Source organism: Emys orbicularis, chromosome 5 (genome assembly GCF_028017835.1).
Source record: "Emys orbicularis isolate rEmyOrb1 chromosome 5, rEmyOrb1.hap1, whole genome shotgun sequence".
In the NCBI taxonomy this organism is placed as follows: domain Eukaryota; kingdom Metazoa; phylum Chordata; order Testudines; family Emydidae; genus Emys; species Emys orbicularis.
The window spans coordinates 42900036-43476751 of NC_088687.1; the positions used below are offsets into that span (position 1 = coordinate 42900036).

The 576716-nt window shown below is 41.5% G+C and overlaps 5 protein-coding genes across 7 annotated transcripts; 2 read left to right on the plus strand and 3 right to left on the minus strand.

Moving 5' to 3' along the window:
* Window positions 1-1620: 1620 nt before the first annotated feature.
* On the minus strand, window positions 1621-11298 carry CCNA2 (cyclin A2). Its single transcript, XM_065405330.1, has 8 exons — window positions 11152-11298; window positions 10232-10484; window positions 7668-7780; window positions 6565-6788; window positions 5667-5871; window positions 4159-4272; window positions 2195-2328; window positions 1621-1672 (listed from the first exon to the last, which is right to left on the minus strand). The coding sequence occupies exons 1-8, from the start codon at window positions 11296-11298 to the stop codon at window positions 1621-1623; spliced, it is 1242 nt and encodes a 413-aa protein (XP_065261402.1).
* A 9498-nt stretch (window positions 11299-20796) lies between these two features.
* On the minus strand, window positions 20797-66947 carry BBS7 (Bardet-Biedl syndrome 7). Its single transcript, XM_065404632.1, has 19 exons — window positions 66880-66947; window positions 65493-65558; window positions 64682-64744; window positions 63552-63727; window positions 56553-56739; window positions 55151-55223; window positions 52938-53054; window positions 51632-51762; window positions 49996-50080; window positions 47596-47698; window positions 44813-45005; window positions 41683-41757; window positions 38042-38107; window positions 32697-32836; window positions 31609-31773; window positions 29070-29179; window positions 28867-28970; window positions 23877-24000; window positions 20797-20933 (listed from the first exon to the last, which is right to left on the minus strand). Exons 1-19 carry the CDS (start codon window positions 66913-66915, stop codon window positions 20797-20799), a joined length of 2151 nt encoding a protein of 716 aa, XP_065260704.1. The 5' UTR covers window positions 66916-66947.
* A 2678-nt stretch (window positions 66948-69625) lies between these two features.
* Window positions 69626-126563, minus strand: TRPC3 (transient receptor potential cation channel subfamily C member 3). Of its 3 annotated transcripts, XM_065404845.1 has the most exons (13): window positions 126348-126563; window positions 126034-126059; window positions 117353-118124; window positions 104570-104755; window positions 93951-94115; window positions 89554-89770; window positions 87917-88150; window positions 84590-84854; window positions 83794-83989; window positions 80478-80687; window positions 78449-78532; window positions 74340-74415; window positions 69626-69973 (listed from the first exon to the last, which is right to left on the minus strand). In XM_065404845.1, exons 1-13 carry the CDS (start codon window positions 126561-126563, stop codon window positions 69831-69833), a joined length of 2790 nt encoding a protein of 929 aa, XP_065260917.1. In that variant the 3' UTR covers window positions 69626-69830. The 3 variants fall into 3 exon arrangements, with proteins under 3 accessions (XP_065260917.1, XP_065260918.1, XP_065260916.1); XM_065404846.1 differs by lacking the exon at window positions 78449-78532; XM_065404844.1 differs by lacking the exon at window positions 126034-126059 and having other exon boundaries at window positions 126337-126563.
* Window positions 126564-194325: 67762 nt separating this feature from the next.
* Window positions 194326-436459, plus strand: BLTP1 (bridge-like lipid transfer protein family member 1). Its single transcript, XM_065404647.1, has 89 exons — window positions 194326-194398; window positions 196486-196557; window positions 227120-227249; window positions 232143-232259; window positions 234212-234290; window positions 235019-235083; window positions 243505-243691; window positions 245644-245725; window positions 247000-247193; window positions 258850-258929; window positions 264487-264637; window positions 271204-271360; window positions 272297-272375; window positions 273458-273549; window positions 275750-275867; window positions 276993-277148; window positions 287272-287369; window positions 291109-291287; window positions 291433-291539; window positions 296214-296422; window positions 302500-302727; window positions 303415-303552; window positions 304340-304342; window positions 308246-308422; window positions 309601-309729; window positions 314203-314322; window positions 316214-316494; window positions 319195-319445; window positions 319948-320206; window positions 320685-321528; window positions 324014-324084; window positions 325290-325463; window positions 325774-325894; window positions 328035-328181; window positions 328595-328722; window positions 329147-329349; window positions 330605-330802; window positions 331602-331810; window positions 332177-332328; window positions 333638-333788; window positions 336875-337027; window positions 337523-337763; window positions 339632-339780; window positions 342405-342624; window positions 344833-344991; window positions 355540-355715; window positions 356363-356538; window positions 357225-357931; window positions 360266-360511; window positions 360865-360958; window positions 362730-362780; window positions 366827-367033; window positions 367189-367427; window positions 373441-373685; window positions 374705-374810; window positions 378868-378965; window positions 379294-379479; window positions 380970-381138; window positions 381712-381923; window positions 383596-383794; window positions 384505-384564; window positions 388141-388367; window positions 388824-389021; window positions 389223-389353; window positions 391732-391855; window positions 393123-393232; window positions 395395-395485; window positions 396089-396151; window positions 397839-398083; window positions 399134-399349; window positions 401051-401231; window positions 402793-402982; window positions 405219-405380; window positions 405489-405628; window positions 406708-406909; window positions 408182-408382; window positions 410029-410208; window positions 412944-413081; window positions 414852-415109; window positions 422527-422677; window positions 424055-424212; window positions 424838-425030; window positions 425263-425477; window positions 427572-427823; window positions 428291-428494; window positions 430291-430485; window positions 431538-431672; window positions 434140-434305; window positions 435795-436459. The coding sequence occupies exons 3-89, from the start codon at window positions 227153-227155 to the stop codon at window positions 436009-436011; spliced, it is 15267 nt and encodes a 5088-aa protein (XP_065260719.1). The 5' UTR covers window positions 194326-194398; window positions 196486-196557; window positions 227120-227152; the 3' UTR covers window positions 436012-436459.
* Window positions 436460-439467: 3008 nt separating this feature from the next.
* On the plus strand, window positions 439468-465130 carry ADAD1 (adenosine deaminase domain containing 1). Its single transcript, XM_065405448.1, has 11 exons — window positions 439468-439666; window positions 441270-441458; window positions 443022-443189; window positions 443945-444013; window positions 444589-444714; window positions 448216-448339; window positions 449393-449563; window positions 452027-452256; window positions 454185-454422; window positions 462575-462707; window positions 465017-465130. Exons 1-11 carry the CDS (start codon window positions 439468-439470, stop codon window positions 465128-465130), a joined length of 1761 nt encoding a protein of 586 aa, XP_065261520.1.
* Window positions 465131-576716: the final 111586 nt, after the last annotated feature.

Consider the following 576716-nt stretch of genomic DNA (forward strand, 5'->3'; position numbering starts at 1 on the left):
CAGAAAAGAATGGTTTTGCTTGATATAGGAAGCTGGCTGTTCCATATTAAAAAAAAATGGAAATGCCAGTGAACATAATTGGTGTCAAGCTGACCCATGGGGCAGTTATCAGGTTTGGATTAGATACCAGAGTTAAACTATAGCTTAACAAGGTAAGATGCCATGTTAGATTAAAAAAGGAATTTGCTTTCACTCCTATTAGTTAGCTTGACTAGGAAGATGCATTTATTTCTTGGTGTCTTAGGCTAAGTTTAGAAACAGTCAAGTCCTGCTTTATGGAAAAAGCAGTCTCACGTTTGAATTAGAATCATTGATATCACATTGGTTAAAAGTCACCTACAGTGATCAATGCAGGTCAAGATAAGCAAGACCACTGGCATCAGCTTCAGTACAGGAGGTTTATTTGACAAACTTGCAGATGATTTCCTTTTAAACCCTGTTCCTGCTTTACAGTTTAAGCACAGTAAATCTTGAGCAGTGGTAATACAAGTTTACAGGAGGAGAAAGGTCAGTTTGATTTAACAGTAAAAAGTTTTCAACTACCACATTAGCAGAGTGCTACAACTTAAGCAGAAGACCAGTTAAAACCTGACACTGACATAAGATTTCCACTACATGCTGCATAAAAGCCTGCCCAAATGGGCTGTTCTGAATTCAATCTCACTCTAGCTCTAACCCATCCATGGCATGCCTTCAGGCTGTGGTGGTCAGCTTTATTATTCTCTCCCGCAGTGGAGGGTGTAGTACCAGTGGCCACTTTCCCTGCTGTAGTTTGCTTTCGTAGCAGGGTGGTGGCAGTGGGGAGGTAGAGCTGCAGTAAGAGGTTTAACTACAAGGAAGCTTTTAGAGAAACCAAAGTTTTAGTAAAAATGCTGCATGAACTTACTAGTATCAGTTGTACACTTAGACTAGAAAATAGCTATAAGAGGCCATTTCTGTTCACATAAGGACACTTCAGCAGTTGTAGTTCTAGCTATCAGATGGCTGCTTTAGAGACTACTACTTAATGATAGTTTGAGCACTAAATTGGAAAGCCTGCTTTTGAAGCAAGTCCGAATTTAATTCCTGCAAGCTACTAAAGTCAGTTCAATTTCTTCCAAGTGGTTAATTTTTTATATTAGAGTTAGATCAAATCAGTTCTAGCGGCATAACAGTTAAAGCCAAAGGTTTGATCTAAACTCAAGTGAAACTAAACCTTAGTAGCATCTTATATTGCCACATAGTTGTCAAGTTTGTAATTTGTTCAGCATAACTGGATTTACCACTTTGCCTTTCAGTCACTCCAAAAGTTAAAAAAAAAATCCCCATTTTAATGTACTGCTCCTTAATTGGACATTCTAGTAGTTTTGGAACAAACATTAACAGTTCACCTTCATGGTTAATTCAATATTTGAACAGAACAGCTTTATAAAAGAGCTCAGCTAAATATTTAGAACAAGATTGCATGTACAAAAAGATTTACATTAAAACCATATAAAAACTAACAAACTTCATAATTTCAAGTTACACCACATGTGGTATTATTCTGAAATGATTGTAAGACATCTAAAATATTGACCAGAGTTAAAACTGTACATCATTTGCTTGCAAGTATAATACACATTGAGAGTCTCTTGATTGTTATGATAAATTTAGTGTCTCTGGTGGATCAATGAGTGATACTCCATGGTACCTGAAGGAGAAAAGGGTGTCAGATGTAGTCATGTTAGAACAATCTCTGCTAAAGGGATTATATTATATTAAAGACAATATAGCATTAACAGTTTGTAAACTAGCATCTGTCTGCCATGGGTCAGAACATGTTAAATCAAACACTTAATAGGTTTAAAACTCCTTATTTTGTAATTAGATTTTTAGGGCTAGAAGGGACATAATGGTCACCTCTTTAACAGGTGATTGAACTTCACCAAGCAATTCCTGCAATCAGTCTCCATTTCTGGACTGAGACTACATTTTGAGTTGCAAGTCAAGACACCACATCTGTTGTGGTTACTAGCTCATATATTATGAGCAGACAGTGGCCAAATCAGTGACAGGAGTCATGCCGGGATCAAAAAAGCAAGGAAGAGGAGATTTCCAATATTGAGTGTGCTGACAACCTTCAGTGGTCTACTCTAACAGAATAGGCTAGCTAGCCTGCTTAGCTTAAATTAGAGGTATGTATTGGAGTTTACCCACAGAAGTGGGTACTTACTTTGTACTCTTGTATTTCTCTCTTATAGACTGTTGTGTGTGTTGTGCTGCTCTGAGGTAGGTCTTATGGAGGTCCATGAGACAAGGCTTAAGGCTTTCAAGGGTATATCCTGTCATTTTGGACAGAGATTCAGGCTGAGGAAAGGGAAAATAAATTGGTCAGATTAATATGCCGTATTTTCCATCAGTTACTTTGCAGCAGTTTTCCCATACAGTAACTCCTCACTTAAAGTCGTCCCGGTTAACGTTGTTACATTGCTGATCAATTAGGGAACATGCTCGTTTACAGTTGTGCAATGCTCCCTTTTAAGTTGTTTGGTAGCCGCCTGCTTTGTCCACTGCTTGCAGGAAGAGCAGCCTGTAGCAGCTAGCTGGTGGGGGCTTGTAACCAGGGTGGACCACCAGCCCCCCTAAGTTCCCTGTGCTGCAGCCACCCAGCGAGCTATCAAGGCAGTTCAGCTGTCCCTCCCCCCCCCCCCCACCATGTGCTGCTCCTGCCCTCTGCCTTGGAGCTGCTCCCAGAGACTCCTGCTTGCTGTGCAGGAGGGGCTAATGTCAGGGTGTCCCCCTCCCCCCTGCAGCCCGCTTACCCCTTCTCCATATAGAAGAGGGAAGGGACACAGACAAATAGAGAGCTTGGGGCAGCAGCTGCTGCCCCAAGTTCCTGATAGACTTAAAAAGACAACACCCTTAAGAGTGGGTCAGCTTACTTAAAGGGGAAGTGTGCATCTCTCTCTTCCCTTCCACCCACCCCCCACCCACACCCACCCCCACCCCCCACACAAGGTGGGGGTGTCTGCTATGCTGTCTCCCCTCCCTTGTGTTCGTGCTGCCTTGCAGGAGAGGCTACATTAATATTTTAACCCTTGAGGGCTCAGCCGAGTGCTAGTTCATCATTTAGCAGCAAGATATTCCCTGGGAAATATCCCTCCCTCTTCCACCCTCTAACTTCACTACCTCAACCAAGCTTCACAATCATAGCTGTGAACAGTATTAAAATTGTTTAACACATATACTGTGTGCGCGCACACACACACACACACACACACTATATAGTTTGTCTGGTGAAAAAAGTTTCCCTGGAACCTACTCCCCGCCCCCTTTACATTAATTCTTATGGGGAAATTGGATTTGCTTAGCATCGTTTTGCTTAAAGTCACATTTTTCAGGAACATAACATTAGGAGTTACTGTACTTGGAATACAAGACAAAGCTATACTTAATACTATTCTAGACAGTGGGTATTAGACGTCTCCACCTGCAGGTAGAAAGGGTACTAGCAGAATGCATGATTCCTCGGCAAAGTAGCTATTAGTGTTATGCCAATGCACTTTACAAAAGTGAAAATATCAAGCTGGAACTGCTAAAGAAGCTTTAGCTGCATGTAATCTTCCACTGTATACCCATACCTGTGGATCTATAACTACTTATCAGACAAAAACATCCTATTCATCATCTCAACTGTGCTAGGCTCTAAGAGTAAGACATAGCCGTTTGTTCTTCCAGTAGTGGTCCTTTCCTCTGTGTTTCCAAGTAGTTAAGGCAAAAGAACTAAAATACTGTTTCAGTAAAGAAAGTGTCCCTGCAAGAGACAGTCTTTAGGAGGAGAGTACTGGAGATCGCACTAAGATGTGTGTTTTTTTGGGGGGGGGGAGGGGGGAAGATACGACACCCCCCCCCATATTCTGTAAAGTACTCCTCTAGGGGTCACCCACTGTTAGAAGCTTGCTGATTTTGGAATCTAGCCAAAGGGCTAGTGTAGAAACCATTACTGAGTTCTGACTAAGGACAATTAAAATTAGACTAAGCACACCCTCAACCCCATATAAGATCAAAACCTATTCTTGGCTGGCAATGCATAATTTCTATTAAGAACAGCTCATACAGAATGTTGCAATTTGCTGTATTTAAGGCTATTTAATTATAATTAAGTGAGACTTCTCTAAAGCTACTTGTTCTACATACCAAGGTTTGTCCAGTGATTGTATAGCTTGCTAGATGAAATGCAGCAGCAGCAATAAGTGATGGCAAGTATTTCAAGTATGGGTCAGCATCAATTAAACTCAGCTCCCCCAGATACTGTAAAGAAAGTCATTGCCAAACGATTAGAAGCTATCACCAGTACAAGATGGTTACAGTCTTATCATATTCCTTGTTAAAGTGTACACCAACACTTATTTGTTAACTAGCCTTCAATACAGTGTTTAAGAATTTAGAGCTCTCCAGACACAAAGACAAGCATCCAATTTTTGCAGCAATATAAATATAGCTCTTAATATTCAAAGGAAAGTCTCAGATCCAAAAAAAGTATTTGGTTCTATACTCTGGTGCCTATGTTATTCCACTTCATATATTTCAAAATATTTTGACTATTTCTATAGTTGCTGCCTGTGTCCCAAGGGAGAGTTTAGTTTTACATCAGAACAGTGTCCTTTTCATCTCAGCTAGGATTTAGTCAAATATTGGTGAAGACCAGGGGTGGTCAAACTACAGCACAGGGGCTGGATCCAACCCATCAGGGCTTTGGATCCAGCCCACGGGACTGCCACGTCCAGGGCACTGCAGGCCCCGTGCTGCTCGCGGAAGTGGCCAGCACCACATCCTGATGAGGGATTGGGGGGGAGGGGGAAGGAGGAGAAGATGAGGGGGCAGCAGAGGGCTCCATGCACTGCCCTTGCCCACAGGCACCACCCCCTGCAACTCCCATTGGCTGGGAACAGGGAACCGTGGCCAATGGGGGCTGCGGGGGCAGTGCCTGCAGTGCACTGAGCCCCTCCCCCCTCCAGGGGCCATGGTGCCAGATGCTTCCGGAGCAGCGTGATGCAGGGCCAGGGCAGGTGGGGAGCCCACCATAGCCCTACTACAGCTGCTCCAGGTAACCAGTGCCAGGCTGGAACCTGCACCCTGAACCCCTTCCTGCACCCCACCCCACACCCAGCCCTACATTCATGGCTCTGCATGAAATTTCCCCACCCAGATGTGGCCCTTGGGCCAAAAAGTTTGCCCACCCCTGGTCTACAATGAGCCTGAAGGAGCCAGTGCTGTAGAGACCACCACATGTTTACAAAGTAGACTATAGTAAGTCTTCCTGAGATCACGTAATAAGCTTTACATTTTAGTTTACTGTAGTTCATCCATTGAATTTGTCTTACCCTCAGCCAAGGCTGAACCAGTATTTGAATTCTCATTGTGACAGGCATGAAAGGCCATCTTTTATGGTCAGTTCTCACTATAATGAGCACTAGAGTACTGCAGGCTCACCACTAGAATAGAGTGCCAGCTGCAACCTCTAGAAACCAGACAGGGAAGCAAAGCTGCTGTTCTCAGCCTGCCAGTTCTAAAATTTCAGTTCTTCCAAAAAAAATTGGCACATCCCCTCTTCTCCAGTGGGGAATGACAGCAAGCCTGCAAGCTCCACAAGTACTAAGCCTAATGCATCCAGAAAGGACTGTTAACTCCAAATCCATACTTACCATTGATAAATGTTCCACTTTAACATTAGTCTGCTGGTGTAGGAAGTACTGAGTGAGGAACTGGTTTATTGTTGGAGCTGCCAAGTCAAATGACAAGACTTTCAACACTAAGTGCTCCATCCTTAGGACTTGTTTCTTGGTGTAGGTATCATCTGTGATGTAAACAAACTCTGCTACTTCAGGAGGGTAGATTTCTTCAAACTTCCTGCAGTTTGAAAGAAACAGTAAGCTGGCAGCTACAGGTAAAGAGCATGTCCATCAGTCTCAGTGTTTAGTAGAATCATCATGTTTGCCAAATCTGACTGCAGTTGGAGAGATGGCAGAGAACTGTACATCCCTAGAAACTCTGCTGGTTGCTACATTGTCACTTTGTATGGCTTTAGAGATCTAGATGTTATACTGAAAGCTTTAAGCAATTCTTCCCAGTACACTATTGATAGTAATGTGATTTTTTTAGTACCAAAACTAGTACTGCTAGTTACTGTAGTTCCAGGAATCTCAAATTGAGTTGTGTTCAAATTTGAATACAGTTGTCTTTCCATGTTCTCATTGGCCATATGTACCCTGAGACAAAGGCTTGTAAAAAGCCTTTGAGTATTGATTTTAGAGTGCTAGTTACATGAGCTCAGATAAAGACAGAAGCCACATTCCATGGCTTGCAAATGTCAGGGTTTTTTTTGTTTGTTTTAAAGCACATATGAGGATGCCAGATGTGAATCTAGGCCTCTTGAGTCTTCTTGGGAAAAGAAGGATTCACTAAGTTGTGCCACCATCCCCAGTTCTTTTCTACAGACGAGGAAAAAGAAAATACAGCCCCCAAATTTTCCCTCTGGACACCTACAGGAAAGGTTATCAAGTTCTAGAAGTTGAAAAGCAATGGATGCTAGTTTAAACTTACGATGCTAGCAACATAGCTGCAGTCCCCACAAGCTGAAGCTTCCCTCTCAGCACAGACATTGAGGAAAGAAATCTATCAATGTAGTTTACAGCTAAGTGCAGAGTTTCATTCTGTAATTTATATTCTTCTCCAACTTCCACCAGCCAGTCCACAAGAATAGCTCGCATATTGTTTGTTATATCAGGCTGCTTCTTCATGTAACCCACTTTAGGCTTGCATTTCACCTGTTAAGACAGTTGTGATTTATGTACATAAGAGATTTAATTAGTATTTGAATCTTGCAGAGAAAAGGCTGTTCCCTAGCCTCTATTTGCCAGAAGCTGGGAATGGATCACTTGATGATTACCTGTTCTGTTCATTCCCTCTGAAGCACCTGGTATTGGCCACTGTCAGATACTGGGCCATTGGTGTGACCCAGAATGACCATTCTTATGTTCTTATTCTTACGGACCAAAAATCCACCACAGATAAGAATCCAGGAGTTGGTTAAACACATATACTACGTCTAAAGTAGAATCTAGTTTAGATATCAAAGGTCTTAGGTCACCAAGTCCATTGTCCAGCCAGTATGGGCTTGTTCTCTATTTTGTGTTCAGTGGATTATCTAGCCAGTTTTAGTACAATTTGAGAAGGGTTCAGCAGTTTCATCAGGAAATGATTCCACGGTCTAGTGCAGGGGTAGGCAGCCTATGGCACACATGCCAAAGGCGGCACGCAAGCTGATTTTCAGTGGCACTTGCAGTGCCCGGGTCGTGGCCACCGGTCTGGGGGGCTCTGCATTTTAATTGAGTTTTAAATAAAAATTCTTAAACATTTTGAAAACTTTGTTTACTTTATACAACTAAACTATTGTTGTATATATTATAGACTTATAGAAAGACCTTCTAAAAACGTTAAAATGTATTACTGGCACACGAAACCTTAAATTAGAGTGAATAAATAAAGGCTTGGCACACCACTTCTGAAAGGTTGCCGACCCCTGGTCTAGTGTCCTCTCTCAACCTATAAATTGCTAATTGTCACCCTGCATAAGAATTATTACATTCTGTCCAGAAATTAGACCAAACACTTCTAGTTCTAAGGGCATATTTATGGCCTCTTACCTCCATTTCCCTAAGGTATGTATAGATGTCTTCAATGTAGTCTGGCACCTGGTTAACATTTACTTTTTCTTCCACTTCTTGAGTTACTGATATATCCATAATACTTGGAGAATCTAAAAAAAAAATAATTCAAGATAGTAGCCACATTAATTTAAGTTTGTAGAGTTGTCAGCCCACACATTTACAAGAGAGTCTAATGATTGACACCCAGTGTTAGTTTAGTTTCTTATGCATTTGAGCCACCAAGGCTGCAGCAGTCCAGGGAGACCAGAAAGTTATCAGTTTGCAGTTTTATACTTCATTGTAGTCACTGGGAACTAGACACATTTGTTCTTCAGGAATCCCTTATCAACTGTTCCAAGGGAAATGGAGCTCAATGGCAAACATGAAGTGCAAAGGGTAACTCTAGCCTGACAATCAGGAGAAGTCACCTTGTGTTACCATGTTAAAATAAAAATTCAAGTTCTGTGCTGATTTAGAGTAAGCTGAAGCCTTTGATTAGTGAGTTTAGAGGTTGGTCTAAAATGGAGGTAGATTTTCACAATGGGGATTAAGTAGTTGCCAGAGCTACAGAACTAGGCTACTGATATGGTCCTTCCACAGACGTATTTACATGTAGAGAATAACTACAATGTCCCATTGTCATTATTTTAGGAATCCACAAACCAGCAGGCTACCATATAAATTATGTTAATTGACCCAATCTAGACCCATTTAATACTTGGACAGAGGGGATTAAGGAATTACATTGTGGATTCTAGTTCTGGAAATTGGATTAGACGTTTTAGACAGCAATGTAAAAAGGGAACCATAGAATTAAGTATTAGTCTTGTTAGATTCAGTCAGTCAGTGTCAGTTATGTTTTTAATACATGGCATGTTGTGATGTACCTGTGCATACACATCAAGGAGTCAATATAGAATGTAGCAAGACCAACATAGCAGCAGTATTTGTGTTGCCCCACACTTTCCTTCGCAGTAACCCCTGACCTCCACATCCCTCTGTAGTAGAGGCCACACTCACCTCCCTCTCCCCCCCCCCCCCCCAAATGAATTCAAGCATTTTGAAGCACTTATTTTCAGATTGAGTTTGGAGCTCCGGTATTCACACCTGGAGTCAGCAGGAGCTAGAGGTATCACCCTATCAGTACCCTCTGAGCTAAGAGCATTCCAGTCTCTGCAGAGACCCTGCCTGGAGTTAAATACTCTGCTCCTTTTCCCTTTAGCCTCCAAGACTGTAGCCAGGAGCAAAGCTCTAGAGTGGTTTGTGTTTTCCTGCAACCCATAACCCCCTCCAATAAGTTACAAGGTGGCAGGGCTCAAACAGATCAGTCACTCATGAGCCACAGTGGGACTAAGAAAGGTAAGGACACACACAAATACAGCAGTTAGTGGGCAAAGCAGAGTGGTTGACTGAAAATAGCTTTGGTAATGCACAGGGAGGAAGTATCAGGAAGAAATAGAGCAGCTTCAGGGATTAGCCACCTACCAACTCAAATCTATGTCCTCTCCAATAGCCTCTAGATTTGGGAGGTCTTCTAAGCAACCCTAAATCACTCAAACTGGACCTTTATAGGAAGATGAGATTGTTCCATTACTTATGGAAAGATCACAGCAAAGACTGACACTTCCCTGTGGGTACTGCTCTGATCTAAGATCTAGAATGGTCTGGTCTTCCCACAATCAAATTGAGAATTCTTGTTTGTGATAAATTACTTTTGATAATCCAATTGAGGTTGAGATTGGAAGTGTGATTTAAAGATACTTGCATCCAGTTTCTGCTAGGATTTTGCAAGTTTAGTTTCACTGACCTGGTACTACGGGCAGTGATTCACTACAGGAGCATAGTGGGAAAAGTGTTCACTTCAGAAAAACCAAGTGAATACATTCTGGCTCAACTACAGACAAATGCATATAAGGTGCAGTGGGTAGTGTCTGAGGTTCTCTGGTCAGTGTCTCCCTCTGGATCCCTGCTTTTGAACCTGTAATCCTCATTCCTGGTCCCTGTTTTTTCATTTGTTGTCCCTGTAATCTTTTGACACCTGGGTCTAGTGGAGCCTCCCCTTGGGGGGTGGGGGGGGGCAGAAGAAGAGGAGGAGGCTTTAGGTGAGGGTGGGTTAGTGCCCTCCCACCCCCAGAGCCTCAACACTGGTAGTGGTTCTCAACCCCCAACCCAATCAGGACAGAGCTGCAGCCCATGTGACATCATTGGGGTCATACAGGTAGTATATATAGTGTGGATAGATGTGGCCCACATTTCACATAGAGAGCTGCATATGCAGCCCAGGATAGTAAATAGGTTGAGAATCACTGCTGTTTAGAACTGACAAATGCATTAGGAATTATCAAGAGATGCAAGTCTAGTATTCTTGCTACAATACTGCATGTTTGAACAGACTACAGATTTGTAACTTTCAACTGCAATTAAATTTATGTAGTACCTAGTTAAACTGATGTATTGTATAAAGTAGCCTATGAGAGCCCAGTACTGAATTGGGCATGTCAATTTCAAAGACAAAATCTATGCTTTATACACCATTTTCTGTTAGTAACTAACATACTTACCAAAACTAAGATCCATTGGATTGTCTAGGGGTGCTAAGGGTTTTCTGTCTCCTAATGACGTTACAGCAGTATTTAAGCCTAGAACCTCTTCATGGGACACAGCCTTTTTAGGAACCACTTGTCTCTTTCGTCTCTCCCCATCAGGCTCATCCATATGGATGGCAAAAGCAGGCTGTTTGTTACCCGCTTTCCCAGCTGGAACTTTGCCATAGTTTTCATCATTAATACTCCAGGGTGCGTGAGCAAGAGCAGCCTAAAATAAGAGTTTGCCATTAGTGTTTCCATGGAGCCCTCCCCTCCTTCCATCCAACAGGGCTCCGGAGCCCAAGGCAGCACACACGCGCCACATTTCCATTGCAGCCTAACGCCCGGTGGTTTACATCTCGATTTAGGGCTGTCCATGGAGGCCCCGGCACTATTCCGAGCTAGTCACGTCGTGCCTGAGCAGTCCGCCCTCTCTCTTCTGCCAGAGGAGAGCCACCGCCATGTGCCCGGCCCGCGCTCCCAGGTGGTCAGCTTAGGCAGGAGCCACAGAGGCTGCCCGTCTCTCGGCAATGCTGGCGCGTTGCTGTCTAGGCTCCTCGCCCACCCCAGCCGAGCCCCGCATCCCCAGCCCAGCAGGAGCCAGCTCCCCCGGCCGGCTGCTGACAGCTCGCTGCCCCCGGCCCGCTCATTGCTCCGCGGGGCGCAGCAGAGAGAAGCGCGACCCTAAGATGGCGGATGCCGGGTGGCTGTTCACACTGCGGGGTGCGAGAGTCGGGGTCCAAGCACAGGCGCCGGTCCCGGTCGCTGCAGCGCCCCGGTGCAGACGCGCCCGCCCGTCACTAGACGCGGTAGGGACGACGCGAGTACAGCCACCACCAGAGCCCCGGCCCGTAGCGCCCCCGCCCGGCAGCCCCACCGTGCAGCGCCCGCCTTGCCTGCTGCTGGGTCGGGCGGCGCTGGTTGCCCCGCAGCAGCGCCAGCACCGGGCGGGCCCCGGAGGCGGCGGCGGGCGGCCGCGCTTTGCCGCCGGGGGGCACATTCTCCTGGTTCTCCTGCTCCAGGTCAGCGGCGCCCGTCAGCATCGTCCCAGCGCCGGGGGGCTCCTGCGCGGCTCGGCAGCCGCGTGTACCGGGGGGTCGGAGCTCGGCGGGCACCCGGCTCCGCGGCCGCTCCCTGGGGATAGAGGCGCCGCGCCGCTGGGGTGCCCGGGAGAAAGGGGACTCGCGCTGCGGGCAACTCCTCCAGCCCGCTCCGCTCCCACCGTTCAAGTAGCCCGCGACTATTGAATCCGCCAATGGGGAACCCAGGGCCACACGTCACACCGCCTACGGCACCCCGCGGGGGCCAAACGCGCTGCGCGAACAGTCGGCATGGGCGGGGCGGGGCGGGGCGGGGCGGGAGGGAACGGCGCGAGGGGCAGCCACAGCCACGGGGCGGGGGCAGGGTGGGAGATCGCTGCCTCGTGCGGCGCTGCGCAGCCAGGCTGACGGCACAGCGGTAGGAGCGCGAGGCCCCGATCCCGCAAACCCTCGGGCACGTGGTGGTTGGATAAAAAAGGCGTTGGCGGTTCGGGGCTGCTCCGCGCCTAGAATGTCAGGCCGGGCGGGGTTGTACCGGGGCGCGCGCCTCTTCTGTAAAGCAACTCCGTGCCCAGCAAACCCGTGACAAAGATCCCCGACAAATGAGACAGTCCTCGGTGCGGAGGCTCACGGCACGGGCCTAGTGTCCTCAACCACAAGTACTCCTCGTTCTTTCAACCTCCTAGTTTTCTATGGCCTCAGTCTTGTAATTCCGCATTTGTGAGCCAGGCAGTTGACACTAACGGAGAATTAACACACTCTTGGCGAAGGAGCGAGGTGAATTTGAGCCTGGAGGCTACATCACTATAATCTTTTTCTTTTTTCACTTTCTTAAGTAAAACTAGATTTAATTAGGGCTTATCTACAGGGACACCTATTCCTGATTAACTGCTTGTGTGGATGCTCTTACACCAGAAGAGTAAGAGTTCTTTGCTACTGTTTAGTTTAACCTACTCTGGAAGTGGATTAAATTTATTTGGAATTTTGAAAAACCTTATTCCAGAATAAGAGCTCCCCACAGTCAGTTAGCAATAGCAATTATGCTCTATATTCACACCCTGCCTTGATCCAAATTAACTTCTTCGTGTAGACAAGCCCTTACCTTGTATATTTGTGCAGTGGAGAAGGCAGTGATCATTGTTGAATAAAATCTCTCTTTTTAGATAAGAATCTATTTTTTATGAAAACTTAGAAACCCAACTCAGGGTATCTTGTATCATGGAGTATATATATTTCCAAAACAGTCCGAATTGGAAAACAATTTTATTTCATGTAGATAGTTTTAACTCAGTATGTCATATGTATTAATTAAATCCTATTATACTAGGGATCAGCAGCAGTGCAGAATATAAGAGCTATGTGTGCTTGGATTTTAACACCAAACCATAAAGCAGAAATTTTACAGCAAAAAGTATGGGATAACAGCTCAACTCTTGCCACACTCCTCCAATGGAGCCAAACACAGAAAAGGCAGATTCATCCCCAGTTTTGGTCAGATTACCCTTTTAACTCTGCTGCCTAGGATTGGGCATGATCCAAGGCCCATTGAAGTCAATGAAAAGACTCTCACTTTACTTCAATGGGCTTTGGGTCATCTAAACTCCCAGACCCAGGGGATAGTTTTAAATATAAAAATCATGCTAGCTAGACTCTGCCCCACAGTGTGAACCAGCTACCCATTGCTTGTTTGTTTTTTATGTCTGTAAGTGGGAATTGTTTATCTCCTTTTCTTTTTCTACCAAGGATTCAGGGGTGCTGGAATAATTTTTATAGTGAGGGTGCTGAGAGCCATTGTACCAACCTGTAAATCCTGTATATAATAGAAACCACTTCAAGTTGGGGGTGTGGCAGCATCTCCCATACTCCTAGTTCCAGCCCCTGTGTAAGGACCCAATAGCTTGTTTTCCTGACTTGGAGTTGGCACTTTTGTGTGTATATGCCCCTCTATGGGTAGTGATTTTTTAATTTCAAATTACTGATTCATTTTAAAATTATTAATCACATTTTTATCATCTGTATATAGGGTTCCCCCATGCTATTAAGTGGCACAAAATCTTGTAGATAAGTGATGCTGTATGTGACATCTTTCTCATTATAAGGGCAGTTTATAGTGCTTATTTCACAGTAAACATTTACTTTGAGTGTTATAACAACATACAGTAAATTAATAATAATCCTTGTAAAAGTTCACAGTATTACAAAACTATCTACATATACAGGCCTTTACTTACAGAGTGAATTTTGAAACATGGTAAATGTTATTAATGAGATTTGTAGTGGTATTTAAAACCACTGATTTTGTTTTTTTTAAGGTTTGAAACTTTTCTGGGATGTTATATTTTGAAATTCATATGATGTAAATAAAAATTAATATTAAAAAGATTGGTATATTACTACAGTTAATGTAGTGCTTGTGTTAAAGGTGTACACTGATGTACATAAGACTGAAGTTCTGTTTTTCTTCAAAACTAGCATAGCAATGACACTGGCAGTATAAGTTATCACATTAATGTTTCCACCCATTTCTGGAGGGACCACCTTTGAGAGTCAGAAAATAATTCAGTCTTCATGAATGTTCAATCCTTCTGCTGACACTGACAAAGGCACCAATTGTGATAATGTTCTTTGAGAAAAGCTATCCACTAAAAATTGAACTCAGACCATTACAACTCATTTCACCAACCTAAAGACTGCAGGATCACACCTTTATAGGCGACATGGAACCACTGATCCCATCACCACCAGTCCCTCCTACTGGTTTGCTTTGGTATTTTGAGGCCGGAGAGTGGGCATGGGAGGGAAGCAGGAAATAGTTCTAGTTAGCACATTAATTTATTTTACATAATATATTTAATGAAAAAAGTTTTTCTAGTGCCTGGTAGATCAAAAGCCAGCTGGTCTAGACAGACAAAATTACTGTTGATATGATCTAAATTAATTGCTCTTGGTTTCTTTTTTGAGCTAAATATAGTTTATGTAAAGTTCATATGGAATGGGGATTTTCTATTATTAAGATGGTGAAAAAAAATCCTAGCTATGGAAGTATAAAAATAAGGCTATTAAGGATTATCTATTTTACCTAATTATTAATGAAATGTGTCCACAACTTTGAATATTTAACCATGATCCCCTATAGTATTTAAAGCAACATTTATTAATTTATTAGATGTTCAGGATATACATACACATATTTTTGCTTTCTCTTCTCCCCTCCAAGAAGTTTTTGGCTGATTTTACACTGATTTTTTTTCCTGGATGATACATTTTACGTGAATATTGTATCTTCATTATAATTTTGATTCTGAAACAATAAAAATGTTCATAAATGACATTTTACCGTTCTTTCAGTAAACAATAGAAGAAAACACTTGTAGAAAGATGAATAAAAGGCATGGAATAAAAAATATGCTCTTTTCACATTGGGAACAGACTTTAGTTACTTGAAGATGATAAATGAATACAAACTTTGATTTAATATGGTAAAACTATAAATATATTTATTGCTAAATTCATTGTTCTAAGGGCCATTTGATTTATAGAATGTAGTACATTTTCTTTATATTACTACTCTGTGAAGAGATACACAAGAAACAAAAGTATTCCAGCACCAGAAATGCTGAAAATAATTTAAAATTCATTTTATTTTGTGCTGTTTTATTTGCATTTGTAAATCACATAAATATGGAGAGGCAGCATTGTCCAGTGGATAGGGAACTGGCCAGGGACTCAGGAAACCTAGATTCTGTTCCCAGCTCTGCTAGTGACCAGATTTGTGATCTTGGGTAAGTCACGTCTCCTATCTGTGCCTCTATTTCCCATCCTAATGTACACTGTAAGCTCTTTGGACTGTCTCTCAGGTGTTTGGGCCCCAGTTGTGCTAGGTACTGTACAATCTCAGATGAGACCTCTAACCACTATTGTAATACAAATAAATAATTTTAACACCACATGCAATTAATCTTTAAATAAACTGGAAGCCAGTGTGAGAATAGAGCCAGATTGAACTGAGTAGACCCATGTACACAGTGCATGCTACTTTTGACACAAGGGGGTTAACAATAATGCCTCTGTGGCACTACCTGCATCTACCTGCACCAGTGGATCCGCAGAGGAGATTACAAGCATGAAGAAGCTGAGTAAAGGCACAGTGTGGACCAATGTTTAGATTGTTCCCTTTGGCAGCAGCACTTCAAGGAAAGCAAGCACTTTCCAAGCTTCTATTGCAGCTGCACTGCCAGGGAGCTAGCAAAAGCAACAGAGGGTCACTCTGAATTGGTGCAAGCCCTTGTCTTGGAAAGCCAACCCTGAAGAGAACACCTTGTACCCCCAGTGGATGTTGGAAAATGTACGTTTTTGTACACTGGACTCCCCGCTTCTTCCACAGGGGAGGTGGGAACGAAGCGGGGGGGGAGGGGGAGGAGGAATGCTGCCCACTCTCGAAGATGCACAAATTTGGGGTAAATGCAATAACTATTCACGGGAAGAGGATGTTTGGACTGGATCAAAGACCTCAGCAGCTGGGCCACTGTTTACAAATTGGGAGACAACATTTCACAAGGGTATAACACTTGGCCTTCTGAATTTTGGTCATTGGTCTAATAAGAATAGGTAATAAAAAATAATTCAGTACTTTAGTATATACTATCCAGATCAAACAGCCATCAAATATTAGATTTACTTGTGAATTCTAAGCTGACTGTTGTCTGGTAACCAACTAGAACATAAGAATGGCCATACTGGGTGAGACCAAAGGTCCATCTAGCCCAGTATCCTGTCTTCTGACAGTGGCCAATCCTAGGTGCCCCAGAGGGAATGAACAGAACAGGTAATCATCAAGTGATCCATCCCCTGTCACCCATTCCCAGCTTCTGGCAAACAGACGCTAGGAACACCATCCCTGCCAGTAGCCATTGATGGACCTATCCTCCATGAATTTATCTAGTTCTCTTTTGAACCCTGTTATAGTCTTGGCCTTCACAACATCCTTTGGTAAGGAGTTCCACAGGTTAACTATGCATTGTGTAAAAAAATACTTCGTTTGTTTTAAACCTGCTGCCTATTAATTTCATTTGGTGGCCCCTAGTGCTTGTGTTATGAGGAGTAAATAACACTTCCTTATTTTCTTTCTCCATACCAGTCATGGTTTTAGAGACCTCGATCATATCCCCCCTTAGTTGTCTCTTTTCCAAGCTGAAAAGTCCCAGTCTTATTAATCTCTCCTCATATGGCAGCTGTTCCATAAGCCTAATCATTTTTGTTTCCCCTTTTCTGAACCTTTTCCAAGTCCAATATATCTTTTTTGAGATGGGGTGACCCATATCTGCATGCAGTATTCAAGATGTGGGCGTACCATGGATTTATATAGAGGTAATATGATATTTTCTGTCTTATCTATCCCTTTCTTAATGATCCCCAACATTCTGTTCGCTTTTTTGACTGCCGCTGCACATTGAGTGGATGTTTTCCGAGAACCATCCACAGACTCCAAGATCTCTTTCTTGAGTGGTAATTTGACCCCATCATTTTATATGTATAGTTGGGATTATGTTTTCCAATGTGCATTACTTTGCATTTATCAACATTGAATTTCATCTGCCATTTTGTTGCCCAATGACTCAGTTTTGAGAGATCCTTTTGTAGCTCTTTGCAGTATGCCTGGGTCTTAACTATCTTGAGTAGTTTTGTATCATCTGCAAATTATGTCACCTTACTGTTTACCCCTTTTCCCAGATCATTTATGAATATGTTGAATAGGACTGGTCCCAGTGCAGACCCCTGGGAGACACTTCTATTTACCTCTCTCCATTCTGAAAACTGACCATTTATTCCTACCCTTTGTTTCCTATCTTTTAATCAGTTATCAATCCATGAAAGAACCTTCCCTCGTATCCCATGACTGCTTACTTTGCTTAAGAGCCTTTGGTGAGGGACCTTGTCAAAGGCTTTCTGAAAATCTAAGTACACTATATCCACTGGATCCCCTTGTCCATATGCTTGTTGACCCCCTCAAAGAATTCTAGTAGATTGGGGAGGCATGATCTCCCTTTATAAAAACCATGTTGATTATTCCCCAACAAATTATATTCATCTATGTATCTGACAATTTTGTTCTTTATAGTTTCAACCAGTTTGCCCGGTACCAAAGTTAGGCTTACTGGCCTGTAACTGCCGGGGTCACCTCTGAAGCCCTTTTTAAAAATTGGCAGCACATTAGCTATCCTCCAGTCATTCGGTACAGAAGCTGATTAAATGATAGGTTACAGACTACAGTTAGTAGGCCTGCAATTTCACATTTGAGTTCCTTCAGAACTCTTGGGTGAATACCATCTGGTCCTGGTGACTTATTACTGTTTAGTTTATCAATTTGTTCCAAAACCACCTCAATCTGGGACAATTCCTCAGATTTGTCACCTAAACAGAATGGCTCAGGTTTGGGAATCTCCCTCACATCCTCAATCGTGAAGACCAATGCAAAGAATTCATTTAGTTTCTCCACAATGGCCTTATCCTTGAGTGCTCCTTTAGCATCTCAATCATCCAGTGGCCTCACTGGTTGGTTAGCAGGCTTCCTGCTTCTGATGTACTTAAAAAATTTTTTGCTATTACTTTTTGAGTCTTTGGCTAGCTGTTCTTCAAATTCTCTTTTGGCCTTCCTAGTTACATTTTTACACTTCATTTAACAGAATTTATGCTCCTTTCTATTTTCCTCATTAGGATTTAACTTCCACTTTTTAAAGGATGCCTTTTTGCCTTTCACTGCTTCTTTTACGTTGTTGTTTAGCCACGGTGGCTCTTTTTTGGTTCTCTTACTAGGTTTTTTAATTTGGGGTATACATTTAAGTTGAGCCTCTATTTTGGCTCTATCCCATGCAGCTTGCAGGGATTTTACTTTTGGTGCTGTACCTTTTAGTTTCTGTTTAACTAACCTCCACATTTTTGTGTAGTTCCTCTTTCTGAATTAAATGCTACAGTGTTGGGCCACTGTGGTGTTTTTCCCGCCACAGGGATGTTAAATTTAATTATATTATGGTCACTATTACCAAGCGCTCCAGCTATATGCACCTCTTGGACCTGATCCTGTGCTCCACTTAGGAATAAATCAAGAACTGCCTCTCCTCTTGTTGGTTCCAGGACTAGCTGCTCCAAGAAGCAGTCATTTAAGGTGTAAATAACTACACCCATCAGGCACATTCTTTGTCAGCTTGGATGGATTCCTTCTGAACAAAAGCATATGTCAGCAAAATATGTATACCTTAGTCTCTTTGCATCTTGATCGTGTTGAATGAGACCCAAAATAGGTTCTTGATTTCCCTTTTAACTGTCATTTTAACACCAATAACTAGAAAAGAATCATTATTTTAAAATACCATCTGATCTAGTTTTCAGGATGGTCTTTCGATTTAATTTTATAGCAGGCAATTCTTCATCCATACTTCTAATGTTCTGGAATAATTGTAATTGCTCAGTTTGTTTGATTTTTTAACTTCTGGATCTCTACAGCAAAGGAAACAGTAGGTTCAAAACCAACGCACAATTGCTTTTGGAATGGGTCAGCTTATCTCCTACATAGTGGTGGGGTTAATGGGAATATGAGGAAGAAAAGGAAGCCAGATCCAAGAGGCTTGATAGTAGCCTCCACACTTACAGAGTTGTTTTCAACTTCCAAAAACCACACTGCTATCTGAAAATTGTTAACCTACTGTTGTTTAAAAACATCCTAAACATTAACAAGAAATTAAAGAGAAAAACCATTTTCTCTTCTCTCATTACTTTGTGTAATTGACAGCACTTTATGTGATCATTTTCACGACTATGCTGGTATAGTCAGTCAATTTTGATTTGCTCCTGCAGACCTCTACGTTAGTACAATGGGATTCTGAACACATGCAGGGGACAGTATTGTCAGATCCTGATGCAGGATCAAGGCCTGCCTTCTGTTTGAGTGGGTCTTTCACACAATAGCAAGGAGCAGGAAAAAAATGTAAAAAGAAATGATTATAAAAGTGAAAAAAATAGCAAGGAGACTCAGGCACAATTTTGGTGCCCTAAGTGGATAGCACGAGAAACTACCAGAACTTAATTCATGCTCTTCACTTGGCCCATAACAGCAATAGGTCAGAGCAAAGAAGTGGAGCCATGAGGGGTGTAATTCCAACCACAGGGAAAGCCAATCTAGCAGAGCATCCTGACTTTTTGGGTAGTGGGGGTGAAGGAAGGCAGCTTCCTCTGTGGCTCTAATGGCTGATGTAGGTTGTTGGCAAACATCACCGCATGAGTTACACTTGAGTCACATTTTCAAATTTTTCTTGGCAAACATGAGGGATAGAAACACAATTGTTTGCTAAATGAAAATTTAGATTTTGACATGTTATGAGGAAGGCTCCTAGGCATCACCCCATGATGCTATAAGGCTCAGTTCACCATCACTGCCTCTGGATCATCTGGTATGCTACATAACTGCATTGGCTATTAAGCAAGTGTAAATAATTAAATCCAACATCACTCGTTGAAAATAGATTTATTTTTTGTTAGGCATAGACAGCATGATGATAGTTAGTCTTCCTGCCCTAATATGCTTACCATCTAAATCCATAGGACAGAAAAGTGTTCTCTCAAAAATGCTTTGAGAGAGATAGGAGATGCCATTGTTACTAAAAGATGTTAGAGACTGTGGACTTTGTAATAGAAATTTTTCGGGAGGGTTTGGAAGGGGGAAAAAAACCACAAAGAGGGTAAGCGCCTGATAGATTGTGACAGTGAGCATTTCAGGCATAGGAGCAGTATGGAGGCAATCTAACTCAATCCCTTCTAAGGGGACTATATACAATAATTTATACGCGTTCTTAAGAATTTTATACTTACTAGATGGCTTATGCAACATAACGCAATTATACACCTAATTACCCTTTAAAGCAACTAAGTACCTCTTTCCCTTCCTACATACAAAATTGTCTTCAATATCTATAATATATACAACATACAGGTAATTTACAGTATTGTACCATTTTCTGTATACAGTGAGTATTTTAAACAGTTTGATATAGCTATACATTTCCAATTGTTACTTTCTTAATTTCCCCCAATATATTTAATATTAGACAGATGCCAACTCCACAAAGACTTGTTTCTCTAGAACTCTTACAACTGTGGAATCTTCTCCCATGTCCTGTTTAACTAGAGTAATAAAAGTTAGTATTTTCAAAAATATTTAAGTCTTTGCACCTGATCCTATCACAATTTTCTTCAGCTATTATGATCGGTATTCAAGTAAACATACTTTATATGCAATAGGCTTTACAGTTATTTTCAGCTCAAATTCTGAACATACTGTAATAAATACAAGTACAGGACCACATTATAGAACTGTCAACACAGCAAAATGTTAGATACATAAAAGCAAATCAAGATATACTAAAAGCACTTAAATTAAAAATATTCAATATCTGATTGCCCTGATTCACATCAATAAGAAAACTGTCCCAGTATATCATTTCTTCTAGTTTAGGCAGCAGCATCAAAGAATGCAATCAGTGCATTTTGGTCATAACTGTCCAAAATTTCCAGAAGAAGAGGAACTTTGGTTTTCACATTTGTGCCTTTAAATTTAAATTTATCAATGAAGAGATCTGTAATCATGCCTGCAAAAATAATGTTGATTGACAAGGTTTAGTCTTTGCTTTATTTTTATTAAAAGAAAACTACTGTTAATGTAATTTGAGTTAAATTATGGTTGACTTTCTTTTAGATTATAGAACTAAAATTATTTAGTTTAATGCAATATGTTTCAAAATTCATTTACAGTTGAAGTACCAGAGGCCCTGGGATCCTACAATACTTTATGTTTCAGCTACATTCCAAATAACAGCATTTCTGCCTTTGAATTACCTGCATCTCAAGTGGAAGGTGCTCTTAGGACAGAAAGAAAATTGCTTAAAAAAAAAAAAAGTTTTAAAATGTGTTATTCAACTAACAGCGTGTGTATGTAGGCTTACTGAAGCCTATTCACTGTCACACCTGCAGATTGTATGTGCTGTGAGCAGCTTCCGTGGTTACTTTACAGATTTCAAGATCCAGATATGCAAAGATTCCATTCAACACTGGATAATTTTAAGATCTATAGGGTCTCAAGGCTTCTGGTGCATTGTGAATTGGTCAGTTCTTGAATTTTTCTACCGGTATTACTAAGAAGTTCTGATCCAGCAAGTTCAGTACTTTAGTAGAAAAATCAGATTTCAATTTTATATATCTACGATTTGTATTTATATTTCCCACTATGTCTTTCACTTTTGACTTTCAATGTAAATACAATGACTTAGAGCCTGATTCAGGAGAGAACTTAAGGACATGCTTAAATCCATCTTTGGTCAAGATAACACTTGCCATATTACATCAACAGGCCATAAACACATATCCAAAGTTAAGCACATGTTGAAGAGCTGTCCTGAATAAGGATGCATTCCTGAATTGGGGTTATAACACAGTCATCCCTCTGTTTTAGCATTCCACTAAATAAAGTGCATGAATCTCATTAGAATAATCCAACTCCTGAATTTTCAGCACTGCCTTAGATCTCATTGATTCATTTTCTAAGGTTCTCTTCTGAATCGTTCTTGAGTTTCTGAAGAGTTTCATATAGAATCATAGGACTGGAAGGGACAATGAGAGGTCTTCTAGTCCAGTCCCCTGCACTCAAGGCAGGACTATGTATTATCTAGACCAGGGGTTCTCAACCTTTTTCTTTCTGGGTTAGAGCCCCCTGAACATGCTATAAAAACTCCACGGCCTACCTGTGCCTAGGGTGACCAGATGAGAGACGTGAAATATCGGAGGGGGGGAGGGTGTGCCGGCAGAGCAAAAAACAAAAAAACCAAGAGCCAGCAGTGGAGGAAAGAACAAAAACAAAAGCAAAAAAACCCCACAACAACCCAAGAGCCGCCGGAGCATAGGAAAAATTGGTGGGGGCTGAGCACCCATCGGCAGCTCCACGCCCCGCCCCCCTGCACCAGCTCGCCTCCACCTCCCCTGAGTGGGCTGCCGCATCCTGCTTCTCCCCCCTCCCTCCAGCACTTGCGCCGCCATACAGCTGATTAGCGCAAGCCTGGGAGGGAGGGGGGAGGAGGAGGAATGCGGCGTGCTTGGGGAAGAGGCGGGAATTTGGGGAGGGATCCAATGGGGGAGGGAAGGGGCGCGAGCCTCCTCCGCCTGTGCACCGGAGGGCAAAATATTAGGACAATTCGCGTCCCGACCGAACATCGGTCGGGACGCGGGACAAACAAATAAATATCGGGACAGTCCCAATAAAATCGGGATGTCTGGTCACCCTACCTGTGCCACAACTGTTTTTCTGCATATAAAAGCTCGGGCTGGTGTTAGGGGGTAGCAAACAAGGCAATTACCCGGTGGCCCAGGCCACAGGGGGCCCCGCAAAGCTTAGTTGTTCAGGCTTTGGCGTCAGCCCCAGGTGGCAGGGCTCGGGGCCCCGAGCTTCAGCCACACAAGGTGGGGCTTCCTCTTTCTGCCCTGGGCCCCAGCAACTCTAATGCCGGCCCTGCTTGGCAGATCCCCTGAAACCAGTTCACGGCCCCCCAGTGGGTCCCCTCCCCCGGGTTGAGAACCACTAATCCAGACCATCCCTGACAGGTGTCTGTCTAGCCTGCTCTTAAAAATTTCCAATGATGAAGATTCCACAACCTCCCTGGGCAATTTATTCTAGTACTTAACCACCCTGACAGTTAGGAATTGTTACCTAAACCGCCCTTGCTGCAATTTAAACCCATTGCTTGTTATCCTATCCTCAGAGGTTAAGGAGAACAATTTTTCTCCCTCCTCCTTTTAACTACCTTTTATGTACTTGAAAACTTATGTCCCCCTCAATATTCCCTCATAGATCATGTTTTCTAGACCTTTAATCATTTTTGTTGCTCTTCTCTGGACTCTCTCCAATTTGTCCACATCTTTCCTGAAATGTGGCGCCCCAAACTGGACACAATACTCCAGTTGAGGCCTCATCAGTGCGGAGTAGAACGGAAGAATTACTTCTCATGTCTTGCTTACAATACTCCTCTTAGTTAACATCCCAGAATAATGTTTGCTTTTTTTGCAACAGCGTTACACTGTTCACTCATATTTAGCCTGTGATGCACTATGACCCCCAGATCCCTTTCCACTGTACTCTGTCCTAGGCAGTCATTTCCTATTTTGTATATATGCAAATGATTGTTCCTTCCTAAGTGGCGTACTTTGCATTTGTTCTTATATGTATGTCAATAATACTAAGTGCATAATTTGACTTTTACCTTTATTTTTCAGTTTTATTTCATAATATCAAAATCTGCAGTAATACCCAGACTCTTAAGTTTACCCAGAAGAGTTTTACATGCATATTCACTGTGATCCACTGGTCCTCCTGCTGCTACTAGATTGTACCTACCTGCCAATTTAGTCTAGTGCTATTACTAGAAAACTTAGAACTATATTTTTATCCTGTCTATTGCTCTCTCTCTTTCTCTCTCTGGCTGTTAATATTTTTAGTGTAAAGAAAAAGAAGCTAAAAAAGAGAAAAGCTCTATTAATGAACGAACCATAAAGTCTCTCAAGATGTGCAGGTTGTTTCTTGTACTCTTCAAGAAGGTAGTCTGCTTCCTCTAAAATGCAGCGGTACTCTGGTATCAGGAAGTCCATATTTCCCTCATGAATCTGCAACTCCTTAAAATAGATTTTAAAATGTTATAAAAGAATTAAAAGGCTGTCAACTCTAAAAACCTAAGAGAAATGAAAATGGAGTTTAGATCTGACAGGAGGCAGTGCATAGACAGGTGAAACAGTCCTTCAAAACTGCTCTTACTATTTTGGAAATGTAATTTTTCTCCCTCTCCTCACTAAGTTCCAAACAGTACTGCCCACTTTTAACGCTGGATTCTCAAACCCCTGTGTTACAGCTTCCATTTCTGAACACCAGCAGAATATGACTCCCCTTCACAGTTCATCAATACTGTTTCTTCACTGGCTGGTGGTTTGGAACGGAACAGTGATCTTATACTGGAGTTTTTCCAATCTGATTTTGGTGTCTTTCTGGGAACTCAGAATAAGAAACGGTATCATCAGATGAAAATGGATCCTACTCAGAATTTGCTACCACATTAGACGGTGTTACTTTTAAATACTAGTTTGCTCACCTTTTTTAGAAATAGTCTATGGACTGATGAAGGAATCGTCAAGTGAACAAGCATTTGGAGTTACTTCAACAGGCCATTTCTATGCTACAAAATCAGTCTGGGTTTTGGAGCTTTCTGAGGTGAGTAAAAGTACAAACCGCAATATCCCAATGTAGAGAATATTACAGTAACACAGGAACTGATACTGAAAAATTCAACAGAGAAACTACTGGCTGTCAAAAATAGGAGTGATAGTTCAACCTGTCCTGGCCAATTCAAAGAATGAATTGGGGCACCTGAAATCTTAGAATTTTCATTATCTTCTGGCTCTGGAAATGACTTCATAAGAAGTTGGTCCTGTAACTTTTTTTTTTTTTTTTTAAACTAAACATATAATTTTAACAACATGTATTATAGTTATCTTACAATGTTGTTCTACTGCGGAAATAGACCACTAAAAGTGGCATTGTGGAGTTGTGTTTTTTTTCCCCATTAATTTTTGTATCTAACAGGCATAGCTTACAACTAAAAAGATGTTCTCTCTAGCTGACAGCCCCAGAAACTCTGCAATCTGAGAATCAAGATGGGTTGTTGTTGGTTTTTCCCCTTGATCACCACTTGTAAGCAAGGTTCTCCAGGACAAGCCCAGGTTATATAGGTGTTCAGAAGTGCCAATAATTACATAAACAATTCTGTTATTTCACAAGAAGGAACAAAAAACTGCTCAGTTTCCTTCAACTATGCTGATTCTTCAAGACTGCAAAGGGTAAAAAGCAATAAAACTCCCAAAACATATTTTGGTTACCAACATCAGAAAATAGGATACCCAGAGATCAGATCTGCTGAGTAAGAAAGTGTCATTTTTACATAGTCACTTTTTAAAGTCAGTAAGTCCACAGAAAGAACAGAAATATATTTTCAAGTAGTTAGGAGAAAGAACTCCATCAAAGACTACATAATCTTGCTTTACACTGACAATTCATTGGGATTTATGAGAACAAAATATTTAAAAAGACCTCAGCTCAAATTATCCTTTGTTCTTTCAGACTAAGTTAAGATTATGAGCAATACTCCCCCATCCCTCCTTATATTTAACCATTTCTAGACTAAAGGCAGACATTATTCTTTTGTGGCTGCAGGAATGGGACTCTCCCTCTGGATACAAACTGAGTACTGGGGGATGGAAAGATTATTTCAAAGGGTTTTTTTTTTGACTGCCACATATATTAAAATAAAATATCAAAATTTAAACAATCCAGTAGCCAAGAAATATAATCACCACCCTAAAAAGTTAAAGGACGCTCCAATTAACAAAACAAAACAAAAACAAAAACAAAACAAAAAAAACCTAAACAAAAAACCCCCCTCACTTTATCTAAAAATCTGAGCTACTATTGTTACAAATTAAGAGAACAAATTCTCTATGTTTTCAGTTTGTTTACACAGTGCAGCAGTGACAGCACTTTAGGTCTCATCCCATTCCCCTTAAAATCAATTGAGGTCTTTCCATTGACTACAATAGGATTAGAATTGGGCACATAGCATATAGTCAGTGCCACTTTTCCAATTTAGTAGTCACTTTCCCATTGCTGTTTGGTTGTTCACACAGAAACAGGGACAAACATTTAAAAGAAGAAAAGGTAGGAAAGTTCGATTGCAGAAGTCACAAAAAGTTGCCAGTGGGTCTTCTAGGAATCTAGGGCAAGTATAGTACCTGAAACTATTTATAATTAATGTTTAAAAACAAACAGACTTCATTTCAAGTTATGGTGTTCTTTTTTTAAAAAACCAACATGATACCATGAAATAAGGAAAGAACAGTTGCTTAAACTCTTCTTGACACTTTAAGAGGACAGACTAAACTATTACTCACTAGCATTTTATACCACCACTTCTCTGGTGGTTTCATCTATTTCTTCTAAACCTAAACTTTCATTAACAAAAAAAAAAAAAATCTGTTTTATGGTTGAAGAGACAACCTCCTCAACATGACCTGATGCTATGCTGCCTGAATCTCCAAACAGACAGAAACAATAGTGCTGTGAGATGTGAACTTTCTCCATGTATTTAACTGGGATGTTCAAGGGAGACTGTCCTCAGAAAAATGTCTATGTAAAGTGGCACTTAATAGAGCAGTTCCCTGTATATTATTCCAAGTCATGCCTGCTAACTAGCAACAAACCTTTATTATATTTTACTCCTGTTAGTGCTACAGAACCAAACACAGAAATGAAAAAGGGAGCCAGGTTCCTTTCTGGCTCATATATCAATAGAACTGTTAATAAAATTCTAGTCAAAAAACCTTTATTGTAGGGCAGTGGCTCTCAAGCTTTCCAGACTACTGTACCCCTTTCAGGAGTCTGATTTGTCTTGCATACCCCAAGTTTCACCTCACTTAAAAACTACTTGCTTACAAAATCTCATTTTTACCATATAAATTATAAAATAAATCAATTGGAACATAAATATCATACTTATACCTCAGTGTATAGTATGTAGAGTAGTAAAAACAAGTCACTGTCTGTATGAAATTTTAGTTTGTACTAACTTAGCTAGTGCTTTTTATGTAGCCTGTTGTAAAACTAGGCAAATATCTAGGTGAGTTGATGCACCCCCTGGAGGGCTTCTGCTTACCCCAGGGGTACACACACTCCTGGTTGAGAGAACCACAGTTGTAGGACATTAAATAGCCAGAGAACTCAGATTCAGATTCCAGGCTGAGTTGTGGCATTTGACAGTTAAGAAAGAGGTTAAAACAATCCATTTGCCAACTAGCACATTGGGGGGGGGGGGTAATTCTACAGAATTTAAAGCTTTCCATTAAAAAAAAAAGTTTCTAGTGAGTATGATTGTAAAGAAAATATTTGAAATATGAATCAATGCAGTGCTGTCTTCCTTAGTGTACAGAAACAGAGCTCCAGTAGGGCAGCTGCTTTTAGTCTTAAAAAGCAGCAGCACAAATGAAATTAACTAGACTAGCAGCCATGAAACTGATCAACACACAGTCCTCTGCACAGCAATTAAATAAACAAGAATCATGTCAACTGTACTCTGTTGCTGCTTGAGAAATTTATGAACAGTAACACAGGAAGGCAGTGGAGATTTTATTGCCAGGGTGAAAAGAGTCTTGAGAAGGAATAGGTAGCAGAGACTTCCCCAGCATAGCAGCCAAAACTGAAGGAGAGGCAAATCAACATCTTAACTATTAATTATGGATTATTTCAGCAGAAGCAGCCAGCTGCTGTGGTATTGTGGACAGCAGTTAAATACCACAACCACTCTCCCGCATCTAACCACTGTTTTTCCTCGCTGTCCTAGGGCTTCAGTGGAGAAACTGACTTAGGCACATTTAGAACCGATGCTATTGCTGCCCTTTATTTGGCTATTTACAGGTGCAATTCCCTGATCTGCACACACACAACTGTAGTAACTGTGTAGCCACACACAAACACCGACATTTTTTGAAAATCCGTCTCTTAAAAGGTCATCTTTGGATTTCAGAATTAACACTTGACTGAGACAACTGGGATGGTTTACACCTCTTAGAGACATTTAAAGCTGTCTATGCTTGATTCACAATTAGAAACTTAAATTTTTGTAACCATATGGGTTAGAAATTTATTTAAGGCTTACATTTTGCAGAATCTGCATTTGTCATGGAGACCAGATAAATATATCAGGCGTGACAGATGTCTGACACAATTGTACTGGAGAATAAACCACCATTTCTTATAGATCTGCATCTTTAGAAGGATGCCTATTCAGTTTAACACTCTGAACAGACTAGATTTCTGTGTAGCCACAGAAAAGGTACAGTCCTCCCTTCAAGACTATCCTTAAGGGGAGTTTTTAAAAATGTGTATTAGGAGTAGTAAATGCAGGACATCAATCGATTCTCCAATTTAGACTACTTCCACCTTCAAATGATTACTGACGTGGTTCCAGGGTCAAAGATTAATAACTTCTGAATAATCGCCACATACTTCCTGCTGATAGCTGGGGCAGAACCCCAAGAGTCTTAGTTTATCTTTTGCTGCAGGTGATTATCTTCTGGTTTAAAGACCAGTTCTATTTTAGTTTATCTGGAGCCAAGGAAGAGAAGGAGGGAGCTGGAGAACCAGTGTTAGACAGGGTAGCAAGAGGTAGCTATATTTAAAAAGCTGGTCACAAATAACTGATCAATCATTAAAACAGATTACTCACTAGTCAAGCTCGAATACAAGTGGTGTATGGAGTTCTTTTTAACAAAATCTCTTTGATAACCAACATACATGAACAGCAGTCCTGGCAACAGAAATACTGCAAACACAGTGACGGCATGCATCTGACAAGTCACGTATAACTTGGTCGCTGCCACCCTAAAACCAAACAACTCCCCCTCCCCTCTCCACAGTAGAAGTTATGATCAGATACCTACTTTTAAAGCATCTATTAACTGAACTTTCTTGGCCAACAGCAGCTGATATTCTAGTTTCGGGTGGATTAGTTTTAATGTGTGGTTCACAGATACTTCATTTATATCTAGTAGGAACAAAAAAAATTAGCAATCAGATCAATACTTTTAATGCATTTCATGCATAAGATGATAAAATGAAGTAGAGGAGAAAAAAAAAATCTTACCATATGATATATTGAGATTAATTTTCCTTTTGGTGGCTTCTTTAGAGAGCACATCTTTTAGAATGGATATGGTAGAAATGTTGTCAGATTTGAAAAATCCCTCCCCTTTTCTGCCAAAACAAAAAAAGATTTAAGAAGTAGAGTTAGGGCAGGCCAGTGAACTTGGTTTCCATTTTAAAATGATAAATAGGGCTACCCCACTCTCTAGTCAGGGGATGAAGCACAACCTCCTTAGAGGCCATCGCTAAAGCTATTCCACAGATTAGTTATCAGAATATTTCCATACACTGATTTCATCACACTCGCTATCCAGAGCTCAATCTTGCTACACCACAGAACACCATTCTCTCACAGTCAGAAAGCATAGGCTGTTCTTATAGATTTCCTATGCCACAGAGGAAGCAGGGTTTGTCTGTATGCACGTGCGTGTGTGCATGTAAAAAATTTGGAACACCGTGTAGTATCTAGGATTCCTGACATCTATGTAGCTACCTAAGTTACAGTGTGCCTGTCACCATAATATGAGTGCCTAACACACCCCAATATCAGTCTCACTTTACATGAAAAAGAGTAGAAAGCGTTTTGACTTTCTCACATCAATTTATAAGCATTTCTTATTGTAATCCAAGATCAAATTGGAATCTATATAATTAGAGTAATAGTAGTTAATGTTTCCAGCTTCTACAACTCGATTATAAAGCAAAACGATATCTGCTAGCTGAAGCAGCACACTGATTCATTTAAAGAGAACAGAGAATATTATTCCTAACACTGAAAATAAACATTTCTCTAATGACAGGTTTCAGAGTAGCAGCCGTGTTAGTCTGTATCCGCAAAAAGAACAGGAGTACTTGTGGCACCTTAGAGACTAACAAATTTATTTGAGCATAAGCTTTCGTGGGCTACAGCCCACTTCTTCCGATGCATAGAATGGAACATATTATAATATGAATTGATATGCAAACTAGATACAATCAACTTAGGCTTGAATAGAGACTGGGAATGGCTGAGCCATTACAAACATTGAATCTATCTCCCCATGTAAGTATTCTCACACTTATCAAACTGTCTGTACTGGGCTATCTTGATTATCACTTCAAAAGTTTTTTTCTCTTCCTTAATTGGCCACTCAGAGTTGGTAAGACAACTCCCACCTTTTCATGCTCTCTGTATGTGTATATATATCTCCTCAATACATGTTCCATTCTGTGCATCCAAAAAAGTGGGCTGTAGCCCACGAAAGCTTATGCTCAAATAAATTTGTTAGTCTCTAAGGTGCCACAAGTACTCCATTTCTCTAATGGAAGCTGCAGAAAGGGGAGGATTTTTTTCAGCTCGAGGCTTTATCACATGCTTTTTTCTTAGGAAGATTAAACACCCATTAAAACTCTAATGATTAGAGCATATTTTACTTGTAACAGAGAGGGAGAGAGGAACTCACTAGTGATTTAGCTTCCTTTACTGAAAAAGGAAAAAAATAAAGTTACAAACCAGCATGTGCTCTAAGATAGTTTTGCTATACTTGTTAGGCAGGCACTTATATTTGCAAAAAAGGAACACTGAATTTGTCTCTCTCACAGCAAACGGTATGCTAAAGACACAAATTACAAAGCCAAATACATTAAGGCTTCCCAGTTTAGCAATGCTCAATTATTTTCAAAAGCAACAAAGAGTCCTGTGGCACCTTATAGACTAACAGATGTATTGGAGCATAAACTTTCGCGGGTGAATACCCACTTCGTCAGACGCATGTAATTCACCCACGAAAGCTTATGCTCCAATACATCTGTTAGTCTATAAGGTGCCACAGGACTCTTTGTTGCTTTTTACAGGTCCAGACTAACACGGCTACCCCTCTGATACTTGACAATTATTTTCAATGATCTCACCCTTAAAAAATACTACATTTTGAAGGATCATCTAATTACTGCATAATACGTACTAAGGATCAAATCTGACAGCCCTTGTGTAAGTAAAGTTCTCATTGACTTGAAAGGGAGTTTGCCTAAATAAGCACTGTAGGATTTGATTGAGGCTGGTATTCAGAATGGACACATTTAAGGTGAAGACATGGAAAAGAGAAGGCTCTGCTCCATAGCAGGATATTTTATAATCCTGGACATATGGAATTATTCACCCTGTCCTCTCCATGGGGGCCTCACAAGAACTGGGTGACCCACAAGGATTGGGTGACAGACAGGGCAAAACTTATTGTCTGCTATAATACATCTTAACAGGAAACCAGCTATGTCTTCAAGGAAGCATTGCCAAGGTATATTGCCTCTACACAGATTGCTCTGGCTTCTGGCAACTCTCTCAAGATCCTCAGATTTCAGGGGCTGAACTCTTTTCTTGTTTCACAGGGTGGAGGAATGTGAACTGTTTCCCCCCCCCCCGCCCAGCCCTAAAATAAAACAACCAGATGAAAATTCTGATTGCAGTCCCCCTCCATAAAAAAGTTTATTTAGGAGACAATTTAGCTCTATTTATATATTTGTTTTTAACCAAAACATGCTTCAGCAATCGTACTTGATTTTACCTGTAAGTACTTTCAAGCTGTGTATCCAGGAAGGTGTTCTGAAAGTAGAAAGTCACACTATCGCCTATTGGAGTTTTTTCAGGAACTTCAGGCAAGCAAAACACAACCCAGGAGTGAATTTCAGCAAAACTGAAGTGGCCTTTGAGCATCAGTGTGTTCATGGGTCTATAGTATTTTGAATACAGAAAGAAGATGGGAATTAGTTACTGATGAGCAGTACAGATGCTGCGGTAGCTATGCAATTGCAGACAAAAGTTTATTTTTCATATGGTATGTCTTCCGCCCTTTCAGCCTCAAACATGCGTTTTCACTGACTTCTAGCAAAGTCCCAACTAATTCAGACTTCCTGCACACTGATATATATTCTAAAAATTGCAATCAGCATTCAATAGTATTCTCTGATAAATTCAACACAAAATCCTGTGTGTGTGAGAGAGACACTTCTTATTTGAATATTCTCAATCCAGATGAGTCACAACTGGGCAAGAACACCATACATTGGCAAACTGTTTTTCCAGGTTACTTGTTTTGCATTTTAAAAACCAAAGCAGGCTGTGGGTGGAGTGATCAACTGACAGTGCAGAAAATCAGAGTATTCGAAACACTCTCATGAGTCTCCTGTTCTCTAAACCAGAGATATGCAAGTACTTTGCAGAGGTAATACATGTGAAATAGGCATAATGGAACGAATAGGAAACCTTTCCCATTAGCATCTCAAGCAAGTGAATCAAGGAGGTGTAAACGCATTTGGTCTAGTTCACTGGGATTCTATTTTCCTACAGTCCTTTTTAAAAGTATGCAATAGCCGTGATGTAAGAAACAGGAAGATTAAGTATAATTGGATAAAATGGCAGCCTCACAACAGAGGAATAAAAGGCAAACAAGAAACCCAGACCAGTTTTTGGACTCAGCTAGATATGGGAGGGCACTATTTGTTTTTAAAAAATAAATAAACACCCTAGAAGAGACTTGCGATGTTGAGTATTACAATCAGTTGCTAAAATGATTACTGCAGGTTACGCAGTCAACTAAGTTTCAATTGGATTGAACCAATTTTTGAAGAAGTATTGCTCTCTCTTTGTAAATACCTGTCATGATCAATAAAGTGAGTTCTTTGATGAAGTGAAAGTGGTTTAATCTGATATTGACAAAGTTGGCAGGTTTTTGGTTGAATTCTTGGTGTTACATATGCTTGCAGTGTCCCATACTGGCCTTCAATTGATCGAATCTACATCAATAAACATAACAAAGAGGAGAGGGGAAAAAAATAATGAATTTACCAGAATTAAAAAAATATATATATATTTTTTTTTACAAACTACAGTACTAAGTGATCCAATTAACAGTACTCCTATAAAAGGGGAAAATCTAACTTTTTGAAACTAGATGGAATAGCATTCAACAAGAAACTGCCAGAATTGGCACAGATTTATTACAGAGGAAAAGAAAATCTATTTGCTTTGATTCTGACTGCCCAAAGAACAAAGACTTTGTCCAGCCACTCCTAATCCTTTGGTGTTACTGTACAAGTTTTTACAGAATTTATGCTATGTAAGATAATGACATAAGACATGTCATTCTACACTTAAAACTATTCCAAACCAACCACCTCAACAGCCCACCCACCCACTTCACAACAAGCAAAATCCTTCAGCCCCCCCCAAGAAGATTTTTTTAAAAAGAAATGGGTCTATATCCTCAGCTGCAGTTAGGGAACACTAAGAAAAGTGGAGTGTGCAAAAGAGGCTTTGAGCCAGTTTTGCACTCATCCCCATCCCGAACCTCACTCTACATCAACCCAGTCCTGTATACTTTCATTTTCTGTCTAGATTGCTCTAACGTGTACCAGCTGTCAAGAGCTCCAATGGACTTGTCAAGGCACAGGGATATCCTATCCACTGCCCCTTCACAGGCCACAAGGGTGGAGCAAAGCATAAAGGTGCTACTAAGATGGCTTTATACCATCTGAATGAAGGATGGCATAGTGGCTGGAACATTAAACTGGCATTCAGGAAACCCTGGTTTAACTCCAAGCTCAGGTACATGCTTAAATGACTTGTACAAAGTTACAAGGAATTTACCCTGTTACAGGGGGAGTACTGAGGTACATGGATGTTGTGAGGATAAAGGAGCCAATCCAAAATCCACTGAAGTCAATAAATAGACTCCCATTGACTTCAATGGGCTTTGACTCAAGTGCCAAAATCCGTGACTGAGTGCCTCACAAGCAGTCAGATACTGTGACAAAAGCCATAGAAGTACTTGAATACAAAGATTCCCTCCACGCAGGGGAGGTCCTCTTGTGGCCACTTTTAGGGCAGCCTTGCACCAATGGAGTGGCAGAAAGCTTCCTTAGAAGGAGAGAATCCAGCCCATGATGTTTATTAGAAGAAAACAAAACAACAAATATCTCCAGAAGGACAGAGGAAAGGACTGCCAAGTAATTAGATTAGAATATGTGGCAAAAGAAAAGATAATTTAAGAATGGCAATTCAGAAACTCTGCTCCTCAGGTACAACTGATGTTTCTGTTGCAAGAGTAAAGCTCATCTGTGCAGGAGACAGAGCTCTCTTGGGGGCCAGTTCAAGACTGTGGAATGAACTCACACAAGAACCAAGCACCAACACAATCCTCACCATCTTCCACTCCAAGTGCAAGATGCACTTCTTAGAATGTGCCTTTCTTACAAACACATAGCAGTGTGTACATTTAAACAAACAAACAAAAACACTATACTTCACATACAATTCTTTCCCCATCCCCCACGTGTGAATGTAAAAGAGAACAAATTACACGTGACATTCATGTCACTTAATGCACTCTTGGAAGATGCTTATATATTACAATAATGAGGGTAGTAAAAGAATTCATATAAAACAGAATAGATACATCACATCAGAATCTAAGAGTGCTAGAAATGATAATTAAAATATATTGATGACATCTAGCTAACAGGTTACAATCCACATTTGATATAAATGTGTCCTGGAACATTAGTAAGGAGGTAGCAAATATATAAATCCTTTAATTGTGGTGTAGAAATCACAATTCTTAATTTGTAAATACATTTAGTCAATATATTTTGTTTTATAATATAACACCCAGCTCTTTGTATAGTCCTTTTCATCAGATAGCAAGGCACTTTACAAAGGTGAGCCATAACATTATCTCCATTTTACTGACGGGGAAACTGAGGCACAGAGGAAGTGACTTGTCCAAGATCACCCAGCAGGCCTATAGTAGAGCTGAGAATAGAAGCCAGGTCTTCTGAATCCCAGACTAGTTTATCATCAGCTAGGTCAGTGTTGTCTCCTCATTAAAATATTAAACTGTTGTACACTTAAAAATAACTAAAGATAAATACTTTTGCTGAGAATCTCAAACAGAAAAATTGTACATAAATATTAAACTTACAAGGGCTGCAATGGTGAGTGATTCTGTCAAGAAAAAGACTAGAGAATAAGTGAGTGCCTTATAGATCATCTCTTCTCCTTAACATGATCCTATTTGTGAGCTCTCATCTTTCCTGTGGCAACTATAGAACTTTGTGAATTTCCCAGATCACTGAGCACATAAGCAGCAGGTCAACAGTCCCACTGAGGAGGCTATTCACCTTCAGGTTAAGCATATGATCTTTTTCTTGCTTTTAGGTGACGCTTTTGACACTGTTCCACATGACATTCTCTTAAGCAAACTAGGGAAATGTGGTCTAGATGAAACTACTATAAAGTGGGTGCACAACTGGTTGAAAAAACATACCCAGAGTAGTTATCTGTGGTTCATGATCAAACTGGTAGATGTATCTAGTGGGGTCGCAGGGGGCTGGGTGCTGTCACTATTCAATCTTTTCATTAATGGCTTGGATAATGGAGTGGAAAGTATGCTTATAAAAAACTGCACATGACACCAAGCTGGGAGGGGTTGCAAACACTCTGGAGGACAGGATTAGAATTCAAAATGACTTTGACAAATTGGAGAATTGGTCTGAATTCAACAAGATGAAATTTAATAAAGCTGAGTGCAAGGTACTACACTTAGGAAAGAAAAATCAAATGCAGAAATACAAAATGGAGAATAATTATCCAGGTGGTGGTATTGCTAAAAAGAAGCTAGGGGTTATAGTTAGAGCCCTGTGCGGATTCAAAATTTGTATCTGCATCAAATCTGTTATCCGCAAACACGGTCTGTGGATATTCACAGATATGAAGTGGATATCCGTAGAGTTGCAGGGCTCTAGTTATAGTGGATTACAAATTGAATACGAGTCAACAATGTGATGCACTTCTAAAAAAGGCTAGTGTCATTCTGGGGTGTATTAACAGGAGTGCCATATGCCAGACACAGGAGGTAATTGTCCCACTTTACTTGGCACTGGTGAGGCCGCAGCTGGAGTAGTGTGTCGAATTCTGAACACCACACTTGAGAAAAGATATGGACAAACTAGAGTGTGTCCAGAGGAAAGCAACAACAAAAAAGATGAAAGAAAACCTCACCTATGAGGATAGGTTGAAAAAACTGGGCATGTTTAGTCTTGAGACAAGAAGACTAAATGGTCACCCGATAAAAAAGTCTTTATAACAACTTTAACGTACTTCAAGAGGACAATGATCAACTGTTCTCCATATAGAGCACGAAGTAATTGGCTTAATCTGCAGCAAGAGATATTTCAGTCAGATATTAGGAAAAGGGTAGCTAAGCTCTGGAATACTGAAGGAGTTTGTGGAAACCCCATCATGGAGATTTCTGAAGAACAGATTAGACAAACACCACTCAGGGATGATCTATGTTTCCTTGGTCCTGCCTCAATGCAGAGGGCTGGACTAGGTTACTCCTCGACATTCCTTCTAGTCTTACATTTCTATAGTTCTATGAATGGTTTAAGATTAAAAAAAAAAAAATCAAACTATGCATTTGATTTTATAAGTATGTAAATATATAGTCAAGCTTTAAAACTGAATTAATTTCCATTCCAAAATCTGAAACATTCTCCCCTTCTTGTTTCTAACTTCTGTTTCCTGGCACTTCTCTCCCTGCTTCATCCTTTTTGAAGGTACTCGGAGAAAGTCTCTGTTTCTAGACTCATTGGTGATTTCTTGGCTCCGCCTCTCTTTTTTCAAAATCAGAAGTCCATAAGTAAGGATGCTAGGCTTTCTCTCCCACACCACCCCACTTCTCTTCAGTGGCTTCCAGAGGCATCCAAGGTGAATATTTGTACAAGCAGCTATAAAGCAGGAGTTCTCATCAGCATCATGCAAGTGACCAAAAATTTCTCAGTGAACAACCAGTGGTCTGAAGACTACCATAAGTGGAGTGCCCCAAGGGTTGGTCCTGGGGCCGGTTTTGTTTAATATCTTTAGGATGGTGTGGACTGCACTCTCAGCAAGTTTGCAGATGACACTAAACTGGGAGGCGTGGTAGATACACTGGAGGGTAGGGATCGGATACAGAGGGACCTAGACAAATTAGAGTATTGGGCCAAGAAAAACCCGATGAGGTTCAACAAGGACAAGTGCAGAGTCCTGCACTTAGGACGGAAGAATCCTATGCACTGCTACAGACTAGGGACCGAATGGCTAGGTAGCAGTTCTGCAGAAAAGGACCTAGGGGTCACGGTGGACGAGAAGCTGGATATGAGTCAACAGTGTGCTCTTGTTGCCAAGAAGGCTAACGGCATTTTGGGCTGTATAAGTAGGGGCATTGCCAGCAGATCGAGGAACGTGATCATTCCCATTTATTCGACATTGGTGAGGCCTCATCTGGAATACTGTGTCCAGTTTTGGGCCCCACACTACAAGAAGGATGTAGAAAAATTGGAAAGCGTCCAGCGGAGGGCAACAAAAATGATTAGGGGTCTGGAGCGCATGACTTATGAGGAGAGGCTGAGGGAACTGGGATTGTTTAGTCTGCAGAAGAGAAGAATGAGGGGGGATTTGATAGCTGCTTTCAACTACCTGAAGGGAGGTTCCAAAGAGGATGGAGCTCGGCTGTTTTCAGTGGTGGCAGATGACAGAACAAGGAGCAATGGTCTCAAGTTGCAGTGGGGGAGGTCTAGGTTGGATATTAGGAAACACTATTTCACTAGGAGGGTGGTGAAGCACTGGAATGCGTTACCTAGGGAGGTGGTGGAATCTCCTTCCTTGAAGGTTTTTAAGGCCCGGCTTGACAAAGCCCTGGCTGGGATGATTTAGTTGGGAATTGGTCCTGCTTTGAGCAGGGGGTTGGACTAGATGACCTCCTGAGGTCCCTTCCAACCCTGATATTCTATGATTCTATGATATAAGAATCACTGGACTAGTCATTTTGCTCAAGTTAACACATTCAACCCACTCATTCAACCTGTGTGCACGAAAGCATAGCACAAGATACATATTTACATTTCCTAGATAAAACATGTTTTTGAAAAGTACAAGAAAATATTTTGTAGCATCTTTACCTTAAGCTCCAGTCTAGTAGTATTTGCTTGACATCGGTAAGTGGCAAGGAGAAAGTTGCTGTTTGGCTGTGAACAATTCAAAATGAAAAACATAAATAAATAAAAATATTTCTGAATTCATAAAAGTTTTGCATCAAAACTTTAGCAGCATAGTGACAGTTTTTGCTATCTATGAAAAACTGTTACATGAAAAGTAAACAAGTGAAATCCTGGTTCCACTGAAGTCAATAGCAAAACTGCCATTGACTTCAGTAGGGCCAGAATTTCACTCCATATTGTATTAGTAAATACCAGCTCTCTCTATAAAGATAAAAAATAGGAAATCTATTGAACGCTTTGGTAAAACTGAAAAGAAAATATATCTGAAAACTCCATTCTGCAAAATTAAAAGATACAATTATCTACCAGTTTCCCTGATATTGACTCGGCCCAGGATCTGACAAGCTAAATTATCCTAATTATGCAAAGAAAAATTAGTCAGAAAACACACTGTAGGCTAAACCAACATAAGCCAAAGTAATGATCACCCAGAATGATTAAGAAATTCAAAGCAAGCAGTTAATTTCAGTAATCTTAAGGATAAACCTTTGGACGTGCCAAATTAGTCACTAACAAACCAAAAATATTTAGAAGACAATTGTGGGGGGGAAAAAAAAAAAAAAAAGACTTCAAAAGATCTTCATAATGCTAATTTCATTTCTGAAATTATTTTTTAAGAAAACAGTATCTATAAAAATAATGTATTTAGTCAAACATGAGAATATCTGGAATACAGCGTTCTCATGATGCCAATTTTACATTTTAAAGATATACAGTAAGTACAGGTGAGTCGCATCATACACGCATTTAACTTACGTGAATTCAACTATACACGCTCGGCAAAAAAAAGAAAAACAACAAGACACCTGTAAATAGTGCAGGCGATTCCACCCAATGAGCGTATGCCCCAGAGTGAGCGTGAGATGGGAGACGTGAATCTGCTGTTCCCTCAGTCGGTCTCAGTTCCCGCGTGCCTCTCATAGTGTGAGCATCTCGCCGCGCTGAGTGTGAGTCTAGTGTTTAAAGATACGTATTTTTTGTACAACATGGCCCCTAAACGCAAGCCAACTACTTCATCTGGTGCTCAACCGAATAAACAGCGATCTGTTCCAACGCTAGAGGAAAAACTGGCTGTGTTGGACTTATTGAGAGACAGTATGTCGGTCTCCAACGTGGCGCGTAAATATGGCCGCAACGAATCTAGCATCCGTGCCATCAAGATTCAAGAGAGAGAAATTCGTCAAGCCGTAGCATCAAGTGCTCCAATAATTGCTAAGGTGACGAGCCAGGTGCGTGATAAGACTTTAGTGAAGACTGAAAAGGCATTAAACTTATGGCTGGAAGACATGAACCGTAAATGTTTGCCTATCGATGGCAATACGTTGCGAGAAAAGGCTCTTAGCCTCTACGTGCTGTTCAAACCTCCTGCCGAAGAGGGACAGCCTTCTGATGAGAAGGAATTCAAAGCCAGCCAAGGTTGGCTTAACAATTTTAGGAACCGCTTCAACCTCAAAAACGTGCAGACTACTGGTGAAGCTGCATCTGCCAATGAAGAGGCAGCAAAAGCCTACCCCGAACAATTAAAAAAAATCATAGAAGAAAAGGGCTATCTTCTGGAACAAGTTTTTAATGCTAACGAGACTGGGCTCTTCTGGGAAAAAATGCCCAACCGCACTTATATTTCGAAATCAGAAAGTCTTCAAAGACTAGCTTCAAAGCAGCTAAAGACCGTGTGACTGTGTTGTTCTGTGGCAATGCAGCTGGGCATTTAATAAAGCCGGGCTTGCTCTACAGGGCTGCAAATCCCTGTGCCCTAAAAGGCAAGAACAAAAAATCTCCTGCCTGTGTTCTGGCAATCAAATAAAAAAGGCTTGGGTGACGGCAGCATTATTTCTGGATTGGTTCCACAAGTGTTTCATTCCGGAGGTCAAGCGGTACCTCGAAGAGAAAGGACTTGACTTTAAAGTGTTGCTGATCGTAGACAATGCTCCTGGCCACCCTGCGGCACTCTGGTTTGCACATAACGACCTTGAAGTCATCTTTCTCCCCCCGCCCCTCCCCCAATACTACCTCCATCCTCCAACCTCTCGACCAAGGCGTGATTAGCTGTTTCAAGGCCACGTACACGAAGCTTACGTTCTCACGGATACGTAGCGCTACGGATGCTGATCCCAATCTTAATGTGATGGAGTGTTGGAAGTCCTTCAACATTGCCGATTGCATCACTTATATTAAACAGGCAATGGATGCAATCAAGCCTGAAACAGTCAATGCATGTTGGCGAAACCTATGGAAAGAATGTGTGAATGATTTTAAGGGTTTCCCGACCATTGACAAAGAAGTGAAATGCATCGTTCAGGTGACCACGCAAGTGGGTGGTGATGGCTTCGTCGACATCCTTGAGGAAGAAATTGAAGAATTAATTGAGAGCCACAGAGAAACATTGACTAACGAAGAGTTAGAGGAACTGCTAAAATCGTCTACAGAAGACGAAGATGATGATGACGAACAGGAAGAGCCAGCAAGTTGGAATCTTCATAAATTTGCTGAAGTGTTCCAAGCAGCGAAACACTTGAATGATTTAATTTCTGAATACGATCCCTCTATGGAACGAAGCCTCAAAATCACATGTAGTATTATGGACTATTTGAGACCGTATCAAGAAATGTCTCTTGAGCTGCTCAAGAGACAACAGCAACAGTTGCTGATCACCATGTTTTTCAAGGAAAAACAATCAGCAGCAGATGAGCCTACGCAATCAACTTCTCGAGCTGAACCAGAGCCAACCACTTCATCTACGACTCGCTCTCCGTCACCCAAGCTCTCCGACACCTCTGTGTCCTGGATCGACATCAAGCCCTGACGACCCCCTGTAATTCCCCCTGTAATTAAAAATACAGTACTGTAAAATTATATTTTGCATATGTACTCTATTATATACTGTACATTACTGTACACATTTATACATATTACTGTACAGGGTTGTATACACAAAACCATGTACAGTATACAGTACTGTACTTTATGGGCGATTTAAGGGATTTTCAAGGGTAATTTTGACTATACGGTATTTTCCCCATACGCGCTGACTTTAGAACCAAACCCCCGCGTAAGATGCGACTCGCCTGTATAAATATATAGTGCTCTTTGCCTAATAACTTTCAGTAAAGAAATATACTGGACCGAAAGTTGACGTCTATTATACACCTCTACCCCAATATAACGCGACCCAATGTAACACGAATTCTGATATAATGTGGTAAAGCAGTGCTCCAGGGGGCGGGGCTGCGCACTCTGGCGAATCAAAGTAAGTTCGATATAACGCCGTTTCAGCTATAATGCGGTAAGATTTTTTGGCTCCCGAGGACAGCATTATATCGAGGTAGAGGTGTACTACCAGCAAAACTGGATTTTCCAAAACTTCCTACCTCCCAACATTTTATTTAATTTCAGCCATTAAATAAATTATTGTAACTCCTAGGACTTTAAAGTATGAATCTGTAAATCCAAATTCTAATACATAGCAGTTAACAGCTTTCATCCAGTAGTCTCTATACAAGTATGATGATTAACTAATATCTTTACCTTTTTGTGTTACTTACTTCAGAATCACAGCCACTAAAACTAACAACAGCAGAATTTTTATCCACATCCAGTAGGTCTATTGGAACATCACTCTGTGCAGAACATTTAAGGGAAGAAGTGGGGGGAAAAAAGCATAAACTTCTGAATAGTTTCTAGTGTATATATCCTCTAATTATAATCAATTATATTAGTGAGGAAGATGCAATATAATTGTTTGATAATCTTAATTTGAGAAGGGTAAAAGATTAAATAGATGTTTAGCATATTTGTTAAATTTAAATCCCAGGACAATTTGGAGATCTTTATCTTCCAAGTCTATCTTATTTGTGATGTTTTAAACTTCATCTTGTAACTGGAGATTTGTTCTAATATTAGCTAATATAAGATGTATACCTTTGAAAAGATAAATAAAATAGCAAATGCATTAATTTCATGACTGGGATGCCTCTCTCTAATACACAGACTATTAAAGCTCATTCGGAAACAAAGTATCAAAATAGATCTGCATAAACTGCCTTTTTACTTTTTAAAATACTTTTTAAAAGTTGGACACAATTAACTTTTTTTGCTCTAGATTTGTTTCACCTGCTTTGAAGTGAGAACAGCCAGTATTTTGATATGGGAATGAAAAGGCTTTACAGTATTATGGTTTCTTTAAATTACTCTGGCTGAAATGCTATTTTTGTAGCTTCATATACAATTCTGTGAGCCACAATATCCCAGTGCTTCCAATGGAATAACAGCATTGTTGCATTGTCCAGTGTATACTGCTACTTTAGAACTCTAAAGCTGGTTTACACTTAAAACTTAGGTCAACATAGCTACGTCAGTCAGGGCTGTGAAAGATCCATACCCCAACTGACATAGCTAGGCCTACGTAACCCCCAGTATAAGAGGAAGCTAGGTTGATAGAAAACTGCTTCAGGACTGGTCTACACTGAAAACTTACATAAGCATAGCTATGTTTCTCAGGGGTGTAAAAAGTCGACACCCAGAGATATGTAGCTATGCCAACCTAACCCTGGTATAGACAGTACTAGGTTGACAGAAGAATTCTTCTGTCAACCTAGCTACCACCTCTTGGGGAGGTGGAATAACTACGGTGACGGGAGAATTCCTCCAACTGTAGTGAGTGTCTATGCTGAAGTAATACAGGGACACTGCTGCTCCGCAGCAGCTATGCCACTGTAGCATTTTAAGCGTAGATGTAGCCTTTCAGTGTAGGCCGCATCTACACTGTGGGGTTATGCCAACATAGCTATGCTAGTGTAGTCCCCATAATGTAGACAAACGCTAACCTCCGCATTAAATTCAAGCCTAAATCAATTAAGTTTAGCATTTAGTCATGATGTAACTGAGGCTATCTCTACACTAAAAACACTATAGCAGCACAGCTGCAGCTGTGCCAGTGTAGTGATTCAGTGTAGACACTACCTAAGCCAATGGGAGAACCCTCCCACTGGTGTAGGTAATCCACCTCCCTGAAAGGCGGTAGCTAGGTTGATGGAAGAATTCTTCTGCTGACCTAGTGCTGTCTATACTGGGGGTTAGGGTGGCATAGCTATGTCTTTCAGTGGTGTGGATTTTCTACAGTGCTGAGAGACATAGCTATGCCAGTGTAAGTGTATAGTGTAGACCAGCCCTGATTCAAAGGTGCCATTCAAGTGCAGACAACATTCAGCAAATTAGGCTCCATTTGATGAGTCAACCTACCATCAAAGAAGATGTTTCCACCAGACACCAATGAAAAAATGTCATGTCATTGTGTGTGTGTTTTTTTTAAAAAACCTGGCCAGCTTACCTATATTCAACTTCCCCTTAGCAAACACTTTATACAATTTTTCTCCCTGTATATGCCTCAAAGCTAGTTATCTTGGTACCTACTCCTTTGACTGTTAAAGATAACATTCACTCCAACTGACATGATAGAAGGAATAACTAATTTAAGATGGTTGTAGATGGGAAAAATATTTAGAAACAGCTATGTACAAATCAGATTTTCTTCTACATAATTACATCCTACCATCCTCCCCACCTGCAGGAACAGTAAATATTACAAGGGAACCTCACCTCAAGTATTGATTTTTTTTAAAAAGGAAAGGTGTATTTTGATAAGAATGTTCTAAAACAAATTACATTTTTAAATTTAGAGGAATCATTTCCACTGAAGACTCAGCAAAAGCAGAACCAGTTATAAGGTGAAATCCCAGTCCTACTGACATTAATAGGAGTTTTGCTACTGACTTCAATAAGGCCAGCATTTCACCCATAGAGTATTCCAAGAGCAACAGAAGATTCTGCTTTTGCCAAGTGCCTGAGAAAAAGAGAGAGGACCAGAAAACAAACAAACCTTGTTTTTGTTTTCCTTCTACAAACTGGGCCTCCTTTTGGAAGGGAGTCCAGCCTTACCACAGTCATACTTCAAATTCATGCTTTTACAAACTAGGATTGCATCCTGTGATCTAATCCAGGTTGATGGACCGTTACAACCCTGCCAAATCCCAGGCAGATGCCAACCCAGGCAGATCATATGGTAGGATTGTGACCTATAATGTTCTAATGCAACTTGGTCAGTACCGAGGACACCAAAGTGACCTACAGAACACCAACGTATCACAATTCATTACGAACACCACATTCAAGATTCTGAACTATATTTTTTATTATATTTGCTACACTTATTAAAAAAAGTGAAGCCCAAGAATAAACCCAGAAGTTCCACATCAGCCTGCTGATAATTGTATGCCATATGTCTGGTTTTTATTTTAGTATAAAATTATAATCTTCCACTACATTAAAAGTGTTTAAATTCTAGCTGTTCTTTAAGAGCACATGAAAAGTTTACAAACAATATTTTTTTCCAATAAGATATAAACTGCAGTTTTGTCTTATAACAATCTAGATATTTATAAAACCTGTATTTCAATACTGTTCTGAACCAGTATTAAAACAAACTGAAAGAGGCTTTTAGCATTAAAGAAGTCCTTTAAAACTGAACTTGTCAAATTAAAAAAAATATATTAATTCAGTAAGCAACAACCAGCTAACAGTGTTCTGGATCAAAAAATAAATGTTACAATTTTCTTCATTGTTTAGTTTTAAAGTCATACATTTTTGTTTGATTCCAGGTCTTAAAACATCACTCACCTGTACCAAAACATTATCTATTGCTGTCTGCACCTCTAAGATAAGACTGTAGCTGGCATCATCCTTATTTAATGTAAACTTGTCATTCACACTAAATGCAGGTACTGCTGAAAGAGCAGTACTGGACCGAGAAGACTGCTGGTATTTTTCACGTTCTTGCAAGACCTTTATCTGTAAATGTTCCAACTCATTCCTAAGAAAGAAAAACTGTCAGATGTAAAAATAAAATCCTGAAGGTAACTTTTTCACAGAGATGCCCTAGAAACTCAATCTACTGTTTCTGCAAAGTGACTCTCTTCCTCATTTTTTCCCCAGTTAGGACAAAGAGGAATAAAATCACAAACCACCCTTCCACAGATATCATATAGCAAAGCATTTTTTTCCAAACATCATCTAAATTACAAAATAAGGAAATGTACATGTTACAACAATATATTTTTCTTTTTAAGAGTAGAGAGATTTCAAGAGGATATAGGAAGGAGAACAAAATTTCCTCCAACGATAAATTCCTGATGTGAAATCTCAATGACCACTACATATTAATATTCAGTATCCTCCTTTGATAACATGTGAAATATTGTTACTGCTTTTGGATCTACACAGCTACTCAAAGTTTGGGGCCTTAGGGATGTCCCACTTGGGAGCAGAACTTGACAGTGGAGTCTGGTGATTTCTTGTTTATTCACAAGGAATGTACAAAATCCTGCTTCTCTGAATGCAGGAGGGACCAAAATCAAAAGAAGCCGTTTTGTAGCTTACAGGCTCAAGCTTTGTTCAGCCAGCATCCTTGACCCAAACCTCTCTCTAGGTTTCTTCAGGGTTGCACTGTGTTTACAGGCTACTGTTCAGCTTTCTTACTCTTACCTTCTTACACACATGCACGCACACACGCACACCCCTTATCCAAGTAAGGGCTCAGCAAAGCCTCTCTGCCCAGTCAGTCCAAAACTTCTGGGTAGTTTCATACCCCCTTTTTTTTAGGTGGGTGGCTGTGATTAACTTACCCTGATAGTTAAGTTAATTGAAGGACATGTTGTGACAGACAATATCCCTATGTTCTTCCTTTTTACAAAACTATGATAAATTTTGTACAAAGTATGCCTTGTGAGCTATCATTTGAGAACTCATAATCTGCTGAACATTACTGTCCTGGTAAAATATGTATGGCAACATTGTAAGTAAAGTTACAAGATTCTACTGTATAACATTGCTGTGACATGTTCCAAAGTTAGATAAACAGGCCCAAACCATTTCTTCAGAATATGCAAAAAAGACACACTGATGCCGCAGCCAGGTAGTGTAGTAGGGCAATGTGAAAGCAAATCAAAGAAGAGTGAAACTGACTATACAATCAGGGCCGGCTCCAGGGTTTTTGCCGCCCCAAGCGGCGCAAAAAAAAAAAAAAAAAAAGCCGCGATCGCGATCTGCGGCGGCAACTAGGCGGGAGGTCTTTCGCTCCGATCGGGAGTGAGGGACCGTCCGCCGAATTGCCGCCGAATAGCTGGACGTGCCGCCCCTCTCCGGAGTGGCCGCCCCAAGCACCTGCTTGGCAAGCTGGTGCCTGGAGCCGGCCCTGTATACAATGTGCTATGCAGTGTTGTTGTGGAGAGAACTCCCTCTTCTGGCCTTCAAACAACCCCCCAACCTCATCAGATGCAAGCTCCCCACAGACCAGAACACACCAACTCAAAGTGCACCAGACCCTGCCAGAAAAACAGATGCAAAACCTGCAGCCATATCTCCACTGCTAAAATGATCAACACCCTCCCCCCAACACACCTTTCAAGATCCCTGGGTCCTACACATGCATATAACAACATGTGGTGTACCTCAGCCAGTGCACTAAATGCCCCGCAACAAATATGTGGATGAAACCAGACAATCGCTATTCTTTTGAATGAGCTCACACACAAGAAAACAATAAAAGACAAAACACAAGGCAATCACTCGTATCTGACTTCATCCTCAAAGGAAACTTGCACAACACTTTCAAAAGATGAGCCTGGGTACTTAAATTCATAACTTTGCTAAACACTAAGAATCATGGCTTTAAGAAAGACACTGGATTTATGGTTTATTACAACAATCTGCAACCCACTAACCCTCCTTTTTGTCCTATAACTACAGAGCTGTTAACAGGCCACTTCACCTTGAATGGTCCCTTAGAATATGTGCTAAACTATCTATTCCATCTTGTATTTAGCTGTGACACTTTCAGTACCTTTTCCAGACCTGAAGAAGAACTCTCTGTAGCTCTAAAGCAGTGGTTCTCAAACTTTTGTACTGGTGACCCCTTTCACATAGCAAGCCTCTGAGTGCGACCCCCCTAATAAATTAAAAATACTTTAAAATATATTTAACACCATTATAAATGTTGGAGGCAAAGCACGGTTTGGGGTAGAAGCCGGCAGCTCGCAACCCCCCCATGTAATAACCTCACGATCCCCTGAGGTGTCCCGACCCCCAGCTTGAGAATCCCTGCTCTAAAGCTTGTATCTCTCAGCAACAGAAGTCAGTCCAATAAAAGATATTACCTCACCCACTGTCTCTCTCTCTATGTTATGCCAGATGCAAAAAATAAACACACTAAATACCATACATATTTTCCCCTTTACAAATTTCTAGCCGTTTTGGTAGTTCCAGGGATAACACAAAAGTACGCATCACAAGCTGATAGCATTACTTTCATTTCCAGGGGATTACTCCCCCAGATCACCACAGTTTTAAACATAGGTCACATTTTATACTTAGCCTTCTTTACAATTTTCCTTTATTTAAGCTACCTTAAGGATGAAATCTTGTTCTGCATCTCTTGGCTTATCTTTAGTTCTCCACCAGATCCGCCTTCTCTATGGACAGGCTCTGTAGTCAGTCCTGTCACCCATCCTGAAAGAAACATACAAAGAACTATGAAATATTCCTTATAAACTACAAACAAGAAAGCATTTGAAAAGTCCTAACTGAGCCACACTGCCTTAACACTGTAGAACATAAGAGGCAGAATTGTCGAGAAGACAGGCAGTCAAGGTGTGGGCTCTATTCCCAGTTTTGATACTGATTCAGAACAATGGGGTTGGGCATGGATTTTCAGAGTTGAGCAATTTTGAGATCTGATGAAAAGTGCTAATAATGTGCTAATTAACTGTTGTACTACTTAATGTTGATCCTCTAACGGAGGTTCCAATGACACCATGGATAGTTCGTTTTTAAGGATAAAAATGCAGTAAAATGTTGTATAATGGACCAAGTATGCGGCTCAGCATAGGTACATGTACTTCTGTTTCTATATCTCTTTTAAATCAGTAGTGTTTTGCTTCATTTCACCATTTCACTATGGCATCCAGATTGGAACAAAGAGCACTTGATTTGGCTTTGTCTTGACACCCCAACTATGTTTATGTGGATTTGAATGGTTTCTAGATATTTTCAATGATTTCAGCCCCTTTAAAGGGGGAATAGTGACACAGTATTGTTACAAAATGTACCATGAAAACTAATGTACACGTCCAGTACAGTAGACGCTTGTTTGCAGCAACACCTTGTAAGTGCAAATGCTGCTTATGAGCAAAATTTCCCCTGGGAACACTTTCCCTACTGTGAATTGTCGATACTCCCCATAGCAGCAACAGCCACTTAGGGCTTGTCTACACTTACCGGAGGATCGACGCTGCGGCGATCGATGCACCGGCAATCGATTTAGTGGGTCTAGTGAAGACCCTCTAAATTGACTGCCGATCACTCTCCCGTTGACTCCTGTACTCCACCTGATCGAGAAGAGTAAGGGGAGTCGACGGGAGAGCATCTCCAGTCGACATCGCGTAGTGCGGACCCCGCGGTAAGTAGATCTAAGCTACGTCGATTTGAGTTACGCTATTCATGTAACTCAAATTGTGTAGCTTAGATCAACTTTTCTCTTTAGTGTAGACAAGGCCTTAGGAGCAACATAGCAAAAAGTTGTTACTAATGAGCGTCTCAAACCTCTCAGCCATTTTTCAAACAATAAAAAGCCTCAATCAAGGACTATGCATAAAAAAGCAGAAAATACATAAAATAAAAAAATGCTACAGTGCCAAATTCAAATCTATCATTTGCTGCTCTAAACATTATTTTTATGATCCACCAAACCTAATGTACTTTGCACTCCTACTGCAGTTTACCTTAGGAAGCCCACAGCTAGATATTTTCCTTCCTCCACCTCTTTCAGAGCTTGTCCAGAAAATCTTCTTATAGCTTCTGTGATCTTTACAGTAACATTATCACAGACAGTGAGGAACCGCGGGGAGACTTTAGAGCAGATCCTCAACTGGTATAAATTGTAATAGCTCATACTACTAAGGCAATGGAGCTAACAATTTACACCAGATGAAGATCTGCCCCACAGCCTGTTAGCCTTCTGCGGACTGCACTGTACACACAAAGTAAACATTTGCCATTGACTCAGTCTAAAACCTACTATAAAGGTTAACACAATTAAAACTTGGATTTCAGCAAATCAGATTTGAAATCCAACAATAATTTTTAAAAAGTGAGCTTTTACTGTTTTAAACTATCGAGCAAAACATATACAACACTTTTCTTACTAGATGTCCCTCACGGACAGACCAGTGCTACTGAAGACTTCAAGTCTACATAAGCCTCCTTACGAAAGGTAATCTTGTTTTCTAATTTCTCAAAAGTGGCTGCTTTGACAGCTCCAAAAGTTCAGCACTACTGAAAAGGCAAAAGAAGCAAAACAACGCTGTTAAGACACCTAGCAAGATGCATATTCATGACTAAGAGGAACATAGAAAAGACAATGAACCAAAAAAAGGTAATATTCACAACTACAAAATTATGAAACTAAACAATTCCATCATGTATAAAATCTAAACATTTCTAATGTACTCATCACTGTTATACAGCTGCCTATACCTGACAATAACTAACTGCTGTAGTATACTACAGTGAGATATAAAGTGAAAAATCACAGGGTTTTAATGCAATTTAAAATATATACAATAAAATGTTTCCCACACTCAGAAGTATTTTAAAAGCAGAGAATTTTGTGCCAGAATACTATTCTTTTGTAACCAGAACAAATTACACTGTATTAATACAATTCCAGCTCCATTAACAGCACAGTTTGCTTAACCATTATAATACCAATAGCCAAAATTCTTTTAAGTATTCAATAGACAACTTACCTGAATATGTGGATGCTAAGATTTCATCATACCCATCCTTTCCTACACAGCCACCCTGGATAGATGTGATGCTCTCTGACAAGGCCTACAAAATATAAAAACAGACGAGCACTCAGGAGATGCATTACTTTATTCATTTTATATGAGCGCTGTTTAAAGAAAAGAAAAAACACACTTCCCCTTCTGTAATTGTAGTGCAGAAAATCTATTCAGATGCACAACAGCTCAAAAGTATAAGAAATACTTAATTACCTGTTGTTGTGTTTCAGCACATATATTTTTGGTTCTACTGTATATGTACCTTGAAAGACATATTAGGAACTGGTTTATAAAGTAAAACCTTGATGCACAGTCTAATTTTCAAACAGTAATTACCAGAATGTGCTGGAAGGAAAGAAGAGTGACTATGAATTAAATCCACTATTTTAAACAATTAGTAATAAATACAGCCATACCAGAAAGTATAAGCTTTAAAGAGTCACTTGTTTATTTAAGAGGGGGAAAAATCAATATATTTTAAAGTTTTGGGGGTGGTTTGTGTTTGGTTGGCTGTTGTTTTGTTTAAATTGTTTTACTAACCTGAGTTAGTAACACCATCTTAAGTTATAAAAAAAGAGAGAGAACTTTCAAAATGTATTTTTACCATTTGTGCTGTTTAATTTTAGCATTTCATTCAAATTGACTGGCCTGTTTCACTTTCTGGTTCTCACATATTAACATATTCCTTTTGTGTTGGGGTTTCTACCATTACATGGAAGCATAAAATTTTAAAATACAAACAACATTTTTGAATTCATAACAGTTTTGGTAAGCCCTTGGCCATTTTTGTAATTGCTATTATACAGTGTGCCTAAAAGTAAAATGAAGTACAGCACTGAACAAACCACCTTTTAAACTCTCTTTGACACCACATAAGAATATAGCTATACCGTGCAGACAGAATGGCTGCAGACCGTTTAAATAAATAAATTTATATAAAATGTTTAATAATGACTGAAGGGCAAGGAAGACAGTGCAAATACATATCTATGGCATACCATTGGTTTAGCTGTGTAACAATATAGTTAGAGCCCTACCAAATTCACAGTCCATTTTGGTCAATTTCACGGCCACAGGGTTTTAAAATTAGTCAATGGCACGTTTTCAGATGTTTACATCTGAAATTTCAGGGTGGTGTAACCGTTGGGGGCCTGACCCAAAAGACGGTCAGGGTGGGAAAAGTCACAAGGCTATCATAGGGGGGGCCATGGGAGTGCTACCCTCAGCAGTCTCTCACCCAAGTGGAGCTGCGGAGCTTCCTTCAGCTGGGGCAGATCCCGGAGGTATGTCTAACCCACCCTAGGAGGGACCCCTTCAGTGGAAGAGGAAATCTCATCCCTCCCCATCCCTGGTTGGGACTAGCAACTGGAAGCCTGCGGAAGGTAGGAGCCCTGGGCTGGGTGCCAGATTTCACAGGGAGATCAGATTTCACAGTCTGTGATGTGTTTTTGGTAGGCTGTGAATTTGGCAGGACCCTAAATATAGTTACAAATAAAAATTAAGAAATTAAACAATTATAATTCATTTCTTTTCTAATTTAAAGCAAATAAGTTTAAAATATGCCCTGTGAAGAGGGCATTTCTTGTGATGAGCTTACGTGATCATATCGAAGGACAGGCTCATTTGTGCTGTCGAAGTTATAGATTTCTAACATACCATCATCTCGGCCAACAAGTAATTCTTTAACTCCATCACCCAGAATGTCAAAGTTATCAATACATAAGATACCTATAAATAAATTAAAAAAAAAAAAGTCTTATGAATAACAAACTGACTGCTCATTTCATCTTTTGTCTCTCAATGAACTATTTGCAAAGTAGCCCATGAAAAAGGTATTACAGTGCATTAGTAGTCTTAAAAAAACAAATTGACAGAGCATTCTTGCTAAGTTTGTAAGGTTTTATTAATGCCATTTTTGGCTTCTGAGTAAAATGAGTGACTTCATCACTTTGTTATGAGAAACAATGTACTGGACTAAGTAGGTAAAAAACAGAACTATATTCCAATGCAAAGCACAGAAATAAAGAGACTTAATAGAAATCAACTGTAAAGAACCCAAAACCAAATCTAAGATTCAGGCCCCTTTAAAGCATCTCTCAGTCACGCAAAATCAAAATCACTACTCATATTTGAAAAATGACGTAATACTAAGAAGTTTACTAAAAATATTTTTGAGTGACAAAAGAATGAACATAGCAGCATGCTCTACAAGCACATGAGATAACTGGGTTCTATTCATGGTCCTTCCCTTTTCAGAGGAACACCACCTGAGATTGCTGCAGAGGCAGCATAAACATAAAAGGGAATCAATGTCCTGGAAATCAAAGCAATAATTTTTGGCCATTTAAAGAACAGTGGAGCGTCAAAAAGAGCCTTGGCCAATCCTCAGACTGAAAGCAGGTACAAAGTGACAAAAAACAATATTACACAGGGACAGTGATAACCTGTGCTGGGGGAAGAATTCAAAATGCCACAGGTTTGGAAAAATATGATTTTCATGTTTGGATTTATAAGTACAACCACCACTACAGCAGACAGTCAAATTACATATATAAAATAATTTAAAGGAGTTTATTTTTTAAAAGGTCACCTTAAAATAGTAAACAAAAGCATACTAAATAAGAACTGGAAATAACCTGCATGAAGAATAAGAAAAAAAAAACCAAGACAAAAACTTCTTGTTAGTTCAAAACATTACACTTCTTCAGCAAGAGGTCAGGAGCAAGGAAACGGAGTACTCAAGTTACTGTAATGTACAGGCAAAACTGTGATGTATCTTCAAAATATTTACCACAACACAAAAAATACCCATAAGTATAATGAAATTTACTAGTAACTTTATTTCATACGGCCTGGTGTATAATGGAATGCCAGTGATCTGGAAAGATTACCAAGATACATACCTCCTCTCTTCTTCTCATTTCTGACTTCCCACTTATGTATCGGAGATGCACTTGAAACCTGAATGAGACCAACTTTCCCATCAGATGTTCCAAACAGAAGTTCTTCTCCAGAATCACCTAAGCATATAGGTACTATATTGGTTCTATTTTTTAGATCTATTTATTATGTTTTAAACTATTCAAATATTTTAAGGACTTAAGTCTTTTCTTTAATATTTTCCTTCAGAATGTAATGTATGAATCACAAAATATTCAAATTCATGTTCTGCAACAGAGTTACCAGACTTTTTCAAAACACAGTGGAAGAAACAAGGCTAGAACTTCAGAAGATGGACACTCAAACATCTTGAAAACTATGGGTATTTTAATAATTTGTTCATTCCTGTTCTTCTTACATGTGTGCATCTCTCACTCAATAGCTGTTAATGTAAAAGGAGCAGGACATCAATTATATAAATACTGAATACATTAAAGTAAGGATATTTTCCCCAGCTTCTGAAAAGACTAGCAAGAGAAGTACTTCCCTCCCATTCCTCTTCCCCCACCCCCATTAGATGGTTTGTGGAGAGGTCTTCAAAAAGACAAAACTACCTCACTCATTCACCTCCCTGGATAAGGGCTACAGAATCCAGCTTCTGCTAAGTGGGATTTAAAAGGGAAATTTATTCTCCCTCCCAAACCAGCTGCTGCCATCACAGTGCTACTTTCAAATGGCCTGACTGAAAGAAAATGGATTAGGAGCCGGATTAGAGCCATTCATTAAGTTTTTTGACCTATGGTGCTAAATTCAGGTGACAGAAGATAGCAAAAGGGCTGGCTAAACAATTTTAAACTTTAAGGTTGTGTCTACCCTACAGAGACTATGTCAGCATAGGTATGCTGGCATAACCCCATAGTGTAGACGCAGCCTACACCGCCAAAAGGGGTTTTTCACTAGTGTAGAACACCACCTCCCTGAACAACGTTAGCTCTATTGACATAAGCACTCTTCTGTTGACATAGCTGCATCTACCCTTGGGGTTAGCCTGGCATAACTATGTTGGTCAGGGGTGTGATTTTTAAGTTTAGGCCAAACCTAAATTAGATCTCTCCTCCATACGCTCAGATCATGACAGCTCTGCTCAACCTTCTCATTCACTAAATCACAGCTACTGAAGATAAGTGTAAAGAAATCCACGGCACAGTGAAAGATCAATGTCCATGAAAAGAATTCCCACATCACGCAAAAAATAAAGGCAAAGGCCCTGTTTTTCATTTACAGTAATGTTACTTTTCGTATCAGTGGTAGTTTAAAAGGACCTTAAAGGGAATGTAAATGCAATTTGCACTCCCTTTGTGGCCCCTTTACACTGCCAAAGTGGTGTAAAGAGTCTTAGAATAAAAGAGGATCAGGGCCGGAGACAGAAAAAGGTATGTGGGAGAAACTATCAAGTCCTTCCCCTCCTGAACAACCCCCATGCCCAAATCGCTGCAGGCCTCTCTCGCCATGTCTGGATAGGAGGCTATGATATTCCCCGAAGTTCCACTTCGTGCCTCTTAGTGCTTGTGTATGCTTAAATCACTGCAGCGGCACAGCTGCACCACCATAGACTTCAATGTAGACACTACCTATGCTGACAGAGGGCTTCTCCCATGAGGAGATGAATTCCCTATGCCTACGTGATGGTAGCTAGGTTGACAGAATAATTCTTCTATCAACCTAGTGCTATTTTACACCAGGGGTTAGGTCAGTATATCCGTCTCTCATACCTGCGAAAGATGTAGCTAAACTGAAGTAAATTACTGGTGTAGGCCGGGCCTTAGCCTCTTACTCCTGCCTGAAGTGGACAAAGGCTGCATTTAATAACACAGGTGCTAGTTATGTTTCTGTATGAAAAATGGAGCTTTGGACATATGCAACTTTGAACAAAAGACTAACAGGAATCTTGCTTTGTCTCTTAACCAGAGCAATTCTGTTATTGGCAATGAGCTAATTAGAAATGTTCTGACATAAAAGTTTATCAGTCACAATTCTATCAAAGCGACCAAATGTTATATGTAAACTATTATAAGAAAAAACTGCATGGTCAGAGCTGTGACCCTTTCTGCATTTTTCAGCTTCTAGACAATGTTAACCAAGGTTCTACAATATTTGTAAATAAGACATCCAGATTTTGATACTTTTATTTAAAATACATTTCAGTGAAATACTGATGTATTTAAGATCTAGTTACCACCATTTCCATTGTTTAAAGCAAGAACAGTAGGCGGTCCAGAAACTTCCACTTCATATAGCAAATCAGACCCCTACAGATGAAGAAGAAAGAAAAGAGTTTTTAAAATGATCCATTTAAAAAAAAAAAATCACTTAAAATTGCATAAGTATGTGTATTCTGTGTTACGCATATGGATAAACTTGCTATGTTTGTGTTGGTAATCTTTCAAAACTACAGAACAGTGAAGTGTATAAATGGAGTACAAGACTGGTTTTTTATTAAAAGATGTTAAATAAGATGTTTAAAATGTATTTCTAGTGTTTTTAAACTCAGTTTTTGTGGCAATATAACCTGAAAATGCATGTACCAATACAGTTACCAACTTTTACGTGGTAAATAAGCACCCCGACTTTCACAATAAGCCAAAAATCAAGCTAATCCCATTTCAAAACAAGGCCAAAACAAGCCAATCCCTAAGAATCCCAACATTCTATGTGACTAGATTCCCCCGGCGTGCAGTCTAGGACTCTGGTGGGCCCACTGTGCACCCCTGACTCTCTCCCCCCGCCCTTCCCCCTGCTTGCCGGGAGCCAATCAAAAAAAAAGAAGCAACAAGCTACAAGCCAAAAGCTAGCCAACAAGCAACTCGCAAGCCAATTAAGCCAAAAACAAGCCCAATTTCTGCATTTTTTTGCCCGGGGTTGGCATGTCTGGTATACATGTAATGATCTTTCACAGAATTATTTTTATGATTTATAGAGTTAATAAAACTTGATCTGATTAAGTGATTTATTCAAATTGAAAATGTATATATATGAGAGACAGATTTAAGCTCCCATCCTACAAACACGTGTTTAAATTTTACTCATATGAGTAGTGCCATTGAAATCAATGGGATTACTCACTTAAATTATAAGGAACTATAGCTTAAGTTAACGATACATGTGAGTAAAATGCAGGATCAAGGTCTAAGCAAGTGCACACCCACACACACCTTTAAGCAGAATTTCACTAATCCTTACCTCACTAGCCTACAAATGTTAATTCTTATAAAAATAGCACTCATCTCACTTTGCAGCAGATTTAAGAGTAGTAGACGACGACAACTACTACTACATTATAAAATATGCTATAGAATATTTATAGCCAATATACAAAGCATACTTCATGATGTGTTAGATTTGATATTTTAAAATTGTGTTTGTTTGCTTACTTAACATTTCACAAAATTCAATAATTCACAGTAACAACAAGGAGTCTGGTGGCACCTTAAAGACTAACATTTATTTGAGCATAAGCTTTCGTGGGTAAAAAACCCACTTCTTCAGATGCATGGAGTGGATCTTATAGTCAGTAGTGTGAATTAGTGAGGTTCTATGGTACCAGTAAAGGAAGTGACAAAAAAGCAAAGATTTTTAACCTGTAAAACTCTAAGGACTCTATCCTGGCATGCCAATATTGGTCTAATGCAAGACAGTTTCTCTACTGGAAGACAGAGGACATCATTGATTTTATCTCCTGACAGGTAGTAGTGCTGGTCCTTGCAGTCACAGTAATGGTTATAGATATAGCTTGCACAAAGAAAGAGATCTGCTCCCGATATATGCCTGAGAAAAAGAAAAGTATTTAATTTTGTCAGCATTTAAAGTTATAGTGATATTCTCTTAGGCCCCAATATACATGTGGATCAAGTTACGCACATGTATAACTGTTTGTACATTCAGGGCCTTACTGAGCAAAATAAGCAATTAATCTGTTTAAATAGATTAAACCTGTTATTTTCTAAAAAATATAAAATCATATACTTTACATTCCTTTATTTTTTTCCCCTATAGTTTATTTTCATCTCTGCATAAGGGTCTGCAGACAACAAATGCTAAAGAGACCTTACAAATACTCTTCATAATATAAATTTAAAGAGAAACAAAATTATTGAAAAGAAAAGAAATGCCCTCTTGATTAAAGCATGTTCAGGCAGAGTTCCCCCTGAGCCTTTTAGAATAGGATGAGAGAACATAAAAAATGATCTCCATGTGGGTCTCAAGAGAAGTAGTTAAGGCATTTTTAAAATACATTTTTAGAAGCACAATATAAGCAGGGTGAGTGGGGGCATTGTTTTGATTTAGGTTTTTTTGGTAAATACATTAGATTAAATTTTGGTGAAAGGTGAGCAAGAGAAAGGGCTCAGTAAAAAAAAAAAAAAAAATAAAGAATGAATGGGAGTAGAAAATTTAAACATGATGGAGCAGGAACCCTTTTGGACTTTGGAGGAACACTCCAAAAAACTAAACAAACGTTGAAGATTAACTGTAAAGCAAAAACAATTGAGTGAACACAGATTCTGAGTTAAAATGACTCGCCATAACTAGAATGGTGAAATAGAAGGGTGACATTCTGCACACAAGTAAGTTTTCACTACGGCCTTGGGTAAATTTTCTAATGTGCCCAAGTTACTCTAGGAGCCTAAATTCTATATTTAAGAGTGACTGAGTCATTAATCCCTTGTCTATAGAGGTTTTAGGCACCAGTGAAGCCATACTGACATAGTTATAATAGTGCAAACTTCTAGCGTGGACAGTTTACAACCATGTATTGTGTGTACATTGGGGTTTGTACCATTATAACTACATCGATCAAAAAGCTAAAATCCAGAGTGTAAACAAGTCCTATGTAAAGTTACACTCCTCCCCCCTCAATATCTGTTAATTTACTGGTTCACCAAAAGCATTCCACAATGCAGCATTCTGTGACACCCTAAGTATCAGGAGTCTCATCACAGATGATGGATTGCAATGTTACATTCTGGATATCTTCAGTCAACACAGAAAATTAACGTTTTTGGTCAACCAATTAGGTCACTTTTGGAATGATGTTTTGCCTCACCTACCACGTAAGTAGCAATGAAATGATTAAATTAGTTCAATGTTTTCTCCTAAACTGAGTCACAAAGTTGAAAATATTTTGTACTGAATGAAGCTTTGAGAATAAAGATATGTACATTTTAGTATTTATGTTCCTAGTTTACTTATAAGAGCTATTTAAAAAGTTATAGTTAATATTAATTCAGACCCAAATACAAAAAAGAAAAGCATACAGATCTGTTTTTTGGGGGCCCGTTTCAAAAATTATGTCTACATTAATAAATGTGGCAATTCAATGGTGCGCTCCATTTAGGGTGATCAGATGTCCCGATTTTATAGGGACAGTCCTGATTTTTGGGTCTTTTTCTTCTATAGGCTCCTACTACCCCCCACCCCCTGTCCCGATTTTTTACACTTGCTGTCTGGTCACCCTGCTCCATTTGTTTCACTGCATAACAGGACTGTCTATCATACCAGTAATAAAGTTACTCGTTTCCTCACTTACTGCCACCTTGTGGCTCTCAGAAGGGGCTCAATGAAACTCTCACACATCAGCAGAAAGACTTCCTCTGATTTAACGGGAGTTGAAGCAGAGCCCAACTTCCCAACCTACTCACTCCTTCTGCTGCCACCTCCCTCTTGACAAGAAGTTTATGAAGTTGGCCCCCTTTTGATCTTATGGCTAAATTACATTTCAAAACTTTTTGGAGAGAGGGAGAAAGAAGATTTACAGTGAAGGAGGTGGCCAAATTATTAATCTAAACTAGGTTCTAGTTAATTTTATAGGATTCTGACAGTGTAATATTTTTCTTTACTTTATACCTTTTAAAAAGCCCTACCTATATGTATGACAACAGACAGACAGACAAAGAGGTTTAATTATTATTCAAGTGTGTATAGATATACACACACACACTCGAATGAATATTTTAAGAGTGTTTTTGACTGCTCTAAGTCCTGTTTCATCTCCCTAACAGGCCACTCCATGTTAAAGTATGGAGAAAATATTTTTAAAACATGGTTTTTAAATTTGTATTGACATACTGTCCCTGCAAGTGTTTTTTGTGCATATCCTGCTGAACTAGTCACTCTGCCATTTGCTACGTGTAGTAGTCAAGTCAGCCTAGCACCCCAAGTGGAGTGTTCGATTAACATAAAAAAAAAAAAAATCAGCAGTAAGACTGTAAAGAGAATGTTTATTACAGCAACAAAAATTGTATTCCATTCCACAGGCCATGCCAATGGAAGTGTAGTGAGATTGATCAAGATCCTGGAGGGAGCCATAATGGGTATAGGATGGGTTAGGGAGAGTGAGTAGTAAAGAAAGCTGAGTCAGAGAATCAATTCATATCTCCCAGCAGAGCACCTTCAGCCGCTACTGTGGAACTCTGCATTCATGCTGGTGTAAGATTCAAACACGGCAGTTAAGTTAATATTTACATGAACATGGAATGGAGCGCTAGTTTTGACACATGATTGGATAGAAGACTGAACTTCTTGATATTATTTCAGTTTAGCCTTCAGCTAGAAAAAGCATGTTGTACATTGGTTTATAATGTCAAGGCTATCTCCTCAACCTGAACAGTTAAAAGCTTTTGGTTAGTTGGATACAGTTTATAGAAATGGAACTAACTTGCAAATGATGAACATCCACCCTCTGAAGACATGTCTATAAGGTGCAGCAACACAAACTACAGGGGTGTGATTTCTGGAGCTCACTGACTGGTCTGTGCGGACATTGCTGGTGCATGCTATAAGTTCTCCAGTGCACTTGAACACAATGCTGAATGTTTGAACAGCACTATGTTCAAGTGCACTAAGGAACATTTAATGCACACCAGCATGGTCTACGTCGACCAGTCCAGGGGTGGCCAACCTCTTGCTCTGGAGCCACATGCGGCTCTTCAGAAGTTAGTATGCGGCTCCTTGTATAGGCACCGACTCCGGTGCTGGAGCTTCACAGGCCAACTTTCCAATGTGCCAGGGGGTGCTCACTGCTCAACCCCTGGCTCTGCCACAGACCCTGCCCCCGCTCAACCCCTTCCCGCCCCCTCCCCTGAGCCTGCCATGTCCTCACTCCGTCTCCTCCCCCACACCACAAAACAGCTGATCAGGAGGTGCGGGAAGAGAGGGGAAGGCGCTGATCAGCAGGGTTGTTGGTGGGCGGGAGATGCTGGGAGTGGTGCAGGGGAGCGGATGGGGGCTGCTGACGTATAACTGTGGCTCTTTGGTAAATTCTGGCTCATTCTCAGGCTGGCCACCCCTGGACCAGTTAATGTGCAACATGTTAATGATATTTAGAAATCACATCCCCTTAGTGTGCACTACACCAGTGGTTCTCCCTGTGGGGCCGCGAGCAGATTTCAGGGGGTCCGCCAAGCATGGCTGGTATTAGACTCATTAGGGCCCAAGGCAAAAAGTCCTGCCACGTGGGACTGCAGCCCAGGGCCGAGCCCCACCACCCGGGGCTAAAGCCAAAGCCTGAGCAACTTAGTTTCATGATGCCCCCTATGGTGTGGGTTGCTGGACAATTGCCCTCCATGCTACCCCCAAATATTGGCCCTGGCTCTTATATGCAGTAAAACAGTTGTTGTGGCACAGCTGGGCCATGGCGTTTCTAATAGTATGTTGGGGGGAGGGAGGGAGTGCTCAAAGAAAGAGGTTGAGAACCCCTGCACTACCCCACTGTGTGGACAAGCCCTGAGCTTTTAATCCAAAATATGCAATTCACATTATACTAACATTATTCACTGTAAAAATCTAAATATTTTACATACACGCAGTGATCAAATAATCACATTTTGGTGCAAAATAAACCTAGCAGGCCTTCAAGCACATTAGAATATTTTAATCAATGGTCCACAATTTCTAAACTAGTGTGCTTCCTTTGAAATGTGCCATGTACACATACAACCAAATGCAAAACTTAACTGCAAATATTTATGAGTTAACTCACAGTCTACTATGAAAACACAGTAATGGGCCAGTGCCTTAATCTATGCGGATACCTGTACTCTGAAGTATTTTTAACCCTGATACTGCACTACCAACATGGGACATCAAATACTTAAGGCCCATACAAATAAAAATTAAGTTTTGTCTTGTGCACCACAAAAGAGGGATGTATTTCCTCCCATCTCCTCGCTGTATTAAACAGGCCCCATAGTTGTTCATTTCCAAGATAAGGTATATTCGAACTGGTATTGTGTGGGAATTGTCCTTCTAGCCCCAAATATGCCCCTTAACAAGGAATTTGGGGTCACTCTGGAGTTCAAATGTTTTACTTACAGGATTCTCACTCCTGGGTCTCAGCACCCAAGCATGGATCAGGCACAACTCCCAAGTTTTTTTCTCTAAGGGCAGCAGTAGCAGGTAAGAATGCACACCACACATCCACTGGCAATCACATACCAACTCTGAACTTAACCACTATTCTCAGAATCTTCTATTCAGTTCCTGATTTTAGCAGGAAGTAAGATCTCCCCAGAGAAGAGTTAGCTAATCACAAAACTCGCCCTTCGATATCTCCTGCATCAAAGACCACAAGCCTCTGATGCCAGGTCCTTGCACCTTGCATTAGCTTTTTATTATCCTAGTATTTGTCCTGAGGAAGAATCTTAACAAGAGCACAGGCTTTTTCCAAAATTTAATGTGCCCTATTGCCACAAAGACCTATTAGTTCACATCACTAAGTATCCAAATTAGATCTTGTACCAAAGCTCAGGGTTCTGGAGTGCAATGCCATGTTTAGCCAGTCTTCCTCTAGCTATGAGCACCAAGCTCTCGGGTGGGGAGGGATACAGTCAGCAGTATACATACTTATTCTCAGCAGTCTTTAAGTGAGGAGTTATGGTGCAAAGCGTTGCCACACCTTCTTCAGCAGTTGTTCCAAACCTGTTTGCAAGGGCACAGGCCCTTCCAGGCAGCAGTAGCAGATCATCCCCATCCCTTCAATGCAGTGATGCCTAGAACCTTTGGCAGTTATGTGTCAGGAAGACAGCTGGCTCTCTGGATGTTTCTTGGTGATGATGCTTACGTGGAGGTGATGCTTCGTCAAATGAGCCAGAACACGATACCACCATCTCAAGAACCAGGACCTGAAAGGCCTTGGGGACTCAGAGATTAAGGGTGCTCCCAGAATCCAAGGCCTCTTGCGTGGTGAAACTATTCTGCTGAGCCAAGAGAGAACCTGGGTGTGTGCTGACACAGTGCTCCACAGCTAAGCCCAGGCACACTTTTCAAAGATTTTACTTTCTAAGCACTCTGGTTCAGAATGATGAAAATGTATATGGGGTGCCTTGAAGAAGACTTTGAGGCATTGCTCAAGGCACTGAGTACCTGGAGTTACATCTTCAAACAAACCTGACATCCCAGCACAGCAGACCTGAGTCCTAGGACAGAGGATGCAGCAAATGTGACAATTTTCTGCCAGATGGACACCACTTATATAATACTACTACCTGTGTAGTTCAAAGTACTTTTCAAAAGGAAGGTAAGTATAATACCCATTTTACAGATAAGGAAACCAAGGCACAGAAAGGTAAAATGACTCATCCAAAGTACTCAAGTCATATAGTAAATCAAAAGCAAGGCTTAGAACAGAACACAGGTCTCCAACTGTCATTCCAGTGCCCTATCAGCTAGGGCACACGGTTTCCTTACCAAATGTTTTTTCTTCCTCCCAAGGGGTTGAGAAAATTCATTACATTCCCTTCTCTCCCCTTCCTCCCCACCCCCAAACTATTCCCACAGAAACCACACAAAACAAGAAGCCTCACAGCCCAGGCCTCAACATAATTATTGAAACACCAAAACAAAGGGACCCAGAGATAAGCAAAAAAAGTAACGAAAGAACTAAGCCCAACATTTCTGCAGTGCAGTCATTAAGTTCCTCTGAGCTGTCCAGAGCCAAGTGTCCTGCCAATACTCCTGGGCCAGTAGCAGTGACGAATGCAAGGGGGGCGGGTGGGGAGAGAATCAGAAAAGTAGATTACAAAAAACCTCACTACAAGCCTGACTGGAAGTCAAGGAAGGACAAAAAGAAAAGATACTGGATGTCATCAAGGCTGATTGGGATGAAGAGGAGCTGACTAGAAGCTTTCAATTGCAGCAGTTAAGTTAATGAATGACAAGCAGTTGTAATGGGGCTCACTCCCCCACTTGCTACTGATACCTTTACAGGAGTTCTACCTATCTCAGGATAGAGAGAAGAGACTTAAGAGTGAAAATCCTGCACAGATACTGTCTTTAGAGAAAAACTTAATACAACTACTTGGTTGTACAGAAAAATAAACCCTCAAATTTCATTTTGAGAGGAAAAAAACGAGTGCTAGGAGTACATGAAAACTAAAAAAAAGTGATACAAAAATAAGTATTAGAACACAATAGTATACTGCACTTAGTTGGGATGTGCTTAATCTGGATGGCCAGTTTCCTGAGCTACCTGCCAGAAAACCAATTTAGACTAATGTGATAGAAAATTCTTTCACAGAACCAAAAACTAACAAACTAGTTTTACTAACATGAAATAATATTGAAAAACAAAGTACTGCACATACATAGCTTTGATGTTTTCAGTGAGGTTAGTTTCAAATGAAAGGAACTGCTTCCCTCTCTTTGTGAAACCTCTAACCTCTGATCCTGTAGCCACAAAAATTTTCTCCTGTGGTGTATTAAGAGCTCCTCCCAGCTCCAGCCTTGTGATCCTTTGCCCTGGCAGTGTCTTGAACACTGGCTGTGGAAGTCAAAAAGGAAAGTGATACTTAATTATTTCAATACTGTATTTGCATTTTTTTAAATACAAAAGATGCCAAATTTGCATTGGGACTTTTGACATAATTGCAGTGATTTTACAGAACATGTATACCTGATGAGGTTTTATTATACGTTAAACAACAAGGAGTCCCGTGGCACCTTAAAGACTAAAATTTATTTGGGCATAAGCTTTCGTGGGTAAAAAAATCTGACTTCTTCAGATGCATGGAATGAAAGTTACAGATGCAGGCAAGCAGAAGCCTTTATGAAAGCTTATGCCCAAATAAATCTGTTAGTCTTTAAGGTTCCACCGGACTCCTTGTTGTTTTTGTGGATACAGACTAACACGGCTACCCCCTGATACCTATTATACGTTGTTCCTCAGTATCAGTGAAGAAATCAGGCATTTTATAAATCAACTCAGTGCTCTAAAAGCTAATAGATAAAAACTTAAGATTCCAATGCTGTTTATTGAAGCACAGCACAGAGAGCTGTAGTGCAAGCTTCTGCACAGTGCCCCACATACATGCTGCATTCTGTTTCCAGAGAAATCATCTCTAGTAATGAAAAAATGATTTTATGGACATGTAAAATTAACTTATCAGACACACTACCAAGATACAAGCTGTGAAAGTTGTTTTTGTAAGTTGTCCTGCTATCCACAACTTTAGCTTCTACAGAGCAATTAGTTCACAGTCACTTAAATAGATGTTAGATGTTAACTATTTAAAAAAAGTCATTACTGACATAGTTTGGAAGCCAACCACTGATCTAGAATCATGGGGCTTAGTAACCTTTTGCCAATGTCCGGAGCCATCTTGTTCCTTTCATTAACACAAACAGCTTTTTAATACTCATTATGTACAATATTGGGGACAGATGAAAAACTGCATACCAAGAACTTTAAAACAATTACATAAATAGCTGACCTTACCATAGCTTCCCCTTTTTTTATGCCAAAACATGTAACAACACCATCATGATCTCCAATGACAACCTGCAAAAATGTAATGCATAATTATATCAGCATTATTCCTATAAAGATCATTAGCTTCCATCTTAAAAAGGAAGAACTTTCCTTATATTAGTCATGTGCATCTGCAGTATGGAAAGTAAGCATTACCAACTACTGCATATTTAATGATCATACTATATCATACAAGCACACAACACTTTATAGATATAAAGACAGAAAGTCCTTTAGTCATAGAGCTTAAATCTAAATTATTTCTCTGAAATTATTTAACTGTAAACCCTTTTCGTATTTGTTGTTTTAAAGAACAACTGTCACATAATGGAATCTTTGAAAAAATAGTATTATTTTGATAAAACTGTTTTTCTATATTTTATATTGCTCACCCTTTACTTATTACCAGAAATGAAAAGCATATAATTGTTTTCTTAAGAGTTCATCTATTCTGATACTTTCTTCCCACACAGAAATCATAACCATGAATTCACCAGAAAAGATCTGTTTAAAAAGAAAAACAAACAAACAAAAAACTCCTGTCTTCAACAAGTGTTCTTAGCAAAAAAGAACAAGGGTGGAGAAATATACAACTAATACTAAAGCCTAAGAATGTCCATGCATTGTCAGCAGGTCTTGAAACAGAATTAGTTGGGAAGCTTTGCCTATACTGTCCCAGATAGAAAGAATCAAAAGATTATTTGCACCACTATTGTTCCAAGGGAATAATAATATCAATTTTTAACAGAACAAGTATCTCATTGTCAACAAAAGCTACCTTCTGTGTTGCCCTACGTCTTGATGCAGGAAGAAGCTTCATGGTCTTCTGAGATGTCACTCCCACCTATTTGAAAACATCAACTCGTTACTGAACATCTCAACTCTTATATTTCAAAAAATTTAAGTCCCACTCCTCTATTTTAAGTTTCATGCATTAGTGTTCATGCTATTTAACGCCTCTATCCACAAAGCAAGAAGAACAGTAATTCAACATTGCTTGGATAGCCAAAATAATATGCCACAACTCTCATATAAAAGGATGAATTGTAAAGACTGTCCATTTGAGACTTGTACTGCTTTGTACTTGCTGACAAGTCTGCTAATTCCTCTGGTTGGGGTACTAGTTTCAGAGATGTGAACACCACCTGTTTCCTGGATAGTTACTTGAGGCAGACAGCCAAAATAAAGCAACATGCATAACAGGTGTAATATTTAAAAGACTGCAATATTTAATAATAGATCCAATTATTAATATTGATTATTTCTGATGCTTATTTCTGTTATCCCAGACATTACTGACTCCCACACTGCAGAGTCCCCACAGCTATACAGATAAATGTGTAGAAACACTATTTAATTTAGGATTATAGTATTAGGCCCTGACACTGCACAGATTTAAGCAGATGCTTAGAATTACAAAGGTATGTTGTCCCACTGACTCAGTAGGACTATTCATGTCCATAAAGTGAAACACTCTGCAGGATTTGGGCCTTTATATCCAGCAGTTTTAAGGTATACTTGATTTTTTTTAAAGGTGTATTATTAACTTGTTTTAGGCCCCACATTTAGGGGTTATTTTTGGAGGGGGTGGAATGAAAGTTTCATAAAACTTAACACTAATATATTTTGCTTTTAATTATAATGCTAATAGTTTTCTGTTATAAAATAAACATATCCCAACATGCAATCCAGTAGACTAGCCTACCAGATGCTCAGGCAGGAAGAAGAAGAGAGAGAGAAAGGAAGAAAGGATGGTCCAGCGCTCAGGGCACTAGCCTAAGATTTAGGAGAGCGGGACTCACTTCACTGCTGTGCCACAGACTTCTTGGGTGACCCTGGGCAAGTCATAAAGCCACTTTGTGCCCCAGTTTCCCCATGTGTAAAGTGGGGCAATCCCTGCCTGGCACAGGTGTTGCGAGGCTGGATCTATTAAAGCCTGTGAGGTCTCGGGTAGCGTTTGTCCCGGCTCAGCGAAATACAGCAAAGAAACGTGCGGAAACTCCCCCGCAGATGTTAAATAGTGTGATAACCAGGCAGGGCTCCTGGGAGCGCAGGGCAGGAGCGGGGCTTGGCGGCACAGGAGCTTTTCCCAGACGGCCTCTGTTTATAGACCCGCCGCCAGCCCTGTCCCATCACTGGGGAGCCCGGCGCGGCCGCGGCATTACCTGCAAATAATCCACGCGGGCCAGTTGCAGCTCCATGGCCTCAGGCTCGCGACTCCGCCCGCACGGTCCAGGGACTGACCCCAACGGCCGGAGGAGCCACGGTCCCAACCTCTCTAACCCCACCCGGCGGCCCAGCTCCCGCACAGCCTTCTCCCAGACACAGCTAATTACCCGCTACCATGGCGACGACGAAAAGACACCTCCCCCACAAGTCGGCCTGCTATTGGATACGCTGGACGGCGAAGGGGCGGGGCCAGGATTGAACACGCGCAGTGATTGGGCAAAGCGTCGCCGCCTCTCTGCGCGGGCGGCATGGCTAGGGGCCGCTGCAGGGGGAGCCCTGCGCCTGGCCTGCTGGGAGATGGCGGCGAGGCTGGTGCAGAGCTGGAGAGCGGTGGGGGGTTGCGCACCCCCGGTTCTCACCGGCGACGGATGGTGATAGCGGGGCGGGCAGGGCTGCGGGTGGTTGGAGGCAGCGGGCCACCCGGTCTTATCGTGGGCAGGACGGAGATACCGCTGGGGCGACAGAGCCGCAGCTGCTTCTACAGAGAAGGCTGGGGCCGAGGGTCTCCCAGCACAGTGGCCATCGTGGGGCTGCCCAGGTCGGCGCTGCTCCCGGGGGCCGAGCTCTCAGCCCCGGTGACATCGCTGCTAGCGTTGGTACTGGAAGATATTACCTCGCTCTCCTTGTCTAACATCTAACTCCAACTGTCAGCGGAGACTGGGCGGGGCAATTGCTACCCAGTTTTCTAAAAGTCCCTGCCCCGTGGCAAGGGGGTTCACGCACCTGGGAGCATCATGCGCTCCTACGAAGGCTCCCCAGGAGTTTAATTTCTACTAGGAAGTACCATGGCAGTGAGAGTCATTGAAGGCGCTTTGCAGGCATGGTGTGCCCCGTTGACTAACTGCCATTGCCAATGGCCATCATGTCTGTAAATCAGGCCCTGGATTTCTGTGATTAGTCGGCAGGAAATGAGCTGGACACACAATGAGTGACTTGCTCAGCATCAAGAAGAAATATATGGGAGAGGCAAAATGCCTCTAGGTTGGCACTGCACTGCTTTACAAAACTCCTGTGCTGTGATGCCTACAACTAAACTGGACAAGTAGGGCTAAGCTACTGGAGTGTTGAAACCACTGGTTACTATGCTGACCAGTATTGTTTCCATTAACTCCCCTGTTGATCCATCTTGTCTTATACAGTACTTAGATTGCCCTTTGGGGGCAGGGATCATCCTTTTGTTTTGTGTTTATACAGCATCTGTCACACTGAGGTTATGCTCCCTGGTGGGGGCTCACAGGCACTACAGTAATACAAATACCAATTTACATTCTGGCTCCTGGCCCAGTCTTCTCCCTCCCACATTCCTCTGTCTTCCAGCTACTCCCTTTTCTTCCATGCTGTCAGTGAGGGCTATGAGAGCAGAAGGAGAGACAGTCTCTTCACTCTTGTCTCTGTTGCCTAGCGCCACCGTGGCCTCTGCAGCCTAGAAGGGCAATTTTTGGGAAATTCTGCTCAGCCCTAGAGTAGATTATGCTCAGTCACTCTGTGGGAATGGCACTTATCTAGTTGGTGTGCTTCAGCTTTGTGGGGATAGAACACTTGCAGTGCTGACAAAATCTTTGGAGAATTTCAGTGCCAGACTGTACCAAACATGCACAAACTATAATTTTCAGAGGCACGTAGCTGGGGCACATTTGGACAGATTTTCATGGAAAAGCACAAGGCCCATCCTTGACAGATAGACTTGAAATTTTTGGCAAGGGAATTACCTTTCTCCAAAGCAAGGAGGTGCTAGGACTTCTCAGTGAAACAGAATTTTTTGAGATAAGCAAAACATATTTTCCCATAAGTTCGTCTCAGAAATGGCTTCGTTTTTGCTGAAGTTTCCCCAAAAAATTCAATCGAAGGTGCACACACATCTGGAATGGAAAATTCCAGCTTGAACATTATAGGTTTGCCAAAGCTTTAAGCAACTGAAAGGTCTTATAATGGAAAATGTTAGCTGTAGGTGTTGCTACCAATACTGCCTAAAAAAGCCTTTTACTACCTTTGATTGATTGTTGTAAAAAGTCTCTGTGTATACCACTGTACACATCAAAATCAGGTGCTGAGTAACTGGGGCAAGTTAAAGAGTCTGTAAAGTATGAATATTTTATTTAACAAGTAAGCATCAGAGGCATCATTTAGAATAGTGTAACAAAATACCAGCCCTGCATAGAATCTGAATTTTAAAAAAATCATCTCTACCACAAGAAAGAATAACTTTTGACTGAGTTCACTTTACCGTCAAAAGTTTTTTTAAAAAGAGTTTCTAGTCCCTACTGTTGAAAGCAAACATTATGCTGCATTAAGAAACAAACTGTAGTATATGTATGTTAAACAGTGCTCCTAAAGTTATATTCACGCTTTGATATTCGTTGTTAAACCTTAAAGTACCCATTCTGTGAGTTCTTCGGTCGTATCTGTTATTAGAATAATTGAAAAAACATAAATATTTCAAATAATACTTAACTGAGACTCAGCTGACTACTCCTTTTTTATTACATTCTACAGAATCCTATTCACACCAGTTGCTGCAGGGAACAGGGTCCTTTGCAGTGCCTTTTGTGTGTGTGTGTGTGCAAATTGTTTAGTGCAAAGTTTTTGAAGTTTGTTCATAAAACAGTCAAAATATCAGCAATGCAAGATTTTTTCACTTTCAATTGTACTTTCTTATTAAATGCAAAAACTGGTATGAGAGTTCTTACTTTTCAATACACTTAAATGAACAGAGCATTTTTTGCGTGATGAGTTAATAAAATTTCCTGACTAAATTTAAAGAAAGCTGTACATAAAGTTATTTAGTGCTAAAAATCTACAATATATTTTTCAAGTATAAGATACTCCAAAATATTATTGCCAATATTTGTGCTGAAGAAAATGCCAGGAATCCCGATAATTCATTGAATCATTCACATCTTGACATATTGGGGTTGAGTTTCTCACTGAGTTTATGTATTAGAATTGCTAAATCTTCTGTTGCTTGGGATTTATCTTCCAAAAGTTCATAGCGAAGACTGGAGATGTCTTGTTTGATTTCCTTTAATTCACCTGTATTAATTGTTGAAAGAAATACTTTAGTATTGTTTGTTAAATATTAAATAAAGTTTTAAGTCACAACAATGCACATTTTAGAATTATCTCCTACCCAACCAAAACATTCATCAGAATACCATATGTCTTTCCTTGACCCAATAAACTAACACTGTATTTCACCTGTATATAGTACATCTAAGGCTCTCAAAACACTTTACAAATGTTAATAAATTAATCATAACATCATTGTGAGACTGGTAAATATCTCTATTTTATAGAGAAGAAGCATGGATATTTTTTAATGAGTTGCTTAGGTCACACAGGAAGAGTGGCAAAGCTGGTAATAAAAACACATCATCTGAGTCTCTGTCTTCTTCCTTAACATCTTTAGAAAGCAGGGGGGAAAATCAACCTATTTTAAGGGATGTCAGACTTTGACAAGTATAAAAATGGTACTTAAATTAAAATCTTCCTGGTCAAAACACAAATATCAAGGCCAGGTTGGTGACAAGCAACAGTGGTCTTTATTTCAGGACTTCAAGGGTAGAACCTTTCTTGAATATTCAAAGTATCATTCTTCCCACAAACTATGAGAGCTGTCAATTTTTATCCAGTACCCTGGGCAGAAAATTGCTTGCCATGTGTGAAGTACAGAGTACAAAGTAAGACCTTTACTGTTCTCTTAAAGTGAAATCCTTAGGCTCATATATTTGAAATAATAATATTTAGCAATCGTAAAGGATTTTCCACAATGTATATAGCACCTTACATCCAATATGCTTTGAAAACCATAATTAATCCTCACAATACCACTGTGAGATAAGTATGATGCAGGGTGCATATGATCTCTTTTACTGCTGAGAAATCTGAGGTTCAGAGAGGTCAGCTGACTTGCTCAAGGTCACAAAGGAGAAGCAGTGAAAGATCAGAATTTAGGTCTCCTGACTCTGTGTTGTGCTCTCACTGCTTGACCGTACTGCTAACCTGAAATCCAAGTGCAAATACAAGAAGTGACAAAACCCTTCAAAAGACTTGTGCTTTGTCAAGCATTTTGGTGACAGAACAGTTGATACCATCATCTCTATCCTGCTTTGCAAAAGATGTATGTGTAAGTTAAAAATACCAAAACCAGAATATAAATTTTAAAGTTTTTCTGGTACAGTTACATACTTCTGGGCTTCTGGCCAAAAATGCCAAATTGAACTGTATGCTGTACTCTTCTTTTTTGTACAACTCTTGGCATCATCTAGAAACTCAGCACCCCTGGGATTTGTGTGTCGTGCACTTTCCTTTTTCTATTCTATTCTATTCTTAGTCAGAAATGAGTTCAGTACTAATAACAGATTTCAGAGTGGACTGTTCAGTTACTACAGCTATTCTCTTGATTTTGTTTTCTTTTTATTCATATTTTATTGGTTTTCAAATGTACAGAAATTTCTAGTTTACAGTGTATAAAATAAGATTAAGGTATACATTATAGTTTAATTTCTTTTCAAGCCTAGATTCAGGTTTCAATCAGCTTGACGGTTTTTTTGCGGCTGTCACTATTTTGCCAATGCCATAGCACTCAGGAAATGATTCACAGGTTATGGGAGTGAAAAATAAGTTTAGTTAACTTCAGATAGTTTAGAATATGTTTTTATTTACAGTAACTCCTCACTTAAAGTTGTTTCGTTGTTACATTGCTGATCAATTAGGGAGCATACTCATTTAAAGTTGCGCAATGCTCCACTCCTACGTTGTTTGGCTGCCTGCTTTCTCCACAGCTGGCAGCCTCCCTACGGCCTCCTCCCCCCCAGCACCTCCCGCCCGCCGGCAGACTCTGCGGATCAGCGACTTCCCCCTCTTCCCCCCGCCTCCTGCCGGCGGCAATCAGCTGGCTTGCTGTGTTTTGGAGGGAGGGGGGAGGAGCGAGGACTCGACGTGCAGGCTCCCCCTCCCTCCCAAACGTGGCAAGCCAGCTGATTGCCCCAGGCAGGAGGGAGGAGCGAGGACTTGGCGCGCAGGCTCCCCCGCCCTCCTGCCGGCAGCAATCAGCTGGCTTGCAGCGTTCGGGAGGGAGGGGGGAGGCACGCCAAGTCCTCGCTCTTCCCCCCTCCCTCCTGCCCGAGACAATCAGCTGGCTTGCTGCTTTCGGGAGGGAGGGGGAGCCTGCACGCCAAGTCCTCGCTCCTTCCCCCTCCCTCCTGCTTCCAAAACACCGCAAGCCAGCTGATTGCCGCCGGCAGGAGGGAGGCGGGAGGAACGAGGACTCGGCGCACCTCCACTCCCTCCCCTGCCTCCTGCTGGCGGCAATCAGCTGGCTTGTGGTGTTTTGGAGGGAGGGGGGAGGAGCGAGGACTCGGTGCACAGGCTCCCTCTCCCTCCCCTGCCTCCCGAACACAGCAAGCCAGCTGATTGCCCCAGGCAGAAGGGAGGAGGGAGTAGCAAGGAGTTGGCGTGCCTCCCCCCTCCCTCCCCTACTCAGCAATCAGCTGGTTTGTGGCGTTTAGAAGGGAGGGGAGGGGGGAAGGAGGAGCCAGCACGCAGCGAGTGAAGTAAAGGGGGAGGAGCTTGGGGGGGAGAAGAGGCGGGTCAAGGGTGAGAGCTTGGGGGAAGGAGTGGAGTGGGTGGGCTGAAGGTTGAAGCCCCCGCCTCTGGTGCTTGCAGAGTAGGGGAAGCTGCCCTGAAACCTAACCACCCCTATTTACATTAATTCTTATGGGGAAACTGGATTTGCTTAACATCATTTCACTTAAAGTTGCATTTTTCAGGAACATAACTACAATGTTAAGTGAGGAGTTACTGTACATTTAAGCATATTTAGTATGGTAGCAAGGCTTTCGGTGTATAAAGCATCAATTTTTTTCAGAAAGCTATTGCTTAACATTAAAAATACAGTGCTAAACTGCTCTGAAAGAAGGGCCCATTCCTATCATGCATGGATAGTCCAAATGATTTCACTAGAATAAATCAAGACACTAAACCTTATACCCGGCAGAGTTTGCATGAATTAGCCCTAACTGTAGAGATGGGATTGGTAGTGACAGTAATTAAATAAGATCCAGTTTAAATCTAGATGTCAGACCATGAGCACTAACATCAACCAGGGCTAACTAACAAATTTAGCATGCAGGATGTTTGTTTTCAAGGATATTTTTCAATATCTTTCTTAAAAGATTTTAATTATTACAGTTTGGCAGTAAAAAAGAACTGCCTTTTTCTTCACACCAATGTTTAGGCAATATTCTGAGTGATATTTTTGTCACACGAATGGTTTTGATAGCCCTATGTTTGAAGAAGTATTGCTGAGCAGTGCAATGCATGTGTGATTTAATATAGACCTATATGATTCCCCTCACTGTGTAGTGTGAATGAGTGCAAAACCATGGAAATCCTGCAGAAACTGGGGTGAGAGGGCCATACAGAGGGAAGAAAGCTATGCAGGGCATCCTTCCCCATCATACAAACTGCCTGCAGCCTCTGCTTCTACAGTGCACAAGCTCAGCTCTGCAAGGGCCATCTGGTGAGGGGAGGAGTCAGGGTAACAGCTGCTGTGCAGCATGTTTGCCTCTCAAGCAGAGTAACCAATGATGCATTTTGCATCATAAATTATTTTTTCTCTGAGCATAACTAACTTCCTGCTTCCATGTCTGCTTCTCCTTGCAGAGAGTTATGGGTATGTGGTGACCAATTGACAGGCCAACGTCACTACTGCAAGTTAGAGAGCCATGTTGCCTTGGCTGAAATAGAACTAGGGTCAGAAAAGCTTTCTGAGGCCGACTAAGATTCGTTAAGGGCTGTCCTACCATTTCTCATAGGACTCTGGCCCCCACCAGGAACTGTGGCCATTGCCCCTTTCTTTTCTCACCATACAGCTACCACATAGCCATTTTCAGTGTAGATTGGTGGTTCTCCCAGGGCCATGGAATTTTCCAGGTGAATGTTCCCCCTTCCATTTCCCTCTTCTAGTTTTATGGTTCACAATGTAATACAATACATTGCGTGTTCAGTTGAAATGAAATGAAGAGGAAGGATTTTCAAGGTGCTTAAGGTACCAGACTGAGGCATAGGATATCTGAGTTCATTTCCAGGCTCCACCACCGATTTCCTGTGAGATTTTGGGCAAGTTACTTAATCTCTCTGTCCTTCAGTTCCCCAGTCTAGAAAATAGGAATAATACATCTTTTCTCCCACCATTTGTCTGTCTTGCCTATTACATTGCAAGTTCTTTGTGGCAAAGACTGTCTCTTGCTATGTATTTGTGCTAAGTTCATCTAGTAGAACGAGGCCCTGATCTCAGCTGGTGTTTCTAGGTGTAACTGTAGAACAAATAAATAATAATAATATAGTCCTGCAGAAAAACAATATCTGTGAATGCTGTGTTTACAGTGGCTCTCACCTTCATTCACTTCATCGTTTTCTTTGTCCACTTGTGCTTTCAGAACATAACGTTTTATAAGCCTTTTCATGATTTGCTGTTGGACAAAAAATACATAGTTAAGCAGTTAGACAGCCTGTGTTCTATTCACTTAAATGTCTCATATGCCTGTAAGTGAAACGTCCCACAGCCAAGAAGTCAGCACTTTCTTCATCTTTGCTTTTATTGGTGGGTTAAGTAGACCCAGATATTAAATTATGATCCCTTCCTTGTCTACATTCCTCTTATATGCAGCCCAGGCCAGCAGGAGGTCTTAACTGGAGTGGTGCAAAAGTGCTAACAATATTTTCATGACATTGTCCCTTCATTCCAAGCAATTTCACACCCCTGAAATTTTGCTTCTCCACAAAATTCTACAAAATGCCTATTTTTTATATCTAAAACATGTACCAATCCTCACATGATTTTGCAACAAAGCCACATTCACTTGAAAATGGGTGTTTTTACTGGAAAAAATTAGCAAAATTTGGCAATGTTTTTGAGAAAATATGACTACTCTTCGCACTTGTAACAAAATATCCAAATCTTCAAATTTAAAATTCTTTCCATTACATTATAAATATTGTGCAGACTTCTAGTTCTAACTTCCCTATGTCAGGGACTCAGTATGTTAGGTTAACTGTAGGATTTTCACTCACCCCGTCCGAGTTGATTTTCCCCCATCCCTTACTTTCTAAGGTCCCATTCTACTTCCTTGTGCTTTGGCAGCAGCTGTGTCACTGCATACATGCTATGATTTAGAGGACTTGCTACCTTCCCTGAGGCTATAATAAAGCAGCTCTTTACTGACCAGAATGCACCATACAGTATAAGATTGAATGGAGTGCTGAGAGATGATTTATAAAATCAAACTGGCTATTGTACAAGGCATTAATGCTATAGAAATTTCCTGTAAATACCATCTGAAAATACAATGCCCAAACCACACATTCATCTGGTTATTTCATTTTCACCTTATGGTTCAATCAGTGTCCCTTACTCAGGCTTAAGAGCCAATGAGAGAGTTGCCTGAAAAGAACTGCAGGACTTAGCAATAATGACCTCAGCATAGAACATTTCCTGGGGATTAATGACCAGCTGGCATTTGTATTTATTTGAACTTCAGGCCATCAACTCCTTCCAGCCAGTCATTAATACCCAGGAAATGCCAAGTTACCTCCATTGTTATTGCTTAAGATTTAAAATTATGGACCCCCATGCAAAGCCTAAGTAATAGGCCTTATACAAGAGACATCTACACAGTCATCAGGGATGGAATCCTGCGGGCCCCGCATACCAGCACAGCTCCTCTACAGCCCTTTCCCCATGCCGTGATTTTGACTGGAAACAACCCCAAATGGACTCAATTGCGACCCCTCCCACCTTGTTCCAACTCCCTTGATATAGCTGTGGAGAACTGTTCTGTTTTTCACTGTACAAAATGTATGGAATTATCCTGTGCATGCGAGTCACAATTTAACAGGAAGATTGTCTTGGGGTCACCCTCCTGCCCATTCAGATCAAGTGGACTACCACTCCTCACATGCACATGACATTAGCCATCTCCTCTCCCCTTCATAGTTGCATAATATGCCTGTGACAACTACAGCAATTGCTTACAGGGTTAAGTAATATTACAGAAGGTATTTAATGAATTTTTAGCTGCTTTTATTTCAGTTTGGCAGCTGGAAACAAGAAAAAAAAAGTCAGCACAATGTGACTAGCTAGCAAATGCTTCCACAAACCACCAGGGATTTATGGACCACAGTGTGGGAACTAAAGCTGGCTGGAAACTGGAATTCCAAATCGGTGATAAATTCTGAAATTTAAAGCAAGTTTTTGTTCTAAAACAGAACAAAAGACAAAGTTCCAAAATTTCCTGCAGAACAGGAAATCCCAAATTTCATTTAGAAAGTCAAAATGACATTTTGGTTAGACATTTTTTAAATGTTTCCACGGCTCCTTGAGCACCTCACAATCCTGCCAGCCCACCAAATAATAAATAACTTTTAAAAAGCAACAGAGGGTCCTGTGGCACCTTTGAGACTAACAGAAGTATTGGGAGCATAAGCTTTTGTGGGTAAGAACCTCACTTCTTCAGATGCAAGACTAACACGGCTACCCCTCTGATACTTAAATAACTTTTAGTTATTATTTATTTTTTCAGCACCTTGCTGTCTGTCAGTATCACTCAGTGAGGAAATATGCTCCACTCTACTGTTCTACCCTTTGTTTCTCTTCCTTTCTTATTCTCTGTTCTCATTTTCTCTCCCTCTCTGTCTTTGTGAGTCTCCTGTCCTCCATGCATTTCCTTCCCTGAAGAAAAACTCATTTCCTGCTTTCCTGTGGGATTCACTGCCACTCCCTTCTCCATTCTATAAACCAAAATGATCAGCAATGAAATCGTTAATGTTAACATTGACATATCATCATTGGGCTTCAGAGCTGACACTGAGACAAGGGAGTTTACACCTCTACATTATTATGTAAAGCTGTTGGCAGCCTCAGGAAGACAGCACTGTCTCAGTTATACTTGATTCACATTTGAAAGGTCATCTTTGCAACCATGAGGGCTAGAAACTCACCTTTTTTCACAATAAACTCTGCACAGTCTAAGTATGTCCTTTGGCATAAATGTTTTAAGCAGGCAGGATCTGGCCGTTGGGCCATATTTTGGACACCCCTACTGCAAGGGCTCCTTTTGTGCACTCCTGTTGTTGCCCTGCTCATATCTGTGGCTATGCAAGTTTATTTACTGATATATAGCCTAACCTAACCCCTACAGATTCCTAAAGCCCCTTTCACAGGATCCAGGGTCGGCTCTAGGCACCAGCGTTCCAATCATGTGCTTGGGGCGACACTTTTCAAGGGGTGGCACTCGGGTTTTTTTTTTTTTTTTTTTTTTTGCTTCGGCGGCGACACTCCGGCTTTTTATTTTTCTTTTGCTTGGGGCGGCAAAAAACCTGGAGCCGGCCCTCACAGGATCTGCTTAGTGTGCAAAAGATTCACCAGTAGGGGCCAGAGCAAATATTCTTCCCTTTCTGAGCTGTATGAAATGGTCTTTGACAGGTTCCGCATCCTAGCAGAAGAAGCCACCCTGTCCCCCCACTTCTCTCATAGAATCATAGAATCATAGACTTTAAGGTCAGAAGGGACCATTATGATCATCTAGTCTGACCTCCTGCACAATGCAGGCCACAGAATCTCACCTACCTACTCCTGTATCAAACCTGTGCCTGAGCCATTGAAGTCCTCAAATCATGGTTTAAAGACTTCAAGGTGCAGAGAATCTTCCAGCAAGTGACCCATGCCCCAAACTGCAGAGGAAGGTGAAAACCCCCCAGATCAGATCAAGTGGACTACCTGCCAATCTGCCCTGGAGGAAAATTCCTTCCCGGTCCCAATATAGCGATCAGCTAAACCCTTAGCATGTGGGCAAGACTCACCAGACAGACACCCAGGAAAGAATTCTCTGTAGTAACTCAGATCCCACCCCATCTAACATCCCATCACAAGCCATTGGGCAAAGACGAATTAATTGCCAAAATTAGGCTATCCCATTATACCATCCCCTCCATAAACTTATCAAGTTTAGTCTTGAAGCCAGATATGTCTTTTGCCCCCACTACTCCTCTGGGAAGGCTGTTCCAGAACTTCACTCCTCTGATGGTTAGAAACCTTCGTCTAATTTCAAGTCTAAACTTCCCCTCCATCTCCAGGACATTCAAGCATCACAGAGCACATGTAATCAGAAAGAACCTCTAAAGAAAGGAAGAGAAGATAATATCAACCCAGTGCTCTCTGGATCTTTCACCAGAAATTTGCTTCTGTCACTTGCTGCACAGGCTGCCAAAATGGTCAGATCAAGGAAAGGCCTATTGGAGAACTAGTTTTAAATGTTTCAAATGATGGGGCTTGAAAAACAAGCTACAAGTACTGTGCGCACACAGCAGCAGCAACAATATGCTTCTCTGATTGCCGAGATAATTCTTTTTCGTCTTGGGAAGACTCAGTGTATTTGAAGCACAGAATTCTGTTAGTATCCTCACATTATCACAGTGCTCTAAACTAGAGCCCACTGAATTCCTTACCTGATAGCGTGTTGGCTGATTGAGAATGCTATTAAAACTGTGCGATTCGAAAACCCTTGAGTTAGATTGAGTGACGAGGTTTAACTAGGAAACAATAAAGCTAAATTAGAACATATTCTATGGAATTCACAGCTACTATAATCCAGCTTCATCTTTTTTCCATATGACATAACAGAATAATATGGCAATAGCGCATCATTTCAGAATATTGTTTTCAGAAAACATTGAAAATAATTTGGGCCCAAACTCAGCAAAGCACCTAAGCATGAGTTTAATTTCAAGTATCTGCTTAAGGCCATCCCTATTCAGCAAATCACTTAAGCATATACTTCAAGAATGTGCCCAAGTCTCATTAAAGTCAAAGCATGGGCTTATGTGTTTTGCTGAACCATGGCCTTGAGGAATAATAATAATATATTTGGAAAACAGTTCACCATCAAGTTATTAGTGCAGCAATAAACTCTTGTAATAGCTATCAGAGTCCAAATACTTAGAGTTTTATAGCTCTGGAGTAGAAACAGAAGGGAAAAAGGGTTGTGGAAAGATGGTCTTGTGGCTAAACCATAAGGTTGGGGATTAGAAGATCTGAGGCCTCATTTATAGCAGTGGTTATTAGGAGTTACAGCAGTGAAAAACTTGTGGAGATGAGAGGAGAATCAGACTCTTGGGATCTATTACTGGCTCTGCCATGAACTTCCTGTGTGACCATTTAAAGTCATTTAAAAGTGACCATTAAAAATATAGATACAGATAGATACACACACACACACACACACACACTCTCTATTTTGTTTCTTTGTGATGTATAAAGAAAGCCTGAGTGTTTTTATCATAACAGAAACAATTCTGCTTAATTTTTTTTTTTTTTTTACATTATAAGTTCAGGTTTTACCTATCTTGAAAGACTTTCTGGAGACTGGAGTACTAGTGAAATGAGGACATTACAAGAGACCACAGAGTGACAACCCAGTAATTAGGAGGGGAAAGGTTTTTTTAGCTAAACTGTTTCAAACTACTTTTGGGGATACGTGTGGGGTTCTATTTATTTATTTATTTACACACATATTTAACTCCAGTGCCCAAATAATATGAAGGTAGAGAGATATCTTTGTTAAAGATTCAACACTCCTGACAGGTCACAACAAACAGAAGTTTTAGGAAGCCCTTCATCAAAACCTGCAAAGACAAGACTTGACATTTCCCATATTTTATAAAGTAAAAAGCAACCAAAATATATGACTTTAAAAAATATTCTTTCAATCCTTCTGTATATCTGGTAAACCATCAAAAAAGGCTATGATCCTAATTTATAAAAAAATCCTTTGAAGGTCACTTTTAACCTCTCTGTGCCCCTTGTACCCATCTGCAAAATGGGAACAATAGTTATCTACCTCACAGGAGTGTTGCAAGACTGAATTTATTGCTATTTGTGAAGAACATTTCAGATGCTATGAGTGAAGATGTTAGGGAAGCGCTAGATATTATTATACCACAAAGGCACAATTATCCCTCATCCCTGTCAGGAACATAGCTTTTGGCAGTGAAGAAGCTTGGGAAATGGTATACTATATAGCTGGCTAAACTTGCCCCTTCACCTATTCTGGTGATGAAAGGAAAAGTTAGCTTTCCAGATCTTCCAGTCTTTTACCCTTAAAATACATGAAAGTCCACCAGTGGCATCTTTCTGGATAAGGCTGAAGACTTCTTTGTTTACTATTTAGGGCATTTCTTGTGGGATTTTATTTTTGTTGTTTGGTAGTTGGCTAGGAATGATGTTTTTGTTGGGTTATTTATGCTTTCAGTTATATTTGGTAAAGGGACCTTGCTGCCTTGCAAAAGTGTATCATTTTACTTTGCTTCTGTGCTGTGCTTAAAAGGCATCTGGTTACAGCACTTTAAAAATAAAATGCTTGATTAATTATGGTACTATCCTTCACAAGTACAAACTATCCCCTAAGATTTAAAGGAAAGAAAAGAGCTAGGAGGCAAACACATTTATCCAGTGCAATGAAAACATTTTAAGACCTACCCTAGATTTGGAGTTACTCATCCCTATTTCAGTATCTTTCTGCAGCCTTCTCCTCCTGCACTTAGAAAAGCTGACGATCCTCATGATGAAATAGAAAAAAGACTTGGGGCTTGGTACAAGACTGAACGGTGGAGGTAATGTTTTTCCATCATCAAAGTAAGATAACCAGAGCTTAGAGCGAGCAAACTTCCACTCCACATCACTGTCATCCTGCGTTGGAAACAAAAAGATGTCTACTTTGTTTTACTTAACTTTAGGTTTCATACAATTCAAGACTCTTTCAAAAGGAGTTTACCTTAAATAGCTTCTCTTTTTGTTTTATACAGAAATGTGATGAACTTGTTAGTGTGAATGATTCCCAGTAGTTCAACTGAAATGCAGCTGCGTTATCAAGTCTATTTTAACGTGGGCTTTTTATGGTCATATTTAGTTGAAGCATGCAAATAGTTTTAAAAAGTATTATCTGCAATGAGTGAAAACTGAAATATTAAGAGAAAGTTATTTAATAAAAGCAAGTATTTTCTTTCTTAAATTTAATGCTGAAATGTGGTGCCATGTAAGTGAGGAAATAATAGTGTTGCCTTTTGGGTAGGCATAGTGTGAGCAGTTAACATGCAAGCCTTTCCACACAGCTCTGCCTATGAACATTAATTTTGATCTTCTTTTGATGGTTAACCCAGTATCATTTTTTTTAATTGGCACCCATTGGAAGGAATAAGCAAACAGATTTTGTGCCCAGACTGGTAAAATCTCATGGCAGTTTTGCAAGCCTCAACTAACTGAAATTTGAACACATTCTCCAAAGATGAAAAGTTAGTTTATTTGTTTCCAGATTAAATTTAATCCTAAGGAATATAAAGTATCAGAAATGCATGTGCAAAACATGTTTTGATTTTTCTCCTTTTATTTTAAATTTTTAAGTCAATTTGTTACTCATCAAAAAATGCCAAAATTACAGCCCTGGATACTGCAGCCCTGCATTTACCCACAGAATAGGTAAAGTTTTCCCATTATATCCTGCCAAGGTGAACTGCAGGGACCTCTAAACTAGGTGTGATGGCATAGTTCAGTCCCCATGGCAATACATTTGGGCCTGTCTGCTGAGATTGCCAGCCAGAGTGTCATTGCCAGTCATGATAGTGGTTTGCATAATTTGGGCTCTTGTCTAGAAAGGGTTGACTGAGATCATCAATTCCATTTAATATAGGTCACTCAAGAGCCAGCAGATACTAAAACCTCTCATGATCTGGACCATAAATATGTGAGTAGGGAGCAGAGAATAGACCCTAAAGTTTGTGATGTTTCCATCATATTTTGTACAGAGTAAAGCATCTTAGAATTTCCCAAGAAAACTATTTGCACGTAATTTTTACGTACTTTCTGATATCACAAAAGCAAGCTGAAATTTTGCTAAAACTGTTTTTGTAAGGCCACAGATTGATTGGCATCTTAAATATATTTTTGTCTTTGTAAGCTATCTGGTTTTGACTTTTAAAACCAGTAATCTTCACCAGTTTGGGTGTGTCTTTCTTTCTTTCCTTCCTTTTATTGCACAGTATTTGAATGGTAAGCACCTAAATTGAATTAATTAAATTCTGAAATGAAGTTACACCTCTACCCCGATATAACGCGACCTGATATAACACGAATTCAGATATAACGCGGTAAAGCAGCACTCCGGTGGATCAAAGCAAGTTCGATATAACGCGGTTTCACCTATAACGCGGTAAGATTTTTTGGCTCCCAAGGACAGCGTATATCGGGGTAGAGGTGTATTTGCAGTCCCAATGAACCACAAATAAAGCACCTGTCTGATAGATGAAATAGCTATTCATAATTTTGAGAACTCATTCTAATTTAAGATAAACTGCAGGCATTAAAAATCTGCCACTCTGCAGGTGTGTGTGAGTGCAGCCACTAAGTTTTCAGGGCACATGGCAATGTGTAGCTAAGATTAGAATCAAGTTTTAAATATTGTACTGAAAGCAGAAAAAGGATGCTTACACTTCAGACTGAATAATTAAGCTTGAAACAGCTGTTAAATGTGATTTAGTCATCAGAACACTCTCACACGAAAATCTTTGCTTATGTCATGCACTGGCACAGTGCGTAAACCTAAGAAAGTGTATGTATTAATGAAGCTGAAGTATCTAACACATCTATGTTTAGTTAAAAGGTTTGGGGAAAATGGACTAGCGAGCCAATTATCTTTATGGAATACAGTAAAATCCATCTACCCAGCACCGAAGGCCTGTCCACCCAGTCAAATATACTGTGTTCAGGAAAAGGTGTTATGAAATGTTTAAAAAGTAAGAATTAGGGAATCAACTAGCCATGTGCTAAAATTGTCTGCTCAATAGCTTTGCTGTCTATTGTATCCCATCCTTCATTTGAAAGTTTGTTTAAGTTGTAGTTTTTTGGGACAGACCTTTACTGTTTGTACAGTGCTTACCATACTCTCATGTCTGTATAAAGGTAATGAACTATACTATCTGTCCAGATCCTGGGAGGTCCCAAACAGCTTGGCTTGTTTGCCAGGTAGAGCCAAATCCTCAACCCAGTTTTTCTGCCATGTCTGCAGGGCAGAGAACTAGATTGGCAGGTATTAAATGGCTGTAGAACAAATGAAGTAGGGGATCATTAAGCTATAGGACTCAGCTGCCAACCATAGAAAGAAGGAAGAGGGGGATTCTGATTGGAATTGCATTCACACTTGCATTTTCACTGATACTGCTTCCATCCAGAAAAGAGTTGAAATTTGATTTTGTTTGAATTCTTGTTTGGACTCTGGGTTTTTACTGGGCTATATCATTGTGTAGAAATATGTTTATAACACAATTTGATACTATTTACAGATTAAAACTACATGGTGACATGGTAAAGCATAACTTTACTGTCTAGACAGGCCCTTAAACATGGTTCTGGCTACCAAATTCCTGTCTGTGTGGACCAGACCAAACTGTTTTGGAAAAAAAGGTTTTGGCCTTTCAATGCTAGTAACCAAACCCAGATTGGGGCGGAAAAAAGATTAAACCATGTTTTTCACAGATGGTTCAAAGTACTGTTTAAATAAGGTGTAAATGAGTTGTTCTCACTGTAACTTCTACTTTGTAATATTTTGTAGCTTTTTTCTCTCTAAAGTTGTTATGAAATAAGCCATTATCTCCTAGCACAGTGTTTTCTTGTGAGCTTCTTTAACTGGGGTAGTCCCTTTACTGATACTTATTTCCATCAGAATGTGTCCATTAAGAGGATTCTAGTGTCCTTTTAGAACATAACAAAAGGGAGAGATACCTTAGAGAGAGAGAGACCTTACCTCAATTTCTTGGTACGAGCTGTTGATCATAGCAATCAGCATGTTGAGCAGAACTACAACCATTGTTACATTGTATATGCCATACAAAACATAGCCAATATTCTCTATGAATTTATGATCATATTTGAGGACAACTGAAGTCACTTCAGATAAACCAAATATTGACCAAAACAAGGTCTTGAAACTTTCTTCAACTCTGTATGAAAGAATCGAGAGGAATGTTACTAATTATATAATAAATACACAGTTCTTATGACAAATTTAGTAAATAACCTCAAATTTCTGTCTGTGATTTAGATTTTAAAGTTTTGTAAGGGATTTTAGTGTAGATGTTTAATCAAAACAACAAATACAAAAAATATTTTTTCACCGAACGTTTGATTTCTTCCCATCTTGATTTGACTATACTGGGAGCAGAGGGTGCTCAACATCTCACAAACTCAGGCTATGTCTACACAACAGAGATGATATCAGCACAGCTATGCCAGCATAGCTCTGCCAGCCCAGTCCCACCAGCATAGTCCTTAGAGCAGACACAGCCTACACCAACAGAATGAGTTTCTCTGTCAATGTAAAAATGCCACCTCCCCAAATGACATTAGCTACATCGATGAAAGCACTCTTCGGTCAACATAGCTGCATCTACACCAGGGATTTCGTTGCCATAACTGTGTTGGTCAAGGGTGTTTTTTTTCACATATAGCTATGCTGATATAACATTTCAAGCCTCAGGCCTCTAGCGGGTAATGACTAAAATTTTGTATTTCCTTTTGCTTAAGCACAACTTCATACTTACGTTGTAAAAGCAGAGTTTACTTTAGCTCCAAGGTAGTAGGAGTAGAGTATGAACATCCCAATCATAAATGCAAAAAATACCATAATAAAAAGGACCATAAACTTAAAAATGTCCTTTACAGTCCTTCCAAGGGAAATCTGCAAGGGCCCAAAGCTCTCATTTGCAGGCAGGATATATGCAATCCGAGAGAAGCTAAGCACAACAGCTATTGCATAGAGACCTTCAGATATTATCTGTGGATCAGATGGGAGCCATTTGTCTCTGGCTGGAACACATGAAATAAAAGGGTAAATAATTGAGTTTCTTACTTATCACCATATTTAGAAAAATATAGCTATAGATTGGGAATTGTCATGCACATATCTGTATCTAGTAAGGACAAACATTTGTGGAGTCTAATAGCTGATGTTGTATTACAATTAGTTTTTAAGTTATAAATGAAGAATTTGAAATGTATACTTTTTCAGTGGAAGTTATAATGTAAAGAGACATGAGGATCTCTTCTAATAGTGTGTGTATTTACCTCTCTATTGGTAGTTAAGCATGAAAATTAATATGAGGATATACCCCACCATAGTATGCATTTTTTATATTATTACATATAACAGTTATAGATTCTATAATAATTAAAATCACTACTAATATTTGCATGTTTCTGTACATGATAAAATTTTCCAAAACAAAATTAAAACATAGTAGTATTCTTATATGTACCTAATCTTTATTTCTCTTTATTTAATTTGTTTAGGTATCTATAACAGCTATATAGGACCACTAATCATTATTCAGTCTTTCCTGAGTCTGGACGCTATGTCCCAGTCCATTTTTGTTTAACAACAATAATTATTTTGTATTTATATTGTATCAATGACTAAAGACTGCTGCTTTAATAAGATATAACCACAGATATGTTCTGTAAAAAAGTTATTTTGTAGGTTAAAATCATATAAAATATCCATAAAAGAGTAATAATGACATCATAAATAAGGACAGTAAAATAAATATTTAATACAAAAACTTTTTAGAGAAAAATTAACAGTGAATTTTGTGGAAATAAATACAATATTCGCTTTTTTTTCAGTAACATATGTTAATATCATGTCAATATCACCAAAGGTTGTGGGGTGTTTTTTGATTGTTTTGTTTTTTAATTAAAGCAATGGAAAGGCTAATAATTTATTAGGAGTTATCATATGCAGGATTGAATCAGCAGCAGTGTATGAAAGCGGCAGGGGGGTGGTTTAGTTTTTTTATGGAGAGCCAGCAGTGTTGGCTGAGGAACAAATGTAGTTTATTGAGTGCAACAGGCTATTTAGGTTTTTGTTACAATTTTCTCACCAAAAAAACAAGAGAGAGGAGTCTCCCCCTTATACCCATCAGCCCAGTTCAAATCTCCACTGTTCCTGATTCAGAGCAAGGACTTAAACCCAAGTCTCCCAGGTGAGGGCCCTAGCTACTGGGCTAAGGTAGCCTTGGAAGGATTAGACAGGACTGTCCCTAGGGAGCGTGCAGGGCCTGGGACAAATTAGCCACCGCTGGCTTGGGGGCCCCGCTCTGCATTGGCGGCTGGGCTGGATCCAGCCTGGTGCTGGGCAGCCTGCTGCTGCTGGCAGTTGTTGGCACCAACTGCGGGACTATTGTTGGCCATAGTGCCATGGTAGCTCAGGGCTCCGGCCGGGGTGGGGACTCGCTACAGCGAAACATGGGCAGCCGAGCCGGGCGCTGTCTCCGTTAAGACCGTGGGCGTGGGGCAGCAGCCAGGACCCCGGGCATGTGGGGTGGCAGCCAGGAGCCCAAGGGTGCTGCAGTACCCTCTGCAACCCTAGTTCCCACGCCGATGTCTTCCGGGACTGACCACGCTGGCCAATCACACCGGCCCGTGGGGCCTCCCCAAAGGGCAGGGCCCAGAGCGGTCACCTCAATTAGCCCTACCTAAGGGATGGCTCTGGGATTAGATTGTTATTGGTAAACACTGATGTCACCATACACATGCAAACGGACAAAAAATATTTCCATCGATAATAATCAAAATGAACAAATAGGCAAGTAAGAAAAATGCTGCTTGAGAACTTAGAGTCAAAATCCAATAATTTAGACTTGTGAATTAGGTTTGTTACAAATGGACAAGTGAATGAGCAGTAAAAACAGATCTGATATGTTGATTTAAAGATATTTATGTTGTATATTTTGACATCCGATGCTGACAATTTGTGTTTTAATGCTTTATAAAGCTTTAACTCTTTGAATTGCAACATCTACTGTCATTAAACATTTGTCTGATCCCCTCATAATTTCATGCAGCTGTGAAAATTTTAATAGATCAAAGTCTAAAAAAATTCTTAAAAATAAACAGCAATATTATCCGTCAAAATTATAAAACATAAAAATCAAATTTTGCCAAGCCTAGATATAGGATATTTTGGGGTGGGTTTCTCAATCTCACCTGTTGAAGCTGTTCCTCCCTTATAAAATGCTTAAGCATTCATTGGACCAGAAAGAGGATGAGAATGACTCTCTAGCCCAGTGGTTAACGCACTCACCTAGAAGACCCAGATTCTAGTCCCTGCTCCAATGAATATTTAAGTATTTTATAGAAAGTGGAACAGCTTTGACAGGAGAGACTGAGAGAAACCCACTCTAAAAAATACCCTATGCCCCAACACTCAGCTGGGAGACCTGGGTTCAAATCCCTGCTCTGTATCAGGCAGACTGGGGGTTTTAACTTGTGCGTGACATCCCACGTGAGTGCTCCAACGACTGGCTATAAGGAGGGTGGCATTATATCCTCAGCTGTGTTTGGTGTGGGGCCCAATCCAGAAGGCAGCCTCTAAGCATGCCTACCAGATCAGGCTCCACAGAAGAGATAGGAGAGGGAGTTTTTTGCATGTCCACCAGCAGAAATATAGGCACCTACAGGGTTAGGTGACGGCTGAGCAGAGGGTTTTGAGGATCTAAATTTTGGACTTAGGCACCTAAAGTGGCCGTAAGGCACCTAAATCCCTTGTTGAATCTAGCCCTAGGGGTCAAATTTAGTTCTGGCATAAGCAACTGCATGGACTTCGTGGTTATGCCCAGTTAAACCTGAGCTGAATTTGGCCCTATTTTGTTTAGTATTAGTATGTCAATACGTTATTTGTTAAACTGATGGTCACAACAAATACTTTTTAAAAAGCATAAAAAATAAAAACAAATGGGCAGAAACCTTAAGATAAATATTATGAAATCAAATAGTTGTAAAGGGTTTCTATTTATGCCTAACAATCCTAACACTGTCCCTTTATATGAGTGTCCACTAGTTTACTACTTGAAAGTAACATTCAAACTCACCATAAGTAAAATACTCTATTTCGGGTGGAAGTGTGACTACGGAGAGGTCATTCTCCTCAATGTAGTTGTCCACATATTGCTGTGCTTTGGTGGCCTGCAGAAATGCTAGGAGCCTGGCTGTGAAAGCAGCTATGAAAATGGACAACATCCCAAAATCCAGAACATTCCACAGCTGCAAAATATATTCCCTGGGTCCTTCTAGCCAGAGCTCTTTGCATTCTGACCACATCATACCTGCAACAAGAAAGGAATAGAGCCAGTTTGGTCACAACTGAGAATCATTTAACTTTCCCTCCCATAAAATCAGGATTCACCAGGAAGGCACTGAAGTACACATTTTTAGTATTACAGGGTTGCTACCTGTATCAACTTTCCTGGGGCTGTCTTTAGGGCCAAAGCTCAGTCATCATACATTGGGGCTGCTACATTGTAATATAATGACTTCACAGTGCAAACATCATGACCTCTCAATATGATGTTTTTGTTGCAGAAGGATATCTTTTAAAAGTGGAAGGATAACCCTACCAGCGCTCCTCTCCCATTTCACTTAATAACATACATAAAATCTCAAACAGGCTGGCAGATGATCAGGCAACGAAAAAAAAGTCTAGTAACAAAAACTGACTCATTAGCCCTTTGACACTGAAAGAAGCTGTGATTTCCTCCAGTGCTAAGTAAGCACTAATTAGCTAATGCATTAACATCAAGCCACGGAAACACCTGACCTTCTGGCATATACAACGGCATAGGCTTTGTGATCTTGTTTAAAATAACCAGTTTATGTTGTCAAGTATCAGAGGGGTAGCCATGTTAATCTGGATCTGTAAAAAGCAACAGAGAGTCCTGTGGCACCTTTAAGACTAACAGATGTATTGGAGCATAAGCTTTCGTGGGTGAATACTCACTTCGTCAGACGCATGCATCTGCATTCGTCATGCATCTGACGAAGTGGGTATTCATGAAAGCTTATGCTCCAATACATCTGTTAGTCTTAAAGGTGCCACAGGACTCTCTGTTGCAGTTTATGTTATTACACTATTGTATCAGTGATATTACACCAATCCTATTACATTCTGAAAGCTATGATATTATTGATATGATATCTATGATATTACACCAAACCTGGGTTTCTGCCACAAATGCCAGGATTTCTGAACATTGTAGTAGTATCATTGTGAGTCATTGAGTTTTCCATTTATTACACAGTGGTACAATCTTCCTCCTCTGAAGAACACAGCTGGCCATTTTACTTTTGCAAATATGTGGAAAATTACTCATTTTACAATGTTAAATAAAATTGTTCATTACACTGAACATAAGAAGACATGTTGGTGATGTTTACTTAACTGAGACAGCTCTTACTGAAAGCAGAAGAAACTAGAAACATGCCTTTCCTACCCATGGCACCTTTGTACACCAGGGGCTGCATGAGGGGCAGTGTGGATCTGCTTATGCCAATTGTTGGCTGCTGGAAGTTTTCCTCTGGGAGCCACTGTAGCCCCTGAATACCACTGGAGCCATATACACGGCTGCAGTGGGGGGTCAGCATTTGGGCCTCACGTTTTTCTTTTAGAATGTCTATCTACACAATACAGCTGTCGTGGAATTGGAGTGAAGCAGTAATATTCTATACTTACCAAGCACCCACACCATGATCAGCATCTCTGTCCAAGTGAACTGGGTAGTTTTCACCCTAAAGATCTGTTTAGGGTAATCAGTAACAGTGACATTTGGGAGGGTTGTGATGCCTTCAAATCTGTCTGAGGCATTGAACACCAGTAGGCCCAAGAAAATAATGAAGGATGCTGCATGTGCCACAAATTTCATAAATGGGCTGCGGAGAATTTTTCCAAGCTGTGAAGACAAAACAAAACCAGTCCCTCATTTTTTAAAAAGATACAGCATTTCCCTTGCATCACACAGCTCAGAAGCATAAAGAGGCACTTACAGATAATGGTGGACTAGAATTAAAGTACCCACTAATGCTTAGGGATACCCTTTAAGTGCACTGAACAGTCATGCAATGGTATCATTCCTGACAGTAGTCTCAAGAAGGCAACCCATACAGGATGATGTCCTGTCAGTCAGCATTTTTGATGCTCCATAATCATATAGAAGACAATGTTTGCAGAGTATCCTCTCGGGAATTACATCCACACCATATCAGCATTCACTACTGTTCAGAGAGGACCTGATCTAATGCCCATGGAAGTCAATGGAGAGGTGGATCAGGCCCAGGGAGAAGTGGATAACAAAATATCTTCTCTACCAACAGGGAAGATATCCAAAGTTTTCAGGGCATTATTAGTTTACCTATGATAATTAGCTGTATCGAGTTCAGCAAATCAGAACATCAAAGCACTATTTATATCATGCCTGAGGAAAAGCAGACTCTTCTCTGGATGATGTATTCATAGCATAAAATATCCCCCAGATCAAGACTTTGTAAATGCTTTTTAAAAAAATAATTGGAAAAATTTACACAGCAACAAAGTAAGTAAAACGAGTTCAGAAATATTAACATGTTTAAATGAATTCATCTGGATTAAAAGAGCACTCTGTGGGCTAGAGAGTGGCTCTATTAATGTTGCTGCATTTGGGGTGGGTGGAGGTGCATTACAACAGTGGCAGTGGCCAGCAGCAGTCTTCTTGCAGAAGACAGAGGAAGCAGCACACTTCAGGGAAGCTGAAGGGAAAGCACTCTGGAGCTGCATTTGCTACCTCCTGTACAAAGAGGGCGCATGTGATCCCATTTGCAGTAGCCCGGTGCCACAAGCCAGTGTGGTAAGGGGCAGGGCCATAGCTCACCTTTTCTGGAGGGATTCTACTGCCAACCTCTTGCGGGGGGGAGGGGGGGGTCTTGTACCTCTGTTGGTGCTGTGACTCCCCAGTTTATGCACTCAATGAGTGACAGTGAAAGGGCTCTTGGGGGATGGGCATTCTTTCCCCCAACCTCCTGTAATGCACCCACAAAAGAGCAATCAAATTCTGGCCCAAAGACTTCGGGTAACTATGGACCAGTGTGTCATTTAGATGTTGGCCTAAAGTGGAGACTGTGCAGAGATGCAACCATCCCACACCATTGGGAAATCCAGGAGGGACTGCATCTTAGGAAATACAGTTTCTACCAGTTTTCTCTCCCAGCTTCCTTCCAACCCCTTTTGGAGTGAATAGCACCCTTGGGGATATATGCACAGAGCAGTCTCTGAAGACCCCTGCGCGTAAGGACTACTGTTACCCCTGTCCTTTCATGAGATATTGCAAGGTTAGTGGTGGTCAGAACTTCTTGCCTCAACCCCTGCACAGTCTCTCAAAGATGCAGGAATTATCTGGCTCCCCAAATATAGCAAGGGAATAATACTAAGTTAGTGCAAACATATCAGTTGTATTCATAGATTCCAAGGCCAGAAGGGACCATTGTGATCATTTGCTCTAACCCCTTGTATAACACAGGCCACAAAACTCCCCAAAATAATTCCTAGAGCATAGCTTTTAGAAAAAACATCCAATCTTAATTTAAAAATTGCAGTGTTAGAGAATCTACCATGACCCTTGGTAAATTGTTCCAATGGTTAATTACCCTCACTGTTAAAAATTTACACCTTATTTCCAGCCTGAATTTGTCTTCAACTTCCAGCCATTGGATTGTGTTATACCTTCCTCTAATAGATTAAAGAATCCATTATCAAATATTTGTTCCTCATATAGGTACATATAGACTGTAATCAAGTCCCCACTCAACCTTCTTTTTCTTAAGATAAATAGATTCATAGATTCTTAGGCCAGAAGGGACCAATACGATCATCTAGCCTGACCTCCTGTACAGCACAGGTCTTAGATAGATTGAGCTCCTTGAGTCTGCCACTGTAAGGCATATTTTCTAATCCTTTAATGATTCTCTTGTGGCTCTTCTCTGAACCCTCTCCAATTTATCAATAACATTCCAGAACTGTGTGCACCAGAACTGGACACAGTATTACAGCAGCAATCGCACCAGTGCCAAATACAGAGGAAAAATAACCTCTCTACTCCTACTTGAGATTCCCGTTTATGCATCCAAGGATCACATTAACTTTTTTGGCCACACCGTTGTACTGGGAGCTCACGTTCAGCTGAGTATCCACCATGACCCTCAAATCCTTTTCAGAGTCATTGCTTCCTAGAATAGAGTTCCCCATCCTGTAAGTATGGCCTACAGTCTTTGTTCCCAAATGTATATATTTTCATTTAACCCCATTAAAATGCATGTGTCCTTACACCTAGCTTACCAAGTGATACAAATTGCTCTATATCAGTGACCTATCTTCATTATTTACCGCTCCAATTTTTGTGTCATCTGCAAACTTGATCAGTGATTATTTTCTGTTTTCTTTTGGGTCATTGATAAAAATGTTGAATAGCATAGGGCCAAGAACGGTATTAATTATGACATAAGACAAAATATTATGTGAGATTTTAAAACCTCATCTGAAGTTCTGCACTAACAGCAATATCCTTTCACAAGAAAGCCAGTGAATTTAGTGAGTGAGGAGTCTAAAGTAGTTTCCCTATCTCAAGGTTTCCCTGGACCTGAAGTCAGGGGTCAGATTCAGTGAGCTGAGCAGTAAAGTATGCACTAATTTGACATTCACTAGTTATACAAAAGGACTTTAATAGCCCCTGTTTGTACCTGACCTTTATAAAGCATTTTTAAATTACAGTATTAAGCAGTTGATCTGTACGTCCAATACTTTGATTTCACATGAGCATTCAAAAACGGCCAAGTGTTTCTGGCAGTGGGAATTAAAGCTCCTGGAGAAATGTCATTTTTTCCATATCAGACATTAAAAAAAACCTGATCATGAGTTTACATGACATCAGTCTACCATGCAGCTATAAGGGTTACCTTTACAACAGCTCATCAAGGGAAGTGACATTTCAGAAGATAATCTGAGTAACAATTATGCTATTTCATAAAGATTAAACTTTCAAATAAACAAATAAACAAATGACCAGGGAAAGAAAACATCAGTTTCCTTTTAAAAATGTATGGTGTGTGCAGAATCTTATCACCTCTTAAAGGTGAACTGCAAAGCAAAATATAAACTCAAATGGAACACAGAGTTCTGTGCTGGATACCCCCTCTGAACGAGCTTGTGGGGAAGGGCCAGGAAGACATTCCGCAAAGAAGTAAGTTCTAAGTAAACTTTAAAAAAACCTTCTCTCTGTGAAATCCTCTTTTGTTCTTCCTGGTTTACTGAAGATATATCAGAATACATCATTTGATTGACATCACACATATCATGGAATGAATGGATTTCAGTGAGACTGCTGGTATTTGTGTTATGACATCATCTGTAAACCTAGAAACACCAGGATGATTTCACCAAGGGAAAATATAAATGTGAAATGATTTGTTTAAAATGTTGTTCTCTTCTGAATGCCCCCACAGTGTGGTTAGAAAACTGTGCTTCATTTAAATTTTGCTTTGCAATTCACCTTTATAAGCAATCTGACCTAACAGTTTAGCAACAACAAGTATTTCATTTAGGGCTCAATCCTGTACCATTGAAGTCAATGGTAGTTTTCCTATAGAATTATCTGAGAGCAGAATCAGATCCCTGAGATGCCAGCTGAGAGGAACTGATATAGAGCTTTTTGGGCCACTGTAGGAAGTGGTCATTAGCAAAAAGTACATAGTACTTGTACAAGTTCAAGTGAATAGCTGGTATCATGGAGAGAATCTAACCCAAAATATTAAAACAAACATAAATATCATGGAGTCTGAGAGAGCTTATTACATATCTTAGTTCTCAAACACAATTTACTTGCACATAGAATAACATTTCCTCCTCATACTTGAACAATCTTATCCCCTCTTTAAAATAAAAGAATTTGGTTCAAGGCTGCGATTTCTAAAAAATCTGAATAATCAGTTAAAATTCAGGTGATACAAAACTAGGAGTGCAAGATTACGTTGCAGATGACAGTAACTGAAAAGGAACATCTGGACCAGTACATGGTGTTTAATATGTAATTTATAAAAAATCTGTACCCTGCTACATGGTGCAATCCAGTAACCAATGGCAAGAAGTGGAAGGCCCAATGCAACAACCAGCACAACGAGACACTTGATAGCTATGGTCTGTTCCCGTAATCCTGACAGATTTTCATACCAGATAGTCAACAGCTGTTGCTGACAGTTTGGATGGGCCACAAACTGTAGATAAAAAGAAAGAAAATCAAGGTTCAATACAATTTATAATAAGAATTATATAAACATTACATGCAGGATCAGCAAATAAATAAATAACAAGTATTAATTTAGATCTTTAAAAGCATGTTCTTTTTGTCCTTTCCTAACATTTTGGTTAATTTATAAATAAACAAAAAAGAGAAGGAATAGAAACTGAAGTGATGATCTGAATTAATGAGCCAAATTCTGCATTTGGATGCACATGTGGGCAGCGCTCATTAACTTTAACAAAAGCCTCACATCTGAGACCAAGTTTGGCTCTACAGATTATGGGCTAGCTCCTTCGGAGCTGAGTGCTCTCATGCGTTTTCACAAATTGCTCAGCCCCAGCAGACCAAAATTGTTCCAATCTATATGAAGTGTTTCTATGGATCCCAGAACTTTCAGATCTGAAACTAACTCACCTGTAACCCTGCCCCCTGCCACTCCCACACACAAAGAATCTAATTTCTTTTTGAAAACCGAATTACTTTTTGAAAGCATTAAGCACCTCTTTCACTAAATATCCCATTTTAAGTTTAAAATGGACTAAAACAAGAAATATAAATCAGCAAGATTATAATATAAGGTTTGGAACACTCTTACTGAGCAGCAGAAGCTATATTGTAATGTGTATTGTAGTGGCACTGTGTAGTTATATTAGTCTCAACAAGGCATGATACCACTACTCATCTGACTTCTTAACAATATGGAAAGCAATCACAGGACATTTCTAACAATCCCAATGGAATGGAATTCTGTGGAAAACAAACAAAAATTGCCACGATGTAATACAAGGAAATTCCATTTTGGGAATCTAGTGAAAAGCCACTCTCGTGGTCCATAATGCTACCAGAACTCTCCGTTTACTGTGTTACATGCTTTGTTATAAATTATTCTAAACATTTAAAATAGATATCACAATCTATTATCATGTTTCCTCTGTTCTTCTAGAAATTCATGACCTCAACAATATCTTAGCTGAAAGATACTATTAAATGGCGTAGTTCGATGGTCTTCCAAAAATGATTCTTTCTCTTGTATTATTTTAAAAATCAAAAGGTTCTTGAACATAGAGATTGTTACCACTATGCAGTTTTATGCTATAATTACATTTATTTATTAATTTACTAGTTTTACTGAGCTGTTAACATCATAACAACACCTTACCGAGGCTCAAATGAGATCTGAGAGGTGTATGTTTTAACTAAAAATACTAAAATCTGTTCTTTTTAGTTACAGTAGATCATTTGATTTTGAACAAATCTCTCATATGGGAGGTTTATTTTATTTTTGTCCAGTGCACATTATTTTTATTTGTTCATTTAGATTGCAGTAGCGCTCAAAAACCCCAATCAGAATTGGGACACCATAGTGTTACATGTTGGACAAACACATAAGGAGACATGGTCCCTGCCATAAAAGATCTCAGGTCAACATTTTAAAACTTGAGTGCTTAAAGTTATGCACCTAAATCCATATTTAAGCATTTAAATAAGAGTGTCCTGATTTTCAGAGGTGCTGAGTATACACTGCTCTCATTAACTCTAAATCTTTAAAATCAGGCCACTTATTTAGGTGCCTGAATAATGAATTTACATGCCTAACTTCCAGAGACTCAAATGTGTTCATTTGGGATGGGATTTGCAAATCTTTCTGTGCTGGCCTAACTCCGATTGAGGTGAATAGTAAAACTCCCACGCCATTTCTAAGTGCTTTTGAAAATTCCACGCTTACGCTTTAGAATCTAAAAAGGCAAAAACTAGACAAAAGGTGAGGCAAAGATGTATAGCATACAAGTGAAGCGATCAGTGTCCTAACAACAGACAGAAACAGACAGACAGAGAAATGCTATCAAGTTGAGTGTAGGAACTTGCTTCTCCCAGTTAGCTATTAATTATCACTGTTATTAATAAATACAACATTAGCACTGGGTTGCTTGTCAGATGCTATCATTCATGCGAGGTTTACTGTCTTGTAGTTTCCACAGCCTTTTTTTCCGGCTGTCAGAAAGTTTAATGGAAATAATACATGAAAGCTTTAGATCCAAAAATGATACATCCTATGGGATCTATTTCCTGTTAATGTACAGGGATCTTTCTTCTTTCAGGTACATTATATTTATCTGCAACAAGTAGATGCATGCACACATTACTTTCATTAGCATCAGTAAGAGATTCACATATACATAGAGAAGGGTATATTCACCAAAACGTAATTCTATATTGACAAGCTGTGACTAACTCTGCGTGGAGTACTGTACTTAATTCCATTTTAATATTTATTACAAATAAACACTGATATAAGAAATAGAAAATGTAGCGTAAAAGAAATACACTTGCATTTGTTTTGATAACTTTTAAGCTTTAGTCTATTAAAATCAGTTTTGTTTTGATTTTGTTTAAAAGTGAGTTTGTTTAGCACTGTTTTTTAAACCTTGACTTTGCATTTCTATATTATTGTGAAGATGTACAGTAAGACCGCCATGTAGTGAGAGAGTGGTGTGAAGTTGTGCACAAGACTAAGCAGGGTGAGCACAAAAGTAATAGCATCCTCATTGCTCTAAAACTGATTCCTTTTCTAGTTCTGGGCAAGTCTGACTTTTAACCTCAGTTTCTCCATTTGTAAAATGAAGATAATAAATAGCATTTATCTGAGACAGACTGTCTCACATGGTGTTGTGAAGATTCAATTAATGTTTGCCATGCACTTTAAAGATGAGAAGTACTATTCAAGAGCAAAGTATGCTTACTTTGTAATATTTATAAAGTAGTTAAATTGGCCAATACTTGTGTAACAAAGTGAGAATATTTTTAAATATTTTTATGAATCCTCTGTTTGCCTCAATTTCTCCCATACTTTACATTGCTACCCAGTTGGGAGAAAAGGATTAAGTTTGATCTCAGGGCGGACTAAGAGACATAGGTGTGTTACCTCCCTGTCTGGGTGCAATGAATAGAGTCATTAAGAAACTGGCCAAAACCATCCCAGCTCAATAAGGGGTCTAAAGAGACAATGCAAGCTCCAATGACTCCTGGATTGACACTCTCAAGAGGGAAGCTGAGCAGAGACCCCCAACTTGAAAACAAAGGACTGGGATGTGTGAGATAGGAGAGCATAAGTGTGGGCACTGGAAGAAACTTGAGCTCTCTCGCACATGGGGACTGATTAAAGAGGAAGTCAGAGAGACAGAGCCTGAAAATGGAGTTCACTACAGATTGGCTGGTGAATTATGGCTTGACCAGAATGGACTATGCTTTAACCTTCATTTCTCTATGCTAACCTAAGGACTTCCTATGCTGTGTTCCACCTCATTAATAAATCCTACTCTGTTTTGAAAATGCTGTTTGGATGTCATTACAATACTGGCTGGGGTGCACTAGTCCCTGAAGAGTGTACAAGTCTCTATCAGGAGTCTCTCTCAGTTGGACTCACTGGGTAGAGCTCAGCGTGTGAAGCAGGGGTGCTGGAGCCCAGTAGCTCTCCCTAGGAAGTGGTGAGGCTGTATGGCCTACCCTGAAAGAAGAGTAAGACCCCTGGGGAGTCAGGCACACTAAAGGGGTTCCTCCAAAAGACTGTGCAAAAGCTGGGGCATAGCACAGATCCTGCCGATCTGTGATAACTTGCCACTAAATTAGAAAATTATAGGAGTCTTCACAATTTTTTTAAATTGTTCTGATAACACCATACAGTACTCCTGTACGAACGCTAGCTAATTCTCTATGTAGCTCAGACAGATTGTTTCAGACTGCATTTTGCGGTTTGAACTGAGTTCCTCAAACTAAATCAATATAATGTAAGCATTGTACATCTACTTTACTATTCTTCATTCTCTGTTGAGATCATAAGGTACCATTCATTGTTGCTTGCCAACTCTCTTGCAAGCTAACTTCCACTTAATGTCAAATATCATTTTAAAATGCTTATAGTAAAATAGGGCAGGCTTCTTAACAAAAATTAAATCAAGAGGCAGGTAATGAAGACAAGGAAATCTCTCATCTCTTAGGGAGAAAAATGTTAATTTGATGCAGTGGCTTTAAACAGGGAAGTGATCTTCACCTTTTAATCCACTTTGCTAGAAAGAAAATTCTCTAAATACGCTGGTGTGTGACTCATGTGCCAACTAAATCACATAGTAAAGCATTTTCTGCTTACAATGGAATGGCAGATCAAGAGCTAAAAGTCATTAAGAGCTTAATGTACATCTGGTCTCTTAACTAACTGTCACCACTTAGAAAAGTGAGGGTCATCCTGAGTTAATTAGCAACCTGGCCCATTTTGAAAAAATACACACAAATATTATTTTATTTGGAATTTGGCTTGTTTTGAGTTCTAGTTTTCTTGTGCTCTTTCCTTTTGCAAGAATAAGCCCCACCCTTTGCACAGATAGATCCACTGTTCACCAGCAGGGGCACCCAGCAGGAAGCAGCAGGTTCACCTTGAGCAGCAGAGAAAGACTGAAGTCAACAGGTTACTTCTAGTTCAGGAAACTGTATTTAAGCCAGCCCTAAAAAATCTTGGGGAAAGGGGAAGTAATACCTGCCTCACCCCAAATATCTGGGGGACTGGGAAGAAACAGCCCCTCTACTCCAATAGTTATTACTCTAGGGAGGTACAGGCGTCCTGGTCCTGGAGAGTGAAGTCCCCCAGTGCAAGCACATTTCTAATACGCATCCACAGACAAGTCTAGCCAACCAGTAGGCTTGTTGCTAATGGTCTAGTAGCATTTTGATTTAACATTAAGAGGAAAACTGCCCATGTTAGCTATTTCTTCACTGACACGAGAGAGGACCAAGTGGGGAAGAGAGTATTGTCAACAGTTATGCAAGTTCCCTTCAGGAAACAGATCAAAGAGCCGCCAAGAGGAGATTAGAGGTGAATTTAACCATTGACAACTGCATTATCTCCCCTTTATTCTATTTTATGTAGGTTTTTAAACCATGTTCATCACCATAGTATCTGACCACTTTCCAGTAGTGCATTAAGCAACATGAGTATCTGTCATTTGTTGTTTGTTTTCTCATCCTCTCCCGGGGGAAGCGTGTACAGTGGAATGTCTTGTTCATGTAGGATTTTAGAGAATTTTGGTTTTGTTATAAATATACACGTTGCTACATATTTATGTCAAAGAAGGCAAGGTCAAAAAAATGTGCCTTGAACTTGAAGTGGAAGGTGGTAAGGTTTGTGATGGTCCTTAGATCTTGGGGGAGTTCACTCCACATCTCAGGGGGGCCTCTAAATAAAGCTCTGGCTCCCACACAGACAACTCTTACTGGAGAAGGCTTCGTTGTGCTAGCGGAGCGTTGTTGTTGACCACAGTCTTCATCCTGGCGCTTTAGGTGGTCTTTTAAACATCCTGGGCCCAGATCATAGAGCACCTTGAAGATAAGGATCCCTCACCAAATCTTGTCACTTCTCCTATAACGGCTCTGAAACCCACTGGATCCACTACCAAAATTTTAATTCATGCTTTGGTCATTTCTAACCTCACCACTGCAATCTCTTCTTTGGCTTCCATCTTCTCAGCTTTCCCCCTACAATCTCTTCAGGATGCTACAGCTCAAACTCTCTTCCAACCACATCACCCCTTCCACTGGTGACTTCTGCATTTCTGCTATCTCACATTCTCACACCCGCATCCACCTCATCTTTCATTACATTTATCTATTTTAGGGCCCAATCCCACTCCCATTAGGGTGACCAGACGTCCCGATAAAATCGGGACTGTCCCGATTTTGAGCTGTTTGTCCCGCGTCCCGACCGATCTCTGGTCGGGACGCAATTTTTGTCCCAATATTTTGTGCCGCCGGGATCACTCGGCTTTTTTTTTTTTTTTTTTTGCCCCCCTCGGTGTCCTGATATTTTCTTCATCTCATCTGGTCACCCTAACTCCCATTGAACTCTTAATAGGCACAGAGGCCAGATCTGATAAGCCAATTTTATATAGCTGTTTTTGACTTTAACATCTTGTAGATAGTTAACAGAGAACCACATTTCACTATTCAGTTTTCATTTAGTTTACTGACTATGAAAATTCAGGTAACAATGCAAGTTGTAATACATATCTATTTTTCTGTATGAGTAGATGTAATTATAGAATTACATCATTCATTTTTAACATTCTCATGAATTGTGTTAAGTCCCTGTGATGATGCATCTGCCCCACACTGGCAGAAAAGAGGTTAAAAGCTACCCTAGGGAGGCTGTGTAGGAGACAGCCAATCACAGAAGGGCTTATAGGAGCAGCCAATCAGGGTCAGGCTGGCCCATATAAGAAGAGCTGCAGAACAGAGGAGGGGCAGTCACTCCCTGGAGCTTGAGAAGGGAGGAAGACTGGCTGCTTTGTAGGTGGAGGGCAGCAAGCACCCTGGACAGAGCAGTACTGCAGCCAGAGACCCAGGGAGCTAAAGGCAGCACCTGGCAGGCTGCAGAGATCTGCAGACTTGAGGCCCCGATGCAAGGTGCTGGAGCCACTGAAGGAAGTGGCTAGACCATGGACTGCAGTTTGCCACTGAGGGGAGTGGCTGGACAGTACTCTGGCCAAACTCCCATTGATTTCAGTTGAACATTCCTGTAGTGGGTTTTGCCTAAATAAGAACTGCAGGATTTGGCCCACTGAGAGCAACTTCTGTGAGATTGTTTGCAGTTTAAATACAGAGATAGCTAGCACACAATAAGGAAGGACAAGCAGCATTGCAGCAACTCCTTAGCCTGGTGAGCCAATCTAGTTGTACTAAAGAGTTTCTCCTGGCTTTTACTTCCTTTGGACATATGCTGTTTGAGAGGCTGCAAAATCATACCCTGTTTCTGGAGCAGGGCTACGTTTTTTTTATGCAGGGCATAGGATAGTAAGTGTAGGCGCTCTGTTGGATAGTCAGAGTTATGAGCTGCATTTCCCACACAATGCACTTCTGAGGACATTAGCTTTTAACTCTTTTTTTTAAAAAAGAGGCTTTTTTTCTCATTAATTATCACATGGCGCTGCAATCCTAGCAATGCTTGGCTGTACTTTTGTCTTGCAGAAGTTCACTTATCTTTTGTAGATGAACTCAGAAGTCCAGACAGAAATATGGGAGGCTAAGGACTATGGGTGAAATTTTCAGGCGTGCCTCACTTACGCATTTTTCAAAATGTTACCCCACTTCCTTGTGTGAAGCCAAGGAGTGTTTAACACAAAGTTGAGGGTATGAGGGCAAACGTACCCTTTGTAACCCCCCAAACCCAAATCTGCTCTGCAATTTGACGGCTGTTACAACTTGCACCAGCTGCCAATGGCCCCAACAGGCTATTACAGCACCAAGGGGCCCTCCCAGGGTGGAGATTCCCTGGCCATGCCCCCTTTCTCCTTATCATGCTCTCTGTCCTGGCCATCTGTTGGGAGTGGCATAGGCATAACTACGGTGACTTTACCCCATCTGAGGATCTCCATAACCAGCACAGATTCTCTGGGGTCACCATGGTCACCAATTCACTGGGTTTAGGTCCTGTTGTGCCAATGGAATGGCCCAAGATTAGGACCTAAAACCTTTAATTTATCTACAGAACAGGTACAGTGTGTGCACCAGAAACACGCACTCCATGCCACCGTCTTAATGTGCTCCTCAACTCGATTTGAGGAGACTGAATGGACATTGAGACTGAGCAATCTTCTTTCTCTCTCTCTCTCTGCTGAGAATGCAAAGAAAAAAAATACCATAGTGATGGTGATTTTTTGCAGTGAAGATGCTTGTCTACAGGGACTTGATTACAAAGACAGCTCATTTAACAAAGCATTGAAAAGACAGCAGATGGTAAAGAACTTTCAGGGTATGTCCTCACTACCGGCCGGATCGGTGGGCAGCGATCGATCCCCAAGCGCTCTCCCATCGACTCCTGCACTCCAGCTTGGCGAGAGGCGCAGGCAGAGTTGACGGGGGAGTGGCAGCAGTCGACTCACCATAGTGAAGTAAGTAGATCTAAGTAAGTCAACTTCAGCTACGTTATTCATGTAGCTGAAGTTGCGTAACTTAGATCAATCCCACCCACCCCCAGTGTAGACCAGGGCTCAGTCTCTACCAATCCCTTCTAGGCTTTTAGACCATGTTCATATTGGCTAGCTTTGAACCACTGATCTAGAGAGAGGTTCCTGTTCCCATCATTAAACATGTGTTAAGAATTGTGAAGTTTGCCAAGAATTGTATTGGTTTTCCCCAATTTTGAAGTATGACAGGTTGTGCAAACACCAGCCTGGAAAGAAAGGGATTAAGCAGCTGCTCTGGCCCCAGGTGCCCACCCCACCCTATCTGCAAAGCACACACAGCTTGGAGGAGGAGATCAAAAGGGGAACAGGCCAGCTTAGTAGAGGAGCAGACAGTGAAGGGAACTGACCTACACTTTGAGCTCTTGGGAAGGAGCAGTGGGAGAGGTCCTGTTGCCCGAGGCTCTGGTTGCAGAGACAATACCAGAGCCATAAGGGAGAGACTTGCAACACTCAGAAGATCTGAGACTTTACCTTTGATGTCAGTTATTTACTGTTTATTACTTTACCTGTTGGGAAAGAGGGGACTGGTAAGAAAGTGATCCAGGGCGGCAGCAGTATAGCTCTTTTGGGCACAGGTCTTAGAAAGGGCAGGCCCTGGTTCCCCTACCACCAGGAGGGCAGAAGGCATAAACCCTACCCCTAACAGGGAGAACCTGGGTAAGGGAAGATCCTAAAGGCCTATCACCTAACCAACAGGGCTACCCCATTAGGGCTCTTTATATAACTGCAAAAGGGGTGGACAGAGAGGTGTGACCTAGGCAGAGGGTTGGAGTACAAGAAGAGCAGACCACCACAGGGCTGGAGTGGCTGACATCAGGGGCGGTGCCAGAGAAGAAGTAGCCTTGCTACACCTGTGCCCAACCAGAAGAGGACACCTGTGGTGAGCAGCTTCCTTCACTTGAAGATTTTACACTTTTACAAAACTGTATGATGGTTACTCATGTATTTCACCCTGTTGGAAAAGCATATAACCATAGCTAGTGGAAAAGTGGGTAAATAAAGTGGAAAATGGGAATTTTGAAAAGTTGGGAATTCCCATATTTTTGTGGGGATTTAAAAAAAATTAAATGGGAAACCATAACATTGTGAAAATAGCAGTATTTTTGTTATGGTAATTTTATCCTGACTCTGCACACAACCATCAGCATAAGTCATCCAATAAATAAAATATAGCTGTCACTATATTTCTTCTGTATGTGCTGCTAAAATTTCTTTACATGATAATGAATTGATAAAACCAGGTGGGTGAGGTAATCTCTTATGGGACCAACTTCTATTGATGAGAGAGACAAGCTTTCAAGCCACACAGAGCTCTTGTAAGAGCTCAAAAGCGTCTCTCTCACCAGCAGAAGTTGGTCGAATAAGAGATTATCTCACCCACCTTGTCTCTCTAATATCCTGGGACTGACACAGCTACAACTACACTGCATACAATGAACATTTAACTAATCGGTTGCATTCTACAGAGTTGTATTTCTGGCTGTAAAGAATATTCATTTCACAGAATAAAGTATTTTTATGGCAAAAAAAATCTTTGCCATTGGTATCCACTGCAGATATACTGTGATTTGAGTATTTACAAAAACATATGAATAAACTAATTGATTAACTGACAATAAAACTGAAGTGCATATTTCCACAATTGAACGCACTCTGATTTATTTAAACAGAAGACACTATAAGTCAGACAGAATTTTTTTCTATAAGGCTGCTTGATTAACAGTATCACATTTGCAGATGAGCTGTTTGGTGCTAATATGATGCTTTCAAAAATATGATAAAGAAACAGAGTAACAATTGAAATGTGTTCTCTTTCAGAGCAGTGAAATGAAGGCTCTCCTTAAAAAGAAAAATATGTGTAGATAGCTATACTAGTGGATAGATGCAAGACTTTCCAAGCAGGTTATGATATAATTTATTTGATCAATTCCAATACTGCAAGTAGCAAGTAAATATAACATTTAAAAAAACCCACTAACAAAATAGCCCTTTTATGATAACATGAAAGAAATCCTGTTGTGGCTACAGCCTTCACTTTTGATTAAAATGCTATCACAGGGATTGGCAAGAAGACTCATGCACATAGCTACATTAACGGAGTGAAATGCTGGCCCCATTGAAATCTTCACTGCCATTGACTTGGATGAGACCAGGATTTCACCCACTGTAATTTGTGTAAATATATCATCTTTCTGGCACATGCTATTTCTGTCATTAAAAATGCAGGGCCAAATTCTTAGCTGATATACACTGACATAGTTCCATTAGAGGGTTTTTGTGTGTGTTAGTTTATACCTGCTGCGAATCTGGCCCACATATTTGTCTTAAGACAATTTACTGTCAGTCCATTAATACATGCAGAATAGGATACAATGCATTCACCTACAACATTGTCTAAAAGTGCTGGTTACACGGTTACCTTTTTTACTTCATACTTAATGGCTAGTTTGACACGACTCAGTGAAGCTCTGTGCCTCTGTGTTTCAACTGGCTCAGCATCCAAATCCCCGTTTAGAATGGCTTCTACCTCTTCAGAGTCTCGGCAGAGATCAAGGACACCAACCACGAAGTCCTTGCATTGCATAGACAGCTTGCGATAGTCATTCTGAAAAGGAAGTTAAAAAATAATAGCCCTTGACTCACAAGATGGGTTTGCTTAGCAGTTGACAATAAGGAAATATGGACAAATTAATGAAAGCTTAATAGTGTCATATTTATATTGTACTTTACATCCTGTGAATCTCTAAGTACTTTACAAATTTATATTGTACTATATTATATATTACAATCACTTCACTCTCTACTAAAAGGCAACAGACCACCTCTGAGGTGGCAACCGTTTAACAGTGCACTACAATACTACACAAAGAGCTAAGGAAATTTCAGTGGTAAAATGGAATTTCCCAAATTGGAGACCAGAACCCTGGACTTATTAACCTTAACCTTACTGCTGCAAAAAATGCCAATGTATTTTTATGTGCCAGATACATTCTACAGAGATCGCCATTTGAGCTACAAAATCTAATTTCTGTTCCTCCATCATTGCTAAAGGTGCTGATAATCCTTGTTCTTACTTTTAATTTTTTTCTCTATTCCTCTCTCCCACTCATCATTTCCCCAGCATTTCTGAGAAATTCCAAATTGCCATAATTTGTGTCTTCTCCAGCACTCCCTAGATACCTTTCCCTTCCTTTCCTCTCCCCTCTCTCCTATGTACCTCTTGCATATGTCTGATACGAACCAGTCCCTTCACAAAACTGTCTACCTTCTTAATCCCTTGCCCTTTCCTCTCATTTGTTCATTTTCCACCACTGTTTCTCCCTCCACTACCATTACTGTCAATAATTGCTGTCTTTATTACCTTCCCCAAGTCTCTAAAATGTCTCACTATCTGCCCCCCTTCTTAAAAAAACCTTCCTTTGCTTCAGAGATTCTTTTTAAAGTCCCCTGTACTGGGAATTAACACTGTGTTATCTGAACTAGTTTTAAATGTAGTTTAACACAATTTAAACATGTTTTGCCTGGACAGTGTTGTTTAGAACAGTGCTCTAACCTGTTTACCTCAGCTGCCCATTGCCTCCCTCCTCGCAGCATAGATGGGACCCCGTAGTGTCCTAACTTCTCTTTTTCTAAAAAGCACTTGAAAAAGTAGCATTTTCTCATCTCTCCAGTTTTGCACTACAATATCCTTGCCCATTTTCAGTCTGGGTTCAGTGCTGGTGATAGCATGGGAATCTCTCAATTGTATATAGTTAAATACTTCTCTCTTTCTGCTGTCTCTGGGACTCTCTTCGTTCTCTGTGACCTCACTGCTTCCTTAGACACTGTGGGCTACTCTATTCTCCTGGACTACACCCATTGTTATGCAGGTGTGTCGAGATCCCACCTTTATACCTGTCAAACTATTATTTCTAGAGTGCTGCAGTGACAGCTTTTCTGTGCGTAAGCCCCTGTTCTATGCAGTGCATAGCACATTGCTGACTCTTCTACCCTTTTCAATTTACCTCCTCCCACTGAGTCATCTTATTTCTACCGTTAACTGTAGCTGCTACTTTCACACTGGTAACACTCAGTTGTTCATATCTGTCAAAGCCTTTAACAATTTCCATCTGTCCACCCTCTTTGCTTATCTTCACAGGAAATTTGTGGCTGCATCTCAATATTGTTGATCCAACCTCTGTACATAATTTTAGTGTAATGCCTAACCTTGAACCTTCTTTCTGCAAACTTTTATGTCTGCATATCTGCCTATTATCACCTCTGTGATATTAGCCATGTATGCCTATATCTCAGTTCCACTTCTGTTGAAATCTTCATTCATGCTTTCATGTCCTCACCTTGATTTCTCTAACACCTTCCTCAGTGGCCTCGCCAAGACCCAGCACTTGATTCCCTCATATACAGGTGCAGTTGGCCTTCTTCCCACATGTACAAAGAAATATGATCCCATCAGTTGCATAAACAGTCCTACTAGTCATCATTCATTTCAGGACCCAATTCAAGATTGTACTCCCTTTTCTTTTAAAATCCCGCAATCATTTGCTCCAGCTAGTTTTTCCTATAGGCTATAAAAGGACCAATGTGAATCCTTTGTCTCTTCATACTGACTATTCTCTATTCTCTATGCATCTAGCACTGGCATTCTCTCTTTCTTTTCACACACTCCATCTTCTGAACACTCTTCATGTGAGACCTTTCCTCTCTGCAACTCCTGTCAGCTGGAAAATCCTTCCTATATATCTCAGCTTTACTGTCTGCCCATCTGCAAACATATCTTTTCCCTAGTTTAAGCGCCTCAATTTCTTTCCCCTTCTGCTATTAGTTTTGTTAATTTTTTAACTGAATTAGCTTTTTGTAGTATGTTTTGGAAAGTTGCTCTACACAGCAGTGTTATACAGTATTTATTTGTACTATTTTCTAATTTCCAAAAACAAAAGCATTGCATATCAGTAATTAAGAAATTGAAAGGTTTCCCTTAAATAATTAATTTGCTACTTAAAGACAGTTGCTACCATTTTCACTACAACTAAATAGGCATTTATATAAATGGTGGAAAGGAAAGCACATTAATCACCATGTACAGAATCATTTGGAGTTAAAACAACAGGCATAAGAAAGGAAATGAAAACTTAACATTTTGTTAATAATATAAGGAGTAGCAACCTGCATGGAATTTGGAGGGAGGAGCACAGGTTGCAAGAGAGAAGAGTTTGGAGGAGGCACCAAGAAGCCAGTCACTGTGCATATAGCTTCAATTAGGATTGCCAGGTGTCCGGTTTTCGACCGGAATGCCTGGTCGAAAAGGGACACTCGTGGCTCCGGTCAGCACCACTGACTGGGCTGTTAAAAGTCTGGTCGGCGGGGCTAAGGCAGGCTCCCGGCGGTTCCTGGAAGCAGCAGCATGTCCCCCCTCTGGCTCCTAGCCATGGGGCAGCCAGGGGGCTCCGCGCGCAGCCCCCACCCCAAGCGCCAGCTCTGCAGCTCCCATTGGCCGGGAACCACAGCCAATGGGAGCTGCAGGGGAGGCGCCTGTGGAAGGGGCAGCGTGCCGAGCCGCCTGGCCACGCCTCCGCATAGAAGCTGGAGTGGGGACATGCCGCTGCTTCTGGGAGCCACCTGAGGTAATCACTGCCTGGAGCCTGCACCCCTGACCCCCTCCCGTGCCCCAACCCCCTGTCCCAACGATGATCCCATGCCCGCCCTCTGAACCCCTCAGTCCCAGCCCAGAGCACCCTCCTACACCCCAAACCCCTCATATCCAGCCCCACCCCAGAGCTTGTACCCCCATCTGGAGCCCTCATACCCCAGCACCTGAACCCCCTGCCCCAGCCTTGATCCCCTTCCCACCCTCCAAACCCTTCGGTCCCAGCCCAGAGCACCCTCCATCACCCCAAACCTTTCATCCCCATCCCCAGCCCCACCTCGGAGCCTGCACCCCCAGCCAGAGCACTCACACCCCACCTGCACCCAACCCCTCTGCCCCAGTCCGGAGCACCCTCCTGCACCACAAACCCCTCATCCCCAGCCCCACCCCAGAGCCTGCACCCTCAGCCGGAGCCCACACCCTCAGCCGAGCCCTCCCACCCCTCTCAACCAGCATGGAGTCCCCTCCCGCACCCTGAACCCCTCATTTCTGGCCCCACCCTGGAACCCACACCCCCAGCCCAGAGCCTGTACCCTCTCCCACACCCTAATCCCCTGCCTCAGCCCGGAGCCCCTTCCCATATCCAAATCCCTCAGCTCCATCCCCCATCCCAGAGCCCCTTCCTGCACCCCAAACCCCTCATCCCTGGTGCCACCCCAGAGCCCTCAGCCCCAGCTGGAGCCCTCACCCCCTCCTGCATCCCAACCCACTGCCTCAGCCTAGAGCCCCCTCCCGCACCTTGAATTCCTCATTTCTGGCCGCACCCCGGAGTCTGCACCCCCAGCCGGAGCCCTCACCCACTCCCTCACACAAACCCCGAGCCAGCCTGGTAAAAATGAGCAAGTGAGTGAGGGTGGGGAGAGCGAGTGACAGAGGGAGGGATGGAGTGAGCAGGGGTGGGGCCTAAGAGAAGGGACGGGGCTTCGGAAGAGGGGCGGGGCAAGGGTGTCAGTTTTGTGCAAGTAGAAAGTTGGCAACCCTAGCTTCAAAGCTAGCGTCAGTTGCAGCATCTCTGTACATAGCTCTCTTAATAAACTGGCATTTTAGTTTTAGAAACATGGGGTCCTCTCATGTTATCATCCAGCACGCCATACAGGAAACATAAGGCCACAAATTATGGCTCAGATCCTGCAACTGATAGTGTGTGGGAGGATGCACCTACGTAAAACCTCATTGCCAGCAGTAATAGCATTATATTGATGGGAGAGGAATCACAGCCATCCTAAATTCTGTTTTCCGGCACTTAAAATTTTTTAGAAAAATCAATCTTTGCTCTGACATAATTAGACCTATTCTCTGTTCAATGCTGATTTTTTTAAAGTTTAGTAAAATGTAGTTTGGCTTTTTTTGAGTTATCCAAATGACATTTTTTATGCAGCAAGATCCAAATGTTGTCCTTGCATGAATACAATTTAATTTAGTTCTGAGAAAACTGACCAGGCTTTTTCCTGCCTTTTTCCTTTTTCAAATGCCTTTATTGATATGTACATAGATCTGAGTGATGAATGTGGGATTTACTAAATGAAGAAACTGGCTGAGAAGTAAAGGAGTTCTAATCTGAAAATAATAATAGTGTTTCATGCAAGCAGCTCACACAACTTCCTTTACCATCTAAGCATTCATTTGCTTTTCTTTTTTCTTAAAAGAACATGGACATTTAATGGAAAAAGCTGCTAGTGAAAAGCTATTTTTGAAAAATAAAAGAAAAAAGCTAGGAAATTAAAATTTAGTTTCACTCCACTGAAACCATCACTTAGCCACATTATACATATACATATTTAGGCATCAATTTAACAATTTATGCAGTAATACAAAATACTGTGGGCCTGATCTTCATTTAAACTAAGGCTATATCGCAGTGGTTATAAATTACATTTATATTCACTCTGAGGTCCCTTTACATTGCCAGAGTGGCGCAAAGTGGCCTTAATGTAAGTGAGAATTAGGCCCTACCTATACAAAAGAGGGATGGGGTGTTTTTGCTGCGAGAGCTAAGGTTTCCCGACTTTTGCACATTTAGTTTTTCAACCATTACATTGATTACTGCTGGCTCTGATCCAGTATTTGCATACCCAAAACTCCTACAGAAATGTGCACAGGGAATGAAGAATTGGGACCAAAATCTAATGTGGATTTCCTCCACTAAACATTTTAAGAATTTGTAACAAGTTCTTAAATAACAAAAGTATTTATTCAAATAAAAATGTATATATATACTGCATATTATATATGTTATGATCCATATTTTCAAAATGGCCAGAGCACAGGGGCACATAGAATTGCATAACTAATTCACTCACACAACTGGTGCAAGTGAACATGCAAACTTGGAAAGTATAAAAATGGCTATTTAGACCATGTGCATAAATACCCAATTTGTGTGAGTTATAAGAACTTCATGCACAAATCAAACACAAATTTGTATACATTAATGCATATTGATTCGAGCTCTTAAAATCTGGTCCTAAATGTAGAAGTTTGAATGCTCTTTATTAGTTCACCTAAGGAAGACTACGTAAATTGACTTGGAAAAGGGATAATATCAGCCCTTAAATGCATATCCATATCTGCCATCAGTTCCAATGGGAGCTTCAAGCACAACCAAGTGTAGGAATTTGTCCTGTATAAAGTGGGACTAGAGAGCTCTTTGATCCTTGACCTGAAGGACCAAATTCAGCCCTGGGGAAAGCAAGTGCAATTCTTGCTAAAGTTTATATGAGGGCATTTAGCCCAATGCCATTATATGTAAACCAAATTATAGCATTGCCATTTTTAGCAACCTCATCCCTTTGTAGGTTCATATTTAACTTTTATCACTCATTATACCAAAGGGCTGTCAGCTGATCTGACTGCTAGAAAGCCTTCCATTGTCCCATGATAAAAACTTAAAAATGTAAAACAACCAATTATAATCTATTTTATCTGAGAAATATAAAACGTCTACAAATAAGTCTCAGCCAATCAGTTATCAATAAGATGATGCAAACAGATGGACTTAGAAGCTCTTTGGGACTATGAATGTAATGTTTTGCAAAGTGCTCAGATACTTTAAGAACTATACAAGTAAGGAACCATTAGCTGCAGTGTCCTAAGGGTCTGCTGAAACTAGAAGAGCTGGGATCTACAATGGTTGGGGGTATTTGTATTCTAACAAGTTTGTTGCAAATGTGGATGGGAAAACCATGATTCTATAACCATGGTTATGAACAATGTGGCACCATAGGTCAAGCCACAGTTACAGAACTGTGTTTTCCTATAAAGTCTAGCAATGAAAAAGTGGTAGTACACAGTGCCCCATCCTCTGCATAAAAAACATGTGCTAGCCTGGTTCTTCTTGTAGTATAGCATACTCTAACTCTTCATAGTTGATCTTTTCCATAAAAAAAAAAGAAAGAAAGAAAGAAAGAAATCTAACCACCACATTTATGTGCCTCAAAAGTGTCATTGTACTTCTAAACATTCTTTTTGAGCAGATACATTGGTCAGAAAAGCTTTTTAAATATCAAATTTGGTGCAAATCCACTACTGGAGCAAAATTCATATTCTATGACTATCATGACTTAGTCACAGCAAGGTCTTTCTCAGCATCACTATTTTCCTTCTAATCCCCTCTAAAGCTTCTAAAATGCTATTGAAGACCTAATCATGGCTGCTGTATCTCCCTGACAGGAGAGAATCTAATCAGTTGTTTTAAAAGATTAAAATTTGGTATGATAGCAATAACTTTAATGGAATGAATGTTTTTCCATGCTTGCCAACAGTCCTGATTTATCTGGGACAATCTGGAATTTCTGACTTCTATCCTGAACCTTGTTGCCTAACCCTACTAGTGAGAACTTGGAGTAGGGGAGGGGAGGAATTGCTGCAGTTCTTGTTCTGGCCTCTAGGAGTTCATGCTGCTGCTGGGGCTACAAGATGCTCATGCTATTGCTTTGTTTATCCCTCAGCTGGCTTCCAGAGATAGCCATCTGCAGTTTCATCTGAGACCAACCTCGCTTCACCAGATTAGGGAGAGAGAAAGAACTACATAGAGGTAGAAGACAAGAGAACCCCACAGAAGAAAAGAAAAAGGGGGAACCGCAGGGAGTGGGCAGAGAGGGAAAGGACAAGGGAAGGGGAAATCCCAAATAGGGGAACTTGAAAAGGAAGAAAGAAGAAGGGAGGGAGAGAGAAGATAGAACCACACACAGGTGCTGAGACAAGAAAGGCAAAATCCTACCACAGGGGCAAGAAGTGGAAACCCACACTGGCAGCGATAAAGAAGACACACCAAAGGCAGCAGAGGAAGAGTGGAAAGGGAAACACTAGAAGGAGGAGTTGGAAGTAGGGAAAAGATAAAGAAGTCAAATATACCTAGGAGCCTTCAGTTTTCCTTTCTATTTTCAGTATTTATATTTGGCCACCTTAGTGTCTTGTAACTTCAAAAAAAATCAGGTTTCATTGGTTCCTTTGAATTCTTATTCCATAAATTTGAGAAGAAATCAGTTTCATTAGCAGTGAAATAAACACTAACTTTTATCCCCCATTAAAAATCTAATTTTCAAGACTGAGTGCACTAAACTGCATGCAAACAAACTCCACTGTGTTTGTGCAAACCTTGATTTGCATGTGTACGTCAGTATTTTCTTATGCAAATAAGCAGTTATGCAGCTACGTTGGGCTTTTCACATACCCAACTGTGCACATTCAATTAAGCATGTTTTGGAAATTTAGCCCCAAAACATTTTTAAACCACCCCTCATTAAATGTGTATCCAACAATCCCACTCTGTAGGGAACCACACCCAAAGCTGCTTACTGAGCTGCTGCTGCTGCTACATGTAACCAGAAAGTGAAATGCAGAGAGTGCAAACAGGAAATGAGACAAGCTGCAATTTACCATAGGCTTTGAGAACAGTTCATGAATTTCTGTTGAAATGAATCTTGCTGTTGTCTAGGTATGAGAGGGGGTTGTGTCTATATTTTAAAAACAAATCTTGGAAGAATTATGTTCAGTGCTGTGTTATCAGTTGCTTTTGACTGAAGCTGAAAACTGAAATCCCTCAATATCCCCCATGATGATCCCAGAGGAGCAGGGCTGGCTCTAGGCACTAGCATATGCTTGGGGCGGCCCTTTTCAAGGGGCGGCATTCCGGCCCTTTGCGGGCAGCACTTTTCAAGGGGCTTTATTTTATTTTTATTTTTTTGCTTTAGTGGCGGCACTCTGGCTTTTTTTTTTTTTTTTGCTTCCGCAGCGGCACTCCGTCCCCCCCCCCCCTTTTTTTTTTTTTGCTTGGGGCGGCAAAAAACCTGGAGCCAGCCCTGCAGAGGAGGGAGCACGAGAGGACTACAGGCCACACTCAATCATAGTGGATGGGAGTGCCAGCTTCCCCTCAGGGCGATGGCAGTACATAGCAAGGAGTCAATACGCCATTCACCTTTAACCTCAGCTTCATGCCAGAAGAGGCTGAAGAGACACTTATAGAAAAGGCAGCTCTATTGAACAGTGTCACAACTTGGGCTTGCACCAAACAAACATGGGTAAACAACCCAGAATGGATTCATGTGAGGTACAGAAAAGATCTGCTAACAGGCTGCTCTCTCAGTCCCAGCTCTAGCGCCAAGGCTGCCAGTGTGGCATGTTGTGTCACCCTCAGGCTTTTGGCAGCCCTGCCTGCAGCCCTGATGGAATTTATTGCAACCCTCTCATGACTTTATTGCAAGCAATGTGATTTGGGCTGCTAATGGAGCCAGTCGGGCGATGGTGTTAAAAACTCCAGCCTTCATGCCTTCCCCACGTCCTCACCTCCTGGGGAAAAGCTGCTGCAGGAAGCAGGCAGATCTCCACCTTCCCCTCTGGAGCCGAGAGGAGGTGTGTTTTTTGGGGGGCGGGGAGAGGGGAGATGGAGCAGCCAACACCAATCTTGCAGGAAGGGATGAGGAAGGAGAAAGCAGAAAGAGCCCAGCAACTCAGGGTGGCTCTGCTCCCTCCTCCCCACTTCCATCCTGTGAAAAAAGGGTCAGTCTTCTCTCTGCTCCTCCCTGCTCCCATTTCTATCACATTCCCTGTAACTCCAGGCCTTGGAAGGAGAAGAGGGGAGCAAAGAATCCTAGGAGCTGCCCTTCCCCACAGGCTTGGGAACCAATAGAAGGGGGCCCTGTCCCTCCAAGGCCTGGAGGTGGTGAGGAACTCCTAGAGCTACAAGATGAGCAGACATACCCGGAGGGGCAAAGGGCAGATGTGGGACTGGAGTGGGGCAGAATTGATTTGAGGGCTGGGAGTTTCACAATTAATTGGTGGCTGGGAATGGGCAGATGTGGGGCTGGGTGGATGAAGAACAGAATTAATTAATTACTTTTGGTTAGGAGAGAATCTTGAAGTTCTGCACCAGCTCAGTCCACCAGTCTTGCAGCAGGGTCAGTGTCACCTCACTATAAATCTGGGAGAGCTGGCAACACTATAACTGCCACACACGCTGGGCTGGTATGAGATGGGCATGTGGGGGACTGTGGTGGGGTACGGGCTGGGGGTTTGGAGTAGGGGCAGGATTACCACCTGTCCGGGTTTTACCCAAACAGTCCGGGTTTTGGCTTCTGTATCCAGGTGCCATTTATGGTTGCCAGGTGCCCGGTTTTCAACCGGAAAGTCTGGTCGAAAAGGGAGCTTGGCAACCCTAAATGGCACCTGAACCAAAAGTCCGGTTAGAGTGGGATGGAGGGAGGCGCCGGGTCATTAATCCGTGCCAGCCTCTCCTCAGCCGGGGCCACCTCCTACCTGCAGGCAGGCTCCTTGAGATGATCCAGTGAGTGATGGAGGTGGGACCTTAGGGGGAAGAGGTGGAGCAGGGGCTGGGCCTTAGGGAGAAGACACAGAGAAGGGGGCAGGGCCTTGGGGAAGAGGCAGAGAAGGGGCGGGGCCTTGAGGGAAGAGGCAGAGAAGGGGCTGGGCCTGTGGGGAAGAGGTGGTGCAGGGGCAGGGCCCCAGGGGTCTGGTTACCAGCAATTAGAAAGGTGGCAACCCTAAGTGGGGGAGGCTGGGCAGGAGGTGCCCAGGTCCCATTGTGATTGAGCTTAGCAGTTCCAGAAGAGGGGTTATGGTCTCTGGCCCCAGTGGGGGTGGAGGAAGCTGGGGGAGGGTTGCAGGGGGGGTGGATGGGGAATGGGTTCTTGCTGCAAATTTCTAAGGGAGTAGGAAAGGGGCAACACTCTGAAGTTTTGCCTGGGGCAGCAGACTGGCTTGAGTGGCCTTTGACCAGAGGCATAAGCTCTCCAGTACTCCTCATGGGGTCATTTGAACCCATATCATCCACTTCACGCAGCAGTGGTATAATTGCCACCATCTGGCCTTTCAGATGCATCCAAACTCTGAACCTTTGGGGTTTCCCTGTCACTGGGTTTATATTGTATAGAATTCTGCTCTACTGATGTTGGGGTTTGCTTCGGCATGTTTTTGCATGACTGCATCTTCATGACAGTGTTTGTTGGTTACACACACCTATGTCTTATCTTAATTTAGTTCTTTGTGGCAGGGACTGTATGTATTTGTATAGCACCTAGCACAAGGGAACCTGGGTCTAACAGGGTCTGAGCATTAGTGTCATAATAATTAATGTGACACACAGTAAAACACTTGCATGTAGGATTTAGTGCTGTGTCGGTCCAGTAGAAGAGTGATTTTTAAGAAGAGACTGAAAAAGGCATTAACTTTATGGTTCTGATAATTGAAATATTATTTAAAAAAACATGAGTCATCAGCATGTACACACATTACTCTGGAAGACAGGATCCTGGCTTATTTGGAAAATAGTCCATGGTAAAAAAACATACTAAATTGGTGTCAACTATGGTTTTTCTGTCAATAATGATTTGCGTGTGAAGCAGGTAACTACAGTTCTTAGTGTGGGGCATATATGCCAACAGCCTCTGTTTTGGAGGAATAGTCCCTATTTGGCAAAAAAATCTCTCTCATTTTTCAGTTCTATCTCTGCAAAATCTTTCCCCATACAAATATATTTCAGTGGAAATAAAGACATTGTTTGATCTACCTCAATATAATTTGGACAGGTGGTGTGGGGAATTTAGAATAGACCGTATGTTATTTCTGTAATGGCAGCTTCTTTCTCCATGTGAGGAAGATGAGAATTTCAGGATGATGGAGAAAGACTAAAAGAGGCTCTAGGATGTGTAGGCTATAAGGAACCTTACAGAACCCAGAGGTCTTGCAGCCCTTACTGTAGCGTTTTACCTGAGTAAGTGCCACAGTGGTTGGAGTAAGGGCTGCAGAGCCCATGTGAATTTTGTGCAGAATCAAGCCCCTAATCATAAAATATTTGCTTTGGCATTATACTCTGTCAGCGGTGCAGGCCATTCCTGGAGCACAAACTCATGTTCTGTTAAAGTTATCTCATAACCACCCATAGGTTTTTCTCAGCATTAAAGCTTTCCTTCTTACTAGTTCTGCCTCGCTTCTGTTATCTAACAATATTTGGGATTACTCCTGTCCAGAAGGATACATTCGTTCTTTGTTCAAATGAAACTTCATTCTATTCATTCCTACCCATTTTTCCCCACCCACTCTAGATCCACTTGTATTTCTTCTCAGTCCTCCATTGTGATTGTAATAAATTACAGCTGGCTGTGATCTGCAAAGATTAATGAGTCTTTTTCCCTCCTTCACATCATGTATGAAGATGTTAATTAAATAAAGTGGTACTCAACATTGACCCTGCAGGACCCCATTAAAATTTTTGCTGCAACTAGATACATCATTTATATAACCACTCTCTGTTTACAATCTGTCATTCCCTGATCCAGGCTTTTTTTAGTGCAGTGTAGTCTCAACCATACAGCTGGTTTTTGTGAGTGTACCTTCTGAGGTATTACAGGGAACTGCATATCATGAAGAGGCAGCACTGGGTAATATTTATCATTGTCTAATCATGAATTACCTAATGGAGATGCTGAGATATACAAAATAATTAGTGTACAGTGAATCTAAAAAATACAAGTCAAAAAGAGAATAAAAGGGACTGCATATGTAAACAGACAAATACATTTCTGGGCAGACAAATACACTCCTGAAAAATGAATGAAAAAATTGACTGTCCAGTGGTAAAACAACAATCACACGTCATCTTAATAATTTGCAGAAAACAGCATTCAAAATGTGTGTGAATAAAAAATGGAAACAAAGTCATTGTGTAAATGAAAAGTGTAATTTTGCTGCTTGATGCTCAGATTATATTACCCCTATAGAGTGCACGTGAGCAAAAACAACTATTATCTGTTACAGTGAATAAAATTGTTTCCCATCGATTGTAGGGTTAGTAATGCTCACACTGGCACTTTTTCTGTATCTCTTGATGCATATTAAGTGTAAAAGCAATTTTGTTTCAAGCAAAATTGCTTTTTAATGGTTTACTCAATGAGCATTCAAAATAGCAAGAACCGAAAGGAACAATATAAATCAAACAACTTTAACTCAAAAGGTAAAATACAGGAAATAATGTCAAGCATCTGATGACATTACAAGTAAAGTCAACATTAAAAAAAAAAGAGGCAAACAAAAAAGATCTCATACCTTGAATTCTTTTTCAATGTTGGCCAACTTGGCAAGCTCATTACTGAGTTCTAGAGCTGTGAGAACTGGGTCTTCGCTGGAAAGAGACAGGTAAGCAGGACTAGCCAGGCCTTTGTAGGCATTTATCCTCGACCTGGAGTGACTAAAAGAATCATGCTTTTGCTTTTCAGTGCAGTCATTGCATTTGCAGAAATAGTCATGAGGTCTTTCTATCCTCGCTCCTTTCAATAACAACATGTGCACAACCTCGTATTTTTGGCAGTGGGCAGCTAAAATGATGGGGGTGATATCTGGTGAAAAGCGGGTGCCGTCTTCATCATAGGAATAAAAATCATCATCCTGGAGCTCCTGCTCGCAGGGGCTCAGAGTCAGTCGCTTATTTGCTGCAAAACCGGGATGATTCAAAATTGCTTCCACTATCCGGATGTACCCCTTGCTAATAGCGAGCAGCAGTGCATCTCCGATTCGTGCCAAGTTCTCCTTCTTCAACAGAAGTTCTGTCACTTCCAAATGCTCATTCCCTACAGCCAGCTGCAAGGCGTTTTGGCCCATATAATCAACACAGTTGACATTTAGTGTTTTTGACTCCTCCAGCATTTTGCGCACCACAGGAATGTTCCCATACTCTGCTGCATCCAGAAAACGCTCTTCTTCAGCAGTGAGGCTTGTGCCCCTGTTGTTGAACATGAACGCTGGGCCTCTAACAGCTTGCCGTCTTCCCTTTTCCCTCATCATAGTCATACGTCTCAGAGACGGGCTTCCTTCAATGGACCTAATAAGCAGAAAAGATAAAATAATTGTAGACTATTATAGCAGTCATTTCCTTGGCAGATTCTTCCCCAGCGGCTATAGACACTGATGACTTTCTCCTTTGTCTTGTGTCATTTGCCCAGCTGTCTGCCTGTATCTCCCTCTGTCCTGGCCCTTCACTCTTTACCCTTGCACAGAAAAGGCTTCTTGGTAGAGGAGGGGTCACAGACCCTTATATTGTCTTTTGCTCACAACTGAAAGGTGTTCACAGACTCATTTCCTGTAGGCCCATTTCTCCTCAAGGACCATGGTAAACTATTTTTATGTGCAACATCATTTCCTTTCAAAAATATCTTCTAAGCACATTCAATAGGTACACATAGGAAACATCAAGTCCTGTATCCGCCCCACAATAGTGGCACAGACCTGATGGTTTAGAGGAAGGCAAAATGCAAACAAAACATATGGTACCTTGCACCACATGCAATGCTGTAAGTGGGGAAAACTTTACTTTCTGACCCTGGCTGGTGATCTCTGCACATAGACTGTACAAGACCAATTACATATTTTTTAGCATGCACCACTACCAGTGTTTGGCCAACTTCTAAAAACTGTACTCAGCCCTTACTAACTTCAATCTGAGTTTTGCCTGAGGAAAGACTAAGTAAAAAGAGAGTGAGGACTTTATTATTTGGCCCATTGTTGCTGGTCACAAAGTTATCTCCAATGATGCCATTTTACTGTATGACAGGTATTAATGAAGTTGATATCTATTAACAGAAAATAGCTTCCCCCTCTGTAAGCCATGTTTTTATTATAGGTGTGGCTGGCAGCACCATCTGCTATTAAGTATTAACGCCTCCAATTATAAGATCTTGTTTTCAGTTGCTTATAATTCTGCCAAACTTTAACCATTTGGGCTTAAATTTTCCATGCTGGGTGTCTGCCTCAAGCTGAATTATTTTGGAAAGTTTAAGCAAAATGGTTCAGCTATTTCTGGACATAAGATTAGGGGAAAATGCATTGTTTTGTCCATGTTAATGAATTGGTTGTAAGAATTATTTTTAGAAGTTGCTGTAGGAGTCTCCATGCCTTGGAGCAGGGACTTGAAATTTGTCAAGGGGTGGCCTTAGTGTAAGGGATATGCCTTTTGCTTTTCCTGTGAAAAGTCACCCACATTTAGCTAAGTTATGACTAGGCTTGGCAGAATTCAGTTTTTATTTTATAATTTCAACAGATCATATCAATGTTTATTTGAAGCATTTTTTATTTTTATCAATTTAAATTTTCACAGTCCTGGGAAATTATTTGTATGTGGGGGTCAGAGCAGAATAGTGTACAGTAAATAAGGCCTTGGGCCATACATTGAACAACAAATAGTAAATAAAATATTAATTAGCTGTTTATTAAGTACAGTCCATTTTATGCACTGAATGAGTCAGGAGTCCTGTGGAAAAAAATAGTATGTGATGATGTAATTAAAGACTGCATCACCATGCACATGGGGCTGAATTAAGGTTAAACAGACAACCTTAATTTGGGCATTTTCTAACATCTGAGTGCTTGACAATGCAACCTTCTTTATAGTGTTCTCTGTACCATGGCAGTACAATCCAGTCAGCAAAGAACTCGCATTGACTTCAGTGGGAATTCAATACAAGGTGCAGTCATTTTGGACCCAAAGATTTTTATTTTGCATAAAAAATTCCATTCATGATGTAGGAGGGATGCTGCTGTTGAAGCTGTCTGCATCAGCCCATAATATATTGAGCAAAACAAACTCTTTATAACTTTATGAAAGCTACAAGCATCCTGAAAGCACACTGGTCCAGCCCTTGGATATTTTAGCTAACACAAATGTGCTGTTTCATTGTAATCTGGATGGTGATATTACAATATTAATTACCAATGGCAGGCCTCTCCCATGATAAAATATTTTATCTTATTTAAATGTTCAAGCATGATTAGTGTTTTTGTATAGCAGCAGTGACTTGTGTGGCACTACCGTGTAGTCTATGCAAAAAGAAATATCTGTTTTTGAAACATGTCAAACAGCTATGCCAAAGAAGACACATCCATTATTCTTTGCTCCTGAACCTCTTTACTTATGTCTACAAAAAGGAAAAGCTGTGTTACAAAGAGGATTTGTGACTTTGTGCTAAGCTCAGAATTGATTTAGGCATATTTTACATGTGAAAGCTCCAATCATGCCTCCAACTGCAGTTTAGACAAACCCTCGGTGTACAGCTTTTTGTTTCAAGGAACTTAAAAGCTTCACTAGCAAACAGGATGAACAAGTGTAACCTAGGGCAGAATTTGACTCAGAGCATCCCTAATCCTGAACTAATGGGCTAACAGGGTACAATATCTGCTTATGGCATGGATAAAGCAAGCATGTTCCTGGTGTCCTAAATTACAAATTGTAGCTTCTTAACTACGTTACCATTAGTAGTCATTTGCTAGCATGGATCCAGTCCTGAACTTTAGTTAGGCAAAACTTTGAATGACTTTAACAACAGTTTAAATGTGTAAGGACTACAGAATCAGACCCTAAATTATTAACAGTTAGCCTAACCATGACTATTATTACTCATGCAAGCTCCTGTTTTACAACACACATCTCACTAACATATTCTTAGCTTCTCAGAGCCAGGCTATGGTCCTAACAATATTTGCAGAGGGGAGAGTACATCTCCAGTTTCATAGTATAATCCATGGTTATGTTTTTCTAGGATAACATGAAATAGGGACAGTACATCTCCTTCTTCCCTTTTGTGCCACCCACTCCCTCCGTAATATGGGCATGCTTTAGAGTGACCGAGAAAACACTCTGTGAAGTCACTTAATCCTAATGAGATACAGCAGGAACTTTCAGAAGCAATAATAATATGTTCCTGGTAAGTCTGTGATTAATTTACACACAAGGAAGTTTCAGAAAATAAACAAATAAAAACTATCCTACTTCATAACCATATTTTTGTCCACAAAATTCATCATCTTTGATACAGGTAATAAATAAAAAAGAGACATTAAAGCCCTATTTTCTCCAGAAAAAGATGCTTAAGAAGTCTCTTCATCTCATGATTTGCATGCATAACACTATCACATTAGCGTGCACTGCTTTGTTGCCTGAACACTCAAGTCTGCTCCTGAAGCTAAATTTCCCCTCTAGATGGACATATTGTTAGTGCTATGCACTAAGCTAGAAACATCATACTTAGCAGTGACAAGCTGGGCATTCGGCTGTTGGTTCCTCTACTTTTCAAATGTAATGTGATGAGCTGCTGCCCTCCGCCACACCAACCATACCTTTTAACCTTCAAACCTGCCCGAGTGTGACCGACAATTGAAATGTGTGACAAATGACTGAAACGTGGGACACCTGTGCTTTATTGCTCATTGTGTCATCACTGACAGATAATGTTTAACTATAAAACTTGTTCCTGAGTTAGTTTACACAGTGAAAACACAAAATTAACCAATTATAAAAAAGAAAACTAGAGAAACAGAAATTGCATTATTTGCAGCCATAAGGATCCCTCACATAGGTTGAGAGCAGGGACTTTAGATCCCCAGTAACGACTTCTGTAATTTGAGATTAAAAAACCAACTGCCGTCTTCTTTGGACCAGCTAGTAAGGGGAGAAGTGACAAGTGTATGCAGTAGAACCTCAGAGTTATGAACACCAGAGTCATGAACACCAGAGTTATGAACTGACCAGTCAACCAGATGCCTCATTTGGAACCAGAAGTATGCAATCAGGCAGCAGTAGAGGCAAAAAAATAAAAAAAAGGCCAAATACAGTACAATATTGTGTAAAATGTAAACTAGTAAAAAATAAAGGGAAAGCAGCATCTTTCTTCTGCATAGTAAAGTTTCAAAGATGTATTAAGTCAATGTTTGGGTGTACATTTTTGAAAGAACAACCATAACGTTTTGTTCAGAGTTATGAACATTCAGAGTTACGAACAATCTCCATTCCTGAGGTTGTATATGTGTGCCTGAGAAGGGACTGTGGTCTACCAGTTACAGTCAGAATAGCTAAGTACATCAGTAAATCAATCTAAAAGCAGCATAGATGAGGCTTGAATCTGCTGTATAAAAGACCTAGTTTCTATTCCCAGTTCTGTCAAAAGTAACCTTCTGCAATCTCTCAGTTAACATTTTTTTAGTGGAGGGAATGATACTAGCTTTGCTCGTAGGACAGCAGTGCTGAGGCCTTGCCCAACAGTAAATGTTTTGAAGTGCTCAGAAATATAAATACCTGTCAGTAGAAGAGATGAACTTAAACTCACGGCCTCTTGGCTCAGTGCACATTCCCCTAAATCCAAATGTATAACATGAGGATTTCTCTCTCTCTCATCTGTAAAATATCACCTGTCTTGCTGGAACAGAGAGGCTCACTCACTTGAAATGCACTCACATAACCTAGGACAGCTGAGCAGTCTGATCCCAACCCACAGTATAACACTGGTCCATTCTGAAGTAATCTCATCCAAAGTGGATATAATGAATCATTGTTAGTGGAAGTGCTGGTTCATGGCTGTGAAGACAACAGTCAGACCATATCAGCAGAGGTAAGATACAGTAAGATATTCAGAGGAAGACATCACTCAATTTCAGTCCCCTCCTCACAAATCTTTAAGTCATTTTTTTACCATCCCTGTTTGCTTAGGTACAAATAAGCTCAGTGGAAAGAACAAGTAATATGCTTGATAGGAAAAATAAGTTTACAGCTAGACAGATTCTGATCTCAGGGCTAGATCTGTGCAGACACAACACAAGGGAAACAGCCTATACAGAGAAGCAACATGGTAAGGGGTGGGCAGAGGAGAACATTAAACTCCCTTGCACTCCTCCCCCTGATCTGAGCTGTGATTGTCAAAGGAGTCTCAGGGAATTAGGTGCACAACTACCATTGCATTTCAGTGGGAGATAGGTGCCTAACTCCCTTAAGGTTTCTCTGAAAATGGAAGCCACAACTCATAGTATTTTTGCCTGTGTGTTCCTTGACAAGACCATTAGTACCTTGTGAAATCAAGATCATAATCCAAATGTTACTCTAGTGCAAATTTGGGGGAAAATACCTTTCCAATGACACATGGCACAGCCTTAGTCTAGAAAGGGTGTGTGCCTAAACATTCAGAATGCCCAAGTGATATATGCAATAGAATAAGTGTCTGACCAGTAGCTAACCAGTTTGTCACCATTAAATTACTTAATGATCAAGGATCACACTACCAATATAATCCCTTCCTTCTTTTACAATGTTTTATCAATACTTGTCTCCATCATTTTGTCTTGTTTACAAAACTATGATGAATAGAACCAGAACCCTGGATATATGAATGTATAGTATACATCATGTAGCAGCCCAGCACTTGTCAGTACATAACTTGGATAGATAACTGGACTGGGAATCAAGAAACCTGGGTTTTATTCCCGGTGCAGCCACTCACTTGCTGTATAACCTTGGGCAAGTCACTTTAGTCCTCTTTGCCTGTTTCACCTTCCATCCTTTATCTGTCATGTTGACTTAGATGGTAAACTCTGCAAGGAAGGGACTGTCTCTTATTCTATGTTTGTACAGCTACAGCGCATACCAGGACACCTTATCTCAGTTAATCAGTATACTTATTCACATTGATTTCATTAATATGTGCTACATTTTTTTAGCATTTAAAATCCTACTTAAAACAGCATCCTAGAGGAAACGACCTATCTAGCAGAAACCCTCTCTAACATGCTATATTAGTTTGGAATCAGACTGCAGAGTTGGGCATTCAGTAGAGATAACAGAAGTTACATATCCTTTCCCCTCTATACCCTGTTGCTTCAGCATGTCCTATTACGTTGATTGGGGAGTACTAGTATCAGCCCAGTGGACAGTCACTTCTAGGATAGGAATGCAAGAGCTGTATTCTGATAAGTAATTCCAACAGGTGGAGCTCATCCCAGATACAAAAGCCTTGAGCTGAGTAAACTGGACTCAGGTATTAGTCCATGTTGGTGTAATATTCATTTCTTAAGGAAGGGAGTACGTCAGTGGCTCTGTGACACCATTTATATTATCAGTAAAGAGATCTAGAAATTTAAGTCTCTTGATGTCTGGGCCACTGGATACAAAGCATAATACAGTATAAAACTCCTACCCAGGGATGGTAGAATGTACATATATTTGTGATTATCACATTCTAAGTGTTACTCTAATTGTTGTATTTTAAAGTCTTCCCCAGTGTGATTTTAATTAAGCACGTTTACAAACACAGAACACATTCTGTAATAATATATAACTCAAAAAGTGTTCATTTGCTTAGTAATGAAAACATTTAATTAAGAATTAATTTGACCTGAAATTGTAAGATATTCAGGTAATCCTTGGAGACCAAAATTTTGAAGTGTCAACCAAAACTATAACATATTAAAGGACTGAACAATTCCTAGGCACCACACATAAAAACTGGGCAAGCCAGTCCCTTCCTAGTCCTCTTTCTCTAGCTAGCCATTGTACTGATTTTGTAAAACAGACAAAAAATTTAACATCTTTACAAAAGTAAATGTATTTCTGTTGCAGGTAAGTCCTCCTAACTATTAACCATCATGATGTTTTCAGAAGGTGTCAAAACTTGAAATAAACTTACAAGATGCAGTTCAAAAGTTTGTCCCTCTGCACAGTTCTTTCGGTTTTCTATTTTTGGGGTGTGATTCTATTAGTGTAGATTTTGAACATATTTTTCACCATATGAAAATGTAAAAATACTTTTGTACCTGTGTGGAAGTAATAGTTTTTTTGCCACTGGGACAAGAGAACTTCATTAACTCCCAAAACTTTGACTAAGCCAGCAATTGGATTTTCTCAGAAAACTATTTTACTAGACACAGAACATCATGTAGCTGTATGTTATATAATTGCTGTCAATGTAAATTAAGTTTAGCCAGTAGGATATTAAAACATCCTCTCTTAGGAAATGTCTTGGATTTTGAGTAACCTTACTAATAAGTTTGGTAAAATATTTCCATCCTGGCTTTTGCAGAAGGAATCTGCGCTGTGTCACATCTAACATCAATTTAATTTTAAAAGTTTTGTGTGAATAACAGTCGATTTGATAGAATAAAGATTGCCCGAGAAAACCTGCTCTTGGTAGGATATATAAACAAACTGATAAACCATCGCATTTCTCTCCTGTTTGCACCCAACAAAATCCTTTGCAATATTTCATCTGCATCTGCTAGGTCTAGCTCTAGGTAAACGCTAGTAAGGGATAGGCAGGGTAGGAGCTCAAATACTGTCTGTCCGGGGCAGTTTGGTGGAGTGCGCAGGAGAGACACTAGGGGGCACTGCTGACCCTCGGTCTCTGAGCTCCATCCTTGGGCCTCTTGCCTACCATGAGAATCTTCGGGGATATGGGGAGGGTCTTCTTCCTTCTGCATGAGAAACAAACTGAAAGGTTGTGTTACAAATCCAGGCCACCCCACCCAGCCTAAAGAAAGGAGAAAGCATCTATCTACTGTATCTAGATCCAGGCTGTCCCCTTTCCTCTGGGTTCCCCCCCCCCCCCTGTCTTGCTTCAAATCCAGATGTAACTCCGGAAATGAATGGAAGTCTATTTTTCCTCCAACTCAAAGAGACACATTCTAGCATTACATTTAATTTCCCAGGAACAGCAAATCTCACGGACCCCTCTGCAAGTGGTCCAGGCACCTGCTCTGCCTGTGTAAATTTACTGACGCAGCATCCTTCACTTTCCCAGTCCCTTGCCCAGAATAATAAAGCAAACTCGGGGCGGGGGATTTGTAACCCCATCATCACGGCTTTATTGAAAGCATCCACCCCAAGGCTAGGTACCTGTACCTCCTCCCCCATCCGCTCTGCATTACTCAGCCCCAGCACTGACCCGCTTGTATTTCTAAACGGAGATCATCGCCCCAGCATCTCCTCGGAGTGGCTCCAAGGGAACTGGCCCGCGCCGTCCCCCTGATGTCACTGGAGAGACACAGTCAGGCGGGTGCCTGAGCGGGATAGGAGAGCGGGGGGGTGCCCGGTTTGGCGGGGCTGCCCGAGCCCCAAGCGGCTTGTTCACCTGCCTCGCAGCCGGGGCGAGCTGGCGTGACAAGCGCTAACTTTGTGGCTGTACAATCGGAGCCTTTCCCCGACACCCCGCACATCTCCTCGCCAGGCGCCGCCAGGGCACCAGCAGGAAGGGGGCCACCCCCCAGCCAGCGCCGGTACTTACATGCTGCTGACCAGTGGAAGGGGCGGGTAGTAGCCGTAGGGGTCCCGCTGGGTTTTCACTGCTCTCTGCTGCTGCTGCTGAGAGGGCTCCAGCCCCCCATTAACGCCTCTCCAGCCCCGCCGCCGGCGCTGCTGCTCCTCTTCCTCTCCCCCGTCCTCCTCCTCCTGCTGCTGCTGGGGGAAGGTCACTCTCCCCTGCTCCTTACATCGCCTGCCCTTGCTGGACATGCTCATGTTCTTCTCAGGATGATGCTGCCGGCCAGCCTCGGCTAGCAGCCTGTGCTGGGGAAGCGAGGAGGAGGAGGAGGAAAGCCCTGCCCAGCAAGGGACAGAGCAGCTGGAAGGGACAAAACCCTCACCATAAAAGAATATCCCTTCCCCTCCCTTCTCCTTCCAGGCTGCTGCTGCTTGTCAGGAAGGAAAGACAATGTGCAGCCTGATAGGCAGAGCTGGGGAGTAGGTCTGAGTGAGGAGCTGATGAGGAGAAAGCACTCCAGGTCTGCCCCTCTCCTCTGCCTTTTCATCATCACTTTGCTAGGACAGACAGCATCATCACTCCGAGAGAGAATCGAGCATCGACCAAAGCAGGCAATGAGGAGAGGAGGGGACTCCACTCCAACCTGCACATGAGCAGGGGAAATAACAGCTTCCCTCTCCCGCCCCAAATCAGTGCATGTCTCAAACAAAGCTGGGGCATTTAAGAACAGTTCCTATTGAAGAAAGGACAGACAAGGCAACTTTGCTAAGGGGCAGTTATAAGGATCCCCAGACACAAATGAAGCCCACACTAAGCAGCCTTTATGTGCATTTTATCGATGTAAATAGTTTTTCTCCCAGGCATAACTTCTAAGTAGGGTTATATGTACAGTAATATTAACATGGACATGGTGCTTTCAAGAATATGCAAAAAACCACAAATTGTATATTTTATATGCATAGCAGCATGAAGCAGTGCATGGCCCCAAACAGTGTGATTTCCACAAAAACGTCCAAGAAACAAATTAAAAAGCAATCAATTGCCTGATACAATCATATAAGTCTCATAACGAATTACATTTCTGAGCAGTCTCTCTCTCTCTCTCTCTCTCTCCCCTGCCCAGCCCAGGAAAATGGTTTAAATAAGGTTCCCTACACGTGAAAATAAGAAGAGTTCAACATTTTCATTGGCTTGCCTATGACAAAAATGCAATGACAATCTAGATTTCCAAATTATTTTTAAGTGACAAGTATAAAGCAAAAAAAAAAATGTGAGCATTAAGACACTTATTATGCCTCTTACTGGTAACTGAAGCTAATTATACCATTTGTATAGAGCTCAATCACAAAGATTCTTGTTGTAAAAAGGAGAATACAAAGTTACTTCTTCTTTTGTTCCTATGAGAGTTTCAGGTAATTATATTACGAGGCAAACTATGCCCTCATAACTGTGCAACCCCATTAGAGTCAGTAGGGTTGCACTGAGGGAGAATTTAACTTCATCTGTTTTCATAAGGAGTCTGTACAGCAATCAATGTGTTAGTTTATTCATTACAGTATAGCTATTCTCTCTCTATCTCCACATTGCAGACTGCAACCAGGTTTTTTTCTTGCTTTGAACTTAAAGGCTTAATGTAGCAGCCACTACGCAGTGGAGCAAGAAAGACTGAAGTCCAGATCCTACTGCCACTGAAGCTAATGGGAGTTTCACTATCTATTTCAATGGGAGAAGAATCCATCCCGAAATACTACTCCCTCCTTAGAGAGAGATATAACTATTGAGCAACACAAGACACTCACCTCTGCTAGGGCTGAGTGTACAAGTCACCTCAGTACGCCTAGAGAACAGGTTTGCAATACCCTACTTCTTTCTTTTCTGATGCACAACTAGTTTTCAATATGAGCTGAGATTTTGCATTGTGTATTTTCACCACACATAACTTTGTATTGTTGCATGTGTAGGAAGAATCTTGAAGAGATGCATAACCTCATTCCAGTTCTGCTAACATTTTGGCATTTGGAAAATGAATCAGTTTGTCTTTGTCAGTTTAGTCCATTAAAAAAAAATATCAGTGGGCCATTTTCTGTCCATTTACACCATGTCTAACCCGCTTTGTCTTCAATAGGATTATATAGGTTGTAGGGCAGAATGGGCCCAGTTTTAGATATTTATAAGCACTCATCATCATACTAAGTGCTAACCACAGCAATTTCGAATCACATAGGATTATCCATACAAGACAGACATCAAGATGTTAAACCTAATTCTTCTACACTGTATTAGAGCCCAGTCAGCTGATGCATTCTGCTAGCACTGACTCCTGCAGAGTCTCATTGACCTAAAACGATAATACTCATTTTGCACTCCTTACTCAGGAAAGGATATATGGGATGACCTGGGTAATTATAGTCCTGTCAGCCTGACATTGATCCTGGACAAGATAATGAGTGGCTCATATGGGACTTGATTAATAAAGAATGAAATGAGGGTAACGTAATTAATGGACAGTACTGGGTTTACAATGGCACCAATGGTGCCAGGCCCACACTTGGAAGGGGCCCTTTATGGTTGCCAGGCAGGAGCGCTGGAATCTCCCTAGAAGTGGGGGAGCCACTGGCGCAGACTGTGGCCCTGCCCTTTGCTCTGCCCATGCTCCACCCTGTGGCCCCACCCCACCCTATGGCCCTGCCTCTTCACCCATGGCTCTGCTCCTGCTTGGCTTCTCCCCACCCCTCTCAACTTTTCTCCCCAAAGACCATGCCCACCATTCGCTCCTACAGCCCCTCCCCGTCGCTCGCCTTTGGCATCTTGTGCTTTATCTGTTAGGACATTGATCCATAAGCATTCAAGATCATTTTCTTCACAGTTAGTGTCTTGGAAACAGGTAATGCCATTTTTGACAGAATGCTACTGCCACGCCCCCTCCCCTTTTGCTAATTCAGTCCTTCCTAAATAGGTTATAAGCATTGATTTTAACATTCCAATTATGTGAATCATCCCACCAGGTTTCAATAATACCAACTAGATTGAATTTTTGCTCATAAGCGAGCAATTTCAATTCCTCTTATTTGTTTCCCAGGCTCCTAGCATTGGTGTATAGGCAATTCAAGAATTTCTTCTCTTCATGTCCATTGGTTCCTTGATTAATGTTGTTCTCAACATCTCTATTTTCTCATGAGCGCTCATAGCTTCCCTCTTTTTACCCTCCCCCTTTTGATATTAGTTTAACCCCCTTCTGACTTATGTAGCCAGCCTCTCCCCAAGGAGAGTGGTCTCTCTTCTACTGAGGTGAAGGCCATCCAAACTATACACCTCCCTCTCCCCATGGAAGGTGAGCTAATGTTCCACAAAATCAAAACCCTCCACCCTGCATCTAGCCAGCACTTCATTTTCAGTCACTTATCTAGCCAGCAGTTCAACATTGCCTAATATAAAATATAGAAGGCTCTACTATTTCCAAGAGAAATGAATATTTTTTGTATGTAGCAGAACAAAAATGACAGTTGAAAGTGTGGAGCACAGATATTTAATTTATACATCTATTCCGGGATACTTGGAAGCTTATTAACATTTGAATGGATACAATTTCTAATACACCTCTACCCCGATATAATGCGACCCAATATAACACGAATTCGGATATAACGAGGTAAAACAGTGCTCTGGGGGGGCGGGGCTGCACACTCCGGCGGATCAAAGCAAGTTCAATATAACGTGGTTTCACCTATAACGCGGTAAGATTTTTTGGCTCCCGAGGACAGCGTTATATCGGGGTAGAGGTGTATGTATTATTGAAAGACTGTTTACTGGCTACATTGAATTTTACTTATGTATCCTGAGAAAACTGGTTATAACCATATGAAATCAGGTCCCCTAAGTAATTAATACCATAACCTTATCTTGGGAGACAAGCCATATGAAAAGTGTCTTGTCAATCTTTAAGCATGGATTATATCATAAAGAAACTACTGATAAAGTGCTTTGAGAATGAAGTAAACACATCTATAGATAACAGGAAGCTTCTATAGCGACAAGAATATTAGGATGAAAATTCAAGTTTGTGGGGAGATATATTGTTATTAAAAGACCTAAAGAATGAGCGGTGATTTGATTTTTAAAAAAAATCAGTACCACCATTTCCCCCACTCCCATCGCCCTATTAGAGCATTATTTCTTTCATAAGGAGTGGCATATGCTATCTTTTGATAATGAGAATCCTAACTCTAACCCTATCCTTGAGAATCAATATTTAACTCATATACACTTGTTTTCACATACAAAACTTCACAGGAGAGACAGTGCCCAATAGCAATGCCCTTAGCCATTAAAAACTTCCAGGAGTGAAGAATGAGGGTCCATAGTGTTTTTAAATAAAAGTGAGGTGAAAACTGAAGCAATAGCACTTAATGTGGACTCCTGCCAAAATGCACCTATCTCCAAGTCCTACCCCCAGTGCACAACTTCAACAGCCAGGCTATATGTTGATCTCCTCAGCCATAGGCTAGGTTTCCTCCTCCCATACTGCAATGTGGCAAAAGAGCCACTCAGCTGCCATTACTGCAGCTTCAGGGCTGGGAGAATGGCCACATAGCAGTGGATCCATTTCCCCTGCTCCTCCAGCAAACTTTCCACTGTACAGTAGTGTACTAGGAGCCTCTGGAGAACTTGGCTCAATAGCACACACGGGAGGCACATCTTCTTTGTGGGCTCCTCACATTTTCCTACTCTGGTGCAGCAGAACCACCCCTTGTGGCAAGTGAGTCTCAGTGGGTTATCCAATATGAATTCTTGCTGGTCAGGCTGATGGGCCCACAACCTTAGCTGTTTTTCAGCTATGTAACAATGAAATTTTATGTAACTAAACATGACACACTAGGTTACATTTAATCACATGGAGCAGCAATAAAAATTCTCTTAGAAACATCCTAAGGAAATTAGCAATTAAATTACTAACAATACTAATTTTATTTCGATTTTGTTTGTATGCAATTTCTTGCACCTTGAGAGCCTTTGTTAGTAATGCTTGTGATAGTCTTATTTTTAAACTTTTTTTAAAAATTGTAAATCCTCAGTTTCCCTCACAATTTGTGGAGTTCTACTAAATCAGATTATTGATTTCACAAATTAGGGGGGGGGAACAATTGGAGGGGACAAGTTACCCAGACAAACCCCAGGCTTTCAAGTCAGATTTCATGAGGCATCATGGTATAAAGTAGAGGAAATTGTTCGTCAAAGGAGGGGGAGGGGCATGGCTTTCCAGTCCCACAGATCTGCAAATAAGTACCGCAGAGCCAGCTGTACAAAGGGCCAGAACATCTGTAACGGGGAGATGCCCTTGTATACTGCATTCTTTCCTGGCAACATGACCCCTTTAGGAACCTTGCTTCCACTAGCTGCCTTCTCTGTACCTTCACCCATACCTCTCTGCGTGATGGAGGAGAAAAATGCAGAGAGGGTTTTCATATAAGTTTCTGGGTCAGGCTGTCATGATTGCACTCATTCCAGATGTTTAGGAAGAAGATAATGTCACATAAATCAGCTATATCCCTTTATCTGCCTCGTCTTACTACCCCAATCCACAAAGCCCAAATAAATACTGTTAATGTTGAGGGGTCTCTACAGATTTGGACTAGGTGCTGCTGATTATGCTCTTCTTCATCCTGCCCTCCCTATTTTACTTGTTAACTAGCCAATTGAGGCTTGCATTTCAACTCTCCTCTCCAAAGAGAGGAGAAAATCCTTTTTGAGAAGTAGCTGAGATGTCAATTAAAAATTCCATTGTGTAGCTCAAAATCCTTGTATTGTTTTAGTTTCAGAAATATTTTGCACTTCTAACCAATATTTTAGAAGCAATATATAGGATCTATGTAGAGATGTACTTCTAATCTGCACGAGTAATATATATAGATAATCTACAGTAATCTGAAGGAACAGAAAGAACAGGAAGATTAGAGCTAGGCTATGAGCTCATCTGTCTTCTTGTATCTCAGCCGCCACCATGGTATGTGAATAGTCATCAGTTCAAATGCAGCCCAAGGGTAAAGTTTTCAAAACTACTTAAGTGTCTTACATTAACAAAAGTGACTCAGGCTCCAAAGGGCCAGATTTGCAAAGATACTTAGATGTCTAAAGAGACAGTTACATGCTTTTGAGAATTCCAGTGGGTGCCAAACTCTCACTGAAATCAAACCTTTGAAAATCTGGCCCTAAATATCACTTTTGAAAATGTGCTCCAAAGTCACTTATGAAGTTTAACCCCAAGTCAATAATATTCCAGAGGCATTACTCCTCTTATTTAGTGACATCATTGCAGTTCTTAGTGAACAGATGTCCACATGAAAGCTACAGCAAAGAGACCAAAGAATGAAGAGCAGGTCCCTCCAGAAATGGTTTGAGATATATTGGTAGAAGAGCATGGAGAAGCTTGTGCTGCTACTGTCTTGGCTCAGGGAGGACCTATGTCTCCAGGGCTGTCAGTTTGGCACTTTTTCCATGAGCACTAAACAAATAGACTGTATAGTATTTTGAAATGACACGATTTTAGTTTAGAAACCCCCTACTTGGTAATCATTTAGATAGGAGTAAAAGAAAGATGTTACTACAGGGACACTCTGAATAGTAAAAGAGTAAGATATTTAAAATAAATAATGGAGCATGGCAGAGGCAATAGTCTTTATTACTTAGAGTGCTGTTTGTTGAATTAATTTTCACATTAATGTTTGTGGTGTAGCTTTAGTTCCATAAGTATTATAGATCTCCGCTGGAACAGCAGAATTAAGGCAATCTCTCACTCTTATCAAGAGAATGAGTTTATCAAGCTAGGGATATTTTGGTAAAATTGTATTGGACAAGGGGATTGTTTATATAAACCAACTGTTCTGATGGAATATTGTTATCCTTCTCAAAATTAAGAGAGGGGCACAATTTAGATAACACCCACTGACAGTATCTCTAGCTGAGGTGACTGATCAGCCAAAGGGCAGGTCTAAAATGGAATAAAATGCTTCAAGAAACTGCAGTCATAACTTTCCTTTGAGTGTGATAAAAAAACAAGAATCCCAGTCTTATCTATTTTCTGGTTTCTATCTCTGTAAGATAAATTAATGGAGCAAAGACCTGAATTATAAAACAAATAGCCTGACACCAGTGTTTAAAAATAACAACTTTACCTTAAACTGAAGCTATTTCAACCAAAATCAAAATTGTTCAGAACTTATTGGGCTTCAGCATGCGTAATGAGAGTGGCAATGAAAGTCAGTAAGAGATGATGGTGAATAGAAGGGGTGTTTTATTCGTAAGATATGGGATTTTCCATTAACAGAATTTGGGGGGGAGGCATGTTTAAGAATTAATTTGATAATGGACTTAATCTGCCTGTTGAAGCTAGGCATTATTTCCCAGGAGATATAAATTTAGTATTACGCATCAGCAAGGTTCAAGAAAAAAAAATGTACCCTGCAATATTACCTTAAATTGTATATGATGATGCCAAAGTTCTTTGCAAACATTATGTCTCATAACATTTCTGTCAGGTAGGTAAGCAATATTTCCCCCCATTTAAAGATAGATAAAGAAAGACACAAAGCAGTAAAGTGTCTTGACCAACAAATCAGCAGCAATGCCAGGAATAGAATCTAGATTTTATGCTCTGCTGAATCCTGCTCTCATTTACATACATGCAACTTTCATGGGAATCAGGAAGTCAGTGGGAATTCCAACAGTGTAAATTAAAAGAGTTGGCCTTCTGTTTCCTACATGGAATTTACCAAGAGTCCAATATTTTAAATGGTATTTAGCTGCAGAATTAAGTACTTCCATGTAATCCTGAATGTCTCACCTAGCATGAAGAAAAATAAGGGGCCACATCAAGTCATTTATTTTTAAGCAGAACTCTGGACTAAGCTAATGTTACGGTTTAAACTAAATGAAAGGATACACAAAATTTGACCTGAACCTGTGATTCTATGCACCTCGTGTAGTCATTAAGCTCTATGCAAAGTGAGTAGGTGTAAAATATTACCAAATCACTAGAGGAAAATCAGTCTCTCAGAGTTGTGTTTTGAAGTTGTATTATATGATCTCAGTGGCTACTGTAGCATCATGCTGATGAAGATACTAGCCATATTTTGAAAGGTCTACATAATGGTTGATCAAGGCAAAAATGGATCAACACCCTTTTCACCTGTGAAACTCTGCAAATGTATGTAGGTCTAAACATTTGCACATGCCTAGCTAGGTACATCCGCATACAAATCCAATGTCCTCATCCTCCACACATTAAGCCTTCTTTTTCTCCTCTTACTGAAATCAGGAGTCAGTAGAAAGATTACTAGAATAAGGGCTGCAGGATCATTTTACTTCTTTATACATTGCTGTGCTGACTGCATATATTTTAAAAATAAAATATTAATTAAGCATAGTGTATATTAATTAAGTATAATCAATTTTGCTTTTCTATCATCTATATTTCACTCAAAATACAAGGTTTTTCAAGCCAGGACTTCCTTCACTAAAATCATATCTAATGCCCTTTTCTCAGTCAATACTCCCTACAGATGCAAACATTGAGCCCATCCCGTTGCTGTATAGAAGTGGGCAACTGCCTGGTGAACAAGTTTACTGTCAAAAAGACAAAATTCCTAAACAATTCAATGTTTTTCTTTTGCTGAGAGTGCTGCAAATAAGAATGGATAAATGGAGCGTATCTGTGCCAATTGGTACAAGAGTTACTGTATGGCGATATTCAGCAATTTGTTATATTTTGAACTTTTTATTGAGTTTAGTGAAAGAGTGTAAGGATGATAATATATACCGTCTATGAAGAGCCAGCATTATATAACATTGTGGGCAGTGATGCTTCAAGAGATTCATCCAAGCTATCACAACCTAAAAGTTGCAAACAGTCTGGAGAGTTCTGCAAGTTACATGGAGTATAATTTTGAATCACAACCATCATACCCTCCCCAATTTGGATTAACAGAATATAAATTTGGTATGCTTTGGTCATACCTACTATTCAGAAAAGGAAGAAAAAATGTTCTGATCATTGGTCTAAGACTAATGCTTAGAACAGTTTACTGGTTCTGTAGATTTTGTACTCATCTACCAACTTTTTCCTAGACCTTGAAAGTTGTTAAGTAGTCTATCTTAAAATGTATGAATTGTAGTTGTAGCTGTATCAGTCCCAGGATATTAGCGAGACAGATAGGTGAGGGAATATCTTTTATTGGACCAGCTTGTGTTGGTGAGAGATAACAAGCTTTCAAGCCACACAGAAGATGGTCCCATAAAAGATATTGTCACCCACTTTGTCTATCTTAAAGTGTGTCATTTAATTTAAAATATTTTCCAATACTTTTGCTGTGTTAAGTATCAGCTATATTCAATTTTAGCCATTTCACAATATATTAAACTAAGTTCATAACTATACATTTGCTGTGGTTCTGTCTTCAGCCTAGAAGGCTATTGGAGTTCCATGCTGTCATTGCTAACCTCATAGATTATCCCTATTCTGTGTTCAAGAGGACCTAAAACCACTCAATTAGGATAAGTGGAGGAAAAATATTGGAATTTATCTTATTTTCCCCCTAAATCCAATATTTTCTCTTCTTAATCCAATTAGATTGCTGTAGCTGCATTTCTCCCTTCTTTGTATCTTATTTCACTTCAGAAGAGATGCAATTTGTTGATACATTAAGTGGGCAGATATTTTGTTTTATCTGACTCTTGTACATAATTAAGATTCAGGACCCTACGAGAGTCCTAGTGCTTTTATCACATAATGTGACCCAGACCTAAATCCGGGTCTCTGGTGCAAGTTTAAGGTGGGCAGAGGCCAAGATGACTGACCTCCATTTCCAGAAGATCCCCTCCAATTGCAGAGTTCAAGAGAATAATTGGCCCTCTGGTTGTTAAACTTTTCTAGAATTGGGATGATGTGTTATTATTAGAGCTAGGCAAAATGTTCACAACCCCCCCCTAGCCCAACAAAGCTCATTTGGCTTCTGGTTTTGTTATCAACTCAAATCTGAGCCTAGATTTACCAGTTGACTAAGTGAACCTGAATCAATATGTTTTTTTCCCTCAACACTAGGTGACACATGGCTGCTTTTATTGAGCATCTCTTTGAATTTTGGGATTAGGTAGAACTTGGAACTCAAGGAATATGAATCTATGTGACTGCAAATCATAAGAACATGAATCAAAACTGCTGAGTTTAACCCAGTTTGTGTACCCAGTCCTGACTTCACTGGGACACTTTGCATGAGCAAGGGTTGCAAGATCAGGTCCCTTTTTTTTTTTTAATAAAGTCCTTACAACCAAATTGTTAGCCTTTCTGAGAGCAGGCGGAAAGAATGATGTTTTGAAATTAGGCATATTGGAATCCAGTGTCTCTCTTCTGTTTTGTATATCTGACACATTGTCTAGAGACCTACCAAGTCTAGTCATGGTAGAGTGGCCTCCTTCATGCCCCCATAGCCTTTTAAAAATATATATATATATATAATCTGTTAACACTGGCATAGAATAAAGTATCAATGGAGCCTTTAACAAGAAGGTAAAATGTTACAATGCATAACATCAAGATTTCCCTTTTGAATTGAAACATCCTCTAAGACATTGCTTCTGAGGTATCCAAGAACTCTAACCATTTCCCTAAGAGATTTTTGCTTCTGAGTACCCTTCATTTGTAGAATGTGCAGGAAGAGGTGCGCCATTTAAGAAATTATGCCTCTTATAAAACTAAAGCTTTGTCCGCTCACAATCTTAGTGTAGAACAGGAGGCAAACAATACCTTAGGCTAGTTCCAGAGACAGTCAATAGGGGCTAAATCCTGCAAGGAACTACTAAACTTAGCTTTAAGCATATTAATAGTTCCATTGACTTCAATGAGGCTACTTCCATGCTTAAAGTTAAGCACCTGCTTAAGGGCTTTCCTGTATCTAGGTTGGAGTGTTCAGCACCTTGCAGAACTGAGCCCTAGAAGAATAAAAAGGCCACAAAGGCATGTACACACGCTGGCGGTTCTGTCACATTAGTTTTTGTTGTTGATCATTATCCCAATTCTTGTATAAAACTCAGAGGTATAACAGGAAAAAAATCTTGCTCTGGGAAAACTACAATTGTATTTCTAGTTTTAGCAGATCTGTTGCTGATGAAAGGTGCTAGATTGACAGCACAAATACTGAAGATCAACGCACCACATGAAGATGCAGTAGAAGCAACCTCCCCATTCTGTCCTGCCAATATGTTTTTGCCTTGACCTACAGCAACTGCATCTAGTTATGTTTGATGGATCTGCTAAACGAGGATTATAACTCCCATGAACCCCCTCTTCACAGGACTTCCCTTTCTCTTTCCCTGGCCAGAGGAAAGTGTCTTGAAGCAGAAAGTGGCCAGGCTGGCTCTGTGACGTAGAGGCTGCATGTTAGGCAAGGAGCTGCAGAGAAGCTGGATGCAGAAAGAATTCCACAGGAACTGTACACAGAGCAGTGTTTGGAACAGGCTGTAAGGGCTGGACATTACAGCTGTGTATAAGTCTATACAGGACTTATTGGGAAGCAACATCAGCTGGGCAGGGAACCAGTGCAAAGGGACCCTGATGAGACACACTGACTGAACCTGGCTTAGAAACCTACAAGCTTCTATTTGCTTGAATAGAGATTGGACTGAAGAGGACACCCCCCAGCTCTAGCCTGAAGAGCCCTAACTCACACCTGGACTGCTCCAGGAACCCAAACATTCATGGCTATTGCTTACTTTGAACTGTAACTGTTAAATCTCTACACGTAGGGTATCTGCAACCTTTCCCTTTTGTGCCAGCCCTAGTAAAATACCCTTTCATTTAACCATTCAGACATGTGGCTATTGGACTTAGGGCTTGTCTCCAAGTCATGGTACACTACTGGCACTTTAAGTGTTTTGTGTACTCCATGACTGAGTAGCCTCAATATTTACATATGAGTAGGTAGTTTTATTTCATGTCCATACTGGGGAGATTTTCCAAAGGCACAAAGAGCAGATAGGTTCCCAACTCCCTTTGTAAGTCAAGGAGAGTTGGATACCCAATTCCCATTTACACCTTGAAAATCATTCCCTTATGTCTTTGTCCTAGACTAACCTGTAGGAACTGGACTGAAACAAAATCAGCTCATTTCATAGTGGCCACAAAACAACTGACAGATAGCAACAACTTTTGGTCTGCTGACCTGAGCCATATTTAAACCAGCAACCTCCAGCTGAAAGGCCGCATAATCTGTTCCTAACCCCTTGAACCACCCAGTCTGTTCCACAGTCATATACCTCAGGAAGCAGCACACTGAATTACAAATGGGATTCAGGATCACGATGGATGAATAGAGTGCAGAACACATAAGATTTTAGCAAATTAGCAATGATTTTTGTCCAGTGCAAATTATTAAGTATGAATAAATTTGTAGATAGTTCAATCACTCTGTAACTGGGTCAGGACATGATAGAAAGTACATAATAAATACAGAAACTGGTTACATAACTATATAAGCCAATCCACCATGATTATTTCCAGACAACTATTTTTCCTGTCTTTTTACAAACTGTAATCATAATCTATTTTAATTTATGGATACATTCCCAAAAAGCACTCTGGGCACCTTAAGAGAATTAAATTAAAAACACAGCTAAACAATACAAGGAAATATGGCCAAACAAACATATCCCAGAGAGGGGGGGGGGAAAGCCATTAACTTGACCCTCAGCATACAAAGTTGCCCTTGGGTACAGTTGGTGATTTTAATAGATTACATATTTGCGTTAGTAATGCAGCACTTCATTGTTAAATTCCTTCAGAACTCATGGACAGATACCATCCGGTCTTTGTTACAATTCAAAGTATCGTATGTTCTTTTGGTGGAAGAGTGAGACCAAAAGTGCATATAATCTATTTTTTATAAATAATATCTTTTGCTGCCTGGACTGGTAGGACTCAGGTGATGGACTGTTTGTTGAATGACTTTGACCTAGTGGCTAATTTGTTGCCACATGCTTGCTTCCTTGAGTGGATGTGGAAGGCTGAAAGGGGTGGGGACCTTGGAAGCCATGTTCCCTTATAGTGAAATACTAAGGGAACAGAACCCATAGAAATTAGTTATATTTAAATGAACTGTAAGAAAACACTATTAATGAGCAAGTCTTTTACCTGTAAAAAAATCAACGTACACAAATTGTCGTAAGTTATCTGACCATTTCCCCAGGAAAATTGTACTTTGGATCTGTTCTTCTGGTTTGTAAACAACCCGTTTTATATAAATATTTCTAATAAAAATCTGGGAACATTAAATACCAAAGGAGAATTCATTTCTACAAAGGCTCTTTTCTTCCCCTGTAAAGTCAAAACACTAAGGGTGCAGTTTGCAGACCCTTAGGTTTTTTTAAGCCTCATTTTAAGGAGGATTCATACAACCATGAACATTTTCCATAGTTTGGTCTCTACTATATTGTTCAATGGTTTTGGTTCAGCTGCTGGAGAACTCTGCAGTTTTGGTAGGAACTAAATATCTTGGTCTTAAGACACTGGATTTATGGCTTATTACAACAATCTAACCCACTAACTCCCCTTTTTTGTCCTATGACCAGAGGTGTTAGTGGGCCACTTTATCTTGAATGGTTCCTTAGAATGTGTTAGCTATTTATGCTAAATAATCTGCTCCACCTTGTATTTGGCTCTCACATGGAGTACCTTTCCCAAACCTGAAGCACTCTGTGTAGCTCAGGGGTTCTCAAACTGAGGGTCGGGACCCCTCAGGGGGTTGCGAGGTTATTACATGGGGGGTCGCGACCTGTCAACCTCCACCCCAAACCCCGCTTTGCCGCCAACATTTATAATGGTGTTAAATATATAAACAAGTGTTTTTAATTTATAAGAGAGGTTGAACTGAGAGGTTTGCTATGTGAAAGGGGTCACCAGTAAAAAAGTTTGAGAGCCATTGGTGTAGCTCAAAAGCTTGTCTTCTTTTACCAACAGAAGTTGGTCCAATAAAACATATTAGTTCACTCACGTGGTCTCTCTAAACTTACTGTATGGAATTTGACTATATATCAGAATCTCACTTCACTTTATCACCTGTTCATCTCATCTTGATTCAGTCTTTCCATCAACACAAGTTCATTCAAGCATGAAGGAGAATGTCTTCAGCTTCAGATAGCATTGAGCTTGCCCTCATAGTATGTTACCTGGCATTGTTCTCTTGGGGGTGGGAGATGGGAAGAAATTAATGGTATACCAAAACAAAGAACAAAAAGTAATGATATACTTCTCCTCTCACCTGCTATTTTTTCCAGCTAGCCTGCATGTGAATATAACAAGCCCACAGCCTCCAGTTCAAGCATGGCTAACAGGGTCTTATTGCATTGGCTGACACATATATTCTCTACCCACTCAGCAGGGAGCAGAGGAGTCTGACTACCTGCTCCTAAAAAACCTCAGGAAATTCTTTGACTTCAATGGTCTGGAAGTTTTGCCATAGACTTCAGTGGGGCTAGGATTTCACCGACTGCCATTAATGGAAGCACAAAAACAACCTATCCTCCTGGGGAGGTAGAATAAACATTTCCCCTGGCTTCTGTCAAACCAAGCCAGACATGCAGCTGAGACAAGTTAAGAAGAAAGAAAGAAAATCTCAAGTTTCCTTCATTACAGGTGATGAGCATGCACAGCTCCCACTGAAACACTGAAAATAAGGCCATGTATGTCTACTCAACACAAATCTGGCAGGACAGAAGACATTCTCCAGTGAGTTGCGAACCAAATGTAAGGAGATGGCTGTTTATGTACCTAGAAATACACCTCTACCTCGATATAATGCTGTCCTTGGGAGCCAAAAAATCTTACCGCGTTATAGGTGAAACTGTGTTATATCGAACTTGCTTTGATCCGCCGGAGTGTGCCGCCCCGCCCCCCCGGAGCGCTGCTTTACCGTGTTATATCCGAATTCGTGTTATATCATGTTATATCGGGGTAGAGGTGTATAGACATATCTTAGCCAATCTAAAGCCCCTAAACCCATATAGTTCTCCATGCAGGATCATACCCTCTTTGTGGTATACTGCATACAAACACAGAGAGTTTTATTTTGGGGATACTGCTGTGGTGGAGAAACTTCTAGACATACTTATAGGAGATTTGCTGGTGATAGTGAGCTCAAATGAAGATTTTTTACATTTTATTGATTTATTTTAGCAAGGGGTATATTTTAACGAGACATATAGTTAACTTTGAAAAGTTGTAATATCAGGCGTGATGATTAGTCTTCCATTCCTACTCCCCCCAGATGGTGAACTTTATACAGTTGATCTTTAATTTTTTTGTATAGCAGATATGAATCATCTTTGAATCCGAGTTGAACGCTCCATTTTTTGCATATTCTAAGAATCATTATTTGAATATTTACATAGAAGAGAAATGGTGTTTTGTTTATTCTTAAGTTCTTCTAAAGCTACAGCTTTATATTTTTTTCCTATAAGTTTTAATGTTAGTGTCCAATTAATTACAAATACACTTTCATAATTAAAAAAAATCATGATATCTGTGTTTTGGACTGATCCATTAAATGAATGGTAATCTTTTTTCGAGACTTACAGGAAATGTAGGTGAATATTCAGTAGCTCCTAGCCCCAATAGTTAGGTCTCTTGCAATGGTCTACCTAAGATTTCTAAAATGAAATGTGATCCAAAGCAGGTTGCTTGTCAGATGGACAGAGACGCTATTAATAGATGAGGAGAGACAGACATATTCATATCAAACTTTAATGCTAAGATTCTTGATTTTTTTTTAAAAAAGCCTCTTGCTTATCAATCAAGCTCAACTTGACAAATGATCCAGAAAACTGCCAAAAAATGAATCTGTATAAAAAAACCGCAAATGAAAGTTTTCACGAGCATGCTATAAAAAAAAAATTGCATGAACAAAATCTGGCCAGTTACTGAGTTTTCAAGAATAATCACAGCTTATTCCATTTTTGTGGCAATAACAGAGCTGAATTATTAAATAAATAAGATTACTTTTAGAGAACTCTGAATGAGTTGTTCATAACTAAACCCCAATACCAGATACAATATTTTAATGAGGCTTTCCAAATTCAAGCTTATTTTTAAATTGTAAACCATTATCCAGTTGAAACCTTCCATTTCTTATCAGTCCAGGCATTTGCCCTTCAATACAACCTTTAGCTTGGTGTTTAGGCAGTCCATTTTCAGATTCCCATAGTGCTTAATATAATTTCTGTATATCAAACCTTTTAGAGAGAAAAGGCACTGTATTATCCATTCTGTTTAACATTCAAATTAAAAGGATTAATTGCAAATGAATATAGCTATGGGTGTCTCTTATCTGATAGGAGTGTTATCTCAGTCATAATTTTAGTGACAGAAATGCTCTTGTTGGCTTCCCTATTCTCTTCTACACAACTTGTAATAAAGATACTTGTATCAGATAAAACGCATAAAGAATGGTACACATTTGCATTATAAAAAGGGGAGGGTGAAAATGATATACTGATAGCCAAATTGGCTGGAAACAAAATGAAAGCTTGAGAAGCCAAACAACGATAAAATCAGACCTGCCAGAAACACTGATGCACACAATCAGAAATGATGTTTTGAGGCAGCCATACAGAAAGACAGCCTCACATTAGCTCTTGTCATTTACATTGCCTTCCCAACAGAGGGGAGTCAGATCAAGTCCTTCTGGGGTGGGGTCAGGTAGTGACATGGAAGGAAGCACCAGTTCTGTGACTGTCATGGCCAGTCAGGCCTGGCCCTCCGGAACCAGGACTCAGACCAAGAAGGGCTCAGAACAAGGCAGGCACAGGACCAATCACAGCCACTGCCCAAGATCGACTGCTGGACTTAGGAGCATTCCTGGCAATGCAACTCAGCTGATCTGGCCAATTGGGGGTTTCAGCTGCAGTTAACTAGCTGTTCCCAGATCATCTGCAGGCCCTCATTCTGAGTATGACATTCTCTTCTCTTCCTCTCCTCTGTGTGGAATCCCTCCCAGTTGATACACTATGGAGTTCAGCCTAGAGCTGGAGGGAAGATCACTGTACACAACATTGTCTCTTACTTGGGAGTTTGGCATTTGCTTCCTTCCTGATCAGATATACACACAATGGATCCCAGCGGCAAAGCCCTGGCAGGGAGCACCCATCATTGCCCTGAATTCGGACTGGAATGGAAAGAAGAGATGTCAAGGGAATAATTGCTTTAGCATTTTAAATCAATTCCTTGCTTTACTTTGCAACCCTAACATTCTTTTCGTATAGTTTAAGAGAAATTTGTTCTAAGTTGAGACTGTTTTCTATCCAACCTCTCCGCAGCAGGTCTCTTCCTCTTCTTCCTTGTTCTCAATTTGTTATGATATCTGTACATTTGCAGCTCTTGCCTACATCTCTGATGCACTCTCACACAATGCTGTAATGGCTGAGCTGTATCCAACATCACCTACAAGGGAAAAAGAAGTTCTGTATTTTGTTGTATCCACTTCTTGTTTCCATCACATATTTATAATGCAAGCTGTTCGGGGCACGGTGCATCTTTTCATTGTGTGTGCAGTGCATGCAAATAGGAACCCCATTCCAGAATAAGTCCTTTAGGCATTATAACAATGCAAACAATTATGAATAATCAACAGGAGCGCCGCCAGCTTTTCTGCCACCCTAGGCGACAGAAGGTCCCGCCCCGAAATACCGCCCCCCACAGAGGCGGCGGAAGGTCCCGCCGCCGAAATACCGCCGCGGTCACCGCCCCCCAAATTGTAGTGCCCCAGGCGACCGCTTAGGTCGCCTAACGGGTTGCGCCGGCCCTGATAATCAAGATAAACAGCAACAAATTCAGTCCAGCACTTCTTCATCCAAAGCAGATACCAATGTTTACAGCCTCCCTTTCTGTGTCTCCCTTGTTGCTTTGCCTTTGTTTTCAGTGTTCTGCACTTTTAAATCTCAAGTACAGGACACTCTTGAGACAGGACACTGGATCTGATGGACACGGGATCTGATGGTCCAATAGTCTGATGCAGGTTGGCACTCCCTGCTTACTTAAACTTAAAATATAAAATGGCACAGAAAAAGAGAACACACTGCAAAATAAACCTGATTTAAGGAAGGAGAAAGCAGATGAAAAGTCTAGGCTATAAAAATAGAAAAAACCAGGCCCTGATGAAAATCCTAAAGAGAACAAGGAAGTAAAATATTTATATCCAGCAAAATATAAGTAAATAAGCAATACAATAATAAAATACATTAGTATGCCTTATGCGTTTTAGCTCTACTACATATACCACTAGCCAATATTCATTGGTATCTATTTGGAAGTGAATCAAAATCACAAAGTATTCTGATATGGATTCAAACTTTGCCTCCTTCAGAAATTCTGGACATAAAACAATGGTATATAATTTAAACATAGGAACTTTGGTGAATAGAAGTGTAATTCTATGAATGCTCTATTTTTTTTATAATACCCGATGACTGGCTGATGGACACAGCCCCTGATATTTGTTTAGAAGTCAGGGATGCTATGTGAATACTGATGACTTGCTTGCCCCTGAATTGAAATATACTGTAGATTGGAGGAGTAATGAAAGTTAAAGCAAATAAAATTGTCTCACCCACAATGACAGATCAAAAGGAACAGAGCAGGGTTTGTCTATGGAACTGCCCACTAGTGAGCATAAATAACTGTAAATATTAAAGTGTATTAAGTCATTCATATCACTGGATTGGTTGAAAATTTGTAACCACTTGGGGCAAGGGGTGAGAAGAATGCGGCATTTTTTGTAGAATTCAAATAGCAAAATTAGCCTGGTGCATCATGGCTCTTTGCTTTCCTCTGAAGTATCTTGCAGTGGACAGTACAGAAGGGAGAATACTGGACTTGATGGATCACTGGTTTGATACACCATGGCAGATCCTATGTTCCTATTAAAACTGCCTGAAGGAGGTTCCCCTCCACCCTCAACACCATATTGAAATTTAAAAGTCAATGTATATGTCCCTCAGAGCTTCACTCTGTTTAAATTAGTTTCCCTTAGTATCAGTTTAGTATGCTAATTGTATGGTCCTTTAGTCTGATGTCTTCATGACAGACCCAACATTTTGGGGAAACCTAGAGTAACACTAATTTATGAATGATACCGAGTAGTAAGAAACATTGCTAAAAGGGAAAGGCGATGTTTATGAATTATTTTATCTGTCAGGATTCTACCCTGCTTTTGCTGAAGGCTATGATCATGTGAAGCAGAGACTATTTTTCTAAACTGTCATATAAACAGCAAGTTTGGTGCAGTGATGTATGTGGCTGACAAGTGTTGGGTCTGCATCTGACATCAGAAATACTTGTAGGTAAAAGGAAGGGAATAGCCAAGGGAAATCTAAAAGATATACGTTTCAGCCATCACCTCTTATTATCATTCAGCAACTATAATATTACACAGTCACAATACCCATTCACACAATTACATCTAAGATGAAGATGAGTAAAGCTCTTTAACCCCATTTACAACAGGGCTAGATTAATGCATACTTCAGATCACAGCTGGAAAGGCCAAATTATATATTATGGGGGCTCAACACATTTCCCTTTGGTTATGAGCACCATCTTCAGGTCAGCAGTCCTGAAGAGATAGGGATCTACTGGAACCTTCTAGGGGCTCTAATAGCAGATTTTACAGAAGGTGATGCCTCCACCTGGGATGACAGTCTTCACATCCTGAGTATAGGCTTTAGTCATCTCAAGAACTTTCCAGGGAAGGCCCACTTATCCTGCTTACACTAATGCAGTGTTTCCAAAAGTACAAGGCACAATTCCTGGGGGACACAAACAACTATCCGGGTATAGACAGAACTCAGTTGTTCTCCAGAGTCTCAGCTTTCTTTCTTTCTTTCTTTCTTTCTTACATGAAAGTGAGGCTGCAGTTCTTTGGCAGCTAAGAAAACCTTAAAGCTTAAAGCAAGTGTAACCAATGCAAATGTCTCCCAGAGTTTGCAGAGAGCCTGCAACAGTAGCTCTGAGAAGTGTGAACTGTCCCATTCATTTCCCCTGTGTAGGGTGGTGATTTGGCTTCATTTTCCAGAAAGTGAGGACTTATATAAGACATGGCACTAATGGGAACAATACTTTCTGTCTGAGCAGTCAGTAAGACATACACAAATGGACAGTAAAAAAAGTCATAAGAAGTGGGCAAATCTGTCTGGAGTGGCTTCATTTAAACTAATTAGGGGTAAGAAACAAAAGAAAAACTGTTTACAATAACAGCACTTAATCAATACATGGGAAAGTGAGCTAATATCACAAGTGGATAATTTTGTTATGAATTTCAGTAATAAAAGACATCTTGCAAGATATACAAATGGCTAATTGTCTCATACCCACGGACATTAGATATAAAAGTAGAGTAGGAATTTGAGTTGTCCGAGTATTTGGAAAAAACATGGTAGAACATGAGAAACAAACCCAATTCATTATCACTATGATTTTTCCTTAACCAAAAAAATAAATAAATAAATCTTAGATTTTAGTGCACACAAGACCACAACATAAAACAGATAAATAACAATTATACAGAGCACTTATTTAGATCTTTTTCATCCAGAAATCTGAAAGTGCTTTAGAAAGGAGGCCAGTATAATTTTACATGTGGGGAAACTGAGGCACAGAGAAAGGAAAGTGACTTGCCTGTGGTCACCAGCAGAGCCAGGAATAGAACACAAACTCCTGAGTCCCTGTCCAATGTTTTAGGCACCACTGCTTCCCTATAGTACAACTATGCTAGAGATGCCACCAACCATCAGCTAACCTGCCTCACATAATTGTTTTCTTGCCACAAATTACTAAACCACTAGAGTAATATATGTAAAGTTCTTTCTGACAATAAAAATCTGCCCCTCCCGAAATCTGTACCTTGAAATTACTAGATGAATTCAGTCTGCCACTGAACACCATTAAATAGTTAGTGACATATCTAATAGTAGCAAAATGTTCAATACTTAGAAAGTTAGACACTTCCAGCTTATTTAAAGAAACGTCAAACATAGCAGAGGAAATAACTTTATATCAGCAACAGAATGGGTGGAGGGATATGCTAAAGTTTGGTGTCACATGAATGCACTAATGTAGTTGTGGTTTAACATGGCTCTTAGATAATGTCAGAACTAAAATAACATTTTAGACTGCATTTGTAACTAGGATACACTGATCCTATGATCATGCACTGGCCCAAAATAAAAAAAATAGAAGAATGAAATAGAATGAAGACAGAAGTTGAAAAGCATAAAGCAATCATTTGTCGTTCAGAGTGTGGTTTCCAGAGGCCCAGTGGTCAGAGCAAGCATCAGTGCTGGGGACTGGAACCAAACTCAGAGTCTAAATGCCAGAGCCATTGGTCAAGATAGAGTCAGAGTCTGGAATGAGAGCCAAAGGTCAAAGGTCAAAGGTCCCTGGAGTCAGGGAAGGCAGGAGCAGGGCTGGTTCCAAGACAGAAGCAAGGCGAGACAGGACTGGAACAAGACTTGGTGCAGGGCAGGCTCCAGGTTGAGTGCAAGCAAGGTCTAGACTGAAGCAGTGCAGGAGCAAAGCAGGAACCTAGCTGGAGTAAAGTAAACACAGAGAACCAGAAAATTATGACTGGGGAAATAATAATATAGTTCCTATTTTTATGAAAGGGGGAAAAAGTGATCCGGGAAACTACAGGCTTGTTAGTTTGACCTCAATTGTATGCAAGGTCTTGGAACAAATTTTAAATGAGAAAGTAGAGGTTAACGGTAATTGGGATAAAATACAACATGGTTTTATAAAAATTAGATCATGCCAGATAACCTGATCTCCTTCTTTGAGAAGAAAAATAATTTTTTAGGCAATAGATCTAATCTACCTGGATTTCAGGAAGGTATATTTAGTTCCATATGGGAAATTATTAGTTAAATTGGAGAAGATGGGGATTAATATGAGAACTGAAAGGTGAATAAGGAACTGGTTAAAGGGGAGACTACAATGGTGAACTGAAAGGTGAACTGTCAGGCTGGAGGGAGTTTACTAGCGGAGTTTCTCAAGGATTGATCTTGGGACCAATCTTATTCAACATTTTTATTAATGACCTTGGAACAAAAAGCGTGCTAATAAAATTTGTGGATGACACAAAGCTGGGAGGTATTGCCAATATGGAGAAGGACCAGAATATCATACCAGAAGCTATTGATGACATTGAAAACTGGAGTAATAGAAATGGGATGAAATTTAATAGTGCAAAGTGCAAGATCATGCACTTAGGGACTAACAATAAGAATTGTTGCTATAAGCTGGGAACTTACCAGCTGGAACTGACAGAGGAGGAGAAAGACTTGGGAGTATAGGTTGATCACAGGATGACTATGAGCTGCACATGTGATGCGGCCATGAAAAAGGCCAATGCAGTCCTAGGATGTATCAGGCGAGGTATTTACAGTAGCAACAGGGAAGTGTTAGTACCATTATACAAGGCACTGGTGAGACCTCCTCTGGAATACTGTGTGCAATTCTGGTTTCCCATGTTTAAGAATAATGAATTCAAACAGGAACTGGTGCAGAGAAGGGCTACTAGGATGATCCGAGGAATGGAAAACCTACTTTATGAGAGGAGACTCAAAGAGCTTGGCTTGTTTAGCCTAACCAAAAGAAGGCTCATGGGAGATATGATTGTTCTCTATAAATGCATCAAAGGGATAAATACCAGGGAGGGATAGGAGTTATTTAAGTTAAGTGCCAATGTGGGCACAAGAATAAATGGATGTAAACTGGCCATCAACAAGTTTAGGCTTGAAATTAGATGGTTTCTAACCATCAGAGGAGTAAAGTTCTGGAGCAGCCTTCCAATGGGAGCAGTGGGAGCAAAAGCCTAACTGGCTTCAAGATTGAGCTTGATAAATTTATGGAGAGGATAGTATGATAAGACTGCCTACCATGGCAAGTAGCCAAACTGCGACTGCTAGCAGCAAATATCCCCAACGGCCCATGATGGGATACTAGATGCGGAGGGCTCTGAGTTACTACAAAGAATTATTTCACAAGTGTCTGACTGGTGGGTCTTGCCCACATGCTCAGGGTCTAATTGATCACCATATCTGGGGTCAGAAAATAATTTTCTCCTGGTCAAAGTGGCAGAGACCCAGGGGTTTTTTCCGCCTTCCTCTGCAGCATGGGGTATAGGTCATTTGCAGGTTTAAATCAATGTAAATGATGGATTCTCTGTAATTTCCAGTCTTTAAAGCATGATTTGAGAACTTCAGTAACTCAGCCAGAGGTTAGGGGTCTATTACATGAGTGGTTTGGCGAGATTCTGTGGCCTGCAATGTGCAGGAGGTCAAACTAGATCATCATGATGATCCCTTCTGGCCTTAAAGTCTATGAGTCTATTTGCATTGAGCAACTATTGATCCTTTGCTGTTGGGATTAAGACTAAGCCACATGACTGCCTTAGCCAATCAGGTGGTTCTGCTGTAACCCAGCTGTGCTCATTGGCTGACGACTAAGCAGATGCAGATGCAGATGCAGATGCAGGCCCCCATTCCTGACACTTGGTTTCATTTGTTGTACATTGCCAACAAAATTTTGTTTTAACATTTATTAAAGATAAAAGAGAAAAAAGAAAAACATTTTAAACTCAAATTCAAATAAATCTTGATTTTATCAGTTTCCTTTACCTCCTCCCATCCCCGCAGCCTCTCTTTATATAGATATATAGAGTTTTTTAAAAGGAAAAACCCTTGCTTGACAGTCAGATAGTATCAAATGTCCTCGCTGGGGAAAAGAGAGATTCAATTTTAGGTTGTAGCTCTGGGGTTTTGTTGTTAAAGTCAGCTCCTGTTTTTTCTTAAGACAGGATGAATGTACACACAGCGAGAAGACAGCAGAAAATAATAGAAGATAAGAAAATACAGCTTCTGTCTCTTATGCTTGTAGTTCAGTTTCTTTCAAGTCATAGGCACAGCATAAAGGACCACAGCTTCACTTTCCTATTGTTGAAAAATGTCTGGCTAAGTTGCACTGTTTTATCCCTTTCCGGGATGCACAGCCATATTAATCACTTTGAGACACTATCTTTATTCTTCTGGAATTGACTGCTTGGGACATGCTACTAGGTGCCAAACTGATCAGAGGAAAGGCTTCAAGATAAGGTTTAAGGTTTGTCCTAACTCTTATCAGACTAAGAGAATCAAACTCTTTTTAGCCAGCAGGCAAAAAGCAAAAGATAATTAAAAGATCCGAGGAATAAGGTGAGGAGGAACTGACACACTTGAGATAGAATAAAAGATTCACATCTCATGGGTTGTGAAGGATATAGCTTTGGTAATGATGATCTGATCTGGTCCACACTTCTCATCTGGTCAGGACATCTTTCTGAGCCAGGAAAAAGAAGGCCCAACAATGTGATGGTAAAAGCCTGGGAGATGGGTCCCAGGGTGTGGTGCTATTGGTAGTGAGTAAGTTGCCGACTGCTCCCCAGAAAAGAAAGATCCAAAAATATGGCAAATTATTGATGTTCCTTCTGCAGAACATATGAAAGTTCTGGTCTGTTGCTAAGGTAATTTTGTAGCTTCTCTAGACGTGTTGATACCCGTAATCAACAGTTCTTTCAGTTCAGACAAACTCAGATTATATCCTTCCTTTGGTTCCAGTCTGTGGTAACTTTCAGCAACAATTTTATACAATACCTTTATAAGTTAAAATGATCATCCCTACACATTTCATCTTTTTTGGACACTTAAAACTTCAGTCCAGATTGTTGTCGTTGTCGTCCTTTGTGACCGAAGATGACGCTGACAAGTTTTACGTCTTGTGAGGATGGTTGTGCTTAAAAAGACCAATGCAAGAGTGGCAGTCCTTTCTGCATGATGAGCACAGGTAGCTCAGTGCCAAGGAAGAGATTACAGTCTGTGCCTGCTGAGTCTGACACTGTTTACGACTCAGTTTCTGTACCTCAAAATTCATACGGCTGTTAATCTTGAACTGGGTAATCCCATTGTTGGCTACTGCTCGCCAGCATGATCTATCTGTTGCTGGTGACTTCCAGCTGTCAACGTCACTGTAGCATTGTTTCAAATTAGCTTCTGTATGTCCTTGAAGTGTTTTTTATGGCCACCTCATAAGCAGTTGCCCACTTTCAGTTCGCTAAACAGCAACTGCTCTGGCATTCTGGTGTCGTCCATTCTCCACACATGATCAGCCCAATGTAACTGTGATGCTATAAGCACGGCTTCAGTCCCTGTGCAGTGACTACATTCCAGAACCTCATTATTGGAAACCTTATCCTGCCATTTGATGCAGACTATGGCACGTAGATGTCGTAAATGGAACGAATCTACAATGTGATGCCTGTAGCAGGTCCAAGTCTCACACCCATACAACAAGTTGGACAGCACAGCCACTTTATAGACTTTTAACTTGGTTTGAATCTTAATACCATTTTGCTGCCAGACTCTGCCTGATAGTCTGCCAAATGATGAACTGACTTTGTTGATACAAGTTGTCAGGTCCTTGTCTATAGTAACATCATTCAACAATATACTACCAGAATAGCAGACATTTGTAACAGCATTCAGTTGTGTGTTGCTGATGGTCACTTTTGGTTTTGTGTAGGTTTTCCCTGGTGCAGGTTGCTACATGACTTCTGTCTTTTTCAAATTGATTGTCAGCCTGTACCTTTCTGCAGACTCTGTGGATTTGTCCATAATCAACTGTGTATCTTCTGAGTATGTGCCTCAAGAGCACAGCCATCAGCATATAGCAGCTCATTAACAATTACCTCAAAGACTTTTGTGGAAGATCACAGCCTGTTCCGATTGAATAATTTTCTAGAGGATTGGAAACGTAACGTGATGCCGCCATTCAGGTCTCTTGTAGCATCATTGACCATTGCTGCATAGAAGAGATTAAACAAGAGTGGACCGATCACACAGCCTTGCTTAATACCATTAGTAACAGGAAATGGGTCAGACAGAACACCAGCTACAGAACACCTTTGCAGATGCTTGTCAGACTTAGTGAGAACCAATTCCAGATTGTTGGTGGTGTTCACAAAGCAGCTCTAAATGGTGGAGCGCCGCCCAAGAAATGAGCACTGACTGGTGAGATCACATCATAAAGCAGGTTTGAGATAACGAGCAGTGGCTGCAGAACTTTTTGATGTGCAAGGCAACATTCCTGGATCTGTGTGCCAAGCTCACCTTAGCCCTCCAGCACAGGGAAATCAGAGGGAGAGCTGTATTGACAGTGGAGAAGCATGTGGCAATGGCACAGTGGAAATCTGCAATGCGGGATTGCTACTAGCCAGTGGGAATCATTTTGGAGTTGGAAAATGCACTGGGGTTGGGGGCTGTTGTTGTGCAGGGCCATTAATCACCTCCTGCCATGCAGGGGTGTTGTAAGAACATGCAGGACTGGAACCTGAGGGTTCTGAGTTGCTGACTTCTCCGCATCACCACTGGAGGCTTAGGCTGTGCTTCTACGGGAGGACTCTGTGAGGCTGGGCTCAGCAGGAAGTACCTCCCAGCATGACCTGAGTGGTGGCCCCTTGCAGCCCATTGATTGGCTATACCAGTACTTAAACCAGGAAGCCATGCAGGAGAGCTATCTGAGCAAAAACACAGACTGCCTGCCTATCTCTGCTCCAGACCCTGCTCGCGATAGACTGTAGACTCCAGCTTCTGACCCTGGTTTGCCCTAGACTTTGCTCTTTGATTGCTGGCATCTGACCCTGATCTCCCGATAACCTGATCCTGCCTGTCTCCTGATGCCTGAACCTTGGTTTGCCCTCTGGCCTGTCTTGGACTCTGACCTCCCTGTACTTGGCTCAGCCTGACTCCTCCTCCAACTATTAGGTCTGACCTCCCTTGTCCCGTTCATGACAACAGTGACTCTCGGCAAAGTGTAGGACATAATGGATGGATTTGCAGCAACAGGGTTCCCAAACTGCGGTGGAGAGATAGACAGCACACATATCTCTATTTTGGCACCTGACCACTTTGCCACAGAGTACGTTAATAGAAAGGGCTATTTTTCTATGGTTATGCAAGCACTGGTGGATCACCGGGATCACTTCACCAACATCAGTGTTGGCTGGTCAGGGATGATGTAAGATACTTGCATCTTTAATAACACAGGACTGTTCAGAAAGTTACCAGCAGGGACTTTTTTTCATGACCAGGGGATTACCATTGGTGATGTTGAAATGTCAGTAGTGATTCTGGGGGACCCAGCCTATTCTTTAGTCCCCTGGCTCATGAAGCCATACACCGAACGCATCGACAGCACCAAGGAAAGATTCAACTACCAGCTCAGCATGTGCTGAATGACAGGTGAATGTGCTTTTGGTAGACTGAAGGGACTCTGGCATTGTTTACTCATAATATTGGATCTCAGCATAAAAAAACAGCCCAGTGGTTATAACTGCTGCTGTATCCTGCATAATATCTGTGAAGCAAAGGGGGAAAAGTTGTTGCCGGGGTGCAAAGGGAGGGGCTGTCTGCTGAGTTTGAACAGTTAGACACAAGGGCTATCAGAGGAGCTCAGTGCAGAGCTGTATGGCTCAGGGAGGCTTTGAAGCACGTTAATGAGTTGTGGTGTACTGTGCTCTACTAGGCCCTGCAGTTTGGGTGCCTGCGAGGAATTATGTAATGCTTGGTGTACATTTATGAATATAATACTGACAATCTATCTATTAATTCTGTGGTGCTTGCTGTACATTTATGATTATTACACTGTTTGTCACTGATTCTGAGTTGTGTCATAGTGTACAGTAACAACTGGTGGGTGCTTTCACTACCACCAGGCATTGTCCAGCATAAGTTGGGAACTAATAAAGATGAATTATTTTCCAAATAATAGTTTTATTGAGTAAGGAAAACACACATAAAAATTCTGTGCAAGTTAAAAGCAAATACATGAAAACCTTGATAAATGTATGGAAATAAGCTTAAAGAAGGGAAAGGAACATTCATGTCCATTTTAGCTGCACATACATCAACTGTGGCTCTCACAGGTATGTGAAGCTGTGGTTTTCCTTAATGTCCCCAGTGTGGAGTGGTAGGGTAGGGATGTGGCCCCTGATGCCACCTGGAATGTTGGCGGGTAGGGGGTACGGAAGTGTTATACTGGAGTTCTCCATGGATTGCAAAGGGTGATCCTGGGATTATTGAACCTGTAGATCCACAAGAGTCTGCAGCATTTGTGTTTGCTGCCAGAGAAGCCCCATTATGTCCTGGTGCCTCTCCCTCTCCTCTTCCTGCTGGGACTCCTGGGCCTTTCTCCTGTCCGCTCTTTCCTCTCTATACAGTCTGCAATATTCACCCTCCAGGCCTTCTGTTCAAGGTCTGATGCAGATTTGGCTTGCAGGATGTAGCTGAACATGTCATCTCGAGTCCTATTGTTTGTCCTACTTATCTGGCTCAAGCATTCCATGGGTATGGAAGAGGAACCCCTCAAGGCCACAATGGCATCAGCTGCAGATAAAACACATAGAGGTGCCATTGTCAGTATAGTCACAAAAGAAAGTGAAAGCTGAGATTTAGAACTCCCTTTCCTTGCTCTCTAACAGTTATAAACAAGACATGCTAATTGACATGTCTGCTTCGGAGTGATTGTGCTCGGTACCACTCACAGCACCAGCCACATTGAGTATGGCCCTGTACAGGTGAGGGAAATGAGGAGGGAATTGTTCAGTTGCATAAAACTATGAGTACAGGGCAATGGCACTGAATACTGGTGCCATTTTCCACAGGCAGTGGTGATTTTAGCTGATATCTCACTCCTGAGGGTAACAAAGGCAGAGAAAGCACAGCTGCTGCTGGCATCCCAGGCCTGTATGCTGCTAGCCTGTTTACTGCAAGGGTGACTGCCGAAGTTCTCACCAACAGTGTCCTACTACAGAGGAAGAAATAAGGCTGCCATCCCTAGAAACCTTCGGGAGAAGATTGCAGACTACCTCCATGAAAGTTTCACCAAAATGTGTGAGGAGGATTCAAGGGACATCCCTGTGTATATAAACAAACTGCTCCACATGAAGAATTCTTCCGTCGACCTAGCTACAGCCTCTCGGGGAGGTGAATTACCTACGCCAACAGGAGAACCCCTCCTTTTGGCATAGGTAGTGTCTACGCTGAAGTGCTGTAGCAGTGCAGCTGTAGCATTTCGAGTGTAGGCAACCCTCATGGGTTATTTTGAACTATTGGGTGGGAGGCTGAACTAGTGCTGGGGCCTGGAGGGCCAGTGTATACCTAGGGGACTAAATAAATTGGATCCCTGCTGGGGATTTTTGAACTGGCTGAGTTCTTAGAGGGCAAAACGGGCAGGGCACTGCAGAGGCACTATGAAGGGATGCTTGGGAGGCACTGTGCTACAACACCGCTTTCTTTACAAAAAATACCTTCTTCGTTCACTGACCTATTAACCTGAGAGGCAGGAGAGCATTAGGGTTTTTGTGATTTTTTTATTTTTATTTTACTGCATTTTTTTCAAATTATACATTCATTCATGATGGCAAGGACAAAATGCACCCGACACCTTCCTCCCATATAGAACCTCTTCTGCTACAACTGGAAGTCAAACCGTGCATAATAAAGCTTCTATAACTCCTTCCATCCAAGGATCTGAAAGTGCAGAGCCATTTATACACTTTTCATCTCAAACAGCCCTGTGCATTAAGGAAGGGCTCGTCTCCCCATTTTATAGATAAGAAAATGGAAGCAGAAAGAGGAGACTTGCTGAAGATGACATAGGAAATCTATGGCAGTACTGAGAATAGATCCCAGGTTTCCTGCTTCTTAAGCTTGTGCCTTACCATGGGATCATTGTGTACTATAAGAGCAAAGTCAGACTTGATTTCATTTTAGGGGCCCACTTGCAATGTTCTTAGCTTTGCCTTCTTAGGGAAAGTATGGAAATACCCTTTAAAAACCTATCAAAATCTGTTTTTATGCAAAGTTGATTTCCATGAAATAAACTGCTGTTGAGAAGGTTTATACTGAACATGTCCAACTATGTTCTGATTTCAAAGCAGAATGTTCCTCTGAACTTGGAATTACAGAAACAAATCCTGACCTTTTATCCTACTTGCACTTCAAGGGCACCAATGAAATTGAACTCCTTGCATTTCCTGTCTCCCTTTCTGCTTTTGTTTACTTTTGTCTTTTTCAGCCAGAGATCATCTCGAATCCAAAATGTCCCCCTTTTACTTCCTTACACCAAGGACGCCTGTCAAAGTGGGCAGGATGTGGCTTCTTTCATCCTGTCAATGCCACACCAAGTGTCAGGCAGAGGGGTTCATTTGAGAGGCATAACTACAACAGGCTGAGAGCACTTGCCATCACAACTAGCAATGCCAGTATTTGCTGGCCTGGGAGTAAGGCACAAACTTGAGTCCCAAGGGTTTCTGGGTTTTGGGTTGCATTGCAGCTAGTCCTTCTTAAAAGCCTCTTTTTTAGACCTTGTACAAGTATTCTCTTGGATACTTTTAAGTCAGAAGTTTAACATCTAAGTTAAACATAAAAATGTTTAACACTTACAGTATTTTACACAGTGCTTTACTTTGTCTAAGTGCTTTAAAAGATAAGTAATTAATATAGTCCGTGTAATGCTGAGACTGTGAAGAGAAAACAAAGTCCACAATGGATTTAGGGCCAAATAATTTGCTCCACTGAAAGCATGTGGGGGCACTTGAAACAGGCTCAAATAGCAGCTATTCATAGGTGCTGGAAGTAGGGGTGCCAGGGGGCTGCTGCTGCATCCTCTGGCTTGAATTGGTTACCATCATATACAGGGTTTACAGTTTGGTTCAATGGCTCTTAGCATCCCCATTTTACAGCACCCCTGCAGCTATATCTGGCTGGTGAAAAAGGAAGAGGAAATAGCCACTAAAGAAGCATCATCCCCTGCTTCTCCTGGGATGTCTGAGGACTCTCACTGCATAAAGGTGAGACTGCAGGTTTTGAGAGGACAGGCCAACTGAAGGGGTGGAACAGATGGTAGCTCTTTAAAGTGGCATCAGCCCAGGGCAAACTTGCAGAATTAATAGACGTGAATAGGTTGAAGGAGTTGGTGGGTAATGAGACACAAAGCAAGTCTAAAGAGATTGGCCCACAAACTAAATAATCCAATGTCTGCTGATTTCTGCAGATATCATTCTTGGAGCCTGTACATGAATAGAAGACTATGTCCTTTGACACAGCACAAGCCTGCAAAATCCTCTTGCACACCTCCAAAAGGATTTTTACCTGGGTTTTCTTCGTAACTTTTATGCTGTGGCAATTTGTGACAAGTTTTTCCTCTTCTGTGTAATTTTGTTTGGAAAGGGAACCTGGGGTCCTGGGAATTTTGTGTTCAGGATCTTTCCTCTTTTTAAAACAAAAATACTAATTCCCAGTGGACAAGTATCCATATTATAAAAGTAATAATCACACATTAATCAGCACCCCTGTTAGCAATTTTTTTCTAAGCTATACATTGTTAAAGAGAGCACAGTGTGATATATGATACATATCTATATTATAATGCGTGTATGCAAAAAAGCGAATTTCTTCTAATACCAATAGTGCTTTCATTCTCAAAGTTAAAAATAACTGTGACATACATTTAAACCCAGTGTTTGCTGGGGATAAGGCAAGAGAGGCATTTTTTGTTACAGCGGATATAGAACAACCGCATCATCCATTTCCCATGTTCTATCTCACAGCTCAGGAAGAATACTCTTGGGTCATTGCCCAACTCCTTTTGCCCTGAATTTGGATCAGTCACCTGACTGCTGTATTCACAGCCACTGCTCTATTCCTGGGAACACCACTGGGAATACTTGTTGTTGTGATGGCAATAACATTAACTACAACCGGTGATTCATACCGTGAATGAGTGAACATATACAGTTCACTGCACTTAGTGCCTGTTGTCTCTGTATTCGTTTTCTTTCTTGACTGGTGATGTAAATAGTTTGTCTGAGATGAATGTGGTTGTCTCAGTAATATTGTGTGTGCTGCAGACTAATGAACATACAGTACTTGTGTGCAAGAGAACATACATATTATGTATTAAAGATTTCTCATACTGCTAACGATGCAAAGACAGACTAAAGGTAATAGTGTTCTGTTAATTGGGTAGGTAGTGTCTATGGGTTCTTTAACTGCTAGAAGATGAAATACAAGATACTGCATTTACTATTGAGATCTAGCACACTCTTATAAAGATCTGACTTTATCTAACTCTTGATGAAGACCCCAAAGGACAGCAGGATGCCCTGTCATTTTTTTTATGGTTTACCAGACAAAAAATGCCAGAATATAAATTCCAAAGGCTGAGGTACCTTTTCAAAGTACGGGAATATGAGAATCTTGAAACAATAAATTGAGGCAGCAGGCAGTTTATATTAATCAAACTCTACCACATGGCTTTACAGGTTCCACCCCCGCCCCTTAGTTTACTGATTTCACTATACAATGTGCAGTTTGTAAATAGAGTTTATCACTCTGACCAGTATGCCATTATGGGTATGTCTACACTGCAGCTAGGAGCATGCCTCCTAGCCCAGGTAGATAGACTCATGCTAGCTCAAGCATGCTAAAAATAGCAGCATGGACATTGTGGCTCCAGTGGAGACACGGGCTAGCCACCTGAGCTCAGACCTAAGAAATGAATAGGCTTGAAAGCCCAAGCTGCCGCCCGAGCCACAACATCCACACTGCTATTTTTAGCACTCTAGCTTGAGCCAAGCTAGTTTGAGTCTGTCTACCTGGACTGGGAGGCTCGCCCCCAGCTGTAGTGTAGACATACCTTACGTGAGCAACAATATAACTTATCTAGCCACAATATTATAACAAAAGGGTATTTGAAGGAATGAGGTTAGATCAGTATGATGGGCTGGATTAGGCCTAAAGGCTCCCTCCTGGAGGCCTCAGGGTTCTGCCACACCCATCCCAGGAAAGGAGCAGTGGAGAGGTCCTCCAAGTGGCTTAGAGTGGTTGCAAGGAGGCAAGCAATCAGAGGGGCTGCTGGAATGTCCAATCAGTGGCCAGGAGGGCCATATAAAAGGAGCTGCAGAATAGAGCAGCAGTTAGTTGCTGCTTGGAGCTGGAGAAGACAGGGCTGGCTCTAGGTTTTTTGCCACCCCAAGCAAAACAAAAACCAAAACCTCTGAGAGCACAAATGCCGAAGCAAAAAAAAACAAACCAAAAACAAAACACTTCCTGGAATGCCGTCCCTGCAATTGTGCCACCCCAAGCACATGCTTGGTTTGCTGGTGCCTAGAGCTGGTCCTGGGAGAAGAAAGGACTGCATGCCTAGCTGGAAGACCAACAGGACCAAAGACAGTGTGCTAGCAGGGACCGGGCAACACTGAGAGAGCTCCTGGCTGGCTGTGGGGACTGAGGAAAGACTGAGCCCAGGGAGGACCCCAGGAAGATAGGGTCTCCAGGGAGGAAGCCCTGGAGATATGGCCCCATATCAGGGCCGGGACTACTTACTGAAAGAACACAAACACACCCAAGCAGAATGGGCGCACATGAGAGGTGGGTGCCGACCTTGTTACAATCACATTGTCTAAAAACCCCAACAAACTTTAATTCAGCCAGAAACTGAATGCAGCAGCAGGGTGTTACACATGCAGAACTTCTATATTAGTCAAAATATTTTTTCTTTGAAATAACAATAGGCCCTCTTCAAACAGCCCTAGTCATTAGTGGGCAAAGTCATTGTCACCTGGTGGTGGTTGTTCAGTGGCTGATGTGAAATGAGCCGGTCATCTGGAGGTTCAGTCTAGTTCCCAGTGGACAAGAATCCATATTATAAAAGTCATAATCACACATTAATCAGCACTCCTGTTGGCAATTTCAATAGAGAGATTGAATGGAGCGAAGTATAAGTTGCTCGCTCAGTACTAGCTCCACATCAGGCAGAGGCACATTGGCAGGGCACAGAGCATGAAGAAGCTTACATTGCCATTGCTTGTATTACACCTGTGTTATGGATAAGTAGATGGCTTCAGTTTCCAGTCCCATCAGTCTGGCTTTTCAAGAGTAATAAATTCATCACCTCACATTTATGGGAGAAAGTGCTAGCTGGGGAACTGTGACTTTTCCTCATTCTTTCTTCATTCTGTCATCAGCCATTAAGGATGCTCTGAAATAATGTCAGTCCTCCTGCTATCTAATACTTGATTGCTAATGCAAATTAAAACAATAAGATGATTTAATATTTGTAGCTAAACGCACTTACAGAACATACCATAATATTTCAGCTGGAAGGCTAAAGTAATGCTTTTACTTCAGCAGACTGAGATTAGGGTGTTATTTATAGAGTCTCCGCTGGACTGCGTTAGAGTTGCTCCTTTGCCTTCTTTAAGTTTCAGGCAGAATAATTCCCCGAGTTCTAGTCCTTTTTTAATCATGTGTATAGTTTTTTATAGGAACACAGATATATCCTGCCTGCATGCGTTTAATGCTATTAGCAAAAATGCTTTCAACAGAATGTATTTTCCTAAGACATTTTAGCATCAGAAATTACAGACCTGGTGAGACAACACTTTGGCCCAGTGACCTTCATGAAGGTAATATCAAGCTATTATAAGGAATTACAGAAGCAACATGTTCTACCCTAAAAATCTGCTTGAGATCTTGATCCCACATATCACTATTGATCTCCAGGTACCCTTGTCACAGATCCACAGGATTGGTGCTATGGCCCCAGATTTGGAACAGTCTCTAGGAGGAACTCCTTCAGTGTGCCAGACCCCTTCGGGGTCTCAGTCTTCCTCCAGGGTAAGCCACATGGCTTCATTGCCTGCTTAGACTGGACCTCTGGGCCTGCAGCACTCTTGCTTCACATTGTAAGCTCTGTTCAGCAAGTCCAAAAGGACACTTGTACATTTTTGGGGGATTAATGCGCCTTGCCGAGCATTTGCAGTGACTCTTACACAATGTTGTCAAAACAGTCAGGTTTATTTATTAACTGGAACATCGCATAGGAAGTCTTTGAGGTAATCTAGAGAAATGAAGGTTAAAGCATAGTTCATTCTGGTTAGCCCAGAGCCCAGCCAAGCTATAGTGAACCCCTTGGTTCAAGCTCTGTCTGTCTGCCTCCATCTGACCTCCTTTGTCAGACTCCAGGTGAGAGCCACGACTTAACCAATTCTTATTCCCCACCTCATACCCATCCAGTCCTTTGATCTCGAGCTGGGGAATTGTTCAGCTTACCTAAGGTGAGGTGGGGAAGTCCATATCCCTCTGGGTTGTTGGTTACAAGATGTCAATGTCCTTGCAATTGGATTTGCCATTGTCTTCTCAGATGCTCCACTGATATGGGGAGTAAGGCGCTCTCCCATTGACTTAGAGTGGCTACAATAGAGAGTTTACAGGGGGTGCAGCTGCACCGCTTTAAGATCTCTAGTGTAGCCAGAGCATAAGGGTGAAATCCTGGCTCCAATTAAAGCCAGTGGCAAGTCTCATTATCTGCAGTGGTGCCAAGATTTCACATGAAGCATCAATTTATTTCAATGTGTGGTCTCTAAATATTTATTACAGCTGTGCAGTAGCCAGGTTCTATCGTGGCTGATGAAGCACGTTCACAGTGTTCTTTTCTGTTTTCAGGCACTTATAACTTTCTGAAAAAAATCATCTTTGGACTGAAATTTCTTATGCTTGTGCTTAACCAGACGACACATTCATTTTTTTTTTATTTTATAAAATTCTGTTTAATCATTTTTCAGACTGTTGGAAAATAGATATTTTTCATGTCTTTTAAAATTGTTCTGATGTTTTATTTGCATTTAAATAACTTTAAATATAGTTGCGTTTTGTCAAATTTACCACAATCTTCATATAAGAGTCTGGGAAACTGAACCATGCCTTGAAAAATAGAGGGAGATGGAAAGCATTTGTTAAATTGTGGGTGAAACTTCGCAGAATCCCTGTCTGATTAAACTGATTAAATTGTACAAAGATAACTGTGATTCTTCATGTATGTCTGTGAGGCTGTTTCAACTCCTGAGCAGGATTTCAGAGAGGGACACTGGCAGACTACCCCTTGCTTCATGCTGCCAACTCCTACTGAGAAATACAAGCAAGAAGCAGGCCCAGAATAAGACTGAGAGCTTGTCACAGGTCAAGGGGCAGAATGACAAGAGTCAAAAATTCCCCAGAGACTCAGGCTTGAATATACAAGTCACTCTCTTGAGAGAGGGTTTTATTGCAAGGGTCTGAGTTTATTTGAATTGGCACCAATTTTGCAAAAATCTCTAATTGCATTGTGTCCATGCAGCTTTATAGACAAAGAACTTTTAAAAAATACAGTTCAAGTTTCCTTGTTTCTCCAGTGCTCCTCTGGTCTAGTTTCCAATCAGCCCAGCACGCTGTCACCTCTTCCCTCTGAAAGCAGTGGACTTACTGAAGCGACATACCTTGGCTTACCTGCACTTAATTAGTTTCTAGCTAGTAGTGGCTCCCCGAGCTATTTCTGAATTTTGGCTGGGGATTAACCCCAAAATGGAGATTATAGGCCTTCTCCTAGGGACAGCACTGCGGCGGGGAATGGCAGGGCTTTAGGAATCCTCTCCAGAGAATGCCAAAAGACCTAATTCCACCATGACAGAGGCAACCAGGTGCTACTGGAAGAGTATGAGAACTTGAGGACCGAATGTTCCTGTGACATGCTCAGACATCACAGTCAGGTATAGAAGCCTAGATAGAATGGCCCTGATGCCTCATTAATAACATATGTTTTTACACATTAATGGTCCTGTGATGTGCTCAGACATCACAGTGAGGTATAGAAGTCTAGATAGATACATTCTCAGACACTATTGCAAGGTATTAACACAATAAGAACAAAGAGTACATTTGGAAGTACAGGTAAGGATCACAAAGTCCTCACATCAGACACTTAATCTGTCTTGCGTATGACCAATTATCACGTAGGGAAAAATAATCCTGTTAGTACAGAGAGAACTTGGTCAAATGTTCTGAACTTCTAATTACTAATCCTTTTTCAGTGTAATTGATAAAGGGCAGTCAGGTGTTCAGATAATTGTTATAAGAGTGCCTTCTAGAGTTATAGATATTTTTCCATTGCAAGTGCTTCCCAAATTCCTAAAAGTTATAATCTATTGACATTGTGATGCACTTGTGCCACTTTGGCACAATAGTAACTCTAGCAGCTTAAGCAAATCATCATTTCAGTTCAGAGGAAAGAAAGAATGAGTATTTTGAAAACTAACTGCTAACAACCCATGCTTGCTCAGAGAGGAATAGAAAAAGAATTTTTATATGATCTCTCTCCCCCTCACCTACCGTTAGAGAAATTTATTAAAGATTTGAGGGGAAATCTCTGTGGGACAACTTTTAAAAAAAATTACATTTTAGAATTGAATTTGCACAATTGGGAAAAAAAAGGAGACCAACACCATCTGTCAAATTTGCTGATATTAAGTGCACCTGCTGGAGTCCCTTATCCCTTTTCAGAAACGGAAAAAGGTATACTAAATACATTGGTAGAAAGCCTGCTTATTACATGTGCTTGATTGAGCACCCAATCACTTCTTATAAGGCGTCTGAGATCCACAGCACAAAGCCAGACAGCAGGAACATCAAAATTGATCTTCCCTGGTTTTGCTGGAATAATTCTTAGGGGTCTCAAATGTGTATTATGAGCTTTTTCACATCTTACTTGAAGGAATGGGGGAGTTGAATGTTCAGCAAAGAAATCCTTTCTCCCAAGAGTTTATTAGGTATTTTGGTCTAATGGGTGTTAACAAAAAGCAAAGAGCAAGAGCCTCACATCATGTAAATTGGTGTGTGTATATATATATATATATATATATATATATACACACACTGACATCAGTGCAGGTACATTTAATGCAGTAATTTAAACCTGCTGAAGACCTAGCCTGAACAACTTTAAGCAGTCCGACTAAAAATATTTTTCTCTCTCTGTTACTCAACTTCAGCTTCTTGTTTCTTGTGATGTCTTAATCCCATTCGTTTTTCAGTTGTCCTTAGATTTCTTGGGTATACAAAACTTGCATTTACAATGTAAAAAGTAATCAGAAAGTTAAAAGAAAAAACAAAAAGCTTTTCAGTCCTTTTTTATTAAATCACAAGGAAGCAAAAACCAGAATAATTTCAATTTTTTATCCTTGCAAGTCACCTCTAAGGAAACATTTTTATGTTCTCCCACTTTTCTGTTTCCAGTAATGAGATTCCAAAAACAAAAAGCATCACACACACACACGTGTGTGTGGGTGAGAAGCAGAAAAACATTTATCATTTTATATAAAATGCATACTTTTTTCTTTTTACATTTCTTTTATTGGAAATGCAGCGTACAAGGGAACACAAGACAGAAATAACATCCAAGAACACACAGCATAGGAAAAGTATCTGGAAAAACTAGATAACAGATGCAAGTTGTGTTTGAGTGTGTGATCAATTATAGGACTGCTGTGTAGACTTACACTATAGTGATGTATTGACATTCTTATCAATAGGTCAAAACAGTCATGTTTCATAGATGAATACTACAAGTAAAAACATATTTTCATGCTAATATTGCTAATAAATATGATTGAAACTTTTGGCTTGTCTAGCAATATAATACAATCTCAAAGGATTTAGCTGACAATACACTAAAAGTGAAATATCATTTAACCACAGTTTTCTGATGTATTTTGTAAGAAAAAAGAAAGAGAAGAATCCCTTCAACTCCACCAAAAGGATGAGTTCAACAAAAAAGACAGTCTCACTTTTCGTAAAAATAAAAATATTTTTTTTTCAAATGATCTCATAAAACAATGCTTAGCCCAAAGCTTTAATAAAGAAAATAAATGACATAATCCCTCTATGACTACTGCTGCTCCTCTGAACAATTACCCCAGGCAGGAAATCTTTAGATAAAAACCTCTAATGATGCTAGTCTCCTATCTAATCTCCTTCCCAAAAACATTATAGTTAATGATTACAAATTCTTTCCTTTTGTATCATAATCAAATTCACTTACTTACATGGAGTGCAATAAGAATAATGGAATATTTTGCTTCATTATCTCTAATGTTATATTAAAACTGATTGACTGAAAGTATTTACAAAGGTGAAAAAAATAGCAGGGCTTTGAATTTTTTTTTTTTAATTCAACATGTCATAACCTAGGGATAGATTTTTTAAAAATGTGTTAAGGCAGGAGTCAACCCTCCAGATCACATAGAACATGTGTCCTTCTCTATAACTTGTCACTGCATGAAGGAACCTGTTAATGAACTCACAAGAGGCAGCCAGAAAATATAGGTAAACTGGATATATAGCAAAAAAGTAATACAACAGGCCAGTGTAGCTATGGACATCTAGGTGAATGAAATAGTAATGCAAGGATTCATATCAGATACAACACACTAACAACTCAGATATATGATTCATAAAATGCTAATAATCCGCCTTGCTAGATTTATCCATGACCACCCAGGAATCATGTTTTATTAGACAAACAAAAAAAGACTGACTAAAGAATGTACTTTTTGATATGCAATGTTATCTAGTGTAGCCAGTTAGTTGTGTTACATAGTTATGCAGTCAGGGCAGTTAAACATCTAGATACCAGTAGCTAAAAGCAATGTCTTGCTTGGCAGCACTAATGTATGTTCTGGTTTACCTACTGGTACTGTTAAATATAGTATAAATTGTCATCAACAGCCAGTTACTGTGTCATAAAATAAGTTGTTAGTGATAAAAATGTATAATTGCATGCCAGCACCATTTAAACCTAACCAGGAAAGAGTCACGGGATAAATATGTAAGTAGGAGATTTACATTAATAAATCATGAGATAGACAAGTAGGTGATGTAATATCTTTTATTGGACCGACTTCTGTTGGTGAGAGGTACAAGCTTTCGAGCTACACACACTCTTCTTCAGGTCTGGGAGAGGAAATCAGTGTCTGAGCTAAATACAAGTTGGGACAGATTATTAAGCATAAGAGGTAATGCATGGTGTAGGAGGCCACTTAAAATGGTGTAGGCAATAAGGGTTAAATTGTTATGCAAAAGGAATTTGAAGTGGGCAGTTAAGGGTTAGCAGGCAAATTGTTGTAATGGGGCATAAAATCAGTGTACCTGTTGAGTCCATGGCTTTTAGTATCTAGCAGCATTATGAATTTAAGTTCCCAGGCCCGTCTTTTGATGCTGTTGTTGAGGTTTCCTTTGGGGATGAGTATTGAAAGGTCAGATATGGAATGATGGCTTTGTGAAAAGTGAACATATTATTTTGAGCATAAGCCTACAAATACTTGTTACCAGAAATAGTGTTTATTAACATGAGTAATGTCCGCAAGATTGTGCCCTCTGCTGTTAGGCAATGTCTGCACTGGGCTTCTTTGCCAACATTTTGCTACCATTACAACAGCTGATTGGCCAGCATTTCCCAGCTCCCAGAATGTAATGTGAAATGGGACCAGGTGGAGCCTCTTTCGGCTCTGTTCCAGTAGCCTTACCTTATCCACCCCAAATTAGGATGGGAACCCAGCCTGACAGATGCTGTGGGTCTAGCCAATAGCCCTTTTGGGGGTCAGGCAGGAATTTCTTCTCCCACAGGCTAATTGGCAGAGAATCAAGGAGTTTTTCACCTTCGTTGCAGCACCTGCAAGCCAATGTGGGTTAAGTAGGAATGTGCTCAGTACCTAACTGAGGTACTTGGGTTGAATTGTTAATTTGTGGCAACTTGTGGCTGGTTTCCAGTGAGGTTAAAAGGATGAAATGAACTGTTCCCAGAAGTAAAATACCTGGGTTTTGGTGATGGGCCTTGGGCTCATGGGATAGGGTGAGACCTTGTGGCTTTCACGAGCTGATGTCAGACCTTGTGGCCCTTGCAGGCCAAGATCCCTATCCCCCATTTGCACACTGACCCCTTTATGTGGGGGAGGGAGCTAGGACTCAAAGAGAGCTGTGTCCTGGGCGTAGGCTGCAGAGAGTCACCCGCATTATGGGTTATATGATAAGTAGCCATGTAACCCCCACACTAGAACCAATTAAATGCCTGGTAAAGGAGATTATGGGTGATCGGTGGGTAGTGCCCCTCCCTTGTGCTACAGTTTAATAAAAGTTGCAGCTTTTCACATAATTCCATGCATGTGTCTGTCCTCATTTCACTGCTGTGTCTACATCAAGGTGCCCCTTTTTTGCCAATATTTTGATACCATTATGTCAGCAAAGGAGCTACTGTTGAGTGTTCCACACCACTGCTGACAGTTTTACCATCAAGTTATCTGACCCTAGCTTGTTCACATAGTGATTAAAACACTGGTGGCTGCCTGTACCTTGCCTACACTAATGGTCCTGCTGTTGCTACCCTTGAAGGAGTTGAACCAGTGGCAGCAACTGCGGGAGAGTTTTGGCAAAACAATTCTACTATAGACAAAACCTGAGCTGTCACGGGTACATTACAGAAGTCCTTACTCATACCATCCATTAAACTCAATGACATATTTTGCCCGAGTAAGGACTATTAGTATTCCTTGAAATTGATGCCCTTTGTCATTTCTATATGCAGGCAAAAAAGGCAAGTGCTTTTAATTCAGTAGATGTAGTGCATATTTATTGCTCTTTTACAAGAATTGGACAACTGCAAGGAATTATTTAAAGTTATTATGGGATCAGCTCAGGGCTTAAAAGACATGTTTTTGCACATGGACATGCAATATCTTTTAAATGTGCCAGAGACTTCCGCCTGCTGAGCTTAAGATACAAGTGCTGTAATTAAAGTGATAAATAAATAACTGCTTGATTTTTCACTTGCACATTGTATTGCACCACTTTTTAAAATAAAAAAGCACCACAAATTTTACAGTAATTTTGTAGAGAGCTGCTGTTAATCCCTCCCCACACAACAGTAAAAATTGTGGTGCTTTTACTTTAACTTTAAAATAACTGGCTCTTCTTCCCCACTCAGGAAGCACTACTTCTTGTGCTGAAAAGAAAGTACTTGTTAATTAAGGTCCTTTTTTTCCCTATGTGGTTTTCCTCTGTGACTGAAAGTTTTGGTGACCTCTACCCTTAGTATGTTTCAATGACCGGGCTAGTGCTGGGGTGGGAAGTAGGCTGGTAGACTGCCAGGACAGCTGTCCTGGGCTCATGCTTGGTGGGAGGGCCTGGTGATGTCCCTTCACTGGATCTGTGCAATAGTATGATCAGCCTCAGTGAACTCAGTACTACATCTTCCAGTGCCTGCTGCAAAGGGGAGCCAGCAGTGGGGGTACTGTGGGGAAAGATCAAGGAGACGGGATAGAATCTCTGTGCAAGTCTGGCCATTGTATGATCTTGGATTTGGTATGAAGGTGGGGAGGGGCGGCAAAGGAGCAGCTGAGAGAAAAACAGAATGGAGAAAAAAGGTAATTGAAAGAAAAACCCAGGAGAAGGGCAGAGGCAGGAAGGTGGTGAAGGAAAACAGGAGGTGGGGATCAAAGCACCTTTTCTTGAAGAAAAAGATTGGTTGGTGGGACCAGATGCCAGCTGGCTTCTGTGTCTTGTCCCATGAACTGTGAATCAGGTTGTTGTATAGTTTATATCCCACTCCCACTGTGTGTGGTCTCAGTTTATCATGGAGAGGTTCCTTCTGTGAAGCCCCCTTATTTTGTTCTGTTCCTAGAACTACTGGAGTTCTAGCACCTGGTGGAAAAGCTTTACCAAAGAGGAAGGTTTTATAGCATGCTCGAAGGATGGAGTTAGATAATAATAGTGCCTTGCTTTTCTATAGCACTTTTCATCAGCAGATCTCAAAGTGCTTCACAAAGCAGATAATTATAATTATCCTCATTTTACAGATGGGGACACTGAGGCACAGCTCCCTGATTCTCTAGTCACATCTGCAATGGTCCAGCCTTGTTGTAAGCTGCTCTAATATATGTCAGGCTTCCCTTCTACCCCTCACATCCTTGCAACAATTAGAGGTGCTTGAATAGGCGGTGGCTACATCAACTTTACAAACATTGGGAAATACAGGAATTTTCTGCTCCCTTTGCACCATAGCAAACACGGAGTGGAGGGCAAACAGGGCAAAGGGATTGGAGTCAGGCCACAGAATCTGGCCTCCAATCTTTAATATAGCTGGACCTCATCTGCTAACAACTTTCAAGGGCTTGAATTGGTGGTAGGAACAAACTGGGAGCCAATGGAAGGACCGGAGCACAAGCTTGGTGTGATATTGTGGTCTAAACAGAGGCCAACTTCATTTTGCATCAATTGAGGCCTTTGCACTGTTTTCACATAATACAAGCAAGAGGAAGAAATCCCTTGAAAATATCAGAACCGCGTGGCACAAATCACCTGATATGCAGCTTGTTTGAGATTGTACTCAGAGTACAGATCTAAAAAGGAATGAAATAACATACCCAAGAATTCCCTCTCTGCTGAGAATCATGTTGGCTGATTTATGCCACGCTGTTTTTCTCATTTGGAATAGCTATTCCAGTTCCATCATCAACAGATAGGTCCTGATCCAAACCCCACTGAAGTCAATGGAAAGAAATCCATTGATTTCAGTGAGCTTTGGCGCAGGCCCCTAATCAATAATTCATACTGAATGTATCCACTGGAATACAGATTTTAGGATTAGCCCAGTTGAAAGCAGCTCTAGTACCTGAATAATGTGCTCTTCTTAGCTGTTGGTTGCAGCTGTGTCAAGCTCTCTGCTTGCAGGGAGTGTTTCTGTGGGCAGCAGTGACAAGGACAAATAGGATCAGTTGACAGAATTAGATACAGAACCTTTCCGACAGGAAAGCATTACATGGAATTGAAGCATATGTTAACTTTTTTAATTGGCATTTAAAATACAACAGAAAAGATTTTTTTTGCTTAGCAAAAGTGCTAGTGTTAGTGTATGCAGTCTCACTCCTTTTTGCAAATACTTTTAACAGAAGAGGTTAACGGTCTAAAAGTGAAACATGTTTCTACTTAAAGGGATACTCTCCTTGTAACTTCTTCCAAAGAAACCAATATTCCTGCAATTTTGCATGCCACATCTTATCCCATAGTAGAGTCTTTCTGGAAAACTTGCTAAAAATCAGACAAAGACTGTTACATTTAGGTATTTCAAAAAATTAGCTTTAGATCCCTTGACCATTTTCTAACACTTCTTTGACTCATGTCACGATAGCTCTAAACTGGAGTTCAGTTGACTGAAAACTCCAGATACGTTTTGGTGGCCTTGTAGAGGTGAATGCGGGTGGCTGCACTTCCTTATCTATCTATGGGGATGTTATGCTTAGTTTGTTGACAAAGTCAAATTTGTTGGATTAAAGATGCCTATTGAAATGCAAGGTATTGTTACTAATACACATAGGTGAGTGAAAATGTTTTGTGCATGTATATTATTATGATTTACAAATCCAAATATAGGATTTCTCAGTTCTTCCATAAGGGCCTTATCCAAGTCCTTTGAAGTCAAATGGAGTCTTTCCAGCGATTCCATGGGCTTTGGATCAAGCCCATAGTTAATAACAGCCAAATCAGGCTGTTAAACATTGTTTAAAGTTCAAGGGAATTTTGTGTAGAGAAGTTGGTGAGGCATTTCAGTGGGATCTAACAAAGTTAGGGGGATGGGTAACTTGATAGCAAATAAAATTCACTGTTGACAAAGGCACATTGGAAAGAATAATCTGTGTCACTTATACACTTTATTCTTATATATACACATATATTGTTGTTATTATTAGTAACAGTAGTATTGTTTACAAAGAAAGAAAGTAGGTGGGTGCGCATTCAATTCTATCAAGGATGTCCACCACGAAAAATCAACAAGGCAACACGCGCCAGCCTCTTCAACTCAACAGTACTGCCAGCAATGTTGTACAGCAGCGAAACATGGGCGCTGATGAAGACAGAGGAGCAGCAACTGTCTGTCATGGAGAGGGCGATGGAAAAAAGAATTCTGGGAATTTCAATCCGCGACTGAGTCCCCAGTGAAGTGATCAGACAGAAGAGTGGAGTGCAGCATGTTGTTGTTGAGAGCAGGCATAGTAAAATGCGATGGGCCGGGCATATAGCGAGGCTCACTGACAATCGATGGACTACAGCTGTCGCCAAGTGGTACCCATGGGAACTGAAATGACCACTCAGCCGACCTCCAAAGAGATGGGAAGATTTTATCGTGAAAAGACATGGCCGCACATGGAGAAGGAAGGCCAGGATACGAGAAGAATTGGAGGCGTGTTGTGATCGGCTCAATCTATACGAGGGCTGAAGGACCAATCGATCAAGGTGATGAAGTAGTATTTGTATTATCATAGTGCATAGAGCCCCAGTCACAGACAAGGACACTGTTGTGGTAGGTGTTGTACGAGCATAGAACAAAAAGATGGTCCCTGTCTCAGAGAGCCTCCAATCTAACTATGAGACAAGAGACAACAGATGGATACAGACAGACGGGGGAGTACAAGGAAACAATGAGACATTATTGTTCAGCATGATAGGGAGTGGTCTCAGTATGTCGAGGATTATATATATTGCTAGGTTGACTTATTCTTGGAGGTCAAAAATGCTGCTGAAGGGCAAGATTTTTGCTATTTGAGATAGAACAGATGACACCAAAAACATATGGTGGAAGGTGCCCCTCTGATCAATCCACATGGTCTCACCACTTCATTTATCCAATTTGAACACTGCTGTTCTTTCAAAACACTACTTGTATTTTTCAGAAACAGAGATAAACATTTCCTGGAAATACTCTTAGTGTGAGTTAATTTGCCAAGTGTCTCTGCTTTCTTCCTTAGTTATGGTTCTATGGAAGCTTTTTAGTAGGGCTGTCAAGCGATTAAAAAAATTAATCGCAATTAAAAAAATTAATTGCGATTAATCATGTGATTTTAAAAATTCATTGTGATTAATTGCGCGATTAATCGCACTGTTAAAGAATAACAGAATGCAATTAATTTTAATATTTGTGGATGTTTTCTACATTTTCAAATATATTGATTTCAATTACCACACAGAATACAAAGTGTACAGTGCTCACTTTATATTATTATTTTTATTACAAATGTTTGCACAGTAGAAACAAAAGAAATAGTATTTTTCAATTCATCTAATACAAATAATGTTGTGCAATCTCTTTATCATGAAGGTGAACTTACAAATGTAGAATTATGTAAAAAAAACCTGCACTCAAAAATAAAACTATGTAAAACTTTAGAGCCTATATGTCCACTCAGTCCTACTTCTTGTTCAGCCAATCGCTCAGACAAATTAGTTTGTTTACATTTGCAGGAGATAATGCTGCCTGCTTCTTGTTTACAATGTCACCTGAAAATGACAACAAGTGTTTGCATGGCACTGTTGTAGCCGGCGTCGCAAGATATTTACATACGAGATGCGCTAAAGATTCATATGTCACTTCATGCTTCAACCACCATTCCAGAGGATATGTGTCCATGCCAATGATGGGTTCTGCTTGATAACGATCCAAAACAGTGTGGACCAACGCAAATTCATTTTCATCATCTGAGTCAGATGCCACCAGCAGAAGGTTGATTTTCTATTTTGGTGGTTCAGTTCTGTAGTTTCCGCATCAAAGTGTTGCTCTTTTCAGGCTTCTGAAAGCAAGCTCCACACCTTGTCCCTCTCAGATTTTGGAAGTCACTTCAGATTTTTAAACCTTGCATCGAGTGCTGTAGCTATCTGTAGAAATCTCACATTGGTACCTTCTTTGCGTTTTGTCAAATCTTCAGTGAAAGTGTTCTCAAAACGAACAACATGTGCTGAGTCATCATCTGAGACTGCTATAACATGAAATATATGGCAGAATGCAGGTAAAACAGAGCAGGAGACATATAATTCTCCCCCAAGGAGTTCAGTCACAAATTTAATTAATGTATTTTTTTTAACGAGCATCATCAGCTTGGAAGCATGTCCCCTGGAATGGTGGCCGAAGCAGGAAGCAGCATACGAATGTTTAACATATCTGGCATGTAAATACCTTGCAATGCGGGCTACAAAAGTGCCATGCAAACACCTGTTCTCACTTACAGGTGACATTGTAAATAAGAAGTGGGCAGCATTATGTCCCATAAATGTAAACAAACTTGCAATTGGCTGAACAAGAAGTAGGACTGAGTGGACTTGTAGGCTCTAAAGTTTTATATTGTTTTGTTTTTTTGAGTGCAGTTATGTAACAAAAAAAATCTGCATTTGTAAGTTGCACTTTCACAATAAAGAGATTGCACTACAGTATTTGTATGAAGTGAATTGAAAAATACTCTTCCTTTTGTTTATCATTTCTCAGTGATGGTTTGGTACTATAATGTATAATGTAAACAGGGCTTCCGTATTTGAACTAAGAAGCCAAGAATGAGAGAGAAAACTGAAGCAAACTGAAATAAAAAGAGACCAACAATGGTCCGGTCCCTTAAGTGTACACCAGCAATCGGCACAATAGGATGTTAGGAGTCATTAAAAAAGGGATAGAGAATAAGACAGAGAATATCTTATTGCCCTTATATAAATCCATGGTACGCCCACATCTTGAATACTGCTACAGATGTGGTCTCCTTATCTCAATAAAGATATACTGGCATTAGAAAAGGTTCAGAGAAGGGCAACTAAAATGATTAAAATGACTTGCATCTGAAGAAGTGAGGTTCTTACCCACGAAAGCTTATGCTCCCAATACTTCTGTTAGTCTTAAAGGTGCCACAGGACCCTCTGTTGCTTTTTAAAATGATTAGGGGTTTAGAATGGGTCCCATATGAGGAGAGATTAAAGAGGCTAGGACTTTTCAGCTTGGAAAAGAGGAGACTAAGGGAGGATATGATAAAGGTATATAAACTCATGAGTGGTGTGGAGAAAGTGAATATGGAAAAGTTATTTACTTGTTCCCATAATATAAGAACTAGGGGTCACCAAATGAAATTAATGGGCAACAGGTTTAAAACAAATAAAAGGAAGTTCTTCTTCACACCGCGCACAGTCAACCTGTGGAACTCCTTGCCTGAGGAGGTTGTGAAGGCTAGGACTATAACCGGGTTTAAAAGAGAACTAGATAAATTCATGGAGGTTAAGTCCATTAATGGCTATTAGCCAGGAGGGATAAGGAATGGTGTCCCTAGCCTCTCTTTGTCAGAGGGTGGAGATGGATGGCAGGAGAGAGATCACTTGATCATTACCTATTAGGTTCACTCCCACTGGGGCACCTGGCATTGGCCACTGTCGGTAGACAGGATACTGGGCTGGATGGACCTTTGGTCTGATCCAGTATGGCCATTCTTATATTCTTATGTTCTTATGTACTAAAAACAGCCACTACTGTAGCTGAATGTGGTAGCAATTGTGCCCTAACAATATTACACACATAGCTACCCAAATGAGATTAAAAACTGATGATGTTACAGATGAATGTCAGTGTCTAGATCTTCTGTAATTTCCCCATTGCCATTATATGCACACACCATTTCTTTCTTCCTAATTTATTTTGTTTCCTCTCTATCCTTTCTCTGTTTCTCCTGGATAATTTCTCCCTAAAGTTGCTAGGCAATACTTGAGTCTGATTATTCCATCAGTTGAACACACATATCTCACATTAAAGTCAACAAGAGATTTGTGCCCTGGCAATTCACTGATGGAGCCCCTTGTATTTAAACAAACAATTAAAGAAAACACCCACTCAGCCCCACTACTTTCCATTACACAAACAATTGGTAAGCGAGCAAGTGAAGATTAACTTTTCCAACAGACACCTCATGGGGAGTTATGAAGAACGTAAGTACCTAAATCAGAATTTGGGCAGCTGTTATGTACATTAAGTGTATTTCCATTTTTTAAAAAAGGCTGTTGTATACAGAGCAGGTAATGGACAATGTTTGGTCATATTTTACATAGGATCACAACTTGAGTTTCTTGCACATCCAAAACTCATGTCTATGGGAATTCCCAGTGTGCAAGGAATGCAGACCCAAGGCCAGAATTATTTGTAAACACAGAATAGATGAGATTCACATGACAAGCCATGGCAGATTTAGGAATCTAGAAATGGAAATAATTACAAGGGAAATGAAAGTTAAAAATAATCATGGTCTACTACAAAAATTGTAATCCAATATCCTTGTTTGGAAGTGGTGTTACATTACTTACTACACATCTGTCCAACATCCTAGGAACTTAGCAAGGGGCAAGTGGTCTAAAAAGGAACTTTATTCTGTAAACACTGTATATAATATATTCAAATAAATGTTCAGATCGCTTCAAAATAAAGCATGTAAAATTTGCTACCACTTCTAATACAATGATTCCCTACTGGTATGTTTCAGTACAAACCACTTTGTGAGAGCTGAAGTGGCTAAAATAGAAATAAAAAAAACAGCGTGGGGTACTACATTACTAGCAGAAGTATTTAAACAGGTAAAATAGACATATATGCTTACCTAGAATGAGAGACAAGATGGGTGAGGTAAAAACTTTTTTTGCACTAACTTCTGTTGGTGAGACAGACCCAGTAAGAGCAGGCAGCATTATACAATTTAAAGGCACTACATACCATTTCTTTTGTATGGAATAATGGGGATTTCAAACTCCTCAGATTGATGAAGATAGGTGAAATACTGTTATTCATTTTCCCTTGTTGGAAATCCTAGGGCCAAACACTCAAATCCTTACTCTGGCTTTATTCAGGCAAAACTCTCATGGACTTCATCAGCAAGAACTGAGCAGGGACTTCAGGATTTAGTTATCTCCTAAGTGAAAGATTTTCTGAATTGTGTTTTGTTTTATCCTGAAATGGCCCTGGATTTGGAATGCTTTCATGGCTTGGAAGTGGTTCTGATCAGTACCATTTCCTTTAGAACACTTGTTTTAAGTACAGTTGAAATCTGATCATGGAAGGACTTTTAGTTTGTGCACTCATTGAGACCTCGTCGCTTTTTATATAAAATAAGAAGTTATGAATAATCAAAATTACATTGCAGTGGTAAAAATGTAATAGTGAACATTCTGAAACAGAGCACAAAATGGCTCAGAGGAAGTGTGACACCAAATAAAAAAAACCCCTACATACTACTAATAAAACCAGACAGAAATAAAAATGAGAAAACTGACTTAGAATGTTTCTCTACAAAGCAGGCTATTAATGATGTCTCCTTTATACAGGCTGACACTGACAACAGTGTCACAAATCAAAGAGCCTGTGTAAGACCTTTAGGGGATTCCAAACATATACCCAGAGGCAGAAACTATTTTTTAATGGTTTCAGAGAACAGTCCAGGCAAAGATACAGTAAGCAAGAGGAAGTCTCTGGTATCATAATAACAGTCCCTGTAGAGTGTTAGGCCAATGTAACTACTGAAGCACTCTGTGTCGGGATTTGGAAGAATTCTAACAGTCTCTCAGGAGTGTTGATGTCTAACTCAGTGTCAGATCTTGGAATTTACAAGACAAGTGCAATCTTGGAATTTATAAGATACTCAGTCTCAGGGACTAAGTGCAGTGATGGTGTTAGGCCCCTGCAATCCATTCAATCACAGGTGGCCCCAAGACAATGATGGGCCCCCTGAAAGCCAGATCTGGCCCACAGGCTGTCAGTTGCTCCGTCCTGCTCAGTTCCACCCAGGGCTCAAATGGAGTCCTCCAAACAGTGTGATCTCGCACACACTGTTCATGCGAGGTCACTGGCGGGGCCCCCCACAAGACAACTACCTATGTGTAGAATTAAGTACCACTAAAATGAATCTTATATAAACAAAGTTGTAATCCTCTTCACTTTCACATGTACGTGTAATGAGGTCATCAGGTTTGGGGGAGAGGGGCAAAAATGGGCTTAAAAAGAGTCAAAGGACGGTAGAAGGAAAAGGTGTAAAAGAATATATCATTTAGTGCCAAAATTAGAGATATTCAAGTGTGTTTGAACAATCAGATAAATCTCTTAGTCAAGCGGGGAAAAGTTTTAAAACACAACTTGCGTTCTGTGAAGGCATTTTTAATGCAATTGTCTTTCAGCTTTCAATGAGCGTCAGAGTTAGATGAATTTTGATTGTGGGTTTTTCTTGTATGAACCAGTGAATAAGGGAAAGGTAGGTCTGTAGGAAAATGTTTTGTTTTTTCCATGAGCAATTTTGACTCTTCCCCAAAACAAAAAATAAACCTGAACAATTTGTCTGCAGCTATAGGGCTGAAATCTGAAAATTTTGGTTTGGAAATGCCCCCATGGTTCCTCATGACCCCATTTTCCTCTGTGGGCTGAGATCCTTGACCATGCTATGTAGCCCATGAAGCACCATGACCTCCCCTCTTGCTGAGCCCTGTTTTAGTTTTCTAGCATTTGGGTTTTTAATGAAAAGTCAATGTTTTTTCACAGGTGCTTTAAAAATAATTATATTTTATTGAAAAACCTATTTTTTAAAAATCCCCAGCTTTGATGGAAAAATGTTGACCAACTTTAGGTTTTAGTTTCTGTAGGTGAAATTGTGGACCTATTGAAATCAATGCAAAACTCGCCATTGATGTCAGTGGGACCAGAATTTTACCTGACATTATTATTATTATTTTATTATTTGTATTACTGTCGTGCCTAGGAGCCATAGCCAGGAACTGGAACCCATCATGTTAAGTGCTGCGTTTCTGAGGCCTGTCCTGTGAGGGGTGCATGAGGAAAAGGTGGGTATGAAGTTCATGGGATTTTTGTCCTTGCATTTTGCTAAGTGGCACTCATTGTCTAATGTAGATTACTACCATTTTGGAAGATGTTACATGGTTTACACATCTTCCACTGCTGTGAACTGGGCCAATAATGTAGCTAACAGGTCCTTTGCATACGTAACTCCAAATAACACATTTTTAAAAATATTTTTAATAGTTAAATAGTTAAGCAGCTACAATGTTGTTTCTTTTTGTAGTGCAAATGGGATTTATATTGTGTTCTCAAACTGTTGTAAGGTCTTGGACTTATGCTAGGATACAGATCCTCTTTGTTTCTCTTTCTTCTGGGTGACTGAAGGAGGGTGGAGGGAATAGGTGTAGAGTGTAGAACTATGTTACTAACCCTCAGATACTCTGATGATTACTGGACTATAATACAAATTGCTTTACTTTAATTAATTTAAGGAATATGGAAGCAATGTGTATATCAAATGACATGCTAATGAGCATTTTGTCCTACAAATGATATTCAGGGAAGTCATGAAGAACAACCTAATCCATGCATATCTGTGTTGATATAAGATCTGTGTGGGTTTGTCCTTTTACTCTAATAGATTACTCACCAAAATTCAACTGGCTGAGAAAGAGCATTAGGATTTCTTATTTCCAGGAATTTGACATACGTATACAATCAGTTGTAGGGTGCTACATGAGGCTAACAATTTCCATTGAAATATATTTTGAAGTCGACACATCAGCATGCAGGTTCAGTATAATCACACATCCTGGATTTTCCTTAGCATAACAGTTCAACTGCCGGTTGCTCCTCTACCAGCAGAGTTACTATTGTTATTTAGATCAGCCTATCAATCTATAATATGAGTGGCTTTTTCTCTTTGATCATGTTGACTCACCCAGGAGGTCAAACACAATTACTTGGAAGGGTCCTTCTGGCAGAAGAAACCACAGCAAGTTCTGTAAGGTCAAGTATGTAATGAATTCTGTAATTAGCAACAAGTGACTTTCAGAACCGGCAAATTGTGTGCTTAATACGAATTATTATTGTTTGTTTGTTTTTCTTAAATGAGTGTCTGTGATTTAGTCTTTAGATAAAAAGGGTCCAGGATTTAGAAAATTTACCATTACACTAAAAAGCCAGGTTTTTTAAACCCAGCCTTTGCGATAATAAGTTTTCAGTATGTAAATCAAGCAGGATTAGAAATGTCTGAAGTATATATTTATTTACGTTTATCTATTATATTTATTTATATCTGAGCTCAGAATTTGTTTATGAATGTAAACTAGAATGAACTCTGTGTGTGTAAACACAGCTTCTCTACATGATACCAATCAGCTAAATTCTGCTCTCAGTTACATAAACTGTAGATTAAAACCCAAACACTTATGTTTCATTGATTTGTTCTAGCTCCCTCAAAGCCCCAGAAGAAACTTATTCTGTTTTTCAGTCCTGAGTTGCCCTACCCACACCACTCCTGGTTCAAGTTGATCTCCGGACACAGGGAAAATTAGAGTTTCTTGTGATCTAGAATTTAAAGTCAGGGAAACTTTTCCAAGATAGATAAGAGAATTCTGTGCAAGAGGATTGTCTTATCCTTTTAATTCTGGGCATGGGATAAAGGCTACGTAGCTTTCAGTCAATATTCTAGTATTTTCCTGATTATCTAAGTAAATCATGTCATCAATGCAAAATCCTTGAATGTAAACCTATGGTCCGATCAGACAGGCTATAAATTGGACATCAGAGAACATTAGGAAGATTGTTGGAATTTGTCTGCTTTTCTGAATGCAGAGTGAGCATTGTGATTGTAGGTTTCTTTAAGAGAGGGGACAAGAGAATGGTGAGATGACACAGAATAAAGCAATGGGTGAAGGCTTGAGGATCCTATCTTGAACGAGCTAACTCTGTGCTCTAGTCACTACCTTGGAGAGAAGAGGACCTCTCATAGATGCCACTGCCAACATTAATGGGATGATGAGGAGAGAGAAAAAGGATAGATGCTATTTAAAGTACCAGATATGGCAGTTTTGTAAAATTGTACTTGTCTTGTGTCAGAGAACAAGTAATTTTTGGTGACAAGTGAGTACACTGTAATTAGTGTCATCATTATCATCATCACTATTATGGCAATAGTGCACAAGCAGATTTTTTGCTTAGACTGGTTTTCAGGACACTTTTGGAAGGCTGAGTGAAGAGGGGAGCACCAAAATCAGATCCTGATTTTTAGATATGGTGTTGAGCAAATGTATACTTGAATGTATCATGTATCCTTGAATTTCAATTCGACTAGTGGCGCTAAGCCCCTTTAAAAATCAAGATCTCATGTCCTTGTATAACTCTAAAGAATAATAATGTGAGAAACACAAGAAACAAATATAGATGATTTCTGTCTTTATAAAATAGTCAGAGCCCTTACGTGTTGGTTTAAATAAATACTAGCCATTCAAAATCAGCTTGAGTTAGACACTATGGAACACGAGTGCAGTATCAGTCACAGATAAAGTGCTGGATAAATTGATTTTGGAGTTTTTAAAGTAATGCTTAGGGAATAGACTTCTGTCACAAAACTGAAATTTAAATAATTTCAGGACTATGTTTAGAGCTTTTCCCCTATCACCTGAGTGGCCTCTGTTTATGTTAGTAGTTTTCACACCTTGAATATTTGTTTGTTTAGCCATATTTAAAGGTCATTTTTGTAAATAAATTGTAGAAACCTAAAAGTCCTCTTTTGTGTGTGGCTCATGCAAATAATGTTCTTTTTTTACAAACTGTGCCTTGTTACAGTGAACATAAAAACAACTATTCTGAGGCTAATGGAAATGTCACCTGACCCCAAAAATAATTTACAATAATTTATAGTGTGGAAGACAAACTTGAAAGTTATGGTCAAATTGTGAGACAGGATCTATAAAATGTATTTTTCAGTTCCCATGTTAATAAGCAAACACACGTCATAGACTGCAAGGAATTAAACATGAATGATTCTCTGTTTCCTATAACCATGAGAAAAATCTGGGCAAGCTTGAAAAGTTATACCCCAGGGACAACACTAGAACTGGGGCCCTTCATGCTGTGTCTCTGTACACAATGCCCTCTGAAGCTTGCTGCTTCTCAGAGCAGAGTGAATGAGCTTGCAGTAATACTAGAGAGGAGAGGCTTGAATGAACATGCTGGAACTTGGAGGGAATTTAAAGTTAGATCTGAAGTTAATTACTTGGGTTCACCTCAAATTCAAACTGATGTTTGGCCTGACACTGGCAGCGGGGGTTGGGCCTGCACTCACTGGCAGGAAGCGCGTGTTGTATTTCTTTTTCTTGCTTGGCATCACGGGGCTTGGGCTCAGTCTCCAGCAGCAGCAGCAGCGACCCCAGCCTGCCCTGCTCCACTGGCTCCGGCGTCACCTGCCGCCGCACCAGCCACCAGTGTCCTAGCACCGCTGGGACACACCAGTGCCAGGCTGACCCATCCATTGCCCTTCCACCCCAGACCACTCCCTTTTCCCGGACCCCCCAGCACAGAGAGCCCCCTCGCCCCTAGCACAGGTGCCACCCTGTGACTCTCCATCATCATTCAACCTCCAGCACTGGTGTAACCTCCCCACACCAGATTTCACCTGTGTGAAAAATGTTAAAGGGGGCCCATACAGGCTGATTTGTCCTGGGCCCCCCACCCTGCTAGGGACGGCCCTGGCTCTTTCACAAGGAGATACTTCAGATCTGAGTCACTGCATGGATTTCAAAAAGCAATAGCAAATGTTTAGAGCTTTTCCCCTATCACCTGAGTGGCCTCTGTTTATGTTAGTAGTTTTCACACCTTGAATATTTGTTTGTTTAGCCATATTTAAAGGTCATTTTTGTAAATAAATTGTAGAAACCTAAAAGTCCTCTTTTGTGTGTGGCCAGTATCCATATGCAAAAGGAAGAGTTGAAAAAGAGAATCCAGTAGCTTTATCTATGGGGAACAAATAAATTGGAAGGAAAATCCCTTATTGGAGAGGAAGAAGGAAAAGAAAGCTGGAGAGAAGTTCTAAGGAGCTAAAATATAGACACTCCCTCAATCAAGGGGTCCCACAATCAAGGGGTCATGAGAGATAATGAAAAGAATGGAACTAGCGATGGAAATCAGCAGCAAAGACAAACATCCACAAAATAGAATCTTCAAAAAGCAGCAGGCAAACAGGCAGGAGTCCTGTGAGAATTCACAAAGCTAACCCTGTGTACAGCCTTATTCATGTATTTATGTTTTCATATGCTTGCTCTGATTTATGTTTATGCGGTATCTTGTTTTATTTACCTGGGAAATGGTAATGTCAAAAATTTGTTTAAATTGCCATCTTGAATGGTATCTAGTAGTTTGGCAGCAATGTTAGCTACCCTTCTCTTGGGAACTTTGGCACCCTTTTGTTTGAGTTTGGCGCTCTTTTGTGGAAAGGCTCTAGGGTGCTGTCCTCCCTAGCGGCAGCCCGCACTCGTATCGTCGGATCAAGAACCACCGGAAGATCTCTGAGAGAAACCACCACAGCTACTTACCTGAGAAGTAATCCTGATTCTGATCCTAATCCTGGTTCAGCAGTCATCAAAGGTCCGAGACCCTCCTGCGCCACCTGTCATCCCCAAGCGCAGTGGTAGGTCCTACTCCAACATCTCGAGGGTGAGGCAGATGATCAGACGAACTTTGATTTGTAAAGTATAAATACCTTTGTCTGTCATCTGTAGAGGGAGAGGGTTCTGGACTTCATGCCCATGCAAGCCACTGAGATATTTTGTCCATATACTTACCTTATGTTAAATAAAGCACCTTTTTAGTTTACCTTTTCTTATCCCTTATCTTTATTTGCACTGAGATCAATTAGGTGATAGATCATAATTTAGGGACAATCATACCAGTGACTTCTTAGCAGGGGTCTATAACATCCTGAATTTCTTCCCCCACATTGATACATTGTAACACCTGCTGCTAAAATACAGGGGCCAGATTTGCCTCAGTCACACCCATGCAACTCCATTTTCCTTAATGGAGTTGATCTCACACACAACAGATCTAACGCTGGCACCAAGTGTCTACCTAAGAAAGGAAAAACTAACTTACTATATACATGACTTTAGACTCTTATGCCATGGATCATGTGGTATAGGTGACAAATCTGAGGAACTGTCCCAGATTGAGGTGTCATTAGAGGAGGTTTTGGAACAAATTGAAAAACTAAACAGTAGTAAGTCACCAGGACCAGATGGTATTCACCCAAGAGTTTAAATAATTTAAATCAGCTTCTGTACCAAATGACTGGAGGATAGCTAATGTGACGCTGATGCCAATTTTTAAAAAGGGCTCCAGAGGTGATCCCGGCAATTACAGCCGGTAAGCCTCACTTCAGTACCAGGTAAAGTGGTTGAAACTATAGTAAAGAACAAAATCGTCAGACACTTAGATGAACATAATTTATTGGGGAAGAGTCAACATGGTTTTTATAAAGGGAAATCATGCCTCACCAGTCTACTACAATTCTCTGAGGAGGTCAACAAGCATGAGGACAAGGGGGATCCAGTAGATAGAGTATATTTAGATTTTCAGAAAGGCTTTGACAAGGTCCCTCACCAAAGGCTCTTAAGCAAAGTAAGCTGTCATGGGATAAGAGGGAAGGTCCTCTCATGGATTGGTAACTGATTAAAAGATAGGAAACAAAGGGTAGGATTAAATAGTTTTCAGAATGGAGAGAGGTAAATAGTGGTGTCCCCAGGGGTCTGTTCTGGGACCAGTCCTATTCAACATATTCATAAATGATCAGGGTAAACAGTGAGGTGGCAAAATTTGTAGATGATACAAAATTACTCAAGATAGTTAAGGCCCAGGCAGACTGTGAAGAGCTACAAAAAGATCTCTCAAAACTTGGTGACTGGGCAACAAAATAGCAGATGAAATTCAATGTTGATAAATGCAAAGTAATTCACATTGGAAAACATAATCCCAACTATACATATAAAATGATGGGTCTAAATTAGCTGTTACCACTCAAGAAAGAGATCTTGGAGTCATTGTGGATAGTTCTCTGAAAACATCCACTCAATGTGCAGCGGCAATCAAAAAAGCAAACAGAATGTTGGGAGAAAGGGATGGATAATAAGACAGAAAATATCATATTGCCTCTCTATAAATCCATGGTATGCCCACATCTTGAATACTGCATGCAGATGTGGTCGCCCCATCTCAAAAAAGATATATTGGAATTGGAAAAGGTTCAGAAAAGGGCAACAAAAATGATTAGGGGTATGGAATGGCTGCCATATAAGGTGAGATTAATAAGACTGGGACTTTTCAGCTTGGAAAAGAGTTGACTAAGGGGGAGATATGATAGAGGTCTATAAAATCATTACTGGTATGGAGAAAGTAAATAAGGAAGTGTTATTTATTCCTCCTCATAACAAAAACTAGGGGTCACCAAATGAAATTAATAGGCAGCAGGTTTAAAACAAACAAAAGGAAGTATTTTTGCACACAACGCACAGTCAACCTGTGGAACTCCCTGCCAGAGGACGTTGTGAAGGCCAAGACTATAAAAGAGTTTAAAAAAAAAAGAGCTAGATAAGTTCATGGAGGATAGGTCAGTCAATGGTTATTAGCCAGGATGGACAGGGATGGTGTCCCTAGCCTCTGTTTGCCAGAAGCTGGGAATGGGCAACAGGGAATGGATCACTTGATGATGACCTGTCCTGTTCATTCCCTCTGGGGCACCTGGCATTGGCCACTGTAGGAAGACAGGATACTGGGCTAGATGGACCTTTGATCTGATCCAGTATGGCCATTCTTATGCTAGTCCTTATCTATGTGAGGTTTTATGCTAGTCCTTATCTATGTGAGGTTTTATGTGAGGTTTTATGCTAGTCCTTATCTATGTGAGGTTCTAATATACTATGGTGATGGGGGGCATATAAATAGAGAGTCTAAGGGCAGACTTTGACTGTTCTGAAAGGGCTTTGTTGAAACAAAAAATGAACTCCAAGATGTAATCTCTTTGAATTGAGTTTACTAAATGTAAGGTTAGACTATTCCTAAATAAATATATGGAGATATACCTATCTCATAGAACTGGAAGGGACCCTGAAAGATCATTGAGTTCAGCCCCCTGCCTTCACTAGCAGGATCAAGTACTGATTTTGCCCCAGATCCCTAAGTGGCCCCCTCAAGGATTGAACTCACAACCCTGGGTTTAGCAGGCTAATGCTCAAACCAGTGAGCTATCCCTCCCGTTTGCAAAGATTACTCATTACTATCAACTTTGGAAATATTATTTACTGGTGAAATGCTGGCAAAAAGAACCGACACAGGGGCATCCTAAACATATGCACACTTTTACAATGGGGATTAGTTTAAGTTTTAAACAAGTCTGCATCTACCTATCTGATTTAAATAATACACAATGCTTTCTGGAGCTCCTACAACAGTGGTACAACTCTGCACTACCATAAGCACAGGCTAATGCTTTAAAAGAGCCCTAAGCGACTTGCCAAAGGTCACAAACTGAGTCAATGTCACAAGTCTCAGGTCTCAAGAGTCCCAGTCCTTCACTCTAACTAGTTTTTAGTATGATTTCTGTCACATGCAGAGATGTAGGTGGTGCAAGAGCAAAATCAGAGGGCAGAACTAGAGGCATAGCCATGAGGCAAGCCAATGGTCAAAACCAGGAGTCAGAACAGAACCAAAGGGCAGAGCCAGAGTCATGGTCAGGAGATAAGCCAGTGGTCAGGGCCAGGAGTTAGGTATCAGGAATTCAGAGGCACTGGGGCTAGAGTGAAGCAGGCAAGGGACAGAGAATGAAAATCAATCTAGCTTCACTAGGAGCAGGGAAGATATTGAGTACCCACTAACTATCCTGCTATTGCTACAGGGCTTAAATAGTGACCTAGTTGGCTCTTCTAACCAATCATGGTGCACAGTCATTTAGTGAGGGTTTATTGGGCCCAGCTGAGCTTATTGGGTTGCTAGGTGAGTATATCCCATCAGCTTTCCCTGTGCAGGCTCTGTCTGGCAGGGCAAGTGGACGGGACTGTGTGGCCTGGAGCTGTTCTGAAGGGCCAGGTGTCTCTTCTCCAGCTCTGCAACGGCCTCTACCTCCGGTGCTCGCCCCCAGCAGCCCTCAGGGACTCCAGGCAGGCGGTGGGGAGCAGTGCCCAAGTCCCAGTCACTTTGAAGCACCCAGGAGGCTCTGCACACACCAGGGCAGTCATGGGAGGAGGCCCTGGGGCAGCAGGCAGCTCTGGATTGATCGAGAGAGCATGGTGTCCTGGCGGAGGAGGTTGCAGGGGCCCAGCTCTGGGGCTTCTGCTGCCTGGTACTGGGTTTCTGGAGGGCTTTGCTTGCCTGCCCCATGCCCTGCACATGCAACGTTGCACAGATCTAGAGTAGTGAACCTGCGCTGGGCATTGTGTCCTTCCCCATCCAGAAGAGGAGCGTTGAGTGTGTGCAGAGAGCCTGGAGCTAGCGGGAAGGGAACATCTGAGGTCTGTCCTGTATTTTTTAAATACAGTGTTGGCAATCTGAGATATATTGTAATAAAAAAGCTTATATAGAATGGTATAGATTCACAAAACTGTTACTTCAAGGAATACAGATAAATAGACACGCCTTGAATAGCAAATTAATGTTTACCTGCATATAGAAACTGAAACAGAGATACGGTTGGTTGGAAGATTGGCTGTTCTAAATATATATGTGCTTGATCAGTTCTGGTATGAACCACTGAAGCAGCACGTTGTGCTAAATTGACCTTGGAACATAAATATTATTAGGGCCCTCATTTCTATCTACTCATAATATAAAAATATTAGCTGTAGGCACTTAGGCTACAATCCTGCAGGTTAGTCTGTGCAGGTGGGCCCTTATACCCACTCAGAGCTCCATTAAAGTCAATGGAGAGCAGCATAGCTGGAGGGCTCTGCCCATAAGGATAAACTTGCAGGACCAGGGTATTTATTCTGAATCAACATTTTCTTGTTATTGGAATTATCACTTTTAGAAATTAAGCCACAACTTTTATGTTTGAACCCTGATAAAGGTTATATTGTTACAGGTTACAAAGGACATAAACACAAACAGAACCCCGACCAGGGGTATTCTATCTGCTACCCAACATCCATAAACCTGGAAATCCTGGACGCCCCATCATCTCAGGCACTGGCACCCTGACAGCAGGATTGCCTGGCTATGTAGACTCTCTCCTCAGGCCCTATGCTACCAGCACTCCCAGCTATCTTCAAGACACCACTGACTTCCTGAGGAAACTACAATCCTCTGGTGATCTTCCAGAAAACACCATCCTGGCCACCATGGATGTAGAAGCTCTCTACACGAACATTCCACACAAAGATGGACTACAAGCCATCAGGAATAGCATCCCCGATACCATCACGGCAAACCTAGTGGCCAAACTTTGTGACTTTGTCCTCACCCACAACTATTTCAGATTTGGGGACAATTTATACCTTCAAGTCAGTGGGACTGCTATGGGTACCCGCATGGCCCCTCAGTATGCCAATATTTTTATGGCTGACTTAGAACAACACTTCCTCAGCTCTCATCCTCTTACACCCCTAGTCTACTTGCGCAACATTGATGACATCTTAATCATCTGGACCCATGGGAAGGAGGCCTTTGGGGAATTCCACCAAGATTTCAACAATTTCCACTCCACCATCAACCTCAGCCTGGACCAGTCCACACAAGAGATCCACTTCCTAGACACTACAGTGCTAATAAGTGATGGTCACATAAACACCACCCTATACAGGAAACCTACTGACTGCTATACTTACCTACATGCCTCCAGCTTTCATCCAGACCACATCACACAATCCATTGTCTACAGCCAAGCTCTAAGATACAACTGCATTTGCTCCGATCCGTCAGACAGAGACAAACACCTACAGGATCTCTATCAAGCATTCTTAAAACTACAATACCCACCCTGGTGAAGTGAAGAAACAGATTGACAAAGCCAGAAGGGTACCCAGAAGTCACCTACTACAAGACAGGCCCAACAAAGAAAGTAACAGAACGCCACTAGCCGTCACCTACAGCCCCCAACTAAAACCTCTCCAGCGCATCATCAAGGATCTACAACCTATCCTGAAGGATGATCCCTCACTCTCACAGACCTTGGGAGACAGGCCAGTCCTTACAGACAGCCCCTCAACCTGAAGAAAATACTCACCAGCAACTACACACCATACAACAAAAACACCAACCCAGGAACCAAACCCTGCAACAAACCCCAGTGCCAACTCTGTCCACATATCTATTCAAGGAACACCATCATAGGACCTAACTACATCAGCCACACCATCAAGGGCTCATTCACCTGCACATCTACCAATGTGATATATGCCATCATGTGCCAGCAATGCCCCTCTGCCATGTACATTGGCCAAACCGGACAGTCTCTACGCAAAAGAATAAATGGACACAAATCTGACATCAGGAATCATAACATTCAAAAACCAGTAGGAGAACACTTCAATCTCTCTGGTCACTCAATAATAGACCTAAAAGTGGCAATTCTTCAACAACAAAACTTAAAAAACAGACTCCAACATGAAGCTGCAGAACTGGAATTAATTTGCAAACTGGATACCATCAGATTAGGCCTGAATAAAGACTGGGAGTGGTTGGGTCATTACAAAACCTAAACCTAATTTCCCCAATACTAATTTCTCCCTACTGTTACTCACACCTTCTTGTCAACTGTCTGTAATGGGCCACTCTCATTACCACTTCAAAAGTTATTTTTCCTCCCTTGGTACCCTGCTGTTAATTGACTTATCTCATTAGACTGACCTCACACTTGGTAAGGCAACCCGCATCCTTTCATGTATTTATACCTGCTCCTATATTTTCCACTCCATGCATCTGATGAAGTGGGTTCTAGCCCATGAAAGCTTATGCCCAAATAAATTTGTTAGTCTCTAAGGTGCTACAAGTACTCCTCGTTCTTTTTACAAACAAATGTTTCTATTAGAAAATGGATCTTTCTTTTTCTCCCGCTTTCATATTTAACATGCTTTACAAAATTTTGTCTTCTAGTTTTTCAGTTTGTTTTTCATATTCAACATTTTAAGGGCATTTTCCTGAGCACAGGCAGAAACATTACTTTTTCAGAGAGGTCAGTACAGTGCTTTCTGTGAAACAAGTGGGTTGAGGGTAGCAGAGGGTGAACATTTTCCCTACAGGCTTTCTTCAACAGAATGGCCACCATGTATACATTTCACAGGTGGGAGTATATCAAAATGAAAGCTTTATTCTATACTTGTTGGTCTCTTATTCACCAAGCACTATTCCATGTCAGTGTCCACCTTCCTGCATGCTTCCAGCAAGAGATATGGTAAAAAGTCTCCATGGAGTTTCAGTCACATCATCATTGCCATGGCAAATCCAAAAAGGATATAGCTTCTTTGCAAATTGAGCACCATGATCGCCAGCCATGTAGCAGCATTCCTTGGTAAACATGCTCCGTAATTCATTGGTCTTCCATCCTAATGTTGTCTGTACCAAAAGCCAAAACCAAACCATTACTGATGGTGGTGGTTTCTGGGTTCAGCTCTGAATATCCTCATTGCTGATCTTATCCTGCTACTTAATATGGAACAGTTGCTGAAGACAGAGAATCAAAAATGTCAATCCAAATCTTTTCAGCCTTCCTCAATGCCCACATTTCACTGCTGTACAAGAGTTGGTATAACTGCAGTTCTATAGATCCACAGCTTCATAGCAAACTTGATCATGATGTCCTCACAGAGGCTGATGAAGGACCCAAAATGTGGCAGCAGCTGCTGCTATACAAATGTCTACATCTTTTGAGCATCTTCTAGCACTGTCTATGACACTTCCCAAGTATTTGACACAAATATTTTAGCCACATGGCTCCCATGACACTTGTAGCTAAGAGCTGGCCCATCCTTTTGAAATGTAAGAGTGTTTTCCATACCATATTTAGTAATGGTGCAGGCACACTAATAATAATAATAATACATGAAGGATATAACTCTATATTACAAAGTAGCTCATTTGCTCCATTAAGCCAGGGCTGTCTCTTATTATTCTTATAACAATGTGGCCCTGATACTAATTATGGCATCTGGGCATACAAGAATGTAAATGTTATGTAATTGTAGTAATATTTAGTATTTCACTACAATGAAAAGGACTTCCAGAGATAGGGTAAAAAAGATGGGAGAGGCAGATCTGACAAAGATATTTCACAGGGCTCCTGGCCAGTGTTGGATAAAGCCTAAATGAAGGCTGAGTCTACCAGAATTTCCGAGCACACTTAAGAAATTCTCACTATCAGTCCAACTTCATCATAAGGGACCCATTGTGTGTCTGAGTGAGATCTTCTTGCAGACACATATAGCATCAGAAGAGATCCTGGTGGCTCCAAAATGCCACTGAGTCTTTGTTCTGAACTGGCTGGGTGGCATTCCTCCCCTGTACCTGCTTGCAGGCAGAAGGATCTGCACATCAGCCAGTTAGTAAGACATTCAGACAGGCAGACCAAAGTGAACTGCTACTCCCACACTGTGAGTGTCAGATCCCTGAAGAACAGAATTCTGTGTTCACAAATTCAGATAACCTCTTTAAACTAGGGGCTAAGATCCTGGGCTGTGAGGGATTCTGCTTTAATGCACTGCTGCTAGCAGCAGGGCCTAAAATGAAAGAGAGAATTATAACTGCAAAAGGAAACGTACACATGTTGAATTATCTATAGCAGTGCTATATTTTTAGTAGTATTTAAGCATACATGCATTAAAACAAACAAGCAACCTAAAACAAAGCTTCTTAGTTTCAATGTAATTGAAAAGGTTTGTTTGCCAAAACTTAAATAATTTTGGTATCTAGTTTGATAAAATTTTTATGTTTAGGCTATTTTTAATATAAACAATTTCATGAACATTTAAAAAAAATGAAAAATGGTTCTCTTTAGAACATTTAAAAAAAAGTTGCAATTTGTTACAAAAATAGCTTTTAATTTTCCAGCTAGCTCATATTTACCCAATAGTATGCACTGTTTAGTATTACATGATTGTTGAATGAAAGACAATATCAGGCAGATCCTCAGCTGGTATAAATTGTAATTGAAGTCAGTGAAGTTATGACAATTTATACCAGGTGTGGATTTATCCCTATATCCTGTTAGGGGTTCAGTTCTGTAAGATACTGAACCCCCTACATGTCTAATGACTTCCATGGGACTCAAGGAATGTCAGCACCATACAGGTATGCTTAGTACCTTACAAAACTGAGCCCATAATGCACACATACAATGACAGTTCGGGATGTTGTTTAAGCCTTAACTCTGATTTTCCAACTTTTGTGGTTTAAATTAGAAACTTAACATTCCAGTAACAGTTTTGGTTAATAAATAGTCAGTGCCCCTTCCCCGATACATTATATATGATAATTTGTATCTATTTTGCTTTACAAGTGTATTTTAGATACTTTCAGTTTCATGTGATACGTTAGTTTGCAGAATTCTACACTGTGCAATTGTAAATAACTCTATAAGCTCATTATATCATGTTTTATAATGCTGAATGCCCAGTCATGACCAAACAAACATTGGAAAATTTGTTTCAAATTTTATTTTCCCTTTGCTGAATTCCATGCCAAAAGTATTGTACACTGGCTTTGCATGGAACAAACAGAAGACAAAATATGAACAAGCAGAATACAGTTATCTGAGAACTGAAAATACAATACTTCAGCGTGTATAAAATAAAAAATCATGAAACTGTGAGCAAATGAGGCAACAGTGTTTGTTGTGGGATCACACATAATTAAGCCAGAATGTATTGTTTGTGCTTGATTACAATAAAGAAGAATGTGCATGTCAGGATCAACTGCTTCTCTAACTATATGATGCCTCACAGAAGATCATGATAATGTTGTATTAGATCCAACAACTGCATTTATAATTTATCATGTTCCAGCTTCAGTGAACCTATCTGGGTCTCACCACTAAAGCCCAAAACAACTCTGACTGAACTTCATCATTGTTATGGGGCTCTAGAGAAGATATCCAAATTACAGATACCTAAATTTCCCTTAAAAAAACAAACAAAAAAAACAAATACAACCCTCGCTGCCCAATGCAGCATGATACCTATGGAACTGTAATTTCAACTTCTTTTTCTTTATTCCCTTCTTTTGTGACCTCGCCTCTGTCTCTCTCTAACTTCTTCCTGCAACTGCTATTCTAATTTATGCTTTCTTTTTTCCCTGCTTCAGGAACTCTTTCTGTTCCTCTCTCCAAAAGTTAGTTTCCTTCAGCAGTCTTCTCTTGTTTTCATCCTCTTCAACTTCTTTAAACAGACTCTGATTCCTTCCCATGCTTCTCAAACTGCCTCTGATTCCTTCTCATTTCTTAATTAGCCTCTGGTTCTGTCTCACTGTTCTATCTCCCCAGCTGATGTACTCTTTCAGAACCTTCTCCCTAGGACATTCTAATATTTTGTCTCTTGGTTAGGGACATTTGAAGGAAAGATTTACTTTGGGTCCAGTCCTTCAAATTCTGGCTCAGATGAGTAATGTAAACAGAAACATTTTAAAAATTTATATAATCAATGTCAGTAAGGACTCAGAAAAATCCTATTCCGCAAATAAATACTGTACACAATAGATATTTCAGTGGATGTTGATAGTTCTCCACAAGGCCGGCTCTAGGCACCAGCTTAGCAAGCAGGTGCTTGGGGCGGCCACTCCGGAGGGGGGCGGCATGTCCAGCTATTCGGCGGCAATTCGGCGGAGGGTCCCTCACTCCCGCTCGGAGTGAAGGACCTGCCGCCAAAGTGCCGCAGATTGCGATCACGGCTTTTTTGTTTGTTTGTTTTTTTGGGGCTGTTTGGGGCGGCAAAAACCCTGGAGCCAGCCCTGGTTCTCCAAGGTGGAGATGATTAGGCCATGTCTACAGAGCTTACAGAGGCACAGCTGTACCGCTGCAGTTGCGCCGCTGTAAGATCTCCCATGTAGCCGCTTTATGCCCACAGGAGAGAGCTCTCCTGTTGACATAAGTAAACCACCCCCAACAAGGGGTGGTAGCTATGTCGGCTCCTGCCGCCTGCACTGTCCACACCTGCACTTCTGTTGGTCTAACGTATGTCACCCAGGGGTGTGTTTTTCCATGCTCTTGAGCAACATGTTATACCAACAAAAGTGCTAGTGTAGATATAGCCTTAGCAAAAAACCAAAGTAACCACACAAACCCACACAAAAGTTGCCCTAGTTGCCATTTTGAGTTTATATGACCAGAATGTAGCATTTTTCAAAAGGACTGCAGAGGACAGCTTTCCATATTTCTTTTTTCAATCATTTGTTGAGGGAAGGCCTCTTGCATTGTAAGCCCTTGGTTACTTTGCATGGGCAGTAATGATCCTATGGCACCTCTTACAGAATTAAGAGCTGGTCCTGGGGCCTATTCCAAATTTCCCTTCTCTCCATTGCTGTGCAGTGTTCTGCACTGGTATGTTGCTGTCTCCATGTTAAAGGTAGCGCCCTTTCATTGTTGCTTTATGTATATTTTGCCTGCAGTGTTTTACCTCTGGAATTCAGTAATATTTCAAGCCTTACATTTTTTTGTGTGGGTTTTGATTGAAAACACTGAACAAGTTGGGAGATGTTTAAACCTGGGCTTTTGTTTCAGGCTGCCCTCTGCGAAATCTGGATCATGGCCCAGATCTGGATTCTTTCAACCATGAGCATAATTTAGGTGTGTCCCGGACTGGGGGTTTGGTGCAGGCCCCTCTCTGGTCACAGGGACTGGAATGAGAAGCTTTGAGTAGAGGCCGGTAAATATGGACCGCAGAGAAATACTAACAAACATTGCGTGGCATCTGTGCAACCCGGGAGCCCCTGAGCTATTCATTGACTATCTTGTGCTGCACGCTGAAGGCCACGGCTACCGCACCTCAAGAGCCCCCGCGCCCGCCCAGGGCAATGAATGAACAATCTCCTGCACTCCCCGCAGGCCGGGGCGGGGCGCCGAGGAGGGGACAGGAAGAGGGCGGGACCGTCTCGGCGGGAATATTGATTATTCATGAGGTAATGTTAATTATTCATGAGATAAACCCTTTGAACTGTGAAGGCGTCCGCGCGCGCGCGCACGAGCCCCTACCAACCCACTCCCTCCTGACTTCAACCTGTGTAGGAGGATCCCCTGCAGGGCCTCGTTTTGCCATTGGCTACGGAGGGATCCTTCCACCCGCCTCCTGTCGGATGCAGTGCGTGGTCATTGGCCAACCGGCCCGGTTGTGCCCGGCGATTGGTGGGCGGCGCAGAGGGAGGGCTGGCCGGTGCGTGCGGACAGAGCCATCCGGTGTGTGCGGCTGCTGCCGGGGCTGTAGTAAGAAGCGGGGAGGGGTGCGGATGTAAACACCGGACAATGGCGTAAGCGATGGGGCGCTGGGCCGGGCTGGGGGCGCCGGGTGGGGTGGGGCACTCTATCCCGCCCCTGTGTGCGCGGGGCGGCTGGCGCTGGGGGCCCTGTAGGGTGACCAGATGTCCCGATATTTGGGGCTTTTTCTTATATAGGCTCCTATTACCCCCCCCCCCCCCCACCTCCTGTCCCAGTTTTTCACACTTGCTATCTGGTCACCCTACGTGTGAGGGGCGGGCTGTGGGCCCCTGGGGGAGTGCTGGGGGGGGGTGGTCTGCGGGGGGCGGGCTGACAGCTGAGTGGGGGGCGGGTGGGGCCGTTGGGTGGCATGGCATGGGTGGGGATCTGGTGCTGCCCTGCCTTGCACCGGCTGTACAATGGGCAGAGCGAGACTTGCCTCAGGAGATGCCTTGTCTGGTGTCCAAGCAGCCCTGTGAAAGCGGCTGGACAGCTATGGGAAGGGTTTTTTAATTTTATTTCTAAGTTTCTTAGTTATCTGGTCATTCTTGTTGCTCCCATTGGCTCTCCTGAAAATTGGGAATGTCCTCTCACCTCCTCCCTCAGGTGTCCTCTGTGTTGCTCCTTCACTGACGTGAAACTAACATTAGCCTGGTCACTTTCACTCAGCATGCACAGGCTGCCCCACACCTGGCCTGTGCTGAGCAGAAAATGAAACTGACCGGCTTTACAACAGGGTTAGTCCTGTGCTGTTGCTCTCCCACTTGGATCCCAGGTATACGGTGCACACAGAGACACTCCCTTTACAAGAAGTTTTAAAGAAGGTGGTATAAATTTGTGTACCATAAAAGTTGGCTGTAATCTGAGCTTCATGAGTCAACACTTCTGATGTCAATAATTCATGGTAACAAAAACAAGATGCCATAAAACTGGATTGGAACAAAAGTGTGGAGCTAATGAGATGTGTTCTTGTTGGTATAGCTGGTGAAGCGGTGGGTGTAGGAACAGAACAACAGCACCAATAAGATCCTTCCTTACAAGATTGTCAAAATGCATGGCTATGTGGGAATCCCATGCTGAATCTGTGCTAGCTGTAACATCACATTTTATTGCACTTGTCAGCTAGCTGTGCTATCAAACCTATACAACGAAGCCATAGTAAAAACAAAGGTCCATTAGTTGTAAATTTAAATAGATGTAACCTCCCAATATATATATATAACACAACCACCCACCCGCCACAAAACACTTCCTAATGCTAATTACGATGACATACAGACTGACTCCTAAAAGAACATCTGTACTATCTGAAATTAGTAAGAACATTGCCTTCTTTTTGGGAGATAAAAGGTGAAAAGACAAAAAATCCAAAATGTGGAATGGAGAGCTCTGGCTCTGTGACATACCTCACTGTGTGAGTACAGTATAGTATCAGGGTTTCATGAATATTTGGGGATAGAGGTGGGAGTGGCCATTTTCAGTGGCATATTCCTCTTCATATTCTTCAGTAGTTCAAGTAGAACAAAGTTTCCTCTGTAGAGCTTCTTGCATAACAACGGAAGGAGGTTCAGCACAGCTCCTGTAGGATCACTGTGTTCTGGGGTGTTTGTAGGCCAACATCCCCTGCTTCTTCTTCAGCCCTCAGTAACCTTCTGCTGTGGGACATACTAATTGGAAATTCTGTGACAGGAAGCTTGTGGAGTTTCTTGGGAGCTCTGTCCCACACCTGTGTATGTCTCCAGAGAAGAAAAAAATCAGTGATATGCTTGAAAAAAATTGTTTCAAGTGAGAGTATGAATTACATGAAATCATAAAAGTTTAAGGACCTCCAATTCGTTTGGTCGGTACAGAAAGATTCACTTTTGGGGATGATCTTTGTCAACTATAACTATCAGTATCTCTGATCCTTCGCTTAATGATTGACATATTCTAGTTGCTTAAAAAACCCCAAACCCCATAATTTTTTAATTTGTCTAAGATCATATTGAAATAATACTAAATACTAAAAAATGTTTTTAATAGTGTTACGAATGTAAGTTTACACTGTACTGGAAACATAGCTTGAAAGACTAATTATTCAATATCTTAACATTGAAAGACTAATCATAGTCCATATCTGAATTTTTGTTTCCCATTTTAGTAATGCCTCAGTTGTTAAAAGAAGTAGGCCCAGGATTCCAATCATAAAACTATGTTTGGACTGAATAGAACAGTGAGTAATCACTTATGGCCCATAATCATCATCATTATAGATATAAAGGTTCGTTGTTGTATGTGTGCTCCTTGGCAAGCTCGACCTAAGGTTTGTGGCATGACCTTTGTGTTCTACAGCACTCAAATATAGCAGATTAGAGAGAAATTAAAAAACCGAAGTTTTTAATGGAGTATGAAAATCAGGAAAACAGTCATGATAGATCCCCTCTGATATTTAATTTGATATTAAATTAAAATTTTACTTTGTCCATTAATTTTTAATTTTCATTGTGCTTCACAGTTTTGTGTTTAAAATGTTTAACTGTATTACAGAAGTTGTCAGGATGGAAGTTGATGGTTTGGACAGCTGAGCAGGGGAGAATTAGAGCTCTTGGCACCTGGTAATAATGTGGAGAGGCAGTACTGGTAGTGCTAAGCATGTTAACAAGATGTTCAAATTATCATTGGTAAAATACTTAAATTTTAAGGAAGCAATCCTGCACTCAGCTCCATGTGAACATGAAGGATCAGGGCTTAAATTTGCATAATTAGGCCTTGATGCTGCAAATACTAATACACGTGCTTAATTTTACCCCCAGGCAGTGGTCTTATTGAAGTTAATAGAAGTGTGTGAAGTTAGGTATGGACATAAGTCTTTGCAGGATCAGGGCCTAAGATTTCTAAATTGTTCATTTATGTGGGGCGTTGAAGCATTTCACCTGTCTTGGGTATATTTAGGATGACTGCAGACTTCAGTCGACATTTTATATGTCTACATTTCATTCACTTGTGGAAGGTGCCCTTTGCAGCCTTAAGGGCTAGATACTTAACAGCTTTCTTTTTAAGAGCTTGGCTTTTGTGCCATTATTCTGTAGCAGATTCCACAGAAGCATGGAGTATGCAGAGCCCTGGTTATGAATAGTGGCTGCATTCTTTTTGCATGGGGTTTGGGTAGAAGTTTTAGAACTTTGAAATGTTTTCCTCTAAGGTAAAGAACAGTATTGCTAAACCAGCCATTCATAAAATCATGAGAGAGACAACAAAGAATCATGAGTTGTTTTTTTTAAAGGGGCAGTGTCTTTTTATTTGCCTTTTTGTTTTAAGCCTTTAAGCTTTGTTTTGTTTTTAGCTCTTTGCTGAAATCCCAAGAGTTGGAAACTTAAACCTTTTTCTTTTTTAAATGAAAGCTAAGACTTTCTGGTAATCATAATTAAGGCTGCGTGTCTGTCACGGAAGTCACAGATTCCGTGACTTTCTGTGACTTCTGCGGTGGCCAGTGCGGCTGGTTCTGGGGCTGCCCTTGGGCCAGCCACATTGGCGACTTCTGGGGCAGTCTTGGGCCACCACTTACCTCCCCAGCAGCAGCAGTAGTTTGGGTGCGGGAAGGGGGCTCAGGGCTGGGGTAGGGGGTTGGGATATGGCGCGGTGCTTACCTCGAGGGAGGGGAGGGGCTCTCCAGAAGTGGCCAGCATGTCCCTGCAGCTCCTAGATGGAGAGACCAGGGGGCTCTGCACGCTGACCCTGCCTGCAGGCCCGGTCCCTGCAGCTCCCATTGGCTGCGGTTCCCGGCCAATGGGCACTGCGGAGCCGGCGCTTGTGGTGGGAGCCGGCGCTCATGGCGGGGGCAGTGCACGGAGCCCCCCTGGCCTTCCCTCCCCCTAGCAGCTGCAGGGACATGCCAGCCACTTCTGGGGAGCCGTGCTGAGCCGGTTGGGGAGCCTGCCAACCCTTCCTCTCCTCCCCCCAGCACTAGCAGGGGTCCCGGGCTGCACGCTGTTGCATGCCTGTCCCCCCCAGCACCAGCGGGGTCCTGGGCCCCCCGCCTCCCCTCCCACACCCGTGTTCCCCTGGCCCACTCCCCTAGCATCCGCGGCCTCTCAGCCCAAATTTTAGTTGGGGGTATATAGTACAAGTCATGGACAGGTCACAGCCTGTGAATTTTTGTTTACTGTCCGTGACCTGTCCATGACTTTTACTAAAAGTACCCATGATTAAAATGTAGCCTTAATCATAATTCCTGGAGCCGAGGCTTTAAGAAAAACAACAGATATTGTGAGACTCGTGATAGAATTATGAGAATTAGTAACATTGCATCCTTTCTAGTGACAAGAGAGGTTTGTGTTAGATTGGATTAAAACTAATACCTGATTGAGAACGCTAAGGAATAAGAGTTCTTTAAAAGAGAGTTTGTTTGCTACGGGATCTGGTTTTAGAGAATCTTTCAAGTACCTGAAAACAACAATATAGATTATTTTTAGAGGACTTTCTAAAAATCTGTTCTAAATAGATGTTTTTATTTAATTTTTTTAAAATATAACATTTTTGGCATGTTGGCCAAGCAGCATTGTGCTAGTTCATGAGAACCTGACAGTGAAACTGACTAGTTTAGTTTCATTGTCCAAACTGAGTGAAATGCAGAAAGTAAGCAATTTAAACAGCTAAAAGTAAGCTAGATTTTTTTTTTAAATAATTTGTTCTTTATGTATGAAGTTGGTTCTAGTAACACTGGTAAAGAAATTCCGAATATATATAGTTTTCTAAGTTGATGGATTCCATTTTTCAACAGTGAAAATAGTTTAGCCTTTTCCCTAAAAGAGAAATTTGAGACATTGCCAAAACAATGTATTGTTTCCTCTTCTGTCTCTGCGACAGCTCAACAAACACATCCTTTTCCCAGTTCAGAGCTGTGTTGATACTGTAAATGATGCAAAAAGAAAGTAAACAAATATGTAAAATGTCAAGTACTGTTAAGAAACTTGGAAAGTAATTGGTAAACTTCCCTCACAAGGTAGTTTTCTGTGAAGGAAGAACTTACTGGAAAAATATTTGCCATATAGTGTTGTTGGTAGGTTTTACACAGGGAACTTGAATCCTGCTTTTTAAAGCTGTGCGTTTGTGCTATGTAAATAGAACTCTAAATGAGCTAGAGGTTCGGATCTAAAAGGATTAATACACATTAACCAATGTGTAATTTACTGCCTTTCTGCAGCTACAGACATGATTATCAATTATTAATTCATGATGTTACAGTGTTTTATATATGTTGCAGGACAGATTGCAGTGAAATTTTTCTTCCTTATTCCTTATTCTGTTTTATCTTTAAGTGTAGCCTTAATAAGAAATAAGAAAAATCATGTTTAAGAGTCACAATTAATGAACAATGTGTTTTATATTCTGTTTGACATATTGTTTGCTCTTGTGTGTCTGTGTTACACGCGTCTTTCACCAATGTGTAGTGTACATACCCATGTAGCCCCCTTGGCACTGGTATAAATAGCAGTGTATATGGTGAGGCATAATTTAGGAGAGTAAAGACGTTTCTGAAGGGTGCAGGCAGGTATGCACGCAAGTACATCCCTATGTGGCTCTCTACTCACCCAGGCTGTGCCTCCCTGGCTGTGCTGCCATTTTTAGCAATGTACTGTGCTACTGCTGGAGCCTTTCCTGCTGCAGGAAAAACTCTGGCCACGGGGAAAGGCTGTGGCAGGGGAGATGGCGGGGAAAGGCTGTGCCAACTTCCTGCTGCTGCAGCCGTTACCCCACCATAGGGAAAGAGTCCGGCAGCAGAGAAAGGCTCAGGTTGAGCCTTTCCCCGCTGCATCCCCTCTACGAAAGCCTTTCACGGGCATGTGTATCTACATACCACAGTGTAGATGCAGTATGCTTTTCACTGCCGTTTGTACCTACACGTAGACTGCACACTGCCATCAGTGGTATATAGTGTAGAAGTAGCCTCAGATGGTAGAACCTGACAAGCAGTGCCTGCTGGAGTGCTCTTGCATACTCCCTTTGCCCCTCCCCTCATCGTTCCCTGAATATTCTAAGGCAAGGCTATAAAAGGGGGTGCGGCACTTTGGCTGCCTCAGTTCCATCCCACTGGCACCTCAGTCATGGGTTATAATTGGGGGGAGGGATAGCTCAGTGGTTTGAGCATTGGCCTGCTAAACCCAGGGTTGTGAGTTCAATCCTTGAGGGGGCCACTTAGGGATCTGGGGCAAATCAGTACTTGGTCCTGCTAGTGAAGGCAGGGGGCTGGACTCGATGACCTTTCAAGGTCCCTTCCAGTTCTAGGAGATAGGATATCTCCATTATATTAATTTTTTTTTTAAGGTTGTGAGGAAGAGGGGAAGGGGAGTGGGAATATGCAGAGGCCACTTGAAGGAGAAACAGAGGTTACTTGTCAACAAAGTTCTTTATGACAGACTCTGTACATTTCCACTACATGCCCACCTTCCCCTCTTCCTAGGCGCCTTAATTATAGCTCATAGCTGAGGAGGTGGTGGGAAGGAACTGAGGTGGTCAGAGCACTTTGCCCTAGAACACTCAGGAACAGAGAGGGGAGAGGTAAAAGGGGGTACGAGCAGGGGCGGCTCTAGCTTTTTTGCCACCCCAAGCACGGCAGGCAGGCCGCCTTTGGTGGCTTGCCTGCGGGAGGTCCCCGGTCCCACAGATTTGGCAGCATGCCTGCGGGAGATCCGCCAGTCCCGTGGTTTCGGCATACCGCCGCAGAATTGCCGCCGAATCCGCGGGACCGGCGGACCTCCCGCAGGCATGCCGCCCCTGCAGGGACCGGCAGGGTGCCCCCCGTGGCTTGCCGCCCCAGGCATGCGCTTGGAGCTCTGGTGCCTGGAGTGCCGCTGGGTACGAGGGTGCTCCAATGGGCACTGATTGTCACGTTTCACCATTTGAGCTGCACATATCTGGTGCATCCTAGGAGTATAAATATGCAGAGTCCATCTCTAAGAACTCCAGTAACCTCCATTTACCCTTATCACAGTGCAACCTGGGCAGCTCACAGTTTACGTGTCTAGATGGAGCTCATTGGGGGCAGAGGCCAAATCTTTCCTTTTTTCAGTAATGTGTCTATGCTAGATACATTTTAGAGGCTGATAAATAATTTGTGACCACAGGAGGCTTCTGATACCTCAATTGCACCTTTCACTGGAGATGTAGTGGCATTATGGATCATTTGTCTTTTTCACTCTCCCACCTGAATCATTTGTGTCATCAGCTGGATCTTGTAGTAGAAATATTGGAGACTTTAGGTGAAAGGAAGAGGTAGAATGGATAGAAAACTAAAACTGCCGCCTCGTTTTTTTCTTTCTGTTTTCCTTAAGAAGCTTACAATGGTTTTGACACCCTATGGTAAAGGGAGCCATATCCTGAAATACTCATGTAAAGCATCCTTGCAGCTTATGTAAATTAATAGACATTACTAGATAAATCTCCCTAAATATAATCGGGTATGTTGAGTGCTGCAAAAGTACAGATTGCTATGTGCATTTTAAATTTTTCATAATTGCTGTAGGAATTGGGAGTTTGAATGATTTGTCAGTGCAAAGTATTTAGTCAAAGGGAGGAGAGGTAACCTTGTAAGTTACTTAAAAAACACATACTACAGTAACAGAAGAGGTTTTTCCGTCGCCATATTAAATCCACCCCTTCAAGAGACAGAAGTAGGTTGAGGGACATATTCTTCAGTCAACCTAGCTGCATCTAGGCCTGGTTTCAACCTAAAACTTAGGTCAACCTAACTATTTTGCACAAGTGTGAGATTGTTTTCACAGACTTGAGTGATATAGATAGGCCAACCTAAGTTTTAGGTGCAGATCAGGCCTAGAACACTGAATATGGGATGGAGAGGAGATGACTAAGGTGTTCTCTATTTCCTTCAGGGCCGCCCAGAGAATTCAGGGGGCCTGGGGGTCTTCGGCGGCAGGGGGCCTCCGCTTCCGAATTGCTGCCGAAGACCCGGCACCTCGGTGGCGGGTCCTGGGGCGGAAGGATCCCCCGTCGCGGGTCTTCAGGGCACTTCGGCGGCGAGTCCCGGAGTGGAAGGACCCCCTGCCGCCGAAGACCCAGAGTGGAAGAAGCTCCAGGGGTCTGGGCCCCGCGAGAGTTTTCCGGGGCCCCCGGAGCGAGTGAAGGACCCCACTCCAGGGGCCCCGAAAAACTCTCGTGGGGGCCCCTGTGGGGCCCGGGGCCTGGGGCAAATTACCCCACTTGCCCCCCCTCCTGGGCGGCCCTGATTTCCTTCACCCCCAAATTAAAAATGCTCTCCATTAGAATTAGAAGAGTTGATCTGCGCTCAAACAGTCAGATTATAATCCTGTTTATTCCTACAAGGTGATGTTAGGAAGGGGAAGGTGTTATAAAGAGGAAAAGGTAACCAAAATTAGAAGGATGGGTGAACCTTACATTTTTCCTTCTGCTGTCCTTCCACACAAGCCACATCTTGATTCTGTAGCTGAGAATATTAAGCAGTCATCTGTATTTTCACCTTCAGTTCTAGGTCTTTATGGTAGTCTTACAATTCAGTTGTTTCTTGCTTTGCTTCAACTGTCTGTTGCTACACTAAGCAACACTATTCCAATGACCAAGAATGCTGGAAAGCGTCATCTGTGATCATAATGCCAATATATGTGCAGATGCTACAAAGCGTTCTGCAGTCTGCTCTCTTCTTCCTTTCTTCTTTCTTGAGTGAGCATTACTGCTGTGGCACTCTGAGCTACCAGTAATGTGATACTGAATCTGGGTCTTCAAAGGTAGCTTTTTGTGTTTGTGTGCTGACAGGCAAGCTATTTGGTGGGTTTCTATTCTTTTTATCATATTGGTGTAGATACAAATGCTCGCTAAATGTCATGTGGACATGTATTCATTTAGACAGAGCTGTCACTTTTGTTGTTAACAATGTTAACACCTCACATCAGTCAGGTTAAAACGAGGTTTGCTTTTTATAGTGACTAATAGATCTTTTTCACAAAAGCAGCTAATTTTAGGTAATTTAAGACAAATTTTTATCCATAAATTGCCAGTTAATAGTTCAAATTTGGAAACTGGATGAGGATGAAGTACATCTCACCAAGATTGAGTTCCACTAGTGCTAGAAAGTGGAAAAGGCGAGCACCTGATTAATACCAACATACTTTAGCCAATTAAACACATTTTTAACCAAAATAGCAAGTGTAGTATTTCTAATTGGTACCCAGCATCGTCCTCTATTCTTTCTGTTTCTAGTAGAGCTGTATCTTAATTTGGCCATCAGCAATAATAGGGAAATCCAGAAAAGTGACATAACTATAGAGACTCCATTTAATAAAACAACAACAACAAAACTCAATACATTAAGCATTAAAGGCTGGTATTGTGTTGTACAGCACCATGCAGACAAGCTTCCAGTTCAGTTCAGTAGGACATGTTGCACTCTAATTTCAAGTTTATAACCTGGAGAAGCAGTTTTAACCTTTCAAATCCATCAGTTGGTGATGGACTTAGCATGCCTAATAGACCATGTGGATTTCCTACAGCGAAAACAGTCATGCTTTGTGGAAGATGCCTGAGTGCAAATTTCATCAGCAAAACCATAAGTGGCCTGAAAGTGCAGCAAAGAGTTTTCTTCTGATCCCTGCTCCCCCATATGTATACCATGTTTTGTTACTCTTTTGGCAGAGAAAAATGTAATTGCCAGAAATTCAAATTCTTATGAACTGAACAAGGAAATATTACATCTGCAGAGTTGATACACTCTGTATCAGTTTTGGCACTGAAATGTAGAAATACAATTTGATGTCCAGAATAACCACACTGGAATCTTCTTTTGTTAAGCTTCAGCTAAATTGGTTCAGCAGTTTCCAAGAACAATATTAGAGAAAAATGCTTCCCTCCCACCTTTTTTTAATAGTTTTCTTGAGAAGCTTTTGTACCTCCAGATTTTGGAACAGGGGCTTGAGATGGGGGTGAGGATGAGGTTGGAGAGGCCACCCCAACATCAGGAATATGCCTCTTGCAATTCCTGTGAAAATCCAGCCAAATTTGGCCAGATTACAAGCCTCTGAATGTAGCAGTTTGCACATCCTCAGTACAGGTTGTTAGAAGCTGGCAGTTAAATTCTCTGAAGATTCGATCTGTATGGAGTATGCTCCATAGCCACACAGTTCCTTCCTATGTGCTGACCAGACTGTGCATGTACCACCGAGAGACAGAGTATGTCCTGTCTCAGGGCTGAGCAGAACTTCTCCTGCTGTTGTCCTTCCTGATAGCTGGGGCTCCTGTGGTGTCAGGGATCAGAACTGAGAGCAATGAGATTCTCTTGTGCTCTTGATGCTCTGCCTGCTGGACTGCAAGCAGCATGGAGGAGAATTAGGAAGCAGCTTGACTCAAATGTGGATGGGTGAGGAACAGAGGGAGGCAGGGAAAGGAGCTGGGGATGGGGGTGGATAGGTGTAGAGGGGAATAGAAACAAGGGTAGACAGGTCTACAACCACTAAATCACACTCTCTTCCAGAACCTCAGATTGAGCCTAGGATTCCAGTGTGTCAACATTCCTCTACTTCAGCAAATTTCCCATGGGTTTCACAGCTAAATGTGTGTCATCACCCTGTAGTGGCTGGTCCATAAAGAAAATAAAAGCCTGATATTGCTACAAGTTAACTTTAGTTAGCTCCAGTGTTAGAGACTTATGTTGTGATCTAAAGATTTTAACCCTGCTGATGACTCATGTGGCTGTCAATATTGGTTGCACATCATGGAAATTCTGTTTTACTTTTTAAAAATGTAGGAAATGATATACAATGTTACAGCTGCAGAGTCAGGAAATGCCAGAATTAAGGTTGCTTGTGTAATTTTAATTCAGCCTCTTGTGCATATGCATTATGATACAGCCTGTAGTTACATGATCAGATACTTTTGTTTTCTAAGGAACCCCTGCCTTATTCAGTGTAGGTAGTGGACCTGCTGTGTGAATGAATTTGGGGTTGGTTCTGTTGGATCTCTGCCTTTTATGTTGGAGATGTTGCAATGTGTGTAGTGAATGATGCAGGGAACAATAGGAAGAGAATGAACGGGCTCATGACTGAGGTAGATGAATGCTGTCATGGAGAACTGAATTCTATTCCTGCCTCTGCACAGAGTGGTACTGAGCAAGTCATATAAACCAGTGTTTCCCAAACTTGGGATGCCGCTTGTGTAGGGAAAGCCCCTGGCGGGCCGGGCCGGTTTGTTTACCTGCCGCGTCCGCAAGTCCGGCCGATCGCGGCTCCCACTGGCCACGGTTTGCTGCTCCAGGCCAATGGGAGCTGCAGGAAGCGGCAGCCAGTACGTCCCTCAGCCCACGCCGCTTCCCGCAGCTCCCATTGGCCTGGAGCAGCAAACTGCGGCCAGTGGGAGCCGCGATCGGCCGGACTTGCGGACGCGGCAGGTAAACAAACCGGCCCGGCCCGCCAGGGGCTTTCCCTACACAAGCGGCATCCCAAGTTTGGGAAACACTGATATAAACCATACATTTTCACAGGTGGACACTAACTGTGTATTCCTCATTTTCTGTATGCCCAATGTGAGACGCCTGGAGCAAACTGAGAGGTGTTGTATGTTCCCAGTTGCAACTGAAATCAATTTGGGCTGTGCTCTGAACATATGAAGTGTTATAAAATGGTCAGAACTTTGAAAAATCAGGCCCTAGATTTCTCAGCTTGGACATCCAAAATTCAGGGCAATTTTGGCCTTAATTTCACTGTGCCTCAGTTCCCCCATTTGCTAAATGGGGATAATACCACTTCACAGGTGTGTAGTGAAAACAAATTAATTAATGTTTGTGAGACACCCTGATGGTATGGCTAATGTGCCATAGAAACACAGAGAAGGAAATTAATTCTGTATTCAATGTAGGCTTTGTATGGTATGAGAGCTAAGGATTACACACACTGATCGTCAGAGCCTGGGGCGCATGGGACTTCAGTAATGAGCAAGTGCTGAGAGAATGTGGAATCGGTCAATGCTACGCTCGGCTGATGCGGCAGCTCATGGTGTCGGATGCCATCAGGTAGTCGAGGGACATCTACATAGAACACATCACTGGACATCGGCAATACCAGGAGGGATGAGCTGGAGTGCCGATGAGAAGTGCAGTCAGGAAAGTAACAAATACTTTCCTCGTGGATTGTATTTTCTAAATGGACAATCAATCTAATTCTCAATTACTGAGGCACAATCTCCACTCATTGATATATTTTACTTTCCACAACCAAATCTCTGTACAACTTTTCATGAGTGATGTACCCGAGTATTCGGATTCTAATATCTAAACTGTATTGTTAAATTTATTCACTTAAATTTGGGTTATTGCTGATTATGCACTCTATGTATTTTATGACTTTTAAAAACTAACTTTATATTTGTGGATAATCTATGCACTATACCTAGATGTACAGACACTCTTTCCCAACTTATGTATTATATAATTTTTTTAACATTAGCTTTAATAAAATAAGGGTGGGGGCCATGTACTGATTTAGGATTTTAAAGAAAGTAACTGCCCATTCAAGAAGCATCATTAATGTTGTGCATTGAATGAAAAAATAGTATGAAATCAGTAATTAAAGGCCATATCTCAATGCATACACACAAGGGGGCCGAATTAAGGTTGCCTAGGCAATCTTACTGCTGGAATTTCCTAACATTTGACTTAGAAGAATGCAAAGGTTACAAACTTAGGGGTGAAGGTTATAATGTAATATATATGTTTGAAGTGTACCACATACTCATGTACCCTCCACCCCCAGAATCTAAGCAGGAAATAATGAGTTTTGAAACTAAGTTGCCATGAGAGACCACACTGCTCCCTGAGGATTGCTTCTGCTGAAATGTTGATGTCATGGGGAAACTTGCATTAGTTTTAAACCTTTAGTTTTTTTTTTTTTTTTAGAAAAAAATACTGCAAAGTACATATATGTAAGAGACTACTTTGTACATTGCAACTGACCTATAGTTTTCTGCAGATGGCTGGCAAATAAAGCCAGTTGCTGTATTAAAGTGTAGCTGAAGAATAAGATCTTCTTTCTGCTTCATTGATGGTCTCTGGGTTGAGCTCTATATGCATTTTGTTGATAAGTGATCTTTGTGCCCCTTTATTGCATGAGCATGAAATATTGTTTGTAAGATACTGTACTTAATCTTTTACAACAGGTTTCCCTTATGTAAAATAGACAATATACCTTTTCTTTCAGAGGTGTTGCGAGAGTAGGTAAATTAAAACTGTAGAGCTCTTTGAGATCCTTGGATGATGAGTGCTGTAAGTGCAAAGTACTATTCTAGTACAAATCCTGCTCAGTTTATTCATGCCACTAATCCCATTGACTTTAATGGGACTAATCATTTGAGTGAGATGAGCAGCATTTGGGCTATGTTTAGGCTTCTGTGCTGCACTTATCATGGTAGTAGTTGACAGCCTAAGAAAATACTATTTATTTCTTTGCATTCATTTATATAAACCCCAGACCTCCTTACTTCATCACATTCCTCCTTTGCATGTGTTAGAGTAGTGAGCAAGGATGTGCTCCTTATCTCAAAAGCAGGCCTGTATTAGTAACTTTGGCTAGCCATTCTATCATCTAAAAATAAAAATCCATCCTTAAGAAGCAGAAGTTTAAACATTATTTTCATATAATTTATTCATATGAAAATGTATTAAGCATACTCCAGAAAATTCTGTTTTGAATATCCAATTTATAGTTATTATGTGTCATTGGGACAGTTTAATTTGGGAGGCTAATAAGCTAACATCTTCCGCCTAAGTCTCTAATGTTTGTTATATTAAAATTATTTCCGTTTGATTAAACTGGGAGTGCCCTAACAATTAATCGAAAATAACATTCCATACAAAAAATAGCCACCTCACAGCATAGCAAGTGAAATAAGTGTTTCATCTAGTAACTTAAAATAGCCATCAAACAGATCACTCAATCCCTCCGCTATCCCCAGAAAACATAGCATATGGTGCTCCTAATGGTCATTCTGGCCTATTTCATTCACAGAGGAAATAATATCTCACACAGAAAGAGGTGGTCTCTTGGGTAGGTATGTCTCAAGCCAGTTAATGTTTTGTAAATCATACCCAACTTCTTAAATGTCACCAGGATGCCAGTATACAGCCAGTGCACTAAGAGAACTTCTAAACACTCCTCAGTGAACAACTGGCTATATGCATACCTGGAAATGACAGCACAAGTGTCAAAGAAGACCGGGAAGCTCTAAAACAGACCATCCATGAGATTTGCGAGGACTCCATTGGCCTTGATACCCGCCGCCATCAGGACTGGTTTAACAAAACAAAATTGAGATTACAGCCCTTTTGGACCAGAAGAGAAAAGTTTTCTGCAACTGGCAAAACCAACCACTATCCAATCAGAAGCAGAGCTCTTTCCATCAGCTCAAAACTGAAGTTAAAAGGAGGGTCCGAGAAATCAAACACAAATGGTGGGAGGACAAAGCAAAAGAAATCCAAACATTTGCTGACAGACATGATATGCGGAGCTTTTTTTGTGAGACAAAGACCCTGTATGGACCAATCTCATGTGGACTCTCACCTCTGAGATCCGAAGATGGTAGTATCCTTCTTAACGATAATGAACCCATCAAAGAGTGCTGGAAGGAACACAACTAAAAGCTTCTAAATCAGTGGTCCCCAATGTGGTGCCCGCGGGCGCCATGGCGCCTGCCGGGGCATCTATGTGCACCCGCGTACTGGCCGGCGGACGAGCATCCGCTGAAATGCCGCCGACGAGCAGCGTCATCCGGAGGCGTCGCTGCCGAAATGCCGCGGATTTTCGGCGGCAACGCCTCTGGATGACGCTGCTTGCCAGCAGCATTTTGGCGGCAACGCCTATTGACTTTGCCACTTCTCAGTGGCATTTCGGTGAGTGCTCATCTGCCAGCCACAGTCCGCGGTGGCTAGACGAAAAAGGTTGGGGACCACTGTTCTAAATCGAGAATCGACTGTTACTGACGACACCATCAACTCCATCCCTCAGCACCCAATCTGGGAAACTCTTGCCAACCCACCAACACCTGAGCAAAGCAATTAACAATCTGCAAAGCAATTAAACAAATGAAGAACAATAAAGTTCCAGGTCCTGATGGCATACCAGCTGAAGTACTGAAAGTGGGGGGAGAACTACTGACTAACAAGCTTCACCTGCTGCTCTTCAAAATCTGGCGCACTGAAGAAATCCCTGCCAACTTACGTAATGCTAACATCATCATCATTTTCAAAAAGGGAGACCAGGCCGACTGTGGCAACTATCGAGGCATTGCCCTCCTCTCCATCTCTGGGAAGATTCTTGCTAGAATCTTACTGAATTGCCTGCTCCCTCTTGCCAAGGAAGTACTTCTAGTCCCAGTGCAGCTTCAGACCATCACGAGGCACCACTGACATGATTTTTGCAGCCAGGCAGATCCAGGAAAAATGTCAAGAACAACACCAGGAGCTGTATATGGCTTTTATCGAGTTGACCAAAGTCTACTCTGTCAACGGTAAGGCTCTGTGAAAAATCGTGTCAAAGTTTGGCTGCCCAAGCAAATTTATCACCATTGTAGGACTCTTCCATGAGCAGATGACTGCCTCCATCCTATGCAGTGGCTCAACCTCCTTTGTCATCTGAATTGGCGTAAAACAAGGTTGTGTACTGGCACTCACCCTTTTCTCCATTTTCTTAGCAGCTATGAAAACACTAACCCAAGACTGTCTAACACAGGGCATTGGCTTCCAATATCAGATTGACAGCAACCTTTTCAACCGCTCTCGTCTCGGTGCCAGAACTAAAGTAATATCAGCAACAATAACTGAACTCCAGTACGCAGATGATTGTGCTGTAGTTGCACATTCAAAGGAGGATCTTCAGACAGCCCTTAATTGCTTCTCTGAAACTTACAAAAGCCTAGGGCTAACTGAACATTGGCAAAATAAAAGTTCTCCACCAGCCAGTCCCCGGTCAATCATCAGATCCAGCAAGGAAGATCTATATTGACAAAGAAGATCTGGAAAATGTAGAATACTTTGCCTATCTTGGCAGCCATCTCTCACAGAGGGCAGACATAGATGTCGAGATTCAGCACAGAATTCACTGTGCCAGCCTTGCCTTTGGCAGACTGTCTCGCCGGGTGTTCAACAATCAGAACACATAGTAAACTGTTAGTTTACAGAGTGGTGGTAATCCCAACTCTCCTCTATGGCTGTGAGACTTGGGTGACCTACAGAAAATATCTGAAAAACCTGGAACGCCAGCACTTTCTTCAGAAGATCCTCAACATAAAGTGGGAGGATCATCGCACTAATGTCAGTGTCCTCACAGAAGCCAACATCTTCAGTGTTGAGGCCCTGATTATCCAGCACCAGCTGAGGTGGAGCAGGCACTGTGTGTGCATGCCTGATGTATGCTTACCAAAACAACTGCTGTATGCCCAACTCACCAAAGGAGAAAGGAAACAAGGAGGCCAAAAGAAACGCTTTAAAGACACCCTCAAGATAAACATCGAGATGTAGCATCGACACCGCATATCGGGAGACAGCAGCGAAGGATAGGGATAACTGGCAAAGACTTGTCAGAGAGGGAACGTCCACTTTTGAGGAAAATTGCCTTGCCCTGGGTGCAGAAAAACGCCAGAAAAGAAAGGAAAGACAACTGTCACGCAGCAATCGTGGCCCGACCCTGTCTTCCAACACCATCTGCAATGTCGGCCAACGAGCCTGTGGCTCAAGAATCTGACTCTTCAGTCACCAAAGGACCCATGAAAAACAAAACCTGTGAAAGAGATCATCCTTGGCCTCGAGGGATCGCCAACGATTCACAGAGGAAACAATATCACACACAGAGAGGTGGTCTCTTGGGTAAGTATGTCTCAAGCCAGTTAATGTTTTATAAATCATACTCAGCAACTTAAATGTCACCAGGGTGCCAGTGTAAATCATGGAACAGTGCTGTTCTGCTCCCAGTGATACACATTGCTTAAGTGGGCAGCTGTATTTAACGTGTTTCAGTTTCCAATGAATTTAAGGTGTAGCCCCATATAGTACATATTGCAGTAGTTTAATGTTGAGGAGTCAAAGATGTGGATAATGGTAGCCATGTCTGCATCAGATGGAAAACATCACTACCTTTTTGGCCAAGCACATATCAAACAAATTGTCTTGGTCACTACTGTAATATGCTGGCCCAGAAGCTGCTTGAGAGCTAGCATCATCCCTATGTTGTGAACTCAGGAAACTAATAGAGAACAAACACCCTCAATCAGAGGAGTGATGCTATCTGTGCCATCTACTTCAGATGCTTTTGCAGCCAACCATTGTCACTTCAGTCTTATTTAGATTGAGCTTTGGTCGGTTTGCTCCTATCCGTGCCCCATTATTAGTTGACATGCTTGACCATAGCACATGAGTCAAGAAGAAAGACATCTAGAAAAGAAAGCTAAGGATTATCTACATATTGAAAACACCTCATCCTGTGCTTTCTCACTAACCCTTCTAATAGTTACATATACACATTAAATAAGGGGGGGAGGGTGTGATAAAATGGAACCCTGTAACATTCTACAGTTGGGAGCCCTGGGGAAGTAGACCAGCTGCCCACAGCTACCCTTTGTATTCTCTCTTGAAGAGAAGACTGAAGTCACACACAAGTAGAAGTTGAGTCACCACCTCGTTATTAACATAGAAGGCACATGACAATTCTAATACCTTTGTCCATTGTCAGATCATTGACTAGCACAACCAGTTCAGTCTCCATGCCAAACCCAGGTTTATGTACACATGGACAAGCAACAAGGAGATCTGAGTCATCTATGTACTGAGAGTTGTCACCGTAATCTTATTCGCAATTTAAAAATGGAATATTAGATCTGACAGAAGTTGTCCATGTAAACATCAATTCATGGTTTCTTAAAAGGCCACACCATTGCTTTCTTCTGTAGTCATTCTGCACTCCTTAAAAATGTTAATCTCAGACAACAGTGGAGCCAGCACTTTCCAAGTGGCCTACACCATCTAAAAATATTCTTTTGCCTTTCACATGCCACAAAATTTTACTTAAAAAAAATCTTTATGCTGCAACCAATTGGCTTCTGCACCAGGTTTCCACCACCAGCACATTAGTAGTTGTCTCCACTTGTTGCATGTCATACTTAAGTCAGGTGACCTTGTAGGATGTCTACAGGTCTTCCATAATTTCATCCTACAGCTTTATCCTATGGGGGGGAGTCAGGAGAGGGAGATTGTATGTGTGGGAATTATTATAAATTATTTGTGTAACAGTTCTCTTCTTAAATTTTAAAATATTTGTAATGCACTGTAGAATATTTCTCTTACCATTCTGAAAGGTTTGTAGCACAGTGCAATACCATTAAGTAGTTGGGTTTGCCATTGTGACACTATTTGTTACTGTAATGCAACAGAGATAAAACCAGGGATTTTTTTTTTTTTTTTTTGCTTTGTTATACAGTCCATGACTTTCCATTTCATTGTTTGCTGATCTTTTCTCCCCTCCTGTCTGGGAAGATAATGTAGTGTCTTCTTTCAGTCAGTACTGAAAATAGATTTTATTTTCTTATTCTCCATCAGAAGAGATTGTAAAGAAACTGCTAGCTGTTTCTCTTTGTGAGACTGAGCCCATGTTTTTTTTAAATTTCCAGCGGAGGCTCTTGATTGGATAGTTAATTGATAGTATGGATAATGTAGGTGGGGGAAAAAAAACCCTGGGTAAATCAAGTGTTGATTCCCAAGTTAGGATATTTAAAATACTGACTATTGCAATGACTTTATTAAATATTATCTTAACAACAGTATTAGGTTTCAGATTCATTAATTTTTGTTGGAGAGTGTCAAAAATCTCATAAAGAAGGGAAAGTAAGACTGCTTGTTAGCAGTTGTCCCTTAAGAAATAAAGTTGTATGACATGTTGGCAGGAGCTAAAAGAGAGAACATTATCTGTGCCTCTTTAATTGTTGGCAGGAGCTAAAAGAGAAAACATTATCTGTGCCTCTTTAATATTTCTTTTCCAGTAAAGAAAAGCAAGCTTATGACAGATAACATGTGAGAGGAAGGTGGGAAGGCAGCTGAAATTACAGTTCAAGAGAAATATTGCTACATAGCTACAAATATTGAGTAGTACTCCTCCTCCCTGTTAATGAGATCTAATTAATATAACCCAGGTTAGAGGTGATTTATATGTAAAAGGCTTTTGAACACGTGCATAGTGCAGAATGCACATAAAGGTTTTGTCTTTGGGAGAAAGACTTTTGGAAAGAAAGACTTGGGTGAGATTAATTTAATTGCTGTTTAAGAATGTGTTTTACACAGAAATATTTGGCCAATCACTGATTTGTTTATTAAACTAATTTCTTTGAGTTTTTGAAGTATAAAACACTAGACATAAATAATGTAGATCAGTTTTTTACAGGACTGCATGTGGTGGAATGATTACAGCACTAGGAAGTGGAATTCATAGATTCTATTCCCAGCTCTGTCAACTTTCTCTGTCACTTGAGGCAGGTCAGTTCTTTCCCCCTTTGTCTCAGATGCTGTACGGCTAAGTTTAATGTCTGTAATGTATTTTGAGATCTTCTGATGAAAGGCATGATATAATTGCAAAATATTATTGCTACTTGCTAAAGAAAATATCAGACATATGTTACAGCACTTTACACTTTCCTTTCAAAGTGCTCGATGACCATTAACTAACGGGCAATATAAAATAGAATTCTCACATATACTTGTAAGGATGGTAGGCAAATTATTTCCATTTATAGCTAGGGAAAACTAAAACACAAGCATATTCCCCAAGACTGGAATCCTGGTCTGTACTAGATACGGGGACATAGTGTAACCCACACACCTCCTGGGTGTGGTGTTCTGTCCCATCTAGTGGCACTGAGACCACTTAGAGAGAGAGACAAAATGAGTCTGCTCTACAGCCATAGCTAACAGCCATTTTGGCTTTTAGCTCATACGGTAGAGGCTCATGCACTAAGCTCCAGAGATCCTCGGTTCAATCCTGCCCACTATTGTTCATGGGCAGTAAATTCCTTGAGTCCATTTTCTTAATATACACTGTGCTTTCTGAATTAACAGACACAGTTACCATTTTTTTAACGTTCATACCCTGCAGTTCCCTTTGGATTGTGCACTGCGCTGGGATTCCTAGGTAGCAAAAGTAGTCAAGATTATCTCATTCTTACCTTTTTCTCTTGGATGCAGGCCTTGCCACAGTTACATATGCCTTTGTCATCTCCAGGTTGGATTATAGCAAAGTGCTTTATGTGGGGCTACCCTTGAAGATTACTCCAAAGCTTAAGCTAACTCTTAGCTGGTAGTGCTTTTTGTGAAGAGCACATTACATCTGTGCTCTATGGACTTAGCTGGCTACCAGTAGTTCTGAGTGCCTTTATAGGCTGTCAGAGGTGGTTTTCTATAACCTTACTGAAATCAATCTTTGTGTTTCACCCTGACAGTTAGAATCAGGTGGGATGGGTTATGGTGGAAGATCCATCCTATTAGATGAGTCGGAACCTGTACTTTGCTCCATCAGTCTGAAAAGTCAGTTTGAACATCAGGGTACATTGCAAGACCTATCTTCTTACTGAAACTTTATTTGAAGATGATGGTTTAAATGGTTTTGAGCTGGTGAAGTTTATTTTAGAATTGAGCTTTAGTGAATGAATTATGGTAGGCGCATATGTAATTAATCAAAAATTAAATACTGATTTTGTGGAGATAGTTGTACCAGTGCAGTCAAAATGTTGTATAGGGCTCGCCTGTCAAAATAACCATGGGAGAGAGCAGAGGAAAGCAGAGGGTTCACCTTTTTGGGAGTCCTTCATCGTAATGAGCAGAGGGGTTTAGTCTCCACTTCCTTACTGTACCATTGTGCATGTCTTGAAACTTGAATCATTGACTAAATGACACTCAGTTTAATGAATGCCTTGTAAATATTTAAATATTCAATTTGAGAAAATATTGAAATAAAAAATAAGTTCTAGCCCCTCTTGATACAGGGACTGTGATGGGGTGTGTAAAGCCCATACTACATCTGAAGGGGTTAAAGAGCAACTCTGGGCCCAGATGACCTTGGCCAGTCACACCTGCAGAGCATGCTCCAGCTGGAGGTGAGCTTAAGAGGGAGATGGATAGCTCAGAACGGGGCTGACAAGGCAGGGAGAAGGACCTGCCCGGAGAGCTCCTGAGGAAGTGCGCTGCTCGAACCTTCTCCTGGAGGAGAGGAGTCTACATGCTGAACCTGAAATAAACTGAAATTCAATCAGTATTTTATTCTGTTACTATTTTGGGACAGACTGAAGTCTTGGACAACAGAGTGGTTGGTAGGAAGTGGTCCCTGGGTGGAGAGGGGAAGCCGTAAGAGGCTCCTGGGTGTTGGACATTTAGTACCTCTGCTGGGGCCCAGGGTCCACTACCAAACCCTCCTCCCCATTAAGCAGGGCATGAAACCCCTTACATTCTAGACTGTCCCCTGGTGGGAAGGAGGGGAAGGATAAATACCTTTCAAAACCAGTGCCTGGGATCGGATGCTCATGGGGGTCAATAACCGAGCCCCTATCTTTCCAAACTCCCCACAATACTGGTGAGACATGACTGAGTGGATAACCTAACTGGAGGGTCGAATCCACCCTCCAAAAAAAAGACACAGACACCAGATGTGCAGGTGGTCTGGGGTGGGGGGTGAAGAGTAGAGACTTGGCAACTAAAGGCCTGGCCCCCTAGCCACTAGGCAATGCTTCCAGTGAGCATTGGCCATTATAAATGCACAGTGTAAAAACATGCAAGAAGGCTGTTTTTGTGGGAAGTGAAAATATAGGGGAGTGTGGCTTTTGTTTTGCATGCACTTTCTTCTTGGCTGTGTAAATTTGACATCTGGTAGTTCTTTAATTTTTTCAATATAAAGGGATTTAGTAAAATCATAGTTAACCTAAATTATTAAGAATTTTTTTGTAATCGAATTCTTTATTATCATACTTTTTCACTAATTATGCATTCTTTACTCAGCTTAGTCCCTTTTCATTTTCTAATTCTTGTGTACGTAGCACACTGCTGCAATATATGGGGTTGCAAGGGCTGACGGGTGTTTAAACTTGAACAGCTTTTATTAATTTGAATAAAAAAGCTAAACTTTCCTACATCATTGCATTACTGCAAGGAGCTTCCCTTCAAATCATATTTACATAAAATAAGTATAACTGACCAAACATACCCTTCATTTTTAAATAAAACTGAAAAGTGTGAGTCATTGTAAAATCAACTTCTCTAAAGGAGTGCCCAACTATATTTCTCTTTGTTTCATACAGTTTAGGTTTTAGAAAGTAATGCCAGAAAACTAGAAAATTTAAGTAAATTAAAAAGTATTGCAACTAGTTGTTCTTAAATCTAGATAGCAATGAAATAACTTTACAGGAATTGGGCTGACTTTTCCCTTGATGGATGATTCTTAATAAACAATTGAAATGTGTTAAGATACGTCTATACTTGCCTCCGGGTTCGGCAGTAAGCAATCGATCTTCTGGGATCGATCCCGGAAGTGCTCGCCGTCAACGCCGGTACTACTTCTCTGCGAGAGGAGTAGGCGGAGTCGACGGGGGAGCCTGCCTGCCGCGTGTGGACCTTTGGTAAGTACTTTTAAGTTCGAACTAAGGTACTTCGACGCTGAAGTTGCATATCTCAGTTCGAACTGGGGGGTTAGTGTGGACTAGCCCTTAGAGGTTGAACTTGCTTCCATTGACTTCAGTAGAAACAGGAAAACGCCTTGCACTTGTGTTTTCTGAACTGTGTTAGCTTAACTAAAACATGGTTCTAGTAGATGAAATGAAAACACAGTAAATGTTGTATAAGGCACTCATGTCACATTATCTGATATTTAGTGTTTTGACTGTTGCCTCAGGCTGTATTGTGAAGGGCAGTAATGATGCTACTTCTGAAGAGTTTTAGGCTACTAAACCGTTGGTCTGCGTAATATTTAAGGCTAATGAGTGGAGGAGAGGGTTGGCTGAACATATGGAGGAGATCCTGTTGAATCTCAAAATGTTGTTTAGCTCTATTAATCACTAAATAGCCTTCCCTCTCAGAATTTTGCTCCTACCTCATGCATCCCCAATACCTTCTTCTTTGGAGTTCTGCTAAAATGTAGATATATTCGTTTCTAGGTAGATTGCCTTATAATAATAAAACTTCAGCATAATATATTTTTATATTGCCTTCCAACTGAGAATCTCAATCTGCTGAATAAGAGTTAATTAAGACTCAGCATATACCTCTGAGGTATGGTATGGGTATATGCTTATTCTCATTGGACAGATGGAGAATTTGAGATACAGAGAGGTAAAGTGAATAGCCTAAGATCTAACATGTCAGTGACAAAGGGTATGTCTACACTACAGGATTAATCCGAATTTATATAATTCGAATTTAGGAAACCGATTTTATAAATTCGAATGTATTCGGCCACACTATGCACCATTAATTCGGTGGTGTGCGTCCAAGCTACCATAGTAGCATCGATTTCCAGAGCGTTGCATTGTGGGTAGCTTTTACATAGCTATCCCATAGTTCCCGCAGTCTCCACCCCCCTTGGAATTCTGGGTTGAGACCCCAGTGCATGATGGGGCAAAAAACATTGTCGCAGGTAGTTCTGGGTACAGCCTCCCCCTCCCTCCCTGAAAGCAACGGCAGACAACCATTTCGCGCCTTTTTTCCTGAGTGAACTCTGCAGACTCCATTCTGCATCAAGCATGGATCCCGTTGTGCTCCAGAACGCAGTCTTGAACATTATAAACACCTCACGCTTTCTCGTGGAGTTTATGCTTACACAGGACCAGAAAAAAGAGGCGAGGAGGAGGAGGCGGCGATTGCAGCGCAGCGACCAGCGTGATGAGGACATGGACACGGACACAGAATTCTCTGAGACCGCGGGCCCCGGTGCTTTGGAGATTATGATGTTAATGGGCCAGGTTATAGGCTTGGAACGCCGATTCTGGGCCCGGGAAACAAGCACAGACTGGTGGGACCGCATAGTGTTGCAGGTGTGGGACGATTCCCAGTGGCTGAGAAACTTTCGCATGCGTAAGGGCACTTTCATGGAACTTTGTGACTTGCTTTCCCCTGCCCTGAAGCGCCAGAATACCAAGATGAGAGCAGCCCTCACAGTTGAGAAGCGAGTGGCGATAGCCCTGTGGAAGCTTGCAACGCCAGACAGCTACCGGTCAGTCGGGAATCAATTTGGAGTGGGCAAATCTACTGTGGGGGCTGCTGTGATGCAAGTAGCCAAAGCAATCACGGAGGTGCTGCTACGAAAGGTAGTGACTCTGGGAAATGTGCAGGTCATAGTGGATGGCTTTGCTGCAATGGGATTCCCTAACTGTGGTGGGGCAATAGATGGAACCCATATTCCTATCTTGGCACCGGAGCACCAGGGTACCCAGTACATAAACCGCAAGGGGTACTTCTCAATGGTGCTGCAAGCACTTGTGGATCACAAGGGACGTTTCACCAACATCCATGTGGGCTGGCCGGGAAGGGTTCATGACGCTCGCGTCTTCAGGAACACCAATCTGTTTAAACGGCTGCAGCAAGGGACTTACTTTCCGGACCAGAAAATAACCGTGGGGGATGTTGAAATGCCAATTGTTATTCTTGGGGACCCAGCCTACCCCTTAATGCCATGGCTCATGAAGCCATACACAGGCAGCCTGGACAGGAGTCAGGAGTTGTTCAACTACAGGCTGAGCAAGTGCAGAATGGTGGTAGAATGTGCATTTGGCCGTTTAAAAGGTCGCTGGCGATCCTTATTGACTCGCTCAGACCTCAGCCAAACCAATAACCCCAATGTTATTACTGCTTGCTGTGTGCTTCACAATCTCTGTGAGAGCAAGGGGGAGACCTTTATGGCAGGGTGGGAGGCTGAGGCAAATCGCCTGGCTGCTGATTACTCGCAGCCAGACACCAGGGCGATTAGAAGAGCACACGATGAAGCGCTGCAAAAATTTGCTCTTTCCTGAAAACCCGCCCCCTTTATTGACTCATTCTCTGTAAGGAACCCACCCTCCCCCTTCCCCCAGCTTGCTTTCAAAGGAAATAAAGTCACCATTGTTTAAAAATCATTTATTCTTTATGAATTGATTATAAAAAGAGGGAGAGAACCTGAGTGGGGTTTGGGAGGAGGATCAGCGGGAAGGAAAAGCCCAGTAAAAAAAGGTTAAGAAAATGGCAGCCTTTTGCTTGGGCTGTCCACTGGGGTGGAATGGGAGGGTGTACGGAGCCTCCCCCCCCCCCCCCGTGTTCTTAAACGTCTGGGTGAGGAGGCTATGGAACATGGTGAGGAGGTAGGGGGGTTATACAGGGGCTGTAGCGGCACAGAACCTGAGTGGGGTTTGGGAGGAGGATCTGCGGGAAGGAAAAGCCCAGTAAAAAAAGGTTAAAAAAATGGCAGCCTTTTGCTTGGGCTGTCCACTGGGGTGGAATGGGAGGGTGTACGGAGCCTCCCCCCCCGTGTTCTTACACGTCTGGGTGTGGAGGCTATGGAACATGGTGAGGAGGTAGGGGGGTTATACAGGGGCTGTAGCGGCACTCTGTTCTCCAGCAGCCGTTCCTGAAGCTCCACCAGACGCCGGAGCATGTCTGTTTGCTCACGCAGCAGCCCCAGCGTTGCTTCCCGACTCCTCTGATCTTCCTGCCGCCACCTCTCATCTCGAGCGTCTCTCCTCTCCTCACGTTGGTCCCTCATGTCCTCACGTTGGTCCCTCATGTCCTCACGTTGGTCCCTCCTGTCCTCACGGTCACTGGCTTCTTTCCTATACTTGCAAACCGTCTCCTTCCACTCATTCAGATGAGCTCTTTCATTCCTGGTGGATTGCATGATTTCGGAAAACATCTCTTCTCTCGTCTTTTTTTTACGACGCCTTATCTGGGATAGCCTTCGGGAAGGAGGAGGGAGGCTTGAAACATTTGCACCTGCTGGAGGGAGTGAAAAAAGGAGAGAATTTTTTTAAAAGATACATTTTTCAGAACAATGCTTATACTCTTTCACGGTGTATACTATTCACATTACATAGCACATGTGATTTCTGTGCAAGGTCGCATTTTGCCTCTTAATATTGAGTGCCTGTGGCTTTGCTGCTAGAGATCACAGACGCAGGTCCGGGCAACAGAATTCACCTTGCATGCTGCCATGGTAAGCCACTGTCTTTAGGCTTCTGCGCCCTGCTTTCCCACATACCAAGCAAAGCCCGTTGTGCTGCAGTTTTCCTGTTAGCTTGTTTTCTGCTGCTGAAGGTTAACACCCCCCCCCCATCCAATTCTCTGGGATGAGTGCTTTCTCCCTCCCCCCACCGCGTGGCTGGTATCAGGGAAGATCCCTGCAGGAACCAAACTAACAACACCCCCCCCCCACCCGCCATGAATTCTCTGGGATGAGTGCTTTCTCCCTCCCCCCACCGCGTGGCTGGTATCAGGGAAGATCCCTGCAGGAACCAAACTAACACCCCCCCCCACCCGCCATGAATTCTCTGGGATGAGTGCTTTCTCCCTCCCCCCACCGCGTGGCTGGTATCAGGGAAGATCCCTGCTAGCAAAACGCGAAAAGCTCTGGGCCAATCCTCCCCCCCCCCTTTGCACTTGGCTAAATGCAGGGAAGGATTTCTTTTCAGCCACAGGCAAACAGCCCAGTAGGAACGGCCACCTCTGTCCCCTTAATTAAATTCCCTTATTTCAACCAGGTTACCCTAAGCGATATCACTCTCCTGAGGATTACACAGCAAGATAAAGAACGGATGTTGCTTGAATGCCAGCAAACACCGGGACCATACGCTGCCAGGCTCTGTCAGGCAATGATACCAGATTACTTGCTACTAGCATGGCGTGGTCAAGTGTCCTACCATGGAGGACGGAATAAGGCTGCACTGCCCAGAAACCTTGTGGCAAGGCTTTTGGAGTACCTCCAGGAGAGCTTCATGGAGATGTCCCTGGAGGATTTCCGCTCCATCCCCAGACATGTTAACAGACTTTTCCAGTAGCTGTACTGGCTGCGAATGCATCCCAAGTGCTCAGGGCAAATTAATCATTAAAAATGCTTGCTTTTAAACCATGTTTTATATTTTAAAAGGTAAACTCACCTGAGGTCCCTTCCATGGGGTCATGGTCTTGGGTGCTGGCTTGGGAGGCTTGGGAGGGTACTTCAGTCAGGGTGAGAAACAGATCCTGGCTGTTGGGGAGAACGGAGAGCTGGGTGCTCTCTGCCAGCTCGTCCTCCTCCTCCTCCTCTTCCCCTTCCACGGAATCATCAGGTGTACCTGATGAGATTATCCCCAGCTCGGAATCCACAGTCAGAGGTGGGGTAGTGGTGGCGGCCCCCCCTAGAAATGCATTTAGCTCAGCGTAGAAGCGGCATGTCCGCGGCTCTGACCCGGAGCGACCGTTTGCCTCCTTTGCTTTTTGATAGGCTTGTCTGAGCTCCTTGACTTTCACGCGGCACTGATCTGTGTCCCTACTGTGGCCTCTCTCCATCATGCCCTTGGAAATTTTTTCATAAGTTTTGGCATTTCGTCTTTTCGAACGCAGTTCTGCTAGCACTGAATCCTCTCCCCATATAGAGATCAAATCCAGTACCTCCTGTACGGTCCATGCTGGTGCTCTTTTTCGATTATCAGCCTGCATGGTTACCTGTGCTGATGAGCTCTCTGTGGTCACCTGTGCTCTCCACGCTGTGCAAACAGGAAATGAAATTCAAATGTTCCCGGGGCTTTTCCTGTCCACCTGGCCAGTGCATGCGAGTTCAGATTGCTGGCCAGAGCGGTCACAATGGTGCACTGTGGGATAGCTCCTGGAGGCCAATAACATCGAATTGCGGCCACACTAACCTTAATTCGGATTAACAATACCGATTTTGACGCTACTCCTCTCGTCGAGGAGGAGTACAGAAATCGAATTAAAGGGCCCTTTAATTCGAATTAACTGGCTTCGTTGTGTGGACGGGTCAAGCGTTAATTCGAATTAAGGCAGCTAAATCCGAATTAAAGTCGTAGTGTAGACCAGGCCAAACCTATGAACAGAACATAGATTTCCTGACTTTCAGTCCTCTGAATGAGTCAGTAGACTACTGCTCCTGGATTAGCAATGTTCCAATGTTGGTAATACTGTTTTAAAGGACCATAGATTCACTCAATCCTGACAGATTGTATTTTATTTTTGGTTTGTATTCATCTTTTCTTGCGGATGATTGTTGAGCCATGTACTCTAGTAACACTGAATATTGCCACTGCTTGAGTAGTTTGCTCTGGTGAGTGATTTTTCTTCTTCCTCTAGATTAATTCTTTCTCGTCCTTTCTGTCAGTCAACACATCTTTTCATACTAGTGAAACTGAAAATAAAATGAATGACTAATATTCCGCTTGGTTCTTATAGACATTGAGTGTGTACATTACCTAGGAAGAAGATTGATTGAGAGGTAATGGTCTAGGTTTTGTGATAGACTTTGATGTCTCTGTCAAAGATGAAAGATCTCATTTCAACACTGATTTTTTGAAACATCACCTAATTACACGGTCACATTGCACTGTATAGCTATAAAACTAATTTGAAACTCTGAAATATTGATTCTGACTTTGAGATGTAATTCAAGCTCTCTCAACTTCGAGTTCTTATTTCAAAAATTGGAATCTGCTGCGTAATGTCCAGAAGTGGTAGGCTTTTATTTGAGTCAGTTATCTCACATTTATATAAACTGTTTTCCTAATTGCAAATTACTTCTCCAGATACGCTAGTTGTAATGGGTCCATGCTTCCAGCATGCAACTGGTGGGAACTCTAATAGCTTTGTAGTTTTTGGACAGGTGCATTCCATTTTACTGGAATGCCATCAGTTTGCATTGGTCTCTGTAGGGAGAAAGGGAAAAGACAGTGTGGCAGATGTGAAACATGGAATATTCAAAGATTATTGTGTCAGCTTTATAAGTGTTATATGTATCTTTATGGCTTGCTAGTGATCATATTTCTGTCTCAGTGGTGAGTAAAAGGGATGTTGTTCAGGAAATAAAATCAATGATGTGTAATTAATGCAAATACCTAATGCTGAAACAATGTAGATATCAAGTCTTTTTTTAGGTTATACCTTCAAGGGAAATAGTATATACTGGTCTGACCTGGTTCAAGAAGCCTAAGAATACAAAATACTTGAAACTGCATAAAGTGACCGACCTGATCTGAGGAAGAGGGTCACTTGCACTTGATCCAAGAACTGACTGAGTCTGTGCCCAGAGACAGACTCTGTGGGAAGGCCTGAAGTATTTTAGTCCTGTCAGGGTTTTCTTCATGTGGAGGTTGGGTGACTAGAAAGCTAGACATGCATATAAGCTGTTTGTTTGTATATGTTTTTTCTGTAATGCTTTTGTTCTGAATAAATAGTACTTTGCTTCATAAAATCAGACTTCATGAGCTAATCACAGTAAATTGCAGGAGCCTGCAACCTAAGACCCAGGTCTAGCTCCCTGAGAAATGTGACTGCTAGAGGCTTGAGACCTAAGAGGGGGTGACCCTTGAGGAGACCTAAGAGGGGGTGACCCTTGAGGATGCCACAGAGGGGATAAAGGTGCTACTAACTCAGGAACTGTGACACACAGTCCCTGTCCCCTGGAGTTTATGGTGTATGCTCGATAGAAAGCTGAGGCAATATTATAGATGATAATTACTGGTGGAGACGGTGCAGCTCAGTACTGTCCTGATGGGGTGTAGCATTATTTCTATAGTTCAGTGGGTTTTTTGAGGCAGTGAACACCATAATGCCTTACATTTTGGCTTTTTTGTTTTTGATTTTTTTTTATCCTTTTCAGTTTGGGAAATGTTTCTTTCAAGTATTGATGGTGGTGATTCCAATCTTAATTGCCAACAGACAAAGCTCAGGGAGAAGTCATTGCTTTTTACCCATTAATGGAGCTCTTTGTGATGTTTTCTAGTCTGCCTATTCAGGAGCTTTCCATGGCAGGATGCTGTGAAGATTGTCCTACCTCTCAGGGCAGCAGGAATTTCAGTACTGAAGACATTAAGTTGTCCTAAAGAAGAAATGCTCATGCCAGGCAGCACTGAAAGACACTACTCAGGGAAAATGAAGCATGAGTAGATACTAAGGACCCAACACATAAAGCAATCTCCCATTGGGATGTCTTTCCTCCCTTCTCCCCCCAATTTACCTCTCTATGCACAGATGTAGTTAGCCTGAGGGACTGGCACAGATGATCTAAGTATTAGACCATGTTGCCATGGCATCTCCTCTCAGCACCCATCCATGCTCCCATGTGCATCCATTCATCTAAGAGACTAGCACTTTTGTCCATCCACTAGCAATCTTTGCCTTATTCCTTTTCACCTTTCATGAGAAAGGGGTCAAGACAAAGGATTTCTCTCCCCCAGCACATGGAATGTGAGGCAGCCTCTGTGGCAACCATCCAACCAACTTCCTAGATGAGAAGCTTGCTGGGAGCACAAATTTCAGATAATGTTATCTTTTTCCTCTCTGCACCTGTGCATTAAGGGTGCAGCCATGATCAGGCCTCTGTGTAGTGAGAGGTCTAGTTTTGGAAGAGTTGTAAACTTCCTGTCACATTAGTGCTTGGTGGTAACTCTTGATGCACACAAAGCTTGATGGCTATGAAGAGCTGGTGCCTCTCAATGGATGCTTTCTAGGCCAGCTTTCCAGGCTGTTTTGTGCATGTTTGGGTTGATGAGACTTGAAGGGAAAAATCTCTGGAAAAGATCTTTCAGCCCTCAGGTAGCTGAGCATATCTGCTTGTGTGCATACAGATCCTGATTGCAGGTGCCTGAATCTTCACATGCTTGCTCATTTGGAGCTTGATGTAAACTAGCAAAGTTGGGCAATTGTGCATACATGTAACTGTGCACTCACCTGGCGACTGAAAACCATGCTGGGTTCTTCAGACAGGGTCCCAGTCTAGGACTCTAATTTCTGGGCTGGCATGAGGGACTGAGAAATAAAATAAAATAAATAAATAAATGGAGATATCCTATCTCCTAGAACTGGAAGGGACCTTGAAAGGTCATCAAGTCCAGCCCCCTGCCTTCACTAGCAGGACCAAGTACTGATTTTTCCCCAGATCCCTAAGTGGCCCCCTCAAGGATTGAACTCACAACCCTGGGTTTAGCAGGCCAGTGCTCAAACCACTGAGCTATCCCTCCCCCCAAGGAGAAGGGAAAGGCATGAAGCCATCTTCTATCGTATTACCTTTTAGAAAGGAAGGAAAAAAAGAGAAGGAAGAACTAGTCTTCTTTTAATGGCTGCCAGGCATAACTTCCCTGGAAAAAAATATGAATTACAGGCTTGAATTTTTTTTAAAAACACTCGGTGTTCAGTTGTACACCTAATATGGAAAAGTAATCACTGAATGGGTGTGCAAATGGTCAGATATGCACTTAATTGGTGCACATACACTTTGATGCACCTGCCTTTTTGGAAGTCGAACTCTCCATTTCTGTTTGGCATTATGAACTTAAGAAATTTAAAGAAAAGTCATGCAATATGTTTCTGAGCTATTATATGCCTTAGTTGGTGCCTTGAGGCACAGTTCTGAAAACTGATCGATCTTTTTAATTCTCCTGGAGAGTACAGTAATCCCTGTGAAACATACTGTCTGTGACTTAAATCTGCTCTGAAAGCAACACTTTGCAGAAGTGAATTTCCTGTGTGTTAATGTGAAAGGTACACTCTCTTTTATCCACATTTGCTTGTAATGCTTTCCTTGTTGTGGGTTAACTAATTTAGTATATATTAGTTGCCTTTACATTGTGGAAGGATAACATGTTTTTTGGTGTGACTTGTGCTGTTATAAGCTTGTTAGTTACTAGATGGGTCCTCAGTCTTGCTACCCTGTGGGGGAGAACACAATTCATGACTTGGTTCATTTCCATTTTGGCAGAGGTGGAGTGTGCTGAGGAAGTATACTCATTGTAGCAGGAAGAAGCACTTTGTATTACTCAGTAGTGGCTTCTCAGCAGGCACCGGAGTGGCTGAAAGGATAGCTAGGAATCATGATGAAGTTAAAGGGAAAATATTTTGGTGCTCTGATGCTAAAGTTTTTGAAATAATCTTGGGCAGTTATCCTCCCAATCCTCAGAAAGTAGGTATATGGGGAACTCTAATATTAGAGTCAACTTTACAAATCTTGTACGAGGTTGGCCTGCCTTGTATGGGGTAGAGCAGTGGTTCTCAAACTGTGGGTTGGGACCCCAAAGTCGGCCGTGACCCCATTTTAATGGGGTTGCCAGGGCTGGCGTTAGACTTGCTGGGGCCAGGGGCCAAAGCCCAAGACCAAGTCCCACCGTTCGGGGCCGAAGCCTGAGACCCATTGCCTGGGGCCAAAGCTTAAGCCTGAGTCCCGAGGACTTCATCCCTTAGTGGCGGGGCTCAGGTCACAGGCCCCCTCATTTGGGGTTGAAGCTTTGGCTTTGCCCCCCTCCCCCGCCCCCGGAACAGTGGCGCTTGTGCTTTGGCCCCTCCACCCGGGGCAGCTGGGCTCAGGTGGGCTCAGGCTTCCGTCCCCCCTCCTGGGGTCGTGTAGTAACTTTTGTTGTCAGAAGGGGGTCAGGGTGCAATGAAGTTTGAGAACCCCTGGGATAGGGTATGAATGTGAACTCTTATCTTCTGCCTTATGTGAGAGCTAAACCATTATGAGTTCTTTAACATAGTTTTGTGTGGGAACTTTTTGATAGTTTTGCTGTGCTATATTATTCAGTTTGGAATCTTTCTCTTTCAGCCCTTTAGACACTGATACAACAGCAATCTAGCAATGGAACAAAGAAAAAATGACAGTTTTGTCCCAAGTATCACACAGTTGGAACACTTTTTGACAGAACACGACTCCAATGTTGTTTGGCTATTAGTTGGTAAGTTGAATATATTCTGGTTTTGTTAAACGTTTTTGTGAATCCATTAAACATACTTTTCTAGATAATTGGATGCTTATATAGCATCTGTTACCCAGAAAGATCCCAAAATATTTGCAGATAGAAGCCCCTTCATTCACCATGCAGCTGTTTAATAGCACCCAGCAACACTACTACACAATTTAAGAAGGAAACAAATAATTGCTTTCAATTTAAAACCTCAGGGAATTGGGCCTGATCACTAAGGTTAACTCTACTCCTGTTTTCCCCCCTCCCACCAAAAAAAAGCCTCTGTGGGAACTTCACTGACAACAAGAAGTTGGGGGTACAATTTTATATCTTCTATCTGGAAGAAGGTCTCTCCAGTAGCAAAGCACCTTCTACTACCAGAGAGTTTAAAACAGCTATTTGATTTATGTTTTATATATATATCCACACACACAAGAATGCAGTACCATAACAATATATTTCATTTTTTCCTGTTACGTGGAGGAATGACTAAGTTTTCTAAAAGATTTGAAAGTAGTAGTGGTCTGTGTTGCAATAAGTGTATAGTGCAGGATGCACTTATGTGTCTGTCACATGAGATAGCGCACATATACTAGGTATGTGGCACAAGTGTAGGGCAGTCACATTGTTCTGGAATGGGGAAGCCATAGTTGTGTAATGCAGGTTACTCAAGTGAGTGACAGTAAAGCCTCTACATCACACCAAACCATAATAGGAGCATTACAGCGTGTTACACAGTATAAGGGTGATGCAAGAGCATGAGAACCAACCTCAGGACAGACTATTAAAAACCAAGGCACAAACCCCTAACTGGTTGTGCGTTCTAAACTTAGATTTCACCAACCAAGTGCAAACTCTGTAGGCACTTGAACAGCTTTAACACAGAGTCACAGATCCCCTTGGATACTCCAGTCTGTCTTGCCATCCAGGTGAGCATATCTCTATGGTAGATGGCCAATTGCACCAAGAATCACAGCAAAATATTCAGGTTACTTCTGATCCCGAAGGACCAGTCCCTGACCCCAGGTCACTTGTGCTTTAGGTCTCACACCAACGACAAGGCCAATCCCATAATAAACTATATGAAGATTTATTAAATTGGAAAAGGAAATTAGAGAGTTATTCACATGGGTTTGGTGTGTTGGAAGTAAATCCTAGTGGAGATGTTTGAGTGATTCTGTGTATTTTAACTCTTATCTGGTAACAAATAAACTGGTCTCTGAGAAAATAACAGGAGTACTTGTGGCACCTTAGAGACTAACAAATTTATTAGAGCATAAGCTTTCGTGGGCTACAACCCATGCATCCGAAGAAGTGGGTTGTAGCCCACGAAAGCTTATGCTCTAATAAATTTGTTAGTCTCTAAGGTGCCACAAGTACTCCTGTTATTTTTGCGGATACAGACTAACACGGCTGCTACTCTGAAACTGGTCTCTGAGAGACTATCTCCAGGTGTTGTGAGGTGAAATGTACAAATATTAATGACACTCTTGTGGGAATAAATATATTACAGCTGGTACGTGGGTATGTTTTTCAATTTTTTTGTTGGAACTTTATTTCACTAAATTTTCTGAGGAAATTATTACTAGTGTTGGAAGGTAAATACAAAGCAAGCAGTTCTTTGCAATAACTCTAAACAAAAAGTTTGCTTTTTTGTTTACTTTTGTATTTAATTTTAAAATGTATTTTTTGCCCATTATTGTGAGATCTGGGTACATAAAATAAAACATAAAAGTATTGCATGCAATTGACACAGCTCAAACCCACTCATGCCCCTAACAGTCTTGGTCAGTGGATGAAGATAAAAATTCATACTAAGGAAGAGCTGCAGTGTTTTTTTTTTTGTTTTTTTTTTTTAAAGTGTCCTCAACCAAATACTAAAATTGCCAAATGTTGGTTCTGGTGGATTGTAATAAAGAATGAATTATAGAGCTGAATACTTTCTGCTAAATTTTCCTCCCCATTTCCAGAAGGCCCCTTGGGACAGACAGTAAAACTTTCCTGTTGATTGCAACTAATAAGGTAGAAATTGCAAAGCTGCATAGTCACTAATGTACTACAAAACTTGCACTACATATTAATATTTTACACTTTAAGTGAAAGATTTAAGGCCTCAAACTGGTTTACAACCAGTATTTGTTTTGTAGTATGCAATTTTTAAAGTTCTTAACATAGCAGGTTGCTTGGAACTACATTTTAATAGTTTCAGCATTTGAGGACAGTTGCAATTGGCAGTTCACTGGTTATGTGTCTCGTTTATGTAAATTAGCAATTAATCCCCATTATAAAGGATTTTTATGCAAATTGCAATTGACTCCCATTTATTCATGAACCGTGGAATTCAACTTTATAATGTTTCTGTGAACTTGGTATAGGTACTGGAAGTAGGGGTGCTGGGGGTGCTACTGCACCCCCTGTCTTGAAATGGTTTCCATTATATACAGGGTTTACAGTTTGGTTCAATGGCTCTCAGTACCCCCACTATAAAAATTGTTCTAACACCCCTGGAACTTGGTACAAATGATTCTTAGGTTATCTTCAGTGTTTTTTCATTTTTATATTCCTTAATGTTGGGGGGGTGGGTCTATCTTTTTGATGGTAAGAACTGAACTTGGCGGGTAAAGGGGAAAACACTTACAGATTAAAGTAATTTCAACAAAGGATTTAAAAAAGCTTCCCAAATTTGCCTATTTAAAACACTGACTAGATGCAGAAAGCCCAAAATTCACATCCTCAAACCCCTGTTCAGCTACTGCCTAACCCTGTAGGTGCCTAAAATCCGATGGTGCCTACATCTCCACCTAAAAATCTGCCAATGAGTGTGTGCACAGCCACCTCAGTCCTGATACTCGGTGCCTATTTCATGCTTCCCCTTCCTTCCCCCTGCACTTCCAGTTGGATCATCAGACTAGGCATTACCCCACCCATCTCATCTGCAGAACCCAGCCTGATAGGTGACCTCTGAGAATGCCTACCTGATTGGAGGAGAGGGGTGTGGCCTAATCCTAAGGGAAATAGGTGCCAAGTCTCTCTTGCAGAGGTTTAAGTATGTATTTATGCACTGTGAGTACTCCTATTGATTTGCATAAATCTTTGCAAGGTTCTGGACCATTGTTCGTAAACCTAAAATTTCACAACAACTGAATCAGAAAAGGAGTCATAGCCAATATAAATGCAATTAGTATTTATAAACAAATGTATCTAAAGATATATTCCATCTAAAGATTTATTCCACCTAAAGAGTTGTCAGTAATTTTCAAAGATGTCTGTTAAGCACTGCTTTTTAAATAACTTGTTAACTTTAAGTGCCCAGATCTTGTGTTTTGTGTGTGTGTGTGTGTGTGCGCGCGCGCGTGTGTGGTGGGAGTGAATGAAACTTGAAATATTCTTTTGAAGTCAGACAACAATTATTTAAAACTATAAAATAAATCAATTAGAGATGAGTACAATGCCAGTTAAAACTAGTCCATCCCATGCCAGCCTGGGATTGTTCCCTTCAGATAGACCTTTCTGGAAACTTTGTGAACCATTTTGGTTAGAAATAGGTTACTTGATTTTAATCAACTAATGTAAAAACTACTTTTGGGACTAGAAGACCTAAATTTATTTTGATTGGCATATTTCTAATTGGATTGAAATTCCCATGATTTTTTCCATCAAATTCCAATTTCACACTGCTGATAAAAATGAGAGGTATTGTATTAGCATGAAGTACTGCTATGTGACAAATTGCTGGGCTAAGATGTAAAGGCTGGAAATCATCGAGATGATGTGCTGAATCAGGGGCGATTATAGCTTGGCTAGGATTTGTTTTCTCATTTTAGTTCCCATTTAGTTGTGGATATGGCTGCACATAGTCAGAGGACCATCAAATCTATAATGTTTTGTTTGGGTTGTGGGAAATACTTTTTGTGTGATAGTGGGAGTGAAGAGAGAAGGTCAATGGAGAACCTATACCTTCCCTCCCCCAGTGTTAAAAGCCCATGTTAATTACAAACATTAGGGTTACCATACGTCCGGTTTTTCCCGGACATGTCCGGCTTTTTGGTAATCAAACCCCCGTCCGGGGGGAATTGCCAAAAAGCCGAACATGTCCGGGAAAAATACTGCCGGCCGGGCACTTCCCCTCCCGCGGCTGCTGTGCTCCTCCCCTGACTCTTCGGCTCTGTTTAAGAGCCGAGCTGCCCGAGCGCTACCGGCTTCGGGCAGCCCCCATGCCTCCGGACCCTGAGCTGCCGGCCGGGCACTTCCCCTCCCAGGCTCCGGGGGCGCAGGGTCCAGAAGTATGGGGGCTGCCCGAAGCCGGTAGCGCTCGGGCAGCTCGGCTCTTAAACAGAGCCGAAGAGTCAGGGGAGGAGCACAGCAGCTGGAGCCCGGGAGGGGAAGTGCCCGGCCGGGGGTGCAGGGTCCGGAGGCATGGGGACTGCCCGAAGCCCGAGCGCTACCGGCTTCACGGTTTGCCGGGCAGCCTCCAGACCCTGCCCCCCTTGGCTGAGCGCTTCCCCTCCCGGGCTCCAGCTGCGCTGGGGAAGTGCCGGCCGGGGGCGCAAGGTCTGGAGGCTGCCCGGCAAACCGTGAAGCCGGTAGCGCTCAGGCAGCCCTTTTCGCATGGCTAGGAGGGAGGAAGGGGAGTTAGGGCGGGGACTTTGGGGAAGGGGCGGGGCCGGGAGTGGGGAAAGGGGCGGGGCCAGGGCCCGTGGAGTGTCCTCTTTTTTTATTTTTTAAATATGGTAACCCTAACAAACATGTTTTTGCATGGGTTTTTTTTAATTGGGAGGGGAAAATAGAGAAGAGGGGGCATTGTTACTGGGCTTTGTATTTTGGTATACAATGCTTTTATCGGGTCACACAAGTGTAACTTTAATATGTTAATGTTTTCAACAGCTACAATCTTGTCTTGTGGATGGATTATCTATCTAACTTATTATAATTCCCGAAATGTTGGACTTATTTTAACATTGGTTCTGAACAGATTATATAAACATGGCTACATCCATATTGGTAAGTTGTTGTTACTGTAATATGGCTACATGTGAATCTAATAATTATCTTTGATAATATTTTGTCGTTTATCCTAACGTAACTTATTAAAAACTACAGGGTACATCTTAAGAGTTTCTGTTTACTAAAGTAATTTTCAAAATAACCAGAATAGTTGATTTCAACAAACAAAGTATTTTTTCAACAAAAAAGTATTTGACATATAACTCCAGGATGATTCTTAATGTGGATTAAAAATCCCAGTAAATTCCTGTTTTGAAATTCCTTATGGTTTTATGGTCAATTCAGGTTGATTACAAAAATTATAAAACCCAAAGGTACCATACTTTCATTTGTTAAAGAAATCACATGTTAACTTTCACTGTTATCTTTCCCCTCTCTTTCAAAAGCCATACATCATAATACCCATTTTTCCAACTGAAGAAAACTGGCTTGGGCTCACTCTGGAGCCCATCAGTGCTCCTTGTGAATCAATCAGATAAATTGTTGCTGACTGACATGAGGATTTTTTTTTTTTTCCTTCTCCCACCCTTTGGGCTGAGTGCACTGTCTCTGCAGTGCAGCTAGCTACTGCAAATCCAGAGCAAAGGAGTGGACTGGAATCTCAAACTCTTACTTTGTGTATGGTGGTGTATTGTATTACTAATAAACTGGCGGACTAGCTCATCCAATTAATTCTTATTGGGACAGTAATATTTAGAATTCATACTGGTAAGGAGCTTTGTCAAAACCCATTAACTCTCCTTTATTTTTTAAATTTAAAAACATTTTTATGGAATAAACCAGGTCAGTACAAATCACTTGGGTGCTCGCCCACATTACAAAAATATATATGATGCTGAATCATGAAAAGTTGTATCCCACAACCTGACTCTGATTGTCCTTTTAATTTTCTCTCTCCTCTCCAATCTCCCAGGCCTCCCTCTCTGTGCTACTCAGAATAAATTGTCTTTTTAATCTTGGACTTGTTCTACAGCTACTGATCATGTATACAATGAAAATAGAAGATAGAAAAATTGTATTAATCTACTGATCCTTTACGGAATCTGAGATCCAAAAATTCCAAACCATGTTCAAATCCAACACTTATTATGAACTGTAATGACTTCAACACTTGTTGGATGAAGTATTTGATATATATGCTGTATTTAAAAAAAAAAAAACTATATGCAGTGAAATTTGTATTAAGGAAAAGCAACTGGAGATAGCTACCCAAAATACATGGTGTTCTTTATTAACTTTCGCAATCAATAACATCATGGATATTGGATCCCACTAGTCCCATTTCTGGACTAGCGCTGATTGGTTTGTTGATGTCATTTTAAAACAAGTATGGTTTTTTTATGTCTACTTTGCATAACTTCTTGTTTCTAAGTAAGGTTAAAAAGGATTGGGGAGAATATATGGCCCATCACCACCCTGCCTTGTTGCAAAGGAAATTGAGCCATGCTGATGTGTCTACTTGTTAACTCCTCTGTCCCCAAATGTTCAAAGCTCCAGATGAGATTGCTAGATTTGAAGGCCTAGGCCTGAAGGCTGTTAGGTTTACTACCACCAGAAAATTGTGTGTATTTTATGGTGAATCTTAAATAATTGGAAGATGAGACAAAGTTAACTGAACTATATACAATCTGTAGTAACCAGTGATATTGATACATATCTTACATGTTCAGAATAGTCATCCCATCACTTTTCTCAAACTTAGTTATATAGGCCTACATTTTTAAAAGTAACTAGTGATTTTTAGTTGCCCAGCTTGAGACACCCTAAAGATGCTTGATATTTCAGGAAGTTCTGAGTCCTCTACTCTCTCTGAAAGTTGTCTATAAGGGCAAAAACCCAGGCACCCAGAATCGCAAGTAAAACTGTTTCAAGAATCAGTTGTTCCCATTCAGAAAAAGAAATTAAACCCACAGACAAAAGCCTTACATGAAATCTTTCTTTTAAAATAGGTTCCTTTTCATTCTCTGTCCTGTCCGGAAAAGTCATGGTTCGTGAAATCTATTACATTACAGAAGACATGTCAATCAGGTACTTGTTTGTCAATTTACTCTTATGGTTCCCACTAGTTCATATATTTTTCTTCCCTGTTGGTAAGACTACATTAAGAAATAGCACATCTTTAACATGAAACTGATTCTTGTTAGTAGATATGGGGCCAAATTGGTTCCCTCTTACAATTGTATAACCCCATTGACCCTTTCTCAGCTGTTGTTGCTGTAAATTGAAAAGTTCCAGTATCAGATATAAATCTAGTAAAAATTATTGACTGTATTAAGAGAATGCTTTTCAGAATATAAGGGAAAATTCTATTCCCTAATGTCTTTCACTTCATTGCCCTCTTATTTAAGTTTTTTATAAAACTGTAAAAAGTAAAACTCTTAAAATCCAAGTTCTATTAAAATATTTGAAAGATCTATTTTAGCCAAGCAGCTTACACTTCATTTTTTTCATAAATTTTAATAATTACATGAAATGTAGAGCAGACGTTGTTTGGTGATTCTTTCAGCCAGAGGTCCAAAGCATTAAGAGGGAAACAAATGAGGGATTCTGAAAGTGAGGCTTTTTTTTGTTACACTAGTGCATCTGCATAACATAAAGATTGGGCGTTAGTTATTTGGATCTATTATTGTAATGCTGTTCATACAGATTTAAGAAGGGAATCTTTCTACAATGTTTAAGGCAGTTTTTCAAGCTGCTGTACATAAAAGATCTATCCGTGTTCTTAAATTCCTATTTATGTAATTTATCCAATTTAGAATCCAAGATGGATTTATTATATTTCGCTGGTGGAAAATGTACAATCCAAAGCAGAAACAACATGGTAAGTTGATTCATAATGTTTCAAAGTTTGAATTGAGTTTTAGAAATATGATCTCTTGGCATTTTGTTTGTTTGTCACTGGGTTTCTTTTGAAAGTATTTAAATTTACCATAGAGAGGTGGTGTCTTTAGGTCAAGGTGAGACAAATAGGTGGTGATGAGGAAGCTTACACTGCTGTTGCCTTTGTAGTACCAGTTCTGTGTATAAACAGGGAACTTCTACTGTAGAGGTGTTCATCTGGCTCTTCCAAATACTAAACTGACTGTAAAAAAATAGAGGGGAGAAAAAGTTGTTGAACTTTTTTTTTGGAGATGTTAGCAAGTCTTGTAAGTTTATAATTAATAGTATTAAAATCAAGTTCTCCTTACTCTAAAGGTGGATGACTTCTCACAATTATTCAATTAAGTGGAAACAATAGTAAATAATTTTAAAAGGCGAAATACTTGTAACCCATTCAGTTTACAAATTTACTTCTCATTGGCTGCAGGGTTTCCACATGGGAGTTCAGATTTCCCTGCTTTTGATATTCCCATAGCTAGTATTTTAATCATGTTTCCTCACTGGCTCAGGTCATGTTCAACAAATGCATCTGGAAAGTACTACAAGACTTAGAATGTTTCTATTGGAACTTAAAACAGCATAAATTGGCTGAAGTGTGCACCACTGTTTTTGAACACTTGTACAGAAAATAGCAAATGTTACGAACAATGGTTATTTTTCTGGCATTTTTGAAAGAAGATTGTCGATGTAATATCAAAATAACCTTAAGGAAATAGTATCAGAGGGGTAGCCGTGTTAGTCTGAATCTGTAAAAAGCAACAGAGGGTCCTGTGGCACCTTTAAGACTAACAGAAGTATTGGGAGCATAAGCTTTCGTGGGTAAGAACCTCACTTCTTCAGATGCAAGACTTGCATCTGAAGAAGTGAGGTTCTTACCCACGAAAGCTTATGCTCCCAATACTTCTGTTAGTCTTAAAGGTGCCACAGGACCCTCTGTTGCTTCTTAAGGAAATAGTATTCATTAAGTAATTTGATTTGCTCTTTAGAAAGAAAACTACCCTGCTGCCTTTATTCACGATTGCTTTAGCAGAGCTGCTCTTTTTTTTTTTTTCTTTTCCTTCTTAAAAAACAAACTCCTTCACCAATTTGGCATATTCCACCTTTAGCACATGCTGACTACCTGACTAAATTGCAGAAGGCCAATAGCGCATTGCGTTTAAAAATCTTTTTGTTTTTGTTCTTGTGTAATTTGTTCTGGTGGCAGCCTGTCACCCAGAGCGGTGTAGAGATCTGATGGAGCCAGGCATTATTGCTGCATAAATTTGTTCAAATCTGCAATAAAGTAAAAAAGAAATAGAGCTTAAATGTTCCTGAAGGAAAATGTCTATGTACTATAATGCTTCTAAAAATGAAAAGTGAACTACCACGAGCTTATATTTCTTTAGTAAAAAAAGAACAGAAATTCCAAATCTCTTTGTGTTCCTTCTGGAAAAAAATTCCCTGCATTTGTAAGGATTTAAATGTAATCAGGGAAGGCCAATCTCTTAATGGAGCTCCATTGGAGCGCTTAAGTTCCCTGGGGTTTTCCTTCCATCATAATGTAGATATCTGCGAAGCTCAGAAGCTCCTCAGGCTTCCCATTAGGTTGAGGGGATATTATGGCCCTTCTGCCTCCTCAGTAAACTTCAAGTCATCAGTCTTCTATTCCCCTGTGATCCCAGGTTTCATACATTCATTCCTGCTCCCAGATCCACATTAGCCTCCTTGCTGACTCCTAAAATAAATAGAGACTGCTATATGCCTTTCATAGAGCTTGAGGTTGGAAGGGACCATCTAGTCCAACCTGTATATCATGGGCCATTACATTTCATCCTGATCTCTACGTTGAGCCCAATGACTTTAATTAGACTAAAGCATTTCAGGCCTTGGGATACTAAACTGTTGTGCACTATGAGTGGAGAAAGGGGAGACTAAGCTACCATTAATACCCAAGGCCCCTGTTATGGCAGGGTGTCGATTAAGTTTATCTGGGTATATCTCACCTATCTCCCTCCCCTCAATGCTGTGGAAGGAGAGCAAACCTCCTGCTTTCCCAAGTCTCTGCCAATCTGACCTGGGAGAAAATTTCTTTTCAACCCCAAATCTGGTGATTAAGTATGTAAGCAAGTACGCCAGCCAGGCATTTAAGAAAGAGGATTCTTTGTACCTATTTAAAGGTACCTACTGGTCCATTCCATCTGGTATCCCATCTTCGGCTGCAGACAATTTCTGATGCTTCAGAGGAAGATGAAACATCCCCCCCACTCCCGCCCCATGAATATGTTGTGCCAATTGGGCACTGGGCGGAAAAAAATCCTTCCTGACTTCTGCAGGCAACTGGCTGAAGCTCTGAAGCATGAGATTTGATTATAGTCATTGTCTTAATACAGAGCTGCAAGTATTATGAGCATATTGCGGGTAGAACAGGCAATCCTGTTCTCCCCATGACCCGCAAAGGAAGGGGATGAGCAAGAGGATTCACAGATTTCAAGGCCAGAAAGGACCACCATGACCATCCAGCCTGACCCCCGTCCCCATACATACAGGCTATAGAATTTCTCTTAGAAGCTAGATTAAAGTGTATCTTTTAGAAAGATATCTAATCAAATCTTAAAGATTCCAAGTGTTGGTGAGTCCAGCACCATCCGTGTTAAACTGTTCCAATGTTTAATTACCCTCTCTGGTTGGAAATTGCATCTTATTTCAAGGTTGAATTTGTCTAACTTCAACTTCCAGCCATTGGATCTTGTTATGCCTTTTTTCAGCAAGACTGAAAAGCCCCCCGTCTCTCCCCAGTTAGATAGCTTTTCCATGTCTAAGTACCTAGACAGGGGGCATGGATCAGTGTTCACGTCACAGTCCCCATCAGTACCCGGCCCGAGCCAGAGAAGCTACTGATCCAACCAGCAGACCAAATTTGGAGATGAATTCTGGTCATGTGCCACCTGAGGCACATTGTGCATAGGTTAAGAAGAAGTACCTAGACCAGTGGTGGGCAAACTTTTTGGCCTGAGGGCCACATCTGAGTATAAAAATTGTATGGCGGCCCATGAATGCTTGTGAAATTGGGGGTTGGGGTACGGGAGGGGGGTACAGGCTCCCGCTGGGGGTGCAGGCTCTAGGGTGGGGCCAGAAATGAGGAGTTCAGGGTGTGCGAGGGGTCTCCGGGCTGGGGTGTGGGGTATGTGTGGGAGAGCTCTGGCTTGGGGTGTGGGCTCTGGGGTGGGGCTGAGGATGAGGGGTTTGGGGTGCAGGAGGGTGCTCCAGGCTGGGACTGAGGGGTTCAGAGGGCAGGAGGGGGCTCTGAGCTGAGGTAGGGAGTTGAGGTGCAGGGGGGTGTGGGGCTCTGGCTGGGGGTGCAGGCTCTGGGCTGGGGCTGGGGATGAGGGGTTTGGAGTGCATGAGGGTGCTCCGGGCTGGGACCAAGGGGTTCGGAGGGCGGGAGGGGGATCAGGGCTGGGGCAGGGGATTGGGGTACTGGGAGGGTGTCTCAGGATTGCAGGTTATCTCTTAACATAATTACCATCTTTCTGATTAAGAAACAATCTTAGACCATGGTGAGAAGAGACACCTCTTTTTTTTGGGGGGGGGGGGGAATAGGGATCACCTATCCCTACCTCCTGAATATAGTCAAGAGTTACAAATGTTTCGTAATCCTAACTGCTCTCTGTTACCAGAAACAGATACAATTCCCACTCATATTGGAGGTAGTAGTAAAGTGAGTCTGCCACTCTGAAGAAGGTCTAGTTGCATCTGATCCCAGAAAACTAAAGCAGTCCTTTGAGTTCTAGGATCTCTTAAACACACCCTCTCTTCCCCTCCACCCCCCTTCAGTTAGGTCACTTGCTGACTTTCTCAATTACAGAAAAGATAGTGGTAGTTGGGAATAGATTTTAAACAATTATTAATGATCATTCTTCATTTTAAACATGATGAGGAATATCTCTCCTGTAACTGACTATTGATGAATTGCTAAACTTTGAGGGGCTGTTAATATTGTATCACCTGAATAAGTGTGGTGATATGACTGTTAATACTAATAATCAGTTATATAAAGAAATCATTTGTTTTGATTAAGCCCTGAGGAAGCCAGAACCTTTTTTATTCATCTTACTTTCAATTAAAATTGATAACATTACTTAAGAGTGTGGTGTAGTGTTTATTCCTCTTTAAGAATATGATGATGATGATCAGAATGTTTCATATTTCTTAGTTACTTGCTTGTTTTCTCTAAAAAAATATTTTGGAGCAGAGTACTGATGTGTGGAAAAGAGGACAAAACTTCCTCCACACTTGAAAAAAACAAAACAAAAAACAAAAGCCTTTCAAAATAGTTACCTATTTTAAGCCCCACTCTTTTTTAATAAAGGAATTATAATTCAACTCATTCAATTAATGAAGTCTAATGGCTGCCTCAAGGAATGCATTAGCTATAAAATTAACTTTTGTATATTCTTAATAATGTAAAGGTTATCTGAAGATCTCCCAGGCGAGCTATTGTCTACTCCAATTTTTTGTGCATAATTCATCTGAACTTCTGTGATTTGCTGTTGCTAATTAATTAACTTCCTATGAAGCACACTTCATTTCCTTACTTATTTGTGTAAAACCAAGTCAGTACAATAACTCTGTACTTCTTAAAATAACGTGACATACATCGAAAAAGCCTGGGAAATTAACTCAAGTTATGGAGGGGTGGGAGAAAACTCAACAGGAGGGATAAAGGATGGAATGTTGGCTTTTATTTGTAGGTAAATACATAACTCTTGTGGATGGAAGTAATGGTTAGGGAACAAAAGCTATTTAACACAGTGATTTGAATTGCATCCGTTTCCCTCAGTCCATAATTTAGACAAATAGAACAAGTGGTATTTCAGAGCAGCTCAAGTCTCTTGAGTAAATATGTAATGGGGACACCTTTTTGTTTGTTTGTTTGTTTGTTGCAACTAGATAATTATTGGGAAATTGTGTGGGGGGTTTTATGTAATTAGATCATGCTGTTACATAATTAGGTCAAGCTATCTGTAGCAGAAGTAAGTCAAGGCATGCCACTCAAATGTTCTATATGGAATCATATAATTAAATATTCCTGTTGTTTTTAACTGTCACAGAGTCAATTCCATATTACAGACTAAGATTCTACAGTTTTTAAGTGTGCCCAAATGTCCAGATATTTATGTGAGTTTGATCATTTACAATTTAGTACGTGAATTTAGTGCTTAACAATTTTGGATATTAAATTAAATTAATTAGGTGTTTTACAGAAGATTAGAAAGTTAAGACTCCTGTCACAAGACACTTACAATCCACAGTTTAGACTTGAATGAGGGTGACAAGGAAGGCGGGGATGGATGAAGACAGTAAGTTACAGCAAATGATAATAAGGTTTAGGCATGTGCATACTTAATGGTTCAGTATGTTTTTATTATATAAAGATGGAGAAATTGAGTAGTGTGCACTATAGAACTGTACTTCATAAAGTGTGACTGTTAGCCAGTTCTAGAGGTTGAAGTTTATCTAGAGGTGTGTTTATCAACAGAAGAGGTGCAAAAAGGTAGTGACACTGCTAGTTTTCTCGCACTTTGTGTCCACTGTATGTGAAGGCCTACCTGGAAGGGCCACTTTCAGACGGCAGAACACAAGTCCAGTCTTTATGGCTGATGCAGTCCTTGCAGCGTTGCCATTTAAGCTCTTTTGTGGTGGTGTGTGCAATGGGAGCTATCCTGACACCATGACATTTTCTTACTTTTGCACCTGAGAAGCCATGAGATTAGTAATCACTTTTGGTTATTCTTGCCTGATTCACCCTTGGATTGTAACCTAGCAGTGAAATGCTCTCTGAAAGTTTTGTATAGAGATCTTGCCTATCATATGTCAAATTTGTGTTATTTTTGTATGGTAAAGTTATGAATCCTTAAACAAAACAAAAACAAAAAACCCTCAAAACCCCCCAACACCCAACCTGGTTGGTTAGAGTACAAGTTAGCAGCTTTAGTGGCACGAGTTATAATTAAGAGAATCTCAGTAATTCTTATTAAACTTGTTTACAAAAATGGCTACTTTGACTAACATGTGCCAGTGCTTAGGCATATCAAGTAATTGCTTAAAGTAAACCTGTTTTCCGTAATCAAGAACTAATCCTGTGTGTAATTGGATAAAATTCTAACATCATCTCTGTTTTTAAAAAAAAGGTTTTATACCAGTTGCATTTCACATGTTAACAGATCATTGTGGTGTTCTAACAACTGGATAATGGCCTGGAGGTCAGGTTTTGTTCCTGGGTCTGCCACTGACTTGCTGTGTGACTTTGGGCAAGTCACATACTCTGTGTGCTTTTCATACAGTCTGATGTACTTCCCTTTCTCATAGTGGTGGTATGTTCAGTTAGTGTTTGTAAAATGCTTTGAGTTCTTTGGGTGAAAGAGTATACAGGTATAAAGCAGTACCTGGAAAGGATTTAAAATCTGTACATTTCCAACATTTCAGGGTCTTCAGCTAAACTTAAATTTAAGTATTATCTTTCTGCTCATCCATTAGAATGTTTTTTCCCTATAATTTAAGATGCATTCCAAAACTGGGTTCAAATGTTGTCTTTTCTTATCTATTACTCTTGCTTCCAGCTTCATTGTTTCCCTTGATCATTTGCCTTTGTTCTGTTTGTTAGAAATTAGAGTTCTAAAGAGTTATACCTTTTTATTAAATGGAGAAGTTCCAGGCCTTTGGACAGTTGTTTCTTGGCTAAGTCACTTGATTTATAAAAAGTTCTCTTTGGTGATTTCTCTCAATTTAATAATCACTACAAATGACATGTCACAGGTAGTGTAAAGATGCTCATTCTGTGACAGGTTAACAGCCTGTTAAAAATCAGATCTCTGTTTTATATTGCTCTATGATGTTTCTCAAAACCAAAGCTCACCGTTGAAATTATTATTGTGTAGTCTCTGATATTTACATGCAAGGATTTGTAAACCTGTTAAAATGTCATAAATAAATACATAGTTAAAAAAATTCTCTTTGGTAAGTTTGGGCTTGCCCTTTCTAAGGCCTTATCTGAACTAAACTTGTTTTCCTAAAATTTCTCTTTGCTGCTGTCATGACTTAGCTCCACCAATAGTACCAACAGTCAGAGTTCTTATGCAGATAATATATAGTCACCTACTGCCATTTTAACCAACATGTTGCCTGAAGCTACTGTCAGCAGATTGGCGTACAGTGGTTAAAACACCAGTGGCTTCTATGCTAACATATCCTATGGGATGGCCGGGGTGGGAAACTTTAAGGGAGGAAAAAGCTAGCGTATTACCCCCAACATGCTCGGGGAGGGGGCAAGGGGGCCAGATAACACACATTAACAGCACAAGTTTACAAAAAAAACCCCCAAACTTTCTGCATTACTTTAAGTAGCATATAATCTGCAAATCACTATACATCCTGCTTTTTTATGTGCACATTTATTCCCCTATCAATTTGCTATCTCTTCAACTTAACACTTTTTATGAGTTAGATCCCATGAAAATAAATTGGTTTAAAATTTTTATATTGAAAGCATGTGATAAGAGCATGATTGTCTGAAAGCCTTTGAGGCTGAAGCGATCTATTTCACCAGAGTGCCAGATCACAACCTTCAGTAATATACATGAAAATGTGTAGTGAGAAGATAGTTTTCTCTGTATGCCCATTCAGTTCTTGTCATCTGCTGAAGCAGCCAATGTGGTACCATTTTGGTGTTGACTTTTTTCATATAGGAACTGGAGTGAGACGATAAATTTATTTTCTGTAAGCCAATGAATATGGTATAAACTTTGGATCGTTGCTGTCCGACATATGAGTCAAAAAGTTGAGTAAAGAAATAAAGCTCTGAAGTATGCTTGTATTGAAGAAATCACTCGTAATGGCAATATTGTACTATTTAATTTGCTTATTGCATATTGTAGACTTGACTCTGTAATTTGGGGAAGCATCACCATTGAAATTGTAATATACTGAATTAATATTAAAATGTGCATGTTTAATACTGGAAATTGGCATATTATGTCTTCTACTTCGTAATGACTAATTTAGTAACCTACATAAACAACTTTGTGTAATGTAAATTCTGTATTTTTTTCCTATAATAGCTTGGCAAATGTCAAAATACTGTCACTGTTAGAAACTAAATCAAGGTCCTTTTTGCATATTCAACAATTTTGTGAAGAAATTTTTGTTGTGCATTGTCTGGATTTATTTTTTACATCTGTTTAATATGTACTTCAATATTTGTTCTCTGCAATGTACAGTTCATTTTCCAAACTATGTATGCACATTTGAAGAATTTGCTTGAATTATGGAAAAGAACTGCTGAATAGAATCAGAAGTATTGTCCTTTTCCTCTTTTACTTTATAGATCCAAAAGCAGAAACTAGACTGTATATCATGGTAAATGACTTTGAATTTCATGTCTACAACCGCTCTGCCCTTTATGGACAACTTCAGGAATTATTTGGTCTGGATCCAACAATAATTCCGCCAAGGAAGGAGGATGAAAAAGCACAAGAAAATGGAAGAGACACAACGCACTCCAATCTTGAAAGGTAAAATATTACATCCGCACTTCAGTAGTTAGTGAATGTTTGGCAGAATTTTGATATAGACATACCTTTTGAGTTCCAATTCAGCACTGTTTGCTTGGAAGAGGCCAACAAAGGAAATGCAAGCAGGGCTGGCTCCAGGCACCAGCTTACCAAGCAGGTGCTTGGAGCAGCCACTTCGGAGAGGGGCGGCACGTCCAGCTGTTCGGTGGCAATTCGGCGGACGGTCCCTCACTCCTGCTCGGAGCGAAGGACCTCCCGCCGAATTGCCGCTGCAGATCGCAATTGCAATCGCGGCTTTTGTTTTTGTTTTTGTTTGGCTGCTTGAGGCAGCCAAAACCCTGGAGCCGGCCCTGAATGCAAGGCAGTGTTGGGCAAGAAAAAAATGGCCTTGATGTATGTTTGGGAATGTGCACAGCACTGGCCCTCATCTGCATAAAAGGGTTTTATTCTTGATGCTGACAATTCCAGTGTTTCAATGGAACATACTTATGGGAGATCAAGATTGTACAGGATTAGATGGTACCTCAGGTAAACTGCGCCAATTTCATGTTGGGTACTGAAGAGAACCTAAACCTTGAATTTGACTTGGTATTCCATAGGGTGCTAGTGAAGAGAACAGAGCACTGGGGTGATGTACTCTCACCAGCCTGTGTTACTAAACAAATGGGCTATTCTATTCTGAACCAACTATCTCTCTTTTAAAGCTGATATTTTTGTCTGGTTTCATACAGATACAAGAAATTACAGTATTTAAGCCTGAAGGTTACACATGAATTGATCAGTGATTAAGTCCAATCCAGTAGGAAGAGGCACAGTCTTCTTGCTAGTCATAGATGGAAAAGTGCTCCCTCCTCCCTCCAATTGTGAGACACGAGGGAGGCTGTATTTGCTCCCTACCTCTTAGAATAGGCCAGCAGGACAGACCACAAATCTTGTTGATCTCCAGGAATAAGACCATGTAATTGGAGGCAGTTGAGCCCCATTTCTGCATGGGAGGGAGAGGGTAGAATATATAGAAGATCGTCTCCAGGCCTGGACCCTGGTAGCACAATCAAGCCCTATGTTAAGTATAAGACAATTTGCATATAAGAGGTCTTAATTGCCTGAATATTTTCTGTTCAACACTCATGTTCTTAAGTTTTGTTTTAGCAAGCTAATAGACAGGAGTGTTTTTGATAACTAATAATTTAAATATGTCTTTTAAAATGAGAACTTCCTTTTTCATGTATATTACAGCTCTCATTACATACTTTTAAATGATAAAATTCTCCCATTTAAGATTTGCATAATTAAAGGTAGAGGGGGAAATGAAAATTATAAGATAAATGGAATGCTGAGATGTCCTAATGTATCGGACACTAATTCTCTAGAAAAGGCCATGTACAAAATCAGTTGAAACTTCAACAGCCTTTAAGACAAAAACAAAAGATTATCCACATCTGTTGGCTTTTTCTTTCAGTTTAGAATAGCTGGAACTACTGCAGTACAAGACATTTCCAGGGGATTAATGGCATGAGACTCTGAAGAAGGCCATTAACTCTTCCTAGTCAGTCACTTTTCTTCAGGCAGTGCTGTACTGAAGTCATTATGCCTTAAGTGAAAAATCTGACAGACAATACATCACAATATCTAGCACAATGTGTACAGTGCTGGAAGTAATGAGTAACATCTGTTCCTTGCTGCTTAAGTTTGACTGTCCTCATGATTATCTGTAATATTTAAAAACAGGGTTTGATCTTCCTTTTAGATATATGGGTGGTTATTGTTGCATGTCTTATAAAATTGACTACTGCACATATTTGTTAAACCATAGCATCTTTTAATGAGAGATCTGGTGATGACCACCTGTGTAGCAAAACAAAGACTGAGTCATGAAAGCTTTTAGTTCTGATTGTTCTTGTTTATGTTCATTACATATATTTGAATATAGATTTGATTTTTTTTTCTTTTAGTGTTAAAGTAAAAACAGAATCTCAAGACCCTTCCTCTTCATGGAGATCTCTTATTCCTGTAATCAAAGTCAATGTTAGCACGGTAAGTGACATGTTCCCCATTTGGTCTGTAAATAAATAAATGCCTTTAAGTTATGGAAACTTTAAAATTCACTCTTACAGTTGTGACTTCATTATTACCATAATTTAATTCTTTATTTCTGACATGCTTTTATTTGAATAAGGAAGGTAGTTTCAAATGGTTTTGTTTATTTTTTTTTTTCAGCACAAATTCTGCTACCCTTCTAAAAGCCCATTTACTCTGGATTTTCAACCACAGTAACCTAGATTTTTGTGTGATTATTTTTTTTAAGTATGAGACTAACAAATTAACTAGTAACAGGAGTACTTGTGGCACCTTAGAGACTAACAAATTTATTAGAGCATAAGCTTTCGTGGGCTACAACCCACTTCGCCCACGAAAGCTTATGCTCTAATAAATTTGTTAGTCTCTAAGGTGCCACAAGTACTCCTGTTATTTTTGAGGATACAGACTAACACGGCTGCTACTCTGAAACCTAAAATTAACTAGGTGGCTCATTTACTGAAATTCTTTATTTCCATGTCACTTTCAATATAGGTATTAGGATCTTTTTGATTGTTTTTTTTTTTTTTTTTAAATCAGTGGATTTTTCTGGTGCCAGGTGAATTCAGAATAGTGCTCAACAGCTTCTATGCTATGTCCAGAGTATATTATAAGTTATCACAGAATCTGAAATTCTCGACTACCTATTGTTATACAATGATGGTCACAATTTTTTGTAGTGCTGCTGTTTGAATGAAATTCAGCATTAATGATGTAGTATGTTCATACTCCTTCAAGGAGTCACATGAGTCAGGGCTGCAGGTTTGGACACATGGGGTAAAGTCCTGGCCCCATTGTGTATATCTACACTGGAATAAAAAACCCGTGGCACAGAGTCTCAGAGCCTGGGTCAATTGACTATGGCTTGTGGGGCTCAGGCTCACAGGGATAAAAATTGCAGTGTAGATGTTGAGGTTGGGCTGCAGCCTGGGTTCCAAAACCCCACAAGGGTGAGGATCCCAGAGCCTGGGATCCAGCCCAAGCCTGAATGTCTACACTGCCATTTTCAGCTCCACGTGCCCAAGTCAGCTGACCTGGGCCAGCCGCAGCCATGCCACGAGTCTTTTATTGCAGATGTACCCACCGAAGTAAGTGGAAGTTTTGCCACTGCCTCATTGTGGCTAAGATTTCACTCATAGTCTTTACTGGCATGGTAGACTGGTTAGTTAACTGTGTAAGTAGTGTAAAGAAAACCATGCAAAATAAAGTAATTGATCTTTCTTTTAACTTAGGGTCGCTTGGCATTTGGGAATCATTATCAGCCACAAACACTCTGCATTAACTTTGATGATGCTTTCTTAACATATACCACGAAACCACCTTCAAGTCACCTTGACCATTTTATGCACATTTTGAAGGGAAAACTGGAAAATGTCAGAGTCATGTTAGTTCCCAGTCCAAGATACGTTGGTCTTCAAACTGACGAGTAAGAGATTTTATTTTTAAGAATCCAGATGTAATCTGACATTTTAGCCTGTTCTTTTGTTGTTGTTGTTGTTGTAGGTTGTCTTTACAAAAACGCACAAAAAACCAAGACTGCCTTTTGTTTCTGTTAGTATGGTCTCATTTTCTTCGTGCCATTGGGTCTAATTAGTTAACACCTTTGCCTCTAGAGAGCCTTTGGACATTTGACCTTTAACAGAGTAATATTTATAGAGAGACGTGCAAGAGTTACTGCTGTTTTGCTATGACCTTAGAACTCTTCTGTGCACTTTTTGCTGTGATTGATTAGTATCTCACATTAATTAAATAAACCCATGTTATTTCAATTAAGTTCTGCTACAAGCTGCTTGCTGCTAAAGCCTATGTCTGCAGCTGTAAGTTTTAGGACAAATACAGGCTGAGATGTTGACTTGCATATAGTCACTTTATATACAGTTATAGCTAATGAAAATAGTGAAAAATGTGAAATTATATGAAAAGCTGCACCGTGTTAGTTATAGTAGAAAGTCAAAAAGTTTTGAGGAACATGATCTTAAGGAATCCTCAAGATTGTCAAACACCAAACTAACCTACCTTTTAAATTTTTATTGCAATTCTATTTATTATCAGGGGCTATTACTGAACTTCCTTAAATTTAAAACGAGGGTTATCATCTGACTGATTTAAGATGAGAAAAATGGTTACCTGATTTATGATGCAATGGTAAATCCAAGTAAAATGTGGATCATATATGTAATGCAAGTTGTTCATTCTTACACTTCTGCATGTCCTGCTCCTTGACTAGAACACAGTTCTGAAAAAATTCTGAGCAGAGATGACAGGCGAAGGAAGGAAATTGCAAGCTGTGTATGGTGGCTGGATACCATAGCAACACGCATAGTATGTGTGCCTAGATGGATACAGTGTAATGTGCGTACATTTTCGCAGTGAAACAGTATGAACATGTAGACAGGCACAAAATTCTGTCTACCGTGACAAGGGTCCTTAAGTAGATTTTCTCCAGCAATATTTTATGAGCAAACAGACCCTTTAGGGCAAAGCTGTTTCATTTTCAGGTCTTAAAAATGTTGTTTGCTCAACAGAAGGTAAATTCCGTGTAATATCTCTGGAAAAGAGTGTGTGTTTGTCTGGTCTTATTCTATATATGATTAGTCATACATATATACACCAACCAGCATTTTCTGGAGGATGCCTCATTGAATTGAGGAGTAAATTTTGAACTTCAACAGACGGTTCTTAGTTGAGATAAGGGTTAAGTTAAGAGTTTACTATCATACATAAGTCAGGAATAAATTTGTCTTTTTAACTTTTGAAGATGCAATATAAAATATCCTTTTAATTTAAAAAAAAGTGGCAGTTTTAGCCTTTTCCCCTACTCTGGAACTAGAACTACCAACAGTCCAGATTAAGGTGATTAGGTTTTTTTTGTTGAGCCATCAAAAGCTAGAGAGAGTTGGCAGGAACTCCTTCCTGAGTTTTGCACTGCTTAGCTTCACACCGTCACTTACAACATTGCCATTCTGTTTTCTTTTTATTGTTTTCTTTTTGTGTCTCATGTTTGATTCCTGAAAAGAAAAATGGCCAGACGGGGACTCTCATTGTGGAGAGAGATGGAAATATGCCTTTTTGTATAGCTAACTGTATCCTAAATGTTCAGTTAATCCAATCCTAATTCTTGTCATGGGAACATTGTTTGAAAGCAATGTTTTTCTTTAAAAACCTTTAAAAGGATGGAGTCCTTTAGACATTCCTTTAGTATTCTTGTAGATCACTACTGCAGCCTATGTAACTAGGGATCGATACTCTGATCTGGTTAGGTACTCTCACTGAAGATGAAAGCCTAATAGTTAAGTTTAAGAGTATTAAAAATCCTTACACTAGTGCCTGATAGCCTCATCTCTTATTGGACTGATGCTCAACTAGTGATTCTTTTAGTGACTGCTCATTGCAACACTGTGAATATAATTATCAGGAAAGAATTATATCTCAGTTTATGGCTTGTTCTTTGTAGATCCCAGCGTGATTGGAGAGGGTTTTATTTATTTTTTAAAACTGAAAATTTTCTACTTCATTTTAGCCTGGACTCATGGAAAAAAATGTCACAACCTACAGAGGTTCTGACTTACTTAAGAGTTTCTTGAAATACTAATTGTATGAAAGATGTTTTGTTTTGAGGATGGTTTATGTTGTGGTGGGACACTGGGGTAGAGTTAAGATAACTGTAATTCAGCATTTCTGTACTTTCAAATGTTCAGGAGTTTAAGTGTAGCTTTAACTTTGAAATATTTGGCTTTCTGTCCTTGTATGTATTTACAACCCTGACTCCAAGAATGAATTATCTGTCTGCATTATGCGTGTATAATATATCTTTTGGTTTATAAAGTATTCCCGAGTGTCTGTGTGTATGAAACACACACGTTCAGCCTTGCTGTTTCTAAAGATAGGAGAAGGCTGAGAAATTTCTCTGTGAGGGAGAATAAATAGAGAGTAGCTAACTTCAAATTCTCTGGGAAAATAACAAAGGAATTTTCTTCAGCTGGTACTGAAAATAAACTAACAAGATTAATGCAAAATAGGATTAACATATTCAAGTTATTAGTTTGTTCCCCTGCCTCCACTAAGGATCTTCCTTTGTTCCCTTAGATACATGTGTGTACTAGTATGTGTTAGGGTTGTCAACTTTCTAATTGCACAAAACCGAATGCCCTTGCCTTGTTTTCTTTCCCACCCCTTCCTGAGGTCCTACCCCTTCTCTGAGGCTCCACCTCCCGCTCACTCCATCCCTCCTCCCTGTGTTGCTCGCTTTCCCTCACCCTCCCTCACTTGCTCATTTCCACCAGGCTGGGGCAGGGGATTGGGGTATGGGAGGGGGTGAGGGCATCGGCTGGGGGTTCGGGCTCTGGGGTGGGGCCAGGGATGAGGGCTTCGGAGTGTGGGAGGGGGCTCCGGGCTGGGGTTGGGATGTGGCAGGGGGTGTGAGCTCTGGGGTGGGGCTGGAGATGAGGGGTTTGGGATGCATGAGGGGGATCCAGGCTGGGGCTGAGGGGTTTGGAGTGCGGGAGGGGTTCCAAGCTGGGTCAGGGGGTTGGGGTGCAGGAGGGGGTTTGGGGTGTGGGCTCTGGGAGGGAATTTAGGTGCGGGAGGGGGCTCAGGGCTGGGGTGGTTAACTCGGGTGGTTTCTGTTTATGATGATGTAATATTGTTATACTATAAGTAAAACTATTCATATTTCCTCCTGTTGGGTGTAAATGGCCAGGGTACCCTGCATCTGAAATGGCTTGTGCTAAATAGAGCTATATATTCCTAACAAAAGAAACATAGTATAAGGTTGTAATTAACCATAGGAATTCTAATGTTCTAAAGATGCATGGGATTAAGAAAACTAGGAATATATTTATTCTTGTCACAATTTTTTTAATGAAAGTATTAATTTTCCTATGTTTCATTTATGTCCTTTTAGAAGGGTATATAGTATAGTACAGCCGTGTCAAGGTAACATTGTTTTATCAGATAATCTTACTTCATGACTCCTCCTATACAGTTACAGGAAGAATACCAGATTTGGACATACAGTATTATACTAATGGTCTAATTACTGAAGATGATCTGTCCCTGTGGCCCTGAATGCTATTTTTGTAGGAAAACAGTTAGCAAATAAAAGAATTGAATGTAGGACAAGGAGAAAGCAACTCTTTAACAAAGTAAATGAAAATTAAAAGTAGGGCTTCAGTAGTTGATTATGGAATAAGGTAACATACAAGTCTCTCTTTGTGTGAGAATAAGTATCTCAAACTGAACCTGATATTTCAATATGTTGAGTTAAATCCTCCTTCAGGTTGTTTTAATTTAAAATATTTTAACTGACCTACTGCGTTTTGAAAACCAATTTAAAAGACAGTGAAAAAAAGAATATAGATGGTTTCTTATTAACGTTTTAACTTTTAAAATGGTGTAGGTTATTTAAACAGTTACATTCTTCTTCGAGTGCTTGCTCATATCGATTCCAATTAGGTGCGTGCGCGCCGTGTGCACGATCGTCGGAAGATTTTTACCCTAGCAACACTCGGTGGGTCGGCTGAAGCGCCCCCTAGAGTGGCGCCCTTACGACGCCGGATATATGCCCTTGCCGACCCAGCGCCCCCTCAGTTCCTTCTTACCGCTCGTGACGGTCGTTGGAACTGTGGAGCGCGGCATAGCTGATCTCCACTTCCCTAGCTCTTTACTCGTCTTTTTGTTCTCTAGTTAGTTGTATTATAGTTCTTAGTAGTTTCTAGTTGCAGTTAAAAGTTTATAGTTAGTATATATAGTAGTATAGTGTATATAGTAGTTTGAGGAAAGGGGGGTTTCTCCCCTCCCTCCTTCCCGGTACCCGGGCTCATGCCTAGGTCTCCGGGTTTCAAGGCCTGCTCGGCCTGCCTTAAGCCGATGCCTACGGGAGACCCCCACGACTCCTGTCTGAAGTGCATTGGGGAATCCCATCAACCAGATAAGTGCCGCATCTGTAAGGCATTCAAGCTGCGGACAAAAAAGGAGCGGGACTTTCGTTTAAAACAGCTCCTAATGGAAGCGGCACTTAGCCTGGTGCCCTCGGCACTGCGCGCAGACCAGGCGCCGTCGGTCCAAAGCGCGCCTCCGGTACCGGAACAACCTGGCACCAGCAAAGACTCTCGGCACCGGACGTCTCCGGCACTGGTACAGACGTGACACCGCTCACTGTCTCCGGGGCCCAAGAAGCAGCACAAACCACCTGCTGCTCCTGCACAGTTGCAGGCACCGCCTGTGCCCCCATTGGAGTAACGCCCCGTGCCGGACCGCCCCGCGAAGGCTCCAACTCCGGCACCGTCGATTCCGGCGCCGCAAGCGCCATTGAGTCCAGTGCACACAAGCTCCCCGGTGCACACAGTGGTCAAGCTCGGTCTGCCGTCCACTCCAGAGACCTTCTCTACTGCTCGCAACCTGATTGCGCTGACTGAGCCGGGATCGTCTCACCCTCCGGCACCGCCGGTGCGGACTGTCCCATCGATAGGGGAAGCCCGCCTTCATGCGCCCTCCATCGCAGAGCGAGATAGGTCAGCACCGATCTCAGTCCCACTCCAGGTCGCGGTCCCGATCTCGTCGATGGTCTCGGACTCGGCACCGCTCGCAGTCCCGGCACCGATACCCATCTCGGCGCCGGTCGTACTTGCAGCACCGCTGCGCCTCACGAAGGTCTCCCTCATGGTATGATCGATACCGGTCCAGCTCCCAGCACCGATCCTGGCACCGATCGTCTCGCAGCTGATCCCGGCACCGCCCGGCCCCATGATCTTCGTCGAGATCTAGATCGGCCTTCCGGCACCGATATGACCGTCGGTCCCGATCCCGATGGCGGTACCACTCGAGACCTTGGCACCAGTCTCCATCTCCCAGGGATGGAGCGACAGCGCGGGACGGTGCGACACTGCATGTGCGTTCGGCCCCGCCTTGGCCTTCACGACCAAATTCGACGACGTCCCAAGCGGGGAGCAGCTACCACGTCCAGGGCCAAGACGTGGACGGTGCTAGCCAGGGGCAAGACGAAGGACAGGATCCTGACCATGGACCCCTGCAATGGTCCTTTTGGACCCCTTGGGCATACCACCAGGCCCAAGGTGTCCCCTCAGGAGCTTCTCGCTCTGCCCATTCGGAGCCCCGGGTGCCGGAGGCCACTGTGAGCCACTCTCCTCCGGTGGCCTCGGAGGCGACAGCCCCGCCCTCAGATCAGGCCCATGCCGCTCGTGTGGTGGACCTAGGGCAACCGGACCCTCCCCAAATAGACCTTCCCCAGGATCCATTAGTCCCGGGGGTGTCCTCCTCATCCTCGCCTGACGAGGCGGTGGCAGGCACATCCTCCTCTGGACCACCACCTATAGATCTTTGTGCACACCAAGAATTGCTACGTAGGGTGGCACAGAACATGAACCTCCAGGTGGATGAGGTGGTGGAAGTCGCGGATCCGGTGGTGGACATTTTATCGGCTAATGCCCCCACACGTGTAGCCTTGCCGTTTATTCGGACCATCCAGGCTAATGCCAATACGATCTGGCAGTCCCCAGCGTCTATTCCTCCCACTGCCAGAGGGGTGGAGAGGAAGTACTTGGTTCCCTCCAAGGACTATGAATACTTGTATATTCACCCCCAACCTTGCTCCCTCGTTGTACAGTCTGAATGAGAGGGAGAGACACGGCCAGCAAGCGCCCGCCCCTAAGTCTAAGGACGCGAGATGCCTGGATTTATTCGGGCGCAAGATATATTCAACTGGTGGCCTACAGCTCAGGGTAGCTAACCAGCAGGCCCTCTTGACCTGTTATAATTATAACACCTGGAACTCGATGGGGAAGTTCAAGGAGTTGGTTCCTCAGGAGTCCAGGGAGGAGTTTGGGGCCTTGCTAGAGGAGGGCAAGACAGTAGCGAGGACATCCCTGCAGGCATCGATAGATGCAGCGGACTCGGTGGCTAGGACCCTAGCTTTGGGCGTGGTTATGTGCCACATCTCATGGCTGCAGGTGTCCGGTCTTCCACCGGAGCTGCAGCAGACAATTCAAGACCTGCCTTTTGACGGCCAGGGGTTATTCTCAGACAAAACTGACCCTAGACTTCAGAGTCTGAAGGATAACCGGGCCATCATGCGCTCATTGGGCATGCATACCCCGGTGACGCAACGCAGACCCTTCCGGCCCCAACCACAGCGCACCTACCCTAACCCTCGACCGCGACAGGACTTCGCCAGGAGGCGTGGCCACGGTGGTAGGAGGAGACAATCTGGTCCTCAATCAGGCCAGAATCAGGGCCCCCCAAAACCATCGGCGGGCCCCAAGCAAAACTTTTGAAGGTGCGCCCGAGGGTGGAGCACCAGTCTCCTTGCAGGATCCTTTCCCGCCTTTCTTCAGCCGCCTCTCCTATTTCCTCCCTGCGTGGTCCCGCATAACATCAGACTGCTGGGTCCTACGCACGGTGGAAACTGGATACCATCTTCAGTTTGTTTCGCCCCCCTCCCTCCCTGTCCCTCTTCAGGAACCCCTCTCACGAGCAACTCCTCTTACAGGAGGTACAGGCGCTCCTGTCTATTGGAGCGGTGGAAGAGGTCCCAAGGGATTTGAGGGGCAGGGGATTTTACTCCCGTTACTTCCTAATCCCCAAGGCAAAGGGGGGACTACGACCCATCCTGGACCTGCGCGAACTCAACAAATTCATGGTAAAGTTGAAGTTCCACATGGTTTCCCTGGGGACCATTATCCCTTCCCTGGATCCTGGAGACTGGTACGCCGCCCTCGACATGAAGGACGCGTACTTCCACATAGCGATTTACCCGCCGCACAGGCGCTTCCTCCGCTTTGTGGTCAACCAACAGTATTTCCAATTTACCGTCCACCCCTTCAGCCTGTCCACAGCGCCAAGGGTCTTTACAAAGTTCATGGCCGTCGTAGCAGCCTCGCTCCGTCGGCATCGGATCCAAGTGTTTCCGTACCTCGACGACTGGCTCATTTGGGGTCGTTCCGAGCTCCAGGTGCGGTCTCATGTTCGGTTCGTCATGAGCTTGTTCAGACAGCTGGGCCTATTGCTCAACGCCGAAAAGTCCACTTTGCAGCCAACCCAAAGAATAGACTTCATTGAAGCAATCCTGGACTCGAATCTCGCCAGGGCGTGCCTACTGCAGGCCCGCTTCCAGTCCATGGCGACTATTATTCATGGCCTCCAAAGCTTCCCGATCTCGACAGCACGCACGTGACTCTGTCTACTGGGCCACATGGCGTTGTGCACCTTCGTGACTAGACATGCCAGACTACGCCTCCGTCCGCTTCAGGCCTGGCTCTCGTCAGTGTACCGTCCAGGCCGAGACAAGCTGGACACAGTACTCACAGTGCCGACGGAAGTCTTATCCTCTCTGGGTTGGTGGCTAAACCCCAGCTTTGTGTGGGGGGGGGATGCCATTCCATGCCCCCCAGCCCTCTCTAGTCCTGACCACGGACACATCATCTCTGGGCTGGGGCGCTCACCTCACGGACCTTCGCACGCAGGGCATTTGGTCCGCACAGGAGATAACCCTGCATATCAACGTACGGGAACTGAGAGCGGTACGCCTGGCGTGTCGGGTATTCCGGAAACACCTTCAGGGCCGTTGTGTCACAATTTTCACAGACAATGTTTTACATCAACAAGCAAGCGAGAGCACCGTCTTCCCCCCCCCCCCCCGTCAGGAAGCCATTCACCTGTGGGAATTCTGCATAGCCCACTCGATCGACCTGGTGGCGTCGTTTCTCCCAGGAGCCCAGAACATCTTGGCAGATCGCCTCAGCAGGTCCTTCCTGGCTCACGAGTGGTTGATTCGTCCGGACGTGATCGATTCTCTTTTCCGGAAGTGGGGGTTTCCCCATGTAGATCTTTTCGTCTCTCGCGAGAACCGGAAGTGCCAGGTGTTCTGTTCTCTCCAGGGACGCTCCCTGGGTTCCCTATTGGACGCCTTCCTGATGCAGTGGAAAGACCATCTGTTCTACGCCTTTCCTCTGTTCCCATTAGTTCACAAGGTCCTTCTCAAATTGCGTCGAGACAAGGCCCGCTTAATCTTGATTGCCCCGGCGTGGCCCAGGCAACATTGGTACACCACACTCCTCGATCTGTCGGTGACCAAACCAATTCCTCTACTGTTGTGGCCAGACCTGATCACTCAGGAGCACGGCAGACTATGTCATCCGGACCTGCAGTGCCTCCATCTCACAGCATGGATGCTGCATGGTTAAATCAATGTGAGCTGCGTTGCTCCCGTTCAGTGCAGCAAGTATTCTTGGGTAGCAGAAAGCCCTCTACTAGGTCCACATACCTGGCCAAATGGAAGCGCTTCTCCTGCTGGTGTGCCCTGAGCAATACTGTCCCTCTGGAGGCGCCAGTACCTACCATCCTAGATTATCTCTGGTCCCTGAAACAGCAAGGCCTGGCTGTCTCATCCATCAGAGTACACCTAGCAGCGATTTCAGCCTTCCCCCCGGGCGAAAACGGGCACTCGGTTTTCTCCAATCCCATGGTCAGCAGGTTCCTCAAGGGTCTGGAACGTCTGTACCCGCAAATTCGACATCCAGCCCCTACGTGGGACCTCAGTCTGGTCCTATCTAGACTCCCTTCGAGCTGATGGCCACCTGCTCACTTCTGTACCTTTCCTGGAAGACAGCCTTCCTTGTCGCTATCACCTCGGCGAGACGTGTGTCGGAGCTTCGAGCCCTCACTTCAGACCCACCGTATACGGTGTTCCATAAGGACAAGGTACAGCTGCGACCACACCCCGCCTTCCTCCCTAAGGTGGTGTCTGCCTTCCATGTCAGCCAAGACATCTTACTTCCGGTCTTCTTTCCGAAGCCACACTCTTCGCGACGAGAGCAACAGCTGCATTCCCTAGATGTTCGTAGGGCTCTCGCCTTTTACATCCAATGAACAAAACCTTTTAGGAGGACGTCCCAGCTGTTCGTAGCGGTGGCAGACCGGATGAAGGGCCTCCTGGTCTCCACACAGCGAATCTCGTCTTGGATTACATCATGCATCCGTGCATGCTATGACTTGGCTGGTGTCCCAACTACGCGACTCACTGCCCACTCTACTCGGGCTCAAGCTTCGTCGTCCGCCTTTCTGGCTCATGTACCCATGCAGGAGATATGTAGGGCAGCAACTTGGTCATCGGTGCATACCTTCGCTTCCCACTATGCGATAGTGCAGCAGTCCGGGGTGATGCTGCATTCGGTTCAGTGGTCCTCCATTCCGCGACTTCTAACTCCAACCCCACCGCCTAGGTAAGGCTTGGGAGTCACCTAATTGGAATCGATATGAGCAAGCACTCGAAGAAGAAAAGATGGTTACTCACCTTTGTAACTGTTGTTCTTCTAGATGTGTTGCTCATATCCATTCCAAACCCGCCCTCCTTCCCCTCTGACGGAGTAGCTGGCAAGAAGGAACTGAGGGGGCGCTGGGTCGGCAGGGGCATATATCCGGTGCCGTAAGGGCGCCACTCCAGGGGGCGCCTCAGCCGACCCACCGAGTGTTGCTAGGGTAAAAATCTTCTGACGATCGTGCACGCGGCGCGCGCACACTTAATTGGAATGGATATGAGCAACACATCTCGAAGAACAACAGTTACAAAAGTGAGTAACCGTCTTTTTTGTATTTAACAAAGCACATAACTATTTTTCTGTTAACGTTTTATTACTGTGCTAGTTTACAATCAGATATTATGTTGCCATACTACTAGTGACACCAATGATGTCCTTATTCAGAAAAAACAGTAATGACCAATGAAAAGAGACTTAAATACCAAAAAATAGGTTTATTTTCAGAAATCGCTTATGCTTTGCGTGGTATGTGAACTTTCTGAATACTGCAGTAAGTGTGAGATCTCACTGCACTACTCACTGCACTGGTGTGTTAACTATTTCCCTTCTCCTAAGGTCTCTGTTGTCCCTCATTCTGAAACTTTAAATAATTAAAAAAGCTATATACTATATTTTCTTCTTTTCTCCTCCCCTACTCCCCAAATACATCTGTTGTGGTGATCTCATGGTTAAAACCCTAGACTGGAAATCAAAGTCTAGGGTGAAATCCTTTGTCCTGGGCCAGCCCCTTGAGGCTGGGTAAAAAGGGCCAGAGCAACATAAAGGGGGTCCTAAAAGACCCATATTCAGTCAGGGAAGGGATTTCCTTGGGGCGGATGCTGCAGAAGACAGTCATGAGTCTGCTTCCTGATGACCTCCTTGCAAGACCTGGTGAAGAGGGGGTGGTGAGTAGGAGGAGGCTATGTTGGGGGTGCACATGCAGTGATTCCAGGCAATACTGCAGCCCATAGGGCTGCATAGGGAGACTTCTGTCATTTAGACAGTCCTGAGGGCCAGGCTAAGTTACAGTAGGGGCCTATGCAGCCTATGGAGCAGCCCAGAATTGGGAGATTGCATAGATAACTTAAAACTACCATAGCCCTCACTTGTTAGGGATTGAGAGTTCTGTGCTGCGTCTCTTAGAGGCACAGCACAGCACAGAATCTGACCCCTACGCTTTTTGTTTCTGCTATAGACTATGACTTTGAACAACTTCTCTGTTTTCTGAGTTTCCCCACCTATATAACGGGATAGTTACCTGCTTTATAGAAAGTTTTTGAGGTTTAAGTCATTAATGTCTGTAAAACGCTTTGAGATCATGAGATGGAAGTTACTATGGAACCACAAAATACTTACTAGAATTACTCTGCACTAGCAGGAAGGTCAGCCACTGAACCTGCAGCACCATTCTTACAATATTGGAGACTCTGAGAGGAACTGATTAGTAAGAGACCTGAGACTTTCCTCAGATCTGGGTAACCTGGAGGATATTTTATAGTACTATCATTAGGACACTGACAGCCTAAAAAATCTTTTCTGTACAAATGCCTTTCTAAAAGTGGATTAGTTACTACTTATGGCAAGTTTATCAATTGATTCTAAGATTGTCTATGTACTTACATTACTTCTCAGCTTACAGCTGAGCATGACCTGCACTCTCTTTTTCAGGATACCCAAAAATTCAAATTTAGCATTATTTAAATTCATAATAGTTAATTTCTTCTAGGATACATTTCATTATTGACCTAACGCTTTTTTCCCTCACAACAGGCCACCAAGGTTAATGGGAGAAGGCTTTGTTGTAATGCAGTCTAATGATGTTGACATCTACTATTACATGGATGAACCAGGTAGCTTCTGTTAAATAATAGTGTTATTTACATAATTTGTGCACTGTTTATTTATCAGGACTTCCTATACCATTAGTTTTAATGTCTTACTATTGTCTTTCTGGAATGCTGAAAGAATTTTTTTGATCTCCAGCTTAGATGAGTCAGCACAAGATGTGAGACGATAAGAATGTTGCAAGAAAGTATATGGACTGTCCCTGCCCCTCTTTAGTATTATCTACTAAATTTTCACATTGTTGTCATTGACATGAACAGGTGGGCAGGTTCCACTGACATAAATGGAAAAGAGTACTAATTTATATTTTGAGTCAAAACACTGTTTTTAACAGTATATTTTAGCTGTCGTGCTTCATAATGAATATTGTCAACATTTAGATAAACCCAACATCCAGGCTTCTCTCTGCAGGTCTGGAAAAGGTCAGACCTGGAGGTGGGATTTTCAGAATGGTATCAATGGGAGTTTGGTGCCTAATTCTCCTCAGACACTTCTGAAAATGTCAAGTTTTCAGTGCCTAATATTAAACTTCTTAAAACTATATTTAAGCATCCACATAGAAATCACCTGATTTGTAAAACCATGCTAAGCAAACCTAACTCCAGGTGAAATCAGTGGGAACTGCAGATGTTTTTGAAAATCAGTCCACTCCTACGTTGGTGTATAAGGTCTTGTGTACACAGGGAAGTTTTCTCAGTATAACCTAAGGTGTGAATTTAATCTAGTATAGTACCACTATAGCCTCCTGTGTAGATGCTCTTATTCTGGGATAGTGGGTCATTTTTGGCATAGCGTTTGTCACTTCGGAAGGGGTTTATAACTAGACCGGTATAACTGATAATTTTTTCCCCATGTAGACAAGTCTTTAATATACCTTTATGAGCTTAACTTTAGGCACGCAGGTTAGAGAACTTTGGCCTAAGTTGTTGAACACATGGGGTAGGATTTTCAGAATTGCTCATTGTTGGCCTATCTCTCTACCCACATTGAAGTAAATGGCAAAAATTCAACCATATTTACATTAGAAGGTTTTACCAGTAAAATTTCTACCAGTATACAGCTGCTGACATTGCTATCACTAGTTTGTATTCACATTAGACTGTCTTTGCTGGCGCAGCATGCCCTCACACTGACAGGTTGTATTGGCAAAAGAAGGACAGCATGGTGATTACACATCCCAGTGTCACCAGGGCCATTGTTCAATGCATTTCCTTCTAAGAAATCTTTTGGCAGTGCATTGTGGGCTGCCAGTGCTCTTGTCAGGCAATTGTGGGAGTTGGGGGATCAAATTCCCACAGTTTCCTCTGTTCCATCCCATAATCTTCTCTTCCTCATGCTGGTTTTCCATCTTGTTGTCAGAATCATGGATGTGGAACAGATCAGTAGATCTGGCTTGTCTGTTTTAGAGACAGAGCAGCTGATTGTTCTGTACCTATGGCGCTACAAGTACCATCACAGCTGGGTCTGCAGTAGAGAAAACTGAAGAGGTGTGGATAATGTGGAAAGTGAATGAAAGTCACCAGGTGCTGCAGGCACTCACTGAGCAGCTGCACACTATGGAGCAGCAGTTTCTGAGCCTGTGAAATGAGCACCGAATGGTGGGATTGGCTCATGATGCAAATCTAGTGGCTGTAGAATTTTCATATGTGGAAGGCCACATTCCTGGAGTTGTGTGCCAGGCTCCCTTCAGCACAGAGACCCCAAAATGAGGGCTGCTTTGACAGTAGAGAAATGGGTGGTGATCGCTGCTCCGAAAGGTTTACTCTTGAGGGAATTTTGTACCAAAAAGTTACAAATTCTGCATGCAATGTTTTAAAATACTGCATATTTTATTTGTCAAAATAACACAATATAATTGCACCATTTTCAATTATTTTGGTAATTTAGTTCAAAATACCTGTCAGCAAGTACAGACAACAAAGATGATTCAGGAAATGTTTTTTGACAAATAGATTTCTTACTCCACAGAGCCAATGGAAATACTAATATTTCCATGTATGCTAAGCACAGAAGACTTTAAGGGTATGTCTACACAGCAAAGAAAAACCCACGGCTAGCCCGTGCCAGCCAACTCAGGCTTACAGGGCTCAGCCTGTGGGGCTGTCAGTTTCATTGCTGTTCAGACTTCCGGGCTTGGAGCTCAAGGCCCCCGCCCCCCCCCCCCCCCCCCCCCCCACGCGCAGAGTCCTAGAGCAGATGTGGGCAAACTGCGGCCCGCGGAACCGTCCTGCCTGGCCCCTGAGCTCCCGGCTGGGGAGCCTAGTCCCCGGCCCCTCCCCCGCTGTCCCCCTTCCCCCGCATCCACGCTGCCGCGCGGGCCGCACTCTGTCCCGCCGCTCTCGCTGGGCAGCGTGGGGAGCGCAGCTGGCTCTGGCTGGGTATCGCAGCTGCGAGCTCCTGCTGCTGGTAAGGGGGTGGGAAGCGGAGAGTCCTGGGGGGGCAGTCAGGGAGGAGGGGCAGTTGGATGGGGTGGAGGTTCTAGCGGGGTGGTCGGGATGGGGAACGGGGGGGTTGGATAAGGGGGTGGGATCTCGGGGGGCAATTAGGGACGGGGTGTCCCGGGAGGGGGTGCTCAGGGGACGAGGAGCAGAGGGCAGTTGGATGGGGGTGGGAGTCCCCGGGAGCTGTCAGGGGACAGGGAGCAGGGAGGCTGGATAGGGGGTGGGGGTCCTGGGAGGGAGTGGTCAGGGGACAAGGAGCAGGGGGGGTTGGATGGGTTGGGAGTTCTGAGGGGGGCAGTCAGGGGGCAGGAAGTGGGAGGGGTCGGATAGGGAGCGGGGGCCAGGCTGTTTGGGGAGGCACAGCCTTCCCTACCTGGCCCTCCATACAGTTGCGCAACCCTGATGTGGCCCTTGGGCCAAAAAGTTTGCCCACCCCTGTCCTAGAGCCTGGGCTCCAGCCCCCGTTCAGAAGTCTATACAGCAATGAAACAGCCTCGTAGCCCAATCCCCACGAGCCTGAGTTGGCTGGCATAGGCCAGCTGCGGGTTTTTCTTTGCTGTGTAGACATACCCTAAAGAGCAGAACATCTTTAGGAGTGAAGTTAGGGCATGACCTGGTACAGCACTTAAATATGTGCATAAAGTACAGCACCTGAGTATCCCCATTGAAACTAATGCTTTGCCAGCTTGCATCCTTAGTGAATGGCATGGTTAAGTAGTTCTCAGCATGTCACTGTAAAGTCACTGGAGTAGAATTGAAATTGTTCTAGACAATAGATTAGAAAGGAAATGGGAGTGGAGTCTCCAGCGTGGCAGTGGGAAGCGCAGGCCACTACTGCACAGAGGTAGGGGATCACCCTGCAGACCCTCCATCTTCCTCTGGGACACAGACTTGGTGGTGAGGCTGCACCTCACCCTGACACAGTGCCAGGCCTGAGCTTGCCTCAGAAACACATCTGGGCCCTGCCCCTCCATGTTAGCTTGGCAGGATCCAAGTGTGGAGGGGCTTAGTGTGGGTGATCCATGTATGGGATAAGAGGGTTCTGTGTGGGACAATCTAGGTGTGGGTTGCTCAGTGGGGGGTCCAGGTGCAGGGAAATGGGACTCTGTGGGGGGAAGGGTCCAGATCAGGGGTCTCAAAGTCCCAGCCCGCAGGCCATCTGCCGCCCGAGAACCTCCCCAGTGTGGCCTGCAGGGCTCTAGCAATTTTGGGGCTGGGTCTCTCCCTTGGCCCTGCTTGCCACCCCCGGGTACTCCCCCCCTGCGTGTCCCCTGGACAATTTAAAATGGCTCGGGGCCCCGCCCACCACCGGCAGCGCAGCTGAGCTGAGTGGCTTCCTGCGCGCTTGCTCCACGTGGCTGCCGGCCCCTCCCTGTAGACCCGGGGGGTAGTCTTGCATGCACGCCCATTTCTGACCCCCCCGAGGCGGTGATTTATGTCTCCCCTGGCTGCTCCTGATGCCAAACCAGATGCACCTGCTTGGGACCTCTGCCTGGGAGGGGCACATGAATAAATTATTTTGTGGGGAAAGAGTAAAATCTTGCACAATAGCGTGGAATTCATGTAGTCTCAGTGATCAGTTACTGGATTGTTTGCAAGCATTCTTCTGTATTTTTGATGTATTTAATTTGAATGCATTTTGTTTTTGAATGGATCGAATTATATTTGCGTTACTGTATTTTTATTTTACTGGACATTTTTTTTCTTCCTGCAAAAGTTTTTCTTTTGAATGCATCAACGTCCTGCTAAATTATCTATTTGGGAATGCTTTTTGGTTGCCTAAAGTATTCTTTGTTGTTTTTGGCCTGTTCATGCTACTGTGTGCTCTTAAAACAAATTGGCTACTTTAAAATCGAATTCCCTTTTCCCCTGCCCACTTGCAGTTGTCTGCCATTTTGAGGGTGTGTGAGAAGGACAGATAGGAGATAGTGAAGCATCGGGGGCTGTGAAGAAAGTTTGTTTTAAAAACCATGTGCAGTATGGGGGGGGTAGTGAATTACACCTTTTTCAGGGGGCTCTCTCTGAGTTTGGCTGGGTCTCAGAGCTTCTTGGGTATATGTGGGCTCATGTCTCACTCCTTAGTGAGCTCTTCATCACTGTGCAGTTCTGGTGTGCTCTCCTCAGGACATTACGGAGCATCCACTGTTAGTCACTAGTTGCTGGGGTCCCCACTCGTTATGGCATCTAGCTCCACATAGAGTGGCAGCTCTGAAGGGCAGCACCAAATTTTTTTGTTTTCCTCCATTGCCTTTTGGTAGGACTGCTGCAGTTCCTTCTCCATTGCCTGGCATTGGAACTCATCCCTGTCATATTTCAGTTTCTGCATCTCCTTTGCAATGTCCAAATAAACATCTTTGTTCCTGTGTGAATTCTGTAGTTACGGTTCCATTGCTCCTCTCCTCACTGGCTGAGGACATCCAAGACTACTTTCCTGTAGTAGGCAGTAGCACTAGGGTTCACTGGCATTTTAGCTGTAGCTTTACATGGAGCCATACCTGTGTGTTTGCAAAAGTGAGCTAGCAAGAACAGAGGCATTTCCAAAAACTCTGGACATTTTAAAGGGGGTCACTGTGACCATTAAGCAGAAGAATTCAAAAATTTGAGCAGAGAGCAGTCACCACGACTGTGTCATTGTGGCAATATTGCTGGAGGGCTGTTTGTACTGGTGCAGGTAATAGTGTCCACACAGGCATTGAACCAGTGTAAGTGTGTCAGTAGAGGATTTATGCTGCTCAGGAAGATGATTTAACTTGACCCGCAGTAGTTGAGGGTTTTGTCAGCAGGACTGAAAAGGCAGTGCCACGTGCGAAGCTGTGCTGACAGAAGGCAGGTTTTACCGCTAAAATTATGTAGTGTAGGTTCAATGGATTTTACTGACTTCAGTGGAGCAAAGTTAGCTGTCATTGAGTGCCTTGGAAAAATTCCTTGGCTGCTTGCTTTCAGTCATATCCTTCTCTTCCTTTCTCTTTAGTCTACATGAAGGATGGGTTGACTCTTATATCCTGCAGTGATCTTGAATGAAACTGACAGCTGCATACTTTAATTGTGTAGCAGTCTGCAAAAATTTGTCATAATTGGAAACAGTTTCCTGAAGTAATATTTGCTGTATTACACGCTACAGGTCTTGTACCAGAGGAGACAGAGGAAAATAATGATGGAGAAACAAGCGATGAAGACAGTAAACTGCAAGACCTGCCTCCATGTTGGGGATTAGACATTGTATGTGGGAAAGGAACAGATTTCAACTATGGACCGTGGGCTGACAGGCAAAGGTATTAAACTGAATTGCATTTTAAATATTAATCTTGAATATCATTTCCTGTTTGGAAATTGTTATGACGTCTCCATTGATATTGCTGCTCAGGCTGTTAATTGTACATGGTAGACTACTAAGTATAAACAGTCAAAATATGAAATTAAAGGACCTCTGTCCAGTAGTTTAGGCCTAATAGTAGGCTCAGCGTTCGCTGTTATGCATGTCCTCCAGAATTTAAGGACAATTCTTCACAAAGATAATAAGCAACCAATAAATTGTATTCCTATTTAATGAATGTAGTAGCTCTGATGCTGTCAAATTTCTGTATCTGTAGCAAATTTACACTTAAGTCATTTGAAAAAAAAAAACAAAAACCTCCACAGTTCTGCCACTTTCTGTATGCAATAAAACTGTAATGATTTTTTTGTGGAGAATTGGAGCAAAGGGATATTGTAAACTGTAACTCTTCATGAATTTTTCCCTTTAGATTAGGGTAGGGAATTAATAAGGAGGAAAAGATTGTTCTGTAAATTGGAATTATTGGTGGGAACAGGCAGATGCTTGATGGAATCCCAATGAATACTTGCAGGTTTGGCCTTTTGCCTTAAATTACAAGCCTAGATTCTACCACCATTTCTTACCTTGGATAGCACTTTACTCTGAGAGTAATTCCACTGAAGTCAGTGGGACTGTTTACAGGTACAGGTAAGGTACAAGTTGCATAAAGGTGACAATCTGCCCATTTAAGAAAAAAAATATTGAGAAGAATCACATACTTGTTATCCCTCTTGGATGTATGCCATTTACCCATCTGTGAAATTGTTGTGATTGACTACCTTATAGGAGTGTGAGAATGTGCAGATCATAAGGACTATAGATAGTAAACAATATCTTGAAGTACCTAAAGGAAAGAACTTCTGTGGACAGCATAGTGCATTCCTGGGAACATAAAACCTCTGATTTTTAGTATCACCAAGAAAATTTGCTCTCCTTTAGAACACTTCATATTTTAACCTGCTCAGTGATGGTGGCATTGTTATTGATCAGGTAAAGGATCCAAAGAGGTGGGTCTTTTCAAAGGAAAGGATGGAAGATGATAAAATACAGGTAGGATCTGATGAAAAAAAGTCTCATTCAATTACATCATGTAATGGGAGACAGCTAAAAAGTGACAAGTTTTTAAACTGCTTATATACCGGGGTCGGCAACCTATGGCACGCGTGCCAAAGACGGCATGCAAGCCGATTTTTAATGGCACGCTGCGGCAGCCGCTGGCCCCGCTCAGCCTGCTGCCGAACCCCGGCAGCGGGCTGAGCGGGGCCGACGGCTGGGACCCCGGCAGGCAGCAGCATGCCATTAAAAATCCTGCCCGGCCCAGCCCGCTCTTCTCTGCCCCCCGCCTACCACTCTCTCTGGCGGGGGCAGAAGCAAGCTTGGTCCTGCCGGCTGCTGTTGTAGGGCAGGCTCCGCCGGCAGCCAAGCTTCCCCCTCCCCCACCTCTTCCGCCAGCGTGCTGTGTCGTGCTCCGCCTCCTCTCCCTCCCTGCCTCCGATGGCCCTTGTGAGGGCGGGGAGAAGAGGAGCCCCAGCGCCCTCGCTGCTCAGACCGGGAAGGAGGCAGAGAAGAGGCAGGAGCGGGACCTTGGGGAATGGGGGGTGGAATCAGGGCGTATCCCTCCAGCCCCCTGCCGTGAGCCGCTCAGGGCAGGGGGCTGGGAGCACCCCCCAATCCCAGCCCACCCCCCCCAGCCGTCTGCCCTGACCCCTGCACTCCCCTCACACCCCAGCCCCCTGCACCCCCCATGACCCCAGCCCTGACTCTGGCACCCCCACACATACCCAGCCCCCCCACACCCCATGCCTTGACTCCTGCACCCCCTTATGTGCCCCCAGCCCTCTGCCCTGACTCCTACACCCTCCACACATACACCCGGCCCTGACTCCTGCACCCTCCACACATACCCAGCCCCCCACGCCCCATGCCCTGACTCCTGCACCCCCTCACACGCCCCCAGCCGTCTGCCCTGACTCCTGCACCCTCCACACACACACCCTGCCCTGACTCCTGCACTCCCCACACATACCCAGCCCGCCCACCCTGAGCACCAAATGGGAGCTCCTTCACCCCCCCCACATTCCTACCTGCACCCCTCGCACCAAATGGGAGCTGCCCAGGTAAGCGCTCCACACCCAAACCTCCTGCCACAACCCTAAGCCCCCTCCCTCATTCTAGCTCCTGGCCAGACCCTGCACCCCAACCCCCAGCCTGCTCCTTCACCCCCAGCCCTGTGCTCAGTGCACCCCCACCCTCAGCTCAGTGCAGAGAGAGAGGAAGAGAATGGGCCAGAACCAGGGAGAAGGTAGGTACCCACTCTATGTGGGCAGGGCCAGGACCCCAGACAGGCAGTGGGCTGAGCGGGGCCGGCAGCTGGGACCCTGGCTGGCAGGAGCCAGCGGACGGAACCCCAGACCGGTCCTGGCCGCCGGTCCCGCTCAGCCCGCTGCCAGCCTGGGGTTCTGGCTGCCGGCCCCTTGCCAGCTGGGGTCCCGGCCGCAGGCCCCGCTCAGCCCGCTGCCGGCCTAGGTGAACGGAACCCCAGGCCGGCAGCGGGCTGAGCAGGCCGGCGGTGTAAGATCAGCATTTTAATTTAATTTTAAATGAAGCTTCTTAAACATTTTGAAAACCTTGTTTACTTTACATACAACAGTAGTTTAGTTATGTAATATATAGACTTACAGAGAGAAACCTTCTAAAAAACGTTAAAATGTATTACTGGCACGCAAAACCTTAAATTAAAGTGAATAAATGAAGACTCGGCACACCACTTCTGAAAGGTTGCCGACCCCTGTTATATACCAATGCTAGAAATCTAAATAATAATACAAGGCACTCTAGAAGTGAACTAGAGTGCCTTGTATTAAATGAGGATATTGATATAATAGGCATTACAGAAACTTCGTGGAATGAGGATAATCAATGGGACACAGTAATACCAGGGTACAAAATATATCAGAAGGATAGAACAGGTCACGCTGGTGGGGGAGTGGAACTGTATGTGAAAGAAAATGTAGAATCAAATGAAGTAAAAATTGTCAATGAACCAAACTGTGCCATAAAATCTCTATGGATAGTAATTCCATGCTCAAATAATAATATAGCAGTAGGGATGTATTACTGACCACCTGATCAGGATGGTGATAGTGATTGTGAAATGCTCAGGGAATTAGAGAGGCTATTAAAATAAAACACTCAATAATAATGGGGGATTTCCACTATCCCCATATTGACTGGGTACATGTCACCTCAGAACAGGATACAGAGAGAAAGTTTCTTGACACCTTAAATGACTGCTTCTTGAAGCAGCTAGTTCTTGAACCCACAAGAGGAGAGACAATTCTTGATTTAGTCCTAAGTGGAACACAGGATCAGGTCCAAGAGGTGAATATAGCTGGAGCGCTTGGTAATAGTGACCATAATATAATTAAATTTAAACATCCCTGTGGCGGGGAAAACACCACAGCGGCCCAACACTGTAGCGTTTAATTTCAGAAAGGGGAACTACACAAAAATGAGGAGGTTAGTTAAACAGAAAATAAAAGGTACAGCACCAAAAGTAAAATCCCCAAATTAAAATACAGTAAGAGAACCAAAAAAGAGCCACTGTGGCTAAACAACAAAGTAAAAGAAGCCGTGAGAGGCAAAAAGGCATCCTTTAAAATGTGGAAGTTAAATCCTAGTGAGGAAAATAGAAAGGAGCATAAACTCTGCCAAATGAAGTGTAAAAATATAATTAAGAAGGCCAAAAAAGAATTTGAAGAACAGCTAGCTAAAGACTCAAAAAGTAATAGCAAAATATTTTTAAAGTACATCAGAAGCAGGAAGCCTGCTAAACAACCAATGGAGCCACTGGACAATCGAGATGCTAAAGGAGCACTCAAGGATGATAAGGCCATTGCGGAGAAACTAAATGAATTATTTGCATCGGTCTTCATGGCTGAGGATGTGAGGGAGATTCCCAAACCTGAGCCATTATTTTTAGGTGACAAATCTGAGGAACTGTCCCAGGTGTCATTAGAGGAGGTTTTGGAATAAACTGATAAACTAAACAGTAATAAATCACCAGGACCAGATGGTATTCACCCAAGAGTTCTGAAGGAACTCAAATGTGAAATTGCAGGACTACTAACTATAGTCTGTAACCTATCATTTAAATCAACTTCTTTACCAAATGACTGGAGGATAGCTAATGTGACACCAATTTTTAAAAAGGGCTCCAGAGGTGACCCCAGAAATTACAGGCCGGTATGCCTGACTTCAATACCGTGCGAACTGGTTGAAACTATAGTAAAGAACAAAATTGTCAGATACAGAGGTGAACATAATTTGTTGGGGAATAGTCAACATGGTTTTTGTAAAGGGAAATCATGTCTCACCAATCTACTAGAATTCTTTGAGGGGGTCAACAAGCATGTGGACACAGGGGATCCATTGGATATAGTGTATTTAGATTTTCAGAAAGCCTTCAACAAGGTCCCTCACCAAAGGCTCTTAAGCAAAGTAAGCAGTCATGGGATAAGAGGGAAGGTCCTCTCATGGATTGGTAACTGGTTAAAAGATAGGAAACAAAGGGTAGGAATAAATGGTCAGTTTTCAGAATGAAGAGAAGTAAATAATGGTGTCCCTCAGGGGTCTGTACTGGGACCCGTCCTATTCAACATATTCATAAATAATCTAGAAAAAGGGGTAAACGGTGAGGTGGCAAAATTTGCAGATGATACAGAATTATTCAAGATCCCAGGCAGACTGCGAAGAGCTACAAAAAGGATCTCTCAAACCTCGGTGACTGGGCAACAAATCGCAGGTGAAATTCAATATTGATAAATCCAAAGTAATGCACATTGGAAAACATAATCCCAACTGTACGTATAAAATGATAGGGTCTAAATTAGCTGTTGCCATTCAAAAAAGAGATCTTGGAGTCATTGTGGATAGTTCTCTGAAAACATCCATTCAATGTGCAGCGGCAGTCAAAAAAAATGAACAGAATGTTGGGAATCCTTAAGAAAGGGATAGATAATAAGAGAGAAAATGTCATATTGCCTCTATATAAATCCATGGTACACCGACATCTTGAATACTGTGTGCAGATGTGGTCGCCCCATCTCAAAAAAGATATATTGGAATTGAAAAAGGTTCAGAAAAAGGCAACAAAAATGATTAGGGGTATGGAGCATCTGCCATATGAGGAGAGATTAATAAGACTGGGACTTTTCATCTTGGGGAAAAAAGACGACTAACGGGGGATATGATACAGGTCTATAAAATCATTACTGGTATGGAGAAAGTAAATAAGGAAGTGTTATTTATTCCTCCTCATAACAAAAACTAGGGGTCACCAAATGAAATTAATAGGCAGCAGATTTAAAACAAACAAAACAAATTATTTTTTCACACAATGCACAGTCAACCTCTGGAACTCCCTGCCAGCGGATGTTGTGAGGGCCAAGACCATAACAGGGTTCAAAAGAGAACTAGATAAGTTCATGGAGGATAGGTCCATCAATGACTGTTAGCCAGGACGGGTGGGGATGATGTCCCTAGCCTCTGTTTGCCAAAAGCTGGGATTGGGCGACAGGGGATGGTTCACTTGATGATTACCTGTTCTGTTCATTCCCTTCGGGAATTTGCTGCCCTAATTCACCTAAGTGCTTTTAACATCTGAAGTCCATTTCAAGAACCCTTCACTTTCTTCAGGCAGGCATTAATGAATCTGCATAGGGTAATTCTGAAAAAATAATCATTTCTCAGCTACTGCAGCAGTCCGGTCTTGAGTGCACTGAAAAAAAGACCATTCTCATTCAAGTACTTTTATTTTTTCCAAGAAAGTATTTCATACATGGCTACAGTTTTAAAACCGTTCTGTGGAATTTGACCTTAGTTCACTGATGGACTCCTTATTTGAACCACATATATCAGGCTCGCCATGCTTTTATCATCCTCTCAGTTTCCTTTCTTATGGCTATATATTTGGTTCAAATTGCAGAAATTCAGACTACGTTCCGATCCACACATTCTAATTTCAAAGACAATTTGTTATTTTTATAGTTTCTGTGCTTCTGCCAATTATACACAATCAAAAAGTGACCTTGTCATCTCTCTTATCCTAATCTCCAAAACAAGGTAATTACAGTATATTGTGGTGGGAAGATGAAATGAAAGAAAAAATGTAACTGCTTGTATTTACTTTCTGGGATTGTTATACGTTATTCCTTCCTGTCATCCCCTCATAACATGCCTCTCCACCACAACCATCCCTGCATATATTTATTTCCTAGCAGTTTGAATATCTAGTTTATTTTGAGTTTGATTTCACTAACTAGGCAGATGTCTTTCCATTGATTAGGTTTGAAGATTTCAGTGTCTTGCAGCTTTATGCAAATGTTATTTCTTCCTTCACTTTCCTTACCTGTTGGCTGTCCAAGGACCTAATTCATTTACACAGACTGGTGGCAAAGAAATTTGTAGATGAGTCAAATTGTTTCTTTCCCTAAGAGTAACTATATTTCTCTTCTTGTTTTCTAGGGACTGTTTGTGGAAATTTTTTTTCCCACCAGATTACCAGGTTATGAAAGTCTCAGAAATTGCACAACCTGGCAAGCCAAGACAGATCCTTGCTTTTGAGTTGCGGATGAATATCATTGCAGATGCCACTATTGACTTGCTCTTTACCAAAAACAGGGTAAATAATGGCCAGGTGGTTAGAAAGACATTTTTAAGATAACTCTGAATCTTACAAGCTCTTGTGATTAGGTTGTCTGGCTTTTTGTTCGTGCATATTTTTATTTGTCAGGTGGTATCTAGAGATATTTAAATATGATATTTGGCGGGGGGGGGGATTTTTTTTTTTTTTTTTGCTTGGATCTTCCTGAATTCTGTGTAGAATCATGCGAGCTAGAAGAGAAAGGGAAATATAATCTTCTTTCATCCACACCAGTTCCTCTTTCAGCCAAGGATCTTCTGGTTGTTAATGTTAACTTATTCTCAGTATCATGATTTCTCATATTTTTTTAAACATTAAGGCCATGTCATCATCTACAAAGGATGTTCCCAACTAGGTGATAAGTAACTCCATGAAATTTCCCTCATGGAGTTTCCTACATAGTTTGCCATTATAATGAGGTTTCCCATGAAGGAGAGCTGGTTTCTAAAGCATTGAGGGGAAAGATGGGTAACTTAATGCTAATTGCTGGGTCTAGTGAGTGGCCGTGTTGCCTCTATGGGCATCACTCGCCCACTCTCTTCCATATGCATATCCTGAACCCTGCACAGGGGCTTTCAGAACTGAGAAGGTGCAATAATTCCAGGGACACAGCCCACTTTTCTGTCCCATTACTCATCAGGTCAGGTTATCCGATGCCATATTCTCATGGCCCTAAATCAGTACTTGTTATACCTCAGAAATTGTAAATATTTTCCTTTAAAATCATTGCTTGTAGATCCCTTGTTAATATTTAGCATGTTTAGTCCAAGGAAGACTACAGTCAACTAGATCCTTCTTTTTTAATTCTGACAATGTAACCATGAATAATGATGGCCAGAGGCATGACATACACTGGCTGAAGATAGGAGGAGAAATAATGTTTAAACTTTTTTCCCCCTCCTTTGGCTGGTGTAGGAAACCAATGCTGTACATGTAAACGTTGGAGCAGGCTCGTATTTGGAAATAAATATTCCCATGACAGTCAGTGAAAATGGTAAGTTGATGAGGCGGTTTATTTTACATTCTTAAGATTCTGCATCGGAGAAAACATTTATTAATTCATAGGATTGGGATATCCTAAGCTGTTCTCCCCTTATGGCTACAAAGGACCTATATTTCTATGTAAAGGAGCAATAATAACTTATACTTTCATAGTGCCTTTCATTACAGGATCTCAAAGCACTTTAAAAATACAAGTTTAACTCTTGTGAAGCTCTAATTGATATCAATAAGACATTGCCGTAACTTCTCCCTAGTTACTGAAAACAAGGCTCTTATTTTATTCATATTTTAGCATATTACATAAATTGTATCCGTACAAAGGCAAGTCCCATTTTTCAATGTGATTACCATAACAAGTCTTCAGAAACATCTTGGGTAATACATTGATGAAATATTAACTTAGTCATAGAAATACCGTGTAAAGTCAAGATAAAGATAAAGCTTGGGGTGGAGGGCTCTTCTGTTGCCCTCCCCTGTCGGTAAGTGTTGAAGTCCTATGTTATATATGCTGAAGTTCTCCTTACTTGCTTGTGCTTGTGTGTCTTATCTTTACCCTGCATATAAGGAGTAGAAGATGCAGCTTCCTTTTGAAGTCCATCATTGCCTTTCCTATCGCTCTCTGTCTCTTTTGGCTATTGTACATATATATTATCCCTATTGCCATAGTATCTGAGCACCTTACAATCTTTAATGTATGTATCCTCACAAACACCCCTTTGAGGGAGGGGAAGTACTGCTATCCCCATTTTACAGATGGATGACTGAGACAGAGACGCTAAGTGACTTGCCCAAGGTTTCACACAAAGGCTGTGACAAAGTTGCAAATTGAAACCTGGTCTCAAGAGCCCCAGAGTAGCCTTTTCTGGACCAGCAAGATTCCACAACTGCATTATCTTAAGCCTTTGTCATCCAACTAATATAGTGATTCTCTTCATGATGTGTTTTGCACCTCATGGTGTTTGTTTATAAAGTATTTGAATTTCTGTTTAACTCTTGCTTCTTTACTGTAACTCAGAAATAATCTTGTCACACAAGAGAAGCCACGATGTAAACATTATTTGTTCTGTCTGCTAGGCTACTCCCCTGCAATTAAAGGACAGCTTTTACACGTTGATGCCACCAGCAGTATGCAGTACCGAACTCTTCTAGAAGCAGAAATGTTAGCTGTAAGTCTACAGTAACAAAGCATCGTTAAGCACAGAGGTGCAGGTGTCTCTGATGGACATTTGGTTTAATATAAACATTTTTATATGGCTGGTATAAATGTTGTGCAAGTATAGAAAACAGTGCAATGATTGGGGGCATTTGTATATACTTTACAAGATCTCAGTCCTCCAAAGAATTATGCACAAATAATTTTATGCATGTTGAGTAATCCCAATGAAGTCTGAAGAACTACTTATGTGTGTAAAGTTAAACATTAATTTAGGCCCCTATCTGTGAAGACTTGAGTTTGCTAATCTCACTTAGTTTATAGGCATAACGTAATTTATAAACAGTCTCTTCTGGGAGCAGAACAAAGATTTAATAGTAGAGTGTTGCTCAGACTTGCATTGCTAAGACATCATTTCTCCTGCAAAATATACAATTGTATGTTAGCTAGTACACCTCCACCCCGATATAACTCAGTCCTCGGGAGACAAAAAATCTCACTGTATTATAGGTGAGACCGCGTTATATTGAACTTGCTTTGGCCCTCCCTGTCTCTTGTTCCCTGACCACCCCCTCCAGAGACCCCCGTCCCTAATCACCCCCAGGACCCCACCCCCTACCCAACCCCCCTGCTCCCTGTCCCCTGAGTGCTCCAACCCCTATCCACCCCCCCCACCCCCGACAGGCACTCAGTGGCAGTGGCGGGAAGCGGAGCAGCCCGGCTCCAGCCTGCTCCACTCTGCCACCTCCCCGCTGCGGCGCTCCGCTTCCCGCCGTCGGTGAGTGCGGGGAGGTTGGGGAAAGGACGCCCCCCCCCGCACTCACCTGCAGCGGGAAGCGGAGCGACACATCCCCAGCCTGCTCCACTTTCCTTGCCCCGGCCCCAGCCGTGTCGCTGTGGGGGGTGGCTGGGGAAAGGTCCTGCACTCACCTGCGGCAGGAAGCGGAGCGCTGCGGCTGGGAGCTGGCAGAGGGGAGCAGACTGGGGCTGGGCTGCTCCGCTTCCTGCCACCGGTGAGTGTGGGGAGGTTGGGGAAAGGACGCCCCTCGTACTCACCTGCGGTGGGAAGTGGAGTGATACGGCCCCAGCCCGCTCCAATCTGCCACCTCCCAGCCACGGCACTCCGCTTCCCGCCACAGGTGAGTGTGGGGAGGTTGGGAAAAGGACACCCCCCGTACTCACCTGCAGCGGGAAGCAGAGCGCTGTGGCTGGGAGGTGGCAGAGTGGAGTGGGCTGGGGCCGGGCTGCTCCGCTTCCGCTGCTGCCGGTGAGTGTGGGGGGGGAATCCCTTCCCCCAAGCTCCCTCCCCCGAGTGACACGGCTGGGGCTGGGGCGAGGGAAGAAAAGCGGGCTGCTCCCGGCCCCCCACTAATCCCCAGGGCCACTCTGGGACTGCGGGGCCCCCAAAAGTGCCCCCCCCACAGCTCCTGCCTCCCAGACCTTGGCAGGGGGAGCCCCTGACCGCCCCCGAGACCCTCTGCCCCTTAGCCAACCCCTCGGCCCCGGCCTGGTCCGGCACCCTTAACACGCTGCTCAGAGCAGCGTGTCAGAGCTTTACCGCCTTGTATGCGAACCCGCGTTATATCGGGTCGCCTTATATCTGGGTAGAGGTGTATACTGTGAAGTATTTTAAATACTTAGAACTAAATTACTTGTTAAGTATGACAAATATATTTTATGATGGATTAGCTTTTTTATTTGTGCATTTAGTACTTCATGAAATTCAGCAATTGTATTCCAGTTAAATTCTACTGAAATGCATATGCACTAGTTTTGAAAATGCTACCTTTCCCTGAATGACAAGTAAAAGTAGGCACTTAGTAGCCACAGTACATAGATGATTTGGTTTAAAAAATTGTTTATTTAGATGATATTTTGTAGTAGGCTGAGGAAGGTGGGGCCTTGATATGAAAGGTTAAATTAGATTATAAAGCGCTCAGTGTAACTGCTGCAACAGCAGATGGCAAATCTGTGGTATAATATGAGAAATTCATAGTAGAAGTTTTCAAACAAATGAATAAAGTGACAATTGACCTTCAGGCACAGAGAAAGATATTAAATTATTAAGAAACTGGAGAGGCCTTCTGTTCATCCCAGCAGGAAAATGGTTTTAATTATTCACCAAAGTGTACATGATTGACCCTTCATCTCAGCATTGTTCACACATTGTCATGTTTGAAGCTCATACTGATGCTTTAGTGTTTTGTTCACAGTTTCATATTAATGCCAACTATCCCCGGATATGGAACATGCCACAGACATGGCAGTGTGAAGTTGAGGTTTATAAAGCAACCTATCACTTTATCTTTGCTCAAAAAAACTTCTTTGCAGGTAACTTCCTTATTTCATTAGTATCTAAATATTTAATTTATGGAACATAAGTATGTCTGGCACAGTGTTTTTTCTTTGTCTTGTTGTTTTCCAAACCATTTTAGAGGAGCTGATAATGTTGTTTTAATGCAAGAGCAGATGGCCTTATGGTCCATGTGGTTACGTTTGTCTAAAATGGTGAATAATCTTGAGGTGCTAAAAATCCAAATTTTTTATTTCCTTTAATCAGGTGTTAATTTATGTTGTTTTTGTATGGTTGACTACCACAGTGAAGAATAACTTTTTTTTTTTTTTTTTTTTTTTACAAACAACAACAAAATGTATTGATTTGTGTTGATCATAACTTTTGAGATATTTCTTAGTTTAATATTGCTGATCTAAGAGACAAGTTGACCTGCATTTCTGGTTGACTGTAAACTCCGAGGGGTTGGGGTCCTGATGTAATTCTTTCATAGTTAAAACAGAATTGGTACTGATAAAATCATGACAACTCCTTAAAACATTTTTCTTCTAGTAAATTAAAGAAGAAATTTAAAACACTGAATAATCAGAAACTAAATTAACTTTGACAATTTTTAATGATGTCCTTTACATTCCTGTTTTTCTTTGTCTGTTTCTGTTGATTTTTTTTAAACTTGCAAACTTATGTACTTGCTGTTCTGTCATGTAATAGGTACACTTACTTTATCTGAAGCTTTGAGCTTAATGCTCAGTAAGTCAGACTTCAAAATCATACTTCTTGTCTTATCCTATACCGTTATTGCAGTTAATTATTAAATTGCATTTATATTTATGCATGAATATGATTTTAGTGTTTGCATATCTGTAAACAATTAGATTTCATTTTAATTTTTATTTTACACAAATAAAACTTGTACATCATTGATTCATCATTTTAATAGACTGAGGTAACTCTCTTTTGACTAGAAAGGTAAAGGATTGCTGAACTTTAGTAGTTCAATTCTTAGCTGGTGTAAATTGGCATAGTTCCCTGAAGCCAGTAGAGCTACAACGATCTACAGTCAAAGATCTGGCCCAACTACTTTTTAAAAGACTTCTCCAGAGTATTTAGTTTCACCTGATAAATTGCTAATAATTTGTCCTTTTTATTTTATATAATTTTAGATTTGATTCAAGACTGGTCCAGTGATAGTGCTCCTGATATTTTCTCATTTGTTCCCTATATATGGAATTTTAAAGTAATGTTTCATCAATTTGAAATGATTTGGGCAGCAAATCAACACAACTGGATTGACTGTTCCACCAAACAGCAGGAAAACGGTAAGAATGATTCTTCTGAAATTTTTTTTTATAATATTTAAAAAAAATCCCTATACCTGTTTTGTGTGATGTGTAGGCGATCTGTTGGGAGGTAATAAAAACTCATCACTAGGTACATTGTTTGTCAAGAGATATAAGGTTTTTCACATGCTCGCTACTGAAAACCTCTCACGCTCAAATAGAGCAATTCTTCTTTGGGTGATTGCACATGTCCATTCAATTGTAGGGTGTCTGTGTGTGCGATTGCACAGTTGTCAGAATTTTCCCCCTCAGCGCTACCTGCTGGGGCAGCACAAGTGCCCTCTGCTGCCTAGAGTACCATGTGCAGGCATAAAGATCTGAGCTGCCCCCAAGTCCCCTCAGTTCCCTCCTACCGCTCGTGACAGTTGTTATAGCTCTCTGTCCTTACTTCTGCAAATCTTCATTCAAACCTGTAAATAGTACCCATTGTATAGTTAGTGTAGTTTAGTGGTTGGTAGGCTTAATTTAAAAAAAAAAGTGTCTCTGACACCCAGCCTGGATACTGGCCCTAGTATCTGAGGTATGCCTCACTCTCTGGGTTTCAAGCACTGCCACTCTTGTGGTAAAGCAATACCTATTAATGACCCTCACCCCAGCTGCAAATGTGGCATTTGTAAAGGCTTCAAGCCACACTATTAAAAAAAAGACAGGGCAGCTAGGTTGAAATATCTGTTGCTGGAATCGGTGCTACATTTTCCATCAGAGCTGACTACCTTGGTCCAAGTATTGAGCACCTTTGGTGCTACTGGTGCTGAAAGGCAGATTGGCATTGCCAGTACCGAAGAAGAGGCATCAGAAATAGGAGTTGGTATTAGGATTGTTGAAAGAGACAAAGAGATCGAGCTCTTCTAAAGACTCAGGAGGTTGGTCAAAGAGGAGGCACTCTCCAGAGCACACCTGTAAACAGGGGAGTTTGTTGTCTCCAAATCCTAGTACAGGCGTGTCAAGATCAGCTCCAGAAGTTCCTTCATTGGCATCGCTTCGCACCCCAGTACTGCAGAGTTTCTTCCCAGTGCCATCTATTCCTGAAGCATTAGAGGCTGCAAGAGAGTTATTAAACCTCTCAGTGCTGCCATCACTGGCAGTTCAAGAGGCGTCCCTGGCACTCGCGCCCAAGGTCCCAGTGTCAGCACCTTCACCTCTGCACAGGGTAATTCAGTCTGATTTGACCATAAGGGTACGAATTAAGGTGGTGCCATTTAGGGGAAAGACACAGATGATCTCCCCGGGTCCTCTTCATCAGAGTCTGATCATTTTCACTGGTACTGACAGGTATGGCCCCCGCCATGATCACAAGAAGAGGTTTCTTCTTCAACGGACTCTGAAGTGGGATTCCTGTGTGTCCCACCCTAGCTGGTCCCATCATCAGGAGTATGTCATCTGCTCGCCCTGATTTCAGCCTCAGCACCAGCAAGGGGCTTATAGAAGGAACTCTTGGGTTACACACAATTGGGGACTGGGGCTGTACCAGTGGCCCGTTAGGAACCCGTGGGGATTTCCCCCTCAATAGAGAGCATCCCTGCTCAGCTAGCTCCATCTACTGGTTGTCAGGATCATCAGCACTGCAAACGCTCTAGCATCTGTCCTGAGCTTGGCACAGAAAATATTCAGAATCCCTGTCACAAGCAGCCACAAGAGAATCAGCATCTGGACCAGCCTTTGTTACCATTGACATCCTCTTTCTCAATTCCTGATGAGACCATTGTGGCAGAGCCAATTTCTCCATTTTGTGATGATTTTAAGACTCTTCAGGAGTTGTTGGGGAGGATGGCTATGACCCTGGACGTTCACCCAGAAGAAGTCCAGGAAAAATCCCACAAGCTGATGGACATGTTGACAGCTGCAGCTCCAGCTAGAATAGCTCTCCCTATTTATGATGCTGTCTTAGAACCTTCCAGGTCCTCTGACAGGCACCAGTTTCCCTGCCTCCAACTTAGAAATGGTGGAGAAGAGGTTCTGTATCCCCTCTGAGGTTCGAGAACCTATATAATCATCCCTCTTGGGCTCCCTTTGAAGTGGCGGTGGCCAATGAGAAAGGTAGACAGGGCACTGGCATCAACCTCAAAAAATAGAGGACAAGAAGCTGGATTTATTTGGGAAGAAGCTTTATTCCACAGATGGATTCAGCTGTGTATTGCAAACCAGCAAGCATTGCTGTGGTGCTACAATTTCATCGTGTGGGATACAGTTTTAGAGTTCAAAGACAAGCTCCCAGATAAGGTGAAAAAAGAGTTCCAGGCTTTAATAAAAGAGGGCAAGTTGGTCGTTAGAATGGCCCTGCAGGTGGGTCGGCATGTGGCAGATTGTGCCGTTTGCAGCACTTCTGCTATCATGATGAAGCATTTGTTCTGGTTACACTCTTCTGGCCTGCCTCCAGAGGCGCAATAGACAGTCCAGAACCTACCTTTTGATGGGCCATCGCTCTTCTCAGAAAAGGTGGATGACTCTGCATAGTTTCAAATATTCTAGTCCAACCCTGAAATCCCTGGACAGTGAAGTGGAAGGTGTTCCGATCTCAGTCCCAGTGTTTTCAGGAGTTTATCCCTCGAGCCCAATGCCAGCCAAGGAAAAGGAACAGATGTTACAAAAAACAGCAATCACCACTCTGTGCTTTTGTATCCGCCGGTTCATCAAGGTGGGCAGCATCTGCCAAGAGCTCATTTTGACGGGCACGTCGAGAACAGAATACTAGTTCTGAAAGTGCCATCTTTTTCTTTTCCCATTTTTGGAAACTGCCTGTCCCAAATCCATTGTGCTTGGGCCCACATCACAACAGATCTATGGGTTCTTCACATGGTGGAAGTGTGATATGTGCTCCAATTTATTTTGACCCCCTCCCACCCCATCACTCTTCACGCCTTTCTCACAAGGCAGTGTTACTGCAAGCGATACAATTGCTCCTCCTTATAGGAGGTGCAGGAGAGATCTCTCCTTTGTTCAGGGAAAAGGGATTTTACTCCCGATACTTCCTTATCCCAAAGGCAAAAGGGGGTCTCAGGTCTATTTTAGATCTAAGGCAGTTAAACAAGTTCCTGAAAAAATTGACATTCCAGCTGGTCATTCTAGCTTCCATTATTCCTTCCCTGGAGCTGGGGACTAGTATGTTGCTGTTGACTTAGACGCCTACTTTCACATGATGATTCATCAGAGTCCCAGAAAATTTCTGAGAATCACCGTCAGTGGTTGCTATTATCAGTTCACAGTGTTTCCCTTTGGTCGCTTGTCTGCCCTGTGTATTTTTTTTTTTTTTTACAAAGTGTATGGCAGTGGTAGCAGCATCCCACTGGAGGTCAGGGGTTGATGTTTTCTCTTACCGGTACGACTAGCTGATAAGAGCTTGATCCAGATCATAGGTGGTGTCCACCATAAGCATCCACCTCAATGTGTTCATCCTACTGATCAGCACAGACCTATTAGTCCTGTTAAACAGAACATATTGGAGCGGTTCTGGACTCAACAATGGCTAAGGCCTTACTACCACAGGCAAGGTTTCATGCAATGCAAAGCCTCATTCTGGACTGAAAGGTTTATACTCTCACCATGATGAGAAACTGTTTAAGGCTGCTGAGGCACATGGCAGCATGCAATTAAGTGTTCCAGTAAGCCAGACTGCATTTCAGACTCCTTCAGGAATGGTTGGCAGAAGTGTATTCTCCAAGAAGACACCATACAGAGATGTTAGTGCACTTACCACATCAGATTTTATCCTCCCTAGTTTGGTGGATAGCTCCGTCCAGTGTCTGCAAGGGAGTTCCTTTTGCCTTACTTCAGCAATCTCTTACCTTAATCATGGATGCCTCGGACCTGTGTTGGGGGGGCTCACCTGGGACCCCTGTAGACACAAGATGTCTTATGTCCCCAAGATCTCAGTCTACATATAGCTTGCAACTCCCTGATGTTTATCCAATTGGCTTGCATGGTGTTCCTTCCGTTCATCAGGGGAAGGGGCATATTGGTGTTGACCAACAATATGACCACCATGCTTTATGTAAACAAATGAGGGGAACCTGGTTCTCACTACTCTTTCAGGGAGCAGTACTATTCTGGGACTTCTGCATCGACATCTCCATATTTCTGAAAGCAGCCTACTTTGTGGGGCTCAGAATATGCTGCCAGATCTCCTGAGGAGGTTGTTTATCAATCACTACAAGTGGTCCTTTCACCCAGACATAGCATATCCACTTTCCAGCTCTGGGGAACTTCCCAAGTGGATCTTTTTGCAATAAAAGACAACACAAAACACCATTAGTTCTGCTCCAGAGCAGGGCTCAGCCTGGGTTCATCAACTGATGCTTTTCTACTGCTGATCTGGTGTTTTTTCCCCTCCGTCTGTCTTCTCCTCAGAGTTTTGTGCAAGGTCAAGCAGGACAAGTCCTAACTTAGATTGGTTCCCCTGGCATGGCCCCATCAGCACTGGTTTTCACAGCTCTTGGACCCCCTCAGTCAGTCCCCTATTGTCGCTCCTGCTTTACACAGACATAATTTCAGAGAATCATGTCCGTCTTCTCCACCCCACGTCTCCAGGCCCTTCTCCTGATGGCCTGGAGGTTTTATGGTTAACATCAGTGGAGGTACCATCTCTAGAGAGGTACAGGAGGTACTACTGAATAGTAGAAAACTATTAACCAGGACAACTCACCTTGCTAAATGGAAGAGATTTTTCGTCTGGTCAAGGCTGAATGGGGTCTCCTCTATTCTTGATTCTATTCAGCATGTGCTGGACTACCTTCTGTATCGGAAACATGAAGTATTGGTGAGTAGCTCGATCAGGGTACATCTACTGGCTATATTGGCTTTTTTGCCCTCCTGTGGGAAACCACTCCCTTTTTTCCAACCTGATGGCCTTGAGATTTGTGAAGTGTTTCAACAGACTGTTTCTGCACGTAAAGAACCCTATTCCGCCATGCAGCCTGAATCTAGTCTTAAGGCTAAGGTTCCCCCATTTGAGCCTTTAGCGACCTGCTCTTTTTTCATGTTTCAAGAAAGGTGGCGTTTTTAGTAGCCATTACATTGGCCAGGAGAGTGGGGGAGGTGAAGGCGCTAGTATCAGATCCTCCTGTGTGTGTGTGTGTGTGTGTGTGTGTGTGTGTGTGTGTGTGTGTGTTTGTTTTTGTTTTTACACAGATAATCTACCTTCGTCCCCTTCCAAGTTTTCGTATTAACCAAGTAATTTTCTTACTAACCTTCTTTCCAAAGCATCATGGTAATACGGGGGAGGAGAGCCTGCACACTAGATATTAGGAGAGCTTTAGCATTATATATAGAATGGACTAAACCTTTCAAGTCTTTGTCTCAATTTTTCATTGCATTTGCCAGCAGAATGAAGGGCAGTCCTGTTTCCACGCAAAAGATTTTTTTCATTTTTTAACAGTTGGCCAACGTGAAGTTGCCAGATAGTCATTCAAATAGATCCAAAGTGACCTCTGCAGCATTTCTGGCTAATGTGCCCATATTAGACATTTGCAAAATGGCAACTTTTGCACACTTTTGCCTCTCACTATGCTATCACTCAACAATCTAGAGATGCTAAATTTGGATGAGTGATCCTCCAGTCCCTGTTCAAATAGACTCCAGTTTGGACTGCTTGTGAGTTACCTACAGTGGAGTGGACATGTGCAATCACTGGAAGAAAAAACTATCACTAACCTTTTAGTAACTACAAAAACACCAAGGAGTCCGGTGGCACCTTAAAGTCCAACAGATTTATTTGGGCATAAGCTTTCATGGGTAAAAAAACCTCATTTCTTCAGATGCTGAAGAAGTGAGGTTTTTTACCCACAAAAGCTTATGCCCAAATAAATCCGTTAGTCTTTAAGGTGCCACCGGACTCCTTGTTGTTTTTGTGGATACAGACTAACACGGCTACCCCCTGATACTTTCTGTAACTGTAGTTCTTCAAGATGTGTTGTACATATCCATTCCACAACCCTCTCTCCTTTCCCTCTGAGTCTTTCCAGTAGGAAGGAACTGAGGGGGGTTGAGTCAGTTTGGCTCTTTATACCTGCCCGTGATGTGTGAGGCAGCTGAGGACACTTGTGCTGCCCTGACAGGTAAGGTAAAAAATTCTCTGCCAACTATTGCATTGGAGTGCACAGGCACCTACAGTGGAATGGACTTGTGAAACACATCTCGAAAAATAACAGTTATAGAAAGGTTATACAAACTTGTGAGGAACCTCTTTAGTTCATACTTTATTTTTATTTTTGAAGGCCCTTCAATGTCTGACAAGGTAATAGAGGACTTTAATAACATCACAGTTTGCTGTATTACTACTCGCTGCAGCTATCAAGTTTTTATTGATTTTCAATTAACTTACTTTAAATGTACACTCATACATAGACTTCCAGAGATTTTTTTGAACCTCATGCATTAGAAATTTCTACCTCCTACTCTAATCAAAATTAGCGAGACCACAGTTCTACTATTAAAACAACCATAAAAAGTGCATTTTAGAACACCAAAGCTTTTTAGCACAAAGCTCTTGGCTCCTAGATACTACACTAATGAGCACTTTACTAATGTTGCATGGTTTCAGTGTGAAAAGGGAATTGCTGGTGAAAGGACAGAAGGTAATTGCAGAGAACATAAGTACATAAGAATGGCCATAGTGGGTCAGACCTATGGTCAGTCTAGCTCAATAGCCTCTCTTCTGACAGTGGCCAATATCAGGAGGAATAAACAGAACAGGCCATCATTGAGTGATCCATCCCTGGTTGTCCACTCGCAGCTTCTGGCATTCAGAGGCTAGGGACACCCAGAGCATGGGATTGCATCCCTGACCATCTTGCCTAATAGCCATTGTTGGACCTCTCCCCCATGAACTTATCTAATTCTTTTTTGAACCCTCCTATAGTTTTGGTCTTCACAACATCCCCTGGCAATGGGTCCACAGATTGACTGTGTTGTGTGAAGAAGTACTTCTTCCTTTTGTTTGTTTTAAACCTGCTGCCTATTAATTTCATAGGGTGACCCCTAGTTCTTGTGTTTTATGTAGGAGTAAATAACAATAGTTCTCTATTTTATTTTCTCCATACCATTCGTGATTTCACAGACCTCTATCATACCCCCTTGAAGTCATCTCTTTTCCAAGCTGAAAAATACCAGTCTTTTAAATCTCTTCTCATACAGAAGCAGTTCCATACTCTTAATCAGTTTTGTTGCCCTTCTCTGTTCCTTTTCCAATTCTAATGTATCTTTTTTTGAGATGGGGTGACCAGAACAGTACACAGTACTCAAGGTGTACCATGGATTTATATAGTGGCATTATGATATTTTCTACTTTATTAGCTATCCCTTTCCTAATGGTTCCTAAACTTCTGTTAGCTTTTTTGACTGCCGCTGCACGTTGTGGACGTTTTCAGAGAACTAAACACAATGACTCCAAGATCTCTTTCTTGAGTGTTAGCTAATTTAGACCCAGTCATTTTGTATGTATAGTTGGGATTCTGTTTTCCAGTGCGCATTACTTTGCATTTATCAATATTGAATTTCATCTGCCGTTTTTTTGCCCTGTCACCCAGTTTTGTGAGATCCCTTTGTAACTCCTCACAGTCTACTTTGGATTTAACTATCTTGAGTAATTTTGTATCGTCTACAAATTTTGCCACCTCACTGTTTATCCCTTTTTCCAGATCATTTATGAATATGTTGAACCGCACTGGTCCTAGTACAGATTCCTGGGGGATGCCACTATTTACGTCTCTCCATTCTGAAAACTGACCATTTATTCCTACCCTTTTTTTCCTGTCTTTTAACTGGTTACTGATCCATGTGAGTGTGACGGGTTGGATCACAGAAACCCCCTTGGGAGCTGCCACCTAATGTGCAAAGACTACCCCTGCTCCTGTTTTCCCTGCCAGCTCTGGACTCCAGCACCCTGTCTTGCTGAGCCAGACACTCCAGTCTGCTCTAACAAAGACTCAGGGTCTGAATCACTTGTCCTAAAGCTGCACGTTTACCCAAAAACAGCTCACAGGAGTGTGCTTGTCTTTAGCACTCAGATGCCCAACTCCCAATGGGGTCTAAGCCCAGATAAATCCGTTTTACCCTGCATAAAGCTTATGCAGGGCAAACTCATAAATTGTTCGCCCTCTATAACACTGATAGAGAGATATGCACAGTTGTTTGCTCCCCCAGGTATTAATACATACTCTGAGTAAATTACTAAATAAAAAGTGATTTTATTAAATACAGACAGTAGGATTTAAGTGGTTCAAAGTAGTAACAGACAGAACAAAGTAAGTCACAAGCAAAATAAAATAAAATGCGCAAATCTATGCCTAATCAAACTAAATACAGATAAGTTCCTCACCAGTTCCAGAATGCTCCCTTTTACAGGCTAATCTCCCTTTAGCCTGGGTCCAGCAATCTCTCACAACCCCTGTAGTCTCTGTCTTTTGTTTCAGTTTCTTTCAAGTATCCTGGGGGGGTGGAGAGGCTCCTTCTTTAGCCAGCTGAAGACCAAATGGAGGGGTCTCCCCCAGGTTTAAATAGGCTCTCTCTTGTGGGAGGAGACCCCCCTCCTCCCTCCTATGCAAAGTCCAGCTCCAAGATGGAGTTTTGGAGACACCTGGGCAAGTCACATGCCCCTGCATGACTCAGTCTTTACAGGCCGACGCCATTGTCCACATGGTATCTTGCATGTCTCCAGGAAGACTTCTTATGTGGATTGGAGCATTCCAAGATGCATTGTTCCCCAAGTGTTTCCCGATCAGGTACTTAACCTGGCAAATTCCTTCCTAAAGAAGCTGACCAAATGCCTCACCAAGCTTACTTAGAAATCAAGCAAGCATACAGCCCATATTCTTAACCTCAAGTAGAAAATGGTATATAAGTACAAAGGATGAATAGATATAGTAGACCATAACCTTTACGGAGATATGTTACATGGCACAGGCAGCACAAAACATATTTCAGTTATATCATACATACATTTATAAACACCCCCCCCATAAAGCCTTATGGGGTATGCTGTCACAGTGAGAACCTTCTCTCTTATCCCATGACTGCTTAGTTTGTATAAGAGCCTTTGGTGAGGGACCTTGTCAGAGGCTTAAGACACCATACACTGTATCGACTGGCTCACCCTTGTCCACGTGTTTTTTTGACCCCCTCAAAGAATTCTAGTAGTTTGGTGAGGCATGGATTCCCTTTATAAAAGCTGTTGATTCTTCCCCAACAAATCATGTTAGTCTATGTGTCTGATAATTCTGTTGTTTACTATAGTTTCACCAATCTGCCTGGTACTAAAGTTAGGCTTTCTGGCTTGTAATTGCCAGGATTGCCTCTGACCCTTTTTTAAAAATTGGTGTCACATTAGCTATCCTCCAGTCACCTGGTACAGAAGCATGGGATTGCATCCCTGGTTTAAATGATAGGTTATATACCACTGTTAGTAGTTCAGCAATTTCATATTTGAGTTCCTTCAGAACTCTTGCGTGAATATCATCTGGTCCTGGTGACTTATTGTTTAACTTATACATTTTGTTTTAAAACCTCCTCTATTGACACCTCAATCTGGGACAATTCTTCAGATTTGTCACTTAAAAAGAATGGCTTAGGTGTGGGAATTTCCTTCACATCCTCTGGAGTGAAGACTGAATGCAAAAAGTCAAGAACTCGATGAATGGATTGATTACAAGGAAATTCAGTACTTATCTGAAGGACCTGGCATGTTTTCAAGCATTAGCAGAAAGAATTTGATGGTGTATTAAACCATAAAGCCACAAGGCATTAGGTGTGACATTTTGGATCTTTCTGATGGTGATTTCATTCTTGATGGATAATTTTGCTTCAGTAACTGGAATGGTCTTCTTTAGATACAATAATGCAGAGTACAAGCTTCCAAAAAAGAGAGGGTTCACAGTTTATTCCACATGTGTGATAGTTTAAACTTGCCATTTCCTTTGTAGTATGGATTCTGTAGCAGCTGTTTCTTAATTCTCACCCATACATTTGCAAGAAAACTTGTCTAATTGGGGAGATACTCCCATGAAGAAGAACTAACTTAAAATAGATAGGACTTGTTAGTATTGCTTATAATAGAAAAGCATTCAATTTAAAAATGATTTTTATTTGAATTTATTTTTCTCTTCTCTTGTAGTTTATCTGGCAGCCTGTGGGGAAACTTTAAACATTATTTTCTCTCTGCCTTTCACTGACTTCGTTCCAACCACATGCAATACTAGGTTCTCTTTAAGGGTAAGTAAAATGTTATGTGCATGAATTACTACTGTAAACAGCATAGTATTTCTTCATGTGTAAGACAGTCAGTTGCCCAGTAACTTCTTGCTTCCTTGTCTAGGCCTTGTCCCAGGCTTGGGCAAGGAGTTTTCAGAACCCTGTTTCCTCTTTGTCTGAGAGGAAAGGGGAAGAAAATATGTTCTCTTCTGCTGCTTATTCTTATAACTTTGTTCTGATGAGTCCACAGTTAACTCCTTCCTTGCCTATGTTAGTACATTCCATCACAAGCACTTTCTATTTAATAAATTTTAATCCTTTGTTAATTTTTCTTCTTCCACTCTCCAACACCACCACCCTGCCCCCTTAAAAAAAGCACATGCACTCTCAAAGGAACCACTCTTCAGCAAGGCCAACAAAACAAAATGTGTAGACCAAGCCACTTTGGAGATGGGAGCCCAAAACATTAAGAACTTCTTGAAAAGTCAAGAACAGATATTTTTAACAAACATAACTTTAAAACATATATTCTGATGCCTTCACACTTTCCCCTCCAAACTTCCTAGAAAATTTTATTCTCGGATGACAGTTGTCATTGAAAAATTCAGCGTGATTGCTTTCTTTTTGGGGAAATTGGAGCTAGGATTTGAAAATGAGGTTTATAATGCGTGACTGGCTTCAACCTTACCTATGGATTGGCCATTGCTAATTCAGCTTTGTTCTAATAGGTAGGGCGGATAGTGCTGTGTATAATGAGAAGTGTTAGGTAACCTTACCTATAAGACCTGATTCACAGTTGCTTATCACTTTGTCAAACTTTAATCGTTTGGGCTGAAATTTTCTATGCCTATTGTCTGCCTCAGGCTGAATGTTTTGGAAAGTTTCAGCCAAAATGCTTCAGCCATTTCTGAAAAAGGGAACATAGTAAAAGATGCATTGTTTTGCCCTTGTTAAAAATTTCCTTAATAGTTTTGCTGAGAAGCTGTAGCACCTCCATTCTTTGGAGCATGAACTTAAAATTTAGCTGGGAGGTTGTACTTGGGCCAGAGATGTGCCTTTTGCCTTCCCTATGAAAATATGTCCAAATTTGGCACAGTCTATGAAAACTTATTTTGCTTCCTTCTTGTGTGTGTACATTATACCACCTTATTTAATTACATGATCGCTTATTTTTTTCAGCAAGATCCCTGCCTCATTCAGCTTACAGGATGGATGGTGCTATGGCAGTGAATCAGGGCAGTGTAGTGAATGTAGCTGTTGTCTGTACGACCTTTTGATTTATTTGTTACAGAAGCCACAAAGTATGTGGTAAATGAGCCTAGGGACTGTAGGACAAGGGATGGCCTTATGATTAAGACAGTTGAATATACTGGAATTTGAATGTTGAAATTGGAGACCAGAGCTGATTTTGTGCAACTTTTTTGGTTTCTGTGGGGTTCAAATAGTATTTTTCTACTTTCTTAGAAATCTCTTACCTAAGAGTTATATGAGGTAATTGTTAATCATTTTATTTTTAATTCCCGCCACAAAGCAGTTCTAAGAAAGTAATGCTTTTCCCCCAGCTAACCTAATTAAAATGTGAAGCTCTTTAATCTAAGCTGGCTGAGTTAGGGGAAAAAACTGATCAACAGTTTACTGCATAAAATCTGTACCTTGTTGATTTGTCTTATTTCTCATCTTTCTTAAATGCTGCTATAGCTTTCTTGTGAAGTTCTGTATTAAATCTGATTTTGAGATAGTGTTATCTCATATTTTTCTCTTAAACATTTACAAGGTCTATCAAGAAGCTTGCTTCTAACTGGAGACACAATAGTTGGGGTTGCAGATAGCAATTTCCCCCATCCTCTTCAGATTGACTATATTTTCAAAATGGAAAATCGGGGTTGGGGGGGGGTGGGGATAAAGAGAATCTGGTGGGGAAGTGAGAAGAAAAAGGGATACCTCTTTCCCTTTGGAATGAAAAGCTCTGATACTTGATAGGAGCGGGTGGGAAAACAGTGTTTATACAACTGTCACCCTTTTATTGTTTTTTTTCTAGTTGCTTCTGCCTCTGCCCACACCACTTCATCCACTAATGCGTGTGCTCCCCCGCTGCTTAATTCTGCTCAATCCACCTGACTCAAAACCTCATCTTCCTTCAACTTAAACCCCATTTGCTCAGAAATATGCCACACCAGTCTGAGAAACTCCCCTCTTCCCTCCTACCTAACCTCTTCACAGCTCAGAAACCTTCCCTCTCCTACTTCACATCCCACCATCAGGAATGTCCTCGCCTATTTCAGAAACCTTCCAACTTGTTGCTGGGTCTGGAAGAGCATGGAGCATCTGCAGTTGATCTGAAGCAGCCCTGCAGAAGTCCCTGTTCCATGCTGCCTCTTTATTGCTGTTGGCATGTGCTGCAGGACCTGATGTCCCCTGTGGATTTCAGGTGTACCACAGACTCCAAGGTCTGGAATATTCCCAATGGCTGCCACTGATTTTACCCTTTGTAGTAAATTGGCCACAGTACTCAATTGTGGCGTTACTAATAGAGCTTAGCGTCTTTAGCCCCAATGACCAGCTACTTCCATCTAAGACTAACATATATCTTAGGACACTGACTGCAAGTTTATTTTATATATTGGTGATCAGAAGACACGTAGTGGGCTGTAACTCCCTCCTCCCTGGAAACTAAATGTAGTATTTTAGTGACACAACTTTTATGTGCTTTCAGTCCCCAGGAAGAGTGCTCTTCTCCATGGCAAACCACACTGCTTTAGTCAGCTCAAAATAATCTTGCTGTCCTATTCCCTCGATTTCAGATATTGTGTTTTGTATTTATGGCTGTATTGTTTGAAAACTTGTTTTGTATGAAAGCTTATTTTCCTGATACGAAAATTTTTGAATACCAAAAATCCAAGTATGTAAATGAAGATGAATCTTAACAAATATTTTCCACTGATAATGGTTTTTTATTTGGGAAGAACTACACACATGGATATACTGTTTGCAAGATTAGGCCTTATGCCCATATCCTGCAAAGACTTATGAGCGTGCTTAGTTTTAAGCATTTGAGTAGTCTCATTATGTCCAGAAGTTAAGCATCTAGTTAAAATATCTTTGGGAAGCACATAGTCTAATAGAGAACTGTATTTAAAATTCATGGATTCTTTCTTTGACTCAGCCAGTAATTTTCTGAGTGACCCTGATCAAATTTCTTAAATGTCTCTGAATGTTAGTTTGCATATGTAGAACAGAAATAATACTTAACCATCTCACATGAATGTTATGAAGTTTGATTAATGTTTAAAAGTACTTGGAAACTTTTTATGAGCAGTGATGTAAGTGTGAATTATTATTATTATTATTTTATTAGTAATTAGAATTTGAAACCTTCAGATTCTAGGGTTTTGGGGACTTAAATTAAATATTACATTTTTGAGGTTTTATGATGAAAAGGACATTAATGTGTCAGTGTGCTCTAGAGGTCAGATCAGAACATGTGACTAGAAATCATGACTCCTGTGTTCTATTCCTGGATGTGCTATATGGCCATGAGCAAGTCACTTGGAGCATGATTTTTTTCAGAAGTTCTGAGCACCTCTGATTCCAGTTGAAATCAGTGGGAGCTGTGAGTGTTCAGCACTTCTGAAAATCAGGACCTTACATCTCCTTGCTGCATGCAGTTCATCTGTCTATAAAGTGGGTATACTGATGCATAGAACAGTACAAATAGTACTTGGAGTTCAAGTTATGCATATTGTTAATATTTCATTTTTAGGGAGAAGATGTCGATCTTCATTTATTTCTACCAGATTGCCATCCTAGTAAATATTCTCTCTTTATGTTGGTGAAAGATTGTCATCCTAATAAAATAAGTCCTGAATCCTGTATTTCGGCTGAATGTCAAAGTGGTCAAAAAACAGGCAAGCCCAAGTGGAGGAATATTACTCAAGAAGAGTGAGTTCTGTTATCTCATGGAATATATATTAGCTCCTTGTATATTTGTGTTTGGGGTAGAATATTATTAGTTCTGTTGTCTTTCTGTATGCAATAGGAAAAAATGAAACAATGGGTACTTTAAAAATATATTTCTTTCGGATAGGGCTGGATGGGTTGAATGCTGGACTCTACCAAGTGTTACATTCACAATTGACTACACTTGGCATCCAATTTATCCACAGAAGGCAGATGAACAGTTGAAGCAATCATGTAAGTGTCACTTCATTTCTGTTGTATTTTAAGAGTGATTGCAAAAAACCCCATGACTTAGTATGATCATTTTGATTTAAAATTGTAGTTTGCACAAAAGAAATTGAAAGCATGCAGATGTAATGCGCAGGCAATATTCTGAATAAGTTTACATTCCCCTTCTTCCTGGACCTCAGCTTAACTCTTTGTTAAGCACAGGGTAGAGTTCCATCTTTTCAGGACTTGTCAAAAAGCATTACACAGAGTTAGGCTATTGTGTGTAAAACAATGGTAAATGGATGCTAATAATTCCCAGTTAATTTTCAAAGAGAAAGTAAACAAAATTTAATGCACAAAAACCCCATTGTAAATAGTGTTTGCAATACTATGAATAATTTTTAAACAAAAGCTATTGGAGAGTAAATCTACTGGTGTTCCATATACAAACTTCCCCCTTTTGCTTCTCTTACAAACATTAAAATATAATGTTTTAACATAAAAATTTTCTATACTTTAATGCACACATCAAAACACATTCCCCCCTGATCTTCTCTGAGATGATTTCTTATTCTTAATAGTGTGGCCCTAGTGTGCAGTGTGTCACCTGGACTCTTCAGAGTTTGAGACATTTCAGAACCCCATCAGCAAAACAAACAGTCTGGGGATCTCCACAGCTAACAGTATTCCAGCTCTTGGCTCAATAGCTGAGAGATCCTCTCAGTTGGTGGAGAAACAGAACCTATATCCAAAGTGGTACAGGGATTGGGATCAGCATATAAAATATCGATTCCCTGAATCTCTATAAGGCTCTCTTTCTATAGGATACCATCTTCTCCCCATAAGGCAGGGGCTGGCAAACTTTTTGGCCTGAGGGCCGTATTGGGTTTCCAAAATTGTATGGAGGGCTGGTTAGCGGAGGCTGTGCCTCCCCAAACAGCCAGGCGTGGCCCGGCCCCAGCCCCTATCCAACCCCTCCTGCTTCTCGCCTCCTGACGGGCCCCCCCAGGACTCCTGCCCCATCCAACCTCCCCTGTTCCCTGTCCGCTGACAGCCCCCGGAACCCCTGCCCCTGACTGCCCCCCGCCACCCCATCCAACCCCTCCTCTCATTCCTGACTGCCCCCCGCCGGGACCCCTGCCCCCATTCAACCCCCCGTTCCCCGCCCTCTGACCGCCCTGATCCCTATCCACAGCCCCGCCCCCTGACAACCACCACCCCGAACTCCCCTGTCCTCTATCCAACCCCTCCTGCTCCCTGCCCCCTTACCACGCTGCCTGGAGCACCGGTTGCTGGCGGCACTACAGCCGCGCTGCCTGGAGCATCGGTGGCTGGCGGCACTACAGCCGTGCCACCCACAGCACCAGGACAGGCAGCCGCGCCACCCGGCTGGAGCCAGCCATGCCACCATGCAGCACAGAGCACCGGGTCAGGCCCGGGCTCTGCAGCTGCGCTGCCCGGCAAGAGCTCGCAGCCCCCCCGCCCAGAGCATTGTGCTGGCGGTGCAGTGAGCTGAGGCTGCGGGGGAGGGGGAACAGCAGGGGAGGGGCCAGGGGCTAGCCTCCTGGGGCAGGAGCTCAGGGGCCAGGCAGGAGGGTCCCGCGGGCCGTAGTTTGCCCACCTCTGCCATAAGGCCTGCCAAGACTTATAAGTCAGGCAAGAATGCACAAACCCTCATTTCACTTAAGTGCTGTCCCATTTTTTTCTTCTCTCTGACAGAATCCCAGTTTAGAGCGGTTAGCTGATAGCCAAATGTAAGGCTCTATTGGTGACAGATGCTCTCTTCTCCCCCCACCCCCAAGTCCTTCCTCTAGGTCCATAAAACACACTGCAGTGGACCAAACATTATCCTACTGGAGAGCTGCCATAGTAAATCTAGAATAGTGCTGACCTGTATCCAAAGTGGTACAGGGATTGGGACACACCCATCATAGTAGACAACTCTTGCTCCTGTATCAATCAGTGCTGTGTCCACTGTACCATCTGTAACTCCTATGTTTATAACCTCTCCCCCCCCCCTGCACTATAGCTAAACTCTCAAGGGTACCTAGAGTATGACCTGCCAGGTGGCTTGCCCACAATGAAAATTTCATATGCTCTGCACGTCCTGAAGCTGTATGTCGGGTAACTCCCACACATAGTCTGAAAGTTTCTGGGTCCTTCTAACTGAATTGCCCTACTCTGCATGTATGCACCGACAGAGTATCTATTTAATATCCACGTCTCCTCCCTATTGATCCTTTCCCCCTGCCCTGGAAAAACACAATCCAATGCTACAGTATTAAGCTTGTGGGCAGGAGCAGCGCCAGGATTTTTGCCGCCCCAGGCGGCAGTGCTCCTCCTCTGAGCATTCGGCGGCGGGGGTCCTTCCGCTCCAGGTCTTTGGGGCACTTCGGTGGCGGGTCCCGGAGCGAGTGAAGGACCCGCCGCCGAATTTCAGCCGAAGACACGGAGCGGAAGGACCCCCCCCGCCGCCGAATTTCCACCGAGGGCGGCAAAATGCCGCCCCCCAAATCCTGCCGCCCTAGGCGACCGCCTAGGGTCGCCTAGTGGAAGCACCGGCCCTGCTTGTGGGTTACACAGACTATCAATTCTTGTCAAGTGGGATAACGTGAATCTTTGAGTTGAACCAGTTTCATCAAAAGCATGGTTTTCAATTTCAAATTTTAAGAAGATGCATCATTTCTCTAAGTGAAAAGCAGGTAACAATGCATTAGACTTGTCCAAACTTGTTAATCTAACCTTGCCCTTTACCTAAGAAATAGAGCACTTCTGCTAAATGAATCATTTCACAAATCCAAAAATTTCTTGTTGTTTGGAAGACAGTATTATGGGGCACGTTAATTTTGCCCGGTAGTTGGTTTTCCAAGCGGTCTTTCTATTCTTTAGATAATTTTGTAATATTATTCAGCTCTTACAGTATTGTACCTTCATAGACAGAGATGGAAGTAGGTTTAAAAACAGGAATGTGCTGGCTACCGACGTTGCCATTTTCAGCTGGCAATTTACTAGATATTGCAGTAGAAGTGAGCCAAGAGGATGGGTTAGGAGTGCTACAGATTGATTAACGGAAGGTATTTCATGCATAAGTGTTGACAAGGATGAAACTGTGAAGGTGCTTGTGGGAGAACGGGAGGTAAATGGACAGGGGAAGTTGGAATTATTGGTTTGAGGGGGGCATACAATAAGCTCCAAGAGAAAATGATAATCTGAAGGGGCAAGTTGTAAAATGATCTTAAAAGTAAGGCTAAGAAGTTTGTCATTGATGTGGTGGTAAAGTGAGAGCCAATGAAATGTCTCTGAGTGTGGAATGGTATCATAATGACAAGCCAGAAAGGTGATTTTAGCAGTAATTTGAATCGATGTGATTGGGCCAAGGTAGGTTTTAAAAAGGACTACAGGAGGTTTAAGTAGTGCAAGATTGGAGATAAGTCCCTCCATGTGAGTTTTAGAAGCACGGATGTAAAATTAAAGACCAGATCTGAAAGAGATTTCTCTGGAAGTAACGGCAGGATGAAGATTCAGCTTGGAGCTCTGGGTTCCAAGTTTATCAGTGACTTGTATACCAAATTTGCTCCATTTACAAGTCAGTGTTTTCTAACTCCCAGCCCTGCAATTAAATCTGGGTCTGCAAGCTTTCACATCAGATATAGCAGCTGAAACTTGGTTAACAATTGCACTGATGATGCATAAATGAGAAGAGAATCCAGGTCACTTGTCTAGAGCTATACTAGGTCTATAGTGCTAATGGGAGTAAAAAATAGTAAATTTTTTTTTCTGACAAATCAGTTAAAATTCTGAATGGACACAGGGAACAAATCTGAGTAAGAAAGAGATACATATAATCTGCTTTCTCATCATGACATGTAACCAAATAATGGCCATTTTAAAATTAGGTACTGAGTATTCACAGTAGAAAATCAAGTTGAGTTTAAGGTGTGTCCTTAAAAGATGCACTGGATACATGTGCATAGTTAAAATAGTTCAGTGAACACTGAGTCTTACAAACTACACTGGGAGAGCTGCAAGCTTATTTCTTTTGGAGCAAGGAATTTACAGGCCTTCCCAGCAGAAACTTGTAGCTCCAGAGCAAAGCCTTAAAAGCCCAAAAGTTAATGACTTTTCTTTTTTCTTTGTCTGTTTAACCCCAATTCCCAAACCATAAGTCAACCCCAGCCACACCATGCTCTGAATTAAAAAGAAGGAATGGGAAATAAACTATACATTTCCCATCTTTGTTATTGCAATATTTCAGTTGTTCCATGGGAGCAAATTTAGGCCCACAATGTCCTCAATATAGATATTTATTTGTAATATGTTCTTTTATTCCCCGTTCTTCTGCAATAGCTGCATGGTTGTGGGAAGCCTAATACCCATACAACTGAAAGTCGCACCAATTTTACTTTAAAAGTGAGAGAAAAGAATAATAAAAAATAGTTTTTTCCATAATTTAAATTAAAGATATTGGCTCTTTTGTGCACGGTAGCTGTTGAATAAAACATTTCATACTCTTTGTTAAAATTACTTGATTTTTCATTGTTTGCTTGGATAAATGTATTTATTCTACATTATAGATATATCAGTTGTCTGATAGCCAACCACACTAGAAAACTACAAATCTGTTCTAACTTAATGAATGTTCATTTGCAGAAATTCACAAGTAAATTCAAAAGATTTACTTTTTTGTTTATTCCTAAGTGTCAGAAATGGAAGAAACTATGTTATCTGTACTAAGGCCATCACAGAAGACAGCCAATAGAATCATTTCCTCTCCCACAGACTCAACTCGCCTTCCTATTGATCCCTCAGAACTTCCACCTGATAAGCTACATGTGGAACTAGAAGTCTCTCCGGATTCTCAGATAACCCTGTATGGACCTCTACTAAATGCCTTTCTGTTTATAAAGGTATGAATAAAAGTAGCACATACCATTCTTACAAGTAGGGAAGAAATATTTAACATGATTAGAAGTTCAAATCACTCCGATTTTATAAAGTAGCAAATACCCTATAAGAGAACAAGCTTAATTTTTTTGGCATTGTGGCACCTGCTTGTAACAAGGTCTTCTCATGAGTTGCTAAGAACCTTGTTTTTCTAAAACAGAAACAAACCTTTTTTGCATTTAATTGAAGTTAACCATACTCAAGCATGGTCAAGTTTAATCAGATAAAATGCAGCTTACTTACAATAAGAGCAGTCCCATGCAGAATCTCTTTAGTGTTGTTAAACAAATAAAAACCATGGAGTCCTCTGTCTCAAATAAAAACTGGTAACTTAGTGGTGATTTTTCTAATGGGTGTGCAGTGTAATATTGGCGGCGACAGCCATGTGATAGAGAATATATATATTTTTAAACACTAGAAAATGCCTGAAATAGCTTTTCTGTAACAATGTGTGTTATGTGCAAGATAAATGATGATATGGAATAAAGGTTTGTATCAGCACTTGTTTCAGTGTACATAACTCACTTGTGACTTTGTTACTTAGGAGTATTGCACTCATCGCAAACTCACAGGGTGAAAATTTATATTGCACTATCGTGCTCGTGTGTGTGTGTGTGTGAGAGAGAGAGAGAGATTTTTTTTTTTTTTTTTGGCCCTAGTAGATTTTTTGGATTCCTTTTTACCTTGACAAAATCCAGGAAATTCAAAGTTAAGGCTGATAATGCATCATTAACTACACCTCTACCCCGATATAACGTGACCCGATATAACACGAATTTGGATATAATGCGCTAAAGCAGTGCTCTGGGGGGGCAGGGCTGTGCACTCTGGCGGATCAAAGGAAGTTCAATATAACGCGGTAAGATTTTTTGGCTCCCGAGGACAGTGTTATATCGGGGTAGAGGTGTAGTCCCCATTGTGCATATATAACCCACACACCTTCTGGGTGTGGTGTTCTGTCCCATCTAATAATAGGATATCTCCATATATTATTATTATTATCTCCTAGAACTGGAGGGGGACTCTGAAAGGTCATCAAGTCTAGCCCCCTGCCTTCGCTAACAGGACCAAGTACTGATTTTGCCCCAGATCCCTAGGTGGCCCCCTCAAGGATTGAACTCACAACCTTGAGTTTAGGAGGCCAATGCTCAAACCACTGAGCTATCCCTCCCCCCTATGGGACTGAGACCACTTAGAGAGAGTTAAATGAGTCTGCTCTACAGCCTTAGCTAACAGCCAGTTGGCTTTTAGCTCATGTGGCAGAGGCTCATGCACTAAGCTCCAGAGGCCCCAAATTCAATCCCGTCTGACGATGACCGGGGTCTGTCAGTGTTACACATAGGTCTGACTCTTTGAACAGGGAGTGATTAGTATCTTACTGGATGCTGCTATATATGGGCACAACAGGGAGCATGAAAGGATCATTTCAGCCTTAACTGTTAATTTAATGAGATCTTTGATGTTGGTTTTTGGTAGTAAAAATTCAAATTGACCTACCAAATTACACTAAACAGATGTCTAATTAGCATCCTTAATTTTTTTTAGGTATCTTTGCAGAACTTGGACCCAGCATGCACAGGGTTCTGCTTAGGGACAGCATTTCTTTAGAGACTCCTGATTTCTGCTGTATATTGAATTCTTTGAAATGTCTATAGTGATGCACAGTAGGTGGGAAAATATTAGAGTAAATTAAAATGTTAAAGACCTACCCTCCAAGGACATATAAAATAGAATATTTTTCATTTATTTTCTTGGATATTAACTTTTGCATTTTAAAATGCTTCCATTTCCTCCCCTCTTCTTTGTGGCTGTGCCTTCTTCTAGGGCAGTGGCTCTCAATCAGAGGTACACATACCCCTGGGGGTATGCAGAGGTCTTCCGGGGGTATGTCAACTCGCCTAGGTAGTTGTCTAGTTTTACAGCAGACTACATGAAAAGCACTAGCGAAGTCAGTACAAACTAAAATGTCATACAGACAATAACTTGTTTATACTGCTCTATATTATTACTAATCAGTGTTTCTCAATCTGAGGGGCACAATTTATTTTATAATTGTATGGTAAAAATGAGAAAGTGAGCAATTTTTCAGTAATAGTGTGCTTTGAACTTTTCTATTTTTTTTGTCTGATTTTGTAAGCAAACACTTTTTAAGTGAGGTGAAACTTGGGGTATGTAAGGCAAATCAGCCTCCTGAAAGGGGTACAGTAATTTGGAAAGGTTGAGAACAACTGTTCTAGGGGAAATGGGGGTAGAGCGGGAATTGTTGTTGTCTTTCTGGTGTAAAAGGGAAGGAAGTGAACATGTGAATCTCACTTGATTGATTAGGAAATGTTCATGTGCTCAGAAATCTGCTTGGAGTAAAGCAGGTTGGCTCTATGATCAGTTCTTTTAGGAGTCTTTCATTGCAGGGCAGAGCAGGGTGAGTTTTCTGAGACTGGTAAATTGCAAGGCCTTTTAAGTAATCAACTTTCTTGGCTGTTCTGAGACACTTACATAGACTGAAAGAGAATTTTGGATGTTTGTGTAAATTATGAATTTTAAGTGGGACTTTCAAAAGTGCTCACCAGTGGCTTAGCTGTGCTCTCATTTAAGTCAGTGGGAGTTTAACCATTGAATGTGGTGGGAGTAGAATTAGACTAATATGAAGTGCTTTTGAAAAACCTTCCCCATCTCATGATATATTTATACTGTAGCATCTACATAAGGGGTGGCATGATAGGAAGTTTTCGTTCTGGCCCCTGTTACTGTAAAACTCCGGAGATTCACATGATAGTTTCCCCTTTCTCAGAACTCTTGTTCTCTGGAGGAAGCTTCCTCCTCTGATGAGGCTGAACTCCTATGGTATTTATAAGCAATATTATGTCATAAAACAGGGAATGCAAGTGCTTGGGTCCTCTAAAACTGTCTTCTAAAACTACTGAAATGCTGTTTGAAAATTAAATGAATGACAGTCTTTCCAAGTGTTCCCATTTGTTATACTTTCTAGTATTTTTGTCAGTTGTGCTTAGATTCTTTTAGTCCAACTTTGCTGGCAATGTACCTTCCTCTTTTTTGTTTGTACTTGCTTCTTAATGACTATTGTGTGATATGGTTGGGTTTTTTTTTTTTTTTTTAATTTTCAGTTTGTGTTCACGGATTCTGTGTGTGGGAGGTTTCAGTTGCATATATATTTTTCAAAGTTTAATATGACTTTCAGTTCTAGCTGTGAAGCCCTTTAATGTGGAACATTCTGTTTCTTCAATTCACTAATTTCTAATGGGTGCTTGTAGTGCTTTGTATCCTCTCTGAGAGACTCTAGCAGCAAGTTATCATAGTTTTGATACCCTCTACCCGTCCTTCCTTAACATACTTCTGCCAGTTCTGTCTCTGCCACAACATTCAGCTCCTGCAGAGAAATATCCTCTGAAATTAGGAAAACATTTAAGTGACTGTTCAAAAAATAAATAAATAAAAGAGGGGGTGGGAGAGACTGTACTGTGGAGCTTCTAGGATGACCAGACAGCAAGTATGAAAAATCAGGACAGGGGGTGGGGGATAATAGGAGCCTATATAAGAAAAAGACCCCAAAATCGGGACTGTCCCTATAAAATCAGGACATCTGGTCACCCTAGGAGTTTCTGAGGTGAAAGCTTCTTATTTTGAGTGCATTGTATAGCATTTTAATGCATAAACCACTTTAGAAAGAACTAGTATAATTTAATTATATTGCATGTCCCAGGTCATATAATTAATAATTAAAGGCTTTGGAATATGCCTTTTATGCAGGTCTTTTCCCAAGGTTTGGAGGATATGAGTCTATTTTCCTTCTTTATATTAGATAGTGCCTCTTTATGATTTACTTGACATTGTCTCACATGCTTAAACATACATGGGATTGAGGTCTTAGAAGGCAAGTGATGTGAAGGGTGAGGACAGAGGGATACAACTAAATATATAAAATTTTAGTGTACACATTTGTTTTAAAAAATTATCCTCATTTGCCCCTCAACCTGGTCATTAATTGTCTTACTTCTTATAGGATGAAGGTAAATGGCTTTTTTCCCCTTGCAATATTTATTTAAATGCGGGGAGGGGAGGAATTAATTCCTCCATTTAAAAAAAATTCTGACTATCTTTTTCTAAAAATTAAAGTGTATATTTTGTGACTCAAGGGAATAGTAATTGGATATAGATCTCTTGATCTCATCGTCATTAATTCAAATTTAGCCCAGATTAGTAATGACAAAAATATCCTTGCGAAGCTGAAGACTGGTGGTCTGTGTGAAATAAGTTTGGACTCAGTCTGGTTCCCAATTGACGAGTGTGTACAGCTCAAAAACCACCACCACCATTGACATTAATTGGCTATACATGGAGATTGAATTATCTTATCCCTAGAGTGGCCTCTTCCAGAGTGCGTGAGGTAGCAGTACTTAGGCATGTGCCATGACCATTCTGTGGCTAAAGAGAGGACTTCACTCCTCAGGGTGCTCAGTCCAGCACCTCTTCCCAAAGTACTTAATTAACATGAAAATGTCATTTAGCAACCTTTTGTTGTCCAAAACCCCTCCTTGAAATATCTAACTTGTTAACTTACTTTACTTTTCTACAGCATTTCTTAACTTTTTCTAAAAAAACCCAACACAACAAAAAAACCCACACATAACTTTTAAAAATCTGGTTCTGACACACTTTATAAATAAAATGTAGGAAATCTCTCATTATGATGGGGTTCGAGCTTCCCAAAAGAATTTGACAGTAGTTATTTCTGTCTGAGTTAATTGAGTGGGGATTAGCTTAGAAGCAAAGTGAATGTTTGGCCCAAGAGGATGAATTTGTGAACTTCTGATATGCTGCAGGCATGTAAAACTTGCAACAATAGATGGGTTTGTGAAGAGGTATTGGATGACTGTTGCTCATGTCTGACCACTGTAGGCTGTGTTTCATAAAATAAATTAAAAAATAAACATTTATCTAGCAGTACCTCCAGCTATAGCCCAGCTCCATAATAGTTTTTAAAATCCTGCTCCTGTCCCACTTCACAATTTTCACTCCCACTCCCACCGGCTCCCGCTTTGTTCCTTGACCTTTTATTCTGCTCCCGCTATTATGGCAGCGGGATTTGTGGGATACCAGTCCTGTTGCAGAGCTCTAAAATGGTCCCAGGAATAGCTGGAGTTGCTACTCTCAGCAGATGTCTCCCCACCAGCACCCACTCCATGCACCCCTGTGTAATGGGATCGGAACCCCCCACCTTCCCAACTCACCCATGAAGAGGGATCAGAGTCCTCATGCACCCCTACAAGGGGATGTGCAGCCCCTGTATCTCCTAATCTCTTTGTGTGGGGAAGGGAAACCTCTAACCCTCCATGCAAATGGCTGGAGAGTCCTTGCATCATCATGCAAAGGGGATGGGTTCCCATGTGTCACCATCCCCCAAAACAGGCAAGGAGATCCCATGATAGCTCCCTTACTTCTGTGCTGCTGCTGGTGGCGGCGCTGTCATCAGAGCTGGGCAGCTGGAGAGCAGCGGCTGCTCTCCAGAGCGTTCGTGTTGTTTGCTGCACGGGAAAACTATTGTCATTCCTCTGTCATCCTGCCCCACAATAGCCACTCCGACCCGCATTGTTTCTTGAATTTTTATCCTGCTCCCACTATTATGACAGTGGGTCCTGCAGAACCTGTGGGATCCCAGTCGCGATGCAGGGCTCTACTTCCAACCAGGTATTTGTGTCACAGTACTGAAAGTAAAATTTAGTATAGCTAGATTGAGGTTGCTTTCGAAGACAATGCTGTAAGACCCTGCTCCTGCAAAGCACATAGCCAAGTGCTTAACTTTGCTCACTGGAGTGATCCTACTGAAATTAGTGGGGCTGCTGTTATGAGCAAAGTTACACCTGGGCTTCAGTGTTTTGTAGAATTAAAGCCTTAGTGCTTATAAGGGGGGGTGGGGGAGAGGGGTAGGACTAGGATATAGGATAAGCACTGATTTGTGTTACATGATACTGCTAATGAGACAGTTCACCTTCTTTAATGATGACGGCAATAATTCACTTCCCAGGAAAATTACTTTGGAGAAGATGACATGTACACAGATTTTGAAGAAGTCATTTCAAGCCCTGTCCTATCAATGTCAACATCTTCAAGCTCTGGGTGGACAGCAGTTGGATTGGAGAATGACAAAAAGGGAACTGAGAGTTCAGCCAAACCAGTTCATCCCCTAACCTTGCGCCCTTGGGACATTACTGTACTCGTTAATGTGTACAAAGTGCATGGACGGCTACCAGTGGTAAGCTCTTGGGAACCTTGGTCATCATGTGAAACCAAGTACTTATTAATTCCTTTAAAATATTTTATGAAGTATAGTAAAAGTGATATGCATTTAAAAATTATAGGCTATACTGCAGTATGTGTGAATCCAAGTGCTTTATGAAACTCTTAAGTTCTATCCTATCTTTGGTGGGTTTTGGGTCAAATTACGCATATTTTTTCCATAATATAATATGTAAATGAATGCAGAAATTTGATACTTGATGGATTTCGCTGATTGAGTCAGAATTAGATAATTCTTGTGTGTAAATCCATTTTGTATTTAATGAAGAGTAACTATTGTTCCATCTAGTTGATAGTCATTATTTTTCATCAGCCATAATGATTACTCTCTAAATCAACAGGGCATCTCACTAATCCTGCAATCTGATCTGTGCAGGCAGACCTTTATGGAGCCCTGTTAATTTTAATGGGACCCTGGGAGTGTGTGTGTGTGTGTGTGTGTGTGTGTGTGTGTAAGGGTTCACCTGCACAAAGTAGAGAAGCCTATGTAAATTAATATTAAATGGAGTTTAAAGTAGTAGACTTTTTCATCAAGCACTGTAGGAAAACTGTCACATTCTGCAGAGGTTTTTCATAATCTGACAATCTCAGTGGTTTTGTGTATCCGCAATGTCTCACAACAGGATATGTTGATTAATTTTAGCACGGCAGCACGGATGGTCCTGAATGCCCTACTGCTTTCTTGGAAAGATTGTGTTTTGAGATGAAAAAAGGATTTAGGGAGACCATGCTTCAACTTGTACTATCCCCACTGAATTTATTCTTGAATGACAGCTATCAGGTAATATGAGTATTCTTTTGTGTTGGAGGAATGCTGATTTTTACCGTGAAACTAAAACTGAATCATGTTTTGATTGAATCCTCTCTAACACACACAGATGTTTCAAGGCATTTAAGAAAACTATATAGTAGTAATTCTGCTTGTTTTGCATTCTGTATTTATCACTGTTCAGCCTTCATTTTTAGTTCATGCACAAGAGAAAAGGATCTTTGTCCTGTTAACGTTGCCTTAAAATTGTGTAGAAGGGATGCTGTAGGTATCTGGAATTTGGGCTTGCATCTGAGCCTGGGATCAGCTAGTTCCACCTCCCTCGTGAGCAATGGAGGACTCGCAACTGAATCATTTGATTGGCCAGCTTGACCGATTGGCTGGAGGAACATGCTCCAGACATGCCCTTAAGCCCAGCAGCAGCATTTGGCCGACAGTTGGCCAATGCTTATGCTTGCAATTGTGATTGTTTCTGTACCTGCCTTGCTTCCTTGCTCAGTTCCTGGTTTCTAACTCTGACTTTGACCATTGGCTCTGACTCATGAGTCCTGACTCCAGCTCTGACCACTAGGCATGACTACCCATGCCCCAGTCTGTGACAGTTTGAGCAGCTTAAAATAAAAAGGGGTAGCTTCCTTTTCTATGATGGATCCTACAAAAGCTAACATCCCCTTGTTGGGCTTGGTAAATGCCCTGCAGAATTGCCAAAGCTAGATTAGGGCCCTGCAAGTGCAAAACACTGCTTTTCAGAGTCAAGCCCTGCCTCAGGTCCATGGAAACTGAAGGTTTGTTTACTAAGCAAGTTCAATCAGGGCTATGGAAAGTTCCCTGGCTTTCTGAACCAATGTTGGCTCCTGTTCCTATATGCCTCCAAATTTACCCCTTGGACTGGTCCAGGTTGGGGCTCATCATTAGTTGCTGACCAGTAGGTGCTGGCCTGAGCCTTTCCATTGCTGGAGAAATCTAGCCCCCCGCTGCACCAACTTGAGAATTTTGTGTGAGCCCTTGCAGCTTGGACATAGCCCAACCCCATCTCTCTGATTCAGAGAAAGATCAACACCAGTCATTGGGTCTATTCCTCTACTGTGGAGGTCCAGAATACTTTGCCTTGAATTGTCCAGCGTAAGGTTGATCTGCTTGTTGGTCAAGAAAACGCCAGGTTCCAGCCCGATATAGGGGTCTGGGCAGGGCTTGAAATTCACCCCTCGCTTCTGTCCATGGCACCTATTTGTCCTCGGGTAGCTTGATGGCATCTAATCACCACCCAACACACCTTAGGCTCCTGTTCTGTCTACAACATCCCCTGATGATAGAGGTCAGTTGGGAAGCACTGGTGGACTCTGGTACCTCCAGTAATTTTATGGCCATAGAATTTTCCCTAAAACATAAGATCCTGACACAACGTAAGGTGATCCCTGATATAATAGAAGCCATCGGTGGTTCTCTCCTATCCTCAGGCCCAGTCTCACAAGAAACCTCACCTTGGAGGTCACTGCCCTTCAGCGTCATTATGAGTCCCTCTCAGTTTGGTTTGGTCCAGTCCATTCCCCACACTTGCTGTTCATCCTCTGCATCATGTGGCTTGTTATTCATGATCCCCACATCCTTTCGGGTTCAAGCAAAGTCAATTTTAATTTCTTGTGCTGCCAGCAATCCTGCTTTCCTGCTGGCAGCCAAGTTTGAGGTTAGAGCTTCTCCCTAGTGCAACTCCAAGCAAGTCCACTCCCCTCCTTCCCGAAGAATTTGGAACAGGGGCACTCAGCTTTCCCTACTGGCCCCAACAGCCTCCCTGGCAGCCTTGGCGATACCAGCCAAATACCAGGACTTCAGACATTTTTGAAAAGAAGAAAGCTGATATCCTGCTCCTGCATTGGCAGCATGATTGTCCTATAGACCTCCAGCCCAGAGATGAGGTGCTCTGAAACTATTTCCAAGAGAACCATAAGTGGCATAAAACAGGCTCTGCTGGATGATGGCTTGTGTGAAATTATTATAAGTGAACTCTGAGTATGATAATAAGGGAACCCAATCATCCTGATGATAATTTAAAAAGCAATGGAGATATTGCTCCAAGATCTGGGTAACCCATTCCATCTGCCCATTGGTCAGAGGGTGATAAGCCAATGAGATAAGGGATTCCATGCCAAGGAGCTTGAAGAATGGACACCAAAAATGGGAAATAAATTGTGGACTTGGATCTGATATATCAATAGGCAAACCCATGATATCTGACAACATTTTCCAAGAAGAGACTAGCTGTTTCTTGGGCAGTTGGGTGGCATAGGAAGGAATGAAAAGCACTATCTTGGTTAGAAGATCAACCACAACCAATGTCATTATGCAGCCATGACAGTGGGCTATGAAGTCCAGTAACACATTAGACCAGGGTTTTGGCAGAATGGGTGAGGACTGGAAGACATTGAGTGGATTGGAGAGTGCAATCTTGGTCCAGGAGTGCTCAAGTCCTACAATGGCAGGAAAAGGATTAAGTAAGATATACCCAGATACTCCTAGTTTGTCTGAGAAGGTCATGCGAGACAGTATCAAAAGCCTTACTATACACATCTTCTGCTTCCCTCCTATCCACAAGGCTTGTTATGTGAAAGAAAACTATTAGGTTGGTTTGACGTGATTTATTCTTGACAAAGCCATGCTGACTATTACTTATCTTATTATCTTCTAGGTGTTCACAAATTGATTGCTTAATTATTTGCTCCATTATCTTTCTGGGTACTGAAGTTAAGCTGACTCATCTGTAATTCCTTGGGTTGTCTTTATTTCCCTTTTTATAGATTGGCACTCTATTTACCATTTCTGGTCCTCTGGAATCTCTCCAGTCTTCCATGACTTTTTGAAGATAATCACTAATGGCTCAGATATCTCCTCAGACAGCTCCTTGAGTATTCTAGGATGTATTTCCTTAGGCCCTGGTGACTTGAAGACATCTAATTTGTCTAAGTGATTTTTAACTTGTTCTTTCCCTATTTTAGCCTCTGATCCTACCTCATTTTCACTGGCATTCACTATGATAGATGTCCAGTTGGTACTAGCTTTTTTGGTGAAAACTGAAACAAAAAAGACATTTAGCACTTCTGCCACTCCACATTTTCTATTATTGTTTTCTCCCCCCAATGAGTAATGGGCCTACTTTGTCCTTGGGGTCTTCCTCTTGCTTCTAATGTATTTGTAGAATGTTTTTTTGTTACCCTTTGTCTCTAGCTAGTTTAATCACGTTTTGTGCCTTGGCCTTTCTAATTTCGTTCCTATATGCTTGTGTTATTTGTTTCACACAGTAATAACAATAATGATGCTTTAAGGTAAAACTTATAACTGGGGTGCACTGCATCTTTGGGGGAAGAGGATCTGGAATTTCTGTGGATAACCAGAATCAGGGGCTGGAAATCACAGGGGAACACTTCAAAGGAACTCAGAGACTGAGATGCATCTATTTCAGTGGTTCTTAACCAATTTACCGTTGTAGGCCGCGTCCAATATTACCTGTATAGCCCTGAGGCTGTCACATGGGCCGCATCTCTGTCTTGATTGGCTGCAGGTTGAGAACCACTGATCTATTGTTAACCTGCAAGGCAAAGACAGGGCTGGCATAGCTCAGAGGAGAGTGCTTGAGTGGCTGTAAGGCTGGCGGTGTCAGGGATCTGACACCCAGCTAGGCATAGGGAAGACTCCCTCACTCTGGAGGTGGAGTAACAGAGTGACTAACAGTCCTGGGTGTCCCAAAAGCCGTTAGGCCGAACTAGCTGAAAATTGAACCGAGTGCCTTAATTGGCATCAGAGCGTAGTGTCAACATCAGCTTCAACTTGGGAGTGTTCTGACTTTCCCTGTGTCAGCTATTTGGCTGGAACATAAATATATCCATTGGCACTGAGATTGATAATGCCCTGTTATTTGGGGGGCTGATACTTAAACAAGACCATTGCTTTCCCAAAATATTATATAAAGCCTATAAGGAATTGTTGGTTTCAAGTGGTTTAATCAACATGTTGATTATATCAATTTTATTTTATTTTCACCCACTTTATTCTAATTTGGTTTGTTTATATGTATTTTAAGGTTTTGCTTAGTTATTTAATTCAGTAATTAAATAGTAGTCAAGTAAGTAAAATATATAATATTGGAAACCGGTGTGGCTTCGAGGTTTTTTTCCTGGTGCAGAACCTGAGAAGTCCCCAGTGTAAATAAAGATGGCAACTGGCCCACCTAGCATTGCTGTATAGTCCTCTTGTATCTGGTGCCCAAACAGGAACCACTGCTGCTTTTTGAGGAAAAGTCAACTTATGTATTATCCATTAACCATTTATGTATTAACCCACCATAAGCAACGTGGGTTCTAAAACTTTGGATGGTCTGAGGTGGAGAATGTGAGCCATTTAACATAAAGGATAACCGGTTTCCCAAAACGAATCTACACTCACACTTGTTTTGTCTTTTATTTATCTGTTTAAGATTTGCAAATTATTGTATGGCCCATTGCACATGACATGATATAAACTCTTACTTATTTTACTTCCACATGTTAGATGAAGTTCTATTTTATTATTTTTTGTTTTTCATTGTATAGACAACAGTGGGATTTTATAGGTCAGGATTAATGTCAAAAAAGTATCTTTCGATAATTAAAAAATACAAAGCCCTGTGTAGTCATTCTTTGAGAATAGTAGTCTTTAATTTACTTCTCCTCAACAGCGACCCTCTGTGGATGAACTACTTAGAGAGGGCCATATCAGCCTGTCAGGTCTGCAGCTACGAGCTCATGCTATGTTTTCAGCAGAAGGTCTGCCTGTGGGAAGTGATACTTTAGAATATGCATGGCTGATCGATGTGCAGGCTGGCTGCCTTACAGCTAAGGTTACAGCACCACAGGTATGTTCTAGAAATGCTAGGTAACATATTTAGTACAAGGCTTTATCTATGTATACACATTCCTTTGTTGCAAAGCTAATATAATGTGGTCTTTTTTTGAAGGGGACAAGTGTACATAGGCTCAGTCCAGCTGAGATTCATTTGTGGCTAAAGTAACTTGAAATTAAAGACTTTGAAAATTCAGTTTGAAACACCAAACTAGAGAGGGAGAATCTCCATGTAAAATCTAGGATTGAAGTATGGTATGTGCGAAGGTAGAAAGACAACTGAGCATACAGACTAACCCTGCTTGAAATTTCAAGTGTAGGAGCCATCTGTCTTAATGTCCTGAAATTGTCCTGATTTGTACCTAATATTCTTGCAAGTAAATACTGTTATTTATATTAAAAGGATATCCATAACCATAATATTTAAATGCACTTTAGATGGCATGCAACATTTCCTGCAAATAGGAGCATGTATATTGTTACTTTGTGTAGCACTGAACAAGCATTAATGACAGGAGACAGGAAAAGGTAGGAAGTAGACTAAATGCCAGGGAATTGCAGTTAATTAAAATCTTATTTAAAAAAGGGTGCATTTTACATCATGCTGTGAAAGAGGCCAGGTTCACACTACATCTCATGATAATACATTTCAGAGATGTGGGTCCTCTGCCTACTTCCAAACTCTCTGGGATAGACAGCTAAAGTGTCCCATTTTGATGAGTTGTTGTATGAGAGGCAGTTTGATATCACTGGAACCTAGGGTATTTGGAGTAGTATGCTAAAGTACATTAGGAACCCTTATTGTACCACCAGCAGCACCTATATGGATTAATGCATAACATATTAGTAAACTTTAAAAATCACATCTCTGCTGAGTGCATTACCCCACCATGTAGACAAGACGCAGGATGAACTATAAGTTTTGAAAAATGAGCATTCAATTACATAAAAACAAAGATGTTTCCCTAAAGGGGGTTCATTGCTTTAGAAGTGGCTAAAATAGATTAGTTTCAAATAGAGATGAGTTTTGATTTTTGACAGTACACTTTGCCATTCATGAAAGAAAAACTGCAGAAATAAAGCTCCTGATGATTTTTTCTTGCTCAAGCTTTGCTAATGTTCTTTCTCTGAATTCTGATAGTTTATTTTGAATACTTACTGTATTGTGATCCTGTTGCTGTTTGCTTACAGCTTGCATGTCTGCTGGAATGGGGACAGATGTTTGTGTTTCATGTAATGTGTCGAGAGTTTGAACTGGAAAGGCCAAAATCTGTAATAATGTGTCAGCATGGAATTGATCGTCGGTTTTGTGAATCTAAGGTAAAACTTCATCAATTTCGAGCCTGCAAGTTGGTATATTTACAGTAGTATATTGCAATAGTATTTGAATATAACTTTAAAGTATCCGAAAGTAGAACAAAGCTATAAATGTGGTTTGGAGCATGTAGATATTTTAGTTAAAGAAGCATAATTATTTCCTTTAGCAAATTATGGCTAAGTGACGATCCACATGGAATCCCTTCTAGGTGCATACGCACCCCAGGTGCATAAGATCAGATTCTTTTGGCAGCAGTATCTGTTGTGGCCATTTCTGCACCCTAGATGTCCTCATTCATCTCCACCCCAGGGCTTAAAGGGAGGGGCGGGCTCAACCATCTCTCAATTCCTTCTTACCGCCCATGACAGCAAGATGGAACACCTTTAGCATCCCCCTAATTTGCTGTGCACTGTGTAGTGATTAGTTAGTTTTATTGTCGTCTGTTGGCAACACACACAAACATATAAATTCCTTATTTTACTCAGGTTCTCATTTTCAGGCTATTACACCCCAATCTCTGCCCCCCTTGTAGAGGGACTCCAGCAAAATGGCAGAAGCAAAATCTCTTGGGTTTAAATCTTGCCCTAGTGTGAAGCTTCAGGGACACCTGATGAGCACTCTAGGTAGCTGTTTTTTCTAGGAGAGTGTATTAGTACCATATGTCACTCCTACTCTAAGTGGACTCAAAAATTAGAAAAGCCCATCTAAAATTGTTCCTCCTGGAGTACTCCTGTGCATGTCTCCTTGGACTCCAAAAAGAAGACTGCATTTAGACTTCAGTCTTCTAGTCTGTTGTTCTCTTCATGAGTGCTTCGGTGAGTAGAGATTTTACCTTGAGATTTCTGGTTATATTGACCAAGAGGCCTCAGTCATTTGTCCCTATTCTGGCTTTGAACTCTCATAGGGTAGGAAGGAGCACCTATCCAGAGTACAGCCAAGACATAGGTCATCCTCTTTCATGCCTACTGATTCAGGGCACAAGTCTCCTAAATCTGAGTCATCTTGCATTCAACAAAGACAGACAGTGGCCTAAGAAGGGCCCCTCTGGTACCTTGGTACTAATTAAAAGAATGCTGATGGTACCCACTAAATGTGTGGACGGCAATCTTTCAGTACTGAACTTTCAGCACTCAGTGCCTTGGTACCTGGCACTTCTGTACAGGGAACCGTGAAATCATGTTCCTTGGTGCCCAATGCATCAGTACGTAGTGTGGTGGTAATGAGGGCATGTATGGTACTTGAGTGATTTATCTCTGGGCCCCATTTTGGAATCTCCTTTCCTTGAGAGCTTCAGTATGGTGATAACTAGGCCACCAGGTACTGAGCTGTCGGTAGAGTGGTAGAGGCACCTCTGTTACCAATTTCACCCTCTGCCCAGTTAGGGAGGACACAACAGATCCAGAGCATTCCTCACAGAATGGCCACTCCTTTTCTTAACTCCATCAGGGCATAGTAGTTACTCCTCTTGTACACATTCTCCTTGGGTAGTGCAGTGGGCATCAGGAAAAGACTCGGCAGAGGAATGTGTAAAGGACAACAGGAAATTTCCTAGGTCACATAGGAAACATCCTTCCTAGTACTCTCCTGATTTATCCCTCCCCCACCCCATATCCTTATCAGCCCTGGCTCTACTGGGAGGTGCAGCTGTGTTCACGTAAGCCTGCATCTTTGTCTCCTTCTAATTTTACATCCACCCTCCCCCCCAAGAGGCCATATAAACCAGCATAGCGAGGTCAGTTAGTGCAGCATCGGATCCTAGAAAGCAGGATAACGAAAGTAATGTGAAAGAACAACTTATCTTGGCTGTAATCTCCTCTTCTCTCAATGAGTAGGAGTGTTAGATTCCAGGTCAATGAGAGATTATCTTTCATGAGAAATATTCCAAACAATAGTGGACTTCATCAACTAACAAAAAAAAAACCCCATCAAACTCACCCCAAAACATCCCTAAGGGCATGCCTCAGACTTCTGGGGCGTATGGCTTCATACACCTGTCTGATGGAGTTTGCCAGTCTTTGTCTACACTTCCTGCAAGGGTGGTTGAGATTCATGTATCCACTCAGCAGACACCCGGTGGACATGTTGGTTCTGATCCCATATGAAGTCCTCTCCTCATTAAGCTGGTGGAAAGACCCCAGTTCAAGTGTTCAAGGGAGTAGTTTTTTCTGCACCTTTGCCAAGACAGTGGTGATGAATCCCTCTACCCAGGGAAGAGGGGCTGACCTAAATCAACTTTAAACTCAGGGCATATGGGCCCCTCAGGAAGCTCATCCTGAAACTCGGAGCCATCCACCTGGCATGCAATGCATTCCTACCACGACTCCAGATATCCAGTATCCAAGTGCTGACAGACCACACCACAGTTATGCCTTATGTCAACAGACAAAGGGGAGTAAGATAATCTCTGGTCAGGAGGACGTGGTACTCTGGACTTGGTGTATTCTGAATCAAATCACACTAATGGCACTGCACCTTCTCAGCCTACAGAACACCTTGGCAGATCAACTCAGTAGGCGGCTCTCAGACAACTGTGAGTGGTCTGGTTTGTCAAAGACTCAGTCCTGCAGAACATCTTTTGCAAGCTGGGATTCCTTGAAATAGGCCTGATTGCCACAGACCTCAACAAGAAGTCTCTGAAGTCTTGCCCCAGAGGGAGTTGGAGTCTAGGCTCGCTAACAGATGCTTTTTTCATTCCTTGGTCATTGGGACTTATCTGCCATTGTGCTGATCCCCAGGATATATTAGGGGTTCTGAGGAAACTGAGGCAAACATAGGACTGATGATTGAACAGGCAGTTCTGGTATTCAGATCTGATGATCCTCTCATCACCGTATCAGCCTGGACCAACATATTCTCCCATGGGTCAGATCCTACACCTGAATGGAGCTTTGGTACATCTGACTGCCCGGATGCTGGCTGACTGACGTCCACCGAAAGAAGCTGTGCAGCTGAGATTCACGTGATACTGCAAAGCAGGAAAGCCTGACTTAAAAAGCTAAATGGAAGAGATTTTCAATTTGGGCATCTCAGCACTAGCGGTCTCCCTTGACATCGCCCATTTTAGCAGTATTGGACTATTTGCTAGCTCTGAAACAGCTCCATAGGGGTCTGTCTAGCAGCAGTATCTGTACATCACCTCCAGTCCAGAGCCACACAGTATTTTCCCACCCTTTAAATTCCTTAAAGGCCTTATTCATATTTTACCCCCATTTCAGAAACCCCCCCTCCCTTTTGAGACCTCAACATAGTAATAAGCAGCGTGGATGGGTCCCTCTTTTAACCCCTTTGTAACTTGTCTCCTTTACCACTTACCTATGAATACTGCTTTATTTTAGTGGACATTATGTCAGCTCAAAGGGTAGAGGAGATGCAGGCCCGCATGGTGAGTCCCCCTTATAGAATGTTTTGTAAGGACAGGATAGCTCTCCGGCCTCATCCCAAGTTCCTTCCCGAAAGTGTTTCATAATTCTATTTGAACCAATTTTTTCAGGTCCCAGTTTCTTGCCTAAGCCTCATTCAAACCCAGGGGAAGCTGAATACACTTGATGTATTAAGGCATTGACATATAACTTAACAAGACGAAAACATTGAGGAACACACCTAGACTGTTTGTAGCCTTTGCTGATAGGCTTAAGGGTCAGGAAATATCCTCTCAGCGATTATCTAAGAGGGTCTTTGAAAATATAAGGACATGTTATAAATTAGCCAGATTATATCCACCTAATCATATTAGAACTGATTCTGTTTCAAAAATGTCCCTATTTCTGAAACTTGTAGGGCACCTGTGTGGAGCTCTGTTCACACCTTTACAAGACACTACTCTTTGGTATAAGCTTCCACGTCCTACGCACGGTTTGATAGGGCTGTCCTGCAGTCATTCTTTAATTAGGACAACTCCTGCCTACTTCCAAGCAACCCAACAATTGGTTGTTACTCACCAAGAGAGGAATCCATGTGGACTATCAGTTGAAAGAATGGTTACTTACCCCACAGTAAGGGCAGGAGGTCAGACTTAGATGATCATGATGGTCCCTTCTGGCTTTAAAGTCTATGACTCTAACTTGGAGATATGTTGTCCACATAGATTCCATGGTCTGTCCTCCTCCCCTGTCATTAAAAAGTCTTACATTAGAATTCTGCATTGGTGAAGGAACTGAGGGATGGATGGTCCTGCTCCACCCTTTATTCTCTCAGGTGAAGGGGGTACAAGGACATCTAAGGTGCAGGCAGGGCCCCACGGGCACTGCTAGTCCAAAGAATCCAATTTCATGTGCACGGGGTGCATTCGCACCAAGAGTGGAATCCCATGTGGACAACACATCTCAAAGAATCCGTTACCGTAGGGCAAGTAATCATTCTTTTTTGCCTAATTTGTCCTCTGTTAAGTAGAAAATTGAAGTATGATAAGGAAAAACTGTTAATATGAAATTAAAACTCTAACAAAATTGAGTGCTTTGTTTAAATATCTCCTCTAGATGAACTGTGTTCCTGGGCCATGTCCAACATCTGATGATTTAAAGTACACTATGACACGCCTTGCAGTAGACGGAGCAGATCTGTATATTGTAGAGCATGGCTGTGCCACCAATATAAAGGTAACAATATTTTCTCCCTCCTTTCTGTGATAATTGCGATATTATTTTTCTTTTTCTCTCTGCCAAATGAGGAAGCACTTTCTATATTTCTAAATAACTGAATTTATTGTCTGGAATGTTTGTTCTGCAGTAGTGCTTATTCTGAAAATTAGATGATTAAAATATATTTTAAAATTTGGTATTTCATAAAAAAATAGTCGTTGGAGGCTTGAAACTTTTAACCTGCCTAAGTCCCAGTTTCAAAGGTGACTTTTTCGGCTCCGAAGTCACTTAGGCAATTTTGAAAGTTTTACCATAAGTCCATTTCCAGTGTCCCATAAGAAGTTTGTGCCAGAGCTGGCAACATAACGCAGACTTCTAATGTAATAGACCATGGGTCAAATTTTCAAAAGTATTTTAGTCCTATTTTCAATCTTTTTTCCAATTTCCCACTAAATCTTCCCTCTCCCCCAAAATATGTGAAGAATAAAATATTCCCCTCTTAAAAATTGAAAAGTGTGATTTTTGAAAGTTGGTATCAGATTTTTGGAGTAGCCATATTCTGGAGGAAATTTATTTTTATTTTCTCCGTTTGAGAGTTTGAAAATTGGGGTTTGAACGTGTACAGTAAGTGTTGTAACTAATGTTGTTAACCTGAGCATCTAAAGAAAGATTGGCGAGCATCTGCAGCCAAATTCGCTTTGCACTGGCCTGGGTCTGATGCAGGAGTTAGGTGCTTATAGGATACAAAGCAAAGGCTTCAGCATTTCTGTGCATTTCTGCAGAACTGCTAGACTTATGCCTAGTCAAAGAAATAGTGTAAGATTATGTAAAGACTGTATTGTAATACATAGATTCAAGGTGGCAGAGTTGAGGTTCTGCATTTGAGCACTCAGCGTGACAGTTCTTGAGGTACCCGGCCTCCAGTGAGAGAGAGACTTGCGTGTGCTTAACAGAGTGTCAGCTCCATGATGCCTTCAGTCTGTTAACCCAAAGGAGATTGTTTGGGTGGCTATGTCAGCCCTTATTTGGCTTTGCAAGTTAAAAATAGGTGTACCTGAGTCCATTGAAACATTCCCCAGTCCAGCCCCTTCTACGCACGCTGAACACTCTCAGAAATACCAGGTCTGCTGCCCGCAAGGAGACAGTGTACGCATCAGCTTACTTGATTCAACTCAGGATCAACACTTAAAACACACGAGATATATATTTATAGTGAAAACAATAATAAGTTTATCATCAAAGATGGAGATTTAAGAGATGGTGAGTAAGGATAATAGGAACAGGTTACATGTCAGCATTTCTCCAACTGGGGATACTAATCCAAAGAGGGGTTGCAAGCCTCTTGTAGGAGGGATCACTGTATTGCCATCCTTACTTCTGCACAGCCTTCAGTACTGGGTGGTCGGAAAGCGGCAGCTGCTGGCTGGGAGCCCAGCTCTGAAGACAGCGCCGCCGCCAGCAGCAGCGCAGAAGTAAGGGTGGCATGGTATGGGAGGGGTCATCACTTTTTTTTGGGGGGGTCATCACAGCCTGATATATTTCCAAAGATGTCCCAGCAAAAAAAGTTTGAGAACTGCTGTTTTAGGTTATACTTAGGAAATTCATAACACTTCTAACCTTCGGACATGACTCATAACATTCATTAGAAGGGTACATTTTATCATCCTTTTACAAATGGAGAACCTGAGGTAGAGAGTTTTAGTGATCCGTCCAAGGCCACAAAGAATATTTATTTCACGTGTGTGGCTAAATGTAGTTCCTGACCAGTAGGCCAGCCTTGTGTCTTTCTTTAAATATACAGAGTTGTATCTTTCTGGGACTGCATTACGGGGTCCTGCAATTAGTTTAAATGACTCCTTTGTGGTTGAATCTTTAACTATTCAGATATTCTTTTTTAATTTATTTTCAGATGGGTGCTGTACGTATTGCAAACTGTAACCTCCACAACCAGTTTGTTGGAGAGGGTATAAGTGCTGCTATCCAAGACTTTCAGCTGAGACAGTATGTTGAGCAGGTGAATAACTGCAGAGTTGGTCTTCAACCTGCAATACTGCGGAGGGCGTACTGGCTGGAAGCTGGGTCTGTCAATTTGGGACTCATCACTGCTGATATTGCTTTAGCTGGGGATCATCATTCTAAACATGAAGTGCAGAGACATTTCTTAGAAACACATGATAACAGAATTAAGAGGTAAGTGAAATTATTGGAGGAGGTGAGGTCACCATATTTCATGTCTTTTTAGTTGATACATTTATTTGTTCATGAGGGTGTATTTTTAAGTGCTGACTCTTATACATTTGCTTAAAAATTAGATTGTACTCACTTTATAAGTAGGTAGATTGCTGAGAACCACCTATGTATGTAAGGTGCTCAGAGGAGATTAAGGATTTGGTTGCCAACTTCTTGGATAACAGAGACCTGAATGATTTTTGTATTTTTGGCAATATGTAGAGCAGTGATGTCAAAATAAAGAGATGCAAATCAGTTTTTAATTGTTGGCCTAAGCTACAAAGCTAGGATCATATACTGCCTTCAGTCCACACTGGATCTCCCACTGATAACAGCATAGATTTATACAAAAATTAATGTAAAATATGGCCTGAGGAAATAACTAAACTTTCTTTTAGTAATCTGCCATACAGCATCAATGAGTGAGAGAGGAAAAATTATGCAAGTCACTTTTATGACCACTCCTATTTTTGCCCTTTGTTTAGCCAGTTTTGTTTTCAGTTATTAGATGTTTGTGTGCAGTCACAGACCTACTTTATACATAGTTACTTTTAAAAAATCTGTTTCTCGAAGTGTCACAACTAAGCTTTCGAGTTAACATTTTATTTGGATGAATGAGGGCAGCTGACAAATCCTGTGAACTTGTTTCACATTATCAAAGACCATGCTACATTAGGCCGTATTTTTGAACTTTTTCATAACACTAAGGGCTACAAATTATTATTTTTTAAATGAAAGCATAGATTGTGGAGAATCTGAACCAGTCATGAAGGCTAGCTAGATACAACCAGCAACCCAAGTATTTAACATCACTAATTCAGAGAATTGGAGTAGAAAGCATTCTGAAACTAGAAAAGTGGCAAAATCGGCTGAATTCAGTAATAATAAAATTAATTAAAAACCAAACTGTTACGTGTTTGTTAAAACAAATGAGGATAACTCATTAGGAGGTGATAAAAAAAGAAATTTGTGGTGATCATGGTGTATAAATGGAAAAAGAATCAACAGTGCAATGAGGTTGCTGAAGAGGCTGGGGCAGATCTTCAGCTGATGTAAATTATCATAGCTCCATTAACTTCAGTAGAGTTATGACATTTTACATCAGATGAGGCTCTGCCCTGCCACTGCCATATTTGACTAAAGGTGTAAACGTAAATACAAAGGTAATTACTTTTCTCTTGTCTGAACTGGTTACGCCTTAACTAGGCTGCATTGTTCAGTGTTGGGTACCCACATTTCAGAGAAGACATACAAATTAGAGTTCAATGACAAGTGATAGATAAACTTCGAATAATAAAATCTGTTATTTGAGGAAAGGTTTGGAACTGAGTGTATTTAGTCTGAAGAAAAGTCCTTGAGGAGAGCCAGAACTTTATACTGTATAAAGAGTATATATTATCTCCTTAGGCATATAGGACTGAGCAAGAAATTATGGAAATATACTGCAGTAGGGAAAATTTAGGATAACATTAAGGAAAAGCTGAAACTGGGGGGGAAGATGGATTGCTGGAATTGCCACCAGTTAAGATGTTGAAATCTAGAATATCTAGAAATTAATTTTAGGAATTGTCAAGGTTCCTTCCCCACTCTGAACTCTAGGGTACAGATGTGGGGACCTGCGTGAGAACCTCTAAGCTTAACTACCAACTTAGATCTGGTTTTGCTGCCACCACCCAAATTATTTATGAGTTATTTGGGAAACTCTGTCTACCTCCCTCCCCCCCCCCCCCCCCGAATATCTCCCTCCCAAGTACTATAACCCTTCCCTGGGTAGCCTTGAGAGACTTCTCCACCAATTTCCTGGTGAACACCGATCCAAACCCTTGGATCTTAAAACAAGGAAAAATCAATCAGGTTCTTAAAAAGAAGGCTTTTAATTAAAGAAAGAAAGGTAAAAATCATCTCTGTAAAATCAGGATGGAAAATAACTTTACAGGGTAATCAGATTCAAAGAGCCCAGAGGAACCCCCTCTAGCCTTAAGTTCAAAGTTACAGCAAAAAGAGGTAAACCCTCTAGCAAAAGGAACATTTACAAGTTGAGAAAACAAAGATAAACCTAACATGCCTTGTCTAGCTGTTACTTACAAGTTTGAAATATGAGAGACTTGTTCAGAAAGATTTGGAGAGCATGGATTGATGTCTGGTCCCTCTTAGTTCCAAGAGCAAACAACCCCCAAAACAAAGAGCACAAACTCCCTTATTGGTCCTTTGGGTCAGGTGTCAGCCAGGTTACCTGAGCTTCTTAACCCTTTACAGGTAAAAGGATTTTGGAGTCTCTGGCCAGGAGGGATTTTATAGTATTGTACACAGGAGGGCTGTTGCCCTTCCCTTTATAGTTATGACAGGAATCAATCCTGCAGTGAAGTGACTGGGACTAGTTAAACATACCCTTATGACATTTTCATGATCAGATCACGTGGTTACTATCTACAAGTAATATAAAAATACAGCTTCCAAAATGGCCCCAGGAGTCCAAATTGACACAGAATGGCATCAAAACTCACCTTCCTTAATTGTATAAATAAATCCATAAAATGGGAGTTGGTATGTAAAAAAGAGAGAGACATTTTGAATCTTGGTTTCACAATGTGGGTTTAAATGTACCTAAATCTCAGTGCACTATTGCTTCTTGTTTTTGCTTTTTGTTTTCCTTTTGCATAGGTTGTGGTTTTTGTGGCCAGATGATAATGTGAAGAACAAGAGAAGCAAGAACAAGTGTGGCTGTCTTGGTGGCTGCCGATTCTTTGGTGGCACAGTAACAGGACTAGACTTCTTCAAGCTTGAAGAGATGACGCCTTCAAGCAGCTCTGCCTTTTCAAGTACAAGTGCAGAATCTGATATGTTTTATGGACAGTCTTTATTGCAGCCAGGAGAATGGATTATTACCAAGGAGATTCCCAAAATTATAGATAGTAAGAATAAAATGTGTACTACTTAGTATGCAGTTTTGTCCCACTTTCTGAGAAGTGTAGATTCTTAACTGTACAACGTACTTTCTAAAATCTTAATTGATTCTGGTAAATGAACAGTAAGTTATTACTAAATACTGTGTACGTAATTCTACTACAGGTCATACAATAGAATGTGGTCTGATAAACCTGTGAAAGTGGAGAGTATGTACTAAAACACAATGGGTGCTAATCTACCCAATCTGTTGGGGGGGGGGAGGGTCGACAGTTGCTTTCTTGGTAATATGCAGTTTGAGGACTTTATAGCCACTAATTATCTAAATTGGGCATCAGTCAATGGGGGAGTCTAGTGTTTTGCCTTTTAACACTTCTAACACTTTGCCTTTTAACACTTTGAATGTTACTTTTTTAAGGGTGGGGGGGAGAAGAAACCATTGTAATTCTTAATTCTTGGTGCCACAAAATGTTCACATTTTTAATTGATTTTTATCTCTTTTGTACTTAGGTAAGACAAATGGTGTAAAAAGAAAAGATTGGGATTGCAGATCTGTGGGTATAGAAATAGAGAGAAAGGCCCAGCACCTGAGTCTGCAAGTACCATTGCGATCCCATAGCTCCTCATCATCTTCAGAGGAAAATAGCAGTTCCAGTGCTGCACTTCCCTTGCTTGCAGGTGAGAAGGAAAGCCCTTCTTCTACTACTGAAGATCACATGGGACAAAAGGAGTTCGTGTCTGGTGCAAAAAGAGAGGATGGTCATGGAAGGTTAGTACTCTGTCCAAGGTAAAAATTTATTTGTACTCTTAAGGATTAATAATGCTGAGTAAACCAATGCAAAATTCAAACACAACTGATGATTTCTAACAGTATTCCTGAAATTAATTTGCTACTTTGAATACAAAAGTTGACTCATTAATATTGGATTTTCTGATCTTGATAGAAAATCTTACATGATGACAATAGCATTTGCCTAGACGTGCCTCATTTGTGCTTTGATCGGTTTGAAGATGGCCTCAGTTTCTACAAGACCTTGATATGGCTTAGTATGCATGCTCTGTATTGTGAAAATAATTTCTTATATGAATAGATATTTTCTTTGACAATTATAATTTCCTCCTTTGTGTTGATGAAAAGTGCATAGAACTGTTTCTTTAAATGTGCATTAATAATTGTTAAGATTGTGCAATGTAAGATTTGCACCATACTAAACCGAATAAACAATCGTTCTTTTTTCTATTTCTAGTACTCCAGCAGAAGTTTCAGGAAGCAGTCCTGTGTCTCCTAACAACCAGGAAAGGTCTGTAGGACAGTCTCCCCTCAGGTCTCCTTTGAAACGGCAAGCATCTGTGTGTTCTACCCGACTTGGGAGCACCAAGAGTCTTACTGCAGCATTCTATGGTGACAAGCAGCCTGTTCCAGTTGGTGTTCAGTTCAGTAGTGATGTCTCTCGCAGTGATGAGAATGTCTTGGACTCTCCAAAGCAGAGGAGAAGCTTTGGTTCTTTTCCATACACGCCATCTGCAGATTCAAATTCATTTCACCAGTATCGCTCAATGGACTCTAGCATGTCGATGGCTGATAGTGAAGCCTATTTTTCAGCAGCTGAAGAGTTTGAGCCAATAAGCAGTGATGAAGGTCCAGGAACCTATCCAGGGAGGAAAAAGAGAAAAAAGCAAGCCCAGCAAATTGAGTATAGTAGAGGGTCAATCTATCACAGTGTAGAAGGACCTCTAACTAGTACAGTCCATGGAGAAGCCAGTCAAGATCCAAAGACTTTGCCAATCAAGACTCATGCTTCACAGGCTTCATTTGTTTCAGCAGTGGGAGGAGAAGATGAGCTTGTTGAGCACATGTATATCATGGAAGCTGAGAAGGCTGTAGAAAGTGATCAAATAACTTCCCAACAACCTATAATGACCTGCTACCAAAGTTACCTTACCCAGTTTCAGGTGGTCAACTGGTCAGTAAAGCATCCAACAAACAAAAGAACCTCAAAATCTTCCTTACATCGGCCTTTAGACCTTGATACCCCAACTAGTGAGGAAAGCTCCTCGTCTTTTGAGCATTTTTCTGTTCCAACTTTTAAGGTATGGAAAAAAAAGTGAAGAAGGAAACAAAGTGGTCTAGAAAGGCTAGAATGTGCTGTGTTAAAGAATTCCTATTAACTAGGTCAAAGGAAATTTAAAACTGTTCACTGTTGGTTACTAAGAGTTGTGATCTCTGATATTAAATCTTTAGGATTTAAGAACAGGAAGGGTTTGTGAGGTAGAGAAGAATAAGTTAGTGTTTTGTGAATGAAAAGTGTGTTTGAATTATTGAGAGCTTTGTAAACTCTCATTACTGTACTCAGAAATGCTTTTGAATAACATCCAGCAGGATGTGATTTGTAGTGCATTTTCTTACAAAATGTGCTTACAGTATACTTGATTAACTCCTCCACAAAAGCTTAACACTTCAGTTAGTTGTGGTTAACCATACTGTGTCATATAGGCTGTGAACAGCTCTACATCAAAGTAAAGTTGGGAATCAGCAGATTTAGACAACAAGGTGCTGAGATTTGGCTTTATTTCCTATTTAAGTTACTCCTGGGGGAATTCTGCACCAAAAAATTAAAAATTCTGCACAAAATAACACTAGTTTCAATTGTTTTGGTAATTTGTTTCAAAATACCTATCAGTAAGTATTTCTGTAACAATACAGACCAAAAAAAAAAAAGATTCAGGAAATGTTTTTTGACAAATAGATTCTTTACTAGGCATATTAATATAGAACTTTGAATAATTCATTTAAACTACAATACAGAAACATATTTCACCCACCCCTCAGAAGCAGTGCAAAAGCTTGGGGGAGGCAGGGGCAAAGGAGGAGCTGTGGGAGAGGAAAGGAGCCTGGGGGAGAACCTGGAGGGGTGTTGGGTGTGGGTGGGAGAAGTAAGGAACAGTTTCTTTTGGGCGGGGAAGGGAAGGGATTGTTATGGTGTTGGGGAGTTTCCCCCATGCAGACCTTGGCTGACCCCGAGCCTCTCCCATTCAGTCATGCACATCTGCCCTTGTCCCCGTGTGTCCCTGAACCCGCTGTCCCCATGTAGCCCTGGAGCCCCCCTCCCATTCAGCCCCTGGCTCAATGCTGTCATCCCATTTGCTCCTGAGCCTGCGCCCTAGTCTGTCCCTCCCCCAACCCTTCTGAACCCCAGTCTGTGACCCCCGCAGCAGCCCCATGTGTCCCACTCTCCCTCCTACCCTGGCTCCATGGGCAGGTTGCTGTAATTAATGCAGTTGGCTGCTAGCTGACATTGCCAGTCAGATGGCTGTTCTGGTGCCACAGCAGCATCTGGTGGGTGAAAGGCCAAACTGTAGCATTCTTGGGCAGAATCTATTTTCTGGGGGGAAAAGAATTCTGCACCAGACATGAATTGTGGGTGTGTGCAGTGGTGCAGAATTCCCTCAGGAGTCTTAAGTATTCTGTGTGACGGTATATGTTCGAAGGAGCTACTAAAATCTAAATAAGACTTTTGAATGGTACGTTAATATATGAAAACTTAGGATCCATGAGGCCAAAATGTTTGTGTTGGGGGCAGAGAATTGATTAAAAGAAAATTAAAAAAAAATATATATACACCAGGGGTTCTCAAACTGGGGGTTGGGACCCCTGAGGGGGTCGCGAGCTGTCAGCCTCCACCCCAAACCCTGCTTTGCTTCCAACGTTTATTATTATGTTAAATATATAAAGAAGTGTTTTTAATTTATAAAGGCAGTCGCACTTAGTGGCTTGCTAGGTGAAAGGGGTCACCAGTACAAAAGTTTAAGAACCATTGGACTATAGACTAGTACAGTTTAGTGAAGACTCAGAAAAGTATCTCCCAGTGCTCTGAATTAGTTTAGTAGGCTTGTTTGCATATTAGGATTCAACACAGGAAAGCAAATATCTCCCTTACAACAAAATGTTTCTGGTTTGTTTTCTTTGTGCAGCAATATTATTGGGTGCAAGTTTTCCATTGCTTTCTGATTTCAGGATAACCTAGCCTCCTTCCCCTCTTTTCAAGTAGATGCCAGTATGAAACTGAATATCAGCAACTGTACAAATGTGAAATCATGGCTCCATTGGGTTAACCCCTTTGTTTACTGAACACTATACTGTATTAAATTTGCAATTTTCATATCATATGAAAAATAATTAAAATTATTTTGTAGAAATGTAAGATGTGTAATGAACACAATGAAAGCTAATTTTAGATGTGCTTTTAGAGTCAAAGAAACACTGACTATTGTTAATCTTTCATAATTACTTTTCCTAAATAGTTGTGTAAAATTTTTCAAATAATATTTATTCATTGTATTAATTTTCATGTGAGAATTTCAGGATATTATCTTTAAATGGTTATAAAAATGCAGCTTAGTGATGGAATTCATGTACAATATGTTAAAAAAACCTAGATATATAGTTGGAGTGCCACTCTTGGGGGGGGGGGAGCAGAAAACACAATAATGGGAATCTTCTCTTGAAGTTATAGTATTCAAGGAGTATATTAGTCATTTATAAACTCAAAGAAGTAATTGTTTCGTACTGTTTTAGATTGTTAAACAGGGTCTCACAGCTAATGCTTTGCTGGACAGAGGCATGCAGCTTACAGGATCAACATCCAAGTGAGTAAAAGATTGCATTATAGCAGAGATCCCCAAACTGTGGGGTGCGCTCCCCCAGGGGGGTGAAGAGGAAAATTTGGGGGGGTGCTGCTGGGGCCTGGGCCAGCCCCTCGGGGGTGGGGAGGGAGGGAGCACCATCCAGCTCCACCCTTGCTGCTGGCCCCTGGGGCCATGGCTGCCAGCCCTGCACCTGGGTCCGTGGCTGCTGGCCCCAGCCGAGACTCTGCTCCCAGCCTTGGCCCCCTTAACCCATCCACATCCCTCCCCTCCTGGAGCCGCAGCCCCACTCCTGGCCCCAGCTTGGGGGAAACGGGGGGCATGGACAGGAGTAAGGGGGAGGGCAAGGTAAAAAGTTTGGGGACCACTACATTATAGTGTTGGTATGGCTTTAAATGAGAGGTGACTGAGTTTGTGTAATACTTCAACTGTTGCAGCTCTTGCTAGCCTTATTAAAATCAGGCTGGTATCAGCAGCATTTTTGTTATATATCTATTTTAGAATGACATATCATGTCTTATTTAAAGTCTTTTCTGTGTTGCTCGTCACCAAAATAGATGAGCACCTCACAAACATTAAAGGATTGCCCTTGTGTAGGGAAATAATATTCCCATTTTACATATTGTGAACTACGACTTGCCAAGGTACCACAGGAAGCCTGTGGCAGAACCAAAAGTAGAATTTGGCTATTGTGACTAAAACATTAGACTGGGACTCTCAAGACCATCCTTTCTGCAACATGTTATAAAAATTCCATTAATGTTGAGAATTGCCATGACAAATATTGTTTTAACACTGACTTAACCAATGTTAACGTCAGTAATACCGGGGAAGAAGAATTTCAGCGAACTGAGAGACCTGTTTTGCAATCTTTGAATTGGGGAATGCTTACTTGCATGCATAGTTCTAGCATACGTACATAGGTACTTTTCACATTTGAGGTTCTTATACATAGCCTATTAAATATGTAGTCTGTTGTGCTTACTTTGAAAAGTATCTGTGTCTTGAAGACACTCCTCATCCCCAGAGAATCTTCTGTTTAAATAAATAGAAGATTTGTTTAGTGTTGAATCTCCAACCCAAGGCTCTGATTCTTTTGGAGTAGCTGTCATACCAAACTATAGGATTAGAAAATATAATGTTAACTATAAATTTTATAATGCCTATTTTGAAAATCTAAATAATGAGTTTCTGTTTGACTTGTTTAGTACACCCTATACTCCTTTGGAAAAGAAAACAATGGATAATACAGATGATGAAACAATCACAGAGGAATGGACCCTGGATCATCCGGTCTCCCAGACTAGAACAACAGCAATAGTGGAAGTAAAAGGAACTGTAGATGTTGTTCTTACTCCTCTGGTAGCAGAAGCTTTAGACAGGTATTTTATTTTCATTTACTTTAAGATAGATGTTTAAAATTGCTAGATACTAGAAGATCAATTGCTAAAATAAAAACTTTTTGGATAGACTAGTTGTATATAGGCTTTGGGGAAAGAGCTGATTTTATATAATGCATAGAATAGCAGCTGATGTCCTGCTCTTATTCCCCCCCCGCCACCAATTTATGTAATTTCATGTCTAACAGGAGAGCTAGAAAAAATGTTATATTGTAGTGACTTGTGACCTGCTCTGACCCCTTGTTGGGAATTAATTTTTCTTTTGTGAACTGATTTTTTTTTTCTCCTATAGGTATATAGAAGCAATGGTACATTGTGCTAGCACTCAACACCCAGCAGCAATTGTGGATGATCTACATTATAAGGTCCTCAGAGAAGCTGTACAGAACAGCAAAACAACCTTTTCAGAGAATGTAAGGGTACTACAAAACTGCAGGATGTTTTGGGGGAGCAGAAGCATGTATATTTTTATTAGATTGGGTGGGATGATACACAACAAATAACATTATAAATGTCTTTATTTCAGATTAAATTTTTATCTTATCCTATAGTTAAGGATGCATGCACATTTGTTATAACCAAATGTTCTCCTTCAAGTGATTGAGTACATACATATTCCACTCCAGGTGTCTGCATGCCCAGTGCACTTGAGTCAAAGATTTTTAGCTAGCACTGTCCATTGTGGAGGTGCATGTACCCTGCATGTGCTTGTGCTGTCATTAATGGCATAAAGGATGGAGTCACCCGACTCCTCCCTTACTTCCTCCTTAGCACCTTTGGCTATGAGTTGGAACTCCGGTGTTACCTGGAGCTCTCATGGTCTTTTATTTGTTTAATATGTAGATAGTTCATAGTGTGTGTTTGCTGTTGTGTAAATAGATAGTAAGATTTTAGTGTTTACTTTTCTTGTTTCTTGAGCAGGGAATTTCTGTTGTTTTCTGGAGGTGAACTAGAGTGCCACTTTAAAATGTAAAAAATGCCCTTCCTGTTGTTGTGACCCTTAGTGATGGTCATACACGTTGCCTAATATGTTAAGGCAAAGGGCACCTAATGGACAGATGGTCATCTGCAGGTCTTTCTGGGATGCAGAAATCTCATGAGATACTTCTGAGTAGGGTGACCAGATGTCCCAATATTAGGAGCTTTGTCTTATATAGGCAATCTATTACACCCTTCCCCCATCTTAATTTTTCATGCTTGCTATCTGGTCACCCTACTCCTGAGGGAGTACCTCATGGAAAAATCCATGCATCTAATCTGGAGCTGAATGGACAAAGAACTCATCATCCCCCAGTGCTCTGGCTGGTCCTCTGGCTATCTCCTGTCCATCAAGAGACAAAAACTTGTGAAGGCACACAGGGAGCAAAGGCATCACTTTTCTTACCTGGGGCCATCTTCCAGCTCTCGGGAGGAGGAGACTGAGTCAAGACCCAAAAAGGGCTCCTCGGGCTCTCACAAGAACTCGAATCATAGGATTTTGGCTGATAAGGACTCTCCTAAGTTCTCTGGTACTGAGGTTAAAAGACCTCAAGAGTGCCACTCCCCACTAATGTCAAGTCTGGTGCCAACGTCATCAGTGCTGTAGAGATTGTACGCTCCATTGCAACTCCAGTGCTGATGGCACCAGAGCCAATGATATTGATGTCAATGCCCTAGACATCGGCATGGGTAGTACCCGTGACAGACATCTCAGCTGTGAGTACCAGCGAGCCTGCTGGATGCTGCTGTTCAGAAGAATCCAATCTTGAGCACGAGGCACATGTGCATCTACAGTGGGATCCATGGTGACAACATCTCAAGGATCCACAGTTACAGAACAGTTATTTACTCAATAGCATAGCAGAAAAATCTATATGACTGTACTATATTTGAGAAAGTGTGACTATAATTTAGTACAATACATATAAGGCTGGATCTTTGGCTGCTGTAAATTTGACATAGCTCTGCTGGTGATGGGTCAATATTCTTCCAACAGATTTTTTTAGTGGAATGTATACTGGCAATACATAATTTATCACAGTTAATGTTTTAGAATACTTCCAGAAAGTTGTGCTTTGTGATTGTGGGGTAGGGTTCTGCTGAAATGAAGCCATAAAAGCACATCTATCTTTTTATGAGAGGGGAATGGCAGAAAGGCAGGCCATCTGATACCTTACAAAATTGTCCCTACCTTCCTATCAGTCTTTTGAAACTAATTGTACAATTCTCCTCCTCCACAACTAGGAATTCTTTCTATCCTTGCTGATGATTCCTTATATTTTTAATTTACCTTGTGACCTCTCCTAAGGGTCCCCTATCAAAACAACTAATCTTTTAGATCAAAGGAACTCTTTGGAGTTCATTTTGGATCTTTAATCAGTTGAAATTTATGTGCTGAGCGGCACAACCCTTTGTAGCACACTCAGACTCGGATGATCCAGAAATCATAACACCATAGGTTGGAATCAAACCTGAGTCTATTGCACTGTAATGCCTCTGAGCCAATATTTAAAAAATATTTGGATAGGTTTCAATTAGTGTAAATTACTAACTGGTACCACATTTTTTTTTAAGTTATCTTCCAAACAGGATGTTAGAGGAACAAAAACAGAGAACCCTGCTACAGGAACAACAAACCAAGGCCAGGCACAGACTAATCTTTCACTTAAGCAAGATAATGTGAAAATTAAAGGTCTTCAGGCCAATGTTACCATACCCAAGGTAATAATTTTCTGTGCATATGTGTAGTCTCACATGACAGGAGTTCACAAGCTAGCCTTAGTATGTATTCTTTTGACCTTTTGAAAAGCTTACCTCTAGCTGTGATAAATGACTGTCATATTTTGTTGAGGATTATAAATTTTTGTCAGCCTGCTCAATCAAAGTAAAATAGTTATGCAAATTAAGTATAAAATTAAAGTTTTTAACCAGTGCAGTGCTATCTGACTGAACTTGTGTTCAAACTCTGTAAAAGGTTTAGATATGATTAGATTATTTCACCCTCTTGGATTTCATTTTTACTAGAAATGGTATAGATTATATCAGATGAGAAACCTTTGATATATATTTCTTTTTTTTAAAGGGGCATTTTTAAAAAAAACTGTCTTTATTCTTTGTGGGAATTTTGTGTTTAGGTAAACTTGTGTTTATTGCAAGCATCGGTTGAAGAAACCTCAGGCATTGCTTCTGGCAAAACTGTGACTCATGTTTCCTTAGTAGCTTTGTGTTTTGATAGAATTGCTACACAAGTTCGTATGAACAGGTAAGAACAAAACATTTAATAATGCATAACTCTTAATATCTTGCAGATCAGGAGAATCTGAAAAAATTGCTCTGGCTGAGCCTTTTCTTGTCACTGGATTTCTAAATATAAATTAGTTTTTAAATGAGGTGGGGAAGAGCAAAGATTCCAAAATCTTTAAAGATTTTGGAATCTTTAAAGCCTTAATCCTTCAATTACACAGGTTTAACTCTTAGTGATGTCCGGAGGGAATTGTACTTATGTCATTGAGGGGAGAATTAAATCTTTGTTAGTTTTCCTAATCAACTTTTATTAGTTTTTGTGAACAAAGAATTCTTAGTTCTGATGTGCCTACTTTATTTTAAATTGACGTAAAACTAAAAGAAACCCGGTAAATAATTGTCTTTGAGATTTTTATATTTATTTTTCCCTTTTCACTTAAAAGGGGTGTGATTGAAGAGACTTCAAACAATGCAGATACTGGGAGGAATTCAGTAACATTTGATCGGTACATCCATGCCAGTAAAATGCAGCCTCAGTCTTCTGGCTCACTGAGATCAAATGCTGGAGCAGAAAAAGGAAAAGAAATTGCTGCCAAACTGAACATTCATCGTGTTCATGGACAGCTTAGAGGCCTTGATGCAACAGGTTGGCTTATTCATAAGTGTGGAAACAATTTTTTTTTTATTTTTTTTGGAGGCATCAACTGTGATTGTCTATTTAAGGTTGAGTCAGATTTCAGTTTTTCTACTCCTAGCTTTTGACTGAAATTACCAATTTGAGCTGCTTTCCAAATAATGGCAGCTGGTCCTATCTTTTGTTTAAAATGCAATACCCATTAGTGAGTATATTTTTTCCATTGTCATTTTCAATGGAGAGGGGAGGCAAAGTTTCACAAATGCCTCTCTTACTGTTATTTGATTAACTTCAAGCGTCCCTTTGGTGACAGAGTTTTGCCAGCATACATCAGTTCTGTCACATGATGCTTAGGATAACTTCTCTAATTATTTTTTTTTGTACAAGTCGCGGGGTCTGACTCAGACTTCAAAGAAAGTAATATAACAAATTTAAAATAGTCTGTGTTGGGTTTGTTTTCTTAGCGATCAATGGAACTGATTATACGCATTACACACTTACAACATGGGCGGAGGCATACGTTCTAGCCACTGAATAAACCTTGAATTTGTACTGAAGATATATTTTGAAAATACCCTCAAAATATAGTGGACTCAAGCAAGTGCCTTTAAAAAAACAAAACACTTTTTTTATATGCCATAAAGTTTCCCTTTTATCTAAGAGAACCACATCAATATCACTGTATTTCATTTATCATTTGATATCATGAAGGTATTCATTTGGAATGTGCTGTAACAAGATTTTTCCTTAGGGCTAAAGTATCTCAGAGGCTGTAACCAGTCACAGGTCAATTTTTGAAAAGCAGCCACAAACTTTTCTTTATATAGCATCGTATTTTTGCTAACAGTACCTTAACATCATTAAGATTGGAAATATATTTGGGCTTAAATTTAATTTTGCGATCCTTGTTGCGTTGCTTTCTTCTCCAGGCTCTTTCAGATTGTATGTAGGTGATGGAAGATGTGGTGAAAGAGAAACACTATTTTAAAATGTTATGAGCAATGCTTAATGAGTAGTTTTTTTTTTTTTTTTTTTTTTTTTTTTTTGCAGCAGTTCCAAATGTTAAGATCACTTCTTTCAATCTTTCCTTTTTGTGCATAGTCATTTTTAAAAAATGATTGATTTGTACCACCCCCGCCCCCCCCCCCATCCAAACAAACCCTCTTTAATTTAGGAAAAATGCGCTGTCGCTATAAAAATGCGCTATATCCATATAAATTCTTTGTCATCATCTGTATAAAAAGAAGTAAATTACTTGTTTTTACAGACATTGGGACTTGTGCAATAACAGCGATTCCTTTTGAGAAGTCAAAAGTTCTTTTTACTTTGGAAGAGTTGGATGAGTTTACTTTTGTAGATGAAACTGATCAGCAAGCTGTTCCAGATGTAACTCGAATAGGTCCCAGCCAAGAGAGGTGGGGCTGGATAATGTTTGAATGTGGAATTGAAAATTTAACAATAAAAGGTACAGCTACAGTATTGCAATACTACATGATCAATATTATTTACTATTATTGTAATTAATTAATGAAATGCTCTGTTAGGTGTTCCAAGTTTCTAATCTTCATTTTTAATTTAATTTAAAAAGTTACTGAATGTAGGTGGTATTAAATAGTTTATATTTTATGTGAATATACATACTTTACACAATGGATTCTCTAATAGGTAAGCTTGTATAGTTACCTATATAATTAGCTCAGAATGACATGTACTAGTGCAGAGTAACTTTTTAAAGGTTAAAATGTTAGCTTTATTTCAGCCTTAATGATATTTAGGGAGTTTTGTCTATAACATTGAGTTTGTAAAGATAGAAATTGGTAATATAAGTAGTCCTTTGGGCCATGATCCTACAATCAGACCCACAGTAGGGGTCTGCTTGCAGGATTGGAGCCTTGTTTTCCAGAGGGAAGCTCACTCTTATAAAAGAAATAGTCTAAATGTGTTCTGCATCTGAATTGTTCTCTTCAGTAGATTGTGTGTTTAATGTTTCAGTTAGATAGAGGGCATACAAAATTGCTTTGAGGAGATAAAAACTTTTCCAAAAACAGGTATTAAATTTACTTGTATCTAAATATATGTACACAAGGATTAACCAAAGTATGCAGCAAAGTATTTGTGAAAGTAAGAGGAGTTACAAATGTTTTGCGTGGGACTTGGGAGTGGAAAATTGACAAAATTCACTATTTTTAAAAGTTTGTGAAAATAGAATAAATGGAACAAACCAAGAGTTTTGTAAACAAATTACTCTAATTTTGTATTTAAAGGTGGAAGACAATCTGGAGCTGTTTTATATAGTACTTTTGGAGTCATGGGTAAATCTAATGCCACGGAGAGGGGTGGATTGCTTGCATCCAACAATTCTTCAGATTCTCCAACTGGTAGTGGTTATAATACTGATGTGTCTGATGATAATCTTCCTTGTGATAGAAGTCCCTCTTCGGACATAAATGGAAATTCAGTTTCCGATGAACAGGTGGGTGCATGCCCTTTTAAATTATTCAGATTGGTACTTGTCTCAGAGTTGACTTCTTTTTTAGCAATTGCTAATGATAGTGCAGAATTATTTTTAGTAGCAGTTTAACAACTTCTGTACTTACTTTGAATTCAAAGTATCTGCTTACATAGCTTACATAGTTAAAATTGCAGTTTTCTGAAGGATGCATCAAAATATGATCTTGGGAGATAGTGTGAGGCATGTGTGTTTTTTATTCCTTTTCTCTAGTTAAATGTCATATGCAATTTTATTTTTTGACAGACAGTACATAATATGCTTTTCTGTTGAGCACTTGTTGCCCTCTGAAAACAATTTACCTCTTATCCTTTACCTCTTTTTGTGTAGGATGAAGGAGTTGAATCTGATGATCTGAAAAAAGATCTTCCTCTAATGCCTCCCCCACCTGACTCCTGCAGCATGAAGCTGACAATCAAAGAAATTTGGTTTAGTTTTGCAGCTCCCACTAATGTGCGCTCTCCTGCCCATAAATTTTCAAGGTATACTTCCTTAGACTTAAAAGAAATAAAAGGAGCGGCTCTGTATATTATTAAATCTGGTATATTCTGTGTGCAGCCTCCTTAGTAATTGCTGCTGCTTCTATTATTGGATAATGACAAAACTTTGGGATGTAGATAGATCAGACCAAATCAGTGTCACTGTACTATGCAACTGCCTGTATAACTGTCATCATTATATAGAGATATATCTAGTTATCTTTTTTAAAAGGGATTAAAAATGACTAAATAGTGAACATGACATAGGAAAAGTGTAGGAAAGAGTAATATTTTCAGAAGTGCTTAAAATTCCATTTTCTAAAGGGATTTAGGCAATTAAGAGCCTAAGGCTTGACTACTTGAGGAAGCTAGTGTGGGATAAGCAAGGGTGTGAAGTTAAAGCACATGAACTGCTCTGCATTAACACCGCCATGAGTTACATTAGTACATTAGTACACACTAAGAGTGTCTTTATGCACTGTAGCTTAATATACTTCCAAAGTGTATTACGTTAAAGCAAACGAAGACACACTTAAATGTGTAATAAGTGTGTCCACGAGGGGAGCTAGTGTGTGGAGTGGATGGCGTGCACTAGCTACTGTGAGCTTTTTGCCTTTGTAGAGACCAGCCTTTGGTGTCATTGAAAGTGGGACTTGAGTTCCTAAGTCACTTTTGAAAATATTCAGGAAAATATTATATTTGCACTGGTAATCACTGAAAAAGCTGGAAATACCAAAGTTGAAGTTGCACATTGTCTCGGGTATAAAATGGTTTTTGACCAGTATAAGGGTAAATACTAATTTTATCCCATCTTGACCTTTTATTGTAATGTGTACTTTTTTATTTATTTATTCTGAGGCAGTGAAATTGTTTGAGGGAAGTGATGGTATTGTTTGAGAGAGAGGAGGGAGTTGTTACATTTTCTTTCCCCTTTCCATCTGTCAAAACTACTTGTACACCCTTGCATGACTCCCATTCCTGTGACCTGTTTTTCACTTTGAAAACCCAGTTACCCTATGCCAGGAAGGAGGGAGAAGAGTAAGAGAGCCTGTAGCAGGAGTGAGAGAAGGGTATTAGTGAGTGTGTTTCTGGCATTTAGAGCCACATATTTAAGTTTGCACCAGTTTTAAATATGAATAATATTGTTCTGTATAGCTTAACATTTTCAAGCCTATAAAGATATAGTTATAAAATGAAACAAAACAATCTAGTTATGTAATATCCAACTCAAACTAATGCATATGGAAACATTACTGATAATTATTGCTGAACTTGAATTCTGTCTTTTAATATTTAATTTTTCTTCAAATAGGCAACTGAACCTACTGAGCACTGCAACTCCTGCTGTTGGTGCATGGCTTGTTCCCATTGATCAACTGAAGTCTTCATTAAACAGATTAGAAACTGAAGGAACTCTAAGGATTTGTGCTGTCATGGGCTGCATAATGACAGAGGCATTAGAGGTTGGTGACTCACTGAAAAATAAGGTCAACAGACTTAAAATAAGCACAAGCAACACACCTTCCTTTGGTGTCTGTCTTCTTTAGTGATTTACTTGTAACTGAAATCCAGTGCTTGTTGAACTGGCCACAGATTTCACCCCTTGTGATTTGGATGCAGAACCTAAACTTCCATGGGAAAAGTTTCTAGCTGTTATGTCTGAGAAGAAAACCTTGGTGACTGTGAACAAAATGGGCCTGATTCTCCTCTCACATTGGTGTTAATAAATAGTGTCTCCAGTTGAAGTCAGTGGAGTTACACCATTGTAAAGTAATGGGAAATGAGGAGAATTAGGCCCCATACTAATTGATTTGGTGTCTGCAACAGTGCCTTTGGGAATGTGTGAACTATCCAGTGAATCTTCGTGGGCTACAAACTGAAACCTAATGAAAACAATGAATTCTTGCACATGATTTATGTTGTGTCCAGGCAGTGTATTGATCTGTATTTGTTGAATATAGCCAAAGATTTTTTGGATTGGGGGTGTGGGATGGAGAGGAGTGAACTACTTGCTGGAGCACGGAACTAAACATTTAAAATTGCTCTCACTGCCTTTTCCTTGCTCCCTCCTACCCATCACCCTCCATATTTTTAAAAAAAGTATTTTCTTGGGTGCCAAAAGCCCCATATGACCTTACCCAGCTGTCAAAATCTTCATTTTTTTACTGGACAACTTCTGTAAAGTTGAATTATTAGCATACAGAATTCTATGGCAAAGTAAATATTGAAAATATTGGCTTATACAGCTGAAAAACATTCAAAATTTGAGATTTGACTTGAGTTCAACACCCAAATGAACATCATAAGACATACTGTACCAACGGTATTAATTTAATATTTAATTCAGTAAAAATTATTTTCAATTTACTTGATTATGCAGAAATGTCATTTTCCTGACAAATTCAGCATAATTTAGCTGCAGAAATTGGGGGACTTGATGCAGAATTTAGGTTAACTGTGTTGTAGAGTACACATGACCCTGATTTTATGCCATAAACTTTCTTTTCTTCTGTTTCACTAAATCAGTCTCATTGGTGGGAAGGTTTTTCAGGGCTTCCTTGTCTGCTATTGCAAGACCTGGCAGGTTAATGCTTGTTACAGTTGCCTATCCCTTTACCTTAAGTGTCATCACATCCTTAAAACTTGAATAAAAAAATCTTATACTGCAGGAAACAATGTATAGTATTAGGGTGACTTCTTCTAGAATTAAACGGTTAGAAAATAATTAATTTGTTCAGTTCTTAGGAGGAATTATTAATTTCTGTAATCCATATCAGAAGTTCTAAAATGCAATGTGGTCTCTTATTGTATTTTTTTTCACAGTATAGTATAGCAGATAGCCTGCTCTGTCAATGGAGATGGACATAGAAATATTTCTAGGTAGATTTTCTTTAAATCTTCTGCAACAGTGTGGTATCATTAGAGTTTGACATCACACTGTAAAACAGACTGTAAAAGCCTGTAGCTCATGGTGTCACATTCTGGGATGCAATCCAGACCAATAAGGTTGTATCACTGCCTGCCTGTAATCCTGAGTGCCTTAAATGCTCTGCTGCTGTGGCCAACAGCCTGGACACTGACAGTCCACAGACAAGCGTGCACTGAATGTCTGTGTGCTAAGCAGCTCTGACTAAGCAACTGTTTCCAGCAGCGTGCTTGTTACACCCCAGCCACACTCTGATATACACCAGCTTTGAGTACACGTGGCAAGATGACCCCAACACCCCCTGACCCAAATTTTCCCCAAACTGTGTGCTCTGCAAGGTTCACCCCTTAACCATTCAGAGGAATAATACAATTTGTTTGCTCCTCTAAAGAGACAAAATGCTCATCTTATCACTTTAACTGGAGTTAGCAATTTCTTTGATTCAAATACTGCACTGGGTTGGTTTAGACTGAAAATAACACAAGTTTATTAACAAAAGGAGATAGGATTTTAAGTGAATTCAAGTATAAATGATAGTGTTTAGAAATAAAAGGGAAAGACGCTTTCTAATGGCTAAAACTTAACACAACAAGCTACAGCCTTTGTTCCAGGTAGTTTCCTTACCAGTCTACCTTCCAGCAAGATGGCTGACCACCCTTCTGGTCAGGATTTCCCACAAAGTCCAAAGTGCTCAGTTTCTTAATCATCTTAGGTGAATGGTAACTTAGGGTTCTTTGCCCCTCTCTTTTGTAATCCAGTGAACCTTTGAAATGGATTATTCTGAAGATTACCTCTCAAAGTAAAGTTGATTCAAGCTGTGAGGAAGGATTCATGGAGTCTTCTGGTGGAAATTCCATGTTGGTTTCTTCACCATCTGGTGTTTGCTAAGATGCAAATGAATGGATCTGTTCCTCAATTCTCCTCCCCATACTGTATTCCTGAGTGGTTATCTCCTCCCCTTGTTAGCTTGATGGTTTTTAAGTAAATACATTCTCATTATCTCTTAATGTATCTTGGAGGAACCATCAAAGTGGCAGAACCACATACCTTCGTCTGAAGTTATCCCAACCTAGCCCTGCCTAGCAGACACACTTTAAGAACGTAATTTCCAATTGGTTTGTAATTTTGAATTTGTTCTCCGTACATATACCAGACAATAATATTAGTGATTGATATTTTATATGACACTTTTAAAATACAGGTTTTGGCATTAGTGTGTTGCAGTACACTCAACTGGTCAGACCAGCTGAAATTCACTACCAGATACCAGAGAATCAAGATGGGTGAGATAATGTCTTTTATTGGACCAACTTTTGTTGGTGAAAGAGACAAGCTTTCAAGCTACACAGAGCTTTAACAGGTCTTTGTAGCTAGAAAGCTTGTCTTTTTCACCAACAAAAGTTGGTCCAATAAAAGATATTACCTCATCCATCTTATGTTTCTAATATTCCTGAGACCAATATGGCTACAACAACATTGCAAACAACAGTACCAGATACAAGTGAGCTCCTTGCTCTCTTACATTAGGATGCTGTTAGCTCACACAGAGGTTTATAATATGCATGCATTTTTATATGTATTTACTATAGGGAAAATATATACATGTATAAATATTTATTTCAGAATAAAAGTATGCACTTCCCTTTGAGAAGCAAATACAACAGACTGACTAAAGTGGCTCGTTTCCTACAAGAAAATCCTTCCTGTTTGCTGTGTAATATACTGCATCACTACCTTCATCAGGCAAATTATTCCATCATTGAGGATGCTACCATGGTGAGTTATCCTTTAAAGAAGTAAATAATAGTGTGTACATAATAGTTTTACAATATTGAGGTTATTACAGTTTAGCATGTAAACCTAGTACAGACTGCAGGTGTCTTAATGTAGATAACTGTATAAAAACATTAAAGTGCTTATTAGTTACTATTATATAGGGCTTGAATTTTTTTAGACCACCATTTCTACATTATAGATTAATTGTTTATAGTCTGTTATTTAGCTATTTTATTTATAAATTTTGGGAGACACCATAAATTTAAGATGTGGATTTAACCTCCCTCCCCCCAATAATTTATTGGCCTTTCTATGTCATGTTTCAGTTTCCTTTAAACATTTCCATTTTCCATTTTTGGACATGGAAGCTGCAGAAATATAAACTCTTGAGAAGCTTTTATTCAAGGTCATGTTCTGCATGATCAGAAAATGCTTTGTAACACTGATCTTTTTCAATTTATGTTAAGATGCTATTGTGTGTGTCTGTATTTTTAGAGTGATGGTCTTCCTGCATTAGTGACTTTAAAGAAAGGTCTAGTTGCACTTGCTAGGCAGTGGATGAAATTCATTGTTGTGACACCAGCTTTCAAAGGAGTTAGCTTACACAGACCAGCTCAACCGTTGAAACCACAGACAACTGCACACCATGAGCATGAGGATGGAGTTGGATTAGACAATGGCGGTGGCCTTCAGAGTGACACAAGTGCTGATGGAGCAGAGTTTGAGTTTGATGCAGGTATATTTGTGTTGCAGTTATGCTCTATACAAATGATGTGGGAACAAATAATACTTTTTTAGACAACTTTTGTGGTAAAATAGCATAATAACTATGTTTATCTTTTAAGGCTATGTCTGCACTACCTAACAGTGGCACAGCTGTACCGCTGCAGTTGCACTGCAGTAAGGTCTCCCATGTAGCCACTCTAAGCCGGCGGGAGAGAGTTCTCCTACCAGCATAATTAAACCACTCCCAACAAGCAGCAGTAGCTATGTCAGCGGGAGAGCGTCTCCTGCCGACGTAGCGCTGTCCACACCAGCACTTTTTTTGGTGAAACTTATGTTGGTCAGGGATGTGTTTTTTCACACCCCTGACTGACAAAAGTTTTACACAAAAGTGCTAGTGCAGATAAAGCCTAATGCTATGGCATCTGATGCTAAAACTCTCTAAATCTGTGGTACTAGCTCAGTCCTCACTTCACCTCAGTGAACTTTGTTTAAACTAGAACTGGGGTTGACACCTCTCTTGAAAAATTGACATCTGATTTTCTTCCTTGCTCACCCTTATTTGATAACATAAAATACTTCAGCTTAATTAGTTGCCTTGTGTGCATTTAACTTATATTATGTGCTGTCTCTGACATTGTAGACTTATGTCATGCATTTGAATGGTTGTATCTGTATGTCTGTCTTTAATAGGTATTTTCCGTCTGTAACGGTTGTGGGTCTCACCCCTGCGCGCCTCCTGCTGGTTTCCTCAGGGAATTAGCTCTTTCCAGCACAGAGCACCCTCTGCAGGCTGGTGTCCTGCTGCCGCTGGCTCCTGTGTCCCTCCCGGACTCCGGTGCCCTTTGTCTTTGGGGTGCTGCCCCCTGGCAATACCCCCACAGTCTCAGGGTCTCCCCACCCAGGGGAATCCCCAACTCCCTATCCCCACCTTGCCTCAGCCTATGGGCTACTGCCAGTCACCATCTAGCCCCCTTTCACTGGGGCCGACTGCAGTCTGTATAAGCCAGTCATCATAGGCAAGGGAGGTTTTGACCTACTGCCTTTCTCTGCAACCCAGTACCTCCAGGGGCCTTGTACAAGGGCCTGCTGCCTGAGGAGTTGCCGGCCCGGAGCTCCCCAGCTCCTCTGGCCTTTCCCCAGCCCTGCTTCGCTCCAGTACCCTTTAGCACTCAGACAGCTAGGTCCATCTCCCTCCTCAGCTAGTGGCAGGGCCGGCTCCAGGGTTTGGCCGCCCCAAGCAGCCAAACAAAAAAACAAAACAAAACAAAAAAGCCGTGATCGCGATCTGCGGCGGCAATTCGGCGGGAGGTCCTTCGCTCCGAGCAGGAGTGAGGGACCGTCCGCCGAATTGCCGCGGAACAGCTGGACTTGCCGCGGTAAGCGGGTGCCTGGAGCCGGCCCTGGCTAGAGGGAGACTGCTTGCTCCTGGCCCACTGCCCTCTTATAAGGGCCAGCTGGGCCCTTATTAAGCCAGCTACATCTGTGGCTGCTTTCCCAATCAGCCCAGCTTTCAGAGCTGCAGCCCTGTCCAGGGCTGCCTTTACCACTGCAGCCCTCCCCAGGGCTGCTTGTACCCTTCCAGGGCCGGAGCGGGGTGACCACCCCGCTACATCGTGACATAACATTTTAAAAGCTGTCTTAGTGTAGTTTCAAAACATGCTTGACAACTGCATTATACTCTTGTATAAATGCCAGCTGGCACATGCTTGGGGTTTTGTTTTTTGTTAGATTTTGCTTAGATCAATCTCTGCCGTCTGTGTGCCAAAATGCAAAAGCATGGATGTGTACACGATGGTTTGGGAATAAGCGTACATAATAATAGATACTCTTGGACTTGTTTAACATGTAGTTAATTTGTACAATTGTTACATGGTTCAGCTACAGTCAGTGAACACACAATGCTCCTAGAAGGAACAGCTAATCGTCCTCCACCTGCTGGAGTTTCTTCTGGGCCTGTAACTGGGGCTGAGATCATGAGGAAATTATCCAAGACCCATACTCATAGTGATTCTGCTCTGAAAATAAAGGTAAGTTTATACTGTAACTTGGAAGATATGGGGGGAGAGAAGTGTTTTGTTTGCAATCTATTTTAAGTTTGATTTTGTGTCCCCAAAATAATTTTCACCTGGATTAAACACTAACCAATATCATGCATACCATGCAATTGAGCCATGTTCATTATACTGTAGAAAAGAGTTACATTATTTAATCACTGTAGTTTTCTTCTCTCCTCCCCTCCTCTCCCCCCTCCCCCAGCAGTTAACTCTAGGTCCCCACTTTCAAAAACAGACCATTAAATTGTGGATTCCAAAATGTATGGGTGCACATGAGTAATATTTAGGATAAAATATGTGGTTGTGTGCACAAATTGGAAATTTTTGGCTAAAACGTGCAATTTAGGAATATGATATATAAAGTCTGCTGTCACTGATGGTATTATACTGCAGAACCCTATCACATTTTCTGCAAATAAATAATCTGGATATTCTTAGAAAGAGTTCCTCCTTGATTTTGGTTCCAGTGCTGGTATTAGCTAAAAGCGACTCTTGTTCTGAGGATAATAGTAAAAAGTTTGTTCTCATGGTACTCTGATTGTAGCCTCAGTACTAGTATTGTCTTCTAACTTTAACAGTAGTAAGAGTTCTCCACATGATTATTGCGACAAATCACCCTTAAACTAATGGGATATAGTTTTGTAGATGGACTCTGATTGTGGATATCCCTTTTCCGTAAATGATTTCACCTTACCTCCCACAAACTGATGGTTTTTATATATATATAATATATATATATAAACAAACAAACAAAATTAAGTTTTAAAGAACGTGGAGAATTCAAACTCCCCACCCACAAATGTTCTAATTTAACCCCCATTGTCACAGAAGCTCTGGCAGTGAAGAAGGAGAGCTCTGTGTTACTACTGTGAACAGGTTAAGCCATATGCACAGTGGCATAGTAATGGTAGCATAGAGAGTGTTCTTCATGGTGGTTCTTTGAGTAGTGTCTCTAAGGGTGTTCCACCTCAGGTGCACATGAACCTTCAATTGGAGATTTTTGGAAACAGTGCTCCCTGGTGCTGGAGTTCACTCCCTCCCCTTCTTGTCTTTCAGTCAGCCAGCATTGCAATCACCAGTTCTCTCCTCCTCCCCGCCCCCCAGTCTTTTTTTTGTTTGTTTTTTTTGTTTTGAGGACCCCATAAGCGTTGCGCTGGGAGGAAGGGCTCATTCTCTCATTGTCCACCAGCTAAACCTAGTTTCTGACACACGGCTTTTGGTTCACAGTCCTTGAATTATATCAGCAGGCCTTTTTGTTTGCACTAGTTTAGTCTTTCTCGTTTTTGCACCTTTTCTTGTCAGCATTTGTTATAAGTTATTGTGACATTTTTATGAATTTTCACTTAGTTTTTACAGTTGAGCTCACAATTAGGGTAAATTTGTAGGCCCCATTATTACAACACCGCTATTTGTCCTCCTTCCTTTCTGCTTCGGAGTTTCATCTTACGGAACTTAGGAGTAAAGAAGGAACTGAGGGAGGTTCATCTGCGCAGCTCTATATCTCCTTGGTAAGGAGTACGAGGATATCTGGAGCATATACATGGACTGAATCGGCACAGCTATTGAAAATCTCTGATCACAGATGCATGGGGCACATACACACCTGAAATGGAGCACTCATAGTGAAACACATCTCGAATAACTCTAGTATTGCACAAGCTGACTAACATCTCCTGCTGTGATTTGAGTTACTTTGAACATAGCATTGATATGGAACTTTTTATCTTAAAAGTAATGTACAAACCTGAATTAAAAGTTACCTTTCTGATGTATGGTAAAGCTATGATATGTTATATAATTAACTTTCTGGTCTCAACTGATACAAGATCTCATGCATTAGGTCCAGTTATGGACAAGAGGAATGTGATTTTAGGCATCGTTACCTAATGATTCCATGTTTGATAAAGTGTCATTCAGTAATAGTAAAGCGTGCCTGCTTTGGGAAACTATTCTACAAATGGTTTTTAGAAAAGTAATTCTAAGGGGGAAAGTCTTAATTTTACTTTTACTGTTTGGGTAAAGTTCTGGAGATTCTTTAAACCTCCTGTTTGTGCTTCAGCACCTTAGACAGCATGAAGCTTTTTTTAATGATGCTTTTGCAACAAAAATGATGCTTCTAGGCCTGCATTTTTCCAGATTGACTATTAGAAACAAATATAATTGCAGTTTAGATGGGTATTCAGCAGTTTTTGCTGTGCCTTCCACAAACTTCCTTTAGTTAAATTCAACACTGGTTACCTACCCATGATTCCAGGTGCTAAAAGTTTACATACTTTGCTTTTTAATTAAGGTGTCTTACACACAAAATCATAGCACTTTTTTCATCTTTGGAGTGCAGTATAACTAATAATTCTACACAACACGCTTGTGAGGTGGGGCAAGTGCAAATTGTGGAAAGAGGGAAAGAGGATGTAACTTGTCTAAGACTGCCAAAAGAGTTAGTATCAGAGCCAGATTATGATCCTTGAGTTTCTGGATGCTGGTCTTGTGTTCAGGCTTAATAAAGTGTTCATAGCACTTAATAATTACTTATTTTGATTTTGTTATATGTATATAGATTACTTAGCATTTAGTGTTTTGTGTTTTGTGTGTGAAAGGGTATACATCCTTACCAATCCTTGAGCTATACTAGTGGGGACACAGCCACGGATTCACCAGTGCATGTTGGCCGTTCTGGAATGCCAGTCAAGGAAAGTCCGAGAAAGGAGAGCCTACTCAGCTACCTTACTGGAAGTTTTCCTAGTTTGCATAATCTTCTTGAAGGGACTCCTCAAAGAAGTACTACAGCAGTTAAAAGTAGTTCTTTAACAAGAACAGGTACTGTACATGCTATGTCTTTGGATTTTTTCAGCTTAATTTATGAATCATCAAAAAAGAAGCAATGCTTTCCCAAAGGTGTTAGGATATTTTTCCTTCTGACTTTCTAAAAAAGCAGTAAGGTTATTAAAGCAGTGCCTAGTGGTGACTGCTATATTTTAGCTCCCCCCCATATCTTTACATTCTTATAACGTTATGAAAAAATAGAATTTTGAACTGAAATTTTTCATGTCTGGTCTCTTTCCAAGAATGGTATTTTCTCTCTCTCTCTCTCTCTCTCTCTCTCTCTCTCTCTCTCTCTCTCTCTCTCTCTCTGTGTCTGTGTGTGTCTGTGTGTACATACAATCATTCAAACAACAGAACTGAGAAACTTTGTATATGACTCCTCTTGAGAAGTGTGTCCAATATGAAGGTCCCTAATCAGGGACTAGATTAATAGATTATAAAGACAGAAGGGACCACTGTGATCATCAAGTCTGACCTCTTGCATAACATGGACCATAGGCCTTCCCTGATATGCCTCAATTCAAACAGGTGGTAAATCTTTTAGGAAAAAAATTTAATCTTAATTTAAAAATTGCTTGTGATAGAGAATCCACCACAACCCTTGGTAAATTGTTCCAATGGTTAATTATCTTCACTGTTAAAATTTGTGCTTTATTTCCTGTCTGAATTTGTCTAGCTTCAACTTCCATCCATTGTATCTTGGACTAGCACTAGGGCTGCTGCTCACCTTCTTGCCTTCTGTTCCTCCCCGTCAGTCAGCTGCTCTGTTTCTTTTTTGCTCACTTGGGTCTTGTCTACGCTACCACTTAAGCAACATAACTTATATTGACTTAAGGGTGTGAAAAAGTCACCCCCTGAGCGACGTAAATTACATGGACTTAAAGTGGTGTCTGCACCATGCTATGTCAGTGGGAGAGCCTCTCATTTGATGTGGAGTAATGATGCTGATGGGTTCTCCCATCGGCATAGTGCATCTTCACCAGACACGCTACAGCGGGCTCAGCTGCATTGATGCAGCTGTGCTGATGGACTTCGGTAGTGTAGACTAGCCCTTGTTCTCTCCTCCTTTGTCTCTGCTGCCTCTACATAGTGTCTCTGTCACCAGGAATGGCTGATCTGAAGGGGAGCTGAACACATATGTTGTTTAGCAACTCAGTGATTTTGAAGAAATCCGCCTACATGAGCACCTCACAAAATGAAGATCTCAGTTTTAAATGCTAACACTTTCCTTTAGCTCTGCTTTAAAAAAAAATGCCCAAAGCCAAAAAGCAAAATAAATACGTAAAAATGCATCATTAAAGTTGTTAATTTTAAAGTAAGAGTCTGGAAGTACATAACATTAATTCTCACTGCACATCCTGTCATTTGAAAATTAGTATCAAAACGTATACTATAAATCTGTGGTTTCAGTGGAAAAGCAGAAATAAAACAATTAAAACAATACCATACTGAGCAGGGCTTTGGAGCAGAGCCCGGAGCTGGAGCGCGGAGCAGCTCTAGAGCAGTGCAGCTGCAGGTTTTTGCCTGGAACTGGAGCGGAGCCGGAGCACAGCTCCAAAGCCCTGGTACTGAGAAGGTTAACTTTGTATTTCCTGACTCTCTGCTTGTTACCATTCCTGTTGTTTTTATGGTAGCAGTTGGAGGCTCTGAACAGGACTGAGGCCTTCGTGTACTAGGTGCTTTACAGTAGTAAGATCTTGTAAGGTCTTCATGTTGCTTGTCTTTGATCACCCCTACTCTGAAGTATGGAAGGTTGGGGGAGAAGATGACAACCAAATAATTACAATTTTTTAAAAAAAGCTTTCATTTTATATATTCTTACTACTGTGTGTGTGTACACAGCATTTTGGAATGAGCCTTCAAGCCCATTTTGACATATTGGGGTTAGTGGGGCTTGTGCTAGTGCTCTAAAAATAGCTGTATGGAAAGCACTTTGAAGTTGCAGTTCAGGCTGGAGCTCAGGCTCTGAAGCCTAGGGTTGGGGTGGACTTCCCCAGCACCAGTAGTTTGCAAGAGTGCTGTCTGACTATTTTTTTTATACCTTTCTGAAATATCCCTTGAGGAATTCCTATATATCGGAATAAGCTAACAGTAAAGGTACCTCACCTGTTTTCCATTATCAAGATACCTATGTTGTGTACCAATTTTACACAGTAATTTTGGTGTCGTGGTCTTTAAAACTTTGCTGATTTATTAATACAGGAAATGCTGTGGCCACCGACATGTTATCTGAACATCCTTTGTTGTCTGAACCATCATCTGTGAGTTTCTATAACTGGATGTCAAATGCTGTTGGCAACAGAGGAGGTGTAGTGCAAGAGTCTCCCAACACCAAATCTGGACACAATAGCCTTCCAACAGGTATTGTTAACTATGATTGGACTTCAAAGATATTGCATAGTTATCAGTTTTCCCTGAGTTATGCAATTCCTTGCATTCTGGTGCTGGGTATTTTATTTGCATGATCAGTCTATTTCCTATCTTTCCTTACCATATGCTAATTTTTATTGTTCCTCCTCTATAAAATGGGGTTAATAATACTTCTTTATATCAAAGAAGTGGTGGTAGCATAAATGCATTAGTGTATTTGTAGCACTTAAATATTACAGTTATGGATGTCATAAAACAGCCTTTACATAATATGCAAATCTCTGTATTCTGGCTTCTGTCCAGACTGGCACTTTATTCACCATTTTCAAGCTGCATGTCATCCAAACATGGTTCCCTCAAAGTCTCACTTCTGAAAAACTCCCTCAGAGTCTCAAACTCTGAAAAAAATATGCATGAAAGAAAACAAGATAACTCCTAAAGGAAAGAAGGCAGAGTTGTCGAGCTGCTGAAAGATAGCTTTTTAAAAAAAAAAAAAAAAGCCTGAAAACCCTTGATTTCCTTTCTTCAGGCTCAGTTCTGCTCCCAAGGAATTAATGGGAAACTTTCAAATATCATTGTGTTGCAGACCTTTCTTTTCATACTTTCCTCTTTTGTCAGCAAGGGTCTTGTCTGCACAATAAAGTTCTTATTTTTGTGTATATGTTAGTTTACACAGGAAAAACAGATCCTCTTTCTCCCTGTTCAGTTTTGAGGCTAAATATAACCAAACATATTTCTTCTGTTTTGAGAAAGATGAGCTTTAACCTGAAGGGAAGGTAGTGAGAGGACATGAGAGGGAATGAAGGCGGGAAAAAGAAAGGAGAGATGGGATTGAAGGATTAAAAAATGTGCTAAAACACATTAAACAAGATAATTTACAGCAGTTTACTGGTCTTTCCATAGTCCTTTTGTAATCCTTCCCTTGTTCATAATCTTCAAATGTGAATATTTTAATTTTCAGTTTTTCTATTAATAATTTGAAGGTTCCTCCTTTTTTAATTTATTAACTGTCCTTTAGCCTCTCTTTGTTAATCTCAGAATATAATTATTACCTTGTAATTATGTTATGGTTGAACAAATACGTGGCCCAATCCTGCAAACACATTGTGAGTGCTTAACTTTACATGTGCGTGAAGGTGTTCACCCACTGTGACTCTGATTCTGTAACCTGTTAAATCTGTAACCTGCTATTCTGTGAAAAGAACCACAAAGTAGGAATGTTGTGAACTTGATTTTAAATGATCTTTGTTAAACAGTTGCATTAGTTGTATAGTATTTAATGGCATGAGTTTTAGAATCATAGAATATCAGGGTTGGAAGGGACCTCAGGAGGTCATCTAGTCCAACCCCCTGCTCAAAGCAGGACCAATCCCCAACTAAATCATCCCAGCCAGGGCTTTGTCAAGTCTGACCTTAAAAACCTCTAAGGAAGTAGATTCCACCACCTCCCTAGCTAACCCATTCCAGTGCTTCACCACCCTCCTAGTGAAAAAGTTTTTCCTAATATCCAACCTAAACCTCCCCCACTGCAACTTGAGACCATTACTCCTTGTTCTGTCATCTGGTACCACTGAGAACAGTCTAGATCCATCCTCTTTGGAATCCTCTTTCAAGTAATTGAAAGCAGCTATCAAATCCCCCCTCATTCTTCTCTTCTGCAGACTAAACAATCCCAGTTCCCTCAGCCTCTCCTCATAAGTCATGTGCTCCAGCCCCCTAATCATTTTTGTTGCCCTCCTCTGGACTCTTTCCAATTTTTCCACATCCTTCTTGTAGTGTGGGGCCCAAAACTGGACACAGTACTCCAGATGAGGCCTCACCAATGTTGAATAGAGGGGAATGATCACATCCCTCGATCTGCTGGCAATGCCCCTACTTATACAGCCCAAAATGCTGTTAGCCTTCTTGGCCACAAGGTCACACTGTTGACTCATATCCTGCTTCTCGTCCACTGTAACCCCTAGGTCCTTTTCTGCAGAACTTCTGCCCAGCCATTCGGTCCCTAGTCTGTAGCAGTGCATGGGATTCTTCCGTCCTAAGTGCTGGACTCTGCACTTGTCCTTGTTGAACCTCATCAGATTTCTTTTGGCCCAATCCTCTAATTTGTCTAGGTCCCTCTGTATCCTACCCTCCAGCATATCTACCGCTCCTCCCAGTTTAGTGTCATCTGCAAACTTGCTGAGGGTGCAGTCCACACCATCCTCCAGATCATTAATGAAGATATTGAACAAAACCGGCTCCAGGACCGACCCTTGGGGCACTCCGCTTGATACCGGCTGCCAACTAGACATGGAGCCATTGATCACTACCCTTTGAGCCCGACGATCTAGCCAGCTTTCTATCCACCTTATAGTCCATTCATCCAGCCCATACTACTTTAACTTGCTGGCAAGAATATTGTGGGAGACCATATCAAAAGCTTTGCTAAAGTCAAGGAATAACACGTCCACTGTTTTCCCCTCATTTAGTTAATTAAACCACAATAATTTGGTCACAAATTCAGGTTCCTGAAATTGCTGTAGGTATAATTCTATGGCCCAGAGACATGGCTCTATCAATTATCAAAATTTTCCTCTGTAAAAGGTGTGTGGTGATATCTACAATTATACCATTACATGCAGCATATATGGATAGAGAAGAGTAATCTAGTTAGTGAATCTTGCTTAAATAAAATGCATGTTATTGGGGATAATAATGAGCAGTGGTGTAAGTTTTGAATTCAAAACTAAAAGCATGCATGTGTGGCAATGCTAAGGATCATTATCCTGCTGTGGAATGTGTGGCTAAATATTTTTTGACTGTTTAAAACTAGCACATATTAATGCAGTTTACAATAATGCCATATTTTAAAAAATACAAATATTATTGTGGGCTTTTAATAGGAGTTAGACTGTTGAAATTCAAATTAGTCAGTTTTTCTTTGTTTGTCCACATGTATTCTAGTCTTGGTGTACATGCGCCCCCATGTGCATGAGAGCAGTTTCATTTGGCCAGCAGTGTTCTGGTGCCGAAGATGTCCTTTCTCCTTCATGGGCATCAGACTGGGAGTCAGGTAGAGACTTTGAGCAGGAGAAGGGATGGTTCTCACAATAAACAGGCTCCCTGGTATTCTGCCCTGTGACAGGGTTGGGACTCACCACCACAGCGTCTCCTACTGGTCGCCGCGAGGAATCGGTCCGATCCAGTAGAGCGCCTCCTTCTGGTGATGTCCCGTCTGTCATCCTGCCAGGGGTTGGCGTGTGGACCCGCTGTGCTCCCGATGCACAGGGTCCTCTTTCTGGAACACTGCCCTCCGACAGTGTCCTTCTGTCTATTCGCACCCCCTTCCGGGGGAGGGGGTGATCAACAGCCCCACACTTTTAAGTCCGATCCCTACAGTCGAGGATCTGGCGTGGTTCCGGCCGGCCGCTCCCTGCGGCCTATGGCTGGGTGTATGGCCGAATATAACAATAAGGGGGGAAGGAGGAGGGACTCAGGCCCGCCCACTACTCTGAGTCCCGGTCCAGAGGCCCTCTGGCGACAGCCTTGCTGTCCTCCTTCTCCTTCCTCCTCTGACTACTCCTCTGGACCGCTTCCCCAACGGCCCTTCTCTGCGCTAGGCCTTCTCCTCCCAGACCTGCCGCCTGGCAGGCTACGGAGTAGGGCCTTCTCCCACTCTCTAAAGCTGGCCTGCACTGCGCTGTCCGTGGTGCTGGCCTCCCAGCTCTGGAGACAGACCTTCCCCTCTGAAGGCCTGGGACAGACTGACTGCCCTCGCTCTGAGCAGCCTTTTATATGGCTGAGCTGGGCCCTGATTGGCTGGCCCCAATCTGTCCTCTGATTGGCTCCCAGTAAGCCCTTCTCTGATCGGCTGCGCGTCTACGCAGGCGCCCAGGCCTGCCGCAGCCCACCCTCTCCGGGCGTGGGGCAGCCGCCCCACCACATGCCCCCTTCCATGCTTGGTAGATTCACCATTGTCTATTAAGGGAGGGATTGTTAAAGCCTGTAAAAGACTTGTGGCACACTCTAGCATCAATACCTGCCATTTCCTAGAGGGTGAATAGACAGTACCAAGTTCTTCCCAAGGGCTTTGTGTACTTTTATTCACATCCACTTGTCATAGTGGCTATTCAGGGAAGACCCAAGCAACCAGGGCCGCCTCATACAACACCAAGGGAAGAGGTCTGTTAAAAGACTGGATCTCTTTGGCAGAAAAGTCTACTCCTCTGCTGGTGTCCAGATGGACATTACCAAATAATTATATTTTGCGAGAACACCTAGTATCTACCTTAGGACAAATGGTCTGTTAATAAGGACTTCCACAAGAATACAGGGAAGAATTACAATCTGTCATGCTTGCTGATATCTTGACCTTCACTGAATACTGTTTTGGATGTATCCACATACACCATTGCAACATATGTGGTGATAAAGAGATCCTCCTAGCTCCAATAATCAAACATCTAGGCACGTCCAAACCAAAACAGAGGATCTTCCATTCAAGGGCTGTGAACTCTTCAACTCATAGACCAACAAGGCCCTCCACTCATTAAGGACTCTAGAGCCACTTTGTATTCTCTTGTATATGTCAGCCCTAAAGAGAAAACCAGCTAGACCTCAAATTTTCAGACTGTATCCCTGTAGTGCACACTGTAATAACCCACAGAAGGCACTGGATCCACCAACAGAGAAGAACAGGTTCAAACACAGATGACCTCTTCAGCTGCGGTGTACTCGACTTCTTCCTCTCAACATCAGGTTTTGCACCAGTCTAGAGGTTGGTGAAACTGTGGGAAACGCTTTTTCCCCCCCCCTTCTTCTTCTTCTTGGTGGAATCTCCTTCCTTAGAGGTTTTTAACGTCAGGCTTGACAAAGCCCTGGCTGGGATGATTTAGTTGGGGATTGGTCCTGCTTTGAGCAGGGGGTTGGACTAGATGACCTCCTGAGGTCCCTTCCAACCCTGATATTCTATGATTCTTCCAGGAAGCCTAGACTGGGTTCACTATGGATAAGTGGATCTGACATTATCAGAAATGGGTATTGCATACAATTCCAGTCCTTTCCTACCCCCCTACCATCTTCCTAATTCTTATTCAGGGACTCTTCTCATGAAATACTATTGAAGCAATGGTGGACTCTCTCCTGTATCTTGGAGTAGTGGAAGGGATGCCCTAGGAGTTCAGAGGCAGGGGTTTTTATTTCTATTATATTCTCATCCCAAGGAAGGAAGGGAATTAGTGTTCCCATTCTGGACTTTTGAGTCTCAAAAGCATACTTCAGAGTCACAGGACATACCTCAGATTTCTGGTAGGAACATCTCTCACTACCAGTACAGGATTCTGCCCTTTCGTCTTTCCACTCCACAATGTGTTCACTACATACTTGGTAGTCATACAGTTCACTTAAGGGAAAATGGTGTTCAGTTCTATCTATATCCTGCAGACAGGTTGATCTGGGGTCTACCGGTAGGTAAACTACTCAGTTCAAGTAAACTTAGCTCTTTGCCACACTGGGCCTCAAAGTCAACAGAAAGAATCTACACTTACTCTGACTAAAAAGACAGAGTTTATAGGAGCTGTGTTAGATTCCAGGTCAGTGAAACCTTATCTTCAAGATTTCAAGGTTTCAAGAAAGATTCTAAACCATAGGGAACCTGATGAACCATCTTCTAACTCACAGAAGAACATCAGTAAGAGAATGCTGCATGCTTCTGGGACGTATGGCGTCACCTACGTTATGTAGTTTGCCAGTCTTGACCTGTGCTCCATGCAAGTGTGGTTGAAATCAGTGTAACTACCCACCACATGGGCCTATTGATTGTGGTCCTGCAACAAGCACTGTACTCATCAAACTAGTGCATGAGTCATTAGTGCAAGGGAGTACTTGTCTCTGCACTTCTACCTACCAAGACTAGTGATCAGTGCCTTTGCGCTGAGGTGGGATCTAAATCACATTCAAACACAGGGCCTGTATTACCCTCCAGAAACTGGTCTATATGTTTCCTGTAACTCAGAGCTATCCACCTGCATGCAAAACATTCCTGTTTCTGCTCTAGATCTTCACAATCTGAGTATTAACGAATAATACTACAGATCTGCATCATGTCAACAAACATGTAATTTCTGCTGTAGCAGAAGGCCATTCAACTCTGGAATTGGTGTATTCTTCGCTGTCCATGTATTTTCCAGGACCCACATTCAGCTGACCGTTCTCAGACAACCTTGAGTGATCAGTCAAGGATCCAGTATCACAGAACGTTTTCTGCAAGTGAGGAGACCCATCAATAAACTTATTTGCCATAGTCCAGAACAAGAAATGCCAAGTGTTCTGCTCCACAGAGTGCTGCAGTCCAGGCTGCCTGTCAGATGCCTTTCTCATCTCTTGGATGCTGGGACCTGGACACAGCTTTGTTACCTCACAGCCTTTGTATTGGCCGGCTGATGTTCACCAAAGAAGCAGTTCAGAAAATACTGCTCCTAAGAAAGAAAGAGCCTCAATCAGACTGACTTATAAACCTAATAGGAAGAAATTTTCTGTTTGGGCATCTCAGAAGCAGCTGCTTTTTTGACAACACCCATTTCAGTAGTATTGACTAGCTGTGAAACAATCTGGACTTTCTATTAGTTTCATAAGGGTACACCTGACAGCAATATCTGCACATCATCCTTCTATACAGGGCCACAGTATGTGTTCTTAACCTACAGTGGCTGGAATCCTTAAGGGCTTTCCTTCAGTTCAGAAGTCCCGTTCCCTTTTGAGACCTTTATATACTATTAATAGAGTTGATGGGATGCCCTCCTTTGTTTCCTTACCAGCCTGTACCACCTTATTAGTGAAGACTGCCTTTTCAGTAGTTGTTCCATCCCCTGGTAACATAGGGGAGATTCAGGCCCTCATGGTGAGTCGGTCCCCATCAGGCAGTGTTTCATAAAGACTGGGTCTGGTCCCACCCACAGTCCTGAAATGGCATTCCTAAGTGCTCTGGGGAGATACGCAGGGCTGTCAATTAGCCCCTCTTCCTTCCAGCTTGAGTCAGGAAAATCTGCCAATGAGTCCCCATCCTGTGACCTGCAGGAGTGGGAACCTAAAGGGAAGGATTCTGAGAGAGGAATTTGTAGAGGGCTCAAGGCCCTTCGCAAGGCTAGCCACAAAAGACCCCACCTAGGGCATACCCAGATGGCCACTCCTGCAAAAAAAAAACCACACACACACACACACACACACACACACACACACACACACACACACACACACACACACACACACACACACACTGCCTTTCTCCCCTCCCCCCAAAAAAGGTAAGAAAACCTAAAGGATGGTTGCCTCTGACTCAGACACTTCCTCCTTTTACTGAGGAAGGAATGATATCAGCCTCTGATTCTCAGCAGGACACGAACAAAATGCCAGAAAGGTTTTGTCCCTCCTTGAAAAGTTTGAAAAGTGTGCAAAAAAGTTGGTAGTATCTAGGATCCAGTTCAGACGTGAGCAGGCCCTCAAGGACAAGCTTCAGAGCAAATATTTCCCTTCTAAACCTTCTCCCGTGGCAGCAGTTCCCCTGTACCTATCATGCAAGGAAGTAATCAGGGATGAGTGCCAATCCCTTGAAAAAGTTAAACACGTTAACAGGCATGTTCTCAGATTCTACAAACTGCCAGAGTCAAAGAATGCTCTCAGAGATGTGTTTAAGGTCGATGTTGATGTAGCATCTGTAGCAAAGGATATGGTTATTCCATTCAAAAGGACTTCTTTCTCCAAGTATCTAACTGATAGGAAAGTGGAAGCCTCCCATGAAAGGGGAACTGAAACAAAAGGCAAACTAGCTCAGGCATTGCAATGTCAGCAACTGGGAATTGTGCCTTATCTGAAAGTCTTCAACCCAATTGCACATGCGCTGGTCAATCTGTTTGCCAATCGGAAGAAATGATTCACCAGGGAAGCAGACCCCAAGTCTGTGGGGACAGATGTTTTGTCACATAAATGGCCTCAAGTTCCTGCTCTTTCCTCTCAGAGGGATAAGGGATTTCAGCCACGCACCTTATCATGCCATGTGTCGACCCTCAGTAGTGCACTGCTTTCAGGATCTTTGGTCTCCCTGGCTGAGAACCCTCATGTATCTTATGTTCTTCAGAGCAGTTAGACTGGCCAGACCAGTGGTCAGATGGATCTTCCCTAAGTAAGACCTACTACTGATGTTGAAAGCCCCAACAACCCATGCTTCCAAACATCACTTGGTTGATGGGTTGGAGTGTGAAGATGTTCTTCCCCTTCTTGGTTAGATAGACCCCCTTCTCTTCCCAGCAGTCCTCCTTCCTAGAACAGCCAGGACAAAGAAGCCAAAGCCCTCCTATCAACGCCATCTACACAGCCATGTATTCATCTCCAGGATGTGCATGTCCCTGCCTGGAACCTTACCCTCAACTGGGCGGTTAGGCAAGAACACCACTTGCATCCTCTACACCTTCAGTCTCACTCCCAGAGTCTTGTAGTCACAGCTGATCTGTTTAGGGTCGTGGCTAAGCAGCATGGGGTAGTGATGAGAGGGACGGATTAACCTTGGCAACCTTTAATATCTCTTATGCAGGGTCCAGGCAGGTAGCTCACCTCCCAGGACATTGTGTCACATTGGTAAATGTATGCCTCCATCTCCCTCAGAAGGGACTTTCCTACAACCACCACTTTATGTCCCCTTCTTGGGCACCAGTGGCCATGAGACACACAGCTTTGGGGGCAGGTGTCTTCTCCTCCTCAGCCATTGGCAGGGTCTTCTCCTTTCCTCCTGTAGCCAGTACAGCATACTGATTCTTGACCTCGAATTGACAGAGGATCTGGTTCTGGGGTGGGGGTTGGGGGGTGCACTATCTAATGCCCAGGGTAGCCAACAGCCTTTTCCTGCCTTTAAAGCAGGTGGTTCTTTTTTTTCCTCTGGTGATGCTGAAGTCATTTGTAATCAGCTATCATCCTCCATCCCAGATGTTTCCAAGTGTGTTCTGTCGATGAAGTCCTAGTGCTCCCGGGTACTATGCAAATGAGTCACCCCCTCCTGTAGCTCTCTTGTTTCTTGAGGGACCCCAACAACAGATACTTCTCTTACTGAATGGTTCCCCGTGCCTGGCTTTCTTCAGAAGGAACATGCAGTCTGCATTCCCAGCAAGTCAAGACCAGGACCTGGGTAGAAGCCATCAGGGCCCTTACAGGTGCAGGCAGAAGAAGAGCTAGCAGTGCTGCTGGCGAGGTGCAGTTTTCCTTCCATTGAGGATTCTTCCTTGTAGAGTTGGTTTCAAGTCAAGGGAAAATATCCTACCTTCCTGCCTTTCTTTGCTGGGAAACTCAGCTGGCTGACTCCCTTAGTCTCCCACCTGCTTTTGGCTCAGCAGCCACATGTCTAAGTAGGCCCAGCCATTGTTTCAGTTGGATTGCTACTATCTATTTCCAAGCAAACAGACAAAAACTTGTTAGTTATCAAGAATAGAATCCAAGTGGGCAAACATTTGAATAATAAACATTGGTTACTTACCATAGAGTAAGTATGATTCTTCAAGATGTGTTGCCTACATGGATTGTACAACCTGCCTCCTTACCTGCCACTATGGAGTTCTCCTCCTCTGGGATTCTGTGCTGGCAAAAGAACTGAGGGATGTTTGGCCCTTTCCACCGTTTATGCTGTCTAGTGAAGGGGGGACATAAGGACAGCTTCAGCATATGTGTGGCCGCAATGGGCACTGCTGCCTAAAAAGAATCCGATTATGTGTACATGCAGTGTGTGCACGCAACGAATAGAACCCATGTGGACAATATATCTCAAAAACCAATAGTTATATCAAGGTAAGCAACCATTCTTTTTGTTGAGTTTTCTGTAATAATAAATTGTGTTGTAATAGGATCATTTTCCAAACATGTCCCTCAGGCTCACTAATTCATGGAAGCTTTACATTTTAGGCCAGCAAATCCTATATTTTGATCTGGGTGGGATTTATTTTTATTTTTGCACAAATTTACCAAACTAACTTTCAGTATTTTGATATTTAATAAGAGTATGGTACATTATTTCCCACAAATACTCTGAGGATCAGCTTGTTGACGTTAGCTGTAGATACTTAAATACACTAAATGTCATGGTAACTCAAAGCACTCTTTGAAGAGCTCTTTTCTAATGTTAGCAGCCTAGTAAAAACCTTGACTTGTAATGAGAGAAAGTGGATGAAGTAATATCTTTTTATTGGACTAACTTCTGAAGGTGAGAGAGAGAGAAGCTTTCGAGCCCCACAAAGCTCTTCTGAGGTCAGTAGAAGAAGGACTGAAAAGCTTTAGGTGGCTCAAAAGCTTCTCTCTCTCACCAACAGAAGTTGGTCCAATAAAAGATATTACCTCACCCACCTTGTTTCTCTTAAGATCCTGGGATCAACAAGGCTACAACTTGACTTCTGAGTATTCCACTTGTTTCTACATAACTATCCTTTTTATTATGAGTTTTATTCTTTGTCTAGACAATGTAGACTCACTTAGTGTTATGACTTGCTGTGGTGTTATGGAGTGTTCATACAGGGATTTATTTTGTAGGTGTTGCACCCAATCTTCCTACAATACCCTCTGCTTCCGACTTCAATACAGTTCTGTCTAGTGACCAGAACACTTTGGATGGGACACATTCTCAGCATAGCACCAGTCAGGATGACATTGCAGGTGTAGAAGAGGGTAACCAGGGATTTCCTGCTGTTCAACTTGCAGATGCGCAGGTGGGTATTTAATGAGTTTTGGAGTTTGTTGGGAGGAAAAAAATGTTTGATAAAACGAAGTAAAACGTCAGGCAGTTATATTGTTCTACCTTGCATTGTATCCAACAGTATAACCTTGTGGGGACAGAAGTCCCAAGCAAGGTTTGTGAGAGTCTCCTAATGTTTTCATGAGTGAGCACTAAGAGGGCATTTTCCTTTAAATCTGAAGAGCTAGGGGATTTTTAATAAACTGAATCTGGGTCCTTTGTGTGGAGGGTCTTCCTCTGCAGACTTATTTCCTTGTCCAGTCAGAAAGGGGGCTGCAATTGGATGGAACCCCCTCATCCAGCTTTAAATTTAAAGCAACCAGTAGCTGAGGTAAACATGCTGCATAGGAGTTTTACTGGGCTTTTTGGAATAAATAGGTTCACTACATTTCTTCTCTGTCTAAATCTTGGATTTGTACTTTTTAACAGCAATACAAATTGAATTAAGTTTAAAAGGGAAATCTTTTTTATTTTACAATGTATATAGTGGGCCTATCACAACTATCCTAGATTTATGATAAATAATAATAACAAATTAAAACTCATTTCTGAAGCAAGGAAACAGAAGTATAAGAAATCTCTAGGCAACAGAGCTAATTCAGAGATCTTATATTTTTATAGGTTGTTTTCAAACCTCTTCTGAGCCATACAGGAATTCAGTCTCAAGATGCAGTGCCACTATGCTATAGAATGTATTTCGGAGAGTATCTTTCATTCTCAGGGACTTTGGACTGTCTCAGGGCAGACATTGTTGATTCAGATACAACAAAAGAGAGAAAAAGCAAGAGAGCACGAAGGTATATTATCAAATATTTATTTTTAAATTATATATATGTGTAAGAGTACAGTAATTGCTTTTTTCACCGTTTCAAGTTCGGTTTGACTTTCTGAAACACATCCTCACAGAATGGGAAAACAGTCTTTCATTAAGTTTTAATTTACTTTCACTTGGAAAAGCTACATCCAAAGCATTTTGATATCTTCATATTTCACTTTTAGAAATATAGGTGCAACCTCAGAGATCCAGCTGCTTATGCAGGTTTGAGGTCTACAACAGGAAAGGTTGGAGAGAGGAGCTGGGGCTAAGGGGATGGGAGGTAGAGATGTTAACAGGGTTTAGGATGTTCCAACCCTGTAATGTAATCGTCATTTACTGAATAAAACTATATTACTTCTTGTATGCAAAACTTCTTAGACAAAACTGGATGGTAAAATTGACAAATTACATATCAAACTACACATTTCATAGAATAAAATATTGAACCAAAATGACTCTCGCTTCTATTGTTTCTACTGTAGCCAGTATATTGTATAATATTGGTAAATTGTATAGTAAAAATTAATAAACGATAGCGCAGAGGTGATCTCCTGAAGGAACTGAATGTTGTTTTATTACTAATTTATTGAACTTTTTATATAAAAGCTATTTAATGCTGGCCTTCTCTTTTTAAAAAATCCTTAACTTTTATCTTTTTTCTGTTAGGCAAGGAGCCGTCAATCTTCCCCCACTTGAATTCAAACCGGCATTGATGTTGGAAACTTTTAGCATTAGTGCTGTTGTAATGGAGAAGTCAATGTGTACACCCCAAAACTCCACCAATGCCCTTTCTTTTCATGACCTGAACAAGCGTTACTATAATACTTTTCACTGTAATTTTACAATTTCCTGCCAGTCCATAAGCCAGCACGTAGATATGGCACTGGTTCGGCTTATTCATCAATTCAGTACAATGATAGACGATATTAAAGCCACACAGACGGACATCAAACTTAGCAGATACACTGCTGGGTCAGCCTCTCCAACACCTACCTTTAAAACCCGTAAACATAGAGACTTTCGCTCTTCTGACTTTAGCCGCAGCTCCCGAGGAAGCATCAATGGAGGCAGCAGAGTAAACAATGCAAAGAACAAAAGAACCAATAATGAGAACAATAAAAAAGAATCTCGAAACAAGAATTCTCTGGGGAGATCAGAAAGAAGAACTTCTAAAGTATCCAGGAAGGGTTCAAAGGATGTAGTTGATCACATGACCATCCATATGGATGATTCAGATTCCATTACAGTGTCAGAACAGAGTGAGCCATCTGCAGAGTGCTGGCAAAATATGTATAAACTGCTGAATTTTTATTCACTTATCTCTGATCCAACAGGGATTTTAGAAAAATCGTCTGAAACTTTTGGGCCAACAGGTGAGATGTTTTAGGGTTGAAAATAATTTAATTTACACTGTTTTTTGTAGTACTGGATTCTGATAGAGCAGGGGTGGCCAATCTGTGGCTCCGGAGCTACGTGCGGCTCTTCAGAAGTTAGTATGCGTCTCCTTGTATAGGCACCGACTCCATGGCTGAAGCTACAAGCGCCAACTTTCCAATGTGCTGAGGGGTGCTCACTGCTGTGGGCCCTGCCCCCACTCCACCTCTTCCCACCCTCTCCCCTGAGCCTCCTGTGCCCTCACTCCTCCCCCTCCGCCCCCCCCTTCTCCGAGCCTTCTACACTCCACAAAACAGCTGATCAGGAGTTGTGGGGAGCGAGGGGGAGGCACTAATCAGCGGGGCTGCCGGTGGGCAGGAGGCGCTGGGAGCGGGGTAGGGGGGGAACTGATAGGGGGGCTGCTGACGTATTACTGTGGCTCTCTGGCGATGTACATTGGTAAATTCTGGCTCCTCCTCAGGCTCAGGTTGGCCACCCCTGTGATAGATTTTACAAATGGGAAGATTCTTTCCTAAATGATTTACTAAAAGTTGTCAGTATTTGTGTAGTTCTGCTCAGAAAAATGACTGTAAAATGGAATTATTGAGTTCAGGTTGGCATCTTATTGACTTCCAAACAAAATGTTTCCTGTTTGCAAGTAAACTTCTGATTTGCCAACTCTGCAAACTCCATGTGATATTAGAAAGTCAAGCTAGTTTCATTCTGTTCCAAATTTGATACCAAATTCTGTCATTAGGTACCTGTTCAGCTCAATTGTTTTCAAATTTTGCTCTCTGGTATGCTTGTGCAGCCTTGTTGTCTTCGTTTGGGTTGCACTGTGCAACTGAGGGCAGAATTTGTCTCTATAGTTAAAACTTAGTTAACAATTCTGTTGATCAGGTGAGAACAGGGTAGACTCCAGCTTGCTTTCCCATAGATGTTTTAGCTTTGCAAGGCTGATGCAAGTGCTTCTTTTTTACTAAAGTGAGTAGGTATAACGCTCTTAATACAAAGAAGGAACAGAAGTTGAGTAAGGAGGTCATTTTTACTCCGGGCTTGGGGTGAAGTCCCATTTCAGATAGTCTCATGTTACACACATACTGTGTGAAAAAGGATTAGGTTAATGCACTACAGAACTTTTAGTGTACAGGATCCACACAGGCCAGTTAGTGTGCGACACATTGGTGCAAACTAGAATTTACACCCCATTGGTGCGTACTGACACCCTGTATAGATGAGCCCTCAGTCACTTCAGAGAGAAAAACTTCAGAACCTTTGTAAAAGTCTAAATTTAAGAAAAGATGGTGAAATACTTGCTCCATTGATATCAAACTATTATTGACTTAATTGGGGACAGCATTTCTCCCAGTGCTTTTGAAGTTGGGTGATCTTCCCATGTATACTGCAGTATATTTGAACACTGAGCACAACAAAGTGAATTAAGAATTGAGTATTGGCCTTATGTCTAAATTACTTTTTGTTGATGAACATTTATTATTGAATTATATAGCATCAGAAATGTGTTTGGCACTTCAAGTTATAGGTCATAAACTTTTATATTGCATTTTGTAAAAAAAAAAAATATTTAAAATATAAAACCTAAAAGCAGGAGAAAGTGTTATATTGATGTCAGTGCTTCCACTAGATATGGAGGAAGTGAGGGAAATCCATTTAATTGACAAATGATAATATCCATAATTCTCTACATGTAAATTCCATTATTACATTTCTTTTACTGTTATGTTTAAAGTGTTTAAAAGGAAACTTTTCCTCCAAAACTAAATTATTAGAACTTTCTGGCCATTAAACTAACCAGAAATATTAAGGAAATCTAATTAAAGATGAAATATTCCAAGGGGGCAAATTTCTCCTGTTTTTTGTTGTTTTTTGGGGGGGGTGGGGGGAAGAGGGTTACCTGTCTAAAATCACTCACACCACTTTGTAAGTGGAGGGAGCTATGCCTAATAACTAGTCACAATGGCTGCTAGTCATTATGAAAGCTGTTATGTGGCCAAATAGTCATGCCAGTGTATTAAATCCTCATTCTAGGCTGTAACGTTCAGCAAATATTTTTAGTTCAAAGGGATCAGCAATTGTTAGCAGTACAATATGAAATCATCTGTAGTTATATTTATTATTTTATCATTAGTGTCTTGGTTTTTGCTCAGTTGTGACAATGTTACTGGACTGATGTGAGTGACATACCAATGGTTAGCCAGAACATTGCCTTCTTATACAGCAAAGATTCCTAGTTTCAAATACAAATTTAAATAGATTTCACAATAGATAATTTACTCAAGTTCTCACTGAATAATTGGTATATATTTGTGCAGGTGTTCGGAGTCCTACTGAACCTGCATGTAGAGTTGTGTTTGAGAATGAACAGGACAATAGCAGCTTGAGCAAGACACAGAGGAAACGCAGTCTGGTTACTTCCGAACCTCAGCACGTGACTCTAATAGTCTTTGGGATAGGCATGGTGAATCGCACACACCTTGAAGCAGATATTGGTGGACTAACAATGGAATCGGAGCTGAAGAGGATTCATGGAAGTTTCACACTAAAAGAAAAAATGAAAGGTGGTGTAGTAACTTTTTGCTTTTCTTTCACTTAGTAAACATCTTCCAGCAAGGCAATAGCAGATGTGTGTAAAAATCCCTAAATGTTACATAAGCAATATTTTATGTAAACTTATTTAAAACTTCAATAAACTGAAATATAATGAAAATACTTTTAGAAAATGAAAGTGTAGCTTACATTTTTGCAACTTTTCTTCACCAGATAGTGTTTAAATGTGAGACTATTTAATACAATTATCAAACATTGTGACATTTACATTAGCTTGTACTGTATTTTGGCAAGTAATTGACATATATGGAAGTATTTTACTGTATTACAGTATTTCTAAAGTATTTTCTCTTTCCTCTTAAAGATGTTCTGCACCAAAAGATGACTGAGACTTGTGCCACTGCTCATATAGGTGGTGTTAACATTGTTCTGCTGGAGGGAATTACACCAAATATCCAGTGAGTGTGAAGCCAAAAACAATTTAAAAATAACAAAAACACATTTGTATAGAAATGGAGTGTCAGCTGTATGTACAGAGAAATATATGGGACTTACTGTGGAGGCCGGGGCCCTGATCTTATAATGAGGTCTGAATCCTTGCACAGTCCCTTTTAAGTCAGTAGAGCTCTATGGGCAGCCATGTAGAGCTCATTGTTGGAATGGGCCTCAAGTGTGGCCCCTAAAACTAATTTTCTCACACACACACACACACACACACACACACACACACACACACACACACACACACACGAGAGACAGAGAAGGTTTTTTTAACTAAAGCATACTTTTTTTCTTTCTTTCATGACAGCATTTATAGTGAGAGCCATTTTTCTTGCCCAGACAATATACAGTGCAAACATTTGTATTTGGAGTAAATCCTGCTTGCATTACATAAATAATTCCATAAAAGTTAATGAGACTACTCATGTGAGTACAATGAGCAGTATTTGGGCTATGGTGAACGTACAGTCATCTATAACTATGGCCCCAATCAGTTAAACACTTAGGCATGTACTTAACTATACAGATATGAATACTCCTGTGGACTTCAGTAGGTCTACGCCCATTAGCAAAGGGTATGTGCAGAAGAGTTTGCAGGATCAGTGCCTAAGTAAATGAATGGTTGGATTGTGAAAAATGCTAGGAAATAGATCCATTGAATACAAATATTTTTTTCACAAAATCATAGCTTTCTTGAGCAATTTTCTCCTGCTTTGTGTACACACAGTGACTCAATGACATTACGTGTATCTGTAGTTATTTCTATAATGTTTATAATAATTACTTTTTAAAAGTTTAGAGATTTCCCTGAATGATACATAGAGGTTCTTAAATCAGAGTATTTAATCTTTTAATGCTGATTCTTCCCATATGAGATCTTCTTGCTTCATAAAGGATGAATTTTTTGACCTCTCATGTTGCATGGTCTTTTAAATTACTTTACTTCTATAAGGTCTGTTCTTTACCCCATACAACTGACAAATTTTTAAAATATCACCTTTTAAGAATGAACATCTAGAATGACTTGCTCAATATCCATGTAATTTGCTCTTCTGCTATGTTCACAAACTCAGGTTAGAAGTGCATGCTTATTTTTCTTACTTCCTTTCCATTTGGATCTCTTTATTTTTGAGTTGCAGAGCACTACAAATAAAATTAAAATTCTTCATAATGTAAATCACTTTCATGCTGTTTCTCAATGTTAGTTGGGTAACCCTCAGTATGCTACTTTGGCCTTTAAAATGTGCATAATGATGAGATGGCTAAGGAGGCTGTCTCATGTGAAAAGTCACTCATGTCTCCGTTTTAAAAATAATTCTTGTCCAGTTCTCTATAAATTCTAACTAAATATTGTAATATTGTTTTCTGTACTAAAACCCCCTACTATTGATATTGTCCATAGCCAAATTGCTAAATGTACATACATATTTAACAAGTGTAGATAAAAGCTCTAAACTGTAAGCCATGTAATACTTTAGAAGGTGGCTGAAATTCATGTTTCTGTTCAATGCAGTGTCTCTGATCTTGCACACAGAAAAATAGGGATGCAACAAAATGGGAAAAATTACTAAAGTTTCTAAAAATCATAGTGTCAACTTGTTAAATTTTAATATATTTTTAGATAATTTGTCATATTCTGGGTTACGAGTATTTAACTAATTTTGCATGAATGTTTATTCTTTATTTGCTTTTTGTTTTTCTTGCTTTCTCTTCAATCTTCATCTGTAGACTGGAGGATTTTCCTACATCTCCAACAAGCACAGCCAAACAAGAGTTTCTGTATGTCATATTATTATGTTTAATGGACTTGCAATTAACATTGTGCCGTGTAGTTAAAGGCTGCATTATTACTGTGTTTGAGTGTAGCCAGTTGTTGCTTCAGAACATTCTAGCTTACCAAACAATAGACTCTGAATTAGTTAGTATGGTCCACTAATTATATATTAAGAAAATTTATGGGCGTTCATTGAACAGTCTACCCTTTTGCCCAATTGTGTGCACGGTGCTATAGTTGCTGAAGAACTAGACTGGTTTTAATAACTATTAAAGCCTAATTCTTTGGCTGTTCTTTACGCTGCTATTATATGTTTTAATGATATGAAATGGTGCTGATCCAGGTAAAGAGAACAGGTTAATTAGACCATTCTTAGCCCACTGTGGGCCTGCTCTTATTGACTGCAGTCACATAACTCTTTTTAACTTCACTATGGGCTCTTTGTCTTTACTTACTTTATTCTTGCATATAATAATTAAATAATATTTGAAACTATAAGTACACACATTAGTTATCGTTAAAAGATACTGTTCTATTTAAAACTTACAGCACTTCCAAATCCACTCCCTAACTTCCACATGTACAGGGGACCCTGTGCCCGTGGGTCTCCCCCTCCCATATAGAAATGGACTATGTTGTCTTCATGTTCACTTCCTCGCTTTCCCCTGTCCTCAGACCCAAAGAAGGTCTTCCACAACTCTGGGACTTCACACCAAGAAAAAAGGTTGGGGGTGGGAAGTAGGATAGTGGTCAAACCTGTAAGTTTCTGTCCCTCATTGACTCTGCAGACATCAGGGCAAAAATGTAAATATGGGCAGAAACTATGCCCCCTACTTGGTGGGGAGTCCCTTCTTACCACTGATCAACCCCACATACCTTTGCGGGGATTCTGGGGCAACTCCATATGCAGAAGTCTGGGGATGTGAGGGGTGGGGATAATGCTGTGGAATACAGATATGGCATGGAGCCTCCATGTAGATAACAGCTGGCCTGCTGCTGAATTCTCCTTTCTAATTTCCCCCAAGTTCTGTGGGGTTTGGGGGCTGGCACTGTAGCCTGTTTGATGGTAGGGAAACCCTTCCAATCTTTTCCCTCTTCCTCCTTCTCCCATCTAGTTCTTCCTCAGCCCAGTGTAACTGGTTCAGGAAGTACTGCGGAATGGAACCTTGCAGCAATTTTCTCCCCTTCAGCCTACTTCCACAGGTTTTCCCATAGAGCTATGAGTTCCTGTTTGCCAAATCACTTTCCAGCTGTTCCCTTTTAGAATGACAATCTATAGATCTGATCCAATACCACAAAAACTACTACTTGAATGAATTCTTTGGTGAATAGCTTCAGTGTTTGTTTAGTAACATTTGAATAATATTGAGCTAGCTCTAGTGCTATATACATTTTTTTGTTAGATGTATAATGCATGTTAAGTATGAATAGAATGGTGTTTTAAGTGTTCTGAACACCTGCTTTCCATGTTGGCAGCATCTTAGAGCAGACACTTATAGTAAGATACTTTAATTAAATGAAAAATTAAGTACTTGCCCAGGAAGCACGGTTAACCTAGTTGTTAGATATAAAGGAAGTCTAGATTTGTGAGTTTTGAGCTTCAAGTCTGGAACCAATGAAATGTGGGTTTCTATCATTTAATTTAATTACATTGGATCTGTATTTGTTTTTGTGCTTCTTCCCTCCCCCCCCCCTGCCCTTCTGGTACATTAGCTTAATGCTTTTCTTTAAATTGTATTAGAAATACTGCTCATGTTTCAGCACCAAGACAGGGTGTGCATTCAGATGTTTCAGCACCAAGACAGGGTGTGCATTCAGATGTTGTTTTTAAACTGGGAATTTTTTTATCATAGAATCGAACAGTGAATATTTTAATGCTGACTATGACACTTACTTTTTCAGCAAATTGTGTAGTGGATGATTGTGTTGGTGTCTTGGCATAGATTGGGGAAACTGTTTCATTGTTCCTTCATGCTGAAAGTTATACTGATGATGATTGAACAGCTAGTTGAATCAATTTTTTGAAACATTGATGTAAGGAATGTATTATGGGCTGACTCACAGCTAGTTGCCTTATGGTGCTGGAGGTTGAGTGGTTGAGGGAAAGACATAGGTATGGAACGTAATTCTGCCCCCCTGTTAATTTCTGCTTGGAATGAGATGTATGGGAACGCTAACATAAACAGAGTGGTATTATTTTGTATTGGCCCATATGTGTGTTATATTTTTTTAATTTTTTAAAAGCTAGAACAAAACACACATACCCACTTTTGAAGGAAGCATATTTGCCTAATACTGTTCTGAAAACATTAATGAACAAATTGGGACTTTTCCTCCTTGGAAATGTGTCTTCCACATTTCTGTGAGAGCACTTTATAATAAAATTAAACAACCCTCTCTACCCCTGAATTTTAATCAATGACGATCTGGTTCCCTTAAAGCTGCTGCCTTCCTTCTAGCCATGGGATCCTGAACAAGAACTTCTTTCAACTCCCAGCAATATCTATTCTTAATCTGTTAAGCTAGTGTTAGAACAGATGTTTGGAAGGCCTGTGATTGAATTAGTGTGACACAGTTCTCTCCTGCTATGAGCAGAAAAAACACTGCCTTTGTTGTACTCCCACCTCTTGGGTTCTTTGAGCTAGCTAGGCCTTGGGCATAGTGTTGGAGAATAACACTTGAAATAACTTTTAATTACTTTAACATTAACCCTGTGAAGATAATTACATAAATACTGTGAGATCAGGTTGCCCAAAAATTAAATTCCATTTTTCCTCTTAACTTTATCATTATAATGTTAATACTGTGAAGAATATTAGTTATACCCCTGAGAGGAAATTGCTGCTCAAATCATCTGAGCTGAAAGTTGAAAATTTAATTCTATACTAATTGGCAAACTATGTTGCTAATATATTGCCTCTTCTAAATTATATTCCTATCATATGTATTAAACCATAATAGTGTAAGCCAGGGGTAGGCAACCTATGGCACGCGTGCCAAAGGCGGCATGCGAGCTGATTTTCAGTGGCACTCACACTGACCAGGTCCTGGCCACTGGTCTGGGGGGCTCTGCATTTTAATTTAATTTTAAATGAAGCTTCTTAAACATTTTAAAAACCTTACTTGCTTTACATACAATAGTTTAGTTATATATTATAGACTTATAGAAAGAGACCTTCTAAAAACGTTAAAATGTATTACTGGCACGCAAAACCTTAAATTAGAGTGAATAAATGAAGACTTGGCACACCACTTCTGAAAGGTTGCTGACCCCTGGTGTAAGCCATAGTACTTGAAATCTTGTCTGAGTAAAATTCCAATAACTGACCACAAAGATGAGAAATACTCATGGATTTGTTATTCTTTATAGCATGGTTGTTGAAGATGAAAAACACTGTTAGAATTACAAACACATAGTGCAATTGTGTTTCTTTCACAGCTGTATTATATGATGACACCTTTGAAATTAGTGTAGTTTGAAGTTTACATTTGTGAAGTTAGGGCCATTTAAACTTGAATATTCCTACACCAAAAAAGCAAATAGTTTGCTACATATTAACTACAAATTGAGACAGAATCTTGTCCAGTAGTCTAGTAGTTGTTAAAATAAAGTCTCTCTGAGGAGCTGTCACTATAGAAGATTGTTTAAAATTCTTGAGAAAAAATGAGGATGAAATAGGTGATACAGAATCACAATTGTGTTCAGTGTGTGTATAGTGTGTGTATGCAGTCTATTGTGTGTAATCGCAAATTATCTTATATTTCATTTTTATAATAGTTGAATGGACATTTTGCTATGCATGCCTTATAATTTTGTTAAATATAATAAACTGCATAAATTGGATAGTTGATACAGCATGTACTGCATCTGCGTGTGCATAAATAGAAACTAAGTAGGCATGTATATAGTTTCTAAATTGCTAATACAAGTGTGTTCATCTTAATACTTGATAATTCAGCTAATTTGTTGTTGAAAAGCTATATGAATGTATATATTTTTAAAAAATATTTTGGAAAAAGGATGCAAATAACATATTTTGTTGTTTGTTAGAACTGTAGTCAAATGCAGTATTGCCAAATCACAGGCTCTTTATAGTGCCCAAAGAGGATTGAAAACAAATAATGCTGCAGTGTTGAAAGTGGGAGCTATCAGCATCAACATTCCTCAACACCCTGCCACTCTACACAGCATGATGGTGCGCAGTTCTCACCAGCTTTCCAAACAGATTTCAGACCTCATCAGACAACCATCAACAGCGTAAGTTTTGCTTTATTTGCCATCCTGTATGGACCTGTCTTATTTTCTATCCTCTTACGGGCTAATGCTGCTCTGTGGGAGAATCAGGCCAATACTGTATAATGAATACGTTAGGATATCTAATAGTTGTTTCTGGTATCTCTTCTTCTAAATAGACCACAGCCTGCAAAAGAAGATGTTGCAACTCCATTGCCCTCTGAAAAGACACCAACAAGTGTTAATCAGACTCCAGTTGAAACCAATGAATTTCCACAACTGCCAGAAGGCTTAGAGAAGAAGCCCATAGTTCTTAAGTTCAGTGCCATGATAGATGGTATAGCTATTGGAGCAGCACTCTTGCCATCTCTAAAAGCAGAATATAAGATGGGAAGAATGAGAAGTCATGGAATGACAGGTAACCATAGGCGCTAACTCCGTGGGTTCTCCAGGGCTGGAGCACTCACGGAAAAATATTAGCGGGTACTTAGCACCCACCGGTAGCCAAGTCCCCTCCCCCCCACTCCCACCTGCCGGTGGCTCTGCCAATCAGTTCCTCCACCTCCCGTCTGCAGCGGATCAACTGTTGCACAGCGTGCAGGAGGCAGTGGGAGGGAGAGGGAGGAGCGGGATGGGGTGCGCTCGGGGGAGGGGGCGGAACGAGGCGGAGTAGGGGCAGGAAGAGGCAGGGCAGAGTGGGGATTTGGGGGAAGGGGTGGAGTAGGGACGAGACCTGGGACTGAGTCGGGGTTGAGCACACACAGGGACAGTTGGAAGCCAGGGCTTGTGCAGGTAACAGTACTCCATGAAACTTTGAAAAGATCACGGTCACTTTTTAACATTAATTTCACTAGAAAAGATCAAATGTGGCATTATGGATTCCTATTCAGTTATGGTAATAATACTTTTTTAATCCTTTGTTCGTCCTTGGGGCTATGAATTTTCATGAACAGATTAGTATGAGAGAATTTATATTAATAAGGAACCAGAATACAGTAAAAATCAATCCTGCAGATATGACTATTTAGTGTATTAAAATAAAATAGGAGGCTAATTCTAGCAGATTTTGTTATAATGAATAATTTGCACAAGGCAGAGGCCAATGAGGACAGATACAAAGATCTGGAATTTTTGACCAAGTGGCTGCAACTTCATTAATTCCATAACAGGATAATTTCTCGGGCAACCTGTCCTAGCAGCAGTGAAACCAGGAAGAACATCAATTCACCTGCCTTCTCCCTGTAGGTTGAGCATATCCTGAGCATCACTGTCCCAGGTCTTAACTCCCTATCATAGTTTGTTTTACCCCAAGGTCTATCATTGGTTGCAACCTAGAACAGCCTACTGCCTAGGAACCCCCGGTCTCATAGTGATGGCTCAGGTTTGCCCACAAATCCAACCTCTTTTCCTGAGGAAAATTGTGTTGATGTCTAATTCTTAAAGGAAGAGTGGAGGCGTCCCAAACCCACCCAGGCTCTGATTTTGGGAGAACCAATCACAACCAGTATCTGCCTTGGTGAGGTTTGAAACCCCTGCTGCCAGGACCTACTAGCCAAAGCTGTGATTCTGTGAAATAAAAAGCATATTAATAAACCAAACAGAATTCATGCTGATTTATCAAAAAACACTGCTGTGTACACTAACTGCAAACTGACCACATAAGTCATTGGAGCACCCATGCCAACAAACTGCAAAAATCTTTAGTGGTGTTATTCAGGGTTTTCAGAACCCAAAGCAGCGGTAACTTAACTGTTTCTCTCCAGGCAGTGTCAGGAATAAATCAATGCGGACACAACTCCTCTGTCTGATAAATGATTGATTGATAACCAGAGTGCTTTTACCTAAAACTACTCTTTTATTAGGTCTCAAGCACACACAACCATATATGCTATAGCTATAGGTTCAGAGCATCCCAAACGTTATAGTTACCCAAAGTCTGAGATGGTTTTGAGTAATCAACAGCCAGGCTTTTAGGGGTTAGCTCCTAGCCCAAAGAAAAGCTTCCTCTGACTGCTCCAAGATGTATTGTTTTGCTTAATCTTTTATAGCTAACTTAAACAAAGTACATAACTCGTAGTGACTTCTAGTAGGTCACCATAGTAACCCTTAGGGGACCACCAGTTCTCCTATCATCTCTTATCAAAACATTTCTAGTCATAATAACAATAAAACTTATATGCAAGATCACTTTACACCAAGGCCAGCTGTCCAAACATTCCTTCCATTCTTATGGTACATTACATCAGGGGTTCTCAAACTGGGGGTTGGGACCCCTCAGGGGGTCACAAGGTTATTACATGGGGGGTCACAAGCTGTCAGCCTCCACCCCAAACGCTTTGCATCCAGCATTTATTATAATGTTAAATATATAAAAAAGTGTTTTTAATTTATAATGGGGGGGTTGCACTCAGAGGCTTGCTATTTGAAAGGGGTCACTAATACAAAAGTTTGAGAACCACTGCATTACATGATACATCTCTAACCCATCCTCCAATTCATATTAGCAAAACTGCAAACATGCAGCTATTTGGACATGCCTCTCAAAGTCCTAAAAATTATTCCTAGCAATGTGGTATTTGGTTTTCAGCTAGCAATGGCTGGACTGCAGTAATTTCAAGTTCTGGGGTAACGGTGCCAACATAAAGTGACTGCAAAGACATCCATGAAATTCCCCATGATTCTCCATGTTGTCAGTGATGGATGCTGTCAGTACCTGGACACACATCCACACGATTGCTGCAGTCCATAATCTGCAAACCAAAACAAACCGCAGATGTACTCATACCTTCCACTAATAACCACAAAGCAGGAGAGGGAGGATATGATTTGTGGTGCAGGAAGTTGCCCTCTTCTGCCTTCCATCTTAATACCAACTGCCCTGTACCCCAGCCAGCCTGCCCAAAAGCCTGTTGAAGGCACCAGGACTATCCAATGAGAGCTCACTGTGGACATCTAAAGTTTGGAAAAGACATTTTTACTGGTGACCATTTTACAGATGAAGATTGATAATCCTTCTCTGAATCAGGCAGAGAGAATATTTGAATCCACATCTCCTACTGCCCAGGGTATTGTGTTGACTCACCACCGCAGCACCTCCTGCTGGCCGTCCTGGGAATTACGTCGGAGTTGCCAGTGTGCCCTCCTCAGGTGGTGTCTTGACCATCGTCACTCCTGTCTCATATCCAGGACCCGTGTCGCTCCCCAGACCACGTCATCCTTCTGGACACAGCCTTCTGTGCCCCACTCAGTTCTTTCCCCCCTTCCGGGGGACCGACAGTCCTCAGTCCAACCACTTGCCTCAGTGGCAATCTGCAGTCCAGGTTCTAGCCACTCATCTCAGTGACAGACTGCAGTCCATACACTGGCCACTCCCCTCCTCCAACTCTGCCGTCTCCTTCCCTGGGCCACTTCCCCACCGCCCCAGCACCTCCTCTGCCCATGTATCAGGGCCTCAGTTTGGCAGCCGTCAGCCTGGAGCTTTCTCATACTCTGCTGACCCTGCCCAGCACTACTCTGTCCATGGGGCTACAGCCCTCTAAGCAGCCAGTCCTCCTCCCTCAAACTTCAGGGAGTGACTGCCTCTGCTCTGCTCAGCAACTCCTTCTTATATGGGCCAGTGTGGCCCTGATTGGCTCCTCCAATAAACCTTCCCCTAATTGGCTGGCACTCCAAGCCTTTTCCTTATTTGCTGCCTCCTGCGCAATCTCCCCAGGGTTGTGCCTATTGCTACCCCTCATGATGGATTCTAAGCAGTCGGATTTGAAACCCTGCCCATCCTGTGACTGCCTCATCCCCCTCATAAATGGACAGAGTTGATGATTTTTCTGCTTGGGACAGAGCCACATCCTGGACAGGTGTTGTGTGTGCCAGTTGTCTCCTTGAAGATTCTCAAGCCCAGGTACACTTGGCTCAAATTACAGTTGTTAGAGAAGTCCATGCTTTTGACCTTGAGGAGATGCTAACAGTTACACTGGAGTCAAATCATTTTTGGTCAACACTTCCACCAAAATCTGAGGCCAGAGAGAGAAAGGAACTGAAGAATGGCACCAGCAGCCTCAACACTGACTATCTCGGAATTGCCAACTTCAGCACCAACAGGTCTGGCACCTAGTCCCCTGACACCGAAGAGTAACTACAAGAGGCGAGGCAGAATGGAGTACAAACATAGTTCCAAGCATTATGTGGACTCCACATGCCATCTCCAAAGACAAAGCCTCCAAACTCTGTATGATTTCCAAATTGGAGGAGGCCAGTCCTGGTCAGTCAGTGTGGCACATGGGGATGAAGGCCCAGTGCTGACCTTGGTACTGGGCACGGCAACTGGCACCCGTAGCTGAACCTGTCAAGGCTTAGAGTTACACCTCCATGGAAGACACACATTCCACACCAAAGCAGTGGCTGGCACTGAGGCCTACATCACTCTTTGGCCTTCCGTTTGAGGAAGCATAACTCTCATCATCTTCTTTGACCTACTCATTCTCACTGTCTCAGGTAGAGATCACTCTCACCTACCATCAGAGAGTGACCCTAGGCAGGGTTCAGGAGGCTATCCATTTTGAGCCCCACCACTGGGGAGATGTGAATGGCACTGGATCAGACAACATCAACCCAGTCAGTACCTCTGTAGCATACTGCTCTATCCATATTGGCCATACTAGGAACCACTGTTGCATATGTCCCAGAGCAGATCCACCTCCCACACATAAAAGAGGAAATCCTACTCCCCAGCAGCATCAATAGCTGGCCACCCAGAGACTGACATCAGCATTCAGGAGTAGGCAATAATGGAGGGAGAGTAACAACATCAATCCCTATATAAGGAATCATCATCATTGCCAGATGAAGCGGTGGCAATTGTCCCAGTGCCTATGGTTGATGACTTTATGGCTTTCCAGGACCTCCTGTCCTAAATCGCAGAGACCCTGGATGTTGAAAACAGAAATCCAGGAGAGGTCTCTTAAGCTCTTTGATATACTGAGGTCAACAAACCCTGGTCATGTTTGTCTTCATGATCAACAAAGACATATTTACGCTAGTAAAGGGTCTGTGGTAGACCTCTGCCATTCTGCCCCCCACAGCTAAGTGAGTGGAAGAGAGGTACCAGGTGCTTCCAAAGCACTTTGAACACTTGTGCACACACCCAAATGCTGGGTCTCTGATCATGTTGGCAGTCCAAGAAAAGTCTGGGGCACAAAAGAACCCCGAAAAAAGCTCAACTTCTTCAGGATATATTCCTCCACCTCATTGCAACTCTGCATTACAGATTACCTGGCCATGTTCGCATCCATGTCCGCTTGTAGAGCTGTTCTGGCCACCATTTAGCCTTCTTATGCTCTCTGTCAGTTTCTTCCTGTTTTTCTGTAGGATTTTGAACAAGAAGGGGGAGGCTTTCCCAGACGAGTAAATTACATACAAAGGAGGACATCCTTCTACTCCCAGAGCAGACAGCCTGAATGTCCTCCAAGGAGAAAACCATGATGCTCCAGGAGATAGCCATCATTGTTCTTTGTTCACCATGCACCGTCACTGTCAGCAGGTGTGATGGGAGTATTTGGCTCTAACGTGGCTCCCATCAAAAGCCTACCAGCACTTTAAGGAACTGTCTTGCCCCTCTCCAACACTCTTGGTCTACTGTCACAACAGACAAGTGGGTATTGGACATTTTGCCCATGGCAACCCTATTAATTTCCACACTTTACCCTATATGTACCCCCCCATCCAGTTGCTCTTCAGACACCTTTCTCACAAGAGCCTGTTGCAAAACACAGTGGCCTTAGAGGGAATATCTCAGGAGTAAAGAGAAGAAGACCCTTCTGCTCATAATATTTCCTTATCTCAAAGAAAACAGGGGCCTTTGTCATTTCCTAGACCTGAGGAGACTGAATAAATACATACACCACCTCAGATTCAAGATGGTAACACTTACCTCAATCATTCCAGCCAAGCTGCGCACTTCCACATAGCCATCCACTTGGCCCATAGGAAGTACTTGAGATTCACAATGGAGCCAAATCACTACCAGTACAAGGTATTGCCATTTGGACTTTCCACAGCACCAAGAGTTTTTAAAAAATACCTAGGGAGTGGTAGTATATAGAGTTTTGTGGTCCCTGATGAGTTGAAACTGTTCTGAATGGATGAGGTTGTTTTAAGTTTATTTTCACAGGTTATCAGTACAGCTACAGAGTTGGATTGTTTGACTACCTTAACTATGCATTTACATAATTACAAACATTTGGGTTTTTTTTAATTTAATTAGGTTAAAAACCCAAGAAATTGAGAATTAATTGTTGATAGCCCTTACACTACTGTGCTCTCAATCTTAACTCCAGTTTGAGCTTTCATTTGGTTCCACTAATTTTCTTAACTTTTTCAAGTTTGAAATATTCTTTCTTAGACAACATTATACCCACATTTCTCTTTCTTTACAGGTGCTCAAACAAGGTTTACATTTGAACTTCCAAATCACAGATTGCGGTTTACATCAAAAGTTTCTGCCACTGATATGTCTACCATTCCTCCTTCAGCAAGTCTTAATCTTCCTCCTGTCACTATGTCAGGCAAATATGTCATGGAGGAACATGACACCTACTCAGATCAAATATGGAGTATAGATGAGCTACCAACTAAACAGGGCTATTATGTACAAGGGAACTATTTACGTTGCGTGGCTGAGGTAGGCATTGAAGACTGCCAATTTCTTTAAGTTACTTCAATTAAGTTTCATACAGTATTTTTATATATGCATGTTTGGCATGCTCCCTAAAACTCCTTGGTTGATATTTGCCCTCATATTTGAGACTTCTGATGATCTGTATGCTTCTCAGAGAACTCCAACATGCTGCTGTCTTTTTGTACTTCCCAATCTAACCTTTGCTTCTTTCTGCTTCAAGACAGACCTTACTAGTGCAGAGATTGAGCCTTGGTTTGAATTTACTCTAAATGTGTAAAAGAGGTTCTGATTAGTAACAGAATTGTGTTTCTATTTGCCATTTAAAATTTGACTAAATTTACTTCCTAATATTCAAGTTTTTTACCAAACTTGTTTTTAATAAAGTTTAAAGAATACAAAGCATGATAACAGTTCTTAGAAAATGTAGAAATAATATTTCTTAAAGCATATAATCAGAGTTCAGAGTTAATAACTAGGTTTATCAGGTATTGCACATATCAGCAGTGGTTTTCTTCTATAGCATTTAGAGTAAAGGACCTTGGGAGTCAGGACACGTGGCTTCTGTTCCCAGTTCTATTAACGATTTACTATATGACACTAAACAATTCATTTAACTTGCTTGTGCCTTAGTTAAACCTTCTGTAAAGCTGGTAAAATTATACCTACCATTTTACCGTTACAAAAAAGCTGAATGAGCTTTGCGATTCTCTGTTTTTGATAATTCAATACTGGTATTCTGCCTATGCTCCCATTATAGTAGTCGACATAATGCACTTTCCCCCTTATTTATTGTCATTTGCTTATAATCAAAAAATATACTAGAGAAAACTGTTCCACATACAGTGGCCACAATTAAAAAATCATTGTTTACTAACAATAATTACATCAATGAATCTGAGAGGATGTGCCATTGTTATGCTGTATTCTGATGCAGTCAGTACTTAAAACATTATTGCATTGACCACAGCTATCACACCTATATTTTAAAATTTTACAAAAATAATCTTCATATTTTCTGGCAGGTTGGTTCCTTTGAACATAATCTCACAACTGACCTTCTAAATCATTTAGTGTTTGTACAAAAAGTGTTCATGAAGGAAGTCAACGAAGTCATACAGAAGGTGTCAGGTAAGATGAACTCCCTGAGGATTTCACTAAAATTTTAGCTTTAAGACTTTTGGTGCTGCCTAACATATCTGCAATATCTATCTGTCCCTGTATCAGGTTCTTATGTCACCAAGAACTCCACCATTTTCTGGTTCCACTGTAGCACAGAAATTGTTTCAGAGGCCAGCAACACATGGAAAAGAAGTTTGGTTAGGTAGAATTTGGCTTTGGAGAACATTGTAGGTGACATTGTTAATCTCTTTCTTGAGTCACTGGAGCTTCTGTGTCACATATGAGAACTCTGTGCAAGGGTGCTGTCTATTAATTGCAAAAGTAATTCTACCAAACAATCCACAGAATGTGAGCATCTGTCAGTAATATTGCTTTCTGTCCAGTCAGATCAGCTTGCAGCTTTGTGAAAGTTTGCAAAAGAAAAATAGCATTCACTACAAAAAGGTAGTGGAGGATTTTTGCAAAGCTATATGGACGGACATTTGGTCAGGGTAGAATGGTAAAATTTGTTGTTTGTGGTAGAGTGGATAGAAAAATTAGTTTCAGCACCACATTTGTTCTTATTACATAAAATACTGTTTTTAGTAAATTATGCTTATTGGGTAACAAAAGTGTACTAAAACAGATCCTTAGTTGGCATAGCTCCATTGATTTTCTTGGGCTATATCAATTTACCAGCTGAGGATCCTACCGCATGATTGAAGATGAAAAGCAAATGTGAATGTAACCATATAGTGACAGTTTATCAGAGAAGTGTTTAAATTTAGTGAAGGAAAGCTTATTTTTTCCAAAGGCTGAAAGAAATAACATGAATTGATCTGACATGAACCATCAATGAGGAAACCTGAGAGCAAGTCATTATATATGAATCGGATTAATATTTCTTGTAGAGAAAAGTTATGGGAAAATACATCCTATTAGAACATTACATATTTCTGTAAGACACTTGCTTAAATTGGAGATATTAACTACAGTAATAAATGGGAAATGGGTAGAGAAGTGATCTGAATAAAAACAAGTCCAAAAGCCTAATACACAAGTATAAATTAAAGTGGCACAGAAGATTTTTTTTAAAATGTGACTAAATTAAGAATTGATGAAAAAACAAATTCAAGAACTGCATGAGAAAAAAGAAAAGGAAAGAGAATTACATAAATAAAATCTAAGCTGTCTGTTGAAGAATCTAGAGGCCAGGTAAAAAGCCAAAATAAAACCATCAGGCGAATAAAAGGAATAGAAGGTCCATAAACAGCAGTGTAGAGGGCTTGTATGTCTGTGGAAAATAATCTTACAAAGAATAGGTAAATGAAGAGTCCAAAAGAGCTAAAATTTACAAATAGCTGTTTTTAATGTACTTTTTTAGTTTAGTTTTGTTGGGTCTTTTTTTTTTAGAAAGCTTTAAGGAAAATATAGAGGCTATTATGAAGCAAGCAGACATGTTATCAGAAAAAATAGTTGCAAAGACCCAGAACAAAAGGTAACAAGCAAAATAATGACTGAGTGTCTGACAGCTGAATATATATAAATCTATAGGTCCAGATGAGATTACCTCAAGAGAGTTTAAAGATCTAGTGGAGAAATCTCAGAACCTCTGAAAAGAAATAAATCATGCAAGTCAGGAGCGGTATCAGAGGACAGGGGAAAAAAATGTGGTACATATCTTTAAGAAGGGTGGGAAGGAAGAACCAGAAAAATCATCAGCCTGATGTTTATTCCAGGCAAAATATCTTGGCATATAATAATCAGTGTGAGAACATCTGGAAGAAAAAGCTTTAATAATGATCATTATTCCATTAAAATAGCTTCACAGAGAAACTTAGAATATTAAAATGAGAAGGCTTTATTAGGTGCCATTGTATCACTTCTCTGTTTTCACTGATGTTCAGTATCCTCCCAGTTTACTGTCATCTGTGAATTTCATTAACATGCTGTTTGTTGAGTCTTGTAGATTGTAAGTGAAGCTGTTCCAAACCAATCAAAAGTCTCTTAAAAACATTATTATTACTATAATAGTTTTTCGTATTGCTGTAAATTGCAAGGCCCTAATCAGGGCTAGGCAAACATAACAAAAAGATGGTCCTCGCCATTAAAGACCTTGCAGTCAGAATAACTTAAGTAAATTACTTGAATGTTACAGTAAATGTAATAAGTGAATGCAGTGGCTGTGGTTTCTCCATAGTATTTTAAGGCATTCATTTTCGTGGCACATTATAAACTTTAAAATAATTAGAGGAATACCAATTAGATAAAATTAAAATACCATGGAGAAGAAGCTGGTTGATGAGCAGAGAATACAGAGCAGTCATATCTCCAAGTTGAGAGCAGCATTGGGTTGAGCACCGCAAGTGTCAATTTTGGCTCCTTTATTCTTTAAGATTTTCATTGATTCTCTAGAGGAAAGTATAAATTCAAGCATGATCAAGTTAGCCAATGACACCAAAATTAGAAGGGTAAAAAATATACTGGAGGATGGAGGAAAAAGTGAAGTGCCTTCATTTGACAGGATGTGATTCACAGCTAACAAATGTAAAGCCCTACATCTCAGGGAGGGAATAGAGCTCAGCTTAGAATGGGGGGAGGAGGGGGCGGGTGCTGCGGGGGAATCTACTTGCAATCAGTGACTATTGAAGAAAAAAAAAAGTACCGGGATGCCACAATAAAAACTACTTCACTGAAATCCATTGCAAAAATAGCCTGAGCTAAGTGTACTTATTGAAATAGCGTAGAAAACTAGGGAGTTATTCTTGCCACTCTTCAGAACCCCAGTGTAACCACATCTGGAACACTACACGCAGTTATAGTCATTAGAGCTGGGTGATATTTTTAAACTGAAACATTTTTGGCAAAAAAAATGCAGTTTCAGCAGCACCAAAACATTTAACAACTTTGTGTTGATTTTGCCAAGTTGTTTCAACCAAAAAACAAAAACTGAAAAATCTAAATGTCTTTTTGATGTCTTCAAAATGAAAGGGTTCCATTTTTTTATTTGATTTTTTTGTTTTGTTTTGACCTTTCCCTTTTATTTTTTAAATTAACATTAAAATGCTCAGTATTGCAATAAATCGTTTTGTTCATCCCAAAACTACTATTTTTTTTTTCAATTTTTCAGATTTGCCAGTGATCCAAAAAATTCATTTAGCCCAGTTCTATTAGTCACCAAAGTTTAGAAAGGATATTGAAAAGCTAGAGAAAAGCAAATAAGGGCATCAAAACTAATTGGAGGATGAGCATGTATACCAAGTCACTTAAAAATGTAAAAAATTACCACACTTCTGCATAATTATTTTAAATTTGAGTGATAACTGAGGTTAGAAAAATTTGGAGTTGCAGGGGAGATGGAATTCTTTGTGCTACTCCAATAGTAACCCCTTTTTGTCAGCTGTGGTGGAATATTGATAGACCCTACAGAAGATACCATTGTGTCCTCATCCAAAAGGATTGTTTCTTTCATTTATAGCCAGAAGTATACGTGAGGTGGGGAGGAGGAAGGCCAAAGTAAAGTTTTAAAAAAATGTTCCCAAGGACACAGAAAGATTTTGCAGAGGACTCCTTCACATTCACTCTAAAGTAACCTTTTTTTTTTAATCCACCTTTTTGCATACCTCTTAATAAATTTGGTCAAGTGACTGGTTCTTGTTGTTAGCACCTGATGTGGACTGAATTTAGCTGCAGGTAAAGAGCAATTATTTGTGAACCAAATGATACCCTTTCTCTGCAGGTGCTAGTTGTTCTGTGGGTGTTATTTGGAGAGTGGGAGTAGTCTCTGTCCATCTTAGACACCTTCACCCCCCTTGACTTGATAGGAATAGGCAAAAAATGTGTTAATCTGTAGTAGTGGGCCATTAGCAGTGCTACTCCCATGATCTGAGAATACACCCCAAGTAGCTCTTACTCTCCCGAATCTTCCATATTTATGCTTATTATAGTTCTTTACTGCAGAACTGGCTGTACTCTACTCTGGTTGATTACATTCAGTGAGTCACATTTAAAGATAAATTTTATTTCTATACTGTATGAAAAATGCTCTTTGTTAAAACACTGAAAATACAGTTTTTAACATGTGCAGGAGGGGAGCAGCCAATTCCTCTTTGGAATGAACATGATGGCACAACAGATGGAGAGAAGCCTAAAATTCTCCTGTACTCTTTGAGCCTACAATTTAAGGTAACTTTATGACCAACAAATTTCTCAAGCTGTTGCCAGTAGTTGAATATGTTGAAACCAAACAAATCAAGAATTTTCCTGAGATGGTCACAAATGAAATGTTAGATAACAATCAGCCCAGTGTTAGACAAGGATGCTAATTCTTAATTAACTAGCAAAAAGCAAGAAAGAAGCCTCCCTTTGATTTTTATGATCTTTTGAAATGCCCTAAATGCAAAGTGTTATGGAAAAATCCTTACTCCCTTTCCTGTTTCATGTCTAAGAATTTTTTTCATCAATGATACCTTTGAAGCAGATCCTAAATAACTTTTCTTTCATTGTTTGCTAGGGAATTCAAGTGACAGCCACAACTCCATCAATGAGGGCCGTGAGATTTGAAACTGGATTGATAGAACTTGAGCTCTCAAACCGAATACAAACCAAAGCAATGCCTGGAAGTACCAGCTACCTTAAACTGTTTGGTAAATGCCAAGTGGATCTGAATCTGGCATTGGGACAAATTGTTAAACATCAGGTTAGTTGACAGCAACTCTGTGTATGTTAGGAAAGCCTGGTAATGATACTTTTCCATTCTTACGAAGACAAGTATCTTCTGCTTTGAAAAGAACGTAACAAATCTCTCTAATCTTACTCTGCTAGGATATGACTAGCTTGATTTTTTTTAGACCTCTAGTTGGAAAATATTTAAAACAATTGCTTTAGAATGCATCCGCAGTTCAGAATCAATAAAGATTACCGCCTAAATATATTCTGCATGTACTGTTGTGTAACAGTTGAAATTCATTGTCTGGCGTTAGACTTGAATTTCAATGTCCTCATTAAAGATGGCTTTAAGAAAAAAGGGCTAAACGTTCACTGTGAACAGTAATTCATGATAAATCAGAGGGAGTATCAAATGCATTTTATTATAATAATGCATTTAGCACTTCTGTAACTAGGGACTAGAGCTGGGCAAATAACTGCTTTTTTTGTTTGGTGACAGTTGTGAAATATTGCGGGGAAAAATGGTTCAGGTTGAACCAGAACTGAAAAGTCCATTTTAGGACAAACCAAACATGTGGTTCAATCTAAAATGTTTTGTTTCTGGGCATTTTAAAGAGCTAGATTCATAAAAATTGGGGGGTAGTAGAGAAGGAGCCCCCTTTATAACTTTTTTTTAGTCCAGTGGTTAGGGCACAAACCTGGGTGGAGAACTGTATTACATCCCTGCTCCAGAGCAGATTCAAACCAGGGTTTCTTACATCTGGGGTGAGTGCACTGATCCGCTGGGCTAGAAGTTATAACATGGGCTCCCGAACTCTCCCACATTGTGTGAATCGAGCTAGAAAAAAAAATTCTTGATGAAACTATTCAGCTTATTTGTGTCAAATTTATGAATAGTCTCCAGTGAGCAGGAACTGCATTTTCCAACAAATAGTTTATTCATCCAAAAAATTTGCCCCACTGTATTGCGGACACTAATGGCCTAATGCTTTAGTTGATCCAAATTCAAAATTTCCATTGATTTCAATGCTATTTCTAGTATACATACGTGGAATGAAAAGATTAGATCACAAATTGTGAAACCTAAATCTTGATCCATTTCATTTGTCTTAAATTGGTAATTGCATCTCCTGGATTCTTAAATTCACTACTGTCTCCTGAAATCACTTAATTTTATGGGAAGTACAGTATTTAGGATTCTCTGGAAAGTCAGAAAGAGAACATAAATTTAACAAACTTGTATTCAGATGGTTGTTTTCCTCAGAGAGGATTCTGCTGCATCAAGTGAATGTAGAGAGATCTGTTGGCTTATGTTATTTAAGAAACACAGGAAAACAAACAATATTTGCCAACTTAGGTCAAAATGTAGTAGAGAAGAAAACAGTTTTCTATCTTCTTAAGAGCGTATTGCAAAAAGGGGCATGCTTGATTTTCTTGTGTTATGCCAAAGTGTTAAATTTATTTGTCTGTTAAAGTCGTAATTTAATGTGTGATTTTATTGTATTTTTCAAATGTTTTAAGGTATATGAAGAAGCAGGTTCTGACTTCCATCAAGTTGCTTATTTTAAGACAAGAATTGGATTAAGAAATGCTCTCCGAGAAGAAATCAGTGGTTCATCAGATAGAGAGGCTGTGCTTATTACTTTGAACAGGCCAATTGTCTTTGCTCAGCCTGTGGCGTTTGACAGAGGTACTGTTTCTATTTCTCTTCTGCTAGAAAGTAGAGAATCATTACAAATTTGTTTTCAAATTGAACAAGTTCTGTACATTTCTTTTAAAAAAGAAATGCTTGATATTTATAAATCTGAATTTATCTGTAACCTAAAATAGACTAGAACTGTAAGTATAGTTCTCAAAGTTTGGTTAGGAAGTTTGTTGTGTACTAATGTTAATTAAGGGCAAAAAATTGAATTGATGGGAGGACGGCTTTTCAGTTAGTATAGACAAAATGGTTTATGTAAATGTATACCAACATCAGCAGCATTGAGTGTATCAGCATTTTGGGTTCTGTTAACTTGGCCTCTGCCCCTTAGTATTTATAATTTATGTATTATTTTATTTTGCTCTTGACAACAAAAGCACATTGCTCCTGGGAAATAAGTGTGTGTGTCTGTGTGTGTGTATACAAATATATATCCATTGTATTTTAATATATGCGGACAAGACAAAAACAGAAAAACTCAAACCTTAGTCTTGTTACAATGAACACTACTTTTGTGCCATTTTATTTTAATTTTGTTGGAAACTTTTTTTCTTCATAAAGCTGTGCTGTTTTGGCTGAATTACAAGGCTGCTTATGACAACTGGAATGAACAGAGACTGGCTTTACATAAGGATATTCACATGGCTACAAAAGAAGTGGTAGACATGTTACCTGGAATCCAGCAAACATCTGCCCAGGCTTTTGGGACACTTTTTCTTCAGCTAACTGTTAATGATTTGGGAATTTGTCTACCCATCACAAATGCACCCCAGGTATCTGAAAAATATCAAGAGTGTGGAGAAGTGCAGATTTTTGTTGAAGTAGCAATTTTTATATATTTTATGCTTTTAACATAAACTGTTTTTCTATCATTGCACCAATTTAGAATTTATTAAATGTTAATGTTTCCCTAGCACCATATTATAGTTATGATGTGGATAGTAGCCTTAATTTTCAAAAACGACTACTGATTGTGAGTAGTTCACTTTCCATGTGCCCAGCTTGAGGCAACTTAATGGGCCCTGAGTTTGAGAATCTTTTGAGGTGTGTGAAGTTGGGCGTGCTTTTTGAACATTTATGCCAGCAATTCCAGTTTAAGACCTCTGTTTTCAAACACTTATAACTGAAGACAAACAAAAAGACCCTACAAAGTTTCTTTTTTAAAAATGTGATTAAATGTTCTGACTGATGTTTGGATTATTCAAACAAGTGATGAGCGTTATTTAGTATTTTTAATGTATTTTTCACTTGAGTAACGGTTTTGGTTGTGTTTAGACCCCGAGTTGTTCATAAACCTTGTCCAGAAAAGGATTTAAATTGTGATGTAAGCACTTATTAGCTAACACATGCTAACTGACATTTTAAGTCTAGTTTAGACAAGGCAGTGCTTGCTTTGACGTGTGCTAAGAGTTCAATCCTTGAGGGGGCCATTTAGGGAACTGGGGTAAAAATCTGTCTGAGGATTGGTCCTGCTTTGAGCAGGGGGTTGGACTAGATGACCTCCTGAGGTCCCTTCCAAACCTAATATTCTATGATTCTATGAGTCAGGAGGGAGACAAGGCTTCAATATGACAAGTTTAGCACATTATAACAGAATGCGCACGACCTGTGTTCAATAAACTTTCACAAAACACATCTGCACGTTAGCTAATATGCTGACATCATCCATTAAATTCTAGTTTAGACAATGCCATAGATTTACGTCTTCATGGGGAACTAGTCTTGCATATGTCTGAAGACATTTGGTTTACCAATAATGTATCCACTGTCGCATATTAATCTCATTGGACTTTGAGCTTTGAAGCCCAGTGACAACTTTTCAGTATCCGTGTTAACTACTCCATTGCCGGTCATTTTATTAGATGGAATAAGAAAGAGGGTATGAGAGAAGCTCTCAAGGGGTGAGAGTTGCAGCGTGGAAAGAAAAATGCAGAGGGAAGGACAGAGAGTGACAAGCAAAGACAGAGAAGAGAGAAATAGAAATAGTGAAAGGTGGATAGGAAGGAAGAGAAACAAAAGGCAGAAATAGTGGTGGCCTAAAAGGGAGCAGTTTTTCTCCCTGAGTGATGTTGCTTGTGACTATAAGATAATCAAAGTTTCAAATAATCAGTTTTGCTGCAAAGGCAGTGGGGAGATCTGATATGAGTTAAGGGAAGTATGAAGTCCTGAATTTATATTCCAGTCCACAGACCATAATTAAGCATGGAATCTGGCCCTCTCCTCCAAAAGAATTTAACACGCCTGCCATAGGATATGCTGTAACTACTGAGAAGTAAGGATACATGACATTGTGAATGTGTAGACTTGCTGCTTTGGAGAGGGTTTCTATAGAGCTGGCAAAGTATAGAAGGAGGGTATGAGGAAGATATGAACTGCAAAAAAAAAAAAAGTTTGTGATTACCAATAAATTGCCTTTTCTGTACAAGTCTCTTCTTCCTTTTACAGTCTAACCACACAGCAGATCTTGACACTGGCTCTGCTTTAGTCCTGACCATTGAAAGCACATTAATCACTGCCTGCTCTTCAGAGTCTCTGGTTAGCAAAGGACATTTTAAAAATTTCTGTATCCGTTTTGCTGATGGTTTTGAGACGAGTTGGGATGACTGGAAACCAGAAATACGAGGGGATCTAGTCATGAATGCCTGTAAGTGTTTCTAATCTTGTCTTGGTGGCCCTGGAACTCAGAGTCCCCTATTGCCCTTTCTCATGTTTTTTCACAACTTTGACGGTTCAGAAGGAGACTAAGGAAGAGATGAAGATTTGCTTTCCAAACCCAAATAAAGTTCTATTGCATGTTGGACCCTACATGTGAACCCCAGTCACCCTTTAGTATTCTTATTTTTTTTTTAAACAATAGATGTCCTTTTTTCAAGAATTGTAATATACTGCAACATAATATTTGCCTTGCAGTACCATCTGCCTTAACCAGGTTGGAAAAGTTTTCTACTTTATTGCTTTAAATATATTCATTTAATTGAATTTTATTACATTTTTATTAAATATTATAATAACACAATGCATAAAATGCGTAAAACCTATTTGTTCAAAAATGTGTAAAAAATTGCTTTTTCAGAACACTTCCCTTCTTATCTTCCGTATTCAGCAGCTAAATATGGATTCTTTTAATTTCCCACTGCATACAGAAATGTCTGAAACAGGCTTGCAAAATTGCTAAGAAAACTTGCCAGCCAAAGTGAAATTATAATCACTCACATGTTGTTAATGATTGATGATTTAAAAAAAAAGTGACATTTGACTTAGCTAGGGCAAGTGTACAAAAAGAATTTTGTAAGGAAGATCTAAAACGTGTTTAATTACATCTGTCTTACAAGCATGTGCTTATTTCATGTTTAGGTGTAGTACCAGATGGCACCTATGAAGTCTGTTCAAGGACAGCAGGACAGGCTGCTGCAGGTAATGTTTATATTCAATTTTTATATTCTTAAAACATTTATAAAAGTGTAGGATATTCTAGTGCAGGTGTGAGCTCTTGATAGCTTTGTTTTAATTGTGATTGTGTATTTCAAGGTTGTGCTTTGTTTTGATTCCCCCTTTTCATGGTAGCGGCTCCACATTTCCCAATCTATTTTTGGCCATGAGTGCTTTCAACAATCCCTTGTAGCCTTACAAACTCTTGGACTTTAGCTACAAGAAATTAGTAAAAGGCAGGACCGGCTCTAGGCACCAGCAAAGCAAGCACGTGCTTGGGGCGGCACAATTCCAGGGGCGGCATTCCGGGTCATTCTTTCTTTCTTTTTTTTTGCTTGGGCAGTTGTGCTCTCGGGGCAGCAAATCTTTTGCTTGGGGCAGCAAAAAAACTAGAGCCAGCCCTGGTAAAAGGTAGTAGCAAGCCATGATAGACTTTAATTCCTGCTGGATCAAATGTGTAAAAAATTGGACACATACAAAATAAAAATAATCCTTTTAGTATAATAATTGGAGCTGGTTGAAAATTTTCCAAAGAAAACAGTTCTCTGCTGAAAAATGTTGATTCAACAGAACTGAAGTAATCTGCAGAAATATTTCAATTTAATCAAAAGTTTTGATGTGAGCCTGCCTACCTCCCTGCTTTCCTCTCAGTCAACCAGGCAGGCAGGCTCACCAGCAGCCGACCTGTGGGGTTGCCAGGTCCTTAATTAACTGGCTCCCCAAGAACTCCAGTAGCCTGCCTAGTGAGTTCCCAGGCTGTGCCTGGCTTCCTAGACAGCCAATTCCTTGGCCTAGCCTGTTTTCACAGATAGCCAGCTCCCCAGGCTTCCCAAACAGCTGGCTCCCTGGGTCCCACAGCTGTCTGACTTATTGTTCTGTCCAGCTGCCCTTCCGTGGGAAGCTAGGGAGCCAGGCAGCCAACAAGTGGAAAAATTCCATTTTGGTTCTTCCAAAACTGGATTTTTCTTCCTACACAAAAAAAATTGAATTTTTGTCTTTTCATTCAGAAAAGTTTCAAAAACTTTATCACTCAAAGGATAATCCATTTTCCAGCCAGCTCTGTTGATATACATTGAGTCTGGGCAGAAAGGGAATTTCTGGAAAGGGAATGAATGCAGGTGGAAGAAAATGAAAATTATGGTGGATCAGCCTCCCTCTAGCACTTTGAGCAAACCGTGGATTTCAAAAATATAATGGGGTGCTTTGCTTAAGTTACCTATTACGTTTTCTTTAGTCCAAGTGTGTTTGGCATTTAATCAGCCCTGAAGGGGGAGGATAAAACAGCCATGGCTGCAGAGGTATTTCGATGCTCTGGTGATGTCCACCATTCCTCCCTAGGGCTGATATGACTCATTTGTGCTCTTTGGTTTGCATTTTACATTATATTTTAACAATTAAAAATTGAGCTACTGGGCATGCCAATCAGGCCACAGAGCAAACACTGGGATAGGAGAGGAACCAACAGTCTTAGCAGGCTTCAAGGAAGTGGGGAGGGTAACTGAGGAAGGAGCCAGAATTGCAAAGCAGATAAAGGTCAAATTACAGAAAAAAACAAAAGGTGGAAGAAGATGGGGAAATACATAGAATTGGACAAGAGGATTATGCAGACTAGGAAGAAGACTAGAACGTGGACAAGAAGGGGTATGTTTGTGGGGAGCAAGAGAAATTAGGGAACAGAAAAACCTAAAATTGAATATACTTTGATGTATACAAATAAAATTTTATTTGTTTAAAAATCATGGTGTATTTTAGAGTATAAGAATATATTATGAAAATAATTTTAAATATAGAAATGTCTTTTATAATCTCAATTTTATATTGCAAACAATGTCGCTTTTATATTTAATGCCCACTGTAATCTACCTAGGGTATGCATTAATTAGCATATCTGCAAACTGTTTTAGATTTTATAATTGTATGGTTATAGATCAAAACAACACAACTGCTCTTCTTCCCACATAGTTAGATTCTCCATTCTGGCAGTGGGTTTTCCCTCTGCTTCTATGGTTTAATGGGCCAACACAGGGCTCTGCCCACTTGTGAAAAGTTCCCTGTTCATTTTGCTCTGAGGGAGCTGTGTCAGCAGTCCGCAGACTCTCTCTGCCTTTTCAAGTTACATAGCATATGAAAAACCTTCCAAATAGGAATTTCTGAACTAGTCTTTTAAAATTCACTTGCTTGCTTTGGCGGCCCATTTCAGGGATTTTTTTTGTGGCTCAATGGAGCTTCTAGGGGCTCTGTGCTCTAACTTAATCTTGCCTCAGAGCCATAATGCTGGAGAATGCCAAAGAAAGAGGTGTTCACGCTGTTCTGCAGCATGTCTGAAAGGTAGCCTGTGTGGGCAGCTTTGATCTCAGTCAGATGGAAACTGTGAGCAAAGACTACCCCAGAAAATTCAGCAAAATTCCTTGTACGAAACTTTTTCTTCCTTTCTATTCTCAAACCCAAGGAAGCAAACTCAGACCATAAAAACCTTTTCACATCTTTTAGCTATTGGGACAATAGCTGAAGGGGAAGCAAAGCTTGGGAGCATATTCAGTCCTGATCATTCCCAAAATATCCAGTGGAAATGGGACCATTTGAATCGGAAAGATTTAAATTGGTAAACACGACATGTAAAAAGGAGACTTTGGAATCCATGCTCGTTGTGAACACTATGAAAATTTATCTCAGGATATCGCCAGTACATGTCCCTTTCTTCTTTTTGTCCAAATTCAGCACTTTCTAATGAGAAGGTCTGGCACCTGCTTCATGTCCACAAAGCAGTCAAGATGTAACTGTTCAGCTTTCTAAAAAGTTTTTGTCATTAACAGCCATATTCATCCTCTACCATTCATCAATTAAAAGGCAAAAAATAGCCAAACTCAGATAACCAGATGACTAAGAATACTGTATAAAAAAGCTTACAAAGTCCATTAAGACATATCTGTTTTTTGGCGCTCTATGGTGGAACTTGGTTGGAAACTTCTATTCCCTCTTAAGATGAAATATGTAAAACTCCAACATGGTAACCATTCAGTAGGCACTAGAAATTATATGTTCAAGACTCAGAGGATGCAGGTGCAGGCTTTAATGCACCGTTGAAATCTTTGTGATTTGAGTAATTCCAAGAGTCTGATTTGTGAACAGTTAAAAATTATTTTCTCACATGCCCATCCTTTGGGTTTCACTGCTGTTGGAATCCCTGTGTTGGAAATGGTAAACCTACCTCAGAGAGAGAGATTGAAATTCATATTTCATGTTTGTCTTCTAGTGGCTAACTGTGCCTTTCACACCCTGGAGAATTTACTTTCCATGTGGCCTATCAGATTTTCCTTATATTCAATAGAGAAATCTTAATACAAACTTAATAGATATATCTGTTAACTGTTTTCAAAGTGTATTTCAGTTCTGGAAAGGTCTCACTGGGGGCTTTTTACAAGTGGGCAGAGCCAAGGCAGTGCCCCATGATGGATAAGTCTGGTTCTATCTGCTAAGCTGTAGAAGCAGACATGACATCCAATGACAAACCTGGTTACAAGGAAGAGAAAAATCATCAGGCAAATTTTCTCTTTTAAACAGAAAGCAATAGTGCTGGAACCTGGACTCTCAATGTGTTATGGAAGATGTGCGGTATTGATGTCCACATGGATCCTAACATTGGGAAAAGATTAAATGCTTTGGGCAATACCCTCACAACACTGACAGGAGAAGAAGATGTTGATGACATTGCTGACCTCAATTCTGTAAACATAGCTGACCTATCGGATGAGGACGAAGTTGATACCATGTCTCCCACTATACATGCAGTAAGAGAATCAACCAAAATAGTGTCTAAATTTATTTTGTTAAATTATTTAGGCATAACAGTAAGCTTCAGAACATTTCTATTAGTGTGTGTGTGTGTGTGTATGGGGTGGGGAAATTTTAGCTCAATCAGCTGTGAGATTTTTGCAGACCATTTCTATTAGATGCCGTAGTAGGCATTCAGGTGTCTAACTTTAAGCACCCGCTTTGAAAGACTTTGGCTACAGTTACTCTGATTATCCTAGCAAGCAATGGAAGATACTAACATTACAAACTAGCTAGAAGAACTACATTTTCAGTAGCAAAAACCAATACTGTGTGTCAACTTGTGTTTTGGTTTCCTATTAAGTAGTTTTTTTAACAATTATTTCTTTAAACAATTGCAGTTTTGCAAGAATCTTGTACTGGCTCTGGGGAAAAACTGCCCTAAAACACTAACATTCCTGTTTATTATTTAGAAATCAGATGGAGTTTCATTATGTGGAGATGCACACAAGTTAACATTTGGGCAGCGGATTGTAAATCACCTGTTGGGTTTGAGCCCCCAAAACCATCGATATTCCGTTCCTGTAGAGTATCTGTCGGGGTCAGCGATGTGTGACTCTACTCATTCTAGTTCACATTTGAAAGCGGGCAGGTCTTGCTCATGGGGACATGTATGTAGCAGCTAATGTTTGTCTTTAAGCAAATGATGGGACTTGAATCATTGGAAAATTTCAAATCAGCTGCCTTTTGACTTTTAAAAATAATGTTTGCATGCGGTGTTTTGATTTAGGGTGTACAATTCATTGTACCTGTGACTTAAAATTGGTTCTGTATGTTTAACAAGGAATTTAATGAAATATTATTTTCAATAGGAAACTGTTGATTATCGGCGACAGGGAGCATCTGGTAGCCAAGTTGGAGAGCAGAGAGGAAGAAAATTTGTGAAACGTTTAGTAGATATTAGGGAACTGAATGAACAAGCCAAAGTAATTGATGACCTCAAGTAAGTTGGCTTTTCTTGTGTTTTAAAATAAAACAAAAAAACCCTCCCCCAATAGTTAAGAACATAAGAAAGGCTATACTAGATCAGACCAATGGTCCATCTATCCCAGTATCCTGTCTTCTGACAATGGCCAATGTCAGGTGTTTCAGAGGGAATGAACAGAAGAGGTAATCATCAAGTCATCCATCCCCTGTCATCCATTCCCAGCTTCTGGCAAACGGAGGCTAGGGACACTTCAGACCACGGTTTTGCATCCCTGCCCATCCTGGCTAATAGCCATTGAAGGTCCTATCTTCCGTGAACTTATCTAGTTCTTTTTTTAACCCTGTTATAGTCTTGGCCTTCACAACATCTATGGCAAAGAGTTCCACAGATTGACTGTACATTGTGTGAAGAAGTACTTTCTCATGTTTGTTTTAAACCGGCTGCCTATTAATTGCATTGGGTGACTCCTGGTTCTTGTTTTATGTTAAGGGATAAATAACACTTCCTTATTTACTTTCTCCACACCGGTCATGATTTTATAGATCTCTATCATCTTCCCCTCCCTCCCCATTAGTCATCTCTCCAAGCTGAAAAGTCCCAGTCTTATTAATCTCCCCTCATAGTTTGGGAAAAACAAATTGAAACTGGGCTTTCCCTTTTCTTACCTCTACTGCTTCAGCATTGGTGGAACTATACAATCTGCAAGAGGAAATGTTTTTTTAATCGTTGATCATTCTGGTTCTACTAGAGAAAATCAGGTGCACAAGTGGCCATTAAAATCCCCAGGAAGCTCTCCTGAGTGTCAAGTCATCTTTCATTTCTGGTTTTGCCTCACATTGATGGCAATGTGTCAGCAGTTCCAATATCATGGCAAACCATATTTCCATCATGATTTGTAGCACTTCTGTTACCAGCTATATGATTGTGACTTGCTGGAGTGACAGTGCTTTGAAGTTGGAATGAGATCACATTCACTGCAGGAAGAAGAAACCTCTCTAAATAAACTATTTTATGGATTTTATATGATATATTTTTATTATATAAATAATTCAGACACTCCATAAAACACACACAAAGGGAAAATTAAAAATGTCACCTGAAAGTGCTCATGGCAAGAGTCAGCTATGAGTTTTGTATGAAAACATTTTATTTGCATTTTTGGCATTTGGAAGGCAAGGTCAATCATAGTAAAAAGTGGGATCACCTGTGATAAAGAATGCCTGTTGCTGATTGATTGCTAAATTATAATGAAGAATGGACATACTTTATTATTTCAGCTTTAGGCAAGATTGCCAGCAGCAGTCAATCAAAGGCTAGTTATAACCAAACTCTTTGATATACAAACATTCATAGTTAATATGTGGTAAGAAATGCTTGTAGCCATGTGACTGTGATGACCAAAATTAATGTTTGCACCTTTCTGTCCTCAACGTATTGTAGCATCAACAAACCCTGTTCTCTTTAAAATAACCTTAGTGAGTTTCCTTTCTAAACTTGTTTAAGTTCAAGTTTGTCATTCCTACAGGAGATTTTCTTCTTCTGCCTTCCATATTCAGGGGATATGATCAGTCTGGTCTGCCATTGTGGGAAGCTCTTTCCTCCTGGAAATTTCCCCAGTTCAGCCTGCCTGCTGGCATCTCTAGCAAGTGGTTTCCACTCCCCACCTGCTTTTCTTGAACTAAGGAACATAGAAAACACTTAAAAATTCTAATTTTCATCCAGATTTGTTCCAGCTGGGAATCTTTGCTCTCTTTAGGAGCCTTTCTTTTCAAAGGGAGCTGCTCTCTAGCAACTATCCCTCTTCCACCTCTGTTGGCATCACAATATAATGTTTGACATCTTGTATATTTTGCTACACACCCCTTTTTCTGTTTCCTGAATGTGTGACTGGGAGGTAAAAACCTTGAAATCATGGGTACTTGCAAAGAAGTTACAGTATGGACAAAAGTTGTATAGTGAAATAATGGTGGACCCTCAACAGCCATATATGGAAAAGATGGCGTTGGTGATTGATAACTCCTGAAAAACAAGAAGCTGATTGGGTAATGGTTTGAAAAGCTTTAAGATTGTCACAGGAACACAGTATAGAGCCGTGATTCTCAAACTTTTGTACTGGTGACCCCTTTCACATAGCAAGCCTCTGAGTGCGACCCCCCCTTCTAAATTAAAAAACTCTTTTTAATATACTTAACACCATTATAAATGTTGGAGGCAAAGCTGGATTTGGGGTGGAGGCTGACAGCTCGTGACCCCCCATGTAATAACCTCACGACCCCCTGTTTGAGAACCCCTGGTATAGAGATTTTGTTGATAAAGGAAAGGGTGAAAGTAGTGTTTAACTTCACTAGTTAGTCATTCCATCTGGAAAACTCACTATCCTGACTTGTTCCCAGAAAACTAGGTGCAAGTGAAGGAACCATAAACCAAGAAATTCAGCGCTATCAACAATTAGAGTCAGTAGCTGTGAATGACATTCGCCGAGACGTCCGTAAAAAACTACGTAGGTCCAGCATGAGGGTGAGCAATTTTCTAAATCTGTTTGGCAAGTTCTTAAGATTTTCGCTTACAAGTTTCTCTTCCACATATTAAAAATAAATAAAAGAAAGACACTGAAAAAGAAAGGTAAAAGGACTGTTAAATATATAAAACACATGGTTTAACTTTCTGGGAAAACAGATTATTCTATCCTACTGGAGATAGAAAACCAGAATTTTAATGGTACTGTACATTAGGTGGATTTTTGTTTGTTTGTTTTCCTATGACAAATCTTTAGGAAAAAACTATTTTAATATCTCTATTTTAACTTTTTAAAATAGATGTTTTTAATATTTTTAAATATATCTATGTTCAGCAAATGTACACAAGAATTGGCTTCCAGAGGTTTGGAAGCAATAATATGCAATGCTGGAGCATTTACTAGCCAAGACTCAAACTCAGGCTTTCAGAGGTGGTGGCAATCTTAAAACATTGCCTTACTGTGCCAGTAGAATCCAGATATGATAAGCATGCTTGAGTATCTGAGCAAAAGCTCTGTTATATTCCATTTGGCTGATTTATTTTATTAGGTTTATAATGTGTGCTAAAAGAAATTGCTTATTCCCAAATTGAGATGCCTTTTTATTAATCAAAAATACACTATAATTAAAGATAAAAACAGCAAGCAGGAGAAAATACCCAAACAGAAATAAAGCTCCAACGCAAACAGTGTCCTCACTCGCCCACAAATGCCTGCTCTTATCATGCCACCCCCGCCATAAAGCATGGAAAAGGGTATTTGCAGCAGACCCTGAAGATCAGTACATTTGAGCTATTCTGGACCAAGAAATGAGTCCATCCCAAAGCAAGGGACCGCTCTCAGAGCGTATTCTGTTGGCAGCTTCTTCTTAAATGAGGAGGCTCTAGCTCATGTTCCTCTGCTGACTGCAGTTGCAGCAATATCACATGAAGAGAGGACTTTTATTCAAGTAGGCAGATCCCAAACTACTGGGTGCAGAGGGGTCACCCTGTTCTTCTGACAGCAAGCAAGTACCGATGTCAGCTAGTATGAAAGGTGAGTGAATTGTCCAGAGACCAGTCAAAATGAAGATTTGGGCAAAGGCCTGCAGAGGGGTGCTTTGAGCACATGCTACAAAATAAAATTATTTTGTAAACGTTTTTTCATAACTGTTGGCATGGCTGTAAAATAAAATGTTTTAAGTAGTGGAATTTTTCCACATTGCCATGTTTATGTATAATTTTCATTATTTTTTCCTCAACATCTTAGATATATTTTTCTTTTGTTTAGGCTGCTTCTCTGAAGGACAAATGGGGCCTAGGTTACAAACCCAGCTATAACCGATCTAAAACAATTTCAGCATCTGGAAGACCACCTCTAAAAAGAATGGACAGGGCAAGGTAGAGTGTTTTTGGCAAATGACTATGCATGTGGGAGGATGAGATCTGTAATGAAGTTAGAATAGACGGCAACAGGGAGAATGTCTAATTGTGGAGCTTCATGATGTCTTTTGACATAGGTGATGGGTATATTTTTTTTTAGGGTGGATTTGAGAAAATGTTTTCGAGAGATGGGAGGTTTGACAAATGAAGTTTCCTACTTTTTGTGAAGCATCTGTTTTTGGCATACCATGTCTCTAAAGCAGCTTGACTTAGAAATTCCAAATTTGTTTTGTCTGTCTTCTGAGAACTAATGTCTGTACATTTCTCAGGAGGTTTGATGATTACAGATATTCACTGTGGACATTCATAGTGCTCAAATCTTACAGAATTAATAAGGTCTGTGGTCTTCTACACTTCATAGTCAGTATGCACAGCTGAACTATCAAATTTAAGTGCATCCATAAATCTATAAAGGGAAAGCTTTACCAGAAGTTATTGGAAGCTAAAGAGTGGGGGGTTTGAATTGCTGTCTTGGAAACTGAACCTGGATTCTGAAAATTAAATTGAGATCTTTCTGGCTCACACATCAGCCTCCAAGATTCTACAATTTAAATTTGGCTAACTATTTTGAGATGATTCACAAACAGAATAAACTCCATCTCCTTCTTCCAGAGCTGTATTTGCTCTGCAGGACTGAGTTAAGAAGTAGTAAACCTTAAGGTAGTAAAATCATCAGATATTACTCTGAATGCATTCAGGGAGCCAATCAGTTGAGGAGAAAGGTGTCACTTTTTTATGTAGTCATTTTGCAGGACTTTTAAGAACTATATTTGAAGGTTCTACTCAGCAGGCACTTCAGGGGACGCTAATAAGTAAAGAGGACACAATTTATCCCTTTAATTTTTACACTCCATTGTCAACCTCATATTAGAAAAAGGATTAAACTACTAGTGGAGGGAAGGCAACTTTTTCTTTCAGCAAATGATTTCCTTTTCTCCTTCTTCCAAGTATTCTGAAGCTCACAGCAGCAGCAGCAAGTTGCAGTTCTCATAGCAGAATATTGTGCATCAACTTTGCTTGGTGTCACTGCTGCTTTGTGAATAAACATGTTGTTGTACAACCAGCAGAGGGAAAACGCACACGTTGGAGGATTTGGATTTTAAAAAATTAGTGGCTACATTTTAATCAGCAATAAAGTACAGTACTAGATTTTAAAAAAAAGAAAACAGGAGAGGGAACTTGGCTATTAGAATTATAGGCATCTTCTCCATCAATTATAGACATTTTTAAGTTAAGACAAATTGGTTGAAAATTTTGAGCATTAGTTTTAAAGGTAGATTGAAGCTTTAAAAAATACTAATAGAGATCCCAAAATATCAGAGAACAGCTCTTCCAAATTACAAATGGCTTTAAACAAAATGGATCAAAGTGAATTCCTCTTTTACTTGCCTTGTAAGATTATAGGATTTACAGGTTAATGTTTCTTCTGAACTGGTTAGCATTACTGATACCTTACACAGTAGAAGGAGTGCAAGTGTGAAGCCTCTTAACTCAAATCCTGGCAGGTAAAAAGCATTTCACTTCACCTTTTAACAAAATCATCTTCAGAGAATTAGGAATTCTGTTGGGAAGATTAATAAAATGTTGTGTTATGTAGTTTATTCAGCTGGCTAGCCTATCAAGGAATGCTTAAGATTTTCTCAAAAGCTAGTGAGTTGTTAATTGTGAATGAGAAGTTGTAAATTTGCACTGTAAATATGTCATAATGATTTCATTTGTTTTGAAAAATTGTCTGTATTTTGTGAATATGCATAATCTGCCAGTTGTACTTCATTCCATGTGACAAGTCACACACATTTTATGTTTTTAACTGTCTTTCTGCTTCTTGGCCTGTGCTTGAAAAGAGTAAAAAACAAAAACAAAAAAAAGCCCCGCAAAATTAAGTGAACTGCTGGCCAAAGTCATTTGAAACTTCATCTTTTTCCTTTTTATGTGCCATAAATGCTTGAATACTGATTTAATACCATTTCATTTCTATAAAATGTTAAGCGTTGACTGATGCTTTATATTTTTAGTGCAACAGTTTTTGTGTAGTTATTGAACTTTTACGTGGCAAGTACATCCTGCATTACATTCAAAACTGTAATAGTTTATTTATTCCTGTTATATTTTGCTTGTAGCTCTCGACTAGGAGACAGTGAAGAGCTCCCAGAAATCCGTGTAGATGCAGCATCTCCTGGACCCAGAGTAACCTTCAACATACAGGACCCTGTAAGGCATACCCTACATATCAATTTAATTAGCATACCATGCTATAGTAGATTAAATACCATGTTGACTGGTAGCACCTTGGAAGTACCTGAGTTAAATATACTTACGAAGATTTGAATTGCCAACCCCTCTTGATAATTATTAAGTCTGGTGGTGTCCATTTTAACAAAGAAATTATTAATAGAAATATCAAACTAAAGAATTTTCACTTACTTCTTTAAATAGATTAGTTTATATTTTTAACAAGTTCACTTCCAGGTATCCTCAGACCAAGAGCTATCCTGTGCAAAAATAATACACATGGTTAACATGTTATTGCTATTTTTAACAGATATGCCCAATAGCCATATGCTAATTTGTATGTTCAGCCTTGTTTAGCATTTTGGAAATGGTTATTAATGAAATAAACATTTTCTGAGTTTGCTATAGTCTGATACACACGTCCATCTGTATGTTTAAAATGTATTATTCAAATATCAGGTTTTTTGTTGCAATATCCCCTCGTCCCCATCCTTCCTAAATGTGTCATTGCTGTTGGTTTTGAATGAGTCATGCTATGGTAACTGTTTTAATTTTATTTTTTCTTTTTCATTTTTAATTAAGTTGAATAAAACAGTTTTGGGGATTACACAACAATCCAGCTGTCCAGGGGAAGGGTATTTTCAGGTACTTGTAAAAAGAAAAAATACATACTTTGCCATAGCACTAATTCACCTCACTGGCAGCTGCTCTTCAGTTATTCATCTCTCTTTCAAACTCCACTAGGCAGAATGTATATCAGTTTTTAAAAAAAGTTTTTAAGTAAGTTTAAACATGTGAAAAGTTGTAGGTGGACATGATAAACTGAGTTCTCAAGGATGCTTACATTCCCATATGTAGCTTAAATTTTGCAGTTTTTTGTAAAACTAGTAATGACATATTTTGTTTGCATATTTAAAAAGGCCCTGATGAAGGCTGATCTAAATTATAGAGACTACAATAAGGCAAGCCATGATCTATTCTTATATGCAGAGCGTACTGTAGAGAAGGACTCAGTGCTCACACAATTATCTTAATCTTTTTCAAGTGTGTCCCAAGAGTGCAGGCATCAACACTGATGGAATATAATTCCAAGGTGGGAGGCCATCAAGCATCATAATTTGATATTAAAATTCCTATATCTAGTACAGTTGTGTAAGATACCTTATTTAAAGGGAGCAGGATAACAGTTTGTCAAAATTAGTGCCCAGACAACTCACCTACGTAAAAAAAAACCTTTTAATTTTAAAAAGATACTTTAGACATATTGAATGGAAGAAACTAAGTACACCTTTTAGAAGACAATCATCTAACTTTTTCCCTTCCACCTTTCCTCTATTTTTCTTTTATAAGTTTCTGAGTTAGAATGCTTTTTCAGATCACCTTAGAGTGTTGATGTCTAAACAGCTCATTTCTGAGAACAAAAGGAAAGGCAGAATTGTGCTTTGCAGAGTTCTTATATACATTTAACACAGAACGTATCAAAAGGTTCCATTCATTTGTAATATCCATTTCTATCAATTTTCCACAGCTTAGAAAAGACTGTCAAATATTAAGTAGTGTTAAGTCAGATGTTAGATGTGTTAATGGCCATAATGAAAGCATGGAGCAAATTATCAAAGGATCTTCCACTCAACACCCATTTGAATGGCCCATGTGTTAGAGTCTAACATCTCCATGTACAGTTGTTTAGACTCTATCCCTGCATATACAGGTGTTAGTGCTTGAAAACTCTTTGTGTGGGGGTATTTGCTGATGCAAAGTGCACCAAAACAGTTGGAACCACTTTTTGGAAATGTAACCCTAAAGTTTCTTCCCATCAAGTCACTTTTATCCAACTTTCTAAAAAGAAGAGCATAATGTATAAGAGAATACTGTACATTCTGTACTAGTACTTTGCATGCCCTTTCATTCACTAACAGATTCCTGTGCATTTCTCTAATTTACAGGTGGCCAGGATAATTCTTTCTGTTCTATGTTCTTTACTTTTAAAATCTGTTTTCAGTTAAATGTTCATTCTTCTAGTGATGGCCTGTCATAATGTATGTTTTGATCAGAGCTTGTTTAATTATCTAGCTAACAAATTCAACTCAATCACTAAGTCAATGGTAAATGTATGGTACTGTTTTTCCTCCAAACCTATACATTTATTTATTGTGTTACATGATTCATTTCATACATTCCTAAATCTGACACTTCTGTCTGTTCAAAATGAGGAACCTGAGCTTTAAGAGTTTTTAAAAGCACTCCTGCGTTTTCCCCAAGATATCTTAATTTTTGCATAGTAAAGACAGTAACTGTGAACTTTAATATCTTTTTGTCTTTTCACAATCAGTTTCCAGAGGAGACAGAACTGGACCTTTTGTCAGTAACTATTGATGGTCCATCCCATTACTCATCCACTAGTGAAGGATCATGCTCAGTATTCAGTTCACCCAAAACTCCAGTAGTCTTCTCACCAAGCATTCCCTTCCAGCCCGAAGAGGGACGGCGGGATGACAGTTTATCTTCAACCAGTGAAGACTCTGAGAAGGAAGAAGACCATGACAGAGAGAAGGCTTATTTTTACAGAAAACCACAGTAAGCAATTTCTTTAAAAATATTTTCATTAGGGCCATGAGAAAATGGTCTTTAAAGTTCATGTCTTAGGTCTAGAATAGCTTTTGCTGACCCAGGATTGAATGTTGCCTGTCCTTGGCATCAGCAGGTGTAATTCCAGGGTAGGGAGGAGGGAATGTCTGATGAGTTGACTTTTTTTTTTTTTTTTTTTTTTTTTAACGGCAGCTCTTGGAAGCCTCTCAGATTTTGGAATGTTGGAATAAATCTCAGTTATTGGGCAGAGGGTAGGTGAGGAGGGTCAAAGGTACACTGTACCTTATTTAACATATAGTTCTGCAATTTACCTCATGGCTAAGCATGTGTATAGGGGCTAAACGTGCATTATAAACAGCATTATAAACAACGTTGAGAGGTGATATATATTAAAATATAATATACATAACAAAATGTGTTATATTTAATTGTCTCCCTCTTCCATATCCTTCGTTTGTTGCTTGTTGTCTTAGTCCTGCCTCAGACAGCTATTGTCTGTGTCTACAGGGCCCAGTCCAGATCAACCATGAAGTAAATATTTAATATCAGAGGGGTAGCCGTGTTAGTCTGGATCTGTAAAAAGCAACAGAGAGTCCTGTAGCACCTTTAAGACTAACAGATGAAGGAAGATGATATCTGTCTGTACTTGTGCAAGTTTCTTCATGAGGTTCATAGATTTCCATTCCATACGGCTAAATGCAGTGCCTTGCATGGTGTCAAGTATCAGAGGGGTAGCCGTGTTAGTCTGGATCTGTAAAAAGCAACAGAGAGTCCTGTGGCACCTTTAAGACTAACAGATAGTCTTAAAGGTGCCACAGGACTCTCTGTTGCTAAATATTTAATAATACCTTAGTGGAACATGGACCAAGATAGCAGTGTGCACCTATGAAAATTTACCATATGGTGCTTCTTACAGAAAACTTCTTAAAATGTTATATATAGTGGGTAACTGACTTGTCAGCAAATACATTAGTAGATAACCTTGGAAGGAATCTTGTCACAGTGCTAATATCTAACAAGTAATTGTTCTTTCTGCAGGAATACCACTCGCAAGAAAGCAACAGGCTTTGCTGCAGTTCACCAACTGTTTACTGACCGCTGGCCAACAACTCCTGGCAACAGAAATGTGACTGGCACAACCACAGAGAGAAATATTGACTTTGAACTTGATATCAGAGTTGAAATTGATTGTGGAAAATGTGTGCTGCATCCAACAACGCTTCAGCAAGAGCATGATGAAATCAGCTTAAGAAGGTAAAAAACCTATTGAAAGACAGTAATATTACTAAATCATATTAGAAAAGAGTATATTACTGTATTGTGCCAGTCTTTCTGTATTTTACATTTATTTAGTCATATATAAGACAACTTACTGATTTACATCAGTTGGGATCCTGCCAGTACATCACACAATACTCAATGGTAACCGGACATTGACTCATTTGAAAAGCATAGAAACTATAATAATTCCTACCATTTTTAGCCAGTTAGTGGTCAGTAATTTGTATCATCACCACATGTTGCCATAGCATGCAATAAATTTAATTATGATTGAATTATAGTCTTTGTTCTGGGAAAGCATGAAAGTCTGCTTCCACAAAGGCTTGAGTCTAATTAGCCTGACACCAAGAAATGAGTGTACACCTGTTTCCTTCTTACCCATCCTTTTTATAATTGGAGATTTTAAGCTTTTAAAGCACCTGGATTCCTTTTTTACTCTCCAAATAAATGCCTGAATGCACTGTCTCAAAAATTTTGAAATACACTGCTGAGTTGATCCATACTGGGCTAATGCTGTGTTCTCTTGATATTCAGTTCCAACATTTTTTCATTTTACTCACTATCCTTGAGATAATGTTCACTGTACAAATAAATGTATTTGTACAACTTGAAGTGAAATCCTGACTCCACTGAAAACAGTTGGAGCTTTGCCATTGACTTCAGTGGGACACGATTTCCCCTGGTTTTTTAAACCCTTCTCTCCATTCTGCAGATATGCTTTGACAGCGAGTGGCCTCTGTTTTTGTTATTCATTCTTAACCAAATACACCTTTACTTTTAATTTGTTCTTTGAACTTTAACACAGTGTTAATGATAACCTAGCTTTTAGCAAAACTGAAATCTTAGGATTTGTAATGTCATTCTTACCTTTCCCATATTTTAAATCATGCAAGGATTTGTATGTAGTAACAGATCTTTTTTTTCCCCTTTCCTCCTATAATCTCTAAAGGGAGGAACCTGCAGCTGAATATCAGGCTGTGGCTGTCACACTTTAGGCAATCCCGTGACACTTTAATGTAGTGATATCACATATTTGAGTAACCTCCCAACATACAGCAGTGGGGGCATTTCTGAAGAAGGGTATATAAGGAAATATGATTATACTGTTGAATTTCTGAATGACTTTAAAATGGACATGGGACAGAGTAGAAATATTTTTTTCTTTAATGAGAGCTATATTTTGTTTTGGTTTTCATATTGCTTTATTATTATTTTGCTGTGTCACTTGTGTAAATGGAATTTGGTATGCAGGGGGAGGAAATCATAAGGGGAGAGCAGAAACAGTGAAAAATCCACAAATGTTACCTGCACTCTGAATTCATCATCTGCGATAGATAAACTTGAGAATGAAGGCAAGGGACACTTTACTACTTTTTGTCATTTTTTTTAAAAAGTTGGTTTTAACTTTAAAATCTGCAAATAACACTAATAATATATTTTGGCAAAAGCAGAGGGGGATGGGAAAAGGCCAAAGGGGAATAAAAGGCCAGGGGAATAGAGGTCTGATGGGCAAAGAACAACTAAAAGGGGTGGAAATGCTTCTACTATTCATCGTGAAATTACAATGTAATTTTTAAAAAGAAAATCCCTTAAATTTTAAATATTGAAAAACATATTTGTTTTGGAGTATTAGGTCTGTACTAAGACAGGTTGTATATTGTTATTTATCTGTAGGAGTTATGATCGGAGTTCCAGAAGTTTAGATCAAGAGTCTCCTTCAAAAAAGAAGAAATTTCAAACTAACTATGCATCTACTACTCACTTACTTGCTGGCAAGAAAGTGCCGTCATCTCTACAGACAAAGCCTAGTGACCTGGAAACTACAGTATTTTACATTCCTGGTGTAGATGTAAAGGTAAAAATTATGGGACTAGGAAACATTTTTCCTCTCCAATTAGAATTGACTAGAAACAAATACATGGCTTCCTTTAGATCATCTTTTATCATTATGGCATGCAGTTTATATAGTGCAGATATCAAGTGTGATACCTGCTGTTTCTTACATGGGAAATATATGTTGTACTTACTGCACGCTACTTCTGGTACATGTTAGCAACATTTTGGAGTTGTGTATGGTACATGTGTATGGCTGATATATTCTATATTCTTAATAGAGCATAATAAGTATTATAATGAGAAGTGTTATCTAGGCACAAGACTAGGAGCCATGAATTCGAGAGTTCCAATAGCACTTCTGGCATCGCTACGTGTCCATAACAAAACTTGACCTTCTGACTCAGTTTTGCCACAAATAATAATTTCTCTAATCTGATGTTTTGGAAGGAGATTCAAATCCATAGGATATCAACTACATTTCCCTCCTCCCACTTTAAAAAAAAAAAAAAAAAAAAAGAGAGAGAGAGAGAGATTTTAGTTGTAACATAGGAAAAATGTTTAGCTTTGTTCCAGTGTGTGATCCTGTATATCAAATAGTATATGTGGTATTACGTAGACTTTAAAAAGCCAATTAGTCCCATTTAAAAGAAAAGGTTGCTTAAGTTAAAGCCAGACATTTGGCTTGTTTGCTTCTGCTTTCTGATAGGTGGTATGGATTGCATGTATTGAGAAGTCTTCTCTGTGCCTTTAGTGCATGTGAAAATGCAATAGTCAGTGAATGCAGGGTGGGGCATAGGTGGAGGATGTGGTCTTCCTTTTCTGCAAGTGATCATCTTTCATAAAGGTAATTATTTATGACGACGTCATCTGCCTTAGATCTTTAAGAAGTGGGGAGCTACTCACGGTGATTGGACTTCCCCTTCCAGAACCACAAGAAATCTTCAGGGATAGCAGACATGGCCCAGTTCCCTACTGTAGCTTTTAGGTGGCTTTAGGGATACTCAAGCATCATTTGCAGTTTCTGCTCTGGCTCCTAGTGCCATCTACTGAATAAGACTAGATTTTGCTTACCCACATCTATAGGATATTTGTGTTTAGAACATGAAACCTTTGAATTACTTTAAGAAGAGAGAGGTAAGTTATCTGGGCAAGATGATATGTAGTAGTGTGGATAGTCTGTACAAAAAAACCAAAAACCCACAACTGTACGAGGGAATAAAGTAGTCATTGGCAAGGGAATGTGTATGTATCAAGAGGAGAGCAGCAGCTCTTGGTGAGAGAGTCTGTCACAACTATTAGAGATTTGTGTCCTATATGCTAAAAAATATTGCCTGTTGCTCAGTATGTTTATGATTTAATTTTGTTTTGTGGGTGAGGTTTCTTAATTTATTTTGCTTACAAAAAATTATGACTCTTTGTAGATAAAGATTATTGATTCCAATGTTTTAAATATAATATGTTTGTTTTAAGATCATGCAATTTAAAAAAATGCAAAGAACATTTGGAGAAAACTGAACTGTGCAGAGATTCAGTGAGAATGCCTCTTCTGTGAAGTAAATGGATTATTTTTTTCATTTCAGTTACACTACAACTCTAAGACTTTGAAGACTGAATCGCCAAATGCCTCCCGGGGATCCTCTTTGCCAAGAACCCTTTCCAAAGAGTCCAAGTTGTATGGTATGAAAGATACTGCCACATCTCCTTTATCTAATACTACCCACAGCAAGACTAATACCTTACTTCTGCCCCAACCCCCACCCATCCCATCAGGTACTTGTAGAATATCCTTTTAAACTATAACTTTGATATCTTTTTCCCTCCACATCATATGATCTACTAGCTCTAGATCTGTGCATTAGCTGAACCTCAAAATGGTCATAAATGTCTAAATATTTGCTGCAAAGAAACCTGACTACAGAAGCACATGTGCAATTCATGAATTCTAACTGCTCTTAAAGCTGCCTTCTCAGAGATTTCCTGTTAAATGGTTCTCAACATATATCTCACAGAGCACAGTAATGGCCTAATACCACCTACTCCTCCTCTTCCTTGAACAGATAACATACAATGCTGTAAAGAAGCTTAGTTGTTTTTAAAAATTAATAATTATGTTACTAGTACAACTAGCTATAGTTATACTCTGCAGTATTCAAAATTCAATAGAAAATTTTATACTACTCAATTTACTCACCAGTTCATCCATGTTACATCCTTCCAAGAATACTCTTCATTACTGTGCAGCTTGCCTTGAAAGTAATACTTTGAAGTGTGATAATTTCTGTAATTAATTTATTCGTCATGATCCCAAGCAGCTGTTTACAATCGTTGGATTAGTCAAAATACCAGACATTACTGTGCTCCACTACTGCAGTCCACCGAAAACTACTGTGGCGTGGAATTACCTGAATTCCAGTTTTTAGTGTCTTCAACTTTGATTTAAAATTTCAAGAGTAACAAGTTGAATTATCCCAGTTTTCAGTCAGAGGTCTATGACTATCTCTGTCAGATCTAGAGGTACGTAGATTTCTCTCCCACCTTCCAGAAGATTGTTATCTCACTTCTCTCTTCCTCAGAGTTTAGATATTAAAAAAAAAAAAAAACCATCAAAACAAAATGAGCTGGAAACAGTGAAAAAAGATTCTATTAATAGGCTCAAAGTCTGAGAGAGAGCAGTGAATTTGAGCATTTGCCTCATTATCCCTGGCTTTTAACCACTGTTACTGTGTTTCCTCCCAACATCCACCTTCTTTGTGGATCTCTGAGTTCATGATATTTAATTTTATTGCTTGCTTCAGTTTCTGTCTTATGTTGTATCTTTCCTTGTAAGCTTGCTCATAACTTCTTTCCATTCTTTACTTTTTAATTCTTGCCTAAATCTCCCCCAGAGCTTTTTTATCTTTTCTCCACATAGATTTCTCCCAAAACTCTCCTCTACTTATTCTCTTATTATAAGGTAAGAGAGAGGCCAGTCCAGATGGTCAGCAGCATCAGTCAGAGTAGCATGGCATTAAAATTCATTGCCAAGTGGCTTAGGAACTGACAGAAAGATAAAGTATGAGAGTAAGGTTCTATTTTAGTCCTTCAGTTAGTCAGTATTTGTATCTTGCGTGGAGAAATCATATACAGCCATAATACTATATTTTACTTGTATTCAAATGATCCATTTTTGTATATGATGATGAATTCCAATTCAATTACATTGCTCTTTCTTCATTCCTAGTTCTAATTATCTATACTTCACACTGAAAATAACTGAGCTGGTACTAATAGCTTTTTAGAAATAAGATCTTGCTTGAAATTTACTGAGCTCTGATAATTTTCTCATTTTAGGGTGCACAGATTTATATGTGCAGGTCTCTTCCATGAATTGAGAAGAGAATTCTCTTACCTGGAATATAGCTTAATATAAAATTATCTCCAAGCTTGGAATTTAGGTGTTCGAAATCAGTTGTTAATATGATTTCCTGTTTAGAATTCTCATTTTATTATTTTTGTAATATTGTAGGACTTACCATTTGCTCTTAGGGGGTTTGACATTTTTCTCAGTTGAAATCAATATATTTTTCCAAACTGCTGCAAAATTAAGTCAGATGAGCAATTTTGGCTTCACCCTTTCCAATGTAAATGCCAATTGTCTTCCAGTAAGTTATGGCTGCTGTGTCTTGTCTTCTGGAGAAGTTTTGTTTGGCTGATTTTAGTGACTGTTTTGAAAAAGCATAGATGTGGAAATGAAGTAAGGACTTGAACTAGAGCAAGTGCATTAGGATAGTACTACTAACTGAACTGAGTTCTTCATCTCTGTTATTTTAACACATTTTTATTAGCAAAACTATGCACTTCTGTTTTTTATAACTGATCTATGAAGTGGCTGTTTCACATGGTGATGGAGGAGGATACAGTACTCGATCTGTTTTTTCTATTTGTAATGAAATGTTGCTATACATTTTAATTGTATTTGGAGAAATTGTATTCCACTAGACACATTTACATTTTATAAATGTTTCAGCCAAAGGGAAAGGAAGTGGTGGAATAAAAACTGCAAAATTGTATGCCTGGGTTGCACTTCAGTCATTGCCTGAGGAAATGGTCATTAGCCCCTGCCTATTGGACTTCCTAGAGAAGGCTCTGGAAACTATTCCTATTACACCAATAGAGAGGAATTACGCAGGTACCATGTGACTACTTCTTTTTCATATATTCTAGTACCTAAATTTGTTGACTTTTTAATTCCAGTTGCTTCAAACCATTATTTAACAAGTGCTTTTTACTTTAAAAGCTGTCAGTTCTCAAGATGAAGACATGGGACAGTTTGAAATACAAGATGCCTTGGAGGAGTCCACAGCCTCACTAGTGTCATCGTCAACGTCAGCATACTCATCCTTCCCTGTGGATGTGGTGGTTTATGTACGAGTTCAGGTGAGAGTGCAACATTAACATACTGCATACTGTGTAATGCTAATAGCATTTTTAAAAACATATATGCATTTTAAGCTTGCCTTTAACTTCGCTGTTTAAAATTAGATTCTTTAGAGATAGTTACATTCAATAGATATCCATTCTGAGGTATATGTTTCCAGCATGACATCAATGAGAATTCTTTTAACTAGAGTTCTGAAGTCATTGGCTCCAAGCACATGGTGATCAACAGAAGTGAACCATTTTGCGAAGCCCCCCGGCCTTTAATCATCACTACTTTTCTTGCTGTTCATGGTGGAGTTTCCTTTGTTGCTTTGCTGCTGCTAAGCTCTTACTGTTTCACAGCCACACTTGGACATACTTGTCTTCTCTACAGCACAATTCTCATCTTATTCCTCAGAAAATATCCTTGTATAACTAGCATCTACAGCTATCATTCTTTTTCAAATAAATAAATAAAGTACATATAGCTAAAATATAAAAGACATCTGTTTGGGTCTCAAAATGAAACATAACTGGTTGGGTTGGGAGACTTATGCCCAAAAATTGCTGTGGGCTACCAGTCTCTGAGCACTTTTGGCACTTTCTTCGACCTCTCTTGGTTCTCCCTGTAAATTGGACAGGAAGCTGACCCAGGAAGTTTTGAGAGGCAAGGATTTTAAGATAATCCAAAGTGTCTTGAGACTGTCCATTTCAGCTGCTTCAACATAGTTTGGCGTGATAGGTACCAAAGCTGAGCTTCCGCATCTTCCAAATATGAAGCAGCTTCCCAGCTGTGGATTCACTGGGGCACACAGATTAGTTCTGGCAGAATGGTTCACTATTATATCTAGGCATCTTTCCTGACCATTGCCTGGACTTCCTGGGTAACACACCTGAATGATATAATAAATCTCAGAAATGAACATAAATTCTGCGGATTGTAAATGATGGAGATTTTAGTAATTTCAAAGCTGGACCAAAAAGCCTTATTATATTTAGGCTACAGGAAATTTGCAAGCTATTATTCTTTGGATTCAGGCTCATAATGATTTTCAGGGATTTTATATTTGTGCTTAAAATCCTTTCTTTTGGCTTAGCCTTCACAGATCAAGTTCAGCTGCTTACCTGTATCAAGAGTAGAATGTATGCTGAAGCTGCCCTCTCTAGACCTAGTGTTCTCTTCAAACCGAGGGGAATTGGAGACCTTAGGCACAACTTGCCCCACAGAAAACTTGGCAGTTGGTGGTAATACTTCACAAACTGGATCAAAGAACTCCGTTAATAAAACTGGGATACCAGGTAATATATATGAACAATTTTCTTTGAATTAGTTCACCTAATACATTCAGCTAACAGCATAAGTGAATTAAGTTCTGTTTGTGTATTGAGGGGATGGGAGGAGGAATAAATTTAGAATAAAAGTTAAACAGCTATGTAGTGCAGTGTTAGAGTTCCATTAGGTTCTAGGCATGACAAAAACTCCTTATTGCTAGAATAATAAAATGTATTTTTACTACATTGTTATACAGTTGTGATTTTTAACAGAATGGCTCTTTGGTATCAGATCAGTATTAAAAACCTTTTTTATGTTGTTGCTGGTCTTCAGGAATGTCCACAAACCATGTAAATAAAAGCTTTGTTTTTTAAAAGAAGTTTCAGAGCAATACTTTTTAGTAGTCTGTATTGCCAGTGTGCTAGTATTTTATATCCAAAAAAACACTTTCGGAGTTGTACAATTAGGTTTATTTTACTGCTCTTTGATAAACTTGCCACATCATTTAGTAACTACGGTGATGAGTATTATAAGAAAAACTTTAAATGGATAGGTTGCTAGCTCTTCTGTTAAATATTGAGGAACTTCTCAAATATCTTTATTTGTACATATATGTATATATTATATGAGTTTTATAAGTTCCACTTCATGTTGTCTGTTTTCAATTTGGAATGACTTCATCCTTTTACTTTTAGTATGACTTTTAGTTTACTCTATACTTTCAACTTTTGATAGTATGTGTTTCTATGCAAAGTTAAAAATACAACATCCACTAACTATGGAGTTGTACATTTATGAAATTGTATAAGAAGACATTCATATCCGTTTTCTAACCGATTCTGAAAACTCAGATGGGTAAAGTATTTTAGGAACAGTTTTGTTGCCTTTGTAAAAGTAAGTTCAGTTGTCTGTTTTAACCTTTTGACAGGAATGGCATTGTTAGTTAGGTTATTTAAGCCATAAGAACCTATGAATGGCCTACTGGGTAAGACCAATGGTCCATCTAGCCCAGTATCCTGTCTACCGACAGTGACCAGTGCCAGATGTTTCAGTGGGAATGAACAGAACAGGGCAATGTATCAAGTGGTCCAATCCTAGCTTCTGGCAGTCAGAGCTTTAGGGATACCCAGAGCATGGGGTTGTGTCCCCAAATTGTTGTTTCACGTAGGTTATTTTTGAAATGCATCTGATGCATCATCTGGCTTTTTATGACATAGTATTTTTAAACGGTTTCATGGTTGAAAATGCTTTTGTACTAAAACTACCATAACATTTGTGGATTTTTGGATTTTCTTTAGGTTCATCTGGACTAGGCAGCCCTCTTGGCAGAACCCGACATAGCAGTAGCCAGTCAGATTTGACTAGCTCTAGCAGCAACTCATCAGGCCTGAGTTTCACAGCCTGCATGTCTGATTTCTCCCTTTATGTATTTCATCCATATGGAGCAGGAAAACAAAAATCTGCGGTTACTGGTCTAACTCCTGGATCAGGAGCACTAGGTACAGAATGGATTTTTTTAATTTTGTAACTTTTGCAATTGTTCATTAGATTTCATAAACAATTGTTAAAATGTGAGAAATAGTTGCACAAGACTGTGTTAAAGAATCAGTCCATGAGGGATGTGTATACCCTCTTTACTGTCTCTTACAGAATCCTGGAGGACCTTATTTTCAGCACTCCAACTGACACTTGTGTGAAAGCATACATATTACCTGCACTTGGCAGATCCAAAATCATGTGTGTTCATGCTTTAGAACCTGCAACTGCAAAACCCATTTGTCTTAATAGGAAAAAGTAGGCTCACTTGCGCTTATAGGAATTCTTGGTGTAAATTCCAACACTCCCACAAACATGTTAAAAAGCTTTAAGTGGGTTTGCAAGTGTTTGCACTTATTTGTATGTTAACTGTTTGTTATATGGTAGCAGCTCACAGCCACAATCAAGGTTGGGTTCCATTTTGCTATAGCCTATATAAGCGTAGGTCTTCACGCTGAAAACACTTAACAACATGAACAACTTTACATACATGAGTATTCTTGTTGGATTTAGTGGTACTGTTAACATACCAAGTGAATGTATGCAGGATCTACATAGAGTAGAATAGTCTCTGCCCTGAAGAACAGTGACAAAATGCTATCATATAGAGCTGGGCGAAATATTTCAGAGGAATAGTTTATTTGCAAAAAAAAAGCTGTTTGTGTTGACCCAAAATTATTTGCAACTTTGACATGAATTTCGGGGAGTGCGGCTTAGATGCCATTCACACAACCAGGGCAGGGAGGAGGAGGTGGAGATAGTCATCTCCTTGTAATTTTTAGCCAGTGGTAAAGGCACTCACCTAGGATACAGAAGACTCTGGGCTTGTCTACACAGTGGGGTAATGCACTCTACAGCGAATGTGATTTCTAAAGCACACTGACATATTGTGCATTAATTGGCCGTGGAGACTCTCCTGGTGCTCTTCAACATAGTGCTGTTTGAAACTGTACTACATTAAAGCTCACTAGGGAACCTTTAGTGTGCACCAGCAGGGTCGACACAGACCAATTTATATGCAACACATTAGTGCACTTTAGAAATCACACCTCTGTAGAGTTACCCACTGTGTAGACAAGCCCTCAAATTCAGTTCCCCTCTTCCCATGGAGAAGGGATTTGCAAGAGTGTGTCCTAACTACTGGACTAAAAGTGATAAGATCATCACCACTATTTCCTCCTTCACTGGCCATTTTGTGAATCTAACCCTTTAAAAATGCTCAAACCCACTCACCCTCATTTTGGGTCAAACAAAAAAAGTTTCATTTCACTCAGAACAGATTTTTTGGATCACCTAAATTTTTTGCAATTGTGGGATTCAGTTTGATCTGAAATGGTTTTTTCCAATTTTTCAGAACTGCCAACAAACTGAAAAATTAGCTATTCACCCCACTCTACTGTCAAATGCATAACGTAAACAAACTGAAAACTGTGTCACTTGTGACATATTGTAATTTCCAAAATTTCATACAAAATTTTGACTTTCATCTTGATGGTGTTCCTAGGTAAATGTTTTTTGTTTTTCTATTCTAAAAGAAACATAAATGATGATTTTTACTCTGAGGTGCTAATTTGGGGAGTACACTGAGCATCACTCTTTCTGTTTGTAGGTAATGTAGATGAGGAGCCCACTTCAGTCACTGGTCGGAAAGATTCTCTGAGTATTAACCTTGAGTTTGTGAAAGTAAGTCTGTCAAGAATAAGACGTTCAGGAGGTGCTTCATTTTTTGAGAGCCAGTCTGCAAGCAAAGCTGCAAGCAAGATGGATACTACATTAATAAATATATCTGGTACTTAATAGTTTCATTTAATCTATAGTGTTTTCTTCTGTGTTTGCCTAACAGTAGAGGTGTTGTTCCAATGATAAGCACCATTCGTTCTCCACCACTTTTTATATAGTTGTAATTTCAAAGCCACCAACCGATGATGTGCAAGAACAACATCTTTTAAGTGAATCAGTGACTAAGACCTTGTTGGGGGGTTTTGTGTTTGGGTGACCTAAGATATCTGTGTGTGCATATACCTCCTTCCTCCTCCGCTGTTGACTCATTTAATTTCAACACTTCACACATGTTCTTTGACTTCTGTTTATATGGGTTTACAGCTCTTGAGATTTTTGCTTTGATTTTCCAGTATGAATGAACTTTGAATTTCATCCATGATCATAAAGCAAAGAGAATTGTTATCCCTGAGTTTCACCCAAACAAGCTTAAACCATCAATTTCATAGGATTTTGAGGCATAAATTGTAGTTAGGTAGTTCATGAGCCTGAAGGACCCTTTGGCAAATCCAGATGTGTTTCATGTAGTTTTGAGGGGGTTTTGTAGGTATTTCTCACAGCTCCAGCAGTACCAGCAAAAAGTAATTTAAGTCATTGTTTACTAAAATTAATATATAGTATATTAATGATGTACATGCTGACGTTAATATTTTTAAGTATACTTCAAACAAATGAACTTATTTTCCAACAGTTTGTATGTTATCTTCTCTATGTGTCCACACAGATCCCACTGTGGGTGCACATGAGCCTTATGCACACAAGATCAGAATCTTTGAACTGCAGTGTCAGTTCAGGCACAGTTCAACAATGTATGTCCTCATGAGTCCCTCCTGTCGGATAGAAAGGGCAGAGCTGCCACAACTATCTGTCAGTTCCTTATTGCTGTCCGTGGCAATGATGTCATTGCCAATTACTGACTTGAGCTAAAAAACAATTTGAGACTGTTCACCCTTAGCTCCCGTGTTAATCCAGATAAGATTTACAGACTTCTTCCCAAGGCCTTTCCTCCCCTCCTTGTTGCTGACCAACAGTTTTTTCCACCTGGGTTCACATAGTCTTTTATTTTTAGGATAACACTGGTATGTGGGGTGGGAAGGTTTATGTTGGTTCCTTTTAAGACAAATTCTTTTTGTTTTATTTAAAACCATCTTCAGTCACCCCTATCAGTCAGAGGCCTTCTTTTTAGAAACTTCCCCTTATCTTATTAGTTATTCTTTTTACCAGACTTCATTCCTTCTGGCCTTATAACTCATTATTTTCAAGACCTTCTTTCTGCTTGCTAGTCAGGGCCTTTCTTTACAACATATATATTTCCTTAAACCAAACTTAAGCTAACTTTAATTCTTTAATTTCATATTTATCCTACAACTCCCTTTATATTGTCCCCCTTTTTTAACTTTATTTTGGTCATATCAAAAAATAAATGTAATTTGTTCCTCATCACACTGTGCCACTATTTGCACCAAAATGGCAGATGCAGAGCCCCTTCAAACAGTGTTGGTGTTCCAACAATACATCAACCACCACAAATGCTTTCTGAAGAGCTCCATCATTATGCCAATATTTCACAATCCAATTACAGATTTGTTTGCCACCAAAGATAGCACCTTAGCCTCAAGACAGTATTTTTAGTCACCATGACGTCAGCCCGAAGAGTCAGAAACTCCAAGCTCTCATTGCTGACCCTCATAGCAAAATATTCCACAGAGAAGTGGGGATGGTAAGATCTCATCCTAAACTTATTCTCAAAGTTGTCAGACTTTCATTTGAACTAGTCTGTTAATCTCTAATCACCCATTTTCTTTTCAAAACGCAATTACTATCCAGAAGGGAAGAAACTCCACATCCTGGATGTTTCAAGGGTCTTGTTATATTATCTTGATAGGGCAAAGCTTTTCAAACAGACTGTCTTTTTGTGGCCCTCTCTGCCCTTCTAGCCATCTCCTCCCAGAGAATATTGAAACGGATTACATAATGTATTTAAATCTATCATGATGATAATCTTATCCTCCAAATATGAAAGCTTGCTCCATATGTATGCTTCAGGAACATGCTCATGTCTCAAATGTGCAAGGCAGCTGTGTGAACAAATCCCTTTACTTTACTTAAATGCTATGCCTTTGACCTGGCTGCAAGATCAGATGCCAAATTTGGTATGATGGTTTTACAGTCAGTATTTAGTTAGTGGCAGCCAAGACTTCTCAATCACACCTTTCAGATGAGGTTTATCAGTCAGATAGAGGGGGATCCACATGGACATATACTCGAGGAAGAAAGAACAATTACCTTATAGTAACTATGGTTCTTTGAGGTGATATTATCCATGTGGATCCCAAAACTTGCCCTCTACCCCCACTTTTTCAGAGTCCTCCTTCCCTGGGATTCTGAGTTGGCAAGGGAACTGAGGAACAGTTATGCCCGCTCTACCCTTTATGCCCTGGAGTCCAGATGGCACGAGTACATACACAGTGCAGGTGCAACCCAATGGACATTGCTATTCAAAGATTCCGCCCTTGCACACAAGGCACAGGTGCACCTAGAGTAGGATTCACATGGACAACATCATCTTGAAGAACCACAGTTACTGTAAGGTAAGTATATATTGCACTACCCCTTTTAGTGCTTGAAAATGTTTTGGTGAATATATCAGATATAAGTAAGCTAAAAAAATTGAAGGGTAAATTTTCAAATGTTAGATTCGATTTTCAAAATATCTGAATATTGAGCTTTTGCATTTTTTATCAGCTGTCTGTGATATAGGATCTGCTTCTTTTAAATATGACATGCGACGACTCAGTGAGATTCTGGCCTTCCCAAGAGCCTGGTATAGGAGAAGTATTGCCAGACGCCTTTTTCTAGGTGATCAAACAATAAATCTACCAGGTAAACTACCCCTTATTTCTCTGAAAAATTCTTACATGAAATAAACCAAAGCAAGAATTGTTTAATTTATGCCATAATATATGAGTAGAATGAGTAACTAGATAAAGCAGTAGAAACTATACTGTAGTATAATATACAGATTGAAAGCAGGTATTGCCCAATTTTAATTCCCAGGAATTTTTCATTCGCCTAAATGGGGAGTTGGTGTTTATGTATTAAGAAAAAGTCACTACAAACAAATTTAAATTTCAGCAAAATTTATAACCTAGATCAGGGGTCGGCAACGTTTGGTACGCGGCTCGCTAGGGAAAGCACCCTGGCGGGCCGGGCCAGTTTATTTACCTGCTGGCGTGGCAGGTTCGGCCGATCGTGGCCCCCACTGGCCGCGGTTCGCCGTCCCGGGCCAATGGGGGCAGCGGGAAGGGCGCGGGCGCGGGATGTGCTGGCTGCGGCTTCCCGCCGCCCCCATTGGCCCGGGAAGGCGAACCGCGGCCAGTGGGGGCCGCAATCGGCTGAACCTGCTGTGTCAGCAGGTAAATAAACTGGCCTGGCCCGCCAGGGTGCTTACCCTGGCGAGCCGCGTGCCAAACGTCGCCGACCCCTGACCTAGATAATGGAGTGGAGAGTGTGCTTATAAAATTTATGGATGACACCAAGCTGAGAGGGTTTGCAGGCACTTTGGAGGTCAGAATTATAATTCAAAATTACCTTGACAAACTGGAGAATTGGTCTGCAATCAACAAGATGACATTCAGTAAAGACAAGTGCAAAGTACTGCATGTAGGAAGGAAAAATCAGACGTACAGCTACAAAATGGGGAATAGCTAGCTAGGCTGTAGTACTGCTGAAAAAGACCAGGGGGTTATAGTGGGTCACAAGTTGAATAGGAGTCAATTTGTGGGTCACAAAATGAATATGATACAATTGTGAAAAAAGGCTATTATTCTGGGGTGTATTAACTGGAGGGTCATATGTAAGATCTGGCAGGTAATTGTCCCATTCTGCTCAGCACTGGTGAGGCCCCAGCTGGAGTATTATGTCCAATTCTGGCTGCCACAGTTTAGGAAAGAGGTGGATGAATAGGAGAGAGAGTCCAGAGGAGAGCAACACTCATGATAGGAGATTTAGAAAAGCTGACCTATAAAGAAATGTTTAAAAAAAAAAAAAAAAAAAAAAAAAAAAAGTTATGTTTAGTCTTGAGAAAAGAAGACTGAGGGGCACCTGACAAGTCTTCAAATATGTTAAGGGTTATTATAAAGATGACTATGATCTGTTGTTCTCCATGTCCACTGAAGGTAGAACAAGAAGTAATGGGCTTAATCTGCAGCAAGGGAGATTTATGTTAGATATTAGGAAAAACTTCAGGGTAGTAGTTAAGCTCTCTAATAGGCTTCCAAGGGAGGTTGTGGAATCTGCATCATTGGAGATCTTTAAGAACAGGCTGGACAAACACCTGTTAGGGATGGTCTAGGTATACTTGGTCCTGCCTCATCATAGGAAGTTGGACTTGATGACTTATTGAGGTTCCTTCCAACCCAACACTTCTGTGATTCTATTAATACTATTGAAATAATATTAAGGTGACAATAAAAACACTTTAGAAGAATTTCAAAGTTACTACTATGAAATTTGCTGCTAAGATTGAAATATACAGAACATTTCCCCATATGTAGGAGTAAATTTATTTTGCTTCTGTTAAGTGTTACAGACTGATTGACTAAAAATAAAATAACGTTACACTGCACTATGGGCACTTTTCTTTTCCAGCAGCATCAGGTCCTGGAACACCAGATTCCATTGACGGGGTAAGCCAGCATCTTTCTCCTGAATCGTCACGTAAAGCATACTGTAGGACTTGGGAACAGCCCTGCCAGTCTGCTTCATTTACACACATGGCACAGTCACCCAATGTTTTTAATGAGCACAATACAAACACCAGTATGTCACCTGGGACAGCAAATCATAATTTAAAATCTCCAGCTGTTGCACGATCCAGGAGTGTATCCGATTCTTCAGTTCCCCACAGAGGTGAGTGGAAAAGGAGATTTTTAACAATTCTGTGTCTTTTTAGTGTGGTCTAACACCATAAATATTTCCAGTAATTAAATACAATGATGTGATAGGGCATTGAGTCGTCATATCAGTCAGAAAAGTTATTAGTTATTAGTTAGTCAGAATAACTGTGTTTGCAACTGTAAGTTTTCATTCTGATCTTGTACTCTTAGAGTACTGTAGGTGGGATGGAGATAAGTTAATTATATTGCTTTAAAAATTCAATGAACTTGTTTTTAAAATTTTAAACAGGAAATTTAATCATGGAAAAGTAGCAAGCCTATAAATAAATTAAAACTTAAAGGCACAATCCTGTGAGGTGGTGAATGCCATTGGCTCCCACTGAAATGTTTAGCATCTTGCAGGATCAGATCCTTTATTTTTCTCTCGTCTATAAAAGACATTGGAATTGCTATTGCTAGCACAAAAGTTACACAGCTGGGGTGTGGTTCTGCAGTTTATCTTCATTTATAGTAATCCTTTCCTCTACACTTGGGTCCACCCACGCTAATGTGGTGTTCCCCACAGCAGCTCCACGTCACAGATTGGATGGGGTCAAATTTGTGGTTGAATGCAGATGACAGAGTCTCAGGCCCAGATTAGGAAGTACAAAGTAAATACAGATGTGTTACTCTTTGTATAGAGGTGGAGAGAGTAATATGAACTTGTTCTACTATGACTAATGTGATTTTGCATCTTCTGGGTGAAATAGTGGTGTCTATTTGGGGTCTGTACAGTATTGAGGCAGATAAGGTGTTTAAAAATGTTTTTTACTATAGTGAAATATCTGGAGAAGTGAGAGGACAGGCTTTTAGTCTATATGGAGGGCAAATGTTGTAAGCAGTTCAAAAAGGAAGACTGAGCTGAAGTAGAATTTGTGGTTAGCTAAATATTTTTTGAACTAGCACATAAGCAGTTTAGGCATAGTGCTGTGTTTTAAAAGATGACAAATATTCATGTGGGCTTCCAATAGGAGTTCGACTGACTTGAATTTCACCAGTCTGTGACAAACCCCAGGGTACAATCTAGACTAATGAATAGCTATCACACCCCCGCCCTCTAACCTGGGGTGCCCTTTACAATGTTTTGTTGCTGTAGCTGCCAGTCTGGACTGCTCACAGTCTCCAGCATGGAAGTCACTCCCAGCTATGTCTGTATGTGTGCTGCAGCCAGCCAGCCACACCTTGGCTCCTACCAACTTTGGCTATAGTGCTGGGTGACCCAACTAATTCCCAATCTTAGATTTTTCCCCAGAAATGTATGTCCTGTACTGACCAGCCTTCTCCTGGACAATACAAGTTTATATAAACTCTGTTATTGCTTTAATAGAAATAATGCTTGCCACTCCAAATGGAGTTTCCCAACTTTAACTATAAAGAGAGAGATTTTAAGTGAGTACAAGTAATAAGGCATAAGTCAGAAGTGGTTACAAGAAAATAAAGATAAAAAGCAACTGGTGTCTAACTTAAACTGTTAAATTCAGAGCAAAGTTTTCTCACCACATACTCTATGCAGTCTTACTGACCAAATTTCTTAGGGCAGGACCCCTTCTCCAGTTCATTGGCTGCTTCCTTTGCATCTTCTGGTGCAGTGAATCAATGAACGGGGTGGGGGGGGGGAATTGCTTGGGGGTGTTTGTCCCTCCTTTTTATAATGTCAGTCCCCCCCCTTGGAAAACATTTCCAGCTGAGAAGATTCAGGAGACAGTCTATAAGGAAGGATGTTCCTTGCTGCTTTTTCCTTACCTGTTAGAGCTTCATTTGTTTTCCTTCCTGCTTGATGACTCTGTTTACTGCTTAAATGCAAATTAAGCAGAGCACACATTCCTTTGTTTGAGACAGGGCTGTTTATCAACCTCAGTTTGGAACATGTGTTAAGAACACTATACAATAGAATCTTATACAGTGTTGCCATACACCTTTTATCAGGTCAGTAATGACCAGCAAATAATGCGTTTTCAAATAATACCTCACAAGGCATATTTCATACAAAGATTATTACAATAGTGTGGACGGTGTGGACACGGCTAGATTATGTCCGTTGGTTCTTAACATGATTGTCCACATGGATCCTTCTCTTGGTGCGCATGGACCTCGTGTGCGCAAGATCAGATCTTTTTGGTCAGCAGCGTCTTTTGGGGCTGCAACTGCACCCAAGATGTCCTTGTCCCTCCATGAACATCACACTGAGAGTTGGCGGGGAGCCCAGAGAGCACTTTTGGAGAAGGCATGGTTCTCAGAGGGAACAGGCCCGCTCGTAATCTTCCACCTTCCACGTCTAGTAGATTCGCCATTATCTATTGAGGGATTGTTAATCCTGCAAAAGACATGTGGCACACTCCAACATCAATACCTGTCACTTCCAAGAGGGTAAATAGACAGTACCAAGCTCCTCCGAGGGCTTGGAATACTTTGATATGTATCCAGGGACAAGCTGACTTATTTTAGTAGCTATTCAGGAAAGATCCGAGTAGCCAGGTCCTCCTAATACAACACAAGGGAAAAGGACCATAGAAGACTAGATCTCTTTGACAGAAAAGATGTCTGCTCCACTGGTCTCCCCATGTATGTTGCCATTTCTGAAATACAAAGATTCAGTATTTAATGTGTAAAATCTGTAAGACTTTCAAATATTTATTATATTTTATGGATGACTCGAAATTTAATTTTTTTTTCTCATGACAGTGTTCATAAAAATAGAGAAATGAATGACTTCATTCTCATGATAATTAAGGCAACAAAGTAAACCATAAATGTTTTAATTTTCAGCAATCTTTAGTTGTAGTTCTCCAAGTATATGACCCGTGGGCACTCCACCATAGGATGCATGTGTGCCCATGCGCCCTTTACCAGAGATTGTGTGTGGTTTTTTTTTTGTTTTTTTTTTAAGGTAGTGTGCTATTCTAGAGGGCATTTATGGTATCCACTGTTCTCCGCTTCCCACCTTTTCTCACTTACTGTTAAATCATTCTTTTAGTTAGCTCAAATTTTATTTTAATTATTATATTAGGTTTTAGTACAATCCTGTGCTTTTGAAAGGGGGTCTCCCCTCCCAAACTTATTGTTTTTAGTTCTATGGCACTTCCTGGGTTATATCAAAAACCTCAGAGTTCCAGACCTGCCACAGGTATTTTCCCTGTAATGACAGGCACTCTAGGGTATCAGCCTGGTAGAAACACCCGTACCGGTTGGTACCGCATCACTCATAGGCACTGCAAAACCATAAGCCGGTACTGTGTGGCCCCTCGGTACCTGAGGAGACCCAAGAGGACCAGGACCCACAGAATGAGGAAGGATCACCCCATTCAGCTGAGTCCTTTGAGGCAGCAGTGCCACCAACCTTCCTGTGCTGACAACTTTAGGCTTTTCAGGACTGAATGAAGCCTTTGGTGGAATTCCTGCAGACTCCTTTAAAGGAGCTCCAGGAATCTCAACAGTCCCTGATTGATATTTTAAACATCACCCCCCAGGATAAGATTGCTCTTCCTATTACTGAAGCCTCTGGTGGAATCCCTCCAGACTTCTTTAGAGGATCTCCAGGAGTCTCAACAGTCCCTGATTGATAATTTAAACATCACTCCCCAGGATAAGATTGCTCTTCCTATTAATGAGGCACTGTTCTCGCCTGCTCACACTCTATGGCAAACACCTGCTACTATTATGCCCACTTGCAAAACAAATACTACATTCCAGCTAAGGGAATGAAGCTGATGGTAGAGGCTGTCAACAAAAGGAATCATTAAACATGTTCCAGACCCTCTCCTTCCAACAAGGAGTCAGTTAATTGCCAGAGCTTCCCTGCAGGCCATTCCCAATGTCACTGACACTGCTTCATGATTCCTAGCCACCACAGTGGTTATGAGGCGAGCATCCTGGCTCGTCATCTGGACTCCTGAGAGAGGTGCAAAACACTATGGAACACCTCCCCTTTGAAGGGCTCAAACGCTTCAGTTGTGACATGGACTCCTCACTCCACTCTATTAAAGACTCCAGAGCAATGCTGCGCTCACTGGGAATATACATGCCTGCAACAAAGAGACATTTTAGCACATCTCAAACTGCACTCCGTTCTTGGCTTTTTCAATACTACCCACAAACAGCCCCACCTCACATCTTCGGAGCCTCCTAGGCAGCGATCAGGACCAGCACAAAATGTGCACCTCCGTGTAGGAGACCATTTTGACAGCTTGCTTGAGGGCCTCAAACAACCTCTCCCTCTGGATCTTTTGCTGTATGACTCCACTATATATCCCTCCCCCCTTTGGAGACTGCCTATACCATTTCCTACATGCCTAGGAAATGCATCACCACAGACAAGTGGATTCTGTAGGTGATCAGTGTGGGATACTCCATTAATTTCCATTCTGTCCCTCCCACCCCTTCCAGTTCCTCTTCAGGGGCCTGCCTCACAAAGATCTCTTGAAGCAGGAAGTGCAATCTCTCCTGCACTTGGAGTTATCAAGCTTGTTTTTCCTGACTTCATCAGAAGAGGATATCACTCCAAATATTTCCTGGTTCCCAAGAGAAGCAGAGGCTGGAGGACAATTCTAAATCTCAAGAATATGGACATCTATGTCCTTTCACAGCACTTCAGGATGATAACCTTAGCCAGCATATTTCCATCCCTAAATCCTGGGAATTAGTTTGCAGCCATTGACCTCCTTTTATATAGCCATTCACTCCTCCCACAAGCGCTTTCTGCCCTGGTTAATAGATTCAAAACATTACCAAATCCTCATTCTCCCCAAGGGTCTTTACCAGGTCTTTTTAGCAGTGCCAGCTCACCTCTGTTGGTGGAGCATTCCAGTGTTTCCATATTTGGATGACTGGCACCTCAGGGGTCACTCAGCTCTAGAGGTTCAGTTGGCAGCATTCAAGGACTAACACTGTTTCAATACCTGGATATTTGCATTAATCTAAAAACACTGACATTAACTCCTGTCAGCAGATAGTCTTCATGGGAACCACTCTAGATTCCCTAACTGCCCAAGCTTACCTTACCAAGGTAAGATTCTCCACTATGTCCAGTCTAACGTCTACCCTACAGCACAGTCCACAAACAACTCTAAGGGCCTGCTTACAACTCCTAGGCCACATGTTGGCTTCCACATTCATTATGTTGCATGATTCCACATGCATTATGTTGCAAGACTGCACCTCAGATGTCTTGGGGCTTGCCTGAGGACTGTGTACACCACAAACAGATGGTCTTTCCAAACCAATCATGGTACCGCCAAACATACAGACTCTCTCAGGTGGTGGAAGAACCCACTGAAGTGGAATCCCTATTTTCACATCCTCCACTCTAGAAAATCCTGATGATGGATGCCTCTCACTTGGGTTGGGGGTTCCCATCTACAGGAGGCCACTGCACAGGGCAAATGATCCCCACAAAAGAGAGCCCTCTTCATAAACATCCTAGAACTAAGAGCATTTCGTCTCGCCTGTCAGCACTTCCTTTACAATATACAGGGCCCTTCTGTCAGGGTATTGCTGGACAATCAGGCAGCGATGTACTATATAAACTATTGGGGGAAGCAAGATCCCAGTCATTATGACCAGAATCGCCAAGACTGTGGAACTAGTGTATCTCACATCATATAGAAATCTCAGTGGTTTATGTACCCGGCCTCCCAGAATACAATTGCAGATTTCATCAGGACCACGAGTGTTGGAAAATGCCCAACACCACCTTGGTCCCCTGCCCAGCTCTACCTGCCCATACCTCTGATCCTCAAAACATTATTCAAACTGAGACAAATAGGAGCAAGGATTAGTCTCATAGTGCCATCATGGCCAAGACAAGTGTGCTACTCAGACCTTCTTCACCTCTCCGTGGCAACCCCTCTTCATCTTCTGAGACAGGAAGTCTTCCCTGAGAGGAACTCAGGTGCCCTGATCCATCCCAGTCCTTTATCTCAAGGGGTGGCTCCTCGATGGTTCTTGAGTGTGGAATTACCCTGTTCAAATAAGCTCTAGTCAGATAAGATCTAGTAGGAAACCACCTACTTGTAAGACTTACTTGCAGAAGTGGAAACATTTCCATTCCTGGTGTTCCCTCCATTCTTTGCAAGCCTCGGATGCTCCACTCTCAAAATCCTAGATTACCTGTTGGACTTAAAGACCTGAGGCTTGTCAGTAAGCTCATTCAGAGTGCACCTGCTTGCTATCAAGGCCTTCCATTTACCTATTGAGGGGGTTTCAGTCTTTGACCCCAAACCATGGTTAGGTTCCTTAAGGGCTTACACAACTTGTTTCCCCTTCTCAGGAACCCTGCTCCCCCATGGGGCCTTAACTTGGTCCTTAATGCCTTGAGATATTTCCCCTTTGAGCTAATAGCTGCTCTCTTTTTCACCTTTCCCTTAAGACTTCATTTCTAGTTGCTGTTGCTTCAGCCAAAAGAATGAGGGTGTCAAGGTGCACATGGCAGACCCATCATATACTGTCTTTTACCCTGACAAAGTCACACTGTGTCCCCATCCTCGCTTCCTCGCTAAGTTCTCATTGAATTTCGTATTAATCATGAAATTCGTTTACCAGTATTTTATCCAAAGCAGGACACCTCCAGAGAGGAAACTAGTCTACACACACTAGAAGTCAGGCGGGCCTTCACCTTCTTCCTTTAGACTGAGACCTTTAACGCTTCTCCAAAGATGCTTTGTACCTTTGCTGAAAGAATGGATAGCCAATTTCCACTCAGACTCTGAAATGGGTTTTAGGTTGCATCTTTACCTGTTATAAAACTGCTGGGATACAGCACCTTCGCAGAGCAACAGCACACTCCACTGGGTGTCATTCCACTTCTGTTGCCCTTCCTGAAGGATGTTCCCATAGCAGAGATCTGCAGGACTGCAACTTGGTCTTCAGTTCACATGTTTGCCAAGCAGTACACTATCTTACCTGCTTCCAGAGCTGACGCTACCTTTGGTAACACAGTTGTCCGAACTGTTTTGGATTTGCCTCCTCAGCACCCTCCTCCACATTAGTTACTACTTGGGGGCCTCCGAGAGTGGAGCATCCATAGGCATATACAGTTGCTGTGGCATCTTTGGTTTCATGGTTGATAAGAAACTGAGTAGCAGCAGATCCATGCTTTTTTTTATATGTCCTTGTCTGGGAGCACAAGGTGCTGCTCTGTACAGACACATGGATGCTGCTTTTTTACAATCTCCAGTTGAGAGCACATGGGTATGCATGCGTTCTACAGTGGAATACCCATAGGGACAAAACTTCTTGAAGAACTCAAATTACTGTTAAGGTAAGTAACCCCTCCATCTGTGGTGCTTTTAAGTCTAGTGGCAGTTTTGTCTTCTGTTAACATCTTTTAATGTTGAAAACTACAAGTTTTCCTCCAGGGAATGCCTTTTTCAATTTTTACTTTCCTCTGTTTTTAGATACGCTCTCGAAAACATCAACACCATTTAATAAATCAAATAAAGCTGGAAGTCAGCAGGGGACACCATGGGAAACTCTGGTTGTGTTTGCTATGAATTTGAAACAATTAAATGTCCAAATGAATATGAGCAATGTAATGGGCAATACTACGTAAGTAGAAAAATTGGTGAATTAGCAGATTGTTTGTTTGATACTTTAATTTGCTTGGGGGAAAAGACTGTTAAACAGTTGTCCCCCAAGAACATTCAAAACTTGCTGTCTTCTAGGTCAGTGGTTCTCAACCAGGGGGTACACTTACCCCTGGGGGTACACAGAGGTCTTCCAGGGGGTACATCAACTCATCGAGATATTTGCCTAGTTTTACAATAGGCTACATAAAAAGCACTATCAGAGTCAGTACGAACTAAAATTTTATATAGAGAATGAGTTTTTTTTACACTGGTCTATATACTATACACTGAAATGTATGTACAATATTTATATTCCAGTTGATTTATTTTACAATTATAAGCTTAAAAATGAGAAAGTAAGCAATTTTTCAGTAATAGTGTGGTGTGACACTTTTTTGTATTTTTAGGTCTGATTTTTGTAAACGAGTCATTTTTAAGTGAGGTGAAAATTGGGGGTACGCAAGACAAATCAGACTCCTGAAAGTGGTACAGTAGTCTGGAAAGGTTCTAGGTTATTTGTATTTTTATAGCTTTAAATCCTACCATTCCACTTTAAATGCCCCTAGTGAACAAATGTAGTGTTGTATGATTTCCTGACTTATGGTCTGCTTGAATTGAAACTGACCGTAAGTGTTAACAGCCACTGAGGCTACACTCAGACTTCAGGAACTTGACATAAATTAGGAGCTGAGATAGCCTCAGTGCCCTCTGGAAATTATAGTCTGCTCTATCCTAGGCAGGCCACTGGCCATAGGAACACTACATTATATGCATAGATATTTCTACAGAGAGTCGGTTTCTAAATCACCAGTATAGGACAATGTGGGAAAATCAGAATACCATTTATAAGAGGCACAGAGGTGTGGAAAGGTGGATTTTCTCTCTGCCGGGTTTGGGCCCAACCCTTCTATATTGTATTATCTCTGCTTCATGGAGAAGGGGGGGAAGCAACATTTCATTTGGAGCCAAATTTTCAAATTTTGTGTGTAAAAAGCTTCATTCTCCACAGGTAGATTACCGTAGAGTATACTAGATCCATGCTCTTAGCAATTCTGTCCATTCCATGTTCCAGTGTTGAAATGCTCCAACAGATGGCGCATGCCTAATCTGAAGAATTACATCCAGTAACTTGTTCTCACACCTTAAGTGTCTGTTCTTTCTGAAACAGCACTATTTTGTCATTTGGCTTTTCTCATTTGTAGAAATATATTTTTCTTGCCCCAAACACTGACTCAAAAACAACTGTGCAGTAAAACAAGAAACTATGCCTATCTCAACAGTTTCTGCTTACAATGGTACCTTGCAGTTTGAAATATTGGAAGTACTCATGCATTGCCACTTTTTATCTCTGTTTCAGGTGGACTACCAGTGGTTTGAAAAGCCAAGGACGTTTATCTGTGGGTAGTAACAGAGACCGTGAAATTAGCATGTCTGTTGGTCTGGGAAGATCACAGTTGGATTCCAGAGGAGGTGTGGTTGGAGGTACCATAGATGTTAATACCTTGGAGATGGTGGGTAAGTTGGAAAGACTAAAAGTTTTACACTTTGCTATACAAAGTCCATTACGAATTACACCAGTGCAGTTGTATTCTACAGAAGTGTAGTGTTCTGAAGTGTCAACTTATTTACATAATGTGAAAAGCCAAAAGCACATATGTAATACAAAATTTTCCTATGTGAACTTATTTAATTATATAAACAGACGGCCTAGAATCTCATCTGCTGCACCCATTGTCCACTGGGCAAAGTTTGGGGGTGGGGGAGGGTGTACAGGAGTAAGTTGCAATTCCCTGATTCTGGGATGGTTCTCTGCCTCAGGGCCAGGGCTGCTCTTAACCTGCACTGGCTGACTGTGGCCCCCAAGTGTTCTATCAGTCGGGAACTGGAAGAGTACACAGCACTCCAATGTTCCCTATAGCTCCTCAAACACCCCCATGCTGGGAACTGCAGGAAAGATGATGTAAGAGCTGGATATGCCAGTCCTATACCAATTTGGGGACTTCCCAATGCTTAGGACAGTTCAGTGGCTTTCCAGCCCCTTTCCACCACCAGAGTGGCACAAAGGGGTCAGGATTCATTAGAGAATCTGGTCCTTTATTTTTAACATCTTGTATATCCATATGGAATTATTCTGTTTCAGCTCATATTTCTGAACATCCAAACCAGCAACCTAGTCACAAAATTCAGATTACTATGGGTTCTACAGAAGCACGTGTTGACTATATGGGGTCCAGTATCCTTATGGGAATCTTCAGTAATGCAGATCTTAAACTGCAGGATGAATGGAAAGTTAATCTATATAATACCTTGGATTCAAGTATTTCTGATAAAAGGTAATACTTCTTAATGTACTTAATGTTTCCACTATCTAGTTCTGTCCATTTATCTCATCCAAAAGAATAAAGTACATATGCATTTTTTCATAAAAAATTGCTAGATCATATCTGATGACAAAAAATAAATTAAAATAATGCAGGTTAGGAAAGTGAAAACAAGTCCCTTTTTGTACTGAATCAAATATAAACTGAATTTATGGTGAATGTTCTTACTCTTTTTATATTCTAGTGAGATATTTGTCCATGGAGACTTGAAGTGGGATATCTTTCAAGTGATGATTTCAAGATCAACCACCCCAGACCTGATAAAAATAGGAATGAAGCTTCAGGAGTTCTTTACTCAGCAGTTTGATACCAGCAAACGGGCTCTGTCTACCTGGGGACCTGTTCCTTATCTTCCTCCTAAGATAGTGGCTAATATAGAGAAAAGCTCACACGAGCAATGTATGTATTATAAAAATAAAAAGCTTAGTTATACAGTAACATTTATAGGTGAGATTTTTACAGAATTAGGTTTCCAGTATTGCAAACACTAATGTGTGAGAGTAAGTCCCATAGAATTTTAAAGCATTAATATTAGTGTAACAAGATATCACGCTAAAGCTTCAATACATCTCCCACAGATTTTTGTGGCAGGGATTGCCTATAAAAATAAAGTTCAGCACTCTTCTTGTGAATATACACTCTTTTGGTAAATATAAAAGTAGGCTGATAATTTTGTTGTCAGATTTTTAGATGAAAAATGAATTTTCCACTAAAACAAAAACTCTTGTATTTTGAAAAACTTTGTTTTGGGGTTTTCAAAGGGTTTTTTCCCTCTCCTCCCCCCCCCTTCCTTTTTCCAGTGGGGAAAGAAGTGAAAACGTGTGGGGAGGGGACCCCAAAAAATTAAAAGCCTTTAAAAAAATTCAAATTAAACCAATGTTCACTTAAAAATGTTCATAAAAAATATTAAAAAGAAAAATATCAAGCAAAATGGAAAATATTTGTTTTTTTCCAAGGCTTTTCATGAAAATCGTATTCTATTTTTGACTAGTCCTCATTTAAACACTCTGAAGTGTGAGGGTCCCATTTCTCCTAACCAAACATGGAAGTTGTTAATGACCAATAAAGAATCTAGGGACTTTCTTGCTACACAAGAAATTTTAAAATATCTAGTATTTAAAAATATCTGGTGTACACCTACTTGAACATACTTGTGGTGCACAAGGCAGATAGAACAGGGAACATTTCATGTCATTTTAGTATCCCTCTTTTGATCCTAGAGCGATTGGCACGCCTTCACCATACTCACTGGAATTCTGTATGTTCAAATAAGTAGCAGTTTTATACATCTGTTTAGCCAACAGTAGTTATTAAATTGATATTATTCAGTATCACAGTTCAAATATGTGGATGGTTGAGTTTGGGACTGGGCGGGACAAGAAGGAACGAGTTATAAAAATCAAAGGAGAATACTATCATCAGAGATCTCTTTTGTATAGTGTTCAAGGTAATTTAATCCACTGACTACTCTACACAGCATCTGCGATAGTGAAAATTGTATCCTGTAATTTTTTGGCCAGAGTTGCTTCCCAGAATAGGTACATAATATTCTTCGTGTTGCACGTTAAATTTTTGCATTTTTTTTATGGAAGTACTTCCTCCAAACCTACATCATTGACCTTAGTCCTCAGTGCTGCGTTTTTTTCTTGGCTCTCACGTTACCGGTAAAGGTTATGCTGTAGTGGGTTGGCTGTTGGTTTGAATAGCTCACATATAGTTACTGTGTTCCACACATATGTGATGCTTGTCAATGGTTTTGAGTAACCTTTATCAGTAAATGTAAGGTTTGTGCCCTTTTGGGTAGCACTTCGACTCTGATATATTTGGTCCATGTTTGTCGTCTAACTTTCTAACCAACCTTAAAGCTGTATATTATTTCTTTATTATTGCTGACTTTTTTTAGACTATCCTATTCTTCACATTTTGTGTAATTGTTGAATCCATTTTGACAGTTTGTATGTGTGGGTTGCCTTTGGGCTACCAGTACAATTTTCTATATTAATCTTTGCTGCTTATTCTTATTTCTTTGTAGTACAGTAATGCCTAGTGGCCCCAATCAAGGGTTAGAGACCCACAGTAGTAGGTGGTACGCAATTAAAAGACCAGCTAACGTTATATTTTTCCATACTGTCTGCTATTTGGTCAATTTCATGAGACTTGTCTCTATGAAGACTATCAATAGTTACTGCTGGAGCCATTTATCTTCTTGTCAGACATGAACTTGGGCATCTCCTAATCTGATCAAAAGAAATATGAGTTTTATTGATATTCAAGTATGTTTCTTTGGATACTTTTTTTTTCATCTCCTCTGTCTTCGCATGTGACAAGGCTGAAACAATTTAAGTGAAATAGACTGTATAAAGTTAGTATAGCCACAGTCAGATTTTCAGTAGACATGGAATTCCAGCAGGCGTTTTACAGTTGTATCTTCCACTTCTGTAAAGTTCACAGTCAAGCTTGAGGACCTTTCTATATTTGTGTTTTTTCCTCTAGTGCTGGATGCAGCCCATCATCGCCACTGGCCAGGAGTTTTGAAGGTAGTATCTGGGGGCCACATATCCTTATTTCAGGTTCCTTTACCAGAAGACGGAATGCAGTTTGGAGGATCCATGAGCTTGCATGGAAATCACATGACACTGGCATGCTTCCATGGACCTAATTTCCGTTCAAAATCTTGGGCACTGTTTCACCTTGAAGAACCCAACATTGCATTTTGGACAGAAGCACAAAAATTTTGGGAAGATGGTAACTAAAACCTTAATGCATCCTTCACTTTAGAACCTTTTCTTGAACCATAATTGACCATCACTAACCAAGCAAAGCAGTTTTCCTATTCTTTGAATCAATATTGTTCTTTTCCCCCAAAAGCTTCTACGTGTTTAAAATAGTGATGGTGTACCAGAGAGAATATATTGCCTCTTGCTTTGTCTGTTGCATAAAGGAAAACACCTAGCTGAGTATAATATTTGATACGTCCTTTATTTGAGACTTTATATTGCCAAGGTAGGAAGACAGCCTTCTTGTTCTGATAAATCTTTTCTGTCTATAAATAGGGAGGCTTTAGTTCTCCTATCACTTACATTAGCTTTACCCTATCAGTTTACTAGAGTTACTTCTGATTTATATTTGTACAAGTGATAGGAAGATCAAGCCCTATCATACTATTAATCTCTTCAGAATGTTTTTTTTTTTTTTTTTTTACATTGACACAGGTTCTAGTGAGCATTCTACTTATGTTGTACAAACACTGGACTTTCATTTGGGTCATAATACAATGGTCACCAAACCCTGTGGAGCCCTAGAAAGTCCTATGGCAACAATCACCAAGATAACAAGGCGCCGCCATGAAAACCCACCACATGGGGTTGCAAGTGTGAAAGAATGGTTCAATTATGTTACTGCTACAAGGAATGAAGGTTAGATTCATATTCATTAATTTCTGGCCTGATTGCTAATCAACTGCAGAACATGTTGACTTAAAGCCGTTGAAGTTAAAAGGGAAAAAGAGGAGTTTAGCTCAAAAGAATAGGTATTTTATGTTCGTAGAAAAGCTGAACCCCTATAATCCATACCTCACTTATTTGAAACCCCATTACTGGGTCATGTCCCCCAGAGTTTCACATAAGTAATGCTAGAATAAAAGTGAGGTTTGAACTTCTATTCTAAAGCTTTCACTTTAAAAGGTTCTCTCTTTGCTCCTCACCCAGGAAATCAGAGACAAATCAAGGTGGACTTCGGGCTTCCCAAACATTGACTAACACAGCAAGACTCTTACAGATACTTGGATTCTATGTATGGGGCAATATAAAAACCTAGATAGACTTCTGGCCTAGTTCTCCATTGGCGCTACAAGTATCAGATCCCTCAGGCTTATCAGACTTCTAAGCACCATGCACTTAACAAGCTGTGCACACATGCATAGTGTTTTGATCTTTAAGTGTGGAGCTAATACAGTAGAACCTCAGAGTTACAAACACCAGAGTTACGAACTGACCAGTCAACCATATTCCTCATTTGGAACCAGAAGTATGCAATCAGGCAGCAGCAGAGACCAAAAACAAAAAACAAAAAAAGGCAAATATAGTACAGTACTGTGTTAAACGTAAACTACTAAAAAAGGAAAGGAGTTTTTTTCTTCTGCATAGTAAAGTTTCAAAGCTGTATTAAGTCAATGTTCAGCTGTAAACTTTTGAAAGAACAACCATAATGTTTTGTTCAGAGTTACGAACATTTCAGAGTTATGAACAACCACCATTCTACTATAACTCAATTATTCACTGCTTATATGCCGTCCTGGCTATTAAACATATGTAGCCAGTTTGCAAAACCAGTTTATTTCCTGCTCAGAACAGTGTATCTACCAAACTTGAAGGTTCAAAGTTCAACCAGTTTTGGAACTATTCCTTAGGGTGACCAGATGAGAGGAACAAAATATCGGGACACGGGGGGGGGGGGAGGAGCAAAAAAAAGAAAAAGAAAAAAAAGATGAGCGCTGCCAGCGGAGTGAAATATCGGGACAAATTGCGAAATGCAAATTGCGGGACAAACACCGAAAAATTTATCAGGACGTCTGGTCACCCTACTATTCCTTTGAGTGGGGGGTGCAGTAATGTGGTCACACTTATTATAATTGGGAATATATTATTAGTATCTTCACATTCAATTTCCAAAATTAAGGTGAATGTTGTGCTAAGTTCAAAGCATTTGAAAATAGGGGATTGCAACAAAGATTGTTTTGAAACCTTAATTAAAGTGGTGGCTTCTAGAGAAAATGTTATGAAAGTCATGTGTGTATATATATACTGCTTAAAAAACCAAAATGATTATTTGTCAGTCTTCCATCCATTCTTTAGAACTCTTTCTTAAAAGTAATTGAAAACATGAGTATGGTGAAGATGTATGGGCCCTAGTAGTCTCTCTTTATTGAGGCAAAATTATCTGGAAGGAGTAAGGAGTACAGAATAATGCCCCAAGGATGCTGTGGGAGTGATTTGAGACATTACCCTTACCTCTAAATAAATGTACTTCCTAGAGTGTTCTCAGCCCAGACATTCTTAGGAGTGAGAGACCGGTCTTGACATTGAAATACCATGTTGCAGTGAAAAACAAAACCATTATTAGGCTAGAACATTTGCAAATCTGTCTCCTTAAATGCTGATAAGGCTTGTCAATAAAGATTGCTGAATTGCAGCATTTGCTGTTATCCATATAGAACTAAACCTGCTTCGAAACGTTGATGCTAACAACACAGAAAGCAGCACAACAGTGAAAAGCTCAAGCTTGTTAAGTGGATTCAGAGGAGGATCCAGTTACAACCACGAGACTGAAACCATCTTCGCATTACCAAGGATGCAATTGGATTTTAAATCCATTCATGTTCAAGAGCCACAGGAACCTTCATTACAAGGTGCAATGGACATCTTTTTCTTTTCTTTTTTTCTCTCACTGTTCAAAACTATTACTTCAATTCTGATCATGCAGTGGGATTAGAAGATTTTACTTCACTGAAGTAAATGGTGTTACACTGGTATAAAATTGGTCTGAGAGAAGAATTAACCTTTGTATCCTAAAAACTGAAAAGCTGACAGACTAATGGCTTTCTATGCAAGAAAATACAATCTGAGAACCAGATCAAATTTTGGGATTTTAATCTGAAGATGGTTGGAGTTCTGGGTAGAAGGACACTGGCTACTTCATTTTCTTAAACTAACCTAGAGTGAATTCTGATGTTAATTCCTGAGGGACCCTGACATCCAGTTAGAGACCAGGCACTGTTTGAAAACCCTTGGAAGGTTGGTGAAAACCCTCACCATCTATGAAAGTTTTGAATAAATGGATTAATATGATTAACTTGTGATATATTTTAGAAAGAAGGGCCATTTAAAAAATGAGACTCCAAGGTAGGCATCTAAAATAAGTGACCTAACTTTTAAAAGTGCAGATACTTTCCAGTTAACTGCAGAGAGACCTCAGCGCTTTTGAAAACTAAACCATTAATTTAGGAGCCTACCTTAGGTTTCTATTTTTTTTATCTTGGCCAAAATGGCCATATTTTACATCGGCTCTCGTTACATTGGTTAACCTTTCCACTGCTGCTCAAATAGGCATGTTTGACCTCCACGTCCAATAGTGTCCATTACAATTATATTTGGAGCTGATAGAGCTGCCTATAGTTATGGTTCACTGACACAAATTGGGGTCAATATAGTTCTACATGATGGAATTCTCTTTTAAAAAATGTAAATTGCATTGGGGGAAAAAATACATAAAAAGAATCTTAAGTTTGCAAAGCTGGGCAACCTTAATTCTGGCATTTCCTAATTTTTGAGTGCTTGACTTTGCAACATCAATTCTTTTAAGGTCTTTTGTGTAATATATGTGTTATATATATGAAAAATTGAGACAGATTGTATATATATCACACTTTACAGTATGCTAAAATTACTTTTCTTTGTCCAGACACCAGTGTTAAACCAACGGTGGAGTGCAGTGTAGTAACTGAATTCACAGACCACATTTGTGTGACGATGGATGCTGAATTAATCATGTTTCTGCATGACTTGGTGTCTGCTTATCTTAAAGAAAAAGAAAAAGGTATGTGGTTTAAAAAAAAAATCTTTATGATGTAATATAAATGAACCATCTTATATTAAGCCACTTATGTATGAATTTATTTTTATACATTGCTATTAATATGATAAAGTAAATTTTGTTTTGTTTAAATGAAGGCTTGCTTTTTACGGGCTAGGTTTTCAAAATGTTTAGTGTTGGCCTAATTCTGCTCCCATTACAATCAATGGGACTAGAATTAAGACAACACTGAGCGAGTTTGAAAAACCTACCCTAACAGTGTAACTGAGATTACAGAGCTATGTTTTCCAAAGAGCACTGCTAATGACTGAGGGCTAGTCTACATTACTGCGCTACATGTGCGCAGTTGCACCATGTCTGGTGAAGATGCACTCTCCTGTCAGCATAATTACTTCACCTCAACAAGAAGCGGAAGCTATGTCAATGGGAGACGCTCTCCTGCCAACATAGCGTGGTGTAGATACTGCTTTAAGTCTATGTAACTTACGTCACTCAGGGGGGTGGCTTTCCCACACCCGTGAGCAACATACGTTACGTCGACTTAAGCAATAGTGTAGACAAGCCCTGAGATTTGTTCTTATACTAACAAAAACGTCTGAGTCTTGCTTGGCTGTTTTGTTGGATTAGAAGTCAAGAAACTTGGAGTTTATTCCTTGCTCTGCAACTTATCAGATGTGTGACCTGGGGCAAACTACTTTATTTCTGTGCCTTAGTTTTGCCTTAATTTTGCCATATGTTTATTTTCTTTGTAAAGCTGTAGATCAAGGTGGACTGACTTAAATCAAGATGACTTAAATAACCAAGTAGAAAGTCTCAATTTAAATAATCGATTTTAGTCAAGTTTTCCATTTGTACTTTATTTTCTAAAGAAAGGTGCATTCTCATTGGTTGAGATAACCATTAAAATGTTGATTTTCAAGTAAATGGCACCTTTACACTAGATTTGGTACACCTCTTTGCTATCTAGGAGGGTACACTATAACTATATACATTTATTTAAGCAATTATATAGGTTATTATTTTTAGCTTCTTATTAATTGTACATTTTAGTATGTTAGAAAATGACTTGTGTCAAGCTGTAATAGGGTGGTAACTGAAATTTAATTACATGCACAAAAGAGCATACAAAATGTATTTTTATTAAACAAAACAAGCCCTTAATAAGTACACAACCTATTGTGCCATATTTATAAAGCTTGACCTCAAGTTAGAATTAGGAAAAAACATCTTTCTTTATATAGAAAAGTAACCTTTAACTCAGTTTTTCATAGTGGCTCATGGATTCAGCATATTTATTTTTTATTAAAATGTTTTAATAGATTTTAATAAGTTTAGGCCTTAACTTATTTTGTATTAAATTCAGATTTTATTTTAAATATGTTTATATTTAAAAAAAACTTTAATAAGCAAATTAAATGATTTAAGTAACAACAATTTTTTATTTTTTAAAAATTCTCAACTTTTATCCACCTTGCAGTAAGTGAAAAATGCTATAGAAGATCTGTGTATTAGTTTATTAAATACCAAGTCCTTTAATCTTTAGCAAATGTAAACTAATATAAAAATAACTAATCAATCTTGCGTATTTCTTATGTACAGTGACAAAAATGATTGAAGGTAGAAAGTTGAAACCTAGCTTCCTTGAGCTCACAAAAATCTAAAGAATAAACAAACTTTAAAAAACTGATTAGTTTATAAACTGTTAACATTAAAACTTCATCTTTGTGTATGAGAACTTGGCCATAAGTGAGGTAACTTACTTTATCTACGGCTGTCATCCCCCGTCCGACCCTCTCCTGCCCCCCAATTATTTTTTGTAAAAGTCACAGACTGGTCATGGACGGCCATGAAATTTTGTTTATTGCTCGTGACTTTTACTAAAAATAACCATGACAAAATCTTAACCTTAGTTATAGGAGGCCTGTAATCCCTGCACTGGAACCAAGTAAATGCCGGGTATAGGACAGTATGGATCATGGGCAGCAAGCACTCCCTCCCTGTGCTAAAGTTTAAGAAAAGTTGCGGCCTGCTGCTTCATTCCATGCATGTGTCTGCCCTCGTTTTGCTACTATGTCCACAGCAAGGTATTGCATGTGTTTAAGAGAGGTGAATTACAAATGTGGTGAAAGTCATAAATATGGTGTCTGGTGTGTGTGAAATCCAATGTTTTGCACAGATATTTGCATTCAGTGTGAATAGTTTTTTTAAATATACATGCACAATAAACGTTACATTATTAAGGTATTTGAGGTTCATTAGACTTGAGGATTTTGAGAATTTATTTTTACGTTGTGTAACTTGCTCTTAAAGGAGGTTAAAGGAGCTTAAAAATTATATTCCTAATGCTTGTTGAAGTAAGATGTGTCCACGATAAGAATGAAGTCAGCACTTACTTTACTACCAAGTCCAAGCAAAGCCTTGAATAAATGCCCATGAATGAAATTTTACTTTTTTCCTCCCCGCTTTGTAGCCATCTTTCCACCTCGTATTTTGTCTACTCGACCAGGACAGAAAAGTCCAGTTAGCTTGCTTGATGAGAGTTCCTCTGAGAGAGATGCAGAAGAAAGCATTACTTACACTACTGTAGACTGGAGAGAATTTATGTGCAATACTTGGCATCTGGAACCCACACTTAGGTAATTAGCAGGCTTATTTTGCAGTATATTCAATTTTACATTTATTTTGGCTGAGTAATAGTATTATCTGCAGAGACTATTCTTCAAACCACAGATGTTTTAATTTGATAGTTAACCTACTAATGGGATCTAGCCTTATGGAAGCTATCACAGATTCTGCTTTGGCTATTAAATGATGATAGGAAGACACCTGCTACAGTATATGAAATGTCATTTGGTAACAAATGCTGGGTAATACCATCATTCACCATAGACAACCGTTGATCCGCTGGATCATGGTGTGCACGTAAGAGGTCTAGTCAGGTGCCTAATGAATTCACTTAGGGCTGGCAAGCCCAATTCAAGAGTAGCCACTGGATAAAGGCACTGAAAGTTATACTGCTTAGAACTCCTGCACACACAACAGTAAGGTTCTCAGGTGCTCAAAGTCAAGATGAAGCGAAATGCAGCTCATTAAGGACCACACATTAACTTGTCATTTACCTTTTTCTTCTATTGTTCAAATAACCTTTAATTCCCAATTTAAAAAAAGAACTTAGAATCTTTCTTCTTCTATTCTGTCAGTATGTTTTCTATTGAGAATGTAAGCTGTTGGGGTCAGGGCTCTATTGGTTGTTTAAATTTTTAAAATGTATAACACTTCTGGGGGCTGTAAAAATAATTTGAGGCAGACATTCAAATGAGAAATGTCTCTTTCAAATATTCACTTTCTGTTGTCAGCTAGTTAGATCCCCTGCTTTCTCTACTGATGTAATTTAAGAAACTCCTTTTTTCATGCAGGAAGGGAAAACTTTTTTTCCCCCTCCATTTTCACAATGGGAATGCAACTATTAAGTATTATTTTTTAAAAGTTATTATAGAATGAATGTAGGTCTCATTAAAAGTTGCCATATGCCTGATGAAACTTCCCATACAACAGATGCAGTAGCAGGTGTACAGGCACCCCCTGCCCTAAATATGCACTTCATCCTTAACCAACAGGAATCACTTCTGAGAATGAGGGGGTAATTGTGTAGTCTTCATGCCTTCTTCAGTTGTTGGTCTCTGCTGAGACTAACAAGGGCACCAATTACTGCTAACTATAATGTTTTGATAAATGAACACTTGCCTGCTAAGAATGGACTGTGAGACCACCAACTCAGTCCATCCAGGCCAATAAAACATCTATCAGATAACCATTTTTGGTTAACCATAACATGGTCCAAACTGACACAGGATCCAGAGATAACGTATTACATCTGTGATCTCCTGAATCATCTAGTCCCTCCAAAAAGGTCTAAATACAAAATTTATTTACATAAGTTAGCTGAGACTGAAAGAAATGTCTGTTGTACTTTCACAGTTTAGAAGTAAAAAAGTTTAAGATTTGACAGTGCCAATGTTAACTTGTGATGAAGGTTCTAGTTTCTATGCCATATTTAAGGCTGAGTTGAGTTTTACACTTAACACAGAAATTTAACCTTTTGGGGTTTTTTTGGGGGTATTTTAGATTAATCTCTTGGACTGGAAGAAAGATTGACCCAGTGGGTGTTGATTACATTCTTCAAAAATTGGGCTTTCATCATGCCAGGACTACTATTCCTAAGTGGCTTCAACGGGGGGTAATGGACCCACTGGACAAAGTTCTGTCAGTCCTTATCAAAAAACTTGGTACTGCTCTACAGGATGAAAAAGAAAAGAAAGGAAAGGACAAGGAAGAACACTGAAGATATTTGTGACAAAACTATAATTTTATTTCCATTCTGTCTGAGACTGATATTTTATTGTATAATAAGAATTTATTTTAAGTATGATTTAAAGAGAAACCTAACAGCTTTTTTGCTACTATATTTAAAACTTACATTGTAAGTGACTGTTTACAGTGGTATACAATACCATTCTGTATGTGGTAAAGTATTGCATGATTATGACCAATGTATATTCTGTGAAAGAATAGGTGAAATACTGTAAATCTGCTGTTTAGCATTAACAGTTTTATTATGTGCAATATGATTCCTGCATCTTTAAAATATGTGCAGATTAACTGTGAATTTTCATAACTTTTATTGGCCATAACACACAAACCCTTGTTAATGTGATTCTGTTAATGGCTTTTTTTGTCAATGTAGACTTGTGTAAATTCCTGTATGTATATAATTTATGGAACTGATTGTCATAGTGCTAAAAATCATTTTAAGTTTGTTACACTTGTAATAAAAAACAGTAACTGTGTTGTAATTTTTTTTTTAGTTCCTTATTCTCAAAAAGTAGCAGTAAGAAGTGTTAGTGGGGCATGCACACCTATGTCCCCTAATTCAAGCACTGGAAACACATTACATTACAGAGTTTTAATTGTACAAGTACTAAGACAAAAGTCTGTAGTTTATAATGTCTTCAGCTGTAATGGAATGGGGAAAGGCAGAGCTAGGGGAACATTCATTAATAATAAAATAGAAAAATGACAAGCTATCCAATGCAAATCTGAGCGTTTAATACAGTAAATAAAAATCTCTTACACCATCTGGAAGCCTACAACAACCTGTGGAAGCCATGATTTTTCAGACACTTTTTATTCAATAAGACTTCTAGCATCACAAATTACTTTGCTCCTCTCAGGATTACTAAGAACTCTTTATGGTGTTATATAGGTGTGTAGTTTAACACTTTTGCTTGCCTCTGTTATAAATTTTTAAAGCCCCACATTCATTAGTGCAATGTGAATAAAGTCAAAATTAAATGTCTGTTCATGCACACCCAGCTGTACAAAACCAAAAATAGCTCTTCTGGCCAGCTGACTTCCTAATGTTTCCTTCAGTCAAACACACTTGTTCATCTAATGAAAGACAAGGTACTGTACCTTTTGTGTAGTCAATGTAATCCACATTTCTATAGTATTTTTGTTAAATATTTGTTCTTTAAAATGTTTTCCCCCTCTTCATATGTAAACCCCCCTGCTCTGGATATCATCACCTGTACCGTGTGTAGGTGAAAACTAGGTCACTATTGAGGCCTCTTGTTCTAAATTTTCCTATGTCCAAATTTGGGATTTTAAAAGTCACTAGCGTAGGGCCTTCCCACAGCGAGGCAGAGGCTGGTGCTTCTTGCCAAAGGTGGGTGTGGGGGGGTTAGTTTTACATTCTACTTTTTCACGAGCCAGGCTCCAGAGACACAGGAAAATGTCTAGACGGGGACCAGCGACAGTGCCTACGCCAGGGGCTGTCCCGTGCACACAGCGGCCCTGGGCCTGGGAGAGAGGAGGCATAACAGCCCCGGCGCTGCCACCTCCCAGCGGCCGGGCTTCGGCGCCCGAGCTCACTCCTCCCTTCTCGAGGCCGGTTCGGAGTCGCTGACAATAAGCGCCGCGAGGCCGCTACAGGGGAAGGGGCGTGGCTGGGGCGGAGGCCACCGCCGGTGCGGTGCTGCTTCGGGAAGCAGAGTCCAGCTCCCCCGAGAGGAGGCAGGTGCATGACAAAGCACCTGAGCGCAGGGCCACCAGCTCCACCGAGTCGCCCCCATAGGGAGGGGCGGCCGCTGGCCGGTCATACTGCACGCGACCGCTCAGGGCTCCAGTTTGCTCCTGCCGCTCGTTGCTAGAGAGCTGCAGAAGGACCCCGGGCGGCCCGCCCGGACTATCTGCACAGCCGGGGGGATGACGTTAGCGGTCTCTATGCGGCGTGCGCCCCCGTGAGGCGAGGGCCACGGAGCCCCTGTGACCTAGGCCGAGTCCGTATCCGACTCCCCGCCGCCTCGAGCCAGGCCTGTCGGCAGCACGAGCTAGCCCGGCGGCGGTTGGTCGGAGGATCACGTGATCTGAGGGCGAGGCTTTTTGAGAGACGCCCTCGCGCCCCGCTGACGGCCAAGTGGGGAGAAGCAGCCTCGGGGCGGGGGGTGTCACGCACCCCTTTTGTTCGTTGTCCCGGGCAGCGGCCTCGAGCAGGCGCGTCGGTGCGGACGGAGAGAGCAGCCGGGGAAAACTGAAATCACTGCGGGGGTCCCTCTCGCGCGGTGCGACCGGGCAGGGCCCCGGGGTGGTTCTGGGGCAAGTCTCAGTCGCGGTACATGGCCTCGTCTCCGAGTCCGTGTTCCGGAGAGGGGGCTGCAGGGTGATCCTCACCTGGTGCAGCCAGTGGCTTGCGCTCCCCACTGGGAGGCAGCCTCACTGCACGTCCCTTGCTCCCGTCGCTGCGCCTGCCCTGCAGAGGGGTGGGGCTGATACAAGCACCTGCTGCGGGGAAGCCGCCGGGAGTCTTGGCCAGGCGCTGTCATCGCCGTTAGTCTCCAATGCGCGGGTGGTTGGATGGTGTCAGGCTGGGATCCCTTCCCGTGGGGAGCCTGGCCCGCCCCGGCGCCTGCCGGACAGTGGGACGAAGGAGCCTTCCCGTCCCGTTTGCCTGACCCAAAGGGGCTAGAGCCTGAACCAGCGTGAAAGCTAGCCACGTGGGGCTCTACTTTGCTGAGCCTGGGCAGCCGTGCTGGAGTTTCTGCTTCCATTGCTCTTGTAATCTAGGGAAGGGGTTCTCAACCTTTTTGTTACCTCTGAACCCCCCCATCCTCCAACATGCTATAAAAACTCCACCGCCCACCTGTGCCACATAATTAGTTTTCTGCATATAAAAGCCAGGACCAGCATTAGGGGGTAGCAAGCAGGGCAATTGTCTGGGCCCCCACAAAGCTACATTGCTCAGGCCTCAGCTTCAGCCCTGGGTGGTGGGGCTCAGGGACCTGGCTTCAGCTCCATGCGGTGGGGCTTTGGCTTTCTGCCCTGGGCCCCAGTGAATCTAATGCTGGCCCTGCTTGGAGGCCCCCCTGAAATCTGCTTGTGGCCCTCTATGGGGCCCTGGACTCCTGGTTTATGACTATTGATCTAGGGCACCTGGGACTCAGCGGGGCAATTGCCTTTCAGATTGTGGTTGCAAGGAAGGGGACAAAGTTCTTAGCTGACTGTTAGCATTGCCATTCTCTCCCCATGTTCTGTTTCCCCCCCCATCTGTAAGTTTGGGTCTCAACTATTATTAGTGTGCTTTCAAATTTAGTAACTTCATTTATTAGCAGAAAGAATCAGGAGCCGTGAAACATGTAAAACTAATTTGTGGGGAAATTGTCTAGATTTGCTATGTTATGCTAATGTTCAACAGCCTTAAAAATACCTGTTGGCTAAATTTGGCTTGTAGGTAGATGGAAAAATGGCTAGCAACAATGACTGGTTTCGAAGTTCCAGAGTACCCAGTTTTGCTCAGATGCTAAAAAAGAACTTGCCCACTGAACCGCCTCCTCAAGTCCCTCCTCAGCCATCTCCACACCCTGTGAATATGGGCCTGATGTTTTCACCTTCTGAAAATTACAACATGCCAAATTCAGCACATAAGGTGACACAAATCACAGGTATTGTCTTTACATTTATTAAGTTGATTTTCTTCTAGGAATGGCCTTTCAACACTAGTACAAATGGCTTTGCAAAATTGTAATGAAAATTAACCTGCCTAGACATGCCATCTACTTGCCTTTTACCAAAAAATATTTTACTTACCAATTTAAAAAAATAAGATATTGAGGGCAAATAAAAGGTTAGAACTATTAACTTTAACTAATTTTGATCTTTTTCCTCTTTACTTGTACATGTCAGTAAACATATTATTTGACTGTTTCTTAATTATTATCCAGCAGTGGTGTAACTAAAGAGATGCAACCTATTCAGATTTAACATCACATGTAACATCCATGGAATTTGTGTGTATAAACTGGGTGACTCTACAGGTGGAAGTACAGGGAATTTTCATCATAATAAACTTGTATAACTACAAACACTTTTTCAGAAATAGCTTTTCTGTAAAAGAGAGGTGTAGAATCCTCATCCTTACAGCCCACTAAGCTAATGCTACCTCTCATCTGACTAATCTGCTTTCTGCCTTCGTCCCCATCTCTCTTGTTTTAGGGCAACTTCTACCTTGAACCTGCGGTTGAGGATCCATGTGGGTGCAAGGGTCTGCCCATCTAGAGTTTATTCTTTCATCAGGTCTATAATGTGTACACAGCACTTCGTATAAAGTGCACCAACATGTATATAACAGGCTTTGTGTGCATTATCTTTTGTAGAAAAAGCTGCGAATTTTAACTACAGTTTTGTTTGATAGTAACAAATTCTCTGACCCCCGCACATGTAACTTTCAAATGAGGGAGTTCAAGATTTTAGCAGGTAGTCTTATTTCTGAGTCTTTTGTCTATCAATATGTTTATTATAACTGAAGAGGAACTCTTATTCTGTATAATTTAGATGCAGCGTTTATTTCATGTGGCAGGTGCTTATGTGTATTTGTGAACTGAACGTAATAACATTTTTGTGACTTTTTGGAGAAAAATGTTTCTCCTGTGCTTAAAGCTCAAAACATACTTGGATAATTGGGCAGTGTCTTGCTTAGGAAAAGTAATCAAGTTTAGATCAGTCTAAGATAACCCATGCTAAAGTCCAGTCTTTTTTCTAGTGTAGATACAGGGTAACACCAGTGCTGTATCCTAAGCACCTGCATACTCAGTTAAAATGGACCTGAGGGCCCACAGCATGAGGCAAAAACTCTATTGCCCTTTGTGATACTGTAGTAAAGAACTATGGCTTGTGCTTCTGCTATTTTTGTATGCCATGAAATAGATTTTGATCTGTTAAATCAGATAATCTTTGGAAGTACTTGTATTCTTGGAAATTATGGCCTTTGGTTCTGGGCTTACATGTGACTGGGTTTGACTTCAGAGACTATCAGATTTACTAGTCAAGGAACAAGCCCGAGTGCCTTTAAAGGGGCAGTCACTAACATTTACAGGGTTACCAAAACTACTTACAACCTCTTCAATTAGAATAAAATGCAAATTGCTTAATCTTCCAGGTAGCCTTTGTTGAGATGCAGCAATATTATTCTCACACTTTCATTTTACTTTTATATATTGCTTTTAGCTTACTACACACTAACATCTTAATTTAACCAATATATTTTAGGTCATGTTTCAGACTTGCTATGTTCCAAAGCAGCCCATCCACCTCCAATCACTTCACTTCTTCCAAAGAAAATACCAAAGGAGTTTATACTAAAATATAAACGTGGGGAGATAAACCCAGTATCTGCCTTGCATCAATTTGCACAAATGCAGCGTGTGCAACTAGATTTGAAGGAAACTGTTACAACAGGTAAATATTTCTGGTTTTAAGAGAAAATGTCCTTGTTGCCTCATGAATTTGCTCTGCATGCACTTGGTGTGACTGGCTGATACAGAAACTAATTTTTTTTTAAATGTTGGTTACACTGTATGTAGTATTAACAGCTATTTTTACTATGCCTATATCATGCCTTCGTGTAATCCAATCAGTGGTTAATGTGATCACTACAAAATCAATTATAGAAAATGCTCTCACGCTGGTCTTTGAATGCTTTTTTCAGGTACTTTTTAGACAATTCGTTCTTATAGTATATGTCTGCACTGCAGTTAGATACTCATGCCAGCTGACTCAGGCTCGGGCTAAGGGGCTGTTTAATTGCGGTGCAGATGTTCAGGCTCAAGGTGGGAGGGTCCCAGAGCTTAGGCTGCAGCCTGCACTCAAATGTCTGCATCACAGTTAAACAGATCCTTAGCCTGAGACCCACAAGCCCAAGTCAGCTGGCATGGGCCAGCTGTGGGTTTTTAATTGCGGTGTAGACATACCTATAGGCAGTCATTCTTATAAGCAACTTGGCCTGCTAAATTTGTACCAAATATGAGTTGTTGTTATGCAACCTTGAACATACTCATTTCCTGATGTGTAATTTGCATCCTCTCTACTTACATGTTTTGGGGTGCTTCAGGTTGATATTTGGTCACAGTGGACCTGCATCTGTATGGGGAGTGTAATGCCTTTTCAGTGCTATTCAGTTGAATCTCCCAGACTGAATCAGATATGGTGGGACTGGGGAGAAAGTGAACCAGTCAGTGACAGATCCGTGTCCACCCAAGGCTACCTTGGTTAACAGATCAAACCATGGCAATGACAGGAGGTTGTCCTGTCATGTGCAGTACAATGCAAAAAGAGATGGAACCTGACCTTTCAAAGGTCTTGTTTTCATTAGGCTCTCTGCCTACTAGGAAGTAATGTCTGTTAAACTAACCCAAGAGGAAAGCTGAGATATTGGGGAAACTGGAATTCTGTTTTCTGACAGACTTTGATGTTGGGAAATATATTATTGGACGTTTTACCATTAATGTAAGCCCCCTTTTTCAGAGGTGACTTGGGCACTTAGGAGACTTAGTCTGATTGAAAGGCTATAGGATTTAGGCTCCTCTATCACTTTTGAAAATGGAACACAGGCTCCTGAGTCTAGGTGTTCTTGAAAATTTTACTCTTAATTTCTCTCTCTGAAGCTCAGGTCCTAAACATCACATCACTACTGAGAAGTAGAAAAATAGCCTCATTTTACAGAAGCGTCGAATGGCCATAGTTTCCACTAAAATGAAAGGCACCTAAGTGAAGGCACTAAAATGAAATGCCTAGCACCTCTGAAAAATTGGGCTTTTCATTAATGTGTGTAAATCTATTTATGAATCTTGGATGAAAGGTGAAATGTAAGTATAAAATATAATTCTTGTAGATGTAAAAAGTAGTTTGGATTTGTTAAAATATCTTGGCCTTATATTCATCTGATCTTCCATAATTATAAATGCATAAAGCTAATGAATACATTAAAATAAACTTCTAACTGTATATGGCTTCTTTTTCTAGGCAACGTCTTGGGGGCTTACTTTGCTTTTTGTGCAGTGGTGGATGGAGTTCAATATAAGATAGGATTGGGGCAAAATAAAAAGGAGTCTAAATCAAATGCAGCAAAACTGGCTCTTGATGAGCTACTCCAGTTGGACGATACAGCACCAAAGGTTTTTGAAAGTTCAGGTAAATATTCCAGTAACATCTCTACAATAAAAGTATTTTTAAAAATAAATGTCTAGAGTAGCTTTGACTAAACACTCCTGCATCAGTGTGTCTCTTCCCATTCCAATGAATCCTTCCAGCAGAGTTAATCAGTTTGCAATCCTTAAATTTTCCCTTTCCTGCTCTTGTATTTTTAAATGCTACTTTCAAGGTTCCTGCCATCTAAAGGGGAGAAAGCAATAAGGAAGTTAACCCTTTAAGCAGTTTCTTTTTTGTAGAGTCTTCCACATTATTACAGCTATTCTTTCCAGTAAAAAGTAATTTTAAATTTTGTTCATAGTCTGAGACTTTTTTTATTGAAAGTCCTATTGCACTAAGTCACTGCTTTCTGAAGAATTCAGTTATCACAACATTAATCTCCTGTTTTTTTGAGACAGGGACTTTATTAATAATCTTCTGTCTTACCTGCTATAGCTTTGAAAGAGAGCAGTACTTTATAGAATGTGGACTAATTTAGGGAAACTAAATTAATTGGGAAGTAGCTTATTTTTGTTCAATGATAAAACAATTGACAGATGGCAAAGTGTGAATTTTAAATTATCCTGGCTGTTTGAGGGCCTTCCAATTTCTATTTATGTAACTTGAAAAAACTGTTTCCAGCAACCTTTATTTTGGGACTTTTAACTAGAATTGAACTAGTCTACTGCTAGAAACACTAAATGACAATGAATGTTTTAAAGTCTTAAATGTTGAAACTTTCTTAATTAAATTTACAGGTCCTCCCCGGATTCCTGCAGAACCCATAGTTTCAGCTGAATCAACATACATTTCAAAGATGCCTTATGGTAGGAAATCCATTCCCTCCCCCCCCACCCCCGAAAATTAAATTGGAAAGCTAACAGATGTCTTTACAGAGTTGTATTTGGTATTCATTCCTGCCAACTTAATGATATATAGAAAAATATTACTACCTGGTTCATGCAGGGATGTCTCTGCTTTAGTGACACTAATCTCCCAGTGTCTGAGGTAAGATTGGTGTACCTGTCATATAGATGGATAAATACACAGATGAACTTGCTTAAAGTCAAACAGTGAGTCAGTGGCGGAGTTAGAATTAACATTTCTGTCCTCAAGATATAAAAGGCTGTGTCTAATAGATTGCATCTAGGGAGCATACTAGCCTAACTTGCTTGAGTTTTCTTATTCTCAAATTTTCATATGCATTTTTAATTTTTTAATTCAAAAATGCCTGTTGGCATTATTTAGTATGGATTAGTGAATGTATTGAATGACTTTATCATATGTTCAGTTTTGTAGCTCATCTGAGTGTTTGACATTGCTTTGTTCTATTTTTTCCTACAAACTTGTATTTTGCTGGTTTCTATTGTCTTTTTTTTTTTTTAATTATTTTCTTCACTAGAGAGAAGGCATCTTGTGTATGAAAAATTTTCACGAGCTGTCAGGGAAACATTTAACAGGCTGACTGCCAAATATCCTGAGTACCAGAGTTGTAGCAATTCATTGGCTGCTTTTATAATTGAAAAAGGCAAGTCTGTTTTGATGTTCAGTGTACTTGTACGAAAAAACTTTTGTATTTGTAGGGTGCATATACAAAAAGGGGTATTGAGCATAATATAGCAATGTAGATTAACAAGTATAGTAGCCTAATAAATCCCATAACCAGCAAACCCTACTTCTTTTGACATGCCAGAAAATCATCTATACAAAACAGAACATTATTGTACTTCCCTTATAAGGATATTACAAATCTGTTTGTACGCATTGAAATGGAAAGCATTCCATTGTGTTAGCCTTCACCAGAAAAGTTGAAAGATGCAAGCCTTTTCAAGATTGTTGGGGTTGAAACTGCTGCATAATCTCACTTGTTCAGGCTTACTTTTCATTTTGAACTTTCAGAGGATAATCGCAACGAGTTATTTGTTTTGTTATATGCGTTTCACTGGGAGTTCTCTAAATGAAATTAAAGGGTTGCTTCTCAGGATAACACATTTCATAGTTGAAAGCTTTACATTATTCAGTCAGTCAGTCATTCAAGCACCTAGATTCCCAGTCCAAAACAGGGACTCCTGTTGTTCTAGGTGCTATACAAGCGCAGAACAGATAAGCCTTCTGGGGCATGGACTATAATTGAAGTAAATTCTAATGTGAAGTAATTGGAGCACACTCACTGGACCAAAGTTACAGTACAGAAAATGCAGATAGCTATATATGCTCTTTTGAAATCATAGGCCATGTTCTGCAGTAGATGCAGCCTACAGTGACTTTCAAGGATATCACCAAATAAAGTACCATTTGTGATGGGATCCCCATTTGTGGGACTGCTGTGCCCCCTTAACTCTCCACCTCCAGACACTGTCATCACACAGCACAACCGCATGTGGTGCCCCACACCCATCTAGATTGCATGAATGTTCCCAGAGCCACTCATGAATCACACAGAGAGACGAACCACCCAGATCCCCCCAGCTTCCAGCTTTGTACCTCAGGAATATACCATCTTGCACTGCTCAAGACCCTTTCTTGAGCAATGCAAGTTTATTAATTGGTTCACCACTTCATCAATGGAAAGTAGATACACACCAGCCTTTGTAAACCTTAGCAGATTTACCAAACACTTCAGGCAAACTCATTGGTAAAGATAAACATTAAAACAAGTTGGTTGATTACAAAAGACAGATTTTAAGTGATTATAAATGATAGGCAAAAAGTCAGAGTGGTTACCAAAAGAAAATATAAGCACACAGTCTAAACCTTAACCCTTATCATGCTAGACAGCATTTAGGTCAAGCAATGTTCTCACCCCACTGGATCTTAAAGTCCTTAGTATACAGGTTTGTCTCTTAAACCTGGGCCAATCTCCTCTGTTGGAGTCTTCAGCCTTCTGAGCGTTCTTGTTGCTTGCAGCGTAAGTAGTGGGAGGAGAAAAGGCAAATGCATGGGGCCACTGTGTTCTGTTTTATACCTGTAGTCCATGTGCATGGAGAACACAAGTCAGGCATGTCTGGTGGGCATTGCTGAGTCACTAGAGCAAGGTTGAGCAGTTCCCCTGGTGTGGCCTTGGGTAAGTGAGTCATTGCATTGTAGCTCCCTTGCTGGACAATGGCTGTTGTGATGGTTGTTCAGCACCCACTCAGGTGTTGGTTATCCCCCAGGCTATTGTTTTTGGGGAGCTAGTATCTGGGTGCTTCCCAAACCCTCAGCATATTTTAGTGACAATCATACAACACAATTCTCATAACTTCATATGCATTAATGATATACATAGTTAGATGGAACAGTGAGTTTCAGCAGATCATAACCATGATACCTCACATGGCATGCTTAAATGAAATATCACAATTATATTCAAATGATGAATATGGGGGGTTGCAAGGCGCTCCCCTGAGGTATAGTGTCACACCATTATTGTTAGCTAGCCAAGAGGTCCTGAAGATGTAGAACACTGTAGCTAGATTTGTATATGAAAGAATAGACTGACTTTTGTGTATTTAAAAATGTTACTTTTGACAATAATCAGCATGTGAGGTGCCATATTTGGGTTGCTTTCCAGTGGTCTTTTTTCCATCTTTGGGGGTTCCCTCATTCTGCTCAACTGATGTCATTTGCAATGCATGGAAGAGGATGGATAGAATTCTCATGTGCTTTATCTTCCTGCTACAGTGTTGGACCCTAGGGCGTACTTCTAAACTCTGGTGTTACCATCTTTTAACAACATGGTCAGGGAGTTAGGGGTGAAAGGTTTGCTGGGATTGTATCTGTAATGGGGGAGAGCAATGTTGACATCATCTAGGTTAGAGAGGAGCAGTTACAATAATCTTAAAAGGGGGATTAACAGGATGTAAATGGGTTTTCAGAGATGGAGAGGAAAAAGAAAAGAATCTTTTTGGGGAGGCAAGGAGAGGAGGGAAAAGTAGTAAGGCAAAAAAGATTGAGTAGTGGGGTGAAATAAAGGGAGAGCGAGATATACTGCAAAGATGCCAACTTGAGGAATGGAGAGGATGGTGGAGTCCTGCCAATATGGAGAAGGGAAGGGAAAAGATGAGCTTTGGTCTTATCCTATTGATCTTAAACTGATGGTACATCCTGAAGGAGACATCACCCAGATGGCTGTGGATGTGGTATTAAGGAAGCCAAAGTGGTGAAACAGGCTTGAATTGTCACTGCAAAATTAACAAACTCTGGATGAAGCTCTGAGGGGCAGCAACAGAGGGAAAGGGAGATGATACACACTGAAAGGGTAGCCAAGGAGATTGGAGGAGAAGAGAGGTATTTGAGCATTTAATGAAAACCCTTGGAGGTGAGGTTCAGCGAGACAACTGTAAGGTCCAACTGTATTGAACGGAGTTCAAATTCATCTCTGTACACAAAGTACAATACCATCCTTTTGTCTTCCCCTGCCTCGTACTTCAGTTAGTGCCTAAGCCATCTGCACCATTGGTACACTCACTGAGCCGTAGGTCTTTTTTTTCTGTGCCTTGAGGTAGACAATGTTGGTGCAACTGCATTGATGCATTTATCTTGCTGTCACTTAGCAGTCCGAGTTAAAGCAGTTAAGAGAGTCATCAGCGTCATCTGTCTCTCACAAGATTTTAAAAGTCCCCCCAAACTGTTTCTTCTGATGTCTCTCTGGAAACTGAGTAAAAACTACTTCTCTCCCTCCCAGAAGAGCAGAGTTCTGAATTCTTCTCAGTTATTCCCTTCAGCTTACAATTTGTCAAGGACTTACAGGGTCAGTGATATACCAGGACTTTAAAAGGATAGTGTTCCACAGGTGTGTGATGAAATGTTTTTAAAATATGCTCTAAACTCTTATCGTAAAGAGGTATTTATTTTCATTTACCAATCAAGTTTCCACCAATAATTAAATGTGTGGCCTCATTAGACTAAAACACTCTCCTTTTTTCTCCCCTTTTGTACTCTAATCAAAAATGGAATCCTTTTAATTCCTCCTTTAAAAGCAGTTGCTTTAAAAAGATGGGATCCTTCAATCAAATGAAACTACTTGTTAACTACTTTTTCTTTTTAGCTGGACAGTATGAAGTTGTAGCTCTTGGCACAGGAGAATTCAATTACAGTCAGTGCATTCATCATGATGGGAGAGTGTTGCATGACACTCATGCTGCTGTTACTGCAAGACGCTCTCTGCTTAGGTAAGAAGATGAGTACGTAAACTACAAGAACTGCAGACAACCATTTTGATTAAGCTAAATATTTATGGCAATGCATTTTGTGAATAGTAGTTTTATATAGTTAGGGCTACTGTTTTGGGGGTTTATTAACTTTATTTTTTTAGCAATTTTTGAATTTTATGGTGCTGTCCAAAAATTGGGGCTGTAGGAGTTTTTTCTCTGTATGTAGTGTATTAAAGACCATTACTCATTACAGTAGTATTTACTCTGAATAATCTCTGATGTTCCCTAGTGCACTTTAACATAGTATTGTTGCAAACAGTACTAGGTAAAAGTTAATTAGAGAGCCTTTACTGTACACTAGCAGGGTCTACACGGGCCAGTCAATGTGCGGCATTAGTATGCTTTAGAAATCACACCCCTATCGTCTGCATTGCTGCTCTGTGTAGACAAGCCCTTAGATCAGGGGTCGGCAACCGTTCAGAAGTGGTGTGCTGAGTCTTCATTTATTCACTCTAATTTAAGGTTTTGTGTGCCAGTAATACATTTTAACGTTTTTACAAGGTCTTTCTATAAGTCTGTAATATATTACTAAACTATTGTTGTATGTAAAGTAAATAAGGTTTTTAAAATGTTTTTAAGAAGCTTCACTCAAAATTAAATTAAAATGCAGAGCCCCCCGGACCGGTGGCCAGGACCCAGGCAGTGTGAGTGCCACTGAAATCAGCTCACGTGCCACCTTTGGCATGCGTGCAATAGGTTGCCTACCCCTGCCTTAGATATAAGTACCTGTTCTTGGTGTTTTTCCAGTGTTTGGGTAGTCACCAATTTCTTTTTTGTATTGAATGGTGTTTTATTGATGTCTATGGATTAAAAACAAGTCAGAAGCCTTATATATAGTATTTCAGGTTTCTTTACTAGATTATTTATTCAGATTTTAGAGATGTGCTGAATAAATTAGTTGTGTGTAAATGCTCAGCGGCTTAAAATGAATTTAGTTTTTTATACAAATATGCTAAGTCTTTAAAAGTCTGCATATTTCAGCATTTCTTGATCTATAACGCTTTGTTTTAGGTATTTTTACAGGCAGCTTTTGTTATTCTACAGTAAAAATCCTATTATGATGGACAAATCCATATTTTGTATGGAACCAGCATCAAGCCTACTCAGTTTAAAACAAAATATAAATATTTTTCTCTACATGAATCAGTTGCCAAAAGGATCTGCTCAGATAAAGTCACAATTGTAAGTATTTGAGTCTTCAGATCTAACAGATGCTTATTCAGAGATGTAATAAGATACTTAAATCTTCCATTGAGAATAAATTAATCTGCATCATAGTGAGGAGCATACATAGCAGGACTATAAATCAGATGGTATGGAAAAGCTGAGTTTTGGGGTTTATTTGGTAGAACTGTGTTGAAAAATAGCTTAATTCTGTAACTAATGGACTGACAAATGCGTATTTTGGAGCTTTTCCTTTTATATGTACACACTAAAATTGTGTAGTATGACTAGAAAAGAACTGTTTTCATTGTATGACGTATTACTCGACCATGGTACTTAAGACGGTTGTTGCTGGAATATAATGTTGACTGCTCATACTATCAGAAATTCTTGGAGTTTAGAATAGTCCTTTCAAGCTAAAGTTAGAATAGACTTCTAGGGAGTCACCTGAAGTGGAGCCCCCACAAGGAAATTACTTGAAGAGGAGGATACTCACTTTGTGGATTTCTTCGAGATGTGTGCCCTTGTGGCTGCTCCACTACCGAGCTCTGCCCCCCGTGCTTTGGTGTTTCCTCTGTCAGACTTTGTGGTAGAGAAGGAACTGAGGGCAGCATGCCGATGCAGTCCTATAGAGTCTCAGTATGGGTATGAGGATGCATGCATGGACGAAATGGGCGCTACCAAAAATCGCGGATTAAAGATGCAGGGTGCATGCGCACCTGGAGTGGAGCATCCCAAGTGAGATACACCTCAAAGAACTCAAGTTATTACACAAGGTGAGTAACCTCTCCTTCCTTGTAAACAATAGTTTGAGCTTCTGGTTGAAATCTGTGCCATTTGGTGCTCTTTGACAATATTTTTGAGGTATCTTGATCTTGAGGCACAAGATTACTTAGGTACGAGCAGATGGCTTTTGTCCCAAATCCTGTCAGCATGGGGGCGCTTTGAATAGCGTATTTAAGTATAGGAAGTTTTGTTTGCTGCAATAGTAAATACCCCAACAAACCATGTGGGATGGCCTTTTATTTTAAAGTTTCTGCCACGCTTATGCATGTTGGACACTTATGTAAGTATTCCTATGTTGGCAAAACCTGTCCCTTAATTAGCAGGTTTTAGTGTGCTTTTCTGAGAAGAAATTAAGATAAATGGTAGTTGAGCAGTGCTGCCTGCAATTAGCGCCCCTGCATATCTGCCACACCATAGGTTGTCTGGCTGGGACAGAACGCAGGACCTTTCGCCCAAAGTGACAGGCTTCTGCTGCCTGAGGAACTCTCTAAGCTAAGAGCATTACTAAGCTCTTTTCTGTTTGGAATAGCCACTAAGAGGGAACATAGCATACTTAGCCAATGTTACATCTGTTTTCTTCAAATATGTTGGAGTGTGAAGGTTTCTTGGCTGTTGTCTCAAATGAGAATGACAAGTTTGCATCTGCTTTCATGTGGCAAGCATAGCCTCCAGATAACTTGTAGTCAGATGCATAATGCAGCAATAGTAGCCTACTTGCAGTAAAAAGCAACAGAGGGTCCTGTGGCACCTTTAAGACTAACAGAAGTATTGGGAGCATAAGCTTTCGTGGGTAAGAACCTCACTTCTTCAGATGCAAGTAATGGAAATCTCCAGAGGCAGGTATAAATCAGTATGGAGATAACGAGGTTAGTTCAATCAGGGAGGGTGAGGTGCTCTGCTAGCAGTTGAGGTGTGAACACCAAGGGAGGAGAAACTGCTTCTGTAGTTGGATAGCCATTCACAGTCTTTGTTTAATCCTGATCTGATGGTGTCAAATTTGCAAATGAACTGGAGCTCAGCAGTTTCTCTTTGGAGTCTGGTCCTGAAGTTTTTTTGCTGTAAGATGGCTACCTTTACATCTGCTATTGTGTGGCCAGGGAGGTTGAAGTGTTCTCCTACAGGTTTTTGTATATTGCCATTCCTGATATCTGACTTGTGTCCATTTATCCTCTTGCGTAGTGACTGTCCAGTTTGAATTTTTACAGATTCAGACTAACACGGCTACCCCTCTGCTACTTGCAGTAGAATTTCAATTTTGCATGACTAGTGATGTTTAGGATTTTGAGACTTATTAGGCTGAATTACTGGTTCCTCTGGTCAATTTGAATAGTAAGTAATATAGTTATTTATAGGAAAGTAGCTTAAAAGTCATCATATTAAACCTTTTATGTTTTGGACACTCCATTTGGAGGGTTTTTCTTCTTTTTTCGGTTGTGGAAGAATGAGTTCTGTGATTTTTGCATTGCATCTAGAAAATATTGACCTAGCAATCTAGTAATGAAGTCATTTGGCAGCATATGCAGATTTTGGCAATTTTAAACCTTGAAAAGTAACTAACAGTGCCTGTTAATTTTGTTTCTTGGCTGTCTTTTATTTATTTATTTATTTATTTATTTATTTATTTATTTATTATATGTTTTTTAAAGAAAATATTTTTGTTGGACTTCATTGGCTTTTCTGTAATCTTTATTTTAGACGTCTCAATCCAAAATCTATATCTGCATTTGAAGCTAATGAAGAGCTTAGTCTCCATCTTGCTGTGGAAGGCAAGATTTACCTAACTGTTTATTGTCCCACTGAAGCTGCTAACAGAGTAAACAGCATGTCAGCTAGTGACAAATTAACCAGATGGGAAGTGCTGGGTGTCCAGGGAGCATTGCTAAGTCACTTCATTCAGCCAGTTTACATCAGCAGTATACTTGTTGGTAAGCCTTCCTTTACTGATATAAAACAATTATTGCTTATGCCCTAACTTTCAGCTGTGGTATTTCATTCTGGTTACATTAATAAAAATTCTAACCAAGTGGAATATAATGCTTTATTTTAAAATTTGTTTTGCGTTTTCTATACTTTGTTTTAAAAAAGAAATTAAATATAAATATATTTATACTTAAAATTGAGGTTTAACTTCTTTGAGATTAGAATATGTTCTTTACTCTGTCAGATTACCCTCTCTGTCACCATACATTAATTCTAAATTTCCTGGGTTTTGTTGGTTTGCCACACATGCAGTTATTCTGTGTTTAAAAATAAGATGTTGTTACAAAGGATGTGGTGACCATTTAAATTCAGATTATTTAAATGATAACTTGCATATATGAAAACTCCCAACTATACAGTCCGGTAATTAGACAGTACAAAGTAGAGCCGGTCAAAAAACTTAAACATTTTCTGTTGAATTTGTAGGGGTATTATGAAAAATGTCATCAAACTCATCATTTATACTAAAACTAGTTAAAGAAAAACCTTTGTAAATCATCTTACTTCCTCCTTTTAAAGATTAAAGGTACCTCTAAATTAACTAGTTGGCAATAGATTTTATGCTGGGAAATAGTAACTGCCAAGACAAGAGTAAGATTTTTTTTTTTGCCCTCATATGGCAATCAATTTTGATGGCAGTGAATGGCCTTCCTGAATTCCTACAGTAGTATTTGGCTATGCAACTGAAATAGGTGAAATGGAATTGCTGGAAGTAACATGATATTGTCCCAAGTAGTTTTTAAATTAGTTTACATGTAGATCAATTCCCCAGATTTTAACAGTTGTGGTGACTTTTCCTGTGATGATATATATGGAATACAGTTTTGGAAGCAGTTTGAGGAGGCACAAAGTCTCTTTCCCCCCTTTCCCCCGCCCCCCCCCCCCCCCGACTCTCTCCTAGTACTTAATTGTATGCCTGTTCCTGTCATTCATACAGAATGTGGACACGGTCACTCATACTGCTTTTTTAAATTACTTTTATGTTCTGACTTTTTTAATGTTTAGATTAATGCATTCCAGATTCTTTCTTCAACTTTCCTATATACAGGAACTCTCCAGACAATATGTACCCCTGGGTGCCAGTTTAGTCCTTGATGGAAGTATGTACTTCAAAGCCCAGAAAAGTCAAAGGCTATGACTATGCTACAGAGCTCACAACTGCACCACTGTGGCGCTGCTAGTGCAGATGCTCTAAGCCAATGGGAGAGAGCTCTCCAGTCAACTTAAATTACTCCAGCGCCTGTGAACAGTGGTAGCTATGTTGGCTGGAGAAGCTCTCCTGCTGACATAGCTGTGTCCACACCAACACTTAGGTCAGTATAATTTATGTCGTTCGGGGAGGCGGCGTGTAATTCTCACCCCTCAGCGACATACGCTATACTGACACAAGTTACAGTGTAGACATAGCCTAAATTCAAATCTGATGAACCAAATGCTTCTGTTAAATTCCTGGAATAAGTTAAAATTTAGAGTAACTCCAGAGATGAGAGTGCAAAGGCTGACTTTCTATATCAAAAATAAAACACCATCATAACTTGCATTTTAATTGGCATCTTGAGCAAAGACACCAAAGATAAATTGAGCCTCTCTATAGAGAAGGTATCCTATCAAAACAAATATGGTACTTGTTGCAGATGAAGTTGAGCAAAAGCTTGTGTTGCCAATGATGATGCTGTTCTGCAGACTTAGTTTCAGCTTTAAAAACAGCTTTAGTAACAGTTAAGAGTAATAATTCAACCTGGAACAATTGAACCTTCTGGGTTCTGAGCTCCCTTGAAAATCTGGTCACAATTTATCTGTATTCTAATATTTCTGCTTACAGTGATGTGCCTGTGTAGGGTGGTTTTTTTTGTTTGTTTTTTGTTTTTTTTAGGGGATGGAAACTGCAGTGATACAAGAGGACTAGAAATAGCTATAAAACAACGTGTTGATGATGCGCTCACATCAAAGCTTCCCATGTTTTACCTGGTCAACAGACCTCATATTAGTTTGGTGACTGCTACACATCCAGTTCAGATAGACTTGGAGCACAGATCTCTTAGTGTGAATTGGTCACAAGGGGACACTTCATTGGAAGTTGTGGATGGTTTCAATGGGAAAATCACTGAAAGGTTAGAATCTTTATACTGTGTTAAAATTAGTGGTGAGCCTGATTACTCTGTGTATGTTTGTGCCTGTCTAAGTAATTTATTATAACTCTCAAACAGTTCTGGTTTTAGGCCACAGTATTATAGAGTAAATGACAAGTTCTCAACTGTGACAAGTTAGTACACTCAAGTTACTCACTCAGGTGACAAGTATCAGAGGGGTAGCCGTGTTAGTCTGAATCTGTAAAAAGCAACAGAGGGTCCTGTGGCACCTTTAAGACTAACAGAAGTATTGGGAGCATAAGCTTTCGTGGGTAAGAACCTCACTTCTTCAGAGGGTAGTGAGTGACTACCCTGCAAAATGTTCAAGCAATAGTGATTTGATTAGCAGCTGATCAGATCCAGGGTGAGCAGCATTTGAGCTTCAAACAGCACACGTGCCCCCACCTTGGCCAGCTAGCTGGAGCTTAAAGCATCACTTACCTTGAGCCAGAGAATTGTGTATGTGCATATGAGTGGTTGGGGTACAACTCTAGTTTTACCTTGACATAACACTGTAGTGAAGACAAACCCTGTATGATGATGAAATGCTTTCTATTCCGATAGTAAGTCAGGAGGATGTTAGGCAGCAGCAACTAAATCAGCAGGTTCAGATAACTTGCATCCAGGAGTTTTAAAAGAGCTGGCCAGGAGCTTGCTGGACCATGAATGCTGATTTTTTTTTTTTTTAATCAATATTGCAACTTTAGGGAGATTCCAGAAGACTGGAGAAAGCTAATGTTGTGCCAGTATTTAAAAAGGGTAGATGGGACAACCGGGGGTAATTATAGGCCTGCCAGCCTGACACTGATTCTGAGCAAAATAATAGAGCAGTTGATCCAGGACTCTAATTACAGTAACTCCTCAGTTAATGTTGTAGTTACGTTCCTGAAAAATGCTACTTTAAGCGAAACAATGTTAAGCGAATCCAATTTCCCCATAAGAATTAATGTAAATGGGGGGGATTAGGTTGTAGAGAAGTTTTTTTCACCAGACGAGTGTCTCTCTCTCTCTCTCTCTCTCTCTCTCTCTCTCTCTCTCTTTCTGTGTGTGTGTGTGTGTGTGTGTACACACACACACACTATACGTTTTAAACAATTTAATACTGTACACAGCAATGATGATTATGAAGCTTGGTTGAGGTGGTGAAGTAAGAGGGTGGGATATTTCCTAGGGAATGCTTTGCTGCTAAATGATTAACTAGCACTCTGCTGGATCATCAAGGGTTATCACGTTGTTAATGTAGCCTCACACTCTACAAGGCAGCATGAATGGAGGGAGGGGAGACAGCATGGCAGAGAGACAGACACACATACCGTGTGTGTGTGAGAGAGAGACACACATTGCCCCTTTAAGAATGCTGACCCCACTCTAAGTACATTGCCTTTTTAAGTATATCAGCAAGTTGAGATAGCAGCTGCTGCCAGCAAGCTCCCTCCTTCCTGAGCCCTGTTGTGTCCCCCCACTTCTCTGTGGAGATTAGGTACAGGAGTGGGGGGGGGAGGCGGAAGGGGACACCCTGACATTAGCGCGCGCACACAGCAAGCAGGAGGCTCCCGGGAGCAGCTCCAAGGCAGAGGGCAGGAGCAGCACACAGCAGTGGGGGGAGGGACAGCTGAACTGCCTGGCAATTCATAGCCTGCTGGGCAGCTGCTACACAGGAAACTTAAGGTAGCTGATAAGAGGGCTTCCAGTCCACCCTGTTTCCAAGCCCCCACCAGCTAGCTCCAACGGGCTTCTCTTTCTGCAAGCAGTGAACAAAGCAGGTGGCTGCCAAACAATGTTATAAGGGAGCATTGTGCAACTTTAAACAATCATGTTCTCTAATTGATCAGCAACGAAACAACGTTAACTGGGATGACTTTAAGTGCAGATTTTCTGTTTATTACCCTCTAATTCTCAGTCATCGTGGTTTTATGAAAAATAGCTCTGGTTAAACTAACTTGCTCTTTTCTTTGGTGAAATTACTACTTAGATCAATAAAGGTAATAGCGTTAAGGTAATATATGCAGACTTCTGTCAAGCACTTGACTTGGTATCTGCATGACTCTTTATTTAAGAAACTAGAGTGAAACAAAATCAATATGGCACAAACTAAATGGATTAAACATTGGCTAGTCTCAAAATGTAATTGTGAATGGGGAATCCTCAAGCAGGTGTGTTCCTAGTGAGGTCCCACAGGGATTGGTTCTTGGTCCTATGTTTTTAACAGTTTTTTTGTTAGTGACCTAGAAGAAAACATAAAATCATAACTGATCAAAGTTTGCAAATGACCCAAAAATTGGGGGAGTGGTAAATAATGAAGAGAACAAGTCCCTGATAAAGAGCCAGTTGGATCTCTTTGTAAACTGGGCACAAGCAAAGAATATTTATCTTATTACTGCTAAATGTGAATGCAGACTACACTTAGAGAGCCGCATCCTGTATCCTACCTCATGTCCTTTTCAGAGTCTCTGCTTCCAGGATAATCTGTTGAGCGTGAGCTCCTATGATGCTATGGCCAGAAGGGCTAATGTGATCTTTGAATGCATAAACGGCTATATCAAGGAGGAGTAGGGAGGCTGTATTACTGGGCTGCAGAAGTGTCTCCCACAGTTCTGGACATCTGGCCTGCTCGCGCCTCTCTGCATCTCAGAGAAGTGGATCAGTGTTTTGGCCACGTCCCCTCTGCTTCCATTTGCTGACGGATTCTCTGCCTTAGCAGCAGTTTCTTTTGCTCCTCCTCTTCCTCCTTCTATTTTAACTTTGTTGCTCAGTTTCTTGGGCAGTGGGCAGCACATTCTCCCTTCTCTGCATTCCTCCTTCTCCCTGGGTATATTAACCCCATGGGGATTAACTTCCCCGAGCCTCTGCTGTAGTGCAGTGTCTCTGCTGAAGGTGAGCTGTTTGGCTCTGAAACCTGAGTAGGCTCCCCTAAGTAAGCCTCAGAGTAAATTTCTCCACTCAAAACCCTCCCCCTCCCCCTAAAGCTGCTGCAATACCCCTTCATTCCTCCTTCGAGGAAGTGATTAGAGATGAAAGGGACAAGGCTGACTAGGGCAAGTATATTAACAAGAGCAACTTCTACTCTATAACATTCAAAAATCAAAGGGCTCTATTGCTGAGACACCAAAGGTGGGTACTGCTGTAGCATCCCTTGTTTGGGATGTGGTTATTCCCTTAGAAGGAGAGTGCTACACTAAGAAACTTAGGGATAGTGCAATGGAGGCCACTCTCATAAGGGCTTTGAAGCTTCTTTCCCCACCCTTTGAGCATCCTTGGAGGTTTTGCAGGAGCATCTCTTTCCTGGCTAGAAGATCTCAAAGCCTTTAAGGACTGAGATCACCCTGACTTTGGCTTCACTTTAGAAAAGTCTCCCTAAAAAGAAGAGTCTCCCTAACAGTGTTCATAGCTGATGCCTCAAAGAATGCAATGAGGTTCTCAGCCCAAGCCATGGCTTCCATTTTATTAGCCAGGGGCCACCTCTGGCTCTGGAAGCTAGATACTCTAAGCAGGGCCAAGTTTACAGGCTCCTTCTTTTTTTGGAGACGCTGGATAAGGTGGTGGCTGACAATTCAGCAAAATCCAAACAGTCGCTCCCTTTCCCACTAAGGGCTTTCAGGAAAGAATATACACCAGCCTTCAGACATTTCACTTCTTGTCCTCAAAGGTACTAGTGTAAGGACAATAATTCCCCAATAGAAAACAGTGGAATCCACATCTGAGATAAATTCCAGAGGGACTTCACCATTCCCACCCCCACAATCCACTCTGACAAAGATTGCATATGCCTCCCTCCAGTGCTGCCATTCTTATCCCTGTCTTGGGGTGGGAACATGGGACTTCTTGACTTCAGTAGATCTAACGGATGCATGTATCCATGTCCCCAAGAGACTGTGCCATCACAGGCTTCTGAGGTTCGACTACAGCAGGAAACATCAATACTGAACACTCCCTTTTAGACTGTACTCAGCAAAGATGGTGGCAGTGATAATTGCCATGCTCAGATTGCAGGGCTCACCTGTTCCCCTTCCTGGATGACATCCTGATCAGAGCTCCATTGCAGTCAACTGTGGAAATGGTCACATCTTGGACTTTGAATTTTCTTCAGGCACAGATCTTCATCAATGCCAAGGAAAGTCCTCTGGTTCCATCCAGGAATTTATTTTCTTGCTCCAGAACTGCAGGAGGCTTACCATAGCACTATGTCTCCAACTATTCGCACTTCTGGTGTCGTGCATAGGGAATCATTCCTTGGGAACAGTGACGCCTCAGAAGTCTTCAAACTTTCATGCTCAAGTTGTAGGACCCCTTTCTGGAACACATGCAAGGTTCCAACCTAAGTTCCCTATAAGCTGCATGGCCATGTGGCACCCTATTTAGCGCCACGCAGGTGCTCAGGGAACCCTCCCGGGGACTTGCAGCAGTTGGGGTGGGGGCGCCCTTCCCCCAGCCCCAACCTAGCCAGGCCCCCAACCTGCCACAGCCAGCGCAGCCCCCCAGCCAACTGTGCCTCAGCCCAGACCTGCTGCAGCACCCCTACCCCAGCCCGAATCCAGCCAGGGTGGCATGGCCCGGCCCCGAACCTGGGCGGCCTCACCCCAAATCCAGCCCCAGTGCCCCTTCCTGAACCCAGCCCTGGCCTGGGGGAGGGGCGCTCTCTTTCCCAGGTGCTGCTGCTGTGGGGAGAGCTGGGGGGAGTTCTCTCTCTCTTCCTTAGCCCCAGATCATCAGCCTGCACCCCCAGCCAGAGCCCTCCCCCTCATCTCAAACTTCTGCCCCAGCCCTGAGCCCCTCATCCCCGGCTCCACCCCAGAGCCCGCACTCCCAGCTGGAGTCCCTCACACCCCTGCACCTCTACCCCAGCCCTGAGCCCCTCATCCCTGGCCCCAACCCAGAGCCTGCACCCCCAGCCGGTGCCCTTGCACCCCTGCACCGCAACCCTCTGCCAGAGCCCTGAGCCCCCTCCCATACTCCAAACCCCTCGGCCCTGGCACATGAATTTTGTTATGTGCACCGATATGATCACCTCCGTATTGGTGCACATAACAAAATTCATTCCACACATGAGTGGGAAAAATTAGAGGGAACACTGGTTCCAACGGAGGTCTTCAACTCCTAACAGTTGTGATCAGCCCATGATAACGTCTGTAAAGCTGTTCCCATCTGCCTTCCAGACCTTTGCAAACAATGTCAGCATGGAGGGCTGGAGAGCTCACTTGGAGACCCAAACATCCAGGGCCTCTTGAGCAGGGAGGAAAAGGCTCACAGCATAAACCTCATAAATCTGAGAGTGGTCAAGCTAGCTCTGCAAAGGTTCCGGCCCACCTTAGGGGGAAACCACGTGCCGGTTCAATCAGACAATATGACACTGGACACATATATAAACCAAGAGGGGACTAGGAGTCTGACACTACATATGGAAGCAATGAAAATAATGAAGTAGGCAGAACAGTTCCTCCTTTCCACATCAAAGGGGACCTGAACCAAAAGGAAGACAGAGACAGCAACTCCAAGAGGTGCCTGATTTAGGAGGTTTTCAGTCTCATTGTACAGATGTTCGGCCTCACTTCATCCATCCTTCACAAATCATACGAACGCAAAGAGACAATTACTTCATAAAGGAGGCACACCCCAGAACTACGGGAGCAGATGCCTTCTTGCCACAGGGCCTATTTTACAAGTTTCCACTCTTTGTTACTGAGAAAGGTGGTCCAGAAAATAAAACGAGAACAGGCGATGGTAATACTGGTAGCTCATTTACCGAGGAGACCTTGATTCTCAAACCTGATTAAAACTGCAACTGGAGCCTCTAGCAGTTTGTACTTTTGTGACCAATCATGAAAAGGTATGCCTCTGCTGCTTCTAGGATTGGCTCAAAACAACCTGTTTGCTAGCCAGAGGCACTTTGGGCAGGCATGAGACGATTTCTCTCCAAATAAAGAACTCCCTAGACTGGGGAAAAGATCCACTCAATGTCTGTGCAGGCATTCCTTTCTGTCACCCAGCCCCATCAGTAACTATGACATCAGATGCATCATGGGATGGGGAGCTCACTTCAGTGCCCTCATGACTCAGAGCAGATGGACACCTCAAGAAGCCAGTTTCCACAACAATCTGTTGGAACTCAGGGCACTCAGGAATGCCTACTTTCATTTCCTACCCTTCATCAAGGTAAATAAATCAGGGTTCTGATGGATAACATGCACTGCATGTTCTGTGTCAACAAGCAGGGACAAGCAAAATGAAATGTGATGAAGTGTGTAGTTCATCAGATCCAAATTTCCGTTGTCCTACCTCCCATGTGTTCGGAACGCCACAGTGAATTATTCTCAGCAGATGCTTCTGCCAGGACTATTAATGGGAGCTAGACTCTCAAATTCTCCATAGTACATTCCGAAGATGGAGACTGCCAGAAGTGGATCTCTTCACCATCTCCAGGAACAAGAACCATCCTTTATTTTGCTCAAGATGGGATCTGAGCCACCACTCTTCCTTGTATCTTGGAAGAAGAGTCTGCTATATGGGTTTCTTCCAACACCACTAAGGGTGATGAGCAAGATCAGGAAGGGCAAAGCCAGAGCTATCCTTATAGTACCAACCTGGCTGAAACCGGTTTGGGAGCTTTATCTGCTTCAGGTTTCTACTGAACTGCCGTTCAAGCTTCCGACCATCCCTTCTCTCATCTCCCAGGATGGGGGTTGTGCGTTTCATCCCAACCTAGAGGTTCTCTGCCTCAGGATATGTTTCCTTGATGGTTCACTGGATTAGAATCCTCCTGCTCTGTGGAAGTGCAACAGGTGTTACTCAACACTATAAGGGAGTTAACCCATATTTCTCTGCTATTCTGTGAGTTTCTTCCATTGGTGGTGTCACCTCCATCTTGTGCCTGAATCTGTGCAATTCTGTCTTCCTGAATTACCTGTGGATATAAAACAATTAGGCTGTTAGCTCAGTTGAGGTCCATTTGGCTGCAGTATCAACTTTTCATCCCCCAGTAGAAGGGTTCTCCATATTTGCTCAGCTGGTGTCATCCTGAGTTTATTAAGGGTTTGGGGAAATCTCTGCCCCAGATTAAAGACCCCAACCTGGTACTTAAAGACTGCCATGAGACTTCCATTTGAACCAGGGGCAACCTTCTTCCTTCTCCCTTTATCTATGACAGGGGTGGGCAAACTACGGCCCGTGGGCCAGATCCGTCCCGTCAGGGCTTTGGATCTGGCCCGCGGGATTGCCAAAGACAAAAGGTATAACAAGATCCAGTGGCTGGAACTTGAAGCCATGCTAATTCAAACTGGAAACAGGACACAATTTATAACATGAAGGGTAGTTAATCATTGGGACAATTTACCAAGGGTTGTGGAGTATCAGAGGGGTAGCCGTGTTAGTCTGGATCTGTAAAAAGCGACAGAGTCCTGTGGCAATTTATAGACTAACAGACGTATTGGAGCATAAGCTTTCGTGGGTGGATACCCACTTCATCAGTAGACCCATGCGTCTGACGAAGTGGGTATTCATCCACGAAAGCTTATGCTCCAGTACAAGGGTTGTGGTGGATTCTCCATCACTGAAAATGTTTTTTGTGTGGATGATTATCTAAAAGATATGCTCTAGTCTAGTTCAAACATGAATTAATTAACTCCTATAACCTATGTTATGCTGGAGTTAAGACTAGATTAGATGATCATAGTGGTCCCTTCTTGCTTTAGAATCTATTAGTCTAAACTAACCGCATCCTTCCTACAATTCGACACAGTTTAAGAAGCAAGATTATCAGTGAAGCACCAACATATGAAATTAAGTAGTCCTCCTTTATTGAAATTAAGACTCTTTTTTCTCTCCTTTATCTCCCATCAGCAGTACAACCTTGAAGAGGCTGAGTATACGCAATAGTTTGACTAAAACCAGTGGTATCTCTGATCTGGTAAACTACAGGATTGAAAAGATTTTGCCAACCTTCCAATAGCTGTAATTATGGAGGTTTATACTTCTTGATTCCATTATCTTTGTTCATTTCTGCTATAAGTGGAGAACATATCACTTATGTAGTTTGAAACAGATAATCTTAATTTCAAATGTGGTAGCTGGAGCAAATAGAAACTGAATTGAATAACAAATTTCTTTATTTGTCTCATTGCTTGTCCCCCCTCAACTTTAGTTCACCATTCAAAAGTGGCACTTCAATGGCAAGCCGTCTTTGCAAGGCTGCAATGTTAAATCGTTTCAAACTGGTTTCTAAGGAAGCGAAAAGAAGCGATTTGCTTGAAGCTAGTACATATCATGAAGCAAAGGTAAGACTAGTTAAAGGAAAAACAGTAAATGCCATTTTAATGGTCGCTTTCAAGGTGCAGATAGCTGGCAAAGAAAGATTTCTAGTATGCTGGAGATGTTATGTGAATGGTTGAGCATTTCTTACAGCAGTAATGACCTTTGTCTCAAAGGCTTGCAAACTGATTATTTGTAAGTGGCCCCTGTCACAACTTCACTCACTCCTCGTAAGTGCCTCCTATCAGTCGTGTGCAAACCTGCACACTCACTCTCTCTGCTTCTGGTGCCTCCTGCCAGCTGTTAACCACGTCAGATGGGTCTTCAGTGGCCCAGCCCTCCGGTCAAGTCACACACAGTCAACATGCATGAAGGAATCCCTTCCGGGGAAACAAAGGTCCAACAGGGCCAATCACTGTGCCCTTGTCATTATCTGCAGTCCTGTCTCTGGGCTTAAATTTCACCCCTTCTGGGCTAGCTTTATCTGTCCCTGCCTTGTTATAGAGCACTGCCCCCAGGGCTTTCTCCCTAGAGACTGTCTTTAGCCATTCTGTGGTTTCCCAGCTCTCAACCCAAGTCACTTCCTAACTTGAGTCCCCTTCCAGGGTAACAAAGGTTCAACGAATGGTTGGCCCTCTTCATGGTCTTCAGCCCCATCCCTAGGCCTGTTTATAACTTCCAGTCCCTTACTCTGGATTAAAAAGCCCAAGAATTTTCTCCTCCCTGGGGTTTAGGCCATGGCTCCAGTGGCTGGTGGGGGGACCTGGACCTGCTAATTTCTCTGGGTCCCAACCCAGGAACCCTATAGACAGCAACCATGTACTGCTTCCTCTACCTGGTTGCTGCTGCTGTTCCTTGGCTGCTTCCCACTCAGTCCTGTTACCTTAGGTTACAGTCCTTGGCTTCTATTTGTCTTGTTCCCTGTTTGCGCAGGGTCTCCTCCAGGCCTCCTTGCCTGGAGAATCTTTCTGTCTTATCCCTTCTGGTCCCAGCCAGGAACTGATCTGCTCAGCCCTTTTAACTGAGCCTGTTATTTTCTGATTGGCTGCTTCTGGGGCGGAGTGTGGTAGGACCACGAGGCCTCCAGCAGGGGGCCTCTGAGGGCCCAATACACCCCATAACAGAAATCCATGAACTATTAATTATACTGAAATTCTGCAGGACTTACAAAATTGCCTTGATAGTTGCTGGAACTTGAATTATTGTTCAGGTTAATGTTAGGAAGTCCATACAAAACTGTTCTTTAAGGTTACAAATTGAGAAATATCTTTTGGGTTAAAACTTTCACATTTGATCTCCATCCACAAATGGCTGCCAACCATTTCCTCACAATGGCTAGCTTGATATTGACATTGGAAAGTTCTGCAGACTTTTGTTCCACTCTTAGCACTAGAGAGACGCTTATTTTTTGTAAGTACAGGCCCTGTTCTCCCAGGGAATACTCTGGTGGGAAAGGGATATCAACAGAAGTGGGGGAGAAGGTGATAATTCAACATCAGAATTTGGGACTGAGTATGATCTTATGTTCCTTGGGCTGAGAACGCTGAGGGAGCACTAATTGAAGAAAGAATGCTGTTCTTACTAGGTGTATTTTGGAACTGTGATGCTAAGGTAACTGTCTTCCCCTCCCCCCTATGAAATAGACTACTCATAATGAGGAGCATATTGACATTAAATTCCTATCCTGCTGTAAAGTTGCTGGGGAAAGCTAGCTCGTTCATAGACATGCTGAGAAGCAGAATATCTAATCTCATTTCAGACGGTTAGGTTTATGCCCTCCAGGCATTCAACCATTTTTGTACCTTAGTCCTTTCTATTTTTTTACTGAGACAAGATACATATTTTCTCTTTTTTCCGTGAAGGTGCACATAGAATTTGCTTTTCTAACATACGTTATGACCAGTTTTGTCAGCATTGGCTACACTTTATTTCTATAATTGTTAATTTAGATATTATACTAAACCTTTTCAATGGTGTCAAAGCTACAGCTGTAATTTTACCTGTTTTTAGATTCATGCGATACGTAGCTAAATATTAGCATGGTTTAGAGAGTGAGTAATTAAACTGATGTTGATAATCATGACATTGATTTTACCAAAAAAAAATTTCCTTTTCCAGTACATAAAAGCATACCCTGTTTCTTATAATCAGTCAAATCCTGTTTTTCCCTTTGCCCAATCTGCTGCATTTCTTGTTTCGCATTCAATGAACACTGGTGTCACAGGCATCTTTCAAAATCAAGTTTTGCTATGGAATGCCCTACTGGCACAATATATTAAAAAGGGCAAATCTTGAGGCCATCTGTAACATTTTTTTAACTTTTGTTTCTCTTTAGATTAAGTCAGCACTCTACCAGGAAGCTAAACATTTGCTGAAAAGCTACCTAGAGCAGTATGGCTATGGATCATGGATTGTGAAGTCTCCGCATATTGAACAGTTCAGCATGTAACTACTAAGCTGATATTGGTTTTTATCACCTATTTAAATAAAAAAGTTAATTTTGCGAGTAAAATATTTGGATATTGGTAGTCTTAATCTTTCAAATCAGAGCCATTTACAGCAATAACAAGTGAATGTCTCAAAGACTTCTATGGTCAATTTAAACACAAATATTAGACTACCTCTTGTAACAAATAAGTCTTACTCAAGACACCAGTGATTGTTTTAGATAATCTCTCAAAGCTGCTATTAAAGAGTCTTATCTGTATTGTTTTGTGGTGTTCTCTAAAGACCCTGAGATTTTTCCTGTCAAGTTTGCAATGTCAGATTATACGTTGATTTTTCCTGCTTCTCACAGATGTTTCTTCAGTGAAATTTGGCTTTTTTCAGAGGATGCTATTAATGTCCTTTTATGGTTTAGTTGTAAGAGTGAAACATGTTTTGATCTCAGAAATCAATCACACTAACTTACTGAAAAGTGACGGTTGTTAATACTGGCTTAATGCATCTTTTGTTTGAGTTAATTTAAACCAGTCTTCATTGGAATACTTTAATTTAGGATTAGCCAGTGGAACACTGTATTATACAAGTCCATGCAGGAGGATAATAAAAGTTTACTGTATACTTAGAGGTAAAACTTCAGTATTGTTAATATCAAACTTTTACTTCTCAGAAATGATACTTTTGGTGTTTATCAATGTTAAGCATTTTAGCTTCCTAACTTTCAGTGAGTTTAGTAATAGTGGAAAAGTGCACGATTGATAGTGTTGGACAATGAAGTCTTTAGCCACAATAAGTGTTGCTTAAGTAATGGTGAAAGTTTCCCTATATTGCATTGACAATGAGCTTTGCTCCTAAAATGGGAAATAGGCCTGGTACTTTCCTCTCATTTAGCTCTCTGAAGCCCACAATGAGCCTTACTAACTTGGTTGCATCCTTTGAGGACTGGGATTACAACCCTCTTCGGTCATTTTCCTGTACCCAAGGTGTGTTTAAAAGTTCTGAATTAGCTTCCTTCAAAGTCAGTGTTCAGTTTCTTGGTGAAGTAAATGTGAGTGAATGATATTATTTAATGGGTTAAATAGTTGTTTCCTGTTCTAACATTTTATTGACAAATTATTAGAACAGAGGAGATCCCTACAATTTTCATTTATCTAGATTAAGGTTAGAGTAGCTCCATTGAGTATGAGTAGCCCCATGGTTGTTTTAAGCAGTACTGCAATTCAGGCTATCTTGTCTTATAAAAATATCATGCCACACTAAGTAGCTACAAAATTTTATAATTTGACTCAGCAGCTGTTTTTCTCTTTCTGATCAATGTGTCCCAGAACAGATCTATATCTGTTTTTATTCCCTCAAAAAAGCCACGGAGGTTACAGACCATGTGTTACGTTTGTCTTTTGAAACCAGACCAAAATAGTAAAACTGCTATGCATACAGTATACATAAATCACATTTATTTTTACATCAAAATCTCATTTAAGCTGTTGTCTTTAAGTATTCCTTCCCTAACACCCTAATTTTTTCATCTTCTATGATATGATATAATATATCTTTCATATAAATAATTTCTTGACAATTACTAGGTGTTCTGTTCCAGACCAGCAGTAAACATTTTCCCTCATTCATTAAAGAGCTTAAGAGACAAGACTGGGCATATTTTAGGATCACGTTAGTTCAAACTTTGTATATTCAGAAAAAGTTACAGTATTTTTATCATCTTTCCATTGTTGGCCTCTATAGAAATTTCAGGGTTGCAAATGGTAGTGCGGTATTTTGACATAGGCCTCTCTACTAGTAATTAGCATGATTCCGCCAACTCATTTCTGTAGGCTACTAACAGATGTCAGTGACTTTAGGTCAGTGGTACCATTGTGGGGTATAGTCAGACTATTGACAAAAGTGTGAGAAATGCTGTGTTCCATTATGAGTCTATTAAGCAAATTCATTCCCTAGATATAAAGCATCAGTTGCAAAACTGTTGGCCAAATGGGAGTATTTTCCTTAAGTTACAGTAGTAATACTCGTTTGTTTTCAAGAAAGAAAGTTTAAAAGGGTGTTAGAGTTAAATACCTACTCTTGTTTTATGTTTTTATAGAATGTTATTATAGTTGAAAAAATGACAATTAGCTTAATTTTGCTGTTTGACTTTTTGTATTTCACTCAAGATGCTGAAAGCTGGACTTATGTTTAGTCAGTTTCATTTTGTACTCCGAGTGCAGTGCTATAGAGTGGGGTTGAACTTTTTGTTGAAGGAGGGGTATACTAAAACAAAAGCTTGTTTTCCATTTTTGTGTGTGTTTATACCAGTAACTGCTTGTATGTGGTTGAGTAAAATGAACAGTAGGACCTTCAATAAACCAAGAGTTCTATCAGATGTGGGGTTTTTATTTTCTTGATGTAGGGAAGATGGTTTTAAATAAAAGCTTTGTTTCAGAAGTGAAATGTCAATGAATTAAAACTTCCTGGCCTTACTCAATTGTTGGAAGTAGGACTACTCTACCAGCACTTGTCATTAATTTTTTTTCATTTCCCTGATTTTTCTGTTTTTTCTAGTACCCAGCTTCTCTTTTCATGTAATGGGTAATGCGTCTCACTTTTGGAACTTGGAAGCTCTCCAGTGTTGTTGATGGGCACTGGAGTAGGACCAAGCTAGACCCTTCACCTCAAGTCACCAGACATTCTGCCTCTGGCAGCAGAATAACTTGGCAGTTCAGTTTCTCCCCACCACTTTGTTTATAACTTCACTTCATGAAAATTAATAAAAAGTACACACTTCATTTCAGCTTTTTGCTCCTTTCTCTCTCACTGAGGAATCTCCAGAGCAGTGAGACTTTAACCCTGCGATGCCATATCTCTCTAGCAGGCTCCCTCTGCCTCTGCTGTGGTATCGGAGAAGCACTGCAAAACAGCAAGCTACATCTAAGAGGTGCAGTATTTATAAAATTCAGCTTCCCTAGAGTCTGAGGTGTAGCTATGCTGTGCTGCGCACTGATTCTAGCATTGCCTGATTATGGGGACCAGCATGTTGGAGACTCCCCTCCCCCCACATGAAGCGACCACTCCACCATTAGAAGGCTCAAGCAGGAGCATGAGAATCCCAAAGGAGAAAAGAATGCCTTAACAAGCTGTAAGGGGTATGGCTTGCAAATTTCAGAGACTCTGGGTCCTAAAAAGATAAAGCAAGTCTCCCCCCTTCAGAAAAAAAATTCATTATTTTTAAGGAACAAATGGTATAAAAATCAGGTTCGTACCATCAGAATGGGAAGGCAAAGGAGAAAAGGTATGTTTGTGGGGGCTGCTCTTATGTAAAGAGGTTATGAATTTAAGCTCCCGGGCACCACTTTGAGTTGGTGTGTCCTGGTCTGTGGGAGCTTGCTTCTGATGATGATCTTGAAGATTTGGAGGGTTGTTTGAAAACCAGAAGAATAGGTTCAGGAAAGATTTATTTCAGGATTGGGTCCATATTGAGTAGGGGTTGTAGCTTTTTGATGATACCCTGTATGAGTTCCAGAGTGGCGTGGTAGGTGATCACTAGGGTTATGCGATTGGAGAGGGTTCTATTTCTGTATTGAAGCAAATTCTCTCAGTATTTAGGTGGCCTGTTCCATGATGTGATCTGCTTCTCTAGTAGAGTGTTCTAAAAGACAAAAACACCCTGTGGGTGGACACTTATATCTGACCTGTCATCCCTCATTCTCAAAGGAAACCTGCACAACACTTTCAAAAGATGAGCCTGGGAGCTTAAATTCACAACTTGTAGATACTAAAAATAATGGACTGAACAGAGACACTGGATTTATGGCTTATTACAACAATTCATAACCCACTGACCCCCTCTTTTTCTCCTCTGACTCCAGAGGTGTTAACGGGCCACTCTACCTTGAATGGTCCCTTACAATATGAACTAACTACTTATACTAAACAATCTGCTCCACCTTGCATTTAGCTGTGATGCTTGGAATACCTGTGTGGCTCAAAAGCTTCTCTCTCAAAAACAGAAGTTGTCCCAAAGCTACGGCCTCCCCACCTTGTGTCTCTAAAGATAACATGAGCATTTATGTGTGAGAGCTTACAGTGCCTGTACAAGATCTGTTCCATTGATCTACCTTCTGCACCCAGAGTCTCAAGGAACACGTGGAAGTAGTTGCAACAAGCTCAGGTCACAAGATACACATTTATGTCAATCCATGAACAACATTCTAATCAGTATCCTGCCTAGAGAAACAGACCCACTCATAACTTGCCAAGTGCTGGAAATTACTCAGATGAATCAAGAACTTTTTGAGCCCATGAACAGAGCATTGCTCATCCAAGTATCAAAATAAGCATAGCTGGGGACATAACTTTACACTATAGCAAAGATTCAAAACTTAATCATATTAGTGATCTTTCACAGGAAAATGTCTCCAGTGGCTACAGGTACCATGTGTCAATATCTTCCCATGAGTGTGTTTTCACAAAATGTGCTTCCAAAAAATCTTAATGAGGCATGGAACCAGTCACAAGATGTAATGCAAAATTAGATGACATTCTGAGATCACATCCAAATGTCTCTGTGTACAGGAGAGTACAACATCCTGAAAGTCCACCCAGTTTTCCTCTAGGACTAATGCATCAGGCCAGGGGTCTGTATATAGTTCAGTAATGCTGTATCTAATAGTGCCTCATATCAGCTGCTTCAGAGGAAATGTGTGAAGCCCCAAAATGGGCAATTGTAGAATATGCCACTGAGGGGATTTCTTCCTGTCATAGTTTTGCTCATTCCCTGAAGCATGAGTGTTTATCACTTCCAATTTTAATTTTACCTAATATAATAGTTTATCTTATACCAATATAAAGGTCTAATCCTCTCAAATCCACTAAGCTGTTGACCTGAATGACATCTACTGGCAAAGCATTCCATATTAACCATGCTGTGTGTATAACATTTTTATTTTTTTACATTTGCTGCTGTTCTATTGTATAGAATGCACCCTGCTTCTTGTCTTACAAGGATAAAAAGGAGCACCTGGTTTACCTTTTTCTCTGCCAGTCATTGATATATATATTGATATATTCCCCTCTTCTTCATCTCCTCTAAACAACTGTCCCAATCTTATCAGTATTTCCTCACATAGAAAGCTTTTCATAGCCTTAAAATCGTCACCCATCACTCAATCCCTAATTTTTACAGTATTGTTTTGAGAATGTGACCAAAATGGAATATAATATCCCAGAAGAGCACGTAGCATTGCTTTTTATAATTTTAATATTTTCCATCCACTTTCTTATATGTTGTAACATTTTGTTTACTTTTGGATTGCTACTGTATAGGGAATAGAGGTTTTCATTAAGCTCTCCACCATGATGTCCAAATCTCTTTTTTGACTAGTTAAAATTAATTTAGAAGCTAGCAACGTGTACAAGGAGTTTAAATGATTCCTTTCAATGTGTTATGTGACAAAGTTCTGTCCTTGACTCGGGGTCCTGCGCTTCCTGACGAATTTTGCTAGCCTCAGAGGCTCACTGTGACCCTCCACCTAGCCCTTCTCTTTCTAGAGGCAAGGGTCACAGTTGTCTGAGCCATTTTCATCATAAGCTAGCAAGGGAGGTGAGGAGAAGCTACTCTCCCTCACACAGTCTCTGTTGTCTCCCAGTATCAGTGATTAATCAGGGAGGGAAGGGGAGGGGAGGGGGGAGCCTGGGCCGGCCCTCTACTCTGGGCTCCAGCCCAGGGACCCTAAAATTAGCAGCTATGGAAGCTGACTTTTTGGAAATAGGACGTATACAATTCCCTGGGCCACTTACCCACAGTAGCCCCTACTCAATATCTTCTTCACAATTACCTCAGGGCCTCCTTCTTTGCACCTGATATAGATTTGTACTGCCTCATTCCTCCAACAGCGCAGCTCCCGCCCCTCACTGACTAACTGGGAGGCTTTTAACTAGTTCCAGCCAGTCCTTGATTGGCTTCAGGTGTCCCAATCAATCTAGCTATCTCCACTGCCTTCTAGAAGGATCTTAATTAAAAACATTCAGCTCAGTGGTTTGAGCATTGGCCTGCTAAACCCAGGGTTGTGAGTTCAATCCTTGAGGGGGCCACTTAGGGATCTGGGGCAAAAATCAGTACTTGGTCCTGCTAGTGAAGGCAGGGGGCTGGACTCGATGACCTTTCAAGGTCCCTTCCAGGTCTAGGAGATAGGATATCTCCAAAATTTAATTGGCCCCAGGTGTCTTGATTAATCTGGAGCAACTGCCATTTGGTTACCATGGTACCAGGGATTTGTTTAGCCTGGGGCTAATATACCTGTTCCTCACTACTTTACTGTAGCCATCTGGCCTTGCCCCATCACAGTTACCACTGATTTAGTGTCTCATCTTAAGCTGTTTTGTCAAATGTTCCTGGATCCCATTGAAAATATACTTCAATGACCCCTGTAACTCAGGTTCTCCCTGCATCCATTTTTAGCCCTGTAATGCTAGTCCCTATGAGTGGTCCAACTCAGGTGTGCATATGCCTCTTGAGCCCTTGAGTGGAGATTTTCAGCTAAAAGTATACATTTGGCCTGCACACGTGCTCTAAGCAGGCTGAATAGGGGCGTGTGGGTGAACTGCCCCGAGTTCCTTCTCAACTGCCTGGGCCTTGAGCGGGCCTTGGCCTTTCCATTTTTTCCCTTAGTGTTAAGATACTTAGTCTAGTAGTTGATAGGATAGCTATAGTTAGTTTGTATAGGTAGTGATGGATTGTTTTGTTTTCCTCTTCTTTTTTTCCCCTCTAGGAGTCTTGTTTTCTTGGCGGGGAATGCCAGGCTCGCCAAACTTCAAATGCTGCCTCTCCTGCCAGTGAGCTATTCCTATAAGCAACAGTCACTCTAAGTGTGTTCATTGCTTGGGGCAGTTCCATGTTTCCCAGAAGTGTAACTTCTGCTTGGTCCTCAAGTCTAGGGCAAGGAAGAACAGGAAGATGAAGCTAAGACTTTGATGGAATACACCCTGCAACCACAACCAAGTCAGGAGACCCCCCACTGGCCCTCGTACATCTGTCCCAGACAGATCCAGTCAGAGGGGCAAGCTTCCCCTAAGGAAGGGAAGATTGTGGAGGCTTCTGGGAAGACTTGCACTTCAAGGAGCAAGCTTCAGAAAAACTAGGTTCCTGGCCAAGTCTGTTGTTTCTCAGGGTATCGTTGAGGCCAAGGACTCTGCCATGAAGCCCCACAGCTCCAAGGAGAGGAGACATGACTCTGATAGGGCCCTGATACACTCTACCAGCAAGGAGAGCAAGCATAGGGCACCATCGAGTTTGGCCCAGGTAGTGGTACTGTAATGCCCCTTTGAGTGCATCAGTACCAACAGCAGGGTTATCTAGCTGCTGGTTCTGACAGTATCAAATCCACCAGTACCAAACAGACAATGTCATCTTCAACTGCAGTGCAGTCATCATCGTCAGTACTATCTGCTTCAGTAACCGTGGCCTTAGCTACTAGATTGATAACAGATCCCTTCTTGGTACCACAGGAATTCCGATACTCTAAGGACCTTTTGGTATCTAATGAAGAGGAGTCTCTGCTTCTTATGGGTATCAAGCACCTTTCGGCACTGAGACCCTCGTCTCTGCACTACTGCCATCAGCACTGCAAGACTCTCCACTTTTTTTAAGTGGCTCCCCCACATAGTATGAAGGGTAAGAAGACAAAGGAGACTCCCAATCCTCCTCTATTTCGGTCAGGGGTTCCACAACATACCACTTCAGGAATCCCTTTTCAGTTAGTCAGGGGGAGAATCATAGTGGTCACCAAAAGTGGTGGAACCAACCCTGTATGTCACCTCCACTTCCATATGGACCACAGTGGCCATACTGGGACCCCTGGGCAGCCTATCAACAGATTACGAGACCACCAGTACCATCTTGTAGGGAGACCAGGGTTATGCCACCTCCCCATTCCCAACCAGTCGTGTTTCTTCCCCCCCCCCGGGAGACATTTGAGTAGCAGGAGGCTAGCACAGAAGAGGAGGCCCCTCCTGAAACACCCCTCTCCTCTTCATTGCCAAATGAGGCAGCCAGGCCTCCGCCATCTTCCATGATTGGCAACTTCAGGTAATTTCAAGACTCCATTAGGAGGATAGCAGACAGTCTTCAGATTCCTCTTAAAGAGGTCAAGGATCCATAACACAAACTTCTGGATACTTTGCAGTCAGTAACACCCTCCAAAGTGTCATTAGCAATCAGCGAGGCACTTCTAGATCAGGCTAAAACAGTGTGGCCAGCACCTGCCACTATTATGCCCATTTGTGAAAGAGCACTTGTGAAGAAAAGATTCAGTGTTTTTGTTTTCCCAGCATCTACCTAAGTCACCGGTGGTGGATGTGGTAAATGAGTGGGGTAGACAACATTATTCTAGGGCTACCCCTTATGATAAGGACCAAAAATGACTGCATCTCTTTGGATGAAAGTCCTGTTCATCAGCAACCCTGCAGTTTTGTATCACAAATTATCAGGCGTTCATGGCTAAATACAACTTCACCAATTATAACAGGCTCGAGCCTTTTATTGAATAAGCAATTCCAGTCTATTGTCTCTGAGGGCCAGTTATTTTGCCAGAATTGCTCTTCAAGCATCCGTAGATGCTGTGGACACTGCTGCAAGATCAATCTCCGTGGCAATGGCTATGCGCAGGCTGTCACGCCTCCAGCTCTTAGGTTCCAACAGAGGTACACAACACTGGAGGATCTTCCCTTCAATGACCATAAACTCTTCTCAGAAACCATGAATGAGTCACTGCAAACGCTGAAGGGGGCTACCTTACGATGCCTGCATATATGTACATCTACAAATAAGAGAGGTTTAGTAGTCACAGACTGTCCAGAGATCACATCCTACTCAGTTTTCTGGATTTCATAGATCCTCTGAACTCTCCACAAAGAGGCACAGATTCCAGAGACAAAGAGCCACTCAACTATGCTCCTCGACCACCCAGGCCTCATCCAAGTAGCAGTTTTGATGGGTTGGTCAAGCATTCGAATCCTCCCATACTTCTGGGGTGACAGTTGTGCCCATTAGCCCATCTCCTTCATTTTTGGGATCTCCTCTTCAGTTTCCAGCGGCCTTGGAAATGGATCCTCATGGAGGTCGTACCCTTGGGCTACACCATCCATCTCTCCCTTCCACCTTGCCATCATATTCTTCCCCTCATCAAAAGTAGAGTAATCAGGGTTATGATGGACAACATGTCCTGCATATTCTGCTCCAACAAGTTGAGGGAAGCAAGGTTCCCCTCCTTGTGCGCTGAAGCTATGAATCTATGGAACTGGTGCATAACCCATATTTCAGCAGTTTACCTCCCATTCAGAATACCACAACCGATGCCCTTAGCCAACACTTTTGACAGGACTATGAATGGGAGTTGGACACTCTCAGGTTCTCTGCAGCATATTCCAAAGATGGGAACTAACCCAGGTCAACCTTTTTACGGTCTCAGAAAACAAGAAGTGCCTTGGGAGACACATTCCTTTTATCTTGGAAGAAGGGTCAGTTTTATGCATTTTCCCCTACTCTCCTAAATCTACGGAGGGAGGGATAGCTCAGTGGTTTGAGCATTGGCCTGCTAAACCCAGGGTTGTGAGTTCAGTCCTTGAGGGGGCCACTTAGGGATCTGGGGCAAAATCAGTACTTGGTCCTGCTAGTGAAGGCAGGGGCTGGACTCAATGACCTTTTGGGGTCCCTTCCACTTCTATGAGATAGGTATATCTCCATATATTATAAGATCAGACAGGACAGTGCCAACCTGGCCAAGATAACCTTGGTACCCGTACCTGCCTCACCTATCTGTCCAACCGCCATTCAAGCTTCCATTGCTCACCTCCTGTCTCAGGATGCAGATCACATGCTTCATTCCAGCTTAGTGGTTCTCAGGGCGTAGTTCCTCAATGATTCTCGGGATTAGTCTTCCTGCTCTGAAGAAGTACAAGTGATACTAAACAACAGAAGGGTATCAAGCTGTACTAATTCCCTACAGAAATCGAAGAGATTCTCTCGTTGGTGCAGTCGTTGCTCCCTCCGGCCTGATTCAATTCCACATCCACTCATCCGAGATTACCTGCTGGAGCGGAAGAAATCATGATTATCCATCAACTCGACTAAGGTAAATTTGGCTGCTATAACAGTCTTTCCTTCCCTGATGGAGAGAGAGTCTCTGTATTTGCTCACCCAGTGTCATCTAGATTCATTAAGAGGTTGGGCAATCTCTACCCCCACATTAGACAACCCACCCCTACTTGGGACCTCAACCATTCTCAGTCACCTTATGAGATCTCCATTTGAACCAGTGGCAGATTGCTGTCTGCTCCATTTATCTATGCAGACTGCCTTCTTATTTGCCATCATGTCAACCCATAGGGTCAGGGAAATTAGGGCTTTAATGACAGATTCCCCCTTGACAGTGTTCTTCAAGGATAAGGTATCCTTACTCTCATATCCTAAATTCTGACCTGAAGTTCTGTTGGATTTCCATCTTAATCAATCCATCTATCTAGCAGTATTTTTTCCAAAACCTGAGTTTTCTCAGCAGGAATCCTATTTCCATACCCTGGATGTTTGAAATTGCCCGTTTCTATCTAAACAGAAGGCCAACGCTCTTATAAGGTCACTTAGACTCTTCATCTCTATTGCAGATAGATCCAGGGGATTCTTTCTCTCTACTCAGGCACTATTGAAATGAATATCTGGTTGTGTTTTCACTTGTTATGAGTCAGTAGGTGCTCAAACCCCCTTAGGGTGATAGCACCAGCTCTCAGGCAATATCTACAGCATTACTGAAAAATGTACCAATTTCTGAGATATGTAAAGCTACTACATGTGCATACATTGACAAAACATTATGCCCTCATCCGTGCCATCAGATCCAAAGCAGCCGTTGGTTCTTCAATATTATCTTCATTTCTTGACTCTATTCCAAAGCTCCCTCCTCCTTCTGGGGATACTGCTCAGAAGTCACCAGAGGTGGCGTATCCATAGGGACACTACACGAAGAAGAGCTTATTCACCTTGTGCAGTAATTGTGGTTCTTTGAGATGTGTCCCCCTATGGGTGCTCCACTACCCGCCATCCTTCCCTGCTGCTTCGGAGTATTTCGTAAGGGACACTGGGGTAGAGAAGTATCAGGGGGTAGCTGTGTTAGTCTGTATCCACAGAAACAACAAGGAGTCCGGTGGCACACCCACGAAAGCTTATGCCCAAATAAATCTGTTAGTCTTTAAGGTGCCACCGGACTCCTTGTTTTTAGGGTAGAGAAGAAACTGAGGGCAGCTCATCTGTGCACCCCTATATAGCTTTGGTGTCTGGCATGAGGCAGCTTAGCGCGCTTGTGTGGACCAAACGGACACTGCTAGCTGAAAATCTCTGATCAAGGGCTCAAGAGGTGCACAGTTACTGTACAAGGTAACATCGTTTTCAGTTGTGATTAAGGTGTGCTTTTCCTTATTTTGTTCCGGAGTGATGCCCAGATGTACACTCTGTCACCTAGGCTTCATTTGGTGGTGATATGGCTGCAATGTAATTGTAGTAAGATGAGGCCCTGAAACATAAGCTCTTGTGTCAGAGGCCCAGTCTGAGGCCTGAAGCCTGAACCAAAGTACTTCCAGGCATTGCTAAGCAAAAGCTGGGCTGTGAGCCAGAGGCAGGCCTCACTCACAGAAGTTGGTGAGAAGAGGGTTGTTAGAAGCAGGTGCATTCACATATAAGTGCTAATAAGAGGAACTTGTACCAAGATGGCACCTGGACAGCCCGATACAAGGACACTCCATAGACATAACAAGGAACAGGCAGGTGCATCTTAAAGACAGGGTCAAAAGGACAGCATGATGGATATATCTGTTTGTCTGAAACAACATGATCAAAGGGGGAGACAGCACCCTAATGAGCCAAGGGGCTGTACCTCAATACGTCAGTAGGGATGAGTAATCTGTCCTGTAACTGTATAAATGTAGGTCCCGGAGTGTGCATCTTTGTCCAGCCTAGGGGGCAGTGGAGTGTCCTGCCACTGACTGAGGCCTTGTCTACACTACGAGAGTACTTCGATTTTAGTTAATTCGACTATGTGGAATCGATATTACTAAGTCGAACGTCTGTGTCCACACTAAGGACAGTAATTCGACTTTGTGAGACTTTGTGAGTCCACACTAACGGGGCAAGCGTCGACATTGGAAGCGGTGCACTGTGGGCAGCTATCCCACAGTTCCCGCAGTCCCCCCTGCCCATTGGAATTCTGGGTCGAGCCCCAAATGCCTTCTGGGTAAAAAAATGTGTCGAGGGTGCTTTTGGGCGCCTGTCGTCATCCGTCCGTCACTCACGCCCTCCCTCCCTCCCTCCCTGAAAGCGCCGGCGGGAAATCAGTTCGCGCGCTTTTCTGATTACTGACAGCGCGGACGCCACAGCAGTGCGAGCATGGATCCCGCTGCGACCATCGCTGCAGTTGTGGCAGTTCTCAACGCCTCGCAGCTTCTCCTCCACCTGTACCAGAGGCAGCTGCAGATCAATCATGAGAGGAGGCTACGGCACCACCGTGACGGCATGAAGTCGGACACTAGCTCCGACCTCTCTGAGAACATGAGACCCAGCGCCCAGGACATCTCGCTGTCACTGGGTCTTGTTGATACTGTTGAACGGCGATTCTGGGCCCGTGAAACAAGCACGGAATGGTGGGACCGCATAGTGCTGCAGGTCTGGGATGAATCCCAGTGGCTGCGCAACTTTCGCATGCGGAAGGGGACTTTCCTCGAACTGTGTGAGTTGCTGTCCCCTGCCCTGAAGCGAAAGGACACCCGGATGCGGGCAGCCCTGACTGTCCAGAAGCGAGTGGCCATAGCCCTCTGGAAGCTCGCAACGCCAGACAGCTACCGGTCCGTCGCTAACCAGTTTGGCGTGGGCAAGTCTACCGTGGGGGTTGCTGTTATGCAAGTAGGCAGGGCAATCGTCAAGCTACTGCTATCTAAGGTAGTGACCCTGGGAAACGTGGAGCTCATCAGAGATGGCTTTGCCGAGATGGGATTCCCAAACTGCGGTGGGGCTATAGATGGGACTCACATCCCTATCCTGGGACCGGACCACCAGGCCAGCCAGTACATCAACCGGAAGGGCTACTTTTCCATGGTGCTGCAAGCACTGGTGGACCATCGGGGACGTTTTACCAATATCTACGTTGGATGGCCTGGCAAGGTTCATGACGCTAGGGTGTTCAGGAACTCTGGTCTGTGTAGACGGCTGCAGGAAGGTCTTTGCTTCCCGGACCACAAAGTAACTGTTGGGGATGTGGAGATGCCTACAGTCATCCTCGGGGACCCTGCATACCCGCTAATGCCCTGGCTCATGAAGCCCTACACTGGCGCACTGGACTCAGGGAAAGAACTATTCAACTACCGGCTCAGCAAGTGCAGAATGGTGGTGGAGTGTGCTTTTGGCCGTCTCAAGGGGAGATGGAGAAGCCTACTCACTCGCTGTGATCTCAGCGAGACCAATATCCCCATTGTGATAGCTGCTTGCTGTGTGCTCCACAATTTGTGTGAGAGCAAGGGGGAGACCTATATGTCGGGGTGGGAGGTTGAGGCAAATAGCCTGGCTTCTGATTACGTCCAGCCAGACAGCAGGGCGATTAGAAGATCACAGCGGGACGCGCTGTGCATCAGGGAGGCTTTGAAAGCCAGGTTCCTGACTGAGCAGGGTCTCCAGTGACTTTTTACTTTGTGGACACAGATGCTGAACCTGCCCCCGTTTCTTTACCCAGTTACTGTTGACTATCCTTCCAAGTTACATACCCCCTTCCCCACCTTCCCAACAAATAAAATCTGTTCCGTTTTGTTAATGAACAAGGTTCTCTTTTTTACTGTTTTCGCGGGAATGTTTTAAACCGGGGACGCAGACTGTGGCGGGGGGCGGGCTTATTGTTTTGATGCAAATGATGCTTCTAAAGTCCGGGAATGACAGGCTCCGCAGTGCTGGATTGGTTGTTTCAACGCAGCCTGCCAGCAGTCCTGGGCGGGACTGCATGTATGTGTCGGCCAAGTGACTTTCTGGCAGGGGGCGGAGGGTAACAGATCCCCTGCTCCGTGGCTCTGTGATCCAGGATAAGGACCGTGGCATAGGATCTCTAACTGCCCTCCCCCGCCACAAAGTCACAGATCAACCCCCTCGCACCCCAGAACATGAAAACCGCCTCCCAGACTGACCAGGGTCACTGGTGACTGTACTGTGTATGTGTCCTGATGCTGGACCTGCCCCCGCCTCTGTAGCCTGCTACAGGTGACTGTCCTGTCCAAGTAACAAACCCCTTCCCCCCCTTCAGACAGAATCCCCTCCAAAAGACACTCTCGGAAACAGTACTTAACAGAAACAGATGTTTTATTATGAACCGCACATGAAAAGGGGGGGGAGGAAACTTGGACGTGGGCTAGTGTGAGATGGGTAGGAAAGGACTTTTCAAACTTTGGAACGAGAGCCTTCCATTGCTGCAGCAGTGTGCAGGGGCCGACTGAAAGTTTTAACGGCCCTTGCCGCCCCTCCTTCTTTGTACTTTTGGTGAGGGGGGTGTGGGACTTGGTGGCGGGGGAGGGCGGTTAGAGATAGACAGCAGCAGGGCTCTGTCCTCCTGCCTCCGGTCTTGCAGAACATCCACTAGGCGCCGGAGCGTCTCCGTTTGCTCCCTCATTAGTCCAAGCAGGGTTTGAGTAGCCTGCTGGTCCTCCTGGCGCCACCTCTCCTCCCGTTCCATGACTGCTCTGTGCATTTGTGACAAGTTCTCCCTCCACTGTGTCGTCTGGGCTGCCTGCTCTCGTGAGCAGTCCATAAGTTCATAAAACATGTCTTCCCGCGTCTTTCTCTTCCTTCTTCTAATCTGCGCTAGCCTCTGGGAGTGTGATGCCAGGCTGGGTTGGGAGACAGTCGCAGATGTGTCTGTGGGAATGGGAAAAAGGGAGTAAATTCCTGAGACAGATAAATGAAGTTGCTAACAAAGAACATAGTCTTTCTCTGTGAACAACACCATGCACTGGACCTTTCACATGCGCACTCAGGACAAGGTCGAATTTTCGGACCTCGCCTTCTCTGTCTGGGGTCCTGCAGTTGCGATCAGAGACGCGTTGCAGGACACCTCTACTTCTGCTGCAGGAAAACATGGTAAGCCGTAGACTTGTGGCAGCTTAAAAATGTAATAGTAGCACTGGGCTCCTTTCGCACTGAATGCAAGGCCACTCTCTGCTGGCAGCAATCAGGGAAGCATGAGCTCTGCCCCTGTCCCACCACCTCGCGGCTGTCCCCGGGAAAGATCCCTGTATGCTGCCCCTCTGCCGCCTCCACCGCGTGGCTGTAAAGCAGTCCCAATACTAACATTCCCCTCCCTAATTTAAAGCAGGGCGTCATGTGTGACATTACACTCATGAGGATCTCGGAGACCGAGAGGGGAAGGATGCTGCGTGAGAGCATGCAGAGGCCTGGGCCGTATGCCGCCATGCTGTGCCGCGCACTGATCCCGGACTACCTGATGGACTCATGGCGTGGGAACGTGTGTTACCACGGGGGACCAAACAAGATCGCCCTGCCGTGGAACCTCATGCGCATGCTGGAGCGGTACCTCCAGGAGAGCTATGCCGAGCTATCCCAGGAGGACTGTCTGTCCATTCCCGGGCACATTGACCGTCTTTTCATTTAAGTTCAGCATAAGGGACTACAGAGTGGAGCGTCCTGTGGTGGCCTAATCATGAATATCCGGACATTACTTGATTTTCTATACATAGTTAGGAGTAAATAGTTCACTAAGCCAACTAAATCATGAACAACAAATTACTAATATAGTTAATATTCCTGTTTTGTTATAAATAAAAGTTTCTATGTTTAAATGAGTGACTGAAAAGCCCATTCTTAACCATATAAATATTCCAGTTATGTTAAAATGAAATGTTTAGATGTTTAAAGCACTCACTGCTTGATCCTTCCCCTGATTCGGTGTCCGGGGTAACGGCTGTGGACGGTTGGTAGGGGATCTCGGTAAGGGTGATGAAGAGCTCCTGGCTGTCGGGGAAATCAGCGGTGCAAGCGCTGTCGACTGCCTCGTCCTCCTCATCTCCTTCCTCATCTTCCCCGTCACCTAACATTTCCGACGAGGAACCGGCCGTGGACAATATCCCATCCTCGGAGTCCACGGTCACTGGTGGGGTAGTGGTGGCGGCCGCACCTAGGATGGAATGCAGTGCCTCGTAGAAACGTGATGTGTGGGGCTGGGATCCGGAGCGTCGGTTTGCCTTTTTGGTTTTTTGGTAGCCTTGTCTCAGCTCCTTGATTTTCACGCGGCACTGCGTTGCATCCCGGCTGTATCCTCTCTCTGCCATGGCTTTAGAGATCTTCTCATAGATCTTTGCATTCCTTCTTTTGGAGCGCAGCTCTGAAAGCACGGACTCATCGCCCCACACAGCGATGAGATCCAAGACTTCCCAATCAGTCCATGCTGGGGCCCTCTTTCTATTAGATTGCACGGCCAACTCTGCTGGAGAGCTCTGCATCGTTGCCAGTGCTGCTGAGCTCTCCACGCTGTCCAAACAGAAAATGAGATTCAAACTGGCCAGACAGGAAAAGGAATTCAAATTTTCCCGGGGCTTTTCCTGTGTGGCTGGTCAGAGCATCCGAGCTCGAAGTGCTGTCCAGAGCGTCAACAGAGTGGTGCACTGTGGGATAGCTCCCGGAGCTATTACCGTCGATTTCCATCCACACCTAGCCTAATTCGATATTGCCATTTCGAATTTAGCGCTACTCCTCTCGTTTTCGAGGAGTACAGAAGTCGAATTTAAAAGAGCTCTATTTCGAACTAAATAGCTTCGTGGTGTGGACGGGTGCAGGGTTAATTCGATGTAACGGCGCTAAATTCGATATAAACTCCTAGTGTAGACCAGGCCTGAGTTGTGTTCATTGCCAGGGGGCACATATTCGTAGTATGTCCTGTAGAGTCTATAGGAAACTATTACTGTGCTTCATTTGACAATAAACCTGGCTCGGGTTCCTTTGTACCTCACTAGAGTCTGTGGTCTTTGGGGGTTCTCTCGGGGTTTGCTGTGTCAGCTATCTGCGCAGAGCCGGGGCAGCACGCAGAGGGAACACACGCACGCAGCCGACTGATATCAACATTGAACAGAGCAGAGCACCACACCGGTAGCTACTGACAACAATAATCACAGCTCATCTGGCTGGTTATGCATTGAACTACTACTTGTTTATAGAATGAAGAGAGAGGGAAATGCTGTGATTTTTTTTCAAAGTTCTTGCAATACACTAGGTGAGCAACTGGTCTTTTCCACAGCCAAAATTCTCTGTGCCTGTGGTATTGGTGTGGTGGTTGTAGTCATTGTGGATGGTCATCTTTAGGGATTAAAATACTTGTGCAAATGTCAGATCAGATGGAGTGTGTCTTGCTAGATGTGATGTACTTTTTAGGTTTGACTGAAAAGTCAGGAATCCTCCCACAGTTTTAATTCCTGTCTTTGGGTCTGATCTAAAAATATCAGATATTGGGGTCACCCACACAGGTGATCTAGCCAACCTTGTATGTTTCAATACAGAGGCTACTTAGCACCTTAAGCAGCATCAGGTTTATTTTCTCATGAACTTGGTGGGTAACTAATCCTGAGGATTTTTGTGATCCATTTACTTGTGCTGGCATGTATCTGTATTTGAGTTAACCTCCCAGCATGTCACTTACCTGCAATTAATATCACCTATTTAACGGAGTGTGTCAACTTCCTATTTCCTTATACCCTCATTGCTTCATATACACAGGCATCCTTTTAACATCTCATTAGAAATGTATAAATAAAATCCTGTATTTGCACTCACTCTTTCACAAGAAATGACTGATATGTTACAAATACAGCATTATGACTTAACTGCAGGATCAAATAGGACAAGAGGAGAGGTCAGCAATTGACTCTGAATTTGCATAAGTAATACATTCTGAGAACTCCAGCTGATGTAAGTAACTTTTCTTTTCAGGGGGGAAAAAACCTTCCCTTCAATATATAAGAATATTTCCCTAAGTTCAGTATATCTCTGTAAATTGAAATAATACAGTAGATATGTAAATTTAAACCATGTCTCCCTTGATATTTTGTATAACATACCGTAAAATACGTCCCTTGTTTATACAGATGTTACTGACACCTTCAGTATAATTACACATACTACACACTAAAGATCAATAAGCATTAGCAAATATTGGACCTGATCCTTCAGCATCTCTTCATGTAGGATCACGCCCATTGAAAGTTTCCACAGAGGAAAACTATATGGGACACTTAGTTGTGGTAAATTCAGTCATTAGTGCTTTTAAAAGCAATTTTTGTTTATTCATTTGTCATTTGCTTCTGGAGAAATGGATCTAGGGCTAGTAAAAGTGCTTAATGTATGTACTAGTACTGTGGAGGGGGAAAGGAAGGAAAATGCAAATATACCTTTGTATTTGAGCAAAGATATGAGTAGGTTTCTTGTTAAGTAACAGTTTATGCCTTTCTATTTTAGTGAAGTTGTAATGCAAACAATGTTCTGGTATAAATTGGGGTAGCACTATTGACTTTCGTGGAACTATGGTGATTTACACCAGCTGAGGATCTTTGTCTACAGTGCACTCTTATGCAGCCTTACATTTGCCATGTAGGAAAAGATACCATCAAACTTAACATACCACGGGATGTGTCGTGAAAGGCTACAGGAAATGTGCTGACCACTAGTACATACATAACATGCAAAAATATATACATTTTGCAGCAAGAATTTTGCTACAGCAGAAGCAGCTGTGATGAGTTGAGGCAGATGAATTTTGTGGCTCATTGACATGGAAGAATATCATATGGAATATGCCAGTGGAGCTCTGAACCCTTATTTGGACCAAGAGGTTAGTACAGAAGTTTTGTTACGACTTGAAGACTTTTTTTTTTTTTAAACGTAGTCATGTTTCATCAATGCTTATGTAACCATGTTAAATGTTAGTGTATCTACAGAGAAAAATACTTCCTAAATAAGCAATGAGATTTTTCCCTCCTCCTCAGCTGATTAAAAATATATGTTTACAGTTAATTTAAGACTGATAGTGTGTAACTCAAAAGCATTCAGATATACTGGCTGGGCAAAAAAGAAAAGAAAAGACTTATTTCTGAATCTTTTCTATACCACACAAATATTGTAATACACAAGAATTTAACATCAATGATTTTTTAATTAAAGCAGTTTTGTCATGTGATCTCTCCTCTCCTTGTGCTTTGTATCTGGAATTTAGAAATGAACAGCTAGATAAAATGTTTCAAGTATAATTCGGCATTACATCAAAAGATTTAGGGGGACTGATGGTTTTGTTTAGTTTAGAATGCAAAATTATAATGCATAGATTTGGTCAGTATTTATAAGATGAGTGAGCAGATATCTATATCTAAGACTATCTCAAATTGTTCAGTTACTAAAAATGGAATCTTTATGTGTATCTTGTGCTTCCCCCTCTCCCCCGCCCCGCTCTCTTCAACTTTCTTATCAGTTTGGTACGTTGCTATTCTACATTCCAAGGAAAAATCTTCTTAATTTATTAAAAACCACCTAACATGGCTTATTTTAGAGGAACCTATACTGATTTTTTCTTTAGTTACAGAATTATAATTTGACCCAAAGTATAAAACTGAAACACTTAGTGCAACCATGTACAAATATTAAACTGAATATGCCTTCTCATCAAGTGGTCTTCTCCCATGCACTCCATGGTGGCCTCACGTGGTCCCTCAGTCCCCCCCCTCCCCGCCCCCCGGGTTCCTCACATAAATTGGCACACAACCTTTTTGTCCATTCACAACAGCCCTTCTTGGGGTCTGGATTTTTTTCACATAAAATAAACTTAAAATAAAACGTAGTCCCAAAACCAAGTCCATCCATTTACCCTGTTATCAGTATCTCTCCCAAGCCCTTCCTGCCTGAGTTCCAAGTTTATCTACTGGAGCCCACTTGCTCCCAGCAGCCTCAGTACTCCACTCAGGTCTCCATGAATCTCCCAACCCCTACCCCCAGACGTGGATTTGTGCAGCTCTTGAAGGGGGATTACCTAATTCCTGTTTAGGCATGCCTCCTAGCCCTTAAGGGGCAAGCCCCCCAGGAACATTCCTAGGTAAAAGTAACATAGTTAAAAGATTGCTACAACTGCTCTTTCTTGGCTTAGATATTAAGGTAATCAAGTAGTAGTAAATATAGTGGTAGTAATTAAACATGCATCACCGTGACAACTTTATAACACAGGAATAATCTTTCTTTTTTGTTTATATTTAGCTTTCTGTCACCATGCAAATTTCATTGTAGAATCAAGGCCTAAACTATGTTGGGAGTATTATTTTCTCCTATTATTGAGCCTGCATAATTCCCATTGGCATTAATGGAAAGTTGTGTGCGCACATCAGGAGGAGAATTTACACCTTTGTATTCCTTATCCTGAAACCTTTAGTTTTTGAATAATGCTTGACTTCTGTAGCATACATGTCAACAGGCTAGAATGTCAACAAGAATGACTATCAAATGTGCACTGGTGCACTGTTCTGAATTTTGAGAACCTTTGCACCTCACACTCTCAAATTCCGGCACACGCATTATTATCTTCAGTGGCAGGTTATTAGGAATGTAAAATAAATATGGACTGAAAAATATTGTACTGCTAGCCATGCTGCTTTTGCCCTGAACTTTGCACTGTAAAACCTCAGTGGATTGACAATCTTGCAAGTTAAAAGGACTAAGTTACATTTGTTTCTTTTTAGGAGTCATTTTTAATTACAGTGGATTGAGAAACATTTCAGCAATGTCACTATTGTGAAGAATATTGACTCTTGAGCACCAATACCTGGGATTCTCAAACACAATAACAAGCTAATGTTAAATGTACTGTTGCTGCATGGAAGCATTATGGTTATAATGCAAAATTAATGTTAAACAGAAACATTGTGTTAAATAGGTCAGACTTAAGATTTACAAGAAAGATAAGATAAAACTGAAACCAGGTACTTTACTGTAGATCTTGAATTGGTCTTGTATTTTTTAATAAGCGGCATGAAATTTGATCCATTTATTTTATAGTGGCATGTTGCCACATACTCTTTTGTAGATGTGCCATAGGCTACTAATGCACAGACATAAACACATGTTGCACCACCCACTGATTTTTCAAGATGTTTTGCAAGCATTTTGTATACTTTTTAGGAAGATATGGCATGTATGGCTGAAACTGGAATAGCAACTAAAATATGAACTAAAATCATTCTAACACATCTGGCCTACAACCATGGACAGCACAAACAGCTGCCTTCCCACTCCTGATGCTACCCCAGCCAGCTAAAATTCAGTGTACTGCACTATAAAGATCAGTAACTTGGAATCTGGCAAACCACTACAGGGAATAATTTTTTGTGTTTCACCGTCTTCTGAAAATATCCTGCCACAAGAGAGAACATGTTAAATACAGGAATAGTAGCCACATCCCACTGCACTGGTTTCATGAGGCACTGCAGCCACTGAATTCTCATATACACAGATATGAAGCCACATCCTTCAACACCCCTGCTCTCCTCTAAAATGATTTTCCTTGCTGGCCTCATGTAGTCTGGCAGAGATCAGTTCCACAGTTCACACTGAATGTATCCATGACACACTTCAGGAAGCTAAGGGCTCTGACATTCTTAAAAAATACAGAGATCAGTCTCTTCAATATACCTTCTCTTGATGCTAGAGTGTTTAGCAGTTACCAACTAGACTCAGACCTCTTGTTCTGGGGACAGTGATTGAGAAGGCAATTGCTAATGTATTCCAGGTGTACTTAACATCTTTGACATTCTGGGTAGATCCCAGTCTGGGTTCTGGCAAACCTTTGGAATTGAGACTTTTATCTCATCCTCAACCACTGGAAAGCCAACGTCTTGCTGTTGGTTAGGAATTGTGCATAATGAAGCGTCTTGCTACTGTGTCATAACACATACCTTTATTGATGGAATAGTGCTGCAGTAGTGAATCAGGTAAAGGCCCTCAGCATTGCTTTGAACCATGCCCTATTCACCTTTCCATCTTAAGTTATCTGTGATATGTAAATATTGGGGGGCGGGTTTCCATTTTCACCTGTATTTATAGCATGGCAGTCTTGCACCAGTAATACATACCGTTATGAATGATCCACGCTCTTATTTTTTTTAGAATAGCTACTCTTGGACCTGTATTTATCACACACCTTTACAATTCCTTTCTCCTGCCCCCTCCCCCATGTTTGTTTTATGTGTTTGTATTTTAAGAGGGGTTTATTTTATTATGTTTTATTTGCTGTACACTGTTTTGAACATTTTGACAGGGGTAAGGGACTCTATAAATAGAAATATTATTCCACAGAAAACAGGAGTGATGTATGACAAAGGAAACTAATTTGTAGTAATTCTGTTTGTCACAACTGTTATCTCCTTCCTGCTTTCCCTTTCTCTTCTGAGTTCAGTTTTTAGTAATATTTTATCATCTTATTGCTGTTAGTTGTTTGGGAAGCATCAGATCGGTGAGAAGAAAGTGGAGGTGGTTTGTACATGGTTTTGATGATTGACAGTCTTCTGGCCTCTTGAATCCTAGTGGGTGGAGACAGAACACTCTCCTTCAGACAGCGAAGGAAGAGAAGATGACTAGAGCAAACAGAAATACCAATACTGTAAGTAATTTTACCAGTTTTGACAGACAGTTGCCGTTATAGTTTATTTGCCATATTTGAGAAAACTGCCATTTTTTCCAATTACTTACAGCCTGTTCTGAAGTATGACTCTGAATACTCCATTCCCCACCCACTTAGTAAAACACATCAAAGAGACAATGATAGACTGATAACTGTACTAGTATAGCTTGTTTTCATCAATTACAATTTGTGCCACTGAGTGGTGGTTTTTGAATTGTAAAAGATACTCAGCTTAGTTGTTTCCTTCCGCATAAACTTTTTAAAAATGTTACGTGATTGACTCTATCTTCATACAGAGTAAGTGCATTTCAGAGGTTGCACAAAAAGGCTTTGTGTACAAAATGTAAGAAGATTTGTCTACTATATATTAATTTGGATTTATTAATTGGCAGCACTATTTCGTTGCTGGACGCAACTGGCTATGAAAACGTTTAGGGCATTGGTTTCACACTTGGAGGATTATTTATTTCTGTTTGTTTATTTATTTTGGACAACCTTTTCATGTCTCTCAAAGGCCTTATCTTTGAGATGTAAACATTACTTGCTGCAAAGTTCTTGCTACAAAGAGATAACTGGGAGCCTGAGTAGAGGAAGAGCTTTAGCAAGAGACTTGCTAGTTTTCTGTACTTGTTCTGTTACTTGTCTTATATATGCTACATATTGATTGTTATGCAAACATAAGCTGGTATTGTATTCTGTTTGATAGAATTTAAGTAGAGCCTTAAAAAAAAAAAAACAGCAGTAAAGTGTCAGCTTATCTCCAAGTGTCTCATGTTGAATCTGTTACAGAAACTCTTGTATACAGGTAGATGCTGTTTTTAACTAGATTCCTCTATATGATGCAGTGTGCCACCAGTGAAATGAGCTTTGTGAACTAGATAAGCATCATATTTAATGAAGAAACAAAACAGTAAACCTTATTTCACATATCACAAAATTTAATATATCTTTATTTACTACCATCTACATTCATAAAGTATGAGCTATTTTTAACAGATGATATTTTAATAAATAGTTGCTTTGAAGTACAGCAATTTAATGAGAACTAATTAGCTTAAAAACACACACACAATAGTTTTGGAGCCCGTAGGGCTTACAAATATAATCAGATGTCATTTTACTGTAGAAAGGCTTGCTTAACACCTGTACTTAAAGAATATGATAGTGCCAGATGGACAACAAGTTAATAAGCCACAGGGCAAAAATATAAATTATAATAATTAAATATATAAATAAATAACATAGCAGTTACAGTAACAAACGTTATCCATTATTTTGACTGAAGTAGCTAGTGACTTTTCACTGGAACCATACTAGAGTACATAGACTGCAGAAGTTTCCGCAGTCCTTCAAGAAACTCTTGAGTGTTCTTCTGTTGGGAGCCTTCATATTTCCGTGTTGTGTTTTTCTGCAATGAAAATATTTATATAGTTAATAATTGATTAGTGATAGCTCTCATTGACTAGAGTCAGTGGTAATGAATGAACCTGTGCATGCTGAGTTTCCTTCCAAAATGAGGCCCAGAATGTTTTTCAGGTTTTTACTTTTTGCTAAAGTTGGGTATTCATATAGTAAAGTAAGCCACAGATAGTGGGATGCTCTGTGGCAGTGAAATATATCATAACCTTAATTCATTAACTTTCAGTAATAAGAGAGTTGGTTAATAATCCAGCTGAGGCAGATTTCATTTTTAACCAAAGCCTGAGCGATATTTCTAAAATATCATGTGGCCCCCTCTTAGCCATGTTTTCTGTGTTATTTTTTAATCATAGTGGGATTTAGCACTTGGTAGCTTTACCAAGTCCTGCTGCATAGTGTCGCTTATGTTCAGCATTAGAGACTGCAGAGTCATGTACTTGCAGTCCAGTCCTGGAAAGCATTGCTCATGTGAGGATTCTGTACTCTGCCATAAGCAAAGATTTGCAAGACCAGGCACATTGACTTTAGTCATAGTTAGGTTAATAAAATTAATTAGGAACCTATATTACAGAAAATTTTGATTGTAAGCATTATATAACTAAAAAAGCACAAACCATACCTTGTCCTAGTGGATTATCATGCAAATATACATTGCTACATATTAAAAACATTAGACATTTTGCTAGCTATTACAGTGCCAAAAGGTCTCAAGAAAAACTAGTACACATCTGAAAAACAATAAAAGGTATTGGTCTCAAGATTGGTATTCAAGATTAACTTAAATGGCTTCATTTTCAGCGAAGAAACTCTACTTTGCCACTGTATATAATCAAATGTGAAGTTCCCATCACCAAGATTTTTTCTTTATTCTAGTTAAAGGACAGAAAAAAGAGAGGAAAAATACCCATAGCAATTTATGGGGAATTTTTTTCCTATATTGAGCCTTAGAACTCTGATTTTTAAAAAATCAGATTTGGGTTACCATTAAGCTACACATTTCTTTTTAAAACCATCCAACCCAAGTTAAAAAGACAAACTTTTGTAAGAGGCTGTTTAACTTGAATTTTCAAAATGTCCATAGGAGCGCAGATCCTGTAGTGATGGGAGTAGTATAGAGTCTAGATATATTAGATGGAAAAAGACTTTGAGACAGATTATGGGAGTGTCAAATGAGCAAATAATGCAGTGTTGGGTCCACTGCCAGCAGATAAATTTTTCTTTCTAGTTGATATTCTATATTCTAAATTTGTGTATCAAATTGAGTAAAAATGAATCCTTACCACAGAAGCACCAAGATATTTCATGATACGATCAATACAATTATTAACCATAACATTGTTTTCGCTTTCGTCTTTTAAAGTGTTCATTTCAGCCATATAAACGCCCAAGGCCTCCATTCTGCGCTCCTCCTAAAATAAGAAGGAAAATCATTGCTAAGTATGACTGGCATTTACTGGGGCCAGCAAAAAATGTATTATTTGAATATACCTTGATTTATTTTACCCTAGTATGAGAAGTTTATACAGTATATCATTCATCTGTGCTCTTTAAAGTCAGACTATAAGAAATTAAAAATGGGCCTAACTCTAGTATTTTCTTGTAGGCTTGTGCTGCTCCATTTGGAAGTCTGGTCAACCATTGCAGGATTCCTTGAGCATAGGAAAATCCTCAGGTGGCACAGAGCTGCTCTTGCAGCTCCTACACTGATACTTGGTCCTAGCTTGTAGTGTAGGAGGTATTATCTGGAAAAGGATATGTAGCCTTAGTCCCTGTACCTAAGGTTGATTCCCAGCTGCTGGAATGGCTCCGTTGGGCCATTTCCAGTCGGTGAAAATTAAAGCAGGCTGGCTGATCTATTTCATTCCTGGGACTGACCTGGCCTCTAGATTCAGGGGGAGTCATCTTCACACGCAACCAGCTGTGCCAAACACAATTTGAGCATATCACATGATCTGCCCCAATAAATTGACTTTTAAAAATCTAAACCAGAAATTCTTAGTGTTTGATCCAGTGAGCACATGACTAAAATTACTCTAGTGAGGAAGTCATTGCAGGTTGAGGCTTTAAACCTTTACTTAAGCAAATGTCCCATTACCTTCAATGGGAGTTCTGTAATTAGGGATTTACATAAAAGTATAAATCAATTAATTGTCTGACATCTTCCAACACTAATATACTTTCTCAGCAGATTATCTAGGTAGGTAAGTATTATCCCTATTTACATAAAGGAAAAGCTAACACTAAAGTGGCTGAGTGACTTGATAACAGAGAGTCTGTGGAGAGCTGGAATTACAATGCAATTCTGTGCTGTGTACACTAGATCACATTGAAAAAAGCAATCTCCGTGACTTAATGAGAAGTCAGAGCAGAAAGTTCTTATGCAATTGGATATTTGATAAAATACATACATATTAATCTATTATTGTATAATGAGTATAAATAAGTATTCAGAGCTAAAAGTACCCGAGCATGGCCTGATGAAGTTTCACTCCTGGAAAGAGCAGATGTAGAATTTTAAAACCAGAAAGCACGATCACTTTAATCTGTGATGTTATATGAGATTTGTAACAGGAACTGCTAATGTATGCACATACAGTTGGGATAAAATTAGACTCTGTGCCAACTTCTGCCTATATTCTTAAAAATGAAACTGGCATTTTTAAAAAATCATCTCACACTAAAGACTATTCTTCCTGTTTGTGCTGCTGATTTAAGAGTTAATATCACCTGCTGCATATTAACCTGTGGCCCAGTAAATCACAAAATAAATTATTTTCTTGTAAGAATTAATTCAACTGCAGTGCATTAAATAGAGCAAACTAATCTTGCTCTGTTATGCTATTCCACAGAGCCATGAGATAGCATTGTTATATCAGCTTTTTCTGCTGTCAGACAGCATAAAGCAAAAACACAGTAGAATCCCAAAGACTGGGGCTCATACAGTGAACTCATGCTCCAAGTGTTGATCAAGTCTTTTTTCTTATCTCTGCCTTTTCAGAAAAGGTAAAATATTGTTGATATGAATTAATAACACACATTAAAAGTAGCAACACTTGGAAAGGCTCTTTAAAAGATAACATAAAAAGTTTATACTCACATTTGAGAAGTCCTCTGGTGTGTAAAAGCCATCATATTCAATATCCTATGAGAAAAATAGGAGTTAATTTTTTCTGCAAAAAGTAAAATAAAAAAATTACAGTACAAATTTAAAAAGGAAAAAAATCCACTTACTTTGGTCATTTTTTCTAGCTCGATTACGTCATCAATTGCATATTTTAGATACTCTTCGTTTGGTGAGATGAATGGTTTACCATTTGCTGCAATTACAAGCAGTAGTGGAATATAGCAGGTGACCAATACTTTGCACATTATAACAGTGTTCTAATTTACTGTGTATCAGTATCCAAGTTGTGATTAATAGAGCTGATAAATTGTCCTTTCGCTGCTCGGTATATATATACTCTTAATTCTGGAAAAAAATTTATGGGGGCGTCACGTTACAGTGTTGGCTTATTACACACTTTTTCATATGTTCTACCTGTGTGGCAAGAACCATTACTTTTGTTTTTCCTCCTCTGATGACACTTTGGAATTTCTTTAAAGCCTCATAAGCAGTGAAGGGATGTAGGTAAAATCCCTCTTGGTGTAATAGAACCCACACTTGTGGCAATACCTCTTCACGATATGTATATGAAACATTTTTTCCCCTTCGCTCCCTCTCACTTGCATCTCTCTCTCTCTCTCTCTATACTATACCAAGCTACAAGCACGTGAAATGTTGATCTCAATCTGTATCATTAACCATAGCGTGTATGGCAGTGGTTCTCAAACTATTGTACTGGTGACCCCTTTCACATAGCAAGCCTCTGAGTGTGACCTCCCTTATCAATTAAAAACACTTGTTTATATATTTAACATCATTATAAATGCTGGAGGCAAAGTGGGGTTTGGGGTGGAGGCGGACAGCTCGCGATCCCCCCCCCATATAAAACCTCGTGACCCCCTGTCCCGACCCCCAGTTTGAGAACCCCTGGTGTATGTTTTTTGTAAATGTACATGTCATTCATTTATACACACCAACAGATTTAATGTGGCACAATGAAGAGAAGTGAAATGTACAGATAAAAGGAGAGAAGAAATTTTATTTTGTTTTTAGAATTGTTGATTAAACAACAGGAAGAAAGTTGGCTTCCTGTCTGATGGTGGTTTCACCTGTCATCTTTTGCAAAAAGACAGCTAATGCATGTTCAGTGATAGATGCAGAGATGAATCTTTACACAATCAACTTGGAAACTGTTGTGAAACTAACCCCCTCACCACCTCCCTACCAAGGATCCCTGGTTTTGGGATGGTTATTTAAAATTTCTTTTCTATTGATGTATGACTTACTGATATTTCTCTTCCACCATCTGCACCTTCCCTCTCTTTTTCAGCATGTGATAAAAAGCCAGGGCTTTTTTCTTTTTCTTTTCTTTTTTTTTTACAGCATGTCATTTTGCTTTTTGGATATTTACATGTGTTTCTCTGTCCTGCTGTTTTTTTATTCTATTGTTCCTCACTGAACCTCCTACCTTGCTTCGTGTATTGCATATTGAAATTGAGAGGGGACTGTTTTACAGTGAATTTGACACTGGGCTCCCATGTTGCAGTAGCATAAATTGTCACTTTTTCCCCCCTCACAATGCCTACTGCTGGCTCAGGAGTGCTCATTGCAAATTTAACATTCAGTTCTGTCCGCCTTGAGCTTAGTCCTGAGCCACATACTCCCTCTGTTGCACAGAAGCCCCAAGCACATTGGAATGGATGCAGTTCTTGTGTATAGAGGAGCGGACCCTGGAGAGGCCATGCAGAGGGACTCTACCCCTTAAATTCTCTAGAGCTTTGCACCTGTTGACACTTAAAATCTTTCTTGGCCTGTCTTAAGGCTTGCCTGAGCGCAGGACTCCCATGCAGTTAAGATAAAGATGTCTAACAAAGAATGGAATTTTACTGTGCAGTAACCCTTTTAATGTATTTTGAAAGATGTTTTAAGATATAGATAGATAGATATACATATATAGATATAATATATAACATAGTGTACTAACTGCAAGCTGTATAATGCATGAAATTATTTAAAAAAGGGCATAAACACTGACTAATCGCCAGGTGTTGAAACCGTTGAAAAGTTGCAGTGGACAGGGTACCTTGGAAATAGCCTCAGATAAAAAATATGTACCAAAAAGTGGAAATAGGTAAGGATCACACTGATACACAATAAGGATAACAAGGGTGTAATTGCCCCTAAATCATAGGGGAAGTAAGATCCATCTACCGGCTGGACACAGATTGTGAGATAACTACAGGAAAGGTTTCCCACAGCTGTTGGTAACTGTATGCCTCTGTTTATGTGCGCTCTTTGGATTTATTAATCAGTTAGATAAGTCAGCTTTGATTACTGAGGTTTGTTATTATTAAACTAATCCAAACTTGAGAGAACCTCTCTCACTAAACACATAATTACAGAAAATTTGTATCAGTTATTGGTTATCAATACATTTATCAGCAAATTATTAAGTATTGATAATCCACAGTAGCATGGAGGAATAAGGGTAGGATGGAGAAGTGATCGGTATATATCCATGCACAGGCGGGTCGTGTAGGGGAGGATCTAGGCTTGTGATCCATGCTTTCACCATCTCCAGACTGGGCTGTTGTAATAGTCTGGCATTGGACACAACCAGTACTGAAAGGTTGAAACCGGTGCAGTATGTAGCAGCTTGCCTCACTAGCAGCTCAGATTAATGCACACACATCACACATGTATTTCACAAACTCCACTTGCTTTCTATTCACTTCAGAATAGTGTTCCGTCTTGGTTCTGATCTACCAGGCACTTGATGCATTGGGTTGCAGCCACTGCAGAGGCTGCCCTCTCCTCCATGATCCTGCAAGACAGCTGAGCTCAAAAGGAGCAATGCAGGTGGATAAACCCAGAAGAGATCTTGCGGACATAGCATGCTCATAAGTGTAAATCCAGCTGTGGAACTTCTTGCCCACAGAAATCAGGCTGAGCCCATGCTCTGTGATGTTGAAACCAAAGTGTAAAACCTTAGATTGATAGGAGGCGTGCAGAAGTTCCAGCTGCTACTACAGCTCATAAGATGCACTAGTGTTATTTATGGCTGTCTGCAGGGCCGGCTCTAGGCACCAGCAAAGCAAGCAGTTGCTTGGGGCGGCAAATTTGCAGGGGCACAAGAATCCAGCATGGGAGCTGAGAACCAACAGGGGGCCCTGGGAGCTGTAGTTCCTTGGTTAGCTCCCTGCCTGTAGAGCCAGCCCTGGAGCAGAGAAAAAACTACATTTCCCAGTATTCCCTTGGCCGCAATTAACAGGAAAGGGAGGGGGAAGGAGTGTGGAACTGAAATGTCATGCTGCAGCTTGCTGTGAATGGTAGGGACAAAGCCAGCTCTAGGTTTTTTGCCGCCCCCACCCCAGCCCTGGGCTCCCCCTGAACCCCCGTGTTGCCCCAGCCCTGGACTCTCCCCTGCCCACACCCCCTGCTGCCCCAGCTCTGGCCCCCACCTGCACCCCCCTGCTGCCCTAGCCCTGGGCTCTCCCCCCACCCGCATCTCCTGCCACCCCAGCCCTGGGCTCTTCTCCCCCCCCACCCGCACCCCCTGCCGTCCCAGCTCTGGCCCCCACCTGCACCTCCTGCCGCCCCAGCCCTGGGCTCCCCCCTCCCCCCACCCGCACCTCCTGCCGCCCCAGCCCTGGGCTCTCCCCCAAAGAAAGAATTGGGTGGACTAAATGGACAGTGCACCTCTCTATCTGAAGCCTAGCAAGGGAGGTACGTGGATCCCACTAGAATTTAAAATGAAAAGTAAGGGAGGGGAGGCTCTACTAGGACCTGGGCAGCTTTAGATACAGTAGCAGGCATGTAGGAGGATTTACACTTCTGAGCCATGGAAGCAGAAATTGACTTTTCTTTTCCAGATTTAGCTAATACTCAGAAAGGGAATCTAGCACCTGCCTTCCAGATTTGAACACCCTCAAAATTCAGGAGTGCTCAAGCTCAATTTGGGCAGCTGTTACTTCATTTCTTCCAAATCAAATATACTGATCCACTGTAACTTGCTGTAGAAAAAAAGTAGAATAAATTGAGCAAGAAATGCTTCCCAGTGGTTATTAGGACTGGAATTGCTATTTTCAACAGCCATTGCTTTTTTTTTTTTTTTAGTTTTAGTTTTATTTGTTTAAAAGGAAGACAGTGATATTGCATTGGCAAATTCCCCATAGAAACAAAGAATGGAACAAAAGAATAATAAAGGCACCTCAACTTTTCCTCATTTATGTAGGACAGTCTTATAATATGCATCCAGGTATACTTCAATCACACAAGCTGAAAATTGTTCCACTTTACTGCAGTTCTGTAACCATATGGGAACCAATCCTGTCTGTGTTCTGTGCACATCCAAAATTCCTGCTGAATGACCCGCCCTGGGAGCGAGTTACCAGTGACCCAGGGCTGGGACAGCAGGAGGGTGCAGTTGGAGGGGGTGGGGGGGTAGAGAGCCCAGGGCTGGCGGGGGGGGGGAGGGGGGTAGCCAAAATTTTTTTTGCTTGGGGCAGCAAAAAACCTAGAGCCGGCCCTGGCTGTCTGGCTGCTTCAAGTGTCCCCTAAGAAAATATTTGGAAACACTGGTTTCTGAATTTGAGATTTTTCTTGTGTAGTTTTACCATAAATGGGGTTGCCTTATAAGCGCACATGCTTGCTTTGGCTTACTCACTAATAAGAGTGTGTTGTTGCGGCTCATACTTTTTCATTGGGTTAACATTGACTTAACACAATGTCCCATATATTTTCAAAGACAGAAAATGTGGAGAAGAGACAGCAGAATGTTTGAGAAGTAGCCAGTGTGAACGCACGTAAGGATGCTAAGGTGATTCATGTTCAGAATCACATGGAAGATAAATGTTAATGTATTCGTTCAACATGGTCTACATGTCTCTCCCTCTGGCAGTCTTACTGTAAATACAAAAACTGTAAATAATCCAGGTCCCCCAACTCGCATCCTTTCACATTTTAATGCCATTTTCCTTAACCAATCAGTAGCTGTTATTACAATGACCTGTTTGGGGCTCTAGAGAGCAATAAATGAGGGGTTAATATACTGTTAAAGTTTGAAAACAAGCCTCAAGAGGAACTGCTTGAGCTAATATGATGTTTGTGTTAATTTGAAGTGTATCAGTAGTTCTTTGACTCGGCTGTAGCAACAATGACTGCTCTGGTCACTCAGAGACAGAATACTGGACTAGATGGGATAATGGTCTGAGCCAATATGGCAATCCCTATGTTCTGAAGTCATGGTGGAGAACAACGCTGTCAGGGCCAGAGTTTCAGAAGCGCTGTGCACCCACAATCAGCACCAGATTTTCAAAAGAGCTTAATTCCCATTTAGGCACCTCAGTGAGTAGCTAGGTACTCAAAATAGTTCTGCACTTGAGATGCCAAGCTCTTTTGAAAATCTGACTATAAATTGCCAAAAAGATCTTCTGCTGAGATGCAGGTTTTGTGTCCCAGAGGAAAAATGGATCTTGTTTTGGCATGTTGCTGGGGGGGAAAAAGAAGCTAACATCATGCTGGGATGTATTAGCAGGAGTGTTGTAAGCAAGACATAAGAATTAATTCTTCCACTCTACTCAGCACTGTTAAAGCCTCAACAGTATTGTGTCCAGTTCTGGGCACCATACTTTGGGAAAGATGTGGAGACATTGGAGAAAGTCAAGAGCAACAAAAATTATTAAAGGTCTAGAAAACATGATCTGTGAGGAAAGATTGAAAGAATTGGATTTGTTTAGTCTGGAGAAAACATGACTGGAGGGGGGGACTAATGATAAATCTTCAAGTACATATAAGGTTGTTACAAAGAGGAGGGTGATAAATTGTTCTCCTTAACCACTGAGGACAGGACAAGAAGTAATGGGCTTAAATTGCACCAAGGGATATTTAGGTTAGACATTAGGAAAAACTTCCTACCATAAGGGTAGTTAAGCACTGGAACAAATTATGTAGGGAGGTTGTGGAATCTCCATCATTGGAGGTTTTTAAGAGCAGGTTAGACAACCACCTGTCAGGGATGGTCTTAGTCCTGCCTCAGTGCAGGGGACTGAACTAGATGACCTATTCAGGTCCCGTCCATTCCTACATTTCTATGATTCTATGTCTTAGGTACTTAGGTACTTTCCTAGGTATATTATATCAGAAGGGTTGACTTAGAGGGCTAAGTATCAGGGTTGGAATATTGAACTTTCTAGAACCACTGCTTCAAATCCATGCAAGATCAGTTCAGACCTTCCTACTTCTCTTGTACCTCACCTTTATCTGAATTCCTATACTGTACTCTTCATTTTGCTACCTAAGCACCATCCAAAGTAGATAAAGTGAGTCCCATGCGGTTTATGCTATGTACAGAAGAACCTCAGAGTTATGAACATCTCAGGAATGGAAGTTTGTAATTCTGAAATGTTCCTAACTCTGAATAAAACGTTATGGTGGTTCTTTCAAAAGTTTATTGACATTGACTTAATATGACTTTGAAACTTTACTATGCATCAGAAAAATGCTGCTTTCCCTTTGTTTTTTAGTAGTTTACATTTAACACAGTACTGTCTTTCCTTTTTTTCCCCCTCTGTTGCTGCCTGATTGTGTACTTCCGATTACAATTGAGGTGTGTGTTAACTGGTCAGTTCATAACTCTGGTGTTTGTAACTCTGAGGTTCTACTGTAACTCTTTCAGCTCAGACCTTCAATATCGAATCTTGTCTGCTCTAAATGAACATCACAAACCCTGCGGAACTTTGTGTAAGAGTAGGCATTTGTCCTGATATCCATGCCTAAATGTTCCCATGGACATGTATGGTATTGTCCTTGTTGTGGGCTGTCTATTAGTTGTTTTAGGGAGGAATCTTGAGACAAGGACCTACTTTCAAAACTATTTGGTCATGAGCCCTATCAGTACCACTTTGTGCACTGTCAACTCTTACAAGCTGGGGTGGGTCGGTACTTGGATGGGAGACCTCCAAGGAACATCAGTAGTCAGCAGTAGAGAGAGGCTACATTACAATGGTAAAATTTGCAACTATTTAATTGTAGCAGTAGTGGAAATTGTAGTATACACAGGACAGATATGATATAACAACCTGGTGTTTAAAAATACCAGTCTCCAGACAACACTCCAGCTTCTGCCATTGCAACCAACAGTGGAGCTGCCCAGTGGTGATTTACAACTCTGATATTTTTTTTTTTAGTGTAAGAAAAGCCGAAGTATTTCTGTAGGTGCTGTTCTTCTCTTTGAGTCAGTAATGATCCAGTTTTTCACATAGTGTTAGGAGCCACTGTGCTGCTAGAAGTGACGTCTTTCAGGAGAGACCTGAAGCAGAGTTGATGCCTAGTTTAATCATTAAATACCATATAGTGTGTGGTGGTGCTTTTTGGGGTTTTGTTTGTTTGTTTTTTGCAAGAGTAGGAATGTTGGACTTGGTGCTCTGCTCAAATTCCAATTTGAGTAATTATGTTCTATCTATCTAAATTCCTTTTGTAGCTTATATTGGAAAGAGATTTTTCACTTCCTTTCCTGGGTAAAAATAGCTCCTTTCACTTTATTCCAGGTAACTTCATTTTAACAGAAGGTGAAACAACTCCTGAATATAGTGACTCTAAAGTGCCTTGGCATTGGACAAGATAAAAATAGCATTGCCAATCCCAGGCCCCAAAATCATGAGATTATTGTAAAAAAAAAAAAAAAATACAACTTCAGTTTTTTATTTACTTTCTGATTTTTTTAAAATGTTTAGGGTACACTAGGTTTCATTTTCAAGCTTCATTTTCAACAGTTGAGAGGCTAGAAACCTTTTTTTAAACAAAAACTGAAATACATAATCACCTGATTCCAGGAGCTGGGGCTTTAAGAAAAAAAACAACAACAGTGGCAACACTAAAAGTCACCATGTAACTGAGAGTCTTTTGAGCTTCAGGGAGAACAGCAAGGCCTATCTCCTTCCCCTTGTCTTCAGGAAGAGGTGAATTAAAGAAGGTCTGAGTGGGCTAAAGGGAGTGGATCCTGCCAGCTGGAAGGGCTGAGGAGAGTTTGTATTCTGCTATTGGGTTATTTGTCTGAGTTGTTCATAATTTTTAATGTGCATTTGCCTAGCGTAAAAGAGACTTTTTTAGAAATCCAAATAAAATGTAATGGGCCAAACCTACATCCCCACTGCCAATCTGCACATCTTCAAACACTATAAAACTTCCTACCTTGATCAGAACCTTGCAATATGTACTCAACTCTTAATTATTTTTATCTTACTCTCTTATGCAACTTTCTGAACTGAAAGTTTGGTTCTTATTTTTTTCCATATGAAGCTGATGACTGGTGAGTTTGAAGAAAAGTTTTACTTTCAGTGATGTTTTAGGGAGCTGATCTATCAAGCTGCTCACCTCTTCTCCCCATCACAAGAACAAAGCAGTATTCAAGAGTGTCACTGCTATTGTCTTGTTTTGTATATTATATTCATTCTGCGGGAGTTTTTTCAAACTCCTACTATAGTATTTCATTTAACAAGATTACTGTCAACAGAGTCATAGGAACCACAACGAGTTCATCTGCCTGACGAATATGATAAGCATCAGCCTGTGATCATAATCTGTTGCTTTTAACTCTTGTTAGTTCTGTCCTAGGTTCACTCTTTTTAAGATGCTAAAGAACCACCTCCTTTTTTTATAGTAGAATAAGATTCATACTATGTTTTCAGAGCACAAATAGTGGTAGAAGTATTTGAAAGTATACTTTTAATGGCCCCTGTCCGCCATTCACATTCTACACAGGGGACCCTTGCAATACCCTTCAGTGGGGTATAGTGCAGGCATAAAGGTCCACCCATGTAGATATAAATGCAGCACCGAGGCCAATATTTGTAATTAACTTTAAATAGATAATGTATCGAAGCAAAAGGCAGTTGATGGTTTTTTGTTTATTTTTTTCATTAATTACTAGCAAAGGCTATTGATACCGCCAGTATATTGAAAATTATTTAGAAGGAAAAAGGGTGGAAGCATGGATAAAAGTTGAAGTTTGTTAGTATTAAACTAAAGTTATATACCTATGCAGGGCACCATATTTATTTAGTTTTGATTTATACTCAGTGAAATGAAATACCTAACTCTAGGCTCTCCCAACATTATTTTTTTAAATATACAGTCATAAACAAATTATTAACTTACTAACTCCTGTACATCTCTTTCAGCCAACAGTAGTTTGTCAACAAAAAAGTTGGTCAGAAATTTGTATTTTCATATTGCGCACCCTTTTGCCAGAGGCTGCCATGATCAAACATTTTTCAACTACAATATAATGGACTACATGATTTGGCTGATATTAACCGGGAAATGGAATGACTTGGGATGTTTTAGGGGAGAATCCTTAACACATGTAACATGCTTGTAGTGTTTGCCTGAAACACCCCACCGTGTTGTTATATTGATTCTTCTGGGAAAGAGTTAGGTGCGCTTTGCCAAGTCACCAATGCAGCTGGCCTTACTTTTTCTACTAGGATATAAGGGATGCAGGAGAATAGCTGTTTAGAGTGCTCAAGTTTTGGGGACACATGAGTCCGGGGGAAGGCTTAGGCTGGGATAAAGTAGGAACATAGGAATTTCCAAACTGGATCAGACCATCAAGTTCAATAGTGTGTCGCTTACCAAGGTGAGTACTAGCTGCTTCAGGGGAACATGCAAAACATCCCAAATGAGTAATCATTAGAGCTAGTCAAGAAATGAATTTTTTTCCCATGAAAAATGTCAGGGTTTTTTGTCCAAAAATCAAATGTTCAGCTTTCATTTTCTGATGAAAACTTGAAAATGTTTGACAAAATGGAAATCTTTTCATGAAAATGTGTTGAGTTGAAAAGTCATTTTTCATTGAAAGATAAAACGCTCATATAAAAACATTTTAACCATCTATAGTAATTATGGAACAAGTTACTTCTTGACCTATTAGAAGTTGGTTGAAGTATGAGAGCTTTTATTCTTCCAAGAGTCTCATTTGTTTTAATTGTTGTAACTCTTGATGTTCTTGGTATCCATATGACTGTATTTCTGAAGTTGCTGAAGGACCAAAAGTATTGCTTTGCCAAATGATACAGTATATTTTTATTGTACTGTACATACCAGGAAGAATGACCAAAGCATCTTTTTATATGCACTTCATTGGTCTGATCTGTAAAATCTTTTGCTCTTTGACACATAATTTGATGCTTGTCCCAATACTAACTGGACTTCCCCCTTTGCCGGTGGAAATGTAACACCGACAGACCCTGGTCGTTAAAGGGCAGAATCGAACCTGGGACCTCTGGAGTTTAGTGCATGAGCCTCTACTGCATGAGCTAAAAGCCATATGGCTGTTAGCTAAGGCTGTAGAGCAATCTCATTAATCTCCTTCTAAGTGGTCTCGGTGCCACTAAGTGGGACAGAACACCACACCCAGGAGGTGTGTGGGTTACATCCTTCCCCTAGCTGAGAAGTGCATCCCAAGCTTCAGAAACTTCCCAGTTGAAATCCCGGATGATCCCCCACTTGTAACACTGACAGACCCCGGTTGTTGGCAGTGGGGTCAAGCCTGGGACCTCTGGAGCTTAGTGCATGAGCCTCTACTGCATGAGTTAAGTCATATGGCTCTTAGAGAGAGTTAATGAGTCTATTCTACAGCCTTAGCTAAGTGGTCTCAGTGCTGCTAGATGGGACAGAACACCACACCCAGGAGGTGTGTGGGTTACACAAACAATTACCAGTTCAGGGTATGTCTTCTAGATGTTTAAGTACTTGATGAGCCCTCGAGTAGGGGAAGCAAAAGTGGATGGGAACCTGGGAGGCAGTGACCATGAGATGATTGAGTTCAGGATCCTGACAGAAGGAAGAAAGGAGAGCAGCAGAATATGGACCCTGGACTTCAGAAAAGCAGACTATGACTCCCTCAGGGAACTGATGGGCAGGATCCCCTGGGAGAATAACATGAGGGGGAAAGGAGTCCAGGAGAGCTGGCTGTATTTTAAAGAATCCTTATTGAGGTTGCAGGAACCAAACCATCCCGATATGTAGAAAGAATAGTAAATATGGCAGGCGACTAGCTTGGCTTAACCATGAAATCCTTGCTGATCTTAAACACAAAAAAGAAGCTTATAAGAAGTGGAAGCTTGGACAAATGACCAGGGAGGAGTATAAAAATATTGTTCAGGCATGCAGGAGTGAAATCAGTAAGGCCAAATCACACTTGGAGTTGCAGCTAGCAAGAGAGGTTAAGAGTAACAGGTATGTTAGCAACAAGAAGAAAATCAAGGAGAATATGGGCCCCTTACTGAATGAGGGAGGCAACCTAGTGACCGAGGATGTGGAAAAAGCTAATGTACTCAATGCTTTTTTTTGCCTCTGTCTTCACGAACAAGGTCAGCTCCCAGACTGCTGCACTGGGCAGCACAGCATGGGGAGGAGGTGACCAGCCCTTTGTGGAGAAAGAAGTGGTTCAGGACTGTTTAGAAAAACTGGGAGAGCACAAGACCACGGGGCTGGAATGCACTGCATCCGAGGGTGCTAAAGGAGTTGGTGGATGTGATTGCAGAGCCATTGGCCATTATCTTTGAAAACTCATGGCGATCGGGGGAGGTCCCGGATGACTGGAAAAAGGCTAAAGTAGTGCCTATCTTTTAAAAAAGGGAAGGAGGAGGATCCGGGGAACTACAGGCCAGTCAGCCTCACCTCAGTCCCTGGAAAAATCATGGAGCAGGTCCTCAAGGAATCAATTCTGAAGCACTTAGAGGAGAGGAAAGTGATCAGGAACAGTCAGCATGGATCCACCAAGGGCAAGTCATGCCTGACCAACCTAATTGCCTTCTATGACGAGATAACTGGCTCTGTGGATGAGGGGAAAGCAGTGGATGTGTTATTCCTTGACTTTAGCAAAGCTTTTGATACGGTCTCCCACAGTATTCTTGACGGCAAGTTAAAGTAGTATGGGCTGGATGAATGGACTGCAAGGTGGATAGAAAGCTGGCTAGATTGTCGGGCTCAACGGGTAGTGATCAATGGCTCCATGTCTAGTTGGCAGCCGGTATCAAGCAGAGTGCCCCAAGGGTCAGTCCTGGTGCCGATTTTGTTCAATATCTTCATTAATGATCTAGAGGATGGTGTGGACTGCACTCTCAGCAAGTTTGCAGATGACACTAAACTGGGAGGAGTGGTAGATACGCTGGAGGGTAGGGATAGCATACAGAGGGACCAAGACAAATTAGAGGATTGGGCCAAAAGAAATCTGATGAGGTTGAACAGGAAAAATGCAGAGTCCAGCACTTAGGACGGAAGAATCCCATGCACTGCTACAGATTAGGGACCGAATGGCTGGGCAGAAGTTCTGCAGAAAAGGACCTAGGGGTTACAGTGGACGAGAAGCTGGATATGAGTCGACAGTGTGCCCTTGTGGCCAAGGAGGCTAACGGCATTTTGGGCTGTATGAGTAGGGGCATAGCCAGCAGATCGAGGGACGTGATCATTCCCCTCTATTCGACATTGGTGAGGCCTCATCTGGAGTACTGTGTCCAGTTTTGGGCCCCACACTACAAGAAGGATGTGGAAAAATTGGAGAGAGTCCAGAGGAGGGCAACAAAAATCATTAGGGGGCTGGAGCACATGACTTATGAGGAGAGGCTGAGGGAACTGGGATTGTTTAGTCTGCAGAAGAGAAGAATGAGGGGCGATTTGATAGCTGCTTTCAACTACCTGAAAGGGAGTTCCAAAGAGGATGGATCTAGACTGTTCTCAGTGGTACCAGATGACACAACAAGGAGTAATGGTCTCAAGTTGCAGTGGGGGAGGTTTAGGTTGGATATTAGGAAAAACTTTTTCACTAGGAGGGTGGTGAAGCACTGGAATGGGTTACCTAGGGAGGTGGTGGAATTTCCTTCCTTAGAGGTTTTTAAGGTCAGGCTTGACAAAGCCCTGGCTGGGATGATTTAGTTGGGGATTGGTCCTGCTTTGAGCAGGGGGTTGGACTAGGTGACCTCCTGAGGTCCCTTCCAACCCTGATATTCTGTGATTCTATGAAAGGTGTTTGTTTCAATAATTATCATCAGCAGAAAGTTGTTCTTCTGGCAGCAATGTCCAACTGTTGCCCAGGCCAAACAATCTGACACTGACATAATTACCAGATGTATTGTTTTCAGCAATGCCTCTTGACACACCACCATCATTTCTAAGTGTATGTGAAACTGACTTAGCCAACTTTGAATCTGCTCAGGCTCAGTCCTAGGTTTGCACAGTGGAAGGAGATTAGTTGAGTCACAAAGAGGCTGCAGCAGCTCCTGGAGTGAGACTGCAGACAAAGACATAGAGGTGGAGGGATGGCTTGCAACTGCGGGGAGAGGTGTCTACCTGATGAGTTATTCCACAGAACAGCCAGGAGCAGGCACCATACCTGCAGTGAGTGGAGCACCCCATCAGGCTTGCCTTCCCTGCAGAGTTAACTTGGGCTCTTACTCAGGTGTTGCCCCAGATCAAATTCCTGCACACACAAATCACTCATGAGTGTGTTGGTACTTTGCACCCAACCTAGCTAGTCCATCTTGAAAGGTAGGCTAAAGTCGAGTGCTGCTTACCCTCGATCTGAAACCCACCCACCTTGCAGTGTGAATTATCATACTTGAGTGCTCGTTGTCCTCCAGTGCCTTCCCACAATCCACCACATGTGCCCAGAAGCATAGGCGCCAACTCCGTGGGTGCCCCAGGGCTGTCCCATGGCAGCCCCCCATCAAGGCCTCTCCCTCCCCCTTGCACCTCCTGCCTGCCGGCAGACCTCACCAATCAGTGCTTCCCCCTCCCTCCCAGTAGATTAGAAACTCGGCACCTATGCTCAGAAGGCCAGACAAGTTCTCCCATAATTCACTGGGGAAAAATTTATAGAGCAGCTTAGTTTACTGCAGCACTAAAATACATAGCGTATGACCCCCAGAAGTCCTAGCACCTCATGTGAATGAGTGCAGCACCAGGGTGGACACACTCGAGTATGGCTTTGCAGTGTGGCCACTCTCACCTGAGCTATGCTAGCCCAGGTGTCAATAACCCAAATTAACTCTGCAGTAAAGACACATCCTTCTAGAATGGAGACTGGCTGTGTACCCAAATATTGATTAATTTATACTCATCAGGATAGGAACAGAGAGAAAAAATTGGGCAAATACACATTTTAAAATGTGTTAACAAATACTTTAGTGCCTTCTGTCCCGCACCAGTAATTTACAAACATTTTACTGCTCCCTTTATCTAATACTGGAAGATATTAAAGTTGTTTTAAAGCAAGCAATTTTCTGCAACATCAGAAACTAATGAATCTAATCCTTGGTACAGACTCTATAAGTGTAATTTAAAATGTAAGCAGCTGGAGGCAAATCATGTCTTTCTCAATGTTTATACTGCATCAAGCACAAAAAACAAATAATAGCTAGCAGTCTTTTGGTTCTCCATTCAGTAAAGTGGATTATGTAGAATTAACATGCATGGTACGTAAAACAATCATTTTAAGTTGAAATGGTCACAGAGGGTATGTTCATACAGCAAAGAAAAAAACATGGCTGGCCTGTGCCAGCTGACTTGGGCTCATGGTGCTCGGACTGTGGGGCTGTTTCATTGCTGTGTAGACTTCCGGGCTTGGGATGGAGCCCAGGCTCTAGGACCCTGTGAGGTGGGAGGGTCCCAGAGTAAGTCATGAGAATCTTAGTGTCCGGCCTTCAGTTACCTCCTGACAATAGCACTTGTTATACAGTATAAGGAAATGACTGTCACTCTAGTTTTGTAAGTTCTAATTTTTGGAATTTCTGAAATCAAATAAAAACTGAAAGGTGATTTAATCTAAACGTTTCCAAGTACCACGGTCAGTGGAATTCCATTTCTACTGCATCTGTTAGGTGATGCAGTTAGTAGTCATAGGGAAATTTCTTGGTAGGTGAATCTCTCATCTGTGGTATTACTGTGGGGTTGGATTTTTTTCATGATGGGTGAGCAAGTGTGCATTCATACCCTTGGTCTGTTCAGGAAACTCAGAATATACCATTCTTTGACATAACTAAAACCGTTAGTTCCAAGAAAACCAGGCACTTCCTGGTTGATTTCACTAAGGTGGGGTTGGCCAGGGAGAAGTTTCTCCATCTCTAAAATGGAGGTACTATTGGTCTAATACATGAGTGTTCTAAGAGTCCGATCAAGTTGAGGTACTGGCAGTTGGACATGTGCAGCATCTCACAGGATATGCTCAGAAACTCATAATCAGGCCCTTCATTTGTACATCACTTTGAAAGCCTAAGATGAAAAAGGTAATGTAAGCACATTTTTCTGGACGTCACTCAATCTCCACTTCAGTTTTCCTGTTTACTTTTAAAGAAAGATTGCCGTGACCACTTAAAATCCAACCAGTGACTGAATAAATGTTTAACAAGAAAATCTATTTTAAAACCTGTTTTACAAATGTCCATCACTTTCCAATATTTGCTAGGGCTGTCAAGCGATTTTAAAAAATTAATCATGATTAATCGCGTGATTAAAAAAATGTATCGCTGTTAATCGCACTGTTAAACAATAATAGAATTCCATTTATTTAAATATTTTTGGATGTTGTCTACATTTTCAAATATATTGATTTCAATTACAACACAGAATACAAAGTGTACTTTGCTCACTTTATATTTATTTTGTATTACAAATATTTGCACTGTAAAAAACAAAAGAAATAGTGTATTTCAATTAACCTAATACAAGTACTGTAGTGCAATCTCTTCATCATGAAAGTTGAACTTACAAATGTAGAATTATGTACAAAAATAACTACATTCAAAATAAAACAATGTAAAACTTTAGAACCTACAAGTCCACTCAGTCCTACTTCAGCCAATCGCTCAAACAAGTTTAGTTACAATTTGCAGGAGATAATGCTGCCCACATCTTGTTAACAATGTCATCTGAAAGTGAAACAGGCGTTTGGATGGCACTGTTGTAGCCAGCATCGCAAGATATTTATGTGCCAGATGCACTAAACATTCATATGTCCCTTCATACTTCAACCACCATTCCAGAAGACATGCGTCCATGCTGGATAATGATCCAAAGCAGAGCGGACCAATGCATGTTCATCTTCATCATCTGAGTCAGATGCCACCAGCAGAAGGTTGATTTTCTTTTTTGGTGGTTTGGGTTTTGTAGTTTCCGCATCGGAGTGTTGCTCTTTTAAGACTTCTGAAAGCATTCTCCGCACCTCCTCCCTCTGAGATTTTGGAAGGCATTTCAGATTCTTAAACCTTGGGTCAAGTGCTATATCTATCCTTAGAAATCTCACATTGGTACCTTCTTTGCATTTTGTCAAATCTGCTGTGAAAGTGTTCTTAAAACAAACATGTGCTGGATCATCATCCGAAACTGCTATAACATGAACTATTTGGCAGAATGCATGTAAAACAGAACAGGAGACATATAGTTCTCCCCCAAGGAGTTCAGTCACAAATTTTATTAACACATTATCTTTTTAAAAAGCATCATCAGCATGCAAGCATGTCCTTTGGAATGGTGGCCGAAGCATGAAAGGGCATATGAATGTTTAGCATATCTGGCATGTAAATACCTTGCAACTCCAGCTACAAAAGTGCCATGCAAACACCTGTTTTCACTTTCAGGTGACATTGTAAATAAGAAGCAGTCAGCAGTGTCTCCCATAAATGTAAACCAACTTGTTTGTCTTAGCGATTGGCTGAACAAGAAGTAGGACTGAGTGGACTTGTAGGCTCTAAAGTTTTACATTGTTTTGTTTTTGATTGCAGTTATGTAACAAAAAAATCTACATTTGTAAGTTACACTTTCGTGATAAAGAGATTGCACTGAAGTACTTGTATGAGGTGAATTGAAAAATACTATTTCTTTTATCATTTTTACAGTACAAATATTTGTAATCATAAATAATATAAAGTGAACACTGTACACTTTGTATTCTGTGTTGTAATAGAAATCAATATATTGAAAATGTAGAAAAACATCCACAAATATTTAATAAATTTCAATTGGTATTCTATTGTTTAACAGTGTGATTAATCACGATTAATTTTTTTTAATTTCAGTTAATTTTTTTGTTAATTGTCTGAGTTAACTGTGATTAATCGACAGCCCTAGTATTCGCACTAACTGTCCCTATTTGTTTTGAGATAACTGCCTGAAACTCAGTCTGGAGAAGAGGGGAGTATTGCTAGTGGGATGGGGGAGACATCTGGGAGATCTTGCTTGCGCAATGGTAGCCTTGCTTGATGGTTTTTATTCTAAGTAGGCTGATAAGCTTTGCAAGTTGTCCCTTTTGTCTTGTGTGGAAACTTGAGTTTCAAATAGCCATCTCTGAAATACTGAGTCTGTGACTCTTTCTTCAGGATGTGGACCTCAGAACATGGCTCACTCCTCTCCCTAGCTGAATTGCCCAGTACACATTCTTGAAAAGATGGAGGCAAGACCTTCTCATTTAAAGGTACACCACTCTGGATAGTTCTTCATTTGTCACTCAGCAGAGTGACTCAGGTGCCTTACCAGCAATAACTCCAACAAATATGATTTTAAGAGGCAAAACCTAAAAACATTTTGTTAACAAAAAGATCAGCATTTCTTCTTTGAGCGATTGTATATATCCATTATGCTGTAGGCCTTTGTGCATTTTGTGCACAGGTGCCAGAGAGTTTTCTTTAGCAGTACCTGTTAGGTGTAGCCCTGCATGCACCCTGGCTTCCTTGTGCTCTGAGCTGAGGATATAAAGGGTGGGGTCACCGTGTCCATTCTTCAGTTCCTTCTTACTATCCATGGTTGGAGCATTTCTGTGCTTTACAGCCTTTGTTCCTTGGTGAACAAAATTATTTATAGTTAATTTAACTAGGGGTATTCGTTTTGTCCTTTGGGCATTTCTTTTTTTTTTCTTAGTTTTATTCAGCTATCACAGAAGTAGTCAATTATTTTTTGTCAAGTTCCAAATTTCTTGGTCAAGGTCCAGATAAACATTTTTTACACCGCAATAACAATAATAAGATTTTGCGATCCATTCAAAAGCATCTGGCGATCCAGGATTTGGCCTGCGGTCTGCCTATTGACTACCCTGATATAGCATTTTACCTGGATAGAACAAAGCCTTTTGGGGTTTCTTCCCAGCTTTTTATGTCCTATGCAGAACAAGTGAGAGGTCATCGTGTTACAGTACAATGACTCTGAATGGATTACCAGCTGCATTGTCATGTGTTATATTTCCAAAGGTATCATGCCCCCTGGGAAGATGTCTGAGCATTCAACTAGGGTGCACTCAGCCTCCATAGGGTTTGTGATTAATGTCCCTGTTGTGGATATCTGTAGAGCAGTGACATGATCATCAATCCACAAGTTTGCTAGACACTATGCAATTACTGCAGCATCAAGGGAAGATGTAACTGTGGGGAAAGCTGTCACACAGTTCCTCTGTGGTTGAGACTCCTATCCCCACCTTCTTTGAAAACAGCTTCGGCATCACCTACAATAGAATGGACATATGTGCAATCACTCAAAGAAAAACCAGTTACTCGCCTTCTTGTACCTGTTTTTCTTTGAGATGTTTTGTATATGTGCATTACACAACCCATCCTCCTTACCCAATGCATTAGAGTCTACCATCTGGATTCTGGTACGAAGGAATTTATACCTTCAACTTACAAGGAAGCCAGGGGCATATGTGAGACTGCTCTGTGAGTACCACTAGGGAAAATTCTCTGGCACCGGTGCATGAGATGTGCACACACTCCTATAGTGCAAGGCACATATACAGCTCATCTCAAAGAACAGAAGTTACAAAAAGGTAACTGTTTTTCTCAAATTCTTGAGGCAAGTCCCCCAAATATGACTTTTCTTGTAAGATACTTGTAAAGTCTCTGCTCCCCTGATCTGCCTTCTTCAAGAGCACTTTCAGGTCTTTTATTCAGCAGCAGTTACCCCCATTGTCTCAGATCCAGTTAGTTCCTGATTTCCACACCTGTCACATTTTAGCTTTTAAATTAGCCCCATCTGGACTGGTTCATGCCTACAAGCAGCAGCTGTTGGGGCGGGGAGTACCTGATTGCTTCACAGAGCCAGTCTTTTTCTCCATCAGAATGTTTCTTCATCAGGTAAAATAGCCTTTCTAAACTGGAAAAGGGGATTGGAAGACAGAATGCTTCAGTGATTTAGGGGAAAAGGAAGAGAAAGATCAAAGTCCCATTCCATGCTCCATTCACATCACATATATATGCATCTGTTTATCTGTCTTTTTCAGATGCCTCCCATTGTGGTGTCTAAGTATAGAATAAGTTCCCAAAGCAGGGAATACTGTATAATTAAATGGCAATGTTTCTAGGATCTTTGAAAGAGAGAAAGAATGAAGCTCCTATTCTCTCCCACTTAAGACCTCTGTTCTCAGGGATCCTCAAGCAAAAATAATTTCATTAGATAATCTGTTCGTTTTCATGCAAGTTCTCTGGGAGCACAGAAATCCAAGTACCCTAGAAGGCAGGAAGACAAACGGGGAACAGATTTTCAAAAGTGACCATTTTATTTATATATTTGTTTATGTTACAATAGCACCTAGGGGCCCAAGTCATGGACCAGGACCCCACTGTGCTAGATACTGTACAGACATAAACATAAAGACAGTCTCTGCCCAAGCTTTTTACATCTAAAGTTTGATATCCAGAGATGCTAAACAGCCACAGTTCACACAAACTTTTATAAGACCTTAGGAACATAAAGCTGGGCACCAATAATTAGAGGCTGCTTTTGAAAATTTGGGCCAGTATTTCCCTGTCTCCAATGTAAATGTTGAAGTATATCTGTGGTTAGCTGCTGAGTGATGCTTATGACCTCTTTATTTTCTCTTTAGTTATTGTTCATATTTGTATTACAGTAGTGCCTCGGCAGCGTAACTGAAATCAGGAGTCTATTGTGCTAGACACTGTACAAGCATAGACTGAGACACTCCCTGCCCTGAATAGTTTACTTAATTGTGGTGCAGATGCTTTTTTGCTTTACTTTCTTTTGTTTTGGGTGGTGGGAATGAAAAACTGGATCTGTGGGCTTTTTTTCCTCTCCTGAACAGTCCCGTGATTCAAATTAGTCTGTGTTGCCTTTTGTATTAGTAATTGTGGTTGCATTTATTATATTAAGCAAGCTCATAAATGCTTGCCATCCACATGGCCAGGAAGGCATAAAGAAAGTGTGCTATAGCGGGGCTCAACCTGGCTAATGCTTTTGGATCGATGCCCCACCAGCATATTTTTGCCATGCTGCAAGAGTTCAGGATGCCGGAAAACTTCCTCCAGTTAATCCGGGAACTTTATGAAGGCTGCATCTCCACCACCATCTGCTCCATGGAAGGGGAGAAGCCTGAAATTCCTATCCGTAGCAGCGTAAAACAAGGCTGTCTCCTCAGCCCCATCGTGTTCAACTTAGCTATGGAGCCACTCATTCGAACAATCTCCAGCGGGCTAGGCAGTTTCAACGTGTATGGCAACAGTGTGAATATCCTGGCCTACACAGATGATCTGGTCCTGATCGCAGACAATTCTGAGAGTCTCCAACAAATGCTCAACATCACCAGCCAGGCTGCCAACTGGATGGGACTCCGTTTCAACACTAGGAAGTGTGCATCCCTGCATATCGATGGCAGTAGAAAGGACTGGGTCCAGGCAATGCCGTTTCTGATCCAGGGTGAACCCATGATCTTCCTCGAGGATGGGCAAGCATACCAACATCTCGGCACGCCAACAGGTTTCCGCGTCCAGCAGACACCTGAGGATACCATCCTACGAGATGTGGCCAGGATCAACTCCTCCCTACTGGCACCATGGCAGAAGATGAACACCTTCCTGATCCCCCCCCGTATCTCATTCTTCCTGAGGGGATCTGCTGTGGCGAAGGTACCTCTTAACAAGACAGACAACACCATCAGGCAGCTAGTGAAGAAGTGGATGTTTCTTCCCCAGAGAGCAGCAATGAACTGGTGTACATCTTGTGCAGGCAGGGCGGCGCCAATGTCCCTCGTATGGGTGATCTATGCGACGTTGCAGTGATCACTCATGCCTTCCGCCTTCTGACGTGCCTGGACGCCACGGTGAGGAACATTGCAGATAGTATTATGCAGGATGTCATCAAAAAGCGAATTGCCAGGACCCCTCCAACCCAGAGTTGCCACCTACCTGAGTGGGTCCCTGGAAGGTGAATTTGGAAGAGAAAAGGGAGACTTTGCTTTGCTCCGGACTCGTGCCCACAATGCTACATGATGACTGGAGAAGCGTATCGGCTGCCACTGGACGTGGAGCAAGGAACACCAGGAGCTGGGAGTCCTGCTGCCACAGGTGAAGAATGTAGAACACACACTCTCATCACTCCGAGAGCTAGAACCATGCTGTAGAGAACCCAGAAGGATGCCATCTGCTGCCAATACGTGGAAAACCTGAAACAGAAGCCGGACCAAGGCAAAGCCTTCGAGGTGACATGCAAGTGGGACATCAGCAGCCACTTCCTCCCCGGGGGCAGCTTCACCCAATTTGCAAACCGGAGGTTCATCCACAGAGCCCAGCTCAACTGCGTTCCGCTGAACGGAGCTGTCTGCCATGGAAATCGGGACAAGCGATGCGGGAGGTGTGGCTATGCCAACGAGACACTACTCTACGTCCTGTGTAGCTGCAAGCCCCATTCCAGAGCCTGGCAGCTGCACCACAACACCATCCAAGACCGACTGGTCAGAGCCATCCCGCCACCTGTAGGAAAGGTTGCCGTGAACACTGCCATCCCCAGAACAGACAGCCACCTGCAACCGGACATCATTATCACCAACAAGGACCAGAAGAAGATCATCATGGTGGATGTCACAGTTCCCTTTGAAAACAGGACCCTGGCCTTCCGCGATGCCCGATCTTGAAAGCTGGAGAAATACAACCCTCCGGCCGATACCTTGAGAGCTAGAGGCTACGAGGTTCGAACTCAGCCACTGATCGTCAGAGCCTTGGGTGCATGGGACCCCAGTAATGAGTGAGTGTTGAGAGAATGTGGAATCGGTCAATGCCACCCTCAGCTGATGCAGCAACTCATGGTGCCAGATGCCATCAGGTAGTTGACGGACAGCTACCTAGAACACATCACTAGACGTTGACAATACCAGGAAGGATGAGCTGGAGTGCCAATGAGAAGCGCAGTTGGGAAAGTAACTGAAATACTTCCCTGATGGATTGTATTTTACAAATGGACAACCTACCCTAAATTCTCAATTACTGAGGGACAGTCTTCACTAATTGATATATTTGCTCTCCACAACCAACTCTGTGTAACTTTTCATGAGTGATGTACCCAAATACTTGGATGCTAGTATCTAAACTGTATTGTTAACTTTATTCACCTAAATTTGGGTTATTGCTGATTATGCACTATGTCTTATGACTTTTAAAATGAACTTTGTGGATAATTTAAGCACTATACCCAGATGTATAGACACTTTTCTTAAACTGTATATTATATATATTTTTTAACATTAACTTTAATAAAAAAATTAAAGTTACTAGACTACCTGTGTTTGCAGCTTATGCCTCACTGAGGTGAGTAGAGTGTGGGAGAGGTGAGTTTACACCTTTGCAATAGCTGTTATTTGCCTGGAGACAGTTTTCTGTGAGGAGGCAAGATTTACAGAGCATCAGCAGATTCACTGAGTGGCTCCTTGCAATAGAGGAGAATATAAACCATTTTTAAAATGAAAGATTATAATCTGAGGGAAGCTGAAGTGGTGGAAAGACTCAAAGATCATGGAGTCCATGATTTTCACACATGCAATTTTCCGTTCACGCTGCTCATCAGTAATGAAATGGTTCAGGAAATTGAAACTTGCAATTGTACAGTTAGAGGTTTTTGACAGGACCACAGTGATCTGATTAGAGTTTATTCTTTTTTTTTAATATTTGAAACCCTGATAGAACAGGAACCTTATTAAACCACAAAGTCAAATTTTAAACTACATATAATAGCTGCACTGGAGAAAGCTTGTTTTAGGTGATTCCCCATTTGAATAAGTACAAATGCAAGTGATTAGAGAAACTGTATAATGGAAAGAAAATGTTGAAATTCTATACTGAGTTTTCACTCACCATGTGGAGTTTCTTATTGACAAATTTAATAGCATGAGCAAAAGCAATGGAGAAACTTGTCTGTGAATTGGTCTTCCCACCTTTATTCAAATTACGGTACTTTTTACTTTCCGTACCTTACTGAAGGAAAGATTGACAGTGATTTGTTGGTGGCATTTGCATCATAGCAATTTCACTCATATCTTCCATAACTGAATGAGAGAGAACATTTCCCCCCATATTCACAGGCAAATGTATGGATTTTAATAATATGAAGATTGTGATACAAACCAATGAGTAAGGGGTTATGAGACAATGTTAACTCTCCCATCTCGCCTATAGAATTTTAAACTTGTTTTTAAACTCTTAACATTTTTTCATTAGCTTCTTAATGCCAGTAGGTCAATAACACTCCCATACAAGCCCAGCCCCAGTAAGGAGAAGTGGGGAACAGTAAATGCATCATCAGTGGGAAGTTCCCTCCTTGACCACAGAAAGGCCAAGTAGAAAAATTACTTTACCTTATTAAACTCCATATAGTCATCTAATTTTTAGTGAAATTCTAGTCTTTTACATATGGTCTGGGCTTGGCCTCATCTGCAAAAAGTTTTCAATAAAAATGTGGAGAATTGACAATTTTCCAAATACTTGTTTGCTTCAAGATATTACAGAATACACATTAAATAAACACCCAAATGTGTTAATATATAGCTTTAGAAACCATAGCATTACAATTATATGGAAATCTGAAAAAACATTGAATATATATTTCACTTGGTGGGATCTCACACCAGTGGGAAAGTGAAGGAATGTCTCCTGATTTGGAACCCATTCAGTGAACACGCTACAAATAGAAACTGAACACAAGCTCCTTAACTTCCTCAAGACAAGGACTTTAACTTCCTCCAGTGCTTATATAGGGGTGAATATAACAATTAATAATTAATAATATGTATTGAATAAAATAGTTTATTCAATACACTTATCCCAAATATGCTCAAATAAGCAAGAGGAGGGAAAAAGCTGAGTCAATGTGCAATATTGTCATTTATTATACCACTCAAACTTTAATCTCTGTAGTTTTGTAACTTATTTGATGTTATGTGATATACAATACCATAATTATACCACATATATTATTGTAACATCACTATTTTTCTGCATTTTTCACTTTTTAATTTTAAAAGTATCATCAAACTAAATCTGTTAACCTTAAATTAAGTTGTGATCATGTGGATCAGATATGCAAACCAATCAGGAACCATCTGCTGCTACAGAAATGTTATTTCCATTTCAAGGAAATGTTTCCTGCTAGTTATTCAGAATAGTTTGCATGTGTTGAGAGAGAGAAGGCTTTGATCAGCCTTTAATAAGGATCTCACAGAATACTCATCACATTTTCTTGTAGGAACTTGTCACATCATTTCTGTTGTACCACCACCTTGTTTGCAGATTGTTTGCATGCAAAGACTGCACCTGAATTTTTGCAGGTAGAAAATGTAAATGCTGGCTTGAGGTTGGGTTCGGATTTGGTCCTATGTGTTTAAAGAGCTGTTTGATGCTTCCAGATCATTGTAAGTTCCTTGGTGATCCTGCAGTGAAATCATAATTGGTGACAGAAGTTAAGAAATTTCCATTAGTCAGAGGAGCATCCAAAAGTTGAAGTAATTTAAATTATCCAGACTTGCGGGTGCAACCTTTCCTCACCCTCAGATCCACGTATATCTTCCTGGCCCTTTGACTTGCTCTCTGTCTGGTGACCACTCCAACAAGACGTAACTTTCCCATTTTGAATTTGTCAGTCACAGAATACATACTAGCACCTCTCTGGATAGCAAACCTCTCTAAGTGAAGCCATTATTACCTTTTGGAGATGGCAGGTTGGTACATCCTGCTACTAATGGAGTAAAATTCTACATGCCCCACACTGTGTTGGGGCTTGTCCACACAGGACATTATTCTGGAATAACTATTCATGATTAACTCCGTGTGTGGACCTCTCATTCTGGAATAATCTATAAATACATTAAAATAATTCAGAATAAGGCACTCTCGTTCTGAAATAAGAGCATCCACACATGGAGCTAACCAGGAATAGTTAATCCACTTTAAATTTCTTTATTCTGGATTAACTTTGATATGTGGACAAGCCTTTACACATTCCAGAGCATGTGAAAATTTAATTTATCAATAAATTGGAGTAACTAAACTCTCTGATAAGGAGTTGGAGACAAGAAGTGAGTCTATGGGAAGGCAAAAAGGGGTGAGAGATGCTGACAGGACATAGTTTGGTGGGTTACCAGGGATGGAGATGCAGAGGGGTTCTTTAACAACAAGCGGTCTTCCCTGTCAAATGTACAGTAGTGAATAGGTCTGCCAATCATGTTTGTCCTTTACCACCCATCAGCAACATGCTCCCTGACCTCAAGATAATGGCAGAATATTTTCAATACTGGAAGGTACGTCCCAATGCCTCCAAAAGTTTGCTAATAGACTTTCACCTAAATCAACAAAACTGCCAAGTTACCACTTATTATCATATTTGGGTGGTGAATGGGTCCAAAATGATCCCTATCTGAAATACTTGGGTGTAACCTCAGATGGATGCCTGACGTTTGTAGCTCATCTGGAAGAAGCATGTGAAAAGGCAAAATCACGGACTAACCTTGTCCAAATCCTCTCAGACACAACATGGGGTACTGATGTGCACACACTTCGAACAGTGACTCTAGCAATGTTGCACTCCACCACTGAATATTGCGCCTCAGTCTGGGCAGGCAGCTCCTATACCACATCTCTGAACATGCAGCTCAATGTTGTGATGAGAATTATAACTGGAACATTGAAATCAACACCCATCCACTGGTTGTCCACTTTTGCATATATACCCACATTCAAAATACAGAGAGAGAGTTTGTGAGTACATCAAACTATGGTCAACCTGAATTTACCAATTCATGAGGACCTACAGAAGCTTCCAAAGTCATGTCTGAAATCCTGTAAGCCTTTTTGGGATCAGGCTAAAGCTCTTATTCAATCATGAAGCACACTAGAAAGAATTCTCGGATAATGCTAATATCCCAAACAAATATTTGATTGTTGATGCCCCAAAAGAACTTTTTAGGCTTCAACCTACCCCGGAAGCAATAGCCTGCATTGAACAGTTTCAGAACTTTAAATGGCAGATGCTGTCATCTCTCACATCTCAGGAAGATGAGAGATAATGTAATTTTGGACACGAGCCGCAAACTGTGAACCACATTGTAAAATCAGTGACATCTTAAGATTTACACCAAGCCACTTCCAAAGCTATGCACTGGCTCACTTATCTGGACTTGGTTATTTGAACATTGCTAATCAGCTCCCTTGCTATACAAAAGTAGAAGATGGTAGAAATGTATATATGCATTCCCTAAGAAACACGACTCAGATGTCTCCTTTGAGACCACATCTGTCTAAGACTATAGAGCAATAATGCTGGTGTTGGTCATCTCTTTTAAAAGTAGAGCTGGGCCTAAAATGCATCACTAAATTCAGATTCCTCCTTACACTTTAGGAAAGTCCAGATCTGTATCCAGATCCAAAATTCTTGATTCTGGTCCATATTTATAGGATACATTATAACTAGAATACTGCAGAAATTTAAGGGAAGTTTGGATCCAAATCTGGATTGGAAATTTTCAGCTCAGTTCCATCTCTACTTAAAACTGAATCAACTTTTGCCTGGAATGAAACATATAGAGTCCCTTGTCAGATGACTTGCCCCATATGCAGTAATTTCAGGGGGTGCATTTAAAAAGTAGAAGGGTTTATGAAGGCTTATTAAGGGCAATGAATAAGAGTTGTAACAGGAGAGCCCTCGTGGGAAAACGTAGGCAGGTTCTGGGCATCGCCACTGCAGAGAAGAGGCTGAATTTTCAGGAAAAGTAGAATCTCACATCTGAAACTTGAGCATTTCAGTCAGCAGCATGATGTGTAAGATGGCAGGTTTCCTCCAAACCAGTGTTTATGGTTATTATTAGAATAAACAACTTAAGACTTATTGTCTGTATGTTGAGTATATTATTAGTACTATGGTTCAGGATCAAGGCTCCATTTTGCTAGATCCTGTACAAATAAGTAGTAAGGTTTCCTGCCCCAGTGACCTTATAAACTAATTTGAGACAAGAAGCAAATAATGAGTGGGACAAGGCTAATGAAAATGTTTTGTGCAAGTATGTAGGTAGCTGTAGTGGAGATTGAAAAGTCCTGGTGGCTATGAGGATTTGTTGTTGGGTTTGTTTAAATAAATAAAATCAACTATCTCTGATTGCATGAAGAAACCCTTTGTATAAGATTTGGTCAGTCCAGGGTAGATGAGTAATTAATTCTCATGTGATAAAACTGATCTAATATCTCACAAAATATAAGTGGTATGCAGCGTATGTGAGAGAGGTATATAATTTCTTTTTAGAGTGCAGGAAACCATTTGAAACATACTTGTTCCTTTTCCTACCTTAATAATGACAATGTTCTAAAAATAAACATACAGTACCTTTGTGGTTTGGATTCTCATTTCATTACTGATCTACATGATTCATGTGTACAACATAGGGGTTTCCCCCCAATAACAGGTATATCCCTGCTTGTGGTGACTCGGGGGGGGGGTTTCCTTTCACATCTGCATGGGTCACCATTGGGTGTGCAGTCTAACTCTTCACTCTGGCCTCTTTGGGAGCATATTGAAAGTCGTTCAATTATTTGTGTGTTTTTAATACTGGCTGGTTTCTGTGGGATTATCGGGGGAGGGGAGGAAGAGGTGTGGCCTCTGGCAGGGATAGGGGCCAGGGATAGCTCAGTGGTTTGAGCATTGGCCTACTAAACCCAGGCTTGTGAGTTCAGTCCTTTGGGGGCCATTTAGGGAACTGGGGTAAAAATTTGTCCGGGGATTGGTCCTGCTTTGAGCAGGGGGTTGGACTAGATGACCTCCTGAGGTCCCTTCCAACCCTGATATTCTGTGTTAATTCCTGTTCTGGTTCTGACATTGACTCCCCTTGTTACCTCGGGCAAGTCACTGAATTTCTCTCCTTTAGCTTCCTCATGTGCTATAGACCGCCGGGATCTAGCCTGGATATGGAAGGAGAACTCTTTAATGTTTTTAGGGAAGTAAATACTAATAGGAACTGTGTAATCATGGGAGACTTTAACTTCCTGGATATAGATTGGGGAACAAATGCTAGTAACAATAATAGGGCTCAGATTTTCCTAGACGTGATAGCTGATGAATTCCTTCATCAAGTAGTTGCTGAACCGACAAGGGGGGATGCCATTTTAGATTTGGTTTTGGTGAGTAGTGAGGACCTCGTTAAGGAAATGGTTGTAGGGGACAACCTTGGCTCGAGTGATCATGAGCTGATTCGGTTTAAACTAAATGGAAGGATTAACAGAATTAAATCGGAGACTAAGGTTTACGATTTCAAAAGGGCTAACTTTAATAAATTAAGGCAACTAGTTAGGGAAGTGGATTGGACTAACATATTTATGGATCTAAAGGTGGAAGGCACCTGGGATTATGTCAAGTTGAAGTTGCAGGAGCTGTCGGAGGCCTGTATCCCAAGAAGGGGAAAACGGTTCGTAGACAGGAGATTTAGACCGAGCTGGATGAGCGAGCGTCTCAGAGGGGTGATTAAGAAAAAACAGAGAGCGTACAAGGGGTGGAAGAGATCAGCAAAGAAACCTACCTTATTGAGGTCAGAGCATGTAGAGATGGAGTGAGAAAGGCCAAAAGCTGTGTAGAGTTGGACCTTGCGAGGGGAATTAAACCCAATATCAAGAGGTTTTATAGCCATATAAATAGGAAGAAAACAAAGAAAGAAGAAGTGGGACCGCTGAAGACTGTAGATGGAGTGGAGATTAAGGATAATCTAGGCATGGCACAATATCTAAACGAATATTTTGCATCGGTCTTTAATGAGGCTAATGAAGGGTTTAGGAATAGTGGCAGCGTGACGGATGGGAATATAGGAGGGGGGATTGACATTACCGTATCCGAGGTAGAAGCCAAACTCTAACAGCTTAACGGGACTAAATCGGGCGGACCGGATGATCTTCATCCGAGAATATTAAAGGAACTGGCGCGAGAAGTTGCAAGCTCATTAGCGATAATTTTTAATGAATCTGTAAAATCAGGGGTGGTACCGTTTGACTGGAGAATAGCTAATGTTGTTCCTATTTTCAAGAAGGGGAAAAAAAGTGACCCGGGTAACTACAGGCCTGTTAGTTTAACATCTGTAATATGCAAGGTCTTGGAAAAAATTTTGAAGGAGAAAGTAGTTAAGGACCTTGAGGTCAATGGCAATTGGGACAAATTACAACATGGTTTTACGAAAGGTAGATCGTGCCAAACCAACCTCATCTCCTTCTTTGAGAAAGTAACAGATTTTTTAGATAAAGGAAATGCGGTGGATCTAATATACCTCGATTTCAGTAAAGCGTTTGATAAGGTACCGCATGAGGAATTATTGGTTAAATTGGAAAAGATGGGGATCGATATGAAAATCCAGAGGTGGATAAAGAACTGGTTAAAGGGGAGACTGCAGCGGGTCGTACTGAAAGGTGAACTGTCAGGTTGGAGGGAGGTTACCAGTGGAGTTCCTCAAGGTTCGGTTTTGGGTCCAATTTTATTTAATCTATTTGTTACTGACCTCGGAACCAAATGTAAGAGTGGGCTGATAAAGTTTGCGGATGACACAAAGTTGGGAGGTATTGCCAATTCGGAGAAGGATCGAGATATCCTGTAGGGAGATTTGGATGACCTTGTAAACTGGAGTAATAGTAATAGGATGTCAAGTATCAGAGGGGTAGCCGTGTTAGTCTGAATCTGTAAAAAGCAACAGAGGGTCCTGTGGCACCTTTAAGACTAACAGAAGTATTGGGAGCATAAGCTTTCGTGGGTAAGAACCTCACTTCTTCAGATGCAAGTGAAGAAGTGAGGTTCTTACCCACGAAAGCTTATGCTCCCAATACTTCTGTTAGTCTTAAAGGTGCCACAGGACCCTCTGTTCCTTTTTAGTAATAGGATGAAATTTAATAGTGAGAAGTGTAAGGTTATGCATTTAGGGATGACTAACAAGAATTTTAGTTATAAGCTGGGGACGCATCAGTTGGAAGTAACGGAAGAGGAGAAGGACCTCGGAGTCCTGGTTGATCGCAGAATGACTATGAGTCGGCAATGTGACGTGGCCGTGAAAAAAGCTAATGCAGTCTTGGGATGCATTAGGCGAGGTATTTCTAGTAGGGATAAGGAGGTGCTGGTTCCGTTATACAAGGCACTGGTGAGACCTCATTTGGAGTACTGTGTGCAGTTCTGGTCTCCCATGTTTAAAAAGGATGAACTCAAACTGGAACGGGTACAGAGAAGGGCCACTAGGATGATCCGAGGAATGGAAAACCTGTCGTATGAAAGGAGACTCGAGGAGCTCGGTTTGTTTACCTTAACCAAAAGAAGGCTGAGGGGTGATATGATTGCTCTCTTTAAATATATCAGAGGGATAAATACCAGGGAGGGAGAGGAATTATTTCAGCTCAGTACTAATGTGGACACGAGAACAAATGGATATAAACTGGCCGTCGGGAAGTTTAGGCTTGAAATTAGACAAAGGTTTCTAACCATCAGAGGGGTGAAGTTCTGGAACACCTTCCGAGGGAAATAGTGGGGGCGAAAGACCTCTCTGGCTTTAAGATTAAGCTTGATAAGTTTATGGAGGGGATGGTTTGATGGGATAACGTGATTTTAGTCAATAGGTCAATAACGTGCCATCGCTGGTAATTAGTAACAATGGTCAATGATGGGATATTAAAAGTTACTACAGAGAACTTTTTCCAGAGGGTCTGGCTGGAGAATCTTGCCCGCATGCTCGGGGTTCAGCTGATCGCCATATTTGGGGTCGGGAAGGAATTTTCCTCCAGGGTAGATTGGCAGAGGCCCTGGAGGTTTTTCGCCTTCCTCCGCAGCATGGGGCAGGGGTTGCTTGCTGGAGGATTCTCTGCGACTTGAAGTCTTTAAATCATGATTTGGGGACTTCAACAACTGAGTCAAGGGAGAGAATTATTCCAGGAGTGGATGGGTCAGCTTTTGTGGCCTGCATCATGCGGGAGGTCAGACTAGATGATCATAATGGTCCCTTCTGACCTTAAAGTCTATGAGTCTATGGGTATAGTGAGGATGAAAATAGTTCCTACTGTATCTCATAGGAATGTTGTATCTGATCCTAAATAAACTGGCCCAATCCTGATCCCATTGACTTCAAAGGGAGAAGGCTCATGTTTTGTAATACAGTTTTTGGGTGGTTGTTGTTGGGTTCCCTTCCTCAAAAAGGTTCTCAGCATTGGCCTAATTTTGATTTAATTTATTTAAACAAACCCAACAACAAATCCTCATAGCCCAATTGAAGTCATTGCTCTTCTTCGAGAAGTGTCCCCTGTAGGTGCTCCACTTCAGGTGTGCAACCCTTTGCCTTTGATCGAAGAATTTTAACAACATTGCTTATCTGGGTCGCGCATGAGCTCTCCTCATCTCACGCTGTTGTCGGCATCTGTCTAGTGTGCGTGACCAGACCCCGCCCCCCTTAGTTCCTTCTCAACCATCCTCGGCCTGAGACAAAGTTCCCAGTAGTGTGAAAACCGATAGCTTTATTTAGTGTTTAGTATAGCTTTTTAGAGTAGTCTTAATATAAGTTACATTTACTTACCCTTTTTCTTTCCCTGTTTATTTTTTCATTTAAAAAATTATTATACATATATTTTCTTACCCCTTAAAATAGTGGGCTGAACCACCATAGTTGGACCTATGGCCAGTTCACCAGGCTTCAGGTGCTGCCTTTCCTGCTGGGAGGCAATCCCAATATCGGATAGACAAACTCAATGTATCCGGTGCTTACGTGAGAGAGACATCCCACAAAGTGGTCTCACTGCAGCAACATAAAGGCTTGCACCAGGAAGAACAGAGAGCTGCACCTCAAACTTATACTTATGAAGAAATCTCTGTGCCCGGCATCTGATCCCAGCCAGAAGACCCCCTCTGGACAATGATCTCCAGAAACTCCAAAAAGGTAGTGAGAAAAAGTGCATCAATTTCCCCCATTAAAGAGTCATTGAGAAAGAAATGGTCTCCAGCTCATTCTGTATCCTCGGTACCGACCACACAGCAGCTGAATACATACGAGGCACCGGGATCCTCCGGTTCATAGAATCATAGAAGATTAGGATTGGAAGAGACCTCAGGAGGTCATCTAGTCCAACCCCCTGCTCAAAGCAGGGCCAACCCTAACTAAATCGTCCGAGCCCGGGCTTTGTCAAGCCGGGCCTTAAAAACCTCTAAGGATGGAGATTCTACCACCTCCCTAGGTAACCCATTACAGTGCTTCACCACGCTCCTAGTGAAATAGTGTTTCCTAATATCCAACCTCCCACACTGCAACTTGAGACCATTGCTCCTGGTTCTGTCATCTGCTACCACTGAGAACAGCTGAGCTCTATCCTCTTTGGAACCTCCCTTCAGGTAGTTGAAGGCTGCTATCAAATCCCCCCTCACCCTTCTCTTCTGCAGACTAAACAAGCCTAGTTCCCTCAGCCTCTCCTCATAAATCATGTGCCCCAGCCCCCTAATCATTTTTGTTGCCTTCTGCTGGACTGTCTCAAATTTGTCCACATCCTTTCTGTAGCGGGGGGCCCAAAACTGGATACAATACTCCAGATGTGGCCTCACCAGTGCCGAATAGAGGGGAATAATCTCTTCCCTCAATCTGCTGGCAATGCTTCTACTCATACAGCCCAATATGCCGTTAGCCTTCTTGGCAACAAGGGCACACTGCTGACTCATATCCAGCTTCTCATCCACTGTAATCCCCAGGTCCTTTTCTGCAGAACTGCTGCTTAGCCAGTCGGTCCCAAGCCTGTAGCGGTGCATGGGATTCTTCCGTCCTAAGTGCAGGACTCTACACTTGTCCTTGTTGAATCTCCTCGGATTTATTTTGGCCCAATCCTCCAATTTGTCTAGGTCACTCTGGACCCTATCCCTACCCTCCAGCGTATCTACCTCTCCGCCCAGCTTAGTGTCATCTGCAAACTTGCTGAGGGTGCAATCCATCCCATCATCCAGATCATTAATAAAGATGTTGAACAAAACTGGCCCCAGAACAAACCCCTGAGGTACTCCGCTTGATACCGGCTGCCAACTAGACATCGAGCCATTGATCGCTACCCATTGAGCCCGACAATCTAGCCAGCTTTCTATCCACCTTATAGTCCATTAATCCAATCCATACTTTTTTAACTTGCTGGCAATACTGTGGGAGACCGTATCAAAAGCTTTGCTAAAGTCCAGATATATCACGTCCACTGCTTTCCCCATATCCACAGAGCCAGTTATCTCATCATAGAAGGCAATCAGGTTGGTCAGGCATGATTTGCCCTTGGTGAATCCATGTTGACTGTTCCTGATCACCTTCCTCTCCTCCAAGTGCTTCAAAATGGTTTCCTTGAGGACGTGCTCCATGATTTTTCCAGGGACTGAGGTGAGGCTGACTGGTCTGTATTTCCCCGGGTTCTCCTTCTTCCCTTTTTTAAAGATGGGCACTATATTTGCCTTTTTCCAATAGTCCGGGACCTCCCCAATCACCATGAGTTTTCAAAGGTAATGGCCAATGGCTCTGCAATCACATCAGCCAGTTCCCTCAGCACCCTCGGTTGCATTAGATCTGGACCCATGGACTTATGCATGTCCAGCTTTTCTAAATAGTCCTTAACCTGTTCTTTCACCACTGAGGGCTGCTCACCTCCTCCCCATACTATGTTGCCCAGGACAGCAGTGTGGGAGGTGACCTTATCTGTGAAGACCGCAGCAAAAAAAGCATTGAATACTTTCGCTTTTTCCACATCATGTGTCACTAGGTTGCCTCCCCCATTCAGTAAGGGTCCCATACTTTCCCTGACCTTTTTCTTGTTGCTAACATACCTGTAGAAACCCTTCTTGTTCCCTTCATGTCCCTTGCTAGCTGCAACTCCAGTTGTGTTTTGGCCTTCCTGATTACACCCCTGCATGCTCGAGCAATATTTTTATACTCCTCCCTAGTCATCTGTCCAAGTTTCCACGTCTTGTAAGCTTCCTTTTTGTGTTTATGCTCACCAAAGATTTCACTGTTAAGCCAAGCTGGTCGCCTGCTGTATTTGCTATTCTTTCTGCCCATCGAGATGGTTTGTTCCTGCACCCTCAATAAGGCTTCTTTAATATACAGCCAGATTTCCTGGACTCCTTTCCCCCTCATATTAGACTCCCAGGGGATCCTGCCCATCAGTTCCCTAAGGGAGTCAAAGTCTGCTTTTCTGAAGTCCAGGGTCCGTATTTTGCTACCCTTTCTATCTTTTGTGAGGATCCTGAACTCAACCATCTCGTGGTCACTGCTGCCCAGGTTGCCATCCACTTCTACTTCCCCTACCAATTCTTCCCTGTTTGTAAGCAGCAGGTCAGGAGGAGATTGGCCTCTGGTTGGTTCCTCCAGTAGTTGCACCAGGAAGTTGTCCCCAACACTCTCCAAAAACTTCCTGGATTGTCTATGCACATTGCTCTCCCAGCAGATGTCAGGTTCTGCGTGTACCGTGAAAGCCAGTGACCCCAAGCAGGCCGGCCCTGGGCAAACAGAAGCACACCTCCTCCACTACAGTGCCGATGGAGCCGCCTAAGGTTGCGGCACCAAGGCACTCCCCGCAGGCTATGGTACCACCACCTGCTCCAATTGCACAGAGCACTCAGATGTCTGCACCATTGCCCGCAAATGGAACAGTGTTGTTGGCACTGACCACTTTGGTGCCGAAACCATCAGCACTGCACTATTTCCTGCAACACAAAGATCTACTTGTTTCATCGATGCCAGAATCACCACTCTTCAATACCAATGTATCTCCGGTATGCGCAGTACCATGTCAACCCTCTTCACCTCTGGCCCCACTGTTATTTAGCGAGGAGGAGGGTGGGTTTTTTCATTATACTATTCCTCTCCCATCCAAAATTCTGCAATCTTAGGCCCACCTGTACAGCCTGAATCTTACCACAGGATTGACACCCAGACCTAGTATGGCCACCCATGGATGCTACCACCTAGGCCATCTCCCACTTAGTGGCCCTATTGGGACCCATGTGCAGCATACAGAAGACAATACCCAAGGCCTCCAAGGAGAAGATTAGATCTTCCCCACCACCCTCACTGGCTTCACCATCAGAGCCCCCCGTGGAAAGCTTTGAGGAACAGGAGGAGGCGCTGCAACAGGAAATGACACCACCAGCCAACATTTCGTCCTCTTTCCCAGATGAGGCTATAATGCTTCAACCACTCACTGCTGCTGATGACTTCAAACATTTCCAAGAGCTCTTCAAAAGATTCATAGATTCCCTAGACACCCCTCTAGAGGAGGTTTCAGAGTCCCAACATAAATTACTGGACATCTACAGACTTTGTCGTCAAAAATAGTGCTTCCAATAAATGAAGCACTTATGGAGTCAGCCAAGAACATATGGCAGACCCCGGCAACTATGCCAGCCACTTGCAAGAGAGTGGATAAAAAGTATTATGTCCCCTCAAAAGGGATGGACTTTTTATTTTCTCACCTCGCAATGAACTCCATCAATCCTCACAGTAGATGACACCAATCCAGATCCACCCCATGTGACAAGGAGTGGAAATGATTAGATCTTTTTGGCTGCAAGGCTTACTCATTAGCCACTCTGCAATTTCAGCTCACCATTTATGCCGTGTTGATTGCTAAATACAACCACACAAACTATTCCAAACTCACAGACTTTCTTGATTACATCCTGGAAGACCAAATGGACCAATTCAAAGCCATCATCTCCTAGGGCCATCTTCTAATCAGATCTGCCTTACAGGCATCCCTAGATGCGGGAGACACAATGGCACACTCCATAGCCACCACTATAGTTATGCTCTGAGCATTGTGGCTCCACCTGTCAAGCTTTCCCAGAGAGGTACAATCCACAGTGGAGGACCTTCCCTTTGCTGTCCAGAAGTTGTTCATCAGAAAGATGGATGAGGCCCTCTACATCCTGAAGGACCTTAGGGATACACACACCTACAACCAGAGAAAATAGGGTAAATATTATCCCTCCCAGCACACAAGATCTGCCACATATGTACAACAATATGATACACAATGGCAGAGACAGAGACCTCCAAGGCATCGACCACCTCCGCTTCAATCATCAATGTCCCAACAACCCTCTGTGAAACAATAATTCTTAGGACTTGGTCGAGGGCCTGAGGACCTCCCCCATTCATCAGTGCTGACACCATCACCTACCATCCTCCGTTTCCGACACCACTTGACCCCTTTCTATTCGGCATGGAAATCCATCACCACAGACAAATAGGTTCTAGAAATAATCCTCGATACCATTTACCTCCATCTCCTCTACCCATCCTATCTTCCCTTCCCTCTTCAGGGACTCTTCTTCTCATGAACACCTTCTATGGCAAAAAGTAAACCACCTCCTATATCTGGGCACCGTGGAACAGGTACCACCACAACACAGAGGGGTTTTATTCCCACTACTTCGTAACCCAGAAAAGGAACGCAGGATGGAGGCCTATTCTAGACCTCAGAAAACTCAACAAATTCGTAAAGACCCAGCGGTTGAGGTTGGTCACATTAGCAATGATAATACCGGCAGTGGAACAGGAGGACTGACCCTCGGCCCTCAACCTCCAAGACGCCTATTTTCATGTAACCATATATCCCGCTCACAGGAGGTTCCTCAGATTTACTCTGGGGACAGAACATTTCCAATACAAAGTTCTACCTTTGCATCTTTCGACAGCACCACAGGTGTTCTCCAAAATTCTTTCGGTAGTGGCGGCACACCTTCGCAAACGGTGTAATATTATTTCCCTATTTGGACAATTGTGTACTTAAAGCCCCCACCCGGGCAATCACCCTCGACATTACTCACAGGACAGTTGTCCTCTTTTTGCGGCCAGGATTACAACTAAACATGCAAAAATCAACACTGACCATACAGAAACTGGACTTCAGTAGGGCCCATCTTAACTCTCTGGAGGCCAGAGCATCATTACCACCAGACAGATTCATTACCTATAGTTAAGACTTGATTTATGGCACAGAGGTCACGGAAGTCACGGAATCCGTGACTTTCAGAGACCTCCGTGACATTCTTTGCTTCAACCCCAGGGGCTGCAGCACTCTGGAGCTAGTGGCGAGTGGAGTCCTGGCAGGGTTCCGGTGACAGGCCATTCCTGCAAGTTTCCAGCAATGGGAGACAGCCTCGCGCAGGGGAAGGAGGAGGGGAATGCCTCAGGCGAGCAGCTTGGGGTGTCCCGTTTTCTCTTTGGGAAATATGGTCACCCTACAGCTCAAGCCATCGTGGGTGGAGGGCCCCCCCTCCTGCAGCTTGCAGCTGTTGCAGGGTGGAAGGGGAACCCCACAGCTCTCAGCCACCATGGTGGCGGGGGAAACCATGGAGCCACAGCAGCAAAAGTCACAGAAAGGTCACAGCTTCCGTGAATTTTTGTTTAATGCCCATGACATGTCAGTGGCTTTTATGAAAAATAACCATGATAAAATCTTAGCCTTACTTATAGTCAATCTGATCTCCTTAGTACTGTGATCTCCGCACATATTGGCATGGACCTGCTTCCAATTATTAGGCCGTATGGCAGCAACCACATTCATGGTATGACACACACAACTTCACATGTGCTGCATTCAGGGTTGCCAAAGAACCATCTACATACCACACAAACACAGCCTGAACAAGCGCCTCACCATGCCGCTCAAAGTCAAAGACTCTCTGCACTGATGGATATAACCCCCCAGCGTGTGTGTGGGAGTCCCTTTCACACAGACTCCACCTTCAATGATTCTCACAACCGATGCCTCCTTGATAGGCTGGGGAGCACCACACAATTCAGGGCAGGTGGTTGCCCTCCGAGAAACTATTACACATAAATCGTATGGAGCTGTGCAAGGTTCGCAATGCAAGCTTGCACTTCCTGCTCCCGATCCGGAATGAGACTATCAGGACAATGATGGATAACATTGCCTGCACGTTTTATATAAACCGACAGGGAAGGGCAAGATCACACTCCCTATGCACCAAAGCAATGAAATTATGGAACTGGTGTGTACGGCACAATATCAGAATATCAGCTTTGTACATCACAGGTTGTCAGAACACTACAGTGGATATGCTGAGCAGAGAATTTTCTCAGGATCATGAGTGGGAACTAAACAATGCAGTTCTACAGAACATATTCAAACACTAGGGTTACCCATCCATCGACCTCTTTGTAACATCCTAAAATCACAAATGCCTGCAATTCTGTTCAAGAGCAGACTTGGGGTTCCATCCCTGGGAGATGCCTTTCTCCTCAAATGGAATGCACCTCCGATATACGCGTTTTCCCCGATCCTTCTGTTACTGAGGGATATACACACAATACAAACAGAAAGGACCAAAGTCATTCTGTTAGTCCCCACACGGGACCAGACAAACATGGTATTTGTACCTAGTGTGGATAGTGGTATGCACACCACGCACTCTTCCACTTCTGCCGAACCTTTCATCACACGATGCCGGACAGGCTTACCACACGAACCAGAGAGGTTTCACCTGAGAACATGGCTCCTACATAGTTCCAACATAAAGAACTAACCTGCTCGGAATAGGTGAAGGACATATTAAACAGCAGAAGGACAATCACACATAATACTTACCTGCATAAAGGGAAGAGATTCAACATAAAGTCAGGGCCATTTCCGCCCTCTTACCCACGGTATTGGAATACATATTGGGTTAAAGACATCTGGACTATCCCTTAGCTCAGTCAGTGTACATCTCGCGGCTATTACTGCTTTCGACCACAAGATGGATGGCATATTAATATTTGCCCACCAAATGTTTCCTTATGGGTATTGGAAATGTCTACCCTGAAGTACATGTACCTACCCCACCTTGGGACTTGAACTTAGTACTACACTGATTCACTGGGTCCCCATTTGAACCCTTAGCAACATACTCTCTGACACATTGATGAAAGTGGCTCTCTCAGTTGCGATCACGTCAGTCTGCTGTGTGGGAGAGCGAGGGCCCTCATGGCACACCCATCTTACACCATCTTTTTCAAGGACAAGGTCACCCTAAGACCCCACCCAAAATTGTTCCCTAAAATACCTTCTACCTTTCACTTAAACCAACTAATCCATCTTCCCTCATTCTTCCTTAAACCTCATGGGAGTAAACAGGACTCAGTACTACATATGCTAGAGGGTCAGGTGTGCTTTAGCATTCTATCTTGACAGAACTAAGCCATTCAGAACATCACCAAGACTTTTTATTTCCACTGAGGAATGATCTAAAGGTTCTGCTATTTCCAAACAGAAATAAATGGATTTCTGGGTGCATCCACCTCTGGTACCAACAGAAGGATATGCAAACCCCAGTGGGGATCCGAACCCGCTCCACCAGATCCCTTTCAACTTCAATAGCCTTCCTAAACAATGTTGCAATCATGCACATATGTAGAGCAGCCACCTGGGCATCCACACTCATGTTTGTTAAAACATTATGCAATCAACCAGTGTTCAAAATTAGATGCATTGTTAGGCTTTACTGTTTTATCACGTACTCATGCAACTCTGAAGCCCCTTCCATACAACAAGATGCACTGCTCAATAGTCACCTTAAGTGGAGCACCCTCAGGGACACTCCTCGAAGAAGAAGAAGAAGAAGGAGGAGAAGGTTACTCACCCTGTGCAGTAACTGAGGTTCTTCGAGATGGGTGTCCCCGGGGGTGCTCCACTACCCACCCACCTCCCCTCTACTCCAGAGTTAAATTTCCAAACTCTACAGTAGAGAAGGTACTGAGGAGGATCTGATCGCACGTGCTAGATAGGTGCTGACAATGGCACGAGACAGGGAGAGAGTGCATGCATGACCCAGATGAGTATTGCTGCTGAAATTCTCTGATCAAAGGCACAGGGACACACGTTCACTTGGAGTAGAGCACCCATAGGGACACCCATCTTGAAGAACCTCAGTTACTGCACAGGGCAAGTAAACTTGTAAAACTCCTATTGACTTCATTGGCAGCAGAGTTAGGCCAACACTGAGCACTTCTGAAAATCCTACCCTTTCTCTTTGACGTACTTAGAGTATAATATTGTTGTTAATAATTATTTTATTGCATTTAAATCTGAATTAAATTCCTGAATCACTCAGTGAAAATATACTGAAGTCAGTAGTATCAAGGATGTTTGAGAAATAGGTTCTTAGCTATCCTGTCTGTAACCACTGCTCTAATCACTTCTTCCAGAGTAACATGTAGAACTCAAGCAGAACCTCACTACCAGTTGCTCCCTGAGATCAAGTGGAAGAGGTATGTGCTACGGATCATAAGATCGAGGGTTCAAGCCCTGCTGATTGTGCACGTGAGGAAAAATAGTATCCGATCTTTTAATTAAGACTGTCAAACGGTATAAGAGGGGAGAATGAATGTGGCATAAGTAACCTTAATTCTGACATTTCCTAACTTTTCAGTGCTTGACCTATGTTTAATGTAAGGTTTTTTTTTCTTCTGGGTTTTTTTTGTATGTTCATATCCTATGGCCTTCTCTGGTACCCCCACAATAGCTGTCTAAAAGAGAAGTCTGAGGGGGTATAATCTTTTCCAAGGGATCTGCATGGGATGAGGTAGGATGTTTATGTTACAGCTTCTTTGGCCTGCCCACCTAAAGCCCTGCAACCTTCAGGTCCTGCACTGAGCACTTTCAGCTGAACCCAAGGATCTGGCCCTACATTGTTATTTGGCTGAACTGTTCTTTCTACTTGCCTTTTTATTAGGGTTTTCAATTAATTGCAGTTAACTCACACGATTAACTCAAAAAAATTAATCATGATTAATCACACTGTTAAACAATAGAATACCAATTGAAATTTATTAAATATTTGTGGATGTTTTTCTATTTTTTCAAATATATTGATTTCTATTACAACACTGAATACAAAGTGTACAGTGCTCACTTTATATTATTTTTATTACAAATATTTGCACTATAAAAATGATAAACAAAAGAAATAGTATTTTTCAATTCACCTCATACAAGTACTGTAGTGCAATCTCTTTATCGCAAAAGTGTAACTTACAAAAGCAGATTTTGTTACATAACTGCTCTCAAAAACAAAACAATATAAAACTTTAGAGCCTACAAGTCCACTCAGTCCTACTTCTTGTTCAGTCAATCGCTAAGACAAACAAGTTTGTTTACATTTACAGGAAATGCTGCTGCCTGCTTCTTATTTACAATGTCATCTGAAAGTGAGAACAGACATTTGCATGGCACTTTTGTAGCTGGCGTTGCAAGGTATTTAAGTGATAGATATGCTAAACATTCGTATGCCCCTTAATGCTTTGGCCACCATTCCAGAGGACATGCTTCCATGCTGATGATGCTCATTAAAAAATAATGCGTTAATTAAATTTGTGACTGAACTCCTTGGGGGAGAACTGTGTCTTCGGCTATGTTTTACCTGCATTCTGCCATATATTTTATGTTATAGCAGTCTCAGATGATGACTCAGCACATGTTCGTTTTAAGAACACTTTCACAGCAGATTTGACAAAACGCAAAGAGGATACTAATGTGAGATTTCTAAAAATAGCTACAGCACTCGACCCAAGATTTAAGAATCAGAAGTGCCATCCAAAATCTGAGAGGGACGAGGTGTGGAGCATGCTCTCAGAAGTCTTAAAAGAGCAACACTCAGGTGCAGAAATTATAGCACCCGAACCACCAAAAAAGAAAATCAACCTTCTGCTGGTGGCACCTGACTCAGATGATGAAAATGAACATGCATTGGTCCGCTCTGCTTTGCATCATTATATAGCAGAACCCATCATCAACATGGACGCATGTCTTCTGGATTGGTGGTTGAAGATGAAGGGGCATATGAAGCTTTAGCGCATCTGGCATGTAAATATCTTGCGATGCCGGATGCAACAGTGCCATGCGAACGCCTGTTCTCACTTTCAGGTGACATTGTAAACAAGAAGCGGGCAGCATTATCTCCTGTAAATTGTAACCAAATTTGGTTGTCTGAGTGATTGGCTGAAGTAGGACTGAGGGGACTTGTAGGCTCTAAAGTTTTACATTGTTTTATTTTTCAATGAAGTTACTTTTTGCACATAATTCTACATTTGTAAGTTCAACTTTCATGATGAAGAGATTGCACTACAATACTTGTATTAGGTGAATTGAAAAATACTATTTCTTTTGTTTTTTACAGTGCAAATATTTGTAATAAAAAATGTAAAGTGAGCACTATACAATTTGTATTCTGTGTTGTAATTGAAATCAATATATTTGAAAATGTAGAAAACATCCCAAAATATTTAAATAAATGGTATGCCATTATTGTTTAACAATGCGATTAATCGCGATTAATTTTTGTAATCGCTTGACAGCCCTACTTTTTATCCATGTCAAATCTTTGAATGGTTACTGTGGACACATGCATTGTGAGAGATAAGGTTAGTTTTGCTTGTACCTGTTAACCTTCTGATTCATTTTTGAATGTGTAATAACGTGGGAGTTCATAAAGGAGAGTCACGTTGTCATAGTAAAAAATAGTCAAATCGTAATCCTGGACTTGTGGCAGGTTTTTTATCAATCTTCAATGGTTTTGAGTGCTTCCTGCAAGGTACTGAGTATCCTCAAATCCCACTGGCTTCAGTGAGAATTGAGGGCATGCAACACTTTGCATGGCTGAACCATTAATTGCATGTATCTGTGTTATTTGCATATGTAGTTATTGCTCACGGAAAGGAAGGGGAATTCCCTTTAAATGTCTATATCAGACCTACTTTTCCAGGTTCTGCCAGGAGCGGCCCTTAAATCTGAATAAATAATTTTTAGACAGTGTTCAGAGAAATTGAAAAAATATTTCATAGGACACTCTATCCTTTGATATTGTATGTTGTATGTTGTATGTCTTGGCTATATATGGTTGAACAAAAATGTCAAAAGATTCCATTTTTAATGTCTAAGAAAGAGATCTAAGTGAAACTTAGATCTGTGGGAGACAAATTTCCTATGTTAAAAGGAAGTGTCCCTGTTTAACATAAATGTTAGCAATAGTATCAACAATAACTTAATAAAACTATGTGTGTGAAACTTATTACCCAGTTTTTCACATGGGATTCTTTTTTCTTTCACGGGGAACTTTAGTGGAAAATAATATTACATAGTTGCAGTTGTTATATTGAAGCTAGGAAGGTGGAAAAATACAGCTTTTTGCTGTGTGCTTACCAGAATGGTTCAAAATCTTCTCCCTGTCTAGTGGGTGTGAATTATACTACCAGAGCCAGGGAGGCCTACTGATTGTTGTCATAATTCAATATTATTTAGGCCTAGCTTTCACAATATGCAAGTTGAAGTTTGGGGCTTCCACTGCTTAATGTGGAATAATAATAATGATAATGCCTAGCTCTTAGATAGTATTTTTCATCAGTAGATCTCAAAGCACTTCACAAAGGAGGCAAGTATCATATCCCCCTTTTACCAATGGGGAAATTAAGGCACAGATTAATGAAGTGACTTGCTCCAATGTTATCCAGCAAGCTAGTGTCAGAACCAGGAATATAACCCAGGTTTTCTGAGGTCCAGAATAGTACTCTATCCACTATGTGCCTATGTCTTAATTTCACTATCTGTAAAGTAAGGATAATAATTGCTTACATCACAGGGGTACTGTGTGACATAATTATAGGTGCAGGCAACATTACCTATAGGCAGGGTTGCCTGACACTTCCATTATAAGACCCTATAACTTTGCCAAACAAACTGTCTGGACTGAAATTTTCCATGTTGGGTGTCTATCTCGAGCTGAATTATTTTGGAAGGTGTAAGCAAAAATTGTTCAACTATTTCTGAGAACAAGATTGGGGGAAATGTATTGTTTTGCCCATGTTAACAAATTTGTTAAGTTGTTATTTATTATGTATTTAGAGCATTTAGTGTGTTCATGCTTTGGAGCAGGGACTTGAAATTTGGTGTGTGGGGAGCGGGGTGGCTGTTGTCAGGGATATGCCTTTTGCTGTTCCTGTGAAAATTCAACCAAATTTGGCGAACCTTTGAAAAATCTCAGTTGAAATATGCTCAGATGTGTTAGTGGATAAGTTCTTGTTTGGCAGCTGAATTCTCTGAAGATTCTGTCTACACTGAGCATGCTCCTGCCCACAGCAGCAGGGGCTGAGCAGGACTTTTCCTTAATTTCTGTTCCTGGCTGCTGCAAGCCTAGATGGGGGCTTGATATAGGAACTAAGAGCTGGAAGACTGTGTCTCCTGTGCTCTCAAGGCTCCCCCTGCTGGGGAGGAGGAAGCTACCTGACTCAAATGCAGAGGAGAAAAGAGCTGGGCTTATGGGGTCATGGGAGTACATTGGGACAAAAAGCCTGGGACTGGGAACTGATACAGGGGAGAGGGAGAAAAACTGGGACTGGCTGGGCAAGGAGACCCTGACTGGGAGCCATTGAGGGGATATGGGGGTGACCAGGAGCCAGTGGTGGGGAAAAGGGATTAGATGAGGAGCCAGTAGTGGGGAAACTGGGACCAGCTGGACCTGAAGGGAGGCTGTGAGAGGAAGCAGGGATTCTGGGATGAGGAGGCAAAGTGTGTGTGTGGGGGGTGAGAGACTGGGTCTTGGAGCCATTTGGGGAAGAGAGCGGGAGGGAGAACTGGGATTGGCTGGACAAGGAGCCCAGAGCATATACTGGCATGAGGAGCCTAGGCAGGGAGACTCGGACTGACAGTAGGGGAGGTGACAATGACAGAAACAGTGGTGTGGGTTTAGAGAAGATGGCATTATCAGTCTTAGGTTCAGATAGGTACTATTTTTTCCACAGGACCCTTGTTCATTCAGTGCACAGGATGGACCTACTCAGAGGACAAGTCAAGGTTGTGTAGTGAAAGAGGCTTTTTGTAGGATCTCTGCCTCACTTTTTGCAGAAGTTGGAAGGGGAGGGTACAATTGGAAGCACAAAGATGGTCTTGTGGTTAAGGTAATTGAGTGCTGCTCTGGAGACCTGAATTCTATCCCTGCCTCTGCCACCAAGTTCCTCTGTGATGCTGAACAAGACAATTAAAGCAAATTTTTCACAGGTGGTCACTAATTGTGTGCTGCTCATTTTCTGGGTGCCTGACTTGAGACCATGGAGTTTCATTTACAGAAGTGCTGAGAGGGAGCTATACTTTGACCATCTAAAGTTCTATATAATGCTAAGTACTGTGAAAAATCAATCATTAGATGTCCCAAATTGGGCACCCAAAATTAGTGAATACTTTCTGACCTTAATCTCTCTGTTCATCATCTTTAAAATGGGGATAATGCCCCCTAATCTCACAGGAGTGTTGTGAAAATAAAATAATTAATGTTTGTGAAACACTTACCTACTACTGTGATGAGCACAATAGAAAAGCTCATGAGGAAATCAATTATTCTGCATTCAGAGCAGGGTTTGAATATTGTGTAGTAAATAAGGCATGGGGCCACATATTGAACAGTGAAGAGAAAATAAAATAATGAATAGCTGCTCATTCAGTGAGTATTGTCCATCCTGTGCACTGAATGAGGCAGGGATCTTGGGGGAAAAATACTACATGATTACATAATTAAAGAATGTACCATAATACGTACACACAAGCATAGGCGCCGACTCCGTGAGTGCTCAGGGTTGGAGCACCCACCGGGAAAAATTGGTGGGTGTTCTGCACCCACTGGCAGCCAAGCTCCCCGCCCTGCCCCAGCTCACCTCTGCCTCCTCCCCTGAGAGTGCCACGTCCCCGCTTCTCCTCCCAGCGCTTGCTGCCACGAAACAGCTGTTTTACGGCGTAACAAGCTGTGGGAGGGAGGCGGGAGGAGCAGGAATGCAGCGTGCTCAGGGGAGGGGGCGGGGATTTGGGGAAGGAGTCCAAAAGGGGGCGGGGACTTTGGAGAAGGGGTAATGGGGGTGGGGTAGGGGTGGAGTCGGGGGGGGTCGAGCACCCACCGGCGCCAGGAGAAATTGGCGCCTATGCACACAAGGGGGCTGAATTATGGTTGCAGAGGTAACATTAATTTTGGCATTTCTTAGCTTTTGAGTTCCTGTCTTTGCAACTTTAATGTTTTAACATAGTTTTTTTTATGTATAATTCGTAAAGTCCTACCAAATTCACAGTCCATTTTGGACAATTTCATGGTCACAGGATTTTAAATGATTTCAGCTATTTAAATCTGAAATTTCACGGTGTTGTAATTATAGGGGTCCTGACCCAAAAATGAGTTGTGGAGGGTAGCAAGGTTATTGTAGGGGGAATGTGATACTGCTACCCTTACTTCTGCTCTGCCTTTAGAGCTGGGCTGCTGCTTGCCGGGAGCCCAAATCTGAAGGCAGAGCTGCTGACAGCAGCAGTGCAGAAGTAAGGAGGGTATGGTATGGTATTGCAACCTTTACTTCTGCACTGCTTCCTGCAGAGCTGGGCCCTCGGTCATCAGCCACCACTCTTCAGCCGCCCAGCTTTGAAGGCAGCAGTGCAGAAATAAGGGTGGCATGGTATGGTATTGCCACCCTTACCTCTGCACTGCTGCTGGTGGGGTGCTGCCTTCAGAACTGGGCACCTGGCCAACAGCTGCCGCTCTCCGGCCACCCAGCTCTGAAGGCAGCGCAGAAGTAAGGGTGTAAATACTACAACCCCCCTAAAATAACCTTGTGACCCTCCTGCAACTCCCTTTTGGGTCAGGACCCCCAATTTGAGAAATGCTTGTCTCCCCCGGGAAATCTTTATAGTATAGGGTAAAAACACACAAAAGACCAGCTTTCACGGTCCGTGATGCATTTTTCATGGCCACAAATTTGGTAGAGCCCTAGTAATTCATGATTGTTTGTAAAATGCTTTTTTAGCCCAAAAGAAGGTGCTGTAGAAGTGTGAAGTATTACTAGTATTTAAAATGTATATTAAAATATAGTTTCAGATAATCTACATAATTGTAGCAATTTAATGATGCAATTAAACACTTATGCACTGTATGTACAACCTGCTTGTAATTCATAGAACATTACCTTGTACATTCACGAATAGCAATTGACATCTGAAATATTGCTCACTGCTTCCTTGCTCATGTATACAAATTGAAAACCGAATTTGGCTGTTACACCAATGTAAATCTAGTGCAGTAGGAAAGGCAAATCAAGCCCATTGGCTTCAGTGGATTATCCAGATTCCCATGGTTGTAGACTGAGAGTAGAATTTGGCTCACCATTTGCAGAGGGAGGGATGTGAGCCCTGCAGATGATGCTTGGGGTTCATTAAACTGAAATGATTATGAGAATCATGAATTCTGAACTGAAATTGCAGGGTTTGCTTTTACTTGTATTCAAATATTTATCTGGTGTTTTTCCGTCCAGGAGATGAATGAACGTTTTTAAAGAGAGAAAAAAATCAAATGTAAGAAAATGATTTGACTCAACATTTTGCAATAATAATAATAAAAAAAAAAGTACAGGTTTATTAGTCATATCCTCTAAAGGATTTCTTGTAAAGCAACTTCACCTTTTGTAAATACTCCCATGTAATTAGTTTAATAAGGAATCTCTTCTTTTAAAAATGAATATTTTTTTAAAAAGTGAATTTTTAGTATCCAGTAAAGTTGCTGAACTGATAGTCCCAAAAATTGAAGTCAGTCCTCTGTGCCTGATCTTCAGAGATGCTGAGTATTAAGAGATCCATGTAAAGAGCTTTACAGAGGAAGCTATTTCCAGATACAACAGCAAGTTTGGTGGTCTTACAATACCCAGGAACTATGGTACATATTCTTGAGAATCATTTATTGGCACTTTATATATTGATTAACAATATGCAAACAATATATACAAACATAGAGCATTCCTGTAACAATGAGCACCTACATCTCCTATTGATTTAAATTGAAGCTCTGAGTGCTAAGCATTTCTGAAAATGAAGCCACCTCTATTTTTATCTTTTCAGTAGATACAGCCTGAGGAGTATAAGAGTGGCCAATGAAATAAGAGGTGCTGTCCTCTGTCATGTTTCCATTTGTAATGCTGACCCAAGCCAGATGATGGGATAAGAGATAAAGACCAACAGTTCTGTAATTCACTCCTTTATTACATTATGCAATAGTAAATTAAATCTCTGGCAAAAACTGCAGAAACGAATGCACTGAGTCCCCTGGTCGGGAAGAGAACCAGTTGAAGAACTAGAGGAAGTGATTGCAATGCTTCCAGATTTTCCTGAGCAAAAGTGATATTAAAGAGAAATCTGTGTGTGTGAACCCTTCCGCAGCGCTAAAGTGACAGGCCCAGAAGTATTGGAAATTTCCACTATGTTACAGGGGGAACATGTAGAGGACTACAAACTGCTAGACAAAGACATTCAATCATTTCAAGTTTACTGTGATGAATCTGTGAAGTAGTAAATCTGTTGCTCTTCACTCTTTAGTACTAGAAATAGGCGGAGAGGGTTGAGGTTCCAGGCAGTTGGGACACCAGAGGCAGCAGCGTGGGAAGTGGCTGTGGAGAGAAGACCAGGCAGTCTGAGAACTGGGACTGAACTCTGAGCTAGTCAGAGAAGTAACCTGTGGCTGTCTGCAAGTTAGGAGTAGCAGCGGCAGCAAATGGACACAGGACCACGGCCTGCAAGAGGGATGCATGGGACACCTTTGTGTGAGAGCAGCAGGAGAACAGCATAAGGAGTCCCAAAGGATGTTACTTTTATACCCCTGCATAGAACTACGTGAGGTGAGCTAGAAAATGAACACCCACCAAGAAGCTAGTGTCTGTGGAGCCTAGTGCTTGGAGTAGTTGTGATAATTTTGTCTGTGCTTTTAATACATGGAACGTGCTACCAGACATCTAGATAGAACTGGTGTACACCAGCACCCTTAGTGAACACCTGCAGAGAGGTCAGTTACAATACTTTAATCCACAAAGGTGCACTACATTGCAAGCAAATAGCTGCCAGTTGAGCCCATTGACCATATTATTCTAGATCTACACAATAAGCTGCATCACAAGAATGATGAGATACTTTGAGAGAGAATTATTTATGGTATAACTGATCGATCAAATCAAGGTTACTGTGAAAAATGGACTTGACTTTGCAAAGAACATTATTACAGGACCAGTAAAAACAGCTCCAAAATGAGTATTAAGAAGAGAGCAGCAGTAAATCTGATTTAAAAATTCATTCTGAGGCATAAAAACAGAATACAAGAATATTAAACAAGTCAGAGAGTCCAGATTTGTTTGCAGTGGCTTGTTGAGGCAATCATAACATGCTGCAAAGACCACCAGCACAAGGGTGTAATGTCATGCATTCAGTAAAAACAACCATTTTGCAAAAACATATCATTTATCACAGACTCCAAAAGAGTATAAAAGCAAAACATATGCATGAAAATGCAGCTTGTAGACAAAACTCAGATGACGATCCAGAAACAGAGTTCACTGCTGGATTTCTTAATACATTTACCAAGCAAGATTCTGCAACAGAATGGGTTTGACACTGGAAATAAGTGAGCAAAAAGTGAATTTCAAAACAAATACTGGAGCCAAGTGCAACATAATCATAGTAAACATAAGCAAAAAGCTTAATGACTACATAATGATAAAGTGAAAATATTAGCTCATTTCACATAACTTCTAATGAGCCCACAATACCATGATGTAGAGTTTGAAATATTGGAGCATGAAGTCCCTCCCACACATTACCTTTTTGTAACCTTTACACTCGTCAGCTTACTGGGGTCAGGAAATGTGAACTACTCTTTCCAGTTTTCCAGTGTCACATATTTATTAAAAGCAGTGTGAGCTTCCCCACAATGCCTTGCCAGTATACTTTGTTAACCCCATATGAATTCCTTAAGCTATAAGAGGGCAGTTCACTCCCAATGCCCAGTCAGCTCAGATGTCTTTGAGCCTGCTAGCTATGGCGATTGTTGTGGATTCATCTGATTGCTTTACTTTTATCGCTGGAAACATTCTGAAGAGATGGGTAGATGACCGGCATCAGAATTTTCTGTGTGCTTTACTATGGGTGAGACTAGATAATGCAAACAAGATAGTCACCTATCAAAACTTGCTACCTCACTTAACAATGGAGAAAATTCTGACAATGTAGCACTAGTTAGAATCTGCAGCCTATTGTTACAGGAGATATAGCCCCCCCCCCAAGTAATCAGCACATTGGATCTGAACATCAAAGACATTGATAGAATGTGGTTGGTATAATGACATTGATATAATGGCAACATGGCACCTATTAAAATTTGGGAGATTTCTATCATCATTGTGCACTGTAACATTTTTCATTCTTGCAGGGAGGGAGTGGCTCTGAGTGGTGGCATTCTAATTTTAATGTAGAAGTGAAACTGGACAACGCCACAGAAGAGGAAGAGAGAACGAAACAAATGAGTGACAGAGGACTGTGTATCAATGGGAATTTTGGTCCCAGTTGGAAACTCCCATTTCTTGTGTGGTCTGTTTTGCTCATGTTTCATAGTCTTTCACTCTTTTGTAGTCATATATGCCTCTTTCTCCCTTCCTCCTCTTCCTTCCATTGTTTTCTCTTATCTCCATCTTTTCCGTTCTCCTCTTCACTACAAGTTTTGTATGTATCATTTAACATTGTTGATGCACATAAGCTATCAGGTAGGAAACTCTGATAGGTAGAACTGCCTGAGAGCTGGGTGGTTCCATTTTTGAATGAGCATCAAAAAACAGAAACAGTGCCACATAGTGATGGAAATACAGTACTACAGTTACTATTAAAATGAATGGGGAACCCATAGTAGAGGTATTGTCCTTTATTCTATACTCTATTTTTTAATTTCCTCTTTGATTTTATTCTTCATTGTTTTGTGTTTCCAGAACTTATGGCTTCCCTCCTACCAGATGGAGTTGGAATATATTGACTTTAATGGTGTGTTTGTTTATTTACTAAAGAAGGGGAAACATTAGAAAGGTGGAGTGGGCAGACTGTCTAATGTGAAGTGGAGGGGGCACAATAATGGTCCTGAATTCTTGATAGGACAGTTCAGGCTAGGACTATAAGGATAACGGATGAGCAGTCTCTGAAATGTTGGGGAAAGTGCAGGTCAGAGGTAGTGAGTATAGGGACTTGTGTGTCATGATCCAAATCACCTTGTAGATAGCACTAGAAATAGAGAACCATTTGATTTGAATGATATAGGAAATGCATGACTAGCTAGCCTTTTACTGCTGTTACTCGGCAGCACACTACCTCGTATGGCCCTTTGGCAGCAGTATCAGGAATAGAACTCAGAGCCTCCTCCAGAAACAATGGTGCCAATCATTTGAGCTAAAGGAGAATTTCCATTTGCTGTTAATAGTATGGGGCCTATGACACCCAGCTGCTCAACTCTGTTTCCATCTGTCGTAACTATAAAGGGAAGGGTAACAGGCCTCCTGTGTACAATACTATAAAATCCCTCCTGGCCAGAGACTCCAAAATCCTTTTACCTGTAAAGGGTTAAGAAGCTCAGGCAACCTGGCTGACACCTGACCCAAAGGACCAATAAGGGGACAATATACTTTCAAATCTTGGTGGGGGGAAGGCTTTTGTTTGTGCTCTTTGTTTTGGGGGTTGTTCACTCTTGGGACTAAGAGGGACCAGACATCAATTCATGCTTTCCAAATCTTTTTGAACAAGCCTTTCATATTTCAAACTTGTAAGTAACAGCCAGGCAAGGCGTGTTAGGTTTATCTTTGTTTTCTCAACTTGTCAAGGTTCCTTTCCCACATTGTTAGTTTTTATATAATCAGTAGTATGTCTAAAGGTGCAGGTGTCTTATTAACTCTGTTTTCTCCTAGAGCTCCAGCAAAAAATCACAGCCAGTGTGAAACCGGCTGTCCAACACTATCTGTGATTTGGGGGGCGTGTCATAACTATAAAGGGAAGGGTAACAGGCCTCCTGTGTACAATACTATAAAATCCCTCCTGGCCAGAGACTCCAAAATCCTTTTACCTGTAAAGGGTTAAGAAGCTCAGGTAACCTGGCTGACACCTGACCCAAAGGACCAATAAGGGGACAAGATACTTTCAAATCTTGGTGGGGGGAAGGCTTTTGTTTGTGCTCTTTGTTTTGGGGGTTGTTCGCTCTTGGGACTAAGAGGGACCAGACATCAATCCATGCTTTCCAAATCTTTCTGAACAAGTCTCTCATATTTCAAACTTGTAAGTAACAGCCAGGCAAGGCGTGTTAGGTTTATCTTTGTTTTCTCAACTTGTAAATGTTCCTTTTGCTAGAGGGTTTACCTCTGTTTGCTGTAACTTTGAACTTAAGGCTAGAGGGGATTCCTCTGGGCTCTTTGAATTTGAATTTGATTACCCTATAAAGTTATTTTCCATCCTGATTTTACAGAGATGATTTTTACCTTTCTTTCTTTCTTTAATTAAAAGCCTTCTTTTTAAGAACCTGATTGATTTTTCCTTGTTTTAAGATCCAAGGGGGTTGGATCTGGACTCACCAGGAATTGGTGGGGGGAAAGCAGGGGGAATGGTTAATTTCTCCTTGTTTTAAGATCCAAGGGTTTGGATCGGTGTTCACCAGGAAATTGGTGGAGAAGTCTCTCAAGGCTACCCAGGGAAGGGAGTTAGTACTTGGGAGTGGTGGCAGCAAAACCAGATCTAAGCTGGTAATTCAGTTTAGGGGTTCACATGCAGGTCCCCATATCTGTACTCTAAAGTTCAGAGTGGGAAAGGAACCTTGACACCATCCTATAATCAAGACAAGATAATCATACTGGTCTCTGCTTTGTCTCCTTACAATAAAGCAGCATGAGTTTACAATTCATGGCCTCTGTGTGTGTTATAACCCACAATACTCATGCAGCTGTAGGCATTCCCAACTACACCGACTACCCCATCCACCTCTTACAGAAGAACTTGGAAGAAGCTCTGCAATAGGAATATCACCTACTTTCCCTTCACCTAGGTCCTCCTACCAGAGATATTTCCACAGAGAGTAGGCCACCAGGTCAAATGTCAGCAAGGGTACTGCCCTGACATTGATGATATCTGCTAACAGTTATTAATTAGTGCTGGATTGCTGCCTGTGCAACCGTAGAAAGTGTTGTGATATCATGCTGTACATTAATGGTGGGGCTGAGGGTACGTCAACACTGAGCAAGTTTGAAAACCACCTTACTCTCTGGCAATTTGGTTTTTATTATTATTTTAATTTTGAAAATATGCAAAGATTCAAAAAAGAGGGGCAAATTTAGATAAGGACCTTCTCCAGCCAGATACAATCATTAAATTGTGAACTTTTACAGTAAATGTTAAACTAAAAAAGCTGTTTGAAATCCCAGACCATTTGGACAATACATGTGTGGCCTTAAAGGGACAGTGTCTAGAAGAGGATCGTATTTTTGAAATGAGCTTATTTATGTGACCAATAACGCTAGATTATTAAAAATCTAATATATTTTTCACCATTTAATGCTGACTGTTTATTTTTTTTACACTTGTTTAGCTTGAGCATTGAAACTAGACTGGTCTTTTTTACTTTTTGGATCTTTTACAACATTGGGGTTTCTGGCATGGTAAACGAATAAGGTAAAAAAAATTTTTTGTTAAAGTATCATTCTTTGGTTCTGTTAGTTTGAAAATCAGTTGAGCTTCAGTTTTCCAAAGATATGTGATTGCTGATATCTGGCAGTTGGGGCAGATTAATTTTCATTGAATTGTGGTGGTGTTTCACCTGTGTGGAAAGGAGGGAGTTATGTGGGGAGGGGAAAACACCTTGAGGACTTTTTTTTCCCCCCTCTGAGATGAGGGTAGATGGATCAATACTCATTTGGAAACTTGTGTAAAGAGAGAACTTTTTAATAAGATGATTATCCATCTCTGTTCTCCCATTGACTTTAGAACCATTGTGCCATAAAGAGATTTATTGGTTGCAATATGGCTCTGCTGATCTATCTCTCTATCTTGCATTCACCACTGTGCCTCCCACTGGCTTCTTTGTTAAAGGGCACTTAACACATACATTATACTGTGGAATTTTCCAAGAGGTCTCAGACACAGTGGCATAAAAATTCTGAGGTTGATGGCCTATGCTACATCTTAAAGTTTGTAACAAAACAATGTCTAGTCTTATTAGTACTATTCAGCACATTCAAACTTTGTGGCAAGTGTTGGCTAATTAATCATCTGTTTTTCTCTTGAGTGCATTAATTATGATGACATCATGTTTTGTTAATGCCACAAAAAAACGATAGTTTAGTAATTTAGGGACATTGCTTGTTGACATCTACAGCAGTATTAAGCATACTTCCAACTCCAACATGGAATCAGTTCTTAGCAGATTATAGCGTTATTGCAGGGATCATCAGATGGCACAATTACACACTTTTGTAAGTTCTTTTTCTTAGTGCATGAGGCAGATTTTAGTCTTGGAACAAATACTGTGGTGATGTTTTTCTGAGGCAGTTTCTATAGGGGAGATGTGGCAAGCAGCAAGAGATTTTGCTATCTGCTTTATCTCTCTAACTAGATTCTAATCTTGGGGCAGAATTTCTCCCTGGGAAAACAGGCATTGACCTCTGAAATATGAGATTGCCTGCATGCTGTATGTGACCACCTCTGTTCCAGGACTGATTATATATAGTAAATATATATATAGTAAATAAACAAGTTGCACTAAGAACGTTCCTGAACTTCATGTTACTGATTTCTTCTCTGAAAAGCTCATCTGCAAGGCTAAGACTTCTGTTATTGCTTGGCAGATGTGTGTATGGGGGGAATGGGGATAGGGGACAAGAACAATAAATGTAAGTACATAATACTGTTCATTACTGTGGCACCATCTGTGTGAGGATTGCCATTTGACCATGGTAAAGAAAGAGTCACACTCCTCCACGACTGATCAAGAATGTTTATTAGAATAAGGAAAACAGTATTAAGCCTAAAGCAATGTTGTTCACTGTAGAGCTTCTGCCAAGATTCTTTCACCACCCCCTACTGCCTGGTTTCCTGCAGTTTTAAAGAAGCATTCCACATCTTTTCACAAGGATCTGAATGCTGTTATAATTAAGCCTAAAAACACCCCTATGAAGTAGGTGATTGAAAAACTATAGAGGAATTACTGCAACTGCCACTGGAGTGGAATATACAGCCACTTAACAGCACATAGCAAGACTATACAACAAGGAGGAAGTGAATAAAAATGCTGTATCCATGTGATGTGCAAGAGCATAAGGGATAGGCCAGTAATTATCTGTGTTGCGGTTTGGCCAGGGGCAATGTGTTAATTTTCCAGAAGCTTACCAAATGCATTAGGGTCAAGATCTCAGCTTACATTCCATCCGAACAATGGCACTTGTAGCCGCAGACTGCTTTCTGTCACTGCATTGAAGACTTGGTTTAGCTCTGACTCATGGGGAAGAGTGTCATCTACTGAACAGCTAACATCACTTCCTGCAGCACTTAGTGTACGGTAGATGCTCTTCCATCCATGTACTGACTTTAGGCCTACCCTGTGTAACTTGCAAAAAAAAAATAGACTATGTTCAGTCAGGGCTTTAAACTACTAGTTGCTATTAGAGGGAAAGCAAGAGCCTGAAAAGCCCATCTTATGAAATTTCAAAGTTGTTGTATTGGAATTTCTATTATCTTCATGCTTGCTTTAAAGTAATATTGCTCCTAATCCCTATAAAAGAACTCCATATGCTATTGACATTTCTAACTACCATCAGTAGTTTCCAGCGTACAAATAGCTTTTTGCCTATACACCATTTATATGACCAGTTCAGTTATTATGACAGTGATAATACTCAGTGTGTCTAGCTTTTCACTATCCTGAGGCAAACGATTTTATGTTTGGTAATTTGCAATTTCCATCTCTTGTAACTGCAGACTGTAGTGGTGGCTATAGAAATGAGATGATTTTAGTGCTCTTTGACTGCTCTGAAGTAGTATTTCAGACTGTAAGACCTGTGGACACCCCTGGTGTCCAAAGCAGGACTAGATTTTTCCAGTGCTTTGTCTAATCCAATGTTGTCCAAAACAATTAGTCTTGTTGCTAAAGACTTCTGCATAAAAAACTATCTTATTATAATTCATTCTTTTTGAAGGAGACGGGGAGGGATGATTGGTGGAAGAAAATTCCTATTGGTGGGAGGTAAAAAATAGAGAATAGAGAAGGAAGGAAGTACCAAAGGTGTGGGTAGTGGTGGAACAGGGTGAGGAAACAGTTTTTTCCAAGGGGGGCAAGGGACAGGGAGATGGAGGGTAGAAATTTCCAGGGGGGGAAGGAAAATTCTCAAAATAGGCGAGAAGAGGTCAAGAGGGGAAAAGCACAAAGTGTTGGGGGAAGAGGGGAAATGCCAAAAGGGAGGCAGGGCAAGGATGGGGGAGAAAGGGAACATTCATAAAATGAGGGGAGACGGGGGGCAGAACCTGGTCATATAGGAAAAAATGCATAGAAGGGTCAGTTAATTGACATAGATTGCATTTACTTTAAAAATAATGTTTATACATTTAACTTTGCACAATTTGTCTCTTGCCAGTTAGCCCTTTCCCAGCCCAGAAACTCTAACTGAACGGATAATTTGTATAGCTGGTTTTTTTTGTTTGTTTGTTTTTGTTTGTTTGTTTTTTAAACCCATATAAAATTTTGATTCTCTGTGAAATGCTCCAGTTTTCCTCTAAAGGTCGGGCTCCCTGGTTGGGCTACAATCTCCCATGATGCATTATGACCACCTCTCTTGGGGTGGGGAACAGAACATCATGGGAAATGCAGTGTGACCAGAGAGCTTGACTTATATGGCAACCTGACCCATTGATAAGATTGGGAACATAAGGCAACTGAGAAACAGCAACATTTCCAAATAAACAATTTTCTGTTGAGGCAACATTTTTCATAAAAAGTCTTTGCCTTCTACAGAAAAAATTTTGTTTTGTCAAAAACAAGTGCCGTAAAATCAAAATATTTCAGTTTTTAGTGGAAATATTTGGGGTTTTGGATTTTTGGAAAATAAATATTTTCCACAACAAGCAGACCCTTTTTATGAAAAATTTCGCTTCGACAAAATTTTTGACCAGCCTTGCTAATGTTGCACTCCTGTATAAGAGAGATGTATTGAATCATGACTGGGTTTTTTGGGCTCCTGTTTCTTTCCAACAAAAAACAGTCCCATTTGTCATCCCCCTCCCACTTTTAAAAACCAGCAGCGATGCCATCTGTTTCTTGCTAGAATATCTATGATATAAAAGATAGTATGCACTACACTTCTGAAACAGGCTTTGTCAAGGGAAATAACTACAGAGACAGGTGAGAGTAAGAGTACATAGGGACTTCTAGTAGACTTCATTGCAGATGTACTTGCTTTTGACCAGGTCTGAATATAAGAATGGCGTTTTGGTTACAAAGTGCACAGTACTTGAGGGTAGGTATACTCTTCCTAAAAACATGCATGAGTTTTTACCTGAAATGATAGCAGATCTGACAGGGCTGCCAAAACTATGAATGCCACGCCTGATGCCTGACACTCGGAGGTCTGTAGTAAAGAGATTGGACTGGGACTTGGAAGACCTAGTTTCATTTTCTGCCTCTGCTCCAGACTTTGTGTGTGGTTTGGGAAAGCCTCTGCATTACTCTGTGCCTCTGTTCCCCGTCTGCAAATGGAGGATAATAGTACCTCCCTCATGGGCGGGGAGAGGGGGGGAGGGAGAAGTATTGTTTGTGAGGGCCTCAGATACTGTGGTGACAGGGCATAGAAGACCTGGATAGACAGAGTATTCTCTAGTTTAAATTATTTTCTAACATTCCTTCATATTGCTGTTATCAGGGCTGTTCCTAGAGGGGTGTGAGGCCCGGGGCGGAAGTGATGAATCCGTCACTTCCAGGACCGACCCCTCACTTCTGGGACTAACCGTGCTGGGTGGGAGGCTGGGGGATGCAGTGCCTCCCCAAACAGCCAGGTGTGGCTCCGCCCACACTCTACCCCCTCAGGGCCCCGCTTCAGCGGTGCTGCTGGGATCCAGCAGGCTGAGGCCATGACACCCGCATTCCCGGGGCTGGGAAGGCTGCAGTGATGCCGCCGCGCGCTCTCCCTGTCAGTGCTCAGGGGCTGGGGAGGCTGCCGTGGCGCCCTGCCATCCAGGCGCATCAGCCAATCGCGCAGGCCCACGGGGCCCCCCAAAGCACGGGGCCCGGAGCAGTCGCCCCAATTCGCCATACCCTAGGGACAGCTCTGGCTATCATTCATCCCCATTTTGAGCCTGGCACCACTAAGATTCTATATGGCCACTGTTATCCTCTTAACCAAAGAGTACTGTCTTCAGGGCCCATCAACCCTGCTTTTTGATTAGCCAGAGGGGCTGTAAGTGAATATGAGGCCCTCCATGTCTGTCTTTCCTGGTAAGAGATGAGTCCTCTGCCTTCTTGCTACTCCCACAAAAGAGGAATCTTAAATGCATGCTGAAAATAGAAATATAATTAGCAACTTTATAACTTTTTGGATTAGGAAGTTTCTCTTCAGTAATAGTTTGTAAACATGAAAATAAGGAAAGAAATGGTTTTCTACTGGCGCTTTTTAATAAAATTTCCTTTCACAAAATTTTCCCCTGGCATTACTGAAGCGGTGGTGGTAATTTTCAATTACCTTTGGCCACAACTATCCTCAGTTTTTTGATTGTACATCGCCATCTAGTGGTGAAAATGCAGAACTATTCTTTACTACACTATATTGTTTACTTTTCTTCCAATATGGGTACCCTTCTGGCTCTGTCAATCTGTTTATTCACTTCCCCAGAAGTCACCTACTACAGGACAGGCCCAACAAAGAAAGTTACACAATGCCACTAGCCATCACCTACAGCCCCCAACTAAAACCTCTCCAGTGCATCATCAAGTATCTGCAACCTATCCTGAAGGATGATCCCTCACTCTCACAGACCTTGGGAGACAGGCCAGTCCTCACTTACAGACAGTCCCCCAGCCTGAAGCAAATACTCACCAGCAACTACACACCACACAACAGAAACGCTAACCCAGGAACCAACCCCTGCAACAAACCCCGTTGCCAACTCTGTCTGCATATCTATTCAAGTGACACCATCATAGGATCTAACCACATCAGCCACACCATCAGGGGCTCGTCCACCTGCACATCTACCAATGTGATATATGCCATCATGTGCCAGCAATGCCCCTCTGCCATATACATTGGCCAAACCGGACAGTCTCTACACAAAAGAATAAATGGACACAAATCAGGCATCAAGAATTGTAACATTCAAAAACCAGTAGGAGAGCACTTCAGTCTCCCTGGACAGTCAATAACAGACTTAAAAGTCACCATTCTTCAACAAAAAAAACTTCAAAAACAGACTTCAGTGAGAAACTGCAGAACTGGAATTAATTTGCAAACTTGACACCATCAAATTAGGCCTGAATAAAGACTGGGAGTGGCCGGGTCACTACAAAAAATAATTTTCCGTATGTTGATACTCACACCTTCTTGTCAACTGCTGGGAATGGCCACATCCACCCTAATTGAATTGGCCTCGTTAGCACTGACCCCCCACTTGGTAAGGCAACTCCCATCTTTTCATGTGCTTTATATTTATACCTGCTAACTGTATTTTCCACTCCATGTATCTGATGAAGTGGGTTTTAGCCCATGAAAGCTTATGCCCAAATAAATGTGTTAGTCTCTAAGGTGCCACAATGACTCCTCGTTGTCTTTTTATGTTAACTGACTTCTGATTCTTTCAGGCACATAAGGGAGAAATGAAATGGATTTTCAGTTACAGTACAGTGCTCAAGGAGATCATTATCATCTGTTGTGGTAAATATGTTATGCAAACCCAGGTCCCTTCAGCATGTTTCTTGTGGTCGGCTGGTGGTCCCGTCAGTCTTTGTAGTATTTGCAATCACTTGTTAAAATTAACTTGTTTCTGCCTTTATGGTTGTAGAGAGAATCTTCTGAATGTGACCAAATGCAGTTCTGTCTGGAGAGAGACTGAGTGAGACATGGGCCAACTTCATTCCAGTGTGAATTTTCCCTAATAAATCTAAAAGCAATGTATGCATTTGAGCTAAATGAGGAAATTAATATTGAAGCCTGATGATATCATCGTAACATCATGTTTGCTAACTATTTTACCTCCATTTTAGCAGAAATATCCAGTTTCTATACAGTTTTTATACAATATGGCATCTGAATATCCTAGAAAACAAAGGAAAATGGAGAATGCCATGGGCTAAAGGTCAGAATGAAGGGAAAGAGGGCAAATGGGGGGGAAATGGAGGAGAATAAGAAAGAGAGAAAAGAAAGGGGACAAGAGGTGGAAGAAGTGAGGAATTAAAAATGGGCAAGGAGAATGGAGGTGCAAGGATGCAGAGAGGGAAGTTGAAGAATGGAAGGAGAGAAAGAGAAGCAGAGTGGAGAGGAAAAAATTGATAGGGAAACAGGAGAGGAAGAGAGAAAACAGGAAAAAGAGAAAATGTCTGAGAAAGTAAGTAGGAAATGGACAGAAATGGGAAATAGGCATGAATCCAGTTATTAACATGAATTTAATTAGCTTAATTTACTCAACATAGATCTTTTGAGGTACAGAAATTGACACACAATGTCTGTAAATGTTTATACAAATTAGTCTCATCCCTTAGACTGTGGACAAGTTGCCGGAGCAGTCCCCCATTGCCCCAGAAGTTATGCACCACTGTGGTATTGACATTACACATGTAAGAGGAGTCTGGCATTTGCCATAAAGTTATTTGCTGGTGCCAAACTTATGGTGTCCTCCTTGAACAGACTGTAGGAGAAGAGCCAACAGTGACAGCCCTGACAAACTAAGCAGCATAGTTGTGGTTACTTTCTCAGACTGTTGCAATGTTGCAGCAACTTGGCAACCAACTTTAGCCCTTTTTTGTGGGGGGAGAAGAAAGCCATAAAAACTAACAGAATCATAGAAATGTAGGGCTGGAAGGGAACTGAAGAAGTCATCAAGTCAAGCCCCCTTCACTGAAGCAGGACCAAATGAACCTATGAATGAAACCATCCCTGAATCTGGCACATGTTTATCCAACCTGTTCTTTAAAAACCTCCAATGATGGGAATTTCACAAACACCCTTTGAAGCGTATTCTGGAGCTTACCTACCCTTATTGTTAGAAATATTTTTTGCTAATTCCTAACCTAAATCTCCCTTGTTGCAGATTAAGCCCATTACTTCTTGTTTTACCTTCCGTGGACATGGAGAACAATTGATCACAGTCATCTTTATAACAACCCTTTACTGTTATTAGGTCTCCCCTGAGTCTTCTTTTCTCAAGACTAAACATGCCCAGTTCTTTTAACCTTTCCTCATAGATCAGGTTTTTTAAACCTTTTATCATTTTTGTTGTTCTCCTTTTAATCTGTGTGTGCCCGGAATTTCAGGATGTTCAGACCCCATGGTTTTGGGTGGAGAGGAGGATAAACATTTCTTTTCAATTCTGTCAGTGTGACAGCTGCTTCTTATTTATCCTCATCACAAATTAGTAGACCAACCACACACAACATTTTCCTCTTTTATAAAGGAAATTATACTCTTAAAATGTAAATTTCATGGCATATAAGTGGCTGCTACTTTTAACCTTTTTAAAAGTTATTCTTTCATTTATTGCTGGGTGTTGCCAAACTCCTGATGGTGCCTGTTCCCATTAACTATCCTGATGGCAGGGAGACGACTGGTCCATCAAGGAGAGATGTGGGCTGCTGTTGCTTGAAGCATTGATTGAAGGTGGATGCAGGGGACAGTGGTTTGAAATAAAGGAATCTTCCATTAAAATAATGAGAATGCCACTTTGATTCATTATTTGCATTAGAATTAGGGAGAGTAAAGTCAGGCATTGCTATAAGTAATTGTCTGACTAAAATGTTGCAGTGCGCCTTCTTTAAAAATTCTTACAGATCACAATCCTCAATAATCAACGACCAAAGCAATAGCGTATTTTGGGTGCAAGAAATCAAAGAATTGGCAAAGACAAAAACAAAATTTTGAAGTTCTGAAATGCTGCTTCAATTTGTGTCTGTTTTAAAACTCACTGCAGGGCTGCTCACATACGTCAGATACATTTATTTTTGTGAACAGATGTTTTCTTGATTGCTATTAAATCTGATATACAAGATCACATGATGGATTTTATAAGAGTTACTTTGGCAGCTTTGAAAATGATCAAGTAAGCATCATGGCTCAAAAACCTGTCCAGTCAAATGTGAGAACCAAGTTGGACTAAGACTGTCCCTTAGAACCCTGCTAAATGACATCATAGATTCTAAGGTCAGAAAGGTCCACTGTGATCATCTAGTCTCATAATACAGGCCATAGAACTTCCCCATAATTATTCCTAGATCATATATTTTTTTAAAAATCCAATCTTGATTTAATAGTTGGCAGTGATGGAGAATCCACCATGACCTTTTGTAAATTGTTCCAATGGCTAATTAACCTCACTATTAAATTATGTCTTATTTCTGGTCTGAATTTGTCCATATTCAACTTCTTGCCATTGGATTATGTTATACTTTCCTCTGCTAGATTGAAAAACCCATTATCAAATATTTGTTTCCCGTGTAGGTACTTATAAATTGTGATCAAGTCATCCCTGAAACTTCTCTTTGTTAAGATAAGTAAATTGAGCTCCTTAAGTCTACTGCTATAAGGCATGTTTTCTGATTTTTCAGTCATTCTTCTGACTCTTCTCTGAACCCTCTCCAATTTACCAACATAGCCCAGATAAAATCTTTTTTCTGCTATCAGGAGTTTAAGATGGACTACTAAATTTTACCAGGTGAGAGTATTTTGCTGTCTGTATGTTTCAACTATTTCTCTTCTACCATCGGCGTGGGTGAACTGATGTTGATCTCAAAGTATGACAGTTTTGAAAATGGAACTTAGGCTTCAAAGTCATTCAGGCATTTTTGAAAATGTTATCCCTAGTCTCATCCTACCCATCTTTTCCAGGGTGGGCTCTTGGAACATAGGGGTCTTTTGGGCCAACCCAGTTTTGCCACCAGCACTACAGGGATATGAGTTGTATAATGCAGGGCTATTCTTGGCTGGTTGCTTCTGAATGCAAAATAACAAGGTAACATTTATGCTGCAACACAAAATCACAGCTCCGTGTCTACTGGAAAAACACTCTTCATTTCAACAGATCTGAATATGGTGATTAACCCATACAGTTCACTCATCCCTAATTATCAAGGCCCAGATTTAGCGAAGTACTTAAGTACATGCCAACCTTTTAAGCACATGAGTAGTTCCAATGACTATGCATGTGATGAGACTACTCATGTGTTTAAAGTTAGGCATATGCTTAAGTACCTTGCTGAATTGGAGCAGAGAGGAGTAAAGACTGTTTTTTCCTCTGAATTTGTCTAGCACATTTTGGGTACCACCACAATGTAAATTGTAAATAATAAGTCTTATTTTTTGCTTAGAAACAAGTGATGTAGGTTCTTCCCTTTTGTGCCGAATATACCCCATTATAGCTCCAGAATCTTGTATCTTCTCTTGTTTCAAAACCTAATTATCAACCAGAGCTTCCACTAAGGCCTTTTGACAAATGGTATAGTCTTTGCATTGAGATCATTAGTTTCCGGTGTAGCAGTGTATCTAAAGCGCAGTTATACCCTGAAAAGTGACTGGCATTATGGTGTCCATGATTACTGTCTTTCATTGATTTCCATATTCATTGTGGTCCCAAACAAAAAACCTTTAGCCAAATGTTCCTGAATAAATAGATTCAGAATCTAAATTGGGATCCAGATCAAAATTTCACAGCTGGGCCCAACTCTATAATGGGCCAAGTCTAAACCTCAGATTTGAGCGCTCCAAACTTTTGGGAGGTCAAAATCTGGATCTGAATTTTCCAGTTTAGCCCAATCTATATTCCATAGCGTAATCTTTCAGTTAGCATGTAAAAAGATTTTTCCCCACTCAATTTACCTTGCAATCTGCAAGTTGGGCTGTATTCTTTCTGACTTTGACATGACTAATAATATTTGTACTGCAACTGGGACTTAATTAACAATCCTGTGAATGTGTGAGATCCAGAAAAGAACTCAAGCACATTTTCTTAGCTATGTTAGCTCTTCTGTGATAACGGAAGGAAAAAGTAATAAACATTTATTTTTGCCTCTTAGTAGATAAGACTTAACACGTATAGGGCGCAGATCTGTTAAGTGATAAGGTGCCATTTTTACACGTGCCCATTCCTGAGTATAACTAAACTTCTTCTTCAAGTGCTTGCTCATATCGATTCCTCAAAGACTCAAGGGGAACAATGAAGTCCCTGGGTATGCACACCCTGGCAACCCAGCGGAAACCCTTCAAACCTCAGCAGTCACAGCAGCGCTTATATCCTCCTCAGCTGAGGCAGGATTTTACAGACGGTGGGGGCATAATGGCAGGAGAAAGCCCTCCAACCCCCCATCTGGACAAGCCGACCAAACCAAACAGGCCTTTTGAAGGGACACCCGAGGACGGTGTACCAGACCTCACTCAGGATCCTACCCTACCTTTTTTGAATCACTTATCCCATTTCCACCGTGCTTGGTCGCAAATAACCACGGACCGCTGGGTCCTTCGCACAGGGTGGAAACGGGATACTCTCTCCAATTTTCTTCCTCCTTGCCCTCCCACCCTCCTTCCCTGTCCCTCTTCAGGGACCCTTCTCACGAGCAACTCTTTATTCAGGAGGTTCAGGTGCTCCTCACCATAGGGACGATCGAGGAGGTTCTGAGGGAACTAAGGGGCAGGGGGTTTTATTTCCAATATTTCCTAATCCCAAGGGGGGGCCTCCGGCCCATTCTGGACCTGTGTGGACTAACAATTTCATGGTAAAGCTGAAGTTCCACATGGTCTCCTTGGGCAGCATTATACCTTCCTGGATCCTGGAGACTGGTACGCTGCCCTTGACATGAAGGACGTGTACTTCCACATAGCAATTCACCCGGCGCACAGACGCTTCCTCTGATTTGTGGTCAACCATGCACACTACCAGTTCATGGCCCTCCCCTTCGGACTTTCCACGGCCCCCCAAATGTATGTTGGTTGTGGCGGCCTTCCTCCGTCGAAGGTGGGTGCAAGTATACCCTTACCTCGACGATTGGCTGGCTGATCCGGGGCCGCACCAGAGAACAAGGGCAGTCTCACCTCCACCTAGTCAGGGATATGTTTCTTCGGCTGGACCTCCTCCTCAATGTTGCAGAATCGGCCCTAGAACTGACCCAGAGAATAGAGTTCATGGGGGCGGTTCTGGACTCCGTTCATTCGCGAGCCCTCCTGTCGGACTCTCACTTCCAAGCTATCATGGGCCTCGTCTGGAGCCTTCAGAGCTTCCCGACCTCGACGGCAAGAAATTGCCCGAGTCTTCTCGGCCATATGGCTTCCTGTACATACGTGATCAGGCACTCCAGGCTCCGGCTCCAACCGCTACAGGCCTGACTCACTTTGGTCTATCGCCCCGTGTGCAACAGTCTGAACTTGGTGGTCACCATTCTTCTTCGAGTGCTTGCTCATATCCATTCCAGTCAGGTGTGCGCGCGCCGCGTGCACGATCGTCGGAAAACTTTTACCCTAGCAACACCCGGTGGGTCGGCTGTGGAGCCCCCTGGAGTGGCGCCCTCAGGTGCTGGATATATACCGCAGCCGACCCAGCGCCCCCTCAGTTCCTTCTTACCGCCCCTGACGGTTGTTGGAACTGTGGAGCACAGCATAGCTGGTCTCCACACTCCCTAGCTTCTAGCTCTCATTTCTGTAGATAGTTGTTTATTTAGATAGTTGTGTATAGTAGTTCTTAGATAGTTGTTTATTAGTTTGTAGTTGTTGTAAATTGTTAGCGGGGGTTAAGGGGGTTGTTCTCCCCCCTTTTCCCCCCGGAGCATACCGGGCTCATGCCCAAGGTTCCTGGCTTTAAGCCGTGCGCGTCCTGCGCGAAGCCGATGCCAACAAGCGACCCGCACGCCTCCTGCTTGAAGTGCCTCGGGGAAGCCCATCAAGCAGATAAGTGCCCAATCTGCAAGGCCTTCAAGCCGCGAACAAGGAAGGAGCGGGACTTTCGGCTTCGGCAGCTCCTAATGGAGGCGGCGCTCAGCCCGGATCCTCCCTCGGCGCGCCCGGCACCGAGCGCGTCGGTGCGCAGCGCTCCAGCGGCCCCGACCGGCGCCGCGGACAAGTCCTCTCAGCACCGGCAGACTTCGGCACCGCGCCCACCCCAGGGGACTCGGCGCCGATCTCTATCTCCGGGCCATAAGAAGGCCCGCAAGGCACAGGACATTGCTGCCCTGAAGACGCCGGCTCCCCCGGTGCCGGGGGTAGAGCCGCGTCCGCCTTTGGACCGCCAAAAGCAGGCGGCCACACCGTCGACTCCGGCACCGAGGCCGTTGAGTCCGGTGCGGACTGTTTCACCACCTAGGCTGGTGGTGGAACCTTGTCTCCCCTCAACTCCGGAGACATTTACGACCGCGAGGGACCTGATCGCCCTCACGGAGCAGGCACCGTCACAGCTCCGGCACCGGTGGCTCCGCGCATTGTGCAGTCGAGAGGCAAGCCTGCACTGGTGCGCCCACCGTCTCCAACCGTGGACTCTCGGCACCGCTCCAGGTCTCGGAGCAGGTCCCGACGCCGCTCGGAGTCCCGGCGCCGACTATCACCTCGGCGCCGGTCGTACTCGCAGTCGAGATCCTCTTCGCGACGCCGCTCTACATCTCGGCACCGTCGCGACCGCCGGCGCCGATCGGACTCGAGGCGCACCTCCCGGTACCGGTATGAGCGCCGATCGAGGGACCGCTCCCGGCACCGGGTGTCGTCGCGATCGTCGTCTCGCTCCAGATCCGGATCGCGGCACCGGCGCGGCTACCGGCACCGATCCCGATCCCGGCACCAATCTCCGGCACGCTGGGACAGATCGCCCTACGACCGGCACCGACCGGCACCGCACCAGCCGGGGACGGATGCATCGCGCTCGGCACCGCCATGGCCGTCGAGATCCGCATCCCACTCCTCTGAAGGGGCCTCTAGATCGGCCTACCCTCCACAGGGGCAGGCGGCTTCGGCGGACTTCGGCCACTCGCAGGACATGGCAGAGGACCCTACGCAGGGACCTGCTCACTGGTCCTTTTGGACCCCATGGGCCTACCACCAAGCCCAAGGGGCTCCACCGTCTGCCTCCCGCTCGGCACGCTCTGAGCCCAGAGCCCCGGAGGCCACCATCTCCCGCCCCCCCCCCCCGAGGGGGCATGGAGGCTCCAGTGCCCACGCCGGCGCAGGCCATGGACCCTGGGGCGAGCGAGGCCCAGCTCCAGGAGCACCTGGAGCAGGATTTGCCTTTGGACCCCTTGCCACCGGGGGTATCCTCCTCCTCCTCCCCTGATGAGGCGGTAGCGGGGCCATCCGCCATGGGCCCGCCCCCTATAGACCTTCGGGCCCATCAGGACCTGTTGCGCCGGGTGGCGCGCAATATGGACCTCCAGATGGAGGAGATCGTGGAGGTTCACGACCCGATCGTGAACATCCTTTCAGCGGACGCCCCATCCAGGGTGGCGTTACCGCTGATTCGCTCCATACAAACTAATGCCACCTCGATCTGGCAAACCCCGGCCTCTATTCCGCCCACGGCCAGGGGCGTGGAGAGGAAGTACTTTGTACCCTCCAAGGACCATGAGTACTTGTACACTCATCCCCAACCGTGCTCACTGGTGGTCTCATCAGTGAATGCACGGGAGCGCCATGGCCAGCAGGCGGCAGCGCCAAAATCGAAGGACGCTAAGCGCTTCGATTTGTTCGGGCGCAAGGTCTACTCGGCGGGGGGGCTTCAGCTTAGGGCGGCCAACCAACAGGCGCTCTTAAGCCGATACAGTTTTAACACCTGGTCCTCAATGGAGAAGTTTAAGGAACTGGTTCCCCAGGAATCTAGGGAAGAGTTCGGGACTTTGGTAGAGGAGGGTAAGCGGGTGGCACGCACCTCCCTACAGACCTCCCTGGATATAGCCGACTCGGCCGCTAGGACCCTGGCGTCGGGTATAGCTATGAGGCGAACCTCCTGGCTCCAGGTGTCAGGCTTGCCGCCTGAACTGCAGCAGACCCTCCAGGACTTGCCCTTTGAGGGTCAGGGCCTGTTTTCGGAAAAGACGGACTCGAGGCTCCAAAACCTCAAGGACTCTCGAACAATGATGCGCTCCCTGGGGATGCATGTCCCAGGGCCACAGCGCAGACCCTTCAGGCCCAAGCCTCAGAGGTTCTACCCTCCCCCGCCTCGCCCGAGACAGGACTTTGCCAGGAGGCGGGGTCGAGGCGGTAGGCGACGGTCGACCGGCCCTCAGCCCGGTCAGAACCAGGGCCAGCCGAGACCACCTTCAGGGCCTAGACAAGCCTTTTGAAGGTGCGGTCGAGGACGGCACCAGAACCAGCACCCAGGATTCAACTCCCCCCTTCCGGGATCGCCTCTCCCGTTTCCACCGTGCTTGGTCCCTTATAACATCGGACCGTTGGGTCCTTCGCACGGTGGAGAGGGGATACGCCCTCCAGTTTTCCTCGCCCCCCCCCCTTCCACTCCCCCTCCCCGTCCCTCTTCAGGGACCCTTCTCACGAGCAACTCCTTACACAGGAGGTTTTCGGGCTCCTCTCTATGGGGGCCATAGAGGAGGTTCCGCCAGAGTTAAGGGGCAGGGGGTTTTATTCCCGCTACTTCCTGATCCCCAAGTCGAAAGGGGGTCTACGGCCCATCTTAGACTTGCGCGGACTCAACAAATTCATAGTAAAGTTGAAGTTCCGCATGGTATCACTGGGGACCATTATTCCTTCACTGGATCCTGGAGACTGGTTCGCCGCCCTCGACATGAAGGACGCTTATTTCCATATAGCAATTTATCCGCCTCACAGGCGCTTCCTGCGGCTTGTGGTAAACAAGGTGCACTACCAATTCGCAGTCCTTCCCTTCGGCTTGTCCTCGGCTCCCAGAGTTTTCACAAAGTGTCTGGCAGTCGTCGCGGCATACCTTCGCCGACAAGGGGTACAGCTGTTCCCGTATTTGGACGACTGGCTGGTGCGCGGCCGCACCAGAGACCAAGTTCAAGCTCACGTCCACATAGTGACACAGACTTTCCACGAGCTGGGCATTCTACTCAACAGAGAGAAGTCCACTCTGGTGCCAACCCAGAGAATAGAGTTCATTGGAGCGATCCTGGACTCCAGAAGTGCACGAGCCATTCTGCCAGAAGGCCGGTTTCAGACCATCGCACGCGTCATTCACGGACTGCGGGCATCTCCGTTCACCATCATAAGGACATGCCTTGCCCTGCTGGGTCACATGGCCTCGTGCACCTACGTAACCAGGCACGCCAGACTACGGCTTCGCCCACTACAGGCTTGGGTGTCATCGGTGTACCGTCCTCACCGGGACGACCTGAATATGCTGGTCACGGTCCCGCCCTCGGTCTTGACCTCCCTCACCTGGTGGTTGGATCGCGCGGTGGTCTGTGCAGGAGTGCCTTTTCACGCCCCACAACCCTCCCTCCACCTAGTCACGGACGCTTCATCTCTAGGATGGGGCGCTCACCTCGGGGAGCGTCATACCCAGGGCCTGTGGTCCGCATCCGAACTAGCCCTACACATCAACGTCCGGGAACTGATGGCGGTGCGCCTGGCCTGCCAGGCATTCCTCAACTTCCTACAGGGCCGTTGCGTGCTGGTCCTCACCGACAACACCACGGCCATGTTTTACATCAACAAGCAAGGCGGAGCCCACTCATCGCTCCTATGCCAAGAGGCCATTCGCCTGTGGGACTTCTGCATCGCCCACTCGATCCATCTCACCGCATCATTCCTGCCTGGAGTCCAGAATACGCTGGCGGACCGTCTCAGCAGGTCCTTCCAGACGCACGAGTGGTCGATTCGCCCGGACATCATCTATTCCGTCTTCCGGAGGTGGGGATTTCCCCAGGTCGACCTATTCGCATCCCGGGCCAACAGGAAGTGCCACGCATTCTGCTCCCTTTACGGCCGAGCTCCAGGCTCTCTGTCGGACGCGTTCCTCCTAACGTGGAAGGGCCACCTGTTCTACGCCTTTCCCCCATTTCCGCTTGTCCACAGGGTACTGCTCAAGATCCGCACCGACCATGCACGAGTAATTCTAGTTGCTCCCGCTTGGCCGAGGCAGCACTGGTACACCACACTGTTGGAGCTGTCGGTTCAAGCGCCGATCACGCTCCCCTTGAGTCCGGATCTCATCTCCCAGGACCACGGCCGTCTGTGCCACCCCGACCTACAATCACTCCACCTCACAGCGTGGATGCTCCATGGCTGAACCAGACAGAGCGGCAATGCTCGCAGTCCGTCCAGCAGATCCTGCTGGGAAGTAGAAAGCCCTCTACGCGGTCCACCTACTTAGCCAAGTGGAAGCGGTTCTCCTGTTGGTGTGAGCAACGAGCTACGTCCCCCTTACAGGCACCTATCCCTCTCATACTGGACTATCTCCTGTCCCTAAGACAGCAGGGCTTGGCGATATCTTCAATCAGGGTTCACCTCGCCGCCATTTCGGCGTTCCACCCAGGAGAACTCCCGTCCTCGGTCTTCTCTAACCCGATGGTCGTTAGATTCCTCAAGGGCTTAGACCAGCTGTACCCACAAATACGCCAGCCGGTTCCAACGTGGGACCTCAACCTCGTTCTCTCCAGGCTCACAGGGCCCCCGTTTGAACCATTAGCGACCTGTTCGCTCCTGTACTTATCCTGGAAGACGGCCTTCCTCGTAGCCATCACCTCAGCACGGCGTGTTTCTGAACTCAGAGCGCTGACGTCCGAGCCCCCATACACGGTGTTCCACAAGGACAAGGTGCAGCTTCGCCCCCACCCTGCCTTTCTTCCGAAGGTGGTTTCACCCTTCCACGTAAACCAGGATATCTTTCTCCCGGTCTTCCATCCAAAGCCTCACGCTACTCGTCAAGACCAGCGTTTACATTCTTTGGACGTTCGCAGGGCCCTGGCTTTCTACATTGACCGGACAAAGCCATTTAGGAAGTCGACGCAGCTCTTCGTTACGGTGGCCGACCGGATGAAAGGCTCACCGGTCTCTTCACAGTGCCTGTCCTCTTGGATCACGTCCTGCATTCGTGCTTGCTACGACCTGGCCGGTGTCCCGACGCCACGCCTCACCGCTCACTCCACGAGGGCCCAGGCCTCCTCGACTGCCTTCCTGGCTCAAGTCCCGATCCAGGACATTTGTAGAGCTGCAGTGTGGTCTTCGGTACACACGTTCGCTGCTCACTATGCGCTGGTGCAACAATCCAGAGACGATGCTGCTTTCGGCTCAGCGGTTCTGCACACAGCGATGTCTCACTCCGACCCCGCCACCTAGGTGGGGCTTGGGAGTCACCTGACTGGAATGGATATGAGCAAGCACTCGAAGAAGAAAAGACGGTTACTCACCGTTGTAACTGTTGTTCTTCGAGATGTGTTGCTCATATCCATTCCAAACCCGCCCCCCTTCCCCACTGTCGGAGTAGCCGGCAAGAAGGAACTGAGGGGGCGCTGGGTCGGCTGCGGTATATATCCAGCGCCATGAGGGCGCCACTCCAGGGGGCTCCACAGCCGACCCACCGGGTGTTGCTAGGGTAAAAGTTTTCCGACGATCGTGCACGCGGCGCGCGCACACCTGACTGGAATGGATATGAGCAACACATCTCGAAGAACAACAGTTACAACGGTGAGTAACCGTCTTTTCCGGAGCAGATCCTAGCCTTCCTCCATTGGTGGCTAGATCCCCGGGTGGTGTGCGAAGGGGTCCCCTTTCACAGTCCGCAGCCTTCCTTGTCCCTGGTCACGGATGCGTTGGTGCTGGGGTGGGGCGCCCATCTTGGAAACCTTCAGACTCAGGGCCTGTGGTCCCCGTCCGAACTTTCCCTCCATATCAATGTCCGGGAGCTGATGGCGGTGCATCTTGCTTGTCAGGCCTTCCAGGAGTGCCTGCAGGGTCGTTGTGTGGTGGTTCTCATGGACAACACCATGGCCATGTTCTACATCAACAAGCAAGGGGGGGCCCATTCAACTGTGGGAGTTCTGTATAGCCCACTCCATTCACCCGGTGACATCCTTCCTTCTCGGGGTCCAGAACACACTGGCGGGACCGCCTCAGCAGGTCCTTCCACTTGCACAAGTGATCTCTCCAGATGGATGTCATCCACCCCATCTTCCAAAGGTGGGGGTTTCCCCAGGTTGACCTGTTCACCCCCCACAGCAACCGGAAATGCCCAACGATCTGCTCCTTCCAAGGTCGCTGCCCGGGCTCCCTCTCAGACGCGTTCCTGCTTCCGTGGACGGGCCGCCTTTTTTACGCCTTCCCTCGTGCAGAAGGTGCTGCTCAAGATCTGCAGGGATGGGCGCGGGTGATTCTGGTGGCCCCGGCGCGGCCCAGGCAGCACTGGTACACCACGCTGTTGGAACTATCCATGGACGCTACAGTCCCGTTGCCTCTTCTTCCCGACCTGCTCACTCAGGATCACAGTCGCCTCTGTCACCCCTACCTGCAGTCTCTCCACCTCACGGTATGAATGCTGCGTGGTTGAACCCTACAGAGCTTCTGTGTTCAGACTCCATCTGATAAGTATTACTGGGTAGCAGGAAGCCCTCCACTCGAGCCACGTACCTGGCGAAGTGGAAGTGGTTTTCGTGTTGGTGCAGTCAGCGCCGCACACCTCCCCTCCAGGTGCCAGTGCCCCTCATTATGGAATACCTCCTGCACCTGAAGCAGCAGGGCCTGGTGGTGTCCTCCATAAAGGTTCACTTCGCGGCCATCTCGGCCTTCCACCTGGACATGTCTGGCCACTCTATCTTCGCCTATCCGATGGTTACTCGCTTCCTCAAGGGCTTGTACCACTTCTACCCTCAAATCAGTCAGCCTGTCCCCACGTGAGATCTTAACCTGGTCCTCTCAAGGTTCATGGGGCCCCGTTCCAGCCAGTGGCCACATGCTCCCTCCTGTATCTCTCCTGGAAGACGGCCTTCCTTGTCACCATCACATTGGCGAGGCGCGTCTCCGAGCTGAAGGCCCTTACCTTATACGGTCTTCCATAAAGACAAGGTACAGCTCAGACTTCACCCGGCCTTTCTTCCCAAGGTGGTGTCAGCCTTCCACACCAGCCAGGACACTTTCCTGCCTGTTTTCTACCCTAAGCTTCGCGCCAGTCCCCGGGAGCAGCGGCTGCATTCCCTCGATGTCCGTAGGGCCCTTGCCTTCTACATCGAGCGCACTAAACCGTTCAGGAAATTGACTCAGTTTTTCATTGCAGTGGCAGACCGGATGAGGGGCCTCCTCTCAGCGGATTTCTTCCTGGATTACGTCCTGCATCCGCGCTTGCTATGAGCTGGCCGGTATACCAACCCCAGCTCTCACCTCTCACTCTACGAGGGCTCAGGCTTCATCAGCGGCTTTCCTGGCCCAGATACCGATCCAAGGAATCTGAAGGGCAGTGACTTGGTCCTCGGTGCATACTTTCACCTCGCACAACGCCATCGTCGGACACGCCAGGGACGACGCGGGTTTCGGTAGAGCAGTACTGCAGTCCTCGTTGCTTCACTCCAATCCCACTGCCTAGGTAAGGCTTGGGAGTCACCTAATTGTTATGAGCAAGCACTCGAAGAAGAAAAAATGGTTACTCACCTTTTTAACTGTTGTTCTTCGAGATGTGTTGCTCATATCCATTCCAAACCTGCCCCTCTTCCCCTCTGTTGGAGTAGCCAGCAAGAAGGAACTGGGGAGGTGCCAAGTCGGCTGGGGTATATATTGAGCGCCATGAAGACACCACTCCGGGGGGCTCCACAGCTGACCCGGTGGGTGTTGCTAGGGGAAAACTTTCCGACGGCCATGCACATGGCGCGTACACACCTAATTGGAATGGATATGAGCAGCACATCTCGAAGAACAACAGTTTCAAAGGTGAGTAACCGTTTTCCCCCCCAATTTCCACTATTGTGAAAATCCATGGAATTTTTTCCTTATGAATTGCAGCCCATTGTTTGATTCCCCACCCCCTCCCCGCCTCCCCCCCTGGGTGTACCATCTTTTCCTAGGATTGCTATTGCGTGACTGATCACAATATGACTTTTGGAGTCTAGAAATGAAGCAATGCTATTTCAAGATATCTTGAGTAATAGTTCACCATGAGTCTCCCACTGCTTGTGAAGAAGCCTGCAGCCAGAATTTACTGTTGTCAGGTGATGTGTGATGGGGTGGACTGCGCCCTAAGGCCCCTTGCTGGAGGCCTCGCAGCCCTGCTACACCCCGTTCCAGAAAAGGGCAGTGGAGAGGGTTCTCCAAGCTGCCTAGAATGGCTGTGTAGGATGCAGCCAAACAGAAATGGCTGCAGGATGCAGCCAATCAGAGCCCAGCAGACTAGTATAAAAGGAGTTGCAGGGCCACAGTGAGTGCAGTTCCTTGCTGGAACTGGTGGAACGTGGATGGTGTGCCTGGCTGGCTGAGGGAGCTACAGGACCTCGGACAGAGCAGTGCTATCAGAGACTGGGGGAAGTGAGAAGGAATTCAGGGTTGGCTGCTGGGACTGAATCAGGACAAGGCTCTGAGGTAAGGGTGAAGAATGTGCTGTGGCCATGGGAAAGTGACCCAGGGGATTGTAGCAGTGATGCAGTCTATTTAAAGGAATGTGGCGGATGGCTGCTATCTATAGGGTCCCTGGGCTGGGATCTGGAGTAGGGGGCAGGCCCGGATCTCTCCCCTCCCCATTAGCCACTGGGCAAGAGGCCTGGTCTTTTGATGCACTGTAGAAGAGGGAACTGAACTCTTAGTGGCCCAGCAGGAGAGCTGGGGCCAGAAAGGCCCTGAGAGGGTGAAGATATTGTCTCCAGGGAGGGAGCTCTGGGGCACCGCTCTATAGCAGAGCAGGGACAACTTGAGAGAATCCAGAAGGGGCTGAGAGCCCGTTTGAACCAGGGTACTGCAATAGGCCCCGCTGGACTGATTGAGGAGTGAGCCGAGGGATAGGGCTGTAGATAAAGAGATGTTACAGAGGACACTGAGAGAGGTCTCTGGATTTGTACCTCGGAAGGGGTTTGCTTTTTATTTCACATACAGACTGTGTGTAACTCAGCCAGAGGGCTAAGTTGCTGGAGACTCACCGCAAGGCAGAGAGAAAGTGCAGGCACACGCAGCTGGACAAGGGGACACTCGCGAGAGGTGAGTGCCAGCCGGTGACATGATGCAAGCCTCCTTTTGCTAATTTCAGCACTGCAGATACTGCTCTGTGATACTTAGGCACTTTTCTTGCTTCTCCTTGCACTTACACCAGTTTTACTCCAATTTAACTCCATTGACTTGAATGGTATTACCACTAATTTAATTGAGAGGAAAAGGCAGCCCATTTCTCTCTGGAAAATACTTGCCAAAAAGATGAACACTCCTACTTAGTATTAACATATCTCAATTCCCAACTGTCCTATAAGAATTCTTTTTAATATCTCATTGCTTTTTGAATTTTCCCTTGTTCCTTTCTCCGTCACCATCTCTTAATCTGCCCGTCCAGTAATCTTATAGACTAACTAGAGTATTGTTATCCTGTGATGTGATGTTATATGATATGGACTTTGCAGTCACTATATATTGCAGTCACTATTTAGGTTACCTAACACTTTCCCTAATAAAAGTTTCTTCCAACCTTCACTGTGAGAAGCACTCACTTGTTTACAGCAGGCTTTGGTATTCAGCAAGCAGAATGCCTCCAGGGTTTAGAACTGCCTTTCTTTTGTCCTGTGAAATTTCATTCAGTATTTGCCAAAATACAAAGTGTTAAATTTTGCCATTTTCCCTTTCTCGTTTCTGTTACTCAGGAAAATTTTGGCAGCAAGTCAAAACAATAAATTGGCTGTTCTGAGGTTGGTCTCAGCAACATGCACTGCACTGGGAGCTACCAGAGCAGCTGTAATAGGCTACTCCCACCACATGGCCCCAGTGTACTACATGGGGCAGGAGGAGAGAGAGAACCAGGCTGGGCTTCTCACTCCTGTTAAACCCCCAGAGTCTGGCCCTAGTGATCCCAATCCCCATTAATACATTATTATTTGTATTACCATACCACCTAGGGGCCCTAGTCATGGCCCAAGACCCCATTATGCTAGGCGCTATACAAACACAAAACAAAAAGATGGTCCCTGCCCCAGAGAGCTTACAATCTAAGTATAAGGCAAGAGAGAGATGCAGACTGATGGTGGACTACAAGGAAACAATGAGACAATATTGGTCAGCATGATAGGCAGTGATCTGAGCACACCAGCAGCCTAACTGCTGTCAACTTTTTGGTAGACATCATGGCAAAAGAGAGCCAGGCCACACTCCCTTTAGCTACCATGAGGAGTCTGAACATGACTCCAGGAGCCCATCTCATACACATCCTTTCCCCCAGAACACAATGTGGGGCAGGAGCACCCTGGAGTGAGGTGATAGAGCCAGGCCAGGCTGAACTCCTCACAACCACCCTCCAGACCCAGCACCTGGACCCAGTTGTCCATCCTGCTCACATGCTGCGGGGGTAGCTGATCACTATATGTGGGGCTAGGAAAGAATTCTCCCCCAGATCAGATTGGCAGTGACATTGGGTTTTTCCATCTTCCTTTGCAGTGTGTGAATGTGGGTCAGTTGTCAGGATTTTATGGATATGTCTCACTTAATCATTTCCCTGCTGTTGTGGGGGCCTTGGGCACAGGTGCACCGTGATGCCTCCTGTTCTCTGCCTGTGGCACATAGTCTCCTGTGACCAGTAATACTTTGGTCTAATTTCTGTTGTTGAGTTTGCTGTGCAGGTGCTGGGTGGTGTTGGTGGCCTGTGATAGACAGGAGGTCAGACTAGATGGTCTGGTGGTCCCTTCAGGCCTTAAACTCCATAACTCTATCTTCCCCCTTTGAGATAACAGCCATCTCCTGATGCCAGCTAATGTAGTTAGTCCTCTAGCACAGGAGGTAGCATTCTGTGCTTCAAAACTGAAAGTTCAGGATTCAAACACTGATGATGATACAAAGTGGATGAGGGATTGTTAGTTACACATAATAGGATTTGTTTTTACCTTTTTCTTTACCACCCCTCCCCGCCCCCCAAAACCCACCCAAACTAGAAAATTACCTTTTTTAAAAAAATGCTAAAAGAACGTTAGGTTGCAAAGTCAAGCGCTGCAAAGTTAGGAAATGCCAAATTTTCTGTTTGTGCAGCCTCAGTTCAACCCCCTTATGTGTATGTATTATGATAGTCTAATTACCTGAGAGCATACTATTACCTCAGCACTCAGCTTCATTCAGTGCCCAGGATGGTCACAGTACAGGATGGAATTGAGGTTTCACAGGCATCCTTAAATTTGGCATTTCCTAATTTTGAGTGCTTGACTGTGCAACCTAAATAAGATTCTTTTTAACATAGTGTCTGTCTGTCTGTCTGTCTGTCTGTCTGTCTCTCTCTCTCTCTCTCACACACACACACACACACACACACACACACACACACACACACACACACACACACACACACTTTACCACCTGTTAATTGTATTTAATTTAGTGTATGCTTCTCAAGTATTATGACATGAGGATTTCAGATCAGAATCGCTCTGCTAACACTTTTTGTACTGTACACCCTGTACACCAACAGGTACCAGTATGAGAATACCCAGAGCATTTCTTTGGGCTGGAAAGTCATTTGGACATGATATTCTCCTGTCATTTTTAAATCCAGTGGTAAGGGAAGCATGAGCAGCAATGGCAGAGCAAGGGCTAGAGGTGGCTTCTGTGATCCCAGGTCTTGTAGAGCTGTGTAAGTGGGTCTAAAACACCGCCAGGGAGGGAGGGAGTCCAAAAGGACAATTTCCTGAAGTTCGGGAGCCTCAGGGGCTGTAACTTGATTACTGGAGTTAACATGATATTTTCCTTGGATTGGTTGAGACCGTGCCTTTCTCCTACCTCACTGTTGTGTTGGGGCTCTTCACCCCTTTCCCTTTAGTTGCCCCTCAGAGAGACCCTGTCAAGCGGTCAGTGAATAATATTTTTTAAATCAGAAGTACAAGTGTTTAACTTTAATTTGTATTTATGCTTCAGCTTCATTAGGACTTAAAGGCACCTAAATGTCTAATAGTCAAATTACTATTTTAATTATTTTACTGACTTTTATATCCTGTCTATTGCATAGTAAAGAAACTGATACTGTAGTGGGGGAGAGAAGTAGAAAACAAAAAGAACTTTTTGTTAAAAATTAAAATATTGTGTATGAAAAAGTAGGTGTTCCATATTCATCAAATATGCAAATGAATGCATTGCATTATTTGCGTAAAGTATCCACATTTCTGGACCTTTAGTCTTAAGAGGGAAACCAGCAGCAGAAAATCGGAAATGAGATCTGATTAGGAAAAGCAGAATTAGTGCCCAAGCTAAACCCTCATAAATGTTTGGAGGAATTTCACAGTGCTGCCAACAACCTGGCCCTTCGCACTTGGATGAAAATAGCAGATAATGGCCAAGAAAAGCAAAGAGCAAGGAAATAGAATAATAGATACAGTAGAAAACATTTAGACTCACGGACCTTCTTTTGATTGCAGCTCTGATATTTAATAGAGGTAGAGGAGAAGAATGAAAAAAGATTAGGAGAAGGAGGTATTGTAAAAATAAGTAGGAGAGAGAGAGAGAGCAGTCTAATGGATGAAGCCTTAAGAGCTCATGCCATTTTTTATTTCCTTATGATGGATAAAGAAGCCGTGTAAGAATTGTTCGTTTCGTTTTAGAAAATCAGCACCTAACTAACCTGAAAGACACTCTAGTGACTGAAGAATTAGTGAAATAAGACATCACAAGAGCCATTTCTCATATTTCTAAAATAAAAACCATGACATTAAAATGTAACTAAGCTAAAAAGAATACAAAAACAAACCACAGAAAAGCACAAACCTAGCTTCAGGTCAATTTTAAAGTTATGGTTCAACTGGGAGTCAGATTAGAAAACAGTTACTGTCAAGCCTTAATTTTGAAGGGTTTGATTTTGGTTGGTTGGTTGTTTTAGGGAACCCTTTTCCTAAAGGGAAATGGTTCCTATTAATTCTCAGATGTCCGTAGCCTCTGTAACGCACTGAGATTTGGGCAGCCTAATGACAGGGAACATTTAATTCAACTTTGTTTAAAGTGTAGAAGTCTCTTTAAGAGAAGACATTTGTTCACCTCACCTTTGTAAAGATACCTCAAAGATTTAAAAAGTCTTGAAGAGTGACTGAAATGCCTAGAAGTATGCTGGCACTTTCATATGATCCGAGTTTGCAAACATTAGGATTTATTTACCTGGAATGGAAAAAAATGAAGAAAGGGGACTGCACTAATTTATTTACGATTGTGAAGGGCATTGTGAAAACTCATCAATCCCTCCTTTTTATCTTATATCATTAGTTTGATTAAATTAAAGGCAGTAAATTAAGAATAAATAAAAGAAAATACTGCATTACACAGCATACTGTCAGCTTGTGAACTTCACTGCTTCCTTGCTGCAGTAAAGCGAGTCATATGCTTTGGCTAACTAATGACCATGAAAAACTATGATAGTATTAGCAGTCAACAAATCTGATATATCAGGGCATACATAAAGCAATTACCTGGTAGGGTGAGGAAGGCATTCCTCCTAATATATGGCAGTGGACAGCTAATTCTGTACAATGCAGGAGGATGGTGGTTTATCTTCCTGGAATGCATTAGGTACTGGTCACTTATTCAGGAAAGATATTCAACAGGATAGGTCAGTGGCCTGATCTAATATGGTAAATCCTATGACTACATAGGTTAAAAAATAGCCTCCATAGATGCCTCATCTTGGCCCACAGAAGTAAGGTACACATGCTACAAGTTTTTAGTAGATGACAAGAAACAGTCACATCAGCTGAACAGTATTTAATGTGATATGCTTTTAAATAAATGTGATGACTTGATATATAAATATACAACATGTTTCTCAATATCAGCTTTTCATGAATAGGCAATAAATAATCATTAAATTAAATCAGACAATTGATATAAAAATAGAAACTCTTTTGAAAATGTAACTACTATACAGGAGTTATATAAACCATGCTAAAACACATAGAGGTGTCCGAAAAGGACACCTATAGCTAAAATCATAAATAGGTTGTTAATCCTCCCTAGGAGGTAAGAGCCTCTGTGACTTGCTTTAAGCACTCAGACAGCTATAGGAACTTTCACCCTGTTTTGCAGTAGATGGTGCTACAAAGGCTGTTAATACACAGTTCAGTTTATAATTGTGAGTACATTAAGACTGGCTACACATCTCAAAAGCTTCATAGATCAACTCTTCCTACATCCTAACTTCTTCATAGATTTCTTCTTTTTTCTTCTTCTGATGATGATGATGCCAGAAGAAGAGAGAGACACATTTATGTTGAACACTGATTTGCTCCTTGTTGATTTTGCTGTTCCCAGTTGAGGATTCAAGTAATTCATCCTAGTCTAGTACACTCCATTTCTCAAATCCTGATGAGAACTGTACACATATATTAACCTGCCCTATACCTTCAGTGACCCTTTGACCAGTAGCTTTTGAGATGAGTGCAAGCCTGAGTAAAATAAATAAATGACACTAGAAGAGAAGTGAAAGGCTATAAAAACTAGGATTCTTAAATAAATTTGGCACAATTAAGCTTTTTAAATAATCTAGTTAACCAATGGCCTGTGAGATGGAAACAGAGTGGAAACTTCTCTTTAAGGGTGAAACTCACTCTTTGTAAAGTAGCTCACACGAGGCCTAAGTACCACTTAAATTCTACTTAAGGCTTATTTTGAGGGCTTAAATATAATTTAAGTAGTTCAGTCCTTGGGCTGGAACTGCATAGAAGTGAATTTTACCCTATAAGCAGGTTTCATTGTACATAATATAGTAACTCATTATTCCTAGACAGTATTAGCCAGGCGGGATGTAGCTTATTAATTCTTCATGGTGTTAAAATATTTAATTTTTTTAAAGTGTCCTTTATTATAGTTTACTAAGATTTTTTTTAAAAGGATCTTAACGTGGTAAAATATATCCTTTTAAATGTTTTATAATAAATTAAGTACAATTTAAATACAACTACAGTGTCACACTAAGTCTGCTTGGCTACTTAATTTGAAAAATGGAGCAACTCATCCAAAGCATATACAGGTACAGTGCTTACCATCCCATACATTCTCTCACATAACAAAAACAAATCATATTTCATTGCAGAGAGGAATCACTAATTAGCTTATGACATTCTGGTGAATATTGCTTCTCTAGTGCAGCCTTGCAAAACTGTCATAAAATTTACCACCCCAGGGACAAAATCTACTTGCCCACTATTTTACCTTGATAGATTTTCGCTTCTTAAAATGTAAGGCTCAATCCAGCTCGCTTTAAAGTCAATGGCAACACCCCAATTGACTTCAGTAGGGAAAAGGATTGGGGCCATTTTATACAGTTTGGGTTGTAAATGTATTTCCAGTAATTTTAAAATAATGAATATCAAAATATTAGTCTCTGTACAACATAAATATTTCAACATGTACTTTTGATAAAAGTAAAAAACAGTATATTTTTCAGTAGTTGACTAGCAAAATGCTCCAAATACCCATAAATAAAAGGTGTGTGTGTCATGATGAAGATAAACAAATTGGTCCAGATAAAATCATAATCAGTCTTTTGCAATTTCAGAAATTCTAATTAGCTTTTCTTCTTTGCTTTTTTTTTTAAGGTTCAAGTAAGTCTGTTTATTTCATTTGGAATCAGAAACAAAAACAAGGCTACTCTTGTGGTATTTCTAAACCAGCTAAAATTGGGGAATACTTGAAATCTCATGAGAGAACCTTTTCCTGAGAAATTTTGAGCCTAATTTCCAGCATGAGGGGATGTTCAGATAAGCTTTGAATAACTCTCCAGCTCATCTAAACATTTTGAGGAAGGTCCATCACTAATGTACCCAACATACAACACATCATAATGTTCAATACACAATATTTACATTTTCATTGTTGTCTTACATAATATAGTGTCTGCTTTAAATAGTGGATGTCCAGTAGTCTTCATATCCATTGTGTCCTAAATGTGAAGGTTTCTGATTCGCTGTGAAAACAACATATTGTTAAAAATGATGTAAAATAATGGATATTACAATTTTTTTAAAACACTTAGGCAAAATGAAAGACAAAATGCCAGAAACTTATAATGAAAAATGAATGTTAATTACCTCCTGTAGCAGTGATAGAAAGCTATCCAAAAATTGTCTGGGGGCTCCTTTAGCATAAGATTCACATGGAGAACAATTCTGGAAGACAAAGAAAAGGGCTTCTTATCAGACATGCAGCATTTGAAAAGTGTATCATAACAAATAATAATTTGAGATCATTGAATGAAAAATATGTGATGAACTAAAAGTGTGTAAGTAGTGTTATCTTCTTTTAACGGATGGGAAAACTGAGGAATAGAAGGATTAGGTAGTAACAAAGTAAACCAATGGCAGTCAGAAGAAGTACCCACATCCATTGATTCCTATTCCCTTACACTAATCAGGAGACAACCTGACCTCCATATTACACATTTCCCATTATTTAGCTATATGTGAACAGTTGATTAGTAGGACCAGAATGAGTGTGATGTTAGAAAGAAGCACTAAGTATATTTACATCTTGAACTCTTAGTAAAACTTAAAGAAGAATCTGTACTTCCACCAAGCTTTACAGTTAGGACATAATAAACTATGCAAAATATGGTGCAATTATTAAGTTAGCGAACATGTCAAACAATCCTACCATGTCAGTAATGGTGTCTATAATAATGGGTCTCCTCAACCTCGTAATCATGACTTCAAAATTACGAGATGATTGGCTGTTTGCTGGTTCCAAGTGTAAGCTTGCATTCTGGAAGCAGTTGAAAGCAGAAGAGAGGCATTTATTCTGGAAGAGAAACATTGAAAGTAATTAAATTACTGCCAAATATTTCTAGAAAGTAAACTAACACTTTTTTACATTTGCTTGGGTTTTTCTATGATTCCACATGCATAGTTCTCTCATTCCAACAAATCAATGAAATCTAACTCATGTTTTTGTTTAAAGTTTATTTATTTTGATTTATACACATCCACTATAAAAGAGCCTGTACCCCTTACTCTAGCTGCCCCTTGACAAATTTTAAACAGATATTTTTAAAATAGACAACTCATAAAATCTCTCTTTGGCCATTAATCAACACATTGACAAACAAGAATTTAATCCAGAAATGAATCTTGCTACATCTAGTGTTTTTTTGACATACATAAGTAGAAATGTTTTCTTCTCATAAATAATGAATGTCCTACTGAAATCTCTTGTTTTGTATATATAAATATGCATTTTGATCCTCCATGCCACTTCTAACATCACATTTAATAATACTTAGAACTTACAGAGGGCTTTGTATTTTCAGAGCACTGTACAAATCTTAAGTATCCCCATTAAACAGATGAAGGAATGGAGATGGAGATATTAAGTGCATTGCTTAAGGGCAATGCTGGGAGTTAGGGGCAAAGATGGGATAAGAACTCAGGGAATTCTGGCTCCCCGATTCACTTCATCCTATTAAATCACAGTGCTGTTATTTCAGCTTTAAACTCAGGTGCACCTTAAACCATAGGACAGATAATCAAGCAACAATTGTATCTACTTTGAGAATTATCTCATTCTTCTTTATGCTTTGGTCTCATGACATAAATTTTCCTATTTGCACTTCTTATACCCAGAGCAAAAGTTGCCTATTTTCCCCCCACTCATATTGCTATGGTATGTTAATTTTATTAATACAGGCAGCATGACACTTTGACCCATCCAGAATCTCCCATCCTGTGCAGTGGTCATTTTCCTTCCTATGCATAGCTGTGGAAACTACCACTGAAACTAACTACTCAATGGAGAGAGAGCAGCATTGTTTACTGTAGCCAATTTCTAACCTGCTTTGCACTTTCCAAAGAAAAAAACTCTAAGAAATGCTGATTATGCACATCAAGGAGGAGATAAAACCGTCATCTTTGTTTTGCATACCAACTGCTACCCAAACTCAATCTCATCCGGTATATAAAGTGTCAATGCAATT

Bases quoted from the DNA above. Each gene is read 5' to 3' on its own strand.
- CCNA2 (XM_065405330.1), bottom strand. From the start codon at position 11,298: ATGCTGACGGGCGCCGCTGACCTGGAGCAGGAGAACCAGGAGAATGTG. The intron at 10,485-11,151 runs GCAAGGCGGGCG...CTCTTATTTTAG, and splicing joins GCCGCCCGACCCAGCAGCAG to GCTGCTCTTGCTCACGCACC. The intron at 1,673-2,194 runs GTAAGTACCCAC...TTTCTCCTTCAG, and splicing joins GAGAAATACAAGAGTACAAA to GTACCATGGAGTATCACTCA.
- BBS7 (XM_065404632.1), bottom strand. From the start codon at position 66,915: ATGGAGCTGCAACTGGCCCGCGTGGATTATTTGCAG. The intron at 64,745-65,492 runs GTAGCTTTTGTT...ACATTTTTGCAG, and splicing joins GACGTAGGGCAACACAGAAG to GTTGTCATTGGAGATCATGA. The intron at 45,006-47,595 runs GTAGCTTAAATA...TTTCTTTCTTAG, and splicing joins AACAAGATTTCATCCTTAAG to GAATGAGTTGGAACATTTAC.
- TRPC3 (XM_065404845.1), bottom strand. From the start codon at position 126,563: ATGTCCAGCAAGGGCAGGCGATGTAAGGAGCAGGGGAGAGTGACCTTC. The intron at 126,060-126,347 runs GTCAGCAGCATG...GGCGCGGGCCAG, and splicing joins ACTACCCGCCCCTTCCACTG to TTCCCTTGGAGCCACTCCGA. The intron at 94,116-104,569 runs GTAACCGTGTAA...TTTTATCTACAG, and splicing joins TTAAGTATGAAGTAAAAAAG to TTTGTGGCCCATCCAAACTG.
- BLTP1 (XM_065404647.1), top strand. From the start codon at position 227,153: ATGGAACAAAGAAAAAATGACAGTTTTGTCCCAAGTATCACACAGTTG. The intron at 258,930-264,486 runs GTAGCTTCTGTT...TACACGCTACAG, and splicing joins CTATTACATGGATGAACCAG to GTCTTGTACCAGAGGAGACA. The intron at 378,966-379,293 runs GTAACTTTATGA...ATTGTTTGCTAG, and splicing joins CTTTGAGCCTACAATTTAAG to GGAATTCAAGTGACAGCCAC.
- ADAD1 (XM_065405448.1), top strand. From the start codon at position 439,468: ATGGCTAGCAACAATGACTGGTTTCGAAGTTCCAGAGTACCCAGTTTT. The intron at 443,190-443,944 runs GTAAATATTCCA...TTAAATTTACAG, and splicing joins AAAGGTTTTTGAAAGTTCAG to GTCCTCCCCGGATTCCTGCA. The intron at 444,014-444,588 runs GTAGGAAATCCA...TTTCTTCACTAG, and splicing joins CATTTCAAAGATGCCTTATG to AGAGAAGGCATCTTGTGTAT.